We start from the raw sequence: 576,716 nt of genomic DNA on the forward strand, positions 1-576,716 counted from the left end.
AACAACAGATCCCCATGTTCTCCCATGGGCTACAAGAATAATATTTTAAAATATACTTTACTATTGTGCAAGATAGCCCCTACTACTATTTCTTAAGTAGACCAGTAAGATTTAAGCCAAAAAAGAGACAGGATGACCATAGCAACAATACCCATACCTAGACATGACATGTCCCAGAAGTCACTGCAACAGTATTAAACCACTGCAATAACAAGACCTATGTTAGGACTTGAAGATCTGTCGTATCTTTGAAACAAACTAAATCTTTTTCACCCATCCTCAGTGAATTCACCTTCAAATGCAGTACAATGGCCAGATTTTGGGCATACTTTTAGGCATCAAACTAAGCCCAGCATTTTCTCACCTCTTCATAAGCAATGCTGAGGAAGGGATGTTAAAATGCATTAGGTCCTACATTTGCTACATAGATGGATTGAAAGCACTAACTGCTGCACTGATTCCCACCTCCTCTTACAACTGCCTGAGAATACACTTACATGAACATCCTCTCTCTGTGTACCACAGCCAGTGTAAAAACAGCAGCATACGAACTACTATGTGCACAGCACTCAGACCAACACAGTTCCCCTGCAAAGACAACTCCATCCAAGACACACAAGAAAAAAACACACTCAACAATCAGCTTCCCAGGCAGGAATATATTTTGTTGTGGGAGAACATTTGCAACACCTACCACTGCTAACGACTTTGGGGATGCGACACAGTAGAGTCAGTTGCTGTTGCTGCAAGCAGGATATGACAAACCAAATCAATTCCGTCAGTTTTCAGTACCTAAGCCAGCTTCCGTACCTCCTCTGAGGTCTCATTGCGTTGGAACACCACAGAAGAGCAACCAACCAGGACCACATCTTAACCTGGAGGTTTGGTGGCCAAGAGAAACTCTATTCGGCTTCACCTGCATGAAGAGGTAAAAAGTGACAGCTCCACTGATTATACTGGGTTCACAGGAAGAGAAAATTAAGTTTTCACCCTGAACTTCATGTAATCAGCTTTTTGACTCCTTTTCCAGGCAGCTTCCCTCATTTATATCTAGAGTACATGCATATTAAATAGAAAATCCAACATTTCTGTCACATACGAACTGAAAATTTGCAGTACATTTATTTTCAAGTAGCAAAATCACAATCAAATACATTTATAACTCATCAGGCCACATCACAGAAGAGGAAAACATGGAAGCATGATAGTTTTAATTAAAAATAATAATAATAATAAATCCTTAAATGAGAATCACTAACTTGAAACATTATTAAAGGCTGATATGGGACTGCGATATTTAGGCATAAATTCAAGAACAACATTTCTTCTGAATTTATCAGTCCAAGAGCTAAACTTTTATTTGTGAATTGATAGATAGATAGATAGATGGGTAGATAGATAGGTAGATACATAGATGTAGATTAGATGTAGATATGTGGTTGTGGGTGTGGATGTAGACGTAGGTGTAGATGTAATTGTCCCTGCTTGTCCCTTCCAAATCTGAAAGTAATGTGCTGCAGCAACGCCTGCTTTAGGCTTGCAAATACTTTGGTGTCAGATGAATTTTGAAGCTGAATTGCGAACCCTTCTCTCGTGATTTCTGTGAGGGTGAGAGCTGCCCACCATGAGAGCAGGAGGTTGGGCTGCCCCAAGATCTGCTGGTGCCTCTTGCCCTCATGCCCTTGGTGCTCAGGTGGTACCCACAGTTCGACAACACTTCAGTCCCACTCTTTCTATTTATTTGATTTCCAATTAAAAACTCTTTCTTCACTCAACAGATGAAGGAAGATTGTTTCTCACACTGTGTCAGTGAGCCTTGACAGATAGATTATGTCTGTTCTGGTTTGTAATTCATATTCCCTTACTGTATAAAACTAACTCATTTTTGAAAGCAGTTTTTATCTTTGCATAAACTTTGTATCTTTCTTTTGCCTTTTTTTCTTTTTCCTAACCCCAAAAGGAAAGAAAGAAAACATATCTTCAGACTTACGGCAAAAGAAATCCTTGCATTTTTTCCCCTTTTCTGTGACTTGCTAACTGAATGTTTCAACTGAAAGACATGTTTCTCTTTCATTCTGTTCTTCATGCTGCTTCATGAATAACAAGAACTTCCAACATTAATTCAAAAATTGGAGGAGAGTTGGAACGTTTCTTTCATGAGGAATTCACAGATTTGAGGAAAGTTATTCTGAACAATATATAAAATAGAAAGATGTTCTAAATGTCTTATGAAATAAAATTACCATAAAAATTTTAAAAACATGAAAAACATTCCATGATTGTTTCAATTTTAAAACTTTTTAGCTAAGAAAGTGAAGAAAGTAAAATTCATTCTGAAGCAAAACTCAGAATGCCTGGACAAGGCAAAATCTGCCATATCTCATTCCTAAAATCTCTGTATTTCAAGTTTTCCTGAAATGTGTATTTCAGGAAAATGGCTATGGTGGACAACCTTTTCTTCCAGCAAACAATTGTTTCCTCATAAGAAATTTCCAACTGAATTTTCAAATCCTCCTAAAACCTGTACAGAGATTGTGAGTGAAGAGTGGCACTGGAACAGCCAGTTCTGTTCAATGAGGACACTCAGTATTTAAGAGGATATTGGAAAAGTATGAAGCCTTTAAAACAGTTCATGCTATACATTGGAAACGATTCTGTTGATGTTCCCATGAAGTGAGGCAGTCCATCACACTCCGGGCAGTATATTTTGTAGGGTGTGCTGTCCTTTGAATGTGCTAGGGTCTGCAGCCCTCCCCTGGTGGCCATCTCCCATCCGGGCACATAAAGCATCCCCACAGCAGAGCCACCCTCTCTCCAGCTCCTCTGATGTGTGCTCCTGTCCTGTAGCAGTGGATGGGAGATGGGAGCAAGGACAAACAGCAGGGGTAGAGGCAGCTTGTCTAATCCTGTGTCTGTGAATTCTGTACAGCTTAGAGGAGTAGTGAGGGGACCAGCACAGAGCACTTCTGAGAACCCCCCTGTTGCAGCTCTGCTGCACCTCCCTGGTGACGTGATGTGCTAAGTGCTCTTCTCACCCCACCAGGGACCTGAGGACACTTATTCTCCCAGAAAGAGAGTCAAACACCATAAACTGTTTTCCCCAGACAGCATCCTAAATTGCTGCTAATGAAGGCTTTAATATCTTCTGAAGCACAAAACATCACCAAATATTGGGCACCTTCTTGGTGGAGAGCTGACTGTTGTTGCTCTTTCCTGACACCTGGAGCCCATCAAACACTACCAGTGCACGAGGTTGCTCTTTGCAGGGCTGGGAACCCGACACAGAGCAGCACACACAGCTGGAGAGACAGATCAAGAAAAAATGCCTTTCTTAACTGCTTTGTCCTGTGGCTTTGGAGAGTTAATCTTTAAATACAGTTTACTCCTGTTCATTTTTAGTAGTTACGAGGCATGTGATTGGATTATCTAAATGCAAGAGGTGCAAAGAGAGTGTAGTATACAAACCTGGAGAGAAAAGACCTCATGTCAAAAGGATGCAACTCTACAAGACACACAGTCTACAAACCCATCTTGCACCCTGAACATGCTAGATAAAGCCATGTACTCACTTAACAGCATCTTCACAAGATCATAACAATAAAAAATGATTAGGCAATACAAGTGGCATTAAACACAATGATGACCATCTGTTATGACTTAGTTCCCCGGGGGATACCAGGGGAGGTTCTGCAGCACTGAAAAACAACAGGGAAACAGCCTCAGGGGCAGCAGCACTGCCAGGATGACATTAGAGCCATAATCGAGCACTGTGTCCTACAGTGCCTTGCGAGGGTGTCACAAGCAGTTACAGCCAGAGCTGTTTGCATGTAACCCTTCTGGAAAAAGAGAGATGCTAATTGCTCTGTGTTCACTGTCAGATGGGGCTCACAGAAAATTTACAGTAATTTACCAAATGGGCTGTAGGATCCTTTTACCTCCAGCACATTAAGCAGAGGTCAGGCTGAAGTAGCATTGCAGTGCAGGGTTTGTAATGAATACAGAGAGGTTTGGTTGGTTTGGGTTGAGAAAAAAGAGAAAGGTTTCTCAGTAGGGACCACTAATGAACTCCAGGGCTGCTAACCTTCACATCTCAGACAGACAGACTGTGGAGACAGTTGTCACACCCCTAGAGCAATGGCACGTATGATGCTATAGGACTGAGAAACTTTTGATAAGTATTTTGTTGCCAGGTTCCCTAGGAGTAGCTGGTGTGTCTGTGGGGAGCGTGGTCAAATCAGCAGTGGAAAAACCAAAGGCTAGAGCTCCCCGCTGGCTGTACCCACCAAATTACTGCACCCAGATCACTCCTGGACCCCTCCCTGAGATCAGTGCAAAGCAAAAAACACCTGGCAAGATGGGAGATACGAAACTGATAAGGAAAGGCAAATAGGAGAGTTTGAATGCAGAATAGTATTACAATTTATTTTATTGATTATAAGTTATAAGAATTCATACAGCAAGGTTAACAGTTTGTAAAGCAGAGGTGCATACTGTATGGAAAAGGTAGAAGAGCAAAGTTTTAGTTTCTACTCAAGAAAATCTTCAAGACTTAAAGAAGTGGAAGCTTAGGAAGAGGAATCAAAGTGAGGGTAGGGAGAAAAAGATGATCTCCTTGGGAGACACTGTAACAGGAGAAAATTAGAATAAGAAGTTTTCCCTAACCAGTAAAGAAAAGTATTTGGAAAGATGTATCAGGGGTGAACATGAAGAGCAAAAAGCCTGAAGCTGGATGGGTTTCCTGAGCTGATCCAGGAAGATTTTCTGATTTATGCCTACTATAAGAACTAATGAGTGGAGGAAAATCGGGGTCAAAGTAGAGAATACCATTGACCTAGAATTAATGGCACTTTCAGTACTGCAAGAGACTATGAAAACCGTGAATTCTAAAGACTTTGAGACATTTATATGCTATTGCATGCCTTTGCTTTCATTCTGCAGTTCCACAGAACTGAGAGAAGATATGCTGGCACAAAATTTGGATAATGAGGCGATAAATTGGGCTGTTATTTTGAAGAGGGGAAGGAGAGTAAAGAAGTGACAGGCTTGATTCGTAACCACCAGTTTATAGCCACGGGAAAATGCCAATGGATATTAAATGGCTAATTATCATATCTAGAGCTAAGTTAATGTCTTAGACTCTGCATGGATTGCCTTTAAAAAGAGAGGGATCAGCTTAGTCAAAATATTCTGGAATGATAGCTACACTTCAAATCATGACCTAAAAATAAAAATAATTTGGTCAAATCTGATGAACTAAAATTCAAACTGATTTATCAAATCATTAGTGAAGATTGCCCCCAGACGATGATTCGTTTAAGTCAGCCCTCAGAAGCAATGCATTTAGTTGCTCTGCAGGTGGTGGATCTTACACTGGCAGAAATGTGGGTCTCTAGAAGAAAGGTGGGCAGATGCTACTTAGCTAACATTGTTAAAGGCATTTTACGCTGTGTTGGGCTGTATTGCTTTCTCATGAATGCACAATGTTCTTCAGCTACTGTGCTGCAAGTACCGCATGATGCTGTTTCTCTTTCTCATACCTCTGGTACCATGGACATTTTGATACTATTTTTAAGGCAGGCTATTTTTAAAAGTCCAAGGCATCCTCTCCTACTTCTCTTGAACTCCATGGGAGCAGGAAAGTCTTTGATGATTAAATCCCTCCCAAACAGAGAGGAAAAGTGACTTTTTGTTACTCAGTTCCCAGTGCTGGCTGCTGTTAATCTACATATGTATGTGATAGCTGTCTTTTCCAGAGACATAGCATTCTGCTGGCTGGCTTCAGCATAAACCTGGTTTAATCCTGATGGATGGGAGTGAAAGGCAGTTTCCTGAAAGTCATTACACAGAATATATACTTTATGAAACTCTTCTGGAACCTCAAGAGTTTTGAATGAGCCCAAGAAATGACAATATTCTCTTGGTTGCACTTTAAGAGCACTTTTTCCCCTGTTGACTAAAGCTGACATATGAAGACAATAAAAAACAGACAGTATACAAAAACAGAGCCTGAGACATCTGTTTTCCTCTCCCATAGCACATGATGAGGTACTCAATTTTGTTACCATACTAAACCAAGGAATGACACCTCTGTGAACTACTTTAATAAAAGCAAATGCAGTGAGAAAATAAATGAAATTATCATGAAATACAGAAGGCATAGTGGAGCTGTGTTCATGTTCACTTCTCACAGGAGGATACCAAAGCTTTGCAGTTGATACCAGTTACCTTTCCCTTATTCCCTCATCCTAGCTGAATGCCTGGCTGAAGCACAAGACAGGGTTCTGTTGTTTTGGAGCCTTCAGAGTGTTACCCAGGGTTGATGTCTGGCAAATCCCCTCAGATGGTTCTCAGTCAACAAGAGCACTCTGAGATTGCTCACTAGCAGTCAGAGTACTTGGATGTTTGATGCACTCCAACAATTCAGCAGAAATACTCTAGAACATGACAAAGAATATTTGGACAAGTGTGGAAACATATTTTGAAGAAGACATTAGGCCGTAAGTCTACAACATTATTTTCTTGCATGGACCTAGGTAACGAAAAAAACACGGCTCCAGAGTGGCATGGTCTCATCAGCATTTTGGCAGACACGCATGACACCGATTGCTCTAGCCAAGCTTGTCCATGGGGCCCCTGATGTTGCCTGGATTCTTCTCAGGTTGAGAACACCCAACACCTCAGCATCCCACCCAGCAAGCTACCAGCAGTGGGTTAGCATTAAGGTTCACCACACTTCCGAATGAAGTAGACAAACCTGCAGAGACAGAGCTGTTGAACACATCCAAGAAAACCTCCACAACCCTTCTCTGAATATTTCTAGGATTTTCCTTCACATTTGAAAAATAAATAAATAAATAAATAAATATTACAAAATATATGCTACATGTACTACATGTAGATAGCATGCACATACACTAAAAGACATGCTGCAAAAAAAGACTGGAAAACAGCACCAAAGTTTCGGCCTCACTAAATGCTGGTAAAGGCCCCATAAAAAATGAAGTTGTATTTTTTAAGTCATGAAAATGACAGTCTGACACACAGTCTGACATAATACAAGGGCATGTATTTTGGGAGCTATTTTTTGAAAATGTTTTTCAAAAGGAATAATATTTTTTCTGTATGCAGTACTTAGTACTTCTATGCATGGCTACCTGTAGATCTAGAACTATTTTCTAATATACTTATTTACATGTTTCAACAGTAGCAAGGAAGGACAGCAAAAACAGTTCAACAATATACATGTGTTCTTTTGCTAATGGAGTGTTTCTCTCCTTTCTATCACCAAGTTTTTGTCATCTTAATTACAGCATCAGCTTCCCAATCACACCTCCCTTAGAAATCGACTGGTGGTCTCACCAGAGGTAAATGCTTTAAATTTCATCAGTTTACATCTTTGTAAAATCACATTTTGGGGAAAAGTGATTAAGTGATATTAAAAAGTGAAAGGCAAATACCTGATACTGTTAACACAGACTCCACAATCAGCTTTTTAATCTGTGGGAAGACAGTCGAGACTTCTTTTCTTTAACACCTTTTAAGATTTAGATGCTTTAAACCAAATCAATCCTCTGTACAGCTCCACTGATGGTAATGGGAGTTCTTTCCAAAGCTGATTTTGGCCCACTGAGTCTTTTGAAGTAAATTTTTGTTACATAAATGCAGTTTTTATTTTTCGTCTTTCTTGCAGCAGGCAGAGTTTCTGCATGAACAATAGACGCCTTCATTATAGGAAGCACATGCCATGCAGTGGAGAGAATTATAGGGTGGTTTATCAATTATTTTGTAGACAAGTAGATTTTAAATATATCCCTTTGTTCCCATTTACATCCCAGCTTTAATGCCTATAGATGCTGAAAAGCCTCTGTCTTAAGCAGTCATTTACAGTGACAAAATTATCTTTCAGACTTCACTCCAGCTCAGAAAAATACACCAACTTAACACTGATGTCTTTGCCCAGTAGACAAAATCAGTTCATCTCTCTTGAGAAACTCTGCTTCTCTCCAGTCTTCATTCACTTGCCAGCACAGACTTTTTTTTTCTGCAGACGGATGGGTGCGGCTGTCACTCACAGCATCACATTTCCTGCCTGAGGCTGCCTCTGCCACAGCCCTACCATGCCATTCACCTTCCTTGGTGTGCAAGAAAAAGCTCAGTGTTGTGGTGGATTCTACTCTACTCTGCTGCCTGAATCCTTTGGCAGTTATTTGCACTCTCTATGAAGTCTCCTACTGAAGACAGTTTATTATTTCAGCCTATAAAATTAAAGGAACATAGGTAAACTAACCTAACATTTAATTTTTGGTGGTTTGAGCTTTGAAAACTCTGCTTTTGGGTCTGTTTCTTCCACTGGAGGATTAATGGGGAAAGTGAAGGCTATCTGAAACACATTATCAAATGTACGTAGCCATCCCAGACACAATTTAAATCAAGGAACAGACTTTACTCACCCTAATGAAGGCTTCTAAAAATTAAGTATTTCAGTCAAATCTAGTGGCTCATTTTATTCATAATGGGCAGAAAATGGGAACCCTATGGGGGATTTATGTATGTGTTTTATTCTAAAACAGGGTCCATGATGGCTCAGGTATATCACCTCACCAGAGACTACTTCTCTCCATCGACTGTAAAATTACCCAAACGTGACCAGCTCCAATTTAAATGTCTAATATTAAGTGACATATATCCCACTGTCAGGATCTGTGGGACCAAGGGATAGTGATCTATGAAATAACAGGAACTTATCAGTACGCATCACTTTTTTTTCTGCTGTCCATGAATTACATCATGGTCAAGTCCTCTTCAACTAGAATGTAGAGGAAGATATGGTCCATTGAATGAGTGTTGAATGAACGCTGTTATTTTTTCGATAAAAAAGCAAGCTTTAGAAAACATACAAGCAAGCAAACAAACTAGAAGCAGTTATGAAATCTCTAGAACTGCCTGGTAAGTTCTATGGATAAATAAGATACTGTTTCAGGCAATAAAAATGCTTGGATTTATCTGTGTGCTTGAAAGAAGGTATTAGAAAGCTAAAGCTAAACCATAGCTTCTTTGCACATGTGGTACTGTTATTGCTGTGCCATGGGACTGAGATAAGCTTAGTGCATGAGGCCCTCACGGGTCTCTTCAGTCTAGGGACCTGGAGCCCCATTCTAGTTCCCTGGTCCATCCACACACCTTCACCATCTCAAACACACATGTGTAGGTGAGACCTGGATGTACAGCAGTAGTGACCTCTGCTCTTCCCCCTTCTGCACGTAAGTCCCTTCTCACACCTCAGTCCATTGATGTGGCATACCTATACGGTGTCCAGACAGGATGGCTAGGCAGATTATCAACCCAAATTGAGCTGCAGATGGCCCCGAGAGGAAAGTGTTATGCCTGTACAATCAAACCATTCTAAATAATGATCTTAAAGAAGAAACACTTTATTGGTGAAAGCATCTTAAAGACGAATGATTCTCTGGGCACAGAAAGCTATTTCACCTTCATTTCACTTTTGTCAGAGGGTCTGATGAGATGAAAAGAGATTAGATAAAGCAGCCTTTCTTAAGCTTTCGTCCACAGGCACACCACCGCATAAAATGTGCATCTTTTCAGGTTAGAGAGTGACCTGTAGGGATAGCATTAATTTAATACATTAATTATAATAATAATAATATTAATAATAATAATAATTAATAGCATTGATTTCCTTTGGCAAATACTTACATTCAAAAGGTTTTGTGAGAAGTCAAACAAATCCTGACACACACACACACACACAAACGTAATGGGAGGGTATTTGCATTATTAGGTCTCTTTGATTTTGTTTCTCTTGGGGGATCAGACTTTCAGAGAGCAAGAGAATGACATTTTTTTATTTTGTCTCCCCACAAAAAAAAATCACACTTCAGACTTAAAGGAAGAAATCATTCGTTGATTTATTTATTTATCTTTCCTTCTGGAATTGAATTTGATTCAAGTGTAAGGAACAGAAATGTATATGTCTTGTGATTTATTTTGAAATATTTCCATAGTTTTTATGAATTTCCATGACTTTCTCTCAATCAGGCAGACAAGATAACTCTCAGAGCATCTTTGAAGAATTCTGTGCTCTCATTTTACTTTACAATGAATTTAAGCAAAAGCCAATATGCTTACCAAGATAGGAAATGCGTTTATATATAGCTCTAAAATAAATGAATCTCATCAAAACACCTGTCCAGGGGGCTAAACTAATCAGCTGTGAAGTTTCATTGAATTCATGAAGTTTTGATGACATGACTGAATTTGGTATATTTTTCTTCAAGAATAGTAGAGCACCTGTGGAGCTTAGCATTTAAAACCAGAGTATATTGGTAGAGTTGTGAATCCCCAGGCACTTTTAGAAAGCTAGACCTGGAAGTGACTCAGAGGATGAAGACAATCTGATTCTTGTAAATGTTCACATCTGACCCACTTCCTCGAGGTTCCCTGTATTGTCAGTGGAGAGAACAGAAACTTCTGCAGCCGGATGCACCTTACCATAATGCAAGTAGCTAGAACTGGTGAAGTGACATACTGTGAAAAACTTAATTCCTCCCGAAAGACTACAGAGCAGGCCTTGAGTGTCTGACCCTAAGGTGTCTATGCCTTGTAGAATCTCTAGGCTAAGTGAGGCCAGAAGGATCTGTTGGATCACCCACTCCTGAAAATCACAGGCCATGTTACTTCATCCTCTTGCCTCTCAATTGTGCCTGCTTATAGCACACATGACTAGGTGCACTGACGCATCAGTTTTTGAAGACCTCAACTGGTGGGTTTGTTCCAACGGCTAATCCCCTTCCTGAGGCTCAGACTTTTAACGTATCTGATCTGCTGAAAGTCAGGGAACAATATAAGTCATTTATCACCGCATGCAGATAGATGCTATATACAAAGAAAAAAAGAATTTGTGCTTTAAATGTCATTCACCAGGATAAGCAAACCATCCCAAGGAACACCTAATATTTCATTTAACTTTTCTTTACACATACACACTTGGGTGCATATAAAAGAAAAGACCATCTTAATGCATCAGACAAAATGTCTATCTAGCCCAATATCAGGTCTCGGTGTGTCCAAACTGAAAGCCTAGGGAAATGAATAAGACCAGGACAAGCATATGTGATGTTTTCCCTCACACACTCTCCCTGCCTCAAGTTCCTTAAGGTTCATAGACTTCCCAAGCCAGGCCTTTTTTCTGTCATTGCTCTAATCTCAATTGACCTGATGATATTTTTACTCTCAGAGCCACTTCTTCACTGAGCTCTCTTCATGTCCAGTACTTTCAGTGTCTGTAACATCTCAGTCTGAGGTGTTCCAGAGATGACCAACATGCTGGGTAAAAAGTCGGTTGCTGCTTTACTGCTGTTGAATCTGGCACCCATCAGTTTCATTTGATGCCTCTTCCTCCTTGATTTGAGGAAAACTGGAAAGTTGGTCCTAATTTGACCACCCAGTTCTGCTCATAACTTTAAAGACCTTTGCCCTGTCCTCCATCAATCACCTACTTTTCAGATTGAAAGAGACCCTATTTCACTCAGTAGTTCTTTGTAAGAAAGTCCTTCCATACCTTTGACCACCTTTGCTGTCCCTGAACCTCTCCTAGCTCTGCCCCATCAAAGCACAGTCAGCAGTTCCTCTGTGGCACCCCTCTCTAATGTGGCAATCATATTGTGCACTGAGCAGTCAGTACTGCAAAATCCTACCCTGAATGTCACCAGGAAGATGAGAGAGGGAAAGGAAGGGAGCAACCTTTCCAAGCATCCTCAAAAGAATATAAATCTCTGTGCATGGTCATGTTCCAAAGACATGCTGTGCCCAGGTTAGCCTGAGCTGTAACACAGACCATCTTGGACAGAGAAATATGTCATTTTCACAGGTGTCAATTTTGCTATAACAAAACCTCAGAAAGTTGCTCCTTTTTTTTTTTTTTGTCGTCTTCTTCAGTGTAATTAATAGTTCCCTGGCTCCTGCCACAGGTGTGGCACTGATAGCCATGTTATTCAAGTGGACAGAACCACTGTTCACATCTAACCTGTTCTAGTTTGGTTTCCAGCAGCTAAAATCTTGTTTCATTTCTGTTTGAACTCCTGTGAACATACCTTTGTAATTTCTATTTTGCCAGTGCTAAGGTCTGGTCTGTCAGCCACATGAATTTGGTCACACCATGGCAGTAACTTTGGCTTTGGTGTCATGACAAAGAGAGTGACAAAATCCATCCTGCAAACCTGGTGAAGACTACAGACTCAACAACAACAAAAAATAAATAAATGAAAGATAGTGACAGCATCAGGGGCTTAACTCTGGCATCCTAGCATGCTTTATCTGCAGAAGCTGTCTTGGGCTCGGATCAATCTGCCCACCGCCTTTGCAGCAGGAGCAATTATAGGCCCGTATATTTATTTTGTTCTCTTCACACTGCACAATCATTTAATGAAGCCTTCATAGACCTGGGCGAATATTATAAGTGACTTTTCCATGGCTGTTTATTTGATTTCCCCTGCCTCAATGTTGTTCCCTTCCCTTTCTGTAAGTAGGCTAATGTATTTGATGCCTTCTGGCTGGAATGCTCACCGCAGCTGGGAGCTCTGACTGAACAGGAGCAGAATCCTGAATGCCTAATTACTTTCATCACAAGAAAGGGGACTCCTGGAGGTTTTCATAAATGGCTCTGGTCTATGTGATCCAGAGAATGGGTCATTAGGAGGCTAACACCTCAGTCCTAAAGAGCTAACAACCTAATTCAAAATAAGACTTGACAAGTTACTGCAGCAAACCACATGGGATTAAGGATGCCAGGGCTCGCTGTGATAAAAGCCATGTATTTCCAGAAAAAGTTTGTAAAGCCAGAAATCATTCCAAATTCTGTATGATTGATTTCAAATATAAATAAACAGAAGAATGTTCCTCTGGCTAGGAGAAAGTGGTAGTTTTCTTCAGTAACCCAGTCAACATGGATCCTGAAGACAGTCAGGAAGAAACACAGGGGGTGAGGTCAGAGATTAACAGGGGGACAGACTTCAATTTAAAGAGAGCAGAAACAGGAGAGGAGAGATTTATACTTTGCTGGCAGAACAAAGAACAAATACAGTATTTGAGCATAGGCGCATGCGGAACAGGAGTGCAAAAAGGCAGCAATTTTTTAAGCAAACAAAATGATTAAGCATCAGGAAATTCTGCATAATTTTCCTAATCCTTCACTGAGTTTTCTTTTTTTTTTTTTTTTTTTTTGCCACGATGAAGCTATGCCTTTCCCTCCATCATTTGTTACTGCTGAAGCTGCTGTGACGAGCTGTCAGCTTCCCTCCATCTTGGTGCTAGTCACAGCCTGGGCTGATGATCTCAGGAGTCGCTCAGCACAGATCTGGATCTCCAAGGCAGGACAGGGCTACATATGTTATCCAGTCCATGACTTTCTTTACGTTGAATCGATACACTGAAGAAAAATCAAGCTTCAGTCAAGTATAATATCCTAAAGCCCTAAGTCCTAGCAGAGAGGCACTGAGACTTCTGTGTTTGTTGTTAGTAAGTACAGAAAGTTGTCTCAGCTCTAAGCGAGACATTCCTGCAATGAAAACTGGGTAAGGGCAGGTTTAGATTCAGAGAATGCTGGCTGGAGGGCCTGGAAGTTGGCAGAAAAGAGAGCTCATCAGCAGCCATTTATGCATTCCTCCACCAGGTAAGGGATTGCTTTTATATTAATATTTATGAAGAGGCTAGTGTACACAGAGGTATCTGGCAGGTGAAACATGACAAATAAATAATAGGTTACATCAAATTTAAACATGAAACCTCTCTTTCTTTCTTTCTTTCTTTCTTTCTTTCTTTCTTTCTTTCTTTCTTTAACAATAGTGGATTTAAAAAAAAAAAAGGATAAGACAACTACTTAATAGGAGGCTGGCATTTTGATGACAGAACAGAACTCAGGAAAGAGAACTCATCTGAACACACAAGAGAAGAAATCCTGGTGAAGCTGCCATAAGGTAAGACCTTTTTTTTTTTTTTTTTTTGGGGGGGGGGGGGTCTCTTCTCACCTGTGATCACTTTTCCACAAGCATCTCTGCATGTGCTGTATTATTAGATATCATGCTAAAAACACAGAATCCCAGAATCCCAGAACGGCTGAGGTTGGCAGGGCCCTCTGGAGGCCACCTGCCCCAACCCCTGCCCAAGCAGGGACACCCAGAGCAGGCTGCCCAGCACCACGTCCAGGTGGCTTTTGAAGGTTTCCAAGGAGGTGACTCCACCATATCTCTCAGCAACCTGTGCCAGTGCCCGGACACCTGCACTGCAGAGCACTTCCAGATTAATTTAGACAGAGCCTCCTGTGTTCCAGTCTGTGCCCATTGCCCCTTGTCCTGATGGGCACCAACTACTCATAGAATCATAGAATATCCTTAGTTGGAAGGGACCCACAAGGATCATCGAGTCCAGCTCCTGGCACCACACAGGTCTACCCAAAAATTCAGACCATGTGACTAAGAGCACAGTTCAAACGCTTCTTAAACTCTGACAGGCTTGGTGCCATGACTACGTCCCTGGGGAGCCTGTTCCAGTGCGCGACCACCCTCTCGGTGAAGAACCTCTTCCTGATATCCAGCCTGAACCTCCCCTGTCACTGCTTGACACCATTCCCTTGGTCCTATCACTGGTCACTAAAGAGAACAGATCGGTGCCTGCCCCTCCACTCCCCCTCGTGAGGAAGCTGTAGGCCGCGATGAGGTCTCCCCTCAGCCTCCTCTTCTCCAGACTGAACAGGCCAAGTCACCTCAGCCACTTCTCGTATGACTTCCCCTCTAGGCCCTTCACCATCTTCATAGCCCTTCTCTGGACACTCTCCAACAGTTTCACATTCTTTTTGTACTGTGGTGCCCAGAACTGCACACACTACTCGAGGTGAGGCCGTAGCAGCGCAGAGTAGAGTGGGACAATCACCTCCCTCGACCAACTAGCAATGCTGTGCCTGATGCACCCCAGGGTATGGTTGGCCCTCCTGGCTGCCAGGGCACACTGCTGGATCATATTCAACTTGCTGTCAACCACGACCCCCAGATCCCTCTCTGCAGGGCTGCTCTCCAGTGCCTTGTCCCCCATTCTGTATGTATAGCCAGTGCCAGTACATGTACTCCCAGTGCCAGAGACTACCAGTACAATACCAGCTTTCATTGTGACCTTTCAGAGTGATGGGAGGTTGTAAACATGACAAAGAGTTTAAGAAAACAAACAAACATATTTTCTTACTAGATCCATTACTGTTATTTTCTCTCTCCCTTTTAAAAATTTTCCAGTAGAAAGTTAAGTTATGACTAACACTTGTGGGATTTTATTTTTTTCAAATAAATCTTTTCTTTGGGTACATCATTAAAGGATGTGTTACTGTCATGTCTGGTGAAACTGTAATTACAGTGAGTGTAATAAATAAAAGCATAATGGCTCCACTGCATAAATAATGGCTCATTATACCAGTTTTATTGGCGTTTAGTTTGCTGAGCCAATAACTCCTTCTGCATACCCAAAGAAACTGTATACTTCTAATCTGAACAATTTATGCTAGGTTAAGTGAAAGAAGCAAAGGAAGATCATTCACAAGAAAAAGGACATACGGTCACTTTGGTAGCCCTGCTTCACGGGCTTGCACCATCGCCTCACAGATGAAGAGATGGGGGAGCATCCCACATTGCCACGATGCTTACCATGGGACATAGCAGCACAGCAATCCATTCCCTTGACAGGGTGCACCCAGCTGTTGGGTTCAGCCTGTGGGGATAAAGCTTTGGGCCTGGTCACATCACTTTGTGCCATGAGTGTTGGTGGGAGAGTAGCTCCAACCTCAGTGCTCTGCCACAGCCACCCCTCCAGGCCTTGCACTCATAGCCTCTCTGGGACCCTTTTACATTTCCATCTGCAGATTCTTTCTCTTCAAGTCTCTTGAAAGCTTGTTTCTGTTTCAGTACACTTGAGTGAGATTATTAGGACATCAACGCTAGTGCGAACCCTGCCAGCCTCCTTGGGACACCTCATTTCCACCTGCCTGCTGAGGGTAGGATGTTAGCTGCTGATTTTGCACCTTCATATGTGTTGACACACATCAAACCAGTAAGTAACAATAAAGCTGACAGCAAAGCCAACAGTCCGCATGCAGGCATGTGGAAATGAGGTTTTCTCATGCCTCCAGCTCACCTGACATGCTCTCCAGGGTAGGAACGATTTAGACCTGCAAGGCAGGCAGGACCTGTGTATTGTATTTTTGTCCCACTGCCTTCATGGCATGGCGTCAGACTCTGGAAGGGCTAGTGGTCACTCTGCCTTCTGTCTCTTGAATAATAATAAGTGAAGTAGAAAGTCCAGGATCACTGCAAAGTGTTGGTAATACAGGACTGATTCTGGTATCCAGATTCAGGCTGAATACTTCTTCCCCATTGTAAACACACTTATGGAAAGCCATGGGACTGCTCACACTAACAGCAGACAAAACTGTGCACCAGACGATTATTCACATGGAAATGCCTGCCTGACAGAGACATGTCCTTCAGATAATCACAATTACAAAACAATAAGTGGTATCAGATACATCTTCAGGCTAGGCATGTAATCAAATTACCATGGCATAGCAAGTTGTCACATGTCACCTGGTCCTGGTAACAGCCTGTGCCTGTGCTCCTTCCCCTTGGCACACGAAGTACTTTGTGTTTGCCATGAGCCACAAGTGCCTGTGGATATTTTCTCTGGCCCCATGGAGCACAGGGACTTGGAGGCTGTGATGCCTCCACTGAGACCAAGCCATCCACTGGCAGGAGGAGATTTTAACTTCACCGTAAGGGTGTAGCAGCTCCCTGAGGTGAGATGCTGGCTTGGGAGCCACCAGCTGGGCAGGAGGGACAGAGACTTGAATCATAGAATCAGTAAGGTTGGAAAAGACCTCCAAGGTCATCTGGTCCAACCATCCCCCTACCACCAATATCACCCATTAGACCATGTCCCTAGGCACCACATCCAACATTTCCTTAAACACCCCCAGGGACGGTGACTCCACCACCTCCCTTGGCAACCCGTTCCAACACCTGACTGCTCTTTCTGAGAGGAAATGTCTCCTCATTTCCAACCTAAACCTCCCCTGGTGCAACTTGAGGCCATTCCCTCTAGCCCTATCACTAGTTACCTGTGAGAAGAGACTGACCCCCAGCTCCCCACACCTCCCTTTCAGGTACTTGTAGAGAGCAATGAGGTCTCCCCTGAGCCTCCTCTTTTCCAGACTAAACAACCCCAGTTCCCTCAGCCACTCCTCACAGGACTTGAGCTCCAAGCCCCTCATCAGCTTTATAGCCCCGCTCTGGACACACTCCAGGGCCTCGATGTCCTTCTTGTAGTGAGGGGCCCAAAGCTGAACACAGCACTCGAGGTGTGACCTCACCAGAGCAGAGTACAGGGGGACGATCACCTCCCTGCTCCTGCTGGCTACACTATTCCTGATACAAGCCAGGATGCCGTTGTACTTCTCGGCCACCTGGGCACGCTGCTGGCTCATGTTCAGGTGAGCATCAACCAACACCCCCAGATCCTTTTCCTATGCACAGCTGTTATTCATGCAAATATTGCCATTCTTGTGAGCAAATACTATCATGAAAGCATTATCACCAAATACCCAGTACCTGTTTCATCTGTTCCAATGACATCATACTCTTCCTCACTTAGCAAGAATCATAATATCTTCCAACACTATGCTTCTAAATGTTTTTATTCCTTGCTGGAACCCTTTTAATTGAGTCACCATCCACATGGACTAACCTGCAGCCTTGTAGATGCTGACTGTCCCCCACAATGAAACAATCTCCTTTGACAACTGACACTTTGCTGGAGTTGATGCCACTTCTTCTACTAACATGTTCACCTTTCTTGGTGACCCTGGCTGATCTGGGTCTGCCCAGGGTGCTCTGAAATCAAGTCATCAACAGGATGATCCAGACCCACCCAGAAGATCGGCAAATAATATGAAATTTTCTACCAGTGTTAGGACCTTCTGATATCTTCTTCGGTTTAAATTGTGTTCGATAGTGCTATAAAAGTAACACAGAAACCTATTGAAAAAAGCTAGTCTTTGCCTTGCATATTGATAGCCTTGAATGAACTAGTACTTTTAAGCCAAACATCAGCTCAATATAGCCTGTCTTGTGCTAGGTTTAGTGGTCAAGACATTTTAATGTAAAGTTCTTCATGGTGCTGTTTGCACTATGCTCCTCATCTCAAGTGACTTTTGGGACATTTATAAGACCCAAATTTTCAGCACAGACCTGCTCTCACTCTTCCCAGGGCAGTAGTCCCATCTCCAGCCATCCTGGACTCCTACCCAGTACTTCTTTCTGGAGCTTGGCAGGTTGGCTCAATTCAGCATGCCCAGCTCTCCTGCCCTGAGCAATGCTGTTAGAGCTACGGATGTCACTTCCACCACTGGCTCCCTGAGTCTCGTACATTGCCATTGTGAGTGGCACAAAGCCCTTTCTGGCTCTCTTTCAGTGCATAATCTGGGTCCTACTTGCTGTCTTGCATCTTGGAGAAGCTGCACAGGAACCATCACACTTCACCGTGTTCCCTCTTTCTTTCCTCCCATTACATCCAGTTTCTTTTATTTTCATCCTATCTGTCTCATTGTGGATTCACTTTCTGGAGCTGACTTTAGCTCAATGGTACTTGTTTTCACTCATGATTGATGTTTTGCACTCAGGAGGTGCCAGTCTTTTTTGGTGCAAAACAATTGGGTTTAATACATTGCATTCAGTTGCTTGCCAAGTGGCTAGATTTGCTATAATTGCTTAAATCCCCTCTGTATGACCTTCATTTGGGGCTTTAATGCACAATTGCTGAAATGATGCTTTTCTGAATTCTGTGCACTTTCTTTCATGTATGCTCCCATATTTATTGCAAAAATAATAATCATCAGTATTTTATAGGGAAGTTGAAACATGAAATTACCCCAGACTTATCTGTTACTGGGAACATTTAATTTATTTTGTGTTATGACATATCTTGGTAAGTTTTTCACTGAAGGCTATAAATTATGGTGTAGCAAAAACTTAACCTCTATCTTTCTATTTTAGTCCATCTCAGAGTTAGAAACACCATTTTAACAGTCTGGGACATGCCTGGCACATCATCAGTATGCTGCAAATAATTATATATAAACCAATAACAAACATTAGAATACAATCATTTCTGTTGGAAGTGAATGCAGTCTTGGGCAATGCTGTGTTTCACTGGCGTTTTCAGTATTATTCACCTACAGTATTTTTTCAAAAGGAGATGAAGATCTTGCTGATCTATTTATTCTAGATGCTGAGTGGCAATTTCTTAAGGGATTTTTTTTTTTTTAAGGGAAATACATGTAGGGAAAGAATGAGATTTCTGTTGTCATTAAAGATTTAAAATATCAGTGCTTATTTAACTGCTATTATATAGTTCCATTATCATTTTCTGAATACTGCATTACCACTAATTGGTTTAAACTTTACAGCCATATCTATATCACATCCATTATCTAAGCAGATTCAAAGGATGCTAGTACTGTACAAAGACAAACAGTTAATTGAAAACATACAGTCTCATGAACCAGGTTTGCAAAAATTTATCCAGTGGAAAACCTTATTTAATTTTTTGAATTAATTGTGAATTGAGCAACCTTTCTTGGACTTAGGTGTCCTAGTATAGCAACATAAGAAGCCCACTTTCTGTTAGTTTGCAAGAGTGATCACTTAATCAAAACTAAATAAAAACATAAGCAAGACTGCAGGCATACTATGTAATGAGTTAATGTTTCTTACTGTAAAATGATTTTGTGACCAATTGTAATTGTCTTCAAATAGATTCAAGGTCAGTTTGCTGCTTGTTGATGGGAAAGTATGGTGGAGGGGTGGAGATAAACTCAGAGACTGCCAATCAGCTTATAAAATCTCATGCAGACTGGCAGGGACCAATAGAGACAAATAAACCATTCCTACTGTTTTCAGGCACAAACATCAGATGATATCTGGATTCCTTTATGAAGATATCATTACACGTAAATATTAGTCATGGATTTCTCTGGGGCTTTCTTGGTGCAGCACACCTAGAAGAGATGAGCTTTCTTCTCAGGAAGTAATTTTAATTACAGTAGATTTAAACTAATTTTATAAAATGAGTTTTTAAAGCTTTGTGGGAATTGTTCTTCCCTTCCAACTGAGGATCCTTTAGATCTACTGTTGCATTTGCTGGTGGAACAGACAGAGACCCCTGTAGCTGGAGTTCTCTGCAGCAGCGGGACTCCAGCACTTCGCATAGGTAAGGCAATATGAACACACGGGCAGAGGCCAAGAGATCCTAACATGGATGTCATGCTCTATTCCAACTAGATGAAACAACACTGCTAACACCATCACCTCTGTGAAACAGCTGAAACAGTTAATGTGTAGTAGAGGTCTGCATGCGCCACAAGCTTCTTCCAATACACCTCTTGAAGTCAGGGCTCACACTTTAAAGCCCAGACAAAATACCGCCTGCAAGGTAGGGATACACCAAGAAAGGGTAGGGGCAATCCCATCACTGTTCCTTTCCTCCACTGACTCTCACAGACCTGAGGACCCATCACTTTGATTTGCATAGCTCGTTCAGGGCACCAGTCATGGTATAAGCCTTTCAGCACCTCACCCTTAAAGTAATGATCTGGTCAACAAAGAGGACTGATTTGTGCTGTTTGAAAAGAGATGTTGCCTCCGTTGTCAAAGGAAATTTGAAATGAGCAGTTTAGTTAAGGCATCTAGCTCTGGTACCGCTAAAAGTAGATTAGAGGAACCCACAGCTGCTATGACTTGTTATTTCTTGGTAATACTACTAATTAGAAGGGACAAACACACACACAAAAAAAGAAATTTTCGCTTATGACAACGATGCAGCTCAGAAAGAAGACACAAACCTACATGGCTCCCCGTCATTACCATCCTCTGCTGTTTCCACAGGATATCCAGCTTCCCTCAGCATAACTGCACCTTTCCTGCAGGCAGGTTTGTTGTACCAGGAGGTAGCAGAGAGGGGAATAAGGATGTAAAGGGCTGCTGGGAGGTAGGGCTTCCATGGCCACCAGATACTTAGCCACCATTTAGTGGTAGAGATAAGTTCAGCACTATAACAAGGAGAAGTTACTCAGATTCAACAGCAGTGAGAGAATTAGACCTTTTCCTTCCTGGACTCCTCCAGGATAAAATAGCATTTCACAAGGTCATTTGTAGAAATATGGCTCTGCATTTTAAAAATTATTGTTTATTAAATAATCCCTGTGTCACTTACAAATGGGAAGAGATTTGAAAAGAACATTAAAAATGCCTCTTCTCTTGCTGAAATCCCCTGAAAATTACCTTGATATAACTCACTAGTCTGGAATACTCTTAGCATTACACATTTCCGTCTAAAATATGTCTTACCTTTATTTTTAACTGTAATGATACGTAAACATAGATATTTTTAGTATAAAGACTCTGTGCTACTTATTAGTAGAGCTGTACTGATATCACATATTTTTTTCTTACTCATTTTTTCTTTATTCCAGGAAAACACGATCCTTCCCTGAGAACATGGCCTTATTCATGACATTTATTCCTCTGACTGATTAGGTCAATTGTGCTTTTTAGTGCTGAGGAACAACAACCTGAAACCAGCCATTTGTGAAACTGTTAGAGATACTCCTCAGGTAAATTTCCCAGGGGAAAGTGTCTCAGCGTAACCCTGGCACCAGGACAGTTTCATCTAAAGGACCAGCAAGACAGCCGAGCCATGGCCTCTTCTTACCCCAGAGACAGCTAAAGGAATGTTTAATAGGTATCAATAAGTTTTTTGACCTTATGTTTCCTCTCTGCATGCTCTTTGTTTCAATGAGTACTTTCAAAAGATTAAGGAATGAGAGGAGAGAGAAGGAGAAAATAAGACTAAAATCACCCTTAACTTCTTTATAAAAATACATACACCAAGACCAGGAAGGGATCTGGTTCAGGCTGCCTGTCACAACTGTAGTAAAAGAGCTGATTCAGTGTACACTATCACAAAATATAAAACCAATGTCTTGAAAACAGTACTCCTTTCTACTGCCTTGAAGAACATTTTGAGTAAATTCAGATTTTTAGTAATGCTTTGCACATAATCAGAGCTGTCTAATCTTGTCAAACATTTGCCCTCTGGCAAACATGCATTTCCATCTGACAGCCAGCTGCTTTTGAGAAACCTACAGCAGAAATACCCGGTAAGAATTCCACCGGGATCTTCCTTCCAGCTACAGCAGCATTTAAGCAGTTTTTATTCCTCAGGCAATTTTAGTTTCCAAGCATACAATTATTTTTTTTTTCTCCTTCTATTATGAAAGTAATCATTTGTACTCCCCTAGTTCTGCAAAGCCCCAACAAAGTTCATGTCCCACTGGGCTAGGTCTTCTAACGCCCCAGGAGAAAGCAGCACAGAGACTGCTTTGAACACCATGAACTTCTTTGTCCCAGTGGGCACCAGCTCCATAGCCTGACAGTCATGGTTCATGAAGTGAATCTGGCCTTTGTGCTGCTGGTGGACATGGGTTCTGCAGTGTTCCTCCATGTGCACTTGTGACGGGCCCCATGGATGTATAAAACTGACGTCTGTGTCCATATACCTTGTGAGGACAGTCCAAACTTCCTCAGCAGCTGCAATGTCCATTAGCCACTGGCCCGTGTAAGCAGAGTGAGGTGTTTAAAGGCAAGCATGTAGCAGTGTGCCTCTGTGTTGCAGCTGGCTGAAAATTGTCCAGCGAAGCACTTTCTAAGAAGTCTATAGTGAAAACTGGGTGCCTTTGAAAATTGCCTCCAGATACCTATATCCATCTCTAGACATCCAGTTTTCTTGATAAATTTTCATCCATGCCCACGAGGAACATCACTTGAAGACATTTCCAGGCACACATGATCTAGAGATACCTAAGGCACATGCAATAGAGTCCCGGGAGGATGCTGTCAGGAAAGAGACAGGTCAAGAAACAACCTGTTCCCCTGCTTACCAGACCAATAAAGGACATGTTGTGGTCTACTACAGGCTGCCTAATCATGGGAAGCCTGTTGATGTGGCCTTCCTGCTTCAACTGAAAGAAGCATTGTGCTTGTAGACTCTCATCCTGATGGGGGATTTCAACCCCCCAGATGTCTGCTGGGAAAGTAACTCACCAGGCTGTAAGCAATCCAGGAGACTCCTGGACTGCATCGAGGACAACTTCCTGGTCCAAACTCTTTAAAGATGTTAAGATCAGAGGCAGCCTGGGCTGCAGTGACCATGCCCTGGTTGAGTTTGTGATCTCAAGGTATACAGGCCTGGCAAAGAGCAAAGTCAGGACCCTGAACTTCTGAAAAGTGAAATTCCAGCTGTTTAAAGACCTATTGAACAAGATCCCCTGGGACACTCCTTAAAGACAAAGGAGCTGAACAGAGATGGCCACTCTTTAAGGATGTTTTTCTTGCAGTGCAAGAACTCTCCACCCCCATGTGTAAGAAAGCAAGCAGAAAAGGCAGAAAACCGTGATGGCTGGGCAAGGACCTGCTGGTCAAACGGAGGTGTTTATATGTTGGAGAGATATGGATATGAAAAGGGGACTATTCAGTAAAGAATTAGGCGGATGACCACAGCTAGGATTTGCAGGCTCTATGTCCAGGTGGAGGCTGGTGAGTGGTGGCCCTCAGGGGTCTGTCTTGGGACTATTTAATATCTTTATCAATTACGTAGACAGTGGGTTTTGTTGCACCTTCAACAAATTTGCAGATGATATCAAACTGAGTGGTGCAGTCAGTACAACAGAAGGAAGGATGCCATCCATAAAGGGACCTGGGCAAGCTTGAGGAGTGGGCTCACATGAACCTAATGAGGTTCAACAAGTCCAAGAGAAGGCTTTGGGGAGATATCACTGTGGCCCTTCAGTACTTAAAGGGGGCTTAATATACGGAGAGCAACTTTTTACATTGGCAGATAGTGATAAAACAAGAAGGAATTGTTTTAAACTAAAAGAGAAAAGATTTAGATTAGATGTTAGGAGGAAATTCTTCACTCAGAGGGTGGTGAGGCCCTGGCACAGGTTGCCCAGAGAAGCTGTGGTTGCCCCATCCCTGGAGGTGTTCAAGGCCAGGATGGATGGGGCCCTTGGCAACACGATCTAGTGGGTGGTGTCCCTACCCATGTCAGGGAGGTTGAATTGGATGGTCTGTAAGTTCCCTTCCAACCCAAATTGTTCTATGATTCTATGATTCTATGTTTTGTGTCTTGTCTGGTGTCCTTTAGTGAATGTGGTGTGTGTTTTTTTGCTTTCCCTTAATAACCAGTGTGAAATTACTTTTCTATGAGTCATTTTCTTTGCAGCTTCCAAAAATTATCTCACCTTAGTGAGCTACGGTTCCTGATCCTACTGTTGCCAAGATCTTCCATTTACGCTCCAGGAAGTTCCCTGTGCTGAGGTTTGGAAAGATCTGCAGTAAAAAGGAGAGCGACCTGAGAAGATGGCAGTGTCTTTCACAGCTGGAAATGTTATATATCTTTCACTAATGCCAGTGTGTGCAGACTCTAAAGTCTACTGTGGAAAGTCAGAAGAAAGCACACAGTGAACCATCTGAAGCCAGCCCACAGTTCGCTTGGACTATTCAATTCTTTTTATGGGTTAGCAAATTTACAGTTATAGAAATCAGAATAGTTTCATAATAAACTTGAGACAAGAAAAGGGGAGACCTATCAAACCAGTTATTCACATATTCATATCTGGTCACCTCTAAAAATGGGAATATAATCCAGAAACTTTACATAAAATGCATAATAGATGCAACTTAATACTCATTAATAGATTTGAGTTAAAATTATCCACTGCCTTTCTTCTCATGTTACACCTCTTCTGATATTTTACTTCTAGGAACACAGAAATGTTGCTCAAAGATTTACTAGTGAAAATCATCTTTCCGGGAGGTGGAAGCTGCAGTTTGCCAATGTGCTGTAACAGCTTATGAATGAATGATGCCTCATGGAAGGTCTGCAGTGAAGACCTTACCTAAATTTTGCCAAAATCTCCCCAGACTTAATCTGGCACTCAAATTTGATAGGATAACATGAAGAAGTGTAGCAGATTGTCTGCATTTGTGAAGAGTTTGTTCAGAAGAGATTCAGAAGAGTTCAGGAGAGTTTGGTTCTGACCTGCAGATCGAGTATTCCTCCTTTGGAATATGTCGTGCAGGGACATGACCACTGTGACTTCTGTGTGCCATGTCCTTTATGTTCATCCTGGATGACTTTCACTGAGTCATCCTCTTCCTCACAGTCTGTTTCTCAGGAATGCATCTTTCTCTTGACCAAAGGGCTATAAAAACCCTAACTGGCTGAAAAAGAGATATCATAGGAGCTGGGCTTCATTTTTCTTTCTTTCTTTCTTCCAAGACAGAATGGTCTGTTTTGATTTTTACACAAAAATTCATATTTACGTTTGGCAATAAATAAATAAATAAATAAAATAATTAAAAGAAAGCTCTGAGAAACACGTGTTTAGTAAATGAGTGCCACTCTAACTGCACCTGTTTTATCATATTGCTGTTCATTTGGTGTATCTGTAGACAGGTAAGAACAAGATGCACTTCAAAGCAGTGAAATCTCAGTAAATTGTGGGTGAATTCCAATGTATAAATATGGATAAGACCCAGAATACTGCAGTGCTGTGATCTCTGTGACACACATAAGCCAGCCATCAGTTACAGAGGTCAAGGGAGGCCACTTTTTGTGGCTCTACAACTAATTCATGTCCCTTGTCAACATCAGTGCAGGAGATGCACTTTTGCCCTTCCCTTCCCCAGCAATGATTTGCTCCTGTTAGAGCTGGTAGTCCAGACATTGTTCAGCCTTTTCTGCTCATGGGCCTCCCAATAGCAATGGAGAGATTTATTCCCTAGCTCAGCCATCAGGACAGGACTTGGTCATAGAGGTAGTGGAGTTATGTGGGGTCAGTCACCTCCAAGAAAGTTCTGTAGCTGAGCAGCCACTTTGTAGAGTTGGAGCTTTTAATGTCTGTGACTTCCTCCCTAGGTGAAATGAAACTTCAGTAACAAAGCCACAGAAAATGACATGTGAAATGGTCTGAGGTGAATAAATAAATAAATAAAATAAATGAATAAATAAATAAATATTTTTTTTGTTTGAATGTTTTTGTTGTGTTTTCTCAGGTTCCTGGTGAGCCACCAGTGGATGGGTGCCTGTCTCTGCCATAGCAATTTTGCGAATTGAGTTTGGATGGTGTCCAAAATCCTTGTTCACTTGAGCCCCCTGATGTCAGAGGCAGCTGCTGAAGAAGGATGCTTCCATGTGTCTAACAGCAGCACCCCAATCCACCACCCCAATCCACCACCGTCACTGGCTTCACCTTCTCCTGGAGATTCCTGAATAGTGCTGCTGGTCCCTGAATGTCATTGAGCCTGGTGCTTCAGCCTGCTTATCTTGACAGACTCCACCAAACAAAGCTGATGGGAATGAGAAAGGGCATCCTGCTGGGAGCTACAGAGGGGTGCTCCTTCCTCTCACTCCACAGCCTGCTGGGTTAGAAAGAGTGAAGCCAAGGTCTCAGCATCTTCCTGCAAGTCTCAGCCAAGCTGAATGTGATCCTGCGACCACCACAGTATTCAAATCCGCCCCAGGGGCTTCTTTCCTCCCGTGTCTCCCCAAGTCCTCTGTGTAAGCCTGGTAACTTCTTTCACTGAGTCAAAACATACAAACAAGCAAAAGTGAGATTTGGAGTGAAATGATCCTGAAAGCTTTAGGAAGAATGACTTCAGCCCCAAAATCCCTCCGGATGCAGGAAGCTGTCATTTCTGTTCACCAAGTGTTTTCTCATCAGAAAGAAGCTGTCCAGCTAAAAGTACTTTCAAACACTGTTCACATCTATTACAGACTTAAACACAAACTACAAATCTCAGAGACTCAAGGTGTTTGAAAATGAGGGATAAGTACTTTGATCTGCGAAGGAAGGTCTGCCCCAAGTGTTTAAGTGAAATGTTTAACAAATGTTTAAATAAAAATATTTAAAACAAAATGTTACTTATTCACATTTAAAATGAAAAAAAAAAAAAGAATGCTTTTCATTATGAAGTGATGTCATAGCTGTGTGATGATAACTGACGATTCAGTTTTCCTTTCATAAACAAAGAAGAATCCATTGAGCCATGTGAGTCTGTACCAGATGGGTGTTGCTAGAAGTCAGTCTGTCTTTGGAGACACCTGTATCCCAGAGGTCTAGGTTTATATATTAATCTTATAGAACAGTAAAGATGATTCTTTAGCTTTGCTGGCTTTGTATTTCTCTCATATAGCCTCCTTACTCCCCCTAAGTAGGTTCCTTATCACTGGTTTGGTTTTGCAACATCACTTCTGACCTCCTCATGCGTCCTGCTGTCCTGCCTTCCCTGTTCCATCACCACCACCAGCCTCTGTGAGAAGAAATAACGCTCTCTTCCCCTGCATTGGCAGGGTGGGGGCTGCTTCCTCGGGCTCATTTGCAGCACAGCAGTTCACCCCCCAGAGCCCATCGCTCCTCTGAAGCTGCCAATTGCTAATGGCCAGGCAGCGGGCTCGCCAGGAGTGAAGGCGTCATTAAACCAGCGCTTGTTGGCTTACGGCCTTAAAATGAAAATCTTAGTCCTGCCTGTTCCCTTGCACTCCACAGCCACACAAAGTAAATAATTCCCACTGTAACAGTTGTCTTTGAATAATGTGAAAAAAATACCAGTGCTCGATGCCTGCAGGCCATCACTTTTTGGCAATGTATTAAAAATGGAACAGATAAAAGAGATGTGCACTTATAAAAATCAGTGATGCTTTCCTTTAGATCAGCCTTGTGATTTTGTAGCCAGCTGTAAAAGAGACACAGGGGAAAGGACAAAGTGGGGCGGGACTGGGTGAAGTATGGTTCCCACTCCTGTCCTTCCCGTGCTTCGTAAAATGAAATAATGACACAGTAAAGTACAGAGCACTTCTGAAGTTGCAGCCTCACTAGGGGATGTCATCGCTGTGATAGCCTAATGAGCCTGAAGTGACTGAAGAGTGTCAATAGAAAAAATCTATTGTGGGAAGATTTCTAATCCTCAGCACAGCAGGGAACCACTTTCTGAAATCCCAGCACATTTGTCAGTGACAGTTAAGACTGAAATTTCACGCAGTATAAAGATATACTCAGTACTCTAATAAAACACATTTTCAGTTTTACAAATCCAGGATATTGATTAAATAAAAACAGATCTAAACAAAAAATCTGAATATGGAGTGTTGCAAAGTGAAATACAAATTAGAAACCTGAATTTTGGAACATTTATTAAAGATTTTTCCATTGTAATGTAGGATATAAGTCCTCAGAACTACACCAAACAACTTCTGTTTTAAGAGACACAAAGTTGAGCTTTATACCTTAAAGCAAATGGTGTCAAATCAATTAAATTATCTCCTACAACTTAGTAACTGTTCTTGTGAATAAGGGTGGAGATGTAGATGTCACAATGTGATTTTATTAAAGTTTCTTGGTGCTGTTTCAATTATGTTCTCAAAAAAAAAAAAAAAGGGGAAAAATGGTTACGTTTTACGAGGTAAATGCCAAATAGGGTGTATGCCTTGATCCAGAGAGCTTGCCATCCAAAATTTACTGTTAAAATGAAGGGGTGGGAATTTACCAGGTGTGATACTGATCCTTGTCTCCATTAGGCACCATGCAACAGTTGTGAATCCAATGGGCATAATGCACAGCTGGTGCTGCTGGTGAAGAAATGAGTGTTGGGGAAAAAATGAGATAGTGAGAGGTGGACATTAGGCAAGAGATGGACATACAAGCCCAATGTGACTCCTTGTTGCAAAAAAAAAAAAAAAAAAATGCAACCACACCAGTGAATGTACAAACTGGAGTTCAGCACGTGAGATAATCCTTCAGCTCTGCTTCGCACTGGTAATGCCTCATCCGAAGTATCACACCTACTCTGGGGCCCTGTGCTTCAGGAAAGGCACAGAATCAAAGAATGGCTTGGGTTGGAAGGGACCTCAAAGCCCATCCAGTTCCTACCCCCTGTCATGGGCAGGGACACCTCCCACTAGCCCAGGTTGCCCAGGGCCCCATCCAGCCTGGCCTTGAGCACCTCCAGGGATGGGGCATCCACAGCTTCTCCAGGCAACCTGTGCCAGGGCCTCTCCACCCCCTCAGTAAAGAACTTCTTCCACATAGCTAATCTGAATCTACCCTTGCTCACAACTCTTTGTGTGCGACCATCCAGCCAATTCCTTACCCACCGAGTGGTCCATCCATCAAACCCATGTCTCTCCAATTTAGAGATAAGGATTTCACAGGGGACAGTGTCAAATGCTTTGCGCAAGCCCAAGTAGATGATGTCAGTTCTTCTTCCTCTATCAACTAATGCTGTAAAGCCATTGTAGAAGACCGCCAGATTTGTCAGCCACTCACAGAAAGACCAGAAGATAACTGTGAGCATGGCAGGACGTCCAAAAACCCTGCCTATCAAGAAAGATTTAGAACAAACAACTGAATAATAAGGGAAAATGTGATACCAAGCACATTTCTAATCCCAAGGTGAAAAGGAAAGGAATGATCTGTGAGTTGTGTCAAGTGAAGGGAACCAGGATATGAAAGACCTAAATGGCAGGCTAGACTTTAGGAAAAACTTCATAATGATAAGGTCAGAGGGGTAATAGAGTAATCTTTAGAGACCCCCAAGAGGAGGCTAGGAAAGCTTCTCCAAGGACTGGCATGGGTGTAGCTAAACTAGTCTGGAGGCAGGAGAAGGGACCAAGAAGCCCTGAAGGTTCCCTCCAACCTTCTCCTTCTAAGGCACATGGAAGTGATACAGTCTGCACAACAGCTCAAAATTGGATCAGAATAGGTGACATAAGATCTGACTGTTCACAAACCCACTGGCCAAAAGGCCAGACCAGACACTGGCCAGACCCTTCCTCTGAGCAGGCGCTCCCTGAAATCTGTGAGAAGGCATAAAACAGCAGCAACCTCCAAACACCAATTCTACCATTCATAGTCCCAACGCAGAATGGTGTATTGTCTACCTGGGAGATGATAAGAAGGATTTGCCACTTGATTTTATTAAGTCTGAGAGCACAGTACTAAGAAATTACTAAAAACCCATCACTGATGCATCTATGCAAGTGAGGAGGAAAAAAATTTTTCTTGAGTTTGAGAAGTGGGTTTCCTTAAGTTTCACAAACGCACATACTTTTCCGTTGTATTATTCCTTCACTTTCAAAGCTTCATCTGACAAAAAGACAATCTCCTTGACAACCAAGCTCAGCCTCCTGCACACAGGGATCGTGCTGTATGGCTCGTCACAACTTCCACAGCACTGCCACCGGACAAAGGACACTCGCCCAAAAGAGGCAAATTCAGTGCTGCATTGTCCATGGCCACAACAGCCTTCACAGCCCTTCACAGGCAGTGATATGCATTAGAAAGCAGAGTAACCAGTAGAAAGTCAGGATAGTAAGTTAAATACTTTTTTTCAGAATCAAATAGAGCACTGCAGTGCACTGATACTTTATTTTTTTTCTTTTTTAACCTTAGATCCTGCTGTTTTTTTCACATCTAACACAATCTTACCTGTTCCTTGTTCTATTTCTGTCCAGGAGAGACGAGTCATAGAAATACATTGGAAAGGTTCTTTCACATTCATCTATTCACCTTATACCAGCAATGGACTGTGTGCAACAGAGCATCTTGTGAGATTCAGTGGCTGGCTCTTGGCTCTTTTTCAGGCTGTTAACGTTTTTCCTGGATTTTCACTCTGGTGTAAAAAATAACCACGAATGTTGGCAAGTGGAAATTCAGAAAACTAGTGGTGGCTATTATCTGAGTCCTTTCATTTCTCTCGTTCAGTCTCACTGTTTGTGTATTACAAATATAATAATATTAGCATGCGATAGTAGAAGTAGGATAAATTAATTAACATTTTAATAGTGTTTTGAATGAGAAAAGCTCTGCAAAGGTATCCTGTCATTTGTGAATTTAATCACATTATTCAAGTTCAATAATGTGACACAGTACTTGGGCTCAGTAAAATAGGTAATCAACTGTTTCCATGTTTTCCAGCTTTTTCTGAAATGTAATTTTATCAGCATAAAACAGGAGATAACAAAAAATCAGTAATTTCACTGGATTTGCTCTGAGAAGAAATAAACCTGATTAACCACAAGTAATTAGAGCCTGTTTTTAATAGCACATTAAATTCACTTCAATCATGGAATTTTTGTCCAATCCCAAAAACTGCGTTTGTCATCAGAAGTCAAGACATTTCAGAGGCAAGGGCTGGTGAGCAGCAGCAGCCAGCTTGGCACAGGCACGCACAGCACTTGGCCCCATGGCCTGAGGCTGAGATGTTTATCAAAGGCTGCAGAAGCTTTGCACCAATTTTTGGTACCTTGTTTTGTTGCTGAAGGTCTTGGGTCCTTCTTCTGTTGCCTGTGGTCACTCAGCAAATGAAGGGAGAGGACAAGGAATGTGCAGGACAGAAAATTCATTATTAAAATAGCACGTGTGTTGTGCATCCTTGTTGTAGCAGCTCAGTGAGGACCTAACACATTGCATCAGAGCCAGAATCAGGGCAACTGCTTGTTCTTCGGTTACTGCATTTGTGACCCAAATGTTACTACAAGAACAGAATGAGGTCAGTGAAGTAACAGAACTGACCAGAGGAATAATTTAACGTATTGGGAAATACATGCAAATAAGGATACAAATTAAATGGTTTCTACAAGAAATGGCATGTTTAAGAAATGAGTATTTGAAGATTGCTCCAGGTCATGTCTTCTATGTCAACTGGTCATCTTTTTCTCCCAGTCCAAGAAGGTGATGAATACGAAGAGGTAAGAAACTGCTTGCAAGTCTTTGCTTCAAAATAATTAATCTTTCATGTGAGCAGTAAAGAATTTAACCACTGACCTTCAATTTCTGCTTTCAAGAGCTTGCAAAGTGCTATTCTGTTAACGATAATTAGTCAAATGCAGCAAAAGTAACAACTAAACGTGATCTAGTCTCAGTCCAGCCTCACAGTCAACATTGACAAGGACCAGCTGCTGACAAACACACTCTGAGGAACAAAGTCCCTCCCAGGTTTCCATGTCCAGACCAGTTTGAAGCCAGCATGAAGCAGCACAACCAAGCCAAACAATCAGCCTATACTTCAGGAGCTCTGTTAAACGCAGATTTGGTAAAGTGTTTCTTTGCCTTTGTCTCAGCCGCTGCTGCTCACTCCTTTCCCTCCACCTGAAGGCTCTGTTTGCCCAGCAGATTGGCTCTCAGGTCTTTTCCTCTGCAGACGTGTGTGAATGCATGTGGGTGCTTCACAAGTAGCCAAGGGCTCTTTGAGTGGAGAATGGGCAATGGTGCTTGAAAATGTCAGCAGTGATGGCTGGAAGTTCGTCTGCTTCAGGTAGTTGTGAAAGTGCATTCACATAATGTTCAGATACAGTGAGAAAAACTCATAACGTGAACAAGGGGGAGAAATAGCGTGATGCATATGACGACAGACTCTGGCATATGCAGATGAAAACCCAGAGAAGCAAAGTACATCCAAGGGACAGCATCCTGTCCTGCCCCTCCTCTTCCCCATGGGCGATGGTTTGGATGTGCTCCTGCCTTTGGTCTGAAAAGCGTAGATGTAGTAAGGAGCACAGTGCGTTTCCATCCTCGCTGTATCCCACTGTTTCCGCTGTCACATCTATTCCTGTATCCTTGCCTGGAACTGATACCACGCTGAATTCACTGCAGCCATCACAACTGTTACCTTACTCTGAAAACTGCATCTGTCGTCAAGAGCTGAGGCATTTCACAGACAAACGTTCCTGTGTGGCAGCAATCGGTTTTGCATAGGCAAATAAACCATTTGGTCTGTTTCCATGCTTCTAGATTAAAGCTCCTGATAACAGGCACAGAGAACCTTCGCTGTAATTTTCTCCACCTTGTTTTGCTGCTAAAGGAGCTAGGATTGTCTTCTGCTGCCTGTGGTCACTGGCTTTTCGGAGGGAAGAGGACAGTGATGGTAGAGGTTCCAGGCGTTACTTATGGGATCAGGGCCCTCCAAACAGAGACCTGGGAAACTCAGTGTCAGCAGTTTTCAAACACCAGACAGTGTCCCTCTGTACCCACGCTCTCTAATCTGCAAGAGAAATCAAGTCAAAACGGTACTGAGGATTATTTCCTGTCCCTTTTTGTGCACCATGAACCAGAGCTTGGAGTCTACCATCTAAAAGATAAAACAAAAAAAAAAAGGTCTGAAAGACTGGAGACAAGGTGTCTAAGCGCAGCTTCTCCATGTAGGTGATATGAGGTCTTCAGCAAATAAATCAAACCTGCTATTTTTTCATTTCTCAGGATGCAAGCGGAATTACTCACAGGACATCAGGCACATGAGCCAGGGTGACAAGCCAGATAGTTGCTCGAGAAGGTGGGATGCAGAAGATGGTGGGCACCACTCCATGCACCAGGACATGAACAGGCAAAAACTGTGTGGCTGTTGGGAAGATGAAGATCCCTTCATTGACTCCTGTAGGCTGAAGATACAGGATCAGACATGAAGATGGAAACTGGTGGATGCTTCTACATATGCTGGAGTCTTTCTTCCTTTCCACTGCATCATTCTGTTTCTCCCTGTAGCCTGAAGTATGTGTTTCTGCTCAGTATTCTTATTTCCTGGCACCTTTCTCATCTGCTATCTTTCTCATTTTCTCTGTCCTACATGGCACAGCTTTCCTTTGTTTCACCATCTTCTATCATTTTTTCCCCAGCTTTGTTCCCTGTCTGTTCCTGCATTAATTTATCCTGTTGGCTGGCCATTATGTAAAATATTGTGGGAACAGGATGTTCCTTTGATACTTAATTAAGGATAGAGTGTGAACAGCTGATCTCCTGGCATTTTTAGCAGGGAGAAAAAAAAAAGGAGTGGGAAAATATCTTCCATATCCATTGCATGTCTATTTTAAATTAAAATTGTTCTTGAAAGAAGCCAGGTGGCAGTGGCAGGTTGAGTATCCCCCAAAATTTTCATTCTTCTTAGGCTAGGATGAGGAGCATTGTCATAGTCAGCATCATGCAGTGGTATATTCATGATTCTCTCAAAATTAACACATGCAAGTAAGAGGAGTGAATGAGGATAGAAACCAGTCTGTTTGCAGTGGAGAGCCAAGGAATCTTTCAGTGGAAAAGGACACACAGTGATGGAGACCTGGCTTCTTGTAGGGTTTGAGCTGCTTCTCCAAGCAAACCCATTGCCTCCAGGGGTACCTATGGTGCAGAGAGGGGAAGATATATGTTCAGAGAAAACCTGTTATGGATGTGACTTTGAGAAAGTTGTGTGGATGGATGGTGGTGACCAACAGCTGAACCTAGCTCTCGGGACGAGGCAAAGACAAATGTGTGACATTTGGATCTACAAATGGAAGAGAAGGATGAAAAATTGGACCAGGTCCACAGTGAAGTGTGAGTGTTAGCACTTTGGAAAATGTCAAGACGCTCTGGGAGTCCTCAGGTTGTTAAACTGAGGTTAAGCACTGACTTCGTCACAAGCTTTCCTCACTTAATCAGAGAAAGGACACTCAAAATAAACACCTATTTTTAGTCTAAATACAGCCAGATAGAGCATAAAAATGTACAAATTTACTGCTAAGAGGAGTTAAGCACTGTAGCATGTTAATAGTGCTGATGGCACCTGCTCCATGATCGGAATTTTTAAAGAAAATACTAAGTGCCTGTCTCAGCCCTGCCCTACAATTTAGACAATGATGCGTTTAGCATGACAGACGAGATGATCACAGTGATCCTTCCAGGCCTTGCACCCCATCACACCCACTAAGTGTGTTATGGGACTGCCTGGCATCGGGCGGCGTGTGGTGGATGTGTATTTACAGCGTACCAAAAAATTTTCAGTGGGTGGGATCTGAATCAGAAACAATCTGCTGCAAGTTTCATAGGACTAAGGAGAATGCCGAAAGCCCACGCAGGAGCGAGGATGCAAAACATGGGAAAAGGCATACGGTAAGAGGGCTTCAGGCTGGAACGTGCTGCTTCGCTGCTTCCTCATGTGCTGTGCCCCGCTCAGCATCCAGCCCGGCCCAGCACCCAGACCTTGCCGCAGGGCACCATCACTGCTCTGCACAAGCGATTGACCTGCTCAGCTGAACAGCTGCCAAAAAGCAATCAGAAAAGAATGAGAAGTAAATCAGGCTTTATTCTTTATTTAAGGATTTGCAGCCTTTGCTATATTTCCTCCGATTTGTTAAATATTTCATAGCACGTTAAACAGAGATTTTAGGAGCCAGCTATGACACTAGACAATGTACTGATCACAAGGGACACAAGCTATTGTTATCATCCCCTCTACTCTTGGAAGTTCATCCATTGTGAAAATGTCAGAGTAGGCTAATTTTGTGCTGTATAATGTATTTGACCTACCGCTCTCACTCAGGTGCATTTGAAATTATTCAGATGATCCAAAGTAAATCTTGCAATGAACACTAAATTCCCAATGTTATTGATTTATGTTTTTATTGCACTAAATGATTATAACTGCAGAACACTGCTCAACAGTTCAAGCATTCTCTTTGCTTAATTAGTATTTGTCACAGCCAGTAACCTGAAGGTGCCTCAGTGAATTAAACTGGAAATATGCAGCCTGTAAGCTTCATGGAGCTAGAGCTATATTCAGATTTCCTTTGCATCCTGCATTAATCTTCCATCACATCCTGAGACAAACTCAGATAGTCTTTTATGTTGGGTAGTTTGGAGAAAAGCACAGAATTTGAATCTTACTAAAAATTCTCTGGTGCTGTGTCACCTACAAATAACCAGATGCTTAGTCATAAATATACGCACAGTGCTGTCCCCTTACTGCAACCCTTTCACCTTCCAGCAGCTCCGTTTTGCCCATGATGCAGGTTGGTGCATGCTTTAAAAACTGCAGCATCAGGTTTTAATTTCAGGGAGAAAGAGCTAAGGGATTTAAAGGTTGGACCTGGCACTTAGGGACATGGTTTAGTGGGTGACATTGGTAGTAGGGTGATGTTTGGACCAGATGATCTTGGAGATCTTTTCCAACCCTAATGATTCTATGATTCTATGATTTTTTCCTTATAGCTAACAACACACTTGGGCTCCCCATTATTTTTCACAAATATTGTGGCTTCAACCCTGTGGACACCCAAACAGCAGTGCTTCACTGCTGGGAGGTCCCAGGTGTCTCCAAGAACAGCGGTCTCAGTCCCGAAGTCCAGCATCTCTGACGGGTCTCGGCAGGTTTCTATCAGTTCCAGTGAAGCTCCTCATGCATCATGAGATGCCTCATCCTAATGATAACACCCTTTGGGCAGGCCTGGGTGGGCGGATTACTGTACAGACACATACCTCAGTGTGCTGGTGGAGTTATTGGCATCTCACTGTTATCCAGTCCTACCAGCCAGGCTGGCCTTGTGCCCGTAGAGCCACTCCATGCAGACATGGCTCCATTGATAGGGAAAGCTCATCTGTGCCAACCCGCGTACGGCAAACAGTTGAGTGTTGCCTGCCTCTTGGTGAGGACATGACAATTTTCATGCACTAGCCCCTGAACAGACGTGTTAATTGTGAACTTACTGGTCTGTGACCTTGCAGAAGACCTCAAGCATGATTTTTAGACTTTTTGGTCTTCAAGGCTTCAGGGTTTTAGCATGTGTTGAAATTTCTCCATCAGTGGAAGCCTTAATAACATCTTCATCACACCATGCAGCAGAATATACCTTGCCTCCTCATTTTGCTCTTCTGCTTCCCTTTATTTATTTTCATAGATAAATTCTGTCTTTTCTATCTCTCAGGAACTATTTCTTACAACATTTAACTCTTCTCCCACCATGTTTCCAATTCACCCAGAAAATTCTACTACTTTCTTTTCACATTTATTCTTGCTTAGTTTCCCCTTGAATGAATTCTTTGTGTTTGGCCCCTAAGGGAATATCTGTTTTCTCACTTTCTTCCAGGAAAGGAACAGGGAGATGGACTGTGTAGGAGGAAGGAGAGAAGTGCATAAGTGTTTTTTGTCTTTTTTTTTTTTTTTCCTGCAGACAAGGAGGTCACTGTGACATTACGAGATTTGCCTGTTTTTCTCCATCCCTCCTCAAGACACTTCTTGCAAATACCCCACATTGATCCAGTCAATCTGCATCTTTTCATCATATTCAGATGGCAATATCAGGATTTCCAGCGCCAGGCCCTCCACATCCTGATTTCCAATAAACCCTAGTCTTCAGTCAGTCAATGCTTTTCTATGAATGCTCAGTATTATCTCTGAACTCATCTCTTTACACCAACTTTGTCCTGACAAATTTCTTAAGGGGATTTTTCTTAAGTAAAACATTGTCATGTGTCATGACTACTCCTAGACAATTGCTCAGACAATTTACATTCAGTGAAATTGCATTTCTCAGCAGGTCATCAGGCTTTCTTTCCCCTTCATATTTCTACCAAATTGATATTGTTGATTGTGCTAACCCAAAAATGACCGTCAAAAACCCTCCTGGAGTAATTAATGTGCAACAAGATCCTCCTTGCTGTGAGAAAAGTTTGTTGTAATGCCTGCATCTCTCTCCAGCCTGCTGCAAAATGCAAGTATTTAAAAGATTTTCTAATGAACACAAACATATTTTTTTAACTTCATACCAAACATGTTTTTCTTCTGCAGTTCTTGCTCTTCTTTTACTGAGGCCTCTGTTCCCGTGAGTGACTGCGAGCCTTCATCTCCCACTGATTTCAATGGGCATGTTGTGAAAATGCAGCAACACATCCCTAATAAGGCTGGGAACAGGAGGAGGTATTTATCCCTGCACTTTCTAACAAACTCAGAACTCTATCTTCAAAAAAAACATCATGTCAGGGGAAAAGAAAATAGTTTTCCTAGCAGCGTTGTTGGTTAAAGTATTTCAGCAAAAGGAGCAGCTGTAACAGTCAGATGGAGACTTTTGAAAAAGTGATAGAAACAAACTTAATTAAAGTCAGATTAAAAACTGCATGAAATATCTTTATTTTTTCAAGACTTTGGAGTAAGTACTGTTTACCAGGATAAGTTTACTTTCAGAAAGAAAAAGGATATTAGTAGCATGGCTAAAATAAAGTTGTTTAATAGAATATACACTGCTTAGCAAATAGAGAATAAGCTACAGGAAAAATTCATCACACTCAGGAAAACATTCAGATAGAACACAATATTTTTCCTATGGCAACATAGCATATACAGAAAGTCTTCAGAAGCTGACCGAAGGGTAACTTCATTTAAGAGTTTACTAAATGCAGGGGTAGAGCAAGTGGAACATGATGTTTCTTGGGAAATAAATCATATTATGGGAAAGGAAAAAAAAATCTCTTTATTACTTCTATTGCTCTGGACATAGATTTACTCTGCTTTTCTGCTCTTCTGAGTGTTATGAGAAAGGGGCTTGTTGCAGTGAGTCTGTGTTCCTTTGCAAGTACCACTTGTGAAGAACAAGCCAGATAGAGATCAGGCTAAACCCTCCAGCCAGTCCACGAAGAACACTGGAGTGTCTGGTCTGTGGAGCCCATAAGACTGGCTGAGTGCTGTCAAGAACAGATGCAAACAGAGCAGGAGAGGGGTGAGCAGTATGGCAACACCGAGCTCCAGTCTGCAGCTCGGAGATTTTCTGACACTGAACCTTTATGTTGGTGTGTGTAATGAGGTAAAACGACATATGCAAAGATTTGAATGAGTACTTCCCCAAAGAATGGCCCTGATGAATCTAGAGACACAGTTAAATATTATTTCAAATTTAAAAAAAACTAAGGTGTTAACACTGTTCTGTACTAAGCTGGCAACTCCTTTCCTTCTGACATCTATATAATTGCTATCTTTGCTGCATATACTGTGGAGCTGTCATTCTAGTGATGTCTTGTGGCCCCAGAAGGAATCAGGATCCCGGCCTTTTTACAAACACAATTAGAAGATAACACTTTCCACCTATCAATCCACACATCATCTCTTTCACTGAAATCATAGACCATATAGCATGAAATAAAGCAAGTACCAGGATCAGTTGTGAAGGGAAGCTGCCCAATTTGCTGAGAGATGATCTGCTAGAAGTCCTTGTTTTATAGCAGAATCAACAAAGCATCTTTCTTTGAACATCAGTCAAGACTTTTCAGTGCAGATGAATAAAGCTGACTGTGAGTTGAAAACAACAACCTGCTGTCAGTGGGGGAGGTTGAACCTTGGCCAGTTCGTACTGAACCTTTGAAGGTCTGATCCCAGTTTTCCTCAATCTGCCTTGTTTTACTCCGAAGATACTGCAACTCCCACCAAGGCCCAGCCTGGAGCACCACCCGTGAGATGTTATCATCCCCCTTGGTCACAGGGACATTGGGCATTAGGAGGCAAACTGGGACATGCCTCATCAGAGAAAGATGCCCAGAAGAGATCCTCAGAACTGGGCTGGCCCCACGCCAAGGTGCTGCTTGGCCACCCAGCACCATGCAGGATGGTCTCTATGTGGGTGATGGCAGGTATCACCATGGCTGTTTGCAGTGCTGGGATGATGGAGTATTGCAACACCAGTGAGCCTGTGGAGATCAGAAATAGTGTGTCAGAAATAGCTTGTATCAGAAACAGTGTGGCCAGCAGGACTGGGGAAGTGAGTGTCCCTCTGTACTCAGTATTGGTGAGACCGCACCTTGATTATGGTGCTCAGTTCTGGGCCCCTCACCACAAAAAGGATATTGAGCTGCTCAAGCATGTCCAGAGAAGAGCAACAGATCTGGTGAAGGGACTAGAAAACAAAAGTTATGAGGAAAGAACTCATGATGTATAGTCATATATATCTTATATACATATTCTTTCTCATGGAGAAAGAATTGTAGTGCACAATGGCACTGGTTTCCTCTTGGAGCACCTGGAAACACGGGCTGCTGCATGTCCCAGCTCACAAGGGATGCTCTCTCTGCTTTGCTTTCTATCAGTATTAGCAGCAGAAGAGGGATGTTATTTTCCGGCATGTGAGTTCTACAAAAACACCACTGATCAGAATATTAAACCTAGCAAGAAGAGGGAGGGCTAAGAAGTCTGACATTATTCAACTATTCTGAGGGGCTTATCTAGAAACAAAACACTGAGTGAAAATGGGAACTTGTATCCCCCAACAAATCCCAGTGTTTTAAACTCCAGGTATTACATCGAGTCAGAGCTGAACAAGATAAAGGTCAAGATTTTTGCAAAAGAAATTTCAGAAATGTGACTACGGACCATTATGGGGAGCTCCCTCATCTACCGTGGCAATCTGTGCCCAATGTCCAGCCTATGGATGAAGAGGCACTGCCAAAGGGTGAACCCTCTGACCCTGAGGCAGGTGTCCCAAACAGCTGAAATACCCCCTTGTGGGGTCCATGCCTTCCCTCCACTGACAGAAAAGGGCACAGGGTTGGCTGCCATAAACCCAGCAGTGACAGCAGTCAAGGAAAGCCTTGTCCACAGGTTTTCTGTAGTTCTCCCATCTGATTTTTCCTCCATTTCCCTTCAGCGGGCCTCCTATTCAAAGGCAACCACGTAGTGCAGAGCAGTTCCCTCTCTTGCTCTTCTTTTATTTCTGGGAGAGGACAGGTCATTTCCATGCCGTGACGACAAAAAAAAATTGTTCCACCTAATCACAGTTCTGGAAGCACCTCGTTGCTTTCCTTAATTAGGTACACTCAGGATGTCTTGCCATTGTAGCTAAACCCCTGCAAAACACGAACTGCCCAGTCCAGCTGGTGGATACTCGTAACTACCTAACATTTATTCAGCCCAACTCCCTAGGTGAAACCAACTTTGCAGTTAGAGCAGCTCTCCACCAGCTTGCTTATTGCAGAATAGCTCATCTAAGTGCTGATAGAAGAAGTCTTTGATTACCAGTGTATTCATGGGGATTTAAATTCCAATTGAAGTAATTAATTCCTTGTCCACTACAGACAAAATGCAGTGCTACGAGAGATTGGCAGTGCATGGAAGAATATTTTCATTAAAAACTGAATATAACCATTAACCAATTTTAATTAGAGTGGCGTCATTTGCATTGCTACAGTTAAAGGCCTATTGGTATTTCTGGTATAAATAGGCTTTTATCATAACTTCTCAGTATGCATTTGCACTGAGATAGAACATGACAGGATGTATTAGGTTGTTTTTAAAATGTGTTTTTAAATGTTAATTTAATACATTTTCAGTGTAAGCACAAATTTGAGCCCAGCTCTGAGAGGAATTAAGTGTCCCTACTGTAGAGTAGTGTTGTATTAGAAAATCCTTTTAGCGTTAACCAAATGAGTTTCCTGCCCTGAAAAACATTTTCTGAGTTTTCAGGTTTTTTTTCTTTTTATCCTTACCCTTGGTATCAGGATGAGGCCAAGACCCTGCCAAAGTTATTAACATCAACAAATACCAGGAGAAAAATAAGCCTCGCCTTAAAGCAGCTAGTGAATGCCAGCATTTGAGGCCCAGCTTTTGGCAGATTCAGGCAAAAAAAGCAACAACCCTTACTTGTGATCTTTTGCTCACTCAGTTCACAGCTCACTAAGCTGTTTCGGGCTCACTTCACTGCTTCTTGTGCTGGTGCATCCTGATATTACCCTTGATGTCCTCCCTCAAGATCCTCCTCACCTAGGGTCTCAGCTCTAGCTCTATACAGAAATTTCACCTGTGCACTGAGTTTCCCCAGCACCTCAGCATTTACAGCCAGCCAGAGCCCCACGCTCCCCTGTGCACACCTTGGGAAGCTTATGTATGCACAGCTCTCTGCAAGTGACCTTCCAAAGAGATAAGAAATCCTATGGAGCTGTCATTTCTGCTCCTTTTCTTCCGCACAAACCCACTACCCCGTTATCTATTCAATTTGTACGAGCAGTAAAGAGAGGCCATAATTATTCATGAGCTCTGTTATGCCAGATCCTGCGAGAGAGTGTCCCAGCCCTCAGCGTGCTTGTGAGCAGAGGCTGTAAAGCTTCGCTTACGACTTAAATGCCTCGGTTTTGCTCACGCATGCTGATGAGTATCCCTGTCCCCACTGCACTGAAATACCAGCTGTAAAGGAGCAGTCAGCTCCAGGTGGAGAGCAGAAAACTGGCCTCCTTGCAGCACAGGGGTGTGTTGTGCCATGTCCCTGCCTAGGTTTGTGCAGAAAGAGAGCTCACAGTCACAGCCCCAGCACGAACCCACCCCTGAGCTGAGGGGGTGAAGTCCGAGCAGGGCAGCAGAGAGAGGCTGAGGAAAGACAAACTGGTCAGGAAAATTGTCTTTCTTCCCTTCACACATCTCCTTGGCAAACATGGTCACCCAGCGTGTCATTTAAAGGATGCCTTGTTTGGGACTTTTCAAACATATTTATTAGACAAAAAATTAAAAAATAAAAAAAAAAATGCCGTAGCATTGCATCACTCCCAGCAACATCGGTGCCTTTCAAAAAAAGAAATAGCAAATGCCTCTATTTACTAAGTGATAAACATGCAAATTGAATTTCGGGGGTTCTTCTCAGGCTTGCTAGAAGTTGTGAGATATTTTTCTCACTCCAGATCTAACTGTAACACACTGCTAATGCAAAGCAACTGTCTGCTACCCATGCTGATTGTCAGATACACACCAAGCCTTCATTATCCCCACCGTGCTACACTCACAAATCCCAGTGCTAAGAACTGGGAGACAGGAGGGACATATCTTGGATTCCAATGAGCTACAAAGCACGGATCAGTTGAGGAACAGCCTGAGAGATCACTGTGGGACAACTTCTCTTCCATTGCCAGCTTCTACATGTAAGTTATCTTTGGCTGACGCTGCCCCCAGCTTTGTCAGCACGGACATTGCTCAGGTGGTGTGCTCCTGCGGTGGCAGCTGAGGCAGCACGATTTTAGGGATCCACCACTAGCTGGCAAGGGTGGCAACCACCGAGCACATACCCTGAGGGCACCCCGAGGGCACAGCACCACGAGGAATGGCTGCATAGCACGATACACAAGTAATGGCTTTGTCACACCTCTGGCTCCATTCCTGCTGGTAAACGAAGGGTCTGATTTGACACCAGCAATCGGCTGAGTGAACGGGAGCAAAATGGTGCTGGTATTTGGGTTTTCCTGCTGGAGTAGCCAAAACCCCATGGCTTGTCATATTCATGTCATATATCAACCACAAAGGTCACCTTCTAGCCAAGTTCCTGATCTCAAGAAGCTCATCTTAAACTTGGCAGAGGAAAGCTTGGTTGGCAACATGGAGCTGAAAGGGCTGTACTGGCATTTCACAGCAATTTGTGAGTAACATGAAGAGTGAAATGCAAAAAAAAATCACATTATTAAGTGGATTCACCTTCTGAACAAAAGAGGATGACAGAGTTGGAGATGGTCACAAAGGTACAGAACATGGATATCTCATTCAAGTCCAGTAAAAGTTGCAGAAAAGAACAAACTGTAGTTGAGCATGGAAGTTGCAGCTGCACACACCTGAAAGCTATGTGGAGTCTGCTGAAAACATACATGAGAAATGCAGAGTGGATGACAGAGTGGCATGAAGTAAAAAAAACCAGCTTGCATGAGAGACAAACCCTCCCCATCCCTCCCGACTTGTGCCCCATATATTTTACTCGAGGGGCGAGATCCCCCTGCACGTTAATAGGGAAGATATCCTCTCTGCTTTAACTGAGATTGCTAAATGATCAGCAACACCTTTGTAGTATCTCGTTAAAGCAAAGGCAAGTGATGATCCTGCTTAAATACGAATGAATAAATAAATAAGTGGCGAGGTAGGCACAAAAAATAAATATTAACCTCTGAGAATCTGTTTGTTTTGTTTATTTGTTTTCTGATTACCATTTAGGCAACTGTAAAATACTAATTGGTGCAGCCTTTAAAGCAAACTCTCCTGCTAGGAACCTATGAATGCTACTAAGGTTGCTTATGCATCTATCTCCTTGTCTGTATAGGTACATCAGTCTTTGCAGAGGAGGTTGTGTCACTGACTGTGCCATGTGAAAGAGCTGGCTGTGGGTGAATTTAGGAGGTATTTGAAAAGGAAAAAAAGAAAAAAAAATCCTCAGGGAACATAACGAGCAAGCTCCAGTTTAGCTCACAGTGGACTTCCATGGCTATTTGCTAAATACGTGGTAATGCCTTGCGTGGGCATCTTAAGCCCACTTGCTAAGCATCTTAACTGCTTACCAGTACCCCTGCAAAGGCATGAAGAAGAAAAAACAAATTGATTTGCTTGAACTTTTGTCTTTGATTTTCTTTTGTTTCTATGTGAGATGGTTTGTGCCACGCCAACAAAGCTGAAATGGATGGAGTGAAAATACCTAATTTTTAACCACTTTCCCGCATAAAAGCTCAAGAGATCCGGAACTTGGTTGGTAACACTAAAGAAAACTACTCACATTAGCTCTGCAATTTCTTTACTCGCCAGCTGAGCTTGTGTTCATGGATGGAAACAACATATTTTTGGGAGTAATAAAAAATAAATAAAAATAAAAACCACATCCAGGTAGGAAGATGAAGCCTGAAGTGCGTGTATATAATCATAAATCATTGTGTTGGCACTACTCCTATTGTTTGCTAGCCGTGATGGGCACATAGCTACGGGCCTCCTTCAGAGACCTCTCCTTGGCCTGCAATTGTCATCCTGAGAGCATCCCTCTCCCCCCACTCTTTGTTCTCCCACTAGCAGCAGATCCTTTCAGAGCCTGCAGAAGGAGGCATCCGTGGGTGGATCTGAAGGCTGAGCGCATCCGCATCGGAGTGGCCCAAGATGGCCGTGAAGGCACGCTCACTTCTCCCTCTGTTCTGCAACACTACTCCTTAAAATGTTCTGTTACTCATACACAAGGATTTACCACATTTTAATGTGTGCCTTCAGGATGTGCCACAGCAGCTGACATCTTTGCCTATGTTGTGAGAAACCATTTTCTCACCGTTCCTCCCCAAAGGAGGGCTGAGCTGACTCCCTAGGCCATTCCCACCCAGTGGAGCAGGGAGAGAAGGTAAACCTGGGTATGAAATGCCTCCATCAGCAAAAGTGAAGATGAGGAGAGACTCGTCCTGGGTGAAGCTGTGCTCACACAGCATGAATGCAGGCACTGCAGGGACTCAAAGCCAAAGTCTGTGCCTCCATCCCAGCGAGGCAGCCAGGCCCACATGGAAAGTCCATCCCCAGGGCCTTTACCCTTCCCACTTAGGCATCATCAAATCAAAGTGAGTAACAGGCTAAAAAATCCTCCCAAAGTAGCAGGTGATATTAAATGAGACAAAGACTGTGAATTTGGGTTAGCCATCATGCAAAGCTAACTGGAAGTGCTGTTTCTATAGCCAAAATCTGAACAATGTGCATGTAACTTTTATTTATTTATTATTTTTTAAGTTAAAAATGCTGCTGTAAGTTAAAAGGAAGTAACTGGTTGCTGTGCTTTGCGCAGTGCTGTTAGCAGCATCATTAAATGTCCCCTGAAACCTCACTATGGGAAAGTGGATTTAGCCAAGGCCCATTCTGAGCCCAAACTGCTGTACAAAATTGTTTGCTTTATTCGTACAATGGTGCTTAAAATGTTCGGACCTCCGTGCTTCAAAGCAGGCATCCCTCTATTTACATTCCTAAATTAGAGTACATTTTTATTCATGACTTGCTTACCTGCAGCAGACAGATTGCGGTGTTCATATGACCCATCCCATCCTGTCTCGAGGGAGTTTGCTGTAATTAAATATTCCCCATTTCCAGCAGCACACAAAACCCTCTGTAATGTAATCCTGGCCAGAGGTTTTGGCACTTCGACTCAGCTATCTCAGCTGGCATCTAACCATCAGACAGTCAGGAGCAGGAGGGGGGGCTTAAAAAATCCTCCTAAATATTTATACAAATTTAAGCAATTGCTCTTCATGTTTGTTTGTTTGTTTTACAAAAACTAAACATTGGAGTCAGTTGGGGGGTTAGCACAGGGTCGAATTATACGATTATGCTGAGGGATTATACCACTCTGCAAAAAAAGGAGAATATAAAGTAGTGAAAGTATCTAAAACATATTTCAGAGATAAGGGGAGATTATTCCTCTTGCAAATTTGCCCTGTTAGAGTCAATCACCATTGCGCACTTGGTGCCCATTGCAGAAATTTTCCCGCTTAGGCCCCTGAGTAGGTAGAGACGTTTTTGCAGTTCACTGCAGAAGCAGGCATCTTTGAGATATGATCACCTGAGATAAGACGCGGTGGCCTCCTCCATCTCCCCTGCTTCCTGGGGCTCCCCCCTCTCCTGTGGGCCCCAGGGAGATCTCCTGAGCTGTGGAGGTGCTCACTGGGACGCGTTTCTGCCCTGCCAGCTCCTGCACACCTCAGCTCACGCTCTCCCTTCTGGACTGAGATGTCAACGTCTGCTGCTGCAGCTGGGCTGTGGCCAAGGCTTTTCCCTCTTCTAATGCTCATGCTGTTTTCAGGCTGGTGTTTGGACCACGGCAGATAAATACATTAAAAGCTGACAGCCCTGAGCTGCTCCTGCTTCTGCAGAGCACTTCCGACACATTCTGCTGCTCAAGTTTTAAGTATTGCCACACTGCGTTTGGCCACTGGCATTGAAATCACTCTTACTATCTCCTGATGCTGACTTTGTGTTTTAGGACACAGGTCTCAGGACCATTTTAGGCCATTTGTGATTGCACCTGAGATGGAGTTAGGACCTTCTGGTGACGTGTAAAAGCCAGAGACTGATGGGAAACTCATGTGGTCCATGAACGCAGGACCCTGGCTGCTGAGGACATCTGGCAGTGCTCGCCACAAATGTGTAACAGCATCTGAAGCTGCGACCAGGGTCCTGGGTTCCTCCACCCCCAGGTCCCCTAGCAGACCAGGGAAAGCACCCAGCCACCAAGGCAGGTTTGACTCGCATGCTCTGGTCTGAGCAACAAGTGGGCTTATTGCCCTGATTTCAGCTGTGGGCACGTGATGAGTACCCCTTTGTCCTTGTTATCACTTCTCCCATTTCTTGTCCCTCCTTTTCACCAGTCTTGAACCTCCATTCATCTCCTCCCAGGTGGGCAACCCTGCCTGAATTACCTCCTGCCCCTTGGTCCCAGTTTGGCAGCATCCATACCCAAATCTGGTGTATCTGATCCAGGACAGCAGGCAAGTTCAGCTCTGTATTCTGTTACTAATATGGTGATCAAGGTGCTGTGGATTTTGCAAGGTTGTGCTCCCAGCAGCGTTCACATCAGAAGCAACTTTGGTCTCTGACACAGAAATTAGCACACAGGGCAGTCCTTTCTCTCCTTGGTCGTGAAAGTGCTACTGCTAATGAGCTACTGGGTGCCCCATGGAGGCAATCATAGGAGAAGAGGTTTATTCTTCCTTCTTTGCAGCTGCGCACCCCTGAAACAGAAGGTATGGAACTATAAATATTGTGTAATTGAATCTTACTTGATGTACTGTATCCTGCCGGTGGCACTGCCTTTTCTCCCGGCCACATATCTTTCAGCACTTGCTGCCGTGATTCCACATTAATACCCCGCCTGCTGCTGGAATGTGCTCTCGCATCAGCAGGTCCTTCCAGCAATAACACTATTAAAAATAATGAAATGTCAGGTTGCGCTACTGTGCATCTAGATCCATTATGGAAAAGTGCTTCAGGACCATAGCAGCCCGAGCCAGTCCTCCATTGAGCTTTTGGAGGCGTAAAGGTGCAGACAAAGACATTTATGTTTTTAAAAAGCACCTCAGTTCCTTCCACGGCTCACCTCTGTCTGAGCAGTGCTTTTCCAGAAGGATGTGTGGGGCAACCTTTTAGTGAAAGAGGCACTGAACAAATCCTGTTTTAGTGATGGCCCTCATGTCAGCAGACTGAACCTTTGTTATTTTTATCCATCAGAAGTGTGTGAATTTAAACAAAAATAAAGGAAGTTGGAGACTCTAGAAGGAACGGACCAGCACGGGATTTCAGAAGATTGGGGTAAGCAGATCTAATAATGCAGGAAAGAAAAAAACTAGTGGACACTACACAGTACATTTCAAGTACTGTTAGCTGCATTGTCAGAGAGATTGCAAATGTTCTGTCATTACAAATTGCCACTAGAAATAGAGGCAGGTCTTGGGGAAAAAGAACAAAATGATGCATAAGATAAGGAAAATGTGGAGAGCTGGGTAGTACATACCGGTACCTGGAACTTCTCAAGCAACAAATGTGTTTGGATTATATCCAGATGGTTTAGCTTGATTGCACAGAGAAGTTTATTTCCATTTATATTATTCTTCTCTCTGGGAATTCTCCACCTGCCTCCTCTGTAAAATAACAGACCAAATGAGATGAGCCTAAAGGAATACAGACTAGAAGAAAATACTGCTTGGTAGTGATGGGGTGTGCAATAGCTGCAGGATGCCATGCATAAATGTCCTGCCCATGTCATTAGATTTTAGCCTGGGCTGGTGTGATGAAGAAGGCATGTCTGCTTCTCCTTCTGTGATCCCATAGCACCACAGCACCTCTTCTCATGAGGATGCCTGAGTTTTATCATTCATCCGTGTGTTGTATTGAACAATCCCACAAGCACATAAATTGTAATTGTAAATTACACACTCTGTTTTCTCTAGGAATAGAGGGGAGTAAGACCAAGGGACCAAATGAGGGCCCTGAGAAGGAGACAAAGCTGTCATCTTGTCAGCGATTCGACTGAGCAGCCACCCTCAGCAGCTGGGATGCACCCGACAGCCCCTGCAGGGAATTGGGTGACCACCACCAACAAGTGCTGTGCAAAACAAACTTGCCACGCACGCTCGAGAAAGACATGACCCATAAAAACCACCGTTCCTAACAGCAGCATATCCAAAATAGGCTCTGCCGTGTCAAATAGTTTACAGAGAGAGGGTGTCAGCTTCACTGGCTGGGGCAGTGCCGTCAAATGGGACAGCAGTGGCTTCTTGTGTGACCCAGCAGTGGTGAAGTTACCTATCTGGCTAGCCAGAGCTGTAAGGATGTGAAGGATTTATTCACTTAATTGCTTGCAGCTGTTGTCCTAAAACACGTTCTCCAAAACTCCACGTACCTCCTTGGCCCATAAACTTTCCTGCATGTTTAGATCCTAACGCATCTTTGATCGGTAGTAATAAAATCCTGTTATTTAGTGAACCTGTCACTGGACATTGACACCTTTAGTGTGTTCCAGGTAGATAATGGAAAATGCTATTAAGTATTTGCTAAAGGAAGGGTAGGAATAGAAGAGAGCATGTCTGACCGGAGATGCTCTGCACAAGGGTGTGATGCAGCACACGTCGGGAAAGTTTTCTCATCAACTTCAGCAAGCTTTGGGTGCAATGAAAATCATGCTATAAAAGTGTCTGAAAAGACTTAAAACAAATCAAGTCGAGGTGACTGAATAGAATGTCAGACTGAAACAAAATTGTGGCAGCTGAGTATCGTCTTCTTTTCATCTTCTCGTAAACTCATGCTGAGATACATCCCTATTAAGGGATCACACTGTCCCCACCTCCATTTATCTCCCAGTTCAACATCACTGTTTAACCATTCGGCGTTGGCGATGGGAGAGTTCTCAAAATGCATCCTGAGTCAGTGATGTATCCCTGTTACAGCCAGGCTAAGAAACGTACAACGTGCCCAAATAGCATCTGAAGTAACTATTTAATCCATGATAACAGAGCACGCTGCAGTGTGAAATTTGCAGTCATCACAGGCGTGCCCTCAGTAGCTGGGATAGATACGAAAGATAAGCTGCAGGGTGTTGCCAAAAGATACAAAAGATAAGCTGCAGGGTGTTGCCAAAATGAGTCAAAGTTTTGGGGCAGTTTTTTGAAAGAAAGAAAAAAAATAAATTACATAAAGCTTTTATCCTGGAAGATTTTATAAGCTATAGCTATTGCCTGCAATCAGCTTTATACATGCCTTGTTTTGTGTGTTCAGTGTGAAACTGATGTGTTTTTTCCACATTTTTTTCTTTACTACATAACTTCTGTGCATTCAAATTTTGAATTATAGCTGACTACAACCATTTGCTCAGTGTCTTCGCATTTCATTTTATTTTTTAATCAGGCTGATAAAATACAGACTTTCAAGGCTTCAAGATGCTGTTTGGAGTATTCCATATCTTGTAGTACGAAAGCCACCTAGAAGAATTTCTTTGTAGTGGTTTGTCAGAATACCAGTAATTTTCAGAAAAATAATAGATAAAAAGAAATTATTCCATCATTGTACAATATGACTAAATATCATACTTAGGACACTCTCTGTGTGGGACTGTCCAAATACTTTGGACAATGCTCTCAGACACATGGCCTGTTTTTTTGATGGTCCTTCAGGGACCCAGGAGTTGGACTCTATGGTCCTTGTGGGTCCCTTCCAACTCCGGATATTCTGTGATTCTAGGATTCTATGAATTAATTTTAGATGCCAGTTAAATAAGAAATATTTAGTCCTCCGGCAGGAGCACTCTGTGTTGTGTGCTTGATCACATTTTAATCATCATAAGGGGCTTTTATCAATTTCGGAAAGGTGTCCACAAAAACTTCTTCTGTGATAACAACACTCATGCTATTGAAAATCCAAATTTCAAGTGCATTCTTGTGGAGTTTAGAAGACCCTTAACTACAAGTATATATTTTTCACATCTTTTTCCAAATCCAAGTGCCAGGAAAATATGTATAGTGGTCCATCAACTTCCCGTCTCTTCTAGAAAGCCCTCCACGCTCCCAGCGTGGAGGTGTGAATCCCAAAGGTGTGATTCAGAGGAGCTGGAGCTTGTGTACAGCAGACTGCAATGCAACCAGGTTGGCTGCAACCAAGTCAAAAGCCTGTGACAAGTCAGCCTTGGTGAAGCATCGGCTGGGATATATCATACTAAGACGTTGCGAAAGCATTAACCAAAGCAGATCCCCTACCAGCCATGAGCAGTAAATGAGCTGCCTGTACAGGCATGAGCTGCTGAGGCTGGGAGGAGGCTACAAGATAGACGAGCCTGCAAAGCAGCAGAGTGACAGCAATGGAGTAAGGGTGACATTTGCTGAGCATTTACCAGTGCCGCTGATGGAGATGGAAGGAAAGCACCCAGAGCAGGGCACACGTGTAAGCTGATGCATAATTATTTTGACCACTGTGCAAATGAACAAGTCACAGAGAGGCTTTGCCCCAGCCCAGCAGAGCCAGAAGGCTGTGCTGGTGCCATGTCACCGTCATTTTGTTCAAAGGAAGATGACACTGATGGCACCAAGGCACCGGAGGGTGCAGCACCAATGTGGGGACAAGTGAGGACCCCCAAAGCCACAGCACGGTAGTGACCCATTGCTGCCTTCTTCTTGCTGAGGAATAAGAGCCTGCCAAGCTTTGAATTTCAGCAGCTTTTATTAGGACAGTATTTTTGAAAAGGGCAGCTATGCCTCTCTCTGCAAAAGTATCATCTGTTTATTCTTCAGGGCCCTAGCACTACATCTGACCAGGGACCACCCATGGCAAACATCGGCCTGGCAGCAATTCTGAGAAGCTCAAACATAAAAATACACAGCATTTATACGGGCATTTTTGGTATCTTCTATCAGCTCTTAACTGCAGAGTTTAATCCAAATTAAATGAGGATGCTGTTGTGTTGTTTTTTTTTTTTTAAATTTGCTTTTGAAGAGTAATTGCAGGGCAATTACTGGGCACAAATAGATCACTTTTTCATAGAAGACAAAAAAGGATTATGTCCTTAGGAGGATGGACTGTGTGCTGAGCTGGGGAAAGAGGTAACTTTGAGAGAAGGACTCCAGTAAGCCCAGTGGTCACCTCCTACCGCACCTCATCATTTGCCTGTAGCCAGCACAAGGTGCTTCAGAGAGCTGCAAGAGCCCTGAAAGTGAGTTTTTGGATCCCTCTTCTGCTGAAGAACTTGCTTTAGTGTAGGCAAAAGTCTACCTGGGATCACCTGTTTGTGAGTGATATAGAGACGTGGTGTAGAGATGGGTGGCTGGGTGGGAGCAGCCCGGAGAGAAATGGCACCTCTGGAACCTGCTTCTACAACATTTCTTTGCCCCTTTCTAAATAAAATCAATCTGACTGATCAGCAGTGCTTTTCTTTGCTAGAAAGCGGCAAAGCAGCTCAGATTTGCCCCTAGCTAGGATTTGATAGGGTATGCAGAAAAGAGGTTCTCAATCACGGCTAGGTCATGACCAGGAGAATTACTCAAAAGGGGTGAGATTCATTTCACCTCAACTGTACGCATCCGAACGTTAATCACCTCCATCTAAGCCAGTCACCCCGGGCTCGCTTCAGACTCGCTGGAGAGAAATGGGCACCTCCAAAAGGCAGCTCATTTCATCTCCACGTAGATGTCCAAGATGGATGAGATGAGTTGCCTTCTGGAGGTGTCTATTTCTCTCCATTAACTATACGGAGAGCCTTAGGTGACAAGTTTGCATGCAGATGATTAACTTACAACGTCAAAAGCTCAAGGCAGACAAATCCCACATGCAGGGCATTAGCATTTGAGCACTCAGCCCTGCAGACTGAAGGGAGGGGATTATGGAGCACACTGCCAACAGGCACTCCAGTGGCTCCTTCCAGCTCTGCGGAGACATACCTGGTGACATTTCCAATGATCTCCTAGGAAAGAAGCAGCAACCTGCCTGCAAAGAAAGGACTGGGAAAGGGCAATACGTCGAAGAAAGAGTAGGTATGTGTGCAGGTAGCAACCAGCCAGCAATTCCCTGCTGGACTTTTCCTGTCCAAAGTGGCATGATTTGATATGACCAGTTACATCTGAATGGTCCTGAAGTGAAGTAAGGGAGACTGTGACAAACCCCAAAAAAGATTTCATCATACTGCCTCTCCTCCTGTGTCTGCAGCTTTGCTGTGATGGAAGTGTGGCTGTCTGAGCAAGCGCATGCAAGTAAAAGCTCATCAGAAACGCAGCTCCCTTTTCATGGCGATGCGTACGTGACTATCCAAAAGGAAGCAACTCAGTGTGCTCTCTGTCCTGCACTTACAGGTACGCCCAGACCAGGTCTGAGGAGCACTGCAAGAGATGGTCTGGTTGTGGTGACACCTCCCCGTCCTGCATGCCTCTGGGGGCATGCAGAGCCCTTTTATTGCCGTTCAGAGCTGGGAAGCTGAGGCAAACAGAGCTTACAGGACTCAAACTGGGCCACGCATGCCGAAAAGCAGAACCCACCTCTCCCAAGCACCAGCCAGGTGCCATAATTACTGACTAATCCTGCCTCTGTAGCCTGTGACAAGAACAGTTTTTGGCAGTCATTCCAGCTCCCTTCACAGTCACATGAAATTAATTTAATTATTAAAAAAAAAAAAATAAGAATAATGGGATTTAATTGACTTAATACGAAGCTTTCTGGGCTGTCACTCCACTCAGCTTCGGATCAACTTGTACTCATTCAGCTGTGAGTGACTGATGTTTGTGCCTTTCATTAAGGGACCATTGTCTTCCTTTAAATCCTTCCTTCCATGCTTCGTATTTGCATAACGTTGCTTTTAATTTTCACATCTACATTTGTACTGCCAGGCACCCTGGCCGGAGGGCTCTCCTCGTGAACGTGATGGACGCAGCCACCTCCTGCTGCTGGAGGTTTGTCCTACCTGTGGCTGTGGTGTGGTCAGGGGGACGGGTGGGATATGGGGTCCCTGCCTGGGCCATGGACCAGAACGGAGCTGTGCCCTAACTTGTTTTATTCAGTCGTGCACGTGTCAGAATAAATACTACAGCTAACAGGTTTTGTTTGTCTTACCATCATGATGATGGCCCCACTGGGGTTTATGGCCCTGTTATGGCTGGCACTGCATGAACTCACAGCAGCCTTCCCCTAAACATAAGTAGGAGACCTTGGGAACTGTAGAGGAGGTCCTGGGCAGAAAATCTCTCCAGAACTGATGACCATAAAAAATGTCCGAGAATTTCATTCCCCTGTTGTTCAAAATTTGAGGAGGATATGAAAGCCATGATTAAAGAGACCTGGAGATTTTTGCCCCGTGTCATCTTCCACTCCCATTTCAGACCACGGAGCCCTCCAGTAGCCTCGGCCACGTTTCACCAGAAAGCAGCGGAGCAGAAGACCTCCTTCTTCCTGAGGTAAAGCAGGAGAGACGGGAGCAGAGGCTTTGCGAACGGGGTTTAAATCAGCGCCACTCCACGTTCAAAATATACATATAAATATTTCTAAAGCTGTGGGAAATGGCATGACCCCTGGATAGCGACAACTTCCCTAGACAAAGCAGAGGTGCTTTCACCTCCGCTCCCCACTCCTCATTTTCCTGGCACCCCGCTCACCCGCCCTCGCACAGGAAACCGGCAGCCTTGCAGGACCCCCGTCTCAACCTCACCCCAACCCCTCGCTCTGCGGGGAACCCTCGCCAAACCCCCGCGGCACCCAAGCCTCTCTCCGCGCCCGGCGGCTGCGGTCAGCGCTCGCCCCGGTGCCCGGCGAGCTCCCCGCGACCCCGGCCCCGGCAGCGGGCGGCGGTGCCCCCTGGCGGGCGCGGAGGGGCTCGGGGGCGGCGCCGTGCCCCCGGCGGTGCGGAGCGGGTGCGGAGCGGGTGCGGAGCCGCCGCAGGCTCCCCGCAGCCCGGCCCCCTCCCCGCGTCCCCCCGCCCCGAAGCGGCCGTGCGCGGCGTGCCGGCCCCCTCCTCCGCCCGCCGATAAATCCCCACCGCCGGGGGGGCCGCGCCGCACTCGCGGCTGCCGGGCTGAGGGCAAGCGGGGGGACATCCCCCCCCCACCCCCCCTCCCCGTTCCCCCAAAATATCCCCCCTCCCCTCCGGGAGAGACCCCCGACCGGGGGGGGGAGCGGAGCTGCTGCCGCCGGAGCGCAGGTGAGTGCCCGGGGGTGTTGGGGTGGGAGGTTGCGGGGTGTCCGGGGGGCACCGCAGGGGAACAGCCCCCTCCTGACAGCGTACTTATTGCCGAGTTTTCCTCCGTGGGCTTGAGACGGTTCCCATTGGGGTCCCGGCATGGGGCAGGTGGCGGTGAGCATCCCGCAGAGCATCCTCGGTACCCAGCGCTGCTGCGGGGCTCTGTTGGGCTGTCCGAGTGTCCCTGCTCGTTGTCTGTGGTGCTGTGGGTCCCTCTCTGAGATGCATCACCCTTTTCTTTCGGTGCATGGAAAGGGCAGCTCCCTGCCCTCGCGTCCGCGGCTGGGGGCTGAGCGTCTGGGAGATGCGCAGGGCATGGGAAGTGTCGGTGATTCCCGGCGCTGAGCAAGGGGCATCGTGCCCCTCGCTTCAGGGCTGGAGCTCCGGGGAAGTGAAATACAGCTGCTGGGCTGTCTGCCTACCTGTTAGTCCCCGTGGCCCCAGATGTGCAGCAGGTGGAGCAGGGATCTTCCCTTGGTCACAGACCGGGCGGAGGGTCCTTGAGTGTATGTGGAGAGAGACTGCATGGGGCAGAGAACAGAGCTCATTTGTTTTAGTGTTTGCCATTAACCTCATGCTCAAAATCCTTGATTCAGGCCCACACCCCCTCTAAATAATCAGCTACTGAAAGCACAGGGCATTTCATCTGCATTTTTATATTTCCTGGTGGTTGGGAATCCTATTTTCAGAAATTTTCAGTTTTAAAAGAACAAAGCTGGAATGGGTACACACTCATACACTCCAAAACCCAGGGCTCCAGGTGAAAGAAAAAGCAAAAAACACTAAATATTGCAACTCTGATGGTATGAGAACTGCACTACTTTCCCTTAGAGAAACACGTACGTATGGCTTCTGGCCAGCAAAGCCCGTGTATAATGCTGGTGAGGGCTGAGGTGCCGTTGGCTTCAGCGGAATTACTCAGTGGCTCAAGGCGAACATGTGCTTTCGTGCTTTCCCGAACCAGGGCTTAAGTCCTGTTTGAAAAACATTCACTCGGATGAATCAAGCTCATTCAGGAGTTCAATGCAGACTGAATCAGGGAAGCATGGACTGAACGGCATCACCAGCCTCCCTGTGCAAGAGCTAGGAAATCACCAGTGCCTTGGGTTTTTCCTGGAAATGCAGGCAACAACCTCATAGGAGCCAGCAGCCCTCTGCGATCATGAGCTGGCTGTGGTCTATCTTTGCATTTCAGTCTTCTCTCAAACTTCGGAACCTAGGAGGGCAACTTTTACATGAGCCATCCAACTTTAAAAAAAAAAAAAAAAAAAAAAACACCCAGAGAATCTCTTATTTGGTAAAATGATGATCTGCAATTATTTTACAATCACCGAATACATAGGTGATTGTCAGGAACCAAAGCACTTTCAAGCATTAAGAAAAGAGAACGTTATATAATTATGATGTCCAAAGAGTTATTCTAAATAGCTTGATTCTTCTGCAAGGAACTCTTTGATTCCTTTAAAAATTAGAGAAAATTGTGCTTAACTGTTCCCTGTTTTTCCCCTCCTGAGGAAGTCCTGCGCATGCTGAAATCACCTGTACCCTCAAGAAGCTTTCTTTTTTTTCTGTTTTTTCAGAAAGTAGATAAACATGCCTGCATTTGTACTTAAGAGCTCCAAGAAAAGTTCCGAGGCACTTCTGCTTGTACTGCTATTATAACAGCTTTGGGAGCGATCAGGCACAGCAGAGGCAGTGTTGGTTCAGCAGCTCTGAGCTTGAGCCTGGTGCTGTCGAAGCCTTGAAGCTTTGGGTTTTTCTCCTCTAAAAACCACCAGCTTCACCAAGTGGCCACCTAAGGGCAGTGGATATTTGTTTTAAATCTCGTGTTTCCCTGATCCTAGACTTTTGCTGAAACAATATATCCAGGCATTTCCATGAGGATGTAGAAGGGGAACCTGGCAATTGCAGCTCTTTTGTCTGAGGGGTTTGGATTTAGCATAACCTCCCTGCAAGACTGATATGTTTAAGACATGAGGGTCCCTTCCAGAACAAAAAGGGTGCAGTCTTGTTTATTAAAAATGGAGAACAAGATCTCAAAGCAAACAGTGAGGAAAGCCTTAAATCAGTTCAAAGCTATTTGAAGTCATTGATCAAACACTGGGAAGACACGATGATAAAGAAAAAGGTCACCGGGCCAAACTCATCTCCATGTAATTACATTAAGTCTGTCAAACTAATCCCTGGCCTATCTTGACGGAAAATATTAAGCCGGTTCTTTTTAATCGAGTGACCAGTATATTAAACAGCCTGGCACCTATTGTCCACACACTAAAGTACGTAAATATGCCTGCTTGTGAGCAGCCCTCGTGAATTCAATGGGTTTGGCCTGTGCGAGGCTGACCACCTGCCCGGGGTTTTAGTTGTGCAAGCAGCCAGTAAGTTAGCCCTTCTGAACCTCTTCTCATGGCTGATTTGGTGCTCTTGACAGTCATGGCAGTAAGAAGTGCAGGGTCTCTGGGGGGTGTTGGGGTGGGAAATTTGGCAGAGGCAGGTGAGGTCAGAATTTAAACGCAGCTGAGATGAACTGGAGATGTGATCTGCAGAAGGCCAGGTAGGAAGCACTGCTCTGAGCTGAGAATAATCAACTGCACAGCTATAGGAGGGGAAGCAGCTCACCTGGCAGCCCTCTTGTGATATCTCACAGGGCTGCACAGGAGAGCTTGTAGGATTTGACCCTACAAGGCATGCGAAGGGCTTAGGTCCTGCAGCTCAGCGCTGTCGAAGTCTTGGCAGGAGCACTTGGCCATGGGGTCCGGGCTGGGGCACTCAGCAGCCCTGAAAGCATCACAGGAGGCTGTAAGACATCCTGGCCTTGGGTGGGACTGGGCACAGGTGACAAGAAGCTGCTGCAACAAAGGGAGATTTTTCCATAGTCCCACAGTCAGCAAAGTCAGGTTGAGCAGAACTGTCTGGGGCTGTGAATCGCTTGGAAACCCCAGAAGCACATTGATCAGCCCCAACATCTAACGTCTGCTTGTGGGGAATTAACAGTTTTCAGTGATGTTCCTTCACAGCCAGCATGAGAACAGGGGACCAAAATGCCAAAAGTAAGGCCATCCTCTAAAAGGCGAGCCGTGGTCTGACACATGGCAGTCACAAAAGCTGTGGCTGTTGCCTGGGGCTTTCTGAGCTCCATTTCCTCCTCTGTTGCCTCTGCTGGGTGGACCCTTTGTCCCAGCTTGCAGCTTCTTGGCCTGCACCACGTCTGCCTGCTCCCCCAGGTCCGCAGGAAAAGCTCTTCCTCGCCCCACCACCCGTCCACCACCCACAAGCTCCCATCCATCATCAGGCACTCTCCAGGGGCTCCCAAGACAACGCAGCTCTCCTTCTGTGCCTGTAAGGCTTCCCAGGTTTGGATGTCCTGAAGGGATATCGTGTTGACTGCTTCTAATTACTCCATTAGTTGATTTATCAATTTATGCTGATTTAAGAGCTGGAAGTCACAGAAGCCCAGCAAGGCCTCCCATTCCTGAATCCACATCTCAGACAAGATGGGCTCTGTTCGGAGGGGATGAGCAGCAGCTACCCAGGTTGGACAGTCGCTCTCCCCAGCATGGCCACCTGAGCCCTCTGTCCCTCTCCTGTCCCTTCAGGCACCCTCTTCGTGTCTTTGGGCTCCTTGCCGTTCCGCATGCGGTGTCAGTTCTGCACTCCAGTCCAGTCCAAATACACTGCCCGCCTCCACATCTGCCTTTTTTCTGTTTGGGAAGCAGGTTTTGTTTTATATTTACAATACAAGCAGCAAAAGAAAAAAAAATACATTTATGGAACTAACAACCTACACATTTGTTTATTGTCAGCTAAGCTTACTCCTCTCCACAAGCTAAATTAGATAGCTTTTCCCATTAAGTTACTATTGGTTCTGATGTACTTTTTTTTTCCAAGCAGGCCAGGCTATCTGCTATCACAGACAGCGATTCTTACATTACATATTTTTTCTCTTTTCTCTTTCACATTTTGAAATATCGAAGGATCAGTTCAGACTAGCTTTTAATAAAGAAAAGCATGCAAGTGGGGGCCAACGTAGCAAAACACTCTTGAAACGTGCTCTGTGGGTTGGGTCCCGTTCTTATTCTGTCTCTGAGTGTCTTTCCTGTAGGAGAAGAGATTGAAGCCGAGCACATCAGTTGAAAGATACCATTCAGAAAGAGATTTATGATCCTGTTTCATCAGGGATGCTTATGTGGAATTACTGCCTGCCTGAAAGCACTGACTCAGAGCTCACATGTAAATTGCCAGTATAATTCCACTATTCTGTGTTTCACAGAATTGAATGTTTTGTGCCTTGCTTCAAGTGTTTTCTTGATGAAAATCTTTCAGTTTTCTCCTAAAGAGAGCTTTGTAGACAGCCTAACTGTAACCACGTCTTCCTGAGTTGCAAACATGCAGCAACTGCCAGTCAAATGTGTGATATCTTAATTTTGAAATGGACAGCTTCATATCAACACCACTGTGTTCTTGCAGGAGTGCTTTTGAGTAATATCATTTCTCCTCGTATGCGTGAAGTTTTGCATGAAACTTAATATCTATCCTGTGCCTTAACTTCACATCCTTGGTCCTTTGCACAAAACCAGAGGTGAATGCCCAGCAAGACCCAGTCATGGGAATGGGTGACAGTAATACACGGGCATGATTCACACATATTTATACAGCCAATAAATTAATCTTGATCCATATACTGAGGCACTTCATTATAGCACTGAAATAGCATAACAAAGCGCTTCTCATACTGTTGAAATAGGGCAGGTTCAGTAATTAGCACACAATTTGGAAACTAAGAGCAAGGTCTGAAAAGGTTCACACACACAGGCGCATGCACTGTTTCTTTACCAGGTATTTTCCAGCCAATGATTCCAAACTTCTGGGGGTCAGAGCAGCACGTGCCTGCCCTTACCAGGATGAAGCAGTCCAGCTGGGTGCATCCTCTCTGCTCGAGGCAGCTCGCTGTGATGCTCAGGCAGGCATCCGTGCGATTCACGCCTTCATGAGTTGAGCGAGTCAAGTGTCCACCTTTCTCTTTTTGCCACGACTAATGGTTTTGTTGCTGTTGCATTTCATAGGAGAGCACGGACTAGTCAAGAGGCCTCACGGAGCTGTAAATATTTGATGAAGCTGCTGGCTGGGGCTTTGTACAGCATGAGCGTGAATTCCACGCTGTAAGAGACAGCTAAAAATCAAATTATGCTGAGCATTACCTTGCTGAATTGAAAGCATGAATTGACACTGGTTTTGATCCCTGAGCTGAAACAAAAATCAGAAACTCCTGAATAGTTTGACATGTTATGCAGCAGGGTCTGGTAGGAATGTACTGCTCACCTGAGGGGCTACAAGCGCACATCCTCGCGGTGCACGTACCAGCCTTTCTCTGGGCTGCATCTCCCACAGCGCCTGCTGGTTGAGCCTTAGGCGGGCTTTCAGGGCCATTAAAACACACAGTGTTCCTCTGAAAAACAGCAATAGTCGTGCCCACGCTTGCATGCCTCCCGTGGGCCCTCAGCAGACACAGGGAGGAGGGCTGTTACCCAGTTGTGTCGGGTAATGCGTGGCCACGAAAGGAAAAGCCCCCCTCTTACAGAGGAGAAGAAAACCACATGAAAGGAAGAAATAGGAAATTATTACTGTAGCACAAGAAATCCCAAAAGCACTATAATTTGGGACTGGAGTCCACTGTGAGAAGGTCTCCCGTGGTCGGCCTCTGCTGCTTGGCTGAGCAGAGGTGGGCGGGGGGGGTCCGAAATGCTGCGACCACAGCTGGGGGTGTGAGGATGGGGTAGGGCCCTAACTGCTCCCGCTTGTGGAGGCGTTTGGAGCCAGACTTCGGGGAGTGTAATTTTCACGTTATTGTTAACGAAGTGGAACAGGCCCTGCGTTTCACCTGTTGGTTGTGAAGGTCTGTGTCCTGAAGAGCCTGAGGCGAACTTTCTCTTCTGTAGGCACAGAAGCGTTAGCAAAACAGGGAGAGATCTTCCACTGATAGCAACGGGTGCTGGATTTAACACTTTTTAATGACAGCATAGCTCAATTGTCACTTTGAAGAAGATACAGTATTTAGCATAAATAGTTCTTTATAGGCTCAGGCTTATGATTTAACATATATACTAAGCTGTTAAAGGGAAACGCATGCTAAAAAAATAAAGCATGCATATTTTCGCAACTATCTGATGAAAGAACTATTTTTGAACACTTTGCTAGAAAAAAAAGCGAAAAAGGAAACTATTTGAAGTATCTGATACAGGAGGAAAAATTAAATCATAAATAAAACCAGATCAGCCATACACAAAGGGTTTGTGCACAGCCGCCTTTGAAGCAAATTGTGGCTGGGCAAGAGATAGGTATATTAGGATTTACTGGTGGAGATGTTTGCAACTTTTTCAGCTCGGGCCCCTAGCATTGTGCTGTCAAAGAGCATCCCATGGGTGTTCGGAAACTTACTCTGGTGCCTTTTCTGCTAAGTGTTCCTGTTAATAAGTGCTAGCAGAGAACCCTGCCTAACACTGCTGATGTGCAGCCAAATGAAGGAGTGCAGAAATGAAGTGAGAAAGTCCTGGCCAAGCCATAGGGACAGCCAAGCTCAGAGGGGGAGCTGAGGCTGAGGTTCTTGTGTTATAATATCTTGCTACTATAACAGCACTGCTTTGCATTACCGGGAAAGCTTAAATCTAGAGTGTGGGCAAGTCCAGACGCCAGGTCCAGGGGAGAAGTAAGGACTTGATCCAATCACTGCATGTGCTTTGGGGTTTTGTGCACATCCCTTAGGCACCATAGACTTCACTGGAGCCAATCGTTGTCTGGGAACTGCTAAGAACATAAATAAATTATTAATATGCTGTCAGATAAGGGATAAAATATTACTTCAATGTCTTTCATGCCTTGTGTAAGAGTTGGCTTTTCTGAAGTCCAATTTCTTTTGTTTGCTGAGGGAGTTTTCTTAAGGAACCCATTACTTATGCTATTATCCTTGTTTCTCTGTACTTTGGGGAATTCAGCAGATGTGAATATAGCCAAGACAAGCTCCTTCCTAACCTATTCATATGTGAAGGAGATTTTCCAGGGTTGTATCTGTCCTGGCTGCCCCTTGCTGGTACTTCTGTCCAGGCACCAGAGAAGGACTGGAAAAGTGTGGGGATTGCAAGGGTGGTTCCTGAGCAGCCAGAGCCAGATGATGGGGATCAAACTGAGGGTTTGCATCCTTGACTAAAACAGCTTCCCAAAATGAATGAAATCAAGTTGCATCTTCCTTTCATGCTTTCTGGGCACCCTGGGCTGTGACCAGCTCCCGTGCCACAAGCATGGAGCACAACAGCAAGGAGCAAGCAGTAGAGTTGCTACCGTACAGCCTTTGGCGCTTGGACTTCAAATGTAAACATAGAAGTAGGATAAAAATACAGATGCTGGCATTTACCTCTTCTCTTCGTTTAATTTTTACAGCGCAGCTTACTTTGATCTTCTCTTTTTTTTTTTTTGTTTGATAGTGTACAGCACATTCTAAACAATCATTTAATAAGATGTTCCTGTGAGGTTAAGAGCCATAGCAAAACAGTCCCTATTTATTGCTAGCTTTATACCTGAGAAGCTTGCAGGTAGCAGACTGTGAGCTGTGTGATGATTTTAATGTGAGGGTGGCATTTACATGGATAAAATTTCCATTATTTCATAACCAAGCCATTGTTTTCTACCCAGGCATGCAGTGGGAATGGTTCAAGAGAAAAAATATATATTATAGTTCTTTCATAAATTATAGTTTGGCTGCATGTAATATCACTCTTACTTCTGTATTTATTTCCTGGTATTGTTGATATGATAGTCTATTTTCAGAAAAATATGCTTTCTCTCTGGAACTGTTTTTTAAAAGTATCTTCTTCAACAGGCAAAGCATGCAAGTAATTTTATTTTGACTATTTTAAGCATAATGATTTTACATTGTTCATTCAACAATAAATATCTTAATGGACCTTTTCAAGTAACAGCATTTAAATAATTTCACTATCTAGTACAGCAGTACCAACACTGATCTAATTTGGGGCCATATTAGATAGAACATTTTAAGATGTTCCATGAGGCAAGAAGTCTTGCATATGGGGTTGAAACTGTGTGCAGCACAAGGCTGAGCAATACTGCGTGATCTTGAAAATGATCCTGAAAATCAATCATTCTGAATTTTCAATTATGCTGGAATGTTTTTTGGCAGATAGAGATATATTAAAAAAAAAAAAAAAAAAAAAAAGATGTTAGGGTGTCAAAACAGCTTGAAATGTGCAATACGTGTAAAAGCCTGCCTTGGACAGTGAAGCCAGAAGATGGGAAGAAATTTGTCAACAAGCTATGCCCACTGATAGGTCCTGCATCCCGTCCATCTACCCATCCCTAATATGATGGAATTAAATTGCCAACCATTCCCTGATGATTCCTTGCATCTGACTCTGTACTGAAGCACACAGAGATCTAGTCTTTGTTTCTTGTTCAACCAGCTTTGTCTTTAGAAACATCCCTGGACAGCTGACTACTAGTGGATCTCAGAAATGGTGTCTCTTAACCCCGTTTCTTTGCCCTCTCAAAATTTGTATTAAATTTCTGTTTTGTACCTGTCAGGTGTGCTACAAAAAAACATCCCAAATTACTTATTTTGACAGCTTGTTTAGGCACAAATTTCCCTTGAAGGCATTTCCAGGGCACTTTCAATCCTTCCTTATCTATTTGGGCAGGTATGTTGAAACAGTTGCCTACCGCTAGTGTTAACCTTCTTGTGCCAACACTTGTCCCCAGGTGCATTAACCTTTGCATTGAATTCACAAGTAGGTGTGGATGTAGCCAGCAACTTTGGAAAGAATTGAGGCACCTCTGATCATGTAGAGACCTCCAGAGAGTCATCTGTAGGCTCTTTTGCCAAACCAATGTCATCCAGGCAAATATACATGCTTCCTATGGCACCAAAAAATTGCATTTTCCTGACATCTCATTCCAAACATAACCTTGCTGAGGAGAAAGCCTTTTCTCCTGGTTCTGATAGGGCTCAAATGTGGGCTCTGTTGTCCAGAGCAGCTCTTTTCTCTAGTTACTATAAAGTGTTTCTCTTGTTCAAATTGCTTCTGGGTCTACACCCAAGGAAAGGGTCTGGGTTTGGTAGGAGCTCTTGCTGGTGACCTTCAGTTGGACCAGCCCTCTTCTACTCCCTAGGTGCCTCAGAGCAATGAGTCTTTCCAGGATGCCAAGACAGAGTGTAAATCTAAATCTGTTCTGGTTTTCCACCACCTTTACAGATTTCTAACTTTGGTGGGACTTTGAATGACCCCAGTATTGGTAAAGTGGGATCTTTCTCATTTTCCCCTATTCTTGTGGTGCCTGGTCACTCTTTGCAGACAAGCACGAGGGCCACTCATCCCCACTGCAGTGGACCTGAAAGCCCAGTCCTGGATAAGAAAAGACAGGCTAACACAGCACTGCACTCCCAGATTAGAGCTGTTCTGGCTAACCCTGTCTCATGGAGGAGCCAGGTCACATCATCTCCTGAGCTCACTTCCAGCATGGTACTTCTAATGTGATTTAGCTCCTGGATTTTTAAAGCATCACGTAAGTGGCATCTTCATGCTCTTCAAGGAGGCTAGCAAAACTCTCACTTTATTTTGGAGAATAATGAAATGTTGTTTAATGTCCCTCCTCCAAGCTCTTAGCAATTAAACTTATTTCATCTGGCTGATTTTAAACAGTCTGGCAGAATTCTCGCAGAGTGGCATGTTGTCTGAAAACTGTTCATCCAACTTCTCTCTCATTCTTTGCAAGATAATCAGGGAAGGCACACACCGTGCAGGAGCCTGGGGGTAGGATCCTTGCTCCCCATTCCAGCTGTGCGTACCCAAACCAGCACCCACGGGGAGACACCCTGCTCCCGGGGAAGGAGGGATGCACTGTGCGCTGCTGTCTCCAGCTGGTGTGCCAACCCACTGGGGCATCAGACTGCTGACACTAAGAGGAGATGTTAGCCACAGAAGTGCTCGTAGGCAGGGGATGGAGAAGTACCAGGAATGGTTTCCTATGAGCAAGACAAGGCTGGACTCACCATCTTCTACCTGCATGCTCCCTAAAAATGAATTTAAAGCGATTGTCCAGAGTGCTTTGACACCTTCTTCTGATTTAAGGACATTAAATCCAGTTACTGTAAGCTCTGGCATGGCTGTTTTTGCGATTTCCCTCAATTCCCAGTAGAAATTAAGCATGGGAGCTGGGATTCAGACTTCTGAGATTAATGGAATTGCTCAGGTATCGAAGCAGTGACAAAATGGAAAGTTCTTCCTAGCAGAAAAAGTAATTAGTCCCTTTCAGATCTTCAATTTGACACTAGCTTAGCATCAATTATTCTCCAGTGGGAATATTACATCTTAACAAGGTTCATTGTAATATCATCCCTTCTCAGTAGTAATCGGAAGAGAGAAGGCCTCTTCAAATCGTTGTCTTGCTGCACTGACATTTTTAACATTTCAGCCTCCCACTTATCAGCTGATACTGCTTGCATTGACTTCAGCATGTGAACAATTCCAGTACCCTCAAGTGTCTGGAAATCAGCTCTTCCTCCTTTACCACCCCCCCACCCAACCTCCACCCCCCGAATTTTTGGCAAGAGTCTGCAGAGAAAAGCAGCAATGTTTCCAAATTAAAAGGTAGTGTTACAATTGAAGTTAAAATCCTCAGGGTGGAGAAAACATGTCAAAATAATCTGAGAGGCTGGGTTTTGGGGGAGAAAGGATAGCTCCACTGTGTGGATTTCACCTTAATAAGGAAATTGTGTCAGCCCTGGGTCTCTGTTCCTTTAGGTCAAGGCAATTCTTCCAAAAGCAGAGTGTGCCATCCTCAGGTGTGTCCAACAGTGTAAAATGGGCAAATACAAAAGTGCCCAGGTGAAAAATATGCTGTATCTTTAAGAGCTGAGCTGCTGTCCTGGCACATGCTTCTTTGAGAGTTTAATAAAGCCTGGTACAGCCTATGCTATTTGGTTTTCTCAGGCCAAGGAGATCCTTTCTCCATGCCACCATTCATAGTACAGCCCCAGCCCCGAGTTGCCCTGCGCAAGTCATACCTGTGTTTAATTGTTCGCTCTTTCATTTCCCCATCTATCACCCAAAGTCCCATCTCCAATTTAACATCATGTATTTGAGGCTGTTGAAACACAGTCAAGAAGACTTAGATGTACAGCTGGGTGACTGCATCTCCTAGATAGGTTTGATAATCAGTCTCTGTGCACAGCTCCAAGTTATTTTGAATAGAGAACTGCTGAAAATAAACAGAAAAAGAATTAAATAAATTGTAAGTGACCTCCTTTCCTGCGCCGCCAGATTGGGACATTCTGTGGGTAAACATCTCTGAATAAAGCTGTTCTAAATTAAATAAATCGCTGGCTGTGGTGGGTATAATATGAGGCTGGCAATAAAAGCTATTTAAAATCCCATCAAGATGTTGAAGCCCTCATCCAGAATGCAACAGGGCAAGCATGTGCTGTTGCCAGCAGACCTGACCGCAGTAGCTGTCTCGAACCAGCATCCCCCAGTGTGACTTCCAGCTTCAGAGCAGGGGATGTTCAGAAGGGTTAGGGTGTTGGGCATCTCCGAGGGACTCACAAGAACTGTTGAGCTCAGCAGGGAAGCTGTGCAAGCTGTGCAAGAGCAGGGGGCTCCCGCAGAGACATTTGCTGCTGGCTGCTAGCACCCAGCCAGCGCAATTGTCACAGGGCCTTAGCTGGAAATGAAAAGGCGTATTTGAAGTCAGTTGTGCTGAGTACTTTCACTTGATTATTTGAAGCATTTGTAATAATAGCATTGTAAACCTCATCTTCATTTATGTGGTTCTCTTTGCAAATTGTTAACAATTACAGGTCACCATTGAGCTGGAAGCATCTTAGCATTTGTTGCAAAAGCTTTTTAACAGTAATTCAAGTCTTATTTACTCTGTCACCAGATCATTTCATGTGCTAATGCACTGGGAATGTCAAACTGTGCTGATGGTAGTGGAGCTTTCATTCTGCTCGATTTTATTCCTGTGCAAATACAATTAAAGCAAGAAGTGTCTTAGAGGTGCCTGATCAAATGCATTAAGTTAACTCCCCTTTTGCTCCTAAGGCAAGCGCACCCAGAACTGTAAGGTCTCAGGGGAAGGGCCAGGTCTTGTACCTGTTAGGGCAGCACCTTGCGGGCTTGGCTCATGGCCCTAGCCCCTGCCCACCTCACCCATGCTGACTGTTGGCTGATGGTTGTGGAGGGTGATTCACGGGGAACTAAACAGGACAACCCTAGGGCAGAACTGTATCTTAAGAGTAAATTTTACATTGCAGAGTCACAAGGAACTAGCAGCATCTGATGGGACTCTGATCAGACCTGAGGCACCCAAAGGATAATTTCACCCATCCGCTGAAGTCTGTGGTGTGTCAGAGACCAGGCACTCCACTAAAGGGTGACTTGATCCCAGACCACCTAACAAGCAGTCATGTCAGTTATTATCACCATACAGAGGGAGTAATTCAGGCAGTGACCCATGCATGCTGACCACCCCTGCAAACCAGACTGGTTTTGATTAAGTACCTGAGAGTGGTTTCAGATGCCTAATACAGGAACTATTCAGATAACGAGCCTACAGTGACATGGCCAAACCACTCCATCACTACATCAGTGTCAGGCACAGGCATATAATTTGACCCTGGGTGATCCATCAGAGTTCATCTATCTCAACTAACAATGACCTTGTACATGAATATATGAAACTTTAATGCTGTCCCGTTTTCTGGTCCCTCAGTTTCCATAAAATAAATGTGTTCGGTGGAAGGCTGGGAATATATAAGTGAAAGGAATCAGCTCTCTGACCTTTTAGACTGACAAAAAATCATAGTAGACTACAACTAAAAAGTAATAATAACTTGTGAGTCACAAAAGACCCTTGGGTGAACACAATTAGAAAAAGAGAATTAGTGGTATATTGTCTGTGTACGCCTGAACTGCAGGCAGACATTGAAGTGCCAATAACTTGTAGCAAGAGAGTTTGCTGTTGTTGCTCAGTTTTTTTTTCAGACTGCTTCAACATCCCATGCAAAAATAATTTCAACAGCTTCCAGTTGTGAGAAAATACGTAGCCAAAATTTGTTGCTATAAACATATATTCAAGAGGAGGACAGAGTAATGCTGTGTGCTAATCACTGTCAGCATCCTGTTGAATTGTCAGTGTCACTGGATGGTGTACATAGTGTCCAAAAAAACCTATTTTTCTGTTGTTTTTCACATGGTGTTTTTTACACTAGTTTCACCATTATAGGAGAATATCAGATACAGTTGTCTCATACCAGTTTCAGTGGAGATCTGGACTGGAATAAACAGCTAACATAATAATGCTGCACGAGGATACACCATGAAGATATGACAAGCCATAGTACAATCAGTAGTATAGCAGCATCATTAACCTTTTTTTCTTTCTTTTTTTTTTTTGTAGCTGCACTATATTTTCCACAGACAAGAGCATTAGTAATTTTAACTTTGATTGAGAACTGCTATTATCCACTCACAGCATGTGGGAGCAAACAGGCACTTGGATAAATCACAAAAAAGAAAACCACTTAGCAAGCTGCTTTCCTCAATAACACCTTTTTCTGAAGGTACAAGGCTGAGTGCTGTAGGGAGAGTGTGTGTGAAGAGAAAAGCAAGGCTGCAGCAGTGCACTGAAGCGCGCTCAAGGTCAGCCCCCCTTGTGGAAGACCAAGAGGTCACGTTTTGCTTGGAAGGTATTCTGAAATGTTTAAAAAATTTAAGTAATTAAATAATTCAGCAAGTGAAAGCCATCAGGATTCTAATGCAGTGTTAATGGGGTCTTTCAGGAATCGCAAAGATCAGCTTCAAGAATGACAGAACTGGAGCCATTATCAAGCTCATCCAGCAGAAACCATCCATCAGAGGTGAGCGTCTCCATATCCTGATGCAGAGGAGCGTGAGGAGCAGCACAACATTCCTGCCTGCAGCCGCTGCGAGAGGCATGGGACACGTGCAGATAATCTCCTGAATCCCCTCATTTTCCTGCTGCAGACTGTCAGCCCAGGGGTGTCTGCCACCGCTCAGCGGTGGATGAAGCTGGCAGTGACTCTACCAGGCTGAGTATGTGCAACAGTCAGTGGCAGATCATCTTCTCCTCAACCGGTGCTAGGCGAGAAGCAGTTCGACCTGGTTTGTAATTTGGAATATCTCTCACATGGCCACTGAGATGAAGAGTTGATGGACAGTCTCCAGGGAACTGCAACACCATTTTGGATCGGGTATTTCCCACCGAGAGCGCAGGCAGTGCCAGCGTGGCAGAAGAGAACGAGAGTAAGGGCTCCAGCTGCTCCTCCACTGCTCATCGGCTTCTGCAGGCCTCACCTCCGTGAGGCAGCCTGGCGGTACCGGGCAGTATTCGAACTGGGCGAAGTGTGGTGAGAAACAGACAATTTAATTCTCCTTGTTCAAGGCTGGGATAGCCTCCAGATTAAATTTCACCTCCTGGTAACTCCTACTGGATGTATCTGCTACCAAAGGCCTTTGGAAAGGACCTGAACCAGAGGAGGTTTGGCCCTTCACATCTGTGGTGCAGAATCCAGCGGTACATTATTCTGATTAGAAGGTCTAATACAGCTAATAGAGCATATAAAACTGTCTACTGCGTTTCGTCATATATCATTTGCTGCAGCAACCTACAGCCATCCAAGCTGCTTCAGCCTCCCTCTCACAACCCTGAGAGATGTTGTCCCAGCAGAGGGGTCCCTGCGTCACCAGCACCTCAGCGCTGACAGAGCGGTGTGATGCCTTCAGAGCATTCAGCAGGTCCCTCACCTTTTACTGGGCATCTGAAACTGCCGTGGGGAGAGGCAGGAGGCACCCCGGGGCCTGGCTGTCCCCACGAAGAGTGGGCGACCGCCTCTGGGGCAAGAACTTCGGGAGCGCTTGGGCTGCGCAGCAGGTTGGTGCATCTCAGCGGGCTTTCTCCAGACACAACCTCCTGTCCTGTTTTGTGGTTTGGGAGGGATGAGATTCACTAGCACGCTGTGCCATCTGTGCCCCGTGATGGTGTTTAGTGCTAGGGCAGGGGTTCACTGGTCCCCCCAGGATGGTGAGAGGTGGCTTCTTGCAGGGCTGGGGAGTCACAGGGCCTGGGTCTTGCTCAGAGGGACAGGGCATCATGTGCCTCAGCACTTGGCAAGTGGCTGCAGCAGGGCAGGGGATGAAAGATGAAAGGAACAGACCTACCTGAGAAATGCAGCATCGGGCACTGCAGTGTGGGCACAGCATGGGGCTGGCGGGACCGTGGAGGCAGCAGTTGGAAACATCTACTGTGTCCCGAGCTCTAGAACAAGAAGAGCATTTTTGCTGCAGTAAAATTCAACGTTAGCTGCTGTGAGAGTGTGTTGGCTCACTCACAGGCTTGGTTACTGGCTGCCAGTACAGGACATGGTACAATCTTGATTGCTGCTGTACAGGTAGGGATGGCATGGAAAATGTAAACTGAGAACGCTATATTAGAGAGCTTAAGTTAGATTTTATCTAAATATACTTAAGAAGCCCAGGAACAAGAGGGGAACAAATGAAGACTTCAATCTGCTTTCCACAGTCTGATCTTTAGCTGACTGTCCATGATTGTTACATGGACAACTGGGGGATGCTATGTATTGGTAGTGAGTATATGGAGCTACTATACCCTGAGAACTAGATAGTCTTGCAAATTAACTTTTCTCATTCATAGTAGCGGCCAGAATAATGCACTCCTGTGCATTATCTGCATTATCTGGCAGATAATGCAGAGTGAGAATGAATGAAAGCGGCATGTCTGAGGGTATCTGGAAATTTAGTTAATCTGTACTCAGAAGTCATAGAGGAAAGATGTTTTATGTTCCATAACTGTAGACATACATTTGTTTGTGTGCCAATGATCTTCAGCACCAAAGATGACAAAAGTGGTGGCACTAAAATTAAAGGTTTTCCTCGTAAGTCAGATTTTCATAGAGCTCTTTCTTGTAAGGTCACAACACAGCAGTACGCTCAAGCAGCATTTTTAGGTTGTATTTCATAAATGCACTCCACTTCTACACAGAGCAAAGAAATGGATATATGAAGTTCGTGGTGAAAAAAAAAAAAAAAGAAAAAGAAAACTAAGGGAAAAGAAAAGCAATGCTAAAATGATAAAATGATGCTAAAAGATTACTCCTTTTGGATGCTTCCATTATAAATCTTTCACTGTGTATATCAGTACTGGGATTTGGGGCCAGAGGTGACTGTTGTGGCATGTTGACAGAGAGCAGGTGTGTAGGATGAAAAATGTTCCATTTTTGCTTTTTCCACTCATTGACTCCTTAGCACTTCTGCACTGTGCTGTCCAAAGCAATGGTGCCGTTAAGGGGCAAGAGTCAACACCTGATTATGAAGATTATTGCTGTGGACAAGGTCTGACCTCCTGTCAGTCAGCCCTCACCGTCTGCAGCTACTCATATTTCCCCCGTGGGCTGAGAAATCCCATGTTTCAGTCTCCATGTGACTTTTTGCAAGTCTGAGCAAGAACATCAGCTCCTGCTGTTTTGCTAGTAGGAAAGAAGTTTAATTTCTTCCACATGGTGCAAGCACTTGCACAGCTCAAAAGTGACGGAAGGCAGGAAGGATAAACTGCCCTACAGAGAGATCTCTGTCTTGTCTATAGAAGGAGCTTTGGTGGCAAGCTTAGACTAGAAGCTTAAAATAGAGCTTGCTAAAGCCTGGTAGGAGGTAATGGTGGGAACTACTTTATGTGCCCATCAATAAAGCTTGCTTTGTCTTGATCCCAGTAACTTTAATATTGAGAGTAAAATTGTACATTGCATACTTGACGATGTAGCTCTCACTGGCCAAACTTCCTGGGTGTACATGATTGTGAGGATCAGGTAGAGCAATGGAAGCAGAAAACCTGGCCTTCCAGCCCAGCTCTTCTAGGAGCTCTTTGTGTGACTGTAGAAGCACTTCTCTGACACTCAGCGTGTCCATCTATAAAGAGAAATGTTGGTCCTGTTCTACACCCAGTCATAACCCCCAGAGCAGTCATTCACCTCAATGATGCTGTTGAGTGTTGAGGAACACTCAACATTTCTGCTCCTTGCTAGGTACCAGAAGATGTTTATCTCCACCTCCTCCAGAACCTGTGTGTACAGCTTATTGGTAGTTTGTACATCCTAGGAAATCATATTAAATTGGCGGACCCTGCCCAACTTATATATTACCCTAGCCTGAACATGTAGAGGCCCAGAAAGACAAGCTGCTTGTTCTTGACTGGTAACCAGAAAGCATTCCTAGACCAAGCCAGACCAAGTCCTCTCCTTATCTGAAGAGTCCAACTGCAGACCATCCACCAGACCACTACAGGTAAACAGGTAGGAGGGAAAATCATGTCTGAGCTACCTAGCCCTATATTTTCTGCAGAGGTTTCTGTCACTACCCTTCTGATTATTAATTTAGAAAATAAACTCACCCATACATTTCGGGGACCTGGTTCTTCTATACCTGTAATTATGCTACCATCAAAGAGGATTTCTGTTTGGGAACAGGTATTTCTTTTTATTTCCTAAACCATTCCTTTGGATCTATTCTGTTTCATGATTACTGAGTTCTGAATTCCTCATGATGATTAGTATCACATCAGCCCAGAAATGAACTTGTATAACAGTGACACAGAACCACAGCAGCCCCTTCTCCTACCCCAAGTTCTGCTCTTTTACATTGTTAGTATCCTACAGTCTCCACTAAAGGGAAAAGGAATATTTACCTTGCAAAACTTCTGACAGAAAAATTTACTTGGTCTGGTAGGTTTTCAGGATAGTCCCTCAGAAACTAGCTCTCCTTCCAGTTGATGTCCCTCAGTCTGTATGAGCTTGCTGTGGAGACAGATAAGTGTTTCCTGGTGAGCAATGTCCACGTTTAAGAGGACAGGAGGGTTTCAGGCCTAGCAGCCTGTCTGAAAAGAATCGGCATTGTACAGCTGGGTGCTGCCCATCATCTCTCACTGCAAGCAACGCTGGGCTGGGTTTCAGCTGCAAAGCTGACATGACCCAGAAAGGGAGCCAGCAAGTCTTAACCATGTGAGATGAGGAAGCCTCAAACATCAAGAAAGTGTTGTTCAGCTCTCGCTGGGGGATACAAGAGTCGCGCGGTGTCGGCTCCTTTGCTTTTATCGCTTCAGAGGCAGGTGAGTCAGTGCAGCGGTGGCATTTGTCAAAACTCCTCAAACTTTCAACAAGATTTTGAGGAATAGCATACTGTTTTATACAGTCTCATGGTATTTGTGTATGCACATGCACATACACATTTTCAGCCCATGTATGACTTAGAGAATATATGCTGTTTGAATTTTATAGAACTGATGAATTTTAAAACACTTTGCTTCGTTAGAGTCACCTCTGATGCCACAGTGAGTTCTACCCAAGCAAGCATCTGTAGCTTGCTGAAGTAGACGTCTGGTAAAGTGAATGAGGCATATGCTTTTCATCTTCTACCCCCTCATCATCTCCTTCATTTTCTGAGGCAGCATAAATCAAGGCTTTGCTTATGGTGATGATTAAAGCACTCTGGTTTATTCCAGAATTTAATATTGTTCTTAATGAGAAAAACATATTTGAAATGCACACAGTAGGTATGAAATCTATCTTGCCTTTAAAATCAGTCTTCTGCCACTGAGACAGGCACCTGGGGGGAGCAGTAGAGGAGATTATGGTTGATTTATTTTTTTTGTCATTGTTTTTTTTGTGTATGTGTCTATGTGTTTGTGACATTTCCTTTGTTAGCACAATATTAAGACTTCTTATTTATTATGACTATTAGCTGCTGCAGCAAAACCCAACCAAGGACAGGACAAATATCCACATTAGGAGCCTTCTGTTTAATAGAGGGATGTGATGTACCAGTAGTCATAGGATGTTTTGGGTGTGACCCACAGTCTTCTGTACTCATTATAACCAATCTACTACAAACAGGGAAAATGGAAATATGGTATATATGGTGCATAGATGAAAAATGCATGTCTTCCCATGGCACTTCATAGAGAATGACAGCCAAATACTGTCCTCCTTTCTGTCTCTCCAACACACACACAAACACCTGCTGTCAAATATATACGTTACTTCCAGCACAGTTTGGTTCATTGCATTTCATTACACCTGTTAAAAGACAGCTCAATCTTTGTAGTGGATGAACTTTCATAATTACTCTGTATTTATGTTGTATTTGTGGGTTAATTATATAGCGCTTATGGGTTTTGACAGCTAATTACCACTAATTCATATAATGACGTCTGATATTGAATTATTTTCATAATGCTATATTTTACTTATCTTGTATCTACATGGTAATTGATCCAGACATGTAGTTACAGTGCCAGTTATGTGAGCTTAGACAAAGTTAAAAGTTTCCAAAAACAAAGATACGGATTATCCCAGGCAATGGACAAAATTAAGCATGTTCGTTTGGTTGTAGGTATTGAAGGGTCTTCATATCAAAGCTACAGCTAGAACTCGTTACTGCTAGGACTCCAAAGAACATAACTGCAGTACCACAATAGTCACTGTATCACATTGGTAACCAAAAAATTGTCCATATGTGCTGTCAGCTCCGTGAGTATCTAACATTGATCCATTGGTTCCCAACAAGAACAAAGTTCGGAAACAAAAGCAGCAATTCTCTTTTTCATGTGATTTTTCTGGTGCTATTGACGGGGTTTAGATTGTGATTTCTGTTCTTAGCTAGGCATATTGCTAGGGTCACCGCTATGAACACTTCCCCACTCTGTCTAACTCCGCTCAGCGAATACGCAGACTTCACCATGATGCTCCAGCACAGGAAACTTGGCCCTGCTGACCCACACTTGGCAAATTCGATGAAAAACTGCCTCCTCCCAAGGTTCCAGGGCCATCGCCAGCAATTTTGCTGCAGCAGTGTCATACTAAGCAGGAGCCTGTCCTTGACCTGCTGGGTGTTGTACGCCACGTGGGCTGTCAGTAATTCATTTCTCCTGCACTTGCAGCGAGCGTGCCGGCCAGATGGAAATCCCACGCTGGCAGCCCCCAGCAGCAGTCTCGTGCCACTCGCACAAAGCTCTCACCGTCACGAGACGTTATTCAACGTTAGGAAGGACTCACAGTTGCCTTCTGCTATGATAAAACTATTTGTTCTGTCACAAAATTTTCCTTCCAAAGCAAGTCTGGAGCCATTGTGTGAGTCATTTGCTTTTTTTTTCTTTTTTTTTAATCAGCTAGAAATCGGACATATATTCACTAAGGCTTAATCTGAAATCTTTTGCTCACAGCAGAAACATTTCCATTGATTTCAAAGGGCCTTGGATCAATCTTCAACGTCTTTAATACACCATTAAGTTTTAGTCTGCCAGATTTCTTCATTTGGGCCATTATGAACTGCAGAACAGCTGTGTACAGAACCAAGTCACGTGGAGATCAAATAAACCCCATTGACATCAGTCTCCTGACAGGGAATAGCAGCAAGAAGCAAATAATGACTTGAAAAACAATGCATGTACAGTGACATTTAGCTTGAATAAAGTGATTGTCTCCATATAAATACAAATAGCACCATTTCCCCAGAGCTGAATAAATGATATTCATCAGCAAATATTTGTGTGTCTCTGACATATCTCTAAGCAGCGAGATGAGAAATTGAGATGGAAAATGCATTTGCAGGTGAGAATTCAGTGTAGATTTTTTTTTCTCACAGTTTTTCTCAACACATTTGGGAGACCTCGACAAGCAGATGCTTCTTTTCCTAGATATTGGTTGAAATGTGAAGTAACAAAATTATAACAGACCATGGCATAATAGGCTCCTGCCAAAAGTTTCCTGATCCCACCGCTCATGCTGTGTTATACTGCAAGCTGCAAGCCTGGAAACACTCCTCAGATAGAAAATGTAAAGCATCCAGGTAATTCAGAGGCTTCATTCCTGTTTTCAGAAAGGATTTATGCACCCATCAGCCAGTGTTTCACAATCTTTCTAAGAGAGTTAGGGTTTTTATGGACCAGGGTTTCTTCTCAATCGGAGTTAAGTGACTTAGGCATCTTTAATAATGTAACTCCTGTATAATGGGCTCGTTCCTCTGTATGGGGAAGTTCTGTATGAGGCAAAGCATTGCCAACAGGTCGACGGAGGTGGTCCTTTCACTCTACTCAGCACTGGTGAGGCCACAACTGAAGTACTGGGTCTAGTTCTGGGCCCCTCAGTACAAGAGAGACCTGGACAGACTGGAAAGAGTCTCCAGCAGAAGGCCACCGAGATGATGAAGGGACTGAAGCACCTTTACCATGAGGAGAGGCTGAGAGAGCTGGGACTGCTCAGCCTGGAGAAGAGGAGGCTTTGAGGGCTCTTATCAATGTCTATAGATACCTGAGGGCAGGAAGCAAAGAGGATGGAGCCAGGCTCTTTACAGTGTTGCCCAGTGCCAGGACAAGAGGCAATGGGCACAAACTGGAGCACAGGAGGTTCCCTCTGAACATCAGGAAACATTCCTCGACTGTGAGGGTGACAGAGTGCTGGCACAGGTTGCCCAGAGGGGTGGTGGAGTCTCCTCCTTGGAGACCTTCAAAAGCCACCTGGACGTGGTGCTGGGCAGCCTGCTGTGGGTGGCCCTGCTTGGGCAGGGGTTGGGGCAGGTGGCCTCCAGAGGGCCCTGACAACCTCAGCCACTCTGGGAGTCTGTGTTTTTGTGAATGAGTGCACAGACTCAGACCCTTTAGGTAGGAGAAAGAAGACTGAAGATTCAGCTGATGGCAACAGAGATCTTAAAATGACAGGTGACACAGGGAAGGCGGCTAGGTGACAACTGACAACAGTTCACCACAGCCAGCAACTGTTCCCTAAGAGGTGCAGTCTCAGGACCGTGCTTAGGTTCTCTTTAAGAAAGGCTATAAACCACTGAGGATGAAGTAGGATTTCAGACAGGGGCCAAGAGCCAAGCACAGTTCATCAAGGGGCTGCAGCTGAATTTCCAGTGCTCACTCAGCATTCATGCACTGGGGGCTGCAGGACGGGTCAGTCCCCTCGTCCTTACAACTGCCTGTGTGCAGTAAGTGAAACATTAGGCTTGCAAGCCTCGTTGGGAACTTCAACTCAAAGAGTAACAGTAAGGATTGCTGTTTGGGAAGAAAACCCAGCTGTAGATCCTTCAATGACTTTTCCTAGCTATATTAGATGTAGTTCTCTTATGCCTCAGGGGACTTTTTTAAGATGCTCCAGTGTGGTACTTTAATAGTTTGCAAATGAAACAGGCTTCTTTATAATGCAGGATTTTTTTTAAAAAATACTTTTTCCCTCACAGGATTTTTCCCTAGCAAAATTGGTTTTATTTACAACAATTTTACAATGCATGAGTTTTGTTCCAAAAGGACTATGGGAGGAGAGTCACAGCTAGGCAGTTCTGCTGCTAGTAACAAAACAAACAAAAGATTGTATTATTTCAAAGGATACTAACTTTCAAAATCATGCATTATTTAAAAACTTGTGGTTCCTGAAGCTCTACGAATGAACTTCTATTCTCCGGAAAAAAGAGTAAGTCATTAATCAAAAGGTTTTAAATACTGGATTTTCTTTTTGTAAGTCCACTTGAAAAGGAGAAAAAGATTTTTTGCTTAGAGAGATTAATCTGCTAGTGACCAAGGGGACACTGAAATATTTTGTCCCTCGGTCTATTTTTTGAAGTTTTTGTGTTTGGTTTTTTTTTTTTTCTCCAGAAAATAATAAAGTGAACTCCTCTTCTCCCAAGTCCTCCAGCTCCTTGATGATACTAAATTTCCTCAAAACACCAAGACATTATCTAGCCTCTTCCCAGCTAGGAAATGGGGATCTCTTCCTGTGGCCTTCCAGTTTCATGACAGCATAGCCCCGACAGTTAGAATCCCTGGCTATGGTTTTTGAAGGCATATGTGATTGCATTTCATTTGTCTTTGGGAAAATGTTGCTGGGACTTGTGGATGGAGCTGCATCTTAGCTGCTGCCTCCCTAAGGAGGGCTGTAGGTGCTGGAAACGGCATGGTCCTCTTTCCTCCCTTCTACGAAATACACTTAGCTGGCAATGTCTAACGTGGCATCTCGTTATCCGAGCTGTCCTCCCACCTGTATTTTATCTGATTGCTGATCTTAGTCATGCAGTCAATGAATAAACAGTCTGAATGGAAGTTGGAGCAGTAGGAGAAAGGGTAGTGGAGGGCCCCACAGATACACCAGAGCTCAGCATGGGCACTCTTTCCTTCTGCACGTGTGTGTGTGCTTCTAAGCCATTCAGTAAAAACACTCAGAGATCAGTGCCATGGTCAGTCTTATAAAACAACATAAGGGAAAAAAATTAAAGTGTTAAAAAATTAATTAAAAAACAGAGGAGAAGGATTGTTGGCAACCCAACATCTTTTAAAGATGCATGCACAGAGGTAAAACAGAAAATTCAGAGAAAAGGGCTTCTTTAGTGATGAAAAACATTTAGAAACGTAGAGTTGGGTAAGATGGTCTGAACCACAGGCTTTCTAAAAATAAATAAATAAATAAATAAATCAGAGAACAACCTGTCTGTGTGAGAGTAACAGCTAGGCGTGAACACTGCAAGAGTCAGCAACCTGCGCAGACCATATTTTTCTTTCCCAGACAAGAGGTTAAGTGTGCAGGTTACATGTCTCCTGGCTATAGCTATCTACTAAATTAGGAAGTCAGCAAGGATCAAGAGCCCCTTCTCTGTACTGAGGCAAGATCTGCTGATAAGCACAGCTCTGAAGGTTGTTGCCTCAGGGCAATCAAAACGAGCTGGTGTGCTTCTGCTAACAGATGCCCTATGTACCAGGGAAGGGCTTGTCAGCTAGCTTTCATCAGGTTAGCTCACATGACAAGGCTGTTTCTCATCATTTACATCAATTTTTACTTCCTCAGTCCTGCTCGTCATGCCAAATAGCAGCTCCAAATATCCATAACTCATCTTTCAAGAAAGCAGAGACAAAAGGAGGTCTCTCTGCCACAGCTTAACGTGAAAGGCAGCACTTGAATGTTTTAGCAGCATATGGTTATACAACTGATTATTAAAAATTCTGTCCAAAAAGTTTGCAGGACCCAACTACTCATGTCTCCTGGCTCCTGCATATGGGGAGATACAGCCTGCAGTGTTCATAGGGTTAAACAATTCAGGATTTCAGTTAGTGCAGGAAAAGGGGAATGTGAAGTCAGCTGCAATGAATGAGCTGAAACTTAAACGAGTATTTTGTGTACTATAAAACAAAAGAGACTTTTTAAATGTACAGTGTTAAGAGTCTAAAGTGTTATGACAAGTGGTAATGAGTTTTAAAGTTAGTTTTTTTTAATTTGATAGTGTCTCTAAAGCAAATTATTACAAATGAGGCATCTCCTTGAGTTGTTCATGAGAAATCTGGGTATTTTACCTGCACAGAGGATTTTACATATATTTAACTAAAGACGGGATGAAATCCACACTGAGTCTTAGTTTGTATCAGATTGCAGCTCAGCACCGTCTTATGAGCTTGCACTGCCTAAGATTGAGTAATTTTTGTATTAAAAGCAGATAAAAATGAGTAGTCATCTGTGAATGATAATTATACCACTGCTTGTGGGAGGAAGCATGGTTTGAAGATCGTCACTAATTGTTGTTTCTCATTTGCATGTGCCAAGATCTACACCAGAAAACCTTAGCTCTGAAGTGTGATCCTGAAAGGATTTCTTTAAAATTTGCTTCACAGAGCTCCCTGCTTGGGGTCTTTCATTGACTACAGATCAGATTGATTCAGGCCCCGATTTGCAATGATTAGGCAAAAGGGTGCATTTTCAAACGTCACTGTAAAACTCATCCTGGAGATTCATGAATGAGCTTAAAACTGGTGTACATCAATTTGACTTAAGTAGGTTTATGACCTGTTGAAAACAAATGAATAAGCCCACCCTAAGGTATTTAACTAACAGTTTCATATAATCCGTATTTCAGATTAGAGTGTAATTGTTTTCAAATATAATGATCTTGAGCATTGCCAACATGACACAAGCATTTATGATGTGGATGGGAAGAGCCTGTAGAAAGCTGAATATCTTTCCCCTGGAGAAAGCACGCGCACCTGGCATGTGCCAAAACCAAGTGCTCATACTTACGTACAGGCCAAAAATGGCCTGAATGAGCACTTGGTTTTTGCCCTTTGACAGGCAAGAGGCCATGGTCGGCACCTTGTCACTCCGAGGAGGTGGTGGGTAGCTGCCAGTGTCACCAGGTCTGGTGAAGCCACTGACACCATGGCACCAGGGTGCCGGGTTCCTCCACCCCCAGGTCCCCAAGCTGGCCCACAGAGGTGGGTTTGACTCACATGCTCTGGTCTGAGCAACAGGTTGGCTTATTGACTGACTGTGGGCAAGCAATATGTGCCCCTTTTATACTTGTTATATCTTCTCCCATTTCCCATCCCTCCTTTTCACCAGCCTTGAATGTCCCTTCCTGCATCCCAGTCTCCTCCCATACGGACAACCCTGCCTGAATTACCTTCTGCACCTTGGTCCTAGTTTGGTATCATCCATACCCAAATCTGGTATTTCTGATACAGTTTTGTAGGCAAGCTCAGCAATACGTTCAGTTACTGATGTGGTGACCAAGGTGCTGTGGATATTGCAAGGTTGTGGACTCCTAAGGGTCCCCACAGCCCTGGCTACCTTCCTTACACAGGCATGCTGGAGAGCAGGCTGCAGGCCATTATAGCCTTGATTGTAACATACTGCACTCTGGATATTTATGTCAGGGTGAGTATATATATCAGCATTAGTCAGATAGACAGAGATACAAATAGACAAATAGCCAAGCCTCCACATACCTTGCTTGGTGCCGAGCCCCTCTGATGAAACTGCATGCTGCTCAGGTCACCACTGCAGAGTGAAAATCTGACTTGAAGGTCAAATTTGTACCTCAGTTCATGCAAATGTTATAGTAATTTTGTTCTGGGCCTCATTCAGTCTGCGTTGAAGAAGGCTGCATCCCTAAACCTGAGGCCCATAATGCAGCTAGGAACTTCCCATAGACAGGGTGAAAACTTCTGATTTAGCACAAAAATAGCCACTTCATTTATTCTCCTATCTATCTCAGTTTACTCTGTTGTGAGGCAGTCTCAGCCCACCTTCTGATAGTCTACCTTCAATACAGTCAGCATCAAAAATCTCATGCTGTGAGTGTGAATACGAGCTGTTGGTGACTGCAGAATTTTATCTTGCTGGCAATCCTTCCACGGGTTGGTGTGATTCTGACCACCTCCATTTGGTCAGCTCTTGGGTACCACTTTTTGCAATATGATGTTGTAAACAGCATCAAGCGGCTATATAAATTGTAGTTAATTAAGACTGCTGCTGTAACATTACCTCTGCAGCACTGAGGTCCTCAGAAACCCAGAGAAACACCAGCATGCCAGAATACAATACAAGGTACTTGGCACCTGTAGTTCTCAATTAAAATCAGCTCTATCAGTTGGCTATGAAGGAGTCCAGAAAGTCTTGACTTTACAAGAGTAAAGTACAAGGATGATCTGGAAAGTTGCAAAATCTTGCAAATTATCTTCAAAGTGAAATGCTTGAATTTCAGTGCTTTTTGTGTTGAACTTGGAAGAGCCAACCTCTTTGAGATAATAAGGAGGAGTATTGGAAGTTTAACATCTTTCCATAGCTTGAAATATCAACATTATCATAAATGCGCTAAGTAATATTTTCCATAAGCTAACCACCTGTTTCACAAAGCACATTGCAGTTCTTGCTCTTCACGACTATGAAAATGGAAATACTGAAAGTGAAAAGCACTCAGACCAATTCAGAGTGTAACAAAGTCATATTGATCTACTGCTGCCAAAAGCATGAAGTACCATAACTGCACAGTGCCTTAATTGCTTAAAGGCAATGTAAAATCGTGGATATGAAGGAACTAACCCTTCTGCACACATATGCGCATGCACATGCACACAGGCACATGCACACATGCAATGCTAGCTGTCCTTGTTCTCTGCAAGTGATATTATTCTATTTCTCATGAAGCAGTAAAAAGTTCAGTGGTCAAGGAGTTGGAGTCATTCCATCCACTTGTCTATTAGAAATTCAGAGTATTCTGCCATGTGGCAAAATATTCTTACCCTGTTGAGACTATGGAGATATTTCCTGGCAGGAGCAGACATGGACATTGCCATCTCATAGCTTAAACCTGTCCTGTTGTTTTTAGGGAACAATTAATCATCCTTTTCTCCCCTTCTCCTTCCCAGACAGCACTCAGTGCCATTACCAATAATCAGCTAATATGCAATGTGATTGATTCTCATTTGGAGGAACTCACACAAGCTTCTCCCACCAAACCAGTAAAATCAGCCTCTGTGTGAGATGACTGACAGCCTGAAGGGATACAAGCACAAGCCATAAGCATGGCAGTGCTTTTAGTGAGAGTACTTTAAATAAGATAACTATGTTATTAATGACGCTTCCCAGAAGTGACTTATAAAACCACAGTCAATCACTATAGTGATAATAATACTATATATAGCAACTATGTGGTCCCTGGCACTGGTCAGGGGTTGACAGGTACTTCAAAAGACAGCAAACAAAGAATTAAAATACAAGATCTACAAAATGTGTGACCACAATCACACCTGCATTTTTAAAGATTAATGATAAGTAGCATTTAAATCCTGCCCTATATTAATAAGCAAGGTCAGTCACTGCCATCTAGTAAAGTCACTTCCCATTTTAGAACCCCACCTCTTTTCTGGGCCAAGATATTTTGTATAGGGTGCCTTCTAATTCAAAAGCAAAGAGATGAAAGCTGCACAAGCGAGGACAGTGAGGGATGGGGCATGCACACTGACCCTGGCTGAGCTACTGGAGGCAGAGGCTGAGGTTGCAGCAGAAGGTCAGGGGAGTCTCAAGCTGGTCTGGCACAGGGAGGTGAGGGCTAAGGCACTGCACGTGCTCTGAGAGGCAGGAATTATGATCAGATCCTATAGGATGCTTGGATCCTATAGGATGGCTTGGAAGATGGGGAGCAGCAAGGGGCCAAGCAGCAGAACAAAGAAAATCTCTGTTGTACCATCCCACTGGGAGTGTGGTGGGAAGCACTAGGTCTAAGCAAGGTAGTGCTGGTCTGTCCTGAGGATGGGAGCTCACCAGTGCTGCCAGCTTTGCCACCACCTTGAGCAACCTGTACAACAGCTCCAAACACTCTGACTCGGCCAAAAAACTGTCTGCTGTGTCCTCATCTTGGTGAAAACTGGCTGGTAATGCCAGGATCTGTCTGCACCAGGCCAGAACCTCTCTGATGTGCCTCTGCCATGAGTAGAAGTGCCCATACCATAAGAATGCCTCATAATGTGTGAAAGGGATGAGAAGAGGGGCAGGCTTAAGCCACAGAGGAAATCTTCGGCCTGACATCTCCAGATTTTTCAGCATTTAAATATACTTCCCTAATAACTTTGGTTTAATACAGTTTTTGTATGTGGTATTTATATTGTCTGAATTGCTAAGGGCTCATTTCCTATAAAGAATGTGGGAATTAAAATCAAATAACTCTTCTGTGTTGGTCTTTGACATGACACTCTGTGTCTGCCTGGTCTGAGGTACCTGCAAGCTTGTCTTCTGCAGGGAGGATGCTTTGTTTATATTTCTACTCTGACTTCAATTATTGCAGTGATTTTCCAAAGAAAAAAATCATACCTGCTGAGCAGTGAGAAGACTTAACAAACTCCCCCATGTGATCAGCAGCATCCTTTTTTCTAATGGAAACCACGGCACTTGGGCCTGACAAAGTGTGATGGATTTTGTTTAAAGACAAGTTCATTAAGGAAGAAAACAATTTATTTTTTTCAGAGTATCTTTGTGGTGGTGCAAAGAGGGAGGGCAGAGCTCAGAAAGGTTATGTTGGTATGAAAGGCCATCTGGGGATTTAAAACTCACGTGCTGTTTGCTTACAGTCTGCAATGATGCAATGAAACAGATCTTCTTTCCTAGGGCTGATCTGCAAAGTACAGCGCTTTTTTTTTTTTTTTTAAGTTTCTATTTTTGATTGTTCCTCATTCAGCTCATTCAGAAGATGGCACTCCAATTTCTGAATAAGAGTGTATGTACAGACCAAAGCAGCTGACTAACTTTACATTCATAATTTCTCATTCAGACTCTTAATTACTCATTAGCTTGCATATGCAAACTCTCTCTCAGAGCCTAACCCAAGTCCCACTGGTGTCAATGAGAATGGGTTTTACCTATCAAATTTAGCCATCTAAAAATCAGGCATGTATTCTAAGAGCAAGTATGGAAGAGCCACTTGTAGTCAAAATTGAGGAAGATCAATGTTCCCAGGGGGTGATTCATACCATCTGCCTTATAGACTTGTCTGGAGAGGGGACAAATATGTTTCTGGCAGCAGCTATCTCAATCTACTCCTCATCAAGGGAGCCTACACAACTAGCCTAGAGGACTCCTTACTTTTGGATAAGTGAAGCCAGGGAAAGGAATCTTTTGGTTTATTTTAATGGCAAACGATTCAGGCTTTCAGTCTACTACACCTTTTATGAGGAGATTTTACAAACAGGAACGCAAGGCCCTGGAGGGTATCTCAAGTTGCATCCCACAGGTTGCTAACTCTGGCCTCAGGATGCATGGAAAGGACTTACATGTTTTCACAAAATAAACACCTGAAATAAAATTAAACTTTTTGTTTAAGGTATATACATATATGTTTATATATATATATAATTTGTATATTGCACTGCAATGGACTGCCTGACAGGCAGCACAATTTGATAGAAATCTCAAAGCAAATGCAAAAGCTTTTTGTCTGTCTCCTCCAAAGACACACACAGTGGGATATGTGAAATGTCAGGAATAATTAGCCAAAACTATATAAGCTCCTAGCAACACTAATGTGCTGTGTAAAACTAAGTGTTCACCATAAAGCTTTAAACATTGTTTGAAAGCTGCATGTTAAAGGTAACCTGAGTAATTTTTAAGTACTCTTTCCGAGATATTAATAAAGTCATGGATATGAAAAAGCAGAATAGAAAACTATGAAATTCTGGCATGTCTGTGCTGATGTAGGCTGCTCCGTTTCTTTTTTTCAGAGATGATATATAGAAGTAATTGATCCCTTTCATACAGCAATTAAAGTGAAAAGGCAGATTTCCTGAACTTTTCATCTGCTGGAGCCTATTTAACAAGCAGGCAAAGACTAGCTGCCAGTATCCATAATTAACAGAGATCACAGAAATGTTTGTTGGAAGGGATCTCTGGAGGTCTTCTAGTCTAACTTCCCACTTTAAGTGAGATCTTCAAAGTCAAAGGAGAAATAAACAATCCACACCAGCAGAAAAATCTGGCCCAAAATGCCCTTTAGAAATGAGAAAGAAATGAATGCAGAGGAAAAGGGGAAGAAAAGGAAGGAGAGAAGAAAAGAAGGAAAAATGAACAAAATTTTTATTTGAGGTGCTAATATTAGAAGTGCGGGATTTTTGCCAAAAAAATTGGATTTCCCTAAATTTGCTAAAAGATGTATTTTTATCTTCTAGGAAAACAATGAGCAGGAGAAAACCTGGAAGCTTTTTGCTGCACTGTTGAATATGGAGATATAAAAACTTTTGTACCTGGAGCATCTCTGTCCCTCTTTCCAATGGGTGACTTCTGAAGCTGGAACTACCCGCTACCTGAAGCAGCCACTTCTTTCACTGTGCATCCTGCAGGGGGAAAATGAATTTCACAAATTGCACCACTGAAGCCAATGTGGCTGCAAAGCCAAAAACTGTAACTGAAAAGATGCTTGTTACCCTGACCTTGGCCACAATCACAACCCTGACTATGCTGCTGAATTCTGCTGTGATTGCGGCAATCTCCACAACCAAGAAGCTCCACCAGCCAGCAAATTATTTAATATGTTCGCTCGCTGTGACAGATCTCCTTGTTGCTGTCCTTGTCATGCCCTTGAGTATCACTTACATAATGATAGACAAATGGACTTTGGGATACTTCATCTGTGAGATCTGGCTTAGCGTCGACATGACCTGTTGCACGTGTTCGATTCTTCACCTGTGTGTCATTGCTCTGGACAGGTACTGGGCAATCACAGATGCCATCGAATATGCCAGGAAAAGAACGGCCAAAAGGGCTGGGCTGATGATAGTCACCGTGTGGACTATCTCCATTTTCATATCCATGCCCCCTTTGTTTTGGAGAAATCACCACAGCGTCAATATTCCCAGTGAGTGCCGCATTCAGCATGATCACGTCATCTACACTATTTATTCCACATTCGGGGCATTTTATATACCTTTGACTTTGATCCTGATTCTGTACTACAGGATCTACCATGCTGCAAAGAGCCTTTACCAGAAGCGCGGTTCGAGCCGCCACCTCAGCAACAGGAGCACCGACAGCCAAAACTCTTTCGCCAGCTGTAAGCTCACACAGACGTTCTGCGTCTCGGACTTCTCCACCTCCGACCCAACCACAGAGTTTGATAAAATCAACGCGTCCGTGAGGATCCCTCCTTTCGAGAATGACCTGGACCTGGCTGGTGACCGGCAGCAGATTTCCACCACACGGGAGCGAAAGGCTGCTCGCATTTTGGGACTGATCTTGGGTGCTTTCATTTTGTCCTGGTTGCCCTTTTTTATCAAGGAGCTGCTGGTGGGCCTCCACGTTTGCACTGTGTCTCCAGAAGTAGCAGATTTCTTGACCTGGCTCGGATATGTCAACTCCCTTATCAACCCTTTGCTGTACACTAGCTTTAATGAAGATTTCAAACTGGCCTTCAGAAAGCTCATCAGGTGTCGAGAACATTCTTAAAAGTACTGGGAGATGATGATGACATGACTCCTGGCCTTAAGAATGAGAAAAATAATTTGACTATTGTCATTTCCTTTGACAAAGGGAAAAAGGGATTTTTGTGTTTGCCTCTTTGCTCGACTTCTCTCTAGCCTGTAAATTTGTTTTGCTGTTTTTTTACCTCTGGTGTTATTCATGGTAAAGAATTTGAAATAAATTTATTCTACAAAGAAACAGATTTTTTAGCAATGAAACAAACAAACAAACATTAGATAGTCATGTTTACGGCATTCTGTGTAATCAACGATTTGAGAAAAAAACAACAATATTCATATTTCTTTTATACTTTTTTAATTTAAGAAGCGAATGTCTAACTTAACATGCACTGTAGTAATATGAAGACTTATAAACTGAACCCCATATATATGCATTCAAAAATTAATAAACACTTCATGGTCATAACATCTAAACAGAAAATCTTTACTGTGGCATTTTGAAAAAACTGTAACAATTTTTTAGAAGGATAGTAGCCACCATTTCCAGCGTAGGTTACAGCAAAATAAACAATTTATTCTTCTTACCCCCACAGAAATACACTGCCAGAACAGAAAACAAAGTTCAGTTCATGTCTTCTAAAAGCAGATCCCACTTTGTAGTCCAAAATAATCATGTAAGTGGCTCTTTTTTTGTGCAAATTTCCTGATTTATGTTAAAAGTGTTGGACAGAGTCTGAAGTTTGTTTAACAACTGAGAAAACGCAGCTGTCAAGTGTCGTGCTTGTACGACCAGCTGCACATCTGACTGGTCACCTTTTAATACCACTATTTATTACCGTATTTCTTCAGGGCTCAAGCCTTGTGCCTCGGTCAGCTATGGGGTGGCATTAATTCAGTTTTTCCCCACTTCCTGTGGACCTTGCAGTGCACAACCCCATGGATCAAGCAACCTTACCCCGCAGACTCAGAGAGTCGCGTGTCTTCACAGAAGGCCAGTAATGTACGGTGTTCAGAAATATCATCTAAAAAAACAAATTACTTTCTACTTGAACAGCATCAGCAGAAAAAGAAATAAAGAAAAAAACAAAGATAGGGAAAAGAACTTTTTAAAATAGCAGTCTATTGTATGCATGTCTGTCTTATCTTCATCTTACAATTCACAATAGCATTCTTGAAACTTAACCTATGATCAAGTCCTCTAGCAGGATTTCTTGTTTTGGCAGTCCACCAAGGAGTTACTTCTCTTGTCCAGACAGCGACAGAGTCCTTCGTATGCTGTCTTCTGTGCTTATGCAAGTTGAAATGCCCTGGTTCAAACACTTTGGAAATCAGGCTGGGAAGAGACAAAATCAAAACTAAGAATCTGGTACTGTCCATTAGTAAATCCTAAATACTGCTTAGATATTGATTACTTACCTTGCACCATAATCTTCTCCCCTGTCCGTTTTTCTGGACAAATTCTTTTTGAATTAAACCAATATACCATATAGAAAATATCACATATATCAAGCTGACATGCAATAACAGTGAACTACAGCATGGCAGCTCCAAATCCATCAAAACAAATATTAGAGGTAGCAGAAATGTTGTAACAGCACTGGAAGCCAGCCCTGAAAAATGTTTTGAAAATTTACAGCACAACGATCATTTTTCTTATCAAGAGTCAAGGAAGTGTAAGTAACATGAGTAATAAACTCCAGATGGAGCTGAGAAATTACATCCTTATTTCTGAAGGAAAGCGTTCAGTTGGAAAGATGCAGTTCTGCAAGCCGAGTGTAAATCAAATCTGAAGGTGACAAAAATGTGACCTACTGCTTACCCACATTCAGTGGGACTCTGCTTCAAGGACTACAAGTTTCCCATGCCTATATTTAGGAGACTTATCTCCAGCTGCCCTTCTGAAGCTCTCATCACTGCTGCCTGCCCCATCTGCCTTTGGGTTCCCTACTAGTTAATATCTAAAAAGAGGGAAAAAATAATCATCCCAACCACTGAGAATGTCTTCCAGTGTGGAAGCCCAGAGATCCATAATGGTTTTTCCCTTTCTCAACTTGTTGGAGATGGAAACTGTCGGCTGAAGCTGGGAACAGTGGCCTGACCCTGCTCATCTGTAAAATTCCCAAAGCAGCTTCACAGAGTACTCACACTGTCAGGGAAAAAATGGCTGAAGGACCAGAAGTGATGAGCTTGATCTCCATAGTAGGTACTGCAGGTAGGTAGACATATTTCAGACAGGTATGAAAGCTGTAAAATAGAGGGGCTGCATTATCTTCATTTCTAGCAGTCCTTCTAGTATCTGATCTGCAGTATTATCACTCAAACCACCAATCAGTGTCAGGTTGAAGACTGTGTTTAGATTTAATATTTAGAGGTAATTAACAGGAAAAAACAGATGGCTGGCTAATTTTCGTGCTTCCCTGTTAAATAAAGACTCACCATTCACTGCCAGCTGACTACTGCTTTTCTAATTAAGTCATTAGCTAAACACAGAGCTATGTTTTCTAACAAATGCCACTAGACTGATGAAGATGTCCTGTACATTTTCCACACGCACAAAGTCAGGAACAGTTTAAAGTACTGTTTACTTACAACAATTTAACTTGACCAGAAATTACCTGTTATCTGACGGAAATAAAAACCTTTGCTAGTCTGGCACCATTATTTGGCAAGCTTTTTTATTTTTCTTTGTATTAAGTACTTGCTGATTTTACAAAAGGTTTGGAGACATCTCCTGAGCTTAGACTTGTCTGTGGCAACTCCCCATTCATCCCTGTCCTGGACTGGGCCCAGCCACACCATGCCCTGCAATGCAAGCTCTTCCCAGCAAGCTCTTAATGAAACATCCAAGACCTTCACCCAACATCCACCTTAGCCTCTCTGAAATGTTTCTCCTCTCTGAAATGTTTATCCTTTTCTCCTCAAAGTCTTATGTTCCCTGATGGTCCCCTTGCTCAGTTCTCTTCCTACCTTTCTTCCTGTCTGTCTTGAAAGGTTTCTCTCCACATCAACCCCCACTCTCTACAGTAGGCTACATACTTTTGGTGGGTAATGTTTCCTACTATATTTACACCCCCAATTCACCATCCCACCTTTGGATTTCTGACTCCCTCTAATCCCAAATTTAATGCGGTCCTGCTGGAACAAGGCTCCACACTCTCCTCCCATCTCAGCCCGGGTCTCAGTGCTGTTAGCAGGATTCTCATGGTCATGGGTGTTCAAGTCTGACAGTTTTCACTCTCTCTTGCATGTGCTTCACATCTTCAGGGAATATTCTCTCTTTGTAAGCAGACAGTGCTTTGCAGTCAGTTTGTATATCCTTAGCCCTGAAGAACTCACCCATCAACCAGATGGCCTCCTCAGAAGACATACTCTTCAAATGCTATTTTACCCGCTATTTTTATTTTGTCAACCTTCTTCTGTACCCTACATCTGTTGTTGCTTTTCTACCACATTAAAATCAACCTTCCTATCTTCACTTTTAGGGTTCCGTACCCATACCTGCAGCGGGAACTCATGTTGCACTCAGCCCTTCTGGTCTGCCTGTGTCGGCCTCAGCTCTCTTCTCTACAAGCTTTCTCTTCACTACCTGGTGCCACATCACTCCTTGCAGCTGGTACTTTGTTCCTTCTCAAACCCACTTCTGACATGACTCTTTGTGGTGGTTTCACCCTCATGGACAGCTCAACTCCACCACAACCGCCCTCTCACTCCCCTTCCTCACAGAAAAAGGGGAAAATATGATGGAAAAGGACTCAAGGGTTGACATAAGGACAAGGAGATCACTCAACAATTATCATCATGGGCAAAACAAACTTGGCATTGGGAAATTCATATAATTTATTGGGGTCCCTCCCACGAGATGCCGTCCTTCCCAAACTGATCCTGAGGGGGCTGCCCACAGGCAGCAGCTCTTCAAGAACTGCTCCCACACGGCTCTGTACCACGGGGTCCGTCCCCCAGGAGCAAACTGCTCCAGCACGGGTCCCCCACGGGCGGCAGCTCCCCCCAGACCCCCTGCTCCTGCGTGGGCTCCTCTCCACGGGCTGCAGCTCCGGCCCGGGGCCTGCTCCTGCGGGGGCTCTCCATGGGCCGCAGCCTCCTCCAGGCCACATCCACCTGCTCCACCGGGGGCTCCTCCACGGGCTGCAGCGTGGAGATCTGCTCCGTGTGGGACCCATGGGCTGCAGGGGGACAGCCTGCTCCACCAGGGGCCTCTCCACAGGCCGCAGGGGAACTGCTGCTGCGTGCCTGGAGCACCTCCTGCCCTCCTGCTGCAATGACCTTGCGGGCTGCCGGGCTGCTTCTCCCACATTTTCTCACTCCTCTCTCCCAGCTGCTGTCATGCAGCAGGTTTTTTCCCTTCCTTCAAGCTGCTCTCCCAGAGGCCCAACCAGCGCCTCTTCCCTGGCCCAGCTCTGGCCAGCAGCAGGTCCCTTTTGGAGCCGGCTGGAGCTGTCCCTTATCTAACATGGGGCAGCTGCTGGGCTCTGCTCACAGAGGCCACCCCTGCAGCCACCCGCTGCCAAAACCTTGCCATGTAAACTCAATACAATATTGAAAGAAAAAGAGTATATGTGGGCATGATCACATAGGTCACATCATCTCCCAAGGAGTGTTATGTCTCTCTAGTGCGTAACATATCCTAGGCACAGCAAAAGCACATTAAGGGCTACTGAGACGCTCAGATGTGACCCATCCACATCCCTGAGCCCCTTTGAAGATGGGAGCTCTCCACCACAACAATGCACTGATCTGTTTGCAGCATGTCAGATTTGTGTTGATGATCTTCCTGAATGGAAATGGATGACGGAACTGAACTTTCCAAAAGACTTCAAAACAAAGTCCCTGTTTCACCAAGTTTATGCTGGAAAGGGCTGTCACTATTTGGACATCACTGCTGTATGTCTGAGCTGTGCAGTTTTCTGTAGTTGTCACTCCTTATTTTTCTGTACTGCCAGCGGACTCTGTCCTTTGCCTGTACCAGAAGGGAACCAAAAAAAAGTGGCTTTATTTGGCGCAAGACCCTAAAAGAACAAAGGAATCTTTTCTAAGGACTCTATTTATGCTCCTCTGTTTTCAACCCCAGTTATCAAAAAGTAAACAGCATTGCAGAGTTGAGGAGAAATATAGGCTTCCAGCACAAATAGAGAGATTGTTCTTGTGCCTTGTGTACTTTGTGTAACCACTGCAAATATCAGTGACAGACAGGCTGTTCTACAGTCATCTTTTACACAGCCAAATGATTTGTATGAAGAATTATCTAAATTGCTTTATTGTCTAAGTGGGCACAGATATTGATATCTTTTATTGGTCTAGTGAATATATTACAAGTTGTATTTCATAAGAGTCCCATACAACACACATGCTCCCTTTGTAATTGCTATCTGTTTACTCTTGAGACCAAAAGGAATAAAGTTTTTTTAAAAAAATTACCTGAGTTTGGATAAATGCCAGCGTCATCAGCTGTAAAAATATTCTTTACCAGTTTCTGTTTTATACTATGTATGTAATGTCGCCAGTGTTTCTCACTTCTGCCCCTGGCACTGCCAGGGGATTTTTACTTTTTCATGAATCCCATGTAGATGTTCGCATGTAGATAATTTTATGTGTATTGTCTGCAATATGATAAAATTATTTCTTCTTACCCAGTCTAAACTAACCGTTTGCTACATTCAAATTGAAATAAACTGGAAATTATATCCTGCCATGCCTATCAACCGTGGAGTACAATTTACAACATTTCTCGTGGTTTAATGTGGCCCTGCCCATGTGTACAGTAATTGTATTACAGATCCCTGTTCAGTAAACATGCCCGGGAAGAATTCCACTAATTTCTATGAGCACTGAATCAGCCCTTAAAGGTAAACTTTTAGTGTTGCTACTGTAAGTAGAAGATGCAACCATGAGTGACCCATGGAAAAAAACATACGCTAGCAATGCTATGAGCCTCTGCTCAAAGACCTAAGGAAGAATGATTTGTTTCACATTTTTTCTTTCTTAATCACTTTGCTTTCCTCCTCATCTCACCATTTCCTGGTCATTTATTTTTCCCCATGTTTATCTCTCTCTCCTTCCTTTCCGCTGCAGCCTTCCTCTGCATTACAGTGGCATCTAGTAATCTGCAGCAAGCAGCAAGGCTACCTTGGGCTATGCTAACACATTCACCTAAGCATCACTCCGCTCTTGATTTCAGAAAATCAGGCTGCAGACGTTGCTGTTCCATGGTACTGCTCTGCAGCCTCTGCCACTGTTTCATTGCAGTTTCACTACAAATCAGATTCCCTAACATGCATCAAGAGTCTTCCAAATGAAAGATGCTGTATAACACACCACGATACCTTCCCATGCACTATGATTTCTAAGATCTCTTTTTAATAAATCCCTCTCTTCTCCTCCCCCATGGGGTTTCTATGCATAGAAACTACTGCCTTGGCTAGTATGGTCCCCAGATGCAAAAAGCAGTGATGGAAATGCTCCCCCCCCCCCCCCCCCCCACATATTTTACCCTTTTCCGATTGCTTGCACTGCACTCTTAAAATACATTAGCATATAGATCAGCTTTCTGACGTTTTCATGGATTAATTTCCTGCATGACAAATTCTCACCCTCATTTCTGTCTGGTACAAGGTCCCATGTCATTGGGGTACTCAACTCTTCTGAAGTAGTGTGTCTGCAATACCCATTTCGTATACCACATGACTGCAGATGGACACGTTTCTATGAGACGAGGCATAAAGCAGTCTTCTTCCAACTATCCTTTATAAGAGATGCACAGTTTGTCAATTAAGAAACATAACACAACTTCTGGGAAGAGGGAGGACAGAATTTGTACTCCTTTGTAAACTGTTGTTTTGCACGTAATGTGAAGTGACTCAACTTCTGGCTATTAATTTTAAAGAAGTACTAAGAATCAAAACATGAAATCACACGTGCGTGCCTGAATTACCTGCAACAAGCAGAGTGACCTTCCCATGGATTTAACAACAACACAAAAGATTGTTTCTTTCCAACGCCTTCCACAACATCCTTTTCAGAGAAATAGAAAGTCACGAATGACTACCACTTCTGTGATGCCACTAGAAAAAAAAATCTCAGTTGTTTTTAGGAGGTACAGCCTGACAAGCTGCTAAAGCACTGGGATAAGCTCCAACAAGCGTATTTCTCTAATAAGTACAAAACCAGGTTAACACCTCCAGCTTGTGAGTTTTTGAACTGGAGGATTGGACCACTGAAATCAAGCCTACCAGCTAGAGCTTTATTTTTATTTATACATATTCCAGTGCAATTTCTCATTCTTTTATTGCTAAATTGCATTTAAGAAATAAAAGGGATCGCTTCTTAAATATAGAATAACAAGAAAATATTCTCTCTTATTTTTGCAATTTCAGCAGAACTTTTCCATATTATGACTGGTCATTCATTCTGAAGCAGGCAGAAAGAAAGGAATTTAATCCAATTAGGTCACAGAAGTTAATCTAGGATTGCAAAATTAAGCTTGTTTGTCTTGGTCCAATGTTTGCATACACACACAAGTCACAGATCGTAATCAGATTCATGAGGAGTAGTTTTGCTCCTTGCTAGAGAAGAGTATATTTGTGTTTTTAATAGAGGTCAGTAAGAGGCTGTACTCGTTCTTCTCCAGCAAGAGAAATAAAAGAGCAAACAGGCAATGGCCTTTAGTGGAAGAAAGAGTAGAGTGTTTCCTCTTTGGAAAATCAATTGTTATCAGTGGATCCTGATGGAGCCAGCAGAGTCACCACAAGTCAATGGTGATGACTAACAGCACGCAAAGGCTGGAGGCCCACTGGGCCACTTGCATTCCCTTCAAACATTACAGTTATCTCTATATTGAAGGAACAGCCTGCAGGGTATCTTCTAAAGGGGATCATTTTCAAAGAACAAACTTTTAAGCAGTTCTGGATCAGCTGGTTGTGTTAATTTTTTTAAATATTGCGCACCCGTAACATTTTTTTGGACTTCATCCAAGGGTACACAAGACAGTGGTAGACCTGGTACTGTGTTCAACTGCCTTTGAATCAGTCCCTTGGTGAACAAAATTTGGAGCTATTTTTGAAGGTTGACTGAAAATTTGACTTATAAGCTGGCTTTCAGAGTTACAGTAACCGACGTTGCCTGAATGCTGATTATTTTACTTTTTCTTAATTCTCTCTCTCTGTCTCCTCCCTCTTCCACATATTCCCTCATTATCCTGTTGGACTAATTTTAGTGAGCTATTTCTTTTAGATTTAATGGGTCAGTTTGACTTCATCAGCAGCACATAGGTTAGAATGTGCATTTCTCAAGCAGTTAAACAAAAGCCACAGCAAACATGAGCAGCAGGATGTGAAACACCAGCTTAGCTAGAACATATGCGGGATGAAGGTTGATTTGCCCTCTTGATTTGCTCCCTACCAATTTTCACTGTATTTCTCATCAATTCTGTATATCTGCAAGAGCTCTCTGCAGTTTGTGGTACTCTGAGATCAACACTCCTGGCACTGAAATGACAGGAAAAAAGCTAGGCAAGCTAAAGAAGTGACAGGTTAAATGTGTTATGCTTCTACTTATACATGTGCACCATTAGGGACAGAACTACCATAATCGGTACAAAAAACACTGCCTGCTGTCATCTGAGCTAGAAAGCACACTGTTCTTGTAGTAAGCCTTGCCTCCTTCCCAGGCCAGCAGCTGGAGGCAGAGAAGATTTCACGCCTCTACACGGACCCCTAGCACAGGAGACAGAGGTGGGCTGCTCGTCCCCTGCCCATGCCCAGTACTGGAGTGTCAGAGCAGACACGCTGTGCACCGTCATCCCACTTGTCTGGGAAGCTCCTTTAACGCCGACACAGCTCGAGTCTGTATTTAATTCACAGTTGTCAAGTATTGCCTTCCTTTGCACAGGAGTGTGATAGCAGGCTGGAGATGACACATCGCAGGGAAAACAGAGGTACGGAAGTGAACCTCCTGGCAAAGCCTGTTCCTTACTTGCCCAGGAGCCATGGGCTATGCCATGGGGCTGGAGAGCCCAAGAAAACCGGGTGCACGGCTGAGAGTGTTGCTCCTGTGTGCCATAAGATGGAGAAACAGCTCTACACCAAGTTCAACCTTTTGTTTTCTGTAACATCGCTAAAGAGTTTGATTTGAAGCGTCTGACCCACCGGGCTCATCCCGCTGGGCTCACAGGGCCCGGAGCCCAGGAGCACGCCGGTGCCGTGGATGTCAGCACCCCGCGGGAGGGCAGGCAGCAGGAAGGCAGAAGTGCCACCACGCCGAAACCTTCCATTTCTCAGGATGGACGTGAAACTGTCCCCTTCAGAAACACACCTAAATGCCCAGATTTGCCTTGTAGCGCCAGACAAGTGCCTGTATCAGATCTACAGTACCACAAGGGCAGTTTGGGCTGAAAAAGGAAAGCTAATGTTTAAGTTAACTTATTAAGTTCTGTTTATTAGCAGAGTTTATTTCACAAGCAAGTTTCAAACACCACTTGTTGGACATATTTGCCAAAACATGATAAAAAATTAACATGCACAAGCCTAAAACTCAAGCACTTCCCATTTAAAATGTTCTTTGAAAGCAGCAGAAAAACATTTTTAAGGACATTTTGAGCTAAGCAGTAGCAAACAGCCAGGGGTTGCTCTGGACACAAATCTCTTCCAATAGGCTTCTGCTTGCACTGATGAATTTTCTCTGTGCCCTAACTTTCCCCAATTACTTTACACTGAACATTTTCTGATGGTAGTTTTCAGGGTTTTGTGGTGGTTTTATCCTCATGGACAGCTAAACTCTACCATAGCGACTCTCTCATTCCCCTTCCTCAAAGGAAAAGGGGAAGAAAATATGATGAAAAGAAAAAAAAAAGGTGGGGGGGGCTCAAGGGTTGAGAAAAGTCAGGGAGATCACTCACCAATTATCAACATGGGCAAAACAAACTCGGCATAGGGAAATTAATGTAATTTATTGCCTATCACTAGCAGACTAGAACAGTGAGAAGCTAAAAGCAAACTCAAAACACCTTCCACCCATCCACCCTCTTCGACCTCTTCCCCCCAAGCAGGACAGGGGAACGGGGAACGGGGGCTGTGGTCAGTCCCTGACGCTTTGTCCCCGCCACTCCCTCACGGTCCCTCCCTGCCCCTGCTCCACGCGGGGTCCCTCCCACGGGATGCCGTCCTGCCCGAACTGAGCCTGCGGGGGCTGCCCACAGGCAGCAGCTCTTCAAGAACTGCTCCCACACGGCTCCGTACCACGGGGTCCGTCCCCCAGGAGCAAACTGCTCCAGCACGGGTCCCCCACGGGCGGCAGCTCCCCCCAGACCCCCTGCTCCTGCGTGGGCTCCTCTCCACGGGCTGCAGCTCCGGCCCGGGGCCTGCTCCTGCGGGGGCTCTCCATGGGCCGCAGCCTCCTCCAGGCCACATCCACCTGCTCCACCGGGGGCTCCTCCACGGGCTGCAGCGTGGAGATCTGCTCCGTGTGGGACCCATGGGCTGCAGGGGGACAGTCTGCTCCACCAGGGGCCTCTCCACAGGCCGCAGGGGAACTGCTGCTGCCTGCCTGGAGCACCTCCTGCCCTCCTGCTGCAATGACGTGGGGGGCTGCCAGGCTGCTTCTCACTCCTCTCTCCCAGCTGCTGTCATGCAGCAGGTTTTTTCCCTTCCTTCAAGCTGCTCTCCCAGAGGCCCACTCATTGTCGCTCCCTGGCTCAGCTCTGGCCAGCAGCAGGTCCCTTTTGGAGCCTCTGGAGCTGGCTCCACTCTGACATGGGGCAGCTGCTGGGCTCTGCTCACAGAGGCCACCCCTGCAGCCACCCACTACCAAAACCTTGCCTTGTAAACCCAGTACAGCTTTTTACCAGCTTCACACACACAGTGTTTTCACTGCTCATCAGGCGTGTTAAGCACACTGTTCTTCAAGTCAATCTTTTCATTTTTTCCTGGTAACTCACACTTTCATGATCTTTTTTAACCAATCTACCACTTTATGTATAGTGAATGACAAGTGAGTATCTTAAATATTCAAATAAATTAAAGAGCAAAACTCAAAAGCTTTCATAGCTACAAGACCTCTCACTGGCTCAAAAGCAATTTTGCCACTTATTTCTCTAATTCCTGCCAAAATAATTGCTACTTTATGTCTTACATGAAGGTCATTAAAAAAAAGTAGTACTTGGCTTTGCGCGTACAGAATTTTCAGTGGTCCAAAGCTTTTTGGTGCCCAATTCTTAAGTACATTGTTTTCTAAAGCCAAAAATGAAAGCCCTGATTATTTCATGTAATCCCTTACTTAAAAAGGAGAGAGTGTAGAGTTCAGCTGCTCTTTGCCAGCAGAGATGCAAAATGAATTGAAATCCCAAATGGTCAAGGTTGCGTCATATCCCTTGCCTAATGAGACTGAGATTGGGGTACAAGAGGGGTATCAAGGAGTGGTGACAGACAGGATGGGGTCTGGCTGCAGAAGAAGACGCTGAAATTTATATATGTGCTGGGAAGCTTCTGTGTGTGTGCTGGGTCTGTCAGCTCCTGCACGTGTCAGCACAGGCAGGCAGCAGGAATAACCACAGACCCACAATTGAAAACAAGTACATTTATTTTTATTACCTTGCCAACCAGGGGATCCACAAAACAGCACCCGGGTAGAAGCACACAAGTGGGGACACAGGCACTCGGTCCATGCTGGAGGATCAGTCACCAGCCTGCGGTTTGTCTGTTTACTGAGGGTTCACACAGATGTTGTTTACTGCCATGTTGCGATCCTCACTGTGCTTTGATCTTCTCCATACCAAGGCAGGGAGCTCAAGCATGTCTGATGGGGCACCTCCAAGTCTACCAAATACCTATGCTATGTATACACAGATGTTTTACTTGTCAAACACACAGAGGATAATCAACAATAGGTATGATATATGTGTTTTCCTACATTACTACTGTCCAGGCTTTACGTATTCCCAGCTGCAAGGTCACTTGAATGTATTCACAGTCCTCCTCGCCATTCTTCTGCTTTTAACCCATTTGCCTCAACAGCTCCTGTTACTGTTGAGAGAGATCTGCTCAACTCAGCCTTTGGAGTCAGGGGTTGTGATTCATTTTGTCCTGGAACCTATGCCCAGGCACAACAGAGGCCTCACAGATCTGTGCCTTTCCAATGCAAGAGCGTTGCTGTAAAGCACCCCAGGTATCCCCAGATGCCTACCTGTAGGACACCCAAATTAAGCACTAGATTGTCACTGGTTCCAGCAGCGGCTTGGACCCCTGCCTTATCTGTAGGTAGCTGCACATACACTTCAGTGCTGAAACAGTCATCCAAGAATGATTTTTTTAATTTGACCTTTTAAAAACAGTCTTCAAAAAACCACCCTCTGTGTGAATAGCACATCTTCTAGAGAGATAGTTTTCTTCTTTTTCCTGCAAAGCACTTGCTTTGGTCTTTCTTTGAATCACATAAAAGTATTTTCTAGCTCACTTCTTCAAAATAGTAGTGTGTAACCTACAGACTGCTGGAAACAGCAAGGCTGACCAAGGAAATAAAGGTGGGAATACATGTTCAGATGAAGGAAAGGGCCTTCAAATATGAGCACACAGGGAAAAAGGAATGCAAACAAAGCCAGTCTTATGGGTCAACAAAAGAAGAAAGAAAGAAAGAAAGAAAGAAAGAAAGAAAGAAAGAAAGAAAGAAAGAAAGAAAGAAAGAAAGAAAGAAAGAAAGAAAGGAAGGAAGGAAGGAAGGAAGGAAGGAAGGAAGGAAGGAAGGAAGGAAGGAAGGAAAAGAAAGAAAAAGAAAAGAAAGAAAGAGAGAAAGAGAGAGAGAGAGAGGGAGAGAGAGAGAGAGAGAGAAATCCCCATCGTTGCAACCAGAGCAGTACAGCTTCTCTGCGGGCCGTGTTAATTCAATTTTCCTTGACAGTATTTTTTTCCTAACTGATGAAATAGGTGTGTTGTTGAAATATTTAGTAATGTCCTGTGTAAAAACATCCTTGGTCTACAGGTGGAAGAAAGAAATACAACCATGATGGAAACTCGTTGCCTTGGCAATAGCCGTGAATCCGTGTGTGACCTGCACCCTTGTGCAGCAACTCTCCAGGACAGCCTGGTTTGCACGGCTATGCAAGTGAGAGGCACAAGTGCTTTGAGGAACATAACGGTTATGGGATCAGTCTCCAAGACCATAGCTTCATTAAAACTAGGCCCTTAGACCACTAATCTGAGAACGCGGGTGGATCTTCATGGTCCTGGGTCCAGAGCAGCCACCAGCTTTGTAGCGGCAGCTCACCAAAATCCAGCCCTCAGCCCCAGTACTGACACAGGTAATTGCTCCCTTCTGTAGGCTGGTCACATCGGTTTCCTGATTAGGAGCACACCATCAGCAAGTTCATGGTGGCCATCCTTACCATGGAGGCCTACGAGCCCTACTGTCATCTGCTGTCTCCCCAGCTCACTCCCCTGTCCCAGGCCAGGCCTCGCCACCTCCTCCCCTATCAGAAGTACGCCCAGCTATTTTGGAGCCATTCACTGGGCGCCTATACCCCACCCAGTATCCCTTAAAGCCAGGCAGTTGTTATTGCAATCACAGGAGGAGCCATTTCTTCATACAGAGAGGCCCCACCAGTCACTGCCACAATTCACGTGCACCAACGTCATGCTGGCATACTCCGGAGCCCTGATTTTTCTCTAAGACGTACTTATACTGACACCTAGGGTGTGACGATGATGACACTTGCTGATTTGGGCTGAGATGGCACTAACCCAGACCACCACCATTTCTGCCACCATTCTGTCATCCCGGCATTCCTAGTGGTTACTAGGACGTTGACCGTGTTGTCATTTACCAACAGACACCTGTCAAGCACAGATTTTGGAGTTTGAAGGCCTGCTACTACTAGCTACAAAATCAGGCAGAGACAAGGAGGCTGGCTAGACCACTTGGGTCTTACCTGAATTGAGAATAACTTGTATATTAAAAAACAAACAAAACACCCCCCAAAGAAACCAAAACATTCCTTAGAAAGTGTAGTGCTGAGTGACCCAGTTTGCAATATTAGAAGCAGTAAGTGTTACACTCACACCTTTCAAAACAAGCTTCCTATATAAATTCCTGAATCCCTCGCTTCATTTTAGGAAATAAACCCCAGTTATACATGAAGAATTAAACTTGCAGCTGTTAGGCTTATTGTGTGCACTTGCAAGGATCTAAACAGTCTGACAGATACATTGCTTTGGTGTTGATGCCAACGGACTTGTCTGCAGTAAATAATTCATCTCAGACAGCCAAGGGATCTTGGGGCTGGAAGGGTCTCATCCATTCCCCAGCCTTGAGGCAGGGTCACCTAGAGGCATGTCACTTCTGACATATGTTCGTTCAATCTCTTCTTAAAGCCCTCCAGTGATGGAGGTGCCTCAGTTCCCTCAGACAGCCTATTTCCCGGCTTCATTTCTTTCAGCAACAGTAAGCCTTATTCACTATCTAATCTGAATCTCTCTTGCTGCAATTGGAGAATGTTGCTTTTCATCCTGTCTACCACAAAGAGAAAAAAAAATTAAAAATGCACTGTCCTTGCAGCAGCATCTGAACACTAATCACCTGACAAATCTTCCTTCCTTTTCTGCTTATGTCTTGCCTGTAAGCAGATTGCAGCTATTCGGATGCTGTAGTCGGAAAAGTTTACCTCAAATATCATGGATTTTTAAGGCTGAAGACTGCTGCATTGCTGCAATTGCTGACAGACACACACACACACACCCCACCACCTCTTCTGCTCACTTCAGCTGTGGAAGAAGGTATTAATTCTTATACTCCAGCTTCCACTGAGAACATTTGTTGATAGCAAATCGCAAATTTGCTTAATACTAACGTTTGCTGAGCAAACTTTAGCTGCACAAAAATACATGGGAAAGAAGCACAAAATTTAGCTGACGACAGACATTCAGTGTTCCATACTAGAAACCACTCTCTGCAAAAGGATGTCTTTGAGGACAGTATTCACCATCACCTCCCACCTGTGTCCAGCCTCATGGGCTCTCCAGTGCTCTGCTTCTCCCAACCCAGTGGCCTCCTCCTCTGGGCACCACCAACCACCTTGTCTTCCTCGGTGTCCTCCTCTTGGCCTCAAGCCCCAGCAGAGCTCAAACTAACAAGCTGAGCACAGCTCAACATTGCTCAGCTGCTCTACTGTCCCAGCGGCAGTATTTTTGAGGTTCACCTCACCAGTTAGCAACTGGTGCTGTCGGAAACACACAGCTGGGGTTTGTTTCACCCAGTTCTGGCCATCCAGAAATGAGACACCTGAGCAGCTCGTGTAGTCTTCATCATGATGCAACAAGGAGACAAATGAGCCCCAACCAGGGACCTGTCTCTCTGCGTTGGTTATAGAGGTAGCCCCGGTAGCTAGGCATGCTAAACAAATTTCACTCCTAGTGAACAGAAATAGTTTCCATCATCAGTGTCAAAGCCATTTGATTCCACATGGTTTCCAACAAAACTCCAGCAAGGACCAGGGTTTAAATAAAATACAACTATCTCACACCTAGTAGTGAAGTGGTCAAGGTCAGTACCAAAACCTCACTGCACAGACCTTTTCTTAAGATGCTTGTTTTTCTGCAGATTTCAGTCCACGAGGAGGCTGAGACCACTGAGTCATAAGCCTCTCTTAAGTGAAAAAGAGAACCAGTCAGCATCCCTTGAAGTCAACAGGAGCAGAAGATGGCAAGAAACAAGCCTTTATTCAATCTACAATTCAGATCTTTTACTCCTCTTTAGCTAAGTGCCTATTACAAAAAGTACTTGTAAGTATGAAATGATCCATACAGTGTACATTTAACTATCAGAATACTCTTCAGCAACTCTTATCTCAGGAGCAAAGTATTCCAGGAAACATATCACTTAAACAAGTGCGTGTTCACCAGAAAGAAAAAAAAATGACCTTTAGCAGCAAGAGAAATCTCTAAAGTGTATCTCTGAGCTACAGGCTTTATAGCTGATTGCTTTTCATATGCCTCACATACATGCATGAAAAAAGTTGCTTTTCAAAGAAGTACATCATCCTTGTAAATAAAATAACCTTTTATCCTCATGTGGCATTCTCAAATATCCCTGGCAGGCACTGACTATGGAAGGAGAGCACAAGTGGTTCCCTGCTCATCTAGCAGATGGGATGACAAACCTCATCTAGCAGGTCTAGGATATGCCCATACAACAGCACCAGCCCTTCTCACGGGGATCTGTCTCCCTCCTCGCTTCAGATAGACTGAGTAGCAGAGCCAGTTTGATGCAAAAGGGAGCGTTTCCACACACCTCGGACTGGGTGGGATGTCCAAGTCTGTCCCCTGATGTTGTCCACCAAGTGCTGTGTCATGCCATCTCTTTTACAGACAGACAACGTGCCACTTTGTTCTAGCTTCCCTACTTCTTCACCCACCTCAGAATAGGAGTTTCTTCCAACGCCTCACTGTTTTGACAGTGGGAGCTGGTGAGAGTTTGATGCCCAGAGCTCCTCAACTCATACGCTGGGGTGGTTCTCCTCCTCAGTAGTCATCTGGTGGCCCTGTGGACCTTGACTTGGCTTTACATTATGGATTTCTGATCTACAAAAACCTTGGTGAATGGAAAAATGAGGCAGTTTATTCCAAGTCTTCCAGGGGCTCCAAGTACAGCAGCACTTGCTTAAACATAGCCTGGGCTACTACAGCTGCAGAGGGCATGTGTCTACACGGTGCTGCAGCTTTTAACTCTACCATAAGATACCAGCGTGACAAACAAAATCTCAGCCTGAATGAACCAGCTCCACTCATCTTCTAAACCTCTTACCAGAGTTCGCTGGCCGATTTTGGGTGGTGAGTTCAGGTGGCACAGCTGTGGCCCCTGTATGTGTTCCTCACCCCTCATCCACACCTCTCATCCATTCCTGATGCGGGGACGTCTTAAGAGGACAATTTTCTGCTCCTGAGAAGTTGTGGCTTACAGTTAGTGAATTAATAAAGTGTGTAACGTAGCATTAATGCAACTATATAAATTTCCCTCTGCCTCGTACATGACAGCACAGTGCGGTGGCAGCTGCAATGAGTGGGAATTTAAAAGGATATCAAAGACAGCTGAGAACAGCCACATTTCCTAACATCCGTTTTCAAATATTTAATCTCTCCCTTGAAGAAAAAAAAAAAAAAAAAGGAATGTATTTCAGGAGATTTTCAAAACAAACCGGCAGTATGGCCCTCAGCCACTTGTGCTTTGGGCATCTTGAAACAGCAGTATTCCCAATTAACCTCAGTGATAAATCACTGATGTTTATTTGTCAGATCTTAGCAGTTCCTTGAAAAGAGTTTCTGCGAAACAAATGGTAGAAACACTGTGAAAATATGCTTTCCAAACTGGCAGAGTCCCCAGAAAATCAAAGTTCAGGCTTCGTTTGTGGCAACAGCAAAACAAATGACTTCATGAAGTGTCACCTAAAGTTTGGATTCTTGTGCACTGCAGAGGAGCACTGACAAGCAGCACTTGCTGGGAAAGTTTCGCAGATGTTTTCTAGGCAAGGCTATTGATGCACTTTCTAGCAAGGTCGCAGAGAAGGTTTCCGAGTTAAAATTCTATCAGGCAGCCACAAAACAGTAACTTCTCATGCAAGTTCTCCCATCCATCCTCGATGGACTGAGTAGTGTCCATCTCTAGTCACCAGGAACATCTGGAGCTAGGCCCTCATCAGCCTTTTCCTCCTCAGCTCTGCCCTGTCTGAGGCCTGCTGGATTTCTCTGTCCTGCCAGGTATGTATTTTTTTAATCTGTTATCGAGCCCCCTCAGCCATGTTGTCAGGTAATTCATTATGGTTCCGTAAGGATAACACAAAGCCGAACAAACAAACAAACAAACAAACCCTGTTCAGCCCAGAGAAGAGCAACAAAACCTCTAAACCCCTTCAGCTGACTGCATAGGGCAGGTTGGGCTCACGTCAATGGGACATAAATAGAGCTCAGGTGCACCTGAAGCAAACCCAGTGAATTCGGTAACCACTTCTGGGAATATAGGTGGGACAGGGCTGAGCAGCTCCCAGGTGGCCTCTACTCACACACCTTTGCTGGCAAGGAGATGCTATTTTCACGGATTCCTGTCCAGCTGATTCAGCACAAGGTGTCGTTTCCCTTTTTTTTTTTCTTTTTTTTTGAATTAGCAATGTCTGTTTTACTTCTGTGCAGCTTGTGACAATAGGCTTCTATTGTCTATTGGCTTCTATTCTGTTGCTGCAATGCTTTTTTGTAGATAGTTATTTTTTAATACGTGCTTCACTGTTGGACTTCCTGAGTGTTGCACTTTCACTTGCATTTGTTTTTATTTCACTTCCTTGATTTTGGAACATTTGCCCAATTTATCAAAACCAGCTTGAATTCTTATCCCCCAGGGTACATAAAAGCACTGACTGCTTAACGTTATCCACAAACTTTGCAAGCACTCCATCTAGTTTATCCTCCGAGTCATTAATAAAAACAACGATTAGAGCTGCCCTCAGGTCTGGTCCCACAGGACTGCATTTGCAAGGTCCTCCTTATTTGGCAGTGAACCCCTGATAATTATTTATGAGTGTAGTCTTTCATCTAGTTGCACACTGCTCTAGGAAGGAAAAAATTCTCTAGCCCCTGCCATGGTTTGCAAATAATATATCGAATGGCTGTGCCAGAAGTTAGACTTAAATGCAAGGTAAATTATATTTCTCACTTCCCCTTATACAGTAGGCCATTACCCTGTCAAAGAATGAAACTTGTTTTCTTTGACATGATTTATTTTCAACAAATCCATGCTGACTATTTCTTGTGAACTGAGGAGTTCTATACACATTGGTTGCTTAAAAGCGTGTCCTGCATCTTCTCGGGTGGCAGAGTTAGTCTGGCCAGTCTTGCAGAAGGCTTTTCTTTTTCAGGAATTATATTATTCAAGCACTATTTGCACTTTTCTAAGTGCAAAGACACATTAAACCTCCCCATACTCTTTTAATTCACTGTGATAGTTGCTAATTATGCAGAGGCGGCTTCGACTTGTTCTTTTGGTACTTGTTTAACCAGATGTGGTCCGCCTGAAGACACCAAACTTACATGCTCTTTAACCTGTTCTTTGAATTATTTTTAGACTGTTCTTTAATATTTCTTTCCCCTCTCTGGCCTTGCTGTGGTGAACAAAGGAGAAAGCAGAAAAGCAGCAGGGCTGTCCTCCCCTGTGAACCTGTAGCTTCTCGCTTTTTGTTACTTTTGATGGCATCTGCTGGCGGATATGGGATATGCCACCGCAAGGGAGAGAGAAATTAGTTCACGGGCTGTCAGCAGGAATATTTGCACCCTCAATGGCGGAAAGCAAAGTAAGAAATAACTCTAAGGACAGGGACTGCTTCCTCTGTCCCCCCACCAGGAATAAGCAGGCTAACCCCAAAACAGAGAGAGATGCTGAACCCACTGGGTAGTTTGGAGAGAAGGCAGCAGGACCAGGGGGCAGAGATTGGGTTCAGGAAGCCCTGCCTGCCTCCACCTTCCTCTCTCTGCCTGGATGCCTTCCTCCAAGATGTGGGAGCACGAGGAAGGCAGGGAAACTCGAAAACATGGTACCCCCAAGAGGCGATGGATGCTAATATTTTTGTTATTTTTATGCTAAGCTCTTAATATTTAAGGCTTGGTCATCTGTGCTTATTTTTCAACACTTGGAAAAAAAGCACTGCTACGAACATTGGCTGCTAAGAGCACTTTGTTCCTTGAATTATGCGGCAGATAAAAGAGAGATGTGATTTGCCTCATCAAGTGAAGAGTATGTAGGAGCATTATAAAAAAGGCATTGGGAATATGCCTGTCAAAGCAAAGGGTATGGAAAAGCAACACCAACAGAAGCGAATGATATTTGTTTCCAGGAATCGGTGTTCAGAGACAGAGAGACTTGGAGTGTCAGTCCCAAAACGTATGCCACTGTTCTTCCAAAAACTTCCCTGAAAATTATACCTGGAGAAACCACTGGCAATGCTTATCCTGTATTCCCCATCCCACATCAGTCCTCCCAAAGACACAAATTATTTAAACACTCGGGATGAAATGAAAGCAGGTGTAGGTACCATTCTGTGCCTCACCACAAAGGCTAAGGACTGAGGGGCCGTTAATGCTAATGCCAAACATAACTATAAGCCATCTCTGGGATACAAGAGATATTTGAGTATTAAATTCTGCCCAGGACTTGTACACGAAAGGTGGAGACACTCAGCCAGCTGACAGTACAAACCCCTGCTCCCTGCTCCTGAGGCCGGCTGGCACGGTATGCCCTTGCCCAAACTTGTCCTCCAAAACTGGGGCCATAGTGGAACAGTCTCTGATGTTCATCATTGAACCAGGTTTGGGATTTGTGCTAGGTGTCATAAACCAGCTCAGTGCCACGGACCGTGCTGATGGGTCACCAGTAGGAATGACCCAGCAGCTGGGATGTCCCCCGGCACTGTCTGATAGCAGCCAGGGGGAAAGGAGCTGTTAGGTGGAGGCAGCATGGGCATCTCTCCATCTCTGCACTCCACATTTCTAGATTCAAACTTTTTTTAGAAACTCCAAGTTTCTAAAATACACAGTTATTCCAAAGCCCTGTATGGAAATGATCAATGAAGCGGTTTCCCTTACCTCACTTTTTAGCTCTCCTGAACTACCTGGCAAATCCCAATAGAAAATTCTGCCTTGAAAAAATCGTGAAGATGTAAAAGTTAGTCCCTGCAGTTGTACTTATGAATGCTGAGCTTTAAAGCTAGACAAATTCAAATGATAAATAGGATGTATTTTTGCCTTAGACTTTATAAAACTGTAAAACACCAGATGGCTTTTCTGTTGGTGTGACCTGCCATGTAAAATGTATTTTTAACACTTTCTGATTTCACCACAAATAGGGCACAAAAATGATCTGCAGCTAATTTCAAAGTAATTTTATGTGTGAACTTGGCCAGGCTGGACAGAGTTACCAGCAGGCTGGAAGATGCCTTCCCACCACTGGATGGCATTCAAGGGCCATAAATACTCTCACATCAGGAACCGCAGCAAAATAAAATGCCTCTTAGAAAATTAAATCATAAAACGCCCGAAGCCTTTGGATCCTCAGCAGTGCTTCCGTAATATATATTCATATTTTCAAAATCCCAAGGAAATAAATCTGGAAAAATGAAATAGAAAATATCTGAGGAGAAAGGAGCTTTTCTCTGAGAAACAACTGAATATACATGTAGGACACAGGACTGGAGAGCTGAGGGATCAGCTCTGAAAGCAGTATTTCATTTAGGAGAATTCACCACATAAATCCTGCTGACTCCACCTATGTCAGCATCAGTAGGGGCTGGCAGGAGGTAACTGGACAGGGCTTTTCTTTTCTCTTCCAGATATGGACACAACGGGGAGAGAAAAGATGAGACGTTAACCCGATCTCACATGAGCCTGCTGAGAGCAGGAGCCTGAGCTGGGGGCCTCCTGGGGGCCTTCCCACACGAACCACATAGCTCTTCCATGGCTTCATTACGAATAAAGACACTATTTTTTTTATAAAACAGCAGAGCACCCACCGAGGTAACAGCATTTGTGCATGTGAGGCCATGAGTAAGATCATAACCAGGAAAGAGGGGCGAGCTTGGGAATAGGTAAGCATATAGATCCATCACTAACCCATGTCCCTTACTGCCACAGCCGCAGGTCTCTGAAATACCTCCGGGCATGGGAACCCCACCACCTCCCCGGGCAGCCTGTTGCAATGCTTGGCCACCTTATCCATGAGGAAATTCTTCCTGATATCCCATCCAGACCTCCTGTGGTGCAGCTTCAGGCCATTTTTTGCCTTGTGTCCTGTCACTTGTCACCTGAGAATAGAGACGGACACCCTCCTTCCTACAGCCTCCTTTCAGGTAATTGTAGAGAGCAATGAGGTCTCCCCTCAGCCTCCTCTTCTCCAGACTAAGCAACGCCAGTTCCCTCAGCCGCTCCTCATAACTCTTGTTTTCTAGTCGCTTCACCAGCTTTGTTGCTCCTTCTCTGCACACACTCGAGCAACAAAATGTCCTTCTTGTAGTGAGGGGCCCAAACTGAACACAGTACTCAAGGTGCGGTCTCACCAGAGCCGAGTACAGGGGGACGATCACTTCCCTAGCCCTGCTGGCCACTCTAATTCTGATGCAGGCCAGGATGCCGTTGGCCTTCTTGCCCACCTGGGCACACTGCCGGCTCACGTTCAGCCAGCTGCTGACCAGCACCCCCAGGTCCTTTCCTGCTGGGCAGCTTTCCAGCCACTGTTCCCCAGGCCCGTACCCAGCATGGGGTTGTTACGACCCAAGTGCAGGACGTGGCCCTTAGCCTTGTTGAATGTCATGCAGTTGGCCTCGGCCCATCGGTCCAGGCTATGCAGATCCCTCTGCAGAGCCCTCCTACCCTCAAGGCAGATGGGCAGTCCTGCCTAACTTGGTATCTTCTGCAAACTTACTGAGGGTGCACTCGATCCCCTCATCAAGAGCACTGATAAAAATGCTAAACAAAACTGGCCCCAAGACTGAGCCCTAGGGAACACCACGGGTCACCAAGACTTTATGTCTGAAAGAGCACAGCAAACTACACGCTAACCACAGGCAAGGAGTGTTTGCTGAGTTTCATCAAATTAAAGACTGTTAAATAAGAGGATATTTTGCACCTCTGTTAGTACAAAGAAAGGCTCGAATGAGGAGAGGTGACAGTCACAGCTTCTGTGGTGTAAAGACAGGGTCGCAGCAATGAAGTCTCACCAGGGAAAGCCGTGGTATTCTAGGAAAACAGTGTCTCTGCCAAGTCTGTCATTTCTGCTACAGAGCCTAGCTATGAACTTCAGTTCCCACCTCAATTTTTGCAAATCTGCCTTGTCATGGCCCAGGGGATAGCTGCCTCGGGATAAAAAGGGGGAATATGAGGATAAGTAAGTTAAAATGGGATCTTCTCCAGTTATAATATAGGGCACTTTGTAACAAAGAGAAGTGTACAATTGATGGGGCTTCATATCTGCACTGCACTAAATGTGTAGTCAGGCAGTTCATCCGTCCCTCTATCTACTTACCTATCTCTGTTCATGTCCCTGGACATGTCCTTTGCTCAGAGAAGATCCCCAGTGGTGCATGGCATGCTCCCCTCACAACACTCTGATGCTACCTCAAGGCCCAGCAATACACAGCTTTCAGGGGTGTCTGGTTGCTGGTTTTCTGGAGAGGATCATGTTGGTCTTTGATATATGATAACAAGTAGTTACCTCTCTGATACAGATTATGATGTCTAAAAAGAAGGTGATGGAGTTACAACAGTCCTGCACGTAGTATCTTGTTTTTCTACCCTTTGCCTTTTTTTTTTTTTTCCCCACAACAGGGCTTAAGGGTAGGGAAATGACTTCAGGGTACAATCTTTTGGGATTTTACACCATCTGATAAGAGGACTCTATCAGATACAGAACTTGTCCAACCCTCTGTCCCGTAAGGCCAGTTTTATGTTACCTGAAGAGGTAGAAGTGGGTGCTGTGGTTTCTAGCCTTAAGCTACAATCTACCGTGCACAAGATTTTTTGCCCAGCCCATTGAAATGATGTTTTAAAATAGCAAAAGCAGAAAAACACACTTATTTCCTGGAAGAAAACAGTAACTATTTTACTTGATATTTTATACTACAGTGTAATATAAAACAGAAGAAATGGGAAATATCAAGGGGAGAGTTTCAACTGTAAGTATCAAAACAATGACTGCAAATTGGGTTTTAGAATCTACAAAGCACAGTCCAAATATACGATCGTTTCCCAACAGACATTATGTATACAGCAAAGGCATTATAGCTTAACACATTCCTCGTTTAAGATTCCTGGTGTTTTCTTCGCCCCTTAGCCACTCTGTAATCAAGCAGCCCAAAAGGAAAAAAAACTTTGTTATTACCTGTGCTGTGTTCGTGGCTACACGGACATAGTGAGTCACGTCAGCCACTAGGAAGTGTTGTCCCACGGTCATCAGCTTCTGCCTGCAGCACCCAAACACCCAGTCCAAAAGTCAGGAGCACCAACTCCTTCCTGAGCTGATCCACAACACAACCACGGGCCGACCCATAACGTCACCACCCTTCCTGTTTCCAAGCCCTTCAGAGAAATCTATTAGACTCATGACACCAACAAAAATCCAACAGGCTGATGGTGCCCAAGGATGAGGAGACATCCCGAAGAGCACAGAAAGGCCAGTCATCATGATAAAGCTTAACACTGTCCCCACAGGCTACCTTATTATTGTGAGCACTCAGCTTTTTTTTCCAGTCTCCTTTTGCTCACCACTACCCAACAATATATCCAGAGTAAGATCATGTTTTCTGCCCTGTTTGGGACAGAAAATATTCAGTAAGACTAAGAAACTGGAAAAGATCCTTGTTAGGAACCCTGTATCACTAGGAACCGCTGTATCATCGCCCCAGGAATGGATAGTATCTCCAAGGAAAGGTAAATAAATAAATAAGTAAATGGCAAAATGAAGAAAAATGGCCATGAAATAGCATTTGAGCTGACCAAAAAACACACAAAGAAAAACATTGTCGCTAATGCCTACAGGGCCAACTTCCTTCTTGAAGTGCTGGATTTGTTTATGCTTGCCATTATCTTTGCATTCATAGCTGCAAATGTTACTAATGGCCATGCAATTACACATTTCTTTTAAACGTTAAATTAGAGCAGTTTCAGATGCCCACCTCCAGCCCTCCACTGTGAGGCCCTGTCAGCTGGAACCCCTTCCCCAGGGCTCCTAAGCTCCCTTTATGTCTTTTCAAAAATACACAGTCCAATGTTTTGCACTTTAATTTATTTGGTGACTTTTTGGAATTGCTTTGTTGTTATATCCTCCTCTGGGAAGATATTTGCATGAAAAGAACACTATGAACCGCTTAGGATAAAGATATAAAACAACTGAAATGACAAACACATGTTAAAACATAACTATTCCAAATCAAGCTAAAGCAAAAGCTTTCAGGGAAAAAAAAATAATAATAATTCTCCCTTCGTTCCCTCGCCTGGCCTTATCTTACTTGGCAAATTACTGACTGTACACTCTTGTAAAGGAGTGAGAACAAGGAAGAACAACCTCGAGCCTTGTCTGCTGAGGATGAGAGCTGATGGGCCTCTGCACTCACCAAAGTATCACTATGGAAAAGATGGGCAGAGAATGACAAAAGGGAAAAAATGGAAAAGAGAAAAAAAAAAGAGAGAGAGAAAGAGCACGCTGGCTCTTCCTCTTTCAGTACTAGTTAGCTGCGACTGTGCGGTGGAAGTTCTTGTGTTGATATAGGCTAGCAGTAACTTACTATAATCATTTCTGGAAGGAGGAGAAGCAGGGACAGGAGCTGTGGTCGGAGCAGTGGTTTTGTTTCTGGCCCCATTCTTCTCTGGGCTCACTCCATGCAGAGGTGTTGGAAGTGGAGATGCAGCCAGGAAACTCGGATCCTGCTTTCCCCAAGCCTAATTACAGCTAGGCTTGGTCCAAAAGAACATACCCACACCGATTTTTCAGGAAAGAAAAACGGGCTCCACTGCGAGCAAACCTGACCCCAAACCCAATGGCAGAGTAAAGGCAGCTGTTCAGACTGTATCAAATAGCACTCTGAGGCAGCTTGACCTGGATGCTAAGATTTGGGGTGTTTTACAATCACAACAACACAGAGAATGGAGACATGCCAAAATAATGCTGGAAGAGCGTTGTTAAAGAAACTTAGGTTGCCACAGGGTTGGAAGAAAGGCTTCTCTTATGATGTGAAAGCTGGCTAAAGGATGGAAAATGAAGGATAGGGCTTAATGTGGCTTTTCATTCTTCAAGTAAAACGCTGGAACCAGTTTTGTTCAATGTATTCATAAGAGATCTGGTGAAGGAAACCCACAGTGAAATTTCCAGATTATACTAAAGTCTTTCAGGCGGCCAAATGTTATGCTGATGAAGAACTGCAGAAAGACCACACACAACTAAATGGGCAACCATATGGCAGATTAGCTTTGGAGGAGATAAATGTAAGGTAATGCAAGCAGAGAAAAATAATCAAGGCCACAACTATGCGATGCTGGATACGAAACTAGCAGCAGTATGTCAAAAAAGAAAAAGATCTTAAAAGTCATCGTTAACAGGTCCCTGATCATCAATAAAAGCCAAAACAGTATCAAGAAAAACAGTCGCAAGAACAGGTCTGAGGGCATCATTTTGCTGCTACTTATAACTTTGAATTAACCACCCTCGAGCACAGTTCATGGTCTGCTCTCTGCACTTGAGCAAGGATGCAAGAGAGTTAAAACAGGTACAGAGAAAAACAACTAAAATGATCAAGCAGCTGCCTGACAGTGGAGAACCTAGAAATGCTGGGCTTTCTGTCATGGAGAGGAAAATGCTATGCAAAGAAACATTTGAGGATTATAAAATCATGAAGGCAATATCTAGGAGATAGTTTAAAACAGATTAAAGTGTGTTTTTGTTTTGCTTTTTACAATTCTGTAACTTGTGACAGGAGGTTATGGAGGCAGATAATAGCAGCAGCTTCAAACAGGACTAGATAAATTCATAGAACAGAAGTCCACAGGTAGCTACAAAAAGGACAAGGAAGAGAAGTAACCTCTAACACCCCCATAAGACAAATGTGGGCACTGGGGGTGACACAAGGGGAACTGACTGCAAGAAGTGGCCAGCATCATGTGCACCCTTAAGCAGCATCTGATATGGCCAGAGTCAGAAACAGAGTCCTTGGGCTTGACGGATGAAAGCTCTGACTGGAAAGGCATTTCTTATGCTTTTAGAACAACCAAACTGTGGAGAGAGACAGATGTTTTCAAGAACAAATTATCAAATAAATAAAAAACAAATTCCCAAGAAACTGCACTGAGCTGAAACCCTCTCACAAAGTGAATTTGCTGGCTTTTTTTGTTTCCCTCAGCCAAATGAAAACTGGTTTCTATCATACCTCAACACGCTGAATGGTCTGGCAAGACAGTGACTGTGACATTTACTGCTCACATGTGTACATATAATGCATAAGCAGAGAAGGAATCTTATTGCAACCTGACTGCGGGCCACTTGGTGGGTTAGCGTGTGCCAGAGACATGGGAAACTGCAGAGCTACAGGGAACCCCTTAGAGGAGGAAACCCTCCAGACACTAATGAATTGTTACTTTTATTCCATCACAAAATGTGTTTACACATTTACTAAAGTTATTTTCAAATCTCTCTTTGTTCACGGCGATGCTCTTTGACATAGCCAAACAGCCTTCTCCCCACTGCAGGAGGCTCCTGCTATATATAAATATATTCAGCTATCTTCCAAACTAGAAAGAGCAGCCTTCTTTCACCCAGCTTGTAGTCTGTACTTAGCCAGCACAGGTCCTAGGATAAGCTTCTCTTTCCCCCTCACCACTGTTTAAAATCATTGTTTAGACAGGGTGACAGGATGAGGAATGGAAGGCTACTGCTAATTTGCAGCTTTTCAGACTTCTAAGAGTAAGAACGCCTGTCAGAAATTTCATTTCATTAAAATCCCTACAGCTCGAGAGCTTTATCTTCCTACTGAGAGCTCACCCTTCCTGATCTTGCCAGCTGGGGACTGGAAATTGCAATCTCTCTGAATCATTGGGAGGATTTTTCGCCTGGCACCTTACAGCATGGAGGCACTCACGCCGTCTGTCCATCCACACACCTGCTTCTCAGCAATTGTGTAACCCCTTGCTCAGTTTTGAGCATTTTTCGGTGATGGATAAATACCCCAGACCTCTGCAGGGAGGCAGGTTTGCTGAGGACATGACAAAATGGGTCTTCAGTGAGTCTGGGCACAAACCCTCAGGAAACAGAGCTTGGCTGGTTTGCTTCTCTCCGCACGGAATGAATTTGTTATTAGGGCGTTGGTGACGTAGGTTTATGTAGGTCACTGTGACAGTAAAAATGTATCATTTATATCTTCAGCCAGTTTGATCTTCAGCATTTTTAATCTGCAGTATTAGCCTGACTGATTTATTGCTACTTATAAACCACACTGACAAGGACTTCATTTTATCTCCATCCTCAAACACCCTGTGCCTGAAATGCAGAAATGCACATTGGCTATTGGCGTAAACAAGAGATTAGTCTCTCTTCTGATCTTGTGATGTTGTCTCTCAGCGCCCTCTTGAATATATATGAGTGATCTAGCCTCTGCCCCAGCCATCTTCTAATGTAAGGAAGCTGTATTATACTTTTCCATTCCTCCTGTAAATCTGGTATTTAATCTCTACATGTATGAGTCTAGACTGCCTTCCAGCCTACATTCCTACTCACATCCCAAGCAGCTTCTCAACCACTTATTCTCTATTACAGTCAGCCACATTAGCTTTCTTACGACACATAGCGTTGTTTTTCCTAGCCCTGACTGTGTACGAGCTCACTGACTGAACACAACCACTTTCCTGGCTACGGCCTTGGTTTTCACACTCACATGCACACACAAACAATTTAATTCTGACCTGATTTGAACAGCTTCAATGTCGAAAAATGGATAGTGTACGTTCAGGGTTGGCTGCTGAATCCTGTGAACCCCAGGATCCCTCCGTGCTGAGCGCTGCGGCCTAGCCGGAGTACCTGGGGACTCAGGGGTCCCTCTGTCCCCGGCAGACACACGGACATCCATACCCACAGAGGGCACTAATGTGGACGGCCACACAGACTACCAGCTGGACCACTGCCACGAAAGCCAACAAACTCACTTGAGCCTAGGTACGGACAGCCCAGTCCTGCTCCCCTCTGGCTGATCAGGACAGAAATGGGGGGGAACTAAACACAGCTGGGTATTGACAGGTGCTGGTATTTAGACCTCTCCCACATAAACACCCACCACGGTCCCTCCAGCTGCTGCCACCCTCACCTCTTGCATTATCGATCTCTCCAGTTGCTGGCACCAAGGCCTGCTTTCTATGGGTCCTTCCTCCAGTTGCTAGCACTTAGGCCTTGGAGCACTGACACACAAGACAGTGAGTGAGATTACACAGAAAAAAGAAATAGCTAAGTAAAGGATCTAATAGGATAGACTGCATTGATAAAGCAGAGGGCTCGGTCAGACAAGCATAGTGACTGGCAGCTTGCTTACAGATGACCTGCCCTTTGATACCCCTCTCCTTTCTGTTTTCCCATGCTTGCTCCTCCCCAGTCCACCCTGGACTGACCACCACCCTTCTTCACCTCTAGCCCTTCCTATAAACACCCCACAATAAATTTTGCGCAGTCCCACAAGCCCCTCGTGACACCCCATAGACAGCTTTCCGCCGTCGAGCCTCCCTCAGGTATCTCCCCGTGCTTAGGTCAGGCTTGTTCCCTCCTCGGCAGTCACCAAGCTCAGACAGCCACCACCGCCACCACCGCCACCCCCTCCACGGCAGAGGCAATGGTCCGTCAGTCAGTGGCTGAAAGAGGTCTGGTTTCTGTTATTGTCTCCGTTATCACCTGCTGTTAGGTTTGTGTATCTGCATGTTTAATTTATCACCCTCCTTGTTATGCGGGGTTTCTTTTAAACTGCAGGGCTTTAACCAGATAATGAAGTGGATGCTCGCACATTCCGCACGCCCCCGCAATAAACACTTTGCCAGCCCTTGATGCATGAGGTCCCTGTAGGGGGGAGAGGGACCCACGAGTTGAGAAGTTCACGAGTAAGTAGTTTTGTACAAGCAGGAGAGAAAGGCCGCCGAGAGTGAAAAACAGAGCAGGCATCCTAGAATGAGACAGGGCTACACCATCTTTTCAGGGCTACATCATCCCGTGTCTTCCCTAAAGTATGGGTCTCACTCTAATTTGTTGCTGTTTCTGAATATTTCTATGGTTTTACAATGAAAAATACGAAAGCTTTTTCAGAACATGCAAACAGAAGTTTATCACATCACCAACCTGCTATCGCGGACAGCATGGGAATGGATAGACAAGCTAAAAGATGCTGCCAGAGGAGCTCACTTGAGCAAGAGGCCATCCAAGGAGAAGTTTGGCAGGGCAAAAAGGCACATCTCCACCGTGACTTCAGAGAACATGTTTCCCTGCTCTCCATCTCACTCCTGTCAAAGTTATGAGAAAATGCAATACCATTCCCAAAGGCAGTTGGCTTGCAGCTTCAGATGACTCCTCTCTCGTTGCCTGGAAATCCCAGGCAGGACCTGGCTCCCCTGCAGAAGTATCTGCATCAATCACATTTAATAAAATCACACAACAGGTTGGAATTGTGAGTCAGCTTTAGCAGCTGCTTGACATGTATTCCCGTAATGTCTTGAGCGATGATCCAGAATGAGAAATTAGACTTCTCCATATGAAAACATATTCTGCTGATGTTATTAAACTCATCCTAAAGACCACCCTACTGGACTACCTCCCCTTTGACCAAAAGTAATATTGAAGCAAACAAGTCATAGATAAAACATTACCAAAAAAAAAAAAAAAAACTTTCCAGGAGAGGGATATTTTCTGGCATAGCAACAACAGTGAAGCAACAGGGTCAGTCTCCTTGGCAATTTCAGGAATAACCACTGGAAGTTTGCTCAAGAGCAAGTTAGGCAAAACAGTTCCCAAGAACAGCTCAGTACAGCTGATTCTGTGCTAAGACATGGGACTGGATCAAACTGGTGGTTCTGGGGGTGAGACTGAATCAGAAGGGGTAAGGCATGGGGATCAGGCTGATGAGATTTACTGGACATAAGCTAAATAATTTTTCTTTGAGATTCAGATCTCCTCTTTCTATGAGAAATCTTTGCCACGAAGCCCTATGATTGTATTAGAAAACAGCAGTGAATTTACACCCTGGTAGACAGACAGGGTGGGTGTATAGTGGATTTAAACCATCATTAGATTCTGCCAGTCCCAGGCTGCTCCAGGGCCCCATCACAACTCAGCCCTGGAGGTCTGTCTAAACCACTGCAGTCACTTAGGACTGCAGCAGACATCAGCCATGACCATACCCCAGGACAGAGCAGCCACCCTCACAGCCTCACCCCAAGGCAACCTCCCCTTTCTCCATCAGGAACTCTGCGATGGATCCTTACTGCTACCCTCACAGCACCTGCTGCAGGGAAATACCCCACAAATTGATCTGAGGCTTTTTGGGAGAGCATATTTAAATCCTTGCATCCAGCAATCACTGCAGGACTGATGTTCTCATCCCAGATATTTGGTCTAAGAGAAGTGGAATTCATTTACTTCAGTTCCTATGGGCAGGCACCAGACTTGCAAGCAGACGCTCTGCTCCAACCCACTGCAACTGAACAAATGCTATCTCTAAAATCCCTGTCTACAATTTTAAGGTCATGTGTTCTGAATACATATTCTGTGGTCCACTTCTGACCTAACACAGCCTCTTGCCTTCCTATTTGTATATCTCGGTCTGACACATTGCATTTGGGAATTACTAAAGCCCAATACCATGGTGCTCAGCCACACATTAAATAGCTAATACAGTTGCACTATGCCTTTCTTCCACCGTTGCTAAACCAAACTGCACAGTTCTTTCTAACATATCATTCTGCATCTATTTATCTATACAGGAGGAGATTCATTCAAAGAAAAATCAAATATGGCACAGAAAGACAGGGCAAGATACACAGATGAACTACTGTTAAGCTTTCTACCCACAAGGTAAAGAAAAAAACAGAAGAGATACAGCAAAAACAAAATGTTGAGTCTTCCAAAAAAATCCAAACATCACTAAATGAATAAGGGGAAATTACTGTTTCTTTTTCTGCCCACTATTCCATCCCTCTCTTCTTCCTTCCTTCCCTCTCCCACAAAAATAAAAAAAAAATAAAAAATCTAGAAGTTAACTCCAGCAATTCAGCAATTTCTTTTTGCTTTAAGCTATTAAATCATCATTTTTCCTCAAGAAACATTGATAATTTAACTGACAGTTTATTTTAAAAATAAATCGAGCCTTTTGTTGTCATGCAAGTGCCATATTTTATCCCTAATAGAAATAGTTAAACTTACTTAAATGCATGAAGAAGCAAAGAGGAAATAAAACAGCCATCCATCTTATTCGAGGGCCTACTCAGTGTCTTGACCAGAGAATATAAGATTTTACACAGCAGTGCTATAAAAGCTGAAAAACAAATATTCCATTCACCGTTGTCCTTGATCATTAACAAAGGGACAGGCTTTAGGATTTATGATAGTAGCAGGTACTGCAGTGACAGTCTGTGTGGTTCTCTATCTTCACATTGTCCTTAAGGGTAATCTTAAAAAAAGAAAACACACACATATAAAAAAATAATTAGGATTAGCTACACAGTTAAAACCACATTCACAAGCAAAAGATTTCTGAAGCCTCTTTCTTAACCCCAAGCAGTACGGAGGCTCTTTGGAGCACATGAACTAGAAGGGCCTCTGAACGCCAATGTGTGAAGCTGCATCATCAGTGGCTTTCGGAGCCATAATGAGTTGGTTTTCAGTAGCAGCATGCAGCCTGGTGTCCTTAGTTTGGAACTTCTTCATGTGCCTATTTTTCTAAAAATGCCGAGTAACCAATCTATGAAAATTCAGGAAGTGCCCTTAGAATACTTCACATGGAGAATATAAAAACAGAGACCACAAAACACTGTGAGTTATTTTTAATCTCAACCAAATTCTGCTTGCTGCTTCAGGGCAGGTATAATGTTGGTGGCCTAGAAAAACATCTGTGCTCTACTCAGATGATGAGGCAGGATGGGTTCAGCTGTAGGGGTGTATAGGTAAGTCAGGTATTTAGCTCTCATTGCAGACAGTGGAGACCCAGGGCTTTATCCAGCTGCACACACCAAGAGGTTGATTGACATTTGAGATGGGAGAGAGGATCCCACCAAGCCTCCAGCTGCCACTCCAGAAGGTCTTTTATGGGTCCTGTGTCTGCCAGCCATACACAGATGTCTCAGGTACCCCAGGGTATCTCAAATAGCACCAAATATGTGAGTGGGTAACTGAACTGAGCGTCTAGTCAGCACACTCATTGATCCTGAGTCAGATCACCACAATGATAGATACCTTAGCTTCTATCAACTAGCTCGCCATCGATTACATCAAATTTAAGGTTTCTTCACCTGGAGCTGAATCACTCCCAAAACAATCAACTTTAGCAGAACCTTCCAGATGGGACTGTTAGATGCTCAAAGTAGTTGCACATGTTTACAGTTCCCTCCTGGTTATACTATTAAAAGTAAACACAATCTCAATTAATCTAATGAGTACAGATGGTTTTGGTCCCTCATTCCCATGTATGCAATTGATAGTATTGACCAGCCACCTTCCCAGAAGACTCCTCCCTATGCAGGAAAGAAGCAAGGAAAATGACTAATTAAAATAAAATCCACACTGTATGACATTTAAGGATGGAGTACACATCCAGGAGAGTTAAAAATGAGGGGACAACAAATCCACCACCAGTCCTTCACACGTTTTAAGTCACAGTAGTATCACTGAAGTCCATGGCACTGCACCAGTTTCTACATCCCAGCTGAATATCAGACATGGTCAACACTTTAATTTCCTCTGTAGAAAAAAAGCATGAACCCAGACACAAATGATATACATGCTAAGGATGTTTCCTTCAAATAGCTGTTCAATGTCCTCCAACAAAAACATATTTATTTCTATTCACTGCTTCAGCTAAACATTGCATCCTAAAACAAGTTTAAATGGTCTCATCTACATCCTCACCTTGGTGAAAGCCTTTGCTACACAGCATGTGGCTTCTGATGTAATGTTCTTTGGCACGAGCATGGTCTTCTTGGACCTCATTGGAGTGGGATAGGCCCGGGAGAAACAGCACCCAGTGCACTGGTAAATGGGTGCTCCTGGTTTTGAAAAGAATCTGTTCTCCCCTAGCTTGCACTCTGGACAACCTGCCATAAAAATATACAGAAAAGACTTTTACTTGATGGCCAGCTGTATTTTCATTTTCAAAAAGAAAGGGAAAGTGCAAGCATTAAGTGGAATTACTGGCTGCATTCTGCGGTTTGATGTGTGCAGAACAGAAAGGCACAGAAACAAAAGCTCTCCTTTTCAGGGTCCTTCAACTCTGCAACATCCACTATTTGTAAAACGAGAGGGTGGCTTTCCAGGTAAGGCACAAGCATTGCTTTTTTTCTATTCTTCCGATTTAATTTTGTTGACAACTCTTTTTTTGGCATTTCTACTACACTAGCTCTCCCTAAAAAAACTACTAGCTAAGGGTAGTTAGCTAGCAACAGCAGTATTTGTAGTGCTTCTTTAGACATCACTTGTTTTCAGACAAGGCTCTATTATCAAGAATTTTTAAAATACCCAGTGATTCTAAGATTTTTTTAGCTTGCATTTTTCTATATTCAGTTCAAGGCTAATTAAAGAAACCCAACTGGCAGAAGGCAAATGCTCAACACTATTACAAAATTAAATCATTTTAAGTGTGAAAATGTTTTTTATCAAAGTACTTGTATGTTAAATTATGAGACTAAAGGTTGAATACAGAGACTTGGTGATGGAGAGGAACAGGCAGAGGATGGCAGGCAGAGGAACCCCTCCCAACCTAATCATTGAAAATTGAGCACTCGGTTCTCAATACCAGCAAATGAAAAATCTCAGTCTGATGGCCCTGGTGGGAAGTAGGTTCAGGTGCAACTGGAGGAGACCAAGATCTCGAGACCTGCTACTAGACGGAGGTGAGCTTAGAGCAAGGCTCTAAGCCCAGCTACTGGAGGGACCTATACTGTGTCCATGTGTATGAACACTACAAACCTCAGTGCTGGTCAGCCAGAGAGGATGATCAGGATCAAATTGTGTTGTTTATGTTTGTGTGAGGATTGTTTGTTTCTGAGTGGGTGCTAGTAAAGGCACTCTCTCTCTCTGTTGATCTACAGCACTGGCCTTGTTAGTGAGGAGTGTGCACGTGTCCCTACTGGGAAGAGGTGCTCAGCATATTGTGTGAATTGGAGGCTAGACTGAAGCCTCCATACTGCTGGGAATCTCTGTGGTACACTATTGTACACAATAGCTTTGTCCCAGTAAACCCATCTGGGTCTTTCAGAGCCAAATCTCCTTGCAGCTACAGTCTGTACTAGGTGACTTCTGTGACGCAGAAGTTTCTGTGGTTGCACCACAGTGTTCCTAACCCTTGAATCCACTGTGAGGTTCTAGAGAGGGATAAGGGTCACACTTCTATGGTATTTATAAGCTTGAGATCAATTTCACAGAATCATAGAATAATTTGGGTTGGAAGGGATCTTAAAGATCATCTACTTCCAACCACTCATCCATAGGCAGGGACACCTCCCACCAGACCAGGTTGCCCAAGGCCCCATCCAGCCTGGCCTTGAGCACCTCCAGGGATGGAGCATCCACAGCTTCTCTGGGCAGCCTGTGCCAGGGCCTCACCACCCTCTGAGTGAGGAATTTCTTCCTAATGTCTAATCTAAGCCTACCTTTTTTTTAGATTAAACCCATTCCCCCTTATCCTACCACTACACCCCCCTGACAAGGAGCCCCTCCCACCTTTCCTGTAGGCCCCCTTTTTAGGCACTGGCAGGCCGCTATAAGGCCTCCCCAGAGCCTTCTCTTCTCCAGGCTGAACAGCCCCAACTCCCTCAGCCTCTCTTCACAGGAGAGGTGCTCCAGCCTCTTGATCATCTTCGTGGACCTCCTCTGGATTCGTTTTAATAGGTCCACATCCTTCTTGTGCTGGGGGCCCCAGAGCTGAACAGAGTGCTACGTGCATTAGCATAGAGCATACAAAGGAAGTGGGAAAAAAAACAAAAACCCTCAGACACTCCAAAATCTTCCTAATATGCCTCTTTTACAGAATGCTACTGTCCAAACACCACATATCCTGGGATCTACTGAGGAAATATATTCCTCTACTGAGGAAATATATGATGAGGAGCTATTGTTTTGCTATTCCTGGTGTTATGTTGCCACTTTGATGTCAGAAGTACAACAAAATGAACCATTCCTATTTACTAATGTTTCAAGGATTAAGATCACACACATCAACATGAGGAAACTGTCATTTGGGAGACTTGTGACCTGGAGAAACCAAGTTTAAAGAAGGAATGGGAAGGATACTTACAGCAAAACTATTTTGATTAATTAAATCTTCGTACCTCAGCATCAATAAATGCAACAGAATGGTAAGATTTATGATCACATCTATAAAACAAATTTAATTACTACTCTTCATAATTGTCCTATTTCTGAACACTGAGAGCAGCTTACCGTGCATGAGAAACTCTCCATCTGGGAAAGAATGAAGAAGATGCAGAAATACAGACAAAATGGTCAAAGTGACAGCTGCATACTTCCCGTAGCAATCCATGATCTTCCTGGAAATACAAATAAACACATTTTTGAAGGACTGTTTCACACTGGGTATGGTACCAGGATCTAGGCTATGCACTAATACAGCATTCAGTGCAAGTCACAGAGACAATTTAGAAGCAGGATCAGAAACTGAAAACGTACTATACTGATGTGCATTTTATAGCCTCAGAAAATTGATTTCATCACCACCATCATAATAAAAATGTGCCTTTCCTTCTGGCCTTAACAATATTTTCTGAATATTAACATAAACCATATCACATAAACTTCAAATATCACAACTGCCTAATATTTATGGTAGAGTGGAGAAAGACATCAAACACTTATGGAGAAGACAACAGAATCTGCAGCACCTGGGCCATGGAAAGACTAATTTCAGGGAAAATAATTTCACATTAGGTCATAATTTCCTGAGCCAAGAGTCAGATTATTTGTCCAAATACTGACCTTTTCAGTGCCCAAGTCCTCACGAACAGATTTACACAGTCCTGTCCCTTGGTGGAAGAAAGCTCCTCTGACCTCTGCAATTACAGGAAACTGGAGAGCCCAAGGGGACGTGGTGCCCAGGGAGAGCTCAGAAGGGCTTTCAGTAGCTCCAAGGCCACTTCTGTGGTATAGTGGCCTTGTCAGGAGAGTCTCAGGGAGTTCAGAGTCACCCTCATCTTTGGGACTGAGATTTCTGTCAGGCTTTGTTTTACTGACACGCCAAATTGGGTTTTGAGTTCTGAACAACAGATCAAAAGTACAGAAAGCTAGTTTGGTATAAACACACCCTGCTTGGCTCAAACTTAAAAAAATTTCTTTTCAGTAGATTGATTTTGTGCAAGATGGCAATATATCCTGCACAGCACAGTACCTGCACAGCTGTACAGTTCTTGTACAGCTAGCACATGAGATGAAGTGTGCATACATATTGTATCACATGTTCTCTAGGTTATTCAAACAGACATGCAGTTGTGAGGCTGTATTTTATTCAGACCAAAGTTATGCCACAGAGTTATGCATATCTCTGGTATGAATAAACGGGGGAAAATAACATTAAAGATGTAGTGCATATAAGCTATGGCCATATGAATATCATCTCAATTTCTCTGCTCCATTTTTTAAAATGAATTTTCTTGCTTTTTTTTTTTTTATTATTATTATTCCCAATAAGATTTCATGGAGGAGAACACAAAACCTCAGTTCTCTCCCTAACCATACTTCAGGTGCATTACCTAAGTAAAGGTTACACGTATATCAGCAGGATGCTTTTTGCTAACTGCCACAGGACCTTTCTAGTCATTCTCAAATATTTTGTAACAGCCTGGTCAGAGACAAAAAAATAGTTGTAAAGGACAGCGTTTCTTTTCAGCCAGACAATGTTATGTGCCTACAGCATGACCTGGAAGGACCTCCCTTACTGAAAGACAGGCAAGATGTGAGTTGGCCTAAAACAAGTGTAAAGATACCACGTGTGTTTTCAAAGCTTCATGTTATAAACATCTGGTCAAGTAACGCCACCTTCAAGAATCGTGCATTCATCTGAGCTATGAATACAGAACCTTACTTCTGCTCTCACCAGTATTAAAAAAATAGTATTTTAGGCATGAAGTCTGCAAACTTCCTTCTCAAGCACTAAACCTCCTTATTGTACTGGCAATTTCAGCGTCCAATCAGACTGTTTTTCCCCAGTCTCTCATTCAGAAAACAGAACTTCCCACTTAAAAATGACTTTTCTTCCAAACCACAGACCTGAGCCCTTCCTTCAGAAATGAGCGGGCATTACTCACATCCCATGATGAAGCAATTGGGTGCACAGAGAAAAGCGCCACAGAAAGGATGCTGCAGTACTCAGTCACACAGCAGAGAGCAGAGCCAGGCAGCACCCCTTTGTCCAACCAGCCTGCCCTGGGACAGCTTTCTCCTGGAGGATTTAGTTACAAGGTCTTTCAATTGCTGAGACAGAGTGCCTTTTGACAGATCCTGCCCTTGCAGATTATCCCCTGAGGGTGTCTGGGCTCATCACTCTTTTCACCCGCCCTAAAGAGAGGGTGTTCTGCTGTGACCACGCAGCAGTGCGTGCACTTGCTCCTAGCTGGCTGCAGCAACGCGCCCCAGGCAGTGATCCCAAGCCTTCTGCAGCACCACGGAGCCCACGGCTCGCAGCCACCGACCTGTTCACCTGCCTCCTCAGAAACCTTATCTGATCACGCAGGTCTCTCCGCTCCTGCAGTCACAGCCCCAGGCCGTGCTGGAAGCTAACTGAGTGCTTGTTTGGGCTGTGTCTGAATGGCAGGCTCCGCAGCACCCCGAAAATGAAAAGGACAATAATGCCAGCAATAAAGACATTAATCTTGAGATTTGGTGTAGAGGTTATTTAAGCACACCAAACTATTGGAGAAGGCACTGACATCCCTAAGAAGTAAAGAGAGTAGAGAGTCAGGAAGGGAAAGTGTAATTCAAATAATGCCTGCTCATATCTGGAGGGAGATGCAAACCTGAGGTGGTCCAAGGAGTGAAGCTACTTACCTGGTATGATCACCTAACTGAGTAAGCCTGGAGCACTGGGGTGTGTTCAAAGAGCATATGGATTAACAGGGGGATGCCCCATCACCCCACAAATCCCCAGAGATATATGGGGATGTGAGGCTGCTAGGCACAGGTCAGCATGTCTTGGTTTGTTGAGCAAACAGACTGCAAGATAGTCATCAAAGGAAGCAGTCAGCCTGCAGTGGAGCACCGGTCATAAAATGTAGCTTTGAAGTGAGGACAATGAAGGAAACAAAATCAAGGAGAGCGTCATGTTTCCAGCAGTCAGAGAGAGCTCATGCCCAGGCAGATGAGGCTGAGACCAAAGGCAGGACGAGAACACAGCCCTTGCCTGACCGGGCTCAGCGAAGTGGTAGGAAACAAAGAAGTTTCCATGGGAAACTGGGAATGCGTGTTTAAGAAATTAAAAAAAAAAAAAAAAAAAAAGCCTGCATGACACAGCATTGTATCCCAAGGGCAGGCTAGGGTAGTGCTCACCAAATCTGTGAGGCAAGAATCTCTGCTTCAGCCTTCCCTCAGGCTCAGCTTTTACTTTAACATATCCAGCCCTTGTCCTGCTTTTTGTCCAGGTTTTCTGATGAGACAAGCTTTCTGCTCCCCTCCTTCCTATCAGATCCTTAAGGCAGACCCAAACCAGCTTGACCTGACCGTGTTCACCCAACGAATATGAGGTGGCCATGCTGCGAATGTGCAGGACAGTCAAGGGTGGATGATAGGATAGCCTCACAGGAGCTTTCAGCAGCGCTCTCAGGTTTCTGAAAGGCAGCTGCCAGCTCTCTGTGCTTTCCTCCCTGGACAAAAGTCACCTGTGCACAGACCATAAAGGCGGACCTTCATGCCATTTACATCAACAGACTTGTAGGATCCTGCCAAACATTTTGGGAACTGAACTGAGCTCAGTTGTATTTATGAAGTTGTGCTGAATAAATTGACTGGAGCCCTCCCTCCAGCAAATATGACCTTTTGTTGAAAGTTATTTACTGTATATGCTCTTTTAAGCACCATAGAGGGGTCATGCCTTCGTGCTCTTTGCTGAAGGCATGCTGGCATTCTTCATCCTCATTTTTCTAAGAATGCATAGCATTATGATTTGGTACATTATAAGGGTTTGAGGCCATCGCAGAGGGAAGTTGTTTAAATTACATTAACCAAAAAGGGAATTGAAATTGCAGTTTTGCACTTCCTCTATTGAGTTAGACTGTCAGGCTCACACTAAAACCAACAAAGATATATGTCAATAAAACCCAGACATGATCTTCTCTGCTCTTCCAATGTGACAGCGATTTTGCCTGATGGTCTTGTTCTGCTCTGTGGAATACACTCTTCAACCCATTTGCTTTCCTGACTGTGCCCATGCTGCGAACCCAGTTAACATCCACACCATTTTGCCATCAAATCAAAGCAAGCTTTTACTTTGCTTTATTAATTGTCTTTCTTAAGCTATTGGAACGCTATGTAAGGTGTGAATTCTAGCAGCCCTTTGGAAATATGGTAATTTTAAATGTTTCCCAGCAGTTAGTCTCACCTCACTATTTACAATAGCTTGTATTTTTCTTTAAAAACAGTTATCAAATTACCATTTATCACAACAAGGACAGCTGATCATCAGTGACTGCAAAGAGGTCTTCTTGTCAAGTGCACTTGGGACTCTGTGGATGTCTTTACAGTTATGTCATGCTCCATATTACCAGAATTCCTACTCAAATTCTGTGGTCCGCATCCTTGCACAAACATGCCAGAGAGCTTTGTTACACGGGCTTGCTTCGTACTGACTGTCTGAAATAAGCTCCTCTATGTTTTTCTATATGCTGACTGTGGTGATGTTGTGCCCAACAAGACCTAAATACTTTGCACGTTGTGTTCATTTCTTTCCAAAGTGCTCAGCAGTGACATATTGTTGTGTCACAGCAACACCAAACTATGATGAAGTACCAGTGCTTCACTTGTGGCTGCGTCTTGTATGCAGCAACCTGTTAGCAAACCACCGAAGACTAAGAAATCTTGACTAACATTTTTTTCCCCTTAATGTTTAGTCATGACTAGAAATTCAAAGACTCTAAAAGATGCGTTAGTACCAGAAACTGCATAACATTTGACAGCAATACTGTTGACCAGGGGAAAAACAGGTTATTAATCAAGCATTACCAGACACAATCAGAAATCACAAAATATCACCATTTAGCTGTCATGAAATCCTACAACCTTGTTTTCTGTTACTTTCAAAGTTAGTTTAACCCTAAGTACTGTCGTCTTAGCTCCAATACAACCTTTTAAGTTAGTTTTCAGAGCAAAAACGTTGACAGAATGGAAGGAGAAGAAAAGTTTTGTAGAGAGAGGGAAGAGAATGTCAAAAACATGTAATTGTTCCTCTTTAGCAGAAAATTAAAAATATATTACCTCCCTTGTTCAAAAAGAATAAATCAGCTGAGAAACTGCAGGATGGTGTTCGATGTAAGCTGTCCTTGATGTGTGGATGTACCTTCCTGAAACTGATGCACGAAAAAGATGCATCTTTCTTTTATACCAGCGAAGTTAGATCATACTCCTCGCCCACATCTAAGCCATAGGATCAACTGTACATTTTGTCTAATGACTGAACATCACTTTATGTAATTACCAGCCCACCACACTGATCTTATCTTCTACTTGACTTTCATAAAGATCATTATTTCCTTATATAATGAAAGAAAGGGCAGCTTGCAAGCACAAACTCAATGCCACGTAAGTTTCCTGGGGAACACGAATATCCAGCATCTAGGTATTTGCTGCAGTGTTCAGTGAACAGAATCTCATTTTAAAAGAAGGAAGAGTTACTAAGGTTTCCCAATGCTTCTTAAAACAAAGGGGAAAAAATCCACGGTAATGGCATTGTTTTAGCAGAGAATAACAAAGAACAGCAGAGATCCATACAAACATTTAAAAGTATAATCTCTGTTTGAATTTAATGCCCAGAGAACAACTTCATGGATAGATACAGAAAGATTACTTCTTTTAAAGATCAGATGTCGGGCAAGATCTCATCTTGTTTTCAGAGTCAAGCTAGAGCAAAGGAGGCACTTTTGAAGATGGCATCCGGGTGCAGATTTTTAAGGCTTAGGGACTCGCAAGTCCCCTTTCCCAAGTGACAAAGCCTATGTCGACGCTGGCTAAACAAGACAGGTCCCACTCTGCCTCCTGGCACCGAGGCCAAGAGGAACGGCAAGCCTTCACCCTCTGAGCTCTTCTCTTCCCCATCCCAAAGAAGAGGTGTACATCCAAGCAGCTCCTGGGAACATGTCCCGGCAATGCAGACAGCCCCGGGTCGCATCTCCAAGCCGTTCCTGCAGCCCTATTTTACCTGCTAGTCACGGAGGCTTGAGGCAGATTCACTTCAGATGTCTAAGTTATCTGCCTAAATCTGAGTTACTCACCCTAGGCTGCCCCTGTAGTCAATGGAGAGAAATAGGCCTTTCCATACACAACTAAGCAGACAGAATAGCCACACCGTGGCCTCTGGAGGCAGCCCAATTCATGCCAGAAGCAAGGGTCCATGGGGCTGCTGCCTTAGGCTCACCAACCCCATGCTGGGCCTGTTCCTCAGCCTCTGCTTGTAGTAAAACCCTGTGCTGTTTTCATCCCCAGCAACACATCTCCTTCCCCAACCCAAAGGGACTCACCACCTCTACTTCCACTAACATCCTCATCTGCCTCAAGGGGCCTTTTTCCCTTCCGTTTCCTCAACTGATCACTGTAACAAAGTTAAAGCCAAAACAATTGTCCCCAGCCTATACTTGGCTTGAAATTGGCTTCTGATTCAAAACTGAAGATGGATTACCTGAAAGTTTGCCTGTTTTTATCCAAAAGTGTGAGCTGGTCTAATAAAAGATGGTCTCTCTCCCTACAACCTTGCCTCATTTAATAAAAAAAAGCATAAGGCTGAAATCTGAAAGCTACTGGTAAACATAGTTTACTGAGAAATATTCCCCTGGAAGACAGAAGCTTAATATTTCTTGTCATTCAAAGCAAATTTGATGAAAATTGCTGAAGGTTATAGAGTACCTCTGACTCGGCTCTAACCTGCCCATTTCATACTCCAACTCAGCTTGTAGTCCTATGGGAAGCCCAGCTTGACTTGTGATGCTTCAGAAAAAAAGCATAAAACTATCCTTGTCATCAGGAAAATAAATAGTTATTGTACATATTTGGTACTTATTTACCTATGTATTGCAGTATATCATCAAAGTAGGAAAAAAGAAATGTGGTACAAAATAGTGCTTTCATTAGAATGATTTAAGAACACTGATGACGTTACCCTCAAAGCATAAAGAAAAATAAAAGTGCCCACAACCCGGTACTCCTTTCATATCAGAATGTATTAGAAATAAATCTTGTGGAGTCAATGGAATTACACTGGTATAAAAGATAGTTTAAAAAAAGCTCCTCTTTTTATTAAGAGGATTTCTTACTTTAGCCGCTCCAAATCTCCAACTAAAAATACTTGGTCAAATCTGTCTTAATGTGTAACTGAATGAGAAATGAGAGAACATCGCTCATTATTTTAAATGTGTGAGGAAAAGAAACTTTAGTTTATTAAAGAGGGTATTCTTAAATCACTTCGCAATATCACCACAGTTTTTGCTACACTCTGATATTACCATCTTATGGCCTATATAAGTCTATGGATGAAAAGACAGCTAAGTCTATCTGCCAAACTGACCGTCAAATGTGCTTTGCCAAGATCAGTATTTTGTTCTCTATTTTTAGGAGCAGAAAAAGTAATTCTGAGGTGGAAAAAGGCAGCAAACTGCTTAAATTTCCAAGCTTCTTCGAGGCCACTATACTCCTAAATTAGACTGGGACTATATTAATGAGCGTAAGTTAAACGAAATTTAGCACTCGTTAAGACTGAAATCAGTGTGAGCTCAGCACTTAAGTGTTACGGAGTTTCAGAACTTCAGGCTCTTTTTAGGAGCTGGATCCCTACAGCTCCTTCTCAGGCTTTCTCTGGAAAGGAGGGTTCACGTCTCCTCCCTGTCTCTGCCAGATGCTGTCTCAGGGTATCTGTCCTACTTCCCTACTTAGCGATATCTGCTTATCTAGAGGCTGCTTCCTGATGCTGCGTTTTCCCCGCTAGAGGAAAGCTTTTCTTCTCTGCCACTCTGTGGAGTTGCAGGGCATCCCCCTGCTCTGTCAGTAAAAGGATGGGAAAGGGCTCCTTTGCTTCAGTACAAAAATTCTTCCACTCAACAATGACAATCCAGATTATCAATAAATAGACCCTACCCAGCCAAAAAAAGTGCGATCAAAGATAAACACTGTTAAACAGAATTGATTTAGTAAGGGCAATACGAGTTTCGCTATACCTTACCCCCAGCAGAAAGGATAAGGAAAGGAAAGGTCTCTCTTCCAAGAGACCCTGGAGGACAGAACCTGAAGATGCCCCAAGGCAATGGAAAACACAGATATATGGCATTCTAACACAAAGACCTCCTGTCCGCTGAAATATATCATATAGTATTATGCAGAGAGTCAAAGTCAAGTTTTCTGCCATTTTACAGATGTCTTCAACTGATTATCTAAAATTACCTCTCAAAGCAACATTTTTTGGCCTCTTCCTCCTTCCTTTAAAATCAATAAGAGTTCTGCCATTTTTTTCAAATGAAACTGGATCTGGACTTTTAAGAATAGCTATTAGTGTTCTCAAGCTTCAGCCAAACATTGATTATTCTGAGATAATAAGGCTTTTAGTATTTATTCCACATAAATTATTGACTTCAGAGCCTCCTCTATTCTGAAACCATAGTGTAACGAGTCTTCACTAATATGCATCTTTTTTGTTTTTTAAAGGAATTAATATTACAGGTGATGGATTTCACCAAAGCTAACTAAGAATTCTGTCTCTGAAGAAAAATGGTAAGATTATAAGGAATACCTACATTTTTTTCTCCTTTCTTCTGTAACTTGTCAAGGTCAAAATGTTTATTCATGGCACCTTATTAGACAACTTATGGTACTAATAGGATGATGGCTTCTGTTTAGCTCTTTTTTCATGCTTCTCTTTGGAATAGGTTTATTTGAAATCCAACTCCTCTGAGCAAAATTAAAATGGATAATATTACAACTGTCACAGTATTGTGGAACAGCAAACAAAATGTCATTAACATTCAGGTTTGACTTCAAGGTCTTTAAAGATTGTATTTCAATATTCTTTTTCTCTACTTTTAATTAATAAAAGTAACTACACCTCATATAATGACTAAACCAGCTTACAAGGTCAGAAAGGACTATTGCTTTTACGTATAATGTTGCTCAGTTGAAGTAACTAGATTTGTTAGACTTCTGAAACATTAAGTGCTCACTATTAGACAGAGGTAAAACACTAAACTTGACAGACTACTGATCTGATTGTGTCAGTGACTATGCTCCTGCAAAACAAGGGAAGTCCATGAGAGGCAGATAATGCAGTTTTATTTTAAACACACTTCAGTATTTAGCTTTTTTTAATGAAAACAAAAACAAAACCCTAAACATATGAATGAATCATTGCATGTCAGGTTTAGATCAGATAAGTAGCCGTGTAAAAGGGAAATGTATACTTCCAGTCCAATTAAAAGAAGCCTGATCAATAATGCAGGATGTCTCATTTATACAACCAGCAATTTCAGCAACTCACATCATCTAATACAAACAATAATTGTTCATACAATTATCTAGTAGCTCTCTGTAGTCTGAACACTCTCAAATGCTCACTGCATCACTTCTTCTACTAGGAGAAATTTCTATTACAAATTGCTTTCCCATTTCATAGAGCTGTATTTCTTGCTTTTTACAGATGAAAGCAAAAAAATGCTTAAGTCCACCAAATTCCAATCAAATTGTGGCAAGCAAGAAGTAGCCTACAGCGCTGATAATAATATTAAAAAAAATGCACTGACATAGAAAACGTAACTTGAAAATAGACTGAAGAAAACAGCTTATTTCTATCACATTACCGAGAGACTTGTTACCAGGTTGCCGTTAGCCTCTCCGCTGTCACTGCTCAGAGAAACCTGACTGTCAGGTCATCCAGCTGAATAACAAACTCACCTTGCTTAGATCCCTATTCCAGCAGCACTTAGGAAACCCACACCAAGATCTGGCAGTCATGGGCCTGCCCAGCACTGCCTGAGATGGCAGCAGACTGGTCCCAATGATACAGCCAATCTCATGATGCTCCAGTGCACAAAAGTCAGGAAAAGATGGGCTCCTCCTGGAGAATTCACCATCTTGTTTTAAGTTTGGAGGAATAACAGTCATTTCCTCCAACTCCTGTTCCACTCAGGTGCAGGTGATACCTGGGTATTTGCTGAAGACAACAGATCTCAAACATCCTGAAGTCCTGGGCTTCACCAAAATTTCCAGATGAGATTCTAGGTCTACGTAGTGCAGAAAGTCAGTTTCTATACCCACAGTGGTCTCTTCAACATGTCTAAGCAATCCCTTTCTGCAGCCACCAACCCCTCCGGAGGAACTCTGCATTGCATATGTTTCATATTTGTGACAGACCTTCAGAGCAACAAATGAAAGGAATTATATTGGTTATCAGTGTTAGTGATTTAGTGCATGGAAAATGGTCTAGTGCGTTATAATCAAAGCCATACTGGAAAGCAAAGCAGGCCAATATTGCCTGTCTCCATACAGCTACCTTTCAGAAATGAAAAGGGTTTACATTTCTATAACACTGCAGCAGAGACCTTGAGGTGCATTAATGGTGGATACTTGGCTGTATCTTCAGAAAGCTGCTTTGAAAGTTGATTTTCCATATTGTTGAAATTTAGCTGCTATCAAGAGGCAGAACAGCAGCCATTCTCTGCCTGCAACATTACATGGCTGTCATCGGAGGGACAGCAATGAACCATAGCAATGCCTCATATGTAAACTAAATTTCTATCTAAGTAGACTGGACAGGTCTAAGCTGTACATTTGGGGGGAGAGAGAGGCCAGGGAAGGAGGTCCAAAACTCAGCAAAAAATGTAAAAGATACTATTTTGTGGTCCATCCTATTTCTTAAGCTAAGATTAGATTATAAATAAAAGAACTGACAAACGACTAAATAAAATCGCCTAGTTCAAATGGTCTAGATGGTGCAGGTGTCCTTCTTCCAGACACACAAAAAAAAAAAAAAACAGTGCAAAATGTTTCAGGAGACCACTCGCTGCTTCAGCACTCAAGAATTATTTCATTCATGCAAACTTCTGTATGTGCTTCAGCAATAAATTTGGTGGTTAGGAAAGCCCATAACAGACTCTGACTTGAAATAGCCATTTTACTGGGCTAAGACAGAGCCATGACAAGATTATACCAATGCCCAGCCAGATTCAGCTTTTCAGCTGTTCATCTCTCTCCCAAAAAGGGCTGTTATCATGTGTTTCATTGCATGCAGGTTCAATACGTGCTATCTGTCAAGAAGTACAGGTCATTTATATTTGAAGCTCGCAAAAGTGTGCAGGAGAAAGGATACCACCATCAGATGCAACTCCTACAACTTCAGACATCTGCGGTATAGATGGTGAATGTCCAAGTTTGTTGCTCTGACTACCTCCACAGTCAATGGAAAGAAACTGGCATTTTCAGGGTGCAGTTCATCTAATTTATCTTAGCATGAAATGAGTGATGCCTTACAACTGGCCACAGGGTCAAGGAAACTGTCTTAGACAGTCATACCCACTTTTCAGATGTCCGCACTTGACCAGATGAATCCATCCCAAGGATTCTTTCATTTTATCGCTAATATACAAGGAATAGAGATAATCATGCTTTTTTCACACTTAGACAATTTTGGGGTCCATGCTGTTTCCCAAGTTCTCTGAAACTTCCAACAGCCCAGCCAGGAGGCTAGGAAGGGGAGGAAGTTGAGAATTGATCTTTATCTAATAATTGCTTCCTATGTTCTTTCCCGTTGCCTGTGTTCACTTGTCATCTCTTGTCTCATTTGGCATTTGGTCTGAAAATTCTCTGAGGCAAAGGCTATCTTCTCATTCAAACTATCTTTCTCCATAACTACAGCTCCTAGACAATTTAACTATTAAATACCAACACTCAGCTTTTCTTGATACCAAGAAGAGAATGCACCATATGCTTTTAAAGGATGGTGCTGCAAGGGCAGCTTCTGTGATGACAGTAGGCAGACTTTCAGGAGCACAATAGCCTTCCCAGAGCTATTGCTATGTAGGGTTGACTTCCCAGAGACCCAGTAGGCATACAGAAGCCCAAAACACAAAATGCAGTTAACAGTACTTGTTTTAATGTCACAGAAATACGTATTGAGCTCCTTCAGCTTTTAGAGCATTTGGTACAGGCAGATATACTCAGTGACTGGTGAAAACCTAGCCTGCTAAGTGCCACAGAAGCCTCTGCAAACAAACCCTCAGTTCCAGATTCAGGGTGTTGATTTCTTTCTCAGGAGTGTGCTGCACACTATTCCAAGCGTGTAGCCAGAGCTTTTTGGCTTGCAAGCTAATAAAAACATCTTAGTATTTTAACCACCATTCATTAGCTGACTGTATTTTTTCCTGGGATGCCCTTTAGAGTTTTTTCCGTACATTTTAAACATTTAAAATGCCGTATCTAAATGTTAGATAGGAAATTCAGAGAGAGCATAAGTTTGTCACTCCCACTAGCTATTAACAAGCATTACCAAGTAAAGTATCAGTAGATAACAAATGTTAATATTTGATATGCCTTACCAAGCTAAAAGTAAAAAATATTATTTTTTTTTTACTTTAAATAGAGCTTTACTGCAACACTGAAGCAGGCTGAGCGCACTGGCCATTTAAACCAGATTTGCTGCTCTTTGATATGCTGCAGAACATGGCAATACAACTGATTCATTACCGCAAATAAGGTGACAAGTTTGCCATTGATTTATTGGTTTAAAGGGTTGCATGTGTGAAATCAGCTCGCTCTGACAGGGAAAAGTAAAGGTCGGTGCCCACGTCTTTGTGTTTTAACAGTTTCCGAACTGCTGTAGCTCTTCCTCCAATGTTGCTTTAATGCAACATTGTGGGGAAACAGAGGAAGCAGTGTCCTTGGGAACTTCTCAGCCCTGATACCCATAACAGAGTGCTTTACAAACCACCAGCGGCTGTACTGAGCAAACTGTGAATTAGGACTCACACGCATAGATACGATCAGTACTCCTCAGAGCACAGCTTACAGAATTGCTCTGCACAGCCTGGCTGGACAGGGAATGTAGCAAACAATGGGTTCAATTTCCTGGGCTGTACCAATGGCCCTGCAAAAGAGCCCTCTGAGCCTGCCTTCAGTTTACATCAGAGTTACTTACCCTGCCGTCTGTGAACCACTGGTGGGCCACAAGGCATCTGGATGGTGGTCTAGAAAATGTTTGCAAGAAGTGTAAATGCTGTGCATATGCTTCCCAGCACTCAACCAAATCCTACATATAAAGTTGCAATCAGCACCATCTACAAATGAGGAATGAGCAAGCACCAACCACTGAGAAAGTGATTCATCAGTCTAGCAAATTAAAGCCTAACAAAATCAAATTGGATGCAGATGAAAGAGTAGGGTTCAGAAATGAGGAAAAAAAAAAAAACAGCCATAGATATGAACAGATACTTTCATGTTTACCATATTTGAGATGTATCCTTGAGGGTATGGCTACACATTCTGCAAAACTGACTTGTCTGATTTGTCTGATCAAATGAGGGCAACTGCAATGTCATAGAGACACCTGAGCTAGCTTTCCAGATTCCCTTGGAATCAAATGAGAAAAAAAAAAGGCATTTTTAAACCTCTTTTTGACAGCTCTGTCAGGACAAGATGAATTAACCACTCTCTTTGGTTATAAGGGGAAACTAGACAAGTAGCTCAGATGTAGGTATCTACAGCTGCACTGCAGATTCTTACATCTGGTCAGACAGAGCTCACAGGAAACCCCAGGAGCCCCCAAACTCATTTTTTAACATCCTGCCTGAATCTTCTTTGTCTATTCCCTCTTTCAACCATACCAACTTTTCTCAGTAAACATACTGAGATTCTGAAAGCAGGTTAAAAAAGGCCAAGGAGCACATCAGCCCAGGATCTAGACACATCCGGCTAGCACTGAACTGCATCAGTATGTCCACTGGAGTGGTGCGCCCATACGAACATGACAGTTTGGTCCCAAAAGAAGCAGGCACAGCAGCATGATGCCCACCTGGAATTACTAAGCTCAGCTGAGACACAAGGCTTATCATCAGAGGCACAGGGATGTCCTGGTGGACCTATATTGTGTCTGTACGTGGAGCCAGCGCCATGTCGGTTCCTCTGCACGTGCTTCCCCACGCGGCATGGAGCTCGTCACATCCATCTGCACAAGGCCTGAAACGCAGATGCAGTGTTTGAGGGTAGGCAGATGCACACCCTAATTTAACACCTCTGCACACAACTGGTTTGCACTCAGCAGGGATTGTGCTCACCTCTGCTCTCTTTGCCCACTGACACACTCTTTCCTTTCATCCGGGCAAGCAGAGAAATAATTTCCAACAAGAAGACATTCAAACATGACCTAGGGCATGGGATCACACCAGGTCCCTAGTTTAGCAGTCTGTGATTGTTTGCAGAGCAGTTACTGGTGTGAAGTCTCATTAACTTCACTAATGTAGTAAGTCCCAGGGATTTCAGCAGCACTTAATCACGTACTTACAAGCTGGCTGAGCAGGGGTGTACATAAGCACACATTACCACAATTTTTTTGACACTAACCACACACACTCAAGAATCAGGCCAATGGCATCAGAATTGTCAAGTATAAGCTTAGGCAGCCCAGCCTTGATCCCATGATGCTGGGTGCTGGAAAAAAAAAGGAAAAAAAAAGAAAAAAAAGTTAGCGGTGTTTAAGTTAGTGGGCTGTGACAAAATTCCCCGTAAGTGTTCAGAGAACTATCTCCAGTAATCTTTGCATTGTTAATGATCATTTTCAAGAAATAAGAGTAAGCAAGAAAGGTTCAAACCCTAGGAAAGTATGAAAGCAATACTTACTTTTAAAAGAGAGGATAGAGGACTTCGAGCATTTTATACCTGTCAACCTAACTTTTACCCCTTGACACAAAACAAAGTATTAAAAAATTTGTAAATACCTGGAAGATGATGATAATCATTAAAAAAACAAAAAAACAAAAAAAAAACACAGTTGAGATGGGTTTGTCAAGAAAAGAATTGTATCAGTTGAAGCTAATCTCTTTCTCTGACAGGATAATTGCCCTAGCAAATAAGTGGGAAATAGCAGATATGATGCATCTTCACAATGACGAGCTTTTGACGCTGTTCCACACGGCATCTTCCTAAGTCTGCTAAGGCAGGATGTTCAGAGGCAATCAGCAACCTAGTAGGTGCAACATTTAAAAAATCTTCTCCAAGTGCAGTAACAGACAGTTTCCTGTCAATCTGGGAAGGTTTCTCCAGAGGACGAGGACAACCCCAGGAGTTTGTCCTGGGGCCAGTTTTATTCACCATTTCCATGTACACCTTGGATGATGGAACATGGGTGTGCTTCCGCAGTTTGGTGATGACATCAGGATGGGAAAAGGTGCAAAGTGCTTTGAAGGATGGAAAGAGCATTGAAAACAAGCCTCAGAAATTCAAGAAGCAGCTTAAAACCAACCAGACAAGATACAAACCAGGCAATTACAAAGTGGTCCACTCTGCAAAGAGAAATCTAACGAGGAACAAAATTTAAATATAGAATAGGAAATGTCTGTGTAGGCAGAAAACAACGTGGGAGATCACAGACTAAAGCACCGACAATGTAATGTATGACACAAAAAGTAATTACTCCGCTTTACTCAGCTCTGGCAAAGTCCCAGCAGGAGTAGTACTTTGTCTAGAACTGGTCACTGCACCCTGAGGAGGATAACGACAACCCAGAGGGGGACAGCCCACTTCCAAGGAGGGCGTACAACAGTTTAGGAAATACAAACTGCAAGGACAGCCGAAGGAATGAGGTTTAGCTGGCTTAGGAAGAAAGCAGTAAACTTAGCAATGATGAGATCAAGGTGGAGCATTGTAGAAGCACTTCAAAGTGTAGATAGCAGCCATAAAAGATTTGGCAGCCATTGTTCCACCATGACAACTAAAGGAAGGACAAAGATCAGATCAATTTGCAGCCGAGGTTTAAGTTGGGTATTATGAACACATTCAAACAGAATTGCTAAGCACTAAACCAGGCTATTGCAGAGACTGTGAAATCTTCCTTCCCGAAGTCCTGATCCTAAATCTTCCGAAAGAGCACGTAGCAACCTCGTATGTATGACTGCTAAAAATACTAAAGGTGTATTTGTGTACATGGTCATCACTGACTTTGAAAGATAATTGTTTGGCCTCTGTAAGTAAGTTACTTAACTCCCAATAAGCTCGTGTCCCAATCATTCAATGTTTCTGTAAGCATGGGCTTGAGCGGCAACGGGATCAGACCTACATTTTTCCTTCTGCAACTGTGCCTAAGTAATGGAATGCATGTCTCAGATCTTTTAATGTAACATAATTTAATGCAGTTTTTGTATTTGAATAGTATGCATAAATCACTGCAAAAGAACTGCTATCTCCCTGTAAGAAGAGAGCTACTAAACTGTGTGTCCTAGACAAAGGAAATATTTTTCAAGTGGTTTGCCTCAGGGGGGATTTAAAGGAGGAAGTTAATGCATTCCAGCAAGAATCTCCATCACTATAATACCAGTGGATTAATTGTAAGTAAAGCTAAGGCTGTGAGAGGAAAATTTGCAGCATAAGGAATGTTGATGAAAAGTGTGGGATGGCTGTTGAAGATAAATAAATAGTTTGAAATGAATTTTATTTTAAAATGGCTATATTCTTTCAGCATTTTGTTATTCCCATGACTACCTCTCAGCTCTAAGAATGACTTTTTCATTTTATTCCAATAAATCATTTCTGAATCAAGAATTCATTACATTTCCATCTTTTCATTTTCACTGCAGTGGTTTCTTTCTCTGTGCAATGGTTTTATCATCTGATTGCAATCAATATTGCTGTAACAGGCAGTACATGTACTCCATCATCAGTAAGAGAATGGTAAGGGATTACAGGGCATTTATACTACCCTTGTTTAAAATCTATCCCTCTGCCTCCTCTTCCTGCCCTTTGCAGGCTGCACCTCTTTTTTCCTTCTGTTGACATTTGGATCTGTATTACACCAGAGACTTTCACTTATTAATTTGCTGGAAAAAAATAATCAAAGAAATATTCTTCCTTAAAACACAAAAGTTGCTGTAAAATGCTCTTTCGAGAAGCGTTTTTATGCTTTATGACAGCAAAGAGCTGTGCGCCACTGCTAGGTAATAAGCTGATTATAAAAGAGCTAAATTGCAAAGTCAGGAATACAGAAAGCAGACCAAAATAAAAAGAAATAAACCTTCTTGTAATTAACCTCACACCTGTCACACCTTTTAATTGACCTCACACCCGCCAGCAAAGGCTTCCTTTACCTTTAGCAGGACATTGGCAGTCATTATTTTAAACTCCCCATTCGCTCCTCCTCCCCAAAGTTTTTCACAAGAGCTACCGCATCCTGATGCTCAGCGAAGCTTTTGTTCCTGTGCTCATGAAAAAGATCCAGTTCTAACAGACAACGATTAAAAAGAAAAAGAAAAAGAAAAAAAAAAAAGCGTTTCTGAGGAGCCCTCCTAATTTAAATGTTTATTTTGCAAAACAAGGAAGGGAACGAAGGAGTGTGCAATGATGGGAAAACACATCAGTCTCCAGGACATCGTTTCTTTCTTTCAGTAATTTCTTCAAGTACAGCTAGAACTCTGTTAGATTCATTAGATCAGCAAGAACCTACTGAGCATGCAGGCAGTGTGCATCGGTTAGCGAACAATGATAAACAGAAAAGACAATGGAAAGCTAGAAAGGCACCATTAATTACAGGTAACAGTACTGCGGTTTCTATTACAGTACTTAAAATGAGAACATAACCACTCCCCTTCTCCTCAGACAGCTCTGAAACTATTTTGAGAGGTTCCCTTTTGAGAAAACAGCTCAGTCCAGCTGTGCTTTTAAACGCGCTGTCCTCTCTCATCAATAATTTGCTCCCTCTGGAAAGTTGGATTCTCCATATAATCTGAAAGGTTTTGCAACATCCTCCTTCTTCTTTCTCAGCTCGTGCTGGAGACAACCTACAGACCAGACTCTGCACACATTTATTTTCTTCCTCCTGAGGGACTTTTAGACTGCTTTGATCACTGAGAAATACACAAACCTTCACAGGTGATTTTGAATACAGGTGAAAACAGTCCTAGCCAGCAGCAGTAAGGAAGATGTGAATGTAAGGGATGAGGTTTGTTCCCCTTTTGGAATTTATTTGCAATCGATTTTCATCATCAGATCCTTTACATTGCTGCCTCGCGCAAATCTGCCTTTTGACTCTTTCACAAAGTTTCTTTTATAACACTGTGGAGGATCACATTAAGCTCCTTGGAAACAGCAGTGTGTATTGTCTAACATGATAGTTATGTCTGTTCCAACGTATTCAGAACTTAACGGCAAGTTTTCTTCACCCAGTACCATCCTTTGCTTGAAAAGCCTTTGTCCTAATGGCTTAGTATTCCTAGACTAAAATCATACTTTTCACCTTTTATTTCAGTGATCTAAAAGAACTGTTTTTGTTCTCCTCTCATAAAACATATTCTCCATTCTACTTGTCATCCTTAGAGTCCTTCTCTGCACCTCCTGCAGTGCAACCTAATCTTTTCTGAACAGTATTGACCAGAATTCACAAACTGTTTCGCATGAGATGAGACCAATGTTTTTGTTTTATTTTTATCTGCACTATCTAATGGAAATATCTGGCCTGTCATCTCGTATGATTTTAGTTTTGGTGGAGGTGTTTTTTTTTTTTGAGGGGGATTGTTTTTGTTTTCAGATGGATTGTATCTATGACTTAGTCATTCTCAACTAACACAATGAGCACTTTCTATCCAGTCATTCCCAACTGATGAGTTTCCCCCTGCAGCAGAAAGTATTGCTATCAGTCTCCTTGTACTTTGTGTTATTAAAATTAATCCCACACTATTATTTAGGTTTTCAAGGTCATCCAGTCTTGATCGCTCTCTGATTCAAAGTGTCTCACTATTTCGCGTCATCAGCAAATTTCATTATTACAGCTCGTATTTTTGTACCTACATCATTAATGGAAGTTTCTGGCTGAATAAATATCTTCTGATGTTTCAGATGGGTATGCGATAGGTTTTTTGCTTAAATCTCAAATGTGGAAACATTCATTTCCATATCTTCTTTCTCATTAGCCCCTGCTTTAATTTCCTTTGTAAGAAGGGAATTCTGGGCTTCTGACAATTCTCACTTTATTCTTGCCCTTCTTAATATTTTTAAGCAATCATTTTGTTCCATTCCCTTCAAACTTTTGATTGTTTCCAATAACTCTTTTGAAGTGGCTATTTATCCAGCTGGGGCCGGCCATCCCTCTTGTTTGAGATATGAATTGCAGATACTGCTTTGCAGAGACTTGACAGACGCCAAGCCTTCTCTACACGCAAGTCCTCAACCACCTAAATGCAGTTGTCATCATTAACTCATCCCCTTAATTTCTCAAAGTCTGACCTTTGAAATTAAGAACTTTAATTTAATCAACCTACTTTTGCTCCAGGTAGGTATTTTTCCTAATAATCTTATGAAAACTATTCATCTCCAGACTTGAACCGAAACATCTCTAGCACATCTTCATGCTAACAGAAGGTCCTTGCCATCTTCCCCCAACAGTGACTCAAAGAAGTTTGACTTTATCTTTTTTTATCACAGCTTCTTTTTTTAACATCTATCACACTGCAAATTCTCATCCCTATCAATTTATTCTACTTCCAAAATATCATGTCCTCTTATTTGTGCTCCTGTCCTAATTTCTATTCTGTCCTATCTTCTGGTATCCCTAAAGAACAAGGTTAAGAATCAGTTTTAATCACTCCGATGTTGTTTCCTGGGCTCCAATGACATACAAACATCATAGTTGTTCCTTGCTAATGACATTCTCCTTAGAAAAGTTGACAGTCCTCCTCTCAAGTGTCAGCTAAATACAATCTAAGAAGCACTCTCATTGCTATTTTGTATAAAACATTTTCTCTCCTTGCTGTCCACTGTCTTCACCTCTGGTACTCCTGTTCACTTGACTTTCCTTTTCCAGCGTCTTAAAACCAATACTGGGACATTCGGGTTGGAAATTAGGAGACATTTCTTCTCAGGAAGAGCAGTCAGGCATTGGAACGGGTTGCCCAGGGAGCTGGTGGCGTCACTGTCCCTGGGGGTGTTCAAGGAAGGTTGGACATGGTGCTTAGGGACATGGTTCAGTGGGTGACATTGGTGGTAGGGGGATGGTCGGACCAGATGAGCTTGGAGGTCTGTTCCAACCTTAATGATTCTATGATATTACACAACTTGATTCCTTTTTAAAAGCTATTTCAAAACACTGATCAGTAAATAATCCACACGCAGGAGAGCTTAGATCAGGAGTCCCAAAACATACAACCGAAGTACCTGAAAAGCCATAAGGCATGCCTCCTCTTAATGACAGGTTTATCTGAGACACAATAACTGAAACATGGAGCAAGGAAAACACCACACTGCGCATATATTGACTCAGTCAAGGAAGTGGCAAGAGTAGGGAAGAGCGTATCTGAATCCCAAATGAATTTTTGATGATGAAGAATCTTTACAAGTCCTTATTTTAAATCTTTATTTCTGGCACACCCAAGTAATAAGCCTGTCGATTCCTCTTAACAAGAAATTCCATCTTTGTACCGGTGCAAAACTGAGGTCTTTCCCTTTTCAGTATTCCATCTTTATTCTGTTCTTTCCAACAGTCTCCATCCCTTTTTTCTCCTTGGACTCTTCTCAACCCACTCCCCCACGGGATTTCATTGTACTTTCCCCCTCTACGGTCTTCTGCCTCTTCCATTTGTCTCTTCTCTATATTTTGAAGTGTAACAAGTGCCTTCGCTGACCACACTTCCACTGCAATAGCCAGTCTCCTCTGTCTTATATTCCCCCTTTTGTTACTGTCTTGTAGTCTACCCCCCAAGTCTGTGGAGAAAACGAGTACCTGAAAAGCCATTCTTCCCTGTAGAGTTTCTGTCGCTCCTGTCATCTTGAGGCAGCTGCTATTCTCTTCCACAAGCTCTACTTACCACACTGTAGCTTTTCTGTAGCTCTGTAGTCAGGATTCAAAGACTGGATGAGTATCACAGCTCTGTACCTGGTCTTTATACCTCTTCTTCAGGCCACTGCTAAACTTGCCTCAGTAGCTGTCATCATATTCTTATTGTTGTCAAACAGCAAAAAAGGAGAATCCCTCCTTTACTGACTGCTGCTTGGGGTCTTTCCTTCTAGTAACTCCTCCTTTGGTCCCTTAGGTGTAAGCTTAGTAATTAACAGCCTCTGAACCATGACTAAAGACGGGAGTCCTCCCTTACATAAGGCCCCTGGAGGCCTTTACGCAAGTCCTCTTCAGAGTAGGACAGCTGAAGGACAGGCTCAATTCCACTTGATCCTGATGAGAACAAAACAAACGATGCTTACTCTACCCTCTCTGAGCGCTAATCTTTTGTATAAGCAAGAAGCTCATGTTCTCTGTTTCTCCTTCCATCCTGGCCTGGGCTCAATTCAGAAAACCCTCTGGGCAAAGAGGAAACAAGACGGCAAGCTAGAACAATGACAGACTATGAATATGAACTTGGCTGCTGTGGTTTACCCGTAAGTGAAAATAACTACAAATAGGGCAATATACAACCGAAAGAGCTATCCAGAAGACATGCTATTCTAGCTCACACAGATAAATTAAGTGATTTAGAAAGAGTATGTAGGCTTTTGTACAGTTGTTACTAGTATTTGCATCATTCGTTAGTACTGGTGCAATACATAGTTTGACGGTGAGGAATACATACTATTAGATTTTTCTAGTACTACATTAAGTCTAAAATTTGAAAGCTGAAAGTTTTCCCTTCTACTTGGGACTGAATGGCCTTTGTGTATACTAAGCATTCAAGACTTTCAGGCTTATAACCGCAGATAAGATACCTATCTTGGAAATTGGAAACATACCACTTTGGGTTTACCGTTGCGACTTGAGACAGGATCTTTTTTGAGCGTGACCCCCAGACCTCTCTCCAAAATTCTGCATATTCAATACCATCACTGTGAACGTCTACGCTTACAACCAGCGTTTCTACAATCTCATACAAACCTCTTTTCTTTCCAACTCTTAGCGTTCATTCCATCAGACGTCTCAGCTTTCAACAGCATGCAAGAAATAGGTAGTGCTGGTTTCCTTTCATCACTGAAAAAAGAGAACGCAATCACCAAATCAGTGCAGTGGCCATACAAGGGAGGTTAGTAGTGTGTGTAGAAGGCCATAATAAACCGGGGCCCAAGCTAGACTGAACAAAGTACCAAGGGACCCGCTGGTAACAGTCTCTTTCAGACAAAAAATGATAAGCCTGATTTAAGCTAGTACAAAATACCAGAGCATTCCTTGTTTTCCAGATGAGGCGACATGCCCAGGTTAGCTTGTGCACCTTCTCCCACTGCTGGCTGGCTAGAAGAAACCACACAGTTGTGTCAGACTGCGCTCTCCCTGCAGTAACACATTCCTTCCTCCCTTCCTTTATGTAACACCAGCAGTGCGAAGAGCACGAAGCCATCCATCACGCAGTGTCAACCCATGGAGCATGGAACACTGTGAAAGTCGTCCTGTACAGATGTCCATGGGTGACTAGTGATGGGAGAAGAGGGAATGGCCTCAAGTTGTGATAGGGAAGGTTCAGGTTGGAAATGAGGAGACATTTCTTCTCAGAAAGAGCAGTCAGGCACTGGGACGGGATGCCCAGGGAGGTGGTGGCGTCACCGTCCCTGGGGGTGTTCAAGGAGAGGTTGGACGTGGTGCTTAGGGACATAGTTTAGTGGGTGACATTGGTGGTAAGGGGATGGTTGGACCAGATGATCTTGGACGCCTCTTCCAACCCTAAAGACTCTATGATTCTATAATACATCTACACGAGCTTGGGGACCGCTGATCCATCTTCTTCCCCTTGTGTGACTTAACACCACGAGCACTTCGGGCATACTCAAGAGCGAAGGGTCTCCCCTGGGCTGCCGGGGCAGACGCAGGACCCTCAACACCACCCAGGGGCTCTGAGGACGCACAAAATGGAGGGCGCAGCCCCACACAGGACCCGGGTGGAGGAGGAGGAGGAGGAGGAGAGGGAAGAGGCGCCGCCATTTGCCGCCCTTTGCCGCCAAAACCCCTCGGCGGCAGGGCGGGGAGCGGCGTCACGTGGCCGCGCGGCCGTTGGGCGCGTGGCGGCGGCGGCTCCACGTGACCGCGCGGAGGCGGGCAGACGGGCGGGCGGGAGCGCGCGCGCGCGCTCCCCCCTCCTCCCCCCCTCCCCTCCCCACCCCTCCCTTCCCCTCTCCCCCCTCCCCCCTCCCCTCCCGGCACGTGACCCCTCCCCGGAACGTGGCATTGTGTAATCACGTGACGCGGAGCTGGGAGCGGGGGGGGGAGTTGCGAGGAGGAGGAGGAGGAGGAGGGGAGCCGGGAAGGCCGAAAAGGGGGGGGGGGGAGGCGCGCGCGGGGGGGGCTGCGTACGCGACGGAGCGGGGTGCGAAGATGGCGGACGAGGAGGCCGAGCAGGAGAGCGGGCGGCGAGGCGGCGCGGGCCTGCCGGAGCTGCGGCGCCTGCGGGAGCGGCTGCTGGAGCTGGAGACCGGGCTGCGGGAGAGCGGCGAGCCCGCCGTGCAGGCGGCCACCGAGTACTGCCAGCAGCTGTGCCAGGTCAGCGGGGGGCCGCCTCCCTCGCGGCTCCCCTCCGCTGCCAGCCCCCCGCCGGCACGGAGACGGGGAGATGGGGGGGTGGTGGGGTGGGGTGGTGGTGGTGGTGGTGGTGGTGGTGGTGGGGTGGGGGGGCGCCCGGTGGCGGCGGTTGGCCGGGCCGGGGGCGGTTGGCGCTGCGGGACGGGCTCCCCCCGGGGTTCTCCCCCCCCCCCCCCCCCCCGGTTTTCCCCTTGGCCGCCGCTCGCCCCCCTCCCTGCCTCCTTCCCCCTTCCCCCGGCGGTCTGCAGGCCCCTTTGTTGCGCTCCGCGGCTCGGCTTTATCCCAGGGCCCTTTGTTCCCGGCGGCGGACCCAGGGCCCCCCCGCTCCCCGCCGCCCTCCTCCTCCTCCCCCTCCCCGGGGGCCCCTTGTCCTCCTCCTCCTCCTCCCTGCCCTCCTGCTCCCCCCCCCCCGGGTTGGGGTTTCGGGGAGAGGAGACGAGGGGCGACCCCCCCCACCTCCTCCTCCTCCTCTCCTTCCCTATCTCGTCCCCCAGCGTGATGCCACCTTGGGCAGGGGGTGGTGGTGGGCTAAACTTGAGCCCCTGGGGATGGGAAAGGTCTCTTGGGCTGCCCCTCGCCCTGTCAAGGGAGGCAGGTCCCGCCTGGGGGAGAAGGCTCCCGGCTTGGAGCCGGGTGAGCACCATTGTGTGTGTGCCTGGGCTGGGCCGGGCCCGGGGCAGGGCCCTCGGCAGGTGCCTCTCCTGAACTGGTGACCCCGCCGAGCATCCCTCGCTGAACAAACTTCATGGCGTTGCCTGCTGTTAGGACAAGCTGCTCCCATTTGGTCATGCGTGTGCTTAAATATCGTCCTCGTTTCTGTTACATATCCTTCTTCAGCCAGCGTTGGGTATGGCACAACCTACACAACAAATTCTCACGTATCTTACTCCTGGAGCACTGAAATTTGCAAAAACTGCTTCAGCTTTAATCTCAATTTTAAGAATCAGCATGTCTGGTAACAGTGATAACATCTATTTACATGTTGCTGCCAACACCTCATGGACCACAGACAGCTTTCTGAGAGGTGGAATGGCCAGGAGTCAATTCAAAGATCGGTTTTACACCTCTCTTATTTGTGATTTTTTTATCTCTTCTTTTAAAGAGTTTATTCTTGGTGGTAGCCATTGTAGCATGCTCATTTGCATGTCTGTCACTTCTGGATTAAACTGGGCACTACTTTTTGGTAACCAGGGAGATTCACTACTAAATATTTTGAGCATGCACCGTTCTCATATTTTATGTCACACATACAGGAGTTGTGTTTTAGGTTTTCTTTCATCAGAATTTATCACGCTGTACTTGGGTAGAACGCCTGCGTAGAGGCACGGAAACGAGATTGGTTTACGTTGGCTCAGATCGCCGTGTTCTCAGCCTGTTCAATCTTTGTGACTACTTTCTTAAATTCATACGTGGTGAGGTGGAAATCTGGCTTTCCTGCCTCTGGCCCGCTTCTGACTTTTGAATGAGCTGTTCGTGATCTGATGGGGTTGGGTAAGTGGGAATGAAGACACTGTTCGTGATAGCTACTGGGTAGATCACCAGTGTCAGCAGCAGATTTATCACTTAAATTATGCTTGCATGTGCCTAGTGAATGACATAGTAGTTACTTGATTTTAAAGCTGAGCGAAAACTAATGTTATGGTTATAATTTTAATCTCTGTTAATAGAGGTCCATTGTAAGGCCCAAATTCGTTAATTCTTTCTGAAACTCGCACCTTTTCAGAACAGGTCTTGCCGTACCAAAAAGTTACGTAGGCATTGACTTAGATAAAAATCTATGCTATCTGGAGATGTGTTACCGTCACTTCTATACCAAGGTTAGTGGGAAGGCTGTGTCTGTTTCTGCAGTCTGAAGACTGATGTGTAACACTGAGAGTGGAGATGTGCCAGGCGGTATTGAAAGATCCTGCTTTTCACACTTCAAGCTGAGGTCTAAGCAGATGCTCGATGTAACGAGTAGTAATGCTGTTGGGTGGGGGCTTTTCCTGCTGGTTTAGCAGAGGTGTTTTTGTTTTTTTAATCTGTTCACCTGTGCCGGTAGTGCCAAAATACCTCTTCAGCTTCTTCTATGGTTTTAATCCTTTATTGGGACTAACACAAAATCGCGTTTGTGATCTAGGTAGTAGGCTTAGCTACTGAGCTTGCAGTATGTGACAGAGGTTATAGAAAATTCATATAATGGTAAAAACCATCTCGGAAATCTGTGTTTTAAATAGGTTTAAGGGCATCTGCCATGATTTCTATAATCAAGTCTTTAAATATATATGCATAAAATAATAATAATTGGACTGTCCATGTGTACAAAACCGAGCATCTTTTTAACATCCAAAGTCTGGAAGTGTTGTGCTGAAGAAGTATTTTAGCGTTTATCTCAGTGTGACTTCACCTGCGCGTTTTGGGGTTGTTTTTCTTTCTTTTCATGCTTAGTTTCCAGGCATGAAATAACTATGCAGAACTTGGAAATCTTGTGTCCTTACTTTATTTTGCCAGGTGTTGACGCTGAAGGCCAGCAACCACATAGCTTGTAACCGTAAATTGATTTTTTTTAATTTGTTTTTTTTTTAATAAAGTTGGTAGCATAATGTCTGAGAAATAAGCGTATTTTCATACTGGAGGAAGCTAAAGAATCTGCAGTAGAGCACTGAAAGATACTTGGATTCAAAGGCAAATAAGGGATTTAACTATCCTACTCTCATTAAATGAAGTGGGAGATGTACAGCCAAATCCCTTAACTAGTTCTTAGAAATCTATTTAAACTATTTCAACTATTATAACCCAGCATTGTAGATTAGTTGTTGGAAGCACGGAAAAACAAGACCCTTACACTAGAAGACCTTGCGCCTTGACAGAAAATGATGTTATTCCAGAACATTTTTTTCTCTCATAAGAATAAAGTTTACTTTGATGAATTTTATATGAAGCATTCCATTAGCTACAAATATTTGGTTCTGTCTTCACTGCTGACTGCACAGTGAAACATTACAATTATTCTTAAATTTTAAGTGGATTATAGACTGTACCTTGAGCCTCTACCATATCTGCATAATTGTTGTGTTCTCCTTTGTCAGTATGCGGTAGAGAGCATTATTTTTAGTTGTTATCAAGCCAAAGTCATTGTTACGGATATATGTAAAATGACTTTTTAATTGTGGTTCATGCTCTTGTGTTGCAATTTCGTAATTAGCAAATTCATGGCAAACAGTTATGTTGTCAACAAACAGTGTGTGCAGACTGGGGCAGACAAAACAAGCATCTTCAGCTGTAGCGACTAGAAATTGAGAGTGTGAATTTTGCAAGAATTCGGAATGGTCCAAGAAGGGAGTTGTTCTTGTTGCCATGCCGTAGCTGGTTAGATTCTTTGCAGACTTTGCTCTTCAAGGGTATCTGTTGATTGTATTCAGTTACAGAAGAGTAAAATGATTTTTATCTGTTTTTCCCCTGAGAGCTAGGGGAACGTGATGCCACTGGGCATATTCAATAAGGGCTGCGCTCCTTTCCATTGCTCGCTGACCACGGTAATCTTTATTTTCTTAAATGCCAAATTGGTAACAAAATTTCTTTCCTAGCTAATTAGTTGTGAGGTCTTTGGGGGTACCTCTGCTTACCCTGAGTATCTTTCTGTAGTTGGCGTGTTACATCTTTGATATTATCAGTGTTCCCTCCATTATTATTTTTGACTTCTCATCTGTTTTCTGAATCTGCTTCAGAGTTTCTTTTTCTTTTTGTTTTTCTCTTGCTGTACTTTGTGGTACAAACTCTCCCAAACTATGAGGTGGTCAGGTTTGTTGTACTGATGTGCAAGTTGTCAACAAATTAGTGAGCTATATTAAAACTCTGAAAACGATCTGGGCTGTTGTGCTGCTCTTCCTCAAGAACTCTGCCTGTACTTCTTGCCTCATCTGTTGGTTATCTTGTCACTGGTTTCTGCCTATTATGAGAAAATCATGTGTTAAAATATGCTAGCAAATAAGTTTAGCCCTTAGCACAACACATTAATATCCTTTTAGTGGAGACGGTTTATTCAGTATTGGCTGTTGAGCTAGAGTCTCCTTAACACTAGTAGCAACACCAAAATGCTGATGGAGAAATTTGGAGGAAAAAAAGGTTTGGGGCTAAATACTGAAACATTTTTTTAAAAAGCTTGTTTTTACCGACGTGACTGCTCCCTGTAAGCATGCAGTGTTTGTTCCTACTTCTTTAAGCTGATATTTATTGTGTTTTGAGGTACTAATGAAGTATTAGTTAGGGACCACTTGCATACTGGCCTACCATAATACCTTAAGGTCCTACCCTACTTCTCCCCCCCTCCGCTCGTGTCTTAACATGCTAGGTTAGGTCTTGATAATGTTGGGAAATACTAATTTGATAATCATTAGCAAAAACTTTATTGCTTTATTGTGTACTGATTACAGGTAATCACCGGTGATTTGTCTGTATTGGAGGTTACTCTGATTTTCTTCTTATGCCTGAATTGTCGTTCAGTTTTTATAGCTCAGACTCTTCACAACGTTACGATGCCGTCACGTTCTTCACTGTTGTCATCTTCCTCGCTTTTAGTGTTTATTATTCTCAGCTTTCTCTTCAGACTCAAAATGACTGAAATCATCTTCAGTTTTGTCCCTAGAAGTTGGAAATAAAGCCTTTCTTAAATCCTTCAGCTACAACTTTTGGATTTATCCAAACCCAGTGTGCCTTAATCTAACGACAAAGGAGTGCTTCAGTAGGCGTCTTTATTTTTCTTGTCAGAGTTAGAGTACAATCCCTTGCAAGGAGTCATTGGATGTATGAAGACCTCAGCAGTCTTTGAAGGACTTGTTAGCTATTTCATCAAGCACCTGCAATTGTGATGTCCTTCCTCCTGATGTGACCATATGGTCAGTATTTACTGACAGTGAAAAATACCATCAGCAAAATTTCAGGTGCTCTTCTAGTACAAGACGTTTCTTCTTTTTCTTTGTAGCATGCCTGGTTGCTTATTCCAGACAACATTCACCAAACTCTTTGTTAAATGCGACGTCCCACCTTGATTTTGCTTGGCTCAACAGCTAATCGTGGTCTTTACACAATACAGTCACTTTCTGCGGGAATAAAGTGACTTTTCGGTGAAATCAGGTGATGGATGCTGGCAAGGTAAAGCTCTTCACTTGTAGGCTGAAACCATGAAGGTGCATTATTATGCATTAACCATCGGTGGCCTAGAGTATTTTTGGTGGAATGGTTTGTGCTCTTGCTATTTCTTGAGCTTTCAGTTTAATGATTTCCTGCGTAATCAGGTGTCTGTCTCTTCTTTTGAGTATGCACCGATTCTATAGCTTTCTTCCATTTTTTCATGTGAAAAGTATTTTCTTTTGAGTCCAGTGAGTGATTTCTGCACTGAGATAACCCTTAAAGGCTTCTGTTTTGATGTTTCCATCTTTGCGCTTTTGCTTCTACCACGCTGTTTCTTCCTGATCTCACAGCTGATTTTTTTCTTTATGTACAGTACCGCTGTGGGTGTAAGATTCACATCGTGACTTCTAATACTTCTCTGTTTCACAATAGTACCTGTGACCTCTAGGTGATCTGCCATTCAGGAGACACAGCTTCCAGAAATCACAGTGAATCCTCTAACTGGTAGCATATCACAGAGATTCCCAAGTGTGCAAAGAAAAGCAACTGTAAGCACCGCATCACCTTGTTCAGACTTTGAGCTGCTTCAGGCGTGTTTCTGTGCCTTCATCACTATCAGACCTGCCACGTTAAGTCACATACTACCTTACTGACCTGAAAAAAAGACACCCCCTGGTTTTTACATTAAACTGTAAGAGTCAAGGCAATTGTCATCTTTTCAGATAAATATGGTGTGCGTGCTTATCTGGGCATAATGTGTCTGTGTGTTTAGGAAAAGCACCCTCACAATTTAGGGTAAGTCTAAGCAATGACCTTAATTGTTCTTAGTTTTTGTCCTCGGTAATGGCAGAACTACTTAGCATTGTGCCAGGTAGGAGCTGTTTTTCATTAGAACTTCTGAGTTCTGTCCAATAAGATTTTTTTTTATTGATAAGAACTTTGTGTATCAAAGTAAGTGGATGTGATTGAAATAGTTAATTTTTTCTACCTGTGAATCTCTTTGAAAATCAGAATCACATTGATTTGCTTTTCTACTCATGCTAAGCTTTCTGCTGTGCTGTCAGTCCTTTTCTCTATCTCGATGATAATTTCAGTCAAATATGTTTGAGCATAAAGGTCTGAGATGTGATACACATGGACTTCTTGGGATAGCTAACGTGTTCAGGTGGTACGTTCAGTTTAATGTGTATTTCACTCACTTCTTAACTTATATGTGATATAGCTCACGTCTAATCACCTTATTAAATGTATTTTTCTGTAGTTTATTTGAATTGAACCCAGGTACTTATTAGCTTACTTGGACAGCTAGAACTTGAGCAGTTAGTTTTAGATGTGTGTGTGCTTTATAAACTGTGTATGAAAAAAGCCAAATCTTTAATAACGGCCTTCTAATAGTGTTGTTGGGCAGGTGAGAGGGACTCTACCTCAAAACTGCCACTAACATGAGTTTAAGATCTACTGCAATAGGAATTGTATTTTCATTATTGTTTCTTTTAATTGCTGTCAGTGTAAAAATAACAATTTATTCAAAACAAGGAATAAAAATTTCTTCTTTACTAAAAACTCTTTGAATAAAGGTAGAAGTTGAGTCAAAAACGGTCATGATAATGCTGTGTTTCAATTTCAAAAACTCTCCTTTTGAAATAGCAGGGTTTGGCAACGTATTCCCCATACGGAACATGCATCTGGAAGAGGTCTCAGTCATGTAGACTGTGATTCAAAGGCAGGGTTAGTTTTTGGTGTAAATACTATAAATGCTTGTTTAACCTTTTCTCAGAAAATTCTGGTAAGAAAGATTCCCAAAACTCTATAGATGGTATGTTTTGGTTCAGTTATGCTTGTCTGTAAAGGTTTTGTTTCCCTTGCTTCCTAACTTAATCTCTAATCTCTTGGGGGAATTTAAGACTATTATGATTTATCCTATCCCTGATAGACATGGAAAGTAGCATATTCCTTTCCTGATGGATGCACCATTTATGTTTTCAAAGCTATTTATCAGTCCTTCTCCAGTCATCACAGTTCTGAACAAACAATTCAGTAAGAAGGTGACGATCCATGTGAGGCTGCCTCGTAGTTACCCTGATGCAGAATTTTTGCTGGATTAAAGTTATGGGATGTTTTTACTGAAGTTAAGGAAGTCCTTCCTATCAGCAAGCTACCATTTCTCTAAGAGGAAATACTTTCAACCAAAAATTAATACTTGCTGGGTATGAAGTGTAGATTAGCTAGTTTTGTTCCATAGTGTCTTTGACTCTTATTGATCCTACAAAGATGGGGAGATAAAAATTAGGGATCTTGCTTTACCTAACCCTTCAGCTATTTAAAAATAAAAATCTGAAGACCTTACTGTAGACTTCAATTTAACCATAATAGTTGGCAGCATTTGCATACATACTACTATAATTGAACATATTAGGTACTTTCCGTACTGGCAAATATATTTCTGCTATTAGTTTTTTTTCCCCACAAATCCAAACTTTTACCCCACTTTTGAGGCAATATCAATAATGTTTAGGTTGCTTTGTAAAAGGGCAATTATCTAAGCTTCACTGGTTAGAAAACACAAAATAGCGAATATTGAATATCTTTATTGTGCAGGACTGTACAAGGAGTATATTTTTGGTAATATTCGTGTTCAGTAAGTCATCTCATTGTATCAAAACGTTCATGTTGTGTCTCTTGGTTTCTTGTAAGGAAGGCGTGTATCTCTTTGTGCAGGACATTTTCTCAAACTTTTTGTTATTTTGTTAGGGAATGAACAGCTCATGACTGTAAAACTTCACGGAAAGCAGCAAAAAACGCTCTTTTGGAGAATCTTTGCTTCCATTGTGACTGACTAACAAGGAGTTTCATGTGGCCTTTTCCACTTGCTTTGCCATTTAAATGATATATACAGTGTGTATATATATATTTACTCAAGACTTTATACATGGTCTATATTGTAGGTGATTCTCTGTAAGACTTCACTAAATTAGGGATCAAACTGGTACCACTAGTAGGAGGCAGCAAGGTGTTGTTTCTTAAGTGTTACACAAGCCGTAAATGCTATTTCAAATTTGTGTATGTACGGAGCATATCGTCAGGAAATAGTGCTCCAGGCATTGATTTTATATCCTTTTTATTATTATTATTCTAGTACTGTTTATAAAGGCCTCTGTGTAAATCCTTGAGCAGTTACAGTACAGCGTCTTATAATGCTTCAGTTTTTGTGAGGGAAGCTGGCATGACGTTCTTGTGTCATCGGCTTCTCTTAAATAGAGGTTTATAATGACTTGGAAATTTAATAGGTAAAAATGTGGCTTAGAACTACCTTGTAAAATAGTATTCCCTGTTTATTAGGTCTGTGCCTTTGTATATGTTAAGAACTTAATGTGTTTTAAGAAGCATGCAGGTGTTTTTCTGAGGTGTGGAACACTGTTTTTTCCTATTCTATTTGCCTTTCCAAATATGCATTAAAGAAAACTCTGTGGTATTGCTTCTGGGATCTTTCATCTCTAAGGATGAACTGCACTGCTTTCATTTGGGAAGAGTTAATCTAATAATACCTAGTACTCGGCAGAACAAAGGCACTCGTAAAGAAAGGCATATGTGACATCAAAAAGGTGACGGGACTTTATACAATTATTCCATGACAATAAGCCTGATCCAGTAGGAAATTGGACTAAACCTGCAAAAACACCGTGGCTGTAAATTTTACAGGTTTATTCCAATCAATTTTTTTCTTCATCTTCTCTTCTATAACAGTTATGTAGTCTTGTAGCACGTAATATTTCTGGGTTGATGATTCCCTGTCTGCAGCTATTTATTCTGGTGAGCAGGTAAATCACGTTTGATATTTATGCGTCCAATGCGCTGAATACCACTTCGATGAATCAGTGAAGTACGTTCAGTGACCAGGCATTAAATCAAATTATGAACAAGGAGTTCCTCTGTCCTGTGATCACTGTTTGCCTCAGGAATTTGTGATAGTACACTATTTTGTAACAGAACAAACACAAGGAAGAGGATAAGAGGAGAAAATATTTAGAACCCCAGAAGACAAAATCTGAGCTTCTTTCTTTTATCAGTGGAGGGCAATAGTTATGAAGAGAACGGCTGGGATAAAAATCCATGTGAATACATAATAGTGAAGATGAAAAAATGTACGTCTCCACATCCTGCAGCCCTGGAACTTGCGTACCGATCTAGTTGAAACTGGCATGGCAATTAAATCCTGCTTCTGGATACCCAGGCAGACTTTACAAACCCTATCGGTGTGATGGCAGGAGCTCCCAGTTCTGCGATGGGCTGTTAACGGGGGAGAGCATAATCTTGGCTCCTCTCTTTCCTCACACGTGGACGTAGTGGCTGCACCTTGGCACTGCTGTAAGGACACACTTGGTTATTAGACTCCCTGTGAATCAGGCAGACATTGCCTTGTTCTTGCACAGGAAATTTAGATCAGATGGAAGCATCCTCTGGGATGCCAGTTTGACTGTATTAAACAGGCAAGCTAAAATAACAAGTAACCTTTCTGCTGAGGAGGAGATCATCAATTAGGTTCTCATCAGAATTAAAAAAAAGGTTTGAAATAGTCCTGGAAGAAGTTGCATGCAGTTGATAGATGGCTAATGCAAATATGTTAAGCAGATGAACTACAGAAATATTTGTAGCATCTCGTTTTACTTGACCCAAGAGAACAGGTTCAAGTCATCTATATTCCAGGAAATGCACATATTTTCAGATTAGTAATAGTTATTTTTGGCTGTCTTCCTATTTTTAATCTGCCCATATGCCAGTCTGATAATTAAAAGAATAGGTAAATTACATTTCCTGGCAGTGGATAAAAGTTTACTGTAATGAACATCCCACCACATTCCTGAAATGCCTGTTTAATAGCCAACTGCTGAATATTGTTGTTAACTAAACACACCAAAACATGAAGGTTGGGAGGACAACATTAATCTGAGGCCTGAATGAGAACTCGAGTAGAGAGAAATGTAGCCTGGGACTATTGTAACTTCACTCCTTATGTAAGGACAGAAGAAGGAAATCATAACTGCTGACAAGATCAGAAAGAGCATATTGAATGCAAAATGTTAAAAGATTAAAGGCAAGCTTAAAGAAGGATAATTTCTGCTTTCTGCTACTGTGTGTGACAAAGGATGAGACTTAATGAAGTCATTTCCTGGTATTTTAAGTAATTACCTTTTTTTTGAAACAGTTTATGGATGTAAGCAGAGACTGTCCATTCATTTTGTAGGTAATTCTAGTTCTGCTTTTAAAACTAGCTGGATTTCAAATCATAATCAAAATAGTGACTAAAAATTAATGGGAAGAAAGGCACCTTTTATTTTGCCTCTCAATAATTAGCAGTCTGAGCTCATGAAGTACGTGCAGCATGTCCTGATGAAAAACATACAGCGTGCTTGCTCCTTTGACGTATATCTGGGGAGAAAAGCATCTCTCTATCAATTAACAGCAAGTTCCATGTTTGCTAATTAACTTTCCAGAGAGAGTCATCTCCATTCCTCGCTGTCTTTATTTGTGATATTTTCTTGGTGATGGTAGGCGACGTAATTATGGCTCTGAGAGTTGTAGCAGCCTTGAGCCCCTCAAGCCTTTCTTCTGTTTCTGCGTCTGTAGCAGCTGAGGTGCTTCTGTCAGCCCCTGCTCCTGTGCAGACTCTGCCGTAGAAATGTAAATATGTCGTTGGGTGGCATTCTTGTATCTATCTTGGTTTAGCATTGGTAATTTGGGGACAGTGGTACTTTGCTGCTATTGAAAGTTGCATGCATTGGAAAACACACCTGGATATGTTTTCCTTTGTTACGGCAATTACTTTACCTGCACAGTGAAGTAGAAATAGGTGGGTAAGAGGCCTGGTTAACCGCATATGCTTGTGCACTGAAGACTTAGGGCACTAGTGTACTTACAAATTGACTTGTAAGAAGAATTTAAAATCTAAGTTAATCTTAGTATGAGTTTCTTTGTCAATCATCATTACGTGGATTCTTCCTGCAATTAGTCTTAAGTCTCTTTAATGTAGATGTGCAACCGTGAGATGTGAGTTATAATCACGTACTTGTAAAGAACCACCAAGATCATTAAATAACACCTTACATGATGTAAACAAATGTAGGGAAAGGAAGAGGGAGTTCAAATAACCATTGTAGTCCTGCATCTTCAGGAGTAATGAAAGCTGTTTAGTTAGTACATGATCATGGTAACTAGAGCTGTGGTGAGATTTATAAAAGACTTCCATGGAGAAGACCTAAATAGATGCTTATCTGTGAGAATGTTCTTAGGCAAGGGCAAAAAAAACAAAAGTAGCTCATGACAGTTATCACTATAGTGTAGACAACACCAAGCTGCGTGGTGCGGCCGGCACGCAGGAGGGAAGGGATGCCATCCTGAGGGACCTGGGCAGGCCTTAGGGGTGGGCCTGTGAGAGTCTCATGAGGTTCAACAAGGTCAGGTGCAAGGTCGTGCACCTGGGCTGGGGCAATCCCAAGCACAAATACAGGCTGGGCAGAGAATGGATTGAGAGCAACTCTGAGGAGAAAAACCTGGGGGTGTTGGTTGATGAGAAGCTCTCCAGGAGCCATCAATGTGCGCTTGCAGCCCAGAAAGCCAACCGTATGATGGGCTGCATCAAAAGCAGGGTGGCTAGCTGGGCAAGGGAGGGCCATGAGGGATCAAGGGGCTGGAGCGCCTCTCCTATGAGAGGCTGAGGGAGTTGGGGTTCTTCAGCCTGGAGAAGAGAAGGCTGCAGCGAGGCCTATGTAAGTAGCTTTCTAGTACGTAAAGGGGGTCCTACAGTAGAGATGGGGAGGGACTCTGTCAGGGCATAGAGTGATAGGTCAAGGGGTAATGGCTTTAAAATAAAAGAGGGTAGGTTTAGATTAGATACAAGGAAGAAGCTCTTTACTGTGAGGGTGGTGAGGCCCTCTCCAGAGAAGCTGTGGATGCCCCATCCCTGGAGCTGCTCAAGGCCAGGCTGGATGGGGCTTTGGGCAACCTGGTCTGGTGGGAGGTGTCCTGGCCTATGGCGGGGGGTGGAACTGGGTGGGCTTTATGGTCCCTTCCAACCTCATGATGATTCTGTGATTGACTTTTTATCTTTTTCCTCAATTTCCATGTTTTTTAATTTTCATGGGATGATATTCAAGAAACTTATTTTGTATAATAAACTACTATATATGTTGGATTTATGTATACATTATATACAATACATATTTTGTACAAAAGGATGTATGAACATGTAGGGATTGAACACAATGAGAAGGTGAATCATTCATTGCAGGGTAATTGATAAACTTTACTGGATTTCAGATATATTCTAATTCTCTTCATTACATCAAAATTAATTAGAAATTAGTATTAGTTCTTTAGCAGTTACCTTTTCCTGGAAAAGTTATTTCTCTGAACTAACTTACTCTTGTCTTTGAAAATCTCCAGAAGGATAGCTTTCCTTCAGTATGGGTGTACAAATGAGTTACTGTGAGATAAGCATACAGGACGTGATTTCCTGCTGTTTCTGTGCATCTCCTTTTCCCTTTATGGTAAGGCTTAAGCATAAACCTGAGGTCTGCGTCTTCATATTTTTGCAGTTCTGTAGCAAGAAAATTGTGCCATTGTAATGCATTGTATTCTTTGTGTTCTGGTGTGATAGACAACACTTTATGTGGTTGTTCTGAAAACTCAGACTAAAGAAAAAATGAAGAGGGTGGTGTGAGAACAGAATGCTTATCTAAAATGTATATATTGTATATTGCCTGAGGCTTGCAGATGTATGGAATTCTGCAATGCTGTTTTGCAGATTACCTTTAAAACTGTTCAGAAAACTGTAAATAGAAAGTGTTTGAGCTAACACCTAAACATATCAGTTCTTCAGAAGTGATAGGCATTTACAGCAGAGCGTGGATACCTGTGTGTCCGGGTACAGCAGATACCATAATAAATTTCAGTGCCCTCACGCATGTGGTACTTCACACTGAGTACAGAACAGACTGCTTGTATTCCAGAGGAAGGAGAAACATTAATAGAGGCAAGGGTATATAAACGTATTCATACACCAACAAAAATGTTTTTGTGAACATCTATGTTCAGTAGATGAATGAGAAGGTAAATGGTTGAAAGTACGGTTTTCAGATAATGTAGCATATCCATAGAAGTTGCGTGTACCGAAATACTGAGCGCCTATATGTTAGTGCTATGGGTCAGACCAGAACTTTTTTTGAAAGCAGTGATCTCATCACCCCTGCTTACCATACATCATTTCACAGTATGGAGCATTTTGGCAGTGTGGAAATTGGCTGCATTTGGGGTGAAACTAAACCAGGAGCTGTGCCTCAGAAGTGATTGCGGGTGGTCTAATTCAGCCAGTACTAGGTTATCTGGCTACTGGAACCGGCTGAAAGCTGGCCCCAGGTGGGACCTCTGGTGGTGCTGTCGGAGTCCAGTGCTTTCTGACCAGGTTCTTTCAGGTGTCCTGCGCATGGAAGGTGTAACGTTTAATATCAGATGTACTTATTGGAAGATACATGATGTTACACGGGATTTTGATTTAGAAAAGTGATACAACAGTGTACTGAAATAACTATACAAACACAGTACAGCAACTGCAGTAGATGGTAGGATCACAATATGAGTGTGCCCGTTACTGGTCTCCCTGTGCTTCACAGTCACAATTCTGGGTGTCCCCAGATGCTGGGGAGGAGTGTGTGGGTTGAAGCCAGCTCAAGCCCACTGCTCTGTTCAGCACTCTTCTAGTTGTTCAGACATTATACTGTACTTTGGGCTGAGTCGTGTGTTCTCTCCCCCTGCCACCCTGGCTAACTCAGGGAGACATTCACACTTTCTTAATGAACTTAGGGAGAAAGATTTATTCCGCCAGTTGGTCCACTCAACTCTTCATAGCTGTTTATCTAAAACCAAGGCCACTCTCCAGTCCCCCTTGTGCTGAGGTAAAATCAGCTTCTTTGCAGCAGCTGTGGTCAGTCACATCCGGCGTTATTCCCTGAGCTGCACAGGTACATCCTCCTTGCCCATCTCCGCTGAGCCTTTTTCTGTCGTAGGGGTTTATTGGTCAGTCGCGTTCCACCCCGAGGGGCTTAGTCAGGCCCAGGCGGATATGTTGTGGACTCAGCACCAGCTCTTCTGCTGTATGGATCCACCTTTATTGCAGTGCATTGTGCTGTAGTCACTGTGAGCTCTTTGTGGACCAGGAGTTACCTGCAAACTCACATGGTGTGTAGTTTTAAATTTTTTGCTGTTAATCTGCATCTCTGAATGAGTCTCTCTTGACTTTGCTGAGTAGTGTTTGGATTCGCTAATTCAGTGCTTGGTAATCTTGACTTTGCTCTGCTTTTAACTGCAGGATAGAGCAGGTGATGGTGTAAGGATGGGGGTGTAGAGCAGCTGGAATTTCTTGTTTGAAGGAAAAGGTAAAAACAGGGAGGGCTGGAACTGCTGTCTTTCAGCGGAGAAGAGGAATAATAATGGGAAAAAAATTGGATAGTTCTGCACTCTGCCTGCAGGAACTGAGAATGAAAATAATTGCTTAAATGCAATCTTGTAGTAAGTGATAGAATTGAGAGTCTGGCTTCAGCCCTCCCTTCTGGGCACAAGTCAGTATCTCCATTAGAATTAAAGCAACATCAGCTGACTCTTCAGCCAAAGACATCTTGACTTTCTAGAGCTGTGCTTTGCTGAACAACTTCATTGTGAAACAATTCAAAAGAAGCATTCAAAATAAAAATAGTACACCAGCAACTTAATTCTGAAAGGTTTTGAAAACTAAAACTGAGTAAAAATTGGAACTGATGTTCTTTCATCATGTGTTAATCCTAACCATAATTTAGATAGTACCTGCACAGTAGAAGAGGTGATTGTATTTGATTATGCAATCCTTTATTTTATAAATGCAGTCTTACGTTCCATGCCTGCTGAAGTTTTGTTGTTCTCTTCTGGATTATATGGCATGATAATACCAAACAGGTAAGAGCTAATTCTCTCACAGTGTTTGTGTAGCTACAAAATTAAGATAACAGTGGTAATCATTGGTAAACAAATACAGAATCAAAGTTAACCGGTATCAATTTCCATAATTAAACTGGTTTGGAAATGAATTAAAGTACAGCTCTGTGTTGGCCTGTTGTTAAAAAAACAACCTCTCCGTGCACAGATCTAAGTAATGAAATCAAAAACTAATTTTGTTGACTTCTTGATATGATCTGGTTCTTTATTTCATCATATCTGTGAGGGCAGGGTCATATCAGAGGTTTCTGTTCTGTCTGAAGCTTTTGTGAATGTCTATGGCTTTCTGTCTAATTTTTGTTCTAGGCTTAGAATCCCTTTGCATATAAAGCATGCCAACTGAAAAAGCAAAAGGAGAACAGGCTGTTTGTCTGAGCTTCTGTGTTGGAGGCAAATGTGAAATGAAAGGAAAGGTGGATTACAGTGATGGTGGTAGGGAAAAAATACCTTGATCCTGCGGGTTGATGTGTCACAGATGTGATATGTAGGCAAGATAATGTAGAGGTGTAGTTTGCTCTTTAAAACTCCTTGAAAGTCATCTCAGTCACAGTACTTGTTTAAATGTCTTCAATACTGAAGTCTCACAGGAAATCTGAGGTAGACTTTGTTTAAGTTAGATATTTTATTAAGTTTTCTTTAACATGTGGAACTAGTTCAAGAACTATTCAAATTTCTCCTTGAATATTCCATTTGACTGACACTTCAGTAGTCCGTCCTCATGCAATGTGGACATTAATGCTTGTTGCATCCCAGTTATTCCTTTGCTGCCTCTAGCTTCCTTCTTGTAGCAGCAAACCCAAATGAATGCATGGGATCCGTAACTGAAGAATGCTTTTAAAAGCATCAACTTCTTCTGTTTATCCAAAGTTGCAAATTATAGACAAGCACTTACCAAGACTCCTTATACATGATGAAAGGTTTGTTCTCCATCTTCTGGTAAAACACTGAACAACAAGGAGGAGAGAAAGCAGTTCACAAAAAAAGGTGGTCTTCAGCTTTAAGGAGCTGTACATCATTGAGGCTGAGAGTGATGATGTTTAAACACCTATAAAGATTGTTCTGTTGTCCCTTTAGGTGTAACTTTGCTGTGGGACTAAACAAAGAGGTCAGCTGGTACAACTGGTGCATCAGTACCAAAGCCTTTTGACTCCAGAGCCTCTGGACTCTTGCCCAAAGTCCAGCTTTGTTCATAAACTATGGTAAGCTGCACCTTAAAAGTAGGCTATTACCAGCTTTCCAGGAACAATGCTGTCTCCATCACATGCTCAGTTCTTTGATGGATGCGATAGCCAGTGAGGTTGTGCTTCAGTCTAGACACAGTTTTACTCTGAAGAACACAGCCCTCAAAAAAGATTTTCATTTGAATGGGGTGAATGTCTAGCTTCAGCCCAAGAACCAGCAAGACGATACCAGCCCAAAAAAGTTTTTATCCCACTGTTGAATTAGACATCAGCGACATCAAGATTGTATACCTACCTACTCGATCAGAATGCGGATCAATTCAGATGCAATTATGCTCCTCATGTTTTATCACCTAGGTTCAGGGGCTCTGTCGGGAATTAGGCTGTCTTGCAATTTGTAGCATTTGACTGCTCTCCGGTACCCTTGCTCTGATGCTGTTCAAGGACTTGTCACCTCTGCCTGTGCATTGAGAAATTCCCTCTTGAAGAGGGAAGAAAAAACATCCTTGAAAAGAATAGAGAGCGTTTCCTCCTGGTGTATTTATTCCCATAAAGAGGAGTCTTTCTTACAATAAACATTCAGTGTTTTTCCACTCCTTTGATAAAGGCATTTTATTTCTCACCATGTTGCTCTGTCCCTGATCTAAGCAATAGGTTTGTTGCGTATAATAGCTTTATTTTCATATTGCTGTTCACACGCTATATAATAGTTTGAAATATTCCAACTCATCGATCTGTGAAGTACTTTGGGTTTATATGGATTTCCTGTAGGTGTTGTGCTGATGAATCTATCAGTATTAAAAAGCACCATTCTATTTATTTTTAAAGAAACGCGTTAATCTCATCTTGGAGCAAGCATGTAAGCCTGTATATTCATTTTTGACAGTTTTTGAAGCTTCTCTATATGATGTCCTACCTGCTGAAATTGAAATTCAATTGCCAATTTCTTGAGATCTCAAAATACTTTGGTGTCCACGGAATCACAATACGTGCACTGCAATGTTCTCTGTTGTTTGCGCTCAGTTACCCTCTCTGCTTCCTTCCAGAGTGCTGTACATCTGAGATGCATCAGTATCTTTCATTTAAGGTACTGGTCCCGAATGTAGGAGCTTTCAATGACCGCGTGTACCGTGTAAGAAGTGACTGGCAGAGACTTTGAAGTCTGAGCATAGATGTGTGCATGTATGTGTGTTTCCAGCACTGGTGAACAATTCATCTCGCAGAACCGTGGAACTTCATGGTGTTCTCATTCCCTGATGCAGAAATAGCTCACTTCTGGAAGTGTTACTATAAATAAGATCTTCAGAATAGAGTAGTTATTCGGAAGGGTCTTACAACAATCTTCTACTCCAGCTGCCCTGTTTGAAATACTGTTCTGTTTTCTTTTGAACCATAGTTAAACAGCCAATTAGTTGCAGCTCATAACTGCTGCACCTAAAGAGAAGTCAGCAGTGTGAAACATACGTATAGGAAATACTATTTCAAAGACAAGCAGATTTGGGTCTGGGGAATGAAAACTGCCTTAAGGTTACTACAGCCCATGGGAGTTGGTATTGGGGGTCTTTAATGTACTAACTGGGCAATTTTTTGTTCTTGAATAGTAGGCAGTTCCTTTGTCAGAGAAGAAATACATCAGAGAAATGACCTGGTCAGACTTCTAACTCCTTACGTTCTGTTAATGATCATCTGCAAGGTACAGAGATGGATGAAAAAGGCAATAAAATGAAATACAGATACATGAAGGGGAAGAAATGATTTTCTTAAAGAGATACGGTAAATCTCACTAGTCTGAGCTTCAGTAAAATTATTTTTGAAGTGTCAAGACCAAAAAGATGGCAGTTAGTGCTAGAATGAGGACACATAGGATGCTGGATATTGGGATACAGCGGGTGGCACTTGTTATCAGTTGAAGTTTTGGTAGGAGTGTTAAAGCTTTCTTTCAGGACTACATTTTAACTTTGTAATCCAAAAGAGTGGGTTGTGCTAGCAATACAGACTTGGATGGCATCATCTCTTCCTTTCTCCTTTCTTCGGAGGTCGGTATGGCTGCATTGTCAGTGTTTGTCACACCCAGCAGCAGTCATTTAGCACAGGAAGACTCTCTAAAAAGACAGGACAAGCATTTTCATGTCCTTAGAGCTGCTATGTCATCTGGCATTGTCCGGTTCACCTGGCACATTGTTGCATGCTTTAGTAACTTGGATACTGACAAGCAGGAGGCATCTTAGCCTCCTTATTGTGCCTTATATTCCTAAAAATGCAGCTGTGTCAATTCAGAAGGCAGTTGTTGCTCAATTAAGGTAGTACACGTGAAATTTAAGGCAGAGAGGTGAAATAATTGCAAGCAGATAGTAATGTGGGGTTCCTGAAGGTCAGGGTATTAAAGTTACTGGAACTCCTTCTGCATAGTTCAGTAGCTGACCACAGCCAATATACTTCGTGACCTGAAAGAAGTAAATACAACAGCCTTTATATTTCCCCAGTTTGTATGGAAAAAGAAAATGACTCGGATGATGAGTACCACTTGAGCAGTACTTACATGGAGCAAACAGTTGACAGCACTTCAAATGCTATTCCCGCTCACTTTTGCTGTGCGTTTTGAAAAGTCAGTTTCTGCCAACGAATATGAGTTTATAATGAGAGCTAATGTGGAAGACAGCAGTTTCCAAAGAATATGTATTTAAATCATATACATTTGCATATCTTGCTCTTCTGGTCTTATAGTCAGATAATAGTAGCACCACAGTAAGGTGATTTATCCTTCAAATGAAAAGAACTTTTTCAGGGTTCTGACTGATTACGTGTTTCTGTACAACGTATGTATCTCTGGCACTTCAAGCTAAATAAGGAGGATTGTCTGGTTTTCCCAATATCTGAAATGTAGGATTTTGACAGGAAACTCCTTTACAAAAAGTACAAAGAAGGATAAAGATTGTGGCAGTTGATGTTTTTGAACTTAACTCTAAGGCAAAAATAATCGAGATTTTTTTTTTTTTCAAAGCAGTCTTGTGAACTCAAAGCCTTACAAAGGCAAACTTCAGAGGTTCAAATACAGAAGGAAAGTCACGGATATGTTGCTTCCCACCTATCTTCCCTTGCATTTTCACTTCTACTCCCTCAGTTGTAATCTTCTAGGGAAGAAAAAGAATCCCACAGGTCAACGTTATGTATTGTTTCTCTAAATCAAGAGTAATGAAAATTTATCAGTGTTCTCGAATGTAACAGTAGCGGTACACGATTGGATTAAAAATGGAGAAATAAAGCAGGTACAAGAAAGAGACTACAAAACCAGAATGGACCTGTACAGTGCAATGACAATTCTCTGGGGTTTGTAGCTAGTCTTGTTGCTTTGCAAATAATGCCTGAGAGTGTTGCTCTGGATAGCGTGCAGTTTCTGTAAGAGTACAAGCAACGGTCGCTTGTCTTCAGCCAAGCTGCATAGCCACATACTGAGGTGGGAGAAGAATACAGAAGGGAGTTAGAAAATTAATTCAGAAGACTCCTAAAAGAAAGCAAAAGGAGAATTTTAACTCTGTAGCCAGCAGCTTAATTACTGGTCGCATTCAACTCATTGTTAGGTATATGAAGCATACCTAACATACTACAGAAACGGCTGTGGCCAGTTCTTAATTTTAATTTTATTTCAGAGCAAATTCTGGTTGCGCATTTCAGAAAGTGTACAGTGTGCAAGTCTGCAAGGCAGTTACCATGAAGTTCACTGCTTGTTAGTTGGTATTAGTGTTCTTAAGAGAAGAAATCAGATACATCTGCCCATGTTGTCCTACTGAACTCATGCAGTAGCTTAAGGGTCTTAAGACAACACTTTCCTCCAAAGAAATAATTCTGCATTCTTTGCTTTGTGCTGGCACAAGCACTTGAGTCTACACGCTGAATGTATTTGGGGAGCTGGTAGGAATTAAATTTTGTTCTGTTTCTCGCTGATTAAGGATTAGCTCTGGTCACAGATTTCCTCGAGGTCCAAACAACCCTTACCCTATAAATGGTTATTTAAAAGATGATAAACAGTGAATATTAGGAAAGTAAAGGGCTATATAGGGCGGAAGTAAAGCTGCTAGTAAGCACAGAATCGCTGCTTGTTTAAACTGTCAGTAGTGTCCGTGATGCTGAAAAAGGGAAAGAAAATGTTGCACTGCTTATTGGAGTTTGTGGACTCTTACTGGTGAAGTTGTGCAGTATTTTGGACTACTGTAACCCATGGGAATAGCGCAAGCCATTTTCCTCATTGGACACATAGGATACAATCTTGTTTATTTTTAGTCCTTGTCCTTTAAAGCATATTAAAAACTTGTACTGCAGAGAGACCAAAGAAGCTGTTCCTTCTCAGTTTGTGTTAACCTATGTAAAGCTGTTTGTTCTACCAGTGAATTGCATGTGGAGCAGTGAAAGAATGCAGGTGTTACCATGCCCTTAAACTGGAGGAGACGGAGACAGGGCAGTGAATTGGGGTCACCTCTGCTCTGTGTAACTTGGTCTATACTGGGAGCTGGCCATGGTGGTGGTGATTTTTGGTGCTTTGTTTTTGTGTTCACCCCCCCCCCCCCCCCCCCCCGAGAGTTAGAAACTAAGTGAGGAGGACTGTGATGTTCTCCTATGCAAGAAACTGGAATTACTGGCTTAGACCTGTACACTGTACTCCTTCCCACTGCTTCTTGGGTTTTCTATTTTTGAAATCACGATGACACCTCAGAGCAACGGAGGGGCAATGAGTTCGTTGAACTCATAGCATTGCCTCGAGGACCTTGATCAGTACGGGCGTTTTGTGGGGAAGGGCAGCTTGTATGCCATTTGAAGAGTTAAATAGCCATCACTATATCAGCTAACATCAGGAAAAAAATCAACTAGAAATGGTTTTCTTTTAAACAAAAGCCAAGACTTTGTGGGCTTACAGCCCACAAATCAGGTTCCAGAGTTAATTTTGAGGGCTGGATCCTTGTATTGAGACCTGGATTTACATATATTTTTTGTGTACATGCACGTGTGTACATACATGTTAAAAAAATTAGCTCTGTTCTACTGATGCCTATGTCTTGTTATATACCTCTCTCTGAGATACACTGTTTTATGTAATCGTGTCTTTTCCAAGTCTAAAGCTTCAAGAAAAATACAAGCAGTGACAAAAAAAAATCCAGAACTTGCTAATCCTTAAATCAAGGCATGCTTTATGATAAACTGTAAGTGTTGTAAGATATTGTAGATGTCCCATGAAGCTGGAAATTTATCAAGATACCGAAAGTCTGGGTGACTTCAAGTATAAAGTGCTATGACATCAGAAATTAAGTACTAAATAGTCACATTTTAAGATGATGCGTACCCCACGTTCGTTCAGTTGCCAGCTGTATAGTGTAAAAAATCAGAACTCTGATCTTACACAAAACTGTAAATTTTGTGGTGCTGGTACTTATTACATCTGGAAAATCTTTTCCTGTAGTTAGCTACTTGCTGGTCCTACTGACAGGTGGAAAAATGTAGTTGTCTGTTTTAAATTTTAAAAATTACGGATGAGTTTTGATTTGAGTGGGTTTGAAGTGAAAGTTTATGAGCTTGGCTTACGTACGTCACAGATCCGCTAGGTGTCTGTGTCAGCGTGCACCCAAGGCCGTCACACCCCCCTTATCTTAATCATTTTTGTAATTATGTAATGTTACTTACCTTAGCTGCTTAGATAATGTGTGGATACGGTGGGGTTTGTGTTTATGAGTGGAGGTGTTAACCAGTGGTTTCTGTGTCGGTGCCTATAGGTTTGGCCATGCGCATAAAAGAAGTAGGATTCCTCACATTTATTGTTTTGAGGTTTAAATTGCTTCCTGCCACATCGAGGGCAAGCACAGCAGTCGTACCTGAGAGAGGGGGAGCACTGGCATAGCAGCTCGAAGATGAAGTGTGATTTTTTGTTTGCGTTCATATAACGCTCTGTAAGAATTCCCTAAGTCGCATGACTCTGGAACGTACCAAATTTGATAGGAGTCCATGAGAGAGTTTATAACTTGTAGCTTCTCTTACGCTCTTATTACAGATACTTTATTCCTACAGTCTCCACCACCAATAAGCATCTCAAGTCCTCTTCTTCATCTGCCAAAAAACTATGCACTGTTTCAAATAATAAATGATTCCCTGTTTAGCTTGGCTTATTCCTGTAGTGCTGAACTTAAATTCTTACATACCACAGAGTATGTATTTTGCTGTATAAAATTTTCAGATGTCAAGTAGTGTAGTTCTGAGCTTTACTTGCATGGTATGTTAGCCAGAAATGTTTAGATGTGGTTGTCTTGGTCTGTCAAAGTAATTGATAAGGTGAGATTTAGAGAAGGAGTATAGTTTGCTTGTAGGGGAAATCTAAGACTTGAGTCTTTTTGAGTTATTACAGAGATAGTTTACAGAAAACACACTTTATGACTTCTATCTTGGAAACTATTCTAATTTCTTAAATTTACTTATACCTTCTGTGGTTGTTTAAGCTTATTTGGCCAATTCATTTTTTTTAGATAACAAATAAATTGTCTGGTTTGAGAACAGCAGAATTACTGTAGTCCCAAAGGAAGAAAAATAACTGAAAGGCAACTTGTCTTAATATGATCACCTGTGTATGTTTTTGCATGTATGTGAATTTACGTATACGTTCGTGGAAGAGAGAAACTTCTTTACCCTTGAAGTGTTGCTGGAGGTTGTTCCCCTGCCATATCCGGTTTGGTATTTGGGTATGTGAAGGAGAATTCACCAGGTCTTGCGTTTCCTAAGGGATGCATCAAGACAGAGCGTTCCAGAGTCGCCGCTGCGGTGCCTTAGGTTCCCTGCTCAAGCTGCTCCATCTTCTGGCATCGCTGCTGGCCATCTTTCTTGACATTCAGCTCCTGGCATCTTCTTCTAACAAGCCCCACGTGTATCAGCTTTCTGCCCAGCGGTGGGACCTGGCAGGCCTTGACCACATGCTTACAGCTGCAGCATGTGTCGTTTTAATTCGCTCGCAGTCGGGCTGGTGATACAAGCCAGGAATGAATGAAGCTTGCCCTATTTCTTGAATCAGCCCCTTGTGATGCTTCTTGTGAAGATAGCTGTGCTTTTGGATCAGCCAGTGACTGACGTGCTGGAGGAGAGGTTAGTGGTGATGTGCCAGCGAAGGGTGAGCCCTGCCGTGGTGGGAGGGTGTCAGGGGCATCTCAGGGAGTGCCGCTGTCACCCCTCAGACCGGCTGTTTGCTCGGGCTTGTTCATAACGAAGCGACTGCTCCGTGGCTTGGAGTTGGCTTCACGGGGGCGGTGTTGCTGCTGCTGTCCATGTGCAGCTCTTTAAGGCTCACCTCTGACGTGACTGTATCACGCTTGTTGCTCAGACTCTTTTCCTGCGTGGATGTGCTGGAGGACAGTCACTGAAATAGAGGCTTTGGTGTTTGCTAGATTGGTTTGAAAGGCATGGCTCACCTGTGTCCCTGCTGTCTGTCGCTTTCCCTGTCTGTTAGTCCTCTGGGCATAGGCAGGAATGGAGGCGGCAGTTCCAGGCACGTTCCAGCATACCGGGGCAAGCTTGCCTTTATTCAGCTGTCTACAAGGGTAAAGAATCTGAGCTGAGGAGCTGAAGAAGCATGTAGGTGTGGACTGCACATGTGAAGCTCCAGTTAATAGCAAATAATCCCTTCCTTTTGTATGAGACGGATTTTTCACACAGCTTCAGTGTTGTAGGGCTGGTCTCAGCAGAGGAGGTTGCCCAGTGTAATGTTTGGAAGTAGAAACACATCCTCTGGTAGATGCATTGCTACTGCAAGCATTTATGTAAGCATTCTGATAAAGATTGACAAAGATAAAAATGTATTGTCTGAACATTACCCGTGGCTAAATATTTTCCACAGCTGAAATCACAGAAAATCACAGATACAGTATTTCTGGTTTTTTAACTGTACAAATTAAAATGCTTCCATTTTTTGGGCATTCTTGTGTGTAAGCTGCAGCTGAAATAAAATGCAGCCTTGGTCTCACAGAGGAACAAAACTTTGCTGCTGTGCTCTGAATAAAGCACTTGGCTTGATTAACAAGCATGTCCTGACTAGGGAGATAAATAACTTAATGAGGCCCAGGGCTGGGGGTAAAATTCTTTCTTTTTATGGTTGTAAACGGAACACAACAATGATTCATTAGCAAAGCAGAATGTATTTGATTTTCTTTGTACAGTGGCAGTGCTGTATAGTCTGGGGACATCCAGACAAGGAAATCTGTCATCCTGAAGAATACTTTTGAAGGGCGTGGTGGGCGTAAGTGCTTAATATAGTTCATGTAATGGCTTGGAAGTGGTGATCTATATACGCGAGATACAAATAGCACTATTTAATGCTGAAATCGGTGTCACTATGTTATGGTGCAAGCCTCCCTGCTTGCTTTATGCGGTGTGTTTGCATCTGTACATGCTGCTTTTAAAGAACAGTAGTGGTAGTAACAGATGACCAATATGCCAAATACTTTTTGGAACTTGCCAATTTGTTGATTAAGTCTACTTTTAATTTAGTTGATTACTTACAAACCTCATATTTTCAAAACAAAATTTTATTTCAGTTTATTAAGCTAGACTTGGACTGGAATAGTGTTGGTAGGGCTTTCTGCAAGTGCTTCAGTAATTCCTCCTCAGTCCAGCTTTCTGGTATTAATGACTACATGACATTTCTGTAAAGTTCCTGATTACTTGGGAGAATCCCAGCTGGGTTCTGTCGTAATAGGCCTGCGGTCTTAAATACTCTCCCTGACTCAGATCAGACTGCGATAGTGCCTACTTGGAGATTTTTCAGCATCCTGATTACCTACAACCTCTCTTTTTCCTGCCCCATGAAACTTGAGATCTTCTGATCTGGTAGTTACAGGTCTGTGTGAGTGGTCACTTTTCAGGGCTTGCTTCAGTTTCTGTCTACCAGGGCTGTTAATTTCTTCTTCTAGGTGTTGCTGTCTCTTTGCAGCAGCTGGTCAGAATCCTCTTCAGTCATGCTTCTCAGATAACCAGTTGCTTAAGTTACATCTCCCTGCTTCCTTCTGCTTCCTCACTCCCTTTCTTCTGTCCTCTCCTGCTCAGCTTCACACTTTGAGGCTTTCGGGATATGCTGTTGTCCTGGTTTGGCAGCTAACTTTGAAATGTTCTTCCGTATGTCAAAGCGTGTGTTAATCTTGTTGCTTGCTGTGGACTTCTGAAGATGCAGATGGGCCATACATTGAAAATCAGATTTATGTTTAGCAGGTAAACCTAGTGTTTCTGATATTAAACAGGATTCCTAACTTGATGTATCAAATGCCTAAACTTATCTTGCTGGCAGAAACTATTTGGCAGATTTAAGATGGCCAAGTTGGCTGTAAAGGGTTTAAACAATCAGCTGAATAAAAGTAAAGGGCAGTGTATGCAACCTGGTACTGCCGTGATCTGATATGTTAATTACTACTAAGTTGTATGTTTTGTTGTTGTTTACTGATAAGTCAAAAAAAAAAAAAAAGAAATACCTTGATTCAAATTAATCAAAATGGAATGTAATTCATGATGACAACATTAGCTTTAATAATTCATCCCTAATTATGAAGCTGGCTCACTGTTTTAGCGAGGTAGCATTCCATGCTAATGCAGAGAATTTTCCTGGCTAATTTAAGAATCCGTATGTACAGTAAGCAATGCTGAATGTTTTATTACCATGTTTGTTCCTCGTTTACTCATAATGTCACCAACAACTTTCGCATTTTCACCAGAGAGGAAGAATTGCTTCTTTCAAAAAAGTGTAAAATTAGTTAAGCTATGTTGTTCATTTTTAATGCAAAGTGCTTGCATGTTGCTTTTTCCAGTGCAAAAATAAGTCATAGCTGAGCACTTAAAAGGAAAAGTTTATTCCTTTGCAAAAAAGGATTACAAAATTATGCTTTTTCTTCTAAATTTTGAGTATTGTGTACTGTAGTGTGATCTGTGAAAGGTGCTGCATTGATTTCTCTGCTGTGTTCTTAACAAGAAAGAAACAGGTTAATGAGAAAACATTTTCTTCTGCAAGACTGGCATTCATATAAAGCTTCAGATCCGGTTCATTCTTTTAATGTGAGTACTTCTGTCAACTCGACTAGGTGGAGAAATTGCTGTGCATACTGTCCAAACAATTGCTTCTTGACCCAAAAAGTGAATGATGTAAAAGATATTCTTATAGTTTTTGTTCTTCAGGTTTGCTATTTTACCACTAGCATCCTTAAACACGTCACCTAGGACAAATCAGTAACTGAAATCATATTACATCCGGCTACATGAGTATTTGGGAAGAGGGAGACTCCTTGCTGGAGTTTCTTAAAAGATGCAGGTAGAGATGAGTAATGAGTGCTGTTCCTCAGGGGTCAATATAGGGACCAGCACTGTTTAACATCTTTGTCAGTGACGTGGATAGTGAGATTGAGTGCACCCTCAGCAAGTTTGCAGGTGACACCAAACCGTGCAGTGTGGCTGACACGCAGGAGGGAGGGGATGCTGCCATCCAGAGGGACCTGGGCAGGCCTGAGAGGTGGGCCTGTGCAAATCTCATGAGGTTCAACGAGGCCAAATGCAAGGTCCTGCACCTGAGGTGGGGCAATCCCAAGCACAAATACAGGCTGGGTGGAGAATGGATTGGGAGCAGCCCTGAGGAGAAGAACCTGGGTATGTTGGTTGATGAGAAGCTCAACATGAGCTGGCAGTGTATGCTTGCAGCCCAGAAAGCCAACTGTATGCTGGGCTGCATCAAAAGCAGCATGGCCAGCAGGGCGAGGGAGGTGATTGATTGTCCCCCTCTGCTCTGCCCTTCTGAGACCCCACCTGGAGCCTGCGATCAGCTCTGGGGCCCCTAGCACAAGAAGGACGTGGACCTATTAAAACGAATCCAGAGGAGGGTTATCAGGGATCAAGGGGCCTGGAGCACCTCTGCTGTGAAGAGAAGCTCAGGGAGTTGGGGTTGTTCAGCCTGGAGAAGAGAAGGCTCCAGGGCAGATGTTTCAGAGGCCTTCCAGTTCCGAAGGCGGGCCTACAGGAAAGCTGGAGACAGACTCTGTCAGGGAGTGTAGTGATAGGACAAGGGGGAATACATCTAAACTAAAAGGGGAGATTTAGCTTAAATATTAGGAAGAAGCTCTTCAGTCAGAGGGTGGTGAGGCCCTGGCACAGGCTGCCCAGAGAAGCTGTGGATGCCCCATCCCTGGAGGTGTTCAAGGCCAGGCTGGATGGGGCTTTGGGCAACCTGGGCTGGTGGGAGGTGTCCCAGGCTGTGGCAGGGGGGGTGGAAGTAGATGAGTTTCAAGCTCCCTTCCAACCCAAACCATTCTGTGATTCTCTGATTCCTTGAAGCTGACTTCTTGTTATGGTCTTGTTATTCTAGTATATTGATCATGATGCAGAAATAGACATTTGCTAGCACTGGTGACTTGTTTAACCTGTCCTCTTCTGCTGCTGCCTCTTTCTTGCTTCTGCTGTATTTTGCTCTCCCTTGATTGCTCTGCCATGATCTGTGGTGCTTTTTAGCTGCTGTTGTAAGAGGATCATATTGTTTGTTATAGTAAAACAGACGATATTCCGGTAGGATCCAGGGTTCCAGCAGGGAGCACTAGATGCTGCAGAAGCTATCTTCTGCTGCAGCAAAGGGTAGAGTATGTGACTTCTTTTAAAGGTGACTTTGTATTGAGGCTTCCTTTTAAGCCAAAATCAGTTTTAGTGCAGCTGTTTGCCAAAAAATGCAGATTTTTCTCTTATATCCTTGACTGGAATACCCCTGGTCTGTGTTTTGTCTGTGTTGTAACCAGGCTTTGTTATTGTGACTGTAAATAAACACATTACTCAATTTTTGTTTGATTGAGTTTAATATAGATTAAGTTTTCATTGAGAGCTTGTTTTGGATACTACCAAATAAGAGAATTTTAAGCATGTTCTGAATAGTACCGTTACCTAAGAGAGGGCAGATGTGTAACATAGACAAGGCAATATTGAATTTAACTCATGCTCAATTTAGTAGAGTTGAAGACCGGAATAAGCCTAGTTTTGTTTTGTCTTGTGTTTTAAAGTGACGGACTCGTGTCTCCTGAAGAATTAATGTTCTGTTCTCTTCCTAACACACAAAGCCAGAGACAGCCTGCTCATAGTTGGATTTCATATCTTGAATTGCATTATATCCAAGGCATAAAGAGTTCATTAAGATTGTTATATTTGCATAGTCAAATAAAAATGTAATATTTGCATATTTCAAATTAGCTGAGAAACACTTGGTTCTGGTTTTTATTCAGGTATATGGGAGGTCCTGTAGCAGAAGATCTTTGTTTTCCAGAGGGCTCTGACAAGACTGCTGATTTTCTTTGCCAGAAGAAACCTTGTCAGAGTTGAACCAATATTGTCAAGAAAAACTTTAATTACAGCTGACCTTAATAAAAAAGGGAAAGCATGACTTTTGGTAAATGGCCTTGGCAGTAGGAGCTATGTGAAATGCTTTCACGTTGGCAAACCTTATTTCTTTCCACACTGAACTAGCTGGTTCTGCAGATGAGGGGACAGCAGCAGATGTTTTTTTTTTTTTTTACCTGACATCAACAATGCCTTGGACTTTGTCTCCCACAGTATCCTTATAAACCATGAAATAGTCCAGTTATCCAGGCAGTATAACGAGGTGGCTGAACTGTGGGTCTCAAAGACTTGTAATTAGTAGTACGAAGTCCAGATGGCAGCAGGCTACTTGTGGCGTCCTTTCAGGGCTCAACACTGGTGAAAATCTTGTCCCGCTGACTTACTGGTGAACTGGCTGAGGGGACAGAGCACACTGTCAGCAGGTTGGCAGATGATACCAACTAGGTGGGAGCACTCGGTACACTGCAGATCAGGGATACTGTTCAAGAGGGACCTCATCAGCCTGGAGGAATGGCTGATGCAGAGCCCTGCGTGCGGGAGGGAACAGCACAGCCCCATGCCTCTGCAGCCTGGGGAGCAGTTCTCTGGGAAGGCCCCAGGAGTGGTGGTGCACAAAAGGCTGAACAGCCAGCGGTGTGCCCTCACGGCAGTGCCGCTGCACCCTGAGCTCTGTTAACATGACTGCAGCCAGCATGTTGAGGGAAATAATCCCTTTACTCAGCACTTGTGGGACTGCGTCTGGGTACTGGTGGGGAAGAATCACAGTAAATGTTAGGCAAACACAGGAGCAGGCTGCCAGCAGAGGCTGTAGGGTGTCTGTCCTTCAGGATACTCACAGATCCATTGGACATTACTCCAGACAACTTACTCTAATAGCCCTGCTTTGAGCAGGGTGTTAGACAACCTAAATCGTGATTTTTCTACCTGTTATGCCCCTGTGAAGCATACAGCAATATTGATCATCTTAATATAACAGTTTGCAACCTGCAACAGTGTAGGAATTGGCTTGCAGTCAGTTGCACTGCCCTAAGCTTGCATAGTTCTCCAACTTAATGTTATGTCTGAGCCCCCCGACGTGTCTGAAACAAATGGAAGCTTTTTGTACTTTCAGTGGTGGTGGTTATTCCATCTCTTGCAGAGTTTGGTATGCATCACTCTAATTAGTTTTATTTCTAAGTCATTCTTTGTAGGTATTCATGTGGCAAGTAGGAAAACAGCTTTTTGACTGAGTTTTGGGTGTGTATGGTGTCTTTAAAATGCTTAGTTTGTAAAAAGCAATATCCTGAAAATACCTGTATTAAGATGGCAAAGGAGAAAAAAAGTAAAACCGTTCCTGAAAGTGTAGAAGTTGAAATAAAGGCTAATTAATGCTCCCAATTTTACTTTAGAAGCTGAACTGTAGAGATGAGAAATGATTTTTTTTTTTAGTCCATCAATTATGAATTTCAAAGAGGGTGGGAGGGGAGTATCTTTGTTCCCAGGCATGCTCTTCGGGCTTTATATTTGGAAAACATGAATGTAAACTGAATTGTGTGGTGATATAACTGGGGGAAGTGTCAGTTATACTATTGTATTATCAGAGAATGATTTTTAGGGGGGTGGAGGTTAAGTTTCAATCTTCAATGAAACAATACATTTTAAGGAAAAGGTACATGTTTTGAGAATATGTAACTCATATTAAGGAGATGGACAACCCTTCTAAATTAGTTGCATCTATTAGTGAGGAGTATAAAATTAAAAAATTGTATTTGTTCCTGAATTTTGTGTTTTTCTTTCTCTTCCTAAACAGACTTTGCTGGAATATGCCGAAAAATGGAAAACATCAGAAGATCCTCTGCCCCTGTTAGAGGTGTATACAGTGGCTATCCGAAGCTATGTTAAAGCACGACCTTATCTTACCTCTGAGTGTGAGAATGTAGCCTTTGTGCTTGAACGTTTAGCACTGTGAGTATTTTTTTCAGTTACTAATACCAACCTGTACAGCATTAACTTTTCACTGCCTAAATAGTCTCAGTTCAGTTCACAATCTATAAAAATTCTAAACAGGTTGGTAGTGTAGTCTAACCCTGTTGGACAGCTAAGCACCACACAGCTGCTCCCTGACTCCGCCCCACACACACATTCCCAGTGTAACAGGAGAAGAGGAAAAGAATAAAAGCAAGAAAATTTGTGTGTAAAGATGATAATTGTTTAATAAGTAAAGGAAGAGCCAAAGGGGAGAAAGAAAACAGAAGAAATCAAGCGATGCAAAGGCAGTCACTCATTACTTCCCCCTGGTAGACTGATGCCTAGCCAGTTCTTCAGCAAAAGGCAGCTAACCTCTGTAAATCCCCTTTTTTCCTTTTGTATTGCTGAGCATGACATTATATGGCATGGAACATTCCATCTGCCTGGCAGTGTCCCCTCTCAACCTTTTGTGCACCCCCCCAGTCTCTTCACGGGAGGCAGAGTGAGAAACAGAGAGGGCCTTGATGCTGTGCAAACACTGTTGAGCAATAGTTAAAACATGGCTGTGTTATCAGCACTGTTTTGGTCACAGCTCTTAAAACACAGCACCATACAAGCAAATATGAAGAAAATTAACTCTATCCCAGCCAGCACAATAACAGTTGGAAAAACATTCCTCATGGTGAATGGTGTATCTGAGAATGTCTTTCCTTGTTAGAAATGGAGCTGTCTACAGAAGGACTCCTCTGATCTAGGAAAAGCCAAAATCTCTAGCTTGAAGCATTTTTGTCACTATTGACCCACATGCAGTCTGCAAATGCGTCAATTTACAAAGGTTATTACAGGGTTGGACTTCAGTGACAAATCCGTTTTTTGTTGGAATTACTTTTTTAGAGAACCTGCTTTTATAGGTTTTGCGAGAGCATGCAGGACCTTATCCTCTTTATATGTTCAAACAAAAACTCTTTTGGGGCTTTGACAGAGTTTGTATGATGAACAATTTTTTATTTTAGTATCCATTTAAAAAAAAATGCCTCAATATTTACATTTGCATTCCAGAAGCTGTATTGAACTTCTACTGTGTCTGCCTCTTGATTTACCTGAAAATAAATGGGAAGAATTTCAGGCTTTTGTACAGGTGAGTTTGGGTCATGAAATAACATTATGTAATATGGCTGAAGACTTGTTTCCTGTCGGATGATAAGGATCAAGCCCTTCAGCTATAAATTCAATGTACTCCAAAGCAATTGCTGTCAATCATATCACTTGTCTATGTCATAGTTCATGTAGCAGCTTTGGAGAAAAAATATTTTTAGATGCTTCAAAGGAAGTCATGTTCTAAAAGATACTTGTCTTCTAACACTGTTAGAAATTGAATATTGTGGAAGTTATTTTTTTACTGTTTGCTGTTGGTCATTTGGGGTTTATTTTATGAATGAAAGATGCTTCAGGATTTTTAGATCTTCCACAGGGCAGTAATTGATTAATGATTAGAGCTCTTTTCAAAGAAGGGTGTTGAAGCAAGTTCTGCTTTTTTGTCAACTGGAAGCTAGCAAATGTTATTCCAATTTTCAAGAAAGGCAAGAAAAATGACCTTGGTAATTATAGGCCTGTCAGTCTCACTTTGGTGCCTGGCAAAATTATGGGAAAGATTATTCTGGGAGTTAGTGAAAAATACTTGAACAACAATGAATTCATCAGTTAAAGACAACATGAGTTCATGAAGGGAAAGTCATGCCTTACTATCTTACTATCCCACTTAGTGGGCAAAGGGAAGGCAGTGGACTTGGGTTTGGGGGGATTTTAGCAAAGCTTCTGATACTGTCTCTCACAGTATCCTTTTGGACAAAATGTCCAACGTACAGCTAGACATGTACGCGATATGATGGGTAAACAATTAGCTCCTGGGTAGGGCTCAAAGAGTTGTAGTAAATGGGGTAAAATCAGGCTTGTAGACAGTCACTACTGTGTTCCCCAGGGCTCAGTTTTAGAGCCAGTGCTCATCTGTGTGTTTATCAGTGACCTGCACACTGGGTTTGAATGCCTAAATTAGGAGGTACTAAATTAGGAAGAGCTGTTAATTCCCTTGAGGGTGAAGAAGCCTTACAGTGACATCGTGATAGATACGAACACTGAGCAATAACAAATTATGTGAAAATTGACAAGAACAAATACCAGGGGTGGTGCAATCCTGGATGTGTATGTATAGGTTGGGGTACAACTGGCTGGAGCACAGCCCCGCAGAGAGGGATTTGGGGTTTTCGTTGATGGTAAACTCCAACAGTGTGCCCTGGTGGCCAAAAGGGCTGAGTGTATCCTGGGGTGGGTACATCAAGCATGGTATAGCTACCTGGTCAAAAGAAATGATAGGAATGTAAGTCACTAGTGTGTCCTGGCAGCCAGGGGGGCCAACTGCACCCTGGTGTGCATCAAGCTCGGCATTTCCAGCTGGTCAGGGGGAAGGGATTGACCTGCTCTGTTCTACAGTGGTGTGGCCTCATCTGAGTACTGTGTGCAGATTTGGGCACCAAAGTATAAGAAGGACATAAAACTATTAGAGAGTGTCCAAAGGAGGGCTATGAAGATGGTGAAGGGTCTAGAGGTCAAGACGTATGAGGATCAGCTGAGGTCCCTTGGTTTGCTCAGCCCAGAGCAGGCTGAGGGGAGGCCTCATGGCGGCCTGCAGCTCCCTCACGAGGGGAGCGGAGGGGCAGGGGCTGAGCTCTGCTCTCTGGGGACAGCGACAGGACCCGAGGGAACGGCATGGAGCTGGGACAGGGGAGGGTCAGGCTGGGTGTTAGGGAAAGGGTCTGCACCCAGAGGGTGGTCGGGCACTGGGACAGGCTCCCCGGGGCAGCGGTCACAGCACTGAGCCTGCTGGTGTTTAAGAAATGTATGGTCAGTGCTTTTAGATTTGTGGTTTAACTCTTGAGTTGTCCTGTGTGGAGTCGAGAGTTGGCCTTGATGATCCTTCTGGGTCCCTTCCAACTCAAGGTATTCTGCAATTTGTCGGAAATATGGGGGCTGGGAGATGTGAGGAGAATGAAATAATGATAGTGAAAAAGATGAGGTATGGTTACCTCAGGATTCTCAGCCTAAATAATGCAGAAAAATCTGATTTTCAAAATGATTCTTTTTACTAGCATCCGCCTAATGTAAATTAATTCTTAAGAGCTGGTGCTTGAGCCAGGAAGCTCTGTAGCTTTCTGATTGGGTTTGAAAGTAAAAGAAAAGTGAAGAGCTTGAAATGAGCCCTTCATTCTAGGACCAGTGTTAGTTGTGCATTTGTATTTAATCCACGGAGTATTTAGGCTATTTGGTTTGCTCCCAAACGCAACTCTGGTTCCAGAATCAATCCTGCTATCTAAGTGAAGTAGAAGGTATTTTGGTTGAATTTAGGAATTCAGTCTGCCTTGTATAGAACCATCGGGTGAGGTCTTACACCTTAAATCTTTGCCTTTACAAAAATACTTTGTTCAGTGTGCCCAGTGCATTAAAACGGTCAAGTGCCAAAGAGTTTAGGCAGCTGATGCCACACAAATATGTGGGCAAGAGATTTCTCATCCTCAGTTTTCAGAAGGGGGGTCATATTTCAAAAGTTAGTTTCAGAAATGTAAGTAGCAGCTCAGTTGATAAATGACAATGTGAGTTTGGGTTGCTCCATCTCTTTGGTTTCTCTGCCTAAATCTTAGGAGACGGAGGCAGAAGTAACAGCGATATAGGATAAATGTTAAGATAGTTTTGATATACGTTCAACTCTTTATCTGGTGGTTAGGTGGATGTTTTGTTTTCAAAATAAGGTATAAAGGAATATTAAAGACTTGACTTTTTTTTAACAATACTTCATTTTGTAAAATGTATCCTTCAGGTGGCTCATAAAAATTTGATGGAAAATGGCAGTCGGGAACTGCATATTTTAACTACACTTACTCAAGAGAAGGGAGTGTGGAAGAACCCAATATTGTGTGGCATTCTTTCCCAGGAACAGTTGGATCCAGATAAAGGTAAAATTTTAAATGATTAGAAAAAAATATGCCTCATTATTATAATACTTTGGAATATTATTTTGTTAAATAAGTCTTTTGTTCAACATAGCTTGTGATGATTTATAAGCTTTATCAATAAAATACACTTGTATCACTCTCTGAATTATTCAAACAGTATGTTCCTACGAATGTACAAATAATTTTATGTTAGTAATTTGCATAAAATGTAATAATAGATGGGTATCTCTTGCTGTTTTTCATTATAACTTATGCGAAAGGAAGGTTACATACAGGTTATTCTATGATGGGATTAGTTCAGTATTGGTATACGAAAACTATTTTACATAAAATATATTTAAAATGAGTGGCATTTACTGAGCTATGAAATGCAAAGTGGGACATCACTGAAAATTAATTTACACCACAGTTCTGAGATTGGCTCCCAGCAGTTGAAAAGGGAAAGGTATAGGAACAGTGTTAGGCATACAATGATATTTTCCCAATGTTTTATTTCAGGTGCCAGAGATTTGCAATTCAGAGTTGGTATCCTTGTGTTAATGAGTATTGGCTGATTGTTTTCATTCTTTGAGGCTGCCTAATTGGTTTAGAATCTGTATGAACAAGAGTGTCTGTGGCAGAGTTGCACAGTTCTCACATCAAGTAAAGTAGTTCCTCTTACCGTCAGCCTCCTTTTAGCCCGACACCTGCTTATTTTGTGTGGTATTCCCTACTTACAAAAAAAAAGTGAACTGTTCCACAGATCTTTTAACGAATGCATCCTTTTAGTAAGACATGATTCATTAGACTGCTATCATATCCCTGCTTCTGTTTCTTCTGTAGTTTTAGTCTTTCACACAGTCTTCCAGTTCTACCATCCCATTTCTGAAATGAGACGAGTCAACATGTAGATGTAGCGAATTCCTGCTTTGTTCTGTGTTCTTATCATATTATTTCCTAACTTTAGACTTGCTTTTTGACTGAGATACAAGAGACCAGTGTTTTCTTAAAACCGAATGGTTTAGTATCACTTTGTTTCTTGAGTATTTAATTCACAGTATTAGAATTTTTCCCTAACACACAGCCTATTTTTCTTCGTGTAAAGTTATGATTGTGTTTTTTACCCTACAAAAATCACTTTAGCGTTTTATTAACATTTGAATGTTGATACAACAAGTTGCTAGAACTAGTCCAGAGGAGGGCCACAAGGATGGTCAAGGGGCCTAGAGTACCTCTTCTGTGAAGAGAGGCTGAAGGAGTTGAGGTTGTTAAGCCTGGTGAAGAAAAGGCTTTGGGGAGACCTTATAGTGGCCTTCCAGTATCTAGAGGGGGTCTACAGGAAAGCTGGGGAGGGACTCTTCATCAAAGAGTGTAGTGATAGAACAAGGGGGAATGGCTTTAAACTAAAAGAGGTGAGATTTAGCTTAGATATTACGAAGTTCTTTACTGAGAGGGTGGTGAGACAATGGCACAGGTTGCCCAGAGAAGCTGTGGATGCCCCATCCCTGGAGCTGCTCAAGGCCAGGCTGGATGGGGCTTTGGGCAACCTGGTCTGGTGGAAGGTCTCCCTGTGCATGGTAGGGGGGATAGAAGTAGGTGGTCTTTAAGGTCCTTTCCAACACAAACCATTCTGTGATTCTGTCAATTTTGCATTATGTCACTTAATGGACTATGGTCCTCCGGTCTTTTACAATTGACTTTTTAAATAAACTTTATCAGCATATTTTTCAGCTTGTACTCTTCCCCCTTTTCCAAATACTTATGAAAATGCTGGACAGAAGAGGTCCTGGTAGAGATCCTCATGAATCCACTGAGAGTTTTTCTTTTTTTCATTTAACTACTAGTTTATCCATATAACAATCTGGTTTCTAATAACAAGATTGCTTGGTATATTTACAGGTTCTGAGGGACTTCTTTTAATGCCCTTAGAAAATTAATTGGATCTCCCTTATCCACATTCTCATAACTCCCTCAGATAAATACAATAAATGTATAGCATGGTTCTGTTTGAAAAAAAAAGTTTATATTTAGTGTTCTGCAGGATTTGCATTTTACCACTTTTAATCATTTATTATGTACCTCATACAATTGTTGGGTTGTTATGCAGTTCTCAGAATCCGCTAGGATACTGTTTTACTAGCTTCATGTCAAGCGTCTTTTAGCAATGATAGGGTACTTCTATGAGAGATGTGGAATTAGTGTGTAGTTGTCTCATATTTGAGTTCCTTTAGAACTCGCTTGTGAATCTTGTGATGAGTATTAATTTTATCAGTGTTTTCCTATAAAGACTTCTGACATCTCAGGATTCCTTTTAGTCCTGAATGTTTTTTGCTCAAGGACGCCTCTTCCTACGACTGACTGCTCTGTTAGTCATTACTTGTCTTGATGGTAGAAAATGGTACCTACCTAAATTACAAAAGATTACGTGTCATGATAAAATGTCATCAAAAGTAAGAGTTACCCCTTCTGCAAAGAAAGCCAAACACCAGTGTACATGACATTCAGGAGAAGGAGAATTCTGAAGCTACTGATGAGTTTCTTGTTTCTGAATTCTGTTCAGTGTTAAAATTGATTTTTTTTAAAAAAAAAAAAGCCATTGATACCAGTGTGCTTGATGCTTATGAGTTTCTCTGACTTCTTTTGTATCAGAAGGTGTTTGCATCCCCATTCAGGTAATGATTCCAATGTGCAAAACATTTTTGACATCTGTACTAGTAGTTTTTGTGGCTTTGAGACTCATTAAGCCTGGATGTTAGTATAACTCACTCAGAATGAATTAGCTACCTAGGTGTGCTGTTAATCTCACTTGGATCAGTGCTGACTCCAAGCTGTAGTTACCAGGGCGCTTGTGTGAAAGAATTGAAGACAGAAGTACATAGAAGATTTTTGTGTTTTTACAAAAATAAATCTTTCTGCCTTACTTTTCTAAGAGAGGGACACATGAAGGAACCTTTATCTATTTGAATGAGGATGAGCAACGCTTTAAAGAAGAGCTAGTGACTTCAAGTTATTTTCATGTTGTAACCTCATTCTGTTCGACTTGAAAGTCCAGGTTGGTAGGTTTTTAGTCTGGTTAAATGCATGAGAACATGGTATAAAGCGGTGGAAGGCTGACTGACAATCACCAATGTGAACCATTTGGTTGGAGGTGAGGTGCCATCCTGTTGCTATGCCGTTTTTTAATCCCTTCTATCAGTGGCAAGACTGTAATACTGCGTATCAACTGAATATCAAGAATATGAATAAGCTGTTCTCTATCTACTGCTGTTCTGTAATACTGCATTGTTTTGTGCCCTCTTGCTAATTTGAAGGATATTTTAGTAATATAAAAACCCAAAAGCACAGGGAGTTTGCTTTCTTGTCTGTAATCCAGCACTCCCACTGGTTACCACTTAGCACTCTTTCACTGGACAGCTGTCTCTCAGCAGTTTTCAACATCAACTTCCCTGTAACAATCTTCAGAATATTTGTAAACTTTCTTTACAAGACCTTGTTTTTGTTCTTAATATCAAACAGTAAAGGCAAAGTTACAGAAGTTCTCAAGTCTGTACACTGAGATGTTATCATTTGGCAAGTTTGATCAGTCTTTAAGTAACAGAGTAAGCATTTATCTGTTGGGTACTATAGAATCATCTAGGTTGGAAAAGACCTTTTGAGATCATCAAGTCCAACCATGAACCTGACCTACCGAGCCCCATGACCAAACCACATCCCTGAGGGCCATGGCCTCACATCTTTTAAATACCTGCAGGCAATGGGACTCTACCGCTTCCCTAAGCAGTCCGTTCCAATGCTTGACCACCTTCTCCATGAAGAAATTCTCCTGGTGTCCAATCCCCTGATACAATTTGAGACCATTTTCTTATGCCCTATCAGTCGTCACCTGGTAAAAGAGACATGGATACAGATTCGTGTGTATACATGTATAAAATCCTTTAAAACTATAAATATTCTCTAGGTGCTTGATTTGTCACCTGTTTGAGTGACAAACATTGGAATTGCCCTAATTTATTAGCCTATTGGTGACTACGAATGTTGGCAAATTTGGCTTAAGTTGTCATACTTTGCATGATAGATGTTACCAAATAAAAGAGAATCCTCTTTGGGAAGTCTTACAATGCTGAAATCCCACTTGAGTTGTTTCTGAAGAAAACTAATCTCTCCCCCTACAACTGCAACATCAGCATTGTCTTTTTGCTTCCTGTTTATGCCTTTGAGTCCTAGGCTGGAAATGGGAGTTTGGATTCCTAAGGAGCTGAGGGGTACATTTTTTGTTGTTATTGTTGACCAGTGACTCTAAAGATAACTTATTTTCAGAAACTGAAGTGTCAATAGGGACTTGGGATATCATTTGTGGGGCCCCTTAGGTGGACATTTGAGTTGATAGCACTACTTTTAGCTGCCACCTGAGATTTCCTGCGAGAATCTCCTTTTGAGTTTCCTGAATCTGCTTGGAATGGTCTATCATGAATCAATCTACAGTCATTTGAAGAATGCCCACACAATCTTTCACTGCCGTCAGAGCAGTTCATTGTCCAAAAAGACGTTCTCCCATCAGTTCCACAAACTTCTTTCTTCTCTTTCCTGAGCCTTGCCCATATATTTACCCAAAAGGAGGTACAAAATTATGTGACCAGCCCTGCAACTTCTTGGTTCAGATCTTGGTTCCTCGAGAGAATTCTCTCTTAAAAGTGTGCTCGGGATCTGTAAATTCTTCCTGTAAATTTTCTTGTTCTTCTTCTACCTAAACCTGTCTCCTGTGCCTTTAAAGAATGTCTCTCACATTCTGAGTTTTGGCTATGTAGCACCATACATACATATAATCTCTAACGTGGATGCTTCAGAGATCACCCAGAGTTGCATGAACCCATTGGGTCATGATGATAGCGAAGTACCAGTGTTCTCATACAACATTTCAGAGATCCCTTGTGAATGTGTTGCTAACATTCTTTACTGTGGACCACCACTCAACCAGTTACCACTGACCTCAGGTAATGGGAGTAACCAGTCCCAGCACCAAAGCAGGAAGAAATTGGGAGATATATACTAGACGTGAAAATATAATCTCATCGACATCATTAAATTCAAGATGACTGGACCTGTCACTACTTCAGGTTTCAACTGCAAGGCTATTTCTTTTTAATTGTGATTGCATCAGAATGCTGATGAACAACCGGTGTTACATCTGGAGCGAGGAATTTTTCATGTTTTCCTGCTTCATTATCTTACTAGGTTTCTTTCCCTAACCAGTTCAATATTAATTCTTCACATGATAGTGGGTCTTTTGTCTTACTGCCTCCTGAACTACCGTTTTAATTTTGAATGAACTACTGATTTTAATTTCAGGTCAGTACTGATTTCTGATCTTGAATTGAAACTGATCTGAATTCATGACAACCAGAATTTACCTTTCTTGAAGTTGTATGCCTAATCTGGTCAGTCTTAATGCTTAGTATCCCAAAGACTGAAAACTGAAGTATGGCTAAGTATTTTGAGTTATGTGATAACCTGTACAATGGTAAAAATGCTCTACTATTACACTTCCACTACCAGTTTCTGCCAGTGTGGCTTGTGCTCTTCAGCATGACCCTCTTTCCATGCTAGAGGTTGTCATTTCCTTGCAGTGATGATCAAATCCTCCAAAACCTAAGCCTGTGCTCTCATTGGTGTCGCCTCATCTGGTACAGAGGGTGAGTGGAAGAACTGTCCAGAGGAAAATGATCTGAGATAACAGTACAAAAAATGAGGCGGCTGCATTTATTTTACCTCATTCTGATTATCCTTAGAGATTTAAAGCTTGATGTCAAGAATTAAGTTATTGAATTTTTCATAGGTTTAAATGTAGCAGGCAGACTTCTGAAGTATAGCCCACTGAAGAGATGTTCAAGGACACAACCATCACTATTCGGAGAACATCAAGGTGGATAAAGGGCAGGCTAGAATTTAAATAGCCAGCATGGAACTATTTTGAGTAATCAGAGCGCAGCTACCAGAAGTCAAATGATACCAACAGCATCACTTAAAATTAAAAAAAAAAAAAAAGTGTTTTCATCCTGGGTATATGCAAAGCGGCCACCTGGAACTTCTACCCTTTCACCAGTGTGCCCTCGTAGAGGCATCCTGGATTGGTGCTGCATTCAGCAGAATTGTGCTGAGATGTTGTGTGCACGAAGGATTCTGAGACTCAGCTCCAGGTAATTAACAAAGCATCAAGTACAGATTAGTCACCCACAGTGTGAACGCACGTATGGACTAACTCTTGAAGGTGACTAAAAAGGTTACGTCCTAGTAACTGAAGTTCTTCGAGATGGATAGTTCTCAAGTACGTTCACCTCCTGCCTTCATCCTTCTTGGCCAGAGCGAAGTTGAGAAGAAATAAAGGTCTTTGGTAGATCGACTTATATCTACTCAAGAATCGGCAAAGCGTAGGACAGTAGGATTATGAGTGGTTTGAGTAAGGCAGAAATTCATTGCTTTGTGTTCCAGAAGTCTTCCAGTCAGCCAAAATGTGACATACATGTGGACTGTCCACCATGGAGAACTTATTACTACAAAACCATCCTCACAGCTGTTGTGCTCTTGTGTGCTACTAATCTCAGGATTACCTCTTTTTTTTTTAATTTGTGTATGGTATAAGCATTACCTGTAATTAAAGCTCATAGTAGTTCTTGTGGACTTGCTGTAGAATCAGTTGCTAGTACGACCTGAGACAGCAGCTGTGGGATGCAAGGGAATAATGGGGAAATTATCTAAAAGGTTAGATTCCAGTATCTCCAGGTTTGCCAGAGTTCCCAGATCAGAGTACCATCTGTCGGATGTCACCTGCTTGTCTTTTTTCTTCTCGTATTAACTGTATATTTTAAATGAATTTTGCATGTGACTTGTACAAACAAGTTTGTGAATTTCAATGAACAGTGCACAGAAACAGCATTTAATAATTCTTCAAAGAATGATGCTATCATTAAACTGTCATTCTTACTAAATACTTCAAGTTTTGTACTCACAAAGATTAACTGCCTTGACCTGTAAAGATGTAAAGCAAAGTGTTTCTATGAAGTTATATTTGTTACTAGCAATTTGTCTGCAATAACTTTTAAAAAAGGCGACATACTGTAAAACACATTTATAAAATGCAAAAAAAAATTCTGGGAACAAATAAAATAAATCCAGGAACAAATAAAATCTTACACTTCAGGCTGCTCACCACCATGTACTTATTCCCTCAACCTTGGTACCATCTTTTGTCTTTAAACACACTATGTAGTTCAGTTACGAAATAAATATAATTAAAACTTGTATTTTGAGTGAGCTGTCAAACGTTAACTGTAATGATTATAATCAGTTGGATTAGAATAAAGACTTAAGAGCTAATATGTAGCTTTAACCCTGAGGTCTTCCTGTATCTTGTTGAGGAGATAACAGAAAATGTTCTGATGATTATGTAAGGTAAGCTAACTGAAGCAGTAAACACTAAAGGAAAGGATTACTGAGGATTAGTAGATGGAACAAAGTCTCTAAAATATTAAGTGTAGTAATTAAATCAGAATGAAACGTCCTGCGTTACCAACGTAGCTTAAAGTCTCTAAGGTCTTCCTGTATTGTGTTACAGAAATAAGGTAAAATGTTCCAGTGTTTTTCCAAGCAGACTAGGTGACAGTAAACACTGTGCATGAAAGGATTACTGGTTCTACCTGGTAGGAGGAAGAGCAGAGCTAAACCTATCAGATGTAATTAATCAGTAGGTCAGGTGTGGGTTGACAAGTGTGTGAACATTTGTAGTAAGGTACTGGAAATGACACTGAAGGAACGTTTTTTGTGCTGTTTAAAACAGAAATGTCCTATAATAAACATAAAAATGGCTACCATCTATCAATTGTCTGTTGTGTGCTGTGTAGTCTTACTTTGTTCCTGCATGGATTAAAAAACTGGCTATATCTCCATTGACAGAGAGAGGGGAAGAAAGAAGTCTTACTTGATTGAATATTCTTCCACATCCGTGAGCCCTGGATGATCATTTGTCATAGTGCGCAGGAATCCTGAACAAATAACTACCAAGTTGGTTGAGATAATTCAACCAGAAATCTTAATGCATAAAAATAATGATGGGGTGTAACAGGCCTGCTTTTTGCAAAAGGCAGTATTTCCTGCCCTAAAATTCTGTGTACTAAAATGATTAAACAAAAAAAAATGGTTGACCTAATTTTGATTGCAAGATAGTATTTTAGTAATATCCTGTATGAGCAGCTAGAAGAAGGAGAAACCGTGAGCTAAAATGAAAGACAGTCATGAATCAAAAGCTAACTAGGATGGGAAGAAGTAAAGAATAAAAGATGATCTTTTCTTCCTTTCAGTAAACCTCATGTTCAATGTACTAATATTCCAAATACTAGACTGAGTTAATCAATTTTACAGATGCTGGAATTATTTAATCATTTCATCAAGACCAAACAGGACATTGGAAATCAAGAGAATATAATAAATTAGGTGAATGGGCTACGTGATTCAAGTGAAATTCAATGCAAGTAAATTCAGGAGAATATAATGAATGTTTCTATCAATATGTATCAGAAAATGAGCATTGCAAATGCCCAGAAGGTTTCAGGAAGGGGTGATGCAAATACTCAAAGGCTGAAAAAAATCCCATTTAGTAAAGACCAAGAGTTTACCCCAACATTAAGAGAATATCCTGAGTTGTGTATTTTTCACAAAAGAGTGGTACAGAGGAGGTATTTGGGGAAAGCATGTATTCATTGTTGTTTAAAAGATTGTTTCATTAAATTAAGATATGGAAAATTGAAAAAAATTTTATGCAGTACATAACTGGCTTATGGAAATAGTTGTCACGGGGTAGTGGTTGATGTCAAAAGGATTAAATAAAACTGATTGTGTCTATCTAAATTAAATAATTAGTTTTAAATTTTTTGGAAGTAATATTATATCTCACGCTTCAGAGCTCAAGTAATTTTGATCTTGAAGACCTTGATGGCACCTGAGATGTATTCATAAGAGTTGGAACAACCCATGCTCTGTGCTCTCCTTTTCTGTAGGATTCTTAAGTCTTCCACGGAAGCACTTAGCTTTGGATTGTATGAGCAGCACACTGGAGTTTTAACTCTGGTAGCAGAGTATCTACAGGATATAGTTGAATGAAATCTAGCCCTTTGTGTCTCTTTGAATTTTAACCTATACACAGTCAAATGTATGCATCCAAGACATGCCTCTTTTTGTAAGAAACCTGGCTGAAAAACTTAAGAGAATTTGACTGCATTGTGTAAGTGCTTAACATGCAGTATTTAACAGCATTTCAGAGAATTTCAGATAATTTGTCACCTTTATCCTTCTGTCAAGGTCTTTAAAAGGCAACTTTTAGCAATGGCATGGCACAAAAGCATGAAGAAGGATGTGAGAGCAGGGACTTTCTGTTGTCTTTCTGGAGAACTATAATTAAATGGTACCTAATCATTTTAATTTTTATATGCTTTCTAAATCTGTTTTGTGTGCAGCTGTTTACCGAGAAATTAGAATGAATTAGAACCTGCAGGTAGATAAAAAGTCTGCTGTAGCAGGGAGTCCTTGTAATAAATAAAAAAGTACAGTTTATTTTTCGGATTTTCTATTGTCTGTGCTTCGTACCTTTTGTACCTGTTACGATTTGCATAGAATTTCTGGGCTAACCACAAATGAGTAAATGTTATCTGTTAATTCTGTAATCTGCTATGAAACGTGTATGTAACATTCTGGCTTGTTTTTCTTTGAAGTGAATGAATTTTTAGTGTTTGAAGGCCCTGTCCTGCTGGATATGCGTATTAAGCACCTAATGAAAACAAAGCAATTAATGCAAGCTACTGCCCTGGCAAAACTGTGCTCTGATCATCCAGAAATTAGTGCAAAAGGCAATTTCAAGCAAACCTACCTGGTCTGTCTTTGTTCAGGATCACCAAATGAAAAGCTAATGGAAGAAGTAAGTAAAAAAATAAAGAACTTTTTCTTAGACTTATTTCTTTAATAATAATAAAATCACTAGTTATAGTTAGGCTGCTTTTTATGTAGAAGATGTTTTGTTTTAAAATATGATCTAACATACTTTGGATGTTCTGCTTTTCTTTGTGTTTAAGGCACTTCTAAACTGATTAGTAATAATTCTTGATTGGAACACTTGTGGAAGTGCAGTATTAGGTCACTAGAAGGCATTTTCTGCCTCTGCCACAATGTTATGTTTAATTTTGCATACAGTATTTTAAATCTGTACCTCAGTTCCTGTTACTGAAGTGGAGATAATGATTTTTCTACTCTTAACGATTTAACTGTAACTTTCTGAATAATATCTAGCACGTCGAACGGAGCCCTTTAGGTGCTACTTTACATTCTTTCTCTGAATTGAACGGTTTTGACCCAAGTACCCATGTCAGGAAATCACAATTTACTTCTAATAGGAGGTGAAATTGAAGGTGAAATCAGATATTTGATCTGGTTTGAAATATAAAATTCTTCTCATTTTAAATGCAAAAGTCAAAAAAGAGATGACAGCTTTGCTATTTTGCATCCTTTCAGGTGACATCTCCATTTCTCACTCGACCCCAAAATTTTACTGGAGCTTTTTTTTTTTCCCTTCTTAAAGGAAAACTAACTTCAGTTGTCAGGGTTTTTTTGTCTGTCTGCATCTCTTTGCTGTTTTTTGTCTCTATCATCTTTTATGTTAATAATAAGTATTAAGCATGTTGAAATTGGTCTTAAAGGGATGAAAATTATGCAATGATTAGAGTTGGAAGAGCTTCATACCCGAGATATAGACTAAATTCTAAGATGACAGCATCTCCCTGGGCATGTTCTTCTGACGGAGGTAGGATTGGTCTTACACTCCCACCTCTGGCTGCAGGGGGCCATTTCAGAACAGGCTCAGTAATCCCAGCAGGAACTCCATAGGAGAGGCTATGACAGGACTGTACTTGTGTTAGCGTACTAAACTTGGAATGTGTGACCCTGCAAACATGCTTCCTTCATTACTCAGCCCTGCCACACTCCCAGAGCAGAGTGGGCTCAGTCAGTGAATGAATCGTGAATCCTGTGGATGAACAGAAGGGGTAGCCTTGTCTCTTAGGATGTCATAACACACAGAAGAGTTAGACTGAGGCATCCCAGATAACCTAATGCAGGTATTTCCAAACCTTGGCTTGCTTAGCTTGGATTGCTTTGCTTTGCTTTTACTAATTGTTTTGGGAAGTTCATATGTTACAAACAGAAGGCAGGTACACTATTAACATGTCAAGGTGGGCTTCTGAACTTGAAAGGGCTAATGCCCTTCCATAGCGTGAGAATGGTAGGAGAAAATGGAAATTCAAGGTAAATACAAAGAAGTACAGATCACTCTGAAACACTACGGAGCTTTTGATATCAACTCAGGCAGAAAAGTAGCATTTGTAGTCATTTTCAGCTTAAATTAGATTAATAGCTTGCTAAAAAATGTGGAGAATTCAAATCTGCACGACGTTGAAGTGCTTAGACTGACAGACTTGGTGGCTCAATCTGTACAGACTGTTGCTGGAAGCTGGGTCCCATATTAATCCTGAGAGGCTGGAAAAACATTTCAGGGAAAAAAAAACCACATCCTTTTATTTTTAAAACCAGCTTCGTGTATTCTTCCCTAAGCTTTTAACTGAGGGTCTCTGTCTGAGAGAGGGTGCTGCGCGAAGCAGACCTTCAGTCTGAATTGGTATGACAATTACGTTTATCCATCCTCTCTGAGGTTTTGAGAGAAACAGTTTTCTTTAGAACATGAATTTGAGATTCTTAAGCCTCAGATGATGTTCAGCGAAGGGTTATTAGCAGATTTACAGTGTCAATTTAGAGGAAAAAAATGAGTTGCTGTACTCTTCAGAACTGTAGCTTAATTGCTGGGGAAAAATAGCTAGATAACCATCATGCCGAACCAAGCTGGGCTGTCACCATATCCAAAGTACTAAAGTATCTTTTTATTTGGGTTGGGGCTTTTGTTTCTTGCTTTGGGATTTCTTGTGATTACTCAAAAGAGACTTTCAGTAGTGCTGTTGGAATGGCCAAGTTGTATTTCAGCTGCCAACATCGAAGAATAAATACCAGCATGTCCTGCCAGATGTGCTAATTGATGTAATCAAATCTGTCTGCTGAGAATCAAAATAGACAGTAGTAGTTACAACAGCGATGCTGATTCATTATTGATGCAATTGTCTAGTACTACCGAGTGACTGGTTTTTGCTTTGTTTTGGTATGAAACTAAGTGTTTATATTGTGGTTTAAATTATGTGCAGACTGCAGTATTCTTGTAGGAAAGTATTCGGTTGATCTGCTTCTTACTGTGTAGCTTCCCTTTTTTATCTTTGATTTTTAAAAAATACTGGAATGTTCACGTTAAACTTCATTTATCGACCATGTATTCAAACAGTAGTGACATCAGTGACTGGGTTAGAACTCCAGGTAATAGTAGTCTTTTTGTGTTAGGCTGCAATTTAATGTTCTAAATCTGCTTATTATTACATTTACCATATGCATGTAGTATGTATGAAAAACTAATGCTGTACTTCAAAACGTTTAAGTAACTGGGACAGTAGACATAAGACTAATGTCTTTGAGAAACAAGTTTGTATTCACTTCAGAAAAAAATGTTTTTCTCTTAGCATAATGAATTTTGGTGCTGTCTAGAAACACTCTGATTTGCTTTCAAGCGTGTCTCAGTTTGATAGTTAACTGTCCACCAAGTTCTAAATTGTCTTTTTGTAAAGGTTTAGATTCATGTATGTCTGTAAATGAAACCACTTGCTTAGTCTTGGTCTTGTTTTCTTTCCTCTCAGATTGCAGAAGTAGATTGCAAAGATGCTCTAGAAATGATCTGTAACCTAGAATCTGATGGAGATGAAAAAAGTGCTCTAATTTTATGTGCAGCATTTTTGTCTCGCCAGCTGCAGCAAGGAGAGATGTACTGTGCCTGGTGAGTTTGGATATTGTTTTATGTGTAATGCAACAACAAAAAAATATTTTGGGAAGATAGAACTGATGTTTAAGCCATAGGTTAACATTCTTTATCTGATAAAATCTGAGCTAAACAGGAAGGAGATAATGCTGTTGGAAAGTTTAAATAAAAAAAAAAAAAAGCTTGGAGAGGAGAAGGCTTCAGGTAGATCTTATAGCAACTTCGCAATACCTGAAGGGGGCCTACAGGAGGCTGTTGAGGGACTCTTTGTCAGGGAGTGTAAGGAGAGGACAAGGAGTAATGGTTTTAAACTAAAAGAGGGTAGGGTTAGATTAGATGTTAGGAAGAAATTTTTTACTCAGAGGGTGGTGAGGCCCTGGCACAGGTTGCCCAGAGAAGCTGTGGATGCCCCATCCCTGGAGGTGTTCAAGGCCAGGCTGGATGGGGCTTTGGGCAACCTGGGCTGGTGGGAGGTGTCCCTGCCCATACCAAGGGAGTTGGAATTAAATGACCTCTAAGGTCACTTAAAATCCAATCCAGTCTATGACTAAAGAAAAAAAAAAAAAAAGATTTTGATAAGATTAGCTTCCGTTATGGGAGGTTGAAGGCTGTACTGTATGAGGAGGCATTAACAAATACTAGTAGCTGACTAATCATTTTTCTTGATGATAATCTTGTGTTGTAGAAATGAGGAATTTAATATCTGCCGGCAGCTAGTCAGCATTATGATGAATTTAACGCTTAAGTACTTTTCCCTTCTGTCCTTATTTCATAACACAATATTTCTTCCTCTGTCAAACTTCTGGAAAAGGAGGTGCTGTTCACTCTATAACTGGAGTAAATAGCTAGATGAAAATATTTATTGATATTAGGGCTTGCTTTCAGTGATGTGGGAACAAATAACTGGTCTTTGTTGGCAGATACTGGAGCTGCTACTCTGAGCTCCCATCTGCTAACAGCGTGGTTGTGCTTCCAAACCTGTACAGTTCCTGAAGGATTTTCTATGCTCTGTTTGTGCACCTCTTTTCCTTGTGCAGCAGCAGTAGAGCATCTGTTAATGCAGGATTTTGCATTAACAGATAATACTGAAGTTCTGGGGGTTACACCATTCTATGATACTAAACGCTCTTTGCTATTTGCACCGAAGGAGGGCCTATTATTTAGGAAATGTGTAATGTCAGGGGTGAAGTAGTGAGTTAATGTAGATACAGTATTACTGTTTGTCTTTTCTGACTAATTTCTCACTAAATCACAGTAAAATTCAGCTCTTAGAGCAGATCAAGAAAAATGTTGGTACCACAGAGAAAAGCCATCCTCTTATAGCTGTTAGTTATTACTAAGAATAAAGAAGGATAAAATTCCACTTAGTAAAGAATAAACTACTTTGCAAGATGTTTTTCAAGACAACATCATGAGTCTGCAAATTCTGTAGCATAATATGTGGCATTACTGCTTTTCTTCTGATCTGTTCTTCTGGAATTGAGTCATTGTGATAGTTTTGAAAGTTAAGTATTAATCATGTGAGTATAAAAGCTTTTCTCTATAAGATAAGGTGTGAATAAATTCATATTTTTATTTTCCCAAACACAAAATAGATACTGTTCTCAACCTTGCATTTCTTCTGATCAGATTAGTGGTTGTGTTGCTGGCCTTGAAATATTGTTCTCTTGTTCTAGGGAACTGACTCTTTTCTGGAGTAAACTGCAGCAAAGGGTAGAGCCTTCTATTCAAGTGTATCTAGAGAGATGTCGTCAACTTTCTGTGTTAACTAAGACTGTTTATCACATTTTCTTCCTGATTAAAGTAATTAATTCAGAGGTAAGGACACTCCTGAAAGAATATTTTGATGGGACTTTAAACGGAACTGTAAGCAGGAAAATTAATCATAGCTGCTTTTAGACATGCAGTCTCTTTGTATAGAATCAGCTGTGGAGCAATCATAACTGGTTTTAGGAAAGACCATAGCAACCTCCTTGCGTAGGGAAACTCTGAGTTGATTCATTTTAAATCATTAGAACTCATTGTTCCTTTGGAATGAAAAAAAAAAAAGTGGGAATAAACAAAAGATCTGGATGCCACGACTGAGATGAAATAAAATGTAAAGGTGAAGTTGTAGAATTCTGCAGTTGTCTGTATTCTCTAAGCTATTTTCTTTTGCCAGGTCCTAATATTCCCCTTCATTATTTTCCATATTTCAAATATTTTAAAAGATGGAGACTAAATGAAGGCTCTATATTAATATATAAGATAATTGTCAAAAAAGGAAAAAAAAATCAGTGTCCCACAAAGAATACAGTTTGTTTGGATAAATGCAGTACTTACCTTTTGTGGACTTAGATCCAGTGTTGCATTAAAAACTCAGTTCATATATCTCAGTTTTTATCTCATTTTCCTAGTTTCCTATCAGTAGTTGCATTATTTCATGTTTATAGCTAAGTTTAACTCTTCCAAAAGTTTTCAGTTGGGGGATTTCTGTAATTCTATATAGTCTAAGTATGAAAATTGCTTTTTTCCTTTTGCAATGTTCTGGCGTGGCTAATCATGGGCTTCTAATCTTAAAGATGATTTTCCTCAAGACCTGAACTAAATTGGAGCGGGGGGAGATGATTTTTGCAAAGGCTTGTGATGTTAAGAGCTGTCTGCTCCATGCCATACTGATTTTTCCCTAGTGAACTGTAGGTTATTTTACTGATGTCTGAAATTTGAGACCATATGGGTAGTAGACCTGTGCATTCATAAATTCACTTGACTTTATTCTCATGTATACTGTGGCCTCTCTATGCATCCTTGGCAGCATAGAGGAAGTGTAAAGCGAACATAAATGTAATTTTCTCTGCTGGAGGGTATAAATGAGAACAGGCTATCTACATGAGCTTTGAAACATCTAAATGATGAAACATTTAACTATACTTATTAGTTTCAGTTGGAATGAACCCTTGTGTTCAGTTACAGTCAGTTGATTTTGAAGTGGTATAATCTTTAAAAACAAAAATAAACCCTTACACCTTAAAGAATTTCCAAATTACAGAGCTTTTTGAAAATCTTAAGCTTCTCTTACTGTAGCTGTAGCACTTTTTATCATTTAATTCTACCCAGTCTTAACTTAGTGCTCCGTAGAAGCGTATCTCAAATAACTGTATCACAACTGGCAGGTTTTATTTCATGGAAAAGTCTCAGCATTGCTCTAATATAAACTGAACACCTCTACCATACAAGCCAAAAGTCATCAAACTAGGCAGAGCATAAAACTGATAAGTATTTTAGTTGTATGAAAACTTTCACTGTTTTTAGCAGCATGAAGACAAATGGCATAACTTAAAGAATAGCATCTAAAGATAAACCACTATGTTTCTTAAATTAAAAAGTATTCTATAAGCTCCAAGTGTATTTCCCTGACACTGAGGATTGAATAATGATACCTTTTATTTACAAATATAAGAAGAGTTATGATAAGCTGACTTACTAAGTTTAATCTTGCTTTACAGATTGATGGTGCTGGACTTGCAACCTGCATTGAATTGTGCGTGAAAGCCTTGCGCTTGGAATCCAGTGAAAATACAGATGTCAAGATATCTATTTGCAAGACTATCTCCTGTCTGCTTCCAGATGATCTGGAGGTTAAACGTGCTTGTCAGCTGAGTGAATTTCTTCTCGAACCCACTGTGGATGCATATTATGCTGTTGAAATGCTATATAATCAGCCTGACCAGAAGTACGATGAAGAGAATCTTCCAATACCAAATTCCTTGCGCTGTGAGCTCTTACTTGTACTGAAAACTCAGTGGCCTTTTGATCCCGAATTCTGGGACTGGAAAACTCTAAAGCGTCAGTGTCTGGCATTGATGGGAGAGGAGGCATCGATCGTGTCATCAATAGACGAACTTAACGACAGCGAAGTTTATGAGAAGGTTGAGGACTGCCAAGAAGAGACTAAAGAAACTTCTGTGAATGGGCTTGCTGGCAGTTTTGATGAAGCTACAAGCCTTCTTAAGGGTATCAGAGATGAAAAGCAGAAAAAGAGAGAAATTAAAAAACTCAGAGAGAGGGGTTTCATATCAGCTAGATTTAGGAATTGGCAAGCTTATATGCAGTATTGTGTGTTATGCGACAAAGAATTCCTAGGTCATAGAATAGTTAGGCATGCGCAGAAACATTATAAAGATGGAATTTACAGTTGCCCTATTTGTGCCCAAAATTTTAATTCTAAAGAAAACTTTGTTCCCCATGTAACTTTGCATGTTAAAAAATCCAGCAAAGAGAGACTGGCTGCTATGAAACCACTGAGAAGATTGGGAAGGCCTCCAAAAGTAGCAACTGCCAATGAGAATCAGAAAACTGATTCTGTATCCAAACAGGAGCAGCGACCCATTAAAAAGAACAGTCTCTATTCAACAGACTTCATTGTGTTCAATGATAATGACGGCTCCGATGATGAAAATGATGACAAAGATAAACCTTATGTACCAGAGATAGTGCCAGTTCAAAAGCCACTACCTGTTAATGAATTTACTTGCCCTGTAACATTTTGCAAAAAAGGCTTTAAGTATTTTAAAAATCTAATAGCACATGCAAAGGGGCATAAAGATAATGAGGAAGCTAAGCGTTTTCTTGAAATGCAAAGCAAAAAAGTGATTTGCCAGTACTGTAGGCGACATTTTGTAAGTGTTACTCACCTGAATGATCATTTACAAATGCACTGTGGCAGCAAGCCTTACATCTGCATACAGATGAAATGTAAGGCTGGTTTCAACAGTTACGCTGAGCTGCTGACTCACAGGAAGGAGCATCAAGTCTTCAGAGCAAAGTGTATGTTTCCTAAATGTGGCAGAGTGTTTTCTGAAGCCTATTTACTGTATGATCACGAAGCACAACACTATAATACCTATACCTGCAAATTCACAGGCTGTGGAAAAGTGTACCGTTCCCAGAACGAACTGGAAAAGCACATTGAAGATCACAACAAACAGCCTGAAAAAGTGCAACAGCCCGAAGGCCAGACTAATCCATCTGATCTTGGTCAACCTTGTAATGCTAATGAAAGTACTGTTGGAGTTGCTGTTAAAGAGGAGTTGACATCTGCTCCAGCTGACAACCGTAGTGGTTTTACTGAAGGAGAAAATGTCTGGAATCCAATCAAAGCAGAACCCATAGGGAATGAAAGTGTAAGTGCACCTGCAAGTGTTCTGCGGCAGAGTGATTCCTTGCCAAATGCTGGTCCAGAGCAGTCTGCTGCAGGTTCAGTGAAGACAGAAGTAGCAGCTCCAGCAAGCAGTGTTAAGGTGCCTGCTGTTAACCAGAAGGTCCGAGAAAACTTTGTAAAAAGAGGTAAATTGGCTGCTACTGCCAGTAAAGTAGATACCACTAAACCTGGAGCCCAGCAATTGTGCACACCAGTTGATTCTTGTCTTCCAGTTTTCCAAGAGAGAAAGGAAGAGAATTGTCTCAGTCAGTCCCAGAACATTCAAAATATTTCTGTGAGTTCAGACACACTAAAACCAGAAGCCCTTGAATCCAAAAGCTTAGAAAGACAAGTGAGCATTGTAAATCCCTTCAGCGTGCAGAATCAGGCAGGATACCGAAACAGTGTACCCATTTCCAAGCTTGAAATTGAAGACAGTATTAAAGCTGCAGCTAATCTATATAATCTGCCTCTAAAAACTTTAGAAAGTATTACGTTTATTCCATCACAGCCTAGCATAAATAGCTCTGTAGTTCCAGCTGCGTCACCAGCAGCCCCAGTTCAGAAATTTAATTGTCAGGTCGAGGGGTGCACTCGAACATACAACTCATCACAGAGCATTGGCAAGCATATGAAGGCAGCACACCCCGATCAATATGCTGCTTTTAAAATGCAACGTAAAAATAAGAAACCACGGAAATCCAGCAATTTACCAAATGTGGCAAATGATGGGAAGATCGTCTATCTGATGCCACCACAAGCAGGCAATCCCAGTGGTGCTGCTTTTACTGCACAGAACAAAACCAATTTGAATCCCACCTGTTCCAGTCAAGTGCAGCATGCCTCAAGTACGCTGTTCCCAACCCACTTAGAAAATCTGGCTAATCCTATGCTGCCTGTAGTGGAAAGCGTCATGAATCCAAGTTTGTCTACTCGTATTAAAAGTGAGCCTGAAAGTGTTTTGTGTTCGCAAATGGAAAATCTGTCTGGAGCAACTTTACCTTCCCAGTTGGACGATCTGGCAAAAACAGTTATGCCTCTGAATATTGACGGTGGTTCAGATCCTTTTCTTCCTTTGCCCACAGAAAATGGTCCTATGTCTCTCTTTCCTTCACCAGCAGAGAATGCCCCAACTTCAGTCTTCTCACAACTGGAAAATAATTCAAGTAACTTTTCGTCTCAACTAGAAGGAAACACTAGTTCTGCTTTCCCAAAAGAAGAAACTGTTGATCAACTGTTTCCCTCGCGAGTGAGTAATGAAAATACTTTTAATGAAACTGGTTCTCAACATCCAGCTTCAGAAAAGGTAAAAAAGGACCGTGGCCGGGGTCCAAATGGGAAAGAAAGGAAGCCAAAACATAATAAGCGGGCAAAATGGCCAGCAATAATTAGGGACGGCAAATTTATCTGTAGTAGGTGCTTCAGAGTTTTTACTAATCCTAGATCACTTGGTGGTCACTTATCCAAAAGGTCTTACTGTAAGCCTCTGGAAGGGTCAGAAATCTCTGCGGAAGCTCTGCAGGCTAATGGACAGTCTTTGCTTGCCAGTATGATTCTTTCCTCAAATTCATTAAGCTTGCAGCAGCCCCAGGAGTCAGCCTTCAATCCAGAATCGTGTTTTAAGGATCCATCGTTCCTGCAGTTGCTTGCAGCTGAAAATCGTTCCACAGCCTTATTGCAGACTATGTTTCCGCGGGCCAATGTGACTAACTTTAATACCGGTGGAAATGAGGAAGGGAATCAAATTATAAAACAAGCCTTGGAAACTGCAGGCATCTCAAGTACCTTTGATAACACAGAAGTACTTCCACATGTAGTTACAACAAGTTGTGTCACTGGTACAACGCAAATAAATGCAGCTGTTCTCCCCAATTCAACCGCGTCACCTCTGTTGCAGACAGTCTGCAACCCCAGTACCCTGCTAACAGACCAAAACAGGACCCTCAATGCCAAAATACCTGCAATAAATGAGTGCAAGAGTTTGCCTGGTTTTGCAACAGATGACTCAATGCTAAAGACAGTTGAAAATGGCTTATGTTCTAGCTCACTTCCTAATGCTGTTGCAGCAGCGCAAACCTTTGCAGGGAACACTTCACGAATTTCAGTTATAAATAGTCCCAATAATTCAGGATCGAGTAACTCAAATAAGAAGGGAACCAGTGCTTCAAAGAGGAAGAGGAAAGCAACTACACCCTTGCTTGCTCCTAACATAGCACAGAAAGTAGCAGTAAATAATGTAACAACAATGGGACTCCTAACCAAAAGCACTGACGGAAATGTGCAAATACAGGGAGATAATTTTCAGTCCAACTTGCTGGCAAATTGCGACTCTCAAGCAGCAGTGGAAAATCTCACACAGAAACTTGGTAATGCTGACAATCAATTATTCATGGCCAGTATCAAAGAGAACTTCAAAACAAATCTCGAGACTCATACAACATTAACAGTAAAAACTGAAAATGGGGATTCCCAAATGGTGGCTGTAAATTCGTGTGCGCAGACAAATTCGGAGGAACAAATTTCAGAAGACAACGTTATCCAGAATTTTGAAAAAACCCTTGAAATAATTAAAACTGCCATGAACTCACAGATACTCGAGGTGAAAACAGAATTTCAGGATGCTGGCACTGCTTCAGGACAGAACTTGCAAGTAAGTAATGCACAGACTTCTTCAGGAAATTCTTCAAATAGTGTAGTGTTACCCACTCACGCACAGTTTGCAGTGCATGCAGGCAGTGCCACTACTGCAAAGAGCAACTCTACTCAGTCTGAAACATCTCAAAAAGATGATACTCAAATACTGGAAATTTTGGAGGGCTTGCAAAAACTGAAACTAGAAAATGACTCATCCATCCAGGTCTCTGAGAGTGTTTCCCAGTGTCCTCCAACAGATACACTAGCACCAGCAGTTCCTGTTGTATCAACTGAAAGTAAGCCCCTGGTCCAGACAGCTTCAGAGACAAGTCACATTCACTTTAGTGATAAAGTTAATAAGCCTTTTGTATGTCAGGACCAAGGCTGCAATTACAGTGCTATGACAAAAGATGCATTATTTAAACACTATGGCAAGGTTCATCAGTACACTGCAGAAATGATACTCGAAATTAAGAAACATCAACTGAAGTATGCTCCTTTTAAATGTGTTGTCGCTAGCTGTCCAAAAACATTCACAAGAAACTCTAACCTCCGAGCGCACTGCCAGCTTGTACATCATTTTACAACAGAGGAGATGGTAAAATTAAAAATCAAAAGGCCTTATGGCAGAAGATCTCAAAATGAAACTGCAAACGCAGCCCCGCGCCCTGTTGAAATAAAAAATGTGCAGACACTAATAATAGAAAACAAAACTCCAGCTCCGTTGGTCAAAGAAGCTCAGATAAAGGAAGCTGTAGAGCCTGTGAAGGTCTTAGAAAAATTACTACCAGAAAAAAGTATTCCTGAAAGACTGGAAAAACCTCCCCAGGTGGTTTCCGTTCAGCCTGAGCAGCCTAACGCAGGTGCTTTTGGTAATACCCAGGCACAGTCAAAAGTACGCAAAGTTAGGAGGCACAGGAAGGAAAAAGAGGAGAGAAAACGTCGGAAGCCCGTAGCAAAGTCTCTGGAGTTTCCTACCAGATACAGTCCTTACAGACCGTACCGATGCGTCCATCAGGGCTGCTTCGCAGCGTTTACGATTCAGCAAAACCTAATTCTTCATTACCAAGCTGTACACAAGTCAGACCTTCCTGCCTTCTCTGCTGAAGTGGAGGAGGAGAACGAGCCGGGTAAGGAGGACCGCGAAGAGGCTGAAACCAAACCCACTGTCAGGGAATTCAGGTGTGAGGTGAATGACTGCTCTCGAATATTCCAGGAGGTTACAAGCTTGATACAGCATTACATGAAGCTTCATAACATGACCCCTGAGGAAATCAGAAGCATGAAAGCAGCTCCAGAGGTGGGAAGGTTTTCTTGTGATCAGTCTCAATGTAAGTCCTCGTTTACAGCATATTTTAACTACATTATACATCTTGAGACAGAACATGGTGTTAAGATAAGGCCAAACAAGGTAGAAGATGATGGCGTATTCAAGTGTGACTGTGAAGGCTGCGACCGTATTTATGCTACTAGATCTAACCTCCTAAGGCATATTTTTAATAAACATAATGACAGGCATAAAGATCACCTAATAAGACCCAGGAGACTGACGCCAGGTCAGGAAAACATCTCCAGCAAAGCAAATCAGGAGAAACCATTGAAGTCCAAACAGAGAGGATTGAAAAACAGATCAGGAAAAGAAAGTAGGCTGTCGGTGAAAACAAAACGAAAGAAAAACGTTAACTTAGAAAACAAAAACTCAAAAGGAATGCAAATTCAAGAAAATAAGGCTTATTCACTGAAACGTGGAAAGCATGTGTATTCAATAAAGGCAAGAAATGATGCCTTATTGGAATGTACGAGCAGGTTTCTAACTCAGTACCCGTGTATGATAAAGGGATGTTCATCTGTGGTTACGAGTGAAAGTAACATCATAAGGCATTACAAATGTCACAAATTGTCCAAGGCATTTACTTCACAACACAGAAATCTTCTTATTGTATCTAAAAAGCACTCTGTGTCACCAGTAAAGGAAACACCTTGTGAGCAAGAGGAGACTGATAAAAAAAGCGACGTGAAAGAGGCAGAACCGACTTCGACTTCGTTAGCAAGCAATAATGATTCAAGCACATCTACGTTACCACAAAATGAAAGTGAAAAAGGTGAGAAGGACGAGGTGGACGAACTGACAGAACTCTTCATTACTAAACTGATTAATGAGGATTGTTCAAGTGCTGAAAACCAAGCAAAAATCTCTTCCAGTGTAAATAGTGACTCGCAGGAGACCAACTCCTGCCCGTCAGAGAAGCAAAAATCAAACAACTTAAAGAGAGCAAGCAAAGAGAAAAATGTGTCTCAGAGTAAGAGGAGGAGAGCTGAAAAAACAGAGGAAGTACCGCCAGTTGAAGTGAGTAGCACGCATAGGGAGGAAGAGACTGCTGTCGCTATTCAGACAGCTGAAGAGCAACCTGCAGCTTTCGACTGGAGTTCATTTAAGCCAATGGGTTTTGAAGTTTCCTTCCTCAAGTTCCTTGAAGAGTCTGCTGTGAAGCAAAAGAAAAACACTGAAAGAGACTACCATGGCAGCGGAACCAAAAAAGGATCTCATTCAAACTTACGAAAATCTAACGAGAAGACCTCCCTAGCAAGTAATAATGTCACTTGGTCATGTTCTGAAACTGAAACCCTTGTACAGTTTGCCAATCCATCACAGCTTCAGTGTAGTGAAAATGTAAAAATCGTTTTAGACAAGGCTCTTAAAGACTGCACTGAGCGCGTGTTGAAGCAACTTCAGGAAATGAGACCTACCGTCAGCTTGAGAAAACTTGATGGACATTGGGAGAATAATCCAGACGTTACAGCTGCAAAAGAAACTACTATGGGTAACGAGGAAGGGGAATCAAAACTGAAAACCTAGTGTGTGTATCCGTGGTCTGTAATAAAATTTATTTTGAATAGGAAGCCATCAAGCATGCTAGTAACTGTGGAGCTCTTTTTATTTTGAAGTGATCTAATCTAGCAAAAAACATGGCATCAGTCATGTAAATTTCTTATTTGTTTTTATCCCTATGGGACTTGAAGAACAGACTAATTGCTTCAGCTTTGTAAATATTTGATCAAAACCTCAACTTTCTATCAAATTGTCCTTTCCATGAACTAAATCTTTGTGAATTGTCTGTGATTGGTATCTTTCACCAGGTCACTGCTCATGTATAACAGTACTCTTTATTTGTAGATACATTTTTTTTGTATATATTTATTATTGTAAATCATTTGCTGCCACCAGCAGTCTGTAAGTCTAAACTATTAAATGACACATTTATATTCGGAATTTTAATTTGTAACTAAGTGATAAAGTTTTTAAAACTGTCCTTTAATCATTTTAAATTAAGACCTTTTGAACTAAAGCTAGGTAAGTCTGCCATATCCAGTTTATTTTGCATAAAGCATTTATTTACAGGAGAGGAGCTGGATAAGATAACATTTCATAGGTTAAACGTACTGACACACTCATTTTTGTAAATTTAACATCCAGTATCTATGGATGATACTCATATGTAGTTAACTCATAAATATAATAGTTTTCTTATAGCTACATTTTTCATTGCTTTTAATTGGATACAAAGCATTTATGATTCCATAATAAAAATGGAAATGTGAATAAAAATAGTTTGCTACATTGGAGATTTAAAACAATATTTGGTATTAAAGAATCCGTTGTGAATGTGATAGAAAATTAGTAGTGTGGAGCAGTGTATATATTTGAGGTGGTGATTTGTGAAGTAGCCCAGTATTGCCTTAAATAAAATCACATTTCATTTCTTGTTTTATACATGTGATCTTATAAAGGTTATTTTTGTTTCTGTAACTTAGATTGGTGTATAGTTTAATTTTTGTTAAAAAACAAAAGAAAGAAGAAAAAAACCTTCAGAAACCGTTTCTGTAAATAGTGGGTTTATAAAACAGATGGTTTATTTTGATAATACCACTTTGGTATCTATCTATAAAATGCGTGAGTCCTTATGCCATACCGTTAAAAACTGAATAAACGAGGCACTTTCTGAAAGGGAAGTGAGGTTGTGATCTTACAGATAACCGAGGTGCTTGTGCTCTGTTGATGGCACGAGCTCTCCCTGCACTCCTTTTCCTCTCACTGGCTGCGCTCGGCAGCACTTCTGCCACCTCTGTGTTTTCCACACTGGGAGGAGCCCTGGAAGCAGCGCCGCGCGTAGCAAGCACCTGGGTTTGGAGTGATTTCTCTGTTTGCTGCTGACCGAAACGACAGGTGTCCAGTTGGCTGAGTAACCAAAAGAGCGAAGGCGGTAGTGGGAGCTGTCGGTATCCAGGAATCTGCCGTGGTGTTTTTAGGACAGGATTGTGCTTAACTCCCGTGGGACAAGACAGCTGGATTGTGCGGTACCAAAAATTTTACTTGGATTATTCTCGTTACTGGATGTGACCTACCTTCAGTAATATAAAATAGTCTCTATCTTGGGAGAGATCGGCTTGCTTTTTTTCTATAAACTTGTCTTGCCGTGTAATGCTTTGCATTAAATGCTACACTTCGTTGCTTTTAAGCTATTCACCTGGATTCCTTGACAGTTGACTTTCATACCAGTTCAGAGGGCACATTCCTACAACAACACGAAGTGACTTGTTTGGAGAGTGAAAATTACATATGAAAAAGCGGAAAGGCGGCAGCGTTTCAGCCTCGGGAGTAGCTCCTGTTTCTCGGTGCTAACTTGCTCACCTTCCCACAAAGCACAGGCTTCCTTTCGAGCAGGGCCCGTTTACTCTGCAACTTTCAGTCCCTCTCGAGTGACTGACCAGCTAGCTCCGTCAAGTCAGTAAATCAGAAGTGCTATCTGAGAACGATAGAGGTGAAACAAATGCTTGGGTTTTCTCTCTAGGAGAGATGGTTGTAGGCATACGGTCTTCTGGAGCGGGCTCCTGCTGGATGGCAGCAGCTGGGTTGTGGAGAGGAGAGGATCTGCAGGGAGGTGAGGGCAGAGCACCTCCAGAGAGGGATCCAGGAGCCTCTCGTGAGACCTGCTGCTGTCAGGTGGTTGGCTGGGCACTGTCGACAGACCTCACAATTGTTAATTTTTTAGATCTGTTAATCCCTTTTTGTGTTATGTAAGTAAAATACTTCCAACCGTAACATTCCTGGTTATAGTTACTGCATCATTTGCACTTTTTAGCCTGAGAATAGCATAAAACTATTTAGGTACATAGTGTTATACTACAATGCTATTAAAAAAAAAAAAAAAAAGGAAAAAAAAATCCAATGTCATAAACATCCAGGAAGTAATTTCTGATCTGAATTTCTGAGAATTAAATTTTTAACATTCTCTTACTCTTAGCCCGATTAATCCACACTTCTGAGGACCAATATAGCCAGTTTCAACAGAGCCAGTGCCCTTCGTGGCACATTCTCTGTTAGACAGGTACTGACAGCCTGTTCAACAGGCTAGTATGGTATTTTTTTTTCCTTTTTTTTTTTTAAATATATATATATACTTTTAACAGGGACTGAAGGGGGGAGGGTTTGGTTTAAGATGTCAAGGACTGCAGAGGGTACTGTAGTTTGGTAAAGCCACCTACAAAAGTTCCTGATGAAATAAATTTCTTTGGTGCTTGCATCTAGGCCTTCACCGTGAGTGATGTATCACGCCTCCTGCTCGAGCGTGCCGACAGCCCCTCGGGGCCCCGTGGGCCTTACCCCTGCCCGTGGGACAGGACAGGGCTCCGGGGATGGCCAAGCCCAGCCCCACTGACCCCTCATCAGCCTGTGGGGTGCCCAGAGCGTTCCCTTCTTCCCCCTCGCCTCCTCCCTCCCTCCCCATCTCTCTTCTCCCCTCTCCATCCCTGTTTCTTGCTGCCTCTCTTCTTCCCCTCTCTCTGTCCTTCTCCAGCCTCTTCCTCTCTCCTTACCTCTCTTGCTCTCTCCATCCCCCTTCCTTCTCCTTTCCTTCCATCCTCTGTGAACTGTGGTATTTGAGCCAAGATACGTTCTTTAAAACCTCTTGTCACCAGCCGGCCTGTGCTGACTGAAACAGAAGCTGTTGCTGATGGGGAAACAACCGAATCAGAGTCTGGATGCAGAGTACGGTCTGTTTTGTGATCTAAAGACATCTTTTAATGGGCAATTAGCCTCTTGTGGTTAACTGTGTTCCTAAAAAGAAATTCTTAAACTGTCTGAGCCCTAATCGAGTGCAGTGGGTTGGTCCTCGCGTGTTTTGGGATGGCCGTCCTTGACAAGAGAGGACTGTTGATCCTTGACCATTCTGCAGGCATGTCCTGCCCACGGCTGTTACGTGATCAGGAAGAGAAGCTTTTAAGAAACACCAAAAGCAGATTTCAGCTCAGGTAAGGAGAAGCAGGTGGCTGTACTCTCACAGATGGTTTCTGTGCCGCAGGAGGCCCCGGGTCGGGATCCCACCTGCACGGGCACCAGGCCCCGGGGGAGCCACAGGGCATGCGGAGGCTGTGGGTACCAGAGCCGGGCACAGAGGGGGAATTACCAGCAAAGAGGGAAGTATTTTTTTCCCCCATGACTTTTTCTAAGCTTCTGTCTCACGAGACAAGATTTCTTGGGTTTTAAAGAACACCAGGGTTTACAAAAGGTTTGGATCTTTTCAAAGTTTGCGGAGAAGTTTTAAAACATGCATGAGGTAAATATTTCTGTATGAATGTGTATGGAGGGGTTGTGGTATTTTTCCATTACAGTAAGGGCTGAGGTCAGCTTCGTACCAGTTGCTGTGTGTTAAAAGGAGACAGTTCTTCTAGCCTTTAAAAAGAAAGAAATACAGCATTTGAATGGAAAAAAAAAAAAAAAACAGGCATTTTTATCTGGGTAGCATGGAAGTTTGATATATGAGGGGAAAAAAATGGCCTTTTAGTTTAGGCTTCGAGTCTACAAACTCATTTGAACCAAAAATGCAAATATGAATGACTTCAGAGATGGGTAGATGACGAAGATTTAACCTAGAGAGGAAGCAAGGTAAAGGTGATAAAGGTGGGGAAGGGGCTGGGGTAGGAAAGGAACCAGTAAAAGACCAAATGCTGGACAAGAGAGAGGCTTCAGAAAGTTCCTGTGCTCGTGTTAAGTAAAATCTGGCAGAGTTGCCTTGTGTGATGCTTGTTTCCTTTACATTAATGGCTCTGCTAAATACTCCTCTAATTTTACAGCAGATGATGCAAAAGCCACTTGGCTGTTTGCTACCAGGGAGTCAGGGCTTACGCAGTTGGTCCGTAATAGTTTTTCAGAATAAAGTGGTTTAGATGAGAAATAATTTCTAGTTGTATCAAACCTGAAATATCTTCCAAGACTTGAAACGCTATGATCTGGAATATAATTTATCATTTCGTGATTGTTGAGGATAGGAATTAGCGAGAATTAAAAACTTGTATATGCATTAAAAAAAAAGTTATTGTATCACATGAAAATTTTTGGTCTAAGCAGGAAGTTCTGGCCAGCTGCAGAGTTTGGAGGGATGCTCTGAAGCCCTGCAGGCCCTGACTTAACGTATTTTTTATATTAGAAGATGTAACAAATTTAATCAGGAACCTGTTAGCTAAGCTGCGTTTGCTTCTTTTGCTCTCAAATAAACCCTGCTTTAAAAAGTAAAGAGCTTTTTCATTAATGTGCTATCTTTAAATCTGTCCTCGATAATTACAAAATACTCTTTATGGCAGCATTTTTCATTTTGATAGTGTTGCCATTGTCTTAAGAAATGATGCACTAGGGTACAAAAAGGATAAGATAATTTTGGTTTCCTTTCTCAGTTACTGAAACGGTGGCAGTACCGGTTACAAGGAGCAGATCAGCAATGGTTTTGCTTCACGCAGTGCTTGATGGGGTTTGTGCAGTAGTTGTAAAAGACGTAATTGCATGCCTCTCCTGAGCCATTCTGCGTATGTAGAGACCTAGCAGAAAGTGTTTGGAGCTGTAAAGCACGTTGTCTCGATAGACACACTGCTACCGCACCGTGCGAGATGTAAAACTTTAACTGGCCGCAAGCTGGCAAGCTAGTATCTGGCACGCTGCTGTCGGTAAGTTCAGCAGAGGCAATTGTATTTTCACCTCTTATAAAATCAAATTTATCGTAGAAAGAAAAAAAAAAAAAGAAAAAGACAACTCACATGAGCTTGAAAATCACGGTCAAAGGTACATAATTTTTTCAATAATTCCTAAAGTTAATTCTGTAACTGCTGTCCCAATACTCATAAAATTAATGCTTTGTAACCACAGCTGGAGTTTCTGGAGTGAAAAAACAGTTAATGTGCTTTCACTACTGTTTCCTCCTCTTTATCCTGGAATGAAATCAGTTCCACATCCTGGCAGCTCTGTTTATTGCAGGCAGCCTTTTCTCTAAAAGCGTGTGTTTTGATCAGACTCAGCACTGATGTCAGGTCTTTGATCACAGCAAAGGAAGGAGAACACTAGCCTGAAATAAGTCTTTTTAGGCATTGATTTCTATCATCTCCAAACCTTGAGTTCAAAAGAAGACTTATTTCTGTTCCTTTCCTGTTAGCCCATGTTATACCCGTAACAAAGAGCAGTGATGCGTAGTGTTCAAGAGATGTTCTGAAATTTAGGGGGGCAATAAGTCATTATTGTCTACTTCGTTTCCACAGGAGGCTGTGAGTGTCTTTAGATTTCCCATGTTCTTCAACAGCAGGTATCTGCTGAAGGGAGCGGTGGTATTTTCAGCCCTACCAAAGGGACCAGGTTTCGGGCTACTGAATGCTAAGACCACTGGCCCACGTTTTGTTATATTGCACAGTCTACATTTTTCTGCCTGGATCCTAGAGAATTGTGGAAGATTTTTTTCCCTTACCCACCGCAGCCACTGGGGCAGACGACGTGTGTGGTGGCTGGGGAGCTGCTCAGTGTGGGTGATCAGGAGTTAAATCCACACGCCAGGATGTTAAATCCAGGTTCTATAATAATAATGGTATCTTAATTCCAGGTTCTTCCATCTCTGGATATAAAAATCCCCTTTTTGCTTGTAACAAAGCAGTTCTGTATAATATGCAAAACACATTTGTTTGAGCAATTGTTTCAGTATGATTTATCATAAACATTTGTGTATATTATTAAAACTCCATGGAATTTTCAGGCCTCTTCACCTTTTGTTTCAACATGAACAGATCTAGGTAATTCTATGCATGACATACATAATGCAAGTGGATTTATTCGCTTGTATAACGGAGGGAGGGAACTAACAGAGGAAAAACACTTCCTAGATAACTCTCCTTTCACTTCTGCGAAGCACTGATCGGAACAGAGCAATTCACGAGATACAGTTTGTGTAACAGGAAGGTGTTGTCCAACCTTTCAAGTCAGTGGGGAGATTTTTTCGTGTCCACCTTCTGCATTCAGAGGGAAGGACAGGGAGCTGTCATGGACTGGTCCTGCAGCTGCTGCTCTCCTGTGACTGATGGTTCCTGATTTGTGGCAATCGCTTGTTGAGCCTCGATGTTTCTTGGTGTACCTCTTCAGATAACACTTCACAGAGTATTTGCAAATGAGGTAACTCAGTTCACTTAAATTTAATACAATGCACAGACATGAAGTTGCCACCAGAAAATAGAGGAAAATCATCTTCTCAGTTGGTTTAGAAATATAGCAGTCAACAGTATTAGGACATGGTCTCACGTCGCATTTGACGAGATGTGGTATTTTGAATCCATTGTACAATTTATAAAACAGAATGAGAAAAACTATTTCAAATCCTGTTTTTAAAACAAGACTGATAAGGTAAGTGCACAGCAATCCACCATCTATCTCACCTGGACTTTTGTAAAGTTTCTGGTTGTGCTTTTTTTCTCTGTTCTCTCGATAAGCAACATGGAAAACAACCAAGAGCGAAGGGGTGGAGACCAGGATTAACTGCAAAGCCCAGAGCCTGATGTGAGAGACAGGGAAAAAATGGTCAAAGCAAACATTTTCACAGCCAGGCTGCTTGATGTTGCATTCAAATTCATCGTGTTCGTATTTCCAGATGTTTTCTGCAGCCGCAACATAAACCAGCAAGCGGAATATGAACACAACTGCTACCCAGATTCTTCCAATTCCTGTTGAATATTTATTCACTCCACTCAGCAGGTCACGCAGGAATGCCCAGCTCATCTTTCTCCTCAGGGAAGGAAGGAAATGCTGTATAAAAGAAGCACAAGATCAGAGATGCTTCATCTTGGGTGAAGAGAACAGGAAGTATGTTCAAGGTGAAATATAGCCAGTAGTTGAAGCAATTCAAACTGACTAAGCATTTAATAAGGAAGGGGGAAAAAAAAGGAAAAAAAAAGAAAAAGCAAATCTTCTCTTAGTTCTAATAACTTGTACCTTCTGAGGCTATCACACAGAAACGATTTGCTGTTAAAGTAGGTTTTTGTCAGTTAGGCTGAAGCCTAATTGTTTTGTTAGGCCATCCTCTCTGCAAGTAGACGTGCCTGTTCTTACCGAGAGCCTCCTGAGCACCAGGCAGAGCGTCCCCGGCTGAGTTCAGACGAGTGCTCCACCACCAAGGCACGCTCAACGTAGCTCCATCGGTTTTGCAAATACTAGGCATCATCAAATCCCGTTTCACTTTCAAATTTATGCATAGGAACCAAGTAGCCTATAATAAATTGACTACCACGATGCAAATTGTTTTCTTTTTGTCTCATCTTGTCAGTAAATTTATGCAGTATTTTAAGTCCTATACTGCTGCACTGGATTTTTTTTTGTTATTGTTTTTTTGTTTTGTTTTCATTTTTTTATCATTTAAGAAATGCACTAAACTTTATTCCCCAAATTTATACATTTTATATATATGTATATTAATAGTTTTTCCACACAAATCTTCCCCCGCCCTAGCTCTGGAGCTTTTCTTTTGCGAAGGGATGCTTCAAGGAGCCACTGGCAGCCAGACTCTCCTTAAAGTCAAGCGAGGACCTGAGAGAGGCACCAAAAGCAAGCACACGGTCCCCCTCCCCCCTCTGGGTTCTGCACGGAGGACACCAAGCTCCTGTGTAAGAGCAAGAAGTATCTCCATTCACGGGAGACAGAATGGCTGGGAAGCATCAGGAGGGGAATCTGAGAGGGTTTCAGACCCAAATGTTTGATCTTAATGGCCTCGTCCCATCTACTGCTCCTGCTTAGCAAGAGAGAAAATGCACCCACCTATGGCTGCCCCAGCGTTTGGGAATCCCCCTGCCGCTGCTGTAGCTGCAGTTAGTGCTGGCCACTGAGCAACTTCATCAGCTGGCACGTTTGACTACCAGCAGTAATTAGGCCACAGTATCACAAAGCTCAGTGCAGCTGGGAAGCTCAGTGCTTCTCTTGCTGTCCCTTGAGCCTGCAGCCCATAAAGACCTCTGCCCATAGCCAGACTTCTACTGGAAAACAAGGTTATTTGCTTATTTGGGTACTCCTACACTGCTGCCATTAGAGTGGTGACTTCCTGGAGGAGCTGAGGAATGAACGTACTGCCTATTCATACTGGGAAGGATGCTGAAAAGATGTTCTCACCAAGACTCGTTACCAGACTACTCTCTTATGCTGTAGGTATAAAGGAGTAACAGGAATACCGTTTGGCTTACGTCCTATCAGACATATGCTTTTAAATATATTTGGCAGACTGGTGACTTCGTTAAAGAGCTATTTCTATCCTCTATGTCTGCAATTAGAGCTCAAGCAGATGTTTAAATCAAGCTCTCTGAGGTATGCGCACTATGCCTTTAACGATTTCTAGATAAGTAATATGCAGCCAATGTATTAGTCTCGAAGGGGCTGAGTAGCACAGTGTGAAGATGCTACCGATACTGCTATTCGATAAAGCACGGGCAAGGAAACAAAGCGTTCACACGAGCAAGCACAAGCTGCATTCATACATGTCAATACTCACAAACAAGCTGTCCTCCTGAATAGATTTCTTGCTGAAGGAAGGCCTCAAAGGCCTTTTTCTGGGATTTTAAGATGTGCACAGGCACTACAGAAGGAAGACTGAATTTTATTATTCTGTGGAAAACCAGTGTGGCTGACAGCGGGCTTTGCTAATGGCCAAAAGAACCGTGCCCGTCTTTCCTGAGGCAAAAAGCCCAGTGTCACCTACCAACCCATGCTTACAGGCTCCTTAAGAGTGGCTGGAGGTGCACCAGTCCTGAGCTCCCCGCTGAACGAGTGAGGCCAGAAGCTGAAGATAGGCTGGGTCTCCCTGCCCAGGGACAGTGGTGGTCAAGGCCTTGACAAAAATCTTGAGCAGGTCTTGAGCAGTGGGCAAATTCCAGCTAGCCAGAAGACTGGATGGGTGGAATTGCTGCAGAGCTGTTGTGAAATACAGCAACGCACGCTGGCACCTAGAAATCTGGCCCTTAGCTGAGTCAAAGTTTCAAAAAAGACAGCAACAAATGGGTCACAGGGGAATCTGTTTGGCATAAAGGAAATAAAGACCACCACCAAAAATAGAAAAGGTTCTATTGGAAATTGCAAAGGAGACACCAGAGAGTCTACAACAGTCAGATCATTTGCTCCAAGTGCTCAAGAAGAAGATGAATGTGGCAAGAGGAGCAGGAATTTGAGGTTAGATTTACCTCAAACTCTCCATGCACATACATGCACCCCAGCTTGGACAAAAGCTGAAGGTTAGAGATACCTTGACATGCTCTGCTCATTTTTTCCTGACGTAGCAATGATGAGAATGAAAAATTCCCGGACTGCTTCTGCTCCCTGCCAGGAACCGGAGCAGGTAATCCCCTCTCCTCTTCCCCCTCTTCACACACAAAATTTATCCCCTGGATGTGACTTTGACACTCCCAGTGAGACACAGGTGACCCCGTTTCCGTCAGACATGGACATCGTTTCAGTGCTGCCTCAAGCCTGCCCACAAGCTCTGCCAAGCAGACAGAGCAACCCGAGTGCCCGCTCCATCAGCTCCAGGGGTGAGGAATGGAATTCGTTGAGTAAAGTGTTTGGATAACACCACTGTTGCTGAACATACCAAATAATCCTTTCCATTCTTCAGTGAGGTCTACGGAAGGTTGGCTAATGTGCGTGGAGTAATGCATCCGTTGTAGAGCATTCAGAGAATGAGTTCATCTAGATTTCTGTCGGATCTGCTACTTTAATGATGTTAAAAGCAGAAAAGGTATCTCTGTGTAGAGGAAAATGGGGGGAAAAAGTAAGAAAATGCAAAAACAACCTACTCAGAAGAGAGGAAGAGGGGAAAACATCCAAATTGTTAAAGGCACGCAGGGAGCAGGCAGCTCAGAGCAAGCAGGCAAATTACAGGTCGAAGGTGCTGCATTAGTGGAAATGGAAATGGAAGGGTGAGAAAGAGCAGAAAGGATGTGTGTCTGGGAACTGTGGGTCTAGCGCTCGCGCAGGCGAACACAACTAGCCTTGCAGGCTGAGAGATGGAAAATCAATTTCTTTTCTGCTACAAACATTGCTAATGGGAGCTTTCTGTTGCACCTATGGCTTAACCTTGTCTTTCTTTCCTTATCAAAAAAAAAATCATAAATAGTGTAAAATAAAGCAGAGAACAGTAGTAGAGGATCACAGAGGAGAGTATAGGATCATAAAAAAGCAGACTTGGTGGCAATCTTGAGAGGTCATCCTCTCCAGCTTTTATATATATATAGGATTTTTATGTGTGTGTGTGTATATATATATATATATATAAAGTTTAAACAAAACATAATCTCAGCCCTTTTCTTTTAAAACACCGGGGATCAGCTCTGTGTTTTGAGGAAAGGAAGAAAAAAGCATTGGCATGATGATTTCTGTAAATGACCAAACAAATAATGAAACTTAACTTCAGATGCTCGTTTTGTAATTTCACTTTCCCTTTATTTTCTTTGTTTGATGATATAAGGAAGTTTTACTGTTGCTGATCCTTTGTGCTTGTTTCATGGACTACCCACTGCTTCCTTACTGCCTGTCACCGGCCTGAGGTCCACAGGCTCAGCAGCACCGATCCACTTCATTCTCTGCCCCTAAGAAGGCTTTGTCGTGCTTATAGCTCTTGCTGACAGGTGTTTGTTCAGCCTGCTCTGAAATTTATGGAAGCTCCACTCCCACCCTACCGTGGTGCATCTATTCCAGCGCTCTGCTACAGAAGAGGCAGCAGGAAACCTCCTGGGAACGCAGAGGTAGAGTCCAGCTCCAAAGTCACCCCGCTAAGCTGGGCCTGCACCAGCTGTTCACAGTGTTGAGCATCAGCAGAAGGAGCTGAAGAACTACTCCTGCAAGTCACTCACCTTGCAACGCCTTCGCTTCTTGCCCAGTGGTCAGAGTGCTGATATGAGTGGTTTTCCAGGTCCCTATGAAAGAGACAATGAGAAAATATAGAGAGGTCAGAAAACCTAGCCTTCTGTGGTTTGGATAACCCGTCTCTTACCATAAAATGAGTAAAGAACATAGTATTGATACTAGTTGCTTTTTCAGGCTCTTCAGAAACAAGATGGGTAAGGCATTTAATTCTGACAGCCCCAGAGCAGGCAGACGCAGCCCTACCGCCCTGCGGTCTGGGCAGGCTGGTCACTGCCACAACGGCTGTTGTAGTAGGAGTCATAGTGCAGCAGAGCCTGTGGTCCTCAGACTGGTGCAAGCACTGGTTTCCCACCTAATTCATCCTTCAGATGCTTCCAGCGGAACGGCAAATGTAAACCTGCCAGCAATAGCTTGCTTTCCTTTCACAGATCAACCAAGAGCAATCTGTAGACTGTTTGGACTGAACTTCCCTGGCGTAAATCCTTCATTAACGTGTGATAAAAATGGAGTCCTCTCCTCAAAACATCAAGGATCTGGACAGGGAAAACCCGTGCTGTGGAGGAGGAGATGTCCATAAGGGAGGTGATGGGGTTTATCCAACATCACCCGACACATCAGGGGCAGAGCTAAAGAGCCAGGGTCTCCCATAGCCTGGTCCGTTGCCTTCATCTTCCTTAGCTTACTGATTCTAGCCTCTCACTATTTCGTGCCTATTATTAATTTTTAACTCCTCAGAACAAGAAATATGCCCCTATGTAAGCCTCTGGGTACTGCAGTAAGTTATATTAAATGCAGAATCCTGTAAACAATTAAATACTGCTTAAAATAGATGTGGTGTGTAAAAACATCAGCCTAGATATTTATTTGCCAAGTGACTACAAAAGGAAAAGAAAAGACTAGATGGGAAGAAGTTCATCTGGTCGATTTGAGATTTACATCTGACTTTGGCACGGGCTTTCCGAGTGGCTTGGGACAAATCTCTTTCCTTTCTGGGCTTCCCTACCTTAGCTGCCAAACACTCACTTCTCTGAAAGCGCCACATGTAAGTTACGTCTTCAGTAGGCTTCGTAACCTTAAGAATGCATGGTATTCTTTTTCACAGCCAGCAGTGGCAAAATCCCATCTTGTTTTGTGTTTGGGAAAACCACAAACTCCGCTTAATAACCCAGCAGCTGCTGAGAGTGCTGCTTTGCCAGCTGCTAATTGCTGTGGTCTCTCCTCCACAGCAGATGAATGGTTTTTGAGAGAGGGCAGACCCAGTTCACTGTTGTCTTTGTTACTTCAGTAAATTATATAATCTAAAAATATAAACTCGGAAGAATCCAAAATGACTTTAAAAGAAATGGCATCCATATTTCACCCATGCAACTGGTAGAGCATTTTCCATCAACTTCATGCCAAACAGATAACCATCTCTCCCGTGCTCTCAAAAAAAGATCCCTTCCTCTGCAGCAAATGATCTTCAGCATTAGTAAGTATTATTTCTTCGTTCAGGATACTGTTGTAACATTTTGGTCAAATCTTATAAAAATGAATTGAGAAAGCCAAAAGATTTCCACTTGAGCAAGCATTAGAAATGAAGTTATTTGTCCATGGCTACAATGAGTTTGCAACCCTTTAGTAGGTACAAACAAGGCACCGAAAACAGGATTCAATCCGTGTCTCATGCTGGCAGATGGGACACTGCCACGAGGCTGTTATCAAGCCCGTTCAACCTTAAATAAAAAAAAAACAAACTCTTGTTTGGTAAGATTATATTTTATAGCAAGAAACCTGAACTTACCTGTGTGGCTGCGAGCGATTACAGCCGGACCCTCGTTTTCTAGTGGCATTAACCATCAGCGGTTCATTTCCACGAAAGGGAGTCGCTGCTCTAAGCCTTGAGAATGGAAACTGCCCGTCTCCCGGGCAATACAAACTAAACCAGTGAAACGTGATCGCCTCTTCCAGCACACCCTTCAACCCAGAACCGTAACGCGTCCGGTATCAGCAGAAAGATACCAGGAAACCCAGGCATTTGTTTAACGTCACGAGGCTTTATTTTCATCCTTTGAGCGCTCACCGGCGACCGCTCTCCGGCTGCACACCTCCTGCTTTTACGCTGGCAGAGGCAGGAGCTGCGGGCGCACACGCGCTGCAGTCTCAAAGCAGAGGGCAGAGACCGACGATAGCCCATGAGATACCACCAGCCCGAGCACAGAAAGCCTTAACTCAGTAAATTAATTCTTAAAGCCTGCTAAATGAATTCTTCGCAGCACAATTTATGTAGCTTAGACTTACTGGGTCTTCCATTACTGTATGCAACCATCTGAGAGTTTTGTGCAGAGGAGGGTGTCACTAACACACGCGCCTGACTTGGCAGCTCGCTCCTGGCCCCAGAGAAGCCTCTGGGGGGTGACTGAAGGTGCCCGGGCTTGGAGCTCACCTGCTGCTAACACGGGGAGCTGCTGCGGGGTGAGAGCCTTCCTCCGGGCACGCAGCTCGGTGCCCAATAAAAGCCACAGCCGGCCGAGCCAAGTTTCATTCGCATCAGTAATTTAAAGGCCAGAGTGATGGCACGAATATTGTAATTACCTGAAGGGCAATCGCTGCAGGAGCGAGAAAGCTAGAATTTAACTTTACAGCTAGATTTTATTATAGCATTAAAGGCATCTGAGCAATTACAGAGATGAAAAAGAAAGCTGTAAAAGCCCCGGCAGCCCATTCTTTATTAATCAGAAATGCACGGTTATGATCGGGTCACTTAAATGTCAAAGCTGTTTAAGTGTCTTATGACACTGGCTGCTATATCTCCATCCAAACCAGTACATAAATGTTAGGCACTGCTGCTCCCCAATGTATTTTGGTATGCGGTGGTATTTATGTATGAAAAGACAACTCTAAGGTGCAGAAAGTCAAAAAGCACACGGATTACAGAGACAGATGGATTTTATTCTGTTAAACCTATGAAATTTCTACCCTCCAGAGTCCTGCCAGGAGCTGCATTCCCTGACTCCAACTTGATGGGTGCCCAGCTCTGAGCAATAGAGAAAACCCACCTCTGTGGATGTTTCTCTGCTCCTCCTTTTCAGGAGAAACTGTCTTTCTCCTTCCAGAGGGGATGGTCTGGGTTTTTGTTTTATTCTGTTCCCAATTGGAAACAATTTCCCCACTTAATGAAAGTAGAACCCAACAAAATGCATTTTCTCTTCTGTATTGAATTCAGTTCAACAGGCTTATAACCTTGATCAGTAGCTGTAGAATAACAATTGCTTTAATCTTGTCTGGAAAGCATGGCTGGGGGATTTTTCTGTCTCCTAGAGACAAGGCTGGTTAACAAGTGTTTTATAAGACATATACATAATGCTATGAAATGCAAAAGATTTGCTTTAACAGATTCTCATTTTTAAAGTGTTTATTGCCTTAAAACTGTTTTGCATCATCAGTGGTAGGGGCCCAGCAAAGGCATGCTGCTGTCTGAAAACTCTGCTGTCTTTCAGCGAGGATGAGACAAATGAGCAACAGCAGCTGAAAAGCAGCGTAAGGGCTCTTGAGACTGACATGAGCTGAGCAGCGCATACACAGAAAGCTCTCAATGGCACCTCTGTCTATCTGGAGATCTGTTTGTTTCTTCTGCTACATTTATTTCCTCGATATGGCCTGAGTGAAATTACTGTTCCCCTTGCTATTAACTGTGAATTAGGCAGAGGAAGTACCTGTAATTCGTAGTTTTTTGCTTTCCCTTCCCACCCACTGTCCTTTCCCCCAGACTTGTTTAGCTTCTTCTGCCAAAAAAAAAGGTCCCAATTGCCAGCTCTAATTAAAATATAAACTCACAGTGTCTGAAACACTGCAAAAAGCAAGCAAAAAGGCATGCATTTACACAGTACGCATTCGTGTATGAAAATCCTAACAAATACATGGTGGAAATTGCCTCTGCCTCTGCAAGTCACACCTGTGCTGAAGTCCCAATGTTTATACAGAAGGAATAATTTCGTGTCCCTGGCAGATCTGTAACAGTGTGTCTCTAAAACAGGGGTAAGCTTATCGGCAGCTTGAGGCATCCTATCTTCATTTCGAAGACAGTGCGAAGCTCTCCCCTTTGTGTGGCACTTGAAACAAGCAGGAGCTGTGAGGTGAATCAGCAAAGACGCGGCGGCAGGCCGCTGTGCCGAGTGCTGCATTAGGCTGGCTATTGCATGCTAACGAAGTCTGCGGGTTACGGTATCAGATTCGTTCTGTTCTCCACAGAGACTTCTGCGGCTCAAACGATAAGGGGATGCGAGTCTCAGGAAAAGCAGGAGCTGCTATTAAGTTCTGAATGGCCACAGCATACAGCACAATAGTGAAAGCGAAATCCCGAAGGAATTCGTTTAAAAGGAAAATAAATCTCAGTGACAGCCTTGGGTTTTGAAAAGGAAGATTTTGTGTGTGTGCATTGACTTTACAGGAGAGATACTCGGATAATAAGATGATGGCTGACTTGTAAAGACTCAGAAATACCACAGATGTTTACAGTTTTATCCTTTAAAGAACACCTTCTATAAAAAGATGCCAGACAACTTTATAAGCATTGATGGACCGAGCTTTTCAACATCCTGTAGTGTCATACACCAAAATAATATTCACATTGCAGATAAAATAAAACACTCTCCCACAGCCATGAAGCAAAACTAGAAACAGCAAGCAGTCCGAGCTTCCCTCCACTGCAGAGCTAATTTGGATATTCAGCACCTGCATAATGCATGCTGAGCACCAGCACTCACACCAAAGCCCAAACCCGTTTCTAAGCCCCTCTCTTTGTATGCATAATGCCTTATCCCATGACTTTTCCTATGGAGAACATTTTCCCTCCAGCAAGGGGTGTTCTTTGTACAGTGTGTGCTTTTTTCCCCCATCAGTGATGTCTTTGGGTCTTATCTGCCCCTTATAGGAAAGATGGGAAGCGCCAGAGAAGTACCAGCAGCCTAACAATCTCTACCGCTGTCTGCATGGCAAAGTGGCTGTAATTTCTGGCATAAACCCATCCTACCACGACCTGGAAAGTATTATTATGGCCTAGGCTGACTTTAAGGCAGGAGTTTTATCTGTGCGGATGGGGTCAGTTAATGGCATCAACTGCTGCGAAGGGGTGCATGTACTGATAGAGAGCACATGTCTCAGCATGGTGATGTAAAAGTTTTGTGTCCCCATGTAAAACGTGTCGGTTACTTTAGAGATATAGGCAGAATGTCTCCTGCAGTACTGTAAAAACTCTGCTTTCCCTCAAGAAAACAAGATACCCCCCAAAATATAAGGGTTACGCTAAAACTTGATATTAGCATCTTTAAATTACACAAGAACCAAAACAAATGAGAGCAATAATCTTCACCCAGAAGTGACTTTTTTTCTACTCAATGGATTCTAAACAAAATCAGCTGTGTGGCATATGCTGCCTAAACAATAGCTATGAGATTAGCAGATGGTATGTTGTGAATTAAATGTTGACAGAAAACACAAATATACCACTCAATTCTCTCCTGATACCAAAACTTATTTCCTTTTTTTTTTCACCTCGTGATATTTACACACAGTAAAAAAAAAATCTTTAGATATTCCATCAGAAGGGAGACAAGTTAACCTGTGATATCCTACTCTGCCATCTTTCAGAAGAAAAAATAATAAGAATGCAGTTTGTTTATTGCAGAAGAAAACATGGAGCAAGTGTTTCTGCGAGCCTGGATGCCTTTGCGTTTGTGTTCGTGCCCTGTCCGCCACCAAAGTCCTCTCACACATCCTCCAGAGGTGGAAACGTGCGCTGGGGTGGGTGAGTCCAGACACAGCTCAGTCTCTAATATTAAGCACCGCACTGCATTTCTGCCTGCCTACTTTCACAATGGAGGACTAATTTGGGTTCTTTTCTATCATCCAGATAACATTTTTTCCCAAAGTTTGAAATTTTCGCCTTTCTTTGTAAGGTCACTCAAACTGCCCAGAGGCTTGGACACTGGTTGATGTGGAAAGGAAGGCACCGGCAGGCAGACGTGCCCGCATGGGCTTCATTTCCCTTGGGCTTTAGGTAAATTCATTAATTTCACTAATTCTGCAATCAGCAGAAAACAAAACAATGCAGCAAAGTGCCACCGCACCACCGAGATGCCCAAAATCTAGATTTCAGATCCAAATAACAGAAAGGGGAAGCTTTAATTAAAACTTTTTTATTATTTTTTCTGCTCAGACTGACTGCACTTGCAGAGCCACGTGTGCCTGATGGACACACCGGGGAATTTTGGGAGGGTTTGGGGTTAGTTTTGGCGATACTGGCGCCGCCCCAGAGCCGCCCGGGGCCGCCATTTTGTGTGCCCCACCCCCCGCCAGCGCTCAGGGGACGCGGGGCGGCCTCCGCCCAGCAGGGGGCGCGAGCGCGCATGCGCACCCCGCTCCCCCCCCCGCCCCGGGAGGCCCCGGCGGCGGCGGGAGGTGAGCGGTGGGGGAAGGGCGGGGGGAGATGGCGCGCGGCGGCCGTTAACGATCGCCCGCCGCCGTGTGAGGAGGCGCTGAGGGGCGTCGCGCCCGCGCCTCGCTCCTTAGGTTCCAAAAGCGTTTTTTTTTTTTTTTTTTTTGAGAAGGCGGCTCCAGCCGACAGCCCCTCTGAGGGAGGGGGTTTCTGCCCTTTTCCTCGCCGTCCTCAGGGTTTTTGGTGCCCTTGGGACGCCTGTGGGGGGAGTGGGGCTGAGCCGCGCCGCACGCGTGGCGTTGTGTCTCCCTAACCCTGAGGGGAATTTTCCCTCACCGCCCTCCGGGCTGCCCTGGCAGAGGGTTTGGCCGTGGACACGTTTGCACGGATGGCCGCTCGCGTCTGACGTGCCCTTGTGCGTGAAAATGAAACCCGGGGCTCGGCTCGGTGGCTGCCTCCTTGGGGTGGCCCCACGCAGGCTGTCCTGTCACCCCTGAGGTTTAAAAATAAAAATAAAAGAATCTGCCCTGACACTGTTTCTTGTGGCAATGTTCGTTAAAGGTTCTTTCAGACTGTGTTTTGTAGGCTGCTGCTAGGTCTGCAGGTAGCTAACACATTAGCCAAAGGTAAGTAAAAAACAAAAACAAGCCTACGCATACATTTAGTATTTAAAAGTACACGCTTCCAGAAGTGCATTTTAGAATGTGCAAATTTGACAAGATTGAAAATCAGTGTGCTTAAGCAGGGAGTCTTAGGCCTAACACCAGAAGCAGTCAGTATTATATACACAAATTAAAATTCATGTTGGAAGAAGACAAGCTAAGCAGAGTGTGCAGTCATGCTCAGTGTATTTTTATTATTATTTCTAAAATGCAAATGACGTCTATTTTTCATTTTGTTTTTAGGAAGTATTCAACACCAATTACAATGTCTTCCAAAAAACCTCTGAATGAGAATGAAAAACCCAAGGAGAGAAATCCAGGACTGAGGGGTGTACAGACAACTATGTTGTTCAGAGCTGTGAACCCCGAGCTTTTCATTAAACCTGTAAGAAGCTTATTCCGAGAGAAACTAAATATGCTTAGAGAGACACGTTTGCTTTAAAATAATAATCACAATTCTGTGTGCATTATATAACTCTCTTGTTATGCAAACCACCCAGTAAGATAACTAAAAATATTTTTGCTTTTCTTCCACTCTGATTGTTAAGAGCCCAGAATTTGCATTGTTTATTCCAGCTTTTATTTTACTGTTACATTCTCTGATTATTTTGTACCTAGTTGAGTTACTTCAGGAAGAAAGTAATTTGTAATTACTCATGATTTGACAGGTTAAGTAACAGGAGTCCTCTTTAATATTTGAAAAGGAAGAAATTAGAAAATGCAAATTTTTCGATATGAAAGGAGGGGCTTTTTGGTAGCTTTCCATTATTTTGGATTTTTCTTTTTCTGTTTTTAATATGCCAAAAGTTTCAGGAATCCAAAAATTCTAGTGCGCTTTCTTATATCCTTTATAGAACTCTATTACTGTCTATGTTTGTATATGCAGGTTTTTTTTCATTTATTAAATGAGTTAATTTAATTGTCAGTAAAACAGTCAGCTTCATCTTGGTTGATAGGGGGTAGCATAAGTTATTTCACACATTTTGTTGGACTGAGTCACCTGGTTCTGTGCTGTTAGAAAATCTGCTAGCATCGTTAGCTCTGGCACCAATAGACTCGTAACGCTCACAAGGCATTCAAAAAAACACCAAAAGGTTAACAGAATGAGGCAATATTTACCTGTTATTCTTGGTGCAGAGTTTTTTAAAAGTTGTGATGAAGGTTGGTGACATGGCAGGGTACTTTAAAAAGGCTTTCATAAGGGATAATGATGTGATTTAAGTGTATCAGCCAATACTCTTAATTTGTTAGAGTATGTGCTTTTATAATTAAGTTGGTGATGCTCTGCCTTTATTTACATTTGCAGAACCCAGTGAAATCAGGAAGACTGATGAAATTTTGTGCACATAATAAAAATAGATTTGGCGATGATAAGTGATCTGTTCTAGAGAAATGTAATCAAGGTTACTTGGCAGGAGCAGGGTGCATTGTCCCGTTAGTATATCCAGATAAAATCTGGTGGAAGTCTGTAGTAGTTACCTTTAGAAATTGGCTGTGGCCAGTTCATCCATGCTCAAGCAGCACTTGGGACCTGTGCGCTGGGCAGTGGGATGTTCTGCCTCCAGAAATGGAGAGCCCTCTTTTTTAGAGGGAATTCCTCGTGCTACCATAAAATCATGTCTCCCTTGCTGCTGGTCAGAGCCATTTGGAGTAGTCTGAAGGAAGTCAGTGGTCATTGTTGCAGGTATCACAATAGTTTACTCTTCGTTTTGTGCACTAAGATTGAAGAACGTAATATTTGCGGTGAATGAAAAACGTTTTGATTAAAAATCCGTGCTAATTCTTTTTTTTTTTTTGTCAGAACAAACCTGTGATGGCATTTGGACTCGTAGCAATTACCCTCTGCGTGGCCTACCTTGGGTACTTGCATGCAACAGCAGAGAACAAAAAGGACCTCTATGAAGCAGTCGACAGTGAGGGGTCCAGATACATGAGGAGGAAAACTTCCAAGTGGGACTGACGGCGTAAGGAACGAAATAAGCAAGTCATTTACAGAACTTTTTGAGGCAACTACTGTTCTTTCATCTGCCCACTAAAATAATGCTTAAATATCTCTGTTGCCGTTTAATCCAGTTTAGGTGCCATTAGAAAATACTGTGCCTGTACAAATAAATTGTAATTATGATATATACAAACATAAAACTGGTTTTAAGAATTGCCATCTGCGATCTCCACAGTATGCCAGAAGAGACATGATTAACTTGGATGTGCAGTCTAGACTGCTGCATGCCTCATAAATTCATATAATGGTTCAAGTCATTTCTCTCTTTCCTTTAAGTGAAAGTGGGGTTTGTCTTTTATTTTTTAAGCAGGAGTACATACTGCATTGTGTGAAAAGCAAAAATTGGTCTCTTCATCTGCTGAAAGTTGATAATTACAGTGTTGCAGGTAAAATAATTTTAAAGCAAGCAAGGTCTGATAGAGATCTTTATCAAATGGTGCCTCTGTGAGCATGGCTGCAGGGCAGGTAGTAGTTGTGGCATTTCCTTAGCACGTGAGGAGGCCCAGCATGAGCTTTCCTGCTTCCCTTCACCTTGAGCAAACTGTACGGGTGGGTACTTTCCTGCTGCAGCGCTGAGGCCTTCTCCTCTGCTTCTCCAGCGACTTTGGTGTGTCAGACACTTCGTCGGCAGTATCCCATTTGCTAGATACTGAGCACGTGGTGGAGGCTGTGTGCCAGGCCGGGCCCTTTCCACCTCAGACCCTTACTGCTGTTCTGGTTGCTTTTTTACCATTCAGCAACTCATATTTAACACTGTCATCGTGGGCACCCAAGAACTTGAGAGCCTCCTTGTTGAACCCTTCTGGCCAAGGTGGCTTCTGTCAGGCCAAAGAAGAAAGAAGACGTGAAGGGCATCTGTTTTCCTATTCTGGGAGTTGCTTGTGTTTTGTTTTGTTTTGTTTGTTTGTTTGGAAAGTGTTTTTTTTTTTATTGAAGATAACAAAAAGGTGACCGACTGCCTTGAGGGACAGCAGTAGCTCTATGGGATTTCTCTATCTCCATCTAGATCCGTTGTTTTGAGCCTCTCTGTTTTTCTTCCTGACCGTGTTTTATAATTACCAGTATCCAAAGTTCAGCTTGGCCTTGGTTTAGCTGCTTCCTTCACAGGAAGGGAAGCGAGCTCTGCCTTTGATGAAGCTATATAAAAGCATTTTACAGCCTTTAAAAGCCCCTCTGTGAGCCTAGAAGGCTCACAACAGCAAGGCTCTGGGGCACATCCAAAAGCTTGCAGGTAAGCAGACTACTTGCCTTTTGATGGGTAAAAGAATTTCCTGGTAAATTGATTAAATACTCAGAACCACTGGATGCTCTGCATAGCCTGTAGAATATGTTTTGGGGGTAGGATGTGATGGATCGTTACAATTAACCTTGTAAGAAGGGTTACACAGGATTTTAGCTCCCTTCAGATCATTAAAATTCACGAGTCTTGTATATTTGCATGAATTTAACTAAATCGTTCCAAAAACAATGCTACAAAAAAAAAGCATTTTAACGGGTTTTTCTATAAGCTTTTAAAACACATTGATCCTTCTACCTGCAGATGATTCATGGTGAGAAAGCGCAGTCTGTCTGATTTTCATATTTGGCAAAAATGTGGAATTTGGGTTCTTAAATTCCGACTTCTGTTTCGTGAAATGAATACAGACTTGGAAGTTGCTGGGGGAAGAAAGGGAAGTGAAAGAGGAAGGCATGAGGATCAAGGTGGCCAGACTGAAGGAGGGATGAATATTGAGACGTGTTCATATTTATAAGTATCTTCTCTGTATTTATTCGTGTTAGGTATTGTACAGGCGACTCTCTTAATGCTATCTATACACATAAAAACTATGTGTGAATTGGGATTTAAGCAAAAAAAAAATACACCAAACAAAACGACACCAGTAACAAAATTTGCTCACTTTAAAAGGACAGTTCCCTTTATGCATCTGGAGGATAAGTAAACAGCACCGATACAGCCTCTTTTGCTCTGTTCCTCTGAATTTAGTTTTCAGTATAACAATAAATATTTAGAAGAGATGATAGCTGGCCTGACAGGAACTGCAAGAAAATGATTTCCTGGGCAGAGGCTTTTTCAGCTTTTTGGCAGTCCCTCATCATCTGTGCTTTCACATCTTTACCAGTAAGGGCAGCAACATGCTATGATTAAAACATCTGAAGCAGTGGCTATTCTTCTGCTCCTAAAACCTCCTTCGAGTACACGGGTTGCATCGTGGAAATTCGACAACAAAAAAAAATGCACTACAAAGCCCTGCTGCCGAGCTGCGAGCGGTGCGGGAGCTTTGTGAGCACCGAGTCCCGCCTGGTAACAGTTGCTACGTCTCGGGGCTGGAAGGGGTCACCTCATACAAGCCTCCCTCATCATCTGCCTGCATCACCTGCGTGTCGCCGAGCTCTCAGCATGTGCGAGTCTGAATCTGGAGGCAAACGCTTCAGATAATATGAAATAGCAGCCGGTGATTTTGTCTCCCTTCCCCGGCTTGCGTGTTGTCTGTAGCAACAAGAAGCGTTTTGCTTGCAAGCAAGAGATCTCTCTGGAACAGAGTCCTGGCGTTTTAGTGAGTGTATTACAGAAAAATCCTAGAACACCACAATGATCAGAAGTCCAGATCTGGAATCCTTTGTTTGCTGTGCTGTATGTTCAAAAATAATACCACCACCGCCTTCTAACGCTACTTTTGATCGGATCCGGGAGTATAAGCCCTTCAGGACACGGTATTACACTCATCGTGATATACTGGGTGAGTTTCTTTCTGAATTCCTTTCCTCGCGAGCTCAGATTTAGGAAAACTCAAAGTGTGGCAGTATCCACATGTTTTTGAGAGTCATGAAGGCACCCAAATCTTGATAAGGAAACTGCACCGACCTGAATATAAATCAATGCTGCGTGTTCAGAGGGAGGCGGGGTCAGCTGCCATGTGGTGCATGAACGCACTCAGATTTGTGCATAATGAAGTGCAGAATAGAATTCGCTCTAAGACTTAGCAAATGTTTTCCAAAGCTTGCGTACTTGGGAAAGAGCTACGCCTATCTGGCATTTGCAAAGATCATCCTCTCATCCTTCAACAGGACACACCTGGGATATTTTATCCTGAATCCTAACTTCTTGTACCTGATTCTGGCTGCTGACCATAGCTTGAGCCTCTAAAGAGGCCGGGTTCAAACTGTATTTACGGCAACAAAGAGTTTCCCGTTGGTATCGATGGAATAATGACCAAAAATATCTTTCATCCTGCTAGTTTTAGCATAGCTATCATCCTAAATCTCTGTGTTGTATGTTACACATTGCACAACTTAAACATGAGCACAACTTAAAAAATAAAAAATTATCATAATTACCTAATTATCATAGAGGTTTCTGATCCCTGGTATAAAGTTTTGTAGGAATTATATTGTGCATTTTAATTAACGTGGTGCAAGAGGAGTATGCTGGGTTTGTACTTTAAACAATGCCAAGAAATCATCGATCCATGTAGTGAGAGCCCCAGGGACTGGGTGAATGCCGGACATGCCTCAGGAGACAAGGCCTCAGCCCTGTGTTGACACACACAATGTAAAACACGTCCAGAAGGCCACAGAAAGTCTTCTTATTTTCTCACTACTGCTTAACGTAATGGACTGGGGCAAAGCAATGCAGCCAGGGCCCAGCATGCTCGTTCTGATTTCTGCGTTGTTGGACTTGTTCAGTTTGCTGATTTCAGTCACTTGGCCCCTTTGTCCCGTCCGGCTACCATTTTGCGTGTACTTCGTGTGAGCTCCACAAAAGGACTGTGTCCACCCAAGAAGTGGAGTAGGGAAGAAGACTGACGTCAAACTCAGCCCTCCAGTGGCTGTTTGAGAGCCTGGTCTCATTGTGGCTCTGGCTCTTCTTCATTCTCCTAATAACGCAGGGTAAGAATGTGTGACTCTTAGCCCCGCCAAGGACGGAGAATGGGATCCAAAGCAGTGCTCAGGCCAGGCACTGAGTAGGAGGGGAGAATCTGAAATCCCACTTTTGGGGAGGGAGTTTGGGGTTGCAGAAAGTCGACTTGATCCACTTCCCCCTGCAGCAGCTTCTCCTCTTGTGGGCAGCGACTGGTGCTGAAGATCATTCTTTGAAATGAGTTAGCAGAGCTACCTACTTTCTTGCACAGCGTGTCCACAGGAAGAGATGGTGGTGCTGGTATTTTACTTAGACTCCGTCCATGTTGCTAAAGGAAGCAATCCGTGTCTTGGACCCTGTGAAGCAGCTTGGCACGCTTCCATGCTGCTCCGCTCCCCTTTCCAGAAGGGATTCGCTGTGTTCCCGCAGCACTGGCCTGGGCCTTCCTTGGGTCTTGTCTTGGATGAGCACAGCAGCCCCAAAGACAGAGGGGGAGTTTTGTATGTGCATGCCCTGTTCCAAACACCTAAAAAATGCCCACCTTGGAATATCTGTCATGTGCCCCAACGGTGGCATGAAGGCACCTGAGCACCTTCCTCAGCTTTGAGAGGTTCAAATTAGCACCTTCAGAAAGAAGATTGAATTATTCTGAAGTCCTGTGCCAAGGACCTACGTCTTTTCACGTTTCCTATCCTGACTCCATGGGTAAGGCCCTTTGTTAAAACCTAACTTCTGTAATTACATTTATAGAACTGCATAAGCAATAATATGTTTTTTACCTCTACTTAAATATATGTGAAAGGGAACTGCGTGTGTTTTAGCCTCTTAGTGTTTATCTGTGGGACCAAAGGGGCTAGGGCAGAGTTTTCAGCATTCATTTGTTCACTGAGCATGATTCGTTTCTGTGGGTTGTACAGAGATTGGAGCGAGCATTCAACAAGAGCAGCATGAAAGGAAGGAAGCAGAGATACAAGAGCGCATAGAAAAAATGAAGGCTGAACTTTGGTCTCAGGTAAATTAAATTGCACTGTTGTCGCTTAAATGACAACTATTCTTTGGAATAATTGCTGTAGCATAAAGACAGTTAATAAAGATCTCTGAGGTCACCCCTACAGAGCTGTCGTTAATTTCTGCTCATCCTTTGCTCACAGATTTCTCTGTGCACGTATTTCCCCAGTTTCCGATCGCAACAAAGCCTACTTTGAATCAACACCAAATTTTACATCTGGCCAGAAAATGGCCTTTAAAGAGCACAAAAGTCAATGGTTGGTAACGCTGTTCCCCACGGTGCCGTGTAAGATTCGGAAACTGCCCTTTGTGTTATATATATACGAATGGTGGTAATACTGTGGCAGCTCAATGCTATTGCTATTGAGCACATTTTAACAAGACATTAAAACGTTAAATGTGATGCTCTGATTAAACTGCCAGAGGGGCCAAAATGCGTTTTGCTGTCTGGTTTTAAATTCAACTTGCCCTGATTTTTTAAAGAGAAAATACAGAACTATTGATTACATAACCTCTGCTTTATCTTAATAGGACATTAATAGAGCACGAACAGCTATACTTACTTACATAATAACTTCTTTTGAAGGCTGAAATGCACAAAGAAGATGCAGTGGATAAAGCTCTCAAAGAGGCAGCCGCTAACCACAGTACATTTGTACAAGACCTTAAACAAAAACTTGGAAAGGAAATAAGGGTATGAACCAGTTTGCTTTTATTACCTCGGAAATAGCCAGCACGACAAAATCATTTTTTGGACAACCAGGAATGTCATTCCATGTTAAAATATATGTATTTCTTATGCTTGCCATAACCAAGACCTTCATTCATTTCAACTCCAACGTCAGGTGAAGTGGTTGGCCTGAAAGATGACTGGGTTTCCTTTGTGCCAGATGGGATGTGAGCTTGGGCTAGCTGGATTTTTAGTTCACTTTCAGCGTGTTCCACATTTTTTTTTATTGAATGAAGTTTGTGGGCCTTGTTGGAAATTCCCCATACTGCCCTAGCTGCTGAAGCTGATGAGGTGCATGTTTTAAGGGCAGTTAAATACAGGCTTAACTTTAACTCTGTTCTGAAGCTTTGTGCCCATAAAGCTAGATATTTATCTGATTTACTGAACTTGGAGCCCAAATGGTGTGGAGGAGAAGGAAAACTGCTAGCATATGTATATTTCTAAATTAAGCACACCAAGTGCAGCTTTGTATTTCTATATACACTTAGCACATGCTTTATATGGCTCTTTGGACATCTGAGAGAAGACTCAAAGACACACACAGCATCCGTGCGCTCCTCGGCCAGGCACTGCTCAGCACCTGCCATCCCGCCAGCGGATGAGGTGCCCCCAGGGAATCGCTCGCTGGAGCGTTTTCCTTCGGAATTTTATCGTATGCAAGTTTCTAAACAGCTAGCTGTTTATGCTGCAGACAGTCAAAGCAGTGTGCTTGGCATTTCAAGAGAAAAAGCAGCGAGGTTTACAGTGGTCTTAAGTTTCTGGCAGAGTTCTTTTTATGGAGCTGCTTTCCAAGGCAGCTCTGTCTTTTGCTGTCACAGCATCTGCCAACAATAGTTGGCAGAGGCTCGGTTCCTCGTGTTTAACCATTCAGTTACTTGCCATAAGCCTATTACATATCTTTGTAGACCTTAGTGCTCAGGGTTTGAACATGTACTATTTGTACGGGAAAAAAATACTAGCTCAAGTGCAGAGCAGAGGCAGAATTCTACATCTGAAACAAAAGAAAAACCAGACGTAACTGAAGTAATGACAAGGTGTTTCAGAGTTGGTGGTTTGTCTTTCTTGCAGTTCTTTTTAGCTGTGAGCTAACTGCTTGTAGCTCGCAGAGGCGACGGCAGAAAATTTACTCAGCATCCACCTAAGCAAATAGCCAACAACTTGTCTCAAAGCGTGATGGAAGCATTTTTATGTGTAGGCAAGGTCACTTGTGGGTTTGGCACAGTCTATCACGGCAACAGAGGCACACTGAAATAGGCTGAGCTGTCTGAGATTCCCCATGTATGTATGTCCTTCCAGACCACCTAATAGTGTTGTCACCCCTCTATTTACCAACCCAAGCAGTGTCTTGCTGGCAGGCATACGAAAGACTGGAATCCTTCTCCATCTCACTAAACCACGTCACCAGCCACGTGAGCTTCTGAAGAAAATACATCAGTGCCTTTTACTGCCTTAAGCAGAAAGCATGGATGATGTGGAACGATGCTCGTAAGGACAGAGCAAGAGCGTTAGTGTCCTGTTTGCTGGAGATCAAAGATGCAGAGAAGCACTTAGTAATGCCAAGCAAGGTGTTACGCAGATATCCAATGGGACTGATGGGGTGAGGGGGGGCTGCGTGGAAGCAGAGGGCATGCGATGGGGAAGTTTTGTAGAAAGCATGGTACTAAAATGGCAGTTTTCACTTCTGGAACTGGCAACAGGCAGTCATAAAGATACCTGAATATTTAAAAACAGTTTAAAAATAGCTCCAAAATTTTATTCAGGGCTCACGTATTGCAGTGTGTTAGTTACTGTGGATACCCCCACACAAAACTCCCAGGAGATGGTATCAGTTACCTCTGTTACACCACAGTCCTGAGCTGCTGACTAAGCTCTGGCCACTCTTAAGCTAAGACCCTGCAACAAGTCACTGCAAGTGCCCCGTAATGTTTTCCTGAAGGCTGTTGTTCTGCTGAGCTTTGCTTGAAGACAACTGAACAATCCTGTTGCTCACATCTACTTTTCACTTTGCTCAAGGAAGCGGTGAGGAAGGCGAAGGTAGAGATGCAGCAGTACATGGAGGAGCAGCAGAGGAGGGAGGCTGAAGCTGCAGAGCAGCGCATGGCGCACAGGCTTCGGTGTGCCCTGATGGAGTGCGCACAGGAGAAGATTCAAGCAGTGGCAGAAGCCAGGAAGCAGGAGCGGGAGGCGGCACTGAACGAAGCAGCCAGGCAGCACAGGTGCTCTTAGTGTTTCCCCTGACTCGGCTGGTAGATGCGCTAAAGGAAACAACAAAAATTCCATCTGTGTAGCAGATCTTCTAGGAAAAGATCAATAGACTCCTTAGAAAAAAACTATTTGGAAATATCAAGTGACTAGCAAGAGTCCTAGGCTCCCTCTGCCTCACTGACTCCATGTACAAGTAAAACATACTTTGTTCCTAAATGCAAGTATCCTAAATCAAATTGAGGACCCCAAAGTTTTGTTTTTTATGGCTGATTTGCAGTCATTGGAAATCAGTCATGGGCCTGTTGTGCCATTCAGGACATCTATGCAAAACTGGAGAGAAAAAAGTGTTTGTAAGGAGATCTGCAGGGTGGAGCAGAATATACAAATATAGAAAAAGTTATGTGAATCAAACGGTTTTGATTTCATAATAGTAATACACCCCAATACACAAAAATGAATGCATTTCATTTTTGAGAGAGCAAATGACAAAATAACTATAGTTTCATAGTGAAAAGATCGGTTCTTCCAGGGTGTTCCATTTTAAGATGCTTTATTTTCTTTTTCTGGACAGAGTCACACTCAAATTTTGAACCACTACATAGTACCTTCATTTTCACTATTAACACCCGCCCTTCCTGACAGGGATAAATCACATTCTGCATAAACTTAGCTAGCCTCTAATTCTCATGTTAGTAGAACGCCAGCTCTGGTGAACAGCACCCATAATATTTTGGCTTATACTTTCTGCCCTTTATTACTGACCTGCTCGTAGAAAGATGTTGTCAGTACAACCTAATCAAAGTTATGGATGAATCTGTAGTCTAGAAATCAGCTCTTAGATTTTACTTCAAACAGCATTTTTACCCTGGGGGCAGAATTGCTAAATCTCTATTTGAAAATTAGTGTGAACTTAAATGCCAGCTCAAAGAGAGACCTGAATGAAGCATGAAATACTAGGCCTTTAACTTACATTTTTCATTCGGAAGTAGTCGTGGTTAAAATATCACTGGAGACACTTGCAGAAACAGAATCTTCTGCAGCTGGATACCCAGCTACCTTTCTCTATATTACTAGTGTCATTCTTTTATACTGTTTTGTTACACAAGTTCTGATTTCATGTATATTTGTAGTTGAATAAGAAAGGTTTTTGGAATAGACTTAAATTGTTTTCATTTTAATAATATTTAATAGCAGGTGTTCTCTACCATTTTTCTCTTCCTTTTTTTTTTTTTTAATAGAAAGCACCTAGAGCAACTCAAAGAAGAAAGCATGTTAGCTGAGGCACTATATCGTACGAGAATAGATCAGTTAAACAAAGAAAAATGTAATGAGATGAATATTGCCCTGAGCATCAAACAAAAAGAGAATCAGATTGAGATTGAAAAGCAGCTCAAAGAAGCAGAGATCCTACATCTTGATGAGCTGGAAAGAGTGATGGCTACGCTGAAAGCAGCAGAAGATCAGGTAAAGACTCTCATGCAAAAGCTGGAAAAGATGACAGCGTGGAAGGACAGCCTGGAAAGTGAAATACAAGCAACAAGACAAGCTTTTCAAAAGTATATTGATGCCACATTTCCTGACCTGTCCCCTGGACAAGCGGATTTTATTCTGCCTTTCCGAACAACATTGGAGCAGAGGGACACCCCAGAAGAAACGGAGGGAAGTGACAAGGAATGTGAGAGAAGGAGTACTGGAAGCGTGAGATTCACAGCCATGGGTAAACAGAACTTCAAGTAGGTGATGCTGAAAAATAAAGTCGTGTCAGTTCATTGCATTACATGAGCGTGGTTGGAATGATTCAGAGAAAAATAATCAGGAGTGATAAGCCTTAAAAATTATCCATTAATCTCTCTTTTACAAATGCTAGGGAAGAGGTTAGAACATGTAGCACCTGAGGAGGTTCCCACTGAATCCTTCCTTCCTGAAGAGAGTCCAGAAAATCTGTCTTGTAGTGAAGCATCAGCACTAGGACTGTGAGGACTGGTGGCTCTGCCCTGAATACTCATGTATGGAGTCACGCAGACAAGCTTTGAACACCTGTGGCATTTGTTATGAGATTTACATGGTGGTTATTCTATGCAATTTCAATGAAAAATGCTCATTATCTCTGTATCCATTCATGCCTGGTCATTTGGAGGAGTAAAAACGGCCTGAGGCAGTTCAGTGTGAGAATGAGGGTTCACGGGGAGAATCTGGTAATTTTCTGTAATTAATTATACAAGATGACCCAACCCATGCTTCTTCTATAAAGTGGATCCTCTTGTCTGTTCAGGTGGATTATTGCACAATTTTTGAACTGTTACTTAGAGGGAAGTGAGGTAGGACAGGTTTGGAACTGGCCTCTGTTGTGTTGATGAATAAAGAGAAGACAGAAGGCTGAAAGTCATTACAAATACATTAAGAATGTAAGGAGAAACTTTCCATCCATCCTCTTTGGATGTGAATTTGGGACAGCAGCATTGTGTATCAACCTATTTTTGCAGATATTTTTCTTCCAATTTTTAAATGAAATAAAATTCTTAACCAGAGCACCTAGGATTTTCTAGCAGGGATCTACAGATCTCCAGAGCACTCCAGATGTTCACATTACCAACAGTTTTAGCAGCAGTTTATGCTTATGCATGTGAAATCTTTCTCCACTAAGAGGTTCAACAGACTGTACTTTGCGACAGCCAGTAACGGGGAGAGCTGGTCTCCACCTCCATATAGGACACTGCCACCTCCAGGACGTCCTGGTGCAACCTCAGGAGGAGGAAATAACGGGCAGGGTGAGGAGCAAGGGGCTTCAGAGATGGAAAAAAGCAGTAAGGGGACACACGAGGGTCTCCAAAATCCTTTGCAGGGAGCACTGACCCTCTGGACACCACCGAGGAAGCCCCATAGGCTGGGCTATCTACTAAAGCTTTCTATCTCATGCTACCTGTTCATCTGGAAACACTGTAGAATAACTTGAGAGTGAGCTGAGGAATGAAAATGAGCTGGTCTTTCCCTTTACTGCAGGTGACATAAAGTGTAATACCATGAATTCTGTATGCATCTTGTTTAAGAGAATCTTTAAAAGAGTAATCTGTGCAGCCTTCTTTTCCTTATGCTCAAAAACAACCCCAGAAAACAAAACAAAAACAAACCAAAAAAAAAAATCTGAATGAAAATCCATCACTCTACCAAACCAAGAAGCAAAGACAAATGAAGTCACTGGTTTGTTGTGGAACAGCTTAATTCACATGAAGTTCTTTGAACAGATGTTTGGCATGCTCTGGCACTATTTGTAACCTAACTGCCTATAAAACCTTACCCCACAGAATTGTGGAAGCTCCTTCTGTACAGCTAATGCTGGCTGTTCACTTTTCCTCTTACAATCCAGATGAAAAGCATCCAAACTTTGCTTTCACAGTTGTCTAATCAAATGCATAAACTGCACAGAGCCCAAGATAAAACTCCTGTTTACATCTTACAGTTCTGCAACAGCCTGAAACACTCCATAAACTCTCTAAACTGATTTTATAAAAACATTTACATGTGTGGTAAACATAAAAGTCTTTTGAAACTGCACCACTAAAATTAACTGGAGCCCTTGCAGCTGCACCATGAAATAGCTGAAGCTGGGGAATGCTGTCGGGTTAGCTGGCTGAGGGCACATCTTAGCACACACAGTGGATCCTCATGGACCGGGAGTGAGACCTGTAACCTGTGAGTAAATGGGAGAGGCTTTCTGGAGCATCTTGCAGACTGAGGGTGGGTGCTGCCTAGGAGCTATGGGACTCCTCAGGATGTAGGGAAGAGCATCTCGGGATTGTGCAAGGCTTACCATGGCATGCCTAGGGGAAGAAACAAGAGATCAAGTTGTTCTGGAGAATAAAAGGAGTGGGAAAATAGAGAGAGAAGGGGAAGAATGAGGCTAATCACATGTAAACAGGGGTTGGTCATGCCTGGCCAAACCCTGCACCTGATGAGTGCAGCCTGCCCTGTCTTCTCATTAAACTCCTTTTCTGACTTTCCCTGTGTGCATGTGTGTGTACGGAGGTCTTCTTGGACCTCTGATCACAGGGGCCATGTGCCAGCAACTGGAGAGACTGGAGTGCATATTGTGTGGGTACGTATGTCAGTGCATAATCAGTAGCAAATATCAAGACAGACTAGCCAAAAAACAGGACGAGAGGCACAGGCGCCAAGTGACCAAGTGGCTGCGAGCCTGGGCCAGATACTGAGGAGGAACAGAGGGTCTGAAAGTTGGCTACTGAGGAACCAGGAGATGGAAGCCAGTGATGAAGAAACCATGAGAGGTCTGAGGTTTGGCTGCTGGTAAGGTTGTAAGCCTGGTCCAGCTACCAGACGTGCTGGTTGCATGCATATGTCTGTGCACGAGGCAGCGTGAGAGGCAACGCTGCGTCTTGCCTGTCAGATGATGAAGTGCTTCAACTCCCCTTGTACAAACAGTTCAAGTCCTAATACAGCAGCAGTAGATTTTTTTTTTTGTTCTTTTCTACTGGGAAGAGTATCATATAATCATCACATACCTAAATAATGCCTTGCTCTTAGTGTTTGTTTCAGGGAGAAAAAAAAATTAAAAAAAAATAATTAAAAGAAGAATTTACCCTGTCTTATAGGGTTAGCCCACTTCTGTCTGGGATGCAGTGGTACGTGAACTGACTGATACAGACCACGGCTGTCTACACCATGGCTCAGAGCACCCTGTGGTGGCCATTAGTCCTGGGAGCCTCAGCCATCCAGACTGGACCAAGGCCCTGGGGGTGAACTTACTCACAGGTGTATGTGCAGCATATAACAGCCTGTTGGGCAGTGGTGTTGCTTCTCATTATCTTTTGGGAAATGAAAAAAATCATGTTTTTTTTTACTGCTTCTAAACGTTTAGGTGAAATTGTGGTGGCTCTCCTTAGAAGCAACATATCCTCTTAAGCCTGCATTGTGTGGAGATGAAAAGAGCCATGGCTTGGCATGAGTGCATAGCTTTGCAGTATAAATGGACAGACAGGGTAGCTGGCAGAAGGATCAGCGTTGGACCTGGAGAACCATTTTTAATTAACAGTATTTGATATTTCATTGAAATATTTTAGAAAATGAAGTATCTAACTAAGCCTGGTTTAGGAGATTTTTTCCCTTCTAGTTGTATTCACTGAACAATATCTATCATGGGTGACTGGTAAACTGGAACAAAAAAGTCTCTTTTTCATACTCTATAGGTTTCTGCATGTCAGATACTTACCTAATGAAATCTGTGAGTACGCAAGCTGTTGCTAAGTAGTAAAAACTGGGAGTTCAGACACACAGGCAAGCCTTTTACTGTGTGAAGCAGAGACAGCATATGTTCATTGGCCTGATTTTCTTGCTGCTTGAGAAGGACTAGTGACTGAAAAATCACACTACCCACTTTACTTACACTCTGAATCAGAGAGAGCATGAATACATGTTTTTTGACTGTCTGAATGATGCAAATAAAGAAGCTTTCAGATAACATCTGGACACTGGGGTACTGGTGATGGCACATATTGACAGCCAAGTGCATGAGACAAAATCTAGAATGGGGAGCTGTAAGGCTGCAATGAATAATACAGAAAGCAGGGTATCTCTATTAGTCATTCAAGCGATGTCTAAAATTGCCAGAAAGTCCCATCGTTTCTGTGTCTCGGGAACAGTGAAACTTTCTGTCTATGGCAGTGCTCTGAAAGACTGAAATGTGGGCTGTCTAATTACTGCAGCTGAGCAGCTGAACTAGCAGGGAGCTGTAGAGTATGGCTGATAAGCAGCTAATTATTAAACTGGAGACATCTTGCTCATTAGTCCCTCAAAGGTCTGCAGAAGAGATCTGTGCTGTCTTAGAAGGAGGATATGCAGACTGTGAAATCTCCGAATGCTTCGCAGGGAGAAATTAAGTGTGCAGTGAACCAATGATGTGGGCAGTGTTTGCAGTGTGAGCGCACGCTCTTCGTGCACGCCAGGCAATTAAAGGCTGCCGAGCCTCCCAGGCGACAGACCACGGAACGAATGCACCCAGCCTGTGCATACATGCACGGTACACACACACACATAAAAGGGTAACTGTGATTTAAGTTACTGGAGTGATTTCCTTTGTTGTTTTGTTAGCAACAGGTCAGTGTTAGATTTGCTGCTAGTTAAAATACAGGCTGAGTAAAGGAACCTGAGTGACTAAGCACAAAATGCATCAAGTGACTGTGGGAGATGCAGATGCTGGAAGAACTGGCATTAATGCTAGCCAGTAGGGACATTATATGAGTGCTTTGGAGGTATTTAGAACAGGATTTGGGCTGTGGAAGTGACAACAGTGACCAAAGGACAACTGCTAGAAGGAGAAACGGGCCAACAACGCTGACGGAAACAGCCTGGAGAGTGAGGAAACCTGTGCCTCCTCCAGCGCAGACTATGGGACTAGCAGTTAACGCATCACCTGAGCTTTCTTTGGGCCAATGAGAAAACCAAGAGTCAAATAAACAGCTTGACTAACAAAGAGAGAACTAGAGAACTAATTCCATGTAGAAGTGTAAATAAAACTGCTGTACCCCAACTGTGACATGGCCTGCCCAAATCTAGTCTCTTTTTCTAGTTGATCAGCAGCTATTTGTCTTGATCTTTGTTAAACCAGTCTCTAGCACTTTGTTTTGGCTTCTTATGAGAGCACAGCTGCCTTGTGCTTATTACTGGAAGGATTCTTGCCTTTGTTTCATGTATCTGGACTCTTTTAATGCACAGCTACACTTTTCTGTTAGGCTTGTCCTAAAACTTCAACATCTTGAATGACTAGAGAAAAATCCTACACACCAAGGTGCCTGAACACCATGGTTTTCCATTATTTTCCTTGTAAGAGCACATTCTCCCCTCCTCTAATAAACTTTTCAAAAGGCACAAGCATGTTCAGTTTGCTAATTTGAAAACTCAGCATGCTATAAATGGAGTGTTGCTGGCCAAAGCTGAGCTCCACTCCTCTCTGTCTTCTCTCACACCTTCCCAGGAACTGACTGCTGGTGCCAGATTAGTTGCATGGCTCTGGGTACCACTGCTGTTAGCCTCTAAAGGTGTAGTCCCTTCCTTGTGCTAGCTATGGCATCCCACAGTGGTTCTTGATTTTGCTGTGTTTTTTTTGTTTGTTTGGTTGGTTGGTTGGTTGTTTTTTTTCTTTTGTTTTCCTTACCTGTCAAGTATTGCAAATAGTCTAACTCTGAGGCTAGCATCTGAGCTACTTTGACTCTGTGTTGAAGGTGTTAACCCTCTCTTAACTTTGTTATGTTTCTTGTTATCCCCCTTTAGTATGAGGTTTATAATACTGATTTACACCTAGTTCTGATTTTCAATGTGGATTTAAAAGTCAGTGACCTGGACCCTCAACCTGAAACATCACCTAGAAAAATCTTATAATGTCATTATGTCTGAAGGACTCTGATAACGAGACTCTTAGCTGTTCCACTGAGCACCTGATGCCCTTCTGTGACATTCCTCTAAGATACTAGGTCTGTCTGTCTGAAAAAAAAATGCTTATTTCTGAGTCAACCAACTAGACAGTTCCGTCTCACCCATAAAACATGTCTGCTGCTCTCCTTCTCCTAGCTGAAGAACCTCACCTTTTGGTAGCTTTCTAGATGTTACATCTCATTTCTCAGTTACCAAAGACATTTCTAACAGCAATAATGGTCTCTACTGGAATGTATCCTTTCCTATATTTTGATGAAAATTACTACATATATTGTCGTATTATAAAGACCTTCTTTTATATAGGAAGGAAAATTGGAGACTTTTGAAATAGAAGTCATTGTAATAACAGGAGTTGAATTCTTTGAAAGGTAACCTGGCTAGAGCATCTAATTGCATTAAACCTTTAGAGCTGACTGCCTCAAAGTATTGTTCCTCAGGACACCTATTGTCTTATGTTCCCCGCTTGAGCTGATAAATGATCTGCACAAGCTGTTGTTTACACACATAGCTTTAAATAGCCTTGGAAAGTGTTTCTTGAACGTTCCTCTAAGGTCTAACATTTCTGACTGCCAGATACTTGTTCTTCCTGACTTACGACTTTCCCTGGCCTGGCTGCAAGGACAGAGGAATTAAGATGCTAGCACTTGATAACTCAGGTAAGCTAGCTAGAAGGTCTCCTTAACCATCTCGTCTAGATTCAAAGCTTAGCTCAGTGGTATTCAGCAGGTACTTCTAATACACAAAGAGAATGGGTGTGAAGCCAATTTTGCTTTAAGTCAAAGTTGCCCATGAAATGCAATGCACAAGAAAAAAGTCCTGTGTATTTTTTGTGTTTGAGGAAGAGGAAGGTACAACACTGAAAAGGTACTGCAAAGATAAATCATAATGCTTCTTTGAGTCCTTTCACTAGCTTATTTGTTAGTGGAACCAAACCATAACACAGAAGTTTTTGTGTAACTGTACTCTCAAAGCCAATGTTTTCTCAATTCTTGTTTAGCTAGATTAAAAAAAAAGGAGCACTTCTGCTTTTGGGCTTTGCCTCACGATATGTTTAAGGCACTCTATGGCTGAAGTAGCTTTGAAGTCCTTACAATAACACAGATGGGGTGCAAGATAATGTGTTAGAAATGAATAATCTACACTGCTCACCTGGTACTTCAGCAGAGAAAGTGTGAAAAATCCATAGCAGAAACTTGTGGAGGTTCTCACCAGGCTACAGTAGGAGTTGTCGTGGTTGAACGTGCACACAAGTTATCTGAAGATGGGCAGTCCTAGAAGAAGGAAAGTGTAGCTTATGGCACTTACAAAGAGTACCTTTATGAAGAGTTGCTAGCAAACACAAGAGGAGAGCGTCAGAAAATCTCTGAGGCCTGCAAACTTGCTGATCCACAAGAGGCAGGGTGCACATGTTCTGGGTACATCAGGCCTCTGACCTGGGCTTGAAACACTCCCAGCACTGGCAAAGCTGGCATCTCAACGCTGGCTTGGGTCGGCACTGAAATTCAGGTGTCAATGTTCTTCAGGGTACTGCAGGGCTACAAGGGAGCATTAAAGGTACGATCACTGCGGGGTAAGTCTTAGTACAGACTCTCCCCACTTGTACAAAATGGGGTTTCTTCATTAAAACTGGAAAATAACTCTGGTCTTGGAGCTACATGTATGAAACATTTCTCCCCTTCACTTTCAGAACCAGGTGATAAAAGTACTCTCTCCCTGCTAAACAGACATTAGCATTATCTTCAAGTAAGGCTAAATTTTCACTGAACAAAGCACCCCATGGTAAAACTGTATTAAATCATTGTTCTCCCCATCCTCTTCTTTTATTTTGGCCCAGCTGTTTGCTGTGGTGCAGTGAACTGAATCAGGGACCCGATTCCTCTTTAGAAGGGGGAGCTGAGAGTTTAGACAACACAGATTTATGTAACATCGTTTGTAATGAAACAGGACCTTTGCTCTTGATTCAACAGAGAACAAGATAAATGCTCACTGGCATGTTTTATGCATTATCGTCAGTCATGTGCAGAATGTAGAAGAGCTGGATGCTGCTGTAATGTTTGTGTTAATCTCTTCCTAAACTCTTTCATCTCTGGGATTGACTCTGTTTTGTTTTGTTTGTTTGTTTTACAAAACTTGTTTCTCCACTAGAAACTATGTCACACCAGTGAACACTCAAGAGTAATAGCATGGATGAGGCTAGATTTAAATGAACTACTTTTAAAGGGCAACTCTTAAATTCCACAGCAGAAAATAAAACACGCTGTTAATGTGTTTGACTCCTGACTTTGATCTATAAATACATTTAATGCAAACGATGCGGTGTTATGCCAATAACGAGGAAGCAGAAAGTAAAGATGACAGACTCCATCACTGTGACGGGAAAGACGAGGCTGTTCAAGGAAACGAAAAATAGCTGCCTTTCCCATTCCTCAATGCATTTAATCACTATCAGAAAGCAGCTGCTAAACTATTACTCTATAACCCGCTTATATTAGTTAGCTATTTCATGTGGTGGCTGCTAAAATATACACAATAATTTTTCTATAGATAATTGAGAGTGGAAATGGAGTAACAATCAAGAACATAAATACATTTAATAATGGCCATCTCTTGGTTATTAAACTGATAGTGCTTTATCCACGACTTGCTTACCTCTCCTGGACAAAGACGCCTAAATGTTTTGGAAAACTATTTGTTGATGAGAAGAACCTAACTCTCACCATGAACTGGACTGAGAAACATGAGCTCTTTCCTCTGCGACACACCATGTTAGATGAAACTAATTGCTGTAGTCAAGAGCAGAAAATTCCCGTGCCTTCTCACAAACCATGTGAAAGAAACTGCGTTTCACAGCGTGGCTTGATGGAAAACGCTGCAGCGCTCAGTTCGGTTCAGTAGGCTGAGCTTTGCAAGTGAACGCTCAGAGTTAGTAATTTTACTGCCAAGGAAAAGGTCTTGTGCCTTTAATTCTGCTGCCAAAAGCGGCTGCATTGGCAGGGTACTGGAGAGCTCCTGGCTGACTCTGCTGAAAACCCCGCACTGTTACAGAAACCACCAGCCACCCAGTCTGCCGCGAATGGGGCACGACCCGTAATGCACTGACATGATTATTGCTGGTCAATTAGCGACGCAACCCCGTGACTGAGACCTCGAGCCGTGTCTGCGCTGCACAAGCTGACACAAGCTCCTGCAGGCTTGCCAGTCCTGAACTGAGCCCCACGGAGACCGTCCTCTGCCGGGCTTTCACTGAGGACAATGAGGAGCTGGAGCCCTTTCACGGCATGACGTGGGACCACTGTGATCCCTCCAGCGGATTCCTGGAAAGCCGCCAAAAAGACAGCCAAACTTTCTTTTGTTCCATTCAGAAGGAAAATAACCTGGGATTCTCCACGCACACCAGCAGAAATCTTTCACTACATGCCCCCAGTCTTTGCAGCTTTAAATTCAAGGTTAAGATGCTGGAACGTACGCTGTTCAAAGATTCTCCTGAACAAAAACCTTCTAATGTATTAAAAGCCTGAAAGCCTTAGCTTCATCTGTTCCTGTGCTTGGTTCTGTCTAAGCAGCAGTATGCCGAGTGACTTGAAGTGGGGCTTGAAAGTCTGGAAGAGGAAGAGGACATTCATGTTGCTGAAAGACTGCTTGAAAGAACCGGGCTCGTTTGTAAGTGAGTAGTATGGGTTCAGCTCTACAAGCTGTTTCTGAAGTTCCTGCTGCTTGCCTTTTTTTTTTTTTTTTCCTTTGCTAAAATTGCTTCTCCTCTGCGAATACTAAAACTGCATTTTTTTCTCTAGTAAAAAATTGGCTTTAGAACACTGTAACCCTGAACATAAAATCAGTATACATCTTATTTTAATTGCCTTGCAGCCTTACATAGGAGAAAAAGATCTGTGCTTCTTCAGTTTACTGATCTGTTCTAGCCCACGTACTGGCACAGGACGCGGAATGGAAAACCTGAGAGACGCATCCATGACCCCCACAGGGGGAATGGCAGCTGGTGTTAGGTGGTGACCTTCCTTGGATCTCAATATGCTCCTCTCAACCCTCTTTCCTCTTGGATGTCAAGTCTTTTGATAAAACCAATTTCTGGCATTAAGGCATGTCCAAGTTCAAAGATGCTGTGTGGATTTGTCACTGTGAGCAATACTGCACGTGCGACCACAAATCTCCTTCCAGAACTCCTAGTGCTTATGCTCTCGCAGCACCTTCTCGTGATTTATCCTTTTAAAAGCTGGAATTGTCCATCCTGTAAAAAGCCTTGCAGACGTGATACTAACCATAATGTGCTGGAAAAGCTGGATGTCAGCTGGTATCAGAGTGACTTTATACAGAGGCTAGAAAAACTCTTTGCCCTTCCCCTTTCCTTGCAAGCTATCTTAATGAATCTGATGTGTGTGGACCAGAGAAGTGGTGGATCTGTGGAGACTTTTAAAAGGACTGACAACAGTCTAAGAGCCACCTTCTTTAACGTACGCTGGAGGCAAGAACTTGAACAATACTTGGCAGTGGTTTCTTTCTCCTTCCTCCTGGAAGTGACCTTGTTGCAATGTCACTGTGTGCACACAGGATTCACACAGAGGGGAGAAAACACAAGTTTTTAAATCTATATTTCCATGGTTTTGACTGATCTACTGGAGTCAAGGGAAACCAGAACAACCACAGAGGAGAAGTGTGAAAGCTAGCAAACAAGGCTTTTGGAGGAATTACAATATGCATATACAGTCATCTCTTAGCGTATTTCACCCCCTCCCCAAGAGGTATGCATAGCCAATTTCTCTTACCTGTTGTATTTTTCTCTTCTCAGCTCCAAAAGGTGGAATTGCTCACGCTGCTGCTGTCAGTACGGATAAGAGGAAAGCATCTTTTCTTGAGATGCAGGCCTCCTGCTAGACCCAGATCATTCATGGCATATGGAGAGAGCTTTTTCCTTCACGTGCTGGTCAGAAGCCCCTTCTGCAGCTCATTGCAAGGCTCCTCTGAGCTACCAGGATAGGAAATTTTTTACAAGCAGTGTAGTCCGATGACTGCCTCACCCCCTAGATAACCACAGATGTGGGTGCTAGGAATATCTGTCTTTATTAGAATTCAGGGGTGCAGTGCAGGAACAAAGCAAGAGGCTATTTCATGCCTGCCCTGAGTACAATAACATTCCAGTCTGGTATCGTGTAAATGTTTGATCTGCTGCTCATATTTTAAGGTGTGGCTTGAGCACGTTCTGCTTGACTGAGACATAAACAGGTTTACTGCTAGATATGCCCATTGATATGTAGTGATTAACGCAAGGTTTTGGGCTCAGGCACTTCTACAAATCTGATGTAGAGGGGATACAGATCTTAGCAGGCTGTAAACTTCTACGCTTTCTTTTGGAATTTTGTATTTATTTACCTATTTAGATGTCCATTATCTAGAACACTGGTAAGTAAAAGCAAGAGGCCAAGGAAATGTCCAGTGATCTTTCAGCAAAATATCCTTCCAGAGTTTCATAGGTACTTCTGAGATCACTTTCTACATTCACAGTTGTCCAAAAAGCTTAAAAATTAGCTACCTTTAATGCCAGTGAGGTCTTCCTTCAAAAACTTGGGGAGAAAGAGGATATTCTTCAGCATAGAGTGAAACAGGATGTTGTTTTGCAGAGCAGTAGAGCTTGCTGGAAGGGCGGAATCTCTTCTGAAGCAAATAATTGCATCAAGTGCAGCCACTAGTGTAGGAACTGGCATGAAAACCCTTTCTTTGCTCAAAGCGCCCATTTTTAGAAATATATAAGCTACTGTGTTGCCGGTGTAGGTCAGATCCTGAGTTCTGTCTCTGTGAAATACAATTGTGTCAATGTGTGTTGTCTTTCAAACCTCAGCCTGGAGGCTACTTAAATTTTTAATTTCGTCCTATCCTTAATTGAGCTTTGAAAAGAAGTTGTGAAACCCTAATCTTCACAGTTATATTTAAATTCTGAATTGTCTTCAGGCTATAGTTTCCAGTGAAGTGGCAGGTAAAATCTCTGGAAGTTCTCAACCTGGTGTGTGCAAGCTTAAAAACAATGAACGAAGATCAAATTAACACAAATGACTATATTCAAATGCTATAAAACAAAGGTTGCACCATCAGACTAAGTTGATAATAGGGAGCCTAAAGGAACTATACTCACTTAAGGATAGAGAAACTACATGCAATTGAGCCAGGAGCACTATTTCCAGATCACTGCTTAAACTTCAACTGTATGGTGACACACAAGTAGAGAGTAATAAATTACATGCAAAAAGATGAATCAAGCCTGAAGAGAGATAAGGCCTACAGAAAAATAAATTAAAAATACAGAAGAACAGCAAAGCAATGACTTCTTTCTATGGAAGAATGCTACAAAGCTTGTTTTTTTTTTTTTTTTCATATTGGCAGCTATTAAGGATCAAAGAGAAGTACAAGAGCAATCAAAAGGAACTTTGGGGCTTTGGGACAATTGGGTAAAGGATCAGGCACACAGATACTGTTTTCCTCTGTGCTTCCAGTAGCAGGGAACAAAATTGAAAGGAAGAGGCAGACCCAGCTGATCAATATGTCTTGGCCTTAGTGACCATGAAGTAGTCGATTTAAAAATCTTTGGTGATAGGAGGAAAACTGCCACCAAAACTGCAACCCTGGACACAGGTGGAGCAGACTTCAGGCTGCTCAGGGATCTAGTTGGTAAGGTCCCCTGGAAAACTGCTTTCAAAGACACTGGGGTCTGTCAGCGCCGGTTGCTTTTTAAGCACCACCTCTTAAACAGGACCAGGCAATTCCAAAATGTCAGAAGTCAGGCCGCTGGGGCAGAAAGTCAGCGTGGCTGAACAGGGATTTTCTTGTAGAGCTTAGGCAGAAAGAGTACAGCCACTGGAAGCATGGTCAGGCGACATGGTAGGACTGTTCACCATCATAGGGGGAAAACTCATGCGGCCAAAGCTCAGTTAGAGTTGAATCTGCCCAGTACTCTGTGGGACAACAAAAAAAGTGTTTTTTTAAATATGTTAACAGCAAAAGGAGGACCAGAGATAACATCAGTCCACTACTTGATGAGGTTTGTCACCACACCAATAGAGATGCAGACAAAGCAGAGATGCTTAATGCTTTCTTCGCTTCTGTCTTTAATACTGATGATGGGGACCACCCTGGTGGGACTCCTGGAGCCATGAGTTGGAGGACTGTGACTGCAGGAACAATAAACTCCCAGCCAACCCCAAGCTTGTGCGGGATTTGCTACTCCATCTGGATGCATATAGTCTCTGGGGCTTGATGGGATTCATCCCAGGGTACTCAGAGAGCTGGCTGATGTCATCGTGAGACATCTCTAAACTATTTTTCAATGGTCTTGGGAATCTAGAGAGGTCCCAGTCATTTGTACTGGGAGGTATTTTTACTTGGGAGGTATTGAAAAACACCTGAAGGACAATGCAGTCAATGGTCACAGCCAACATGGGTTCATGAGGGGAAAGTCCTGTTTAAGAAACTGAATTTCCTTTTATGACAAGGTCACCCACCTAGCTGACCAAGGGAAGCCAGCTGTTGTAATCATTTTGGATTTCAGCAAAGCTTTTGGTACTGTTTCTCATGTTATTCTTCTGGACAAAACGTCCAGCATACAGCTAGACAAGTACGTAATGTGATGGGTGAACAATTGGCTGATATGCTGGGCTCCAAGGGTTCTAGCAAATGGGGTAACATCAGGCTGGTGGCCAGTCACTAGTGGGATTCAGCTGGGCTCCTTTTTAGGGCCAGTTCTCTTCAATGTTTTCATAAATGATCTGTATGCAGGACTTGACAGTATACTAAGTTTATGGATGACTAAACTAGGAGAAGCTGTTGAATCCCTTGAGGAGTCAACTCCTCAAGAAGCCTTACAGAGAGATCTTGACAGACTAGAGGGCTGGGCAATCACCATTCGTATGACATTTAGCAACAGCAAGTGCCAGATTCTGCTCCTTGGAAAAGGCAGCCCTGGCTATATGTACAGACTGGGGATAAGAGGCTGGAGAGCAGCCCCACAGAAAGGGATCTGGGGTTTCTGGTTGACGTCAAGTTGAATATGAAACAGCAGTGTGCCCTGGCGTTATCTGTACCCTGGGGTGCATCAGGCACAGCACTGTTAGCTGGTCAAGGGAAGGGATTGTCCTGCTCTGCCCTGCGCTGGTGTGGGCTTGCCTTGAGTACTGTGTGCAGATTTGGGCACCAAAGTATAAGAAGGACATAAAACTATTAGAGAGTGTCCAAAGGAGGGCTATGAAGATGGTGAAGGGTCTACAGGGCAAGCTGAATGAGGAGCAGCTGAGGTCCCTTGGTTTGTTCAGCCCAGAGCAGAGCAGGCTGAGGGGAGGCCTCATGGCGGCCTGCGGCTCCCTCACGAGGGGAGCGGAGGGGCAGGCGCTGAGCTCTGCTCTCTGGGGACAGCGGCAGGACCCGAGGGAACGGCATGGGGCTGGGACAGGGGAGGGTCAGGCTGGGGGTTGGGGAAAGGTTCTGCACCCAGAGGGGGGTCGGGCACTGGGACAGGCTCCTCAGGGCAGTGGTCACAGCACCGAGTTGCCGGAGTTCAAGAAGCGTTTGGACAACGCTCTCAGACACCGGGTCTGATTGTTGGTGGTCCTGTGTGGAGCCAGGGGTTGGACTTGATGGTCCTTGTGCTTCCCTTCCAGCTTGGGATATTCTGTGGTTTTAGGATTTTATGATTATTATACCCAGAGTTGGTTAGCTCAACTATATGCATGAACAAAATATCTTTTGTTTATATGATTGTGACTTTTTTCCCAGCTCTTGGTACTTTAAGGCAAACATAATTCTTCATGCCTAGCAGGTATGCAGTCTTATTCCATCTGCATTCTGTTTTTTTCTTTTTTATTTCTAATTTGTGAGTTAAAAGGTGGCTGTTTCTCTGTGGAGAGTAAAAAGACATTTGGATAACAACCTGCAGCTGTTAAAAAAAAAAAAAGGAAAAAGATTATGTACTTCTGGGGGGAAAAAAAAAAAGGGACATAATTCCCTGCTGCTTCTTCCACACCATTGTGAAAAAGCCTTGCAGCTCTAGCATTAATAATTTTGTCTCAGCATTCATAGCTCTTCTGTATGTGGATGCTGAAAAGTACAACATCAAATCTCATACTGTCTGTTGGCACTAGCACTGGCTGAGTCTGTCTCAGAATCTGTTTCCTTTTGGGGCACATTATTAGGTAATGCTGTAATGACTCAGTATTGCTTCTAAAGATTTGCTAGCTTTGAAGGAAGAAAAATTATAGGGATTTAATCCATTCAGTCACTTGAAGCATCAATATTATTCATAACATTAGGATATTTCATGAATACCGAACAGGATAAGCTTTGCAGCCTCATTGAATTGCTGGAGAGCACAAGGCTAACGATGCTGAGGTCTGTCACCGCAGTGCTGAAGAGATGCTTTCAAGGTGTCCCTGCTCCTGCTGCTTCATCAAGTCTTCAGCATTAAGAGGAGACTGGTCACCTAAATTTTCTTGGAAACCAAAAGCCCCAAATACAGAGTGCCCCTCAGCTCACAACCACAACGTAGCTCATCTCTTCTGAACTAATGAATTCTCAGTGAAATGCCATCCTCGTGTTCATTAGTGTTGCAGATTACTTTGAATCGAAACTCCCTACTGTATTTGCTTTGCACAAATACTACTACTTTGCCTAGACAAGACTGAAAGTATAGCAATCTAGCAGAGCAAGGAATGACCTTGTAGGTAGCAAGCATGAATTGGCCTCTCCAGTAAAAACATTGATCAAAAAACTATTCTTTCATGGCCATAACTTCAGTTTCAGTGTATATGTTGTGTATATCTTCTTGGTTTTTGTTTTGTTTGTTTGTTCGTTCATTTGTTTTAGGGTGGTGAGCGAAGCAAGAAGCAGCAATTTGTCTAGTTCTGGGATTTTAACTCAGAATTTACCAATAACTAACTGGAACAGCCACCCAGGATGAAGGCTTTTTGGAAGCTCTTGCTTTACATTATTTTTCTCAGTAAAGCAACATCTTGCTACGGCACATGAGAGCCCTGGTTTTATATATCTACAAATATTTAAAAATCTTCTAATCTGCCACTAAAACTTCTGTGCACATCATGACCCATCTCTAACCACCCCCCCCCAAAAAAAATAGTAATGTAAAGGGTGGGTACACTTTTCTCAAAACCCTTCTGAGCTCTGTACATGTGGTTGTGCACTTGAATCAGTGTGCACATCTTTATGGCCTACAGATCACACCTTAATAAAGACTTGGAAAAAACCTACAGTTTCACTTCAGTTGTCTCCATGCGATAGGAAGGAGCTGAATGGGAAGTCACAGAGAGTCAGCCTGGTAAAATGCCCTTGGAAAGGATTTTCAAAATTTCTTATACGACATGCCTTTGATTCAAAGCAAAACCAAATGTCCTTCTTAAATATTTGTGCATGCCAGGGAAAAGTATTCCTTTCCTTGTTTCAGCAAAAAGGACTTAATGACCATCTGTAAGTCCTTTTCAATTATATTCTATTTCTACGGTTAAATGACTTTACTAAATTACTTCTACATCAGGTGTTTTCTGTACTTGTAATTTCACAAATTGGATTCCTATCTCCTCGTGGCATTTTCTATCTAAATATTTTTTTCATGTCCATTAATAAGATTAGCTGACATGTGAGACTGAAAAAAACAATTGCAGCTGGCCACTGCTGTGTATCTGTAGAAGAGTCTTAGAATTCACTTTTAAAAGTAAAAGGTAAGAACTGCTAACTCAGCTGCTCTTTGGTTCTCTAACAGTTACCAGGCATCCCATGATGTTAAAAAAAAAAAAAAATCACCTTTTTTTTCCAGTCTATAGCACTCCTTTTGAAGGTTGCTACAGGCACAGCTGTCTAAAGTGTTACTCAAGTATTCATCACAAATCTACAAGATCTTAAACCTTAATAGCTGCTCTAGGGGAGAGAAGCTGCACTGGGAATAGAATTGCTCTGGGGCAACGAAGGTCAGAATTTTGGAGAAAGATTTGCAAATTTGTACATAATTTCAAGGGCATCCATCCATTTGGCGGGTTGTTTCCCAGCTAATGTCTTGACATGGGGAAAACACTGCAGGGAGGGCTCTGTTTCTGGGGTAGCGTGGGTAATATTCCTCTTCCCCTCCCAGTCTGACTCACTGATCATTCTCTTACATTTTGACAGTTGAATGAAGAGCATCCTTGTACAGAAGTGAGCATCCCTTTATAGAAGTGAGAAATCTGTAATTGGAAAAGAGTAAGCTGAGTGAGAAGTTGATTTACAAACTGCAGCATTTTTACTGTCCTGTTATTAGTACAGTTTCCTTCTCCACTAATGGGGTCAGAGCCATAGCAACATATTTCCTAGACAATTCTCTCCTTCATCTGCATACTGGATAGTTGTGTTTCCACGACTTTGGAAGAAGTTCCTATAGCCCAAGAAGAAAGTCCCCGGTCCTTGATCTCCTGATGGGTCCCATCTATATGGGATGCTGCCCAGCAGTAGTTTCTGACACTTCTTCTGCTTGTAGGGAAATCAGTGTATTGCATTTTTTTCTGCTTTTGCATACTTGTGGGATTTGGGACTGTTGCAAGGACTCATTTTAGCATTGTGCGAGAAGGTAGTCTCCCGTGAAAAGAATGTTGAAGTTACTGATTTTTTATCAGCTGTACATATGTAAGGACTAGTTAATAGCTAGCTAAGCCATGAAAAGCCAGCATGGGCTTCTGGCCAAGCTGCACCTGTTTTGAAACATAACTCTAAAGGTATATGTGGGAACTACCTGATCTATAACAAGTAGTGTATGAGTCCCAGGTCTAATTTACAGCAATTTTAAGAGGGACGGTTAGTGGAAAAATGTCTTGATCTGTGTTATTTTTATTAATGCCTTAACTGAAATGTTAAAGTTGCTGCAGAGCCTTAGGTAGTGATTCATCTGAATGCAGCTGAATAATGCATCTTTTGCAGGAGTTTCCAGTTGAGGCACTTAGTGATGGTATGTCTGGAATCTCTCCGCTCCCTCCTCTCTAAAGGTTTGAAGGACAAATAATTCTGCTCCCCACCCTTTTCTGTAACCTAGCAAATACAGTGCATCCATTGTGCTGGCCAGAGGATCCAGACTAACAATAATATATTTGTTAACTGGGTTTATATATTACTGTGTTGTCTTGTTTTGTTTTTTTCCTATAAATGCTCAAATCAAGGGTAAACCTGTTGTGCTGTGCTGCCTATGAATGAAACCTGGGAGATTTTTTTTTTATTTTCAGGATAAAAGCCACACTGGATTTCTTTGGCCAGCAAAATCTTGCTGCCTCGGAGACACTTTAATCACAGGGACAACTGTCAGTTTCCCTGAGCCGAGGTCTCTGTACAATGAGTAAGTCTGTGCTCCGTGTCAGGTACCCTCATTCTTGTGGTGAAAGTCTGATATAATGGGAACTGGGGGTAGACACAGAGCAGGCATACCCAGCAGCAAAATGATGGAGCTGGGAGAAGAGAGCAGAAGAACAATTTAATGTTCCTTTACCGTATTCTAATAGGGAGGCTCAAACCCTTAATGATACCTTAAATAATTGCTATAGATGTCATCTGGGGTTCCCTTACATGTGAACAAGCAGTCTGCACCTTGCCTCAAAGAGCCTGAAATGGGTGTATACCTAATACTTGCACAGCTTTCCAGGACAGGCCCGGAAACTTAAAATAGTGCTGCATGCTCTTGTGTGAATGTGTCCTTAAAGCAGAGCAGGTCAGTGCAGCTTGCTGGCACCCCACTGTGCTCTGAGCAGGGTACCAAGAGGACAGGGCCTCTGGTTGGTGATGTGCAGGCTTGAGAAGGAAGAGAGGATAAAAATCCGTGCACCAAAACATTCTCAACTTCAAAAATCAGTTTTACTGTGAACAGACAAACTCAAGAAGGTGGCATCACGCTTCTGCCCTCACAGTGTAGATTTCTGACTGTGAGACTTCTGTGTGATTCCCTGAAAATATTAAAAGCCAGACAGATTGAGTATATTTCCCTCTTGAAAGAGACAGGCTTTTCATTCTTGTGCTTTCCTTGCACTGCTCCTTTGGAAGAAGCACATATCACAGAGTCCCAGAGTGGCTGAGGTTGGCAGAGCCCTCTGGAGGCCACCTGCTCCAACCCCTGCTCCAGCAGGGCCACCAAGAGCAGGCTGTCCAGGAGCACATCCAGGTGGCTTTTGAAGATCTCCAAGGATGGAGATTCCACAGCCTCTCTGGGCAACCTGTGCCAGTGCTCTGAAAGCTGCACAGAGATAAGTGCTTCCTGATGCTCAGATGGAAGTGCAACCAATTGCATATTAGCTTCTGCATCATGGTACAAGGTAATTTCAGAACCCTGAAATATAGCAAACAAAAAATCTGCATCATGAGACTCACGTTTTAACTTCAGCGATGAAGAAAGAGATGGTAACTCAACTTCTGCATGGATCCTGGATCGTCTTCTAAATTCCTGCACCTGGGTGCATCTTCAGAGAGGTGCAGGTGGTGTCCTGCATTGCTTCTGCAGCCACCCGGCAGAGGAGGCCTGAACACAGGAAGAAGCTAACTGAGCTGCAAGCACTTGTCAAACAGGTGATAAGCTCTCCCTCGAAGAAAGGGCTAGGGTGTCAACCTCTGCAGTAATTTTAAAACTACTGTCGTTTTTAATGATTCTGCAAACTAACATTTAAAACCCTTGCATCACAAACATAAGAATCACTTTACTGTGCACGTTTTGTTAGAAGTGAATGGCTCAGACACACCACTAGAGGGAATAGTTTATCTGTCTTTCAAGTGAGTATGACGCGGGCTCTAAGTAGCTGGGCATAGAGGATTTTTGAGGAGGAAATAAGGGTCTTTAACTCTAGTTACAAGAACACTGGAAAAAACAGGACTCCATTTCCAGAAACTCTGTTTAAAACTTAAAGTTGGTACTAATTCTAGGGGAGCAATCCAAATGTTTTGAACATGGAATAGTGTTCTGCAACTTCAGTAGCTTACTGACAAGCTAAATGAACTTTTGTGGTCTAACAGAGACTGCAAACTTCTCATGAAACCATGTTTTTCTTTAGTAAATGTATAATTGCTTTTCTTGCTTGTTTACTTGCTTTCTTCCTTTCTTTTTGCTTCCATATACACAGTTTTCCTGTTGATGTTTACGTACACATGCACATCTATACCTATGCCTCTGCATACATATGCTTTGCATATTTGCAGACATGCACGTGTATATACACAGCAGAGAAGAAACAGTCTAGGAGGTTCCTGGAGTGTGTGGAAGACAACTTCCTGACACAGCTGGGGAGTAAGCCAAGGTCACTCACGCTGGGCCTTTTGCTTGCGAGCAGAGGACTTGTGGGTGATGTGAAGGTTGGAGGCTGTCCTGGGCATAGTGATCATGAAATAAAAGCTTTCAGTTCCTGGAAAAGTAAGGATGGGGGTTATCAGAACTGCTACCTGGGACTTCCAGAAGGCAGACTGTCCTGTTTAGGAGACTTAGGAGACAATATCCCTTGGGAAGCATTCCTGAAGGGTAAAGGAGCCCAGGAAGGCAGAAGCTCAGATTCAACAAAGCTAAGTGCTGGGCACTGCACTTGGGGCCCAACAACCCCATGCAGCGCTACAGGCTGGGGAAGAGTGGCTGGAAAGCTGCCTGGTTGAAAGGCAGCTGGGTGTATTGGTCGATAGCTGGCTGAACGTGAGCCAGCAGTGTGCACAGGTGGCCAAGAAGGCCAACGGCATCCTGGCTTGTATCAGGAATAGTGCAGCCAGCAGGAGCAGGGAGGTGATCGTCCCCCTGTACCCTGCTCTGGTGAGGCCGCACCTCGAGTGCTGTGTTCAGTTTTGGGCCCCTCACTACAAGAAGGACATTGAGGTGCTCGAGCGAGTCCAGAGCAGGGCTACAAAGCTGGTGAAGGGCCTGGAGCACAAGTCCTGTGAGGAGCGGGCTGAGGGCACTGGGGTTGTTTAGTCTGGGGAAGAGGAGGCTCAGGGGAGACCTCATTGCTCTCTACAGGTACCTGAAAGTGTGGGGAGCTGGGGGTCAGTCTCTGCTCACAGGTAATTAGTGATAGGACTAGAGGGAATGGCCTCAAGTTGCGCCAGGGGAGGTTCAGGTTGGAAATGAGGAGACATTTCTTCTCAGAAGGAGCAGTCAGGCACTGGGACGGGTTGCCCAGGGCGGTGGTGGCGTCACCGTCCCTGGAGGTATTCAGAAGCCGTGCAGATGTGGTGCTTGGGCACACGGTGGACCTGTCAGCGCTACGTTAGACTGAACTCGATGCCATGAAGACCTTTCCCACCCAGACGGCTCCGTGCTTCCTCAAGCACCGCACGCCCCCACACCCCCCCTACACCTCCCCGCGGCCCGGGCCCGCCCCGGGGCGGTTCCGTGTCCATGGGAACGGGCGGCGGCAGGGCCCGGCTGGAGGCAGCCCCAGTTCGCCACCGGGCCGGGCCGGGTGATGGGGGCGAGACCGGGGCTTTGGGGTTTGGGCTTTGGGGTTTGGGGGTGAGGTGGCGGCATGGGGAGCGGCCCCAGAAGCGGCGGCGGGAGGCGGGTGGGAGGCCCCGGGCTGGCCCCAGTCGCGGCGGAGAGCTGCGTTGTTGTTATAACCCGGCTTCGCTTTCCTCCCTGTCCCTGCTGCTTTAGGTCAAGTGCTCGCCGCTTGGAACTGCCCTCAGGGCTCTGCAGCCCGCCGGTGACCGAAAACCGGAGGCCGCAGAAGGCTGTGGTATAAGTGTCCCCCCTGCCCGCCGTGGTGCGGGGGGAGCAGGGCGCTGAAAAGAGTGGTGAGAAGTCATATAAGCCCGTTAGGGTGGTGTCTGACCGCTATGTCTGGCGAACTGACTGAAGGAATCATAAAGATCATCATCCGTGAAGTAGGACAAGAATGTGCCACCAAGGGACAGGCTGTTTCTGAAACCTTGGTAGCTTTCATGGTAAGAGCAAGTGGAATGTTGCAGGGTTTTCATGAATCCAGCTGGGCATTTTTCCAGTCACGTTCAGGTTCCATTATAGTCAATAAAATCTCTTTCCCTATATATTGCTAAAGGAGCATATAGTATTTCCAAACCTGGCTGCTTTTAGCTTGGCAGTTCAAACCTCCTTTCAAGGCTTGCATGATGCAGGATCTTAAATTTTACATAATGTAAGTAGTTCCCCCAGAGTTGCTGACGCTACCCAGAATGAATGATCATACAATCATAGAATCATAAAATAGCTCGGGTTGGAAAGGACCTTAAAGATCACCCAGTTCCAACCCCCCCCGCCATAGGCCAGGACACCTCCCCCCAGACCAGGTTGCCCAAAGCCCCATCCAGCCTGGCCTTGAGCACCTCCAGGGATGGGGCATCCACAGCTTCTCTGGGCAACCTGTGCCAGGGCCTCACCACCATCTGAGTGAAGAATTTCCTTGTAACCTCTAATCTAAATCTCCCTTCTTTTAGTTTAAAACTATTTCCTCTTGTCCTGTCATTATCTGACTGAGCAAAAAGTTGCTCTGCATCTTTTTTATAAGCCCCCTGTAAGTATTGAAAAGCTGCAATGAGGTCACCCTGGAGCCTTCTCTTCTCCAGGCTGAACATCCCCAGCTCTCTCAGCCTTTCTTCATAGGAGAGGTGCTCCAGCCCTCTGACCGACTTCACGGCCCTCCTCTGGACCCGTTATGATGTGAAGCAAGGGCAAAAATCTTTCTATGGTGTTAAAAATCAATAAACTTCAAATATCAACTTCATGTCAGGGTGCCAAAGCTGGAATGGCTGAAGCTGAGGCTTTCAGGAGTGACTTTAATTTTGAAATGTCTCAGTTTCTGGTTGTCCACATTAAGAAGTTATAAATGGGCGTTCAGTGATATTCAATATGGGGTCTTAGCAACCTCAGAAGGTATTTCATTTGTTTGAAATGCCATGACTGTGAACTTAAGGCCCTGAAAAGGCTGTAGGTTCTGAGCCTTGGGACTTCTGTGAATTCATAGCAGGAGTTCTCCCTCATTTTTCTTCCATAGGCAGATAAACCACTTTTTATTTTTTTATTTCTAAAGTGCAAATGAGGTTGTTTCTGAGCTTTAGTAACATTTCTTCTACCTCTTTCATAAATGAACAAAAAGGTATGATACCATAGGTGGTTCATTGCAACAGGTATATTTATTCCTTGTGATTTACCTCTTCCATCTATTTTGATGGATTTTTTTTTCTGTGTTTAGGCAGAGCCGGCTTTTGTAAATGGGTTTAATATTTGGAGGAATTAGATTGGATCCCACTTAAACTAGAAATGAAATAGAATCAATCTTTGTGTTGTCCTTGGTGGACAACTGTTCAACTATTAATATCCTAAAAAACATACACTTCGGCATTTCTTCTTATAAGACGCAGCACCAGTGCAAAATATAGTCTGAATGCACCTGCAGAAAGATGGAGCTAGTTCTTTATTGATGTTGTAAGAATCAGCTCTTGATAAACTTGTATAGGAATATAAATGGTTCACAGCAATACTGTTAAGATGTTTTGTTTGTTTGCTTGTTTTTAAATAGCTAAAGGTTGACACCGTGTCTTTAAAAATACACGAGTTCAAAAGCAGTGTTAATCAAACATGAAAATTTTCATCAGGTAAAAACTTATGTGGCTAGCAAGATACTCAGCATAAATACCATTTGCAAGCATGCAAATATTTCCCTGTATGCAGAACAATATGATTTTTTTTATCCAAAGGGCAAGCATTTATCCTGATGCATACAACACCAGCATAGAAGTCTGTAAACAAACATAATGGATTGCTATAAAATTTCACTTAGAAAAATATATTTCCAGGACATTTTTAAAGGAGCTATATTTAAAATGTTCTTTTCAAAGTATTTCTTTTCAAATAGATTTTTTTTTCCACTTATGTCTGAGAAACGAAATTGAAGCTAGCAACACAAGTGAAATAGACTGACTTTGTTTCATTATCAAAGATTGAAATGGAACTAAAGAACAGTAAAAAATATATTTGTTTTTAAAATTTTATCCAGTAATTATTTGCACAATTGAATAATATGAAGTATATTAGTGATCTTACAGATAACAAAATTTGCAAATTCCCACTTTGAATTATAATTCTGTCATAGTTCCTTCTGTGCAGTAAATGTATAAATAATTTTCTTCTGCCTTGTGTTCCCTAAACGTTGGACCCAGTCACTGTGAACAGTTGCTCCTGCAAAGCTGTTCACTCCGTCTGGAGGTCTCACAGGTATGTGGCATTCTGGCTTGCTGCAAAGAAGGGTGGTTACAGGAACACGAGTTGTCGATAAATCACAAGGGGAAGTGAAGTTAACATTAAAAGACTTAAGTTTTAATTATTTCCTCTTAAAGCTGAGGAAACACTGTCTACACCAGAGATTTTTCAGAACGTAAAAGGCTAACTGCAAAGAGTATATGCTGAGATATAAACTAATAGCTTGCTTTTGTCAATTTCTAGGTGAAAGCTGTTGTTCTAGATCCGAGAAATGAATTTAATGTGGATCAAATCCTTACAAAAAAAGATGTGCAAAATCTTATCCAGGTAATTTTGACATGATGGCGAGTGTCAGTACTTAGCTAAGACCATACCATTATTTGCTACCTGTTCCTGTACCTATAATGCCATTTTATTTTGATACCAACACTTATAAAACTCTAATGATACTTTATTATCACAGCTCTGTAGCTAAAGACTGGAATATGTGTTCTCGCATGTTAGTAAATGCCTTATACTTAATAGTATTTGTTGCATGTCTAGAGAATGAAGGGAAGGGGCTCTGCTGCTGTTATGAAACCTGTCATATAGCCATGAACAGTACAGAAGGTTCTCAAGTAATTAGAAAGAATCCACTTCTCTGTCTCTCTTCGTAGCTTTGTGTTACCAGACTGCTTGACACAACAAACCCATCCCTGAGCACAATTAAGATGCAAGTTTACTTTGATATGAACTATGCAGACCGAGGTAATTTCAATACAAATAAATGTTTTAATAGAAGAAGATGAATCTGAGTTTAGGTTTTTATGATCTCTCTGTAGGGCTAATACTGATTCCTGACTGCTGGCAGCAAAGCAAAATAAAAATCCTTGGAAAGATGTACTATACGGGAGTACAATGTTTCAGTATGGATATTATAGGGAAAAAATGTGCACTGCGTTTGAGAGTACATTCATCTCCTCCTGTCTGAGAGACTTACTGAACTTATTAGATCATTTTGGAACAATTCTGTTTTCAGGCACACTGGCTAGCTCCCTTCAGCAAGAAAAGCTTGGGCTGCACCTGCACATCTGAAAAAGAAACACTAACCAGAACTTCACTCTTATCTGAAAGAGAACCTGTTGTTCTATCAATATTGATAATTAAGAGAGATGAGTTACCTTGAACAACCACAGTTTTAACCAAGTCTGTTTTGGTTTCATCAGTGGTAACTTCATGTGGTCTCGAAGTGGGAATGTGGAAGTGGAAGCAGAGTGAGATGGGGTTACAGTCTCTGCTCTGACTGTAAATTCAGACCTCAGTGGGACAGTGAGGACTGGCTGGGACACAGAAAACACAGGTCAGGCGTAGACAAAAAGTAGATGTTTGAGGTGGCAGGGGGCATCATGAAAGTGTTTTCTTGTTAGCATATATTTAAAACAAAAATTATCAGAATTAGGCTCCAAAGCCTTCTGGACTCCATAAGCTCAATAACTCCAGTAAAAGGACTTCTGAGATCTTGGGTAGTGTTCAGAGTTGGGTGTGTAACTTTAGGGTGTATGTGTGTGTGTTTTAGGTATTCTGGGTCATACTGCAATTAGGGGAGCTCAGAAAGTCAAAGTTGCTGCTTTAAGTCGGCCTGGATATTTTTCTGGCCTCTACTGACTGATGCTAGTTGTACTAATGGTTAACTCCACTGCTGTTAAGTATAAAGGTATGGTGCTCTGAACATCTCTTCCACATACCTGTGCTTCAGAAACCTTGAAGTGGTAATGACTTGCACCCTCTGTATAAGCCAAAATCCAAAGAATTTAGACATCACTTTCTAACTGCCCTTCTTTCTTAGCTGAATTACTCAGAGAGCAGCATCGTGTTCTGGAGGGAAGGTTGGCTCCTCTGGTCAGAGATATCACAGACAGTCGTCCTCGCGTGCAAGATGAAATGATGAAAGTGTATCAAATGATTGTTAGCTACATGCTGCTGAGCTCTGGCCTGGGATCCCCAACAGATATTGAGGTTGTCAGGGAGGTAACAGGTCAGTAAACTCCAAGTTTTGAGATTGGACTTTTCTTACTGAAAAATAAAAGGTTAACTTCTGTTTGCTGGTCTTTAGATATAGATGTGGTAAATCGTGATGAATGCTTGCTGCCCAAACTGTCACTGCTTAACCTTGAAGTTTAAATTTGCCGTAATTTTTACTTTCTGCAGTTGTTGTTCAGGAGAGGTTATTTTTGCTTGTTTAATCATTTTATTTTCCGATTCCTCATATTGAGGGCTTTCTCACCTTTTGTAATGGTTCTAGCTGCCTTGCAGAGTATATTCCCCCAGACAGCGCTGGTTGCCTTCATCTCGCTCAGTAAGAAGGATAAAGAGCAACAGCTGAAAAACCTCTCCATGCTAGTCACAGGGATTCGATTGTTCAACAAGGAGTGTGGGAAAGGAGGAAAGGGTATCGATGACCGTAAGTATACAACTGCCTTTGGGTTGTGAATTCCCAATTAATTGTTCCTGGCCTTCTGTGCTGGAGTGGCTCCAATAATATCCCGTCTCTCTAGATAAAACAGCTTTGACCCAGGGTCTGTAAACCTGGAGGAAATGTACATATTTAGTATTTGGTTATAGGTTTCCATGTAGGCTGCTACTATTTTGCTAAAAGAGAATCCGGTGTGGTTTATGTAGAAGGATTATATGTATTAACTTGATGCACTGATTTACCTCAGCATAACTTGTTCCCTGATCCTTGGCCATTAAGTGAATTAAACGTGTAACATTTGCCTTAAAAAGCAGATAATTAAGATCTTGAAAGAACACTGTCAATCCAATTACAATCTTCTGTTGAGCAAGTGTAATGAGAATTCTTAAAAGTTGCTGGGGCATTATCTGTATTCTGATAATTTAGAGTAACCCCTTCAGATTCTTAACATGTTCTCAAAAATCTTCCAGATTTTGAATCCTTCTGCTTGTTTAATGGTAAGAAATGTCAGTTGGTATCCTGGAATTTTTTCAAAAGCTATGTTCAGAGTAGGGCAAGACTTTCCTTTGTTACTTGTATTTTACAGATGGGGAAAGTGAGAAATAGAAATTATGCAGATTGCCTAAAGACTCACAGGAAACCCATGTCAGTGTTAGCAACTGAGTTGCATCTATTATAAAGCAAGTTTTCTCACAATCCTTGACTTGACATTTCCATACCTGTAATTCTGACTGTTTGGAACAACTTGACTAGTAAGTCAGGTGGTTGAATCTATACACAAACAGTTGGGAATATAAGGATAGAGGTTAGAACTAAAAATTTTGTTGGGACATTGCTGTGCCCTAATACTTCACTGTAATCATTCACTAATGATTAAAATCACTCTTTTTGTATGTATCTCTTTTATTCTGTATTAACAGTGCCAGCCATTCTGAATGAAGCCATTCCATCAGCTACACGGACTGTTGAAGACAGTCTTAATACTTGCCATGTGCTAGCCCACTGTTACACAGCCTTGTTGGAATCCATGCATGAAGACCAGCAGAGACAACGGCAGCTTAGTTCTTTTAAACTAAAAGAAGCACTGTTCAATGTGAGACAATACGAGGCCTTCCTCTGCATCCTTATGGTGAGACAACATCTTGTTGGGTTTAAAAAAAAGATTCAGAAATCATTGAAATCAGATTTTTCTCAGAATATGAGAACCTATACAACCTGTTATGCAGAGCTTTGTACCTAACTTGCTGGGGTTTGCTACTGTCAGACAAAAGACAAAATTAATAAATTGCTTGCTTCAGTGTGACTGTACTTCCATTTCATTTCTGGAACTTTCCTTTTTGGAGAGGTTTAATTTCATCACCAAAGATCTAAAAAGGCAGGGCTTTTCTTGGTTGTATACTGATACTCAGTCTGCTTAGATGTTGTGCAGATGATTGGAGAATATGAAGTGGGATTCTGCAATAAAATATCTAGTAAGAAAAGCCAGATTACCTGAAATAACAGACCTCTTCATATCTGCATAGAATTGAAGAAGTGTAATGGGAATATTTGTTTCTATTAAAAGCTGTCCCCCAAAAGAGACATGAAAGAAAAATTCTTGTTCAATCCATAAATCGTCTCAATTTTAGGCTGTAGACATCCCTAACATATAGGGAGTCATCAGAAGTCTTAAGAACACAGTTTAAATTCCTGACATTTGTTTTGCTTATGAAGACCTTTTTATTTGTCTTTATTTGTCTTTTAAGAATTGCTGGGTTATGTTACAACAATTATGTTACTCTCCTGTACATCATAAAGCTTGAGAAAATGTTTCTCTTCAATATATTTGTTAAATTTCTCTTCATTTCAAAAGTGTTGAGGTTTTATGTAAAAATTCCTAGTATTTGTTTGAGAGAAGTGCCTGGTCTTATACCTGAACACTCAAGAAAAAAAATTATTTTGTTGAAAGTTAAGGTCCATTTTATTCTTTAAAATAGTTGAACAAGGAGATCAACATAAATATTTGTTACTAAATATTTCATTTTTTGACTCTCATACTTCTTACCTGAAGTACATTCTCTTTGCAGTCTGATGCAATTACAGGTGCTCAAGAAGTTGAAAAGATGAATGTGCAGTTTACAACAACAATGGAGCAGTTAAAAAACACAGTTCAGAATAAGGTTTCTGTAGATACCAAAGAAGTTTTTGTAAGTATTTTGAATGGAAAGCTTATTTGTTTTTATCTATAAAAAGAAAAAATAATGATAATACTTTACAGGTGTGTTTTTGCACAGTTTGCTTTAAGAAAAAGGCTGCATTATTTTCTCTTTTATAACAGCACTCCTGGTAGTTTTTCAAGGGGTGACTAAACTATCAGACTTGATCTCAAGGTACAAGGAAAGCAAGGTACAAAATGGAGGGAAGGAATTAAATACTATTTTTCTCTAAGTGTCTTGGGTTGCTTGTCGGTATTTGTAGAATTACAGTGGTATTTTCCTGTTTTGTTTAAGTATTCTCTCCTGTTTCCTGCAGAAACTGTTAGAACATATTGATAACAGCACATCAGAATGTGATTGCTTTGAAATCCTTTCAGATAGCGATTCTGCAATTACAGTATGGCTCCTTGGTAACATTTTTCTGAAGAAATTGGGTTACTGTGATAGGGATTTCAGTCTCTTCGCCCTTCCTAATAATTGCTGAATCCGTTGGCCAGTTTCAGTTGAACTTGTCAGAGCCCAGAGCTCTCAGAATATGTCATTTTCTGCAAGTTCTCTGAAAAATAAGTAATTGGACAGACACAATTAGAGCCCTTCTAAGGGCTCTGCAGTGGGAATGCCACAGTTACGTGTCCAGCCAGCCGTCTGGGCAGTGAGCAGACACGTACATACATCTGTGCAATCCATGTTCTGTACTTGGCTGGTGGTTACAGGACATGGGAGGAAGAGAGAATGAGTGATGGGAACTGTAAGCATTTAAATAAATGAAATTTAAAGAAATGTAAGCATTTATTGCCTCCTTACACCATGAAAACCTGGGATTAGTGTGATGGCATGATAAAAAGGATATGGGAGAGAAATACGTCAGAAAGCAGGCTTCCATAAATTTGCTTTTCTTGGAAGAGCTCCTTACTTTGTGTGATGTGCCTACCATTTTAATTCCGCGTAGGGAGCTGCTGAACTAGCATGCCCTTTATACATAGGTTAGGTTTTATTTCATCCTTCAGAACAAATAATTAGAAAGCAAAATAAAGCTTGATGTGGAGGAGGGAGGAGGGAAGATCATGCCCCATCTACTTAGAATATTTTTTGCACTTCCCATGAGGGTATCTGTGCTGGAAACTCATGGCAATGGCGCTTTGAGGTACATCTCAGGTGTGATCTGACACTTCAGCTTATGTGTGCTTGTGATTTTATAAGCCAGATGTTCTCGTTTGGAGGACATTTACCTTGCTCACTGAGCTGCTTAAAGCAGTTTTTTTCTCTCCTTCTGTATCTTCATGGGGCTTAAGTGCCTGATACACACTTTGGTATAGTGATAAAGACAGAGGGGAGAGATGAGTAGGCTTTTCTCAGAGGCATGTGAGAGAAGAAATCCCAGTTTAGGTTCTTTGACTTCCTCTGGAAAAGCCTGTTTCTTCCCCTGGATGATGGAAGGAGCCTAGGAAGATTCAGTTCGCTGATCTGAATTTAACCTTTCTGAATACACATTACCCTTCTCCCTAGAAGCTGTCTGCTCTTGGCTGCTTCCTGGACTATATTTGTACCAAGCCTTTTAGTAAACATAGTAGATTTCATTAATACTCTTTTAATCCTATTTTTTTTCTAGTAAGAATGGTTTTGGTCTTGCTTCCTTTCCTTTCGTTTCCTCCATTTCTGTACCCATAACTTTTCCACAGCGTTAGAGGTGCTGATGAATTCCAGAGCTAACTCTTTTGACCATTCATGTGATAATGTTGGGAACGTGCATAAAATACAGTGCTGTTGGCATGCGTTTCAGATTTGTTGAGCTTCTTCCCATAAATGCTGTGTACTTAAAGGCAACAGGGTGCATTTAATGTCACTATAATTAAGCATTTATACTCAAAGCTGAGGGTCTTCTTTGGTAGGTGAGTACGCATTTATGTCAGCATTGCTGCTGGGAATGGCAGCTTCCAGTTTTGTCCTAAACCCTGCACCTCTCCGAGGCTGGATGTAGGTGCCTGGACCTGCGTGATGGGAATTCCACTTTCAAATCCCCAGGCTTCCCCTGGGGTTTTGGGGTGCTGAAGGCCTTGTAGGTCAGCTTTGTTCCTATTAGGGGTTGTTGTGCACAGCATCGGGGTTATGTTGCAGACATAAAACAATTCTAGACTTCAGATAGTTTTCTTTATTTTATAGCCTCTCTTTGTTGCAATTTATAATGTGTGGACTGGATTTCAGAATGAGATACTACTCCTGAGCTTTCTCACAAATATGACTAACAGTCTGCAACAGTTCTTGGAAACACAATCACAGCTTTTTCCTGAGGAAGTGCTAACATCTCTTCTAGAAGGAGTGACTGTGAAGACTGATGAGGAAAGGATAAGAGAAACCATGGGTACTGAAAGTTGCTATTTTTTTTTGTTTGTTTTCTTTAACATCTCAAGATTTTATGATTTAAATTTTACATACAGAAGGAACTACACACTGATTGTTTAATAATTAAAATCTCCACTGTAAATTAAAATGCAGCCTTTGTAGTGTGTGGATTTATTTTTCATGTACAGTTTGGGCTTTTATATATAAAACTAAAATATTTCTAGCAGCTACAAACATGCCTTATAAAAATTCAGAATTTTCAGAAGAAAGAATACTTCTAAGATATTTTTTTTTAAGTTTCATAAGTTTATGACTTCTTACACCTTTCAGAACTTCTGAAGTGAATGGAGGAATAAAAAGAGCTAAATAATGGGGCTTTATTTTTTTGCCAGAAGTGTGTTTCTGTAAAGATGCTATCCCTAATAACCATGTTATACTCAAGGAGATTTATAATGTGTGAATGGGTGAAACCAGAATGGGACCATATGATATTACCTTCCTCTTTTGTCCTGTTTCCAAAGAAAACTAATGCTTTTAACAAAGGATCCTGAGGACTGACTTTTCAGTCCTTCAGGACTGGTTCCTTAAGATCTTTTCTAAGGTAGGTCTGAAGTTTGGGAAGATAATAGTAATCAGGTTATCCTGTAACATGGTTATATTGTAAACATCAGATGTTTTGTTAATGAAATCCTCCCTTTGTTAAATCATTTCTTAGGAACAAGAGTGAACGTTTCTGATTTCGAGGACCAAGAATGGCTTTTTCCAGAGACTACTGCTGATTTTGATCAGTTGCTAATCCAGTACCGTGGTTTCTGTGCATATGCAATTGGTGTAAAAGGCCTCACCCTTCCAGGTATGCTTTGTAGTTAGATCTTCTCCTTACTTCACGTGTACACAAGTGCAAGAGAAGAAGTGAAGATGTTCTGAATGCGTCCTCTTTTTTGTCAAAACTGGAGTACTGTAATTTCATGTATGTAATTTTCACTCCCAGATAACTTATTTCCCCCATTGAAGTATTTTTCTTTAAAAAATACCCAGATAAACTGCCCAAAATAGAAGGTAGGAGGGCTTCAAGAGAAAGTAGGCATGAACGAGTAGAGGCAGAGACGAAATGGGATGGACAAATGTTTCCTCCTGCTATTTGTGCATCTGTATAACCTACATTGCAACTGAATGCAGGTTTGTTTATTGTTAATGTGTTTTCATACAGTCATCTGTAAATGGTCCTTCCTTCTATTTTGTGTATCTGTGTGCTGAAACACACCTATTCATGCCTACATCGTACATATATTTAAGCAGTGGATATAAAATACCAGAAGTCTTCTCTGAATAGAATAGTGCGAAATTGCACTTGGTGCTACTAATGGTAGGATTTTATTTGGTCTGATATAGGATCATTTTTCTTGAAATCAAGTCTTATTTCAAATTTTTCTGTTTTCTGTCTTCCAGTGTTTTATAGAACCTATCCATATAGAACTATTTTAAACCTACAGGAGGCTGGGAGGAAAATGTGGCTGCTACTTGGCATTATTAAAAAAAAGTGTATGTTTTAATGGCATTGTAAATATATTACATTTACTTAGTATTGTGCATGAGAACAGCTGTCCTGGGTTAGACTGAAGGTCTCTCTAGTCTTGCTTCTGATCATGAGAAATCATGTAGGAATGGTCCTTCCTTCATCATATCCTTCCCTGTTCTAGCAGTCAGTAGTTACGGGATTACTTCAGATAAATGTTGTGTTTTCACCTTTCTGTTAAATAGTCAGTGATAGAGGTTTTTCATTTATCTAATTGCTTTTTGAATCCATTCAGAGTTTGCCATGGGATATTCTGATTGTCAAAAGTCCCACAATTGTAATTATGTATAATATGAAAAAATACCTCTTTCTGAGCTGGGTTTAAGCTCTGGCTTGGTAATTTCATCACAGCTCATGCTTTTTCTATTAGGAAAATCAGCAAACAGTCATTTATATATCAGAACTTCTGCATGCAATTCATGGTTTTCTAATCCCGAATCGTATATTATTTCTCTTCGGTTTTTAATACTGGAGACAACTATTTCTTTAACCCTTCCTTCTGTGAAGAGTATTTAGAGCCTCTGATAATTCCCAGCTCACTTCATTTTAATTTTTTTATTCTAATGGGTTGAAACAAAATGTAGTATAGCAAACATAGCATATAGGTTTTTATGTTTTTTTTCTTCCCCCCATTTGTGTCCTACTAATTCCTGATATTCTTTGAGCATTTCTTGATTGCCACTGAATAGTGCTATTTAATGTCTTCAAGGCACTGTCTGTGATAATTCTAAGTCTTTCCTAGATGATGGCAGCTGAAAGAGAGTCATTCATTGTACGTGAGCTCAATTTATGTTTTCCTCAGTAGGTTATTTGGCCATTATTGACTTTTAATTTTCTCTGTTAATTTGTTGTCCAGCTTCTCAGCTGCCTTCGCATAATTTCAGTGTTATGCCCCTTGGTATAAATTGATTGCTGATCTGCAATCTGGTATTTGCTGGAGATTATAGGGGAAACATTTCTGGGTATGGACATTTGTTTTTATGCTTTTGCTGTAGGTGTTTTATCCATTGTTTTTCTCACAAACATGGAGTCTAATCTAGATTAAGGTATACTGGATGTAAACTGATCAAAAGCAATTGTATTGGCCTAAAGGAATATACTTTTCTGTATTTAAAAAATATTTCAGGGCTGACTTGAGGGAAACATTTTTAATCGAGATCATATGTCTTTTGTATTGGATATCAAACTGTTTACTATTTTATTTTGTTTCTGTTTTGTTTTGTTTTGTTTTGTTTCCCTAGGAAATCCTGCTATTGGAATTTTGAAGCACAAGGACAGATGCTATGTGTTCAGTTCCAAGGAATCTGCATACATTTTTGCTCAAGATCCAGATAAGTTCATTCAGCTGAACGTAGAAAAAGCAAAAGAACATGCAGAGTTAATTCATCTGCTCGAGCTTCACCATCAGTTTGAATACCTTGCTCCATACACACAGGTACACATCGCCCCTGCCTCTTGCCGAACAGCTGTCGGATCACTGGTTGATCTGTGCTTTCCAGAACATAAAGAGAACAGATGATACCCAGGAGTATAATAATCTGCCTATCATACAGAACATCTGATGGTCCGTCTCTTCCAGACCTTCGTGGTGTAGATAGCAGCATAAGGGGAAAATGTTTCTTCTCACTTTGTCTCTTCCTAGGAGAGTACGTAGAGCCAAAGGATTATGGCAGTGATGAAAACTGCTCATCCTTATCCTGGGAAGATCTCGTGTCTGATGTTTCTTTTCCCCATTATTGCAAAACTAGCTTAAAGGGACAGTAAGTAAATGTAATAGAAGATGAACCAGACACCACATTAACTAGAGCTTTAGCTCAGGAGTTCATCAGCATGTGCTGGATGAGCGTGTAGTGATATCTGGGGACAGGATTTATGGAATGTATTGCAGAACGAAAGGGGGCTCGTTAATAATGAATGTGACAGTGCTACAACGTGAAATCCAGAGGCTTGATTTTGATGTGTAGATTTTCTCTGTGACACATTGTGAATTCTAAATCCCTAGCTATGCAAAGTACATAGTCTTGAACTGACCCTTGGTGAGAAAGATATGGTTTATATCCTACCTCTGGCAGAGATGTAGGCATTTCTCCTGATTATTATTTATGATTTTTAGTCTGTTCATGAAGATGAGATGCCTGCCTCATAAAATACTGCCTGTGGAGGTGGGATCCCTTTTTATCAAAGTCCAATGATTAAGCACTTAACCAGGACGGGGGAGTCTGAAATTCAGCTGGGCAATCTGCCTAAAGGGTTTTCTGTCAGAAATTAAATTCAACAAATTCTGATTGGTTTCTTTTCTTTTTAGCGGGTTCAGGGGAACAAAAATATTGCTGAACATAAAAATCGTTACCTACTTGCAATTTACAGGTTTGCAGGTTTCTATTTGCTTTTAAGAACACGCATATCCATGTTCTGTCTTTGATGCCTGTATTCTCCTCATTAATGCCTTGCTTGTTGTCTTTTTTCCCTCTATCCAGGCAAGAAATGCAGACAAACATTTGATGAAACCAACCACAAAATGTGACAGCAGCACTCAAACTGATACTCACATCTTGCCTCCGTCTATCGTGAGGTCCTATGAATGGAATGAGTGGGAACTGAGAAGAAAAGCTATAAAATTGGTTTGTATTGTTACTACCAGATTTTCACGTGTCGGATAACAAAGTTCAGACCAAATTATTACAAAGTATTGTACTTTGCAGCATGAGTCTAAACTTACCCGAAGATGCATGCCTTTGTTACAACTGGTCCAATCAGTTTTCTCCCCATTTTTTGAGCAGTGCTTCCACTGCTAAGTCTATTCATTCTTAATTTTTCAGTTGCCTTCTTTAAGTGATAGGTTTAGTGATTAGCACTGAATTTTAAAGTTGTTTCTCTACACTCAAATAAATTTAACAGTTTGAAGATATTGCTATTTAAATTGTTTTTTATATTTTTTATTATTATTATTTGGTTTTAAATGGGGTTGCAGAAGGGTTTGTGTCAAGCAAAACTTTATTGCAAGATGAACAATTTATATTAATATCAACATCAAGAGGAGAAACAATGTAGTAACTGGCAGGCAGAACAGTTAGGAATACCTCTGAATGTGGTTCACCCTGCAGAAGCTTTGTTTGAACTAACTTATCCACCCCTGAAAGAAATCAAAGCATGAGGCTTTTTTCTTTTTTTTGGCATAGTGAAGTATTTTTCATTTTATCTTGAATCCTCACGTTTGCTAAAACCAACTCATTGGGTTTTATTTGAAAGTGAAATTCCCCTCTTTCATGTACGACCAATCCAGATATGTAAGAAACAGAGCAAATAGCTTTTCTGTTGTATATGTAACCCAGAGGAAATGGTTGTTATATATAAATCATGGTGATTTTCTGTTGGATTGGAAATCACAGTCCCACAGAGGGTTGGCGACATACATAAAAGCTTCTAAAGTAACAGCATATATCTAAAAAGCTGCTTACTAGGAGCTTTTCTTTTCCCAGCACATGCGGTTGTTAAGGTATAGCACTCGATTTTCACAATTCAATCAAAATGAACTTGTTTGTGTAGGTGATATTGCAGTTACCAACAATAACTGGACACAGAATGCTGCAGGGAGGTGGGTTGTGGTTTGTTTTTGTGAACAGATGCATATGGAGGCCTGTGGTCTGCTGTGAGGCCTGTTTCTTTTCTGTCCTTCTTCTTGCCATGAACTTTCTAACATTATAAAAGGAAACCAAAATTTTTAGAGTGGGATTTTTGACAGTATTAGCTGGTTTACAAAGGCTTGTAAGCAATAGGTGGTAATGAGGTATATAAAAAGAAGCCAAGTGGCCTAGCTTAAAGCCTCACTTTGCTTCTCTAATGGACAGAAGTACATAAATAAGTGCTAAGACGTGTTCAGTGGTTATGCTTATCTTTAGCATAAGCAAAGGTGTATGTTTTCTAAGAGTTGAGCTTGAAGAGTTTACAAGCAATTTTGCAGCTCGTTAGTTTGAAATGTTTAGAGACAAAGTACTCGGGGTGTCTTAGCATCAGCTGTCTCTATGGGAGATTGGCGATGCGGAGTTGAAACAAAAAATACAAGGCACGTGCAAAAGCATTTGTCTGCACCGACTATGCTGAATTTGTAATATGGAGCTGATAAAACATTTAGAGCCAAAGTGCTGAAATAACAGATGCAGCTTACCAATGCATCAGTAAATTTGATGCTATTAGGGGAGCAATGGACATATTTGCAGGTTTCCACAGAATCACAGAATTGTAGGGGTTGGAAGGGTACAGGATAAGCTCAGAGGCCTTGGGTTTCTTTTCTGTTGTTTATACTTAGCCAGAAAACTTGAACTATTAAAATAGGACTTTTTAAGAAGACTTATTTGATGTTAGCAGTAAAATTTTCAGTTCACATTTGTTTCCCTGTACAAGCATACAGTATTCCTTGCAATAGCACTCACTCAGCATTCACTTGTTTTAATTGTCAGCAAAACCCTTTATTGGGGGGGAAAAAAAAAGAAAAACAAATAATAAAATACTCTCTCTTTCCATCACATCTTTTCTGTAAATTCATTATTGTTCTTTTCTGTATTTTCCTGTGACACAGTGCATAAGATTCAGTTGTAGATTAAGATACCAAACTGTGTCTACATGTAGGTACTTAAACTTCCATTACAGTCAGTATTGATCTAACTAGTGGAGTCTGGAGAGTGTTTTGGCTTATCCAGATATGAACACCCAATTACAGGCCACCTTAATCACTCCACAGACTTGGACTTCAGACTCCAGTTACGGGACTGCACCCTGGGGACTTTCTCACTTACATGTATGGGTCAGAATCCCACCACGTGAGACTGTATTTTGTGTATTTCAGTGATAACGTTATGTCAGTACAATTTAAAGTGGTTTGTGTCATTGCTGACATAGAAGAAGGAACATACATTTTGTTGTTTTAAGTGCTCACTTGGTAATATTAGCACTTCATAAGTGATTTTGTTGTATCTACAGCAATTGCTATGATTAAACAGAGCTTTATTATTGCTATCATAAATTACCTATCTTGTGCCACTTGCCAAGGGTCTAACAAGTAATGTCTTGAAAGAAGGCATTTTTTCCTTTTATGTGATACTCTGTGACACCAACCACCAAATCTCGTCACGTCTGGTAGAAACCAAAGGCTAGATCCTGTAGTTTAGTTGTCCACAACGTTTGGGATCCTCAGATTTGTTTTAGGTTGCAGATACCAGGAGATTAATCCGCCTTCCATCACATTCGGTGTACTTTCCAGTGGATTGAAATAAATCTGAAGCATTGGCAGAGCTTAACATGAAAATAACATTTCATTCTAACAAAACAAAGTCTTCAGCATTTAACAACATTTGAAGCACAGTTACCAAAGAAAAACATGGAAACAACAGGAGCCTGACTTAAAATTTTAAAATTCTGGGGCTGCATACGATTTTGTTCACAGATTCTGTTAGTTTCAGGGGATAGCTTCAATGAATTTAGGGTAGGATGAAGTGTGCAGTGTTGCAGGTTTGTGAAGCCCATAGAGGTACAATATGTAAATGCAGAACATGTAACACCTAAGTGCTAAAATGTTCAAACAAAATTTTGCTTAATGCGATTCTTTCTGTGTCTTTAGGCCAATTTGCGTCGCAAATTAACTCATGCCGTGCAGACTGATCTCAGCCATCTGAGAAGGGAGAACTCCACCCAAGTGTACTTGCCAAAAGATGTCAGCACCCAGACTAAGCACGATAACTCGAGCAATGTACCCAGACCACAGATTTTCTTGGCAGGTCTCCGAGGAGGATCATCTGCTGCTACTCATATGGTCAAAGTGGGCTTAACAAGACCAATAGATGAAACCTTATTGAAAATGAGAAGCCTAAAGAAATATACTAAATACATATAAAAATCCCAACATATATCTGAATCAAGTTACCAAAAAATTTTACTATGTCTGTTGATTCCAGGAGCAGTTGACTTATTTCATTTGTCTTACTTGCTAGGGCTGCTAAATGGCAGTAAGTGATAGAAATGATGAGCCTGAAACACACAGAGTTTAAAAAGCAATTTAGAGTGAACTTGTCCTGAAAACTTTAACTTAAACTAACATTTAAATGTGTAGTGTGGGTCTGGGATTTTCTTGATTTTGTAATAAAATGACTGCTTGCTGAAACACTACTGTTAAGAGACGTGGCTTTGGTACATGAAAAGCATAACGTTAGACTCATCGCTTTTATGAGATGCAGGGCCCATCCTGCAGCTCCTACAGAGGCATAATTCTCATTGGTGTGAAGTAAAACCGATCCCGAGAGAGTCATCCAGATGTCACAGATCTGCCCACAGAGCGTAATTGTCCAGAAGGTAACACCAGCAAGATGAAATGGGTTTAGGTTCTTGGGCCTGTCCATTCATGGTGCTGCTAATGTCTTCCCAAGTAATGGGCCTTATGAGCAGAGGCTAGGGCAGGGGGCTGAATCTGTCTGGGATGGCTCTGGCAGCCATTTGAGGTCTCCAGTAATTTCTGTGTTCGTTGGCTAAAACGTGTGCTTACCAGCACATGGCAAACAATAGGAACTTCAGGCATGTTTTTTAAAGCATTATTTCACTTGCGTTTAAAAAAACTAAAGCACAACAGGAACAGGTTTTTATCTCTATTTCATTGCGGCACTGAAATATGTGCCAGGTCTGTTAAGCTCAACAGCAGCTATTATTTCTCTTTGTGAAAAGCTGAATCAGCTGAGCTTTAAAATCTCAGACAAAGTAGGGAATACATTAAAACAGAGATGCTTTTCACAACATCAAAAAGCTCCACCAGTTACTTTCTGCAAATTATCCTGAGGCACCTGTGTGACTGCATGGGATTGGCTAAGGTTTTTAACTCTCCTTTTGGTCAGGTGCACCATGGTGCATCATGGTTTCCTGGGCCATTGTTATACCAGCTTGTGATAATGAAGTGTGGAGATGCGAGCTGCTAGGTGACTTTTCTGTGGCATTGTGCAGGATAACATTCTCTTTTTGTTTAACTGTCCAAGGTGTACTTGGCTTCACTTCTTAAAGTTAAACATCTGGGACTAATCCACAAGGTATTACCAAAAATAATAATAATAAAAAAGATCAGAAGGGGAGTGCATATAAAACTTAGATAACTGTTTCTACTAGCTGATTTTTCCCTTTTGTAAAAAAAAAAAAAAAAAAAAAAAATCAGTAGCAGCCAGATACGCTGCTCCTCCAGGTTTTTCAATGATGAGCTGGCACTGATTTTTCAGATTTATTAATAAATACATGAGTGCTATTACTTGCAGCTTTTCTAATTCAGAAAAGGTATCCTGTTGATGGTAAATGCAGTACTTTTTGTTCTGTACATTTTTATCATCATTTGCTTTGAACCTTTTATGTTAAAGTTCTTACCTTGAACCAATGAGCTGGTATTTTAAGAACATATAAATACACTTATATAAAAGAAAACTGATGAGTGAAAATCGTTTTCATTCTTTTACATTTGTGGAAGCTATGGCAGTATTGTGAAATAGTGGGGAATACGACTGTAATTTCAGATTTGACACAGCAGAAACACGTCAATATGGAAAAGTTTACTACTGGCAGTGACAAAGAGGCGTGTGAGATTGTCCCTTCCTGGGTGTTTACTACCATTAAAATAGTTAAAAAAAAAGGAGAGATTATTTTTCAGAATGGCTTTATTCATGTGGAAGGGGAGACAATTTTCAGTTCATGCCCATTTGAACTTGAGCTTGTCTTCACTTGAATCTCCCCTTCTTTTCAACAGCTCTTCCTGGTGCAACAGTGAGTGTGCTTATGATGGAAAGATCATGCAGGACCTAGCCTTGTAGCCAGCAGTTTGGTACTGAAGTGCAGTGCATGCAGCTATCAGGCTTCAAGGTTATTCAAAGGGTAGCTCATCGCAGCACAGTGGCACCCTTCGCATTTACAGCTGTTTTTTAGTTTTGATGTTGTTTTTCCTTTAAGATTGTGCTGTTTGGGGAGCACAACAGAGTTATGTAGAAAGCAAGAGATACACAGATTGCAGCCTAACAGTTCACTCGAATTCCTCAAGCTTTGCTCCATAATTTGCATGCATAAATTCAGCCACTGAAATCACCTGGTGGCTGCTGCACAGATTAAAATATCGCTCCATTTCCACGTCCTTCAAACCTCCTCAGCCTCCAAAGCAATGCATCTAGCACAGCCTCTCTCCTCCTCAGTGCGCTGTGTTCAGTCGTAGGCAGCTGCTACCTGGTGAGGCCCCCTGGGACCTGAACGAAGTCTCCACGCAGTGTCTGCTGCAGAGCCGGGGGGGTTTTCAATGCTTTCCCTCTTGCCATCATTGCTGAGAAACAAACTAGCTGGGTAGAGGTTATGAGGGGAAGGAAATGTGTAAGTAACAGCGTATACGTTCAGTAAGTGCAAATTAGAAAGTTCGCATTGTAAAAGGAACATTACTAAAACCACTGTCTTGTCCTGGTGTGGGCTTCCCTCTTGCCATAACCGTTGTGGAGAGGGCCCTGCCACATGCCTTGCAGCATCCAGCCCTCGTTTTGGTGCTTTCCGTCCACCTCAGGACGAAAAGGGATGTGCTGGTGTGAGGTGATGGAGTCCAGTGGGCACGGGCGCTTCATTTGCCTGTCTGCACTTGGCACCAGTGGGACCGCACCTCACGTGCTGTGTTCAGTTTTGGGCCCCTCACCACAAGAAGAACACTGAGTTACTCGAACAAGAGATCCGGTGACGGGACTAGAAAACAAGGGTTACGAGGGAGGAACTGAGGCTGCTTGGTCTGGAGGAGAGGAGGCTGAGGGGAGACCTCATCGCTCTGTGCCACTGCCTGGAAGCAGGCTGTAGTGAGGCGGGTGTCGGTCTCTTTTCTCAGGTGACAGGACAGGAGGCAACGACGGCCCCGTGCTGTGCCAGGGGACGCTCGGCTTGGGCACCGGGAGAATTTCCTCACGGAGAGGCTGCCGGGCACTGCCGCGGGCTGCCCGGGAGGTGGTGGGGTCCCACCCCGCAGGTATTTCTGAGCCGAGTGGCGTGGCACTGAGGGACGTGGTTTGGGGTGGATTTGGCCATTAGGTGGTGGTTGGGCTGGATGCTCCCGAGGTCTGTGAGGTGATTTTCTTATTTTTCATCCCGTTACCCGGGAAGCGCGGTAAGCGAGCCCTTCCTTCAGCCTAGCGCTGCCTCCCCCGACACGCTTCACGCTCTTCCCACCACCGTGCTCGAGGCGGGCGCCTGCCGCGGCGCTTTACGTTTATTTATTTTATCATTTAAGGCACCGAAGCGGCCAACGAGCCGGGAACCCCCTCCCCCACCGCTCCTCCCGCCCTCTCCGGGAGGACGCTCGGGGCGAGGCGCTGCTCCGACTCGATGGTGAAACGCGGAAGCGGGGCGCGGGGCGCTCTAGGCCGGCTCTGCGCTCTCTATGGTGCGATGGGACCGGCACCATGTCGGCTGCGAGGGGTGAGCGCGGCTCGGGCACGGGACGGGACGGGACGGGACGTGGGGGGGGGGGGCAGCCCCAACCCCAGCCCGCCCCCGCCGCCTGCGCTCCCCCCCCCCCGCTCCCGCTGCGGTGGGCGCGTCCGGCTGGCGGAGGGGGGCGCGGCGGCGGGCGCGACCACCGCGGGCGCGGGGGGGAGAGGGGGGGGTGGGGGTGAGGTCGTGTGGGGAGGGGGAGCTGGGAGGGCGCCTGAGGCGGGTGGAGGCGGGCCGCCATCTTGGGGACCCCCGGGGGCTGCCATTTTGGGGCGGGGGCTGCCCTTTGGGGGCCCTTTGCTGAGTGGGGGCACGCAGCTCTTCCCTTTTTATGAGTGGTTGTCATAGGCAAAAATTTAATTTTACATAGCACTGCTGTGACTTAACATCTTACTTAAAAAATGTAAATCCCCACAGTTGCACTAATGCTGCTGTGGTGCTAACAACCACTGCTAGGAAGCACGTTTTTGTTACATACATGTCTGTATCTGTTTTCTCAATTCACCTGATTTAAATAAAGCTGGGCTGGGTTAATTTTACCTCCCAGTTATGCCCTCAAATTCCCCCTGCCCCCCTCCCCTAACACAAGTCTAACTTAATTTAAAACCATCTGACAGCTGCAAGTCACTTCTAAGCGTCGTTACTCCAAAAACTAATTGGCTCTACCTTTTAAACGTGGTTACTGACGTGGGTGAGATGTTATCTGTAAGGAAGCACTAATTTATGTGATTAGAGGAGCAGGAGGCATTAACCGTACCTTGCAGTAGTGTTATGCAAGAGAAGGCAGCGCTGGCTGGAAAGAAAAATGAACCAAAACATCGCTTGCACTGGATTCAGCAATTAATTCCCATATTAAATGAACAAAGTTATTACAAAACTGCCTGGAGCTTATCTGTTAGCTCATCTCCTAATCAGCAAAGGAACATAAACTTATCCTAAAGAAACGCAGCTTAATTGATACATTCAGAACATGACAGATGATGCTCCAAAAGATGCTGCAGAAAGACCAGCGTGCACCCATCGGGTGCCGTATGTAACAAGGATATTTTACTGCCACTAGTCCTGGGACAAGCCAGCTTCCAAACCGTGCAGAATAGCATCGGTCCAGGCCAGAACCATTACCAGAATTGCAACGGTAGGAGTAGGGAAGATGCAGGGGCTACATGGATGATAGGTAGTCCTTGTATGGTTCAATTTACTCAAATAGACATAACCTTTCTACAGTGAATAATTTTTCAAGAAAGCCCTTTGTGTGAAGTCACTGTTCTGAGCAAACTTCTCATACTAACTTTGCTGGAAAATAAGGCTGAGAAAAACGCTGCCATATTTATTAAGATTTGCAAGATGGATTCCCTGCCTTGCTGGTACTGAACACTTCCCCTCTCTTTGTTCCTACTAGTCTGCCAGTGCTCTTCGTGCCAGACTTCAGTATAGTGCGTGGAGAGGACAGGCTGCCGTTCCAGAGCAAGCACATACTGTCACCTTAAGGGTAGGAAAGCACAGAAAGACAAACATTAATGTATGGGTAGTTTCGCTAGAACAAAGGATTGCTATTAGGGCAAGAGGATGGCTTTTTGTCAAAGATCTGGAGCTTTTGTACAGTCTTTTTTGAGAAGAGACTTTAAGATTTATCTTAGACTTTTTATATGAAACATTTCACAACGCTGAAATTATTGTACGCTGCTGCAGTAGCCTTTGGCACAGTTCTGTGTCTGTAGGACACCCTGTTTCAGTTCTTAAATTAAAGTGAAGGGCATGCTAAGTTGATATCTTTGTTTTCTTTCAGAAAATGTCAGCTTACTGTTCAAGTTGTACTGCCTCACTGTGATGACCCTGGTTGCTGCAACATACACAGTAGCGCTGCGGTACACGAGGACAGTGCAGACAGAACTCTACTTTTCTACTACAGCCGTGTGCATCACCGAAGTTATCAAGTTATTCTTCAGTGTGGGCATCTTGGCTAAGTAAGTATGGGAACGCTAATCAGCATTTTGGAAATGAATCCCCGCTTTTAACCTCACGCTCTCAGTTACTGAAGTGCAGATAGGTGTGAGTGCATGGCTGGGTTCGCAGGCTGCGGAAGAGTCGTTTTAGTGCGGGTTAGAGCTTGTGAGTCCTCAGCTGAAACTACTTTGTAAACAGCTCGATATTCAGGTGTGTCCTTTCTGCATATTTTCTGTATTCATATGCCTTGGAATAGGCTCAAAATGTCAGCATGGGTTATCTACAGCGTTCTGAGTCTTTTAGAGTATTGGCGTAGGTGAAAGCCTGACTGAGCTGAGTTACATACAATTGTAATGTTCCTACATGTAAATTTTCCCAAACAATGTTATGGAAAGACATTTTGCTGTCTCCAATATCCCAGGGAGTCAAAGCTGAGACCTTCTGGTAACCATGAGAATTTCTGTAATCTCACCTTGCCACCAAGAACTGTAATTCGAATCCAGGCGTGAGCATCTGAAGTAGTGAGGCCATCAATCTGCTGTCTTACCTCTCGGTTTCCCTGTGCTACACCCTTCTTTGGAAGGGCCTTTATTCTCTGGATTCTTCCAAAGCCCAGTTCTTGCTGTTTTGGCAGAATTTGTTCTTTCAGGATCTCTGCGTGTCTTTGTGGCTTTTTATACATCAGAAGGCCGTCTGTTTTGTGCTAGAGGACTGTGAAGTCACATGGTGTGCCTCTTTTTCTTTTTTATCAGATCTTTTCTTCTTAACATCAAAATGGTGGTTTAGTTGCTTTAGAAATGAGCCAGCATTTGAATTTGTAGGGCCACTGTGGCAAGCAGCCTTCTGTTTAACTTTCATTAAAAATGGCGCTGTGGTTCTCACAAGGTTGTGGCAAGCGCAGGTCTTGACCCAGTCTGCTTTCTGGAGACGTCAGCAGCCCGCGTTTCTGAATAGCGAAGGGTCTGTGGGTGGGATTTGGTAACTTCTCAAATTTGTGGGACCGAGACTGCCCGTGGCCTACCAGAGGGGTGTAGTTCCAGCAGGGTAAGCGGTGGGTCTGTAATACTGTGTTTCCTTGGAATTGCGAATGGTCTTTTCTGACTGAAATAATTAAAGAGGCATTTCCTTTTGTCTCAGGAGTTTTTTAGGACATCCCCTCAGTGCCAGAAATCTGTGTAACCTGCCACCTGGCCCTTGCCAGTAGTCAGCACTGGATGCTTAGAAGCAAGAGGGCAAGCACAGGCTCCCCTTCCCTTCCTTGGTGGCAGATGCTCATGGTTTCCCAGCCTGGAGGCTGCGTGCGTGCTGTGGCTGTAGCTCCTAATGATTCTGCCCTCTGCAAGACTGTGCGGGCCCCTTTTGAACTGTTAGTCCCTGTTGTGCCTGTGAAATGAGTTCTGCAATATAATTACACAGTATATATGGAAAAAATACTTCTTTTATGAACACTTTTCCTTAGCAATTTCACTGTATTCTGTCATCGTGTATTGAAAAACATCATGAATAACCTTTCCCTCTTCGTATTTACCACTCTTGTTTTCACATCTCTGCAGATCCTTTTTTTTTTTTCACCACTCATTTCTTTCCTAAGCCAGGAGTCTTATCTAATTTTTTCTGTGATCATCCTAGTGCCCTTCTCGACAGCTTTCCCAGTATTATCGCGTTCCTTGTGAAACAGGATCCAGAGCTGCATGCAGCATTCAAGGTGTGAACGTGCTGTGGCATTATGCGGAGAGGTAACGGCGCAGGAAGCACCTGGCTGGGTGTCAGTTCCTCTCCTAAGGATCCCTGACAGCTCTTTTCTCTGAGCACAGCTGAGCCTCGAGCTGGCGTGCTGGAAAGCAGTTCGCATCCTCTTCCCAAGTGCCTAGAACTGGTTTAGAGATGGTTGCTCTCTTTTGGGGTTGTCATCTCCTATGGTTATTTCACTTTTTTTTGACAATTGAGTTTTGTTTGCCGCTTAAAATGGGATTGATCTTGCTGAGCTTTTTGAAGGTTAAAATATCTGTTCTGATCTGGTCAGCTTTTAAAAAACTTAAGGAGTTGCTTTCTCCATAGTTAAGAGAGGGAGATGGGCGCCACCAGGCAGCATTCATCAGGCCTCGCTCACCCGTTTTGGGTAGGATGCCTCACGTGCTGGTGGGTGTGGAGGCCATCCTTTGCTGCCCGGATAACTGAGCTGTTTCAGGTGGCAGAAGACCTGGTGAGTTCTGCTGGGTGTAGTGAGGGACCCTGTCAGCAACGACTGAAAGTTTTCTTTTGGACACCACATACAATTCAGTATGATCAGCACATTTTGCCAGTATCCTAGTAATCTTCCATTTTAGATCACTTATGAATATGGCAAACAGTGCGAGTTCCAGCGTGGTTTTCCTGCAGCGTCTGCCTGACGGCTTCCTCCAGTTTTAGACTTCTGTCCTGCCAAGGCAAGGTGCCTTTGTAGCTCAATAGCCAGTTAAAAAATAAAATACAATCATTTGTTCACCACGGTTGGATACGTTTCACCACCTTTTCTTTCTGAAGCAGCCAGTACCGATTACTACAATATACAGGATACTGAAGTATGACACTCAGGTTGTTCCGGCTGCAGAATTTGTTTTCTTGCACATTCTTCTGTTACGCCTTCATTGTGTTTACCTTTTGGGTTTCTCCTGCAAAGCATATTGAATGAGTGAATGAATGCCAGAAGATTTCCTTTCCCAAAGGAAGGTTACAATAGTTGAAGCTGTGTAATTATTTATTCAGCCGTACTGTTACGGGAAAAGACTCAACTTCTCATCTTTATTTGAAGTCCAGCTCGCCATTTGGCAATTACAACGTCCAGATTCTTAGATGGTACGTAATTTCTTAGCAATGGATAAAGAAAAGTTCGTTTGCAAACTCCAGTTTTAACTTTGGCTTTTTTAACAAATGAGTTGCAGAACTGATTCTTATTGGTATCCATCAACTGTTCAGACCAATGTAGAAACAGAATATATTTTTAAGTCAAATGTAGATTTTAAGTCAAATGTAGATAAACATCAAGAAAGCTGAATTCAAGCTAAATGTTTTTTTTATTTTCTTATTTATTTTGCTGTGTATGTCTGGGCAGCTTATTTTGCAGTATAAGCTATACACAGAAGCTTTTTCTTAAATTCTTTTTTGCATAGACGTGCCCTTTGTACTGACTTCAGCTTTCAGTTAGAGATTCCTGATAAGTACGCGCTTCAGAAAGCAAACCCCCCAAAGATGAACTACCCTATAGTACATCTTCTTCTCAGAAGCCGAAGTGAAAGTGGTGCCTGCTGGGCAGCTGTTACTCTTCACTGCTGAACGCCATGCCTGAATCAGAGTGGGCACCAGCAGCTACTGCTGCTCTGATGTCACTTTGGACATGCGATCAGCTAAGTCACTGAGCGGCTTTTGGGACAGAAGCAGGTATAGTCTAAGTATTAATTTCGTGTTCAGCAGCCTACCTTAGTGTTGACAGATAGAAGCCATTACTGTATGATACCTTCTGACTTCCTAGTGTCACAGAGTAGGGCTCTCTCTGTAAGTGCTAATTATATTTACAGTCTTGACATCTGGAAGAGCAGCACTTTAGTCCAGCTGTACCTGGGTTATTACCAGGTGCTCGGAGTTTTCTTCTGCATCTTATCTCCCAATGCCAGGCAATAAAAGTTCTTTGGAAAATAAGTTCTTTGGAGAATAAATAAACCGACAACTTTGCCTATAATGTCAGTGACTCATAATGCCTCGTGCAATTAGCCGTAGTGCACTGGCATGAACTCTTCCCCCTCCTTCTTCTACAAACTCTAAGTGCTGCTCGTCTGTCAATTTTTGTATCGGTGGTTGTCCCATGGCCAGACACGTCTTGCAAAAGACAGCTCTGTGATGTGCTCAGCGTCTGCAAGTCTGTCCCACACAAAGTTTCCCCGAAAGTTTGGAAAGAGCTTGCAAGTGACCTCGCTTGTGCAGTGGGAGTGCAGGAAATCACGCTCACCTCTCTTCAGAAATTGTATGGCCCCAACACTGTCCTTTGCAGCTGCGCCGTTACAGGAAAATGACAAGAATCCCTTGTAGCTGCCTGCATAAAGACTGCTCCAGCCTAGCTCTCACATAAAAGGAGGTATAGCCTTGGTGCCAGGCAGGGAGGAGGGAAACTTGAAAGGATTTTTGGAGGATAGAGCTCGTAAATCTTTGAAGAGGCAAATTTTAAGAACCTGAAGCAGAGTCGGGGGTTCATCAAGAATGGAGAACGTGCAGGAGCGAGGTGGTTGATGAAGGAGCCTGGGACAGAGAGGGTGCTAATTTTGCATAGTAGGAGTTTGGGGCAGGTAGATGATGTACGTTTGTAGGAAGAAAGAATTTGGGATGTGGATGAAACGTGGGGAGTTGATTTCATGTGGCGCTGCAGAGGATGTGAGCCTTTTGTTTGTATGGGTGTGCAAGGGAAGCAAAAGTGGATCTGGAAAATCACAGGCAGTTGCCATCACACACAAATATTAATAGCCCCTACAAAAAGCGGGGACACCCTTCTGACCCACTACTTGGACGCTTATTCCACCATTTACAGTGTTCATTGTTGTTGTTGAAGTCGTTACGCATTAATTCATTTAACCTCCTGATTCCGGAACACTGTCTTCACGTTTGGGGGTTTCTACTTGTTGATAACATCACTGATTTTTCCCACTAATTTTCTCCTATAATGAGCAGAAGGTAAGATGATTACTAAGAACAAGTTTTCAGCCATCCCAACAGATTTGTTGATTTGTTTTCTGTTTCCAAATATCAGCTCAGGGCGGTCCCCAGTTACATTACTACTTTATTTTGCAGAGAATCTGGAAGTCTGGCAAGGCTAGTAACATCTCTAAAAGAAAATGTATTTGGAAGTCCCAAGGAATTGCTAAAATTAAGTGTTCCATCTTTGGTGTATGCTCTCCAGAACAATATGGCTTTCGTGGCTCTTAGCAACTTGGATGCAGCAGTCTACCAGGTAATGCCCATTCTTGTAAGTACCTGATCTGCAAATATGTTTCTCTTCACAGTTTCACGAGGCGTGCATGTTAGCTCTCTGTCTGCCCAGCGCGGAGTAGTGTTAAAAGCCGAGCGATGCTTTGTTACGTTCAAGGCACACGCTGCTGTAGTGCTGTTTTTCTGAGCTGACCTGCTCATTGCCAGTCATTTCCAGTTCACGTTCTTGGCACAGGAAATGGTACAACGCCCCCAGGCTCTGTAGGGAATCGACAAATATAAAATGTCATTTGCCGCTCTGTAGTTGAATTTTCTGTTTGCTCGTTTTGGAGGGATTTGTACAAGCACATATTCTCGTCTTTAGGTGACGTACCAGTTGAAGATCCCCTGCACAGCTCTGTGTACAGTCCTAATGCTAAAGCGAACCCTTAGCAAACTGCAGTGGTTCTCGGTCTTCATGCTGTGTGGTGGTGTTACGCTTGTGCAGTGGGAGCCTGCTCAGGCTACCAAAGTACAGGTAAGAGTTTCCATTTTGCCATTTCTCGAGGAATAAACTGCCTTATACTTTACATTTCACTTCACAGCATCGTGGAATTAAGGTGATGTCTCATAGCTTCCGCCCAGCAGTATCCATTTCCTCTTTCCGACCACCTCATCTCCAGCACAAACACTGGCTCGATCGTTTGTGCTCGGATTTGTTGTGTACCAGTGCAGACGGGCTTGCAGCATTGCTCCAATCTTGCTTGTTTGGCAATCTTACCGATTGCCACAATCAGTATCAATTACCGTAGATGTCCCAGTCGCTCTGATGGCAAGGCACCATCAGGGGAGTATCTGAGTAACGTACTGTTGCCAGCACTTGGCCCTGGCAGCGCTGTAACTGCTGGAGCAGGGAACCTGGGATCGAAGCCCTCGTGGAATTAGGAGTGAAACTGCAGTGCCTTGTGCGGGGGTGCGTCATTTAAACGCGCCCGACAGAGACGGTGACCTAATCCCCTTCCAGGCAGAAACAAGTGTCTTCTGTTTCTCAGGCCTTAGCTGCTGGTTGTCAGCCTTAGTGGGAGGGGCAGTGCGTGCAGTTGTGCAGCCTGGGCACAGCCACGTAACCGTGCCTCCGAGCACCACGGGGGTTGTAAAAATACACGTGGAAAATGAAACGCCACGGGTAACTTGTCACGACTACACCGAGCTAATCTGCAGGGCAGCTCTAGCAAATCAAATCTGTACTGTAATGAAATGCTAACACTTGCGATGTACTTAATGAAATAGCTCTGGGATGGGTTTTTGTAAATGACTGCCGTGTGGTATCCTTTTTAACACAATGGTCGATGTTGCAGGTGGAGCAGAATCCGTGGCTAGGGTTTGGAGCGATTGCTGTCGCTGTGTTATGTTCAGGATTCGCAGGTAAAGTATTATTTCCACATGCAGTTCATACCAAAATGACTGATATTTCACGACGCTTAAGACAGAAAGTTCTCTGTCGCGTACCTTCTGCGCTGATAGGACGCTGGGAATGGCATCATCTGCATGACCTACACTTCACATCGATGGGACACGTGGGAGCGGCACAAAGCTGCGCCAGGGGAGGTTCAGACCGGACATTAGGAAACATTTTGTTACCATCAGGGCGGTCAAACACTGGAACAGGCTTCCCAGGGAGGCGGTTGATGCCCCAGGCCTGTCAGTGCTCAAGGGGCACTTGGACAACGCCCTCGTTAATGCGCTGTAACTCCTGGTTAGCCCTGCAGTGGTCAGGCGGTGGGACGTGCTGGTCTGCGTAGTTAGTGCCCTGCCAACTGAACTGTTCAATTCTGTGCTATTCGTTAGCTATCTGTGTTGATTAGAAGATAAATGAGGACTTTATCCCCTCTGCCTGTAATTACCTTATGCTTGCAGTAATTATAAACCAGATTCGTGACATGATTGCTCCAGTTGTAAAAACAAATGGCTAGGAGCACGTACTGTTGGTTTTATGTGATGCAACGTGGAAGGCTGTTTTGCAAGTGGAAGAGCCTTTCAAATGCTTAGAATAATGTGAAGGGAACTTCCATAATGACTCAGTCAGTGCAACTAATTCACGTCCCTCGATTTTATGAGTTGATTTTACAGTGAATAGCTCTGTTATGGTGATCGAGTGAAAAATTTGCCTTTTTTTTTTAAAGGGGAACTGAGCTTCTCACCTAATTCTTGTGGCAGCTCAGCCCCAAAGTACACACTGCCATAGTCATAGGTGGTCAGTCTCCCCCTGCATCTCAGTTAGTATGGGAGAAAGGAAGCTGAGTAGCAGGAAGCCTCGATAAGCTGCGTGATGCTTTTGTTATGTTACGTTAGTTTCAAGCAGCATTTCCTCTCAAGAGTAGTTTTTCTCTGGCTTCCGTAGGAGGAGACCAGGATTGGAGGACAAATGAGCTGGTGCTAAGAAATAAGGAAACGCAATTACTACTTTATTTGAAATTTGGCTCACAGGAGCATATTTTCCTGGCTGTAAATTGGATTCTTTCCTCTCCCTCTGTAAGAAAAGGTGTTATCACTGACCTCTGGTGCCGTACAATCATGCAGGAATCATCTTGTGCTGTGCATACGTGCTTGTTACTCGTGGAAACCATTCTAGCTAGTAGGTGGGAAAAGGAGGAGGGTTAGGTTCTTGTTTGGTGTCTTTTCACTGAAATGGGCATTTTGAATTAGAAACAGTAAGTAAGACTTTGCAGATCTCAAGCAACTTTTCCTGGAAGGTTCAAAACTTACTAATGTCCACAGATGCTCCCAAGCCATGAGACAACGTATGGCACTCACAGTGAAGCCTTCAGAGCCTCCTAATGCTCTCGTGATGTGGGTGGATAGCTCTGCCCCTGCACATTCTGACCTTTTAAAGGGCTGGTGAGGGCTGCTCTAGAGGGTTCAGAGACCCATCTGGCTTTCTTCTGCAGCAAAAGGGATTGCAGTTGGGGTGTTTCCTCCCAGTGATTCCTCGCTGACAGCTGTAGCTTTGAGGCAGCTGGGAAGACAGAGGATTTCATCCACACAGCTCCTTGTGCCCTTGGGGCTTTACATGTTGAAAAGTCCTATTCAGACTCCTTTCCTCTTTCTACTTCCTTCCCCCACCCACAATATGAATAAGTTATTCTTGGCATTAAACCTTCAATTTCTGGGCTGACCATATTAAATGTTTTATATTATTCAGCAAAGGACAAGAACACATAACGTTTTGGACCTCAGAAATGGAAAAAAGCTTTCTTCAAACTCCTTATCCTGTGATAATTTGCAAAGGTTTGGGGGCACAACAATGCTTATAAAAGTGTTTTAGACAAATACGTAATGGCAGAGCCCTTGTGACTTGAAACATTACTAAAGAATAATTTCCCCTAAACAGTACACATTCTTTCCTACATCTTGCCTAGCATAGTGATTTTTATGCATTTTCAGAACTGACAGCATCATGTCATTGGCCTACTTACTGTTTTCTTAGTTTATAAATAGTTTATAAATATGGGTCATGCTCAGCCAAGTTTCTGGTAAATTGATTATATCTGCTTGTGCTCTGTGGGTCTTCTCAGCGGGCACAAAGCTCGAGATAGGCTGTTGTGGGTTCTTTTAAGCACTACAGTCATTAACAAGACTAGTTTTTCGTTTATATTGTTGATTAAACTTTTAAAATAATTTTCATATAAAACAATATCGTATTCCCTTGTTTGCTTTTATAATTTAAACACCTGAAATATAAACGTGTTCTCTAGGTAATTGATTCACCATACATACTCACTATACTGTATTATAAATTATAAATTGCATTTTTCATGAGTAAAAGTTAACTCAGTCATTTCAGGAGGAAGAATGGATGTCTAGGGTGTCTAACCCATAGGTCTTTTTGCTGTGCTTTGTCACTTCGTGTACCTTTCCCTTATCTTATGGAGGATCTTGGGCAATGTTAATGAGCAATAAACATTTAATCAGTAGCACTCATGCCAGGAAGTGTGGTCACACAATTCTTATCTCACAAATGGCTGAGAAGATGTCCGAATCCTGTGAAACGTCTCTTGTTTTGAACTGCAGAGGAAATTCCAGATATGAGCAGAGCTCTGGGAGCAGTAGTTAGAGGCAGCTAGCGATGGCCTTGTCAAACGGAGGCCGTTGAGTCTGACATACACCTCCTGAGTCACGACAAAGTAGATGTGGAATTTCAGTAATGCAGGATGTAAGGGTAAAACACGCTGGTCAGCGTGGCACCGTGAAAAAGAGCTTTAGATTAGCATGAATTCCTTTTCCTCAGAAACAGTTTGCAGTTTCAATTAGCGGAAAGCATAGGTTTTGGTTCGCTTTTGTAATCTTTGAAGCTGTGATTTCAGAACATGTCTGCGCTCTGAACTCAGGGTTTCCAAAGGAATTCTCAGTCCCTGTACTGAGGTAACAAAGTTCCCCTTTTGTGGGAGGCTGAATTTTGTTGCTGTTATTTGATTTTGTTTTGTTTTCTTCATGTGTTTTTTTTTTTCACTGCTAATTATCCTGATGGAGGAACAAATCATTCTACACCGTACTGAAATGCATAAATAGTGTCCTGGGGATAAAATACCAGGTGCCAAGGTGAAATGCTTTTTTTCTGCTGTAAATTGCACGGGAGAAACTGTGTTGGTATCAGAAGTCTGGGAGAACTAAACAGAAATGAGGAACAGTTTAACAGTGAAGCTCATCAACAACTGAAACGACTGTAAAGGGAAACAGAATCTATTTCTGATGTTATGTACACCTTAAAATGCTCCTGCCCCAGAACACTTACATTAACAGGATGTGTTGTTGGGATTTCTGCATTGGGAACTTATGGGAAGTATACAGTTCTGTAAGGTGAGAGGATTCCAGTAGTCTTGTCTGGTTTTAAAACACCATGAGCTGGGAATCACTAAAGTTGATGCCTTGTTCATCTTATAAAAAAAACTTTCTTTTTTTCTTTTTTTTAGGAGTTTATTTTGAGAAGGTATTAAAGAGTTCAGATACATCCTTGTGGGTGAGGAATATTCAGATGTACTTATCGGGGATTGCGGTGACTTTATTTGGTGTGTATGTGTCAGATGGAGCCCAGGTGCTTGAGAAAGGGTTTTTCTACGGCTATACACACTACGTCTGGTTTGTCATCTGTAAGTATCTCGTGGTTTTATCGTCATGTTACGTTGTTTCGCTTTTTTTAACTTTTGGTGTAACTGGTTGTGTGAACCTACAAATACAGTGTGACCCACTGTTGCTTACTGTGTTTTTTAATACTGTTTTCTTGAAAATTATTAGTTTATTCAACTTAAAATTGTGCTGAAAGAGTAGTCCAAATAACTGAGCAGCAGGTAGAGCATCTTTAAATGAGTCATAACTGATCTACTAGATGCCTTTGTAGATGTGCTGCTTTGATAGATATTGTGTTAAAGCACCAATTAGGATGATGTAGCCCAAACAAGGAGTGAGGTAAAATGCCTGTCTCTAAAGAGTAACCTACTGCACCTTTACTAACAGACACGTGCTGTCTGCTTTCCAGTTCTCGCCAGCGTGGGCGGCCTCTACACGTCTATTGTCGTGAAGTACACGGATAACATTATGAAAGGCTTTTCTGCAGCAGCAGCCATTGTTCTTTCTACTGTGGCATCGGTTATCCTCTTTGGCCTCCAGTTAAGTAAGTGCCTTTTCGCCGTCTGATTTGACTGTAGGTGCAGGTTTCCGTCCTTGTTAGCAGACTGTACACCAAGGCAGTCACTCGTGCCTCCTTTGAACGTTTCTGGTTTTAACTTACTCTTCTCCAGGAGCGCTGTGCATTAACGTATAATGTATGTTGTGTTCCGTAAGGTACCTGACGAGCCTCTGCTTTCGCAGGCATTCATGATTCGGTCTTTTAGAGGCATCCTATAACTTCACAGGGACAGGTTCTTTCCAGTTTAAACAGCTTACTAATTTACACAGCTCTGCTCACGAATCACTTCCTAATGCAGTTCAGGATGCAAATTGATAGAGCTGTTTCTCTGAGAGTGCTGTCGGTAAGTTATCCTTTCTCGCTGGTTTTAGTACAGCCAGGGCCAAATTAATTCCTCACCTATTTCTGCAAGGGCCTCACCACCTCCTGTTAGGCTATACCTGCTGCTGCCTTCCCGCTTGCTGTGCCCAGCGATGCACGAGAGCGCATCCCGCAGCGACCGGGTGAATACTTCCGAGAGGAAATAGCAAACTGCTGTGGGCTGTGTCCTACAGCCACGAAGGATTTTTCTCCCTGATCAGCCACGTATCTGATAAAGTATTCAATAACTCCTGCTCAGTCCTTTGCTATGGTTTTTGACTTTTCCACCATAATCATAATTTAGAGTTGGTATGGTATAATGGTTCTGGTTTGGTGTAGCGAGGTGAAACTTAACAGAGGTTTGCATAAGAAGAAAACCATCACAAGCTGAAAAGGAGGGCCTTAAATCAAGTGATGAAAACCAGCTGGTTTTAAAAACTCACCTGAGCTGAATGGTTTCTTGCTGTTTGACACGAATCAAGCCTGGACTGCTGATCTTTCTGTGAAAGCCTCACTAATAGTATTTCTCAAGTGTGTCTAAATTTGAAAAGGCAAACAAAATGTGTTATCACAGGCTATGCTATCACATCCACTGTGTCTTTACCTTAGGTTTATTTTAACACAGGCCTGTCAGAGCGCATCTGGAACTGCAGAAGGTGTTTCACACTTGATTTTCTGACCATCACCACATTTTTGTGATATGAAACTAACTGAAATGCTGTGGGGATTGTAAATGCTCAGGAGTTTTCAGTGACAGAGTATGATTTTAGATTCTGTGAATTAAGAGCAGCTTGTTGTCCTGTTTACTTTTGAGTAATGTTAAGACTGTCTGTCAGACATCATCATCATTTATATAGCTCAGTCTTCTGAAGGTGGTTTCTTTTACAAAGGTGTTTATTTTGAACTGTTTGTTCCCTTTCAGCTACTACCTTTTCTGTGGGTGCTTTCCTGGTGTGTATTTCTATTTACTTCTATGGATTACCTCGGCAAGACACCACAAAAATCCAGCCAGCGGAGGCGAAGAGCTCAAAAGAGAGACTTGATACTGTGTGACCTTGTCTTCAAAAATGGACAGACGAGGAAAAAAATGGACTTTCAAAACTTAAAAACTGCATTTTTAAAAAAATTAGCCTTAGCTAGTTGTGAAATGGTTTAAGTGGGATAAACTGAAACAGAAGTTCTTTCTTTTTTACACGTGAAGTTACCTGAGGTTGCTGCTGAGGCTCTGTTACTGCCAGGAGCAGGATGGGTATTTCACTGAAGGCATTACTCAGTCGTGATGGAAAATGAAGAGTCCCATTTACAAGGAAAAGAGAATGAAGGAACTGAACACTCAACTGTATATAATGTACATAATGGAGGGAAAGTGGTTCTTATTGTGTATTTGATAAACTGTCTTGCCCTTTGAGGGCAAAAATGCCCCAAAGCTTCAAAAAAATCTATTAAAAAGGGCAACTACGGCCAGCATTTTCTCTTAAACCACTTGGCAATTGCAGTTTGATTAACCACGGGGAGAGTTTCTCTTCCAAGTAATACGTATCAGATGAACAGAGTACTTTGCTAGTCTTTTTGTGACGGTTTAGCAGTATTTTTTTCCTCTATGCACTCAAGTCTCACTTGTCAGCCACACTTCCACCAGTAATAAGTACGCTTCAAGCATCATTTACCTAGAAGCGATTAGAAGTAACACTTGCTGCTGGGGTTAAAAAATTCATAATGAAAAACTAGTGTTTCTGTTAAGTTGTAGATTCTTTTACTTTTCAATTTTATTTTCCACTTGCTGTAGCTGGTGGAGAGCTGTCCTATTCTTTTACAAGTTTTGGCAAACAAATTGCAATTGTGCAGGGAGAGATGGGTATTTTGTACTTGTATCTCCAGCTTGGTATGAATAAGCCAAATCAAAGTGTTGGACCAGAGAATGTTTATCGTTACACTTTTTCTCTAAACCTTTTTATGCTGGAGAACAGTTCCTGTAATGCTTGTTAGGCTTTGATTTAATTAGAGTGCCAACTGTAACATTCTCTTCCTGCCTCCGAGGCATCGCTCAGTTCAACCCTTCCAGAAAATGCAACTGCATTTAGGGAAAACTGACTTTGGGACATTTGTTTAAATCCACAGTGGAGTCAAAAATCTGACTTAGATTTATATCTCGTTTAAATTCCTTCAGACCTGAGCTACCTAGCTGAATTTTACTTTAGGTTGGGGCATATTACGACAGTAACAAGCTGCTTAAAATTGGTTCCAGTGGGAGTGGATGCTCCTCTGTGCCTTTTGCCAGCTGTTCTGTGCACATAGGATGGAGCACGTCCCCAAAGTGCCAAAGCTTTGGTGTCAGGGGGCACTGTCAGCCATTTCAGGGGCTGGCACTGCTACCTGTGCTGACGTGATGCTCCACCTCTCTTCAGCAGTGCTGTGGCTCTGAAATCGCCAGGCAGCAGCTGCCGCATGGGGCTGCTGAGGGGAGTGCCGCGGTTCCTGTTCCACCAGCTGAGCAGCAAACCCACCTTCTCCTTCGTCATCAGGTCAGCGTAACAGAGGAACAGGATTCGACAGATTTGGCAGTTGGTCTTGATGAATGAAGGTGGGAAGGCGATAGGACACACAAAAGAAAAGGGCAGGGTCTGACTAATTGAGTGTGTTCCCACACACAGCGCACCTGTCCTGCCGTGAGGCTGAACAAACACACAAGGGCAATGCAGGAAGGGACTTTCATTGCTTAGGGCAGTGCAGTGTAATTCCCCTCCCTCTACCAAAAGGATGTGTGATGTTTACAAAGGTAAATACAGAAAAGCTGCCGTTAATGGGAACTACCAAGGACGCTAGTGTCTTAATTACACTGCTACTGCTACTGTCTGGGAGAAAGTAACTATGGCAGCCGTGGCACCCCCACCTGGCTGTGCCATACATGCTCTTCTGCACTAAAAACCTTCAAGAGCAGAGTTTACAGAATGCATTAACAATGACTGACAGGAGAGTATTTACAGTCTCTTGAAAAATACCTTTTTACTAGGAGATCTGCCATCGCATACAGCTGTTACATCCGCGTTACGGGGGTAATGCCAAGAAGTTTCATCCCGCTGGCTAGAACAGAGCGTGCAGCTCGAAAGAGACTGAGCCTTGCCTGGAAAACAAGAGTAGGGGTCAGCTTACGTTGCTGCTGCAGAACAGGCTGTAGCAGCGAGGAGCAGCCTGTTAGAGGTGAGAACACCGTGTGCAGCCTCTGTCCCCACGCGCAGCCTTGGGATTCTGACACACGCACACTCAGTAACACCCCAGTGTGAAGTGGCAGCATTCACACCGGCTGTCGGTGGCCCTTCCAGCGTCAAAGGGACGCTTTCGGGTCTGCAAAGGGAAGCTGGGAAGAGGGGCCCAGCCCAGACTAATAGTGGCATTCATACATAAAAAAACGCAGCAAAAGAAAACCCACAGCCTCATGGCAGCAACCAGAGGGGATGCTCACAAAACAGCCAGCAACTAGTGAAAAGTAAAAACCATCCGTGCACCACGGTGGCAGCACAGGCTGTTAGAGGCCAAGAATGCTGCTAAAATCCCTCCTCTCACTAGGCATGGATTGGAGGCTGTCAGGGAACTCGACTCTAGGCTGCTCTGAAAATTTCACTCTTACTTGTCAGTTCTATGACTGGCTGGTTGGGAAGGGCTCACTGCAAAAAAGTAGCTTTTGAAAGCTATCACTCTAAGATAGGAAGGGTTTTTTTTTACAGGATAAGGAACTGTAATGCTCCTTGTAGCTTGAATTGTCTTTGTTTTCTACAAGAATGCATGGAACCATCCTCAAAGGCAGGAATACCTACAGCAACTAAGCTCAGCTACAGCGTGGAGCTTTATCAAGTCCACAGCACTGTCTCCCCACACACACCACAGTTCTACGTTTAACTATGACTTCTTGCCAAAATCAGATAGGTACCTGCTTTTGAAATAGATGAAAGAACATAAAGGCAGTGCAATTATAGCATTTATGGAGCAGTTAAAGGGTCAAACATTGCCTGGGAGATTAGTAGCAAATAATTTGCGTCGATTTGGAACGCATATCAACAGCTGTCAGCCTTGCTGCTTTAGCCAGAATGGCAATTTAGACAACTTGGGCTACGTAGGTGGCAGGAGGGAGGAGAGAAATTCAGTTATCTCCTAATTCTCTGTCTTCCCACATAGCCACTAAAGGAAAACTGTCAGAAATTAACCAGCAAGTTACAGACTTAAATATTTCCTTTAAAAGTTCAGAAGGAAGGGTGATGAGAGGAAAGGGGGGGGGCTTGTTTTTGTTTGGAGCAGTTTTCCTTATGGTGGTGTGCTCCAGGAAGATGAGGCAGAGCCACGAGCAGCAGCTCCTGCCCTCCTGGCGTGGTGTCGCCCCGCGGGACCGCCTGCCTGCTGGCTCGTTAGCCTGCGGGGGCACGTTCTGCAACTCCTGGCAAAGCCCCAGCAGGTCGCCCTTCCAAACGCCCTACGCATGCTCCTGCCCCGTAACAGCACCGTAACAGCGCCGTGCCATACCTGGGCGAGCTCAGGTGCGCTGCCTTTCACGGGAAGGGTTTTATGCGCCACAGCTGCAAGATGGCTGAAACGGAAAAGGTGGTGAGAAGGAGCAAATCGAGCATATTGCTCTACAAGAGCGGTGCTACAGGCTACAGAAAGCGGCAGGACTGGAAAAGCCACCACAGCAGCATGCCACAGTGTTATTTTCTACAGCCTTTCTCACCTGGCTGAGGGAGGTCATGGCTTTCTGGAGCCTGCGTGTTGTCCGGGCATGCCATCAACAGCTTGGTGCTTGTAAAAATATCAACCTCTCCCCCAGACCCCAACAAAGCAGATCTGGAAAGATCTTTGAGAGCCACGCAGCCTGTCACTGCCAAAGTGCATAAAGCCTTACACAATTTTTTCTGACTTGTTAAAGCCTTCCCCGTACACAGACTGTACAGCTTCCTCCAGCAAGTCTACTCCAGAGCTTCAGTGTCCTGACACAGGTCCCTGGGGGGACCCTCCCTACAGAGGCTGCATGCCCAGTTTGACTTCGAGCCATAACATGCTTTTTCCATCTCAACACATAGGCTGAGATCAGTGGCTAAAAGGTTTTTGGACAACCTAGCTAAAATTTTGAGATTTGAGAGCATGTTATCAGCTCAAATCTCCTCTTGGAGACGCGGTTAGTCTGTTATGATTTTGGTTTCAGGCACTGGGTTACAGTCAAAGGATTCTTCTTGAAAGCAGTTAGTTTCTCAGGAGACTCCTGACTCCTTTTTTCCTGGTTCCAACCTTCATCTCCACTACTTATGCTATCATTTGCTATCCTACTTTATATTTTTTCTGCTCCAGAGAGGTCCCACCAATTTACATCTTCCCACAATTTTTCTCTTCAAAGCAGTGCAGATTTAGGGCTGCAAAGCCAGCTCGAGAAGACAGGCACTGCCTGTCCTTACCGGAGGAGGATGCCAGTATCAGCAATCGCCTTACCAAAGTGTGAGGAGGTAGCTGACTATGTGCTTGGGTTGCAGATCCTGAGAAGATCTATACAGGACCTCATCATACCTGTGAAGAAAGAAAACAACCGCTTGGTGTAAAAGTGGTAAAGTGTCCTCAGATATAAGGCTCATCAGACTTGCTGAAATCAGAACAAACACAACTGCAGAATTGACAGAAATAGTTTTCTGAACCAGACCTAAGCCATGTAATTAGCACACAATTGATTATTTCTTCCTCAATCACTTCTTGTTGGAAAGAGATTGCTTCTGCTCCTCGTCATGCAAACACTGTAGACTGCAGAGCTCAGAGAGGCACACGATAGCGAAGAGAACACAAAAGCTATATTTGCTCCTGGAACATTATGTCTGGTTTTACATTTCAACAGTAATTGTAAGTTCCTAGGAGCAAAAACATGTATTAAATAACCAAGGCAGACAAAATAGTCCCTTAGATGCTGCCTTTAATAAATGCAGCTTAGAATTTTAAGTTGCTAAAGGGAATTTTGTAACATTAGAAAAGACAAAAACAAAGTGGGTTTACATAATCCTGGAATAAAACAGACTTATGTAAGACAGTATTCAACTGGAAAATACAAGCAGATTCACGGAGACCCATGGTTTTATTTCATGGGTTCTGCTGTCTGCTCGTGCCTCTTTTTCACAACACCTAGCAAGTTACCCAGACCTCTCAGGCTGAACAGATTTCCAAGTGGGGAGTGGACCTCCTGGTCTTTGCTTAGCTTTCAAGCCCATCCCCACCATCATGGCCACGCTGACCTTCCTGGGATCTTCTTCCTTTAACAGACAGTTTTAGGGGAACTGTGGAGTGAGCTCTGGTAACGAAGGCTCGTGTAAGAGCAATAGCACGAGGGAGGGAGTGCTGCCCATCCCTTTGTGGGGAAGTTAGACAAACATCTCTTCTCCTGTGCATTCAGAGGCTCACCCTGGCCGGCGTGCTGCAGGTGGCTACAGTTCAAGCAGGGAAGGTTTCTGTCTTTATACCCTTTGCAACAGAGGTGAGACAAAATCAGGGGAACCTGTGCGTTGTCACAGTTACGGTCCCAGCAGCTGCTGGCTCCTTGGAGGCAGTGACAAAAGGTATACCGAAATTAATATTAATTTCAAAAAAACTACCAAAAAGCTATTCACAAAGCTTCCTGAAACAACAAAGTTGGTATCAAATAAAGAGCCCTTCTTCTGATAGCAATCTTGTTGCTCCATGAAGCTGATATTTCAGTATTGGCCTATCACAACTTGTTTGATTATTTTATCAGTTAATTAAATCAATTGCTTGCAGGGGTACACATGCTGCCTTCAATCTTCTATTCATTGGTCTGGAAAATTAATGATATTCAGAACTGGCCAGCTCATTTTAAGGGCAAATGTTTGGTAGTTTTTCAAACAGCAGAACCAGAGCCATGGGAGGCAGGCTTCTGACAGCTCAGGCGTGTTTATCATGGAACTTTTCAAGAAGAATCTACTCTGGGCAACTCACAAGGAGGACAATCATAACTGTTATTCCTGAAATCACGACATATTCAACTGTGTATTTGTTAGCCACCAACTGCCTGGCCTAATGCATAGCCTAAGTATAGCTTCCTGCTGGAAGTAAAGGCCCCAGATGTTTCATACAGGTTCCATATGCTACTTGGATGAACTCAAAGGCATTTACAACAAGCAGACCAGAAGCTCTCTAAAAATAAGAGCCCTGCAGTGGAGCAACAACTTCTATTTGAAAATGGATGCACACCTGGGATGCAGCAGTCCCTGCAAAGTACCCTGAAATATATTAACCCTGTCAGTTTTCACACACAAGATGGGCAGCTATGCACAAACCTGATAAAGCCCAAGAAGAAAACACGTGGTTTTTATGTGAAATACAATTTCACTGGGTAAGTAAGACACCATTGGCCTTACCTGGAAGGCTACTGTTGCAGTCATTACGATCCAACAGACAAGCTGTTGCCCAAAATAGCCACTTTTCTCTTATGACTGTGCAATCTGTGTGTCCTCAACAGGCTGGCAGCAAATCAAAACGTTTATTTTAAGGGAACTGGTATTTGCCAAGAAAACCGGACAAACCTGAGAAGATGCTGAAGAACAGAGATGGCATCTGGCTCTTGCAAGCACGAGGCATTAACGTCAGTTAGCTGCTCATTCCCATGCATCTGTTCTAAACTAAAATGTAAGAATCAAAAACAAATGCTGAATTAAAAACCCTTGTTAGCAAAGATGAACAAGAAAAACAGCAATTTGTATTGTGAAGAAGAAAGGACAGGGTATCTTTTATTTGAGCTGAACGAAATCAATCCAAGATAAAAAAAAAAATGTAAAATTTGCTAGACATTTGGTACCAACAAGTTTAAAAAGGGACTGGCCAAAAAAAAAAAAAGTTTAAGTTGTGTAACTTGGTGTATTTTATAAGTACTGGCACTTCAGTTTGCACATGAGTTTCCTTAATCCTCATGCCATCATTCTTCATCACTGACACCAACCACACACAAAGGCTGTAGCTAGAACTGTGAATGTACAGGGATTGTTTAGCTCAGCCCTATAGAAATGAGATGGAAATTTAATTTTAATTGTCTTGCTCTTCTGGGAAGTCCTGACAATTGCTATTGTAAACTCACACCCCTGCTGAAAGAGTGAACATGTGCCTTATTTAGGGAAGGAGTTAACACTACTACTTAACGCTACTGTTAATGAAGCGGTTAGTTAATAAGGTTAAAGTAAGTGTCAAACTGTACTTCTGTATACAAATATTCCTCTTACCTGTGGAGTCTGGCATGGGTGTACTGCAAGAATACGCCTGTATCTCCACGACTTTGAAGAGCTCGATCCCAGCTAAACTGATAATCAGATGACAGAAGGCCTCGGAAGTCCTGGAACAGTAACTTAACGTTACCCAAATATGGATCTCCATCTCAATTTATAGCTTTGCATTGAAGATGCAAACATGTCTGGAAATAGCTCAGGCTCACCTGAATTATTAGTGCAGCGAGACCAACCTTCTCTGCTGTCTCCATAGGGTCTTCTACCTCTTTGGTTGCTGAAAAGGAACAGAGAAAAAGAAATTTCAAGTCCATGACAGTATAAAGACTTGCTCAGACTTCGAGATGTCAGTAAAACATGAGAACTTTCAGAACTGTGAGATAGCAAAACAGAAATTGTCAGGATGCATACAGCAAATCCAAGACAGAAATCTTTCTTCAAATTGAAGATACAGCTGTTTCAGACATGCTTTTTCCCACTTCCTCTGTTTAATACAGATTTTAAGGCTGGCTCATTACACCAGTCTAGACTACACTGAATTCCTCTTTGTAATTCAAACAGCCAATCTGTAAAACCAGGGAGAGAATGACAGAGGCGTTCAGCTTTTGTTTAAAAACTCCAAGCGATAGGAAGGCTATCCTATAGTCAAAGACAAATTGTTCCAATGACTAATAGAGCACTCGGATGCACATTTGTGCAGTATTCATGCCTTCCCCCGTAGACATCTAAACTGGCTATACTCAGAGAACCTGAGCTGGGTGCTCCAATTTTACTTTTAAGCCGCAGGAGGAGACCAGTGCTGTCTGCACATGCAATCACAGAATCACTTAGATTAGGAGGCACCTCCAGAGTCCGTCTAGTCCACAGTCCAACTCCCCTGCTCAGGCAGGGCCAGCTAGAGCAGCCTGCCAGGGCTGTGCCCAGACAGGTTTCAAGCACCTTCCCAGATGCAGACTGCACAACCTCTCGACAACCTGCTCCAGCACCCAGTCACCCTCACAGCAGGGAGGTGTTTCCTGATGTTCAGATGGAGCCTCCCGTGTTTCACTTTGTGCCCACTGGCTCCTTCTCTGTCACTGGGCACCACCGAAAAACCCCCTCAGCGAGTGGTGGTGGTTGAGGTCGTTCCTTCCCAGGTGCCAAACTTCACAATTCCTTTTGCTGAACTTCACAAATTTCTTCTCTGCCCTTTCCTCCAGTCTGCCCATGTCCCTCTGAGTGGCCAGCCACTATTTCCAGTTCTGCATCGTCTGTAAACTTGCCGAGTGTGCACTGTCCCATCATTCAGGTCATTAATGAGGAAGTTAAACAGTATTGGCTCTAGTACTGGCCCCTGGGGTACCTCGCTAGCGACGGATCTCCAGCTGAACAACCACCCTCTGGGTGGGACTATTCAGCCAGCTTTCAATCCATCTCACTGTCTGTTTGTCCAGCCCAAACTTCATCAGCTTGTCGATGAGGATCTTACAGGAGGCAGTGTCAGAAGTCTAACTAAAGTCAAGGTGAAAAACACCCAGTGCTCCCTCCTCATCCTCCAAGTCACTTCATTGTAGAAGGCTACCTCGTTGGATAAAAACAATTTTCCCTTTGTAAATCCGTGCTGACTGCTTCTGATAACCATTTTCTCCTTCATACTTCTGAAAATGGACTCCAGGATTAGTTGTCCCCAGGGACTAACGTAAGGCTGACAAGCCTGTAGTTAACTGGATCCTCCTTCTTGAAGACAGGATGGACTTTTGCTTTCTTCTAGTCCTTGGGAAGCTCTTCTGATCATGAAGACCTTTCAGAGATGATCAAGAGATCATTTCATTCAGACTGGCATCAGCCAGCTCCCTCAGCGCTCACAGGTGCAGCCCATCGGGCCCCTGTTCACTTATGGTGCATAGTTCAGTCTGTTTAAATGCTCCTTAACCTGATCTTCCTCCTCCAAGGGCAAGTATTCCTTCCTTCAGACTTTGCCTCTGGCCTCAGGGACCTAGGTTTCCTGAAAGCACATCTCAACAGAAAAAAGCACGGTGAAGAAGGTACTGAGTACCTCAGATGGGTGAAGGCAATGTGGGACATCTAAGTTACAAGCCTAAAACTGGTGTGTGAATAACACTTTCATTGCAGTTCATCTAAATTCATGTTCTTTCAGTGGACGTTATTAGTTCTTTGAATAAAATCACTTTCTTACAAGGAATCTTCTTCCTGAGTAGACATGACAAGAGCCTATCCAAAGCTCTTCTAATTAAATACACTGAACTTATGTCTATCGTTACAAAACATAATTCATCTGGAAGAGTCTAAGAGCTGTGTCCAGCTTTTTTGCAACTTGGTAATATTCTTCAGCAGTACGCTGCTGCGTACAGAAATTCACCGAAGGGCCAATTTCATTTCCCCTCTCACAGGGAAGGTCACAGGGCCAAGCTGGTGCTCCTGTTCATCAGAAGCACAGTGACCTCGCCTGCATAACAGCACTCCAAATGCTGGATCTTCAGAGAAATCAATGACTTGTGCTTGGACTTACAACCTCGCCTAGTGAAAAAGTGATCCTTCTGATATACATCACCCTTCTAAAACTACTTTTAAACTCCAATCACAATGCTCTCTATCAGAGTCTCCTCCTCCCCTCTTCCTGTTTGTCTCTGCTGGATAGAAAGGAGGATTTTCGCAGTCTTTACAAGGCAAATCTGCTCCACTTTAGCCAGGAACAAGTACAATTTTTGATAGTGGCATATGTGGTTTATTAAATTTGCCAAGTTCAGCTTATGATTTGCTGTCCCAGATGATCTCCCACTAACAGCTGAAGATGCAGAACTGAGATGTTATCTTAAAGCACCACTTAAGTGGAATCAGTTTTGCAGCACAGTTTTAATACACTTAGATTCCTGTCTTTTGCTTTCCTATTTCTTCGTGCCAGGTCAGCAAAGCCAACAGAGAGAACTTCGACAAGGTCATACTACTCATATCATTGTTATTTACAAAATTTAGAAAGTACTAAATTTTAAAAGTGTGGCGGCAAAGAAATGTCAGACAAAGCCATCTAAGACAGAGTTGTGCAGCCAAGGAAGTTGGCATTAGAGAGAGGATTTTCGTGGACAGCGGGGTTACTGAGATGAGTAGAAAGAAAAAGGATGCCAATAATGGAAACTTCAGTAGCAGAAGACCTGTGTGAAGCTAATAGCAAAGAAAGTTTATACAAGAGTATTTAACTAACGAGCTTCAATTCCATATAGGCATGATTTTTAAAGCTAGCATTGGTTGTTAGATGCCCAACCCCAGCAATCTTTCAGTGACAGCCTGGCATCTTGATACCACACGCAAATGTGTAATATCTTCCACTGTGCATCCACTCTTCAAACACTGAAGGCATTGCTATGAGTAAGGGATTTATGATTTCTAATTTAGGAAAGGGGAAGCAAGGCAGGAATTCAAACACAAGGGGAAAAAGTTTCACAAGCACAGGTAGGATTTAGGATCTAACTGATCTAATGGATAAACTCTGGGGAATGCTGCAGTGCCATCTGAACACATCACTTCCTTTGGCTGTTCGTCTGCTCACTGCTTATGCAATGGAACATGTGCTGTACCTCTGCCATGTCAGTTCAGTCCAGCATAAAAATAAGCTGGCTTTGCACTCAGCTGTAATACTGACCTTTAAACTGAAGCTCTGAGATCCGTTCCTCTCTGCAGTAAAACTGACTTCAATAGATGGTCACCCTTCTGTCATTCTGCCCACCTCCCTCCTCTTTGTCTGCTCTTCAAGCGAAATTACCTGGTTTACAAAAGCTGAAGAAGCAGAGAAAGAAGGATGCGCACTAAGTTGATCACTGATTCAATTTAGCATGCAACTCTAGAAAGCACAGGAGGGGGGCAGCATTTCCCTGGGAACTGCTTGCATCATTATTTGCTTCCAGAGAAAACAACTCCACAGCCTCAGGTACAGGCAAATGTCCCCTTCAGCAGGCTGCTGCAGACCTGTGACCTCCTGGGGACTCCGGAAACAGTCCTGAGGCTGGGAGGATGACAAGGCAGTAGCTGCAGACAAGGTACGGTCAATCGTGCCAGAGAAAACTGTCAGAGTTACAAATCCTTTGGATGAAATCTATTGTTCCCTGAACTCCAGCCCCAACTCTACTGTTGACTAGTCTGCCCCTCCAGAAAAAGCAATCAATGGCTGTCCCCCAAGGGCAAGTACATCCTCTCCAGTGCAAGAGCATGATGAAATAATTTCTCTGAATGTTAAGATTTGCAAATCTGTAATTTAGGGAAGTTCACAGAGTCACAAAGGATTATTTTTTTTTTGGTTTGTTTGAGCTATGGTAGATGGGAAAAGCACACAGCTCAGAGCATATCGCTATGATTAGTCTGATTCAGGGGAAAGTAAGAGACAGAAAAAGACGACAACTTTCTGATCAACAAGGAACATCAAAAGAAATGAATAAGACCTGAAATAGCTAACTTTTTGCAGAAGCCATGTTTTGTAACATCCTCGAACGAACTTCATCTAAAACATCTTCCAGGAAAATAACTTCTCCTCTCCGCGTCTTCATCCCTTGAACTAGCCCAAAGGACACATGCTGGCACCTGTGTTAAAAAGCAGCAGGACCTAAAATTACATTTTAATCAACAGAAATGTTTGCAGGGTTTGTTTAGAGCTTGGTTCTGACCAGGAAACAGCAGTAACAGCTGAATAAATAGCGTTCCAATGTGGGAAGCTTGGTGATATTATCAGTAACTCTCATTTCAGCAACCAAAACTTCATACATATTATATAATGAGAAAATTATGAGCAGAACTATGATAACCTGCTCATTTGTGCGCTCTTGGGAACCTCTCTTGCTACTAGCTTTAGTACAGAAGGCTCAACGCAATAAATTGATGAGAGGCAGGATGCAGACAGATCAAATTACTGTGGCAACACAAACCTGTTAATAAGATTAGAGAGGGAGTCATAATAATTCTATTGTGGCCACATTAAACTAAAAGTGTAATTAATCATCATTAATAATAAAACATTCACTGCTTCTGCTCACACTAATCCCAAGCATTATCCTGGATCCATAACCTAAGGTAATTTTAGTGCAACTTTAAGGACTGTGGAAGGAGGCAGGCTAATATTCCTGAAGGCTAAAATCCTTTATTTAACTGCAGAAGACATGCGGTCTGTCAGAGAGGAATATGATCTAGTCTGCAGATCGTTATTGACCTTTGCTCAGCTTGCTAACAAGGTCGGTAATCAAAATGAGTAACAGTGGAGATATATTTCCCTGCAATAGATATTTCAGACCTGGAGCATGATTCAAACTCAGATTCAGATCAGTCCTAAAATATCATACTTCACGAAGCAGTACTTTAACAAGTGATCATACAACATCCCAGAAGCCATGCCATAAAGTCTCTGAATGACTATTTTCCTTTCTCTCATTTTTATATCAAGCAGCTACGAAAGACCCCAAAGAGTAGCAGGCAAGGCTACTGGGTTTTGCGTCCTGAACACATGGTGATATCGCCACTTGCAAGGAAAGCGGGAGTAGGCTTACAGAATGAAATGGTTGGTGCTGAGGACCTGAGCCCGCATTGCGCACAAATCTGGGGGTTTTGTTTTCTTATTTTTCCAACTCATTGAACTAGTACTAGTTGGGTCTTACAGGCCAAAAGTCTGCTTGCACTCTGCAGCTCAATAGTTGCTCACCTGTAGCAGATCTTTAGCTTAGTTTCATCCAAAACGTATACATGAGGTGCTACAGCATGGCGGTAGGTGAGCGTAATCAGGAGATACTCTTCAAGAGTGCCCTCCTCTGAAATTCCACTGTACGTATACTCATTCTTCTACTGTCCCCCCCTCCACCACCCAAAAAAGTACGTAACCAAAATTCATAAATACGTACCTTTCAGCCCAGTCGTAGCCCATGAGCTTCAGTATTTGGAACAAATGTTGAAAGTGACTATTTTGACTTTTATCTGTCTAAAGAACAGAATTGGTGCATAATAGAAAACACTTCAGGTTAGATAAGAATTAGCTGTTAACACACACAGCACCATTGTAGTGATTTATTGGCACAGCATCAAACAGAATTAAGACCTGCAAAGACAGTCAATACCTGAAAACTGTAACAGCTGAAATATGTGGCAACACGATTTTGCATTGTTACGACAGAAATAATCTCTTTTAAAAAATGATTATTCCTAGGTCATGGATGCAAAGCCATGAATTGAAATGAAACCTTGTTGTTCTCTAGTTTCATGCAATGTTAGTTGCCCATCAGATTAAATGCCTCTATTTCCAATTCAGAGCCTTGCTGCTCTTGATATGTTCCCATGTTTTACATCACCAGACTTCAAGGTTCCTTTAACGTGGGAAGAGAAGCCTTCTTGAAGTCTGTCAGTGATATAACTACATAATGATACCACTATCAATGATGTACCTGCATAGCCTAACATGGCTCCTAGTGAAAGACAAAAGGCTTTCTTTCTGCAGACAAAACTGTCTGTCTGCAGAATTCACTAGTTTCTATTGTCTGCTGTGTGGCTTGTGGAGCTTTCAGGTACATAATTAAAATAAATAAATAAAGCACAAATGATAACATTTTCATATTAATGATGCATGTGTGCTCTCTTCCACTTCCAGTTCTCCTCTCCTATGACTTAAGGCAGTTTCCGATGAAGTTTCTTTACGTCTAGCAAGGATCTTTACAAGTATTCTAGCCACAACTGTCGCTACAAAGTTCATTTTTCTACCTAGTTGCTTTGTCTACACCACTAAAAGTCGTCTTTATCCCTCCCTAAAACCCAAGACTGACAAGACTGCTGAGATAATTCAATAACCAGTATTTCCTTATTTGTTTGGCATTCCAAGACAGGGAGTGAGCAGTGGGTGAGGTGCTTATCTGTGTTTTTTTCTCAGCTCTACCACTGCATTAAGCCTAAAGCACCTGCTTCCTCTTTCACAGTTCCTCATAACTTGCTCAGCTCCTATGCATCACCTCTCCCCTGCAGATTCACAAGCAAGGCTAATAAATAAATGGACAGTGGTGGTTTCAAACAAGTCCTTCCAAGATCTTTTCTATGCACGTCACATACGGGAAAAGCTCTCAGTACATGAAACAAAGCAAGATCTCTCTTGCTCAAAGATCTCACAATAAATTTTATGAAGTTTAGATTAGGGGCAGCTAACTGTACTGGCCAATGCTGCCTTGCTGTTTCCTCTGCTCCACACTAGGCCTGAATTCAATTCTACTCTCCTGTTTTATGAGACGTTATACATTCTGTGACAGCAACTACTTTTGTTTTCTGTGTACAAGAGCATGTCCCTTACCACTTGGGCCATCATCACAGCATTTAAAAGCCTCTTTGAAGGGCTGCAGCCTTCTGTTTACAATCAAAAGATGCCCCTAAATTATACATGTCCAAATGTAATCTAAGTGGTTAGCTTTATGGGAGAAGTTTGCTGTCTGACAGTAGGGATTGTTTTATTTTTCATATATAAGAGTTTTTCATCTCCTGAGTGCAACATTCAGCTGAAATTTTCTCACATTTTTAGTACATGTCATGCATTTGATAATGTTTTGGATGTTTTGCTCAAATCGCTGCATTTCTATGAAATAAGAAGGATTATTTTAGTATAAATCACTGACTTACAGCTTTACAACTAATAAACCAATTTAATGTTCTTTTAAACAAGTTGACCTAATGAAAACAAAAATTCAGTTATTCCAATTCAGCTGTGAGCAACCTGTTAATATGAGACTATTGTTTCCACACACGTTAAGCTAATGGAGTGAGCTAATGTGCTCACTCCATTAGCTTAACATTCAGCGCACATCCTGATTTGTGCAAAATACCCAGTAATTTTCTTTCTAATTGTTCTTTCTCCCCTGGTCCCCACTAGCTCATGGTATAACAAGTACAAATAGAGATAATTACCTAGCTACATGAACTAGCAGGAAGCTTCCTTAACTCCTAATGAATTGCACTTTCACAGCCACACTGCTCTTTGATGCCAGTGAATCTAGTGCGTCCTAGCCAGCAGAGGCAAAAAAAAAAACCACACTACCACCAAACAAACCAACCAAAATAAAACAACAACAAAAACCTGTTCTATAATCACATGTTGGAATGACAAGCTAGCAGAATTTTTCTGAAGACTGAAAATAAAAGGAGAAATGTGACTTAATGAAAAGTTGCACTTAAACCACGTTGGTATTTACTTTTATGTTTACTGATTTCTCCGTCAAATCATGGTATTTGTAACATTATATTGGCTTTTGAAAAAACTGTACCAGACAAAATACACAGGCATTATCACATCACAAAGAACATGCCAGAATGTGTATGTTTTTTTCCACATGTCATTAATTGACTGTTTATTGGTCATAACAGAACACGATTTTCAAAACTTTTTTTTCTAAATGTGGAAAAAAAGAACATTTAAAAGCATCATATGATCCGTCCTTGTTGGTTATGAAGCAAAAAAAAAAAAAAAAAGTCCCACATAATTGAGAAGATACAGCTTATTACTGATACTGCTGGAATTGTTAAAAAGCAAAACAACCAAGCACAGAAATATAAAAAGGCTCCCTGCCTACAACTGCTTTGTTCAGATTGATTAAACAGTATTTCATGTATAATTTCTAACATAATGAAATCGAGGCACTGTTCAAAACTGTATGAATTTACATCACAGATAACATATCAGGACTTTAGAATAAATCTAGACTCATTTTAGAACATTAATTTATAATATTACAACCCCTTATAACACTAAAAGCTTTTTCTGACTTGTTTAAATATTAATTACAACATTCATATAGAAAATATAATGTCAATTGAATAAAGGTTTCTTTAAAACAAATTAAAATGAATCTTTAAAACAGAGAATAGCTGTTTTAAAACAGAGAATAATTTTTCAACCATTCTGTGGGTCATGAACTGAAACGGAACCAAGAAATACTGCCAGATTGAGGCATAGCTTCTGGGCAATGAGGACAGTCTATGTTACTGCCAAAAACACCACGTGCCTAAGTTGTATTTGGGAGCAAGAGATTCCCCTGGATTATTGGAGAGAGTCGGGCTCAAAGCATTCATGAATCTGGAATTACTTACCACATAAATCATAGTATCACAGCTATGCTTGTTCATTCGGTCTATGGCAGCAGCAAGATCTCTGAAAGAGATAGTGAGAAACTATTTGGACTTTCACTCAAACTAAACAAGACTCATTATTTGCCACTTCAGAAAATTACCTACTCTTATGAAGGAGAGAGGAGTGCCATATTGGAGCAAAAAAAGAGAACATCTGTGCTTTGTTCACAACATGCACTTGAATTGTTTTTTTAAACCACTGGCTATGAAAATTACTGAGGAACAGAATTTATTTTATGGACAGAATAAGTCTGGTCTCTGGGCTTGGCCATGCTTTGCACCTGGTCAGTACAATCTGTCCTGTCTTCTCCTTAAACTCTTCTGGGTGAGGGGCTCTCAGTACAATCTGTCCTGTCTTCTCCTTAAACTCTTCTGGGTGAGGGGCTCTCTCTTCTGTGCGTATGCAAGTGTTTGCAGGTCTGTGCGTCAGTCAATGGAATTGAGGACTACAGGTCATATGGGCCATGTATCTGTGGTGCCAGCAACTGAAGAGGCTGGAGTAAATGCACGTATGTCCACCTGTGACTGGCAGCAGATATCAAGTTGAACTACCCAGCAGGTAGGTGAAGTGCCCTCAGGGCCAGGTTAAGTGTGTGTCTTCTAGGTTGAGGTACCAAAGGAGATGGCTACGGGAGGTAACAAGAGGTCCACGCCAACTACCAGACTGTGGGGCTGGGGGGTTGACTGAGAGACCCGTCGGTATACATGGCGGCCTCTGTGTAGGAGGCAACAGAAGAAAGTGAGGATCTAGGGCCAGCTGACAGATAGACCACATCTCTAAGCCCAGTTACTGGAGGAATCCAACGTGGCTGTGTCTGTACAAGCGACTGGAGCTGCATTATGGCCCTTGGGGGCTCACGTGCCCAGGTGCCAGTGAGTGGGAAGACCTGGGGATCAGGGGCCAGCTAACGGGCAGACTGCCTGAGCTCAGCTGCTGGAGGGATCTATATTGTACATGTATACTCTGCATATATAATACATATATTTTATACACATTAGTATACATACCACATACGTACATTTATGTTCATACATACATATGTGTACAATATGTGTATGTATATGCTTATTTCTTCACACTGACAGAATTTCATCCCCAGAGAAGGGCACAAAATGAGATCAACGGTGCTGTCTGCATCTGAGTACTGAGTGGTTTTGTTTGTGTTGGTCTGTTTGGTTGGTCCCATGTATGTGTTTTTTGTGTGCGTGCGTGTTTGTGTGCCTACTGGGAACACATGCTCAGCCTCACTACTGGTTGGACCCATGGGCATGGAACTGTGGCAGCCTTGTCTCTGTCAGGCTCTGGAATTCAGCAGCTACCTGATGTGCAGGATTGACTGCAGCCCCTAATACTCTTCTCCTGAAAAAATGTACAGTTTATCCCGAGGGCTAGACATCTGATGATCTGATTTACATTACTGGCCCAAATAAGCTTTTAAGACTTCCCTATCAAAATATCCAAGAGGAATTTTACTGATGAGACGGGAGAAAAACAGTGATAAAATTGATGGTACAGTGCTGGTGGTCCACTGAGTCAATGAAGACATGGTTGAACAAGCCGTTTTCTTGTGCATCACGCTGTAAATAAACATTTTAAGCAAGGGTTTTTCTAAAACATTCGTTTGTCAAGTGTTTATGAGATGAAGAGATCTTGGCTTTGTTTTCAAAGCTAGTAGCTGGAGAAAGTATTATGACTTATGGAAAGGGGAGATTTACTAACAGACTGGTTAAGGGAACGAAAAATATTTAAAAGCAGTTGTTTTTCCCAAGTCATTTTCGTCCCATCATAGTTACATTGCTAGTTCCAGTTACAATTACTCATTAGTCAATATGTTCCACCGCAAAAATAAAAAGCTTCAAAATCTGTACTATCTGTTATAAATGTGCTCATGCACAAGAGTTTACTGGCAAAATAAAACCTAATAAACACAGATGAACTCACTTGCCTTGTTATATAAAGAGATGTCCCATCACTACGCATGACTGTGGAATACAACGAGAGGTCTTTCTTTTCTGAAAGATCCACAACTCCTGTCCCTTTTCTGTAAGTTGAGAGAAAAGGCTGAAGTAAATGCAATCCAGATTCAAGATACAGGTAAACTTCAGGTAAGACAGAAACAAACCAGAAGGCCTCTTGCCATATGACCCCATTCACTCTGAACAATCTTGATCTTTCCTTGAATGACTGCCTCCTAGAAGTCTTGTCAAAGACCATTCCTCTAATCCTGTTGTCACCACTGGTGATGTCAGAGAACCACCTCCTCATATTCTGGTACATTCTGTGAATATAGTTTTCCTCCCCATTCAGCCAGGCAGCACGCAGAAGCAAGGATCTCATCTGACTCTCCTTGTTAATTGACACACACAACTACCAAACTAATCAACAGCTGAAAAGGCTATTAGGAACTGTCTGCTGTCATTGCACCTAATTTGTCATGGCCAGGCTTCAGTGTTAGTGACAAAAAAAGGCAAACATTTTTTTTCTATGATTGCAGAAGCCCTGTTGGTTTTCTATTAGAACAGCTATTGAAATCATATAAAGAAAACACTTTCCTGTAGGTTACATACACACCGCGGTCATCTTATCTTTTAACTGAAATGTTAAATAAACCACACCAATAGACTGAATAACCAGGTCATACATTGTTTTCTGAAGGAGTCCTTTATCCTCCAACATCCTTAGAACTTCCTGGGATTTCTCTTGATAAAATGATTCTCCAGAATACTCATCAAAGTGGACTCCTAGACGCTGAAAGGTTCCCAGAATATGAAAGAAGAGAAACATTGTTAGATTGCAGCCAATCATTTCTTCCAATTACGTCAGATCACAGATCTGTGCCATGGGTCAGAGAGCAAAAATGGATTTTATTCCAGGAAACATCACTTCATTGTTAAAAGGAAAATACATTTGGATTTTGATATAATCAATTTCTGCATTAGAATTAATCTCCCTGAGCTGAATACAATGTTAGATATAATGTTAGAAAAATTAGGAGTAAACTGGAGAGAGCGATTAGTGTGGAAGTTCTGGGGTATGTAATTAACTTGCTGTGCTAGAGGTGAAACCAGTGGACTATAGTTACCTGGCCCTGAAGCCAATCCGATTTTAAAGGATTTAAAGGAGGAAAAAAAGAAAAAAGCAGGAGCTGCTCACACACTTTGCTGAGCACACAGAAATCACCATTGCTAGGAAGGCTGAAAGTACACATAGGAGAACCTGGATGACTAACTGCCGAAACAGGGTGAAATATAATATAATAGTACGAGGGACAAGGTTTTTAATTGAGGACAAGAAAAGCTATCAGTCCATCCTCTACGTACTTATTGGTTTGAAAAGGAATTGGGAGAGCGAGATCTAGCTGTATCCACCATCATGTGATGGATGATGAGTAACTATCACGATGCAGTTGCATACTCAGCCCAACACTCCATTCACCCTAACAGGTCAGGTTCCCACTAGAATTATCAAGGCTGTGCCTCACTTAGGAGACTTAACTTAGGGTGCTAGGCACGAATCCAGCGATATCTTTCAGGGATGAAAGTAAAGAACTGCGAGGTTATCTGGATTATTGAGGGTAGGGCAAGGCACTTCTCTTTTAACTTTGCAAAACAAGGCTGAAAGAAGACATGTCTGTAAATACATCACAAGGAGGGGGATGGAAAAGTGCTGTTTGAAGTAAAGAATCATGCTAGCAGAGGGCAGTTGCATAAAACTCATCACAAACTCCTCGGAACTGGAAGTTAGAAAAAAAATAAATGACCAAGCACTTCAAAATCAGGCGCCCACTCCAGAATCTTATTGCAAGAACGTAGGAAAGAGAAACACTAGCTAGTTTTCAGATGGATTCAGGTGGTTCTGGAGCAAGACTATCTCCTAGTAATACCAAGAGACTGAGTTCAGTGACAGGAGGTTTATTTCCACTCCCTTTTCACAAATTCATAGCACTGATTTTTTGGTTGATACTGCATACTTCTCCCATGAAACAGTGGACACCAGCTCCATTCTTGAGGTTACAGTACACAACAGATGGCTGTATGTTAGTTCAACTCTACCTACAGAGTACTTATGCACTGATTACTATTGTAATCTCCTGCTGCTATAATTTCTTTCACTCGATTTAATGTGTGACATACACAACTCCACATTATCACATCAGATTGGAAATGTGAAAACAGAGGTATCTCCCAATAAAATTTATAACGTGGAAACTTAAATTTAGTGGGTTGTTGCTGACTTCAAATGTGAAGCAAAACCAAACAATATTTGGCTAACGCTGGTTTGCATTGTTGCTCAGTGCCACACTCCTGGCTTTAGGGCTCCTGAGAATGGAGGATTAGTCAGCAGTCCAATTAAATGGACCCCATTAAACAAAACGTGTCTAGGTTGCAAGCAACTAAAGTGACTCTCTGCTTGGATGCTAAATCTACTACCATGCTTTTTCCAAACAGAACAGAACATAACCTGGCATATTTAGAAACATCTTCCCCTCGACAGCGTGAAGTTTACGAGAAAGGCAATGAATTCACAACATTACTTCGGCCTCTATTCTTAAGTCGCAGTCTCTTGGATGAAAAGGTGCTGTCAATTATATTGATGGACCAACAGGTAAAAGGAGACCATTTTATTAGCAACACATAAAAAGCAATGGATTATTTGTACCTTATAAATTCGGATGTATTCTTCAATGCTGAAGCCTCTAAATTGTTTCCAAAGTGACAACGTCTGTTCATCATGTTCCTCCAGTTTTCTAAAGAAATCTGCAGCCAGCTTTTTTATGTTTTCATCTTCTGCTGCTTTGTTAATCTGCACATAAACCTAAAACATAATGGCACTGAAATTGTTGAAGAAATATAATGCTCCCCTCAAATAAAAATAAAGTTCTACAAGAACAAGACAAACAGACTCAAAGGTGACGTTTTTAATGTCAAAAATTTTAAAGCTGTGTTAAAGGAACACATTTCCTATTTAAAGGATGAATGACTAGTCTAAACTCCAATAGGAAAATGTGCAGCTAGCTTATCTTGAAACAAGACTAATGTCATAATTTTTTACTGCTGTTGCTACCAGTGTCTTCATAACCTTGAAACAACCACAGCAGCAGAATATGGAAGAAATAATTTGCATGAAGGGGAAACCATCACACACTTAAACCAGAGGCTTTTCTTCAGAAGACAAAGTTGACACTTTGCACTGCCTAGAAATTAGATGGCAGTTGGAAAAAAAAAATCAAACCAAACCAACAACAATAACAAAACCAGTTCTGATCCAAAAGCCACATGCTTATAGTACTCTGTATCCACACTAACACTTGCTGCCTCTCTGTGGCTGGAGTCAAGCATACGAATGTCAACACCTGACTAGAAATGCACGTGCACTAGCAGTTTGCTAGATGTACTACTAACTCTTAGCCAGTCTTACCAAGGTACACCAAAATTGGCTCTCCTGTTCATAAACAAATTCCTTTGCATATAAAGGCCAAATATTTCACCAGACAGTGATTCTCTTCTCTCAATGTGTCATAATTTGAAAGCTCACTGAAAAGTTTTTTAAAAGTTATAGTATTACGTAAAAATAATTAAATTAACCAATGGTTACACTGTGTATTTAGACCCAAAGAGTTCAATGTGGATTAACTTTCAAGTCTTTGTAAGAGAGTTTTGATCCCCAAATCACTGCAATCTTGATAATATAAACTTCACTCTTGCAATGTTCAGACGAGTTTGCCAAGAATACCTTGCTCGAATGGGTCCGCCTATAACAAAAAGCTTTCACAGCAAAACTCTTGAACTTTTTCCCTTCCTTTCATGTCCCAAGATTTTCAGAGTATTGCTGACAAGCCTCAAAGATTAATGTTTGCTTAGTTCTGCCACAAAAAAAAAAGGAACTTAAAGTAGAGGAAAAATTCTACCCTGTCCAAGAACAATGCTCCCCCTCCCACGAACAATGGCTTCACACACTCTAACCCCTTCCCCATCTCTGATGCTGTAGAGCAAAAATAATGCAAAAGACATATTTGAATCTGACTCTTGGCCAAAATAGGAGGTGTAAAGCTATTTGGAAAGGTACATTCATCCACATATTTATTTATACAGAGACTGTGCCATGGAAATTTTTAAAGTTCATTTTAACTATAGGAAAGACTGGTTTCATACAACAGCAGAAAAACACCCCTTTAAAACATGCCTCTGTATTTGATACAATCCACGAATACAGCTGAACAAACAGTTAAAAACAGGGAATATTTGAGAACTGTAATGTGGTCTCAAACAACTACTGCTTTAGAATCTTATAGCTCAACTGAACACTGTTCACTAAATCTAAAGATAATTTTTTAAGGTCCTAAGGCCTACATGCTGCTGCAAGAGATTATATTCTAAAGCTTTAATGCAAAATTCAAGTAGTCAAATTTTAAATCCTAAGAATGGACTGAAATTGTAAATAAAAATTAAATAAGATATGTCAATGCATAACCACAAGAACGTGATTACTACTTTCTGTCTCTGGAAATCGGTCCTAAGGCTCTAAAACACATCCATGCTACTAAGCTATCAATTTTCTTGAGCAGACTTCATGGGTGAGGGAACGAGTAAACAAAACACTCCTATGTCAGAGGGGCTGGCAAACTCAGAAGAAGCTATTCTGCCACATAAACAACCTGCCTAATATGTATTCAGTTGTACGGTGCCCAAGCATTCAACCACACTTTGTTCCTTTGCCAGTGAACAGGTTTATGTGAAAGAGTTAACCTGACGTACTGCCTGAACACCAGCATTAGCAATTGTTCCCACATTCAGCTCGGAAAGTAAAGTGTAATTCAGCTTTGTAACAGGAGGACAGTATCACACAGGAACCTCGAGAAAGCCCCATTAACATGTGAAATTTTTTTTTTAAAGGATGAGGCCAGGGACATTAGCCATTCCGTAAATGTCCACCTATCCTTGTGGCCATTGGATTTGAACAGCACACATCGTCAACCAAAGATAACTTAAAAGTATCAAAAGATTCACAAAAGCCTTTTTTGTTTGTTTGTTTGTTCACCTATTGCATTGTTTGAAACAAGAAGTAACATACGAACGGGTAAAAAGGAAGAAATAAATACTAACTTGCATGTTGTTATGCATATTTGGATGGAGCAAACCAACATCCAAAATCATATTAGTTCTGTAAAAACAATACTTGTTAAATTATGACAGTCTGTGTGGACAGTCCAGGGAGTTTGTTGGTCCCTGACGCATAGAAATGCAAACTGTGACACTTGCACTGTGCCGAGGCAGGCATGGTGGGCAACCAAGAGAGCACCCTCCTGCAATTAAACAGCTTTCCCTACTGTTGGAAGGCTTTTCATTAACGCTTGCCAACACAAATTGCACCTTCTAATGGTCCTGGCTCTTTCACACAGTTGCGAGAAAGAGCAATCTGCAGGGCTGGAAAAGTGTTCTGAAAAGTGACGGTCACTTCTCGTTACCTGTATATATGCTAAGGCTCCACAGTAGCTACAAAACACCTCAAAGATAATCTTCCCCAAACCATAGTGAATTGTGTACTGAGCAATGGAAATGAAATGTTACTGTTCTAAAATATGAGCAATAAGAACATTTTCACACCACACATGCCACTTCTTTCAGTGTAACTGAACACGGCTTTGGTAACCAGCACACAACAGCGTTAGATGTCAGACTTCATTCCCACTGCAGTCACCAAAGTTGAGCTCAGCGGTCATCGCTGTTGCGTTAGGACAGCTGATACCAGTCAAGCTGTGGCACTAACAGCACCCAATGCAACCTGAGGACCCATTCAATTCCCTCCCTTAGGGGATGTATTTTTCAGTGTAATGAAACCCGTCCATGCTGTCACGGGCACCTGTCTTTCAATTAAGTCATTAAAATACAACATGAGCTGCACAAGTCCCTCATGACCCTGCAGAGGCATCATCCTGTACAAAACTGACGGAGTTAAATGGATTATCCTCTGAAGTACCCAAATGGTCTTCTGTGAACTTACCTCGAAAAGGTGTTGTAAAGGACTGGATTTTAGCTTTTCTTTATCGCCAAACTGTTGGAAACCAACACCCAGTAAACCTTGAAAACAATTAAATACAGAGTTAGACAATAGCCCAGCCCAGAGTGTATTGTTTTGCTGATTAAGTTGTTTTAATAAGCAAGCCCTGTCTTAGCACTCTGTGTAATAAGACAAATTGCCTACATATCTAAACAATATAGTAAGTGCATGCTATAAACAGAGACCAAAAGCATAGCCTTTTATTCTGCTGTATGAAAAAAGCTTTAACAGCTAGACTTGAGTATGAAATACAGTGTCAACTTTTCAATTCCTCATAAATGGAATTTGTTTCTAGACTTGCAGATAAAGTTATATTTTACACAGCAACCAGCTGAAAACACAAAGCCATACAGGGGAAACTGTCCAGCAAACAGAATAATCAACCCCCTTGTTTGGCTTCCTCCCTCAGCAGCATTATCATTTCAAGGACAGTAGAAACTGGGACACAACGCGGTATTTCACATACCACTCATGTAATACTTTGAAGGGAGCTTTTTGCTAAATGCTGAGAATGTGCAGCTTTTCTTCACTTTATCTGATTTGGCTTCAGATCTTTCTGAAAGCCATCTGAAAGGGCAAGAAATTTAAACCCCAGTCTTATTGTCTAAGTCAAAAGAGCCCATTAACTCATTCCGTAATCTAGCGATATTAACCCCATAGCCTCTTAGATTATCTGAGGCTGCTTTTAAGGTCATCTCTTCCTTCTGAGCTAACAGGGACCTGGACTGATATAAAGACAGCATCTGAGGAATGCGGGCACCCCTTTGAAAAGCCCTCTGCAGCTAAACAAACAGCGCTATCTCAAGAACTTCCCTCCTGAAAACAGCGACTGCGATAGAAGCTGTAGCAGATTTAGATATGAAAAACAAGTTAGAGTTTAGGAAATAGAATGTGTCTGATCCTATTGAAAGGGTGTTTCTTTAAAGATAGCTTGTTCTATGGGCTATCACAGCTTGATTTATTTCTTAACGATCTCTCCCAGATATTAGTGTACCTACACACCCCAGTTCTCAGTGCTGGTTTCACAGCCCAACCCCCAGCAAGACTTCCAGTTTTCATTCCACACAAACACATCCTTCCACACGTCTCTGTCTTCTCCTAAATATTTGTTATACTCCCCAATTACTGGCAAGATGTAGCACGCGTTGGGACTGATTTTGATTGAGGTGTGCTGACTGGTGAGCTGACAGGCTGAGCTCAGAAGTTAACTTTCTCTCCCTGAAGGCACTACATTGTATTTCTGCCCCTACACATCCGCCAACTGTCACAACACTAGAAGAACTTTGTTCTCCGAGATATTTTTTTTGTCAGATCTGGCTGAGGTTGCCCAATGCGTTCAGAATTTATTAGGAGCAGAGCGTCAGGAAGATGGATGGACTGACAAACAGAACGACTGCCTAAAATTTGTTACCTGAAGAAACCTGCCCCAAAACTGCTTAAAGCTTGAGGTCTTCTCTGCCATTTTTCAGCAAAATACATTTTCAATTATTATTTTTTAGAGCCTTCAACAATAGCAGTTGTAATGGAAATGCTGACAGATTGTTAATTATAGCACCGCTTCTGGGAAAGGACTAATATACTAATATTCCTATGCTATAGTTCTGTGAAGCATGACTATATTATTTGTTATAAAGCCTGTCACATATTTGAGCTGAGCCAGCCCAAATAAAGAAGGGAGCACCCATCTGGGAAGCTACAGTTGGGACCGCTTTGTCAAAAGTGTGATTTTTAACAGCTGTGCTCTGAACAGGAATATAGGTAAATAACACACAGTCATCTTTATTATTTCTAGAAACTTTGTGTTAGATTTCCTGATATTCAGACTTATGAGTACAATTTATCTTCAAAGGGTGAATGAGGTCAGCTGAGAAGCCCTTTGCCTTTTGCATTGGATTGCTTAATTGCTATTGCCACATTCATTATACAAGCGCTGGTGATAAAAGTAATGTCTATGGGGTAAAAATGAATGAAATATGTAACGATGAAATTTAATTTTATGTAAACTCATTCTGTATTCAATTCTTACGAAAAAAATCCTAAGTAAAGTGAAACTCTGCTATAAACTATGGTTTGACCAGAAACACGATCAGAACAAACAAGCTGGGGAGAAAACAATTAGACAAAGGGGAAAAAAAAGAAAATAAATTCTATTACTGCTCTTGCAGTCACAAGAATGTTTTACCAAACAGTCTACAATGCAGGAATTTACTCTAGAAGAAGAATGGATAGAACTGAATACCTTTTAAGTACATTATCAATACTGCTGAATGTGAATACATAAATAGAGTAAAAGTAGGATATTTCTGCTAAATTTTTAGCCTGGTTTTACTCACAGTTGATTAACTGAAATCCCCAAAAGCAGTTGAACCAGCTCAACTGACGGGGGCAGTATAAGGGCTGGAAAGCAAAAATGACTGCTTAACAGACATTTCACTTTGTGTTTGGGAATTAAAATTAATATAACTGCTGTTTTCGGACCCCACTGCAAAAGCTGTGTGGCAGTTCTATAGTTTCCATGAGTGTTCCAGTTTTCAAGAAGGAGGAAATGGGCATGGCTGTATTTCTTTTTTCTTCCTAAAAATAGGTCAAAATCAGCTTTGAGGTGGGGGGATTAGAAAAGAAATGGAGAATTTAGATAAACTTAAAATGCAAGGATAACAACAGAAACCAACAAAATTGTGAATCCTATGGATGGGTCAACTGCCGTATGTGAATAGTATTTACAGGCCTAGCAAGCAGACACAAATGGACTCTAGTCAGGGAGTAAATATCAACCACGCGGGACTGCGTGAGAGGATTTCTCAGTCCTCACTTACCTGATGGACATTTCAGAGGAGGTAGCAGTGTGTACGTGCGTGCAAGCAAATGCACATGCAGGCAAGATTGACAGTCTTCTAAGAACTACTCACTTGCACGTTCTCCACCTATACACCTCTCTTTTGCTACATTTTAATGGTAAACTGAATATTTTGGAGTAAGCTTTGCGATACCTTTAATAATATAAACAAACTAGGCTTCAACCTACCAAAATGCAGTTGCTAAACAAGTTAGTTACACTCTGTGAATAACGAACTTGTTTACATAGGGAAAAACAACAAAAAATACATAAAGACAGACACAAAGACAACTAAATACAAGAATATAACTTCTTTTTTCCCCAAACAATCGTTCTATTGTTATGCATACAGGTGTGGCATAGCTAAGTTAACAAAACTTACTCTCCCACTATTCCTATTACCTATGCAAAATCTGAATAAGGAGGACAGTAGTATCACCACAGACATGCAATAGATATGGTAATATGTATTTACATTGTATGGAGGCAGCAGCAGTAGCCTGTTCAGATACTAGAGCACCACAACTACAACCACCATACTCAAAATATTTCTCCTGTGCATTAAAAATAAACCTCAAACAACACACAGGTAATCTGAGAGCTACTGAGGATCCGTTGGGCAAATTTCCTCTTGTATTTCTTGCACGGTAGTATACGTCATACTGTTGATGAATCACTCTGGATTGCTTTGTTTTTGTCTAAAGGAGACTAACGACACATTACATGCATGTTAACACAATACTGCTCTTTATGAGCCCAGTATGAATCTAATGTGCCTGCAAAAACTGAAGTTGGAAACCCCGACCACGTTATACAGTTGAAAAGGGAACAGGAGAAACAAATATCAAAACATACCAAACTGCATGCCCCAGTCACCAAGGTAATTTATTCTTGTTACTTCATGTCCCAGTGCAACTTTGAGATTTGCTATAAAATTCCCTGGTAAGGAATCAAAATTGGTGTTATTATGCAAAGTTGTAGGTCAACCTCAACAGATCAATTTTATGGTTTTGTCATATTCAAAATGAAAAGGAAAAGCAAATCAGTCAGGTGAACTACTCCACACAATGTGCTAAAATACTTCCAAACTTAAAGCTATTATCTTTTGAGTAGGAAAAAAGCAGCTTTGCATTTGAGAGGTGCCATAATGTGTCTCATGCAGATCCGTATGTTTGTGTCACTGTTGTCTGTGCAGGCACATTCTGGGAAGTACATGAATATAAAAAACACTTATGTCCATAAGGTGTCATGTACGACTTCTCGTATATTCACAAATATGTGTTAGCATCCATAATTCCCTTCTCAAAGCCAGGAAACCTCATACCAGGAAGTTAAGCAAGTACTGAAATTCACAAACTGCTGTTAACTGTGAAGTTAAATGGAGAACTCCAAGTCCTTGAACAGTACTGAACACTTAACACACTGTGTGTCTGATATGGTCCAAACTTACCACATGACATAAGAACATCTTGGTTCTAATTGCTATTACAACAAAAACCCTTCATCTTTCTCTTGAGCTTAGCTGTAGCATAGAATTACAAAGAAGAAATACATGCAACCAAGAAATAAGTGCAACCCTTCCCCTATTCTTCTGTGCTTCAAGGGTACCTTTTCATTACAATACTGATATCAAAGGTTGCAAAAAGCTTTCTCTTTTCTTTTACTGTAACACCATACTACAGTTTGCAATCACTTTCCATTCCTACTCCCTGTCATCAATTCATTCTGTTTCTATTGGATAAGCATCCGTTTACAGAACTATTTTCGATTTTTTTTTATAACAAAGGGTCCGGAAATGCAACAAACAGCCAAAAATATGTAAGGCCACTCAACCATCAGTCCACGGAGAGGCAGATTTATTAATTTTATGTAACTGATAATTATACACGATACATTAGTATAATTAAAAATAATGCATTATTAGCTCAACAGATGCTGTAGGGTCTTTAGCTAATAACCTACAAATTTTAATGAGACAGGGCAAAAGAAGGGAGAAATAATGTTTTCCATATGCTATTAGAATACTGCACAATAAACTACTTAATTATTCCATGACAAATGACAGCAACTGTGTCAGTAATAGTAACATAAAGGAATTAACACATAAAAGCAAATGTCTTGCAAGACAACCACCAAGACATAACTATCTGCTCCACAGTCCAGCACAAATCAGAAATTTAAAATTCAAAGGACTTTCATAACACCTCAATGAAAACTGCCGTGGGTGTCTTTGTGGAACAATTTTAAAGTACTTCGTTTAATGTTCACAGTCATAAAACTATATTATGTGTGACTTAATAAATCTGCCAGCAACACACCATGCTCCTTTCTTCACTGTATAATGAGCAAAAGGCTTTTAATTAGCAAGTCAAGCCTGACACAGCCACTCCACTAGAGGAGTGAAAGGTTAGCAGAATTCCCCTGTCAAGTGAATCATGAAGACAAAGAAGTCCTTTTAGGACACAGACTGAAACGCATACTCACCTATTATTGTGGAACGCAAGTGTCCTATGTGAAACTTTTTGGCAATGTTAGGGGAGCTGTAACAAATTTCCACAAATAACATTTGCTCAATGTACAAGACTGCCAGATCACCAAGTCAGAAGTATTCAACTCATTAGTACAGCAGAAGAACTGTAATTAAACCACAACTTTCAACTTGCCCTTGCAATTCTCTGAGTAGTTTCCTTTCCAAGTAGTAGATCTCCCTATCAAACCAATTTTTCCTCTCATATCAGCCAGCAGCCAGTGTTAAAGAAGAAAAGGAAAAAAAAAAAAACCACCAAAGAACCGCCCAATATCCAACTATACGAGTGACAAAGGACTTACACTGCTGTCTCACTTTTCATATATTTTGGACGTAAGAATCATGTTCTTCAGACCTTTATTAGAGGTAAATCTGGTACCAGAACAGGTAACTCTGTATACAAGAATCAGTAACTAAAATCACATTTTCTACCAACAGTGTCCTCTTCAAAGCGTGTAATTGGCATATCGTTATGCAAAAACAAACAAAAAAACCCACACCTCTAACGCTGTTTTATAATGTGAACAAAAGTTTTGTTTAGTTTGTTGTTTGTATTTTAGTTCACTTTAAGCTTACAATAGTGGAATATTATTAATCTGTCTTAAGCGTTCACTTGAAAAATACTACAAAATAGTTGAAGTAGATCTTTACAGATCTTTATCAACAAAAGGAAAAAGCAACACTGTGCCCACAACTGTTTGCTCTCAAACACAAAATTCTATTTCAGCTATGAACATCCACCCTCCAAATTAAAGGCATGTGCTGACTTTCTGACTAAGGAAGCCTACACAAAGAGAATAGGTGAACAATTTTATTATTTTTTTTCAATACGTAAAGTGATCCATGGCAACCACTTTTCTTTCCATGAGCAGGTGACCACAAACAAAATAGATACTGGCCAGAAGTTCTGTGGCCAGCAATTGAGAAGATTTAGCAAGGTAAATGCCTGGCTGCTCTAGCAAGTCAAGGATGAAGGTAGTGAGGACAGCTAAGTAACAGCTTTGGAAACTGAAACCCAAGTGGAAGAAGAAGTGCATTACTGGCAGATGATGTCTCTTGATAACAAGATAAAAGAAGCCTACGTAAATACTGAATGCTATTATGCGCTAAAGGAGAACGAGGCATGAACTCTTTAAACACCAAAAATACATTCTGGAAAAAGCCTCAATTCCCTAAATAAAACTTATATTCTACTTGGCAAATATATCAGAGTATTAAATACAGACGAATGTAATACCATAAATACGGTTTAACTTCACAGGCACCGCACATTATGGCAATGAATATCAATCAGCAGACAAGGCTGTATTTCAGAGGACTCATTGCGAGTGCTTACCTGAACTCAATCACTGCCTTCTGTCTAGGCACCAGCGAGAGAAGTTCACTTTTTATTCCATATTCTGAGCCATCTTTCAACACCTGCTGCAGCACAGTCTAAAGCACAGGGAAGATAAAATGAAGGAAAATAAGTATCAACAGAAAATGTGATCAGGAAAACCATCCACCAACCACACAAGAGTCTGATCCCACAGCCGGTTTTCACATTACCAGTTAGATGGCTGGTCTGCCAAGAAAACAAGGTATCACGTGCAGATGGAAATGCCATTAACTTTTGAAAGCTGCACTGGATCAATTAAATAAGCTAGACAAATTGTAAGCAGAGATTTTGGTGAAAATCTAAGCTGATTTTGGTAAAAACTTAAAAGTAGAAAGTGTAGATCTCATTAGAACTATTAAGTTACACAACATGTAACTGCTGGAGAGTCACCCAGAGGTAATCAGTAAGCAGGAAAGGAAAGTCAGCCCAAGAATGTGGGTAGAACAGTAACCTCATGTAAAATAAAGGTGTTCTCATGTAAATAGGACTCTTACCTTATTCTGACCAGGACCCTTGCCATGCCTAATTCAGGTAACACATTTTAAAATAACAGCTATCTTGTAGAACTAGACCGTAGATTTTGATCAAAGATTGGGAGATGAGAGAATTTATTTCATTGTGCAGCCAGATGTTCTCAGCAGGCTTTTTTTTTTTTCCCTGAATTAAAAAGAAAAGCTACACAGCATACCTCTGAGCTTCTTCAAAAGTGCCTCCTTCCCATGAATAAATCTTATCAAGGCACACTTTGAGGAATTTGGAGTGAAATTTCTATGAGTCCTGTCCTAGATCCAAAGCTTTTGTCAATGTGTGAATGCAAAGGACACGCACTGCACGCAGCACAACCCGGTCACAGAGGTCCAACCCTTAGGGACACATCAGATCTCCCACACACTCCTTGTGACTGAGGCCTGCAAGAAATCCAATGTGCTATAATTGCACGAGCATTACTGTGCTTATGCTGGTCACCTCAACAGCACATGAACACATTTTTAGTTTCAGGAAATCTGACACAGAAGTTCAGGATTTCTAGCCTTCATGACTACCACTAAAGCCAGCCTAAGGGACAGAACTGCAGAATCCTCTCCATCAGTTCACTGCGGGTAGACTGAAACAACAGCTTATGGGAGGTACCTTATGGTCTAATCATTCTGAATAATAATGGGATACATACACGTCAACTGGTGGTTTAAGTGAAGGAAAACCAGACAAAAGAGGCTTAGCTATTTCTCATTTCAGCAATACGAATGCTTTCATTGTTCTTTCTAGAACATGAGGCAGACTAACATCTCTAGCTTCTTCCAGTTGCTTTACATCACTGCCCGCTGTATTTCTTCATCAATCTTTTTTTAGGAATAGCATCTGCCTAATGTTCTTTTCCTTTCTTATTGGATGAGAGTATGTATATACAATGTGGAAACAGAAAAACAGGAGACTTTTGCAAGAATTTAAGCCTCCTCAGAATCACCAAGGCACTTAACTCCAAAACAGGAAGAAGAAAAACAACAACCCACAACACTCACATTTTACTACGACTGCTAGATTTTCCTAGGCATCAAAAGCCAGCTTGCTTTCTCCTCCTCTAGCGCCAAGGAAAGCCAACTATTCCGACCTCACGTGTCTAAACACCCCTTCTCCCACCTGCGAATCTGTAAGAATGGCTTGTACAAAAGCACGTCTACTTTGAAAGCATGGAGACTGTCTAAAATTCCTTAAAATATTTCCTCAACAGCTTGAATGTAGTTTGTGGAAAGAGGAATCCTATGCTTAGATTATCAGTACTGCAATCATACAGCAAGGTAAGTCCCTGTACACACCCTGTATTCTTCAGTTTATCACAGTGATGCCAATACACTACAAAACCTAATACATGAAGCTGTAAGTCTCAGACAAACTTCCTGAAGATAGTACAGGCCTCTGGCGATGTGAACTGAAGTGGAAATTTCATTCCATTCAGTGGAAAGTTGTTTGTTTGATTTTAATTTTCCTGAAGTCACCTTAAAACACTTCTGCAGCAGAAATAACAGATGTAGAGAAAAGGAACTATGCCTGTAGAGAAACCTTTAATGCTGTTTTCATTATGGCACCTTAGAAGGTAAGCCAGACACACACACAAATCCTCAAATTTACCATAGCCCTATTCTCCTTATTAGTGAAAGTCACAGCTAGGTCTTATCTCCTCCTCTCTCCTCAGTGATATAATGCAAAATTCTGTGTTCTAATCCCACATTTCTTCCAGCAAAATTCTACTAGGCCAGACACATAGTTTTGCTTGACTCATTGTTCTGACTAAAATCCCTACGACAAAGCACCTTGTCAAATCCTGCCCATGAACACAATTTAACACCAACACTATTCTTTCAGTGAATAGTCAGGTGTTATGTTCTTATCATGATGGATTACAGATAGTTAATGAGAATTTAAGGAGATGTTTCAAGGCAATAAATAAGGCAGCCAACTGACAGGAATGCCTAGGTATTAGCAATTCACAAGGCGACCTATCATTCAGGAGAAGATGATAAGAAGTCTAAGAGACTTGCTCAGTGGAAGCCCTGTTAGGAAGAGAGCTTCACCAGCATTAGGTAAGATCTGATTTTCTGCCCAAATCACACGTGGCTCATTTTCTAAGACCACAATGTTGTTTCCACAAAAGCTGCTTAGATTAATGCCTTGAACGCCACCACAAAGTAGCTTGCAACCCAAGTTAGTTCAGCTGGCTTAGCAGGGCTTTCATTCACTCCCCAGTCGAACAGTACCAGCCAGCCACCTATCCTAAGGGAAGTTCTTGAAAATAATTCGGACCGAGTGCAACCAAAACACTACTCTTATGGACTGAGTGGTATCTTCCTTTCACTAAGTTACTGGTTTAACAAATTAAGATTTCAATTCCAGTCAGATTAGACTTTGCAGAATTTTTGGCAGCCAAGTATGTAACGGTAGATTTGAAGTCAAGTACTTTTATTTCAGGTATCTTTCTACCATCCTTCTTTATTTTAAACAAGAGTTTATATGCAAGACCAAAATTTTGACCTGTGTACTTCAGAAACACAAAGAACACGTGAAAACTGCCTTTTAGAGCAGAAACATTAAAGAAAAAGAAGAGTATGGTTGTAACTGAAGGATAGATGCATTGTTTCCTCAAGAGGATAAACTTCCCTGAGCCTCATCCCCAATTCTAGACCTACCTAACAAAGCAGCATCGGGAATCCTTGAGGAGAATTTATGCAAAAGAAGCAGATATGTATAGAAAATATCAAAGACTATGGTTAAGTATTTCATAGTTTTACATTGAGGAATTTATCGAGGAACCTTAACACACATGAAATATACTCACCTTTGCCAGTAATTCCCTGTTTATCGTAAAGTTCACTGTTCCTGGACCAGTGCTGATTTCACTCACTACAGCATCACATTTTAGCTATAAGAACAAAACAGAACAAAACTCTCTATGAAAACAGGTAAATTAGGAAATTTTAATTCAATTCACTCAAAATACTAATTTAATCCACTACAAATATTAAATGTTATTTATCTGATTGGAAGCAATCACAGATAATTTAATCCATCCTGTTGAAAAAAGGATGATTTTATTATTTCTAATCCATGCTTACTAGCTCTGAACACAACTCACTCTGAAATGTCACACATTTGTTTTGCTTTTGTTTTGTCCAGGCTGTGTTTTCTTTTGGCTATGAGCAGCAGATGATCTCTTTGTACGCACAAAGCCTGAGATGCATTTGACAGCTTCACAGTGTGTGTGACAACACAAAAAAAATAAAGATCCACGTCTTAAAGAAAATCTGAGACAAGTTTTGGACTGCTGTTTCTTGAAGTTCCTGACTTGAACTACAATGCCTTGCAGCAGCCAGTAATACAAAATAAAGATGTTAAAGGTTCATATATTAAAGATTCCATTTACAATTTTCAGAAGGCTCATGTTTTGAAAATTCTGAAGCTGTAAGGAATGTTTAAGCAGCTCTAATGTCAACCTCCTCTTTACACAGATTTTGGTCTCTTTACAGGTTGAGAATTTTGGCTTCGTTTTCACTAAAGTAGCTTCCTTTCATAGACAGGACTTTTTCTCAAAATACAAAAACAAACAAAAAACAGAGGATAACTTGGTTATCTTATAACCTGGTCTTTGAGAGAGGCAAGCTACACGTTCCTACTGAAGCGCATCATCATGAAGAAGAAATTCTATCCCCATTCTAGGTCTTGTAGTTAGATCCTACCTCAAACAGGAGTAATTACTGTTAGCCTGTAAGTTCTTTATCCTTAACAATCTCCAATAACAACAAATTCCATTGCTTATTCATAAGCTACATGAAAGAAATATTTCTTATATTGATGCTGAATTTCCCTCCTCTTTGTTTTACTGAAGGCCCATTTTACCCATGTTACGGGGCAGATATAAAGCAGAAATTCCCACTGCACTTTCTTCATACTGTTTGTTCTGCTAAACGTTTTCTACATAATCTGTCAATACTATCTCAGTGTTTTTCAACTCTCGTTAATATGAGAGCTTATTTGTCCTCTCCATAGCTCTATCAACCTTTCTTCCAAGTACTTTACGGTTCTTTAGTAACCAGATCTCCTCATGCCTATGGCTTGGATCAGAATGCCATATCAGAATATCCTCTAAAGGCATAAAAAGAAAAAAAAGTTCCCCCTCAGCCAAGAAATAACAGTTGAAAGATGAAGCAAGAAGCAGCCACCCAGATCAAATCAAAAGCCAACAGAAACAAGACGATTACAACCTTTGTGACAGACAAATCTCAGCATATCATGTTCCATTTGGCATCATGTTGCCTTATTATTTTGGCTACTTTAGTCAATGGGAACTATTTCAGTCTCTTCTGCCTAACCTAAATATCTGTATTTCAAACATCGTGACCAATTTCCTCTTCAGTGACTAAGAGCATGCTATTGAAACTCAAGGTACTCTATCAACTGTTTATCATGACAAACACTGCCTACATTTCTCTGTCTCACTGCTAATTTTTGATATTATGGTCATATTTTGCATATTTGTATTTCTATACTGCTTATCTTTGTGGATGACGTGATCAGTCTAAGCAAATTATAATAAACGCATTGCCTTTATCCAATATCCAACAAAAATGATAATAAGAGATTAGTGTTTTTTTTTCTTTTCTTCCTTTCTTTTTTTTTTTTCTCCTTTGGTTAACCAGCGTGGTGTATTCAATTTCTGAGCTTATACTGATGGTCTGCTCTTTTCTACTGTTACATCTGCTTTGCTGTGTAAAGATGTGAGGCTTGGTGGCCAAGAGTTATTTAATGAGCCAGAACCAATAAAAGAGAAAGACACATTTGTAGCTTTCTAATCACTGGTAACAGCATTTGTTTTTAAAGTGACACACTAGACACAGGGAAAAGAATTGCTACCATGATGTTACAGTCACGGGAACAGAATGCCCATAGAGGCTGTTAAATCCTTGGAGGCTTATAAAACCACAGTGGATTTCAAAAGTCCTGAGCAAACTCATCCAAAAGCCCTCAATAACCTGCTTTGAGGAGGAGAGTGGAACAAATCACTTTCTGAGGCCCTCTCCAACTTACATTATTCTATGATGCTAGATCATCTTAAAGTTGTTTCAGAACTTTTGGTTGTACATCTGTGCACCATAAGCTCTTCCTCTGCCTGAGTCAGAATATTCATGTGCTACAAAAATGGGTCCAAAGTATGGTTCTCTTCAACACCTCAGCAGTGAAGAATGAAATGAGGAAATAGTTCAGCTTCTCAGTAATATTCTAATTATTTTTATTTGTCCTTTTTAACTCCTGATCATATAGCAACCCTACTGATTCTCTCTCAAATTTGTTCTGAGGAAGATGAAGCATCTTTTTTACACTTTTATTATTTGACCTACTGCATCTTTGCACCTAACATTGCCACTACTTCTTAGTTTATACTCCTCTTCATCAGCATCAGTAACATCTTTTTAGATTTTGAAGGATTTTTTTCATCTCTAATGATCCCTCAAAACCTAGCATCATCTTTCTGGTCCCTCTTTCAACCCTATACATACCAACTTCTCTGAATTTTTCTTCTCTTCCATGTACCTTTTTTTTCTTCAAGATTTGTGTCACTTCTGTATATCTTGTTTTGCCTGTTACTTCTTTTTTATTACAGTAGCTATCCTTAATGACTCAGCCACTGCCATTTCCCATGGCCTGAAATGGCCATGAAAACATTGCTGTTCTAAGAAACCTCAATTTCAAAAAGTTAGTCAGTTAGTTCAAAGTCTGGTCTGTTTGACCCACAGGTTAAGTTTCTCCATTGTGATTTTAGTGTTGGATTTTGCCATCTTTAATTTCTCAGGCCACTACATACTCAAGTTTTTCCTCTAGTTTTGGTCAACAGTATGGACCACAGCATAGCTTTTAGGCAGTGCCTCCTAACTCACAAATATTACTTGTTCTCAAACTATTTTAAAACAACAATTTCACAAAAAACTTAACTAAAACTGCTCCTCCGATTACCTGTGGGTGAGTGACAATGGGTGCAGTCATTAAACTACTCTGATCCAAAGAGATGTTTGAAGAAAGAATATGATTTCTTTTATGATGCCTGTTTCATTCCTTGTCTGTAAGTTCATTACTGCATCAAATACATGGAATTAATGTATTAGCATACCTTCTCAGCTAGCTTCTGAGCTTGAAGCTGAAGATCTTGTGCTAAGCAATCACCAGAATGATTTTCTAGAACAGAAGCAATAGAAAGCTGGAAATCAGCAACATGCCTGAAAAAAAAAAAAAAAAAGAACAGATGAAAATCAGGGAAAAAAAGTGTTGAAATGACATGGAGATTTGACAAATCCAAGCTGACTCTGCATATGGCAAGTCTAATTGGCAAGCATAAGCCAGTTGCAGGTACCCAAAAGTTAGCTATGTTTAGAAAGCTGCAGTAGAAAGCTAAGTATTACCTTTGCTCTAATACAACTGTAAAATACACATAGTGAAATCACCATTTCACAGGAAAAAAATGTTATACCCATGTTATACTCATGAATAAAAGTAGTTTATCTGCCAAAATTACTACACCTCTCAAGCATGACAGGGAAAAAAATCTGTGACTTCACATTGGTTCTATGCAGTTTCACATTTAGTTCATTTATTAATACTGAAACATTTACCATTCAAGTGGTGCATGTTATTTATATTTTTGAAGCGATTATATTTGTGTTGAGCTTGCTTCAAAAAATAGAGTGGTTTAATTAGATTTAGGTATCTTCTTATAAGTGGAACAGTATATTAGCTTAGGTTTGCTTTTCTGTATTTCTTTTTCCCTGAAGTCTTATTAAGCCATTGCACTAAGAAACACAACCAAACATAACATAACATGACAAAATATTGTAAAATAAAGTGCAATCACTACCGTTTTTTGGAGACAGGAACTGCAGATATGGACTTTATTAGATTTTCTGGTGGTAGATCCAAAACTTTCGAGAGCTAAATTTGAAATAAAGAACAAAGTGGCTTAAGTGAAAAAGATTCAGGAAAAGTACTGCTCCCTGTTTAAATACCTGTGAGGGATTTTCAAGTAAATTTCCTCTCGGGGAAAGAAAATAAGTAATTATGAAGTACTTTAAGCTTGCTGTTTTCCAATTTGCAACACAAACGCAGGGAATAGCAAAGGAACCTTAGAAAAGGAAGGAAAAAAAAAGCCAAGGCAAAACATCGTGAACAGGTTCTTTACTTCACAGGATAACGTTTATTTTATTTATTTATTTATTTATTTATTTATTTTTACCCCCGAGCCCCTGCACGCCATTACCGGCCCGCCCCCATTACCCCCCTTCGCTGACCCAGGACCCCCCCCCCAGCCGTTCGGGGTGGGCGGGCCAACGAAGCCCGCGCCGATCCCCTTGGCAACCGGCCCTACCAACTGCCACCTCCGGGAGGGGGGGGGATCCGGCTGAGGGCTCAAACCGGGCGGCTCCACTTTCGGCACAACCCCGCTCAGGGCTAGCGGAGGACGAGCTGGGAGGGTTACCTGGGCGGCGATGCTCCTCCGGAAAGCGCAAGCTGCCATGACCGGGCCGCGGGGCGGGAGGTCAGCGCCGCCCCTTGCCCCCGCCCGCCGCTTTCCGCCCGCCCTGTCAGCGCCGCGCTGCCCCGCACTGCGCATGCGCCTTCTTTGCCTCCCCTCCCCTCAGGGCCGTGTGGCCGTTACCTCACGGAGCCGTTAGCGGGGGGGGGAGGGGGCGACATGAGCGTGGGCTCCGTCTCCAAGGTGAGGGGAGGGGGGGGGGGGGTCGCGTTTGATGTCGTTTAAGCGTTAAATTTGTGTGATTTTTTTGTTTGTTTTGAAAGCTTACGTTTGGTCCACGGCCAGGGGCGGTAGCGAGGAGGGAACGTTCGCCAGAGCGCTTCGCTTAAAATGTGGTACAGCACCGCGCTGTGTGGTGTCTTGCGGGGTTATATCGTGGGCGGCAGCAGCTGGCCGCAGCACGCAGGGACGTGTTTTATCCTAGGAAAACTCCCTCCCCTCGTGTTATTTTCCACTGAATCCTGACTTGTTTCTGGGTTCTTTAGTGTGCAGGTGGCCGTGCTTTCGGGGGGACGTAGAACTGCTTACAACCAAAGTTAAAATTGAATCTAGAAAGAGTGGGTTTCCCTTTTAAAAATGTTGCTTTTAAGTATTTGAGCAGTGAAAGGTCCTTCCGTTGTCTCCTGTGTCTTATATGTAATACTCGGTAGTTTTACATACTCATCTCTGCTGCATTGAATGTAAAGCATTCAATAATATTTGTAGTTCGTTAGACTTAAGTATACATCCTTTCTTCTTACATCTATGTGTTTTATACAGTTCTTTTCATAGAATCACAGAATGGTTTGGATTGGAAAAGGCCTTAAAGCCCATCCAGTCCCACCCCCCTGCCATGGGCAGGGACACCTCCCACCAGCCCAGGTTGCCCAAAGCCCCATCCAGCCTGGCCTTGAGCAGCTCCAGGGATGGGGCATCCACAGCTTCTCTGGGCAGCCTGTGCCAGGGCCTCACCACCCCCTGAGTAATTTGGGCCAGTTCCAGTTGTCCTCTCATGAATTACTGTTCTTACTTACTGTGTGTAATGCAGCATAAATAAGCCTGTGTCAAAGTTTTTTGTAGTGGAATTGTTCCACAGCATTTAGGGTATGGACAACACAGCTGGACAACTTTTGTCCAGCTATTTTTAGGTAGTTTTTAGTATGTAGTAAAATGAAAAGTATCTGAGAACTTTTCCAATTCCTAAGGCAGTTTTTCAGAGGGGGACAACAATAGGTATCAGTGTTGGACTTCAGATTCTTATTTGGATCAGAAGGGAAATAACGTGTCCGAAGATACCCAACAATCTAGTGTCTGTAATCAAAACTGAGCACCTTTCTAGAGTTTTACTTTTATTAGATCGTTCTTACGCTGGTGGCTGAACTGTCTCAGTTTGAGTTCGGTAATGTTTGCTTATGCAAGCATCTCTGTGGGAAATAGTGGATTGAATCAGTCTGTTTAAATACCTTGAACATTTGTGTTTTTGCTTCACTCTTGCTGTGGCACAAGAACCTCACAGCAAGAGCTGGGAAAGGTGTACGATTGCTGGTATAAAGGAAATTGCAAAAAGAAGATGAGTATTGATTTGGGAGAATGATGGGGAGAAATTTCACGTTTTCTACAAGAAATTGAAAAAATTTCCCAGAATTCAAAGCTTAGTACTTGCATTTGATTTCATCCTTCTTGGTGATGAATCAAATCGAACTGTGAGATGACTTCTATCTGGAGGACTTCTGGAGGCAGGGTTTTTATTTATCTGAACCTTTTCCAACCATTTGTCATTCTGCTTTTATCTATCTTTACTTTTCTTTTCTGGGATGGACTTGTTGTCCTCTGCAGTTGCAGGGTGTCATTGGCTTTTGGATCACCTCTGCTGTGCATCCCAGCCTCTTGCTTTGCTTTTAACTGAATCTGGATCGAGGAGACTATTGATGTGTCCCCAGGGAATCATTTCCTCTTAATTTTAAATCTATTGAATGAAGGTACATGAGGAGTTCAATGATTCCTCTCGCTGCTGTTCTACCTGATGGATGAATTGAAGAACGTAATAGAAGGGTGATAAAAGTTCCTCACAGATATTCTGGAATACTGTTTCCACTGCTTTTCTAGCTTGAAACAGGAAAATAAAAGCACAACTAATGGTATCCTTAAGATGCTGGCAATTAGGTTAAATTGTTGATGGAACACTGCGGTTAAAGGAGAATAAAATGGCCTTAGGAGTCACAGTCAGATTGATGCTCATTTTGAAGTTTATATTTTTCTTGTTATTCTCCAGGGCTGCTTTGTTTTTAAACCAAGTCCCAAGAAGAGAAAGGTGTCTCAAAAAACAGGTTAGTGCATTTTGATGTATGTTGCTGTGCTTTGGGAGGGTTAATCCTGGAAGCTTCAGTTCTGATTGAATTCTGTTGTAGCTGTGTGAGGATTTCAGTTGCTCCTTGATGTCAGTATTTCTGAAAATTCATTTCTTCAGAAGTAGTAGGTTAGTGTAAATGTTTTTTTCATCTCCAGCAATCAAGAATGTATAGCTGGCCTTTGTCTTTGCATTTTTATTTTTTTTTTACAAGAGAACTTTCCATGCTGCCATAAATTGTTAACTGACAAACCATCTATCTGGAGAGTCTGAATGAGCCACTTTTAAGCTATGGGAGTCAGAAATGATATCCATTCATAATTGTTACCCTGTTTGGGTAGTTTTTCTTCTTTTCCTTGAACAACTTTGGCAGAAGCCATTTGTGAACATCCCTTGGCTTGTGTTTACTAACGTTTGTTGTTACATTTACTTTCTTTTCTCCAGTCCAAAAGGCATGTATACAAGTCTCTGGGCATTTGAGGAAGACCAAATGGGACAGACTCTTATTGGAGCCATAAGTAAGGCTGCTCAAATAGTTGCTGTTTGAAAGTTGGTCAGGGAACGAACTGTTCTTATTCCAAGGTTAAAGTTTTTTGGCAGGGACAGAGCTGTCAAAAAGTGTGACAGTTCGAAAATACATATTTTTAAAAAAAGTGGAGGGGAAAGTAATAAGGCTTTGGAAATCATCACAGACTGCTTCATTACCAGAGGGACTCACAACAGCACCTGCTTTAAAATTAATTCCAAATTATTTTTTTCTGTGAGAGTTGGCACATCTGTGGTTCAGGGAACGAGAGGTAGGCAGGTATAATCCAGTCTGTCATTGCAAGATAAATAAACTAACAACCAAGACCTATGCACTTAAACCACGTTGGAATTTTACCCTGTACTGAACAGTATGTTTTTGCAAGATTTATAAATCACGGCTGGAAAAATGTGTTGCTCCACTTAGCACGTACTTTGTCACAGAAAAATGAATTTGACTGGACTATTCTGAAAAGAGAAGCAGAAGGGAGCTAGTTTGACTGCTAACAGCAGTTGATTCAAATGGTATTCTAAATAAACACGACTTTGATGTGCATATGTTGAATTTGGAAGGCCAAACCTGACAAATGTGAAGTTTCAGGTGGGGTTGATAATACCACCTCACAAAGGCCTTCTGTGCACATTTGCACATACAGTTTCAGGTCTGGTAGTATAGAAAGAATATTATTCTTTGGTATAACTGTGGTGGCTGAATTGTCTTTAACTCAAAGCCTGTGTCATCAAAGTGTGTTATGTATTTAAGTGATTTTTCTTAGGGATACAAATGAGATGATAGCTCAGGGCAGACGAGGAAAACACAAGATTAGGTGGGGATGGGTGTTCATCATTTACAGTGAAGTTTTTTTTTTAGTGATATGAAAGATTAAATGTGCTCCTCATGTGGTTCTTTAGAGGTCAAACCACAGCTGATGCTCCCTTGGATGGCTTAGCAAATGGACCTTGTAATCAAACTTTATATTTGCATGTTTTTAGAAAAATTTAGCTGTTATGTTCAATGTTGCCTTGTAGCAAGCAACAGGTAACAACAGGCTGTTTACTTCATCTTCAGCCTTTGTGTTCTTCCAGGTAGTGTTAGTGAAGCCTTAAAAGCTACACCAGCTGGGAGTAAGGCGTGGGTATGCTGGGAGCAGGACAGTTGCAAACCTGTGCTATTTTATTTTATGAAATGTAGACTGTGTGAAGGTGGGAGGAAAAACAAGAAAAATGTCACTCAGACTTGTTTCTGTTCAGGCTCCTATTTCACTTTCAACTCTGTCCTTCTTGTTAGGAAGCTGGTAGAGAGTTTCTGTACTCGTATCTGTGAGCTAGAGGAGCACCTGGGAAGCCAGATGCATTCAAAAATGTGCCAAGACATTGTGTTACTAAAAAGGAGCTGATTTTTGAAGGATTCATGGCTTCTATGGCTCAGATATTTTTTTTCTCATTTTCTTCTTTGTGAACAGCTCACGTAGAAGTGAGTGGCAGCTTAGAGATGATTCAAAAATACAGGCTTGGTTTGTTTTGTTTAAAAGTTTTGCTAGGATAGTTATGGTAGTTAAAATTATGTATTTAAAAAAAATAATCTGTATTTCAAGTAACCTAACAGTCCTTTCCCAGTATACCTTGTTGTTTTTTTCTTTTTTCTGGAAGCTGGTATTACTGCATCTTTCCAAGAAGACAGAAAGGATTTTTATGCACATGTTTGTGCAAGCCTTTGTGGTTCTTATCAGACTGTAATAGTGAAGGAGGATTGAATATTTAATAGGGGAAACAGACCCACAAAACTTTCTGAAGCAAGGGAAAGATACATACCTATATATTAATATCGATAATATATGTGTGTGTGTGTGTATGTACTTTGTGAAGCAAGGGAAAGATGTAATTAATATTTATATATATATATGTAATAATAATGGCTTTTTGCCCTGATTTAGCCTTTAGCTCATCTGGGAGTTGAGGTAGAAGCCAGCTCTTTGACTGAAGGCTGTATAGTTGGGCAACAGATTCTGCTTATTCCCTCACTTCTTCTACCAGATACCAGCAGTTAATTAACTGGCTAAGAGAAAAGTCATCTCCCTTATACCTATATAGATACATCTGCTATATCTATCTATATAGATATCTTTATCCATAGGTGTTCTTGCTTCAGTTGGGTACTTCACTTTCTTCTCAAGAAAAAAAAGATTTATTTTAATAATATTTGTTTTTCCCTTTGCTTTCTAGCTGACTACTTCAGGGAAGGAAACAGTGATTCAGAGGATAGCGAGTTACGGTTTGCTACTTGTCAGTCATTATGGAAACACGTGAAATTGGAAACAGAGGTGAGTCTTGCACCTAATACTAAAGTATTTATAACAGTGCTGCTTGCTTCTTTGTTTTTGGATGTCTCTTTTTACACACTTAAAAGAACAATTTGTTAAAGCAATAAAAGGGCCAGAAATACTGACCAAGACTGAAATCCTTTTCTAGTGTACGAAATTAAAAAAATAAAAAATAAAAAATCCATCAGTTACATATTACTTCTTACCACAGAACTACATGCTTTTGATGCTTTAAGCTGCTTTTTCTAAGCTTCTTTTTTAACTAATTGACCTTCTTATTATTAATTCCTGGCATACTTTTTTTTATTATTTTTTTCCTCTATCTCCAATTCTATTCTGAGTGTGCCAGCCCTCTGAGGACTTTAGGCTGCTTTTGACCTCAGTGTTACAGAACTCATAGCAGCCCAAGATTCACAGTGGATTTATGAGAATACAACTGCATGGATGTCAAATAGTGAAAGATAAGGCTGCAAGCTCAATCTGTTGCATTAGTACCGACAGTGTCAGTGGGTCTGTCTGGTGTGGATGGGAGTTAATTTCATACTGAACTGTGGCCTCCTAATTGTTGTGTGGTAGATGGCATGCTGTTGTTGTGTCTGAGTAGCCAGCTGGCTTGTATTATAGCATGAATAATTGCTTCCGTACAGCAGGGATTTCCTCCTCTATTCGGTGTCAAGGATTCTGGGCAAGTATTCCGTATTCCTCTGCCTGCTATTGGGTATTAAACATTATGAGATTTTTTTTTTTCCCCAAGTTTGTTTTGGGATATACAGTAGGAGCCAGCTGGATGGAGCTTGTAATCCGGACCTGTGGGCTAAACTCGTAAATTCCTCTAATTCTGTTTCTACTGTTCCATGATCCAGCTCACTTGGACTCGTCAGCACACTTTTCAAACCATAACAACCAGGGTGCGCAAAGCAGCGCGCAACACCACAGCGCTGATCGTAATAAATAGAAGCTCTTGGAGGTGTATTTGGTATCATCCTACTGCTTCGGCCTGACAGGTTAGCCACCAGTACTGGCAGAACCTGCCTTGTCAGTTACACGGTGAGGCTAGAGGGACAATGACATCTGTAGCCACTTCTGGAAAACCTTTTCTTGTCTTCTTACTTTGGCATGGTGTTGTCAAGGCTTTTGAAACAATGCTTCTAGCTAGCCAGCAGTGGCTGCAGGATTTTCAGGTTGATGAAGTGTTTTTTTTCCTAGTGCTCTGCAAATATTTGTCCAAGAACAGCCAGCACAACCCATCATGGTAAAAGCCTCCCTTAACTACTTAGAAGCACAGAGCCGTTGCCATCTGGAAAATCATCATTCTTTCCTGTCCTAAATATTCTGCTGTTGGTTGTGGTGTGTTTTTTGACGCTGCTAGAAGTTCACCAAATATTTTGGCTCTTCTTTCTCCTCCGGGTGGAAGACAGTTCATCTCTACATTGACAAATTGGCATTGGCCTTGCCTTAGTTTGCTTTACCCAATAGCTGATTATCTGCAGTTATTTTTGATGCTATACGTAGAATTTTCTTCACTAAGCTTCTGGGGTATCTGTTATATTTTCCTACTGAATTTTGAATTTCTGTCCTTTTGTCCTACTGTTGGAAAACTTGGAGGTGATAATTGTTTTTACTTAAATAATCACGTGACAAGTCAGCTTGGAAGGGACCGTAGAAAGTCTCCAGTCCTTCAAAGTCTCTGAAGTCCTTCTCAAAGCAGCATCACTTTGTGAGGTCACACCAGGTAGCTGAGGGCTTTATCCAGTCAGGATTTTATTTCTTTTGCACTTTGAAACCCTGGTGTAGCAAACACAATCCATGGTAGAATACCTGAGAAGTGTAGGGCTTGCTGGTTTGGACTTTTATTCTAGGGCTTCTAGTAGCGCACTAAGGGTAGGATGTTCACTGAAGTGTTTGCCAGGATATGCTACCTGACATTTTTGTGTCAAGCTACGTGCTTGTGTTGGTCTTTTTTCAGTTCTCTGAAACCTATCCGAGGTGTTGAATACTGAAGTGGATTTGACTTCCAAGTACTTTGTTGTGGAACACTCTTGGCCTTTGTATGTCTATCACAAACTGTGCTGCAGTGGTGGCATTTGGTGATGGCATCCTCTCAGGCTTCTCACAACATGAAAATCTGGCAAAAGTAACGCAGGAATTATGCTCTTGTCCTTGATTATTATTTTTTTTGCATGTGATTTTTTTACCTCTTTTATTCCAGTATTGCAGGATATCCTGGGTTTGACCCCTGCTTTCAGCAGTGGTCTTGCAAATATTCTTGTTGTGATACATCTTGTCAAGAGCTTTCGGAAACATTCCCTTCTTGTAAGGTCACAAATTTGAGGTGTTACACCAGGATCCAGGTTAGAAACACAAATCCCAAGTGCAGGGCTGTAACGTGGTGATTTTAGCTCTAAGGTGCAAATAACAGTTTTCAGACCACACGTGGCAAAACCTTTTTGGGTGTTAGTGTTGTAACAGGGATTGAATTGCCAGTTCAATTTTTCAACTTTTTTTTCAAAGTTTCCAGAGTAGTGTCATACAAGTAAATGAGTTGGTCACTTGAGATGCAGAGCAGCCTAAAATACTTGGTGGAAAGCTACCAGAATAGTGCAAATAATGAAGCTATTTTCACAGAAGATGACTGATGGATTTAAGAAAGCTAAGCAAGGATGTAGTGGTATGGCAAACTGAATTCCATCTTCACGAACTCACAGTGGAAGAAATAGTAGAAACTGGAACTATGCAATGTGAGGACTCAGAATCTTATTAGATGGGCTTAGTGAAAACTTGTACAATAATAATCAGAAGCTCAAGGCCTGATGGATTCTGAAGCAGAAGCTCTGACGATTGTTATGGGATGAGTAGTAATGGAGAAGCTCTTATGATGCTGTTATAAAGCTGATGGCATAAACTGGACTTTTTGAAATGTCATGCTACAGTTTTTTCTCAGTTGCCATAGAATTTACCTGGTGTGAGTTCAGAGGCAGACAATCAATGTCAAAAAGAAGAATATTTTTGAATAAGTAGAGGGTGAAGAGATTAAGATCGTTTTTCGTGTGTTTTGTCAGTTTATCAGTACTCTACAAAGTGTGCAGTAGGAACTCTTCTGTACAATAGAAATGGAGCTCAGGTTTTTGAGGAGGCATCATATGCAACATCCTGGAGATGTGTTCTTGACGCTTTTGGTAGTTCTCAGCAGCTAGAAACAACCTTTGCGGCTTCATTTAAAATCAAGTTCACAGCTGGGTGTGGCACTTGTCATTCCTAAGAAATCTTGATCATGATTTTATTGGGAATAGGGGCTTAATTTTCATCAACCTTCCAGGGTTTGTACTGATAATTCTCAACTTCAGAGCACGTTTTTGGCTGTTCTATCAGAAGGGTTTTTGTAGATTAGAGACAGATTTTCAAAGACGCATACATAATAAAAGAAATACAAAACGTTTCCAGTATATATCTGCATTTAAAAGTTGTTTCTCCCACTGCCCTTCTCTCACCTTGCCGTATATTCTGGTATGAAGATCATCCTGAAGGGCAAAAGGCAGTGTAGCAAATGAGGCAGTTGCATGGTTTTTGTTTTTTTTTTTTTCTGTAATGCTTTGTTTCATTATTTTATTTCTTCTTTTTTCTTTCAATTTGAATTAAATTTGAAGGACCTGAGTGTTTGTTCTCATACAGATCTCTCAGAAAAAAAAAATGTACAGGAGTTTTTTAACCCAGGAGGGAATAATAGAAGTTTTCATAAACATTCATTATATTCCTTCTCTTTCACTTACGCTTTGCCTGTGTGTTTTTGTCTCCTCCTTTAAAGGCTGTGGTGTGATAACACAGTTAAGCTCATTTGCTGTAAAAGTTATTGTTGAGACATTAGACCAGAAGTTCCAAGATGGGAAACGTCTGTGTTTTCCACATAGTGAATAAACTGGCAAGTTTATAATTCACCAAAAAACAACAACAGCAAAAAAACCCCACTAGTGTTACATTAGGTGTTGCACTGGAGTTTTAAGGCTTAAATCCAAGGCAGGGAAAGGGTAAGAAAATGAAGATATTCTGGTGTTTCCACATTTCTGTGAATAAAAACTCTCTGCTTGTTTACAGCAAATAGAGGAAGATTTGAATACGCAGTTATTTGATAACCTCGTGAGTTTTTTGAGGAGGTCTCATTCCGAGTTCCAAGAGAAGACAGCAGAATGGAATTGTCGGATGAAGTCCAGAGAAATCCCTACTGCAGCTCTTGTCTTAGGTAACTTTTTTAAGATGCATTCTGTTATGTCCATTTGCTCTCTTACAGAGACTTTCAAGTTGATACAGAGATCAAAGAAATTGTATTGCTGATTTCCAGCTATTAGTGTGAGCAACATCAGCTTTCAAAAATGTTAATGGAAGAGATTGGGCTGGGAGAAGGAAGAAAGATTTGACCTGCTTCCCTTTTGTAAATGTACTTAGTTGTGCAGTAAGGAACACCTTCCTTAGAGGTGCGTCTTAGACAACTGGCCATGATTTTATTTCCCCCCCACCCCGATGCCATGGAGATGTTTTGATTCTGTCCTCATGGCACTAATTTCCGTGGTGGTTTCTCTGACTAACCATGGGATTATACAGCCTCTGTTTTTCTGATAAATGTTAATGAGTTGGATCTTGCAGTGCATCTTTTCATGTAGTTTTCTGCATGAAAAGCATCATTATCTTGGAAAAGGAGCAGAGGGTGAGAAAAAATAGCTGAAGGTTTTAGTATTGAAGTTAGCGAAGTTCTGAAGTTTTTTTTTTTTTTTTTTTTTTTTGTTCGAATGTTTTAACTAAACCTGAACCTGGTTCAGGGCAACCTGATTATGTTTTCAGTGGATCATGTTAGGTAACCTAAAATTAGGCCTGTGCTGCAGAATTATTGTGTGAACACTAACAGAGCCTGGAAGGTTAGTCGTCTTTTGTAGGTAGCAGAAAGTTCCTGCTTTGAATATTTCTGGAAGAAGCAGTGAATTGCCCTCTGGAGAGACTTTTTCTTTCTTTCTTTGACTAAGAATGTTCACAAAGGCAGTAAAAGTTGAGTGGTTCATAATAAATTCAGAATGTATTTCATTGAAACTCAGTAATTTCCCTCTTTATATAAGCCCCGTGAGGATCCAGGTCTCAGGTGCCTGCACTGCTGCTTTTCTAGAGAAAGCAAATTTCATCTTTTTGTCTCCAGTGCTTAGATGACTGTGGATGTCTCCTGCGGTTATGAGTGGCAGGGAAGTTAGAAAAACAATCCCTGCAGGTTTGTACCCGTGAGAAATCTTCCTAAGAAAAATAAGGCAAAGTACTACATGAGCCATCTTTACAGTGATTCCCTGTTCCTTTCAGTTGGCTGGTATGAATATGCACGTTTAATCTTGTGCTAGTTTTTCATCTTACCTCATAGATGGTGTGATGCTTTTCATTCCTTCCTTGAATATTTGTCGTATCTTCTGTTTTTTTTGTCCACTGTTCAGTTTATCATTCAGTCACTGTGGTCACAAGTCACAGCAAAATGCACTTACTTTGTCTTTCTTCTAGGTGTAAATGTTACAGATCATGACTTGACTTTCAGAAGTCTCTCAGAAGTCCTTCAGAATAGAGTTACTCCTTATGTAGCCTTGCTGCAGGCCAAAGATTGCCCAGGTAAATTCTGCAGTATCTTTGCTTCTTCATCTGAGTAAGTTGTCAGTTAACTAGTTTTTGCCCCAAAGGTAAGAATAATAGGGTGGAGGGATATTGAACGCCTCCTAAAGATTTGTTCAATCCCACGTTAACATCACAGTGAAGCCTACTGTGTTTTAAGAGGTGTACGGTTCTGTTGTTCTGTTCTCTTAAAGACAGTGAAGGTTGAAATAAATTGTTGTAGTATGAATGTCAAAAGTGTGTTGTTTTGTGTATTGCATGTTGATACTGAAGGTTGGCTTTCCCCTTTTTTGATCAGATCATGTATGTATGCGTTTCATTTTTTTAACTGCTTAATTGTGCAGAAGAAATGGGTAGAAAAAAAAATATCCCCTGCTCTTTATTTAAATATAAGAGGTTATTTAAATAAAAAGGTTTAAATCACTCACAGCAGCATCCCCAGAGCTATAGATTGGCCTTTTCATTTATTTTTAGGCCACTGTGATAGCATTTGTGGAGTTCAGGAAAGGTGCAAGGTCACCATCTTAACTTGAATTGTTGCTATCTAGGCAACTTAATAGGATACGTTTTACTGCATTAACAACATTCATGCCATGAATACTTTGAAGCACTATGGAGCGTGAGATGTGCATTCTGGAGAGAGGAGGAGAATAATTAGAAAAGTGAAAAATAATAACTTGGGGAAATTTCTTAGAGCATGAGTTGGGGAAGCTTTACGATTCTAGGCAACTAACTGAATATCTTTATTGTCTGTCTAAAAACGTGTTGTAAAGGCATAAAAAACCTGATGCAGAAGCTCTTGGGGCAGCTAATGAACTGCTATGTAGATGTGGACTCATCAGAGGAAGACGACTATGTGCAGACTTCCCAGAATAGAATACGTTGTTCAATGACTTCTCTAATCACCTGGTATGAAAGTGTAACAAAGGTAGGATTTTGGTTTTCGTATCAGCAGTTTACAAAAATGTCTGACCTTTAGATTCTTTTAAAAAGGAAATTGAATACCTCAAATTTATATGGAGTAGTGAAAAAATGGCAAAGGTTAGCTATTCATTTAACGCTAAGAAATGACTGAGACTGAGGTGATTTGAATGTAAATCCGTAACAGATGTGGAGTTAGTTTCTGATGAGGTATGAATGTCAGCATTCTGAAAATCGGGTAAAGTACTATTTTATGATATGTTTACATGGGAACCAGAAGCTTAAAATGCAGTATCAACTTCATACCAGATGCTATTCTCCCAGCAGCGCTGAGATGTTTTGCTTGTTAAAACAAAACTTCAAGAAAGAACGGGGAGAGGCACCATTTTAGTGCTGTATGTCGTCATGTGTATTATCATGTTATCATCATGTTATTAGTGGCAGTATGGCATCTGCAACCCATACTGTGTTGAAAAGCAGTGACAAAATAACTGTAAATAGTTTTTATCCTTGTATTTAATAAAGCTAATGATGTTTTATTCAAGTATTTTCTTCTGTCATGAATAAAAGCTAGAACTGATTTTGTGAGCAGTGTGTTAAATAAAAGTTTAATGAGTACCTGCAGTTTTTATTACTGTGTAAATGTATAGAAAATGGGCAACTGCCAGGTACCCAACTAAAATCTTTTTCCTCAATCCCAACACACTTTTACTGGTTCTGTCCCACAGAGCTGTCCTTGTCCTTGTTGAATGTGTTGTTTTTGTTTAGCTTTTAAAAATTTATTTGTTCTTTGCACTCCCTGCTATGCAAGATAGAAAGAGGAAGATTTGGGGTTCTAGATGCTTGTAATATGTACAATTGTAGCAAAATACGTATGAAATATGTACAAAAAAAAGTCAGCCACGTCACTTTGGAGCATTATAAGATTGTACACATGATTCAATCTTTTTATTTTACTGTTTATTAATGTATAACCATTGGCTTTAAAGAAAACAGATTTTGAGACTCCAAGCAAAAAAAGAACTTCTTCCAGACATTGGCAGTCTCCTCCAGTTGTGGTTATCTTCAAAGATATGGAAAGTTTCACCACAAAAGTACTTCAAGACTTCATAGTTATCAGCAGGTAATGTGACTTGAAGTTTTGTTCTTCCACTCTGTTACCCATTTTGTACTGGCAACTGTTCAGAACTGCAGGGGGGTTGAACTAGATGATCTTCAGAGGTCCCTTCCAACCTCGGCCATTCTGTGATCTGCGATACTGATGTAAACTGTTCAAAGGTTTCTAGCTTACTAATAGAAGTGATAGAAATTCTCTGGTTTTATGTAGTTTGTGTTGACCAGGATATGTAATGAGTAGCTGATTACTTCAGGTGCTTCTGTCCTTCCTTAATACTGTTTTCCTTAATATCATCTCCAGCATTTCAATCAATAACCCCTGCTACTCTCCAAACAGAGCATCTTCTGTTCAGTTACAGTAGGATCAGAGCTGCAGCTGTAGAGTTAATTCAGTTGCAGCATGAACATCTGACATCACCTCTAAAAATGGCTAAGCAGTTTCACTTGCTGTGAGGCCTGCAATAAAATTTTTTGCTACTTTAAATCTGGCAGATGGGTTCTCTGGGGAACATTTCAAGATGTAAAAACAGAAATCATAATCGTCTCAAAATAATTAGGCTGTAGGGCAGGGGAAGATGAGGTTTTAATTGTTTTTTAAGTGTTACGCTTTATTTTGGGTTTTGTAGCAAGGATAGATACCTCATCATGAGCATATGGAATGCAGTGAAGTCTAGGTCAGGTCTGTCACAGTCTACTATTTGCAAATAAATTTTTAAAGTAGACTGTATTTTGTGTTGTTAAGCCCCCCCTCCCCCCCCCATTTTATGTTTAACTCTATAGCAAGGACTTTTTAGGAGTTACAGAAATGAAATAATTGTGGGGCGACAGCTGAAAGGTCAAAAAGTGTGGCTGTGGTAACAACAAAGAGAAAATGAGTAAATTGTCCATTCTAACCTAGAAGAGATTTAAGATAGCAGAATTTGTATCTGCTTGAAACTCCAATTAAACAAAAAAAAAAAGGAATATAATGATGAAATAATACTGAAAATACTGTACTTACGCTGTTTCCAGTGACCACAGCATTCGGTCCTGGCTATCAGTTCTCAAAGCATACACTAAAAAAAACTATTTGTAGAAGATGGAATCTGGAGAAGTTGATTTTTTTTTTTTTTAAAGTACAAAGGGAAGATAGAACTTCAGAGGGGTTTCATATTTATTTTGCTGTTACTAAGTTGTTTAAAATTTGTAAATGTTCTTGTGACTGTTAGCTGTTCAAAGTCTCTTCTCGTTTTTCTTTATTTCTTTGGAAAAAAATCAAATGCTAAGATTCAGTTCTCTGGATATAACTTCTTGGGAAGATAGGGTCAGTGCAATACTAAAACTGAAAATGCTTTTTATGCTGCTTCCTGAAATTTGAATCGTAAAATATAATTTAATTTGGTTTTCTGCTTTAAGGCTTTAAGTAGCTTACTTTTTTTTCCCCTTTTACTCCTCATCAAAACTTCTGGTTTACTGGCAACAAATCTTTTAATTTGTCCTTTTCTTGCAGGTAAGTCATTTGAGCTCAGGGCTGTAGTAGTAACAGAATGTGTTTGATTTATGATTTTCTATAATGTAACTATTATGTTTTTTCTCCTCTCCCCACCCTATGATCTAGTCAGCATATCCGTGAATTACCTGTAGTACTGATTTTTGGAATCGCTACATCTCCAATGATTATCCACAGCTTACTTCCTCACTCTGTTTCCTCTCTGCTGTGCATAGAGCTTTTCCAGTCCCTTTCCTGTAAGGAGCACCTGTCTACTATAATTGACAAGGTAATTCCCTTTCTAAATAGGAGTGTGTGTATTCAAGAACAGTGTATATGTGTGGCCTCTACAAGCAAGTTTTTCTGAAGCTTTTGGAATGGAATCTGTTCCTGAGCTGTCAATTTTGGAAATTTCTCCCCATAACTGCAGAGCAGCTTATTAATACCAAGAGCTTCCTCTCTACATTGATAAACACCTGCTTTTATCTTTGATTTACGTTGACATCTGTGCATACATACTGGGACAATTACACTTTGACATCCCCACATCTTCATTAGACTAGTGCTTTGATCCAAGTTTGGCTTTGTTCAGAAAAGGATAGCCTTTAAAATAAATCTAAAAAATGAGCTCAGCTTTAATTCTGCCACTTGTCAAAAATTAGCAGAGTTATCCAACAGTTATTCATACAGACACTTTGCGTTTGTGATTTTTGGTGTAACACTTTTTGCAGGATTTTTGAACATGCTGGAAGTAGTGACATCCTTGGTTGTTACAGAGATCTGTTTTTTTTACTGTTTGTAACTTAAAAAATAATGCAAAAACAACCTTAAACTAACTTCAAACATTGCTTATTAGTAAAAGTAACCTAGAAAAATGGGGTGTAATAATAAACTGAAAGTGTTTGCACAGGTATTTGTTCTAGTAGAAATACAGTTTTTACAAGTTGGCAGTGTATTTAGTATCTCATTTAGTTGCATGCTAACATATGCTGAGAATTGTATTAAATTGTACTTACAAATTTTGCTAAATTGAATTCAGGAAAGAATTTCTCCTATGGCTACATTTTCCTTTTTGTCTCCCTTAGGTTCTTTTAACAACCCAGTTTCCACTTAAACTGAGTGAGAAAGTGCTGCAGGTTCTCATCAACATATTCTTGTACCATGATTTTTCTGTCCAGAATTTTATCAAAGGCTTTCAGGTAGGTGATGATAACAAGATCTCAAATAATGGGTGCTGAAAATGAAGTCTTATTACTAGACATTGAAAGATTGTTTTGGATCCTGTTCTTGCTGTCATTGAAGTGAATGAAAAAAATGCCCTTTGAAAACATCCTGGTTCTGTGAACAGGTGGGTGTTTCTCTGCTAAAGCTTTGAAGAAAAACTTACAGGGCCAGGTATAAGGAAGCATTTAAAAATCACTTTATTAGCTTATTTTGCCACAAAAGAAAGGTATATTTAAAAGTTGAACTTAAAAAGGTGACCTGCCATAATGGGTAGGAAAGGCCTCTATATTGCTATAGGTTAAATTGTGGCTTGACAGCTCTGGCAGAACTCTCCAGTTGGATGTGTATTAAGTTGCTGTTCTGTTCCTCTGTACCACGTTCTTGGGCTGTGAACAGAATTTGTCATGGTGTGAGTAGGCTACACCAGTATCTCTTCCTCGCTTCCCGCTGGAACTCTTCTGGAATCATTTCTGAATGCACACTGCTTACCTTTATAGAGAAATGGGAGCTGTAGGACCACTTGCTTTGTGCCTCAGAGTAGGTGGTTCTTGTGCTCCAAGTAGCTGTGCAGCAATTGAAGAGTTACATTTACCCTCTTGGAAGGCAAAGTGGAAGGCTTTATAAAGTTTACTAAAAATTAATAATAAAAAAAAGTCCACGCAGAGTATATTTTTATTGGCTTATGTTTGTATCTAGATGTATTTCCATGTCTGAGTCTCTGTGTAGCTTTTCTTGATTGTGGACAAGAGTTTTCTGAGGAATCTTTTAATGCAGGATTGTGAAATTGTGTTTCTTTTTTGATTGGTGCCACAAAGGAACCTGTTAGTAAAACTTGCCATTTTACAGTCCTGCACATTGAGAGTGTGTTGGGTTCCTTGATTTTTAAGATTCAGTGATTGCCTGTGGCTTGGAGAAGTATCCCTGCAGTAGTACTCATTCTTTCAGACAGACCTATGTGGGCTTCTGTATATTTCAATTCCTCTTATTTGAAAGAGTCACCATAATTTAATGATTCCCCACTGGCCTGATGTGGAAGTACAAGTCCTAGCTGTCACAGGGTATGGCTGTGTCTTTGTGCTTTAAAATACTCAAGTAAAGTGCAAAGAAGCAATTTCAGATCAGATTTCCTAAGTGATTTTACAAGGGATGACCACCTGATGTTAACATTTCTGACAGGAAGTGTCTTTCCCCTTTGGTTTTAGTTTTAAATGGCTTTGGTGAGGTGGTTTGTTCGTCTGGTTTTTTGTGTTTTTAAGACTGGATGTGACTGAGATATGCTGCTAGGCCCTGATACTAGGAATATTCAGCACAGATGAAATCAATGATAGAGCATAATTTATTTGTGCATAGTAAGAACTTAGCAGTGTCCTTTTGTCTACATGAAACAGAAGATGAAGTGAGAACATGTGATAAGTTTGCTTATATATTGCAGTTGCTTTTCATATCTTTAAACGTACTCTGTTATTTATGAACATTAGAGCTGAATATGTAACCTAAAGAATGCAGTAATTTCCATAAATGAATAGAAAATATTTGACAGGCTATAGTTATGGTTTTGCAAGAGGGGAAACAATGAGGTACTGCATATGAATAGCGCACAGAGCAAAAAGGTAGTTACATGACTGTATTTAAAACTGAATAATCAGTGTAGTGTAGTGACGTGAGTTGCGGAATATATATGAACTGTAATGAATTTTTTTTTTTTAAAGGAGTGCCATTACTACCATTATAGAGTATGCACTGTAGGGATAAGAAAGCCTTAAAAGGTAGATATAGCAGGGAGGATGAATTTTATTAACATCACTGGTTCTTGCTTTCTTTTTCAGCTCTGCATTGTGGAGCACTTCTATACCCAGCCTCTTAGTGTACTTTGTTGCCATCAGGGAGAATTAAAGACGAGAATAAATTCTTTATCACATAATCAGTGTGAAAACATTCGAAGGCTGCCCTCTTTTAGAAGGTAAGAGGGGGAGATAAATTTTGGGACACTCACATATTTAGTCAGCATTGGAGAAGAAAAAAGGAATCTATAAACTTAACTGATAACTGTAGGCTACTTGAGCATATGTTTGTATAACAAAGGTAAATTCATCAAAAGGAGGACAGTTCCAAATATTTTCAGGAACCCTTTATCATCTGGTATGGAGAGTACAGCTTCTGTGGTTTGCAATCTGTTGCATCACTTGGACTTTTTTTTTCCTCTTGTACTTAATACAGAAACAAGCTATTATGACAAATTACCATAAATCACTTCTCAACTTGTTAAGCTGATATGGAGCATAATCTCTAGGGTTTAGTTGTGGCTTTTCAACTTGCTGGGATCTGGCTGTCCCTTTTTGAATCTTTTCAAGTAAATCCTTATATTAGCATAAACATTTTGAAGTTTTTAACCTTATAACCTTTTAAGCACAGTTTGCATCATAACTTTTGTGCTTCTGTTTTTCCTTGCCATGCAGGTATGTGGAAAATCAACCATCAGAGAAGCAGATTGCACTGCTGACAACAGACAGTTTCTTAAAGGTAAAATTTTAAGAAAGCCTTTCGAGAGCAAAAGTAACTTTCCAAATATATTGGCTTATCTGGAAGATGATAAATTACATGATTAGGATGTATAGATCTGTATAACATTTTTTGTACAGTGCATACAGTGCTTCGTATCTAGTAATGGAGAATGATAATCCACAAGTCATAACTCCAAATCTCTAGGCTTGCTGGGTATACCTTTATATAAAGCTGCACAGCTTTTCTTATATCACCTTTTAGCTATGTGTAGAAATCAGAGTGCTTAAAAAGAAGGTTGCAAGGTTTGTTTATGGCCTGGTCTTTTAATGCTTACTCAGACTGAGAGTGCAATGGTTGAAGAACGAGTAAGTAATCTTAGAGGTTACTTCATAAGCTCTTACCCTTCCAGAGTCTCTGATTGAACTCAGTAGGGCAGACTGGGTCCCAAGGTGCACATTCACACTAGATGTTGTACAGGATTAAAACTTTATGTTGCATGCTTATCTGGAGGTTTGTCAAGTGATTAAAATCAGGCTACTGCTATTGTGAACACTTCAGGAATTCATCATACAGTGAAAGAAAAATGCGTTTGTGATTTTCATTAGCCGAACCACTCCCTGTAGATGCATTGATGAGGATAAAGCATTTCTCTTAACTTCATCTCAGGTATAGCTAACCTGTCAGGCAAATGGTACAACCAGAGATAAAGCTAGTATTATGTGAGCAGCCTGATCTAGTGGGAGGTGTCCCTGCCCATGGCAGGGGGTTGGAACTGGATGATCTTTAAGGTCCCTTCCAACCCAAACTGTTCCATGATTCTATTAATGTATCCTAGCAGGTCTTCCTGGTCTTTTAGAACTTTTCAGACGTGAAGAACATTGTTAATGGTTGGAAGAGAGCAAATAAATTTGTGCAATGCAATTCTAGTAGTCAAGGCCAGAGATGATTTATATGGGATTTTATGATCTGTAGTCTTCAGTGTCAAAAATAGCCTAAGCTATTGCTGTTTCTTTGCTGTTTATTCACACCTCAGCAGATGTGCCAGCACAACAGCTTGCATGGCTGCACTATGAATATAATCAGAGAAACAATCCAACTTAAAGTAACCTGACCAAAAAAACAAAAACACACCCCAAAAATGTGGATTTGTTTCTGCAGAATAATTTCCCCAACCTGTTCTCTCTGCAGGTGCATAAATGCTTCTGTTGAAATAACAGGAATGAAAGAAGGAAGGAGTGGGAATGAGCAGCAGTGGCTGTTTCTTTAAACAAACACCATTTAATGGGCTGCTACTTTAAATTTTAATATCCATCAGTATGTTTAATAAGTATAATGTATCCCTTATTTTGTAAGACTATCCCCACCATGGAAGTTTGGGGGAAAAAAAAAGCTGGAATTCTTGTGCTTATGTGCATATGATGCTTCCAACCAATTGTACCTTAAGGCGCCAGTTCTAATCTCTGCTATAGCAGTAGGACTGTTACTGCATTGCCAAGCTGGTAGTGTTACCTGCTTGGGAAGGAAAGACCCTGCTTTTGCATTGATAAGCTTTTGCATAGATTTGTTCTGTATGCCTGTATATATTCTTGACCTACAATATCGTTTCTAACTTTGGAAATACTTTTAAAGATGTGTTACGGTTGTTCTTCATATAAATTTACTGTTCACGTTCAGGACTAGGTAAACTTGCCGTTCAGGCTTATCAACCAAATTTGCAATATCCTGTGTCAGCTGCTATTTGCTTTCCATGTTGTTACCACTTTTTTTTTTTTTAGTAACTATGGGAGGAGTTCCACCTATTTAGAATAATCTGTGTTTAAATGCATTTTCTCTTGGCAGTTTTACATCCTAATTAATTACAATGTTGTCTGAAAGTTTTCATGGCAAATTTCGTTTGAAATTATGTAAATATGTCGATCTATATGGAAAGAATGTTGCATGGCCTTCTGATAATGTTTTCAACCTCTTCTAAAGCAGAAATTAGGAGGGAAACTGACTGTTTTTCCACTCTGTTATTTGGCAAAATACATAGTCTTACTGTATTTTAATTTATGTAACCTCATCGGTTTTGATCTGAGAAACCAGATGAGGGAAGTATAGATGCTATAATGCTCTCAGTTTGAGGGAATAAGATTGATTTAGCAGCATTAAACAGAACTTGTTTCCTTGTCTCAGCTTTTTTATGGTGAAGATTTCATTTTTTTTTTTAATGATCCTGCTTAGAATTTAACTACAAACTTATAAATGTCTGTCTTAGGGACTTGGTATGACTTGGAAGTTGTTTAAATAATTGTTAAACCAATGACCCTTAAATTTTAATAGATAAAAAGTTTATGGAGAGAAACATCTTAATGCTTTTTATCATCTCAAACCTTTTTTAACATTGGAAAGCTCTCTGCAGCACTAAGTTATCTTTGTTACTTTGTTACTAAGTATCTTTGTTACTTTTCAGCCTGCAGTATGATACTCACATCTGTCCACTTCAGTCTTCCTTATATTGCCAGCAGCGCATAACTTTTTTTTGGTTTTGTTTGTTTGGTTTGTTATTATTGTTGTGGTTTTTTTGTTTTATTTTATGTTTAATATCTGTATTTTCAGCTTAACTTTAGTGAATTTCAGTGGCTTGTGTGTGTGGTTTTTTTCTTTGTTTTGTTTTTGTTGTTGTGTTTTTTCCTCTCCATTTGGAATAGTATGTTCAGAGTTGATGGAAATGGTACTAAAAATGTAGACAGCCCTGTTTTTCTCTTTTGATCTTTGACTGAAGTCAGATGAGAGAAGATTTTTTGATTCATGAACTTAAATGTAATGAGCCTAAAATACTTAAATACAGCTACCAGAAATTGCTAGTAGGATTTTCCAGAAGCCTTGTATATCCTTCCAAGGGAAGCCAGTGATAATGAGGTGCAATCTGGTAAATTCAATAGCAGCAGTTCATAATTTCTTTTTCCTAATACATGATTTATTTTTTCTGAAGATCTCAATCTATGAATAAGCAAGCCAACTTAAGAGCGCGTAGAAGCAACAACTCTAGAACATTTTTCTGTGAAATTTTCTTTTTATGTATACCTCACTAGTAAAAACAGGAACAACCCATAATGTAAGAAATATATTTTTAAATATACTTGTAATATAAAAATGAAAATAATAAAGATTTGAATAAAATTAGCTATATAATTTCTCAGTGCATATTAAAAGTATAGTCCTGTTTGTTGTGAGATGACACGCCAAACAACAGCTAAATATAGTTACAAATGATAAGATGATAATGCTAATCAATAACAACTCTTCAGTGAGATGGAAGAGGAAAGTGAAGTATATGCAGTGTGATTGCAGCAAACTGTTGAAATAAAACTTTTCTGCATGGTGGTCTTAATTTAACACTGGGAATTTGTCACAGCACACCAGAACGTCAAAACCCCAGAGTCATTTTAAGTACTCTGTGAGAATTTTAAACAAATGATTGTCAGAATGACTTACAAAGCAATTATCCTGTCACTGTAGGAAACAGTACAGAGGTTGCTGGAGGACCTGAATGTTTACCATGAAAATTATTTTCCAGTTCTGCGATGTCTTCATGTTTTCACATCTTCTCTCCCAAAGTATCCTTTGGGCAAGCAGGTGAGGTACTGTTATTCCATTTTAGTGAAGCGTGTTTTGTTGTTTCACGGTATGACATCTGAACAAGTATTTATTCTTTCTCAGTATGTTCTCTTCTGCTGGTTTGCCCTCTACTTCCCAAATGGAGGCATTCTTTCTTGCTATGGGCAGAGAGGAACAGCATGTGTTTTCTTTAGTGCTGGGGATTATACTTCATCAGTCAGCAGGAAGGAGTTTGTAGGAGGAGGCAGATGGACAGATCAGCAAGAGAATTGGCAGGTTGACTTTCCCACATCTGGAACGCTCTGTATGTATTGCAGACAATGTGTATTCTTCTACCGCCTAGAAGAGTCAAATTCAGAGGATGAGACTGAGTTCTAACAACCTGTACAAAAAAAATGATAGCAAGGGAACAGTGATAATGGCTCTTAATAGCCATATTGCTCTAATGTTATTAAATCTACCTTCTCATGCTAAGCAATTTCTTCTTCCACTAAAAAAATAATATATTCTGTGCGTGTGCGTTTGTTTGTTAGTTCTCAGTCTGTTACACACTGTTATTAGAGTCTGGCCCTAACTACAAAATTGGATTGAACTGTCCCAATATTTGAGATTTAAGAGATGTTTTAGCCAGGGCATTTGATTCAAGTTCCTCTCTGGTCTCTGCAGTTACCTGGTACAGAGCGATATATATTGACTGGCAAGTTAGTTGTGTAAGGTACTAAATAATCTCAATTTCTGTTGCGGTCATTCTGCATCTGAGAAACAAGCTCCGAAGGATTTACATATTACTTTGAAAAGATTGTTGTAGGAGCTCCCCATGGCTTTGCTTGTAAAAAAAAACACGTTATTCTTTCTTTATCTTCTGCATAACAGATCAGGGAGCTGCACTGTGCATGTTTGGAAAACCGTGTGTGGGAGACAGAGGAGTATGAGTCATTTCTTCAGCTAGCAAGGTGACTTTTTCCTTTCCATTTTGTTTTAATACCACTGTACACATATAGAATATCAGTCATCTGTTATCCTAGAACTTAAAGCTGAGGATGTTACCTGTTTGGAAGCTTTGCAGCTAGTTGTGGGGTTGTTTGCAAGTATAATGGCTTTTTTCATTTTCTGTTCCTACTGTTTTCTGTGAAACTCAGCCAGATTCTAAAACTTCTTAGGCCCTGTGTAATTATGCCAAAGCCATCAAGGTGCCTTTGTGTGAATGAGAACATCAGTTGGACTTTGTCTTTTAAAGTATGATTGTGTTAGAAATTCTTTCAGTATATTATTGTGCTGTGTTTTTGAAGGCCTTCTTATTAACAGTTGATCAACGAAGTTGTTAGTTTTAGCTTGCCTAAGTTGTGACCCATTCTGAAAAAAGAGAATCTGTTCCAAGTGAGTAGCTGAGGTCTTTCTTATTTCTTATTTACTGCTTTTTTCCTTTTCATAAACATTTCTACCAGTTTGTACAGGGATTGTTCTAATTTTTTTGTGCTGTTGTGAGCTTAGGATTTTTAGGAGAGCCTGTTTAAAATAGAAAAGTCACCTAAGGCAATTTTCATAATAGAAAACCTTTCAGTTGCAGTGTTGCAGCTACTGACTTCTAAACATGCTTTATCATGGCAAATGACTGTTTCCTGATAGCTGCATTCATTCAAATAATGCATTGTTTCTGTCACACAAGGAGCTGATACAACACTTGTTACCATAACTGCCTCCGCAAGAGCCTCTAACCATGTGAGGTTTGATGTCTGACAGGAAAACTGGATAGAAAAACCATGTCAGCGTTGGGTGGAGGGTCGCTGTCTGGGCTCATACACATAAGAAACATTCTCTCCATACTGTACCTTCGCCATACTGAGTTTCTCTCCCACACCACCACTTTGCTCTATTTTTATTCTCATCCCTTTGAAAGGATTACTTGCTTGAGTTGTCATCTCTGCAGTCATTTCTTGTTAATTCTTTTCTGACTCTCTTGAATCTTGACAGCACTCAATCACTTATCAGCCTGTGTCTACAAATGTGTCATTGTGCTTTCCTGTACTGTCTATTCTGTAATCTCTAGTAACTCATGGTCATTTTTTCCTCTCCCTTTTCTCCTCCTATATTTAATTTGTTTTCCTCCACTCTGAATTCATCTGCCTCTTAGCTGATACTACCATCAGATTCTGGCTTGCTCCCTCTTTATTCTTACCAGTTCATCTCTCACCTGCTTTTTCTTTCATCCTGGCACCCACTGTATGGAGGTTCTGATCGAAATACCACTGCTCAGGGTAGAATAGGTAATACCAGGTAGAAAATAAAAGGTAGAATAGAAGTACCAGTCATCAGGGTTATTGCTTTCATGAATGATTTTGTTTTTTCTAATTCAGGAGTGCTGTCATTTTCTTAACTCCTTCAACATAATTCCTTAAAATACTTAGAATTCTAGCTGTGATTGTATTTTTTTCAGCTTTTTCTTTAACTTCCTTCTCTGTTTTACACTTATTTTATCATCTCTGATTTTTTTTTTTTTGTGTAGTATCGTGCTGCTGTCTTTTAGAAGAAAATGATAAAATGTGATCTTTGTACTTCCACTAACAATCTCCCCCTCACCCCCCTATACTTGCCTATGGAAGTTATTGACTGTTCTTTAATATCTCTGCTTTCCCAGGGGCCCTGCCACCTATTGATATTCCCTATGTTCACCCTTCCATTATTTTTTTTGATATTTTCTGGAGTGCATCTCTCTTCATTTAGGAAGTAAAAATTGAGAATTTTTTGATCAACTTATTTCTTAATTTGCAACACGATCTCACTTTTGCACTTCATAAATTATGTTTGAATGAAGGGTTTTCAGTTACCCTGAGTTCCTTTTTCTTTCTTTTGTTTAGTTGGTTTTCTCTACTTCAGCCTTTTCTTGGACTGCTTTTATCCCTCCTATTCAGCCAAAAGTGCATTCCTCAAAAATGATGTTTCAGGTGATCTAACTTTAGCAATCTGGGAAGTAGTTATTCTATGTAAAGCTAATTTTCTAGAGCCCAGAAAATATCACGGGGAGAGGGAGAGTGTGTGAGGTTTAGCAGGTAATCAGTCCAATCAGAAGAGAGATAATGAAGAGATGTTGGAGTATGTCTTGCTTCATTGATTTTGGGGAGCTACCTGGTTTGGACATCTGGCCAAGTGACAAAACTTTTTGAGGACAGTCTGACCTATCTTCTGTCTTGATACTGTATTCTGCTTTTGCCTTCTAATCGTTGATGTCATTGGGCACATACTGCTTGCTGCTCATCACGGTCCTGCCCTTCCATGTCATTTTGTTGTTAACCTGTCATCTCTTCTTCAGATGATCCTTGCTTCAGCATTCTGAGGGAGTTTCTGTGGACTTCATCCTGGCTTCCTTTCTTCTCTTTCATAACTCATCTCTGAGTAATAAGAGACATTTATTGGATGTCTCTGGATGACCTTCCTTTCTTAATAGCTTTCTCTGATACCTGGAATACCTTGCAGTAATCTCAGGCACAAAAAAAGGCTGAAGGGGATCCTTTTCTGTTTCCCAGTACATAATAACCATTCTTTTACCTGTTGTTTGGGACTCATAGCCCAGATAAGTTCTTCTCTAGGCTCTTGTATCCAAGACGCTTCTAGAACTTGCAGGTTCTTTCTGAATAATATTTCTAAAATAAACGAATGGAAAAGAACATCTACTCTCAGATTTGTAAATCTTGTCATACTGTCTTCATCTTGCATGCTTAACTATTGCAGTGTTTTCTCATGACTGGAAGAAGGCTGTCTTGTTTCTTCATTATCCTTTGTAAGACATTAATTATTTTCTACTCTTCTGTGGTCAAGATCACCCTTTCTTGTTGTTAGCTCCTGCTCCTTTTCTATACAAAATTAATGTATCTGAAAGCAAATGTTGACTTGCAAAAATCCATAACCATAAATCAGATAAAAATCAACTGCCAATCAGCCTGAATTGCAATTGTCCTTCCAGATGTTGACAAAGCCACCCTAGACTCTTACATGCGCATCCTTGAAACTCTGAGACAATGTTTAGGTAGCTGACATGAGACCTACTCCCATCGTTTCATTGCTTTGTTATGGTCCCTTCTTTGTGTATCCATGTTTTTGCTGTCTTCTGCAGTCCTTGAACTGTTAGTATCTTTGTTTTGTGCTTCTTAAAGACGAAGCAAAAGCACAAGAATAAGCTGAGTAGGGCTGTTAGTAACCACAGCTATTATGAAAGTGAGCTAGTTCAGAACCATTGGGTGTGTTGATTGGAATCTCATGCACTGCATGAAAAAAGTGATGTGAATGCATGTGAAAAGATAGTGGCTTGGGGCAATGACTGATTCTGGAGTTCACTTAAATTGCTTTGATAACTTGTGAATGAAACTGAGCATTGAAATGGTGACATGTATGAAATGCCCTAATAAATAAATAAAACTAAGTAAATGCTAGGCTGGAGGTTGGACTAGATGATCTCAAAAGGTCCCTTCCAACGTAAGCAAATCTGTGATTCTAGGAGTGGCTAGATTCGTGCCAATTAAATACAGAAGGCAGTAATTTAAATTTAGTTTGAGAACTCATTCTGAGTCACAGAGAGTAATGGATTTTTTGGATGTGTGAATATATACTTACCTGAAAATTACAACTCTATATACCTAGTCAGTCTTTTAGGTAGAGTATAAGTAAAGCTTTCCTTGCCAGTTCTTGGGGGGTGGGGAAAGAAAAAATCTGAAGGACATCTATCCAAGTTGAATTGTTGTGGTTTTATTTGTTTGTTTCTCTTAATGACAGCAAGAAAAGTTACAGCAAGACTGAATGCTTGAAATCTTGGAGGCTTTCTCTTTTAAAAGGATTTTTTTCAAATTACCATTTTTTTTTTTCCAGCTAAGGACATTGAAAGATGTTTCATCGTTCTGTGTCAACAATTATGTCTTTTAGGATGTTGAATAAGTGTGATTTGGTAACCATGCTTCAAAAATGTGTGGAAATTCTTATGTCATCTCCTGGAAAGGAGTTTGATAAGACAGTAGAGAAGTTGAAGGAGTTCTTGACCCAGTTTCAGAAACTAGAAGGTGGGTGTGCATTATCATACGTTCCTTTGCAGATTATATTGAAGCTGTTCTATAATGGGACAAATGGGTATCATTTGCTGTGATATATCCTCTTATTGTACCAAGTTGTCAAATATTTCAGGATTGTTTTTAAATACACGGACACAAATATGCCATTTATGTTTTATTGGTTTGTGGTTCATGCTTTTCTATAACAGAAGAGTGATGTAAGATAAGAAATTGGACAGATCAGCAAACATTACTCACTAGATCTGTCATATGTGTATTCTGAGCATTTTACCAGATGTTGCAATCATTAAAAACATTTAACAAGTAAAAACAGATTTTGAAAGATAAGTAGAAGCAGGCTTCTTTATGACAGAGTATTTAATCCAGATATAGATATTTCTATATTTTGTATAGATGTTATTTTACCCACACCTTCAGTTAGATTTGTATGAAAGCTAGGACACCCACTGTCAGTTGTCCTGGCTCTGCTGACGTGCTGTAGCCTGTCGAGCCCCAGTATGTGGTTATTCACGGTATGAGGACATATTGGAAGCTTTAGTAAGGCAAATGAGTAGCAGTTTTCTGTCCTTCAGAGGCCGTATTCCATCTGAAACGGGAATATGATGTATTCCAGCACTCTTCTGGAATAGGAATTGGGTTCTTTCCTTGAGCTATGAAGAAGTGTTTCCCCGCATTTCCCTTTAGAAGGTGAAGTGGTTACCAGCTGGTCACTTTTATGCATACTAAACCATGGTCATTGTCAGTTGTGGTTGCTACCTTCCATTTAGATGAGCAGTGAATAAGTCACCAGACTAGAATTAATTAAAGTAGATGTGCAATGCTCTAGGGTTACTGGGGGGTTGCTTAGAAGAATTGGTGCTTGTCTGTGCCTTGCATTTGTGAAAAAGTACAGTAGTATCGGGGCTGTGGTACGGGAAAGCGGTGGTCCCTTTGAAGAGGCTGTATTTGTCACTGAAGGTACTGGCACTGAAGAATCTGAACTACATTGGAAAACCGGAAGGTTCATCTAATTTGGAAAAGAAAAATTAAAGGGAAACACTTTAAAATGCAGTCTTTCCAGAAGTATTGGATAAAATATTAGGACTTTTACCTTGAGGGAATAAATCAAATCAAAACGGGGAAAAAAAAATCAAGGAATTCAGGGACATGCAGAACTTTAAAACAAAGAAGGCAGTATTTATTTCAAATATTGATTTGTCTGATGAGTCCGTGAATGATCTTTGTTTTCAAAAAGGATTTAAGCTGTAATGAAAAAGCAAGAGTTGGGCAATTAAAATAAGCCTTAAATGAATAGATTGCTGAGTTAGGTGACTTCTTCCTGGATGTTTCTGGTAGTGTTGATCTTTAGCAGAAGTGTTCAGAAGTCTGCCAAAAATACTAGGTACCCAAATCTCCCTCAGAGCCTTTACAGTGAACGGGTAGTCCAAAATGTGTTGTCGTTGGTGGTGTGTTTTTTAAAAACAGTCCATCTTCTTAAGACTTCCTAATGAATTGGAAAATAGCAAAACATGAAGCTTGAGGAAAGAAAACATGTTCAGTCTATTTTGAGCAGAAGGATTTGATTTTAAAATACCTCAAGTTGACTGTATCAGTGGAGAGAGGAAGTTCTCTGTTTTTGAAATCTTTAACAAAATACAAATAGTAGATAAAATTCCAGTGAGCTAGATATTAAGTCTCTGCTGCTCATTCACATGGAGGTCTTTTAAAAGCATTTTTTGTTTTGGTGTTGCTCTGATAGCATCAGTTTGGTTTTTTTTTTGTTTGTTTTTTGTTTTACTTTTTCAGAAGAAAGAATGAATTGGCAAATGTATTAGTGAATGTATTAGGGTATTAGCGAATGTGTTGGGAAAAGGTCTTCCAGGACTTGTGCAGTGTGTGCTTGTGTATGTGTGCTGTTGACATTGAGTGAGAAAAAAAATGAGGTTGTTTTTAAATGTACATTTTAATGATCACTTCAGTTCTTAGTACTGTTTCTGAGATTTTAGGGGAGAGTTACTTGATACCATGGGCCTGAGCATTTTCATGACTTTCAATAAAAATTGAAGTTACTAGTTTTAGCTAGTCAGCTTTCTTTATCCAGAACTGAGAATTGATAAAAATGGATCAGCGCTGCAAGATATTGATCAAATCAATATTCTGTAACACTGAAACTTGGCATCAGTCTGCAGTCCTGCCCTATTCACTGATGTGTGTTGAAACACCAACTATAGAAGATAAATTTGTTGCCGTTTTCTGTTAGATCCTTTCTGTTCATACTAAGGGAATTACAGTGATGATTTTTAATGATGTTGACATCTCTTCAGAGGGCAGTAAAATATATCAGCTCATTCTATGTAGGTCACCAGAAAGCTTTTATGGATCATGATTGTTACTGCTGGTCAGAGTGATCTGTAGGTGAAATCTCCCTTTTGTTCTAGTAGCAGAAGCTTGCCAAGAACGAGATGAGTCTGTATCGTCACAAAAGGAGCTCCAGAAGAAGACAGACCTTTATCATCTTCAGAAGGTTAGGCCTGCATAGGCTTTATGGACTAGTTCCTTCACTGAATCGCTCTTAAGATGTATTTGTCCATGGTTAGGTCTTCCCTGCTTGCTGGAGCTCTGCCTAACAGTTCTGTATAAGTAACTTTTCTTAAAAATGAACGAATAGTAACAGTTATGTATGTCAGACCTACCTAATGAATAGAAAATAATAGTAAATATCTGTCATAAACTAGGATTTTAAACTGCAAATTAGTTCGTATTTTTGGGTCGAACTTGTAAATTACATTCTGCCTAACCCATATTTCTTCAAGCTTGAGGCTTGAAGAATTAACCTAACTCCTTACAAATATAAGAACTGAATACACTGGCTTAAATAAAAATAGCTGCATGATCACAGTTAGGATCATCATTAGTGAAGACGTGCCAGCAAAAATTAATTATACATGTTCAACATATACATTGTGTTCTCCAGAGAATAATTACTTCCCAGGTAGTTTTATGCACCACTTTTTCTTTTTTAAAGACTTTGTTGGAGTTGAAGGAATCAAGGCGGTCTAAGAAACTGACAAAGTTTGAAATGCTTCGTTTTGAAGTTGTTGACTATATAGACAGTGTTGTAAGGTGAGCTTTTCTATTTTATACTCCTGCATTAGTTTGCATCATAAGTTAAAACAGAAAGTTTGCTAACAAGTTAACATGGGAATAAGTCGTGTCAAAATTATGTCTTAGTCCCTGTGGTATGAAGCACGCTATTTTTTTTCCCCCTTTCTCACTCTTCCTTTGATTGAGCACTCTGAAAAAAATAATACAACCTGTTTTCCATAGGTTAGAAGTAATTGGCACACAAACTGACAAACTTATTTTGTCTGCAGAGTGAAGTTGAGGGGAGGGCTGGGTGTATGTTATGAAAGTCAAGAGTTTTTACTCTAATCTTTGCTGATCTGTTCTATTTATGAAACTATAGATGCCAAGTGTGATATCCTAGCAATTTTCGGCAAGTAAGGCATAGCAAATAGGGTGCTGGAGGCAGCTTTGTAGATGAAAATGGAAAGGCTTGGGGTGTGTGGGGTAAGAGATGAAGGCACTTGTTAACTGTGCAGCCTTAGTGAAGGGAGGTGGCAGGTTGAAAGCCTGGTGGTGGCATGGGTGGGGGAAGAGAAGCTAACAGAAGTGCCAAAAAAAAAAGCTTCAGATATGAAGATAGAGATGGCCTCAAGATGGATCAGTAAGATTTGTGGAGTAGAGTACCTAGCTGGTGTTAGCATTTATGCCCTTATTTTTCAGTTTGTCTCTGGCCCAGCTAGAATTCCAAGTTAAATCCATCAGATGCAGAGTTGATAACTATTGACTTCCCTGCTTAAAAATTGATTTCGGCCCTGTTCATCTTTTTTTGGGGGGGAGATTTGTCAGTACTGGTTGAAATACTTTATTGTAGTCTCTGACTGCAGTGAAGTTGTGTTGTTTTCCCTTAAGGTAAAGCTTGTATCTCCCTTCCTCGCCCCGAACCTCATGTTGCTTTTTCAGAAATTACCTTGTTCCTGCAGACCACAAGACGCTGCATGAGATAGTGTATTTCAACACAGCCAGTGTTCTTCGTGAGCACTTGAACGCTGCCCCAAGGGTTGCACTTCACACGGCTCTGAATAACCCATACTCCTACCTGAAGGTAAGAAACGAGTGAGTTGTTTGCAGAGCTGGAGTAGTTTCTGAAGGCTGTACACGAGGATGATGTTAAAGTCTTAGTTTTGCTGTTTCATGAAGCTTGGCACACACTCAGATGTTTTGCAGAGAACCAGCACGTCATTGTTGATAAGCAACTGGGGACTTTGCTAAGAGCTAGGGAATCTGGCTGGCTGCAATAAAGAGGCTGATTATGGAAAGAGTTTTATATGGGAAAGCTGTTTTCCAGAGCCTGTTCTAGTTGTGATCTTTTCTTCTATAGATGTAGCAGAAAAGTCATTTTGTCCCCCATTGTGAATGGGAGGACTGTGTCCAAGGGAAAAAATAGCGTCGGGGGCTTTTTCCAGAGACCTGGTTTGCAGTGCTGGTGCTGAGCCCTCACTGTGTAGGCTTGCTGTAAGGTGAAGGCATAGTGAGGAAATTTACAATAGCTTAAATACAGACATATTTAAAGGAGTCCTTTTCTTTTTACACTAATTTCAATATCTGTTGTGTATTGACATCCTGTCTTTTCTGAGCCCAAGAAAAGGATTGTCATTGATTCTGCTAGCGAACCTGACCTTTTTCTAGAGAAGAAAACCAGCCTCTTTCCCAGTTCGTTCATGTATCAAATTAACAGGATGACCGAAGGAAAGAAAGGAGAAGCACACAATTTGGAGCAGGAGCGAACATACATTTCTCTGGTTTATCCTTGATTATAGCATATAGAATATATATGCTACTTGGAGTTATCCTTCCGCCTTGACATTTCTCTTAAAAAGTATGGTCACAGCTTTGAAGAAGACATTGGTTATAGCTTTATCTGTGTGTTTATGTGGTACTTGAATTAGAGCCAACACTTAATTACCAGAAACCAAACTCAATAAAGATCAGTCTTTGAAATCCACAGCCCAGTTTGTGTTGGGTTTGTTTGGCACCGTGCCTCTATCTGAATGAGGGTTTTGCTGTGTGTGGGACTTTTTCTAAAATTGCTTGGTCTTATTTGTGAAAATGGCAGTTAGCAAGTGGGCTACCACTGAGGAAACGTAATATGAACATCACTAACTTATGCTGTAGAAAAACCTGTAAAGATTAGGCAAGCTAGCAAAATCTAGCTGCTAATGTGTTGAGTGAGTATTCTCTTTGATGAGCTGACAGGACTTAAAGTCCTCTGTCATCCTGCACTTTGTTCTTTGACGTACTTCAACATGTTTTTGATGTTTGAGTAAATTGTGAAGGTTTTGACATAGTTTCTAGTAGCAGCAGTATTGGCTGAGTACCTTGCTTAGCATTTTTAACCCATGTGAGTCAAATATTTTTCTTGATTGTACCTATGAATTCTGTATGGCTTGTATTTTCCTGGGATGTGACCAGAGCAAAGTTCTCTAGAGCTGTTCCTACCAGAAGACTAGGACAGAAGAGGATCTGCTTCAGTGGAGTAACAGGAAATGATTAATAATGTGATGCATTTCTTACAGGAGTCTAGTGCAGTTATTTATTTAGCTAAATACGAACCAAAGAGCATACTTATTCTGAAAAACCAATGCACACACAAAAAAGTACAATTCTGTTTTCGTTGATCCCATGAAAATACAGAAAGTTGTAACCTGGAATCAGCAAGTCACTGCTTAGGGCTGTATCAGCTCAAGGAAATACAATTTCTGGATCTTCCCAGAGTTTAGATGGTCATGCAAATTTTGTTCTTGACCTTGGGGTAGAAAGGGCGTGTTTTTCACATTGATCTCAAGGAATGAGCCCTGCTGCATCCTGCCTCTCAGTCTAGTTTCCTTCCAGGGACAACTTGGGTGCCGCAGCCTCAGGGAGCTGAGGTTTCCCCGCACGCAGCAGCAGCTCCCTCATGGTAAAGATGCTTGTGTGAGGTTTAGTTATGTATTAATTTCTACGAATGAGCCTGTTCCAGTTGTGTCCTCCTTGGTTTGGGTAACTAATCAGGCCTTAAAGATGAGGAATTCTAAGTTGAAGCACCTTGCCGTGTCTTGGGCAGCTCTGGCATCTTGCTTCCATGGAAGAGAAGGGCATGGTCCAGGTCCCTCTTCCTTCCTTCCCTGTAGATCTGCTCTGGTGCTTGCTGGATGCTCTCCTAAGCCAATTCAGGTTTTGAACTGACAAGCTTTAGGCTGGTATTAAAAACAAAATCTGAAAGATTAGAATTCAGTCCAAAGCATCCAGCAGCGCCAGAGTTAGCACCAAGGTGAGTGGTGGTAGGAAGCCACAGAGTTAAGAGCAGTAGCAGAGAGGAAAAGAAGTGTAGGGCAACCCCCGTGGGTAGTGGTGAGCCACTAGGTCACCCAGAACGTGTAACTCCACCTCTGCTAGTTGGTAACACAGTAATAGGGTTGGACTTGATGATCTGAGAGGTCTTTTCCAACCCTAGTGATTCTGATTCCTTAATTGAAACTATGACAGTATGAATTAGTTGAGTAAATTGATGTCTGGGTTGTAACATTTTGAGGTTTTAGCCATGTCACTGAATTTATCTGGAGACCATCTGGGCTGAACTGATATCTAATTAATGTCATTAACCTGTGCTTTTGTGTTCTTTGTACAGAATACATAAACTTGAAAATTGTTAGGCTTTCTGAAAATTGTGACAAGTCTCCTGAGTGCTGGAGTACATACTGAATCTGAGCCTCACAAATTGCAGGAACTGAGATAGATAAAATGTAAGCTAAAGATTCCTGAGCAAAGTTGTGGGTTTTGCCCAACCTTCTTTCCTATCTTGAAAAGCTTTTATTTATGAAGCTATCTGTGCTGGGGCTTTATAGACTTCCCAAGTCTGGCATGTGTGCTGGTGTATTTTTACTGCCATATAAGAGCATTTTAGCAAAAATTTTTAGGAACTGAAAGGAATGATCCGTAGTTGTTTTATTAGAGGAGATGGCTTCTTAGAGTATGTGAGACTGAAAACTGAATAAAATTATGAACTGAGGTGACATGTCATAAATTTCTGCAGCCATGCAGAGACTTTCTTCTAGCTCTAGTGGTTTTTGGGTTTTGTTTTTCTTTTAATTACAAAGTAAATGGTTTGGTGCTGATGACCTGGATTTCCTGACATACAGAACAGTTTGTGAGAAATCAGACTTTTGCCTTTATAGGTGTTGAGTTTCAAGCCAGAGAAATGATTGTAACATTTCAAAGATAAAACTCTGAGATGAAAGAAACAATTTTGTTTTTTAGCCCACGTGACAGACTTTCGCTAAGACTTTCCTTTCTGAGGGGGGATGAGGGCCTTACATAGTAAGGCCTGAGATTAATCATGATAGGTTTCTTTTCCTGAATCCATAGAACAGAGTATTTCTCTCTACAGAAATAGGAAAAAGCCCAAGCAGATCATCATTTGAATAGAGAATGCCTAAGTGGAAAAGATGGTAGAAGGAACACAAGGAGTGAAGTAGCTAGGAGAGTTGTGTTGTTTTGTTTTTTTTTTTTTAATGGTGTGTTTTGTTATTTCTTTGCACCATCAGCTTAGCACTGAACACACAAACAGTAAACATTTGGTTAAAATACTTACCATGCGAATTTCCTGGTGCAGTGTTGTATCCAGCCTTATAGATTGTTGAGGATTAAAAACTGATTGAGGTTACTGCCTTTGTCTTTCATCAGAGTCAAGCTTTGAGAAGTGATGGAGGAAGCATTTCTAATAAAGCCCCTGACATATGCATAGTCTACAAGCTTCATTTGGAATGCGGCAGATTAATCAATCTCGTTGATTGGTTAGAGGTACGTAACGATGCAAGCAGTGCCTCCAGCTGCTCCCAGTATTTTCCTGATTTACCTCTTTGCTGTGTGTTTGCTTTTCTGTTGTGCCCCTCAACAACAAACTCGTTGCCTGCCTCAGTCCCTCCTGCACAAGAACACGGTGTTTCCAGATCACCAGCCCACAGTCTTCCCTCCTGACTGCTGTGAATCATTTATTTCCAGCATTGTTACTCTGTGATGAAATTCTTCTCTGTTCCGTGTTTGCAGATCAGACGTTACGCTTCACAAAGCTACCTTTTTCCCCTTTAGGTGTTTTATGACACTTTCAGGGAACCAGGGAAGTGCTACCACTGAAGCGTGGGGCTTTGGGGCAGAATGCTTATGCTAGGGAAGAGCAAAGCTTCAAGCTTGATACCCTGTCTCATACCATGACCAAAAGCGAGTGTAAAAAGAGAATGTGCATCAATATGGTACATTCTCCGAATACTTCCCAACAGCCATGTTTTAGTTCCACTATTTCCTAATCTGGAAATTTTCTCTGTATTTTGTTAAGTCTAACTGGATTACATTAGCAGTGCAGGTTTTCAGGAACCACAGCAGCTTGTGGGAAAGAATTGTTCAGCTTCGCTACATGCAGTGCGGAGAACACTCCTCTTACTTGTTCTGAATGTGCTTCGTTTGCTGCTGCCTTGTTGGTGTATTGGAAGAGAAAGTGGACCTCAGATCTCTATCCAGCCTCCTGATGTCACTCAATTTTATAGATCTCTCTACAGCCGGCTTAATTTTTCCAGATGGTTTACAGTCGCGCGGTTTCTGTATTTTTTTCTGAGAATGGGTCAGGAACCAGAAGTGTATTTAGAATTTAAAATATAGTCATGAGTTCAGGGAGTCACATTCTTTCATTGTGTTCCTTCCCTGGTAATATGTAACCTTGCTTGCTCTCTGGATTGCTGTGAAACTGACATTGTCACAGTTACCATTCCGAGATCTCATTCCCCCTGAGTGACAGTGATTAGCTCAGAGCTCGTTATTTTATGTGCAGCTCTGCCTGTTCATGAAATGTGTTAGATCTGTGCTGCTTTTCCCTTTCTAGGCTTTCTCAACTGTGGTGACAGCAGTTGAGGGACCAAATGCAGATGCACCTTCCTCGGACCAGGTGGATGATGTTATCCAGTATCCTTTCTCACTTCAGTCTTAAAATTTATTTGACATTCAAACGCTTATGGGATTAGTGAACCACAATTTTTAAAATGCAGCTTTTTGTGCGCTGATAACTAATTCCAGGAAAAATAAGACAAGTGGTTCAAGCAGTCTTTATGTACTTTACGTGCAAAGTCACGGAAACGGATCCTGTGAAATAGTTGGGCTGGGGGTGGTGAGGTAAGGGAGCAGCTTTTGTCCAGAGGAACATTTTGGATCTGAAATAGAAGCAACAGAGCTTGAAACAAGATGAAGCAGCTGTTCTGAGTTAAATCATCTGAGAGTTGGTACATCTGCTTATGCAGGGGGAGAGCATTACTGAGGAAGAGAGAGGACAGTTGTGACCTAGAGAGGAGATGGAAAGAGTTGGTAGTTTATTACTATAGGGACGACTGAAGCATTAGCAGAGGAAATGCTTATGAAGCAGTATCTCTGCAGAAACCGTGTGTTCTGCTACCTCAGAGCTGAGGCTCCTGGTTTGCCCAAAACATCCATCCTGCTTCTCACTTGGTCCTGATTCTGCAGATCTCGCTTAAGAGGATCTGAAGGACAAGCATTGGAACCAAAACTCATGGCTACGGCAGTAGTGCTGCCACAGGGGTGAACAGCTGTACGAGAAGCTTAACTACAGGGCGAGAATGTATATGTGGTGATACTGTGCCACTATACCTCTGCTGTTTTATGACCCCGCGCCCCCCCCCCCCAAATCTCTATGCAAGTATCTATCTCCCCATTTGCTTGTTAATGGACCTAAAAGTGGAAATTCTTCTGAGAGACATAAAATTGGTATCTTTGTAGGTTTAAAGCTTCTCTTTGTGTGAAAAGGCACGCTTCCTTTGTTGCCACATTGTTTTCAGGTAGCAAAAAGAAACACTGATTAGATTATTTGTGCTTCTCTAGGCCAGGCACGCGCTGTCCTCGTTTCCAACAATTTTAGTGTGCAACACAATGTTTTGTGTAATCAATGCTTACCATAACTTAGCAATCTTCCCCTCTGAGAGATTATAGTGTCCCTGTTGATTATTGTCATTAAAAGTGTATTTGGTTTCCTTGACTGACATGTCCAGCGCTCGTTTTATTCGAGCAGTTTCTGAACTGGAACTCCTGGGTTTCATAAAGCCTAGCAAGCAGAAAACCGATCACGTGGCAAGGTTGACATGGGGAGGCTGTTAATGTGCCACCAGAACCTTAATAAAGCTGTTCTTTGTAATGTTGTGCAATGGCTGCGTTCCCACTAAACTAGTCTTAACTAACTTAGCATGCTGAGTCCAAGTCAAGTCAAGGATGACTGAATGCTAAGATACATCCCCAGTGCCTGGAGGAACTTCAATAAAAATGTTGTTTTTTAACACTCTGCCTCCATATTATAATGCACTGCTCTATTGCTGCTCGTGTTCCAAATACTGTGCTGGTGTGCCAGTTGTAATCATCTTTGATGTGCAATACTTAACGCTACCCTGATACAATTCAGGATGCCAAGCCAAAATGAGAACACTGGATGTGTCAGCTGCAGAAGTGATGAAGCAGCATTATTAACTTGCTCATGATCTGATAGGATTTGAATCATCAGTGTAAAATGCCTTCCACATCCTTGAAGTACAGATTTAAGTATGCTAAGGAAGACAATACGCTCCTGTGCTTGGCAGCTGCTGCGTGTTCTTCAAAGCAGAACTAGTCCTAACACCCTGAAAAACTTGATCGTGAAGCAGAGAAAGGGATGGTATTTCTGAAGATACAGAGTTAATTTCTCTGAGAAGAGCAAAAGCAAACTTTGAATGGTTCCCTTTTTATAGTGAGGATAAGTACTAGCTGGCTTAGCTGTCAGGAATTTGTGTCAACAAAGGCCAAATGAGAATATAGCGCTCACATGCATTAGAGGAAGGTAGTGAAATCCCCGTGTAAGGTACACACCATTTTTTTGTTGAGGATTTGTATTGTGCACAAGCAAAAGAAACAGCTCAGTGAGAATAACTGCTGGCTGAGAGCATGGAAGCACTGCTTATTTGAGGGCTCTCCAGTTCATGACACTGCATCAACGAGCACACCAGTAGAGGCAGTACTACCAGTAAGAAAGAAGTCTTTTCTTTGCCCCTCAAGAGCTACCCTGCCCATCTAATGCATCAGGCTTCATCTTCACCCAATTTGGGCAGTGAAGTTGTTTTCCAACCATGGAAGAAGCCTTGAGAACCCAAGGGGAAAGCCGCCTTTCCCTCCAGCACAGCGTGTCTGCTCTATGTTGATAAACTGGCCTCTGGGCCGCAGCTCGTGCACTGCAGCCATGGGGTGGAGGCCTCAGGTCAGCCTTATCACCTAGCACCGGGCTGCACCGCTACAGAAAAGCATTTAGACTTTGTGCTGGGTGGGAATGACTTAGTTTATTGTGAAAGACTGTGTTTACCACCAAAGAAAACCTCCCAGACTTCCTCAGCTGAGTGCCTTCACTTTCCTTTGGTTGGAGGCTTTTAAGCATTGCTCCCAGCACAAACATCCAGCTGTCACGAGAAGCCAGATGCTCCCACTTAGCTGCAGTGGTACTTCAGCCTTCCTACTCAAAACAGCTGATAATGATAGCCCAGAGCTCTGAAGTTTGTACCACATAAGTAAAACAGAGCCCTACAAGGGCAGGATAAGTCCTATTACAAAAAGCTGGAAGTTAACGAGCTATTTACCCAGGAGTTTGTTTTAAATACCCTGAGAGACTACGAGTCATGTATTTTCCAGTCATTCTAACTGCAGAGACAAAAGAAATGCTTCCTGCTGTACATATTCTCTAAATGATGTCAAGCAAATTTAAAGGTTGAGGAAGATGAGCTTATCATGCAACTTGGGAAATGCATCGACAAGAACTCTGAACAGTAAGTTTTAGGATCTCACTGGAGCAGCTGCTGACATTCCTCTCTTCCACCCAAGACATGGGTATAAACAAACTCAACTGTGCTTCATTCCAGAGACCAAGCCGGGGCATCTACATGTGCTCCACAGTCTTTGTATGTCCAAGATTTCCAAGAAGCAGAGAGGAAAGACTAATTTCAGGAGAAGAATGCTGCGTAGGCTTTCTCTGTTCTGAACCTGACCTATTTATTTTGCAAATAGGCTTGAAAAAACAAAGTGAACAGCAAAACAGCCAAATGTCTCACCGATCAGTGAGAGGACAAGCAGCCAAATGTCCCTCACACCTGTCCTCAGCCACCTCCTGCAGTCTCCCATCCCCTAACATGACCCAATCTAAGATCCGACCACGTAATCTCTCAGACCTTTTAAGGACTGGAATATTTGGAAACAGAGAAGCAAGCTTTAACAGTATGTGAAGTTTAACCACAAAGTGAGCTGGCAACATGACATAAAAAGTAAACAGCCAAATTAATAGTTAATGGCCGTTTCTTCCCTGTAATGACAACATGAATTGTGAACCTTAAAGTCACCTAAGCTTGCTATACTATTTATGGTTTCTTGGGATCAAATCCTTCAGTACTTGGCACTTCATAAAACTGAAAGATGCATAAAAGGGAAAAAGATGGCTAAAATTATGTAAGGAGTAATACGTAATTTCATTTCCTTCTGCAAAGACAGTTGGACATTTAAAAAAACTGCACAAAATTTGCAAGTCGTATCCAGTTTTTGCAGACGCTGGTTTCATAGTCTGCATCTCAGCTGCCTACAGAGAGTTTAACTGCTAAATTTTGCACCAACATCAGGAGGAGCAGAGATGCTACAGCTGTGGAACTATCACCTTGAACAAAATCCTGGTGCTTGGGGTCTAGGGCTTCTCTCAATTTATTTTACTATTGTTCGCTGTAAATATTCCATATTCACCCTCGTATATCCTAGCTGAAATGCATACAGGAAGAGTGGAATTGACCGTATATATGTAGTTTAAAAATTTAGTTTCTACAGTTGTCTGCAGAGTAGTAGCATGTTCTGCAGACACTCCAGGAAACCTTCCCTGTGTGCAGTGTTCATGAAAAGCAAGACCAAAGATCGCACTGCGATACCAGATCTGAAACTAACAGCGCAAAGCCTCGCTCACCTCTGAACCAGTAACCGTACTGTGTTCTTCAACACCCTCATCTGTCAACAAAACCATGGCCCAAAGTTAAAACCTGAAAGTCAGTTTGAAGAATTTAGTGTTTTTCTCTGTTATTCTATATGAAGTATTTTGTTCTTGATACCTTTACTGGTTTCCAACAGCAAGAACTCGAGAGTTTTTAAGAGAAACTAAAAGATCCATGGAGCCGACTACAACAGCAAATACAATCTGGTGTTAAAGGCAAACATTTATCTTCATGTTTCATCTCATTACTTCCATGCAAAAGTCACAAGCGCTGGTTCACAACAAGAGCATGAACTCTTAATATTTTTCCAGCTTAAATGTTTTTCTTCCCCACTGCAGAATCACGCAGATAAATCCTTCCCAATTCCCAACTGAGGACTGGAAAGAATCCTTCACAAAACACAGCCTCTAACAACCAGAATCTGGTAATGGTCTTGCTGTGCAAGAGTGCTTGAGCAGATCTCAAGCATCAGCACACAAGATTGCTCGAATCTCCTTCCTTTTCAACCTTGAAAAATGCTGAAGAACCTCATGGTTGTGTGCTTTCCTATCTAGACGAAAATCTACACACAAAGTACGTGCTGCTTTTTCAGTTTACAGTAACCATCATCTGCTTGAAAAGAATTTAAGCGTCACCATCTTAAAAACAGGTTAACCAAGATCTTTGGTTTCAGTCTGTAAAGTTGCAGTCAATTGTCCTCAATTTGCTTTGCTTTTGGACTGCAGTTACACACAAATTGCAAAATCATCAACAAAAGCTCTGGAAACCACAAAATGCAGCGCCAAGAATACACTAATTGTTGAGTCTTACCCATTTCTGCTTTACCCTAAGCCCTCCAAAACACTTTTTTTTTTTCTCCAACAGTAATCAAGCAGCCAACCATTTTCCCACTGAAGAGTAAGCTACCTGCTAAAACAAGCCTTTCATGTGACAGCCATCGCATCAGATATTAATCACTGAGATTAGAGAAGGAGCCAGTCTGAAGTCAAACAACAAGCAGCAGGTAAAAAAAAAAAAGAAAATTTTCAAAGAATGCAACCTCATTTTCAAAACAGGCACAAATTAGGCATACCACAGCTGTGAGGCATAAGCACCCATGGTGGCATTAATCAGCCAGAGGACTGTTTACTATGCATTAATTTGGAGCAGCACAGGAATGACTGGGTGCTAACATGACATCACTTCTTATTTATAATAACTCTTAATATCCTGAAGGATAAGATAAGCTGAGACAGAGAGACAATCACAATGGCTGGTATTTTAATTCTACTCCTACCTCCAATTATCAGTTAGGCACATACTCTTTCCTATCAAGCCAGAACAAAGATCTCCTGGAACATGGGAGATACAGGAGGCGCATCAGGAGGCTGGAATCTGGGTAGTGGTCCACCCAGAAGCAAGAGTTTTCCTGCCCTCAACAAGATAACACCAGGAGAAAGCCCTAAAACAACCAAGAAGGAGGGGGGCTGAGAACCCCGAGGCAGACAGAAGTTAGTAGAACCTCGATAGTTTTGTCTTCAGTACTGGAAGACCCACAAGAGCAGTCTGACAGAAAGCTCTGACATTCTGAAATACAGTTAAGAAGAATCCAAATATTAAGGTCAGGCAGGCTTCAGGAAAGCATGCAGAAAATCCTCAGAGAGCATGGCTACGTGCGTAATTCTGGACTCGCACCACTACCGAGGGAATGGAAGTTCACTAAGAGCTAGGACTCGCATGGCTCCTCTGAAATCATAACCAACAGCACAAGCCAGTTAACGCACAGATCTACCAGGCTCCATTACATTTCAGCTGGAACTTCCCCACTAATTTGACGTGATACAAAGATCCACTACACACAGATGTCCACTTAAGCAGAAGTTGACATTAGGTAAGTTAATTTAAAGAACAGTTTAATCGAAGGATTAGTTTAAAACTGCCTTTAAGTCCCCAAAGCAGATAATCCGAGTCATGTGATGAGCAATACTCCTACCCGTGGCACACAGCTCTGGAATTACCATGTAGTAACGTTTCAGTCATTCGTGCTGTGACTCAGAATTACACAGACAACAGCAGCCACCACTTACACAGCAGTTTGGAAACAGCTGAGCGTATCTAACAACAAACTCCTAGGCCCAGAACGCAGAGGTTGCACGCCTTCAGCTCTTCCAGCACCTAGGTAGCTGCAGCTTGTGGTGCAAGCACCAAGCACCTGCTCTAGCTTAGGAACAGACTTCCTTTGATGTGTCACTTAAATCTGAAGGAAGACACGCACAGCTGTTTCCAGTCAGCTGCAGCAAGTTAAATCAGTATTTTGTCAGTTGTGTCACAAACATGCTTCCCTAACTGAAACAATACATCCAATCTAAGAAGCATTTCTTAGCCTCTGAAGAATTATGTGAGGTTTCCATCCACTTCCTTTCCTAAAATTCTGACCCACCCACTACTGCTAGTAAATACAGTTTTCATTTAAACACTCAGATTTAAGTTTATTCATACACAGCAAAAGTTCCACCTGCATATTAAAAACAAACAGATTAGAAGTAAATGTTTTATTCTTCCAACTAAATTCCAGTACTACAAGGGCAGTAAAACAATGATACACTGAAAAATTGCAGCAATAAACATTTGTTAAAGACTGATAGAATAAATAAAAACTACAAAAATGAGAAATCATATAAACCCATTCTTAACCCCCAAAAAAGTCATGGAATACAGAAATGCCCTCCTTCACTATTTCACAGGCAGTACTGTGGGCTATTTGCTTAAAATTGTCCTGGGATTACATTCTAATTTAACTGTGATTACAGCTCTGTTGTAGTGCACAGTTATGAAAACCACACTAACTTCAGCCAGAAGTGTCATTCTACATTTTTATTTACACAACCAGTGAAGGGCAACTTCTAGAACACCAGCTTTAATCCTTTACTTTTTCAAACTTATTAACATAAGAAGCCAAATCGTAATGATACAGCAAATGAGGCCACTGGTATTATTACAGGTAGCAAAGGTCCACATCCAGGTGGTACTGACATCAGGGAGCACTCCAAAACCAGTTGCTGCATAAGAGTGGTTGCCACTGACAAAAGCTTGAAATAACCTGTGTTCACAGGGGGAAAAAATATGGCATTGCTGCAAGTCATTACTGGGACAGCTTGCAACAATAAAACGGGGTGTATAGGGCAGCCCACATATGCAGAAAATGTGATTCATGAAACGTCTGAAAAAAGAAAAAAAACAAGAGTTAATGATGAAGGTAACAAAAGGCAGGGCTATCACAAACCTGGTATAGCAATATCAAAACCTTTTTCAACATCAAAAACCAGCACCTAATGGGTGACAGCTCTGCATGTTTTAAAACCAAAGCTGCATTTTACCGCATATCTTCCTTTCAACCTCGGCTCTCCATACTACCAACATGAAGAATTTTTGCCTTGGGTCCTAGTCGAAGCTTAACAATGAACAAAGGCCATTTAAACTATTGAACGTTTGGTAATCCAATGCTGCTACAGGAACCGCAAGAAATAGATACTCACAACTGGCAGGCTGTTCTCCATATCGTCGCATGATTTGATCATGCGTGAACTTCACAAATGCGTCGTATTGTTCTGCAAGCATGAAACATTAGAAGTGTGAGTCTATTAAGTTTAACTCAGGCTGAAAAATATTCAAGGCTACTTTTTATACCATATAAATCATATCAATTAAACACACATCCACTAACAGCAGTTTTAAGTGACTGCACAGTTCATAGCTGCCATTTCTTTTCCATCCCCCATGAACGATGCAGCATGTCCCCTTAATTAAAAGAATTTCCCTTAGAAAAACAGTAATATTATCAAAGATAACTATATTGCACATACACAAAGACCTTGATACACCCAGTATATGCTAAGTGTCAGAATCTGTTATTTTGAAGTAACTGAGTATGCTCATTTCACAGATGCTAAGAAGGGCAGAGCAGTTCAGCAAACACAGCATTATGGTCAGTGCTAGGGCTGGAAATGTAACTTCTCTCTGCTCTTGCCACTACCAGATGTAGAACCAAATTAGTTTAATGGTATGGAAACAAAGGTACAGGAAAGGGACTTGCTACAAAGTTAGAAACTCTTTTTGGTGACTAGCCGAAAATGAAAAGCAAAAGGCAAACTAAAAAGATGAGATGCTAAGTGACTAGCACTTCACTAATCCCAGCCACAGAAGTAGCCACACAGCTGACTGTGGACTGCATGAAAACAGCCACTGCGTGATCTGAAATGAAATTTAGGTATCAAACATTCGTTTAGCTTTGGACTAAGCACTGTTATTTCCCAGACAGATTATTTCTATACACACATACATACACTCACAATATTTTATTCAGCTTTAATACTGCACTCATCAGCAGGATATCACCTTTCAGAATTAGGAAATTGAACAAGGAGAGTAATATCTACCAGATGCCGCTCCTCTCCATTCCCCTTCCTCCCTTGTGGAAAAATACATGTGCAGCAATGTGGGGTGTTCTGAGAAAAGGGCAAGGTCAAAGAAGGCAATCTTCAACCAAAAATGCAGTTACATTGGTAGTGGTTCCTAGTCCCACAGGTTTGCCCCATTAAAGTCCCCATCCTCTTGCAGGGATGAGCTTCACCTTTGAAGTAAACAGCGTATCAGTAATCAGCAAGTATTGCAGCAGCCGCAGCAGCCCCAAGTACGGACCTGACTCAGTGATCTAAGGACATTCATCCTTGCCTGAACGGGCCCAGTGTCATGGCAGCCAGTTCCCCTCTGCCCACAAGCAGAACCTCTGTTTCAGTGCAGTTCTGATTGATGGCTTTTCAGCAGCCATGTGAGGATCTTAGCCAAACAACAAAATAACACAAAGAGCAGATTGAAGGATTTGTTGCCCAGAAACCATTTCCAAAAACAACAGCAACCAGAACTTTTCCTAAAAGTTATGTATTCAAGGCCAGAAACCATCCTGCAACCTTTCTTCCTTAATGGTTTAAGTCAACATAGACAGCCACTTTTGTAGTGTCATCTTTGTTAACAGTATGGCTTTGGCAATTTAAAGAATCCACGGTTACTAAAAATCCCCTTTCTTGTGGCACTCAGCTTGAGGAAGTTAAGCAATCCAAAGGCAAGAGTGATCTAAACTGAACTGTTTGAAAACTGAAGTGAACAACTGTAAAGATACTTGCCCAGCTGGAATCCCGCACCATGCATTCTAACAGTTTAAGTCAAAAGATGGCCATATACCCTACACACAAATGATATTGCTATACTCTAACTACTCTATAACTTGAACCACAGTAATAGAGAGCTATTTTTCACAAGCAAATTCTAGAACAGCTTTCAAGCTAAAGTTTCACGGAGCCCCTTGCACTCCCTCCTCTGGTTTTCAGATCTGCAAAGGATTTTGCAATCCCAACTTTATGCTAACACAGAGGTTTTGAGTAACAGACAGAAAGGAAATCAGGGCATTACAGTGATCTGAGTTTTCCATTCATCAAACGCTAACTCTGTATGAAAGGCAACTCTGCTCACAAAGAACATGGCAGAGAGGGGAAAAAAGGCAGTATCTGGCTAACTACTTACAAGAAAACTGTGATTCAGACAGGAAACAAGGAAAATACCTGAGATCCAAGCATTCAGTTAAGTCACTTGAAAGAAGCTATTCAATTAAGATCTCTTACAGAATTTCCAGTTACATTTCCACTGATTTCACTAGTCTGTAAGAAGGAGTATCACCTTACTGCACAAAGTTTAGAAAAGCATATAATCACTGTCAGCAGAAAAATGCTACTGGCCGCCTAAGGAAGGAATTAGTCTGAATTCTTTTGGCAGTCTCTCTTTCTAAATTCCTACATAAAACTGAAAATTTACTAACAGCTTGATATATGGGATGCAGTAACTTGAGCTCTTTCAGCAATGACCCTAAGAACAAATACACCTCATCTCATCTCACTGTAAACTGCCCCATGCCCCCAGCAGAAGCCACCCTTCCTTCCTAAAGGACTTTCAGACTGACACAAAGAGCACATGCAAGAACTTGCCAGAAGGGTTCCTGCTGTAAAGAACTACAGAAAATGTCAGAAAACATCTGGGGCAAATCTACAAACATATCTGCTCTTCAGCTGGTTACGATGATCACTGTTAACCTAAATATGCTTTAAGAGAACACAAGAAGTGACCCAATTCCTAACACACAAATTAGAAGAAGAAAACTCTACAGAATGCTAGTTCATCAGTCTGAAGCAGGTTAAAAAGAAAACTGTAGAAATGGAACGTTAGGCCCAAATAAAATTAAGTATTTAAGGCTAATTATGTATTAAAGAAATGTAGATTTAAGAGGGACTTAGAACTATGCCAGTTTTTATAGAGCAGTGGCGGACCAGCAAGCACAGAACATGAACATGGGCTCAGGTGCAGAGACAACACTGTCATGGACAACCCACAACCCTGACACAAGCCTGGTGACCTCCTGTGTGGGCATACCCGCAGAAGGTTTTACTCCCATACCTGGACAGACTTACAAACTTTAATCCTGGCGTGTGTTCAGGTGGGATGCAGAATGGTGGTGGGTGGGTATTTAAAAGCAGGTTTGCTGCCAAAGAGTGCACTCAGAAGATATTCACTAAGTATTAAATTAGACACCAAATCACATTGTGAAGGCACCTACCTCTGAACGCACCAGAATTTAGGTGCTCAGACATTACCAAAATGCTTAGAAGTAGAGGACAATGACAACTAAAGAAAGGTCCTTTTTTCAGTGCCGACATTAACATGATCCTTAACAAAATATAAGTTGGCATCAGGCACCAAAAGTATCAGTTGAGTGGTAGGAAATACAAGAATTCAACACACAGGATCAGAAATGCATCTCAACTACTGATGCTCAAGCAGCAACCAAACTACTCCACTGGCAGCAGCATAATATAAGTAACTGGGAAGAGAAAGGGAAATCTTAGGTACTGTCTTCTTGCCAAATTCCAGAAAAAGGAAGTCAGTTCCCAAGCAGGAAAAAAAAAGTCCTTCACAAAGAGCTCTTAAGCCAGTAAAATAGAAAGTCTTTCTGGCAAAAAAAACACGAAGAGGAAATGATCAATTCGAACACGACAGCAAGAGAAAATTCTATCTGAAATAAAACCTCTGTTTCCATTGATTGGTAATACCCAGGAGTCACAGTTTCTATCCAAGGCAGCACAGAAGAGAAAATCCTATCAAAGAGACTACACATTTTTTTCTGTCCCATATACAATCTCATTCCTTAATCAGATTAGGTCAGAAAAAAACACAGCATATCACAAAAATGACAAAAGAATTACAATTCTGAACTCATCCTAGCACATTATTTTGAACTATTAAATACCTGCAAGTTTTGTGGTCAAAATTTCTTCATACTCTTCACGGATTTTCTCTTCACGCTCTTTCAGCAAACGTTCACAGATCATTCCAACTTGTCTGAGAGTAAACAGAGGCTGTTCTTTTTTCAATGGTGATGATGCTGCAGATGAAGTACCTAAGAAAATATTTGGGTGCACCAATTTACCACTCGTAAGTAGTTCTGAACCAGTAACATGATCAGTTTTCTTCACATCTTTTACGTTAAAGAAACTTTACAAAACATTTGGAGAAAAGTTTGTGTCATTTGAACACTTTTAATTAAAGTAAAATTTGACTGAACACTCAAAAGGAAGACATCTGTGATTGATGATACGCATCAGTATCAAAACACCCAGTGTTGTTCCACAATGTTACACAAATGGCCATTGCCACTTACATTCAAGCTTCCATTCAGTATTAAAATTGTAGCATATTTTTGCAAAGACAGCTGCTCCACTAAAGCCTATTATAAGATCAGCTGCAGGGTAAGCAGGATGGTCTCTTGAAAACCTTAAAAGCTTTGCATCCCACTGACTGCTAAAATGAGAAGGTACAATCTTCCAGATCAATGCTGGTATTGCCCAAAAAAGAATAAGTGATGAGAAGGTACCACAAGACAACTAGGGAAAATTATTGACTCGGAATCCGAAAACATAGTGAAAATTACACAGAATTTTCTGGGTACCTGGCAAAGCTGGTCCAGTAAGGAGAAATGCATGTGGCTGTGCATCAGTAGAACAACAAGGATCTGTCTGCTGGAAGCTATTTTCTAAGTGTCTCCTCTTCTGCATGCGTTTGTACTCCTGTTTTATGTTGTACAGAATTTGTTCTAGAAGAAAAACAACAGAAGAATTAAAAGGCTAAAATAATTACATTTCAGAATTTCACTTAAGTTTATTTCCACTCAAACGCCAAATACTGTGGATGACAAGAGCTAGACTCTTAAAAACATGTCCTGCAAAAACAACATTTTACCTAAGACGCAAGCCAAATAATGAAACTTAACCAAAAGGAAGGTAACTCCAGACTGTTTCACAAGGAAAACACTAGCGAAGTATGTTGTTAGTTAAGGTCAAACATCTGTGCCAGAGTACTGCTAACAAATTAACAGCAGAACTTCAAAATTTAGGAACCATCAACTGTACGACACACGTGGTAAAAAATAAGCTGTAGAACTTCCACTGGCATTCATCACCTTCCCTCCAAATGTTTCATCTGCAATCACCTTTCTCCTCCACACACCATGGTTATCATTCACAGAGCTAAGGGGAACAGAAGACTCCAGAATACCACATCTCCAAGAAATACCACTCCTCCCTGTACAGTTACTGGCACACAATCAGCAAAGCAGAGAGGGAAACAATTTAGACAAAGTATTTCTAAAGCAACTACAGCTTAAAACCTCCAAGAACTAGAAACTGACAGGCAAAATACGAATGTATTCCCCAACATTTTTTCATAGCCCCAGATCTATTCAAATAAACCCTGTGGATGGATCAATAGCCTATTTTAAATTAAGTATGGCAATTGGTCGATGGTCAGCATTTGATCGCATCGTGAATACAGCAGGTGCTTTCAATAACATCATTTCTGTTGAAATGAGAAATGACAAGGAAAAAACAATCCTTGCAATAAAACTATCAGGCCTGTGTGCTTTCTCTCTTAAATTCCACGTGACAAAAAGCTCTCAGGAACATCAGTGTCCTGAACGGATATCCCCTGGCTATGTCAAATATTTAAAAAATGCATTCCCCTCCCTCACCTTCCAGGAGACCTTCACAGAAAGAGACCTCCAAAGATTTCTTCCTTATGACAATTCTTAAACACTCAAATACATTTTGAAAAACCATTTCCCTAAGCAATCGGCTTCCATTGAGACTGAGCTTCTAAGCTTCTGGCAGACAGCTTTCCAAAGCTCACATACACACAAATCAGCATCGTCGTGTCAGAGCTAAAAAGGACTCCACTCGGTTCCTTCCTGCTTCTGTTCATTTTACCAATACTGTTGAAATTTCTCTACCAAATTTCAGTGTTTGAGAACAGAAAGTTCTTGAGGTTCCATATTTGCACATTTCCTTGTAAGCCACCAGCTGAAGCAGGTTAACTTCAGCAGACAGCTTTTTCAGTTCGTGGCTGAAGCCTATGCTAGCGCAAGCAGAAACAAACATTTGCCAATGCCTAGTTCAGAGGTTTAACGATTGTGGTGGGTCTCCAATTCCATAAATCAATCCAGGAGCTTCCAGTTTATTAGAGAGGAAACCATTTCCAGTCAACAGAAATATCAGCGCCTTCTCAGCAAAGGAGCTTGTTTGGATTTTGTTCGTTGGTGAAGAGCTCTGCAATTTCTACCTTGTCAGTCCCATGCCTACAGTGCTTGAACAATTTTCAGTCTCCTACAAGGGGAACAGTAACTTTGCTGAAAGAAACTGCAGCTGCAGAAGACATAATAAAGAAATACAATCAGCAAATGAAGGAAGTGAGGAAGCGGGGGGAAGAAATGCACTCAAGGCTGGCTGGAGAATTTATACTTCTTGTAGGACATATTTATATATACGTCTCCACTGTGGTACAGAAATACATAGATCAGGTTAAACCAAGACAAAGGTAGGCTTCCAAAACGAAGCAGAATCCCATGTAGGATTTGTCTCATGCATACACACTGCATCAGACATTCGGAGGCAGCGCTGCAATGTTTTACTCAACAGCATTATGGCCACAAAACAGTGTTTTTCCTCATAATCCTGTGCTGCTCTAGCTAAAGAGATACTGCTCAATTGTGAGCAAGAAGCGAGTCAGCTCCTAAGATAACATCTGTCCTAAAGCATGTCCACACTACCAGGACACACGCTGTATTTACATCAACAGACAAACACAACACGCCACGTGCAGCCCTCACTATGACTACGTGGTCTCGGGCAGGCTTTCCAAATTCTGTATGTAAGCCAAATTTGGGGTGTAACAACTTAGATAGAAATCTTCTAACTCTTCTTAGTATTATAGTTATGCAGAAATATTTTCAAACCAGATTAACCTCCAAATTTGTTAAGAAAAAAAAAAGCTGAAAAAAAAGCTGGTCACTGGATAAAACCACAGGAGTTAAAGCAACAATCATCAGCTAGGTTCCTTCCAGCCCTAACAACCTCTGCAAATCAAACAGAAAACAATTCAGAGAAAACATAAAAATGACAGGCAGAAAAGAAGGATCAAAAGCAAGATATACAAGCAGGGAAAAAAAAAATCACGCACTGACTTTAAGAAAACAGCTTCAACTGGGACAGGAAATGAAGGGCTGTGCACCAAGGATACACAATTCTATTCAAAATTATATTGAATTGTGGGCACAGAAATCTCAATAATATTAGACTAATTTCACCTACTTCTAATTTGACAATACTTTTTCTTAAAAAAAAAAACTCGCTTTCTTCTAATCTTGCACTGACAATCAAAAGCCTTAAGAAAAGCTTCTGACAGGCACACTGGGACAGCCCTCCCCCCTTTAATAAAAAGCTGCTTTGATGGCTTGCACAGCTGTAACTTGAGGGAAAGGGCTAAAACTAAACAAATACAGGAGGGAGCAGGGAACTATGTCGAAATGACAATGCACTGCCTGCACTGCAAACAGCTACCAGGAAAAAAAGGCTGGAAGTTGAAGTCCTGGCTGCACACGTGAGCATGCCGTTAAGCTCTTTGGGTTACCAGCACTCCTATATTTGGTCTAATGGGGGGATTTAAAGTCCTGCTGGTCAGCGTGTAGAGCAGGACTACAGAGCGCTGCGAGCACAGGCAAGTGACTGAGAATGACTCAGGCTTCCCCATTTGTGACATGGAGACCAAGATGCAAAAAGTGCTCCTTTAACACACCATCAAGCCATTCAATCTGGACTAGTAATACTTCAAATTACGCAGGCGCATTTTTGCAGCAGGCAGGACCACATCAGTATATTCTTTACTAACATACAGCGGCATAAAATCCATTACTTCAAGCTAAATGACTTCACTGCAAAGTGTAAATTTGCAAACATTTACAGCCAATTTCAAATGAAAATTAAATAACAAATCCAAGTCACTAAAACTGGATTAAAACTGGCCTAGATTTGATCTGTATTACACTTGTTTATAAAAACATTTCAAGTAACTATTAAAGGATGCAAATAATGGGTTAATACGTTATTTTTAGAAAAGCGTAAAAGAGCTAGAGTATGTCCAAATTCACAGAGGTCACACAGACAACACACATTTATTCACGTTCTTAATTTGCATTTATGTTTATAAGTGAACGAAGCATTCTGGATTTGCCAGAGTGCATTCACACAAGCACTACCCAAAGTAAGCGTAAACCATGATTATGACCTTAAAATTTATTTATTTTAACTGAACCTAGCAGAGTAAGAGTAGTTGTTGAATGCATCAAGCCACTTTCAGCATTTACCGTTTTGCTTAAAAAATCCAGTCAAATATGTCCAATGAATAAACATTTTCTTTAAAAACAGTTTTTACAGTGCATCAGTACATGAAAGCAGCCATGAAATCCTAAGGCAGTGAGAACCAAGCAACTTCTGAACAGTATCTACAAAGCAGACGTCGAAGTGTCAAGCCCTTTAAAACTCTGGCCTAGTTAAACGAAGTTTAAAAATTAGCAGATCTCATTCTCCAACCTACTTTGGATTCCAGAAAACCTTCCTGCCTTTTCACATTGTTTCTTCACTTACTTCACTTCCAGTTAGCTGTACCTACTCTCTCTGCACTGACAACTAAATTAAAGCATTCATTTAACTGGTGTCAAAGACAGGACAGGTTTGCTCCTTAGGTATGAAGGCCCAAACTGTCTTTTTCAACAATGACGTGCATTTTAATTAACAAATTTCTTTATACGTAGAAATCTAGAATCTGAAAGTGTACTGATTAGAGAAAACCTAAATTTAAGCAAGCTTCTCTAAGACTGTAAAACTGAAGTGATAACTTGAATCATATGTACTGGAATTCATTAGGTGTTCTAAATAACACTTGCATCCATCTTATTGGTGGTGAAGTTCAAGCCAGCTATTGTGTTTCATGCAGCAATGTTACGTATGAGACGACAGAAGGCACATATTTAATACAATCAGACCTACATCACGGCGGCCTACCTTTGGTTTCATTTTAACTTCACCATATCCCCCGTGCTCAGTGTTTCCTACGGGCTAGGGGTAGCTCAGAAAGCACAAAGACAGCTACAGGAAACCCCGGGCAGAGGGGCTGAAAGTGAAAACCAGGCCTGCTGAATGTAGGGCAGCAGAAAGCCAAGCTCCTAACACACTGAAATGAAGCGGCACTCCTAAGTGATGTTCCCAATTCGAGATGACTGTGGATGCCAGTGGTTACGCAAGACCGAACCGTGCGTCCCCTTCTTCTAACCCTCATGTAGAAGGCCAGGTTCAATGCCAGGACAAAGAAGGGTAAGACTGCTGTGGTCGCCATGACTGCGCAAGGCACGGGGGATTTGGCTACATACACCTGAACTTAATGAAATGCACAGATACTCCTTCTCATCTGGAGTGCTGTCTACTAGGATCATCATGTGAAGTATCTTTGTTCGTGAAATCTTGCATTCGGGTGACGGATGGCACTCGCCCAAGCCTTCTTTCCAAATCTGAGCTATGATTCAGGGAAACAGAATTACACATTTATGTTGCTTTCGCACGCAACGAAGAGAGGTGAAAACCTGAAGGGGCAATTCAGAATTCACATCTGACAACTGAAATATGATCTGTCACACTGATGCATTACCAAGCCAAATATTTACTTCCTGGGAGTGATGTCTACTTCTCACTTCCTTTAATTCATGACAAAAAGACGAGAAATTATTTTTTTTCCAAAGTTCTGTCATCTAATTACTTCATCCTGACCTGTAATTACCCAGAAATTATGTACAAGGGAAGCAGCAGTTCAATTTGAAAAGGTAACAAGGCAAACAATTATTTTCTTCATTTTAATAACCTCTTATCAACTACAAAAGTGATGATTGTTTCCCCTGAAGGATTTTTCTTTTTTGGCTTGATTTTCAAACCGGCAGTCTCGCATCTCAGTTCCCAGCTTCTCTCGTTTAGCTGAAGGAAACGTTGGCAGAACAAGGAGGTAGGTGACTCAATAGGCTGAAATCAGAGCAGCATTTTTCCTGCCCTGAAATGGAACCTGAAGCTCGGGTTTCAGTCTGCAGTGTCACCGTTCAACGTGTGCATTCGGACCTGAACCCTGCCTGAGATTTCTTCTAAGCGAATCCGTCGAGCGCTATCCCCACGTCAGCAGCTCGCATCTTAAGGGCGTTCAGCTCCCTCTGAAGCAAAACCACTGTCCTACTTCAGATCCATCTCCCTTACTCAGCATTTAGTTGCTGCTACCACATTCCTAATTTTTATCTCCCCACCACATTACTGACACACAGAATCGATTTGAAGCAGCTTGTTGCCCCTAAGGACAGCCCTGCCGCAGAGCAGTGGGTTAACAGCATTCCTCGCTTTTTTATCTCCTCATACAGAGCATCCACAGACACAGCACAGAAATTAAAACGGTCCAGATACTCCTCTTTCCGCTTTGGTCACAGACATCCATCACTCCAGCTGTGTTTCTGAATTAGGCATGGTGTGTTAGGCTTCAGTAATCAAATGTATACTTTCAGAAATCACGTTCATCTCAGAGAAGCACACTCCAAGACAGAAAACCCTGTAACGGGTACGAGCTGACACTTCACAGCCAGCGTCTCCGGCTCCAGAAGCAGCTCGTGGCGGGTCCTGCGGCACACGACCGGCTGCCTCGTGAGATCCAATTACTCGGCTGCTCAGCCTGATGAAGGTTCTGGTTCTGCCACGGCGAGCCGGCTGCTCGCGCAGCCGTTAGCTCATCCTGCCAACGTGCTATTTCAGGAAATCCCAGCTCTCCTGATCAAGGGGTTGAGCAATGAAAAATAAATCAAGCAATGCAAAATGTATTAGATACAGCAATTAGATCTTTCTCTTCGCACACAAAAAAATGTCACGTTGCATTTATCAGACTTGCCACTGAAATGAAAAAACTGCCTCTACATTTTACGACATCTAAGTCCAAGGGTACTTAACATTTATAGACACCACAGGCATCTATACAGAAATTTCTCAAATAAATTAAATGATCAAGACCAGATGCAGCCGTTATGATCCTTCCCCCTGCCCCCCCTTTTTTTTTTTAGGGGATGGAAATGTTTTGTTTTTCAAATCCTGATGGTTTCTGCAAAACTGGAGCACAACGAGAAGCCTGGCATCTTGCCACGGTAATTTAGCAATAAATACACATGCCGATAAATGTTAACAAAACAGAAATTAGGCAGAAAGAGATGCTGCAGAACCTACACTCCTCACTGCGAAGCTGCTACGTTTGTTCATCTAAAATGCAAACCTGGACGTGGCCACTGCCCAACCCGAAGTTTCAGAGAGAAGTCCCTCTAAGTTTGCTCAAGAGTACGACCGAAAGGTCATGGGAGGACACTATGGGGCAGGCCAACTGCTCTTCCTACTCAAAAAGTTCAAAGTCATTTTCTTGCCTAACTTTGAAAATTGGTGCTAATTAGTCCACTTTTTCAGATTATTCTGTGAAAGACAAAGGCCTTGTATTTAAGACGTTTAACTATTTTCTGTTTGTAAATATTCGGTCACCTCCCAGAAGGCAGGCTCTTCCAAACCCCTCTCTTTGCCATCTCCAACCAGAGACGTTTGCCAAGAGGCTGCCATTAAAGCAGCAAGCACCAATTATGCCCGCCCATTCCTAAGCAGCGCATAACTTCGGGAGTTTCCATACGCTCTCAGATTTTTGACATTATCTCCGCTTGGCTTTCGGCCAGTGACCTGAGGTGAAGACTATTCTCAATAACCCCACCCATACAGTTTTTGGTTTGCAACACCAGTGAGTAACTGGGGAAACGTTCAAGCAGATGAACATTTCAGATGGAGAGAAGCGTTGCGCACACAGATGCAAGAGCTTGCTTGGGGATTTTTAAGAGATTTCACAAACTGTTTTTAAATACAACATTCTTCTGGATTCTACAAGGTTCTGGCTGCAACTTAACCTCTGATTTTGAAATAGTAGTAGGCAAGAAAGCTGCTGGGCTGGGTTTGTCTTCTTAGCTACTGTGTATCACGGACGAGGAGATTTCAACTTCTGCCAGCATTATCCCCCCTCACCCTTGGCCGGATGGTTTTATTTGGACTGCATTTCCCACTGCAGCTTCTGTCTCAGAAATACCCAGACAGGCAGGCTTCCTAACACCAACCTGTGCTCTTTAATTCAAGAAAGGACTTGAATGTCATTTATTAATATATTATATGAACTATATTTTATAGTAAATATTTTATTTATATGTTTATAAAATTTTCTTGCCCAGAACGCAATCTTTCTTCGGGGTAAAACTGCAAATAGCAGTTCTAAACCAGATCCTCCAGCAGAGAATACAAAAAATACCACCACTTCTGCCCTTCAGCTGCTGAAATTTAACAGCTTGAAACCAAAACTGTGTACTCCCTCAGGACTTCCCCGGGAACAGAACACATACAGTGCATCACCCAGACGTCCCGACCCAGTCCCCTCCTTACCAAGTCCGCCCACTCGGCCATACTCCTGTGATACCGCAGCGCACACCCAAGAGACCTGCAGAGGAAGATCTTCAACGCCCTCAGTAACATCAGGAGCTGCCTTCCTGTCTCGCCCAGCGTGTCACCAGAGTCTCACCTATAGCCAGAATCTGCACCGAAGTAAAACTCATCTGTAGGATCCGACCAGGAGAAAACTGCTCAGAAGAGACACTGCTGCAAGATCAGGCCCCCCTCACGTCAGGCAGCTATGGATGGGTGCTGCTCACAACAAGCTTACTTTTCAGAAGATAATTCTAGATGCAAACAATGCTATCCAAAAATTACCAAACGTACTCACAGAGTATGCTTAAGTAAGCATAAGGTCAATTCCACAGAAAACATAGATCGTGAAGCCACAATTACAGCTTGGCTGCCAAATTCATTGAGAAACTGGAAGTGACCTAACAGCTGTTCAAATAACCACAAAATATTAAAGTACTCTTGTGAGAGATAAATTTCATCATGAATAAGCCTTCCCTGTCTCAAGCAGACTTATCGTTTATTTGTCTGCGAGCAATCCACAAAGACAGCTGTTTTCTCATCTGACTGCCCACACTGTGTTCGTGGTTCTCAGCCCCCCCCCCCCCCCCCAATCAATTCGTATTCTGCTTCCAGATAATTCGTTCCTGAAATGATTAACCATGTGCTAAGCAGTTCTGGTGCTGGTAAGTTAAACAGTACCACGGCACGGTATTAGGTTGAAAAAAACACTTTAACATGAAGTTCAAATGAAGTACTGGCATGTGGCTTTATATCCACACCTCTGGTTTCATACCAACATAATTTTCCTTAAATAAAATTCAGACAGATACCTTTTAAGTGTTGGTAATCTCAGCATTACAGCTACACCCTGAGAAAACCGTAAGTGAAGTCAACTGAATTCTGGCTATTGTTACTGAATTTCTCAATATAAAACCGAACAAAACAGTGACTCAGTTGGGAACACTTTGAAAATCAGACTGGAATTCTTTTCAGACAGAAGGCAAGATTTATCTGACCCAAATGGAGACATTTGCATCAGAAATGGTCACATAAATTCATTTTACAGTCAACGGGAAGCAATACATATTTCTAAAGTAGGCTTTGCCTCAACCCCAGGCAGAGCTCTAGAACAAACCATCTATTTCTTCCAACTGACTATCAAGAATACCACAAATTATTAGGTCAGATGTACGTTTACAAAATTAGATTGGATGAATCCCACAAAATCTCTGTGGCCCCTTTAAAATGATAAGCTCTATTTTGTGCGCTGATGGCTGAAATAAAATATACCCAACATCATTATCCTCCTAAATTCAACCAAAAGGAAAAAGCAAGCAAGCTCCTTTATGGTTACATTTGCACTAGCACTGCATAAAGGTTTTTTTTTTCCTTGTAACAGAAACCAGAGGGAGCTTTTACACAAAAGCCACGTAAATGCGCCCAACTTGCAAACACATCCAGCTTTGCTCAGGATCATTCGGTCCTGGAAGAGACATTTTGATTCAGTGCCCTTCACTTTTCACTACTTTATATGATGCCTTCTATAAAACATCCTCGTCAGTGCAGAACCACCTTTTCGCATGGATTACAACCTCCACCTCTAATTTTTTCAAGAGAGGCCTGTATCTGCTCAAGTTCAGTAGCAATTTATTTTTTAAGGGCTTCAATCATTACGATAGGAATGGAGGCATTACCTCAAATACTGCTGCAGCTAAAATCTCTGTTGAAAATTGTATTGATTTGTCTCCTTTCAGCAATACACATGTACTGGCCAGACAATATTTATATTAAATATTCATAATCTAAGCTTTCCAAATCCCAAAGAAACAAGCCAAAATAAATCATCGCTATGAAGCAACGCTTATCTTCTAGAAAGAATCAAATGATTTCTGATGTGAAAGATCTATCTCAAAGCACGTATAATGCCTCACTGTACCAGGGAGTGCAATCCATCACAGCTCTCATCCCAGACCGCTGACTCATTCAAGATCTTTTCCTAGAGGTTCAAAAAATATCAACGCGCTGATGCCAAGTGTAAGTACTTTGTATGCCCTCTATACACTTCCCTCCGAGCAATTTTTTTTTTGTAAACCCATGAAGGAAAAGAAGTGTTCTACTGTACAGCTTCCAGAACTAAGAATACAGAAACGAGGGATGTGGAGGAGATGACAATCTGAAAACGCATTCAAACTTACTGCCTGGTCAACACTGGCAGTTATCCGGGGCAAACTTCTGCACAGAAGGGCGTAATGAATGCAACAGCAGAAGGAATTCTATTGTAACAATTACAGAGGGCTTTTTCCTGCACACAAAGGACACAGACCTATACCTCATCACTGCAACCACTCATGGCTGCAAGCATAAACGTTCTTAAGTGCATTACTGGAAGCCACCCACTAGACTAACCATAGGAAGGGCCAATCAGTCCTGCGTGCCCAGCCAAGATTCATTCCTTTCTTCTCTTCGTACTCATTGGTAAAACGAACTCGGTTGATTTTTAATTGACACAATTACACAAGCCGACCTGAAGCTTTCAAGGCCACCAGTTGAATCATCCCTCGCACGTTAAGCACGGGGAAGGGTTTCGTTCTCGCCCAGCGTCTCCGAGAGACGAGGAGACTGCTTGATCCCATTTTATCTGCCCTAAAGGCAACTCTCAGACCGGCACACAATCGCTCCCATCGCTCCCTTTTCGTAGGAAACTCGAAGGATGCCACAGGATGGGCCATCCGGGACAGCAACGCGCCTTACGGGGCTGGAAGCGGAATCCCCCCTTTGTTTTATCTGCTTTTGCCTTTTCCCACTGGCGTTCTGCGGGTGATTGATGACAGGCCGCCCTCCCTCCCTCCCTCCCTCTTCGCTCCCTCCCTCCCACCCCCCCCGCCGTCTGGGCACGGCGAGGAGGTGCCGCGCCTCGCCTCGGGCCCCCGGGAACGACCACAACGGTCCCGAGGGGGGGGTCCCAACCCCAGCGGGATCCCCCAAGGAACGGGCACGCCCCCCCCCCCCCCCACCCGCCCGCCGGCAGCCCCGGCCCCGCCGCCCCCCGGCATTTCCGCAGTCCTCGCCCCTGCGGCTCTCCCGGCCACAGCCAGGCACCCGTGGAAGAGGAGGAGGAAAAAAAAAAAAAAAAAAAAAAAGAAGAGCCGTAATTACCAAAGATAAATAAATAAATAACGCACAACCCTCCCTCCCTGCCGAGCCCCCCCCCCCAGCCTCGGCACCGGCTCAAGCCTCCCCCCAGCCCCACGCCCCCCCCACCCCTCCACTCTTCGGCTCCCTTTCCCCAGCCCCCCCACCCCAAAACGCCCCCCCCCCCCACCCCGACCCCTCTCCCCAGCCGCCCGCGCCGCCCCCCTCCTTCCTCGCCGTCCCTCCTCCCCCTCTGCTGCTGCAAACGGCCATTTCTATTGTGTCTCTCCCCGCCGCCGCCGTGCCAAGCCGAGCAGGGATCGCCCCCCCCCCCCCCCAGCCCAACCCAACCCAACCCCCGGCTGCGACACAAAATGGCCGGAGGGGGGGCGCCGCGCCCACCCCAGCCTCCCCTTCCCAAAAATAAATAAATAAATAAAACCAACCCCAAACCCCGCGGGGGGGGGGGGGGTGGGGGGGGTCTCCCGAGCACGGCGAGCCCCTCACCTGTGGTGAGCCGGGACGACACCTCTCCGAAGGGCGAGGGCTCCATGCGCAGGTATTTCTGCGGGGAGGCGGCGGCGAAGGACGAGGAGGAGGAGGAGGAGGCGGCGGCCGAGGCCGGCGCTGACAATGGCGCACATCGCCTCCGCTTCGGCGACGCCGGGCTGAGCAGCGGGTCGAAATCCAGAGTCCTTTTCAACGTGGCGCCGCAAGCCATGGCGCCGGGCGGCCGCCGAGGGGGCTCGCAGCGACGGGCAGGGGGCGCGGAGGCGGCCGGCCCTGCCCTGAGAAGCCTTCCCCGCGCTGCGCGGCGGGCGGGAGGCAGGGACAAGGGGGGGCGGCCGCGTCAGGGCCCTCCGCCGCCTCCCTCTCGGCCTCTCCCCGGGCCCCCCCGCGGCTCGGGCTCGGGCTCGGCCGGGCGCCCTCCCCTCGCTCTCTCTGCGGCCGCCCTGCCCCGGCGGCGCCCGATACCGGCCGCGAAGGGTGGCGGGGGGCCGGGCGGGTGTCGGGGTGCGGGGCCGGGCCCGCTCAGCCGGCCCTCGGCCGCCGATGACGAGCGATGGCGGCGGGGCCCGGGCGGCGGCGGCGGCGGCGCTCCCCTCCCTGCCTCCCGCACCAGCAAGATGGCGTCAATAACAACGCCGCGGATTCAAAAAGCAGCCCGCCGCACCGCGCCTGCGCTCCCCGCCGCTGGGGGGCGGAGGGGGAGGGCCATGGGAGGCGTAGTCCGCGCCCGCCCTCCCCGCCGCTCCGCGCAATGGCGGAGGCGGACCGCAGAGACTACAAATCCCGGCATGCCCCGCCCCGGGCTTCCGGGGTGCCGGTTTAAATCCCCCCTCGGCGGGGATGGCGGTGCCGGCCTTGAGATGGCGGCGCCCCGGGGGAGCGGAGCTGCCCGGGGGGAGCCCTCGGAGGGGCCGGGCTGCCCGCACTCTGCCTTTATTCCGCTTACAGCGCTTGTGTGCCCCGAAATAAGGGCAGGGTGCGGGCAGCAGCCCCCCAGGAGCGTAGAGCAGTCAGCCCGAGCTGAGGAAGGGCTTAATTAGTCCCTAATAATGGCTTAAACGCAGCCCTGTGTCCGTGGTGGCACCGCGGCCGTGCGGCGATGTGTGCAATTCTGGTGTAACTGAGGCGTTAAGCGCTGGGGTGACCTGGCAGAGCCTTTCTGCAACAAAAATAGAAATAGTAATTAATAACGTGCGTTCTCCGTGACGGAGAAGTTCACGACAACGTTGGGACAATTAGGAGATGGTCTCCTCAGGTTTACCTGGCTTGCCTTGGCCTAAAACCAGTTACGGAAAATAGCAAATCTATCTAGCTGTTATCTTTGCCCCTGTGGAGGGAATACTTGGAGTGCTTCCTTAGGAAGGAGGATGCTGATGAGCTTTTCTAAAGCAAAGACAGGTCCTGGTTCTCCATAGCAAGGCTGAGGAAACGCACTGATGTTGTTAGCGTTGTAATTGTCCTCCTATTACTATACCGGTATAACTCCTTCTGTGGATGCTCTTCTTAGGAATAATGATGGCTGTTCTTCCATTCATTTAATTCTTAATTTCCATTGCATTTCCCTTAGCAGATAAGTTTCCCTATGGTCGTGCAATAGTCTTAAGTATTCTTACCAAAGTGTTTCTCCCAGGAAGGCTGAGGCAAAGCTGTTCTTACAAACTTTGAATTAAGCAAACCTTGCATGTCTCCCAGTGTGTGTATGAGGCACTTGCTCAGGCCAAGAGCCCTTTGAGCCCACACAGGGCTGACACAGCAACTTCTGCCATCATCTGTTTGCTGAGAAGTGCCTGTGTTTGGGTGCAATATCGAAAATGTTGACCTCAATTTTAGAATAACCACCACTTTCCCACTTAGTATTGGTGCTGTTTTATCTCTGTATAGATCTCTGTATAGATATTCTGCCTTCCCCAGCAGAAAAGATTGGTTTACCCTAACTCATGTGACACTAGATCCTAAAGACCATTCAGCCGCAATTTAAGTCAATTAAGAGTCTGAGAAATCGGGCAAAACTTCATCAAGATAAGCTACTAGAAAGCAAGCTTTTGCCAGCACAGGCAGCACTGTAATTGTAAGCAATTGATTAGAACCATGATTGTCCTAATCAACAGAGCTGCTCGGGCTTTATCTGACCTCTAATTTGTTGAGCTAAACTGAAATAATTCTGATTTAAGTCAAAATAAGAATTCACACGTCCCTTTGCAGCAAATTAAACCCAGCTAAACCAATGTAGCTTTGCATGTAGACAAGCCCTAAGGCAGCAAAATGTCCAACAGCAGTGACAAAGTGTTTGATGGTTGTCAGAGAACATGTGTTTTTACTTTCATTGTGGCAGGAAACACCATAGGGTCAAGGCTGCAAACCACTGTTTATATTGTTCTTTCTTCTACTTACTTATTATATAACCAATTTGCCGTGTCCCATTATGTGCTGCATAGGGTGCCTTTAAAATTAAACCCTGTTATGGGCATATTTTTAAATAACATCCACAAATTTTATGAATACTGGGAATGGGAGAGCTTATTTACAGCCAGTGCTCGTACTAAATTTTATTGGATCCGCACTTCAAGCATGACACCTGCTGAAAGGACAAGTCCAAATGTAGGACAACGTTTTGACCTTTGTGCAGTTCAGAATGGAGTAGCCCTTCCAGTATATTGCTCTGGGACCGTGGTGAAAATTTAGTTGTCTGAGTACTACTCTTTATCTTCCCCTTCCTTCTGCAATTGTTCCACTCCCCCATTGTTTTTAGGTTGCTTTTTTTTTTTTTCCTGTCTTCCTCTATTCTCTTTAACTTTACCTTGACTCTGCTTCTTCCTTTTCCTTGAGACATTTTATTCATTTGATGCAGGGTCCACATAACAGTGCTTTTCTTTTGTGCTGTCTAACTGTATTCCTCCCACTTCACAGTGTCTTATTTCTCATTAACAGGTTGTTCTCGCAAGCAAGTGACCTTCAGTTAGCAGAGCTCTTTTCGAGGCCTTGTTCCATCTCACCCTGGCTGAGGAAAAGTCATCTTGAGCAGTGTCTGTCATTCCGCTCCAATTTGGTCATACATATTGAAGTTTTTTACTGATGTATCAAGCACACGCCATTTGCAGATTGTGTAGATAAAATGCAGAAAAATTTATCTGTCAGGACTTCAGTGAAGTGTTTATGTGGTGCTGAATGAAAAAAAAAAAAGATTAGTTAAGAAAATGGGGATTAGTGAAGAAATTATAAGGCAGGAAAATCAGCTGAAAGAAAAATCGAATGATTTTCTCAATCTGCTTTGCTACACAGTTGCACAGTGCTGGCAAGAGAAAAGGATAAAAAGGAAAAGGAATGAAAGCCAGAGGTCAGTGAAGGTCACCTGTGCATATTTCAGTGCTGACTTACGCTGGTAAAATGTACCAAAAATTACAGCCTAAACTTGCAAAACGGAATGACCTTCAATAGGACAATGTGTTTCTCAGATTTAAGGTATTAAGGTATTTCTAGCAGAAAGTATCTTTGCCAACATGAGAGGCATTGAAAACACATTTCAGTTGAAATACTGTGTATAATTCCACTCATACGCGTTCAGGAAAGATTAATTAAAACCAGAACTTCACCAGAAAAAGGTGATTGGGCTGCTTGGGAAAATAGGAGTAGAAAATGTGGTTATTGCAAGAAATTAAAGGATTATGGCATGTTTAGCCCAAATAACTGTTAACATCTTTATTTTTTTTCTCTAAAAGTGCAAGGAGCTACATTTTGAAAAATGTTAAGATGTGTTTTATTGATAAGGAATACATTGACACAGGAACTGGCAGTTATCTCAACCAAACTGGAAATAAGAAAAAGAGCTGTAATTGTCAGAGAGGAATGAGATTCCAGAGCACTCTTCAAGTAACAGTAGTATGGGTGAAAATAAAATCAAACCCAAACCTCTAGATGAGGCTTCATGCTTTAAGAAAAGGGTTTCTATGGTGTGGCTGCTTTCAACGACCCAGGCAGCCCTTGCAGTCATTTTGTGATGCAAGGTGGCAACCATGAAGTCACGGTGAAACAGAACTTTTTACTTGCAAGGAGGTGAAACAGCGATAACCCATTTGAGTCGGTTCACATATATTCAGGACAATACATTGAGGCTATAAAAAGAAAATTACTGAACTCACTGGTGTATAAGTGTGAATTCTGATAGCAGACCTGGATATAGAATAATTAGGAAGCAGTGAGTAAAATTTTGCAGCTCTGACTACCGCAATTACCTCTACAATTTCAGGAAGGTATCATCACTGGCAAAAGGTGGAACAATTTTCCATCTGCTGTGAATCATACCATTGAATACCAGGGTAAGGTGGATCGGGAGGGCAGTGTCGTGAGGTGCTGGAAATGTTACTGCAACCTGAAGAACAAATGCATTACATCCACATGTCCTGCACACCCTCACACTCCACTGTCAATAGTTTCAATAAAAAAAAAAACAATGCTTGCATTACCTTTATCTGTTATCTTCCTTCCTTTGTCTCCTCCAAAAGAGTCCATATTTTTGAACTTCCTGTAAAAGGTTTCCTGACTGAATTTTTTGAGAAACACTGCACCAAACTGAATTCTGCTTTTATCTTGATCTTCAAACAAACAAACAAAAACAGCTGCCATGGCGTTCAGCAGAAATGAAAACTACAATTTTTCCTACAAAGACTTTTTCCAAAAGACTTGATTACATCTTTGTAAGACAATTGCTCATCAATGATTATACCGGTAAAGGAGCAGTATGGTATTGCGTATTAACTGGAGAGTAGAATCAAGTCAACTAAAAATACGTTGAACTGGAATGTTGAAACAAATTACAGGCCAAATGTTAATCACATGAGTAATACCGAACGTGTGAACTAAGAGCTGTTGAAGTTAAACACGGTTAGGGTTGTCAATGTCTCAATTGTTGGGGTGGAGCGGAGCCCAGATTCTCCGTGACCTTATGCAGCTGTTTAAGGCTGAGATGTGAAGATCGGGTTTTTCTTCCACGCAAATGTTAGTGAGCAAACTAGCATAAGACACAGGCACAACTGAGACTTATTAACTATTTCCTACTAATTACTTGGACTAGGCACAGAAGTGGTATCTCTTAGAGCATCAACCAAGCTGTAAACTCTGGGGATACTCTTGTTTTTCAGAAGTGGGTTTAACGTTAAGGTTGATAGGCAGCTGTTTAGATATTCCTCAGGTGGAAGGAACCACACAGCTCCTTTACCAGTATAGACACCTTCCATTCTGTTTACTCACAAGACCTACCCCTCTACTTTGGTGTGCACATTGAAGAAATGAGCTCATACTTGTAGTTGCAAACTTGTTGCTTCTTTGGAAATTTTGCATGTAAGCTCTGTGGAAACCAGTTGAAAATTTTGCTTCTTTAAACTCACTTTTCTACAAAGAACAATGAAGAACCGAGGACTTTAATTAAACCTTGTTTTCCCAGATCATTTACTAAGTGTTCAACTTCTCTTTCAGTATCTTTCAGTCTTCTCCATCCTTCTCTTTTTTTTCACGTAGTATCTGGCTACATTCTGTTCTCAAAAACCTCTGTAGCTGAGCTCCACCCTCCCTGGTTTTACAGGTGGTACACGTGCTGTACGATCTATCTACATCTAATGCTTAACTTTCTTCTCCTCCTCTCATCTATGCACCCCTGCACTTCCATACCTCTGCCCCCCCTGCCAGACCCATGCATTACCCCTCACTGAACGTACATTTTCTGTTCACAAAAGTTTCTTCTTGTTTTGCAAGAAGAAAACCTCTTGTCCCTTCCTTGTCCTTTCTCCACCACCGCAGAGAAAGGTGACATCCTCCCAGCTCCTTGTTCCCTTTTCTCCCCCACGTGAAAGCTGCTTGTTCTTCCACTATTTCTACAACCCTAATTTCTTTTCCCCATCGCAGCAGATAAAGTTTTCACTGCCCTTTTCCCCATTCTCCTCACTGTACAGCAGCACCTCACCACCCTTTCTCCCCTTCTTGGGCTGCTGGTGTTCTCTTCAGTTTCAGGCCTTGCCTTTGTGGTCCTGCATTGTTCTGCCACAGCTTTAATTCAGGGTTTGTGTCTGTGCTTCTGGTCCACCCCAGCTTTCCTCTGATCACTTCCTTCCTTACCTCCTCACGCTTTCCTCTGAGGGATCTCATTCACGCCACTCTTTTTGCTTCAGCCTGGAACAACTGCACTCATCTGGTGAACCAAATCCACTCTGTCTTCATTCAAACCTCCCTATAAAACAAACTTCTGCCATAAAGCCTACCCAGCTCGGATTGCTCTGCTGAAATATATCCCATTCCTCTATAAGAAAAACAAAGCCTGTTTCATAACAAAACAAAAAGAACTGAGCGAGAGGCTGAGTACACGATTAATTTTTGCCAGTTGCTTTCTGCCAAGAGCAACATGCTCGCTCTTATCCCACTCCTTTGATTGTCCTCCCCTTGTGCCTCGTGTTCGTCCTTTTGTTTCGTTATCAGCTTCTGAGTCCTTCCTGACGGGTCCTGACCGGATCCCGTGCTCGCAGTGGTGTAAAGCGAGGAGGAGTAACGTCACTGCAGCGAGCAGAACTTTGCCATGATTACATTTGTCTCAAAGGAAGGCGAATCACCCCTTTGTTTTAATGTTAGCTAATAAAGACTGCCCGGCTTCACTCCGGCATTCTGGTTTTAATTAATAAGAATTAGCATATGCATCTCCATGCGCTCTTTTTTCCCTTTGTGGGCTCGGCCACTTTGAAGAAAACCTCTTTGGCATGCCTTCCTGGTTATTCTATATCTTGACGTTAAAAAAAAAAAAACAACCCTGAAAACCGAAGTAGCATAAAACTCCCACGCACACAGCAGGATTAGCTGCTCCGGTGCCGGGGAGTCCTGGGAGAAGCTCTCCCCGCCTGCCGAGAGGAGCTGCTGGGGAGGCATCCAATTCCCAGCCCTCCGTCCCTTCCCTGGCGTTTGCACAATCCGGCTGCAGCGACTTCCCGGTCCTAATTGGAGCCTCTGGGCATTATTGTGTTATTATTATTTAATAAACAACCACATAAAACACTGGTTGACATTTAAATAAGAGTAAAGAAAGGGAAGCTCTGACTCCTAGGCTCTTTTGTTTTCCTGTTGACTTTGGTGGAAGCCGGTTCTCTGTGCAATACCTGCGCTGGCATGACACACGCTCACCTTTATGGTTTTGGGGAAAGCACTAATGCTGATGAGGGGGGCAGACCTACTGCAGCTGTCTGCCCCTGTCGCAACATAAAACATAACCTGGGCATTCCCAAGTAAAATGCATTAATGACTTTTCCTGCCTGAGTTATCCTGAGCGAGTATTCAGCGTCATTTTCTACATTGTTACCCGCAGCATGTAGTTTCTAGTGGTTATCTGAAAGGCACAGCCATCGGGATGCTCTTAGCGGGAATAAATGGAAGGGAGAACTTTGTTTTTGCATTTGGTTGTAAGTTTGAGACATTTCAGAATAGGAGTTATCATGACAAAAGAAAACATTCTGTCCTTGAAGTGAACGCAGAGGAGCACAGCTCGTTCAATAAGGTTTTGAAAGAAAACAAAGAGCTGAAGGCCAGAACTGACTCCTTCAGAAACAAGTATAAAACGAGACAGGGCTCAAAGTGCTTAAAATACTTCGGTGACAGGCAACAAAGAAATGCCTGTTACCATAATTGCTTGAATTAAGTAAAGAGCCAGGAAATCTTGAGAACTTTTTAAAAAGTAGAGGTTTGATGTGTGGGGAGTGTAAGAACAAAATTCTCTTGGGCCATGGCCGGAGCCCTGAATCAGCAGAACTCTTTTCCTTGAAGAAAGTGAAAAGCAGAGGAGGGTGAGTACATACACCCTTATTATCCTTGCTCATTGTGGATCAAAGAGGTGGAATTCTCAGGGCTGCCAGCTCGCCAATTTCCTGCAGTGAATCTGGTGCAGGTTGGGCTTATTTCTCTCTGTTCGGCAATTTCTCAAATGCTCTAGATGATCAGGTCCTATAATGGACTTCTTATGAGATCTGAATCTTATTTACTAGCTTGTATGTGGTATAAATATTTAAAAAGTATTCAGTAGGAGTGAAGCATTCCTGCCATTTACAAAAAATTATACACATGTATGCTTTAATTCCAGGGAGTTCACCCCTCGTTCTTCCCACCATTTCATTACATGCTTGTTCTCCCTGTGTTATATATTAAAAGCTTCGTGGAGTGGTTCGCTTGCATTTACATATGTGGACGGTAATGATTCTGTGATGTTGCTTGGAACTTCTGCATGAACATGTTATATAAAGTCAGTGTGGGCATGACAAATGTATTGCAGATTTTTCATAGATAAACACAGTCAGTGATTGCAAATATGAATGAGGCTGTGTGCAAGTTTTAATATCTAGGCAGAGCTTTTAAGTGCGTAACACCTGTAACCACAACTGTCAGTGCAAACAGGGAAACTAGTTTTAAGGCATTTGAGTTGATTTAAAAGTGCTGGACTTTGAAATACTTCAGCTGGCGTGGTGCAGATGTGTTCGTCCTCCGGCAGGTATTTAAGTGCATAAACTCTGTTATTAAAGAATACAAACTTTATTAGCAGATGATATACCAGAGACGTTGGGAAAACTGGTATCTGAATAGTGAGACTGCCTTATGAGGCGAGCTGTGGGTTTTAAAGACATGTAAATCTTACTGGGAAATGGATTAAAAAGTGAGGGTTGATGGTCCTAGGGAGTTGAGTGTTAAGCACAGAGAATTTTTTAGGTGCCAAAATGCAAATGTACAGGAGGGGTGGTGGATTTGCATCAGTACCCATGTAGCTGGTAATAGGGTTAGATTAGAAGCAGAGAGCTTTTCTGTGAAAGACACTGCAGGGCTATACAGCATACGGAGAGAAGGGGGCTGTTAGAACATGGACTGTAGTAATCTCCCCCTGAAGGGAGACTGAGTGACTGTTTCTTGTGAGAGTACTGAAACAATAGTAAATTGTTACCAAAAATGTAGAGACATGTCCTGTAAAGTTTTCTGGTGCATTTTATCAAAGTTGTTAATGTTGCAGGAAGAAAAAGGTATGTGACGGTCCAAGACTTTAATCAGCACAAAGGCAAAACAAACCTCTCTCAGCCTTTTCTTTATGCAAGAATACAAACCTTTGCTTGTTTTGTTATTTGTTGAAGGTAAAGTTGGCATGAATTGGCCTGCAGAAAATTTCCTAAATATAGAGTTCAGGTTCAACATGTGAAGGAAATTTGTTCTCAGATTGACAGGTGTCCACCTACTCAGTCTAAATAATGCCATATTAAGTGTGTGTTGAACTGCTATAAGAAAAGTTATGTTTTGTAGGGAAAGGAAATGAAATAGTCTTTGTGATTGCATCTCTTTAGAGCTCAGTCCGAGCTGTTATTCATGGAAAATCAAAAGAAGGCCATCTTCAAAATGTCCAGTAGACAAAAGAAGCTGGGCTGGGAGCACCTGTATCTCCTCATTTGACAACCTCGCCTGTTGTTTGCTCCTACAGGGTACCTAGAAACACCAGTAAAAAAAAAAAAGAAAAAAAAAAGACAATAGTCCCATTGTTTTTTAGAAACTATTTTGTCTGTATAACATTAGGATGATGTCAGAGGTTGATTATTAGTTATGTTGTCCCAATAAGAACAATTAATTTGGGGGCAAAAGGCGGTGAGGACCCTGTCAGACACTGAACAATGTTTTTGGTTTTCATGCACTGAATCATCACTGTTTATAGGCCTCCAACATGTAAATCACCCTGAGGTAATCTGGAAGGGAAGGATATGAATAAGCCAATTAAATTGGCAAAGAGCCTAAGGAACACCCTGTTTAGGGATAAAATCACATGCCTGTCCTAGTGCCAATAGTTTGGGAGAACGAAATGGAGTTAAAACCTTTGTAATTCATTTCTTTGCACAGAGACATGATTTAGAAGACTTTGGTCTTCTCCTTTTGTATGTGCGAGATCAGGTGACTGAGATAAGGTAGTCAGTAATGTGTTTTGTGCAAGTAACTTTTATTTTGATGACACAGAAGGATGTCATCCAGGTTGCAGAGGGTGTAGGAACTGGTTGCCTCACTTATGGTAATTATTTCTTATTCAGTTTTATGATATGAGCATACAAAGGACTGAATTGCCCTTTACCTTTCTAAGTACTTACCTTTTTTTTTTTTTTTTTTCCTTTGGAAAGGGAGGCACTATTTTCCATCCGGAAGCCTTCTTCACCCGACTCAGCAGTAACTAGCATATTTTAAGATGCCTTGTATCTAAATAACAAAAACAACTGCTCTCTTCCTACCACATGCCAAGCCCATACCTTCGAAGGTGTGAGGTAACGGGGAAAAAAGGCAGAGGTGAAGAAAACTTTTCACTGGAAGTTGTGCAGAGGAAAAAGTATTTGCATTCTTTGTTTACTTTTCACAGTATGAATGGGCAGTTGGGTCCTTTTTGTGTTTTTGAGAGGCTTGCTGCATTTGCTGGAAGTCTAGCTAGGTATTTCTGCCATCCTGCCCAGATCTTTGAACTCAAAGGCCAATTCCAGTCAGGAAAATAGCTGGCTCTCTAGAAGAGACATACCCTGCACGTGCCTCCTCTGGCAGAAAAGCTCAAGCAGAACTCGTGGTTGACATCAGACAATTTACATGGGAGTGGAACATTATGACCTCCCCAGGTGTGGGAGAAGCTGTAATTGGCATTTGTACATTATTAGGCATCCGAGATATAAGTCATAAACACAAATCCATAGGAAATCAGGAGTCACCAAATACGCTTCTCACTCATTTAAGGCACTTTCGGGCCTTAATTCTTCAGACACCATTAAGAGCAGGGGAGATGCAACCTCTTCTCTTGCTTCTCCATCTTCTTTGGACTTCTAGAATTACATTCCTGGTTAAAGGCATGTAACTCCCAGAGAACAAAACCATCCAGAAAGCAACAGAGACATCAGGTCACTAGAGGCACCACCTAACACCCCTCTGGATGCCTTACAAGTAAAAGCACCAGGAGATCCTGAATACAAATGCATGGACTGGCAGAAGACCCAGATAAACATAGCCATTCAGGATGGTTTAGATTCCTTTCACCTAACCCCAGCCATCTGATAGCTCGCCATCTAGCCTCAGCTGGTCTCCACTCCCTGTGGAGACAGAGGCACCTTCCAGGAACAGTTAGTTCCAGCCCAAAATAAGTATAAAATGGGTGTGATGAGCTCTTCTTTTTCTGTCTTCATGCGTTGCGTGCTGAGGAGGCCTCGATGACGATCTGAACTTACTAGACAGCTCGTGTTCAGCGAGGTGAGGCCCACCTGGGCGCTCAGCTCCTTTGGGGCCTGCCCATGCGTTGCTGGCAGTGGAGCAAACTCCCATTACCAGAGGAGGGCTTGAAGTTTTGCACCAGAGGGTTCCTACAAGGGTCCCCTTTGTTTTGAGCTGGAACCGAGTGGATCTGGATGTCCACTCAGCCTCTTGGCTATGTCTCTGGCCCTTACTCATTTTCAGCCATTCAAGTGGCACTGCTCAGCGCTGTGGAAAGAAACAGAAATAGCCGCTTTCACTTCTCTGTTGGTGTATGGGCCCTGCACAGAAACAGGAACCAAAGTAAGGTTAAGCAGGGTTTAAAGGAACAAGACAGTGTTCGGTAGAAGAAGGGAGAAGCGCATGAGCTGGCCAAGCCTAGCTGCGGAGCAGTGTCCGTAAACTGTTGGTATGTCCCCAGGGAAACAAGGGACAGGGGAAACAGCAGAAAGCTGGGTGGCACGAAACACAGAGCACACGGTCCAGTCCAAGTCCCTTTGTCTCGACAGACAGCGCTCTAGAATCGCTGTGACCTTACTCCTGCCCTTGTTAGGCTGAAATATGTAGCGCAGCTGTAGGACATAGTTCATCATTTATCAAGGGTAAATACAGTTCTGGATGGGAACGTGGAGGTGAAAAGTGTTCTGCACACAGCGTTCGCTCGCGTGTTGTAACTTGCTGCTCTGAAAAAACAGAACGCTTTGTCTTCTGGTAACGCTGGTGAGTGACTCCTTATCATAACCTTGCAAGAGGTTTCAAGTGCATTCATGAATAGGAAGATGATTAAGATGACACATCAAGGTTTTCTGAGTACTTATTACTATTCAGCAGCATCCTCATGTTTTTCTTAGTTTTCCTTCCAAAACAAGGTGTTTCTAATCGCTGATGTGATTGGTAAACCACATCCTCTCACTCTTGGTGGCCCTGCTCGCTGTGAAACTCAAGCAGAGCAATACGAAAGTGAGTTTAAATGAGGAGCTGTCAGAGCCACAGCAGATAATTTGGCTGAAAGACACTGAGGTGACCTCTGCAAAGGAGGCCTCCCTTGCTCTGAGCAGTCGCTGTGACAAAACCCAAGGCTAAAAATGAAGTGACCTGACTAAAGAGCTTAGGGGGAGAGAGGCTAAATGGGGGATTTAGAAGATACGGTTTGTAGAGGAGATAGAGAAGATAGCTGTGTAGTTGGGGAACAGTTGAAAGTCTTGCTCTGAACGCATCCATAAATCATCATGCCAGGTAGAGTATTTGCTCTTCCCCCGACTGTTTTGCAGGCTGAGAGCCTGCTTTTGCCACAGCTGCTTCTCTTCAAGAGTCCATTAGAGTCCCGAGTCTCGGTTTGGAGCAGGCTGCGTATGAAAGATGTAATGCTTGTCTCTGTCATGCAGCTGGAGAGTTAGGTCTGCAGACTGACTAAAGTGCCTTTTTCGAGGAGAGGACTCATATTAATTACCCTACATCTAAGGAAATCTAATTTCAGAAGCACAAGGACACAGAGGGAAAAAAGGAAGCCTAATTTTTCCAGAGCTGAAGCGATGGTATCAGATGTGTGTCACCTGGAGCGCCTCTGGGCCCTCTGGCCACCGTGCTTGTTAACAGGGGAAAGGAAAATGACTGAGGCTGATGGCTTCAGTGACAGACATCCCTGGAGTGCAGATGATGTCTTTTGCATAGGGCTGAGGGGGCTGCAAGAGACAGTGCAAGGGCTGAAAGGTTTTCCCAGGTGTCTGATTGCTTCTAGGGCTGTAAATGAGTCCTGACCGTACAGATCAGCAGAACAAGTTTCACCATGCTTGCAAAGAGAAGTAGCTCTGGTGGTTTCCTTTTCTTCGAAGTGTTTTACACTTTCTGCAAAGCCGTGTTTGGGGTACATGCATTATAGACATGCCCAGTTCAGAGGAGGTAGAGTTAAATTTACGTTGTAGCCTTATTTCCTTGATTTGATAGGGCAGAGAGAGAAATTCCAGGAGCCATGCACCTTGAGATTTATTCCAAATTGGTTCCAAAGAGCAAATGAAAAAATAGGTATGCTTCTTGACGTTGCCACCTGTGGCACAAAGCCCTTCCCATCTGCTTTTCCAGCTCGTCCCCCTTAGCTCTGTAGCCCCAAGGACCCAGTTAACACCTGCTCCTTGCTATCTGGTGCCCTCTTGTGCTGCAAATACCTGTCCAAGCTGATCCCATCACACCCTTGTGCAGGTGTGGGGACCAGCAGGTACCCCAGCGGGGGATTCGTGAACTGCTATCTGCTTTTTCCCCATTGCAGCCTGGTTGTGGCACGGGCCCTCAAGTATGAGACAGTGCAGGTGGGACTGGAGCTGGGAGGTAGGAAAAGCTAGTCCTGTTCCAGTCAGCCATGGGAGAAAGTGCGAACTGGACAGGCTTGCCCCCCACCTCCACCCCCATCCAAGTGCCTCTCCCTTGCTGCACTCTCTCCCCTTCCCTAGCTTTAGCCCTCTAGCTCCTTTCCCCTCTTCTACCACCCGTTCCCTCTTTATAGTTGCCTGATCTCACTTCAGAAAGCCTCATCCTTTCTTCCTCCTCCAAGACACACCTCCTCTTCCCCTCAGATGCTATTCCCAACACATGCAGTCTCTGACCCCGCTCCAAACACCTCCTGGCTCAGGAATGCTTGGACCTTACACGTGCTCAGATCCATTGTTCAGAAAACAGGATTACAGTATCTTTACTGTCCTTCATCTCCCCTCTAATTAATCAATGCTAATTGATTGATTGATGGTGGCTTTCTGGCACAACAATCTCCCAGGTCCGAAAAGCAGCCACATGCCTATCATTCTCACGTATCTGCCCCGAGCATATGGAACGTATTAACCTCCCAAAATTAGTTAGAGCCTCTTCTAAATTAGTTTGTAGGAGCTGGCAGGGCTCGTCTCTCTGAACTAAAAGAAAGCTGATGACAGAGGCAGATAGCAACGACAGGCTCACAGGTCATTCTCTCAGTCTTGGTCCAAGTAGACTTCACCCTTGCAGGGAAGGAGTGGATCACATCATGCCTTCAGGGTGCACTCTCTGATTTGCAGACACTCGTGTGTCCCCAGCTTCTGCATGAAGCCCCAAGTCACTGAGCCCTTCTCTCCTGCTCCAGCACTCATCTCAGATTCCTCAGCCTTCCCTCGTTAGGCTTTTTTGGGACAGCCTCACTACTGGGATTTCAGAGTAGCAATCAGATGACTGCTCCCATGCTGTTGGTGCAGTTGGGAGTAGCCACGGTAAGGAAGGGCCATCTTCACCTACTCACCTACTGTGACCCCATACAGTAGCTTGTTTGTGATCTGATTACCACCAGGAGATCATTTGGCATGGTCTTTCACGGCAGATTCACAACCCGAGGACCATCAACAAATATCAGTACTCTGCCACAGGGAACAATCGTAGGAAGAAAACAATCTGATTCTTTCTTTCTTTCTTTCTTTCTTTCTTTCTTTCTTTCTTTCTTTCTTTCTTTCTTTCTTTCTTTCTTTCTTTCTTTCTTTCTTTAACGAAGATCACTCTTGGAAACAGCTGAACTGGTTAAACGGAAAGTAAGATATCCTCCCCAAACTCAACCAAACCAAACCCCCAAGCTCAACAAGCAAGCAATGAGCTGTAGGCAAGCACGAAGCTTGAAACACGTCAGCTGGAACTGATAAAGGGCTGGCAGAGCTGTGAGCAACTAAAAATGGGCTCTTATAAAGACGAGTTGGGCAATCTTAAAAAAAAAGTGGTGCTACCAGTCCTGTCAATGAATACTTAGATATGGCCCTTGCAGATTGCAGGTCCCTTGCTGCCGCGCTCGCTGGTGAGTCATGTGGAAGATCGCTAATTGAAGGATAGAAAATGGCCTGCTGTGGCCTGCAGCCATTATGAGCTGCACATTTTTTCAGGGATGCTTGTTGCAATCCCCTCTTCTTCTGGAGAAGGGGTGTGGCTCTCCCATTCCTGGCAAAGTGGCTGGTGCCGGCTTTGGTTGGGAAAATATAGGTGCTGTTGCATGACAAGCTAGGCGTCCCTTGGGGGGGATGTCACCTTCCTCTCCAGCACAGCATCAGGGGTGGGACAATGCCCTAAAGCACAACAGAGCCACACACAGATCTGTCAGCTTTATCCAGCGTGTGGTTACATGGATCCGGCTCATGGAAACGCCTGAAACATCTTTCACACTATTCACATACCTAACTACATTAACACAACCTGATCCTCTTCTTAGGATCTGAGCATTATATTCTGACTGTGCCTCCTTTTCCTTCTTTCACCAGAGGTCTCGTGACTCGTGTCCCTTGCATAATTATTCGTGCTTGTGTTCAAATCCCCCAGCCAGCACTGAGAAGTCGCTCTGTCCAAAATTAAGTGCAGGTCCCCCAGGTTTCTTTGGCAGTGACGCATTAGGCAGCTCACTCTCCATGCCGGATGCAGAGGAGCACAGCACTCAGACCTGCAGATGATGAAGCTTGGGCACCACTAACCCTGCAGCTGACCTTATGGTGGGTGAGACAACCCCTACAATTCCCTGTCTCCTTTGTGCCTTTCCACTGCTTTGCCCTCCAGAATTCACCTGCTTGGCCAGTCCAGGATTGCCTGGGCTCATGCAGCAGAAGAGAGGCTGGGGCACCACGCTGCAAGTACGCGAATCACAGAATCATAGAATCACCTAGGTTGGGAAAGACCTTCAAGATCAAGTCCAACCATCAACCCAGCCTACTGAGTCCCATCACTAAACCTTGTCCTTCAGTGCCACATCCACACGTCTCTTAAATAACTACAGGGACATGCACTCTACCACTTCCCTGGGCTGCCCATTCCCATGCTTGATCAGTGTGGGTGAATCATCGGCTTACTTTTGCAGAGGCTGCAAGGAGGGAACAATCTGGTGAGTATTCTCACAGATATTGCATCCAGCCTGGCAGGCAAAGAAAAAAATGTACCCTCATTTATAGGAAGCCATGGGCTGCTGTGCTAGTCGAGAGTGATGAAGTTTGGTATCTTGCTTCAGACAACGAGCACTGGCTGCTATGGGAGGTGCAAGAAATACTGTAGTAAAACAGATTAAATCATTCACTGTGGACATTTATCACTGTCCTACTGATAACTAGGTCACTAGTTAGCCATGTCACCAACTAGTGACCAGCATGAGCTGGGAAGAATGAGGGCTTTAAGCTGAACTACTCCCTTTGCTATCCTACATGATTCCTCTCACTTGGACGAAACAAAAATGAAGAAAGAATGAAACCTCCATCCTGTTCCTTCAGAAACCGATGACAAACCTCTCATTGTTCTCAAAGGTGCAGGATCAAACCTGTTGTTATCTCACACAGAGCGCAATTAATATCGTGACTAAGACTGAACAGTGCGTCAAAACTGATCATCTCTAAGTCTCGTTGGCAAGGCTTTGCAGGAGCTGAATGAGGTTGTCAGCTGCCTTCTTCAATGACGGTACAACAAACTACCCTGTAAAAACATTTTATGTCACTGTATGTACAGGTGATAAATGCAGGTGAGCAATATTTTACACACACTGATACAAAACTCGTAGCATTACAAAGAACTGAGTGAACAAGGCATTTTTATTTTTATTTTTTAGGAAAGTGAGTGATGAGATCTCATTACCTGGAATCAGGATGCATCTTGCATGGTGAACACAATAACAGAAGGGTTCTTCAAATCCCTAGTTCACAAGCATTTCAGAGAGAGGCAGTTCAGCAGCACAGGAAAGATGTACTATTCCTAGAAATCTCCTGACTCAAGTCCTGTCCTGCATCTGTCAGTGATTCAGTAGCATGGCAGTTGTAACTGAACACAAGAACTCTTCTGTTAGCAAGCAGGAAGAAGCTGGCTGGAAGCACCACGATGGAGATGGGCTGTGTGGGTGCCAAGGTGGAGAGCACACCTGGTCGGGGCCCTGAGGCCAGTGATATGGGCAAGGCGGTCAGGATTGCAGGGGGAAATCTGAGTTGCCTGTCACTGTGTGGTGATAAGAGAGGTGGATGCACAAGGAGCATAAGTTTAATGGGCAGTTAACGAGGCAGAAATGAGAGGCAGCAGTACTTAATTTCTATTTCTTTATCTAGTAATTCACTTAGCTTTTCCTTTAAACAGAATACTTTGTATACAAAAGCACTGGCTACAGCACTTAGAGGCTTTGCACATTGTGCGTAGACTTCTGTAGGCTTCCAGACATCGTGGTGACATGGATGGAGAGAGAATGAATCAGGGAGCAGACAGCCAGCCTCCCGGGAAGAGGTTCTCGAGATTTGGCTACTTCCATATGCATCTACTCAATTTCACTTTCTCTGCTGAAGATCTGAAACAACAACAACAAAACAAACAACTACAACAACAGCAAAAAGCAGACTCTGTTCTATTTACAAAAGTGATAGTGATGGCATAAAGACAGGAATAGAACATAGAGGTGATTTCAAAAATTGAGATGATGCATGTAGTTCCTGAAACTAGAGATTTCTTCCAATGGCTCTTCAGCGAGAGAAGAATCTGCCCAAATTATCCCAAAGAGAGATTATGGCTTTAGTGATTAAACTCCTTGGGACAGTAATGTGCCTAACAAGGCTGATGCCTGCAAAGGATGTTTAGTTTCAAGCACAGTTCCAAAGGGAAGAAAGGTCTTGCTGCCAAATCCGAGTGGTTTTCTAGGCTGAAATGTTTGCTGATGACTTTTATGTGTGAATAGGTCATGTCAGCAAGCTATCTTGCTCAAACAGTCTCAGTTACATTGGTTTTATTGCTAACTTCTTCTGACAGCCTTTTGGAGAGAGGAGAGGATGTCATGAATGCAGAAGTACATCTTCATTAGTTATTTCTTTTTCTTTTTACCAGCACGTGGATCTAAAATGGCCTTGCTGCCCTCTCACTGTAACTTAATTGCATGGATCGGAATTTAATTCACATTAATTTTCTGGCCCTAAATGTTTGAAGTCCAGAGCTAATCCAAAGAATCATTTTATTTCATTACAGCCTCATTTTCCCCACTGGTTCTTATTCTCTGTGCCATGAATGTTTTGTGATGATCTTTATTTTAGCCATTCAGAGACAGACATCTGAGCTATTCTTAGGGTTGTAAAATGGTTTCTGGCAGTCAGTGCTTGAATTTTTTTGGAATAACACAATTTGTAGCACAGAAATTTCAGAAAGGCTGGGAGATCATCAGGGAGTCGATTACAGGACGGCGTTGTCCTGATTCTTCCGTGTCATAATGCAGAGAGAATCCAGCTGTGTGACAACACCAACCCACACCGAAGCCTTGGCCCCTGACAGAAACAATCCCCCCGTGTGCTCAGGACGATCGGTGCTCTGCCCCAAACAACCCAGGACGTGGCTTTTCTCCCTGCCTGTGCCGTACAGGGCTGTGGCTTCAGGGAGCTCCCCAGTGATGTTAACTCTATGTCGGTAAGTTCAAAAGAGGGCATGAGCTCCCAGCCAGATGCACAGTTCTGTGGGGCAAATCTGGGTGCATGTGGCATGACCACCACGCAGAGGCTGTCATCTATGGCCCTGCGTTGTAGCAGTGCCACCAACAAACGGCTGCTGGGGACAGCCATGTCCCTGCAGTGCTCTTGGGGTACCTCGGCTCTCACTTAAGCAACTGAGCGAATGTCCAGGAGGAGAGGAGGATGCCGTCCTGCAGGCATCCCTTCCTGTACTTTGCCCAGTCTCTAATCTGCAGCTGCTGTGGACTTTCCTTTCAGCATAGAGCCTGCTTTGTCTGAATAAGCAGCAACGGCATCTAAAGAAGCGATAGATTTTGAAACCGAGGCAACTGGAGCAATCACACTTTGATCTCTGGCAAAGCCCAGGGGCTTGACTGTTTTCCAGTGGAAGGAGCCGAGATAAATGAGTTTTCGGGAGTAGGGAACTCGAGGAGTTGAGGCTGGAGGTGGATTAGAGCGAAGGGTTAGGGGGTGCACCCTCTGCCTAGGATAATGAGGCCAGTCATCAGCAAGCCGCGGGGTCCTCTCGCTCCCTGGCACTCCACGGGGCTCACACGCATTTCGGAGGAGCTGGCAGGAATGTTTCTTTCCATAGACCTCTGCCACCTCCTTGGAAGTCGATCAAACCCGTTTTATTAAAAACCACCACTTGACTCCTCATGTTTTTATACTGATTAAGAACACTGCCTTGGCCAACTGAACAAGGGGGCTGATTGTAGCTCAGCTGCTTCGTGCTGGAAAAAGCTTTGATCAGGCTGAGTGGGAGTTTATGTTTAAGGTACCATATAAAATGAATTTTGGTGATAAGCTTATAAACTGAATTTGAACCTTGCTAGACTCCAGAGAGAAGGAATAAACAACTCAATTTATATTCTCCGCAGATACACACCAAGATGTCCCTTTGACCTTCAGTTATTTTCCTTGGGGGGTCAAACTGCTTCTTAAACTGTTTGAAATTATTTGTCCAGATTAGCTGTCCATGCTGAAGATGGAGAGCTTTCAGGGTGGCTCCCAAGAGCCCTGAAGCCAACTATAATGAATGAGTTTGGTGTTTTACTCTGAGGAGAAAAAAAAAAAAAAAAAAAAGCTGAATGAATTACAGAGCTGCCAAATAGCCCTGGTTCATTCACACAAACTTGAGGATAATGCGCTTCTCCTGATCCTAACACGATAGCGTTAGAACAGCCTATTTCAAGGGCATTCTTGTCTGACATCTTCTCTCCCTCATTACTCACCAGCCTCTATCGTTATACACAGCAGCGAACTGCAATTAGAAGACACTGGGATCTGGCAAGAAACCCTGAGGAGCATGTAGGGTTCGTCTCCCATTGGTGCTGAAGCTGGGGACCAAACTTGAAGCGGACCCAAGTGGAAGCAAGGTCAGATGGTCATCCTTGTGACAACCTCTGGTCCGATGCATCTTGGGGTGTACGTGCGTAGAAGCCAGTCTGATGAGTTTGGTAATTGGTCAAATAATTATTCATCACCAGCAGTCCGTGCAGTGCAGATCCCAACACGGACATCACAGAAAGTCCGGGGCTGTCGCAAACCCTGGGCATGAATGAATTGCCCACAGAGACAGGCTGCGTGGGGGTCTCTGCCTGGGAGAGATTTTCTTTAGAAGGAGAGGTTGTGATCTCTCTGAACAAATGTCTGTGCATTTTATTGGAGGAGTCATCCAGCTGATGTGCAAGTCCTACAGCTGTAGGAAAAGAGAGTTTTGTTTGTGTTTTCTTGAGGCAGAGGGCTAGAAGTGAAAAGCCCAAGGTTAGGCTCAGTGATGGCTTTCTGCATACCTGTCTGCTCCAAAAGACGATTGCAGAGACACCGCAGCACCCTGAGCTTCCACAGTCATTCTCCCTTCCCTGCCTCAAAACTAATCTGCTCCATTTATCATAATAAAGGGAACATTTTTTAAACCTGGCTCACAGTTCATGCCCTGTGCCTGTGTATCTGCCTCTTTGTTCCTCCCAGTGACTTCTGACCCTGATGCCCAGCTTCAGCCAAGAGTCACTGAAGTGTAGAGGTTTCGGTGACATCAAAGTTCAATCAAGTTTCCAGAAAATTGGGAGCTGAGTAGAGGAGAGTGAGTAATGCTTCAGATATCACCTCTGCTGAAAGAGAAGTCTTGCCAGATACCAGAGGATCCCAGTGGGGAAGAGGAAAGGGGGACAGAGAGACACATAAGAAACCAGACCTCATTTGTTCATTCTGTTGTGCATGCTCAGTGTGGATTTTATTTTTGATTTCTCATCAAAACCTAGTTATCTAAACCTTTCTGGGGATTTGAAGTGTAAGTTAGTATGCCAGCAACCAAAAACTCCCCCCATTAGTCCTCAGTTGCTCTCAGCAGGGTGCCCAGAGAGGATCAGAGCTCACTTAGTGTTGACTCTGCACCCTGACAGGACTGAAGGATATGCAGCAACAACACTGAACATACCCAGGGAACAGCTCTAGTGGAAGCTGGAACAGACCCATTAATCAACCAGTCTCACCGTACGCTAAGGGAATGCAATAATGTAAGAGACAGATTGCAAAGACTAATTTGTGATCTGGGACCCCGTTCTTTGGGGTAAAGTTCTTTTGCTTCTAACCTAGCCCCACTAGCTTTGTTTGTACACAAGTAACTATGGGAAAGGATGCCATGCACAGTCGGGTTCTGCAAGCCTTCCGAGAGCATTATTGACTTCTTCAAATGCTGCTGTTCAGAAACCAGACTTCCTGCATACTCAGCTTCCACCTGGATAGCTTTACTCTCAGGATACTCTCTTCATCACACATTATTTTATTCTGCTCTGCCCTGAAATAACAAGGTTTAATTGGCAATCTGGCTCTGATTTACTAGTATCTCCTTGTGCATGGAAGGAGACCTCAAATTCAATGCACTCATTCTCAATCAACGTCAGCTTGGTATTAACTCCATGTTATTACACTATTGATTTTATTCATCCCAGGAGCTACATCAATTTATCCTGGAATTTACACTTCTTTAACAACCAACACAAATCAAGAACATTTGTTACGCTTGCAATGTAGACTGGAAGGTTTTTGGAATCTGATCCTTATTTTCCTTTACATTTGTTTAGATTTCCAGTTAATCTGAATTCCTATCTTGCCCCTCTGAACTTTCAACCAACTGTAAATACTTTTGATGAATTTCCCTGCTAAAAACTGTATTGCAACATAGTTCTGAAAAAAATGATCGGCAACTGCAAAATACCCACTGCCTTCTAATGAATTGATATAAGTGGTTTGGGGAGATAAATGGTTGGGTGCTTTACGTTACACAGTGGCCACATGTAAACAATAAAAACTGTTTGTAGTCTCGGTCATCCGTTTGGTTCCATTATACACAGTATAACCATTTGTAGCTTTAACTCATATCTTGAACGTGTGTAGCAAATTAAAAATATAGCGAAAAGTTGGTCCTTTTCCACTGCATTTTACTGGCTGACTTGTTTGCAACAGATAAAGAAATTCTGGGAAAGTTCATTGTCTGTTTCTGCATTTGTTAGGTCTTCCTCTGGCTGGACTCTGTGATGGCTGGAGAGATACTGAAAGGATGATGTCAGAAGAGTGGGAAGTGAAAGCTGAAGGGGTTTTTGAAGTTGAAGCTGAAGTCTATTTTTTATTTATTTATTTTTTAATTGGTTAATGTCTACATAGTTGAAATGATGATCTAGCATTTAGGAGAAAGGATGTGGGACTTTGGAGCAGTGCCTGCACTGGCCTGGGTTAACAGAGGTACATTTTAGAGAGCTAAAGCACATTTAGTGTCCTTCCTCATTCACAGAGAAACCCACCGCTGGCTGGAGAGCAAGGCACAAGTGTAAACCCTCTCTTCTGTACAGTAATTTTCCACTGCTGTATATTCAGCCTGTTGTGTCTGTTACCTGTGTGCAGTAAATATAAAACTTTCAGGATGTACTGTTCCTTAGTAGTAAGAGGATAGAGACCAGTCAGAAACACAAAGAGGGACTTTACTGAAAATAAAAGGGACGATACAGCTGTGTTTAAGTTAAAGTGCATGAGTAAGCTAGAAAAGGGAGGATTGCAAAATCTGTGTTTCCATGGCAATGCCACCCTTCAGTGTTACCTAACACGGTCAGGATTACATCATCAGAACAAACTTTCATCAGTTCATCACAGTTTAGGCTATATGACACTGTTTTGAGCTCACTGTGGAAGTGATGTTTTTCTGAAAATTTGCAGGGAACCCCATCTGGCCATAGCCTGGCACAGGCTGCCTTGGCAAGAAAGGCCACACCACCAAAACACTACATGAAAAATTCAGGAGAAAGAGGATTTGTAGGGACTTTCTCTTCAAAGTCACCAAAGCAGAACTTTCTTGGCCACACAGCTCAAGAGAATCTGGGGGACATATAGCACCAGTAGTTCCCAGTTAAACATCCTTGTTTTGTGTTTCATGTCATCACACAGAAGCGAATGGTGGATACCAAAGTGACGGAGTGCTCACAAGGTTTGAAATAGAGGCATGCAGGAGGCAGGGAAGAGAAGACAGAATCCCAGAACAGTGGATGGCCCTCTGGAGGCCACCTGCTCCAACCCCTGCCCAAGCAGGGACACCCAGAGCAGGCTGCCCAGCACCACATCCAGGTGGCTTTTGAAGGTCTCCAAGGAGAAGACTCCACCACCTCTCTGGGCAACCTGTTCCAGTGGTCAGCCACCCTCACAGTAAAAAGCGTTTCCTGATGGGCTTGCTTTGGATTTGCCTGTGTGGACAAATGTTTCTACTGTGCTTTTACTTTGGTAATACAGCCAGCTTCATCTGTGTCAGAAGCCTTATGTGTGAGGTGTTCCCCTAGAGCTACCTGTGATGCTGAAGTGTTGTGGAGAGGTGTAAGGTATCCTCTCAGACTGAGAGGTGCAGAAGAAACCCTTCTCCAGGTCAGACGTGGGACCACTGAAGTGCCAGGAAGACCACAAACCACAGCAGCGTGGCAATGCTTGTGGCAGCAGGAGGAGACGTAGTGGCTGTGGAAGGTGTGAGCCATCCCTGCCACCTTCCCCTCTTGCCCTGGACAGGGGGTGAGTGAGGAGCAAGCAGTGCCCCCACCAGCATCAGGTATGGTCATGCAAGGTTAGCCCATCAGTGTTTCTAAACAAACGTGAGCAGCCAGAGCTGATTTATCCAAGCTTTGCACTGTGTGGCATTTGGCTTGGCATGAGGCATACTGAGGCTGGCTTTGGGATACTGCTGAATCGTGGCTCTGAGCTGTGGCAGAAGCTTGGCCGTGGTGCCTGGAGGGCTGGTGGAGGTGCCTGTCCTTGGGGTGGAGGTGTCGGTGTGTTCACCTGCACTGCTGGTGCCGCGACTAAAAGTCCCCGTCCCCCTGCGCTGAATCCCTGGCCTCCGCAGCAGTGTTGGGCCTGCACCAGCTGCATTGTGCAACCTTGACCATTAAAATATCTTCACTTGTTGCTGGGACTCCATCATTTCCCTTTTGCTGTCTGGACGCAGATCGGTGCTGTTTCAAGGGTCCATATCAGCAAAGGTCAACGAAGTCAGATTTCCACACATAGGGAACACTTTTCTTACCCTACCCCATAGCCATGGTGACTTGTTTTCTTTTAAATTCCTTCCCCTTAGGTTCAATGCTATCTTTAGATGTCATCCTGTTTTGACAAATGTGCGTGCAGTTCCTGATACTATCAGGGAGCTATGGCATGACAAGGACTGGCTTAAGTAACAGCTGCATAACTGTGTCAGGGATGAATGATGCGGCTGGTGCCCTTTCTGGAAACGCTCCCATTTTCTGTGATTCTTGCTCTGGCCCCACACCCAGTGGTGGATTGGCTTACCCCTCTGTGGGTTGTCATCCTTTTTCCTCTGCAGATCTTGTGCAAGCACCTCCTCACCACAGAGTTTTGCTTGCACTCCGGACTTAGGGAGGCCTTAAAGCGGCCTTCCAGCACCTAAAGGGGGCCTACAGGAAAGCTGGGGAGGGACTCTGTCAGGCAATGCAGTGATAAGACAAGGGGTAATGGTTTTAAATAGAAAGAGGGTATGTTAAACTAGCTATAAGGAAGAAATTCTTCCCTCAGAGGGTGGTGAGGCCCTAGCACAGGTTGCCCAGAGAAGCTGTGGATGCCCCATCCCGGGAGCTGCTCAAGGCCAGGCTGGATGGGGCTTTGGGCAACCTGGGCTGGTGGGAGGTGTCCCTGCCCATGGAAGGGGGTGGAACTGGGTGGTCTTTAGGGTCCCTTCCAACCCAAACTATTCTGTGATTCCATGAGTTCAAAATGTGAGAGGTTGGAGAGCTGGGGTGTGCAAGGCTGGCAGGGCAGGGAGATGGGAACTGAGGTCTGAGGTGATCAGCCCTGCTGGGAGCTCACAGGGCACCAACAGGCTGGAGTATGGACCTATAAGTTATTTTCCTGGCTCACAGCACAGGCCAGTTGCGTTCAGGACACTGGTGAAATGGACTTCCTAGCAGAGGTCATGGAGACAGAGGGCAAGTGAAATGTTGTCCTCTGAGGTCTTGAAGTTTTGTCTTTTATTTTTTTTTAATTTTTTTTTTATTCAAAGGCAACCTTAAATTTGCCATGCTTAAGTGATGCAAATTTTTTTTGTTGTTTCCTGCAACATTTTGCATTAAACCTCTGATGCTCTGGATATAGCAGCCTGTCTCTCTGCAGGTGTGTGTTTACCAGAGGTAACTCTACCGTACCGCCTTTACTCATTCAAAAGCCACTGTTTTCCTGATGGTTTTCCCTCAGAGTGGTGGGGGTGAGCGGGGCACACACCTGCTCTCACGCTTCCTACTCTCTGTTGCTCAGGTCTGGTCAGGGTGAGGCTGCTGTGTGTGTGCAGCTGTTACTCGTGCGAATACAGCAAATACCACCCCAAAAGTTGTTTTGACAGCTAGAGATGTGCGGGGCAGCGAGGCTGTCGGCCATTCCCTTGACATCTCTGGCTATTTTTGCACTCCCATGCTTAAGGGTGCTCAGAAGCCAAAGTCTGACCATTCAAGTCCATATGTCAGAGACATCAAATCAAAATATTATTGGAAATCTGTCCTAAATTATAGACCATACAGTGTGACATCACCTTCAGCTAAATCACACGATGACATTTCCTTCTTATAATGGACTGCATAAGCCTCAGCTTGAAATGGCTAACGAAATTATCCCTTCATTACGCAGCTGATTTAATGCCAGTGTGCATTCGGAGTCGCAGAGGTGATCTTTAGCATCACACATGAATTTTATTTTTCTTTAATTAACTGCATCATACTGCACGTTGGCAAGAAGCAGTAATGATATGTCATCCTCCGTTGACCAAACATCAGAAAGTTGCAGTGATACTATTGTCAAGAGACAGACTCTGAATACCACAAACCAGAAATATTTGAATAGTTAAACATTATATGCTCAAAATACTTGCACTGTAAGTGTAATAGTTCCTTGGTATAAATAGTTGAGACCAATATCAGTGCTATAGCTGGGTCAAATGTATCTTTCCAAACAATGTTTTGGATCCAAATAGTTACAAGACCTGGGCATCATGCAGGTTGTTGTAGGTAGGAGGTGCAAAGCATGATAAAGTTAGGTCAATCGTGTTTACTCACAAGAGCATACTTGGCTTTTCCTAAGACACGGCCAGGGTTCAGGACGTGTCAGGCTTCCTTTCCAGGTCCCAAGAGCAGAATACTCCTGGTCTGCCCCCGAACACTCAGCATCGAGCCAGGCCGGTGTGGTGGCACTGCAGCCAAGGTCTCCAAAAGCGGTGTCTGCGGCGCAGCTATCGGCTATGATCTCCTTGGAAAGAAGCTGACAAAAGGTCTCTGAAGTCAGAGTTGCTGTGTGCACACCCAGATTTGCCTGGGTTGGGAAGCAGGAGTTTTTTCTCACTCTGAGCCAGCAGCGCTATACAGCCGGTTATGTTTTCTGATCCAAGTCCAACAGGTCTGCTTCTGCGTGTTGTCTCACCGCTCCTTTCCCTCACCCACCCCATGCTCAACGTGATGCTCAGGGTGCAGCACCCTGTGCATTCCCTTTCATACTGAGCCAGGCCGAGAAACTCCCCCTCCGCCCCTGCCCCTGGCTGCTCATTTCCCCTGCTGAGCCCCAGGTCACTGCCCTAGGGCGACCATCACCAGCCCAGGGCATGGGAAGGGAGTCTCACCCTCCAAGAAAATGTGCAGCAACTCCACCCTTGGCCAATCTCCTCTGCCCAGAATTTAGAGCAGCTTGGTGTTTGCTTTTGTTTTGGGTTTAAATACTTGTTCAGCTATCTCTCAGAGCTATCTTAAATGAAGGGGTGTGGTGAAACTGCCTAATTTAACCCAGCCTGGGACATCTGCAGATGGATGGCCCATCTCCATAAAGCCCTTTTATCCTTTTCATTTAGAGTGCTTTAAAAGTTGACCATTTATAGACTGTCGCCACTCTTCTTCTGGCTTAATGAGACGTAGTCTATATTTGCTGGCAATCAAGACAAATAAAGTAAACCCTCCCAGAAACAGAAAAGGCCCCTGCGGACATGTGAACCATTTTGAGAGCATGTCTTTCAATGGCCGGCTGAAGGCCTAGGAGAGATTTGGTTGCGCACCGGATCACGCTTTGAGGAAAGAAGAAATTGCGGCATGCTCTGGTTGTTCCTCTCCAAACTTTCATCATCTCCTCACCATTTCCCATCCTAGGGTTCTGCAAACCCCGGCTGCCAGGCAGAGTGTCTGCAGGACGAGCCACCTCCTTCCCAGATCAGCAGCTTGGTACTTGAGCTTGGTACTTGGGTACTGAACAGGGAGAACTAATTCCCAAATCCATAGTCACTGGAAAAATGCCCCTGGCTTTCACAGGGCTAGGATTTCAGCCTAATGAGTGCTCTGTAGCTGAAAAGCTACAGGCCAAACACACCCACAGGATCCAAAACATACATCTCCAGCAATCTGTTCTGATTTTAATGTATTTGCATATAATCTTCTTGATGAGGGTTTTCTCACTGAACTCCTGCTCTGACATGACAAGGAATGTTTAAGGCAGCAAAATGGAAAACACAGCAGGGAGAGATGAACACCTAAACAAAGATGAGAAGGGCAAGCATCATTAGCTTTTTCTCTGCTCTGCTTTCCCTTTTTCTGGCCATATCACCATCATTTTTTTTTTCCAGAGGTACTCCATGGTGACCCCAAAGGAAATGCTGGTGGTAGCCTATTCCTTGTGCTTGTGCTTGCTCATGTACATCGCAGTGTACGTTGGGTCTGCACTGAGCTTGCATGCACATCTCTGGCTGAGGGCCCCACAGATATTTTTTCTCCAGATCTGGTGGATCTCCAGATCTCCCGAAAGGCGGATCCAATTCTTCTTTTTGCTGCCAGGGCCTTAGAAAGCACACAGTGATGTGCTGTCTGTTGGGGATAGACAGCAGGAGGATAATTACAATGCTGTCATTTTTTACATCACAGGGTAAGGTGTCACCGAAAGTATGTTTTTAGTTGTCCAGAAGATATTTCTGTGCCACAGTCTTTTCTGTATTTACCCCTTTGTGAGAGAGAGAAGTGCTACTACTCACTTTTCATGGACTACCTGAGGTCACAGAGCACGTGAAAAGAGAGAAGCTGAGCCCTAGGTTAATGCCGCAAACACAGGGCTAACTACCCCCCTGCAGCTCTGGACTCATCCTTGGGAAGAGAGAAAGAAATGGGTGCCTTTTCTCAGATGTGGTCACTCCCACCCATCCAATGGCAGTGGCACACATTTCTTTCCTTCTCTGCTATTCTTCTAAGGAAATGTTGAGTTTACTCCTGAGGCATAAGGATCCTGGCCACGTTATGTCGTTCTGTGGCAAGCAGTTGTGCTGTGGTTCCTGCCTGGGGTTCAGATCCTCTGCAAGGTGCTCTGGCGAGGGCCCTCACCACAACGCCTCTCCCTGCTCGCAGCACTGCCAAGCCCTGGCAGTGATTTCCAGACATCTGCCAAGTCTGGTCTGGAAGAACCAGCTCTAGGTAGGAACAGACTTCCAGGGCCAGCTGCACACACCAATGCTGATTAATGCCTTTTTATTTTTCCAGATACACCCCAGTCCAAGAGGGACTAGACACAGACCACCAGCAGTACAGATCAGTCATTATATCAGGGTAGGATTTTTTTTGTTGTTTGTTTTTATTTTTTATTTTTTTCCTTTTCAGTAGCTATTAATTTGGGATGCATTTCAACTGTTGACCTCAACTGGAAAAGTACCAGATCCCATGCTGTGTATCTCATGGGTACTTCATCTCATTAATAAGCACCTTCATTCCAGAGTATTGTCTGTTTATTTTGGAAGGTTTTCCTCCCCTCCCTGAAAAAACAGAGATGAATTGGGATAAATACAGGCAGGAAATGGTTTCCCTAGCAACACTAAGAATACATAAGAACAACCTCATCATTCACTTTTCTTCCTTAGATACACTTTTAAAAGAAGTTTGAGCTACATTAAAAGACATCTCCTGTTCACAGTACAACACCCAAGTCAACAGAATTAATCAGCCCTGATTTCACTTTCAGTGCAAAGGGAACTAAGTCCCTTTAAAAAAACAGGGACATAAGGCCTTAGATTCCAGGGAATGAAAGCTGAGTCAAAAGAGGAGTTCATTCAGATTCAGCACTGGTCAAAAAAAAGGCGCTTTATGTAATGTTCAGCTTTGCTGAAGTGTAACTTACACTAACGAACTTCCAGCATGTCCTGTACAGAGAGCCTCGGGTTTTGGTAAACCCTGGGTTGGGCTGTCTGTAAGCAAAATCTAATCTAGTTGTGTAACTATGCTGGAAAGGAAATCAGAAAAAAACTGTTTCTGAGAGGTTATTAGGGGAGACATCAAAGCTTGGTGCTGTGTAATTCCTACTCTCATCACGTTGCACCAACACAACCCCCTCCCTCCTGATCTGCTCGCCATTGCTGCCAGCCTCCACACACACTGTAAGTTGCATGAGGGACATTTCCGCAGCTGGGATGGCTTCATTTTTTCATCTGGAACAGTGTGTCCAGCCTCAGAGGCCAGGGGAGATCTCTCTGGGCACATCCCCCTCACCCAGGTTGGTCTATCTCCATCCTGTAGGGAGGAGGGGGTGTTCCTGAGGGGAAGCCATTAGGGGAGCAGGGTTTCAGGCTTAGCTCTGCCAGATTTCTACCTCCAGGGCGGGCAAGATCTATCCTTTCTCATCATTAAAGAGGGATCAGGCAGGCTGGCAATGTTCACAGCATCCCAAGAAACTGGTGTTCAGCCTGCTTCCTTATCTCACATCCTTTTTAGGATCACTGCTTCCAAGACAAGATCCTCCATCCTGTATGAAACGCCTACTTTCTTTGTTCCTGATTTGCCTAAACAGCAATAGATTTGTCTGCAGTTACTGCTGGGAATAAAACCATAAGCATGGATACAAATCATTATCCAGAAGCTGTGTTTCTGTTGAACATTACTGATGTTGCGGAACAACATCAGCACCAGAGAATGGCTAAGGAGTGGATAACAAAGAAGTCAGGTCATAGGGGGATCAGTTGTTCCTCTGAGCACAAACATACAACATGATCTGCCCAAAGTGTGTCTGACATGAAGCCACAGATCTGGGAACAGAGGTTGCAGCACATTGGGAAGGCTCCAAGGGCCTCCTTCTATCTGGCTCATTGGATAGAAGGTTGAGAAGTGGGTTGGTCACTACTTACCGTCATCTGGATGAGGACAGATATTAGACGGTAGAATGCTCTTCATTCTAGTAGATGAACAGAAAAAAACAGCCGGTGAAAGCTGAAAGTAAGCAAATTCAGACAAAAATAAGATGTGTTTTCTTAGTGTGAGTGCAATAGCCATTGGAACGATCAACCAAGATTGAAGCTGAGTTTCCTTCCTCACAGGAAACTTAACATTAATGGTTCTTTTCTTAAAGGTGGACCTTTGATCATTTCCAGGAGGTTCACTGGGCTATGCTGAGAAGATCAGAAAGGATAGTCTCAGTGGTACATTTCTGGTTTTACGTTCTATCATTTCCTACTCAAGAGGCGCAGAGCAGCTGGAGAAGGTAGACCAATATCATGGCCAAGCCAGTACTGCTTAGCCTCTGGGAAAGCATGATGGGGAGAAAGGGGAATATATTGTGCTTTCACACCTTGGAAGGGCTCTGATATTTGCATGACTGTGCTGATACACAATTTTGTCCCTCAGGCCTGCTTGAAGTAAAGATCCCTAAGAAGGAGAATGTCTTGTTTTACCAGTCCCACTAGCATAACTCTAGGGTTTGTTTGGTCTCAACATCAGACTAACTCTATGCTCAGTAACATTATTGCTACTTCATGCCAGAGGAATGGGTTAGTGGTCTTCTGGGATAGACTAACAGCATCTTTATCTGAATTTGCTCTATGTGGTCCAGCTGATGGTGTGCAGAGAACATGTCATGGCAGCTTGTGCTACAAAAAGTTGGAGGAGAATGGTGGGATTTGCCAAGAGCCTCAAAACCTGGGTCTGGTTCCCATTGATGTTCTGCCACTCTGAACCAGCTCATAATAGGAACTGATGCTGTAGTGTGAGACAGCTCTAGAAACTTAGTCACTTCCTCATTTCCAGGGTACTGATTAAATTCAAAAATGGTTTCTCAAGCTGGTTCTCTATTTTCCGTCTACAGTAGTGTTAACCTCAAAGTTTAAAAAAATCCCAAATGCTGCAATGCCATAATGATGAAATATGACAGAGTTGGTGGTGAGGCACTGGAACAGGTTACTCAGAGAAGTTGTGGATGCCCCAGCTCTGGAGGTGTTCAAGGCCAGGTTGGATGGAGCCCTGGGCAACCTGCTCTATGGGTGGTATCCCTGCCCATGGCAGGGGGGTTGGAACTAGAAGATCCTTAAGATCTCTTCCAGCCCAAACCATTCTATGATTCTCTGACTGAGGTACAGATGGTTTTGTTCTGTAGTGAACATGTATGATTTGTTACAAGACAAAAATCCAACAATCATATCCAATAATAGAACTTCCTCTCTGGGGTGGGATTCTCCCAAACACAGCTCTCAGTCAAGAAACAATCAGTCCTTGGAGGCCCAATGAACCAGGTAACAGAGACCAAACCAGATAACAATGGTGCCCCCTTCCTGGCTTTAAGCTGTAAAAGGGGATTTCTTGAGCATGAGGGACATGGCAGCCACAAGAGGTAATCCAGTGTGATGGCCGCCTAGGCCCTGACACCATGGGGTCCTAGGCCCACCTTTTGGGAAGTAACGATGGGAAGAAAGGAGAAGGTTGTTCACATGGAGGACTTTGCAGGGCCCATGTGCTGGAAAGAGCTCTTTAGAGCAGTGTGAGAGTTGGGCTGCAGGCCAGGAGCAAGAGCAGCCAGGCATGGCCCAAACTTGCACGATCCACAGTGACAAAACACGCAGGGCTCTTCTTTTGGGAATGAGACACCTAAGGGCTTGGTTGTGCCCCTGCCTGCCCCGGGTGTGTGCAAAGGGCAGGCCTGTGAGGAGGAGGTGGTGTAGGTGCTCTCTTGAGCTAGGGTACAGCAGGGTTTGGCTGGAGGATTGCTCTGCTCCTGCCCTGGATTAGCTCAGCAGCAAAACCCTCACTGATTTCAGCCCCTCTCTCCGTGCTTCTGTGCTTCCCTGCAATGTACAGCAATTAAGCACAAGCCCCAGACATCCCCTTGCTCATACAATGCTTTAATTATAAAGCAGTTTGCTTCTGATTGGCAATTACTCTGCCTGGGAAAGGGCCTCGCAAGCGGGTGGGCCTTTGAGACCCGGCTGTCGTTTTCATCTGCCTCGTCCCCTTCTCCATCTGGCTGCTGAAGAATAAGGCCTCACAGGCTTCCCCATTAAGTAATAGCACTATAAAAAATTAAGGAATGGACAGGGTTGGCCTTCACCGAGGCTGTAGCTTTGGCTTGTTTCTTTGTTTCCCCCTCTCCCCCTTGGTTGTTAATAGGAAATGTCTGATTCATTACCGTGGCCTGGCTAATCCCATCACGCTGACAGCGCCGCGCAGCACCCGGCTCCTCCTGCCAGACGTGCCGTAAGCAGGGACGTGACACGGTGGTGGCAAGCGGGTGACCTGCCACTAACCTTCACCCCAAGGCAATGGGACTGCCCTGGGAGGAGCACTTACCAGAAACACAGTCCTGGCCCCAAATATTGGGGTCTATGTGCAGTCTGGGGGGGCATGATGGGGGTCTCTGCAGAGGATCAGGCTGGATCTTCTTGCTGTGGAGTCCCTGGCACTTGCTTTGCTCAAGGCTAAAAGACCAGGGAGAGAGAGAGAAATGCAGGTCTCCTCTGCATCCTGACCCTACTTTGCAAGATGCTTCAGGTTGGGGATAGACGTAGGAGCTTGGGCAGAGCCTGTGGTCCTGCTCCCGGCCTGGGGAAAGCCACGGCCATCTCCTGACATCAGCTGCCCTCAGTCCTTTGCCCTCCCATCCCACAGTATCCTGGCTGGTGGCACAAGCCAGTCACAGCTCAAAAATACTGTGGCAGGTGGGAGTGCCGTAGTGCTGGGTTGGCTTCTGACATGGTCAAAGGCCACATGCCACCAGCATAGAGCTTGTATCAGCTCACCCGTCAGACCCCGTCCAAGCCCTTTCCCATGTCAGGAGGCATTTACAGGCAGAAGTGATTTCCTTTCCCTACCAGGAACTCCACGGGATTAGGTCATAATACCATGCACTTTGTTTTTCTTTGGCACAATCACACCGATTGTAGGTAGCTGTTCAATAGTAAATATTGGCAAAGAGCAAATATTTAGGGGCACAAAGATTAGGAACCGAGCACATTTTGGATGAAACTCTCCCTTTCTTTAGCAGGCTGTGTTTTTTTGAGCTATTTAAATTCAGCCACTAGAGAGCAAACTTCTTCTTTTTATCAAACAGCATTTTATATATTTCTTTTAAAAAGAATTGTACAGTACTTCAGGCTAAAAAACATAAAAATTGAAAACAGCTTTTAGTTTACAGAGGGGAAAATAAGCTTGCTCTTCTCTCCCCTGCTTCCCCCTTCCTCTCTTGCTTTCCTTCTCTCTGTTTCTTTCTCTCTCTCTCTTGCTCTTCACAGGCTACATTTTAGGAAGGAAGAATAGACAAGTGTGTTTTGTTGAAGTGAAGGCCTCTGCTAATGACTGCCTAAGCTCTCTTCCTTCACGTCAATCATCAGAGGTAATTGTCCATCCTGACGCGTGGCAGGCTGTGTGAGGAGCATCTCAAAAGGAGGCCTTGGGATAGTAATAGGCCCTGCAGCGCTGTGCATGCGATTGAGCAATACTCAGAGAGGGGGAAATCTGCAAATTGGCAGGATTATACCCATTAATATTGGAGACTGCCTCTTTCTGGAGTAGCACTGCAGCAGCTGTGATCCTTAGACCATGGGGTTTAAATGCCCTTGAGATTTTAATGCAAACAGGTTGGAGAAGTCAAATTTTTCTAAGAGCCTCCAGCCAGAGGCTTTCCTTTGCCCCTTGGTCTTTCACAGCCCAGGAGTGCCCTGCTTTGACAGTTCCTGTGCAGCTGAACTGGGGGAGCAGGGCTAGGGGAGAAGGGAGATGCTTTTGATGGAAGGAAGGCCCTCTTGTCTGTTCTTTCAGTGAGCAAATGTTGTATGCGCAGATAGGAATAATGTTGAAGTTGCTAAAAGCGATAATAGAAGAGCAATGGCATTTTACTAACTTGCTTGATTGCTTCAGGAAAATAAAACAAAACAAAACACAACATACAAGGTGCTTCTGGGCTGCAAGGACTGTGGGGCCAGGCTCTGTGGCGTTCTGTAATTGCTGCGCTACAGCTATACGTCCTTGACGAGGTAATGGCTCATGTCAAGGCTGCCTGCAAGCTTCCTTTAAGCCAATTCTAATGACAATAAACCCTGCAGAGGTGCTGAGGTGCACAAAGAGGCTTCCTAACGTGACGGTGGTGGCAGAGACATTTCAGAGCTGGCGGGGGCAAGCTGGAACATCTGTGGTTTAACAAGAGGCCTGCCTGGGTAGCAGCAGCAGCGAGGAACTGGCTTTCCTGGGAACCACGTCCAAATGGCCCAGAGCACAAGCGAAGCAAATGCTGCTTCAGTCAATATCTAGAAACCCTCATCAGCACCTGATCAAAAGCAGCCGTTCCCGGGAAAATGAAAGAGGATTTTGTGAAATACTTCGTGTTGTCAGCGTTGTATACACAGTGGGTTATCTCCCTGCCTTTCTCTGTGAGCTGGCCAAGGGGCCAGCTGCAGATAACACGCGTGTTGCCTAATGTTCAGTGAGGTGGCTCTTTATGGGGACTCGCAGGCATGCTGTTAGGGCCCACGGCCTGCCATGGGCCTTTACAGAAAGACACTCCATTGGGCTGTGGGTGGTATGTGATTTGACTGCTAAAAGGACAAGTCCTACCGCTTAATGTCCCATTGACATTATGAATTGCCCCACGGAGTGATGTGGCCCAAATTTAATCTGTTCAATCTACTGTACCAAACTGGAAACTAGTGTTTTAGAATGAAACTGCTTTATTATCTCTGTGAAGCTTCAAGCACGATCATGTGGCTATGAAATGAATTAGTTGCACCCCTGCAGCATGCTGTGACAGGCTCTCCAAGCCAGATGTTTTGCGAGCAAAGAGGGACCTTAGGATTTTGGACCCACTCAGAGCAGCTATGAAAGTCATGGTTGGCCAATCTCACCAGGTCAATCTGTTGCAATGTAAATTTTTTATATTTTGCTGTGAGGCCACTGATCTTGAGATCAAATACAGCTTAGGAAAGTGCTATCTGAATGCAGGCAGCAGGTGATAAAATCCTTCCTGTTCTACTCTGTGAATATCAAGGTGCTGGGGAGATGATGAGTCAGTTTGGAAAATGGGGCCCCACTATCACCACCCCCCTTTTTGATGCAACGTAGCTACAGATGTGACCTCAAAGAGCCATGCTTTTCGGGGCTTGGATATGAATGACCTGTATCTCTGTATGGTCACAGAGATACAAAGCCTGAGAAGCAAGGATATAAACAGGATGTATCAGACTTCGGAGTGTCCCATGCCACCACACATCCAGATCAACACAAAGGGCCAGGGATTGGTGACAGCTCCTCTGACCTTCTACTGATGCCTCCTCAGAAAACATCTGACAACCCATTGTGAAGCGTGGCTTTGGGCAAGCTCACTTCACCGGAGAAGCTCCTTGCTGGTGCATGCTTAGATAAAAAACAGCCGCTGGACAAAACAAACAGCTCACAGGGCTCGTTGGCAGCAGCTGCATAGCTCATGTCTTTGCTTTGTGCATGACAGCACAGACTAGTGTCAGCATAAATTCAGCCAGGGGCACATTCAGACCTCTCGTGCACTCTTACCTGCCCAGATAGCTTTTCAAAGCATGCCAGCAGCAAAAGCTGATTATCAGCTTGAGTAGTGCTGTCTCTCCTCTTTGGCTCTAAACACCGGCCACAGCAGGAGCAAAACTGGCACCTTGAGTTTTATTTAGGAGGGGCTTCCCGATGGGTACTGCTCAGTCTCCAGGCAATCATCCCCTACTTCTTTTGGGCACATTCGAGAGCGCTTTGTGCTGTTTCTCTATAGGAACAACGTTTTCTCTCTGTTTCAAAAACATAATTAACATCTTGGTGACTTTTTTTGTGTGTCTGAAAAATTATTTCCCCCACACATTCATGCCTCTGAAATTAGACCCCATGGGCCCTGAATGGGAAAGCTCTTGCACACTTTCTCCTAAAGCAACTTTTCTGAAAACCTCCCATTATTGATAATTTCCAGAGTTGCTCTCTGTGTTGGAGTATCTGTTTTCTTTATTCCCTTTGGGACAGACTTCATTGCCATTACCACGCTGCAGTCGCTGAGGTCCCCATCTGTCGATGCTGAACCAGCCCAGCACCTGCATTTTGTGCCCCCCACATGCCGGAATCTGTGTACAGGGATGGGAAGGGGATGCTTGGCTGGCACCGTGGGGGAAGGACCACGCTGCTGAGCTGCGGCTGGGGAGTGCATCCTCCTGTGGACTCCCTGGGTTACTTTAAGCCATGGCTTCCCTACTGAAGACCCAGAGCTAAAGCACTTCTGCATATGTCTGTCTTATCAGGCATGGAAATTCTTCCTATGCTTCTAAACCCTTTGCAAAATATTCTGCCAAGCCCTGGGTTGTGCCCAGGGACTGGGATTTCATTCTTGGCTTCTCTTCACTCTGAAGAACTCTTTCACCTTCCTTCTTTTCCACCGAGAAATGTATTAATTTTCTTAACTTTTCTCTCTGCTTCTCTGCCTAAAATTAGACCGCCATTTTCCTTATCTCTGACCAGCTCTATGGTGCTATACTTTTCCATTTATTTTTTGCATTTTTTTTTATTTACCTTCTCTGTGATTTATTTCTGGAAAAACGTGGCTTGCAGAGAATGTTTACTAATGCTGGAAAAGAAGACAGGGCAAAGTACAAACTGGATTAATTCTTGCCTTCTTTACTGTGCACTTTTCAGGAATGGTCAGTTATTTGTCCTTCAGCCAAACCTGTTAAACTTTTCCAAGGCCTGGGGTCTGGATGTGGGTAGCCTGATGGCATTCAGTGTTGTTCCTGGCTTCAGAGGGGTAAGGCCGGTTGTACCTGAGCCCAAGCCTTGCCTAGCAGTTCTTTTCTGCATTTTTAGGCTTAAGCTGGCAATTAATGCTGTTATCCCCCCAGTCCGTCAGCACGCTTGTTGTGCAGAGAACATCACTGACTTGGAGCAGTCCCAGTCCTGGCCTGGGGGAGTGGATGGGGGAGAAGGAAATGGGCGCAGAGGAGGGGAGAGAGGCCAATCACCTCCAGCTTTTATGAAACTTATGCCCTGTAAAATACTGCAATTATATTGTTTTCTAAGTCCAGTGGGAACTGTTGTTTTTCATGCAATAAATATCTTCCTGCAGTGCTGGCAGCTGTAATATGGCAGCTCTGAAAACCTGAAAGTGAAACTCATTCCAGTAACTTGAGACTGATGCTAGTGACTTTCCATTAGCTAAGCTGAGAGAAACAATCAAAAAAGGTAAGTGATTTTGTTGTTTAAACTTCTTTCATTCTCCATTTTAGTAACCCCTTCCCTAGGGATAAAGCCCAAGACCTCACCAGCAGTGTTTTTGACAGCGTTTTGCTTGAATGATGCAGGAGGAACCACTAATGACCAGTAGACCCAATACCATAGTTTTTCTTAAGATTGATGCCCAATTTTTTATACTTCAAATGTTTTGAGGCAAGATGATGTAAGTAATCCTTCATTCTTTGAACACCAACAGTATTTTGTGATTCTGTGATTTTCTTTTCCCATCTTTCGGCTGGTTTGGGGTCTGGGATATACAGAATATTCTATTGATATTCTGTAGCACAATTCAAGTGGATAACATAATAATGAAAACCAGCATGCCTCAAGTGACAGGGTTAAGCTGAGGTCCTAATGCAGCAAAGCCTTTCTTAGCTCTCAGCAGAGCATCCCTAGAGTTGGGTGCTTCTTGGCACATATGGAAATGAATGTCCAGAGCATTTCGCTGTGAGATACTGAACCTAAGTCATGTGCACTGTTATAATTAAACCAATGCTATTTTGTATGAAAACATGTTTATGAATTATCTGTCATGGCTTGAATGACAAGATCTACAAGCTAGGTTTTCACATTTATTTTTTCACAGTGCAAAACATCTCTAGTTTGGTTCTACCTAGTACTTTCAGGTACATTAATAGGGTCCATGTGTACAAACAAGCCCATTAACATATGTTAGACCAGATGATAAAGGTGCAATACAAATGCAACCAGCTCCCTAGCATTCCTAGCACGTAGCAGCCCTAGCATGTAGCATTCCTTGGCAAAACTCTTACAGTGGTGCAGGTAATGTGGAGAGAGCTGTGACAATGTACAGAGCCTCCCTCCTCCTCCGTGAATGCTTTCCTCCACTGTTTGTTAAACCACATGGTTAATATTAATTAAAGAGGCAGACCTACTGGAATATAACCTCACATTTCCCAGTTAAAAGGGATCTATTTTCTCACTAAATCATTTTTCTCTGGTCGTGAACACCAACCATGTGCTACTGTTACCTGGGTGTCTGTGAGACATATCCATAGTTCTCATACTGTATCTTAGTTGACAAGCTGTGTATTGGCGCAGCTGATCCCAAATTAAACCTTTGGGTTTTGGTCCTCTGGGTCCTACAATTTAGGCACTGTAATTGAGTTCAAGATGTACTCAGATGAGAATAAAGTTTGCAGCAGAACTCTCCCTATTGCAAGAACCTTGCAAGTGCATTTATAATTATTAGTCCATTACCAGAGACATTAGCACAGACATGATAAAAGAGATTTATTTTATTTTCCTGCCAGCCCATGTGTGTGCCTTAATTGCATATCGAAGATACTCTTAGAATCCTCTCTTTCATGTAAATATACTCCATGGTTAGTAAATATTAATGCTGCTCTCTGGCTCCAGCTGTGAGAAGATTTTATTGTTGTGTTAGAGGTTTTGATTAGCCTCCAAAAGGTTTCACAGTGTCTACTCTGTTTATCTGAAACATACAGAACTGCTGCAGGCAAGGGTTGCTACAAAGAAAATCGTACACTTTCTCCCATTGTTTTTAATTTTCTCTGTGCAAGTATAATTATTTCTGCCTGTTTAATGCTTCAGCATCATCCTCTGTGCAATTCCAGAGACACGGAAGAAGCTGCCTGGTACCTTTTCGTTCCAGTTTTCAGCAGACGATGCTGAAGTAAAAGAAACATATGTCACGTCTTCCCATTATTCTGCCTAACTGTCACGGCGATTTACCCACGAGCTGACGTGATAGCCATAGAGGGAAACGGAGCAAGACCTTTTGCATAACTCAGGGCTCGAGGAAATCCTAGACGCAGACGTGAGGGGGCAGCTCGGTGCCCGCCGGTCAGCACCGCGGGGCTCTCCCTGCTGAGATCAGCTGGTGAGTTGGGTGGCCTGTCTTGACCTCTCCTTACCCAGCTGAAGGAATGAAACCCTGCTCAGCTGTCCCTGCCATATCCCTTACAGCAGGCAACGTCTTTCCTGCGGAGTCATCCGAGTTGCTGGGTGCTGGGTTGGTGTCCACCCATAAGAGCTGGTTGGTGTCCACCTGTGGGGCTGGTGTCCACCCCACACAGGGACCCTGGTGCTGCTGTGCCCATACAAATGCAGCTCTTGGCAACTCCAGGTGCACCACGGGGCTCCCAAGTTTTTGCAGTGAGTGGGTTATCCTGAATTCTGCATTGCAAAGAGCAGAAAAACTGGTGTTGCACCCCTCCTGGCTTCTATGAGGGCACAAACTCAGACCATCATGCAGACAGGCCACTTGGTGGTAACAACTTGTATTTACTGGTGACTAGGTCTGGACTGAGGCAGTTGTCCAGAACTGAATTGCCAGTCCCCAGTGTACTCAAGTCCCCTTTAACCTGTCGGATGTTCATCCCACAGGCTTTTTGTCTTTTCAGAAATCAGTGGCGTATTGGTGGGGCTGATCTCTGTTAGGAACACTGCTCTCACGTGGAGGTCACCAGCATCTCTAACATCCATGTCTGCTTTACATAAGCCTTCAATATAAAACCACAATAGCTTTGCATGCTGAAGGGCAAGTCTTTTTTGTTATGCAGGCATTACCACATTTTCAGCTGATCTTTTAAGTGGTTCCTAATAAAATTATTAGGCGACTGGAAAATCTTCAGTAACATTTTTAAATGCAATCCAGCTTCACAATAATAAACTCAGCTTTTAACAACCCTCGTTTATAACAATTCCAACAGCAAGAACTAATTTTCTCTTTGGTAATGAGGACTATTAGAATGACTGTTCACACAGAGCTGACCTGGATTCAATAGTCATGCTTTTTGCTATTTTCACAGCACGCTGTGTTTAGCATGTAAAAATGTACAGCTTTCTGTCTTTAGAAATTGTTTAGAAACTCCTCTCTTTAGAAATTGTTTAAAGGTTGCTAAAATGAAAGCACAGAAGTAAAATACAGCGATGTCCTATGCAAATAACAGGTTTATTCGTTATTCTGATCCAGAAAATTGCTGAACCCCGCTATGATGTGTACTTTCACAAAGGGAGCATTCATCTCATTCCCACCGGGGTTTGTTATGGTGAGATTACTCCACTTCAGCTTTCAGTGTGGGGAAAGGACACGATTATTTTAGTGTTAATAGTATTTATCATTCCACGGGCTCTAGCTTGCAGAGCTGGAAGATATTGTCTCCTGAAAGCCCCGGTGAAACTCAGATTACTTCCGATGTAGCGAGGTGGTCGAGCAGATCCCACCAAGCCTTGTCCATCAGAACTGGCAGCGTCCTGCTCCTCACAGCCCCTCCGCACAGGGCCAGGGTCACCACGGTCTCTCTGCTGCTCTTCCCCAGTGACCTGCTGGTGGCTCAGGAGCGAGGCCGAGCTGGCTGGGAGCTGCAGGACCATGCTGGTGCTCCTCATCCAGGTCTCACCTCCCATACTTCAGCCAGCTGTGTGCACACGTCCTTCACTGAGCCTCCAGCAGTTCTCAGGGAAGGGCCCTGCACGTACCTTCCTTCTGCTGAGCGGGACATCTCATCCAGGAAAAGGTAAGTTTGGTCCTATTGCCCTCTTGTGGCTGCCCAAAAGAGGCTACAGTAGAGTCTCACCGGCTGTCATTTGCAGAAGTGGCACCTGCTAACATAACTTTCCTATAGGCTGAAAGCAGTGCCGGGCCCCTAGGTGTAGCTGTGCAGGGTAAGCTGGTGCACCAGCCATGGGACCGTGATGTTTCTGAAAGGGACATGGGGGTACGGCACTGTGACAGCAGGAGACCAGGCATGAGGACATCTCAGACCAAACCTTCCTCCCCTCTTCTTCCACCACCCTTGCCTTTGCCTTGTGCCTATTTTTCAGCCGCATGGGAAAACCCCCTTGGTGTGGTTTGGCAGCATGCCCTGCTGCTCTCCCATTCAAAGGTGGCCGCTAAAAACACGCCGGCAGCCCTAGCAGGAAACCCTTTCCTTACCGTGTGTCCTGGACCCCATAAGTTTACAATAGGGTGTATGGGAGTAGCACTTCTCTCCCTGTAGGATGGTGACGTATGTGCAGAGCTTGGAGAGGATGCATCCAGTGCCTCTGGTGTTCTGACAGGTGTTAAAAGCTGAAAAACCATGCCCAGGAGGTTACAAAATAGTTTTAAGAAGAGAAGGGGATCGTTTTGAAGGGTTTCACAAAAACAAGGATTAGAATCAAACTGTGATGAAAGAGAGCAAAACAAGAAAATGAACACTGCACCTCTCCCAAAGCCTGAACTGCCGTCCATCCATGCACGAGAATCCTGGGTTCAAGTGCAACCGAGCTGCTTTCTCTCTGCTGCTCCTTCCATCAAGCCCTAGTGCTTCTGCTGGTGCTTACACCTATGGGTAGCCTGAAAATTTACTCTTAAAAGACACAGCAATAAAAATCAAAGCAGGCTTGTACGCAAGTTAAATCTTCTGATAAGGAGAGGTAATGTTATTTGTTTTCAGTCAAACAAGGGCAATAAAAGCCAAGATGTTTAATGAAACCCCACCTGGTGTATATTGGCCTTGACACAGTATTTTTATTCAACATAGCCTGCACTTAATGGAAATCCTTGGCAAACAGCCCGAGCCAGGGCTATAATGTTTGTAAAATAGCTGTTGCTTTCAGCGTGATTTTCCCCAGCGAAAGCCACGCGAATAAAAAAGCGAAGATTCAGTAACAGTGTAATTGTGTCACATAAAGGCCACCCCGGGGGGAAGCCATCTGAAGTTTTAATGTTTTAAAATGAGTACTGAATTCACTCATCTTTGGTAACGAAGGCGGCTCCCGCTCCCGGGCGCAGCTGTGCGAGCGCACCGAAGGGCTGCCGAAGGAGAGCAGAACGAACGCCATTTGCAAGTCAAGTGCCTTTAGACCCCAGATGCTGCTGCCTCATAGCCGCTTGCCTGCAGTTCTGTGGCCTTGACGAAGAATAAAAGTTTTCCCTCCAGCACCAGCGCTCGCCTGTGACCACCGAAGGCCTGGCTCCGATCTCTCGCTCACGCGGGTGATGGCCCTCCTCAAGGCAGCAGAGGAGCAGGTTGGCGCCAAGCCAGTGAAATGACCCCAAGTCAGGCTGGATTTGAAAAGGGGCCGTCACGTACTGCTTGCTAAAATAAACACATCCAGCTTTGGTAGGACAGAGCTGGAGCTTCAGAGCCTCCCAAGCTTGTCCCCAGGGTCTGCCCACGCCTGGGCTCCCCTCCTGGTGGTCAGGAGCACCCCAGGGCCACCTCACACTTTCTGGGCTCTTGGTCTACTCCTCTTCCATTTGGTGCTCGACCACAAACAGCTACAGGTAGCACACACCATATATATATAGTTTATGAAGAAATTAACTGTTTTTCATCAACAGCACAGCCACCCTCTTGCTGTGTCTCCAGTTACTGCTGTTCCCTTGGGTCTCCAGACGCTAACCCAGCCTCTGTGTCCAGTCCTGGATGACATCTCAGTTTGTAACTCTTCTGACCCTAACAACCCTTTCTGGAAGCTGCAGAACCAGTTAAGCTCTCAGAATAACACCCTACAGCATTAATTTCCATTCATTAGCATTTTTTTTTTATCGTCTGTTTTTACCGACCACTACTCATTCAGGTATTCTTCGTGTCAAGGTGAGCACCAGCACCTTTCAGCATGTAGACAGGGCTTACGGCGGGTCCTGGGAGAGGCAAGCATATGTGCTGAGGGGAAAATAGGCTACCGACCGAGCCATGTCACCCTCTCAAATAAAGGCAGAGGGTAACAGCATTTCCTAGCTAACCTCAGGAGTAGTCTCCATAGAGATCAGCAGGCTAAGCATGAGGTGGAATTTGTCTGAGAGGAAAATCTCTCTGAGTGGGGATTTTGGTGAAGAGAAGCTTTCAGTCATCTCCTCTGTGATGCTGCCTGTGTATGGCTGCCTTGCTATGCCCAGCTGCTTCACTGCTTTACTACTCAAAGCTGGCAAATTTGGCATATTTTTAGGGGATGCTTACCTTAGGGGATGCTTACCTTAGGGCATGCTTTGTGATCATCTGGCCTCGGTCATGCCCACAGCTGAGAGATTTTAACATGACTTTAAGAAAAACATGGAGCTCAGATACTGACGTTTTAAGCTAGCAAAAGTAGTAAGGCATTTATTTTCAGGGCAAAGTTGTTATATTGAACTTAAAAAGGACAGAAGCTGCTGTCTGTCAGACAGGCCAGGCTTCCCCAAGCGTGCCTGGAGCATCAGATGATGTGGAGGGGGAACAACTGGTGTTTTCTGCAGCAGTGGTTAGAGCCCATGTGTGATTTTGTTGTATCCTTTTGAACATGAGCTCTGCGTGATACAGAGCATTTAGTGAGGATTCATGGGCCACCATGGACCAAAAGATTACTGATGAGGAATCTGGAGATAGGCAATTAATGTTTTATTATCTGTGCTCTTAAGATAATGGCTGTGTCTTCTTCATACTTGTACAGCTCCTAGCATAATGGGGTCTTGTTTCTCTCTGTGACACTTTTTCCTTGTTCCTTTTTCACAACCCCCCCTCAATAACCCAGCCAAATGTAAATAGCTAAGAGAAAAGTGACCTTTCTCCTGATATCCCTCTGTGCATGGAGAGTGTCAGCAGTGCCTGGTGTCCTCTTTCAGCTGAGTTCGGTGGGAGCTGTTCAGCTGGTTTCACAAGAAGCAAAAGGAGGCTCTTTGGTCAGCCCGAAAGTCCATCCTTTCCACACTGGACAGGAACTGAGGGGTCCCCATTTGGTGGACGCGAGGACCTGTCCTCCCTGGCAGCTTCCACCAGGCCCTGGATCTGCCACTGGCCTTGTATGTGCACAGCCAAGCAAGAGGGCACTTGGCCACTCCTGGCTCATGGGTCTTCTTCATGCTCCTGACGTGTTGGAAAGGGTAAAGACAGATCCCTCTCCCTCACCTCCAGTTGTGTTTTTCTGCTTCTGAGGAACAGATTCACGAGGTGACCCCAGGCATATGCTTGGATGAGTGAGACGTCAAAGGTGGAGTTTGCCACCACAGTGACCTTCTCCTGGTAGCCCAAGCCATTACTGATCCACACCAAATGCTACGAGTGAGGCACAGGTACGTTTCAGGGTACCCTTGGAGGTCCGGGCCAGCCAAGCTTTCCACGTTGCAAGTGCTGCATACTCATGCTTCTCCCATTCCTGCTGCTGAGCCCCATGGGAAGATTAGCCTAAACTCGCTTTGGTTGGGTCACTTCACAATTTGAACACAGTAACTCCTGCCTGGGCACGTGCCCTGCCCTTCTCTATCCATGAGGGGCATATTAGTGCTAAAAATCCTTGAGTTATTTGCACTTCCTAGCCCCAATAAGCCTTCAAATCAAATAATAGTTCCTCTTTTCATTTTTTTATTATTTTATTTTATTTTGTTTTGTTTTTTTTGTTTTTCTTTATATTTGGAGAAAAAAAAAAAAGAGTGTTTTGGTTTATGTGGGTATGAATAATACCTTTTTCACAGTCACATTTGTTTCCTCTGTTTAATTTCTCTGAGATGACTAATTGTTTCAAGAGCTTCATTCCCAGAGCAAAACAAACAAATAAACCCCCTGTGTTACACCCTCCCCAGCTTTCACTAATCCAAATAAAGACAAAATATATTTTGCCCTCCGTAGCTGTAAGTTTTCTCTTCCATCAGACTTTATGTTTGAAACAGATAAGGTTTTCTTTACATAAGCAATTACCTAGCTATCTCTTTTTGGACACATCTGAATTAACCGTCATCCTAAGCTAAGATCAGAGGCATAGGTAGCAAAACTGAACGCAAGTTCAGCAAAGTAGAAATTTCAGTTCAGGAGACAGTTATGAATTCAGACTTTATTAAATTAAAAAGAAAAATTCTCTTGGGATCCAGTAGTCTTCAGGGGAAATATCTTCAAGACATTTTTATTTGTCTATAGGTTTTCATTCCCATTGGCATCACTGTAAGGCAAAGCAGGCTAAGAAAAATGCCTTGTTTTTTAAGGGTGTTCCATAGGTGTCTGCTTTGGTAGCAGGATGTGTATTCATTATTTACGATGCGAAGGGTTGTCTCCCTGATGAATTTCTCTTTAGTTCATAAAACCTAGCATTTCCTTCCTTGTGGTGTTGACCCAGCTTCCTAAATTAATTTTTTTGATCTCCACCATGTTTTCCAGACACCACAAGCACTCACAGAGATGCTGTTGAAACGTGATCGGTCTGCAGCAGGCACTGAGATCCTGGGGGTGATAGAGTGGGACATCAGCCCAGAGCAGGCGGCAGGGCCACCTGCCTGCCCCCATAACCCTTTCATGGCACGAGCTCACCAGTGCCATGGTGGGAGTGCTGGTGCATGAACAGAAGAGACAGCCAGATACCTGAATTTTAGACAGCCAGACTTAGGGGAAAACGAATCCTGCCCTGGTGATTAAACTACTTTCATGTGAACCACACTGGTATTTTGAAATAAAACCACTGGGTTTCTGGGACTTTCATGCACAAGGAAGCAGCAGGATTAAGGGGGGCTTGTGGTCCAGTGAAATAATCCATATAATTCGCGTTATCTCATTCCTCCTCCCCTTTTAATTTTTTTTTTTTAACTTTTTGTTAAGTCAGTGACAGCCATTTCCCAGGTGCTTTCAGCAGCAGTGAGGAAGTATATTGGTGCTGAACTTCATCAGGCTGCTGCAACCACATTTATATTCATGCAGCGACTTCAGAGCCAGGCTCCTGAGGAGTGTGAGACTAAACCAAGCAGACACTTCTCTCAGACTTGTTTCTGCAGTAGCTTGTGAAGGAAATGGATTTGAGACTCAATACCGCTGCTTTACGGCCATGTGTGTCAGCAGTGTCCCAGCAGAGCTGATAGCTGTGATGAATTAACTAATGACTTATAATAATGAATAACAATGAATTAACTATTACTGAAAAAGCACATGCAGTGGGATATAAGCTACTTTCTGAAATGGGTGATGTGATTTTTGAATTCACGTACTATGGACTTCAGTGCTTCCCATTGCTCTGTTCATTTTGAGGAGCCCAGTTACTCTTCTAGTTAATTGAAACGTTTCAGTGACCATTGGGAGTGAAAATACAGATCTCTTTCAGCATATTCTGTGTAGCTGGAGAATGATCAGAAGATGGAAAGGTGGATGGAGGCTGATGAGGGGTGTCTGCCTTATACCACAGTTGCTTCCTGTGTGTTTTATGATCTAAGAGCAGGGAGTGAGGGTCCCTTGCCAAAGCATATGGCAGAAAAAGGCATTTGGCAGAGCAAGTGTCTCTAGGAAACTGTTCCGGGTCTAAGAGCACTGTGTCTCTAGCCAGAAGCCATATGTCAGCTTGTTGCTTGACTGGTTTTGTATTGGACATGACTCATCAAAACTTCCCATAAACTAGCGTGTAACTGCAATAGCAGTAAGCTAGCTTCACACTTCGTGGGGCACTGTGGTAGGTTTAATTAATCATGCTTTAGTGTTTGATGAGTAGAACTGCAAGGACAGTATGATTTACTTTTTGGTACATAGCACTAGGTAAGAAAATTAAAATGTGTAAGAAGTAAAAATATTGGACAAATCCAGAGCTGAGCAAGGCTAAAAAAGCTGCTTAAGATGGTGAAGGGAAGTTTGTGCTTGCACAGAAAGCTGTCTGTGCTTGCCCCCCAGCTGAAAACTTTGGCTTTCCATTTCCAAGTCACCTCTTTGTACACTGGTGAGGATTCAAGGAAACCCCAAAACTCCCAAAATGTAAAAAATATTGCTGTTTCCAGAGGGGAAGAGTGTCTTGGTTTTCATCAGGGAAACAAGCAAGAAGGCAAGAGCTCCTGTGCTTCTCAGACAGGAGCATCACGAGGGGCTGGCTCTGCACGAGCCACTGATGAGGGAGGGCACAAGCCAGCCCCAAAGCCCCCAGAACAGCACAGCACCCTGAAAGTCAGGCTGCTTGATGCACGGCCTTGGCATAGCACTGTGTGAAAGCAGAGGGAGAGCACTGCAGGTGCAGCAGCTGCTTTTCAAGGATATTCATCCATTTCCAGTGTGTATGGGGATGCACGCTCTCTCCATTTTCACAGAATCACAGAACTGTAGGGGTTGGAAGGGACCTCGAAAGATCATCGGGTCCAACCCCCCTGCCAAAGCAGGTTCCCTAGAGCAGGCTGCCCAGGTAGGCGTCCAGATGGGCCTTGAATATCTCCAGATATTTTAGTAAAGTTGTGTTCAGGTTAAAGCAGTGTAAAGTGCCAGGTGATTTTTGATAAAAAGTGATGCACAGGAATTCTAACATGATAGACCGCGTATCAGCCTGCGACAGATATACAGCGTAGGCAAGCCTTAGGTCAGAGATAGTACTTCTGGGAGTAGAGAAGTGCTGCAACTAGCCAAGCACTAGTGATAACAGAAGTTGAAATTTTCACATATGGAAATCTCCGGAAATATTAAACGGGGTGCCTGAGCAAATCCATAGGAAATTCTACAGATTTATGAATATTATTATCTGTGAACTTAAATTACACTGACATTTAAAATGAACAGAAATGGCACTTTAATTGCACTGTAGCCACACTTTTATTGCATATATTTTAATACATTAGAAAGTAGTTAGAGCTGTACTGTACTGTATAGGGTCAGCCCAGGCAATTAGACTTTAAAAATGTGGAAATAAAAAGATCTCAGAGCTCCCACTCAACTAAGGAGAACTGGCTCTGTGGTTCTTTCTCAGTATCACAGAGCAGCAAAAAGAAATCTCCCAGCTTTTTGAAATTGTCCAAGGTGCTCCAGGGCCATGGGTCCTATGCCCACTTGCATGAAACTGCCTGTGGGCTTTGGGTAGATGCACTCTTCTGCAATGCTATTCCAAAATAGACAGTGTTTACAAGCACGACTTTGCATAACCCTACATAATCATGCACGTTGGTGTAGAAAGGGTCTCAAACCAGACCCTGAAATATCTGAGATGCTTCCACTGGAGCTAATGGGCTGGATGTCACTTCAGACCCATTGAGGCAGCTTCTGGGTCTGACATTGCCTATCTACTTGGCCGTGGTAGAAATCAGGCTCCTGCTGTGCTTTCATTTTTGCGGAGAGTGCTGCCATATGGGGTCTGATATTGCACCTCTTCCCTGCAATCTTTTTTCTTGTTTGTGTAAAGTCATTAGCAAGGAATTATAAAGAAAAAAAAAGAGTTCTGCTCTTTCACAAACCCTCAGAAGATATGTTCTGTTAGTGTTTCTTCCAGCTGCTCTGGCAAAGGAACAAATAAAGCCAATGTTAAACATCCAGCAATATCAGAATTTCATCCCAAATCTTCTTGGTTCAGGCACTGAAAAACTTCATGCAGTTCTTCAGTTTTTATGTGTCTCTAGGCAAGTGACTCAGTGGTCTCTATTCAGCTGTGCAATATTAATGACTGCGAAGCAGTGTTCTCAGCCTCAGCTCTGCAGCTGTAAAGCCATACTAGTCCCTAATGCATAAATGTTATTTGCGATATAGGGGTAGGCTTGACTACAGAAGAAGGCTTCCTGGTGCAAAACTTTCAGAAATGGAAACCAATGGTTTGTGCAGCTTCTGCACTTACAGGCTAAGACTTTGGGCATTTGAAATGGAGCGTTGCACGCTCCTCTGGGTACAATATTTTTTTGTTCCTTGTCCCACACATCCATCTGGTGCCTTGAATACACAAATCTGAGTTCAGCTCTCATGTTTGACAACTGCACAAATGTATCCTCTACTTTGACTGAGTAAGCAATCACATTGACACTGCAGATCCTATGCACTGATATGCATATATCATATGATATCTTTCTGGTAGAAAGGATCTGAAATGAGTGCATTTGCTGGACTTTTAAAAAACAAATTGCTACTGTAATTTTAACTTGGGAAATATTTACGTAAGAGAGATTCTGACTACCAAAAAGTATCTTCCTAGGAGGATTTTTCTCTCCATGATTCACTGCTTGCTTAGGCAAGGGTTGTTGTCATGCCCTGCCACTGTGTTGCTTCAAGATCCCTTTTCAGTGGGTTAAGTCTGTGTGTCACTATTTCCAAAACACTGTTCCTCATCCCACAGATGTGACCTGCATTCTTTGTTTCTAAAGATGTTTGGGATTTGCATTTTGGCAATTAAAATCTATGCGTCTCAGATGAATCCAAATTACAAAATGAGCCAGATCCCTTTGATATATTTGCCTTGCTATTATTTAGTATGCTACTGTTTGTATCACCTGTAAACATCAGTGATCATAGCTTTAGAATTTCTTCTTTTAGATTAAAATGCTAGATGCTATTCTTTGCTCTAAAGAGATGCTATGATGATGCCATAAGTCTGTTCTGTGTTCCCACTGATGACTTGGATGATGGACTAGAATATGTATGTTTGCTAAATTTGTAGGTGATATGAACCTGGGAGGGACTGCTAACATGCTAAAAGAAAGGACTGGAAATTCAAAACAGTCCTCCCAAATGGAAGGTATGATCTGAAAATAAAAAGAATGGTTTCAACCAGTAAAAGTACAAGGTAGCATACTTGGGTAGAAATAACCATCTATAGAAACACCTAATTTTGAATACTTGGTTTTCAGAAAATCTGCAGAAAAGACTGGATTTTTCAATGGATTGCAGGCTCAATATGCCAACACTGTCTACATAATGAAAAAAAAAAAAAAACGAGGTAAATGTTACAGTGGGGAATATAGACATCTGTTTAGCTTGCAACATAAATTAAATATTCCTCCTGATCTGGTCAGCACTAGTATGTCTTCTGCTGGAGCTCTGTGTTTCAGATGCTGTACTTCTAAGAAAATGTGAATCAGCTGGAGGGAGTGCAGAGGAGAACAACAATGTTGACTGATCTCAAAAACATGGGCTCCACAGAAAGACAAGACTTACTGGGTCAGCAGAGTCTGAAAAATGAAGGAGTGATAACAGCCTTCCAATTTGTAAAGCTATCCCTAAAGAGAAAGAGAATAACCTCTTTCCCTATCCATAGGACAAGAAGTACAGAGCTTAAATTGCAGCTACTAGAGGTTTTTAAAATCACGTTAAAAAAGAATTTGTCGGGGCTGGTAAAAGTGTCGTTTGACCTCACCTTGGAATGAGTGTGATTTGGATGACCTCTGAACTTCCTTCTGGTCCTCTTTTGCTACATCACAACCACTGACATAAAGACCTATTGCTGATATATTTTGCTATATTTGATAACATACTGAGTTTTGGAATCACAGACAAGCTTTGCTAAATGCCTTTAGAAATTGCCATTGGATTCTAGTGTAAGGATATGTGGAGTGTGAGGCTGTTTATTCCTTGAAGAAAAAATTGTCTGACTAAGGTATTCACAAAAAAAAAAAATAATCAGGGAAACAAAGGAGGAGGGGGAAGAAAAACCATTTACAATCAGAGAACCTGATCAATTGGTGGAAACAAAGACAATGACCAGTTACAGTTGTGCTAACGGATAAGAGAGGGAATGTGGGGACGTTTATTTCAGAAAGGCTGTCTGAATGAGGATTTCTAAATTGGGATAAGAAGAAAATGAAGGCCAAGCAATAAGCAAAATGCAGAGACACAGACCTGACAAAGCAATAACGGAGGCAATGCCAAGAAACAAACTTCCCAGTCGCACTGGTTGATGGGCTATCAAACTACAGGAAACACTTCCAGGAAGGTCAGCCTGGACTTTGCGTCTGATAAGACTGTGAACCACATGGACAAGGATCATGGGCCTGGACTGGGAGAGTGCAGAAACGGCAGAGCTCTGCAAATCCATGGGGGTGTGCAGGGGAAGGGGGAACAAAGATGGGAATAGGTACAAAAGGGTTTAAAAGGGCCAGCTGCATGTAAAATGGGGCTGGTCAGTATGCTTGTCTGGCTGAGCACTGCGCTTGATCACTGCAGCCTGTCCTGTCTTCTTATTTTTTTCCCATTAAATCTTTTCTTAATTCTCCCCCTCTGTATTTGCACTCTCTCTCCCGTGTGTGTGTGCTCTGTGAGGCAGGCCTGGGATCTGGGCAGGAGTGCTGGACGGACAGAGGGGCCATGACAGGACTGGAGGGATCTGGGAATGTTCATGTGCTTGTGAACCTAGACGGTGCTGTGTGTGTGTCTGCACTAATGAATTTCTGCCTCTACCAGCTGGAGAGGAGGAAGGGGTCTCAGCTGCCTGTGTTTGTGTGTGAGTCCTGTGTCTAAGTGCTGCTGGAAGCAGCCCTTTGCTGGGCAGCCTGTGTGACCGGTCATGTCAGCGTCCTGTCTCTGCATGTGTGCCTTTATATGTGCTCAGCTTTGCAACTATCGAACCTGCAAAGGAGAAAGCTGCAGCTGCATTCCTGAGCCTGGGCAGGGGCCATGGGTCCCAGACCCCGAGCTGAGGCCCAGCGGATGGACAGGAGCGGCCCCAGGCCGGAGTGGCTGGAGGGGGCCATCTTTGTTCTTCACCTCACACATTCACACGGTGTTGGTAAACCTGTAACTCTAAACACCTTAAATAAAATGAATACTTCCAGAACTATTGTGTATCAGGTCTTTTTTTTTTTTTTCCTTTTGACTTGGACTTTATCTACTGTAATTTCAGGGAAACCTCTCTGGATTTCATAGGACAGAGGCCAAGTTCACTTCTGTTTGGCACCTGCATGTGTGCTTCCTTCTCAAAGTAGCCATCATGCCTGATTTGCACCTGCTACCTTATTCTGGGGCTTATGAAATCCTGTGTAAAAATTTCTATACTCAGAGGCAGCAGAGGACAGGGAGATGTGAAAAGTGGGATACCCCAGCTGCAGAAAGCACACAGGCAGGTTCAACCTGACAATTTCTTTGGCTCAGACTTCTTGGTTCTGCCTCAGGAAGCACAGAAGCCGTATTGGTTTCTCTCCAAGCACAAGGTGCTGATGCCCCTCAAACACAACATGGTATCTCTGTTCCCATGGTGGTTTGTTAGTAGTTGTTTCCACACAGCTGGACTGCGGTCCAGAGTTTGCCCTCAAACCGGCTTTGCTTGACCAGACATTGCCACTCTTGAGGTGCATTAACCTAAAACATTAGGTGGGATATGAACATTTTGAGGGCACCTGCGTCTGTTTCTTACTTATTCGCTCCCCTGCTGTGTTTGCCAGCTCCTCGGAAGTGAGTCGTTTCAGGTATGCCTGTTAAATTGACAGTGACTGACATTTATTGCTGGCACCCAGGGATTCCCTGTCATTTGACAACTAGAGGGACCTGTCTAAAAATCATACTTTTCACTTGCACCTTCCCATCCAACCCTTCCTTCAGCCAGTATTTTCTAATATGATCAAAGCATTTCCCCGTCACATACTCTCTCTTCACTTTGTCGCTTGTGGGGTCTGATGAATCGCCCTCGTTATTATTCTGCATCTGCAGGTCAGCCAGCCACAACACAGTGCCAGCATAACGGTGACAACTGAATTATAACAATTTCTCAGCTTTCTTTGCAGCGCGGATATAATATTTATGGCACTATTAATGCACAGCGCTGTCAGGATATTTAAAAGGAGAGTAACTCACCTCTCCCTGTCACACACGCATGTCCTTCATGTTTCAGAAGTGTTAGGAGAATCCTTATCAATTTTTCTTTCTTAATAGTCTCTGCTGTGAAGCCCAAGTCAAAAATGGCAGGCTCCAGCACCAGAGGGCCTGATGGATCTTTCTGTGGAGACAGCCAGGATAAAACTTTCAGTTGTGCTGCTTACAAAAGTGACTTAGCCTTCAGGCCATAGAGAACTGTAAGCACTTTTCCCCTTTATCTCCTGAGTTACGCAGAATTTAAGCTTCTACATATCTTTCTGTATTTGTCCCATAATGTTGCAGGACACCCGGTACTTGGCAAAACCAATACGTGGTGCAAAACTCACTCTGCTGAGTCAAAGAGACCAAATGATGCTGACAGACATGCTGGGTTGGATGTCAGCTGTCTCCCCAGGGCCAGTCCTGGAGCTGGCATCAACACTGCAATTGTGTGCTCTGGCTACATTAGCAGAAATATGACTGATTGCCCTTGACCACAAGCGATTTGGAGCGTATTTGTGCTGTCAAGGGATGGGAAAGCACAGACATTTGGCATGAAAGAATATGGCAACTCAACTTTTAGCTTCAACCACTTTTGAAATAAGACATAGACCTTGCTAACACAAAAAAACTCTTCACATTTATAACCAGATGTGCAAACCACTCCTATGGCCAGTGAAGATAAACCAGAAAAAAAAAGATTTTATTTTGCTAGTGTTGTTAAACTGCTTCAGAGACCAGAATAAATTCTAGCAGTGGATACATACTATATGGGACACACTAAATGCACCAGAACCAGACCGTTTATCTGATTGATAAAGCTGGTGGAGTTTCTATTCACCCGAAAGCAAAAACTAAAACAGACCATAGGATTTAGAGCTTGGAAAAGCCTGCACCGTAGCAACTAGGAGGAAACCAAACTCGCATGGGGACATCTATGTTGCTGCTGTTGAAATTAGGTGAGTTGCACCTTTGGTTCTCCTTGTCCCTGGACTCATCTAGCAAGTAATGTTGGAGATTGAAGTAGACATCTCTCAAACTTGTTTACTGGTCTTTTCCTGCATGAGGGTCCTGCAGCACTGCCAGCAGAGTTGGCTAATGCACACAAAAGCACTCCAGTCAGACCAAATCATTGCCTTGGAAATGGGACTGTTCTTCTAAGATACTTCTTGCAGACCACTTAGCTACCATCCCACCTGATTTTAAACAAAGGCAGCTCTTCCAAGTGATAAGATGAGGGGAAATGGCCTCAAGTTGCACCAGGGGAAGTTTAGTTTGGATATCAGGAGAAATTTCTTTACTGAAGGGACTGAGCAGCATTAGAATAGGCTGCCCAGAGAAGTGGTTGAGTCACCATCCCTGGAGGTCTTCAATAAATGTGTAGATGTAGAACTTAGTAGCATGGTTTAGTGGTGGACTTAGTACTAGATTAGAGGTTGGGCTAGATGATCTCAGAAGTCTTTACCAACATGAATGATTCTATGATTTTGCTCAAAGCTGATGAGGGACCATGGACGTGAACTGTTCTGAAGCAATATGGTGGGGCCTTACACTGTAGCTGGTGATAAGGACTTATACCTACAACTAAAAAGGTTGTGGTCTTGCAGTAACTTTGGGGAAAAAAAATGTTTGACCATTTATGACCATCACTGCCTTTCCAGCAGAAGTTTTGGTGTCTGGTGACCAGAAGTTTTGGTATCTGGTGGGATTGTAAGTCATTTAGGTACTTCTGGATTGGTCTTAGATGTCTCCTGCACTTTCAGATGAAACTCCAGAAAAGAACTGAGAGAAAGCTGCAGAGGAAGGGAAGTGGATGTACAATTGGCCTTCCTCCTAATTTTTCACAAGAACTTGCTTTTATTTTTCTGCTTGAATAGCTGGTTATTGAATTTCTCTCACATCTTTGCATTGACCTGGACAAAAACCAACCTCTATTATACTCACTAAAACAAATCTTGTCTCAGAGAGACACACATGCCAGTCGTGACGGACATTTCATGGCACAGCCTTTCACTACCCCCCAGCCCAACTCTTTTAAAATGACAAACCTGCATTTAAGAAAAGGAAATTTACTGTGTTTTTTCTGTGCAGATGGTGGTAAGCGTGAGTTAGCATTTGTAAGCTTATAAGCACATATGGTTTTGTACATATCAATTAAGGCAGTTGGCTAATCACTCTAATATCGTTACTGATTCATCTGTATGCCTTCAAATAGGCATTTATGCTCAGCCTGCTGGTTTTTGTACGTATGGACTGGATTGTGCAATTCTTCTTGTCACCATTTGTAGTCAATAACATTTCCTTGGCACCAAAGGGATTAAAAGGGTACATTTCAGAGCTGTGTGGGCAAGTCGTTTGGCCCATGCCTTATGTATAAGGCATGCACATAAAATATTTGTGCGTGTGTGGTTTCTTTTTAAAGGCTCTGCTAGTCATGCCGTGGGCTGAGTGACAACAGCACTATGTCTGTGCACATGGGACATACATGCAGACTCATGTATGCGCTCATCCTGCTGTTTGTGAGCTTGCTGTGCACAGCCACCGCATCCTGACCCTCCCAGCCTCACCTCACAGCCCTGACTGGGCTTACCATCATACCTCCACCTCCAGCAGCCCTGGCAAAGCTAATCTCACCCCAACCTCTCTAGTGTCCATGCAGATACAATATACCCCCCAAACAAGAGCTTAAATACACTGCTGGCCAGGCTGTGGTCTCAGCATGGCACACCCCCCTTGCTTCACTGCCCATGCACAGCTCTGGGCTTGCACCCCTCCCTCCTCATGCCATTTCCCTTCCCGTTGCTGTATGGATCAAGTTTGTCTTGTGTCCAGACAATACCTGTGAGATCTGTATCCTCCAGAGGCAAGCCCAAGAGCTGGCAAGCCTTCCCCTCAAGGGCTATTGCTCTTCAATGCCCTCACATCCTCTTCAGATATGGGTAGGCTTACCAGTAACCTTGGGACAGATGGACAATTATTTCCTTTTGTTGCTGGGGAAGTTTGACTCACAGAAATGGGAATGAGGTTTTCATATGTCAGACAAATCATTGCAAATGGCATCTCTGTGCTTAAATCCACTTGATTATCAACAGCAGTTAACAACTGTAAACCTCTGGGAAACCCCAGCTCCCTTAAACCAGGTATCTTGATAAATGCTAAGCCACCTGAGTCTCTGTTTGGACTTTGGGGGGTATTTAGGATCAAAGAATCATGTGAGCTGTAGCTGTTAGGAGGCTTTAGGAACTGGATTGCTTTGGGGTGCCATGATGAAATAACATGGGTCCTCCCCTGGCACAGTAAAATGGGACCGGGGGCGGCCTGACCTGCAAGGCCACCCATCGACCAGAAGAGGTCCACCCCTGCTCCATGGGGATTTTTCGTAGTTTTACTTTCAGGCTATGGACCATTTTCACAGTACGCAAACACTCTTTTTTTTTTTTCTTTCCTTTTTTCTTTTTTCTTTTTTTCTTTTTCACTTTTCAGGACTTCATGTCCACTTGTATTAATTTCCAAGTGAATGGTGCCACTCCAGAGCCTGGAAGAGAAGTATTTTGAAGAACATTGAATTATTATTACTTTTTTTTTTTTTTTTTTCATCTTTACCTCTGTCTTCAAATTGCTTTTAAACCTGAAGAGTTCCTTTTGTCTTTAAAATAAATAAATAAATAAACTGCTTTTCGTCCAAAATTTATTTCTGGTTTTGATGCTAAACAATACTTCCTATCTGGACAAAAACCTTAAGTTCCTGAAAGAAAGAAAACTAAAAAGGACATAAAATTTGTGACTGGTTTGCTCCCCCGGCTGTAGTCCTAAGGAAAATTTTTATGTAAGTTCTTCACAGGAGATTATTTATAGCCTTTTGCTAGCCACAGTGTTAAAGCTGCTACCAAGAGGTTGCAGGATGGTATTTTTAGCATCCTACCTAGAACCTGGCCGTGCGATTTCCTCATTTCATCATCCCTGAAGAACTACATAATGGAAACTGTGTTATAGCTATAGCAAAGTGAGGACGAAACTGATAGGTCTATGAATACTCAGCACGGAGCTCTGCTTTTGGGCAGTTGCATGAGGATTTTCTTGTCACCCAAGACATTCTAGATTTTCTTTTCTTCCTAGAGCGTTGGCAGTGTGACGGATGAATTTCCAGCTTTTCTCTCCTCCACCAGCACTCTTGTCTTTAGTCAGCCTCTCACTTAACTAGTTGGCCTACAGGGACCTGAATCCTGGTAGAGCTGCACATTGGTAGTTCCTGCTGGCATTAATTGAAACGGGAGGTGCAAAGTGCTTTGGAGACTGGGTCCAGTAAAAGACTGGGCCAGATTTCCATTTTCACATTTATAATTGCCCTGTGTACAAATTAGACTTAGCTAGCAAATGGGTGTTTTCTTACGAAGTTTTTCAGAAACGTGAAGGGGAGGTGAGCAAAACTGTCCAGCAGAAAATGTTTTTTTGTTTGTTTGTTTTTGACAAAAACTCAAAATACTCCTCATGAGTGTAGTTTAGCTGCATCACACTGCCACTTTGGCTCTGCAACGTGACCATGCCTGCTGGGATGGATCATCGTGCCTCCGTGGGGGTGGCATGGGGCTCGCCTGGCTGCGGCACCTCACGGAAGGGGTGCCTGGCTGGTGGCTTCGCTGATGCTGAAGCGTGGGAGCACGGGGAGACCAGGCTGTATACAACACCATAACAGCACTTCTAAATCAAAGCACCTTAGTTGTAGTCTGAAAGGATATTGTGCTCATTTATAAATTTTTGCAACCATAAATTAAAATCTCTGTGGAAATCAGACCTGGTGAAATATTTAATAGAAATTTAACTCAAGCTTTTTTTTTTTTTTTTTTTTTCAATCAGAAAATTGATTTCATTTCAGCCCAGAGCAAATCTTGCTATCTTGATTAAGTGAGGCAGAGAATATTTGCCAGTTGCTCACATCTCTCATTTAGCTGTGTGCTTTTGGAGGGCAGAGGTTTCTTGCATGACATCTTTGCGCCCTGGCTACTTCGTGACAGAGGTCTGGACCCAGCTGAGGCTGCCTCGTCTATTTTTGCCAAGACCTCTAAGTGTCGTACTTTTCACTGGAGTTGAATGTTTTGAATAAGACATTTAAAAATCAGAGCCTTGCCAGCTCTCTAAGGACATCGGCTCCTGTTTTCCTCTCGTGTAAGTGTAGCTACTGAAACACGGGGCACTTCATCTCAAGTAAATGTCTGAGCCTCCTCTAGGCAAGCAGTGACGGGCACCTCTTGGAGAGCTGCTGTTCTCGTCTGCTTTTAGGAGGGAATAATTGGGAGTGCTTATCTCTCTCTTCGTGGGCAAGAGGGAGAGCTTAATTTGTAGGTGGATGATGTCAGGTGAGATAAATCAGACCCTAACTGGTCTGAATTTTGAGCCTGTGTTTATTCTCCCTGTGGCCCTTCTTGAATTTTTGGGCCCAAGGGGTGGTTATATTACAGTAGGGTGGAGTGCATTTTTGTAGACAGATTAAAGGGGCCAAGAAATGTAAATGTATAATTAGCACAAATAGCTCAGCTTTCATCATCCCTGTAAAAGTTGCTTCTTCTTCAGTAGGTGCTGGTGCATTAACAGTATTGGCATTTCCAGACATCAAGAGTTGCAATCTTGAATTGGAACATTTTCTTGACAGAGAAATTTTTACAGAGCACTCACAGAAAAAGCACCTGCTTGCCTGAAACTGACCCTCACCCATGGTTTACTTTGAGCAAAATTAGTCAGTGGGACAAATTCTGCCATCAGGAGATGGAGAACAAGAGGGCGTGTGACTTCTATTTCAGATTCACTTTTAAAGGTTAGGCTCTGTGCATCTCATATGGTTATAAAATGGTTTTTTTTGGTGTGCTGGGGGATTTGCTCAGCCCTCAGGGTGCCCCCTGACTTGTTCCAACACTTTTCCATCACCATCTCCTGCCTGTCCTACACTTGCCCCATGGGATGGGGCAGCCAAGCAGCGGCTGAAGGCTGGGGAAGGGGTGCCCACCTGTCCACCCTGGGACTGCAGCTCAACACCTCTCCACAGCTCTGTCCCTGCAGTCTGCACAGGGCAGCAGCCCCAGCCTGTTCTGCACAAAAACCCCATGTGCTCACCGGCACACGTCCGCTCCGTGTTTTTTCCCCAGTGCCAGCACGAAGGGCTGCTTTCCATCCCCATCATCCCTGAGGCCAGGCCGGTCTGTGAGGAAATGTGGCAACCAGCACTTTGTCTCTCTGTCATCGCCTGTCCTGCTGGGACTGCTCATGTATGGCAACTCTGCCCTTCTAAAATCCAGGCTCGCTTCAAAATGGCCATGAATTTTCATGAAAAGCCTTCAGAGATATACTGCATAATGACCCGATTTCATGGCTAATGTATATTTCATGTTAGGGCTGCTGTACCTCGAGTTTCCCCTCAAAACCTCTGAGCTTTGTTCTCATGGTTACCGACGTGTCCTCTGAATCCCTCAATAAAGTGCATTAGAGTGGTACCCACTGGAAATATTACACCCAAACTTTAGGAGACCAGGCCATTATCATGCTCTGTTTTCACTGGCTCCCTCATTCTCCTCACAGGAAAAAAACTATTTCTTCAGAGCTGAAACCTGGCTCAGAGGATCTCTCACAGAGACTGAATTCAATAAAAATTCACTGCAGACATTTCTGACTTAGAGAAATACAAAATAAAACAAAGCTTGGCAGGTTTGAATTTCTTGGGGGATGCGTTTATAAACTCAGAACTCTTTTGTCTTGGAAAATGAGTTCTTATGAAGAAATGGATCACTGATGTATATCTCTTTTATTAAAGAAAGAACCATAGAAATTAATGACAATGCAGAGATAAATAGATTATATTTTAATTGTTTTTCTTTTCGTTTAGAAAATAGAAATTGTTCTGAAAAACAAAAGCAATGTTTATGGATTTTGCTGGATTTCAGTCTTGGAAAGTACACTTGCTGGTGACTCTGGCCTGCCAGAAGCCATATTGCTCACATAAATAATTTTGTCTCAAAAGCAATTTTTTCTTTCATAAACCTAATGGCTTCTGACTGATTAAAGATACATATTTTAAATCCTTATCAGGAGAAAGGTCAGTCATACAGTGATGTGATTTTATTTGTAGAGATTCCACTTAGTATAATGCCTGATGAAAGAAATTCAGTTTAACCTTTTGAATGACTTTGGGAGCCTGAAGAAATGTCATGACGCTGTTTCCTTTAGGCATTGTCATCTTCAGACTCTTTCATATCCCATCTCAGCTGCCTCATCTCTCTGTAACAGTTGCTCATAAGAAATATGCCTGCCTTCCTTCATAGTTTGTTGACATTAAAAGAAGAGAAAAGGAGAGAAAAGAGAAGAAAGACCTCTAAAAAGGTCTTGCTCCTGTTTATGTTCATGTTCTGTCCAACTTTGCTTATAACTCACCCACTTCTGCGCCTGCCCCGCTTGCGTGATGGCCACGTATTTTTGGTACAGAGAAGGTGCTTAACTCCAAGGAGAACAGCAGTACGAAGAACTGGCTTTCAAGAAAGCCTTACACTTATTCTCCAGGTACTTACACTCCTGATTGCCTGTGGCTTTTGATTCTTGCCATTTTAATAGGTCTATGTTCACGTTTTGTCCACCTCTGCCTGAGGTGGAGTAGCCCCTCTCCTAGGCTTTGCTACAAATGGATTTCGTTGCAGCCACTAATCAAAGAGGCCTTCTCCTTTTTCCTGTTTCCTAAGAGTTTTTCTTCATAGGTGAAGCCCTCATAGAAACTGCAGTGCTGTTTGCTGAAAGCCTCCGATTTTGTGTGAAAATATTCTGCTTACTGAAAGCATCCAGCCGAGCCAAGCATCCAGCCTTTCAGCAGTGGAGCACAGGGGTATCAGCTGCCTTACTGCCCCTAAGCAAAGAAAACCAGATTATTGCTGCGTCCCCCCATGCCTCTGAAGCAGCTCCGGTGGCTTCAGCTGCTGTGAAAGCAGCCACTGAAGTGAGGTCTGTCGTCTCTCTTCTTATAGCTGTGATGCTATAGCAGTAATTTTTGTTGGTCATATATTGCTGGGAGACTGACTGAAATGCGACTCAAACCTTTGAGCACCTAGGGGAGTAAACACCAGTGACTCCTGCCCAGCACTGCCCACAGCATTCCCACACACCAGCAGTGGTCATACACTGCCTGGGGAGCAAGGCAAGAGGAGCACTGCCTGGTGGGTGGGAAGGCACCTTCACACTTGGGCTGTCAAAGGGAAAAGAGCATCAGCCTTTTGATTCCTGCTCCAGGTGCCTGATCCTTCCCCACCCAAGGAAGCTGTGGCCGTTCAGATTTTGGGAAAGGCTTCCTAGCCACCTGACCGCGCCTGACACCTCTCCTTTCTCAGTCCCTTTTCCCTCCTCGTTTCCACTCCGGTGTTCAAAGAGCATAAAGTTTTGCGCCATGCAAAACTTGGTGACTACTTTTGTAGCCATTTCCTTCAAATACCCTAAGCACGAAATTGCATACTGCTCCTGCAGATGGGGGCCAAATGTTACTGCTGAAAGCATCGCTGACGTCTCTGCTGAATTTGGCCCAGAGACTTCCAAGAAAATATAGTCTGCCTACTCCAAGCTACATTTAGCACAAGCCAGTCATTTGTGACTGTAGCTTATAAATACTCTCAACTACTGGCATACACAATGGGAAATATAATACATCTTATCTGAGGGCCAAGTGTTCGTTATTTATTGCGGTCATTATTCATTTCCATTGTAGCTCCTAATGGGGCTTTAACACTTGCTGGGCCATTAGCCCAGCTAAAGGTCCCAGATTTTCTTGGCATACCTATCATCTGTTTTCTCTGATGTGTGGTTTGTGGCTGGTGCGTACGCAAAGGGGAACTGGGCAGCACTAAAGAAAATTCACGCTTATTATTGTGTCTCACAGTTCATTATAATGTCATAGTTCGTTCATTTTTTTTCCGTTTTCTTCATTGAGTTTCTTGTAGCCAGATGAGGATCATTAGCTTCTGAAATGAAACATTCTAATTAAGCTGATCTGCGCTGTGCCTTCTAACTCTTCAGATAACATTGCCAAATTAGGAAGGCACAATCGCTTCTGTGTTTGTGTTTAATAAATATTTCAGCACTGCTTGATAAGGCTGACACTACTACATTAAGGACACTGGGAGCCATGTCCTACTGACTCACTGCACTGTGTCTTCCCTTCAGAGGGTGATGTGTGAGGCTGAATCATACCACACTAGCTGTGTGTGCATGGGATTGAGCAGGGAGACGGTTGGCATGACGGGCATGTCCCTTGTTAATCCGATGGAGAGAAAATGTGAGTGATAATTAATCATCTTCATTCATTACCTCCAAAAACAGCCTGTTCCATCCTCACCATGAAAGGAGAACTGCTGTGAGCTTAGCTCCTCTTCCTCTCTCTGAAAGTTCAAATGGTAAAGGAAATGCCTTTCAGCATGAGTGCAATGGGAAACTACTACAAACATATATATATTGTCCAGTGGCTGGACTGCTGTTAGCAGCTCATGTCTCCTTCGCTCTTAGCCAGGGCTTTGTGAGAACTCATTGGCTCCTCAGGTCTGCTGCTTCGTCTGTCCGAAGGACCGTGTGTGGAATAGGCACAGAGATGGAGATGGCTAAAAAACAAAACAAAACCAAAAACAAACCAAAAAAAAGCCAAAACAAAAGAGTAGAAGAATATTTCCCATCTCTGTGGGCTTGCAAATAACTGTGCCAGAAGAAATGAGAGGTTGCAACAGAGCCGTGATGGAGCGGATGGGCTGAGCTTGAAATGCTTAAGGGTTGCTGCAGGCATGCCTGTAGGTGTGACTCTCTGACCTGCCTAATGCCTGGTTGTGCAGAACCACGTACAGCTGACAGACAGACATCCTGATCTTTTGGCACCTTTAGCTCTTTTTGCACAGTGATAGAGGGCTGGGAGAACATGATGATGGGGTTCAGGTCTGCACTTCCAAATGTAATGGGCATCAAAGGCTTGTTATATTGAGGGTGGCAACCAAGTTGGAATTGGGTCATGGCCAACACACAAATTGGACCAGAGCAATGGCCACAAGCTTGAAGGCACTAATGAAACACCAAAGTGTTCTCAAGCCCGAGTGCAGACATGATTGCCATCTCCTACCTGTCTACTAGGTCCAGGCCAGTCACTCATCTTTTTGGGCCATACAGTCACAGGACAGAAAGTGACTTCATAGACTATCATCAAATCCAGTCTTGTGCAATCACAAGCAGCTGCATCCCTTAAGTAATATGTCAAACTCCACCTTGAAATCGGACAGGTTTCTTTGCCATCTGTTCCAGAACCTGCAACTAGTTTAATTAGAAGAGAAAGTCTCAGGTTACTCAACGCTACCATCACAATGATCATTTTGAACCTTTTCGTAATCATCTCTCTGATTCTCCCCACAGAGTGGACGTTTCAGGTATCTTACTGCTGGCATTTCCACTCAAAACTTGTTTGTGGTGCAATAATGCAGGCGCAGTTTCTCATCAGTACTTGCAGTGATGGAGACCTGATTAAATCTCGCTTGAAAGTCAGGCCCTCAGGTCCTAATCCTCAAGCTGGCATGTACCAGGGGTGGAAGCTTGTTTACCTGCTCTCTGAAATGCCTCTTCACATTGGCATTCACTTAATGTCTTCGTCACCCCAGCTCTGATTTTTTTCTCCCTTCAGTGAATCATTTATGCACTTTGCTGCTATCAAAGAAAAGTCTTCATTTTCAGCACACTGTCAGAAGAAATTCCTTTGAAAAAAAAATGTTACTTAGGCAAGCCTTTCAAATGAAAGCAAAAATACCTAGTGTCACTCCTGCTCCTCAGGTTTATAAAAAAAAAGAAAGACCTTTTTAAGTAATTCTGTCCATCTTTCTACCTCTACAGGACTATCTATTTATTAGTATTTTCTCCAGGGTCAATTCAGTAATTTTTTATAATGTTTCCATTGCATTCCTCTGGGAGGAAAATTATCTCATAGGCTGCGGTGGTCTGCTCTTTCTCTACATAGAGGAGTTGACAGTTACGATGTCTCCTTCCTACATAATATCTATTGCATAGTTTATCCCTCTTCAGTCTTTGTCATCTAGCAAATGCCTATATAACTTCAAAAACCCTCCCACAGGAGTCAGTGTGAGACACGCATAGGCTGTCACAGCCACACCTAAGCCTGGGAAGTAACAAAATTGGCCTAGTTTTGATGGATTTCTCACTGGTTTTGTAGCTCTGTTTTGAACTCTCTGACTACTTATCAACATCTTCTTCGGAGGAGGAGTGATCTTAGCTAAAGAGTGGTTGCATGAAGAGCATCACTCTGCCAGTGAAATTACACATGGTAATTTTCTGTGTGGAGAGGTCATTTGAGAGTGAGTGAGTGAGCCCATTACTGTGAAAGAGAGAAAATATCCTGTCTTCCAACACAACACCCCTGCTGAAGAAGCCCAAAATGGTATTAATCTGTATTTGTTTCTAAAGCTCGTTGCAGGTTAATATCCCCTGAGCATTGTCATTGCTCGGTCTTGCTATCGCTGCTGCTCCACGGACTGCTTCTTCTGGTGGGATATTTTTATGATGCACAACTGATCTCCTTGTGTAATTGCATTCTGCCAGTGACTCTGCTCCTCTTACTTAGTGAAGAACGTGGACTGGAAAGGACTCTGTGGGTCACCGAGTTTCCAATTCCAGGAAATTGTGACCTAGATTTAGAGTGCCAAGGGGTCCCAGAACAGGAGCTTGTGCCTTTCCACACATGTATCCCAAACACCCTCCAGCTTCCTGAAAAGGAATTTTAAACCCCCCGAACCTCAAGATTGTTAGTGTGGCTATTAGAAAACAGTGCTGGACACTATGGCAAAAACAGTGTTGGGCAACTATGCTGCACCCCCAAAAAACTAAGCCTTAAAGTTTATGGAGGTTGAATGTTCAAGACAAAGGGCTGCACAGGGTGTTTGTGGCTGAAAGTGGAAGCTGGAGGTGTTTTTTGGTGATTGCTGGTCATACCAGCCTGTGGATCCATCCTTACTGTGGGGAGTACTTAGAAAAGGAAGGGAAATAAAAACAACCAACATATTAATCTCTCACAAAACACTCAGCATTGCCAGCAAGTCATTGGAGGTCCTCCAGGACATGGGGTTGGGTGATAACAACATACCATAGCCTCACTGCAGCTTGTAAATGATTTTTCTGGTACTCACGCTGTGGCCATGCCAATGTCTTCGGTGAAAACGGAATTCTAATGCTGGGAAAATAAGTGGTAATTCTATAAAACCACTATTACTTGTGTAGACGAAGACAGTCATACTTAAAAAAAAGCCGCTAGCCGTGGTATGAAAAGCATGTTTGTTACAAAATACAAATGCTTTCAGAATATGGTGAGCGTTCCCAGTGCAGATGGCCTCAGGATGCAGGGCATGAAGCTAAAACAGGTAAATTATGCATTGGCTTTGGACTGAGACTTCAGCCTGGCTGATGGGACCGTCAAACCCAAAATGTGGTCACTGCCCTGGATAGTTCTGGGCTGTTTACTTACAAAACATGCACAAAGCCCTATTCCTCTGCACGCTGCTGGTAGGACTGAAATTGGGAAGAATGTTTCTTTGCTGACAGCTCCTGGCCTTCATCCTCCCTCAGCCCAAGAACTTCTTGGTTGCAATGACTCCATAAACTCTTCTCTGCTGGGTCCTTGTTTTGGTGACGCTCTCCACCCTTAATGTGTATCCCTGTCCTGTATGGGGCTGGTGGGACTGGGTTTGCTTGGAGATGATGGGCAGTGTGGTAAGTTGCCTGTGTAAGGTGCCCAGGGTTGTGCTGCAAACCATCCTCTGATCTTTCTCCAGCTTCCTCCATCCGCTTTCCCTACCTTGGTGTGGAAACAGGCTCCTGGACCTTCCCCTCTCTAACACAGACCAATTACCCCTGGGTATTTGCATTTGGCCACAAGGAGACATCTGCCGTGCTGGGCGTTTTGAACAGCAACTCCCATAGTTTTAGCTATTTCAGCTCACGTGGGAGTCTCTCAGCTTCTGCAACACTCCCGCACAAAGAGCATCTCTCACATCCACCAGCTGAACCGGGCTTTACCCAGCCCCTGGCAAAACAATATCTTTGCTTTGCAGCTCGTTTTTACTGCCCTCCTGATAATGAATGTAAACCTTAGTTGTGTGTATGTGATTAAACTCCGAGGGAGGCACAAGGCGATGGCTCCCCACACTTCAGAGCGCTTGTAGTGAGTTGTTTGTCTTCTGCAGTTTCTTTAGTAAACACCGCATAGTGTCAGCCAGCAATTTAATGCTTTGTACTTTAGCATCCCCCATTGCCAGTGAAAGCAACCTTTCCAAAAAAAAAAAAGAGCTTTTTAGGGTCTTGCTAAGTCACTGAGAACACAAAGTGACTTGTGCCACGGCCTCCTCCTGCAAGCCCCAAACCTGACCTGAACACAAGTGTGGTGTCTGGGGAAATGAAGAAAAAATGAGTAACACTAAATAATCACTCTCTCTATTTTCCCTTTCCATCCTCCAGTGAAGTGCTCTGACCCTCACAGGAGGGTCATCCGACTGTGCTACGCTTCTTATTTCTGGAATTGTTGTTCCATCCTGTTACAAAACCAAACACTAAGAAAGGGGAAAAGGCCTTTTTTTAGACAGAGCATAAGTAATTTGGGAGAAGAGGAAACAAAACCTTGGGAAACAAAGATAAGCTCTAATGGCAGGAAACTATTTCTGAGCATCTGGCAACCTCAGGAAAGACAGACCTTCCAAATTAGGAACCAAATCCTGAGGCATTTGGGGCCAGTAATGATGCTTTTGTACTCTCAATCCATGAAGATTAAAACAATTATGGATTGGAAATAGTGTATTTATTTACTACCACTTTTAATGATAATGTTCATAACCTTGTTTGGTTTAAAGTGTTATTTCATTTGGTTGATTACATTGTTCTAAGTCTGCAATATCCTGAGGTTTAACAACCATGCCATGTCTTCACACTTTTATATCCATAATGAATTTTTGTATGTGAATAAAATACCAGTGCTTTGGCTTCCAAAAACCTCTGAGGCAAACATTTTATTACATCATGAAATTAATTTTTATTGCCCTTCTGTTCTGTGAGGCAGAAACACAAAGCAATATGAAAAAAAAAATCAACTAAAGTGGCCTTTTCAGCAGCTTTGCAGCCAGAATTTCTTTGTAAATCTCAGAGGCGACATGCTCTTCAGATCGATGAGCAAAACTGAGGGGGTAATGACACATTGTATGAACTGAGTCTACTAAAAAATTCTCCATGGTATGGGAGTGCTAACTGTTATGGGACTGCCCGGACCATCCTGCTGACTCGCTCAGAAGCACGATGGAGTTTCTGCCTCGTACGCTGGCGGGAGGTGCACACATTAGCGTCTGCTTTTGCGTGGTCAGAGTGTGAGCCCACCAGATACCGCATTAACTTTTAGGGCCCGCAGACATGGAGCCCCGCTGCGACATCCGTTGCAGCTTTCTGGCCTGACAGCTGCGGCATAAACGCTGAATTACGGAGTTTAAAAGGAGATTATGGGGTTTATCCTCCCCGTTTGCAGGCAGGCAGGAGGTGTCAGGTGAAAAATGCATCCAGAGGCACCAGGGCAGCAGCAGTGCTGGGGATGCATCAGAGGGATGCTCCTGAGGAGGTGACCTCCAGCGGCTGCAGCAGATGTGGGACTGGGGGCCTCTGGGATGCAGGCAGGTGCAGGAAGATGCCACCAGGTGAACTGGCTGTTTATTTAGCTAATTGCTCCTGTTTATGTAGCTGCTCGCCCAGGGAGGGAAGGCAGGATCAGGATGTGGCTGGGTAGGTGAACGGGAGGGCGTATGTGCAGCATCTGAACAATTAGATGTCTGCGGCTGTAAATGGGAGCTGTGTGCGTCCTGTGCTGTTAGCACAGCGATGTGTGTGTGCTCACGCATGTCCTGTCAGCGTTTGTTTAATGCTTTGGTTGCACTAGCTTTTTGCCTCTCTGCTTGTGTTTTAATGCGCAGGCACTTGCTGAAGTGCATCCACTTAGCGAGCATCTGGCCTGGCCGCGGCTTTGCACTGAACACACATTTTAACCATGTCTGACTTCTCAGTCAGCACTGAGAAAATTAATGGGCCCAATATCCTCCTGTGCCAAGAGGGCCAGCCTTCCTTCCCTTGCTTCTCTCACATCTTCTGTGTCCCACCTGGGCCTGGGGCTGGCAGGAGCCGACCCCAGGCACCACCTTGACTTCAAAGGCTCACCTGAAATTAAGGATTTGCTTAAGTATTTATATTAAGTGGAGATCTAATCACCACAGTTATGCATTACCAGGCACGTCACACGGCTGAGGTAATTTGCTTCGTTGGGTTAGTATTTGGACCAGTTATATGGAGTAAAGTGGCATTAAAGAACAAACGCAAGATCCAGTCTGTCAGGAAGCCTCCATCAGACAACCCTTTGCTCGGTGTGACATGCCATGCACCACAATCTGGCCTTTAGCTCTTTCCTCACAAGCCCCTAAAAGATCAAATAATTCAAACTTCCACAGCCTTGTGCTCACCGTCATGAGCCTATGTGATGGAGATGACCCAGAGATCCCCTGACACATACTGAAATGGGTAAGTGATACAGGAGCAAACTCTTTTTTTTTTTTTCTTTCTTTTTTTTTCCAAGCTCTCCTCACAAAGAGCTGTTCCTGAGGAGGATCTAGGGCTTCTCGCCCCAACAGTACCACCCAGGTGGGGTGAGGACAGGCGGCGGGTGCTCGCTGAGTGACTGGCACATGTGGATCTTGAGATCCAGCACCTGCACAGGCCATTTTCAAACTCTGTTTCAAGGGTGTACTAGTTCATGCAGCCTGGGAACGCTCCTTTTACAAGTCTCTGTGCTGATAAAGGCCCATCATATGAATATTCAAGAAAGCAAACACCACAGGAGGTTGCTGGCCAAATTCATTAGAATCTCTGAGTGACTGTGTAGGGGAAACGTCCTGGCAGAGCTCATTCAGCTCTCAAACTTGTTAATCCTTACAGCAAAGCCATTATATGGGGAGGATGTGATGGTGATTTGTTTTATCGCTGTTTAACAGTTAGATGAACTTTGGCAATGCAACACAGAGTTAAAGCCCAGTTTAAAGGACCCAGATGAAGGACATCAGCTTGTAGCATGGTCTGGCTACCTCTGAGGCAGAGAGGACACCTAGCTTTTCCCTGCTGCTAGCAATGCCCTCTTTTGTTTTCTCCTGTGTTTCAGGAGAGGACTCTGATAACCAGTCTCCTCATTCAGGGGCCTCTGTCCTATGCCTGCAATTAGCTGAGAAGATTCTGGGTCATTCTGGAACATCAACTTTCGTGTTGTCAGTATTTGAAGTGCCCTTTGCAGGCAGGGTGAAGGAAAGGGGCCTTCACCCCCGTGAACCAGGATAGCTACTACTGATGGATGATCTATGAGGACTTCTTATAGACATGGTGCAGGAGAGTCCTCAGAGGAGTTTTGGGAATGGCTGAGCTCTAGGTGAGTGACAGGCTCTGGAAACAAGATTTAGTTGCTCTGTTATGATGCATTGACTGGTTTTACAGACATCTCCAGGAGGTGAGAGCTTTTTGAGTGAAAACAGACATTTCCAGCTCACGTATATGAAGGCCTTTTCAGCATCATCAGGGGACATGAGAAAGGTACTTTTGGTTCATACATAAGATGAAAGAGGTTAACAAGGAGTGGTAACAGGAAGGCATATATATGTGAATAAGTGAGCAGAACAAACAGACCTCCAGGTACTAGAGGCTTGTGTAACTCTTGAGAATTTCATCCTTACTGTTTTCACAAGTGGGTCGTGGAAAGTTGCTGATGGGGTCAGCCTTCAGCCTGATATAACTCAATGTAATTGATTCTAATGGGTTTCTTAGGTCATAAAACGTGATTTCCTTTAGGCCTTCATTCTGTGCTCCTTGGTTATATTTCTAAAACCCTGGATAAGTCAAAAATGCATACTGAAGTGGTTACTAATACTCAGGACTTTAATGAGACTGCTCTCTATCATTTTTACAAGATGATGACGAACAAGGTCTCCAGTTCACTCTACTTATTTTCCATAATATATGTGAATCGGAGTATATGGTATTACAGCTACATAATATGAAGAGAGAAGCTTAGGAAGGCTAGGAGCTTCCAGACTATACATTTCTTCAGTATGTACATATAAAGAAGGCTTTGTCCACAAGGGAGATCTCTGCTGAGACCTCAGGCTAGCCCAAACCCACGCTTTCACTATACAATCATGCAAACAGCCTTTCTTAGCCCAAGCTGAGGGGCTTGGTGACAGGGACACGGATCCTGACTGCCTGCAGTGTATCAGCACTAGCTCACCTGGGCTCAGAGAAGCTCCTCCCTAAACATCAGGGTCACTTTTTTTTTGAAGGGCTCTGGAGCCCCATTGCACAGAGGAGCAGAGGCAGGGACCAGCCAGGCAAGGGAACAACACCCTACAAGCACTAGGTGTTACCTCAGCATGACCAGCCCCCAAGGTTTAATCAATGTCACGCAACAGTCCTCTCAAAGTATCAAAGGATTAGTTTAAAAGCAATGAGATCTTTTCCAAGGAGGTTATGACATTTATTATGCACTGTCTCTCTGCCCATGAGGCTGATCCACAGGTGTCAGAAGAGAAAAGCAAAGCTAAAAATAGTCCTTGGTTCACAGACTGTACAGAAACACAGCTCTGCCCACACCCCCTTGGAGCTAGCAATCCTCTCTTGCTGCTCTCCCATGGTGCCCAACATCCTACTGGAAGCAGCAGTGCTGCCCATGTCCCCAGTCTTTTCAGCAGTATGAACTATCCTACACTGCCTTACAGGGACCCATTTCATGCCCCAGAGTAGGCTGCAGCCTGTCTCAAATGCCTCTCTCCATACCCTGCCAGAGACAGAACCCCAGAACGGCCGAGGCTGGCAGGGCCCTCTGGAGGCCACCTGCTCCAACCCCAGCCCAAGGAGGGACACCCACAGCAGGCTGCCCAGGCCCAGGCCTAGGTGGCTTTTGAAGGTCTCCATGGAGGAGACTCCACCATGGCTCTGGGCAACCTGTGCTGGTGTTCACTGACCCACACAGCAACGCACTTCCTGATGTTCAGACAGAACCTCCCATGTTTCTGTTTGTGCTCATTGCCTCTTGTCCTGGCACCAGACACCACCGAAAAGGGCCTGCCTCCATCTTCTTTGCATCTTCCCTTCAGGTATTTATGGACATTGATAAGATCCTCCAGAGCCTCCTCTTCTCCAGGCTGAACAGTCCCAGCTCTCTCAGCTTCTCTGCATAGGAGAAGTGCTCCAGTCCCTTCATCACCTTGGTGGCCTTCTGCTGGAGACTCTTTCCAGTATGTCTAGGGCTCTCTTGTACTGGGGTTCCCAGAACTGGACACAGCACTCCAAGTGTGGCCTCACCAATGCTGAGTATAGTGGAAGGACCACCTCCCTTGACCTGCTGACGATGCTTTGCTTAATGAAGCCAAGAAATATCATTAGCTTCCTTAGAGGAAAGGGCACTTTGCTGTCTCCTGTTCAACTTGGGGTCCACCAGGACCCCCAAGTCCTTTTCTGCAGAGCTGCTTTCCAGCTGGGTGGCCCCCAGCACATACTGGTGTTGTTCCTCCCCAGGTGCATGACTCTGCACTTCTCCTTGTTGGACTTCATGAGATTCGTGTCAGCCCACCTCTCCAGCCTGTCAAGGTCCCTCTGTATGGCTGTGCGGCCCTCTGGTGAGTCTGCCACTCCCCCACTTTTGTGTCAAATGCAAATTTACTGGGGGTGCACACTGCCCCATTGTCCAGATCATTAATGAACGTGTTAAACAGGACTGGACCCAGTATTGACCCCCAGGGTACTCTGTTCATTACTGGCCTCCAGCTAGACTTTGTACCACAGACCACTACCCTCTGGGCTCAGCTGTACAGACAATTTTCCATCCACCTCACTGCTCATCCAGCCCATACTTCAACAGTTTTTCTGTGAGGATCGTATAGCCCCTCCTTGCTAGCTCTGCTTCCATCATCTCCTCACTTCTGAGCATTTCCCACATGTGTCTACATGTACCTGTTGCTGTCCTTGTGCACTGCTGCCACCAGCTTTACCACCATCCCTTTTCCTTCACCTAATCCAAGGCACAAGGCTTTTCCTTCTGGTTCTTCTCTACAAGGCAACATGAGGAATAGTGTTCACTGAGCAAATTTCTGACCCTTTCCTCTTCCTGAAGCCTTCAAACATAGGGGCATTTTCATGCTAACCTTTCCTCTGTACTACACAAACCTGTGAACCTGAAGGTGTATATACCTGGAGATACATGTTTCTTCCTACATTTCTTGCATAAGCTTCTGATTGAAGAGTATGCCATGTTTTCTTCTAGAAACATATTTCTTCTTCTCCTCCTTCTCTTCCTCCTCCTCCTCCTTCTCCTCCTCCTCCTCCTCCTCCTCCTCCTCCTCCTCCTCCTCCTTCTCCTTCTCCTCCTCCTTCTCCTTCTCCTTCTCCTTCTCCTTCTCCTTCTCCTTCTCCTTCTCCTTCTCCTTCTCCTTCTCCTTCTCCTTCTCCTTCTCCTTCTCCTTCTCCTTCTCCTTCTCCTTCTCCTTCTCCTTCTCCTTCTCCTTCTCCTTCTCCTTCTCCTTCTCCTTCTCCTTCTCCTTCTCCTTCTCCTTCTCCTTCTCCTTCTCCTTCTCTTCCTCCTTCTCCTCCTCCTCCTCCTTCTCCTTCTTCAATTAAGAATTCGTAAAAGATGCTGTGTTGTTTGGAAATGTGTTAAGACCCTTGTGCAGCACCTAAAATCCCTATCTGAATCTCAACACCCCAACTTTATTCCACTCCCATTCAGGGGATGGTGGAAAAGGTATTGTCTTCTGTGTGAGCATCTATTCCAAGGCCCTGGCAGTGGGAGAAGCAGAGGGTAACCTGGTTACTCGGAAGGAGTGGAGGAAGGGTCACTGGCATCCATGGTGGTCTTAGGCTTGAAGTTTCCCTTCGCATTGCAGAAAGCCAGCCTGGTCTGCAACATGAGAAAGGGTGACTGAGTTAGGTGAGTGGAGTGATGGCTGCAAGGAGTCCTGGGGTCTGAGATCTCTGAGTGGAGGCTCTGGCAGAGGGGATGCAGATGGTTTACTGATAACAGCATGAGGTGATGGGTGACAACACACGACAGGGTGCACGTTGGAGATCTGATGTTAACAGTGGTTACTTCCCAAGAAGTCCTCGCTGTCTTCTCAGAGGGTGCCTGGATCCCACAGTGGGAGGCACCCCGGAGTGCAGAGCCGCGTGGTGCAGCAGAGACGAGCCATCCCGGAGCAGCCAGCTGATGCTTCCAACAATGCCTCCTCGTTGAGATGGAGCAGTCTCCAGGGAGGAGAGGAGATTAACCGTGAACAGCGTTGCAGCGTGCTCCCAGGGCAATTCTTCTGGGTCACTGAATGCAGATAAACAAAACCTACAGCAAAGTTAAAGGCAGCCCCTTCGTCTAGTCACAGCTACCAAGACAGTAGGTTTATGAATCTGTTTCCTTCCGGAGCTGCTAAAGGTTTGGAGAAATTAACCGTAATATGTTGATGTGAAGATTTATGAGAGGACCAAGGAGATATGAAAATGAAAGAGTCAACAATATCAGAGCATGACACGAGGTAGTCAAGTATTTTATTTCCATTGCATTCATTATTGTCTCTCGGTTGTCAGGAAATAATCTGAGAAGGGAGGCTGCATAGCAGAGGTACGGAAAATAGATGTGATCATTTTCCACAGACGCAAAGAGTACCACTCTAGATATTTTATAACTTGCTAATGTTTTATGTCATTTCTTCAGACATCTGTGCATTGGAGTGACTGAGAACTGCAAATGATGTATAGTTAAGATATCCCCCTATAATTAGGCTGAAATAATGCTGGATTATTCTAGCGTAATTATAGGGGGCTATTTTAACTATTAGCTCATTAAAAAGCTATGATGCAAATCTCGTTCTGAAAGAGACGAAAAATGAGGGTATATGAACAAAATGTCAGTGGTCCTCTGCTAAGACCAGATGGAGAGGTATAACTACACTCAATTTATCAGTCAATATATGTAATTACAGCCAGGGTTGCGTGGAGCCTGCAATGGCCTTTTATTATGTTTAGCATTTGCAGATGGACACAGTGATGCAGAAATGCTTGGGAAGGAAAGGTGGTACCTATGCAAGAGAGTGGACTTCTGCTGAAATCAGTTGGGGTTTCACATGAAGCCCTGCCATGTGCTTCTCTGTAGATGTGAGCCATCATTTAATCCACCTTGCACTTCAGCTGGGGCACACAGGGTTACAGAAGCCAGCACTGCAAGGCTAAAATCCGTGAATCAGTGCCTTGGTCCTGTGATGAGGCCAGCACTGGGAAGTGCGGAAGCGTTTACAGCCGGTGTAATCCCTGCTGGAACATGAGGCACTCATCTGTGTCTAATCTGCTTCGGGTCACCACTGGTCAAGTATTATGGAGCCAGGCTCCTTCCAGTGATGCACAGTGCCGGGACAGGGGGCAGTGGGCACAAACTGGAGCACAGGAGGTTCCCTCTGAGCATCAGGAAGCATTTCTTTACTTTGCAGGTGGTGGAGCACTGGCACAGGCTGCCCAGAGAGGTGGTGGAGTCTCCTCCTTGGAGACCTTCAGAAGCCACCTGGACGTGGCCCTGGGCAGCCTGCCCTGGGTGTCCATGCTGTATTTGAGCCACTCTGGGATTCTGTGAATTCAGCCATTGCTGCCGCCTCGCTCAGGGTGATTAAGAAAACATTTTGCTTTGCAAATGCAGCCTGGTGTGCCTGCTCTGCCCAAAGGGGCATCTAATCTCTGGCATCCGACAGCAAGTGGCAGGGCAAAATAAGCGAGCAGAGGAAAAGAAAAATGACTTCTTGCCCTCAAGCATTATGGCAACAAATGGTGAAGAATGTGCCCTCAGGGAAAGGAGAAATGAATGAGATGAATGTGTAATGTCCAATAAGTACATGTCGAATCAAAGAGCACACTCTCAAAGCATGAAGTTAGCAGTGTCTGGTGAGGGCAAGGAGCAGAGAGCCAGCCGGGAAATTTATTGTTGTGCAGGACTGCACGGTATGTAAATCTTGCTGGAGAGCTCTTTGTGGCTGCTGCAGGCTTTTGAAAGGGGAGGTAATTAGTGAAAGGCTTTGTTTTACAGGAAAATCACGAAGGAGCAAGATCAACAGAAAGGCAGGAACGGCTCGGGCAAACCTGAAGTCCCAGCCAAGCCCCTTTGTGATCTGGTCCTCGGCTCCGAGGGCTGGAGAGGAGAAAAGGGAGGGGGGGCTGACGGAGAAAGCGGGGAGGGGGTCTGGGAGATGGGCTGGAGCTGGCTCCCCTCCACTTTCCTCCCCTCTGCTTTCCCCCGTGGCTCAGCCCAGGAGCTGGGGGGGCAGCGTGGTTGGGGGCACCAGGGGAAGGGATCACAGCAAAGAGGATTTTTACGCTTGACCGAAGGACAAAGGGGCAGAAGTGAGCGGGAAAGGAAGCCCCAGCGTTTCACCCAATGTTTTTATTTTTATTTTTTTTTTCCATTTGATTAAAGGCTGGGTGAAGAACTACCATTTGACCACGCACCCAGGAGAGCCAGCGGAAAGCATCGGTGTGTGCATCACACTTACAAGCGACCGGGGACGGTGCACGTGCTGAGCCCGTGCCGGCTTGGCAGCACCGCAGTGCACCCCGAAACTGCAGGACGAGGCTGGGGGGCGACACGGAGGCGTGAGCAGGGGAGCCGGGCCGAGGTCTGCGAGGAGCAGAGGAGCTGGCGCGTCCCTGCTGCTTGGGGATGCTCCGCGGGAAGATTTGGGCACCTGCCGGGGACTGTCTCGCTGGTGAGAGCGGTACCCAGAGCCTCGGGAGCCACTGGGTGGCGTGTCGACACTTCAAGACGTGGAAGAGCCGGGTCGGTGGAAAAAAAAAAAAAAAAAAAAAAAAAAAAACAAGGCAGAAATGGATGGAGATAATTTACGTGGCCTCCCTTCGGAGCGGGGCGAGAACAGGTGAAACCGGCCCGACGTACATGGGGGAAGTGGTTATATGTCATGCCTCCTTTAACAAATAAAAGTCCGGATGATCAAGTGTGCGGGAGTAAAGTTCAGGGGCTGTAAAAGCAATCAGCTAATGACAAATCACGGCTCTGCCTCGCCTCCGTCGCGCAGGGCACGGAGAGGGGATGGATGCAGGTCCCCTGGGCAGGCAGCTGCCCCAAAATCAGTCCTGGTGCTTAAATGCTGCCCTGTCAGCAAACGGGAGTCTCTCCTCTTTGTGTCTAATTCTGCTGGGCACCAGTCAGGCCACGGGTGCAGTGGTTTGGGCTGGGGGCTGGCGGGGGCAGCGGGCCCCCAGGCATGGGCTCTGTGTTTCAAAGCTGTCCTTTGGTAGAGGGACGGCATCTCCTGGGCTGAGGACAGCTGGCTCACCAGCAGCTGGCCCCGAGCTGGAGAAAGCCAGGAGGGAGATGTCAGCAGAAGTCAGGAGCCAGAAGGACTTTACCTCGGCACCCTCTGGACCTGCCACATTTTCCTCCCGGCTCTGGTTTGTCCCTGCCTGATCCATCACCCCTGTTGCATTTCACAGGCTCGTTTCCCTCTGGTTGTTTAACATGGTTGGGAAAATATTTGTAATGCCTCTCTCTCAGTTGTGCTCGCTGCCTGCAGTTCTCCCTGAAGGAAAGCAAGCTCCAAAACCTCTTGCAGCTGGGCCCGCGAGCACTGCAGCGGAGAGCCACTTGGAGGAGTTCCTCGTCCCCTGGCAGGGTAAGGGCCTGGAGCACGGAGAAGAAGAGAAACTACCTCGATGTGACCAGCGTCCTGAGATGTGTTTTATCTCTTTTTATCAGCTGTCAAAATCAATGAACAAGCAGCTCGCTCTGAGGATGTTTCATTTATATGACACTGGGGCTGGGACAGGAAAGGGGAGAACAGCGCTAAGACAAATGATGCTGTTTTCAGCTAATTCAGATAAGCACTTATTCTGAATGCAGCAGCATTGCTACAAATGCTCCTTAGCATCTCCGAGAGCTCCCATGTTCCTACAAGCCACCGACCTGCCTTCATGGCATGGAGGCATCAGCAGGAGAACCTCACAAGTGGCGAGAGGCAGGAAGGTGGAGTTATCAGCCAGGCTGGGGCTGCGTCTGCTCGTGTGTGGGCCACCCCCAGTCCTCCACCTTCCCTCCTTTGTGTGAGGCACGGCCATTAGGCACGTCTGCTCTCAGCTACTGGCCATTCATCACGCACCACTGGCCACCAAGTCACTGCCCCTTGCTTGTGGCACTGCAGGTGAGAGGAGGGACCCTGGGTGAGCAGGGGCAGAGGGACGGGGGTAGGCAGGGCAGGGGGTGGCCACCTGGAAGCAAACATGCACTCTTCTCTAGAGTTGTGCTCCGAGCACCAGACAGCATTTCTGTACTGTGAGGTGACAGAGCGCTGGCACAGGCTGCCCGGAGAGGTGGTGGGGTCTCCTCCTTGGAGATCTTCAGAAGCCACCTGGACGTGGTGCTGGGCAGCCTGCTCGGGGTGTCCCTGCTTGGGCAGGGGTTGGGGCGGGTGGCCTCCAGAGGGCCCTGCCAGCCTCAGCCACTCTGGGGCTCTGTGATTCTTCTGGCTGAAGGAATCATTTTTAGACCAGCGTGGTGGAAATGAGGAAAGTAGAGGTGAACAGTCCTCTGTAGTTTGTCCGTTCTGCAGCAAAACTGTGGTGGTACTGGCGAGGATTTCCTGCCTGGCCTCGGGACAGTCCCCTCCTGCCTCCAGTGTCCCCCCTGTCAAAGCTGAAACCCTCGGTGCCTGCAACCGGTTTGAGCCCCGTGATAGGAGTGTGCTCTGTGGCGTTTGGGAGTCTGCTCGGAGGCTGCAGCTGTGGCTCCTTTTCAGGGTGAGCTCTGGGAAGGGGCCGGGCTGCTGGGAGGGCGAGGCTCCTGCTGCAAGGGGGCCATTTCCCATCCCTGGGAAGGACAATAAGAGGGAACCCACACTACAGCACCTCTCCTTCGGTGGCACAAAGGTGCCGTCTGCCCCATCCTGCTGCCAGGAAACCGAGGCAGAGAACAAAACCGAAGCAGCTCTCACCCTTTGTCAGGAGGTCTGTGGTGGGACAGAGACCAAACCTTGTGTCTCAGGGTCTCAGGTAATCTGCCCTTCTTGCAGGTTCTCATAAAGTTCCCTGTGGAGAAAGATGCTTCATCCGGATCAAGACCAGGACGTACCTCTCCTCTGAACAGCACCCCACGTGGCAGCTGGCTCCGGCGGGCTGTAGGAGGCACACCAGCAAAATCTAGCAAGATCCCAGGCACAGCGTCCCCAAAGTGCCAGTCGCTCCCGTCTCAAGTGGGATGCAGACAGGTTTTGTAGGGCAGCCCCAGCACCGTGGAGCCACTGATTAGCTGAGCGTCCCCTCCAGTGGGCTGCAGGGATGATCGTGCTGTGCAGTCCTTACTCAGTGGGGGAAGGAGATCGTTACTCCTGCCTTTTTTTTTTTTTTTCTTTATTCCTTCCAGGATAATAGATTCCTCCCCTCCCCAATTCTGTTATTCACATGAGATCATGTAGTCCAGGACATTCTGTCCTTAAAGACAAAATGGAAAAATGAGCAGAAATAATGATATAAGTCAGAGAATATTACACTTAATGAGTAGGACTGCCTGCTTTGCCTCCCCCTGCACTGTCCAAGAAAGTGCCGATAAAGCAGGGTAGATATGTGACTTGATGCTGCTGCCTGAATACATTAGTCAATTTTAATCTTTTTATTTTGCAATAATTACAGCATCGACTGTGCCCCTTCTGTCTGAGAGAAAGTTTATAATGCTTGGGAGCACCTGTGTGAGAAAAATGGCTTTTATTGATGCCTTTCCATGTGATGCTTTTGCACAGTGTTGCTCGCGGCCCCAAAGCACCGAGAGGTGATGTTCCCGCTCAGTGCCAGCTCCAGGCTCTTGGCACCTCGGAGGGTTTGTGGGAGGTCACGGTGGCACCAGCCTCACTGCGAGCTCCTGGCCTTGCTTTCCCCATGCATTTGAATGTCTCCACAGCCCCGTTTTGGGGAGGGCACTGGAAAAAAAGCAAGTTTTGCCAAAGCAGGAATGCCTCCCAGGATGTTGGGAGGGACGCTGGGGGCACTGCAAGGGCTGGGTGGTGGAGGCGTGGTGTAACGCTCGTCTCACGAGGTCTGGCTGAAAGCAAAGCTGGTGGTCCCCTGCTTCCAGGAGCTCTATGTGAGGTGTGAAACCAGCATCTCCTGGGTCAGAGTCAGCTCCGTCCCCTTCACACCCACTTTGCTGCTGTTGGTGCTGCACAGCTGGAGCCAGCTCTGACCCATGGGCAGCCTTCCCCCTCCTGCTTTTGGCTTACAGGTGTTTTTAGTGTTCACCTGCTTGGGTAAATAACGCTTTTGCCTAGTGATAAATGTGCTCGGTTTATTTGGGAGGGCAGCCTGGATTCTGAATCCAAAGCTGATCACTGAATTAGGCACGTGCTGGGTCACAGCGGAGCCGTAAGCCGGCAGGGTGCTGCAGGGAGGGTGCTGGGCAGGTGAGCCCACCAAAGATGTTGTGTTTATTTCATTTTAGCATTTCTCCATTTCAAAACAATAAAAGGCTGCTCGTGTGTAAACTTACTAAACAAAGGAGGCTGCCAATAGGCCCGACAACGTTTCCTTGGTAACATTTCTTAGCTTTTACCCCAGTGATTGATATCCAAGGATAGCCATTTGCTTTCTGCAGACGAGCAGGAGAATAGGGCTCAATGATTCCCTTCCTGGCTCCTGAAAGCCGAGGGAGGAGAAGCAATCCATTACAGTCGGTGTGGTTTTACTCATTATTTAAAGGGGGAAAAAAAACGAAGAAGAAAAAAAAAAAAAAAAGCAAACAACAACCCAAGAAAAACAGCAGGCAAATTGCACTTGGCACCTGATCCAAAAAATCCTGTACTTGGTAGAAAAACTCTTTCGCTTCACGCGGCTCCAGACCAGACTCCTGATGCGTGCTTCAGACTGGCTGTCATCTGACCACATTTCTCTGCTGTGCCCTTCGCTTTGCCTGATTAAAAACCTTTTGTGCAGGCACTGTTTCTTTCTCTGTTTGTTTTGGCTTCTGCCCTCGACGCCACCTACCTTGGAAAACAAAACTGGCCAGCCAGCGGGGGCTGGCTCCTGCTCTGGTGTAGCAGCCAGACATCCCCAAATTCAATACAAGCGAGGAGAGTGGCGTTTGTGAGCCCAGTCAGAGCTTGTCCAGCAGCAGCTGTAGGTGCAGAGAGGTCTCCCATGGTTGGAAACATTCCTGGCACATTCGGGTGAAGCCCTGGGGCTGCCCCAACCCCAGGGGTCTGGTGAAGGAGCTGGGGGCAGTGATGCTTTGGTCCCATTTGCTTCTCCGTGGCCGTGCCCCCCAGGCAGCCCCGTTTGCAGGGGGCTTGATGGAAGCTGTCACGCTGTCTCTGTGCTGTTTGTCATGTCCTCCCTGGGTTTTCTTCCTCACTAAAGGGTTTTCTCCCTACCTTGCCCCTTTTCGGGGTTTGAAGTGAAGCTAACTGCAGTTCTGCCCCCCTCTCCTGCATCCCCAGCAATGGGCAGCAGCAATGTCTATGGAAGGAAAGGGGATATGTTTTCTCCAGCACCCCAGAGATCATTGCAGCCAAGCAAAAAGAGAGAAATTCATACAAGGACACATCTGTTTTTCAGATGCTTGGACACCTGAGAGGTTCATCCTTCCCTTCTTTCCCTTTTCCTGCAGCTTACCCCAATTTTAGCTTCTTCCAAGCCTCCCCCAACCAGAAGTCCCTTTCTGCTCATGTCTCCTAAACCCATCACAGCCCTTCCCTGTCTTTTCCAGGACTCCACTCCTCTGCAGCCCCCCCTGTACCACCGGTGGCCCCCAGAAGAGAGGCAGAGGCCAGCCGGTCCCCCAGCCCAGGCACAGGTCCTCATGGAGAAGGTGGCCCTGGTGGGCTGATGGACGGGTGAAGGACAAGCAGTGGGATCACAGCACATCTTGTTTCTGTTGGGAAAGGGGAGCAATCGATGAACATACAACAAATCAATGCTGTTTGGTTGGGTTTTGTTTCTTTTTTTTTTTTTTTCCCTCTTTGAAATGTGATCTTCTCCATTAGGATGCCAGCCGCTGCTCCATTAATAGTTCATATTCAACCGCCAGTGCTAGGTGGTACCCAAGGCCTGAGGAAATGCAAAATTAAAAAAAAAAATGGACAGCAATTGATCCAGCAAGTTGTGTAATCATATGATAGAAGTAGGAGATTTTATTTTTGTAAGCTGAGTACCTTACTTTCTGAAGCCTCAGATATATTCGCACACTACAGGAGCATTATATTGCTAATAAAATTATCCAGTCCTTTTTATAATCCAGCACCAGTACAGCCTGTCCCAAATAACTCTTTTAAAGATGCACTCCACAACCATACTGTGTATGTAATTATTCCTCTTTGTTTTTCTTCATGACTTGTTTCACACGGTGTCTCCCTCTTTCCAATGACAGATCGCCTGTACCTGCGGGCGTAAAGTGTGCTAGTCCTTTAAGGACACTGTCCATCTCCCAGCTCCAGCACTCCTCTTGCTGTTTCTCCTTCCAAAAATTGAGATATTTTGGTGGATGGGTTTGCAGGGTTTGGCAGAGGAAGGAGAGGGGACCCCCTGCAGAAGGAGGCTGCAGCCCGCAGGGACAAGGAAAGGCCAGGCTGTGAATGGCGATGTGCAAACAGGGACCTGCAAAAAAAACAACCCCCTGCGCCCAGGCTCGTGATGTTTAGGAGCCCCCTGGGCTGGTGGGCTGCTTCTCTTCTCTGCAGGTAAACTCTGTGCCTGCCTGCAGACTCCCCAGAGCCTGCCCGTGACTCATCCTGGCTTCAGCACCAGCCCTGCTGCCAGGTCCCTGCCAGCCGCCTTGCCTCTCCACTCACTCCGTGAGTTTCCCCAGCTGAGCTGCTCTCAGAAATCTCCCCTTTTTCCCCCCCACTCCTGACCCCAAATACAACCACCAGAACACCAAAACCAGCAGCTTTCTGCTCTGCCACCCAGCCGCCCCTTTCAGCACGGCTTATAAGAGGCAGAGCCAGTGCAGAGAGATGCGCTGTGGCAGCTGCACCACCCATTCCAGCTGCTCTCTCTCCACCTGCAGCACCAAAATGAAACTTTGCCCACGTGCCACAGAAATAGGTTAGGTCTCCAAAAATTTTCAGACTCTGCAGATACCGGCAAGCACCTTTGCGTTGTCAGGTTTGTGCTTCACAACTTTACCTGCACCCGTGTAGATGGGAGGCATCTAAGAGGAACTGGCCTCTAGGAGCAGGTAATATTTGGAGATGTTTTGGAGATGTTCAGGATCACTGGTGCTGCCCGGTTCCATCTGAGCCCAGCTAGAGCAGATGTGGTTTATGAGTTACTGCTCCCACCAGTGTGAGGGGCATACATCTGCTCTCCAGAGAAGGAAACTCAGTCTTCAGTGACCTAGACCTAAACATTGCCAGGCAGAGAAGAAGAAAGAAAGGGCAATATCCTAGGAAAGAGACCCTACGTTACATCTGGATGACTGTCCAGGGCTTTGCTGACCTGGAAGAGGGGGACTTTCTAGCTGATGCAAAAGGTCAGGCTGACTGTTCAGGATATGTGCTCTTAGCCTTGCATGTACAGCTGAGGTAGTGAAGCAAGCACACTCTAAATCATCCCTTTCCTTGCTCCAAACAATGGAAAAACATTGTTTCCTCCAAACAATGGAAACCAGAAACTGCCAAAGTGCTGATATGATAAGGGGGGTGGAGGAGAGGCAAGGTCAGAAGTACCCTTGTTGCTGACTTCCTGGCTACAGACACATGCTCTATACTTCCCTAAAAATGAAGGCCGGACTCAGATGCTCTAAAAACCTGTATCAGCTGTGTCAGACCCTTGCCCTTACTACCTGGATGCATATGGCATGTAACTAAGGAAACTGAGCATGCTGCAGATGCCTTGGTTTGAAATGTCTCTGCCGAGAGCTGGTTGAGGCACAGGACTTCTATTCCTGACATTTTAAAAAGTTTGGTTCGGCAGAAAAATGAGTCATTCCCCCTGACCCCACTTAAAAAAAAGAAAAAAAAAAATCTGTGGGGAGGGAGGGAAAGGGAAAAAGAACGGCTTGCAAAAATCAAACCATTCCTATTCTTTATTTTCCCTGGTGCAGAACAGAGGAACAGCTGCCCCTGTCTCCTGAGGATGCCCCAGCCAGGAGCTGAGCAGCCTCCAGTCCCAGCGAGCCCCCGTGGCTTTGGGCTCCTTTAGCAGAGCTGAGCCCCAGCTGGGGCCGGGGATGCTGTCCTCGCCCCAGCATCACCTTGATGTGGGGCCCTGCTGAGCCCAACCCACTCCTGCAGCCTCATGTCAGTTTTATTTCCCACTCAGATTTTGGACCAAGGTTGGTTTTGCTGGAAATTTCCTCGCTAGCTTTGCTTGATGCATTTGTATGGTATGCAGTCACACCCAGGTTTGCACTTTTAAAGAAATAATATTATTTATCGCAGGGAACCATCACACGTCTGTGTGGAAGCACCGAGGCTCACTCCTTGGCCATGACGACAGCACTTATGGACGCCGAAAGAGATTGTGCTGAGATGCTGGAAAAACAACTTGTTAAAGATGACTGGCTCATTGCTCGGACCGAAATGGCAACATTTGAACACACAATACGCTTGAAGATGATTAAGCCGGGGAACTGTAATGATATGTGAAACCAATTCTCATTAATACCGGACTGAAACGCATAGCCCTGTGCGAGGGAGAGAAATCTCCATGCGCCTAGTAATGGAGATCAGTGCCTTAATGATCATTACACTACTAAAACTATACACTAATACCACAGCAGGTCACGGGGGTCAGAGCAAATGCTTCTTTCTTTGTATTACATGCTTTTATGTCTTCATTTACTCCACCAATTCTCTCATTATTTCCTCCTCATCTGCTATTCACAAGCGTAATTTCTTTGGCTGACGTTCCCCTCCTCTCTCACCAAGAGACGATCGATACTACAGCATCTGCCTCCCTGCAACGCCTCGTGCACGACGAGATACGTCCGAGCAGGTTCCTCCGGGACCTGTTTTCCAGCCCCGCTCCATCTGAATCGGGGAGGAGATGAGGTTGCGACGCACAGCGCCCAGGCTTTCACCTCTCTCTCTGCGAGGTGATGCCCGGGAGAAATCCATACGCTGCCATTTGCTCTCGGAGCCTGCATTAATAAGCCATTGATGAGGTGAATAACAGCACAAATTAGCTGAGCCCATACGTGAATTAAAAGGAGAGCTCTCGGGTAGGCGGGATGGGGCTGGGAGCCTTGCTGGGGCACGGGGCAGTGTCCAGCATGGAGACGTGGGAGAGTTCAGCCTTCCCCCGTGCTCATCTAATGTTTGTGCTATGATAAATAGAGATTTATCGGAGTTTACCTCGGCGAAGCAAAGCAAGATCTTTCCCTGTTTGTCCTCCAGAAAAAAAAAAAATCTGATTATCAAGTATTAGCCTGTCTAGCCTCAGCACAACAGCAGCAAAACCTGCCCGTCTCTGCTCCGTGCATGCACGCACCAGAGCACTGGGGCCGCTCTCATGGCTCGGTCCTTGGCTGTGGCATGGTAAATAGCTGGGTGGTGAAATAGCTGGGTGTTAAAACCTTGCTCCTTTCTCACCGTGCTGATGGGGGCTTGGTTCGTCATGTAACAGGGTTGCCATATGAAACAGAGACCTCGTATCACTGTCAGCTGGGTCAGGAAGGAGAACTGTACCATGTTTATTTATTTATTTTTTTCTTCCTTTTATTTCCTGATTCAATACTGCCTGCCTTCCCTTGCTCTTTACTAGCCAGCATTTCCTACTCCTGGGCTGTCTGCAAAGGAAAGCTATCTAACTCTGAAATTTAATAAAAGCCTCTTAAGTGATTTGGGAGTGCGTAGGAGAGAGAGATCTTTAGAAGCAAACATTACTGCTGGGGTGTACATGTAGCTTAATAGGATTTTCTTTGTGAATCTGAGCTCTTAATAAGACAATGTGAGATTAAGGAAGAATGGAAAGATTTTATTTATTTAGGTATCCATCTAAATGTGTTTTTGTTCCTTTTAGTGAAAAGTGTGTCAAAAGATAGCCCCATCCTAATAACGCTGAGTTGGGATTGTATTTTTTTCCTCAGTTGCTTGTTGAACATCACTTCCCCATCCTCTCTGCTGTTTTGCCTGTAATTTTGCTTTTTCGTTTACCTAGTCTCTCCTCCAAATTTATTTCATCCCTCTCCAGATTTTTTTTTTTTTTTAATCCTCTAAGACCAGTCTGTTTCTTTCCAGAGGATGACTGAGAGGAGTGTGAAAATGAGTCTCACCAGACTTACTCGCTGTTTCCTCTGTGTCTGCCCTGGATTACTGGGACAGACCAAAGCTCTACAGATGAAAAGATGCCCACGAGCTACTCTGAGTAAGTGCCTGTTCAGGATCCTTTAGTGCAGTGTATGTTTTTTCCTAAAACAAGATGCACTAACCCAGCAGCCCCTGTAAAAGAAAAGCAATTTAATTATAGCCAAGAGATAAAAGCAGAAATGGCTCTCAGACAAAAAACTCCGACGATTATATCTGAAGTCATGTGAAAGGACACCCACCGAGGAAAAAGGAACTCAGCACAGATAGCATGAGGCACTACCACATGAAATACCACTTCCTAGGGTTTTTTTTTCAAAACAAAAAAATGTGGGAGCTTATATTAAAGGGACTCATGGTTCTGAGGCAGGTGTTTCTTCTCTTTCTTAGGCTTTCTGTAGCATCCAGGCCTGATCATGTTCTGCTATGGTGAATAGGAAGTGTAAGAGAATAGGGAAAATGACATATTTTGAAATACAATTACAGTAGCATGTCAAAAATAGAGAGAATCGCAAGGAACATCAGAAGGATCTTTAGACAGCGAGAAAGCTGGGCAACATTATGGCAAACGAAATGGAGTGTGAAAACTCCAGGAGGCGATGGAGAATAGAAGCAATAATTGACTGCAGTCACTCCAAGGGAAGCATATATCACTGTCATCAAGGGACGTAAAATCAAAGTGGCTGGTCAGTGGCGGTCCAAAAAGAAGTTGGAGAGATGCTAAACTGTGGATAGAGAGTGTTGCTGGGTAATGCTGACACCCCAAAGCCTGCGGGGTGTCCCAGGTGCAGGTGACACCGCTGCTGCCTCATTGCGCGGCGGCCAACAAGGCTTTTCACTGCCTGCATGCTGCAAGCTGCCTGCCTCTCCGGTGATTGCCAGCGTTGTCACAGGGACTGTAATAGCTGTAGCTTGTTTTCTGATGAGCTGCACGAGGCCAGGGCATGATCTGCCAGCAGCAACAAGCCAGGCTGAGACCTCCTGAGAGCAGCACGGCTGGGACAAGGTGGAGATACAAACTCTGGTGTTTGGGGAAGTGCCAGCACTGGGTGTTTCTTCCTAGCACCCAAATGGGTTTGGTGCCTCTTTTTCTCAGCCTGCTTTTCATGTCGTGCACCCAAATTAGCAAAGAGATTTTTACTTAAAAAGTAAAAAAATAAAAATAAAAATATTCTAAATGTTGTAGACCCTGCCGTATCAAAAATGAATATCTCAGTGTCAGCATGTGGCTTAGGAGAATCACAGAATCACAGGATGGCCGAGGTTGGAAGGGACCTCTGAAGATCATCTAGTCCAACCCCCTGCCGAGCAGGATCACCTAGAGCACACTGTGCAGGATGGCATCCAGGCGGGGTTTGAATATCTCCAGAGAAGGAGACTCCACAGTCTCTCTGGGCAACCTGTCCCAGCGCTCTGTCACCCTCGCAGAACAGATGTGCCCCCTCACGTTCAGCCAGAACCTGCTGTGCTTCAGTTTGTGCCCGTTGCCTCTCCTCCTGTCACTGAGCACAACTTAAAAGAGACCGGCTCCCTCCTCTCGACACCCTCCCCTCAGATATTTATACACATTGGTGAGGTCTCCCCTCAGCCTTCTCTTTTCCAGGCTAAACAGGCCCAGCTCTCTCAGCCTGTCCTCGTACGACAGGTGCTCCAGTCCTCTCATCATCTTCGTAGCCCTCCTCTGGACTCACTCCAGTAGCTCCATGTCCCTCTGGTACTGGGGAGCCCAGACCTGGACACAATGCTCCAGGCGTGGCCTCACCAGGGCTGAGCAGAGGGGCAGGATCACCCCCCTTGGCCTACAACATGGAGGTGATTCGGAACTTGCTAAGCTGTACCCACCGCACAGGGTGCTATCAGGGGAAATGCAGTGAGATATCGGGCATGGGAACACAGCACTTGCGTAAGGACTGAGGCCAGAGAGAGCTGCTGTGTTGCTGGGCACTGTGCAGTGGTCAGGCGTCACCCCTGACACGAGTCCCAGAGCACGTGCCATAGCGGGTCAGGGTGTTGCTGTGGGAGGAACGGGGAGGACAAAAACTCTGCCACCTGCTCCTGAGCAGATCGGCCACTGTGTAGTTTCCCGACTACAGCTTTTCTGTCTGCCTCCCTCCCTCTCGAGGAGCAGATAACTCACCTCCCTGCCTGCCTCCTCCTTCACAGATATTCCGCTCCCTGATGCAATTAATTCACCCGTCTCCATTTCACAGGTCTCAGATGCTGGGTATCACTTAAGCCTTTGAGCAGTTGCCTTGACTTCAGTGAAACCATTTGCAGAAGTGAGAACTACTGAAGTGAAGAAGAGTTTACCTGCAATTTGCAGCAGTTGCTCACATTTCCACTCAGGACTGCGTAGCTTTTTGAGCCAAAAAGATTCAGACGCTCTATATGCAGGGTTGTTGCATTCTCCTAACGCAATGAATGATTCATTCCAGTCGTGACTGAAAAGCTCAGGGCTTGCCTGCAATTGGAAATTTACCAAAATAGTTATTCTGGAATAACTCTTGGGGTAGCGGCTCTTCTTCTGCAATGAAAATGCCCACACAGCGTTTGGCGACAACAGCCTGGTTCTGGAAGAGCCGCTCTGGTGCATTTGCAAGTGTTGACTTCCTAATGTCTGGGGCTGCCTCGCTGCTTATCCGAGCTGTGGGATTGCAGACGAGGAGGTATGAAAGGGTTTGTTTTGGTGCCTGAACATAACAGTAGATCTGATCTGCAACTGTGTTTTTGAGAGACCCATAAAAATAAATGGGTGGAAACAACAGAGCAGATTATTAGCACCGAGGTCCTCAGCAGAACCAGAGCCGTAACAGCACAGTGGAACTTATTTTATGACCTAATTTGTAGTTTAAGCTTTCCATCAGAGATTGCCTGGGACATAAGGTTACATTGCTATAGTTTAGTTGTATTTCTTTCTCATATCACATTACAGCTGCTAGCAGAGAGAAAGGCTAGAATATTAGGGATTTATTTTGGCCCTTGCTACTTCTCAGCACCATCATTTCACCGCATGTCCCCCAAACTGACAGAGTGCACGGCCAGAATACCTCTTCTTTGCAAACAAGAAATCTGGGCAGTCCCTCAAATGCTTTATTTCATTTATTTATTTTATTTTATTTATTTTATTTTATTTTATTTTATTTTATTTTATTTTATTTTATTTTATTTTATTTTATTTATTTTATTTTATTTTATTTTATTTTATTTTATTTTATTTTATTTTATTTATTTTATTTTATTTTATTTTATTTTATTTTATTTTATTTTATTTTATTTTATTTTATTTTATTTTATTTTATTATTTTATTTTATTTTATTATTTTATTTATTTATTTTTTATGAAGTCCCCACACTTGAGGGTGCAACTAATAAGACAAAGTAAAGCTTTTAGGTCCTCAGGGTACATACTAAGGCAGCAGAAGGCACAATTCCTCCCTCTCCCAGCCCTTTCCAGTTACCTTTAAAAACCAGCTGTTGGCAATGCTATGGCCAGATCCAGCCTCCAAGCGCCATCCCTGTCCATTTGGTGGAAACACCAGAGCAGACATTGACCGGGGAAAGAATCGGAAAGAAATAAACCACTTTACTACCTGTGCAATAGCCTTTATTGTCTGGTTCTTAAAATATCCCCATGGCCTAATATATGCTGTAAAGACAGTTTAGGCTCTTAATGGATAAACAGCCATAAACAGCAACGCGCAGGCAGGATTTAAGACCATCCACAAACAGTTCATTTTCAGGCATTGTAAACTGGCAGGAAGACATTAAAATCTATGCATATTGCTGGAGAAAGTATAACTGGGAAGGGAGCCTAGAACATCTCACATGTTTCTGCCCCAAGACAAATGTATTCTGGGCAAAGATTACCAACGTAATGACTAAAAATTACATCCAGGCTCAGGAGAGCTGTTTTCCATCCTCCAGGGTGACAACGGGGACAGCAAAGCTCTGTGAGCAATGGAAGGGGTGCAGAAAAGGACTCGAACCCCTGAAGGCTGAGGAGCAGGAGAAGCCTCCAAGCACGGCCAAGCCCGTGCCCATGCTCCCGCTCTGCTGTAGGGTCTCCAGAGTCAATATTGCATGTTATGAGCAACACGTTCTGTCTTCAGGAGATGAAAGCTAGGAGGGTCTTATTTTCTGGGCACATTTCAGCCGATTGCATTTATCTATGAGCCAGATATGGGCACGGCAAGGGAGAATGTCACCGGTAGATTGGAAAAATGGGGATTTAACTTTTTATGCATGTGTTCAATCCAGGAGCCTGAATTATCGGAGCTAGTGTTTTCGTAATCACCACTCTTCTCTGTGTACCCTCTTTCAGAGTATTACGTTCCCTGGAAAACTGATGCTAGCTTATGAATAGGCATTTACTTGTTTCTTCCTTCCCGCCTGGAGGAGGGATGAGAGGAAGGTGCCCCAAGGATGCCTTTCCACTTCTGGAAGATGGTAGCTTGCAAATTCAAATGATGCTTTCTTTGTTTTTATCCTTTACGAGACTCTAGGTAGGAAAAGCTTTAAAAAACAGCGCAGCATAGGCTTGCCTGTGGAGGTTAGGAGGGAGGCAAGCACAGGCTGATGTGAGGGCTGTTACCAGCAGTCGGGGATTAATCAGGCCTCAGGAGAAGACCATTAGAGCTGGAGGATGTCCTCAGTGGTACGCTGAGAGAGACCAACCCATGGCTAAACTGAAGAGTGGGATGGAGAATTAACCTGTGGTAAGGATGGTCTGGAGGGCTGGGGAGATACAAACTGACTTCTCTCTGGTTAACAACCTGGGTAAAGCACCTGGATCCTGCCTGAAGAAGTCTGGCGGAGAGATGGGGCGGTGCAGCAGTGGCTGAAGAGAGGTTTAAAACCACACACACCAGGAAAAGGTTACTGATGCAGCAAGCAAAAAGTCTTCAGGTTCCTGAGCTAAGCTGGCTGCTGCCACCTCCCTGCCAAGCATCTCACCCTGGGAGTGATTATTTCCCTCCGATGGGTGCTTTTAGTGGTGTTTTCTGTGCCGCCAGCTAGCCAGTGTGTGGGAACAAGATTTTCTCTTTATTTGCAGGAGCTGGTATACCTAGAGGTTTGACTCAAACTTGCTTTGATGTTCCAATAACAAGATATTAAAGCTGTAATGTTTGTTATGTTAACAAGCTGTGGTGTTTGTTTTAGTTTAAGGCTTACATTTTCTGTAGTTCAGCATGGGGCTCCCTGTTCTTTATGAAAATTTTTAAAAAAGCAGTCGTCTCTCAGTGCTCTGTTTACATATTTTTCTTGCAGTCCTTTATTAAAGGTGCTATTAAAAAATAGGAAGTTCCATAAAAGAACCTGTATCTCTTTATCGTAAGTGTGCTGGATGGGATTACCAACTCAACAAACATTTAAAATACATTTACTGACCCTCTTATCTTCCTAAATTTGATGTACGCTTTATATCACAGTTTAATTTAATTTCCATGTTAACTCTATTATCTGTAAATATAAAGGGCATGAATTCTTCCTTTAAGAGAGAGAAATAGATCGAATTGCATGAAATGGCAGCAGATGTTATTTTTCTCCAAGAAATTCATTTAAATGAACTGCACAAAAACCTGAAGTAAGAATTGGGGAACTGAGCCTATGCTTCTTCTAGAAAAATCAGTTTGTGGCAGTTGTGTTCTGGAAACATGGTCTATTACAAAATAATTGAAAACTCCAGTTTCTGCAGTAAGAGGCCAATTTTTAAATACGATTGATTTGCCGGTGATGTACCCAACGGACTGAAGAACAGTTGAAAGCAGAGTCATTTTTGCAACCCGCAGAGAGTCCTGCCCAGATCTCAGAGGCCATTTGCAGTCAGATGACTTTCAAGAACTTGTAAATCTCTCCTTGGCATTGCAGGAGAAAAACATGACTGCCCCAAGCGCTCAGCCGTAGCTTTATCAGCAGGTTGAGGACTGCATTTCCAGAGGAGAATTTCCTTCCCCCTGAACAATCTTTCAGTGCTGTCCGCACAGATACATCCTGTACTGACTTTGCTGAGGTGAATATTCATCAGGCTCCCCTTTCCCTGTGCCCACCTGATCTCAAGCTGCGACGACTGGTTTGGGGCAGGGGATTTGTGTGGCTGAGAGAAAGAGGATGGAGGAGCAGGTACTTCTGTTCCCAAGAGACCTGGCAGCCCATCTGCACAGTGCTGGAGACGAGGGCCATCATCCTGCTCCCTGTGAGTGGACTGCTTCCCATCCATGCCCTGGCTCTCCCTCCCTGGTACATCTCCATTTATTCATTTTGAAAATATCATCATCTCCCTAAGCAGACGTAGAGTACACTCCAGGAACATCCTCTCTTTCATTGCTAAAACAGACTGATGAGAAATTCACCCTTTCTCTCCTAAGATCACTTTCCCAACCTCTTATCATTACAGGCAGATCCAGCCCATAAGCTCAGCTGTGTCAGCTTAGCAGCTTCTTCTTAACATAGGCATTTGCCAGAGAAATAGAAACTGCAGATTTCTTGGAGCTTATTAAAGGACAGATTTCTCTGGTGAACCCTCCGAGGGGTCTCAGCGTGGAAAGCAGGAGTTAGCCCGCAGCTAACTGCCGATGGGCAGTTAGTGGCAAAAAAAAATCAGTCCCATAGGGTTAGGGTATACCGAAGCCTTCCAGACCCCTGCATTTCCAAAACACTACAAAGCAGACCTAAATAACCTGTTCTCTGCAGTGAAAAGCAGATGCAGTGGAAGAGATCCTCAATGGCAACTGAACAGAGCTTTGTTGACTGAAGCTTCTGACCCTTAAATGTTTGGGTTTTTTTGAGTGTAAACTCACTGTTTTTGATGGTAGACTTACTTCAGCACTATAAATTGCTCCTGTGGAACTGAAAAACTACATTTTCCCCATAAATCAGGCCATGTTGGTTCTGTGGCCCATTAGGACGTGCCCAGTTATAGTTGCATGAGTTTCACAGGGCTGAGAGGATCCCCAGCTTGGAGGCTATCAAAAGCATGTGTGGCCTGCAGGGCAGCAGGGACCACGTTGATGCAGCCTGGTGCAGAGTCAAGCACGCCCGTTCCCCTTGCCCACGTCTGCCTGTGGTGCTCTGGCCCCAGCTGGACCTACCTGCCACCCTCCTGGCAGCCAGTGCTTGAGCTGCAGCCAGTGGAGCAACTTTGAAGGCTTCTCTGAGGAAGAAAATGCAAATTCTTCTGCAGCTGTGCCAGCCACTGCTGCAGGGCTGCTGCACATTCGTATGGCTTTGACGGAGTCGAAGCACGACTGAAGAAATTCAGTGAAGAAAAACATCTACTGAGGACTGTTAAATGAAAAAAGCGGGGAGTCCCTGAGCCCCAAACTGCAGGATACCTATGCCTGGTACCTATGGTGCCCTGGGAGAGGGGAAAGGAAGACACCAGAGACCCCATTTTTGTCCCCTGGCAGCAGTCTTCCTTGAAGACCTGCCCCTCCTCAGCTTTCTGGTTATGGCACTTGGACATGGTGGGAAAAATGGTGCTCCTAGGGCCAAAAAGGGGGTTCACCAACTCTCTGTCTCTGCATGGAGGTGTGCAAGTTCTGCCTCTGGAAGGAAGAACATGGAAAAGTGACCCAATAGGACCACCACAGGAATGTGCTGCCTCCATGGTCACTGCCAATGGGCCTTCCTATAGGGCCTGGGGGTGGATTTCCCATTCCCACCTCTGAGATTTATAAAATCACCAGGAGCTCGCTATGGGGCAGAGCAGCCCAAAACCCGCCAATCAAACATCCGGTAAATGTATCTCCCACTGTTCTTGTCTCAGCTGCTCAGCTTTAGAGGAAAAGGACTGACTACAAGGAGCATCACTTAGGTCCCATTAAGGGCACAGCTGGCGGGGAATGTCTTGTCAACCCTGATAGCCTGAAAGTGCAACGGATCAGCTCAGGACTCTTCAGCCCTTCAGAGCATGTAAGACACTGGCTGGCTCAGGCTGTCACATAGCAGCAGTAGCATACAAAGTGGCAAGAGGTTAGGAATGCTGGTTTTCTATTATTTTTTTAAAAGAAGATTTAATGTAATGACTCTGTCCAGAATATGGGGTAGCATGAAATTGCGCATTGCCATTTGTTCTCCCAGTGCATTTTGAACATAGACCATGAAAACACCTTAGAGTTTAGCAGAGGTTTAAAAAGCATTTTATTATATGTGAAAATAAAGATATATCTTAAGCATCATGTCTCACATTCAGAGGAGATAACCTCAACCTTGACTTCCCTTCCAGCAGCACCTCCCTCCCTAATGGCACATTCTCTGCGTGCACATTTAAAAGCTGAAGTGCTTAGAAGCAGCCAGACCCTGCAGATAAGCAGCCATTCAGCAATGGAGCATCTCAGTCATAAGGAGAAGGCAGTAAACACTCAAGGATTTGGATAGGGAGGAAGAGACCAAAAGGAAAAAAAAAATCATTTAGTATACTTGAAAATGGGCTTACTGCTTTCTTCTCCTTGAAACAGGATTATCACATTTCAGAAATAACACTCTCAGACCCACTTCTCATGGTATTTTTCAGTCTTCTGGCTAGGAAATCAGTCCCACCTTCAAGGTGAGGTCTTGAAGGCAATATATATCCCACGCTACAGGAGATACAAGTTAATTTCTTGTGTTGTCTGGTTTCTGAAGTTTAGGTGTGTTTTATGAGGGAGAGAATGCACTACTCCAAATTAAACTGGATGCCCAGTACCTGATTTTCAAAAGTTTCTCAGTCCCTTGAAAGTTGAGCTCAAGAGAAAAAAGAGTGGCTTTAAAACTGTGAGTGGCCCCATTGACTTCAGCAGAACCCCCATAGGCTTCCTCAGTGACTTATGAGGTTTGCTGGATTAAGATCTTCATGTCCTTACTGTGATGCAGATGTCAGTGCCACTGCATGCTCCCCACAACTAGGAATCCTGCTCTTTTCATGGAGAAAGATGTGGAATCAGTATCTGGCCAGATATGGAACCTAACTTTTTAACTACTGAGCTAATTTTTTTTTGGCATCAGCACCCAGAGCCCACCAACTCTCTCCCAGGTTCCTCTTCCCAGTGTTCCAAGTCTTCCCTGTTTCCTTTTATCACTGGCAACAAATTGTATTTTTCTTACTCTGTGAAAAAGTACGGCTGTTTTGGATAAAATCTGGTATTTGTGCTGCTGGAGAAGAAATGTTCTGAAAAATATATATATATATGTATTTTTTTTTCTTGATTTGCAACCCAACAAATTCTGCATTGAATTTAGGGCTTCAAATAAAAATCTGACAGTGCATAGTGTGGTCTTCAGTCAAATGCAATTTCTGCTTCTGGCTGGAAAGTGGAAATTCAGTATAACCTCCGTGTGAACCTATACATCACCACAAGCTTAGAGAGGAGTTTTATGGAGCATTCAGTCCACCTGGTTGCTGAGATAGATAAATGTCTAATTTTACAACATTCCCAAGCAAGATGAGGTTCGTCTGTTTTGCCTACGAACCTCTTACACAGCTTCGTCAGTAACACAAAGTCCCGAACTGGAGAAAGCTGTTGCTGCAGGAATGGCCTTATGCCAGTTTGTACCATCTGAGACTAGCTCTGTCCAGTATATATATTAGCAATTATAGTGCAGGGTGCGCTGTACATCTGACAGAACGAGCTGCGGCATAATCAATAAACTTAATTACCTATCACAGCCTGCCCACATAGTACACAATTTTAATTCAATTAGAACTTCCAAAAAATGATACATAGCAGAGCAGATATATTTATCACTGAGGTCTAAATCAGCTGTGCGTGTCAAGGCTGACACTTAAAAATGAAGACATTTATAGTTTCTGGAGCCCAAAGAAACCCACATAGAAAAGCACATTCTTTTCTTCTCAGAATAACTAAAAATGATTTGTCACTGATGGAGAAGTCTCTGCCCAGAAAACGAGTCCAGAACCACAGTAAGTAGCACATTGCCTCCCCAGAGCCCTGGCAGCATGCAAATATACTCATGCACGTGGCGGTGGGGGGAATCACAGCACGGGCTCTAATGAAGTGGCCAAGAGACTGGCCCTGCCTCCACCGCCCCAGCCTCCAGGATGCAGCAAGTCAGGAGGATGCCTCCTAGCCCAACAGGGACACAAACATTCCCCTGCCTTCCTATCACAATATTAAAAAGTATAAGCCTTCATCGCAGTTTTCCCAAGTGCAAAAACTTTCCATGTGTCCTCACCCAACAGTTTGTGTTTCATCTGTACGGATTTCTTTAATCCATACTGCTGCCCCTGCATGTAAGCAAGTTTCAGCAACAGCCCCAGTTGTTAAAGTTCATGTAGCTCTTACCACTAGGTGCAATTTATGTAGTCCCTTCTTTTATCTCCCTGGCTTTCTTTCACCAACATCAGGAACAGCTTTTCTCATTTCCTGCAGGACTTGGAATGTGGGTGGGTGGGGGGTTAAGTGCACTTGCTCTAAATATGTCCTTCCTATGACAAATACACAAGGATGTTACACCATGAGAAATTAAAAATGACTAGCTGGCAATGAGTATAAAGCTAATAGCAGAAAAACTAATCAGGAACAACAGACAGGGGATTCGCTGCAGAACTTAAAACCAATGGGGCGTCCTGGTCACCGAGGCAAGTCCTTTGCTATTGTAGGCACCGTGTCCTGTAATCAAATTCACAAATGTATTCATGGCCTGTTCATACCCTTTTGTTCTCGTGCAAGTGCTGTCCTTCAGCATAACAGCTGTTTTCCTTCCCTGGTGTCTACCCCCAATATGTTTATAGGCAGCAATCAGATCCTTTGTTTTGCTAGCTTTAACAAGGCGAGCTCCTCCTCCTTCTTCTGCGTGAGGCTGCCTGTTCCCTCTAGCACGTCCCTGGGCTTGTTCCAGCTGATTTTATCTTCCATGATGTAGGACATCAGGTTGGCACAGGTGGACTGAGGTCTTGCTGGTGCCTTCTACACCAGCATTGCTCTTTGCCTTTCTGTTGTGCAAAATACCTGGACTCTGAACTGCTTTGACCTTTTTTTTTTTTTTTCTTCTTTCTGTTACTGTTAAGTCAGGTTTGATAAAAATCAGCCCATGCCATGTTTCCAGACACTGTTCACCCCAAACCATACGTAGGTCCTTCCAGAGGCTGTTTGTCTGAGAAAGTCTTGCAAGGATGGACCCATGCCCAAATTAAAAATGTCACCTTGCATCCTTCTTCACCTCAAGGCAATGTCTATTTTAAAATCCATTTAGGCTCCCTGGTCTGGAATAGCACCTCAGTTGCTGATCCCAGCTGTGTCTATCTTGTGCCCGTGACTGCAACACCGGAGCCCTGGGAGCTCTCCTGGAAGGAGCTGTGGTCACCCACAGCAGTGGGAATCCAGCAGGGCCCCTCCAACTCACATTGTCCTTCACCCCTGCAGCCTTAGGCCAAAGCCATTTGACCAGGCCATGCTCCCATTAGCTTGCCGAGGCCCACGTGGCCCTGATCCTCCAGCTCTCCCCGCAGAGAAGTACCAGTCCTATATCGAATGGGAGTATCTCATTTTTTTGTGCTTCCAATCTGGACCTGGAGCCAGAGGCCCCGGCAGCCATTTCAGCTGCAGGCCTTCAGGTAGCGCTTCTGAGGAACTCTGTCCACAGTGCCAGGAGCCGGGACAGCCAAAGGGCTCCCAAATAAATGAAGCTGAGAGAGCCTCATTCCCTAAAACCTCCTGTCTCTCCAGGACAGAAATGCCAAGCACCTGGCCTGTTGGCTCACTGTGTCAGGACAGTTTATGTGTCTTTATAAATTGGCCCTATCTTCATCAAGGAAAAAGACTGTGCTCCTGCTATGTGCCAGCTGTGACTGAGGACACCAAGACAGTTTGCAGATTTAAAACAAGCCACTAGGGCAAGATGTAATTTCTTTCCTTCCCCGTTCTGTTAATTTTGACACGTAAACAGCCATGAAAGCTACAGATTGTGTTGGCTTCAGCAGGGCTTTACCTCAGCAGTACTGCACATATTGGCTGATGTCAGCGAACAGCGCACCTCTCCCTCCCTGGCAAATCCTCTGCTTCTGCAGAATCTAAACTTCCATTAAAAAAAGAAAAAAGAAAAAAAAAGAAAAGAGGAGAGTTTCCAGCCTTCCTGATTACAAATTAACCCCCAAATGTGAACAGAGCGTAGCTGATGCTGTGCAGGCTCCTGCTGCTCCCGGCAGCCCGAAACGACGGCTCTGAGATGTGCGAAACCTGGGGCCCGTGCGAGTGCGATGGCAGCGCTAATGTGGGGCCTCAGCGACAGCCCCAGGCCTGCCAGCGCTGCAATTTTGTGTCACTAGGGTGTGTGTGTGTCGAGTAGGAGCTGGAGGACAGGGAAGGTGTGAGGAGATGTCATGGGGAAGGGAGTGCAAAGGGAGGAAAGACGGAGGGGAAAGAGAGCGGGGGAGATGTCTGAGGGCACCATGCTGCCGCCTCTTCTCTCTCCTGGCACTTTTGGGGGCTCTCCTCTCTGGTCACTGAAGGAGATCCACAGCTCAGGACCAGCTGTTAGGTGGTTGCCTGTTATCTGCTTCCAGGGAGTTTTGCCCCCTGTTGCCCATTCCTCCATGGTTAGGATGAAGGCTGATATTTGCAGAATACCTGCAGACAGGGCCCAGAGACCCTTCTGAAAGTGCACGTGGTGGCAGGATCTGCTGGCTCAGACTCAGGGTCTGGTATGTTGCCATTTCTTTCATTTATTAATCTTTCACCTGTGGCTGGTAGCAAAGACAGAGATGAAATCTGGGGGATCTCGCTGGTAATGGATGAGATGTGGGGAGAAGTGCTTTCCGGCATCACAGGCTGCCCCAACAGAGGTGCAGGGGAAGGAAACGAAAGGGGCAAGAGGCACTTTTAGGTGTCTGTAGGAACTGAAGGAAAGTTGGAAAAGGAGATGTGATTACTGCTGTGGTTGGAAAGATGTTGCGCTTGAGAAATGTCTGGAAGACTTTTAAACATACCGAGGGAATACAGTAGAAAGAGGGTAAGAGAAGGGCATAGACTGAGGTGAATGTCTAGGAAATGCATGTTGTCGGTAGGATGGTGGGTTATATGGCAGAGAGGCTGGAGAATATAAGAGAGAGTGGTGTGGAGCCTGGGACGGCTACTCCAAAGTGCCATGGAGCCAGAGGTGACTGGAGGTGTCTCCCAGCTGACTTTGGACAGGAAGATTCAAAATCAGACCTATTACAGAAAAATAAGTGTTACATGTGTGATGGGGGAGGGACAAGTCAGATCTGCTCACAGGCTAATATTCTGTTAGCAGATGAAATGCCTGTGAGCGTTAACCAGGTTTAAGAAAATAATGTGAAGAAATTTCTGCAAATAAAACTAACCTGACACTTCTGCTCTCAGATGCAAGGATATATTTATGGTGATTACGGTGGATGAGCAACGAATGTTCAGTCTTTATATTTTTTTCTCCTGACATCTATTCTGATTTGCAAATGATAGGCCAGCACTCGACTGATTACAGGATTATGTGACTAACTTCCAGCAGAAAAAGAGAAATCTGTCTTTTTTTTTTCTCTGCTTGAGATGGAAGCAAAGTCATCAGCTCTGAAGACTTGGCATCAGGGCTCTAGTTTATTTTCAGCTGAATATTGAGAATTCTGGGCAAACTCAGCACAGTCCATCACATTCAGATCTGTTCATGTGAGACTTAGCAAGACTCATGGCACTGACGGAATAGAGGAGAATGCAGGAATTATTAATGCCAGCAGTATTATGTAGTGCTTGGTACCTACCTTACGGGAATAGTAGGAAACATTGCTGACACACAGCACAGTTTTATTTATTTTTCACTGCTCAATCTGTTTCCAAATTACATGAATCCCAGTTGTTAAGGCAGAGATGGAAGACAGGATGATCTGGGGAGCGAAGGGGAAGTAATCTGCCTGCATGCAGATATTCTGCATAAGTTGTGCCTCACTGGGATGTCCTGTGTGCTTCCCCATGCCAAGCAGGACTAGCATCTGATGCTTCACGGGATATGTCCGCATCCTGCCCCAGAAGGGCATGCAGCATTTGGAAATGCTCTGGAGGTCCTGAGGTCAGTCTTAGCCCTGCTAATGGCCATTGCTCACTCACCTAGCTTTCCTTTTACTTTTCCATAAAATTACTCCTATCAACATTGTCACCACCACGGCTCTGTCATGCTCGATGATATTAGGAATACAGGCTGTGGTCATGCAACAAAAACAGCTCCTGAGCGTGCTGTGGGTCAGTGTATGGCAGTTAGGGTTGGACTCAGGACCACAGCCAGAGAAGTCCCTGCTCCTGGGTAACAGGGACAGTGCCACAGCCCCAGGGGCATGAGCCGAAGGAGCTGGGGACAGGTGGGAATGCAGGGTCAGAGACTGGGGGTGCAGAGCAGAAGGGGGAGCTGTCAGCCTTCCCAGTCCTTCTGACAAATCCACACTGAATATGCAACTTCTTCATGAGCCCAGTGCAGTGATCAGGGTTTGTGCAGCTCCTGGAGAACTAAATGTTCCAGGTAAGTGCTATTATTAGGTGTCCTGCAAGCAGAGGAGCAGAACAAGCAAGCATCCAGCTTTGTAACCTGCGGGTACTGAATTTGAAAAGCCGGAGAGGACAGAAAGGCAGACTCCACAGGAAAGGAGAGGGACTGGGAGAAGGAGATGCTCCTCCTGTGGACACAGGAGCTGCCCTAACAAAGATGCGCATATAGAGTGGGCAGAGACGCAGGGCAGAGGCAAGATTGAGCTTCGGCTTAAGAGGTCTGAATTTTGGATATGCAGCGAGTAGCCTTGCAGAAAGAGAAATGCTGCAGGATGCACAATGCTTCTCCGCCTGGGGAAAGAGCTGTACCTAGGAAAGCAGAAACGGTGAAAAGGCTGCAGTGATGCACGGGGAGTAATTATTTGCTGTTTCTTGTAACGCAGGGTTAGGGTTTCCCCTGGAACAAGCAGGTGGTGCATACACCGCCAGCTGCATGCATTTTCGCACACAAAGCATCGCTAACGGGGGATCTCCTTGCCACAGGAACCGGTGGAGAACAAGTGTGTTAACGGGCTCGAAACTGGATCAGACACATTGAGAAACGTTAGATCCTGCGGTGCCTATCAAACGTGACGATCCACTGTGATCCACTGTGGAAGCTGACGAAGCTTGGCCCCGGAGGAGCGCAGCCCAGCGGGTGAGCTGCAGATGGGGATGGCCTAAAAAGGACCCAGAGAAATTAAAGAAGTGATGCCCTCCCCCCAGCGAGCCTTCCAGCTGCTGCCGCCTCCTCAGCTACTGCCCGACAGCAGGCAGTAAGGTCTGCGGGAGCTGGGGAGAGCTCTCCCTGCCCCTAGCACCCAGCACGGTTCATACAGCCAAGTGTGACTCGAGGGGAGCCCCAGAGAGATGCTGTAGGAGCACAGAATAAAGCAAAACCCCACCCTGCCCATTTTCAGCCCCCAATACTGCGGTCCGCCATCCTCAGGCTCAGGGCTGTACCCACACAGAGCCAGAACAGAGTCCTGAGGTGGGAGAGCAGGGATGCCCATCTTCTTCGTGCTCTCCTGAAGCTTCCCCGGGGACTGACTGAGCCTAACGGCACAGAGCAATAATTACTACTGCTTAATCAGGACTGTTTGAGGATAAATTCTATTTAATGAGAATCCGTTTTGCGTGCACCAGGTAATTAAAGAATGTTTAAACAGGAAAAGAGGTGTGAGATTCCCAGCACTGCTCTCTGGAGGGATGGAGCAAAATAAGGACAAATGTGGATTTGGCCAAGTGTTTCCATCAGGCAGAAGTGTCCAGAAGGATGACAAACGAATCCCTCTGCACCCCGTTACTGCACCTCCCAAGGATGGTGCTGGGTGTGTGTGCAGCCAGACCTGAGCAAAACCCCAGCACTGCAGGAGACCTTGTGCCTGGCTTAGCATGGTGCAGCGATGAGCAGCGCCGTCACCCCCAAAACCCACGGCCCACCCTAATGCAGTACCCCCCACACCGTGGTGCCTCCCTTCCTTTCCCTTGCCCTACCTTGCCAATGCCAGCAGTGGTAGCTATTGACAGAGGACGGGAAAAGCTTCACGGAAAGCAGTGGCTTAAATGATACATACACAAAAATGTCACGTTTGGATTTTGCTCGTGCTTAGAGCCCTTTCCTCCTCTCCTGGCACTGCCCGTCTGAGAATCTTGCACGTCTCCAGAGGCAGCATATTATGAGCACAGAAATAGCCGTGTGGGAATGAGGAACAGCTCAAATAACTAATTCCTATCAGCTCACACTCCTCAGCAATCCCCGAGGCTTTCACCCTCCAGCAGCAAATACCTCCGGAGGGCAGCTCACACCAGCTACCAGTTGGTAGCTGAGGGAGTGGATGAGACCCCTGGATGTGGCTGTTCCTCTGCCATCCCAACCAGAATGACCAGTTTAGACGAGACACTTGGAGAGAAATGCACCTCACCTAACTTTAAAAGCCTGCACTGTGATGCTAGCACTCTAGACTCTCTTTATAGTCGATGGAGAATAAGCAACTTCTACATGTGACTCGCGGGATCTCTTTCAGACATATTTTTTAGGATGAGATGTGCTTACGCATCAGAAGTGCTTATTTCTCTTCGCTGCCTATAAAGGAGCCAGTGTGACTAGCTCAGCTGTTGACGTGTGCACTGTAGGAATCTAAATTTGGGCAGATGAATCCCGTTTCCAACTTTCCGACTGCTGAAGTTAGGTAACATGAGTTCCACTGTGGGCATGTGCTAAATATTTGAATATATGCTATTTTTTAATTCACCCCCTCTTTGCAAGACGACCACATCAGTAGGGTTATCTGTGGGAAGAGGAAACACAGTGTGTCAATAAAACTAGAAGACATCTAAATTTCATACTTTTTTTTTCTAGCACTGATTACCATGAGAGCTACAGCAGCCTCCTTAATCCCTCTGCATTTTAAGCTTTACCATTATTTGATTTTCAAGTGTTAGCTTACATTTCAACTCCTGAACATACAAACAATGCTTTTGAGAACTTTGCCACTCTGTTTTCTCCTCATATTTTTATATGAACACATAATTTTGTGTCCAGGTTCCTTATGTTTTGAGTGTTTTGGCTTTATTTTCCCCCTTCCCCTGGGAATTGCATTTCTTTCATAAATCTGAATTCTCAAACCCGACGAATTATACTAGTCTCCAGTATGAGAGCAGCACTCCTCCACATTTGCTAGCTGCAAGAAAAGCATTTCTCATTTTCTCTCCCTTCTAATTTTCTTAGTTTCGTTGATTCTTAAATTCTTTGCTGATGTGTAGGGCAGCATGTTCTGTTCCAGAAGAAGCCTTGGGAACAAATGCCTGCCAGAGAAAAGGCTTTTATAATCTATTGTGTGTGCGTGCCATTGTGCTAGTGGGTAGTTTGACACCTATTTCTGCCTGGCTCACCACTCCTTATGGCAAGAGTTCTTTCACTTTGGAGACTTGGGAGGGAACTACTGAAGGCAACTACTGCTTTCAAGGATGCAAACACTCACCCCTTATCCCATATGGCAGATATGTTACAGGGAATTTCTTGTTAGTCATAAATGTTGGTTAAAAAAAAATGATGGACGAGGTTTAGAATCCACCAGGAACGATGCTGTGTGGGGAGGGCTGTCACCATACCCAGATTATTCTGCCTAGGAGCCCATAAATTTTAAGCGGGGGCAAACCTCTTTACAAGCACCAGCAGGATGTTCACCACCTCCGAACAAAGGAGCGGGGAGGCGCTAATGGTGCCCTGGGGAGCCCACAACTTGTGGTGCAGCCCAAGGAGTGGAAAAGAGCTGGGCAGTCTCACCAAGGTGATGGCTGAAAGGCTGGAGAGCATCTGAAGAGCTCACAGCCGTCTTTGCACTGAACAGGAGTATTTTTCTAAAGAACGCACACGAGAGAGCCACAATCACGGAGAAAGTGTAGAGCACGCACCCACAAAGACTAAATTTAAAAGATGTGCTTAGCAGGGAACACATGCATAGCATATGGATGCAGCTGACGGAAGAGCTGTTGGACTCCGTTCAAGATACCACTCACATAGCAGATGAACCGTCATAAATTTAAGCTACACATGTCACATCCTTACCACTAAGGTTCCCTGTAGTCGTGTGTGAACGCAGTTGAGTTGCTGGCTCGCGGCTCGCCAGCTAGCTCAGTCGCTCTCTGAGCGCACACGCGTGGTGGGCAGGACACGTAACGCAGAGAGATCCTCAGCTGCTCCTCGCCTTCCTCCACTTAGGAGCTCCTGGGCTTTTTGCAGCCCCTGCCCTGGCATGCGCTAGCCCCGGTGCTTGCTGCCTAACGGGGGCTGCGTGCCGTCCTCCGGCTCCTCAGCTGCTCGTGGACTGAGGGGCCATCTCCTTTAACATTTGCTTTGATACATTTTCTCGCATTAAGTTAAGCTCCTTGAGCTGATGAAAAGCCTTCCAAGATTATATCGTTGCCAAGCCTTCTACACACACAAGCACGCATGCAGCCCAAGACAATCATTGTGAACAAGGAGACGAATAATAAAATCTATTCTGGATCTCCAATTATGATGTTTGTGGCTAAGTTTCTGTCCTCTGGCCAATTTTATATATCACTGAGCTAATCCATGTCTCTGATGAATATATATGAATGCCAGGTTATTATTCTTTGGCAATTACTTTCAGCTATTACAGTCTTTTAATGTAAAATACAATATACTGACAAAACTGTTAGACCAGGTAAACATTTTCTGAGCAAAAACCAGACCTCTCATTTCCATGCAGCTCTGCAGTCGTAAGAAATTTCTAGCAGCTGCTTGCAAGGAATTAAAAGTTTTAGCTTTGCACCACCCTTTTGGAACCTAATTTTATAAGCAGCTGCCTACAGTCCATTAATTTGAACCCAAGATGCCCTCTGAGTTAATCTAGTGCTAAAGAAAGCATTAGTTTCCATTCCAAAATGTACTTTATCACACATCCGTGCTGCCCCGCTTGCATATCTGTTTGACTCAAGGCAATAGCAGTGTGCTATTTAAGCACCAATTACATTTTGGTAATCCACACAATATATAACAAGAAGAGGAAGACTGAATGACCTTAAACCTTGTTAGAATCAGAAGAAAAAAAAAAAAAAAAAGGAAGAAAAGAAAAATAAACCCCACAGACTTAAGCCTTCACTGGAAGGATTTTTAGGGAAGTCTTGCATATTTCTTGGTAGCGAAGCTTCTTAACATTATGCCTAATACTCAGATTTTGTGGATGTACAAATCTGGAGCTAAATATTCTGAATGTTCAGGTTCCCTTTTCTCTAATGAATCTAAATGAAATTAAAATTCTAACACCAGTTCTCTTTGGTTAAAGTCAGATGTAAGCAGAATAATGATATTTGTCCCCAGTGGATCTATATTATGGTAGCAGCCGGTGATACCACTCTGTGATGGCAGTTTCTTTCAGATTTGGGGCTGTATGGTAGAAACACAGATGCAGAGGCAGTCATATGATTTGGGGCTGTATGGTAGAAACACAGATGCAGGAGCATCTGTGATACGATTTGGAGGATAACCTGCTGTTTGATGAGGCTATAGCTGCTGCAGGATTTGGAGGTTTCTTTGATGGCAGGTTTTGCTGCTGATGTTACTGTTATTGACTTGTGGCAAAGAGGTAATGAAGAGAAATGGCATGAATAGGAAAGTAAGCTGGAGTAGAAAACATAGGAAAGAAAAATTATTATCAAGCCAAATTAAGATAGCACTTTTTTTTTTTTTTAAGATATTAAGCAGAAGCTAATATTAATACCTCCGTGAACTTGAAGATTTTCCCCAAATCTAAAATTCATCATGGAAAAAAGATGCATCTCTTAGCTGGAAATGTAGACTGATGGGCAGAATAGGCTGAAAACATTCTGTAATGAATGGCGCAGCCAGGGTCATGATTTATTAGTCTAAATAGAGATAGTGAGGATAAGAAAAGGCCCTGCACTGAGAGGTGGTTAAATTTGACTGAACCATGGGATGCTCTTGAAGATCAGTGGGTTGTGGTCGTGGTTAAGTCTGAAAGGGAACCAGAACAGTTAACGCTTTAAACAAACTCCAGTGAGCTAAAATTGCAGTAATGAAAGGCAACAAGAAAGGAAGTGTTGAGTACAAAAGAATGGAGTTTCTGGACAAGTACTTCAGGGATGGAAAGGCCATAATCTAAAGGTGATGTGAAAGGACTAAGTCAAAGGCAACACGTCCATGACATCAGAGAAAGACGGGAAGAAGGCAGAGCTTTGTGCAGAGATATGACAAGCATCAGTTTAGCCATCCTGAATTTAAGATTGCAGCCATGCAGTAAGTAAAATCAGAAAGAAAATTAAAGGTATGGCTTTCATCGGATGCCTGGATTTGCAAAGCATAGCTAATATTTCTCAGCCCAAAGCAGCTAAAGGGGTGCATGGCTTGAGATTGTAAGAAATGGACCAGAAAGTCAGGTTCCTGTTGGGCTCTTTTGTAAACCACCAGGAGTATGAGGGGAGAACAGCAAAGTGAAGGGAAGCAGAGAATTGGTGAAGAACTATGTCACAAAACCCCAAAGTGAACAGGGCTTCAAGAGCAAAGTGGTAGAGAAAGTTGAAAAGCCAGAGGGCAGAAGATGTAGTATACATGCTGGGGCATTGTATCAGTCCATATCTAGCTAGTAAGAGAGCTTTTGCTTGCACCATATTTAGAGAGAGCCTGTATTTCAAGAACTTTTACTGTATTCTAAATTGAATTGACCACGATCTACCTATGTAAGATTCATAATGTTTCCCTCTGCCTGGCACTTTAGACTTGTGAACCTTTGAAAAGAGGAAAACATCTTGAATTAAATTTTCTAAGCAGACAGAATGTTCTTTTTTTTTTCCCCTCTAGTTTAAATTTAAATTTATGTTTCTAAATTTACATATTCAAAAACTTATTCTGAAACCTGTTTGGAATTTGGATGTCTCTTTTTATCACATTTCACTTAATTGCAGCTGCTTCTGGAATTGAGGTATCACCCCTGCAGCTACTGGATGTTGAAGGACAAAAAAAAATGAATTGCTTGAAACAAAACCGAAGCCACATTTCTATTCTGCATTTGAGCTGCTGACATTTTCTAGATAACACCAAGAGATGTCAGAATACTGGCTGTTAAAGCAGTCTATGTTTGGAGCCTATTAAGTTGAATTCTGAGAGTGAAGGAAATGTGAAGACTTCTGGAGGGACTGACATATACCATTACTTGCTTTATTTCAATTTTATAGGAAAAAAAAAAAAAGATTTTTTTTTTTGCCCATGAGTTCCTCTTAAAATGTGACAGGTCCCTGAGAGCCTGCAATTTCGCTCTAATTCCTCTGTGTATTTGAAGGCTCCACAATACAGCTCCTGTCCTTCTGATGAGGAAGGGCTGAGAGGAACCCCTATCAGAGCCTCCTACTCTTATTACTGTCAGCAGCCACTACTGACCTGTTTTACTCTTTGAACCAATAATTCTGCCTCTTTTTTTGTTCCCACATTATGTTGCTCAAGTGACCCAGATTGCCTCCTCTGGTTGATAAAGGTGTAGCTCCACCGAGGTCCAATGAGTTACACCAGGGTGTAACTCTGGAAGGAGGAGGGGGCTCTGAGAGTATTGTTCAGGTCACTTCTGTGTTGTATAAAGCAACCAGAATGATCTTGGTCTTGCTTCCTAAGCACCCTCTTGTCTTCCCATGCAGTAGTAAATTTAGGGAGGTTTCCTGTGAGCAGAATTGTCCCTGGAGCTCCTTGGCATGCACAGTCAGTCTGGCAGGACATCCCTCCAGAGACCATGCTCCCTTCAGACCCTTGCTCCAGCTCCAATGCCCCATGCACAGGAGGAGCTGTCTCCGCACTGACCTTCACCCATCCACTGCACAGGGTACTGAGCCTGACACAGGAGATGCTAAGAAAAAAGCACGAAGAAATGATAAGACCACAACTGCAAACAGCTATTGGTTTCAGAGCCAAGCTGGCTCTTTACCAAGCTAAAATATCCTGCTCTTCCACACCCACAGCCTTGGAAAATTTGCACAGGGTGGGGTAAGATGCACGGGGCTGGGTAGGGTGCATATGGCTGGGGAGGGTATGTAGGGTTGGGTGGGGTGCATACAGCTGGGGAGAGCTGAGCCTGGTCTGACAGACCCAGATGGACTCCTTCCAGACCTTGCTGGGATGTCTCTGCCAACCCGCTAACCTCAGTCCTTGGTTAACAGACAGCTGGTGGCATTTAATCAGAGGCACCATTCACGTATATCTGCCGCACCGACAAGCCTTCTGAACTGTGTTGTGCTGGGTAATGCAGGTCTATCCGTTGCTTCCTTCAGTTGCTCGCAGAGCCTTTTGTGTCTGGCAGTTTATGGATTATCTTAAATATTGTTTCTGTCTTCGAAGATAAATGCGTTTAGAGGCATTCGAACATCCATCATATCCGACCAAGAAATACTACACAACAACTTCTCCTCCTGCACAGCAGTTGGCCAGAGGATTTCTGCTGAAGCTCCTGTGAAGCTCAGCCTACACTGCCCTTGGCACTGACGTTCCCCATTTCCCTGTAACTGCCTGGGTTCACGGCACGATCCTTCAACAGTACTGCCATTGCCAGCCTCAAAGGCAGCTAGGGTAGGTATCAACCTGACTGGGGCTGCTATGGGACCGTGTAGACCCCTTGCCAAGCCACCGAAAACTTAGAGGAAGCAATCTGAGCCTACAGAGCTATGTCAGGCAATTCACACCATGGTCTGGAAGGCTGGATCCAAGCAGAAACAGCCCAAGAAGCTGAAATCCTTTGTATATGATTGTGTTACTACCATGTGAAGTAATTTGTAGCTAATTTCACTGAATTTAGCTTTCCAGTGTTTCTTTTCAGGAGCTAATTGAGATTCTCCTCAGTTTGGATCTTTGTGTGACGACTTGTAGTGATGGAGGATGCAAGAGGGCAGAGGCAGATAGCTGCTGCTGACTTGACTGTGAAGGTGGGAGCACTGTGCACCAGATACACAGAGTGCAACGCAAACACTTTTCTTCGCCAGCACTTTAATTCAGCCCCTAGAAGACCTGAGTGCATTACAAATGGCTCAAGCCTTACTATAAGAGCCTGGTACCCTGATTAACTAAGTTAGGGTCAACTTAAAATTCAGTGAAATGTTTCTTCACAGTGGGAACACAAGAGGCTGAACGCTCTTCAACCTAAGCAGTAACGACTGACTCTTCCAAAGACCCTGTGACTATTAGCCTGTATCTGTGTGCTGGTCAGAAAAATAACAGCCCTCATTCCCCTCTCAAACTGGGATCAAGCAGGAGATAGTCCACCAAACTCAGTTCACCTAGGAGGCTCAAACGTAACACAAACGAAGAATGAGGCCAACAGATTTTATGGCTTTAACTCTTTTCTTAGTTTGAAGGAAAAATACCCCCTTGAAAATACCAACACATATTCCAGAGGAGGTCAGAGAAAATTATGTAAACACCCTAACCAGTACTGAACACCCTCCAAAGGGAAAAAGTGTTGCCCAAAAACTGAGATGATATTCCAGAGCACATAAGAATGAGTTAAACCCCTAAATTACTTTCAACAATGCATTCAAGGACACAATCACTTCATTTTGCTCAGTCCAGTCTTTTTTTCTAATCAGATTAATAAATACATACACCAGGAACTGTTATTATTTTGCATATGTGGGAGCTGATTCTATTCAACATTTCAAAAATCCTTAAGCCTGCTGTTTATTTTGATTATTTATCATTTTGCAAAAAGAAGACAGGCACCCAGAGCTCAGAAAAAGATCAGAGAGTCCAGCTTCCCTCCAGGCTATTTTTTCTCTTTAATCCTCAGAGACCCGATTGAATTTTTCTCTGTTTATTATTATTTTATATTTATTTTCCACATTCTATTTATCTATTTTGATTCCTAAATTATACCACCACGCTAAGGGCAAGTGTCCTCTGTGAATCATTCCTCTTGCACCTGTGACATTTGTGGCAGCCTCGTGTCTGCGTTCTGCTCCTGTTTGAGCCCTCAGTCCCAAACTACTTTAGGCCACTGTATTGTTTAATTTTTTCCTCACTTGACTAAGCAGCCTGAAACCAGCCGCATAATATTCTATTTGACATTAAGCCTCACATAGACTTTACAGTCTGTGAGTTCTCTGGGGCAATAGCTGTCTTTTAAAATTATGTATAGCCAGGCCAGCATAATGGGGCCTCAGGCCCTAGGATGGCTCCCTCAGGCACTGCCACCGCACAGCACATATTTCTAACAGCAGAGGAGATGAACCACCAGGAGAAGTGCTGAATTCTCTGTCCCTTGGTAGCTCTGCATCCCCACCGGAACGCGCGTTATAGCTAAACATGAGTTCAATACAGGGGTAAGTGATGACATTTAAGGGCTCATGGAGGTCAAAAGAGATGATCCAACGGTCCCTTCCAGCCTTCGATCCATGAATCTATGAATACAGATAACAGCAATTAAAAAGCAGCTCTGTGAAAAGGTTTCCTCAGCCACTGCTGCAGGGACACTGCGAGAGTATTGCTGGAAGACTTTCTCAGGAGTGAGGCCATGGAACAACTCAGCTTTCAGTGAACAGGTATCACGCCGGGGGAACAAAATATCTGCCTATTTGGGGGAGGGAAAGAAGGGGGAGCAATGTCTCCAGAATAATGGCATAGCTAAGCTGGAGGTATGAAGACTCTATTGCTGATTCCAAAGGCTTGCTACAAATGCATTAATTAAATTCTCCAGGGCTAATATGTACGAGTCAGCAACCAGGCACAGTGACCAGCATTGTTGAATTTTGATTCACTCACTGACTGGCTACTGACCCTCCTTCAAATTCCCACCAGTTTTGGAGATGCTCACCTTTGCTGGCCATGGGTTCACACTGTAACTGAAAATAAGCTGCAGCTAAAAGAAAAAAAAAAAAAACAAAAAACCAAAATCTAGAAATTACTTGCGGGTGTGGTCCAGGCAAGACAAGGACTAGGAGTCCCAGACAGCCCACCTATGCAAAGCTGGCTGAGTGAGGCAGAGACTATGAAATTCCCCCAGATGCCTAGCAGCAGGTCTTTGACACAGAGCTGTACCTCACCTTATTGTAAAATCATAAAATCATAGAATGGCTTGGGTTGGAAGGGACCTTACAGACCACCCAGTTCCACCCCCTGCCATGGGCAGGGACACCTCCCACCAGCCCAGGTTGCCCAAAGCCCCATCCGGCCTGGCCTTGAGCACCTCCAGGGATGGGGCATCCACAGCTTCTCTGGGCAACCTGTGCCAGGGCCTCACCACCTTGTTTGAGCCCAGACAGGGCACTGGCAGTCAGTACGCACCCTGCTGTTAACTTTATGCCCTTGTTACACCCTCACACACCACTGCCAAATGGCAATGGATCATTTATGGCCATGGAAAAAGGAGCTGCCTTTCACAACCAGCCTACTTGCTTAAACAGCAGGCATCAGCAGTAATTGGCAATGCGAGCAAAAAATAAACTTTGAGCAACCTCACCCTCCCACCAAATCCCTTCCCAAACATGTATTGTTTTGCAAGCAGATAATATTTCTAGTAATGAAGCAACAAGGCAAATACAGTTCAGTGCTCTGTAAACACGAATGCACTCAAACCACTACACGAGCCTCAGGATAAAATACTTTGAAAAAAGCACGTCTTCAGATGCTTCCCAGTGACAGAGGACCTGCCAACGAGAAATCAGGACTTTTCAGAAAATGCTTTATGATGTAAAAACACCGAAAGTCATGCTCACAACTTTCCAAAACAAGTGATGCTCAGGCTCCGAGCAGCAATGGGGAAGGCTAGAAACGCGGGGCTGCTAGCTGGTGGGCCTTGGCTTTGACTCAGCTCCCAGAATGACCCAGCAACAGTTCTTCTTCACTTACCGTGCTCTGCACTACTTTGGCACAGAAACATCCCTAGTTCTCTGGCATGATTTCATGAAAAATTGTTTGATCTTCGCCTGCACATTTCTGCAAGGCCTGGCTTGTTTCTCCTGCCGCAGCGTGACACCTTCCTGACTGCTCTCTGTCAGAGCTGGTGTTGTCACTGCTCCGAGGAGCTGATGAAGATATAAGTCTGCGTAACCTCAAGCAGACCAGCACCCCCAGCAACCGTAAGCCTGCAAGACTCTCATGAGTGCTGGTCAGCTCCAGACATCCAAGAAGTGCTGGCAAAATTGAATTTTGCTGCAGAAGAGCAGCAGCAGAGCCAGGGGAGGGTCCTGGAGAGGCAGGCCTCCCACCTCTGCCATGGCAGAGGGCCTGGGGGAGCAGTGGGTATGGGGTTGACGACAGCGGTCATGGGGAAGCCCTCAGGTCACCACTGCTGCCACCAAAGCCCACGGCCAGGGCCCTGACTCCTCCACCAGCAGCCCCAGGCCCCTGGCACTGACAAAGGCGGCTGCCGGGGCTGAACTCTCTCTGGTTTCACCAGCAGTCTGTTGCCATAGGCAACTGCCTATTTTGCCTATACCTAGAGCCGGGCCCCGAGCAATACGCACAGCAGGATTGCTGTGATGAGATTAGCACTCTTTATTATACTATCCCTGCTCTTATCACCATCCCCAGCTCTCACGAATTCAAGATAAGGAAATTTCCCTCATGTACTCACCATGGTCTTGATCAGCACTTTAGAGAGAAACAGTGAACGCCACTGTGTTCACATTTACATGGGAAAATTTAGGGAGTTGTTGCTATTCGTGTTTTCACGTCCTCCAAACCCTTCGGTGTCCCAGCTCTGGTCTGGTTGCTTATCAGTTATCCCAGCTTGAGTAGCTTGAGGGTGTCCTCTGCACTAGGCTAATGTCAATATGGGACCATGCCACCATAATCCCCTCGACTGTAACCCATAATCTTTGTCATTTGTTAAAAATAAAAAGTATTTTCCTTCTGATCCTTTAAAACACACATGAATAACCAGCTTCTTAGTCCGGCTTTAGCCTGTGCACCACTTTCAGCAGCTGGAGGAGAGAGCTGCACCTGGCAAGCATACCTGTTAGTGCACAGGAAGGTAAAACACCTCTGGAACAGCTCCAAGTCTCACTGAAAGCCAAACCAGGACTTTGTAGAGAATCAGCCACACAAACAGATCACAGTGCTTAACAAGTTGCCACACATCAGGTGAGCAGCTCAAATGCAGCTGCAGCAGCTTCATACTGCCCTGGCCTGACGAGGGATCGCTGGGAGAAATTGAGTGGACTCTGAATTAGAAACAGTGATCCCAAACCATTTCTTGCCCCTATTTTCCATTTAGGTTCTTAAGTCCTTACGGAAACACCTTGTTGGCTGGAAAATACCTCACTGGATGTAGCCCAGACAGTCAGAGATATTGCTTTGTAACTGGGGTTAGGCATCTAATTCCCTTGAAAATCTTAGGTTTTAGAATCTTCAGCACATGCATAGCTCTAAACATATAAGCCTCCAACTGGGTTTTGCAGAAAGATATTTATGTAATGTGAAATCTTGTTGTATGAAACAACAAATATGGGCCTAAATTGACCTGACAGTGACCTTTTTTAATAATAGAAAATCATCAAAAATAAACAAAGCACAATGCAAATGCAGATGATTTGGTTACAGTAGATTTGATCAAATAAAACAGACAATCTAATTAACCAGTGATTAGATTAAGTAGAAGTCTCTGTATTGAGTGATGGATAATTAACTGGAATTGTATTTACTTATTTTTATTGTACTGCAGAACAAGGCACATCTTTGCCTTTCTTTCCTTTCACTGCAGTCTTTTAATTAAACAAAATTATTCTGAATGTTCTACACAGAATCTAGGCCTCTAAGTAAACGCGGTGAGTTGGACTGAGAAAGGCAGCCCTATACCGAGATTTACTTGTAGATCAATACCGCTTGGATAAATCCCATCCAACTGAGCAGCTACAACCCTGGGTTTTTGGAGCTGCGTGGCATTTATAACTCCAACTGAGTGGAATGGGAGCTGCAGGTGCTCAGCCTTTCAGGGAGCCATGCCCTTATTGTTCAAACGTAATTTATGCTTGAGAGCAAACAAACAAACATGTTCAAGGCAGCTCTTAAGTTCTGCACCTGAGTCGATCAAGGTTTATTTTTATCAAGGCAAATGCACATAAGAGAATGGTGCACAGCAGATCAACATCGAAGACAGAAATGGATCTTGCACTTTGAATTCCTTATCAGAATATGATGTGGTGACTTTTAAGTGTAGGTTATCGAAGAGGCGGTCTTTTAAAGTGATTTAATTCCCTCCTTCTAAGAATTGCAATCTGGAAGATTGGTTTGGCTCCCCATTACTACCAGGAAAACCCTGTACTATTGAAGAGGCCCTTTTAATAACACAGCTTGTCAAATGTTAGATGTCATTTTAATTTTTTAAGTATTTTATTAATTGCATATTGGCCAGCGGCTCTGTAATGTCCTATAAAAACTCTGCCACAGAAAACAAACACCAGGTCCACTGTATACACGGGTCATGTAGTCGCATGTTCCTCTGTTCAGAATACCTAACAGTTAATTTAACGAAATATCTGCTGGCAAAATTCCTCCCCTAGCTGCGGGACTACTGTCTGTCTGTCTGTCTGTCTGTCTAGACACTGTTACTGCTCTCATTACCATGGTATCTCGGTGCATCCAGACCCATGGATATCTGAGGAGGAGTTAATAAGCATTAGCTCTTGCTAGGTCTCTTCAGAGGATGCTTCTGCCAAACTGCAGGGGACAGCACATGAAAACAGCATGATTCCTGACTGTGATGAGCTGCCTGAAGAGCAGAGGTAGCAGGACAGTGTGGGAGCTCTGGCATCTATTTAGCAGTGCCTTGCTATCTGCCTCTGGCCAGGTGGCAGAGCATTCGTGTGTTGGCTTATAAACAGGCGTTTTTCTCGCTTGTGTGCAGAGACGAGCAAAGCTACTGCTACTGCAAGCTCTGTGCTAGCAAAGATGCCAAGGAACACCATGTGGAGGCGGGTGGATTCTGGATGAGAGAGTGGGTAAACAGAAAGGCTCAAGTGCCAGGGGTAGCCTCGGGGGCATTCCCTTAAGGAACAAACAGCAGCTGATTATTGGTAAGAGCTAGAAAGTAAGGCCTCACCGCAGCAGTTAGCTTCCTGACCTGGTCTAAGATATCAGCTAGACTTGGAACAGAAAGGCCTGGCTAACCAGGTTATGTGCATGCCTGCAGCTGCTTTATTTTAAGGCTATAATTTTGGTCCTGAAATGACAGTCCATGTATTTACCCAGTTACCTGCAAAAAAACAGAATCTCTTTTACTTTGCAGACTTTGTTTTTGCTGGTGCTGAGTGCAAGTCAGAAACATAAAACCACGCCTTCTCAACACTGTTGATGCTCAGGGCTTGGATTCATAGCATGGATTCCCTCCATGTTACAAAGAAAACATCTACGATCCTTCACATGAGTAGGTTTTTAACTAATTGGACTTGTACTTAGTCCCCACATACATTTGAACAACCACTCTGACCAAAAGGGGTGTTAACTCTGGGAGCACAATGTGGCCTCTGGTCCGTATAGATGTAGTAGGACATTTTAGCAGTCATTCTCTGTTTTCAAACTCCCTTCCCTTCACAGGGAGTTCCCATGCCTCTAACCTTTCTCACAAAAGTCTCTTCAGAGTGATAGGAAGATGGATGAGACTATGTGAGAAAGTCTAGAATATATGCGAGTTCTTTGATATTTCTGGCATAAAATCTTTAGCAGGTATTGTTGTAGAAAAGGCTGAGTGTCAGGAAGGCATGCGTGCCTCCTAAATAACATGAACAGAATCATATCATCAGAAAAGTTTACATTTCATTCTGCAGCTATTCTTTGTGATTAACAGAATTCAGCATGTTGTTGTGCATGAGCAGAAATCTCAGCTGAATCCCCCCATCTTCTCTTCACAACACCACTGAGACAAAGAATTACATCTGAACTACAGAACTCAAGAGTGTCTGCCAGTGTCCAGCAGCCTAGATGCATCCTGACTCCATTTCATGACACAGACCAGACATGTGTCTTCTCCTCCTCCTCTACTTCTTTTTCCTCATGCCTTCATTTCTGGAAGGCCAGATGTTTAGATGTAGGCAAGAGGGCCTTGCTGCCACTAAGGAAGAAGCTGTTGTAGAAGACAAAGGAAAACTCCAGTTTTGGTTGGAGGAAAGAACAGGGGAGGATAAGTAGATATGGAGTACCAGATTTCCTGAGAAATGTCAGATAAGAAGAATAAGAGAAGTAGTGCCTAGTTTTTCTGCACAGTTGTTATATATGCAGACACCAGCCTAGGAACCGTCAGGGAACTCTAACGAATCTCTCTGAGTTGTGTCTATGGTGCTGATTACCACCGTTCCTGCAGAAGCCACTTGTATTTGTGATTTGGAGATGTTTTCAGCAGGCAATGAAATATTAGTCGCTATTTAAAAATGTACTGCATAATTGCAGAAGATAGCATGTTCCTGTTCCAATTAGGAGTGAATAGCTGTAATACCTGAAGAAGCCTTGTGCAGCATCTGTAGGTAAATACTGCTCTTTGTAAAGGAATCTACACATAGAAAAAGGCATAACAGATTTGTGAATGGTAAGGTTTAGATGCAAACTACTGAAGTAAGAGAATCACTGTTCCACGGAGAAATCTAAGCAGAGCTTGAGATGTTTTTTTCTACAGAGATGCAAAATATATTGCTAGCAAATTGTGCTCTCCTTAATTCCTTGTATATCAGTAGAGCAAGCAGAACCTGAGAAAAGTTGGTCTTTGTACCTGAGAAAAGTTTGTCTTTTCCACCTGAGAAGAGTTTATCTACAACTCTTCATTGCAAAATATCTAGATGTGGCAACACTTCACTTTTAACTAATGCCTGACTTTGTACAACACCCATACTTGAAGCCATTCTCCAACACTGAGGTCGACTGGCTCAAACAGACCACATTGACTCTTAAAATAGCCTGAACAGCACAGCTGTAGCAACCCGTTTACTGACAACACGACCATTCCCAGTAAATATCTAAACTGCCTGTGTTGAGATGTGCCTGAGCTGCTAGGTTACGCAGGGGAAATTTAGGGGCCTCTTTTCAGCATGTACACAATCATTTGGCATGTGTATAGCCAGAGAGCAGATGGGTAGGCCTTCTGATGATCTATGTGTTGAAGGTAGCTGCTGAAAGTGCCAGTGCAGTGTCTAAATCCATGCTTTTGTAGATTCATCCCTTAACTTATGGAAAGCTCCCATTTCATTCCCATCCTAGAATTAATAGCACCTAATCAGCTTCTATGTATGTTGTGGCAATGTCAGGTCCCTACAGAAAGTGTCCATGAAATGAGTAATGAACTTTAAACAGGCTAAAACAATGCCACAGAGCTGTGAATAGATCTGGACAGTCAGTAAAAATGCAACCAGTTCTGCAGCTTCGTTTCATTCCTGCTTTTGGTGAGGTGTTGATAGGAGTACAAGGGCTAAGTTCAGGGCTTTGATTAAGCAAAAACAACTCTTCTCACTAGTCAGAACTGCATTTGCCCATTCAAAGTCGGATTCTGACCTAAGATCTGTGTACAACATGTTTTTGTTGCTTTCTTTGCATAATTGTACAGCACTGAAAGACCTTTGAACAAACTTACTTTAAAGAAAGGAATAGGAATATGTATGGGGTAAGACTGCAGGCTTGCAAACAACAGGAGTACCTGAAAAACCCTCTGTTCTGCTATTGATCCAAAGGAGTGCTGGAAACATTACTATGGCAACAATTCTTACCCAGTGGAAGAAGCATGCCATTATCTGTGCATAGGAATAAAACGAGAGGAGGCGTTTTTTCAGAGCTGTTGCCCACCTCCCCTCGACCACTACAGATGTGCTGACCTTCAGGCATGAGCTCCTGCTGCAGGACCTTTCAGTGAGATATGACCTACAAAATTATTTATTGGCCCATGCACAGAGAATAAAGAAACTGTATTGAGCAACAGAGTCCTGTCACAGAAAACAGCACTGCATGGAACTCCTGTTTTCTTAGAGTATCAAACATCTTCCTTACATCGTTAACAAGCTGGGTTCTCGTTGTGAATAAAAGAGATAAGGGTGCTCTGGCTCACTGTGAATGTTGTTTCTGCCATGTGGTTCGATGCCACTTGAACCTTTCACAAGTACAGTTATTAACTCAAGAAACTAATGAGCATCTAATCTTGCCATGTTCTTATTGAGAATGAGTTCATGCTAAAGTACAAATCTGCTGGTGCTGTGGTACTGCCATTATTTGGTCTATTAATTAGCAACTAGAATAATAAAGTCAGCAAGAAACCATTTTGCATTATATGGCTAAATTGAAGGTCCACATCCCATGTAGCCTGAAGGCGGAATCAAAAGCTAATCGTATCTCAGGTGTCTGTAACACTTAAGAAGCTGTCCGCGGCTCCTAGCTGCATCTCTCATTCCCAGTTTCACATAGGGGTACTTCTAAAGGAGGACAGTGACTCTGCCCACTGTTCCTAACCCTGAGGATGGGAGTGATACTGGCTACATGTCCAGGCAGACTGTTCTTCCTGTAAATGGCTGAGGAAAGCGATTGTGTGGGAGATGGTGCCAAGCGAGGAGAGAAAAGGAGCAGCCTGGAAGAAAGCTTCCAAATACACACTCCCACTGCAGAAACACTTTATGGCTGTCCTGAGGCTGGGGAGAAGAACAAGCAGCTGCAAGCTCTTTCCAAGCTGTTTGTCTGCCAGGCTTCTCTCTGGGCAGCCTGTGGCACAGCCAGCTGTGAGAGCAACACAAGTAGGTGTAACAGCTCTGCCCACTCGGTAGCTCGCTGCTGCTCCAGAGCCACTTCACAGCAGGAGCCAAGTGCATCTTGCCCATCGCTGTTGCTAATGTTATCTCTTTATTTTTTAGACCAGAAAAACAAGGAGGGTTAGAAAACACGAGGGGGAACCTGGGCAGAGGATAGATTGTAGAAAGAGACCAAGACTAAGAGTAAGTATGTGAAGTACAAAGGAGGAATGGAAAAGACATTTGTACTAATAGAGAAAATACACAAAATGTCAGCCAGCCATTTACTAGGTCCCTGCCTAAAGAGCTGAGTTCCTGATTATTCTGTATAGATAATAAAGATCTATTTCTTTCAGAGAAGTATGTATCTCTGCTAGTCCTGGAAATTATTTGTCTTTCCTTTATGGTAGCTGTCTCCTGCATCCCATCACAAGCAGCCACAGTGGCATAGGATATGCATGCATCAGTGTTTGTGTATAAGTACGTATTATGCATACACATACCTAAAAAAGTGTGTTGAAAATGTGTTGATGAAAACAAAACTAGAATGCAGACTTGGATTTAACCTATTTCCTCATTCATTTTCCTGTCCCTAGGGATGGATCCTCTGTTCAATATTGACTTTTTTCTTCCGGTTCTAGATGACTTTGGGTTCTGAAGATATAGTAACTGGGGCTGTTATTAAGGATATCATTATTATTTTGACAACATTGACTTTGACAGCTTCATGAACTTTATTGAATAAGCAATGTTTCATTACCCGTCAGATAGTATTTTCACACTTCTCCAACTTCCTCTGCATTTCGTGGTGCAATATCTGAGGATGTACCAAGTATTCTGTAAAAGTAATAATCTTTCCCTTCTTCCCTTTAGAAAAGCAACTTGATCAGTTACGGGAATTTTCTTCCATGTTTGCTGTTGCACACCTGAGAGCAGGTGCGCTGGGAAGAAGTTATTAAGGAAAATAAGTTTTTTGACAATGAGTCGAAGAGATAAGACACACACGCAATTTCAAATGCAGTGAAGCCTCTGCTCACGTTTGGCTCCTGCAGAAATGGGTTTCACACCACCCAGGTCCAACCCTGCACTCAGGGCTGCGTTTCTTTACTCTGTGGAAATAAATGTGACTGCTGATGGAAGCTGTGCTCACTGATGGGGACACTCTCTCCCCGCTATCTCAGTACACCTCTGTCGAGGGAGAGGGGAGGTGACAATACGAGGTCTACGTACAACGTGGGAGCATCGCTCACGCAGCCTGGTCTGGGGGTGCTCATGCCAGCAGGCTGCTGCGTGCAAAATGCCGTCCTGTGTGCCAGACGTGTGCCCAGTTGCCACTTGCCCCTTTGATGTGGGGGCTTTTCTTGGGCTTGTACAGCCCACCTTGCGCTAGGCTCTGGTATACTGGGGGTTGAAAGGCACCACGAAGAACCTAAGGCGGTATTTCATGAAACAGGAGCCAGCCACAAAGATTTGAACCTCACTGAAGAACGAGAAGCTTTGGAAGCAAATAAAAACGTTATTACTCAGGACCACCTGCAACAAGGAGACAATGGGGCACTACGAAGCCCACTGTTTATTTCATGAGAAAACCGTGCTGCAGCTGGGGCTCAGGAGCTCAGTCTTTCTGTCAGGAGCCATGGCAAAGCCAAGTGTCCACACACCGCTCAAAACCCCTTCAACACCCCACTCGGGCACCGAGCCGGGCCGCAGCTGACGGCCCCCGGGGGCGGCTCCCGGTCCCGAGGGCCGACCCGGGCCGTTCCGAGCCGTGCCGGGCCCCTTGTGACGCCTCCGCGGGCGCCGGGGCCGTGCGGTGGGGCGGCCATGGCGGGCGGCGCGGCCTTGCTCCTGCTCCTGCTCCTCTCCCTGCCCGCCGCCGAGCCCCCGGGCGCCGAGGACGATCGCGACTCGGAGGAGGCGGCGGCGGAGCCCCGGGGCGGGCGGGCGCTGCCGGGTGAGGCGGGGAGAGGGCTTCGTGTGGCAGGGCGGGCGCTGACAGGGCTGCCCGTGCGAGGCTGGGTGTGTTGAGCAAAGGGGACGCAGGGGTTGCTCCCCGGTGCCGGCGGTGGGATGGCGGCGGAGTTTATCGGGAGCTTTATTCGAGTCTCCCGATGAGCTCCCCGCGCCCCTATAGCTGCCCCTTGGTGTATCACGGTGGGCATGGAGCAGTGCTGCTGCCCCACGCTCTCACCTTCACCTCGGGGCCCCACCAGCACCCGGCGAGAGCGAGGGGACCCAGCTCACCGCTGGGACGTAGCATGCTGGCTGCCGGCATCTTTAGGAAGGCCTCTGTGGGGTTTTTGAGCATTTATTGGGGTATTCCACACGTCTTGTGTGATGTGGCTTGCAATTAAAACGCCATATAACTTCTGTTCTACGTAGGTTTTACAAGGCTTCCAAATGTAGAGAGGAGCACAGGCTGCCTTTGCTGCGCTGGTACTAATTGCAGCCCCCTGACAGGAATGCAAATGCAGTTCCTTAGCACATTCTTATCTCAGCATGTGTGGGATTTACATATATAACTCCTATTAATGCTAATGGCAGCTATGTACATAGTTCTTTTTGCATAGGGCTGACACTATATTTTTATCTGAACCTGATGCAACTGGAAACAGCCATCTTATATAAGTGGAAAGATCTGTAGTTTCTTATGGGAAACTTACTTAAATGTTGCCTCATTTTAAATGTAGGCAGGAAATACAAGTAAAGGAAGGAATACAAGCTTTGCATTGTAATATGGATGGATGGTTCATCACATTCATGGCATGGATGGTTCATAACATCCGTATGAAAAATACTGCGTTGTCCAGAGAATTATCAGTGAATCAGTTTCCCTTGAAGTTTCTTTATGTTGTTTTTAAAATTTCACTAAATCAAAAATTTGATCAGAAATCAGGACCACTGATTCAGGACTGACTTGTTAATTTAGAACCAATAACCTTTTAGTAAAGTTTATAGGAGTATTTTTACTTAGACAATACTGTATCTTTTTTATTTAGAACTATTGCCCATCAGTTCATCATTCTGATTCTCTGGCAAAAATGTCATGTTATGTGTTGTGGTGCTCCTGGAGCCAGAAGCATCCTTAAAGGGCGCCATGGTTGGTATCTTACTCTATAATTGGGAGAAGTTTGCTTTCACTGGCATCAAAGTCCCTCAGCCTTCTATTACCAATATCTGAAGTTCACTTTCTCTGCTTGTTTATAAATTTTTTTCTTCTTTTCTTCTTTTTTTTTTTTTTAGTTTGTGTCTGGATAGGAAATGACAGCTTCTTTCAGATACAACACCCTGCCATGGCTACACTTAAATTGACACATCAAAATTGAATTAACACCTACTTACAGGGTAGAGGTTTAGGGTTTATCATAACCGGATACAAATTGTCAGAAATCTGTTGAGCTGAGAATTTGCACCGTCTGAAGCTGTCCTAGCCCTCCCTCCTGCGTTTTTGCACACTTACATTTATTGTGCACACACAAACAAGCATATGTCATGTTGTACCAAGTTGAAAACAGGCATTTTTAAACAGGACTGTATTTAGACTCTAGACAGGATCCTTACGTTCCCCTCCTTCTCTGTGGTGCTGTGATTGTTGTTGTGAGACAGGACTGTTGAATGACTGTCCCATTAATTTAAAAGAAGCAAATGGAAACGTGATAGGACTGTCTTCCTATCATATCATGGATGGGGACTGTCTTCTAAAGAAGCGATTATTTTGCAAGGCTCATTAGATAATGGTGTTTGAGGCCACACAAACTGTTTTACAGGTTGGTTCTGTTTTCATAGGATTTTAAATCTTAGCATTTTTCCTCATGCTTTGACTAAGGTTGGAGTCTTACTTTAGCATTCAACTGGATAGTTAAGTTATTGCTTAAGGATTGTTGTTCATACACTAGAACACTGTTCTGACGAGCACGACTTATATGCTGAAATAAATGTCAGAACCATAGAGACAGTTAGAGATAACAGAAGAATAAGGTTTTGATGGCTCATTTATAATGTTGGGAAAAAGAGTTCAGTATCAGTTTATCAATGTGGAGAATTCAGTGTGCTGCTGTAGTGTAAATCCTTTACAGTGGAGGAATAAAGCTTCTATGTTTGTACGTCACTGACGGCAAGAGAAATGGAACCATTCTGTTCGACCTGAGATATTTAAAGTTTTGGGTAGTGTGTGAAAAATGTAAATGTTGCACAAAGATTTAATAACAAGAAGTGATATATAAACTTGCATTGCTGCACAGAAATAACATTTTGTAAACATAAATCTTGAATATAAAAAACCGAGAGACAGCGAAGCAAACTTTACATTAGTAAGTATTTGTTATCAGAAAAAAAATAATCTGAGTAGGCAGGACTGGCAATGCAGACTTGTAAAAACAGTCATAGTGACTTGTCTGTTCTCTTCACATTTGGAAGAACTGAAAAGACCCATTGCTTATTTAATGAATAATTTCCAAAGGTGCTTCACTAAGTTTCTCTGTGGAACAATTACTGTATCTCAATATCCTTATAAACAAACATTCAAATTGCATGCTGTTAGGAATAAAATATATAATCCAGATTTGAATCCCAGATGGAGACGAGAACCTTTTGCTTCTGTACATTCTGTGAAATCCATTCTGTAACCTCAAAGTACCATAAAAAATGGAAGGAACCCAATCACAGTGATTAAAAGCCCAGCACCTAATTAAAATACTGTACCTGGTTGACTCATCTTCGTGCTAGCTGTCTAAACCTGACCTTGAAGTGTGATGGGGAAAAAAACATGTAGCAAGGCTTATGTTAGCCAGAAAAAAGAAAAAAAAAAAAAAAGGAAATGAGTTGACTGAATATTGTTTAATGAAAATTTTTCTTAACTCTTTTCAAGGAAGAACTGTAATTTGCATAGGACCTAGACGTGGCATTTTCCTGAGCATTCGGAAGACAATTTAACATCATATGCTGATTTATAAGAAAAATACATTTTTTCCTCCTAAAGAATCATCTTAAGGTTTAAGTATGAATGCTATTCACAAAGGGATTTTATGATAAATTTTTCATAAATGTCTTTTTTCTCTGGTTTAGTTCATGAAAGCAAAAACGTTGGCAAATTTCACATTTTAGCTAAAAAGTAGTAAAGATTTCAAGGAATGAGTTTCCTGTTAATTGGGCATTTCCATCCCTGTCATTGTGTTAAAGATGTAACTTTAGACTTTGTGTTCAGGTCTGAATGCCCTTGAGTCCATGGAGCTAGAATTTGGAGTATGCACAGTTACATGTGGTAAGTAACAAAGCAGATGAATAAAACATATTGTCCTTTGTTTTTTTGGAAAAAAAAATGCTAACTGTAGCAATTTAGCAGTTGTAATTTGCTTGCCCTCGTTCACCTCTCATTGATTTCAATTGCCAATAACTGTAATTAACAAAAACAATCAGGCTGATTGTCATTAGAAGTTTAGGTCAGATCTGTTGTTTTATTAAATTCACAGCCTGCAAGCTCCTATTTTAAACCAGTTCCCTACATTTATTGGCACATGAGCTGCCTTCCCCAAAGTAACAATTTTCGCTATTTGTGAACATCTGTGAGATGTTCAGAAGATGAAAGATCTTCTGATGCTTCTCACAGATGTCTTCCCACATACAATATTGCCAAAAAATGGCTTGCCTGCAGTAGCCTGTTCTGTATTCCACATTTATACAATTTATAAATCGTGCTACGGAGAGGAGAGGTATCATTCTGGAGTAGGAGGGGAGAGAGGAGAAATGAGTTGAGCCTTAGGAAGACATCTCTGTTTAGGGTGGTGATAGAATCTGCAGTGAGGTAGTAATTATAGTGCTTAGGAAGCAGTCTTGAATCAGAAATGCCATTATTCTTTTTTCTGAACAATTTCTGCTTCTTGTAAGACCATAGGAAAGAGAAAGAAGAGGTTTTGCCCCCATCAATCTGAAGTTTTCTAGAGTATGCCTTCATATTTTTTTTTCAGCCACTTTTGATATTTCCAGGGAGTTAACTGCCTTGAGTGCTTCAGGGAAACCATTTCACATAGGATATTATGGTTTTAGGAAAAAAAAATAAAAATCTTGCTTCTACATACTTTAATATTTCCCTTTCTTCATAATTTCAAAGTTGGTTATGTGTTTGGTATACCCATACTGTATATGTATCCCCATACTCCCTATACCCCATGCTTTGAGATACACATTTTTTGGATACTGAGAAACTGCTCCTTATGTCAACACCTCTAGAAGACCTCTCAAATGTTCTTTATTTTCAGAGAATTTCAATCAGTTTTGCCTCAGTTTTATCTTGGGTCCCTCAGAGGTAACGTTTAACCCCTTTAATGCTGGAAATTATATACTCTTCCTGAGAAAGCAGGAAATGAAAGCTCTAACAAAAAGAAAAGAAAAAAAAAGGCATCATCTCATATCTGGACTTAACCCATGTTTGTAGCCCTTATTCTAGTCTGGTCTACCATGCTAGTCTACCAACAATGCATTGCATGTTGGTATGTTGAAAGGCTGAAAGGTACCTTATTAGTTCTTCCAGTACAAGTGTGAACCCTTTGTCTGCTTCAACTTCTTTCTTACCCCTTAGATTCATCTGTCTAGCCTTTTATATTTGTTGCTTTCTGAACTGACACCACTGTCTTAATTTTCCCCAGTACCACTGTGGCTCAGATCCATTGCTTCTCTATCCGTAGTCCAGGTTTACAGAGACATTAAAGCATAATTAAAACATGTTAATGATGTCTTGTCATATCTGCCTTGGTTTTGCATTAGTCTCATTGTTGTCTTGCTGTTTTGGCCACTGTTACCTCTAGATTTCTCTCATAGCTGCTGTTTTTCAGTTTTCTGTGGGTCACCCTTCCTGCCTTCCCAGTCTGTTCATTGACATTTTTCCAAGGTGAACTTCATTTAGATCATTTATTTTTCCTGCATCCAGGCCATTTTTCTGCTAGGTTAACTTGGATGACTTGGTGAAGTTAAGACTTCATTTGTTAGAGCATCTCAGTAGATTAATTTCATCCGCATTGGCAGCTACGAAGAAGAGGTAGAGAAAGGAAACATGGGGATGAAAGAAAAAAGCTGTCCAAAAGGAAGAAGCAGAGGAGTGCTAAGAGAACTTTCAGATCTCATTAAAAGAGCTTTTTTCATCAACCTTTTGAGTGTGATATACTTCCCCGATTTTAATACTGCAGTAGATAAGACATGGGGAGATGTTTTCCTGACGAATGTGATTACAGTTAACCCAGCACCCAGATTTTATCAAGCCATCCTTTTGGATTTTCATAGGTTCCCTGTCTTTTTCGTTAGCTAAAAAAAAACCTACATGGCCCTGAAGAAAGAGGAATGCCTTTAATAAAAGTGTCAGTTCATTGCCATTTACACCTCTGTCTCTGCATCCATGAGATGAGACATTCTCTGGAGTGGAGAACGATCCTCGTTTTGTGTCATTTTCAGTAAGTGGTGTTGTCTCCCTCTGTCACTTGAAGTACTGTTTCACGAGGAACATGACATCTCTGAAACATTCTGAAATCCATCGGTTTATATAATACACACTTAAGGAAGGCATAGGCTTCGTAAATGCAATATTCAAACCAATTTCCCGTTTATTATTATACTGCAAGGAGGGAGGGGGGTTAACTCTCCTCTTTCCATGCCTGTTAGTAAACAAAATACTTCTGGAAAAAATGGCAAAGCCTTCTTCTGTTTACTGGGCCTAAACATATTATTCCTCCCTCCCCCACAAGCTATGTCATTCCAGTGAACTGTGTACACACAGTTTGGCAAAAACAATTAGAGCACTTGTTTTGAATTTGTTCGTAATTGTTAAAATGAGGATGTTCCCATTGAAGCCCTGATAACGAGACTGAACATTTTCTGCCTACCTGAACATGGTGTCTGGAATTTTCCTTTACACATTCGTGACAGGTTGTCTCCTGTTCTTTGCCTTCACTAGGAACCTCCACGTTGCAGGTAGAGTCCTGGTCAACCCTTGTTGTCACCTGTTTCTCATATGAAGCCCTGTGTTAGGGACCACTGGGCTCTTGGAGGCTTCATTCTGGAGTCTGTTGGAGGAACTCCAGTGTCACAGGCTGGCACTTACCATTAAGGCTCCCCAGTCCCAGTCCTAATCCCAGTCCCAGGAGGTTTTAGAGCCATTGGTTTCTGCTGACCTTGGTGGGAGCTGAAGACACTCAGACAGTCACAAGACTGGAGGCAGACTGAGTTGGCAGCCTGTACAGTGTTCTCTGTGCCATCGGATTTGAGCATGTAAAGGCCAGGAGCCCGAAAGCTTTGGTATTTAAAGTGAATTAACTGTTTTGCAGAACATACATTAGCTTCCTTTCAAATTCTTTTTCTGTAAGGAAAGTTCTGAATTCATATTGAATTCTTTTTCTGACACGTAGGGGTGTGATGATTCTAAGGATCTGGCTCCCTGTGGTGCAGAGCCTGACAGACGTAGATGTTGTCTTAAAATCTTAGATACCCACATGGGATGGCTTTAGCAGGCACTCTAAGAAGATCTGTTTTTCCTGGTGTTTGGTAGATGCATCATACTAACATCCAGGATGAAGAAAGAGAAAGCAAAAAACAGTATGGAGAAGATGAAGAAGCTCAGAGTACAATATTTTTATTTTTTTTCCCCCAAAGGGATTGGCATTCGAGAAGTTCTGTTAACGAATGGATGCCCTGGGAGTGAAACAAAATGTATTGTCGGCGTGGAGGAATGCCACGGGCCAGTGGACTGTGGATGTAAGTGGAACACTGTGATACAGTAATCAAAAGCAAATAAGTTGATTCAAAGGAAACATCCTTATTCTTTGTGAGTGTGGAGGAAGTGGAATGAATTGATTGTATTCCACCCTCCAATTACCCTGCTAAGCAGTCTGGTAATGTTTAAGATCTTATTTCTGAACCGATGTGCATTTGGTTTCAAGCCCCTGTAAAATACCATTTTTCTGCTATTAGCTTAGTTCCAGATATTTCACCAAGCAAAAACAGTATTTGAAGTAATTTTAAGGGAGAAGATAATTTCAAAGTAACATTTTGTGGTTTGGAGAATTACGAGCTTTATGGTCTATACCGAGATGTTTCATATAGTTGAATATACCTATTAAAATTCCTCCTGTAGTGGGAAGACCAATTTCTGAGAACTCTGAAAGCGTGATGATGACTTGTATTTATATACCTCCTGAAAATCGATTTAAATATGTTTGGAAGATCTTAACTCCAAACAAGGTGAGTAATTGAACCCCACTTTGTGCAGAAAAATGGCATGCTGGATGTGTTTACTACATGCTCCATATGAAACATCCAGATGCCTGTGCTGATTACTTCCTTTGCTGTCACAATGCAAATAAGCCCTGATTCCTCACTGGTGAGTTGGTAATACAAGGGCTTAATTGGCTTTGCACCTTTATGCAGCGTCAATTTCCTCTTTATGTAAGGAAGACGATAATTTTAGAGAATACTGTTTCTTTACTCTTATTTTGGAAAAATTGGGCCTAGTGACTGGTGAGCGATTACACGTTAGCAAGTCACAACCACATTGCCCTTCCCACTTGTTCAAGGAGGTGCTGCAGAGGTGGGAGGAATTTTCCCAGGGTCTGAGAGGTCCTGACAGGCTGAAAAACTGATGGATGAGAATGAGCACTTCTCTGTGAGTATATTTGAAAAGAGACAAACCATTTTTTTTAAATTTCTTTTGCATATGGATAGACAGCACGCATTCTTCCCAATGATTCAGCTGTTATGGAAGTGCACAGAGATACGCGTCCAATTACTTACCAGTGTGAAACTCAAGGAAATGAAAGTGTAATTGCCTCCGTAAAATACGCAGTGCACGCAACAACTGGTAAGCTCGTAGAGACACTTACAGACTTCTAGTGTTATGGCCTTGTGCTTGTTATGTGGCATTCAATCATCATAGGATTGCACGTCACCAGTAGCATATAGGCAGGAGCTTGTGTGCTGTGGTAATGACAGTCATGAAATGCAGGCCAATAAAAGAGACATAAAAAAGGAAATGACAGATTGGGAATGAAGAGGTTGCTTGTGGTAAACATGAGTATTTTCTTTACCTTCGTAAAATCTCAAGCTAAAATAAGGAGGTTTTCCTATTGCCTACTCATTTGTTGCAGCAACCAAGTTGGTTAACATAGACTTCTTTTTGTCTCGCTGAGCTGCGTAGAACCAGCAGCACGCTGGGCAGTTCTGCAGTTAAGTCTCCTTTCCACTTCAGTCCTGAAGCTGAAAAACAACCTTTTGTGTTTTCTGTTTTAGCTGCCATCTGGAATTTGCTTATGCACAATATATTTAGGGAAGCTTAACACTGAAAAGAATACCTGGTGAAACAGTTCTGCAGTAACATCTTTCTCCCCTCCTCTGCTAATGGGATATTTGCTGACTCCATCAGGAAAGCTTTTTTCCTTTCTCTTCAGTACGATGGGTTATTTATTTCCTGCGTGTCTCCTGAGGTTCTTTCTGCCTTGTACAGTAATGAGGAATTTATTTCCTAAATCCATCTGGTAGTCACAAAACACCCAAATCTTTGATTATATCAATTTGCTTTCTTTTTCTTTTTATTATTTTCTTCTCCCACTATTCAGTTTCTACATTTCTTTTTGTACAAAGAGGAAGTTTCCTTTTTGAGACCTGAATTAGCAGAGCACATAATCTGTTTTAGTTTTAAACATGCAAATAGTCCCATTGACTTGAGTTGGTGAGTCATCAATAGGACGACTCACGCTCTTGAATTTAAACTGTGATTAAGTCCTTTTGGTGAAAAGTGGTCAGATGAAACCCATCCAACAGATGATCTACTGAGAACTTCTTACAAGGTTTGAGGCTGTTGGTTCAGAAACTATTTATGACTAGACAGAAATATGAAGAAGACAAGATCTAAGGTTTATTAAGTAATTTGGGAGTGGATTGTCATGATTAGTGACAGATTAGCTTCCTTCAGGTTTGTAGAGGTATTTAGATATCCAAGAGTTTCTGGGCTTTACTTCCCCAAGAGTGCCACTGTTTGGACTTCTGAAGTTATTAGCTCTTAATTAGGTACATGGAAAGAGTTATCAGCAGAAGTTTTGATTGAGAATGTACTAAGATTTTCATCATGTAGATCTAGTTTTGTTGTCTGTAGATGGTCAGAAATCTAGTGAGTTCAGAATACTGCCTAAATTAATTAAAAGTATTGCCAATTAAAATAGAGCTGGGTGGTAAGAAACAAAGACAAAAACTAGGACACCTTACCTCCTGCCTCTTTTTTCCCAGGCTCAACTTCACTGCTCATTCCTGGCTCTTCTACCCCACCTCCCTGAGCACCACAGGAGGATGGGGAATGGGAGGTTGGGGTCAGTCCATAACAGTTCCTCTATGCTACTCTTTCCTCCTCACACTTATCCTCTCTGGGTCTACCACAGGCCACAGTCCTTCAGGGTAAACCTGGCCCAGCATGGGCTCTTCAAGGGTTGTATTTCCTTCAGGGAATCTCTGCCTGCTCTGACATGGGATGCTACGCAGGCTTCAGTGTAGATCTGCTACAGTATGGTCTTCCATGGGCTGCGGGGGAATCTCTGTTCTGTTGCCTGGAGTACCTCTTCACCTCCTTCTTCCCTGAGCTTGGTGTTCTGTGTATTTTTACCTCCTAAATGATTTTTTTTTTTTTTTGCCACCAACTGAGATGATTCTGATCATTTCTCTGGGTCACTCAAATGAATAAGCTTAAGTTTGTATTTTGTCTTTCTCATCACCTCGATCCCTCCCTATTCTGTTCCACAGATACATTTCTTTGTGATAGTGCCAGAACTGAAAAATGGGGCCAAGGAAGTGGAATTATGCTTGCTTAGTGGCTGTTATTTCTTCCTGACACTTTCCTAGAGAGGCTTGAGGTGGTCAACAGAGCTAAAAATAATCAAGACACCTGATAAGGAGTAAATGTATTTCCTTTGGTGTCATCCTTTCTACTCTCTCCAGCGCTCTGTTGTTTTACTTGTGTGAACAGCAGTGGTCAGATTGAGAAAAACCATCTGAGAACCTGACCCCAAAGACAACACTTGAAAATACATAGCATGACATTCTGCTTCAGATTTTAATGCATGTGAAGTGGGGAGGATGTGTTGCAAAAAGACAGGTAAAGCCTTAAATGAACGTGGCTATATTTGCCACTGCCATGTGGCAAAACTTCTTATGAATTGATTTTCATACTATGCACGGAAAACTTTCATGTGTCCTTTGCCAGTGATCACTGCTCTTCTCAGTGACCTTTTGTTGAACAACAGTAATGACCTTTTTGTATGAGTGAGTGGTCTTTAGGAATTTGCCTCTTCCGTTTGTTTGCAAAACTGTTCAGACTGATGCCTTTTTGTCTTTTATAGCAAGAGAAAGGTAACAAAGATGTACTTTATCTTCAAAAATTATTGAGATCTGTGCAAGGAAAATCCCATCTTTTAATAACTGACATTTCTTTATGTCCTTCTTACTGAATCAGTACCCTGGAATACCGTAGAGGGTCTTGTTTCACACTCCCACCCATTACGTTGTTGGGTGTTTTGTGAAGACTTTGGAGCTGGAAGGCAGTTTGTTCATATTTACTAATAATAGTCCTGTGAGGAGGGAGGAAGGACTTTGCAAGGGAGGAATGTGAGAGCAGAGAACGATCCTCATTACCACGCTGTGTGAAGGGTGTCAGCCTTCTGTGATCCCAGCTGTGCCCCCAGCTCCACACTTCCCATGGGCGGAAGAGCGAGTCGGTCTGTGTGTGTACGGCTTCTGTGGAGAAGATGGAGGCAAGTGTTAACTGTTTCAGAGGCCATTCCAGGCCTCACTTCTCTTCTGTTCGTTTCCTGATAATGGCTTGAATGCCAGAGCTTCCTTTAGAGGCAGTAACCCATCTCTGTGACGGGTTACTGTACAAATGCATGACCAGCATTACTGTGTTGTCCTTGTGTTTGCACAGAAATGAAATGGGGAATCCCAGTGCCCGAGTGTAACAGCATGGATCCTCTGTGTGTGTGTGTTTCTGTGTGCAGTCCTGCTCTCACATTTGCATGTATCCATGCATTTTTAATATGTAGGAAAAGTCTTAGAGATAATCTGGAAGGGAAACAGAAAAAGCTATGCATCATCATTATATTAAGGGGGAAAAAATAGTCTGCAGAGGCAGGATCTCACTGCCCTCTGCCAAACTGATACATGCTTTCTGGATCTGAAAACTGGTGGAAAGAACTCGTGTTGGCTGCTGGACCATATAAACAATTGGTTGAGCAGCTGCTTCTAGATGGATCACTGCTGTACAGTTGACATCATGATCTAGGAGGAACCCCAGCTCAGTGAAAAACATGGGGGAAGAAGAGGATGAAGAGGAATGGTGCTGCTGGCAGAGGTAGTGGTGTTTCCTTTTGATAGAAATGGTGCAAGAGACATGTCGTAGCTGGAGACAATCTGCTTGAAACAAGTAGGTTATGTTCTCAATCTCTTCTTGCTCTGTAAAACCCTAGAAAATTTCCAGTGGAGGTACATACAACTTTAGGAATTTCTTTACAGTGTAATTGTGGAATATATAATAGTGTTTTTCTTCATCATTCTTAAGGGCAAAGTAGTCCACAGACCTGCAGTGAGCTGTAGACTTCAAGTTGAATGTCACTGAACTAAACCTCACATGTTTAAAAAATAGTTGTTCTTCCTACTTGTATTAAGCAAGAGGATTTAAAAAAAAAAACTGATGTAAATATGTCTTTGTAACCTTTTTTGATAGCTGAAGATGTTTCTAAGGCATATTCTGGCTGCAGCAGAATTCTCACTGCCTAATTGGGAATGTTGCCTGGACTGAGTGCAGTCAGGGTCTTAAAAGTGCTCCTGATGTGAATCAGTTTTTGCTCATCGTAAAACAGCTTATCGGGAAGCTGCTTTTTGGTCTGTTTCCTGTTTGCATTTTAAATGTGTGTTTACTTGGAAGGAACTCCCTCTGTATTATCAGTTTGTCTCTTGGGCAGTTCTAGATCTTGACTACTGGTAGAATTTCCTGCCTAGGAAGAAAACGAGTAGATCAGCAGTGGATAAGAGAAAGTTTGTTTTCCTCTTCAGCGGGCTCTTGTTACAGCCTGTAAAAAGAGGTATTCTTAGAGGTCTAAATTCACATTTTGTCAAGGGGAAAAATACATTACATTAATGAAATTGCAAAATCAAAGACAGTTTTCATTAATGTCCATTCCCCACAACTGCGTGTAATTCTAAAAAGACCGTCCAGTCATTGAAATGAATTAGTCTAAAAGCAATTAGCTCTGCATTGTGTGAAAACCCCAGTATTTAGAGTTACCATGTATGATATTCTCAGCTAGTTCACCATTCTTACATGTCTTGTATCTTGCAGAAAGATCAGGAGAATCCTATAGGCAAGCTGCGGTTTAAGAATGTCAACAAATTCTGTGATGCAGGAGAATGAAACTCAAATGATGTGATGGAAGAGTTGCTTAGATACTACAGTGATGACAGTGGCACAAGATCTTCTATAGAAATAGCAATGCAATAGAAGTAGAAATGGTTTTCCTGCAGTCATTCTGTTACAGAGAATACCGACCAGTGTAACATGAATTTTGTGTACCAGGGAGCAATGAGATAACCACATTACAGTCCTAGAAACTCCTATCAGGGAACTTGAAAGAAAATTAAGGTTGGCCTGTGTACAGTTGTCAAACCTGGAGGGATCTGGAAAGATGCACTGTAGTTCATTGATTTGGCTGAGTGTTGTTGAACAAATAATTTCAATTAAATCTCAGACCAAGGTGACTGGGTTTGGTTTCCAGGCATTTCTTTATCTAGGGTCAAAAAATAGGTGGGGAAAATCGGTTGACCATCTTCAGCATTTTCCACTCTTCCTGGGTTTGTTAGAGTCATCTCCTAACTGGTATCTTTGGTCTTAGATAAACAGCTAAAGTAATGGCAGGGCCATTGGTTTCCTTCAAAATATTCCAAGGTTGAACAGGTTGTAGCATTGCAGAATGCATTTTTACTTGAAATCCTTTCTATGTTTTTCACTTCTCATCTTCATGCAGCTGCTCCTTGCTATGTGTTCCTGGGCCATTCTGTGCTCAGTGGTTATTTGCTTTAAATAAAGGCATCGCAGACCTAGATAGAGACAGGGAGCAGAAAAGCAGCGCTTAAGTTATTGAATCCAGTTCTTTGTTAGCATACTCTCTTTCTGCTTCATTATTAGTGTTAGTATTGCAGCAATTAACGTTGTTAGCATTCTCCTGTATCACGGTGGTGCCTTGGTGCCTCAGTTGTGGATGACAGAGCACCTGGTACCCGGCACAGAACAAAGAAGTCAGCCTGCCTTGAGCCGCAGACGGTCTGTGGTAATTCTTGTCTCTCTGTCATTCATTTATCTTACTTGAACATGCCTTGAAATCGTACATTAAAGCATTTCCCAAAGCAAAAGCATTGTTGTATCAGTCATTCTTAACAAGTACTAAATAGATACATTTTCCTCTCCTTGATTTTTTTCCTTGTTGGTCTTTAGGAACTGCAGTCCCTTGTGTTACACAGCTATAGGTAGTATTCTGAGAGCTGTCCCACTCTGACTAACACTGAGATTAGCTTGTGTATATGTGTGTAGTGAAATCCCTTGCATACTCTTAATGTTTTGGCTAGTTATTTCCTGCCAAAATATGGCTTTCCAAGGCCTGATCTTTTGGTCTGCCATTTAAAACAGTAGGTCTTCTTGGATGTTAAGAGTGGAAAGAGTGCAATTCTTCCAGCCAGATGTAGATGTTTGCATCGGAGATCTGTATCCAGACTCTTTTACAGTTAGTGGAATGTTACTGATGAATCATGAAGTATTTCATCTTGTCCTGGATGCCTAAACCAAGTCAACGGAAGGTAGCTTGGAAGTGACAGTTCCTCTCCAAAGCCTATAGAGAAAACCTAAGACAGCTATCACAAATATCTACATAGTGAACTATCTTAAGTGAGATGTGTTCCACTCCACATGCCTTGATGTCCATTTCTTTGCATCTTCTTTGGTTAGATGCAAAGAAGGTAGAAAATGTTACTATTCTGACTTCTGCTGATTTCATAAAGGCATGAAGGTCGTAAAAGATGTCAGCGAGGTAAAGAATAAAATCCTGTTCCTTCTCATTTCTGTTCATGACATTAAAAGCCTGATTCATCTGAAAATTTGAACATAATAATGACCATGTATTTTTTTTCTTCAGAGCTGCAAACAAAACAATCAGAGAGAATAGACACAGGACAATCAAGGAAAAAAAGGGCAGACGCCATTCTGGTGTTTTGCCTGGTAACTGGAATTATTTTCACAGTTGGCGTGATCTTTGCCATCATCTTTATAATTCTTCACTGGTAGGTGGACAGCATACAATATGATTTATGTGTTACTTGATCAAAATACGATATTACTGATGACAAACATGACCTGGGGTGAACTATTTAAGTTTCTCTATAGTTTAATATTTGTGTTTCCAGTAAAGAAAACATGAACAAGCTTCTGGAGATCAGGCAGAAGTACTTTACAAAGCAGTTACAGTGACTGTTAATGGGAGGGAAATGATTAGAGCAATTTTTGCAAACTTACTTAAATGTGCGTTTTTGTTTAATTCTTTTTTCCATTTCAGGGCAATTGTAAAAGCTGTTTTGGAATCAAAAAATGGGCGAGATGACATGGTCGAAAAGCTGACCATCAAAAGTTCACAAAGTAACACATAGTAAGTAGCATCCCACTCAGGGTCAGCATTGCTTTTTGGAGGAATTGGGAGTCTGCACGTGCAGCTACAGTGTTCTCACCATCTGCATTAGCCACAATACAAGAAGTGCCAGAGCCATCACCCACAGAGAATACAGAAGAGTACAGAGAAGAATACAGAGAGTACAGAAGTCCTTCCAGCAGTTGCATAATGAACAGAATTAGAGAAAAAAGAACAATCAGATTACACAGGAACAGGATATAAAGAAGATTAATATATGCTTGGAATACTGGTTTTAAGAAATACTTTTAACAGTTCATTCACTGTTTTGGATTACTGAACTTTAAATAAAATGTGTAAAAATACTCCTATTTTAAGGTGGACATCACTTCCAGGTAGTATAATAGTCTGAGCACCTCTGAACTGGAGAACCAAACCCAAATTTTTGTGAGGATGTTGAAAACAATTTATTTAACACCTCTTAAATTGGAGGCGATGTTAATCTACACTGTATGAAACAGGGCACATAATCTAGGCAAAGACTATTTTTTGTAAAATGCTCCTTATCTCCCTGATGGTCCTCAAATATGTAGTCACTCTAATCCAGTGTCTTCTAGACACATAGGATAGTGTGTATTGTTAGGGAAGATCAATAAAAGGTGTTTCATAAGCTTCATTAATTTTTTACCTTCACATTTGCACATGTAACCACTTCTGCCATCAAGGGCACCAAAGCTTGTGAACAGAAGAGTAGTCCCCTGGGTTCAGACCAAGGGTTCATCTACCTCAATCAAATCAATGGACAAAAAAGGATGTGAAGGGAAGAGTACAAAAACAAGACAAGGTTGTATGATGTTTTCCCCATGTATTCTTCCAGCCTCCGGCCACTTAAATTTTTTCTAAACCAGATGCAATTTGTAAGCAGTTAGAAATCTTGAATGGACTTATTTTCCATGACTTTGTTCATTGTCCCCTTGTACTTAGTAAGCTTTTGTCACATCAAACATCCTCTGATGAGGAGATCCAGAGCACAAAAACATCTTTTGTCCATTTTGAACCCAATTCCTGATAGCTTCATTTGTTGCTCCTGACTTCTCGAAAGGGCAGTGAACTGTCAATCAGTACTATCCTCTCCCTGAAAGGGACTGTCCTCTAGGTCTCTAACATATTCCCTGGTTATTTTCTTTCTAGCCTGAAAAGTGTAAGCTTTCTTAGTGATTCTTCATCCTGAAGCTGTACCATACCTCTGACTATCCTTGCTGACCTTCTCTAACCATCCTCAATTATGTGATTGTCGTGTTTATGAAGGTGCTTTCTATTTGTGTAAAACATTGTTTGATGCAAGTAAAAAAAAAAAGAGCAGATAACATATTGAAAAATGGATTGCGGAGTGATTAAAATATTTAATAGATGTTATGATTGATTTTTTTTCTTTGGTAGAAACTCTGAAAAGAGGCCGAATATTGAGCACTCCAGGTTAAAGAATGCTTCTCAGTAAAGAACATTGAAAAAAAAATAGATTGGAGGTAGTAACTCATCCTCTCGAAGAATTCCTGTTCTCTTCAGTTCCTCTATTGCTGCAGATGTTTAACTGCACCATCTGCACATCCTTAAAAAGCATTATCATATTTTTCAGAGATACATCATTTTGTTTTCTGTTTAGTGAAAAGATCATTTACATTTTTGCAATAAAACATCATATTCAAAAATGACGTGCATTTAATTCTATAAAAATATCTTTTTTTAAAAGGAAATGGTATTTTTGGTAACACTGTCATTAGCTATGTCATATCATTTGGTGGACAAACCTACAAGTCTGGCAATGTTAAGAAGAAAATACATAGAGACTGAAAGAGCAGACAATAGCACTTCTGCAGTTTGCAAAACTAGATTACGCATTCCAGGTGAGTTTTTGATCCCATGCAGTCAAAGACAGACTATTGTGGTGAGTCTGGGATTAGGTCTCAAATGCAGGTCTCAAAAATAGACCCAAACCAGTGGTTGTTACTCAGGGAATTGTTCCCACTGAAGTTGTGGGAAATATGAAGCCCTACCACCAGCTCTGTGACTTCTGAACTCTTGTTTTCATGCTGTAATTTAGGTGGGGCATAACCAAAAGAGAGGGAATGAGACTGCTCTTTTTTCATAAGGATGCAAAGGATACAACCTTTTTGTGTTTTAATAGCATTAGCAAAGAACCTCCAGACTTCCTTGGGTTGATATTTTGAAGGTTTTAGATTTCCATGGTTTGCTGGCAAGTCCACCGAAAAGTAACAGATACATAGTCTGAGTATTCAGAAAATGAAATTCAGGAAAGGCTGAACTAATCCACACTGGAGCGTGGGGGGCCTCGGGGTAGATCAAGCAGCTTTTGCACTTTATTGGCTCGTATTTTATAAAATATGATTGCCTTCTGCCTTTTTTCACTCTCTTATAACTCCTTAGAGCTTTCTACAAAATAGAAAAAAAATATATCTCTAGAATATTTGATGCAGAAACTGTAGCACAAAACATGGAAGAGAGCCTTGCTCTTCAACAGATAGGGTAAATGTGCTGTTTGTTCTGCTGCCGAAGCTGCAATCACGAACTCCAAGAAGTGGGGAAATTCCTGAAGGTTACTGTGGCCAAGCAGTCCTCACGCAACCACTGTGTTATCATTCTCTTGCCCTAAATGTGAACCTGAATGGATCGCTCTTTGTACTGCATGCACTATAAAGCACACAGAAAGTGCAAAATAATTGTCTTAATATAACCCCTATCAACCTTCTCTGACTTCTGATCCCATAATCTGAAAAATACACTTAATAGTTTGGCAACAGAGTGAACAGCTATGACAGATAAAGGACATCCAGAAATAAATGTTGTAAGTAATTTTAAAGAGATGAAGAACGTGCTACAATCTGCTCAAGCACTTCTGACAAAAAGTATTCACCATCTACGATATATAACTGTCCTTGATGCAACTCCTTTTATCTGCAATGCCTAAGAAATTCAAAGATCGTTTTCGTTATTTTCCGGTAGTGGATTAATTAAAAGAACCGACAAGGGTTTCTCCTTTTCCATAGGTTTAAGCACAGTATTTCCACCTCCTGCAGCTTGCTGACCGCAGTGGAAACGTTATGTCTGCTGCTCACCCCAAGCAATGAAGTTTTCTTATTCTCAGGCCTGAAGCATGTGCCCAGCTCCTGTTAAAGCCCGTGTCACTTCAGCACTTGAAGTGAGATTTGCTCCACTTGTGAGAGGCACAGAGGAACCAGAAGGAGAAGGGGCAGAGGTCACATGAAAATATTGGTGTGATCTCGGCAGTTTGTGCTGCCTGCAAGAGCTTTTGGCCGATGCAGTCTGGGCAGCCTCTCTAGTCTGCTCTGTAAAGTGCGGTCCGTACAGAAATCCCAGTGTCCTGGGAGCTCGTCGCTTTGCCCTCCTTCTGACGTCCTCCCACAGCACACCTTGGAGGGCTGTCAGCTACAACACGTCTTCCAGGGGACCTTTTCGCCTGCCTCAGCTGCACCCAGGGCTTGCAGCATCCCCCCCCCCAACCCCGCTGCTCCAACTGCTGGATCCAGCGTGCATGGGCCAGAGCGAAGGTGAAAATCTCATCATGCTGAAATTCAAGCTGGTACTCATGTCCTTTCCTGAATTCAGATGTCCTTGCACATGTGTTTAAGTGATTTCCTAAATCAGGGCCAAAATGAACTGCCCACCTTTGCTTTCACTTGCTTTGCATAGTTTAATATCTCTGCATAAGCTTGTGGGTTTTGCTTTAATTTAGTAGTGTTTTAAACATTTCCCCACTGTTCTTTCATCTTCCTTTTCTTTTTCTTCTTAAAGAAAAATCTTTTTGGAATGCATAGCTTGTCCGTATATGATCCACCATCTGTCTCAGGAAATTTAGGATGCATTTATATAGTTATTTAGGTCTTGATGTATGTGCAGTTTCATTTATGTATGGTCTAATAGTATATGCTGTAGAAATGATCTTTTTTTTTTCTTTGACAGCTTTATTGGCTCTTTTTGGAAAAGATTTTTTTTTATGGTGAATTGCAGAGATTTTGATTATTTCTTTATAATTTAATTTAGTAAAACACACTTAAAATAGTAAGTACTAATGTTTTTTGCTTTCTTTGCTGCTATGCACACAGGAGAGAAATCGCTGCAGAAATATTGGTCATTTTTAACCTGATGTTCTATAGCATAAAATAAAGAAATGATAGTTCAAAACGGATATAGTGCTCTGTGGTTGGTGGCAAAATTTAAGCATTGTGAAGATATTACAGGGAATAAATAAGCAAATAATTTGATCTGTGAATCAGAAAGCTATAGCTAACCGTTAAGTCAAACGTACAGCATTTTATATGGGTTTTGGAAATAGAGTTCTGTGGTTTCCAGTTGTTTCTGTAAAGTCTAGAGATGGATTTTTCAGGAGAGCTGGGCATTCAGCTTCTACTTTATTATGAGAAACTTGTTATATTAAGCCAATATTGTTCACTTTTGATTTCCTAAGTTTTTACTTAGCTGTATAGAATTTTTTTTTACTTAGAACTAGGTCAGAGTGCTCAGACTGGAAAATTCATTATGGCAAATTTTCAGGACAACGCTATTTTAACAGGAAATTGTGTTTGTGGGCTGTGAAAAGATAACTGGAGAAAAAGCTTGCATGTCTGAAGCAATTAAGCCCCAAATCCAGCATGGCTGGTTGTGGATAATTGGTTGTTTAAAATTACTTAACCTACATGTGTTTTGCACTCTGTCCTCTTGTTCTTACAATGAGAAAGTTACTGGGCAAAATGGGAAGATTTTAGCCTTTTAAATTTTGATTTTCAACTGCAAACCCTTTCCCAAAGAGATGATTTTGGGTTACATGTGCCTACGAAGTCTTGTAACACAGTGTCTTGATCCTTTTTGAAGGTATCACATTATAACAACATAAGGATTAAATAATGGTATGAAGTTGTCTTGCAGATGAATCAGTTACTATTTTCATCTAACATTATGTTGTATTACACCTAGAATAATGGCAAATTGTTAATTAAGATCCCTTGATATTTGCAATGATCTAATTTTCTGTTGCTTAGAACTGCCAAATTTTAGTCTTTAGGCAGAAATTTTCCATGCTGAATATGTGGTCCTCAGGCTACTATCTTTCTTTCTGGGAACACAGAAAGTGCAGCCAAATGTTTTATTTTTCTGGGTAGTCACTTTATGCAAAAATAAGCTGCTAATCCCATCCTGACTATATCTCTAGCACTCCTAGTTTCTGCTTCCTTCCTAGTTCCGAAACTGGGAAGGTGACAGAGACAGGGAGTGCTGGAGAAGTGGCTGTGGAAGGAGGGCTGAGGTAAAAAATAAACTAGGAGGAACAGCATCATAAAACTGGTGGTACAAAGAGGCTGTGCCTAGAAACCTAATGGAAGTGGGGAGAAGGGACAGATGCTTTGAAAAGGGAGGTTCCTGTAAGCAGGACCTTCACTGAGTGGAAGAACTGGCCAGATGGAAATCGTGAGGAATATGGGGAGGGAGACTGGAATTGTGAGGTCCTGAGTGGCAGAGAGAGACTGGGAGAGAGAGCTGGGCACGTTGAACAAGAATATGCAGAGAAGAAAGACAGGGTGAAGACATTCACACTGGGGAAACCACGTCTGAGTGCTCGGACAGAAGGGATGGGGAGTGGAGGGATGAGACTGGGATGGACAAAGCAAGGTTGGAGGGGAAGACCAGGACTGAATGGGTGAGAAAGGACACTGGAGCGTTTAATGTAGCAGAACACTGAGAAACAAACCTCACAATCTGGTAGATTCATGTGTGTTATTTACCTCACTGTAAATGGTCCTGAAAAAAAAACCAAAAACTTTTAACCTTTTAAAGCCTGCAAATTTTTATTCTTATAGATAAATAGATAAAGGTAAATTCTTTGTCTCATAAAATGTTCAGCGGGTGAATGATGTGGTTCTTTCAAAATGTCATCAGTCTTCCTGGTCCGAGTGATATTCACAGCAGGTTCTCAGCCAGTGGAAGTCAAAATGACAGCTCCCTTTGAACAGCATAGAAGCAGGTCATGTGTAATTGAATCTCTTATTTTTATTGTTGCAGCACTGATTTTATCCAGGCTGCTCACGTGCTACACTTGCTAGTCTTGGGGGAAAATGTTTGCAATCTTCTAAAAAAAGCTTAAAAGACGTTGAGTTTGTGTGTCCACAGAGCACACGTCCGGAAGGACCCACTGGATCATCTGCTCTGATCTTGTGCCTGCAAGAGACTTTTCCCCATCTCTCTATTACTCCCATGCTGAGCCTGGTAGCTAAACTGAAGTTTGTGTTTAAGTGATATTTGCCAGAAAATCACCCAGACTTGCTTGGGGAACATGGAAAGACTGGAAGCCCAGCACTTGGCAATTTGTTCCAGAGGTTTATTGCCTTCTATCATAAATAAGAACTGCTCTTCTTTCAAAATATGAACACATCTGGCCTCATCTTGCAGCCACTGGTTTTTGGTTCTGCTAAATTCAGCAGTCGTTTAGTGCTTCATATTTTTTTTCATGGGAAAATTTTTCTTCACTAACACACTCTAATCAATCACTTCTCGGTCTTCTTTTATGACAAAGCTTCTTAAAAGTCATCTCAGAAGCCTTTCTTTCTTGTACTTAGGCATTTTTTCTGACTCCCTTTTTGACAGCTTCTGTTTTTTTTCAGCATCCTCTCTTCAGCCAAGAACAATATATGCCCTATGACACTGATAGCCATGTTCAACTGCTTGCTGTATCCACATCCTAAACTCTTTGCAGAGTCAGATATTCATAAAACACAGTTCCTCATTATGTTGATACACCCTACATTCTGTGTTCCTGGACCAACTTCTCATTTGGCCCTAGTAAATCACATGGGGATGAGTTGTTCCTATATGTTCCTGACTGTGCCATATATCTGTCCCATCTTTGTTTACGTCTTCTTCCATCTTCATGTCACTGCTTCTTCCATCTTCATGTCCTCCACCCATTTCAGCAGTGGTGGCTATTGGAGCACAGCCACTATTCAGAGAAGAATTCAAAATTCCTTGGCCTGGATGTGAAAAGATGCTAATAAGAACACAACCCTGAATCCTGTTCAGTCTGAAGAGTATGCCTGTGTCTGCATTTTGCGTTACATGGTTGTATGCTAAAATTACAGAAGCAGCACAGGCCACCATTTCACCACACGTAGCCTCTTAGCAGAGAGGCTGAATAAAGGCAGGTCCCTGATTCCCCTCCTGTCATACCCCAGGAATCTCTCATGTTTCTACACATTGATGCAACTTGAATAGATCGGTAGGGCATGGGATGCAGGGAGAAACCCTGCATGTTAGTCCCCAGCCTGGTAGCTGATGTACTTTCCTGGAGGACATAAACCTGCCCTTCCTTCAGCTGAGAGAATGGTTCTTTGGTTGCTGTGCCAGTGAGCAGCACAGCAGGTTAGTTAATAAAGAGAACAGTCCACGAAATTGCACTCAGAAGTGCTTTTGGGTGCTTTGTCAGGCAGGCATTGCCTCTTCTCTTTGTAGGAGACCTCTCTTGCTCCTTTGCCTCCTGACTCGTACAAATTGCCACATGAGGCATGCATCTGGTGAAGCTCTCCTTGCCTCTGCCTGGGGCTAGTCTTGGGTAGACTGGATAGATTCTTCATGTTGTCTTTCATTCTGGGTATGAAATATATGTTTCAGCATCTTTAATAATGAAAAATCCAGATTTTTCTAAAAAGTTCTAGCTCCATTTCTCTCTCTCTCTCTCTCTCTCTCTCTCTCTTTTTTTTTTTTTCCATCAGGACCAATAAAGTGGATAATGGTCCATGACTGTGATCTTCTCATCTTTACTTTTCTTTCTTTCCTGCCCATGGCAGGGAGATTGGCATTAGGTGACCTTTAAGGTTTATTCTGACACAAACTATTCTATGGTTCTATGTTTTTTGCTCAAGCTCTTTTAACCAGAGAGCAGACAGAGTGGCAAAAAGAAAGTCTGTAGACCTTTAAAGTTTCAGAAGTTAAAATGGCAAATTTAGTGTTGCATTTTCACAAATTTTCTTGCTCATGGTTTCCATAAATCATGTCACAGTCAAGCTGTATCCAGGCATCACTTATATCATCTCCAGACCAACAACTCTGATGGGTTTTATGCCTAACTTTTAACTCTTCAATAAAACTTCCTTGAAAATCCTGGAAAGGACCTGCCATACTCTTCAGTGATGTCTTAACATTTCAGCTGGTGTTGGGCAAGATTGGTTCATCAGGCAGTGACATGTCAGACCTGAGATAAAGAATTGTATCTCTCTCTGCCTCTCAAAAGAGGTCTGTCTCTGGCAGACTGATTCACAGTGGTGTTTGACATATGAACTGTAGTGCCAGGCTTTTCAAATGTGAATGAAAACACATTAAATTAGGAAGCAAAATGGAAGGATCAGAATGCAGTGTAGAATCCTTTACAGGTGTCACTTGTAAATGCAAGTATAATTCACCTTATCTTTCTGGCTACAGAGCAGATTCCCTCCTTTCCTTCCTTCCTTCCTTCCTTCCTTCCTTCCTTCCTTCCTTCCTTCCTTCCTTCCTTCCTTCCTTCCTTCCTTCCTTCCTTCCTTCCTTCCTTCCTTCCTTCCTTCCCCCTTCTCTCATTCTGTCAATGTTTTCTCTTCTTTTCTTTCCCTCTTTCTTTTCTCCCCCTCTGTCTTTTTCCTCCTTTCTCTCTTTCCCCTTCCCTCCTTTCCTCCTTCCTGCCTGCTCCCTTTCCCCCTCCTTCCTTTCAAAGATTATCAACTCTGGGTAAAAGGAGTTTTTCAAATTAAAATCGGCACAGGGAAAAGTACAATGTACTGCCACTTCTCATCCTCCGTTCTCAGGATTCCAGGGTTGTCCAAAAATAGTTTTTGAAAGCACAGAATTAGCTCAGGAGTCTGGGTCAGCTCTCACAGATATCAGTGAAAAGTCAGGTCATGATGACTAAAACTGCTCAGTAACAATAATCTCAAAGCAATAATCAAAGTCCAATGCTTTGCTTTGAAGCCCATGGCCAAGCTCCTGGGCTGCGTTTTGGGACCTGTGTGCCTGGCATTGGCTGAGGACGCAGGGCACAGCCGGGGGGACCGGACAGCAGCTGCTCTTCCCACGGGGTCTGCAACACCTCCCGGCTGCAGTTTGCCATCAGGGCAGGTGACAGACTTCAATCAAGAAAGTAAAAGTCATTTTATATTTTTAGGCTTACATCAAAGTTACCATCAAAGCAGGGGGAACCACAGAGGAAAGCAAGCCCTTGAGCTTGAGGCCACTGAGCTCTAGAGCTCCTGGAGGCAAAATGTTATTATTAATGAGATTGGAGTCCAAATTTTTTCCTCATAATTGTGAAGCTATTGGAAGGCTGAGGCTGAGGCTGAGGAAGGCACAGGTTTCCTCACATCGCTGTCTGGGATTGTGGGTATTGCTTCCTCACTCCAGGATTTCCTGCCTGAGCTGATGGAGTTCTCCTCCTGCCTTTCACGATCAAATCCCAGCAGTTAATGCTCTCTGGAATCACAAAATCACAGAATCACAGAATCACAGAATCAAAGAATGGCTGGGTTGGAAGGGACCTTAATGATTCCACCCCCCTGCTGTGGGTACGGACATCTCCCACCAGACCAGGTTGCTTGAAGACCCATCCAGAAGGTGGCATCTGTATTGGAACAGCACCAAAGAGCTACATGACTTAACTTTGGTGTGATAAACACTTGACAGATAGCTCATACTAATTGATAAATGTCATCTCATAACAACAGACTCTGCCGTCAGATATGAACTCCATTCACAAGACATGCACCTTGGATGTACAGAAAATGTTGTAGGACCAGCACTTGGCCTTGTTACGTTTCTCGTGAACTACAGCTCTTGGCTTACCTCTCTCTGTAAGTCAATGCATTTAATGTATTTTTATATTAATTTCAGTGTGGGTCAGTCTACATATACACAGCAACAAAAATGATGCCAATAGAATCACATGGCAGGAAATATAACATTAACTTGATCCTGGCTGTGCTTTTTATGCTTAACAAGAGAAAATCAGGAAATAAGGAGAGTGTTGGATTTAATTTTGAATTTCCTGATCCCTTGCTGTTTGTTGTCTTGAAGATAACACCAACTAAACATACAGGGTCTTAAAAATTTAATTTCCTCTTGCTATTTCCTAGTTCCTATTGCTCAGGCTTTCAGGCTTCTATTGTGGCTCCTCTCGAAGTGGAGACTTCTTGTAATTCTGCGTGTGCCTTCTGATTCACGCCGCATTTACATTCCTCTTGTTCCCTTCCACCTTCCTCCCGAGTGAAAGCTCTCTGTTCCCCCACACAGAGTCAGCCTGCGGTGCTAGAGGGAAGGCACAGAAAGGAGAATTTGTTGATACTGCCAGACCTTTTGTATTTTTCTTTCCGTTCTCCTCTCCATTCCACCGAAGATGGCTGTTGCCCAACGGGGCATGTCTGCAGAGCTTACATACAGTATATTTGATCTCACTGTCCAAGATTCTCTGCAAGAGTGAGAAATACTCTTTCTAGAGGCCAGAAATAAGCATCATTATGCCTTGAGACAACCGGCAGAAACACAGATGATTTCCTGTCGTGTGATGTGACTGAGCTCGCTGGTGTCATTTCCAGCGGCTGCCACATCAGCGGAGGAGGGAGCACGGCCAGGATTTCGTCCTCTGTTTTTGTCCTTGCTGCCCGTGCTGCGAGGGGTCTGGTGGTCACCCACGGACCAGGGAGCTCCCTCCCCATCTCACCTCCACACGTGAGGACCAGGAAATTCAAAGGGATTCTGGCAGGAGGTGTGGGCGCCACATACGGGGCTCTTGGAAGGCTGAGAGTTTGCCCTTGACTGATGAAAAGAGAGGGCCTACAGACAGAGAAGTGCCTGCTGCCTCACACATAGTGAGGCCTCTCATAGCCCATGCTTGGTCTTTGTGTCGACTCGTTCAGTGATTTAAACCTGCTCGATGTTTCCCATCACTGGTATTTTCACACAAGCTATTCTTTCGAGCTATGATAATGAGACATCTCCTATAGCCTGGCAAGTTGCAAGGCCTAGCAAGTTGTATGGCCAAGCGTGGCCTAGCAAGTTGCTCTCTACACAGAAAGAGATAAAGCCACAATTCATAACAGAGGGTCTTTTGTTAATTCTAGCCAAGCACACTACTTCCCGCTAAAACCTAAAGCAAATTACAGCAAATGGTTTGGGAGATGTGGAAATTATTTTCCAATAATGAGTAGATATTCTTGTTTATTATTTATGTGCATATAATTCCGGTAGCAATTAACATCTTAATGAAGCCTTTATATAGAATAATTTCTTTAATGAAAACACAATTGTGAATATGATTTGCTGCTCATAGCAAACCCAATATAATTATATTCAGTTTAACAATGTGCAAAACTATTAATGTATGAAGAATATACTCTGAAAACATTCCCATGTTAGCACAGGATCATCAGAAGAAGCTGAACTTACATTTCCCAAGCTCCTGCACCACAGATGAGGGTGAGATGCTGTAGCTGTAAGATCGCGGTGGTCCCATTGGTGAGGTACTCAGCCATTTATTTGCAGAAAGCCTGTGCATTGTGAACCTTTATTTGCTCTTCTTCGCCAGAGGATTTTACCCCTTGAGCAAGGGATGAAACCTCTTTCAAGTTTAGATTTCAGGAAACCCAAAACTCAATGAGAAATTAAGGTCTTGTTTGGTTTGGGGATTTGGTCATATTATATCCACTGGTGACAGTGCTGACGGGGCTTTGTCTGCATTGTCCCCAAGCGCATAGAGGCAAAGCTGCTATATGTGCTGGTGGAGATTACCAGGCCCCCAAGCAGCAGTAAATTGCACAAATGCAAATTGCAGCTTGCTGCACCTTGCTAACCTGCAGAAAGGGTTTCTCCAGTGTCAATATATTGGACCTGTAAGTGGAGCATCTCAACAGGACTGCTAAAGGCTAGTAGGTGTTTGGATGTCACAAAACATGCTTAGGGACAGCTTGATACACATGTGAGGCAGGCGGCTCACATCCCACCAGCCTCCTCCCAGAGTGCCCTGGAGCTTCTGCAATACCTCTGATAAGCCCCTGCCCAAGAATTGGGCTTGTAGCAGAGCTTTTGAGACTTCTGGCCAGGTTTCTGTTTGATTTCATTTTTACAATGAAAGGATCACCCTGTTCTGCTCAAACCCACACTGGGCAGACCGTGATGGGAACTTCTCTGGGTGACTTAAGAGCCTGGAGGCCATTAGAAGCACTTGAGCAGGCTTCGGCCAAGGCTATACACAGATGGGATGAATCCTCTTGCCGACATCCATTTTGCCTCAGCCCCATAATTACTAATACATCAGGACTCACATTTTCGAGTGTGGCCTTGTACAGCCGCTTTTACACACCTAATTAAACCCAGAAATGTGTGTTTGGTGTTCTAGCGATGACAGAACCGCCCAGTAATCTTTAGCACTTATGTACATATGAAATGGTGCGTACAGCATCAAAGCTGTGCACACACATTAAATAATTCATCCTGATAATAAGCCCCGGAGGCAGTGGGGAGAGGCATTAGCTGAAAAACTCATCCCTGCTCCTGCAGCGTGTCGCTGGCGGATTTAGGGTTAAGCGCTGCGAGTGCTGGGCACCGAGCTTTGTGCTTCATTTATTCTCTCTCCCTGCTCTGCGGTGGATGTACATAGCAGCTCGTATGTTTTTTGGAACGCTTCCTACTCCAAGGCATGCTCCTGTGGGAAGCAGCTACAAGTCCGCATCAACAACATATCCCACAAAAATAGACTTGCCATCCCCAGGTTGGAGGGGCTGGGGCTGTCGAGGAGAGGCAACGCCAGGCGGATCAGTGATGCTGCTTGTGATGCTGGCGCCCACGCAGCCACGCACACTCGTGCTCCAGCGGTGGGCAGGGTAGGGTGCTGGGTGGCGGAGAAAAACCCAAAACAAGGCGAGCACGGCAGCCCTGTTGTGGCTTTCTGCTCTGCCAGGCTCATGACCGAAGAGTACAGCCCTACCGTGGTCACCCTCCTACTCCCTGTCGTGATTAAATTCAATCAGCTGTCATCAAAAATGACATAAAAATGACCCAAAGAAAAATCCCTTTTAAAACATGAGGGTTTTTTGAGACTAGGGGGGGTTCACTTCCCCCTGCCTCAGCCTTCAGCCGAAGTGAGCAAACAGAGTGCTACCGGGAAGCTGAATTTTTCTGCAGGCCTCCTGTGGCGTTATGATCAGGATGTGTCCTCTTGCATGATATTATCTGCATGGTTCAGTGCTGTGTCACATGCGTTGGCTTTTGTTTGTCTCTCCCCCTGAGCGGTGAGGTGTACGACACCTCTGAAAAAGCCCATCTGCGGAAGGCAGCTTTCTGAAGCTGGTAGAGACGGCATCCAATGCTCTGGGAAAGAGCCAGCTCAGATGCAATAATCATTTGATGTTTCACTGGCCGAGGATGGTAACTCTTGCTGTTCTGCTGGCAATTTGCAGGGATATGGTTCTTTGCATCCTGCCATTCTGACAGGCACTGTTATTTTTCCAAGACGTCTTTGAACTCCAGACATAATAAATGCCTTGCTGTTTTATTTTAATCTTGATTCCAGTTTGTTGCAGGTATGTCTCTGCTCAATACAAGTTTACTTGTGAAGTTTCTGTAGCCCCTTTGGGATGCTGGCACTGAGCCTATGCATTATTTAAAAAGATGCTTTATCTTCAAACGCCCTAAAATTCCTGTACATACTCCGGAGCTTCACACGATGTACAAGATGTTCTGGAGAGACCTGGGTAACAGGGACCATTTTCTATCTAGATGTGTTTGGACATTCCTTTATAGAGCATGTGGAAATGTATTCCGTTTCCAAATAGATACACCCTCCTCCTGTAACATGAGTCAAGAGGAGAAAGCCCACACAGTTGTTTTGGTTACTTAGGAACTTCCATGCCTGATTAATCAGTTTCTCTCCTCTGCTTCGAGGAACCTAATTGAACTTGTCATTTTATTCCTCTGAAATGTAGTCATAGATTCAAAAAATCCTGGCATTTCTAGTATTTATTTTCCACATAGCAGTTGCCAAACGTATCTCCCTTGGGGATGCTATAGGTTGGCTTCCATATCAGCTAAGATCATCCTGTACATTTTCTGGTCCTTGCCTATGAGGAATGGAGCCTCTTCTGCTTTTTTTTGGGTGCAGTTTGGCAGGAACTGAGCCCATTTCTATAAGATGGGGTCTTCCATATCAGCAGTGCTCTTGCTCCCACCATATCTTTCCCCTCCAGCATCTTCCAATTACAGTATGCCTTCCATTACCATTAAATTTAATATAATCCATCAAGTAGTCCCAGAGGGGATATCTTTCACTTTGGATTTATCTGCTAATAGACACACGGCAGCAGATGATCTCTCTCTCTCTCTTTTCTGGGAGATTATTAATTACTAACGCAATTTTATCGCAGAAACCTGACAGTCTCCAAACATAGCCTCATATCTTCCCATTTCATTTGAATTTCTCCAGTGTAAATTACTGCCTTGCAGTCCTGGATTCTATAGGTGCTCATTACATTCCAACATAATTCATAAAAAATAGGAATAGGTGATTTTATGGGCGTGTTTCTTCTTCCTTAGCTCCCCATCCATCGTTTGATTCTATTCTCTTTGGCGCATTTATACACTCATTTTTCACAGGTTTATAAATGTTGCAGTGGGGGCCTGGGATCAAATTCTCAGCTATAGGTGCAGGGCTCCCATCTAGATGAATAGCTTCTTAGGTTTAAGGCCAGAAAGAACCATTAGATCATCTGTTCTTACTTCCCGTGCACCACAGGCCATTACATTTCACACAATTACCCATCTATTGAACCTAATAGATTCTTTGGCTAAAGTACTTCTCCTAGAAAGGCATCCAGCCATGATTCAAAACTCTCTAGAGATAAGAATCCACAGCCTCCCTTGAGGATTTGTTCCAGTGGTTAATTACCGTCACTCTTAAAAACATATGCCTTATTTCCCATTTTAATTTGTCTGGCTTCAGCTTCCAGTCACTGGCTCTTGTTACGCATTTTTCTGCTGGTTAAGGAGCCTTTCAGTAGCTGGTATTTTCTCCCATGGAAATGCTTCACGTACTACCAAAGAGTCGTCTTTCAGTCTTCTATTTGATTAAAAAAATAATAATAAATAAATAAAATAAATTATGAACAAAGTATCTCACAGAAAAATTGTTTCTCAAGCTATTAAATAATTTCTATGGCTTTTTTGGCACCCTCTTCAATTTTCCCTCACGAGAAATGACATTCATGTGTCTGAAGTCATCTCTGTGTTGTGATGTGCAGGAGGAAGCCTGGCTGCCTTCTTCTCCATCCAATTAAGATACAACCCAAACGCTATCAAGACATGGTCACGAATAAATGCAAAACTCAGGGTCCGGTCCCGGCAGCTGATGAGCTTTCTAAAGGAGCTCAGCACAGCCTGAAGACTAAGTCTTGCCTTTCCCAGGATGAGGAGGCTCAGGACAATAGCACAGTCGTTATCCAGATGTGCCTCCTTCCTCCCACTTTCCCAAGTCATCGTGAGATTGGCAAGAAGGCCCATGGTGCTGTGAACTCCCTTGGCCAAGCTGGCTGGAAAACCTTCAGCAGCTGGTGGTGTGCCTCTCCAGGGCTGGTCTCCTTGCCTCTGCTGTTCTTCTTCTGAAGCAAACCTCCCATAGCAAGATGTGTGCCGAGGTACAACATATGGGGTGAGGGGTGCATTACTGCACAGTGGTGTGGTAGATAGGCTTCTTGGACATGGTCTGCTGGGGGTCTACCACGGAGAATTTGTTTTGTTGTATTGTGCTCTGCTCCCGCAGAGGCTGGCAAGTTCTCTGCAAATTCTGGTACTTCCAGAGAAGAAGCTCTTGAGTGGCCATTCCCATCCGGTACTTGGGTGAGGAAAAGGCAGAACTGAACAAGTGCACTGATGTTCCTAGCATGTCCAGGGCTAATGTTTATTTTTATTAGCGATAAGTAGCTGTGAGTGTCTCTGAATGTCTCCTCTAGATTATGAAAGCTTCACTCAAAAACAAAAAAACAAACAAACAAAAAAAAACAAACAACAAAAAAAACCACCACCACCAAAAAAATATCTTTAAGGAAGTTTTATGGCTGAACTGGGAGGCACTGTTGTTTTTGCGGTTTGAGGACCCCAGGGGAAGCGAGGACTGGAAGCACTTTGCATCAGGCTCGGGCTGCCTCAGCTCCATCTGTGTTCAATTAAATCCCAGCCAGCTACCGATACCCATCATTGTGCCTGCTGCCAAAACTGGCTCTACTGCTGGAGGAAAGAAGTTAGATGTGGCTGGAGTCGCAGGCAATGGGTAGGTGCCTGAGGCAGCAGCCTTTGCCCATCAGTTCATCCCAGGACCAAAACGTCACCCCAGAGCTCCCATGCAGGGCTTGTAAACCTTGATGCTCTAGAACGGAGGCGCGAGTGGTGGTTGCTAATGGTTTTAGGTGCTTTTAGGTATTAGATGCTCCCGAAGCGTGCTGAATTAATGAAGTGTTGGGTGCCTGGAGTTGGCACGTGATGGGATTTAGACCTGTTTGTGGCTCGTGGCAGTACAGGGCAGGGAACGCACTGGGCAGAGTTCCCTGTGCAGGGGTGCACCAGCCCCAGCCCTGTGCCTGCCCTTGCTGCGTGGTGTTTCACGGTGCTGTCTTCTAGCACGCATGTAGGGATGGCGACTGGTGCCAGGCAGCTTCCTTCTGCCCATGCCAGCCCGCCCTGTGGAAGCCCTTTGAGCTTCATTAGCAGGCTCCGAGCACACATCCCCAGCCAGGAAATCAAGGGCAGTGAATAAATTCAGCCTCGCAAAGCAGATTTGGATACTGTGGGGGGCACTGGGAGTGACTGTGTTTGCAGGCTGCTGAAGGCAGCGAGGAAGGAGGAGGTGAGGCTGGCTGCTCTGCCAGGCCTGCCCTGCCAGGCCATCAGCTTCAGGGTTTTGTTTTCGTGTCTTGGAGCCCCACAAGAGGAGTCAAGGTGGGATTATCTGTCTCACCCAAGTCCTACCTGGATCACTGAGCTCATGGACATACTGGAAAGAAAATATCTATGCTAATGGGTATACTCTCTGGATCTTGGTCTTCTGCAAAACTCAAGGCCATGGTGCGAGGCCTTCCCCTTGGGCACCTGCAGAAGGGAAAGATGAGGCAGGGAAGAAGCTTTCCTTGCTGTTGAAACATTTTATTTTCCAGGGAGGGGGGATAGCTATTTATTTACTTTTGATGGAGCCAGCGAAAACCATTTGTTTGATGGATTAGGCAGTTGGTTTTAATTTGTCAGGTTGCCTAGGGTACAGGACAGGCAGGTTAGCTGGAGCAATTGTCTCTATACAAATGGAAAGAATAATGTCCTGAAAAGACAGCATTAAGGGGACCGCTCTCTCCTCTGCAGACCATTCCACAATACTTACCCTTTAAATCCTAGTCAAGTCTCTTGAGGAGACCTGAGTTAGCAGTTACAAGTAAAGGCTTGTGTGGCCTTTTAGCTACAGACTAAATACCACTCTAATAATGCAGCCTTTGACATATGCAGTGCTGTTTTTTCTTCTCACAGGAATGGCTTGATAAAGGCTGTTTATTTTTTTGTGCTGTTGCTATTACCCTAAGCCCCTATTATCGTGAATTGCCAGGTATAACAGCAATATATGTAAAAGCAGACCATTAACTCAGTGACTTGCAAAGGAGAATATTATGAGTCTAGACCTCTTTGGCCAGAGAGCCTACACGTTACTGCTAATGTCTGGCTCGCTGGGTCCCCAGTTTAGGTTGAAGCCAGGGATGAAGCCAACCCGCACCAGCTCCCCATGTGCATCTTTGCACCCCAGGGCACAAGTGGGGTGCTTTGCCCTCCTGTGAAAGGATGTGGTTGCAATTACTTCTGTGCAGCAAACACATCCACGGCTCAGCAGCGTGACTGACTGATGTACGGCTGGCCTCTGTTGCACTCCTTGGGAATGTGGTAAAGCTCCTCTAATTCACAGCAGATTCTCCTCCTGATTTATTTCCCTACCCAGCCTCTAGAGAAGATTGATTTTTTTATTTTATTTTTTATTTATTTTTTGATACAGAACTAAACAGTTTCTTTTTTTAACAATCCAGGTCTGCAAACATTTCCTGTAAAATCAACGTTTGACCTGGTTTTTTTTCTAAGAGTGAGCATTTCCCACGCACTCATGTTGTACTTGGTAGGGATTCAAATAAAATTAGTGGAGCAAAAAGGCACCAAGGGCTCATGGTACCAGAGTGGACGTAGTGGTTGTAGTTGTTGTGGAGGCACCTGAGATGTTTGCGCCCACTGTTGCCCATCAAGAGGCCAGCAGTTCCTGCTGCATAGCATCTCTGTGCCTTTCTGCAGCAATGGCAAACTGACCGCTTCGATTCCCAGTAGCTTACCACCTTGATTCCCAGTAGCAACAGCGCGGAAGCAGGCACAGCAGCAGAGAGAGGGATTTCACAATGCAGGCAGTGCTGTGGGTTTGCGCAGGTGGCGATGGGCATCTGCACCCAGGGGTGCTCCCATTGCCATATGAGGGCTGCTGCAGCACCGAGCTCACCCTGCCTGCTCTGGGATTTGGTGTAGCAATGAGAAAGAGGCATTGATCATGGCATGCCCAGTGCAAGGCTGGCCACCCGGATGACTTGTGTGTTCTGCCCATCCCCTTGAGCACAGGAACTTCCAAAGACTCACCAGAAGCACAGGTATCTTTCAAGAGAAAGAAAAGACAATAGGAGTTTTCCAATCCAAGAGTCACTTCTGTTAAAAAATTAGGTGTTCACACCTGCAAAGAGAATGGGAAGAGTTTTCCTAGCTCTGTTGAGGACTTTGCCTTTGAAGGTCACAGATTGCAGCCCCAAAATAGCCCTGCAGTTCTGGTGCTTAAACGCGCTCTGAAACTCAGGTTTCCCTCAGAGCTGCCTGTGTGGAAGAGAAGAACACTTTTAGATTGCTCCGGTAATGAATACCAAGACCCCAAATTCCCATTACATGCTTGGCACAGCAGGAACCTGGTTTGACGGAGCTGTTGAGTTGCCCATGTGACAACTCCAGCACTATTCCCCAGCTCTGAAACACAGGCTATGGTCACACACCTGGAAAAAATCTGGCGGACATAGGGTGTCCAAAAAAGAAAAAAAAAGTTAGTTTTTAGCTGGATCAGTTCAGCTCACTGGACATCCCTGCAAGCACTTGTGTTGGCACGAGGGAGGAGATGAAGCAAACTGCTGGAGGGCAAGGGGCCACAGAAAATGTACATCAGCCCGTATTCTCGTTTCACCGTAGTTCACTTTCCTACAAGAAACACTTTCCATTTATCCCCACCTCCACACACTGCTCTCTTGAAGGCGAGTGCCCTGCTCCATTTTGAGACTTCAGTCTACCCTTTCACAGTCAGTAGAAGGATTTAAGCCTCAGCAGGGGCCAGCTGACACACCAGCTAAGATTAGATCACAAACAACTATTTAAAAACCCCGTGTAATCAGCAAGAAAGGGCAAAGAGCAAAAACGTAAGAATAGAGCAGTGCTGAGCTTGAAAGCTCCGTCTGTCCTTTCGTATGATAGCCGGTAGCTTCATCGTGTCTGCGGTAATGAAGTAAAGCGTCTGCAGGGCCCAGCGGTATTTCAGATGGGGTTAAAAGGAAATGAAATGACGGGCACTTTCACGTCAAATCAGGGCTGAGCTTCTTGAATGAGGGAACCCGAAAGGTCTCAGCTTGTACATCTGTTTAGGAGGTCAGCTGCCAGTCACTGGAGGAGTAGTCCTGCTGCCTGCATTGCCATCAGGAGACAACTCAGCCCTTTATCGAAGCTCAGCCAGACCTTCAGAGCTAACGAGGTTAAACAATTTACCTGCAGATATCAGGTGCAAAGGAAGCTGGGTTAAATGCCAAATTCCTAAGTGGATAGTGCGGTCCTTTTTGAACCCTTTGTGGCATTTTGCCGTTGTGCTGCTCTTGCTGTGCTGTGGTTTAACCCAGCAGGCAGCTCAGCATCACACAGCTGTTTGCGCCCTCCTTCCCAAGTGGGATGGGGAGGAGAACTGGAAAAAGGTGAAACTCATGGGTTGAGATAAAGATGGTTTAATAGGACAGAAAAGGAAGGGCAAATAGTAATAATAATAATATATATATATATATACACAAAAGTGGAAGCTTTCCTTACCATTATGGAGTAAAAAAAAGAAGCAAACTATGCATGACCCACAACCAATGGTGATCTGGTAGAGATCATGGAGAGCTGTGCTCGTGTCTCATCTCCCTTCTCCTCTCCCACCAACCATCCCCATATCCCCATCCCTGGCCCTGCAGACCACGCAGCAGCTCCAGCAGCCACATGCTGGGAGGCAGTCCCCCTGCCAGTGCCGCCAGCCAGCCAGGTTTTGCCAGTTTTATAATAGGAATAAATAAAAGCCCTGAAATAAATAGGAGAAGATAAGGAGGCAGAAAACTGTAATTCTCATGACTGATGGTATTACTCAATTTAGACATTCACATTTGAGCTAAAGCTCTAAACCTCAGATTTACTGAGCATGCCTGTTATTAATTTTGCCTACTCAGGCTGCATTGGTAGCAGGTAGGTGTATAATTTAAAAATGACTTTGAATTAGGTTACAAGTTAAGCGTTGCAGAGACAATGAGTATATTTTTTTCCCAGGCTGCTGATGAAAGGCCTTACTGGATTTATTTTCACTCTCGTGAAGGTTTGGGAGGAGTGTTTATTGGATGGATCCATAGTCTGTATAATTCCTCATGTTCCTCTGTTAAAATAATACCCCTAATCCTCATTCCTTAACTAAGAAATGATGCTTAGTGGAGTTCCCACCTCTGCATTACTCCTTAAATCCTTCCTTTTTGGTGTCTCATCCAGCAAATATTGCTCTTCACGCCTCCTGATGAGGTTTCTGCCCTGGACCAGGTTACAGCAACCACCAAGCCCTGCCCTGGAGGATGGTGAACCATGGGGGTGTCCCAGAGACCCTCACAGCATTACACACACAGCGGGTCTAGGAATGGGCCACCACAGATAACTGGGATATTTCTCCTTCTCTTCAGCTTGAAGGAGAGTTTGGCATCCCACTGGTGCTGATCCCTGCAGGGACTTTCGGTAAGATCTAGGGGGAAGAAGAAAAAATGGTTCATAGAGCAATGGCAGGGATCCATGCACCCCATTGTGGCTATACATGGCAGAAGAGGTTTTCCTTTTGTGCAATCAGTGGCCGTGAACCTGCATTACTTTATTGTTATTATTATTATTATTATTATACATGTGCAGAGACCTTGATTCGGGGGGAATTTTGAATGCTTGTATATCCTGTTTTCATCATGCATACGCATATAAGCATATATATGGGGAGAGGGAGAGAAAACAGTGCCAAAACAGCGTCAGTGCGCATGGTCATGTGTGACTGTGTCAGCAGCAGCACAGTCAGAGCTGTTTTGTTCATGACGTTCTCTACCCATCTGCACACACATGGGTAAATAAATTGCTACACATGGCAAGTCCACTGAACTCCCACAAGGCTTTATGATTCTGCACTGACCCACCAGAATTCAACATGGATTATCTTGGAAGTAAAGAAAAAAAAAGAAAAAGGAATTTAGAGGCTGTTACTTATTCTGTCTCAGCTTTATTTTAATGTCAGTGAAGATGCAAGTACAATGGAGTATAACATTGCACTTTCCAAATGGAGACATAGTTTGAAAACCTGGGGTAAGCTATCGTTTCTGCTGAAGTCAATGTACAATCCTTAGTGGCAGATCTTAGTGGGATCCCGCCCTTTAATATGCTTTAATGTGAAACTGAGTGCTGTTCTGAATACCAAAGATGATCTATTGAAAAGCAATGCCAGGACATGTCATATCTAGTCACTAAGATTACCTTGGACTTATTATCACTATTTCTGCTAGCTGAATTTTAAAGATTAATAATAGATGGCCATTCACATTAAGGAGACCTGTTAAAGGCAATCATGTTCTTCATATGTTGTGCTGCTATTTAAAGAAAACTCTGTTGAGACTCTTTATATTCATTACCTAAAAAGACAAATGAATAAAGGCAGTAGGGAGGAGGATGTCTACTCTAAACTATCAAATAATACCCCCCACCCTGATGTCTACTTAAGCACAGGCAAAAATTATTACTAATGCTTTTTCTCTCTTCTTTTCTAATCTGTTCCCAGATATTAAGATTTCTAAATCAAGCCAGAGCCAGTCTTTCACCAAGGGAAAATCATATTCAAAAGACAAACAAACAAACAAACACAGATATTTTACTGACAAAAACTATTGTTTTGTGTGTGCATGATGATCCTGTGACTTCTTAAAACAACTATCAGAAGAGCAGAAATAGTAATGGATGTCATCGTGAAAGGCTGAAATGATGACGGTGTATTTGCCTGCACACTTCCAGAGTTGGTTTAGGCTGGGAAAACAGTTGCTTGCAAAGTTGTCATCATTTCCTCTTGTGTTGTTCAGAATAGACTTACAGATGTGGTGAGCTGTCACTGTCAAGAGGAACTGCCAGTTTGCAGCAGTACAGCCTTTATTTTCTAGTGAACATGTGAATACAGAGGGAATTGTCCTGGCTGTCTTGGAAGAGAGCTTTCAGCAGAAATATTCTCACTTCTTCATTAAAATGTACTATACAGTTAAAGATTAAGATCTAATCTTTCATTTCTAGTTGCTTTTGTTTTGTCAAGGATATCTCAATTTATCAGTTATCTGATTTTTAAAAATACAAATACTGTAGCAAAACCACGATCCAAGGCCACGGGACATGCTTATTTCACCCCCCTAAGGACACCCACTATTTTGAAACTATGCGTGTTGAGAAGGAAAAACACCCACGTAACGTGAATCTGAGATTAAGTCATATGGAAAACTGACCCTCTGGATGAGCAGCAATCTTCCTGTGGCATTTAATGGGCTTTGGATTGGGTGCGTGAGACTGCAAAGCGAGTAGAAGTGGTTTTTCAACCCTTCTTTTCAGCTGTGGATGAGCAGCAGTGGGAGCCCGGTAGTGTGCCCAGTAGGCAGTGCAATGGCTGAGCTTGTTCTTCTTGCACAGCTTTTGTGCATCACTGACCACTCCATTGTCCCAAGCACATGCCCTGCAGCAAAACCATGATCCAAGGCCACAGGACACGCTCATTTCACCCCCATAGCTCTGTCCCCAGTGTCAGTGGCCAAAACCAGACCAACTTTTTGTCGTCTCTCATCTTTTATTACTTTTGCAACCACCAATAAGTAATTTAGGTTGCCGTTGGTATTGGCAGCACTGTTTTATTTGTATTCCTTTCTTCTGCTCTTTTGCGTTTTGTTTTTCTGAAGTGTACGGGTTTTTTCCTAACGTGACGTCTCTGTGCAAACATATGCATCTGAGGAAGGCAAAAGAGATTTATTGCATTTTGGCTAATACAGAGGAAAGGGGAAATTGCCTACATAATGGAGCAGGAGATTCAGCTTTAACTATGTCATTTCTCTCTTGTCTCCACAGTACCGAGTACACAAATATGAAATACACAATCTACCTCCTCCTTCAAAGATATCAGCGTACAATTAAACCCCACAAAGCTTGACAACCTGTTGTCAAGTTGTTTAAGCAGTTGTTTCAGAATCTGACAGACAAACTTATAAACAAAACGTAGAGCACCAGATTGTGGGATGAGGCAGCATCATCACGTGGCTTCCTCAGTTATCTCAAAATTTGGAAAACAAAAAAAAAAAAGTAGAGGAATGCTTTTTCTTTTTTCCTTGAATAAATAACAGTTTAATTACATTATAGAAATAAAATATGATATGGTAGTAATACACTGGAAATCTTACAGAAATACTATTCTGCTACTGGTAGGTAAATGGAAAAAGCTACTTTTCATGACAATCTGAACAGTACTTGTGTACAAACTATTATACAGGTTGCTAATGAAAAATATTGCAGCAGTTGCAAGGATGTTACCAGCTCAAACAAACATCTAATGATACAATATTCTTCTAAGAGGAAGTAATAATGTTAGATTTACAGACAATAAAGAGTTATGTTCTCCACTTTGAAACACTGGAAATAAAAAGCTCAGGTAACCCAATTTCTTTACCTTATAGTATCACGAGGATTTTTTTTTCCTTTCACCATCAAACAGCATCCCAAGAGACCCTGTAAACAGTTTATTCAAAGGTAGTATTTGAGATGTCACAGCAACTTCAACAACTGTCCTAGTCTACAATTACAGACTTTTTAGGCCACTGCTTGTACAGATGACTTTTTCTTTTTTTTTTTTTCCCCACTTATTTACATACATTCAGCCCAGTAACAGCAGGTAAAATGCGCTGTCTGTCTCACAATAGACACACAAAAATTTTCATCCAAAGGCCAGTGCAAGAAAAACGTGGATAGTGATTGCACAGCATCGAGGAAATTATATTATACAAATATACAATCAAGACTGTTGAGAAATCTAACTCTGCACGCAACACGACACGGATGGTCTTCGTCTAGCTACACGACACGTGGAGTGGGCAGGGACACGTAACGGCGACTATCGCTGGTCGGATGGTGACGGTGTGGGTGGCTGGGGAACACAGGGTGGCTGTGCTATCACCAGGTGAAGGCAGGCAGCTGCACACGGGGAATACCTAGAGCTGAAGGTGGAGCACAGCTTATCTGGGGACGGCAGCGGATTTTCCTAATGAAGCAGTCATCCTACTCCATTTGCAACTTGTAGGGGAATGGTTGCCACCCCTTGAATAAATGGTTCGAAGTGAACCGACACAGTTCCCAGAGCTTTAGAAAAACTCATTATGCAAATGAAGATACTGATGATAGACGGTAATGTTTCACAGGATGCTATTTCTTATTATATCAATAAGCACCAAGTTAAGTGCCAAGACAGCCCCATTGTCCCATGATTTATCACGTAAAATTTAGAACTTGAATGCACAATGAAAAGTCCACAAAGTTTGCATTTAATTCACAAGAAGACGGTTTAAAAAATGGCTCTTAGAATACCTTTACATTTGAAACGGGCTTCCCGCCTCCCCTCCAAGAGGATTGCTTTAGGATGGACTACATCTAGATAGGAGAAGGATTAGCCTTGGCCCCTTGGGGAGCGGGGTGCCCCGTCCCACCACCTAGGTTAGCTGCAGGGAGGGAGGCAGAGGAGGAGAATACCCTTGCATCTTCTGCTGCCCAGATCTTCAGAAGGTGCCACCCCACACAAGGTCTTCGTGCCCTGAACTCACAGCCTCTTAAGCCACTGAAGAGCCACCAGCTGAACTCAGCTTGGATGTTTGTGCTACCAGCTGCTCTGACCTGTGCTACCGTATCCAAAACGCCACGGGGACATCCTGGTGGCCAGCAACCCCAGGACCACCACCCTGCTCTCTTTCGCTATGTAATCCCACTGCAGGATGGCACGGATCTGGCTCTGCTGACCCGCTGCCACTGAGGGAGCCAACCTCAGGCACGTGTCAGGCAGCTAGCTGGCTAAGCCTCCTTCGCAGCTATTCTGGCAGAACTCAGCTGAAGAAGGGTGAGGAAACGGTCCAGAAAAGCAAGGCAGCAGAGAACAGGACCCAGTACCCTTGATGTTACAGAACATCCGTGACTCAAAGACAATCTAGCAACGTGCACCTTGTGTAAGTCCCAGGTTGCAAGAACAATCCCACCGTGGAGCACAGTCACCATTTTCATCAGCAACTTCTTCCTTTAAGATCACGGTGTCGAAACTCGTCATCTGTATCCTGGTTTCACAGTGAGGCTCACCTTGCTTCAAGCAATTGGATTTGAGTACTGAAGGATGTGAACGATCCCTTATTCCTGGCATTCTCTGTTTTCAGGAACACCCTCAACAGCCACTGCGGTGGTCGGGGCTGGCTCACGCCATGCTCTGCCTCCTGCTTCACCTTATTCTCAAACACAACTGGAAGGCTGCTTTCTCTAGCACATGGATACACCCCTCAGCGCGGATCTGTATGTTCGCGACACGGTACTTTCATCGGTAATCAGTTGGAAGAACTCAATTTTAGAAACAGAATTTGTGTGCAAAGCGTGCAACAAGAAATACAGCTTACATTTGGTCATAGTGTCCTATCTTAGTTATGCTACCATGACTCACACTTAGTATACTTACACACACGCATACATACACACACATACACACACATAGATATTTATTTATATACACGCTCACACGATAAGAAAATGCCTAAACCTGACAGTATTTCCTCCTCTTTTAGTGAAGGCTGGAGTTTGGCATCTCAGGCTCTGGATCTGCTTAAACCCCTGGGATACAGGAATGCAACACACTTCAAGTATACATCGACGGCACAGTGATAACATCACACATGGAGTCAGACACATGCTGTCTTCAGTGGTCCAGCACCAGCATGCGACTCAAGGAGCCAAAATCCAGGACCTTCGCTCTCAGTGTTCGTATTCACACAACGCCCATGGGAAGGGCGATAGTCTGTACAACTGTAAACGTCCTTCTGTATAAACGCAGTGGTATTTAAAAGTCTGAACCAGTGCATTCCTCTCTTATATTCCTCCTCTATTCCTTTGTTGCTGTTATTCTCATATGCATGTGAAAGTAAAAGGTAGTGGGAAAATAATTTTAGTAGAAGAACACAAAGCCTCTCCTCTAAGTCCACAGAAGACCACTAAAAGTGTAAAATTTCCAAAATAGCTCATAGGAATTCTTCAAATACAGTAAGTGTTTTCAATGGGGTTTACATATCACGTTTCACATTATTTCCACGTAAATCTACCTTATCACTTTGTTTAATCGGACAAATATCAATAACACATAATAAAACAGCATACAATTCACGGGACAACACATTTTTACAAAACCTCTAAAACTCAGCACTGCCGCTTTTGGAAAAAATCAAAAACTCCTATTACTTACAGACATGAAATACATTTCACATTGAAATGAACAGCATGATTACAAGGCTTTTTCTTATTTGATGGTATCGTTTTAGGATGCATTAGTTTTCAATTAGGTTTCGCAATTTTTCTTCACACACCCTTAAGGAACTTTTGCTAGCTTGATATTTTTCTCTGTGCTCTTTCAGGAAACTCACTATTATTCAGTAAACCCTTTTTGAGAAAAACAAAAACAACTTTTGAAAATTTAGCTCAAATCCCTAATTGTAAAACTCGAAGAACTGGCTGATGGTAATGCTCTTAACACAACCATTGCTTAGCTTACAATGACAAACCAAAAAAAAATATTACAGGAGGGTACAAACACATTAAGCCATGGGTTTGGTTTTCTCTGTTGTTGATTTTTTTTTTAAACTAACTCCTTTTCTCACAATGCTGAGAAGTCTCTGGCTTACAACGCTTCAGCAGTCGTGTCTGTGGAGACAGACATGGTCACTTTGGCAATCTTAACTGTGCTCTTAATGCAGCTCTCGGCGGCCCTGTGCACGTTCCCCGTGTTGTTGGCGTGTTTGTGCTGGCAGTCAGACTCCATGCTGTTATCCAGAGGCTGTGCAGTCCCTTCGCAGGTGGGGAACATGCTGCGGAAGGCATGTCGTAAGTCCTTGCTCCTCAGAGCGTAGATGATGGGATTCACTGTCGAATTCAGCAGACAGAGCATGCTACAGAAGGCAAAGACAGTCTTGATGAGCTTGTTCATTTTCCCAAAGACATCGTACACCATTATGGCGAGGAGAGGGCCCCAGCATATGATTAAAACGACTAGAATAAGGACCAAGGTTTTGGCTAACCTGATGTCCATACGAGTTTGATCAGGCCTAGTGATCTGTACTTTACCATCCTCCGTAGTCTGAATGATTATGCTTTTCTGCGTGCCACGCTGAATCATGCGAACAGCGTGGCTGTGCGCCTTCCACAGTATGTACATGTAGGCATAGACAATGAACAGCAAGAGGACGCTGGTGACCCCGATCCAGAACATCAGGTACGTCTCGTCGATGAGAGGGAATATGTCTGAACACACGGAGTTGAGCTTTTTGCAGTTCCAGCCGAGCAGGGGAAGAACGGCTATTACGATGGCGATGGTCCACATCACACAAAACGCTACGACAGCCTTTGGTCGGGTAACAATCCTTTTGTAAGCGAGCGGCCTGTGTATAGAGATGTACCGGTCTATTGCCGTGAGGAAAAGGCTACCTACGGAGGCGGTGAAGGAGGCTGTAACTCCACCCAGTTTGAACAAGAAGACGTTCGGGCTGTCCTTCCGGTGGAAAACATGGAAATCAACAAAACTGTAGACAAAAATCACGCTGCCCAGGAGGTCGGCCACAGCCAGGCTGCCGATGAAGTGGTAGGAGGGCCTACACCGGAGGCTTCGGGAGTGGAGGATGACACACAGGACCAGGAGGTTCTCGAGGACCGTGAAGGTGCCCAGGGTGAGCGACAGAACGGCGATGGCCAGCTGCTGGCTGGGGTTCAGGATCATAAAGCACTCCATATCCATGAAGTTCTCCCCACACTGTATGTTCTCCTCATTATCCTTAAACGTGGACAAGGACTTGTTGTAAAACTCTGTGATATTGATCTGGTCTGAGGGAATAATGCTCAGCAGGGGATCATCTCCCGCAGTCATTTTTTCTTGGAAAGGATCACCCCTGAAGGAGGAGAGGGGGAACTTCTGGGGGTAGTATCCCAGCTTGGATGCCATGTCGCCTTTCATGTCTTCGTACTGGATATCGTTGGAGCCCACGTAAAGGAGATCTGTCGTAATTGTTCGGAAAGTTGTATCTGCGAGGCCATCTAGGATTGACTTCATAACCCCAGTCTTGCTGGTTTCGAAGAGACTTGGAGGAGGGAAAAACACATCTGAGGAAGTCCTAGAAGGGGAAAAGATCAAACTTTATTAAGATAAACAGGGAGACAAACTCCACAAACAACTTAGTTGAACTGTGACAAACAAAATCAACCTTTCTCTTGTATTCACTGCAGGTCTAGCCTTTGCCACCTGCTGAAGTAAGAATGAGTCGCGGACTCTGAAAGAAATCACCTGGATTTCACTAAAACTGAATTACCTTACCAGTGGAGCAAAAAAATTGGAGGTGCAGAGAACTGAGTATTCCACAGAAAAGTAATTTTCATTTCTCATCAAAACGTTCCAAGCCGCTCCACCATAATGATATTTTTCTCTAGATCTGAACTTAGCTTCTGATTGCAAAAAAACCAAGGCAATTGGGATGCCTGGACTACAGGAGGGAGGGGAGTATTTACCCAGTTCCCTCCACAATTTCAGGAAAAATGAAGAGAGCTGCTAAATCAGTGTGTGCAGCAGTGATCCATTCGGTTTGGGTCAGAAGCCTCAATCAGGAGAGTTGACACTTGCGTAGAAAAACAAGGTGCAGAGTTTGGGTCAGGGTGCAGCTCTAGCCAATACTACAGGCAAGAGGGACCAGAAGCCACTGCTCCCATGAGAAACATTGAAAGGTAGCTCTTCCCACTGGAGACTTTCCATTTAATTCAATTTCTGGGGGGACATTTGGTCCCCCCAGAAACTGGGAACCCAGCAGAAGGTGCCCAGGTAGCCACTGGTCTCTGAGTCCTGTCATGCCCAGCCTGTGCTCATGGGTGGTGATTTGTCAGGATGTAATTCCTGGTCAGGGTACCCCTGGGAGAGCGCGCTCATCGGTGTCTGAGCATCACACAGGCATCAACATGTAAGGCAGGTCTTACAGCTCTTTTTATGCTGTGCTCCTTTATTTAACTTTGCCCATGTAACACTCCTTGAATATGCATTGAACATCTGCTTTAGGGTCCCCTTCTATTGCCAGAGTGGCAGTGAGCGGCCTGAATGCAAAGAGCTGGAATCACTGGTTCGGTGTGCTACAGCTATTCTGTATCTGCTATGGGATATCTAGATGACTGTGTCAGCAGCAGTAACAAAAGCTATCTTTTTCATGCTTTTAGAATGGAGGAAATTGCCTGAGACACCCAGGAAATCCCCGATGCCATATACAGGCTTGTGCTGGCCTGATCTCTGCGCTTTACACACCTGACAATAAATGGCCTGAAAGGCCACCAGAGGTTAGCTGCCAAAATCCAGAGAACTGCAACTCTGAAAGAGGAGACTCGCACCCTAAGTACCACAGCTTTTCCATAAAAAACTGAAAGAAAGAGGAAAAGGATTCCTCTCTACAACAATACTGATATTAAAAAGTGAAGAAGCCATGATCACCTCCAAAAGAAGCTGAGATTCTGGTGAGATTTATATTTATACTGTGCCTTCTCTGGGCATCTAGACACCTGAGACTTCATCCATAGCTCATTAATACAACATTTTCCATTTCATCCAGCAGGCCTGGACATTGAGCATTAAAGGAAGCATATGACCCCCACCCTCCAGAATACACTGCCATGTTGGTGCTGAAGATGAGGAGGACTACAGAAAAGCCAGGATGCACAGGACAGTCAAATACGTAACACGGATACTCGCTGTGTCAGCTTTTGCAGACGCCGCTGCTCAGCAAGTAAAAAAAGAATTATTAGACAACCTTAAAATACGTTAAGGAATTAAATTTTGAGGGTTTGATTAGTGAGGGAGGGAAATGTCACTGAAGGGCACATTAAAAAAGAACTGCAATAATCTAATTGCAGGCAAGGTACTTTTCTTCCAGAAGGTGCCTTACAGCTGTTCCTGGTAGATTTTGCAGATTTTACGTGTTGTAAAAATGACCCTGCTGACAAGTCTGCTTTTGGTGAAATCTGGCAACTTTAAACTCAGGGTTACAACACCAGTTTAAAACCAGAGATGAATAAATTGTTATTGAAAAAATAGTTTTATAAAGATGTGAAGATGGCTGTGGTACTCAGTTACTCCAGTTTATTTCTGTCAGAAGAAAGACAACCATTTTAACGATTAAAGCCACAGCCCCATGTTGAGAAGATTATGTTTGAGTACAGCTTCAAAAATTGTATGTGACTGAGCACTTCTGCCAGACAGACAAACAAATTGTTATGAGGTAGCTAGTCCCCGCTGGAGTCACGTTAAGTATATACATCCTCATAATAAGGTGCCAGCCGTGCTACAACCCCTACCTTTGTTTGAAATACAAATGAAAGAACACGAATTCCCGTGTGCTCTTTTAAAGGTGTCAGTGAGTTATGTGACAATATCGCTATGCATGCATATGCTATGCTAACAACGTGGTTAATGGGATCAGGAGAGGCAAGCCTTACTCTGAATTTCAATGACTTTTTTTCCTCTGTATTTTTACTTTGAGATTATTACAGTAATTTCCACCTTATTGTCTCTGTAAAGAGTTTTCTTTGAGAGTACTTGGGAGTTCATTAGTGGTGTAGTTTAGGCTTTGGGGGATGCAGCTGACATTAATTTTGTTTTTGTTTGCTGCTGGGAAAATCATAATTGGAAATTTCTAGCAGTATGTGTGCGTGCACCTATTCAAGTAGCAGTTGATTTTTATTAAAGTTGCAGTAAAACAGCCATTCCCGTGATCTGGAATTGTACTTTACTGGAATTTGCTTTATTTTATTTTTATTTTTATTTATATTTTATTTATATTTATTTTATTTTATTTGCTTTATTTTAATTTAGATATAGCTTGTCCCAGTGTAAACTACAACACTGAAATGCAGTGAAGCAATCACTGAGGTTTTTCACGGCCACGTAGTGAAAACAAGACCGGGCTTTTGGCACTGGGTGTCCAGTTCACAGTCTGAGGCGCTGCACAGTTTAGCATCGACCGAAAAGCTGATCTTTTTGTTTGGTGAGGTGGAAGCATCAGCATCACACGAGTTTTGGCTCTGAGCTCTTCTGTCCCCGTGTGCAGCCAGACACCTGTGGCAGGCACTGCTCTTCCCACGTGGCTTCCATCCAACACAATCCAACACTGCCCGAGACCCACTAACATCCCTCCTGGGAGCCTCTGCGGATTCTTACAGCCTCCCTGGCAGACAAGGGTCCTCTGCATCGATCCCTCCTCCTCTCTGGATGAAGGCTGCAGGTGAGGGCTCCGTTCCCCAGCCAAGGTCCCTCGATACCAGCAGCTGGAGAGGACGAGCCCTCCTGCCTGGCGCGCTCCTCAACACAGGATTTGAGACTCCCGAGCTCACAGCTTGCTCCCTTCCTTAAATGAGCTCTACAACTTTGCTCATTTTAAAATGGCTTTAAAAAGAACAGAAATATTGATTAGAGATGAGTAAGAGCCTGCGCTGATGCCGGCACTCAACATTTTCAGTGTATTTATGTGAGCGCATGCAGCAACTCGCAGTAAGCAATGAATTTTGACGACGGATAAGGATTAAAAAAAAAATACATAAAAAAATCGAGTGTCTTTTTTTTCCCAAAGGATAAAAACAGCAAGCCCATAGCTGCACACCATTTTAGACTGTGCCACTTCTCCCATTAGCCTGCCGCTGTCGGCTGGCACTGCCAGACTAGCTGTGCAAAGGGACTGCCACTAGATGGAGTGGCTCTTACAAGCACGCTGGTTAGCGTCTTCAGAGACCTGGATTTAACTTCATCTAGCCTATTCCAGCCTGCCTTACCGGGGTCCAAACACACGAGGTGTAAAACATCAGCTGAGTGTTGAAGACACTCCCAAGTTGGTAAGTCTTCACCCTCAAAGTGAAAGAACTGGTGAAGGCAGGGGCACATCTTTCTGCTGCCCTCTGCTGTGTGGTTATACACAGCCTAACAAGAAGCTGGGGTGCTATCAGAATATCAAGACCCCTTAGATAAAATCTAAATGAGGTAATATGCAAAAGCCTGGGAACCCACCTCAGACAACAGGGAGAATTACGCTTTCCCTGGACTTCTAGCTGGTCCACAGCACCAGTTCACATGAGGAACAAGAAGGTGACTCCTTAAAATGCTTCTCCTGCTGTTCTGGGGGAGAGGGAGAGCTGGAAAGTTTTTATAGTCATTTAAAAAAGGACAGAATTTATTATAATTTTCAAAACAGGCTGAATGATAGAGCAATTTTAATAGCCTGGATAGAAACACATTTGATGTTCTTCCTCAGAAAGTAATTATCAGCAATACAATGATGCTACTGATAACTGCAGAAAATGTTGATGTGGAAAGAAATCAAAACAAGGGAAATCCACAATCAAACCTTCCCAGTTTCTATTTTAAAATATTTTGATCTCCATGTTTATACATTTCTTCTATGATATCTACAGCTAATTAAGAACAGGCTAAAGGACAAGTAGGTATAATTGAAACATAGTTTTGATTGCACAAAGATACATAAATTCATTCTTCTTGCTCACATATTATAAAGCTTGTAAGTCCTTCAGAGGTCTTTTATCTGCTAATATGTCTGCATAGCACCCAGTACACTCAGACTCCAGCCAAATGAGGTCCACAAATTCTGCCACATGAGAAATAGAATAATTTATACTCATATGGAGTCAGCTGAAAACATGTGAGAGAAATGGGAGCCACTATAGTAACTGTTGGCCTCCAGGAATCAGAACTGTCCTATAAAATGAAAATTTATATGGTTAATAATTACCTTAACCCATATAAGGAGGAACAATACTGCTTCGAGGACAGAGCAAGGTTTCTACGCCTCAGAGAAAGAAATACAGAGCCTGAGAAATGGCACTCTAAGACTCAATAACACCAAGCAAGAAAAAAAAAATGTTGAGGGGAACATGAAAGCCATGTTATCCCTTTCCTATTTACTGTTTTACCACGCCAACACTGCGTAACTCCTAGGCTATGAATGGCAAATACACTGTCACTCCTGATTCAGGAAAACTTGCATTCACTTCAGCGGGGATTTTCTCTGAGAGAAGGACAGAGCACTGAAGCTAGGACAGGAGCAAATTAGGGATGATATCTTCTTACAGCAAGGCTCTGCCAGCTATGGGGTAAGCTACTGCATGCAAGTACTGAACCAAATTTGGTTCTTATGCAACATGCTGATTGGTATCTCTCTCAAGTCAAATATGAATTAGCCAGAAGCCACAGCTACCTGGTTACTTATGCTAATTAATATACCATTTGCACACTAACGGGATGGGAGCTGGCTTGTTCTAATTTGGGGGGGACAAACTGTCCCTAAATGACAGTCCCCAGCAGCTGACAGTCTGAATGACAAACGCCAAACAATTGGGGGGCGTAGGGGGAGTTATCTGGTGACTGACAACATTTCTCAAAGAAATGACGTTACTTCCTCCCTCCCAAGTTCTGTCGGTGAGGTGTGTGTGCACCCGTTGTAGCACAGGCAGGGCCTGCGGGCACAGGGAAGGAGAGGCGGCGCCTCACTCCCCCACGGCCAGGTACCTCAGATCGGAGAGGCCGGAGTCCTGCAGAGGCGAGGTTGAAGTCCTGCTCCGTCTGGTGCAGAAGGGCCTGAACTTTGCTCTCCTGCACCCCAGGTGAGCGTGACGGCAACCTCTGCTCTGCCGTCACTCTCTGACCTGTTGGAATTGCTCCACGTCATACCACGAGTTAAACACCCAGAAATAAAGGCGCTGATGGATATTCCAGCAGGCCATGCAGGAGAGAAGCTTGGTTTGAAGCCCTCTCTTTCATCAAGCCAACCAAGGATTACAACTGGTGCCTCCCATATCCAGAGAAACACGTGAATCATGCAGCTGCAGAGGAAAGAGCGGGGGGACAACTGCCCCACCTGGCCATGAAAACCCTCCAAAGCTCCTGATTTTGCTCAAAACCCCCTTGTGTTGCTTGTGAAACACACACATTTCCTACACGGTTCTGGGCAAGACAAAGTCCTGACAGGGAACGCACAGCCACCCAGCCTGCCTGTCCTCTGGGAGAAAGGAGGGGACGCAGAGGTGGCTTTTTTATAACATAGTGCAAACATGGGATTTGGCAACCTTTCACAGTTTGTTATGTATCCTAATATCATTGAAAGACAGTTTTAAGAGGCAATGAAGAGGCTTGCTGAAGTATAACAAGCTCAGATGAAATGGAAACACTGGAGTGACCTGGTATTTGCTGAAAAACAGCTCCCGTATAGGGACCAACTTCCCAATAAAACAGAAAGAACATAATAAGAGTAGTTTGATACATATTCCTTAATGTACATTAAGGAAAACAGATGCGGACTCATTAAATTGGTCAGTTTTGAACTCTCAAACTTTTTTTTAGTAGAGGACTTATCTTGGATTTCAATATTCCAAAGAAGAGGATTTTTTTTCCCTGCACCTTTTCTGACCATTCTCTAATGCCAAGAGGTGCAGATGCTTACCACTGCTGGGCAGAATCGACATAAATGCTAAATGGAGAAAGAGAAGCCCAGCAAGGTGCAAAAGAGATGGGGACTGAACACTTGATTTCCTGGAAGAGACAGCAGCTTGGCACACAAGATGTATCTGTAGAGAGAGAAGTAACTGCAAAGAGCAGCACAGGACATGAAGGGCTCAGACTCCACTGGATGCTGAATGCTGGAGGTCCCCAGAAGAATCTGACATCTAGAGCATGAAGCTGTGGGAGAAACACATCTATTAGCAAAGAGTTAACCACTCCAAGAAAACAGCTTCCATATAACAGCCAGAGCAGAAGAAAAAAGGTCAAGAATTTGTAGTGGCAGAAAATATTAGTGAACTTTATTAAAAGAGTACAGATTAGAACCAGAAAGGCAGGAAAAACATTAGGCTCCAGGGAGAAATCTTAATAAACCACACAGTGCATGACTGCTCTCCTCCTTCCCCTCGCAAGAAACCGTGTCTGAAACAAGTTTTAATTGAAGTCTCTGCTAGATTGCAAAGAGATGATGAAAGGCAAAGTAATGGGGGTTAAGCAGTGTGAATGGGAGTGCAAAGAGAAGGGAAAGAAAACTGATGACCGAGACAGGGAATAGGATGTCTCCAAGTGAGATGGGTGCAAACCAGGGGAAGGTAAGAGAGGAAGACAAGTGGAAGGAGTCTCTGGTAGGCAGGGGATGCGGATTTTAGGGAAATAGAAGAATTGCCTTTGTGATTGGCTTGGGGAAAGCAGATTGGGTGAAGGAGAAAACTCACGAGAGAAAACCTCCCTGCTCTTCTGAGCTAGGAGGACTTCAGAGACGCCTCCACAAGCTGAGGGATGTAGCTAGTGGGACTTTCAGATCTCACCTGAAAGAAAGAATAGACCCACCGCTCTGCAGGCAACAGCTTGTTCTTTTGAAAGTCCATTTTTGATCTGTATTCAAAGGGTGAGAGAAGACGCACAGGGCCCCGCGAAGCCGTCCTGTGTAAGGTCACTGAGAAGGACAGCGCTGTACAGACTGACACATGGCGCTGAGCTGGGGACAGTCAGCGGAGACCAGCCGAGCCCGCCAGGCTCCGTAGGAAAATGAAGCAAGGGATACATACCTCAGAGTGAAAAGGGAGACAGGATGCTTGAACGTGGCCACCGGATGACCCACACGGTGGATAAACACACCGAGAAGGAAAAAGGAACGCAGGGCTCACAGATAATGGCCGAGAAGGTCAGCAGCACACTGCAAAGCAATGTTCCTTCTGCTCAGCCCTCGGGAGCCTACTTCTCCTGAAAATTGTTATTAGGTCACCACGTATGGGCAGTGCTCAGACGCTGGGACAGAAAGGCTTTTGGTGAACGTGATGTCCCCCACACCGTCAGCAGAGGACGGTAATATGCACTCCAATTAAAAGATGTAAAACATTTTTTTCATTTCTGGAGCTGTCTGGCCTTTCATAAAATTTAAATAAGCTCAGATAACTCTCTTCATATCTACATTCAGAATATAATGATATTCAAATATACTGCCTTCACACACACAAACAACTTGTGAAATTATTTGCCAGCATATTAAGCTACTACACCAGATTGCTTGGCAATGGTGCATGTCTTTGAAATATGCAGATGCTTTTCTTTTTTAAAAAAAGGAGAGAGGGAGAGAAAAGGAGAAGTGAGAAAGAATTACAGTAGAATCTGGTATCAAAGTAACCAGAACAACAAAACGCAGAGAAGACTCCAACCAATATTTCATGGTATCTGGAGAAATGGTTAAAAGATACTGAGGGATGAGCTATGAATTTTTGTGTGTGTGTATATATACATATACACACGTATAAACTTACAGATAGACATACACAAACACATACACATGCCTAGAGGAACAACTGTGCAAAGTCTCACAAACGCTGCAGTAGTGTTTGTCATGCAGAAACTCAAATTCCTGGTGCCAGAGGACAGACAGACAAGCTAGCAGTGTAGGTACAAAACATACAGGCAAGATAACTGCTGAGCATCATTTTGAATTCCCCCATACACAGCCTTCCTGGGGAAAAACAAGCATCTAAAATTAGCACATCTATCACTGAGATCCTGTAAAAATTATTTTGCTACAATATATACGTATGGGTATCTATATACACACACTCCAAACCTATTCCACACAATTTCCCAGGCACAGTCTGGAATCCAGCACTGCATTGTGCTCAACAGAGGCAGAACTGGGTAGAAATAATGACTTCTCAGAGCAACAAGCACATTTCACGTGTTCGCCAGAAAGGGAAGGTGGGAGCCCCAAAACCCCAAAGTACAAACTTTAAAAGCTTTCCTAAAATGCAGATATGAAAATTATCCCAGCGAGGGCTGAAATGGAATTTACAGTATTCCCTAATGAACTGCTGCTGCTCAGTACTTTGTAGTATGTGAGCACGCCTTCGCTAAGAAGAATACACAACTGCCATAAAAAGAGGTTAACACAGGTTGAGGTAAAATTCGATGCCATCTAGCCTTGATCTACACAAACAAGACAACATCTGAAAGGCACAAAGCAGCCAGTTTCACCAACAGTCCAGCTGAGGTATAATGAATGAAATCTTATTAACTAATACAGTAGTGAAGTATCTATTTTATCTGTAATCTGGATGTGGGCAGCTAGATGAAAAAAGAAGGATGTTCCCACTCGAGAGAGGCAGAACTGAGCTCGCTGTGTGCATAACCATAATGCCCCTGCATGAGGCACCAACGTCGTAACAAAACGTGGTCCACCCTTATGTTGCAAGCCAAATCATTTTTCATGGGTAACAATGGCACCTTCAGAAAAAAAAAAAAAAGTTCTTTCTAACGAGCAATTGATTTATAAGTCATTACGACCATTTCAAAAGGACAGGTCATTGCTGGTTTCAGTGATCACTAACAAAGCCACGCACTTTCACCAAGCCTGGGTTCTGGGGGGCATCCTTATCCCACCGGCAGCAATTAGCTGTGCGCTTTTTTGCAGCAGCGCAGCGTCAGGCTAGAAATGGAGACATAAAGAGCAATACTGAGAAGACAGGTTGTCACATTTTTAACTTTGCATTAATAACAAATGCTGTTGCTGTCTATTCTGGCACATTTGCAAGCTTGCTTTTAAGTACAAGGGGCTGGCATGCATCTCCACTATAGATAGGAAAACAAGAGCAGCCTTGTTATGATTAAAAGGGTCTATTTCCCTCTGCCTTCTGTCTTCTATGTCCATCTGCACAGCTGCTTTGAACTTGGCCAAATCCCAGTGTTAGGGTCGCCTGCAGTACATATTTTAAATCAGCAGCAGACTGTGCGAATTTGCTGCTACGGAGGAGAAAAATCTCCAAATTCTCGCTTAAATGGTTGATGAGTGGTTCTGTAGAACATTCATCATCGTAGATAGCCCAACCTATCTGGGAAATTGCAGCAAAAATGTATCTAAAACCATTTACTGTTTCACGAGGAAAATGAGATAAAGTCAATATAGACATCTGCAAAGAAATGAAGAGAAATCACTGTTGACAAAATGAATTCTGCTGATGCCTCCAGAGCCGACTGAACAGCTAGAGAGAGGTCACAAAGTTTGCACGTGAGAAGTGAAGGTAATTCCCCTTAAAAAGCACACAAGTAGAGAAACCGGGGGAGTGGGAGACAGTGCATGAGACAGACCTGAGGAACCAGGAGCGGCGATGTATTTGCAAAACGCTCAGGCAACACTAAGTACACGGGTTTGGGTTCTCCCCTGCCATTTAATCTCCTCACCTACTTTCATCCAACAGAAAGGAAAGCCACCCGAGCTCTCCCTCCCTAGCGCGTAACACTGTCAGCACCAAAATCTGAGCGGAATCACAGTTTGCAAGCACTGGGGGATGGCCACATTAAAGGATGGAAGTCAGAAATGACTGGGGGGGGGGAAAAAAAGTTATTCCATTTCTAAACTTTTGTTGCCCAATCAGAAACCTGTGAGCACAGAAACGGAAAGACAGACATGCCTTGGCTGAGATGTGCCATTCCTCCAGCAGAGCATGAAGGCTCTTAACAGTGTTCTTTATGCAACTGAGCTAACGTAATTCACCAAAGAACAACAGCCAGGATCAAAGCGCCCACCAGCCCACCCTCACAATCCTAGAACCTGCTTCCACTTTCCCCTAGAGTTTTGTAGGTATTTTTATTTAATTACTGTGGTTTCAGGTGTTACCGAACAGTTGATGAGATAAATTCAAAGCAAATAATCAATTTCTTTACCTCGCCAACTTTTTTTTTCTCCCCCCTCAGCAATAGATGCCTGCTGGCTCAGTCAAACGATTATTGCTTTTATCAGTTTTGTTTTAAAATGCTTTTATTCAAATGGCTTTGCCTCTCATTCCAAAGACCAATGGATAATAAAGCAAAGATGTATCCTGGTTGCTACAAAACTAATTTTAACCTCAAGCAAATCAGGAATTACACATTCATCCTCTGAAGTGTTTAAAGACATTATATTCATTTCTTTTGCAGTTGATTTAATAAACTCTAGTACAAATATTTATTATGCAGGCAGAGTCACACCTTTTTTTTTCTTTTTTAGAAGAAAAAACCTGTGCTAGCAGTTGATACTAGGTGTAATCTAAGGAAAATTAAGTACTCCCAGGGTATTTTTTTTTTCTATGTTGCACATTTTGGTATTAAATACTGTACTAAAGAGCACTCTGATCCTCCCCATGATCTCGATACATGTGAGCAGCAATGCCACCCCCAGCAGAGATTGCCATATTCCTTTAAGAAAAGGTGAACAATAACAATGAAAACAAGATGATATGTGCAAGGAAAAAAAAAAAGAAACATCACACACCTTTAACAGGTCAAAAAAGCCACACTAGGCTTCTTTTTTTTTTTTTTAAGAAAAACTTGCGGGTACTCCAGAAGGAGTATTTTGCTATCTGGCTCCATGGAGCACCTCTCCCTTTTCCTTCTTGAAGGGAGAAGACACACGCCAAAACTGTCAATGCGATCATTTACTGGCACACAGAAAGCACCGCTCACGATAATTTTAGAAAAAAAAAAAAAAAAAAAGAAAAACACAAAAAACTCCGGACTTCATCATCTGACACCATTTTCCCCCAACCGAACCGAAATCCCGGGCAGGAGCTGCCTGCCGCCGGGGGCTGGGTACCTACCTCATCCAGGGGTGCTCCCGGCGGAGCCCTGCAGCCGGCTTGGGAACAAAAAGATGCCCGGGGAGGAGAAACCCATCCGGTCACTCGGCACGGCGCCGCACCGCCCGAGGGCTTCACACGACGGACACCGCCTGAAGTTTACGGAGCTCCCCCCCCCCCCCCCCCCCTCCCAATTTCAGGCAGACCCCAGCCGGCCCCAAAACCCCGCGGGGACACCCTCCGGAGGGGCTGCCCCCCTCCCACCGAGCACCCCTGCGGAGTTTGGCGAGGGGGAAGCGCACGGGGACCGAGACGGCGCCGGGACGAGGGCAGCAAACCCCGGGTGTCCCGGGGGACCCGTCCCCGACCCCCGGCTCGCCAAAGCCGCTCGGGCTCCCTCCGGGCTGGCGGAGAAGGGGGCAGCGCGGTGTGGCCGCGGCCGCCCCGCCGTCGGGGCAGGCGGCGTCGCTCCCCCGGCGACAAACTTCGAGGGGCTCGGCCCCGCCGGGACCCCCCTTCCTCCTTCCCTCCCTCCCTCCGTCCCCGCAGCCCCCTCGCCCTCCTTACCCTCGGCACGGCACCGGCCGCGTGTCCCCCGCCTGCTCCGGCCGCGCCGACCCCCGGCAGGGAGCGGGGAGCGGGAGCGCCGCCCCGCCCGGGCACCCCGGCACTGGGGAGCGCCGAGGAGGCGGTGCCGGCGAGGGGAAGGAGGAGGTGGGAGACTTCTTCTCCCCCCTTGGCGCCTCCTCTCCGACCACCGCCGCCCTCGCTCCACGGGCGGCTGCCGCTCCTCCACCGCCGCCTCCCCCCCACCCCCCCCGCCGCGGGCCGCCCCCGGCCCTCCTCCGCCGCCTCCGCCCGCAGGCAGCGAGCGAGGCGGGCAGGCAGCGGGCTCGGGCTCGGGCTCCGGCACCCGTCGTCGCCGCCGCCGCCGCCTCGTCCCCCGTCACCCCCCGCAGCCTGCCGCCCCTCTCCGGTCCCATTTATGAAGCCCGGCTGCCATCACGTGTTAATGTGCCTTTTGTCCTGGCCCTGGCAGCGCCGGAGGCGCTCCGCACGCACGGGCAGCGCCGGGGGAAGCCAGGCGGCGGCGGCCAAACTTCGCCCCGGGGGTGGGCGGCGGGCGGCGGACCCTCGCCCTGCCCCGGCCGTGCCCCGTACCCCGCCGGGCGGCCGCCTTCCGCTCCCTTCTCTCCCCCCCCCCTCACCCCTCCCCTCCCCTCCCCTCCCCGAGGGGCTCTAAATTATTAATTATAATTAGCCTCGTCGTGCCGCGGGGCCTGCCGGCAGCCGACGTGCGAGGCAGCGCCGCCTGCGGCCCGCGGGGGCGGCCGGCGCCTCCCCGCCGGAGGGGAGGGAGGGAGAGACCCGGCAGGGAGCCGCCCGCCGCCCTCTCCGCCCCGCAGGGCTGTGGCGGTGCCGGCTGAGGGGCCGAGGCCTCGGGGCAGCCCCGGGGAGGGAGCCCGGCTTCCCGTGAGGGGCTGGAGAAGCTCCCGAGGGCTTAAGGGTGGGTTTGGGGCGGCACCGCAAGGGGCTTCGCCCTTCAGCGGTGTGCCTCAAGGCTTGGTGCATCTCTGCGGGGTGGCGCCCGCCCGTGAGGCACCAGAGTTTTGTCATCATTTATTTCACTCTTCCACGTTACCCCCGAGCCCGGCAGACGTGGCTGTGGTGTGCTTGTGCTGGTGCGACAGCCGTCATGGCGGCGGGCAGAAGTAGCGGGGAATCCCCCACCTCCCAGGGCTGAGGTGGCTCCGAAGGCGCAAGGACAGCAGGCTGGGGTTTATTCAAAAGATGGTTCTTAAAGAATGTAATATCCAGCTGGCTTTGCTCAGTGTGCTTCTCCCTCTGCAGTGTCATAAATATGTATTTGTCTTCACATGTATTAATACAGAAACATGATAAATATTTATCGTTTGACATAGTGTCTAAAGACATTAACTGGTCCATCTACCACATCCACCCGTGGCAGAGAAATATCCCGGATCCCTCATTCCTCAGAGGAGAAACCCGCAGGGAGCTACGCTCTTCACGAGCGACGATCAAAGACTTTGGGTGGCAGTGTTTTCGGCGGTGCCCAACCCGAGAGGTGTGAGCCATCTGATGGCGAGCCTTCCCCTCGAAGGTTTCTCCGGCTGGGCCCCCAGGGCCTGAGGCACTCAGCGTCTTAGGGATCTGGGGAACTGGGCTGGTGCATCTGTTGAGGATCCCAGCCCCGCTGCCTTGGTCTCGTCTTTCCTTGTGCTTGGTCCCATACCGATTCTGCTCAATTGTAATTACTGCCTACTTTTTTTTTTTTTTTCCCCCACCACTGGCTCTTCCTGATGATAATTGTTAAATTAACAAGAAAGGAAGTATTTTCAAGTGGCATTCCTGTGAGAAAATTGGAGAAGAAAAAAGGCTAACTCATCTGTGCCCAACTCAAGCTTCTGATATTAGTCAGTCTGTTTGGTAATTCAGAAGTGCTGGTGTGTAAAAAGAACTTTATTTAACACTGCAGTAAAATCAGAGCAGATTTCTCTCTGGCTTTACATTTCAGAAAGTACCGACTTCTCCTCAGAGGACTGAGAGTTTTCATTTGATTTTTTTTCTCTGAAAGGTTGGTACTTTTGCCTTTCATGTGAACCTACTTGGTTAAGCTTCTCTTCCACAGTCATGGAGGAGCGCAGCTCCTCGGCAAAGGCAAGTGGCATCCAGAGGACATCACTGGACACAAGTCAGCCCACGGGGTAAATTTAGGGCAACGTGTTACTTACTGCTCGTTCCACCTCCACGCTCATGGCTGGCTAAAAGATCCCCATCCTGAACTGGGATTTACTCCAATCTTGGGGTAATCCTTCTTTCTGTCACTTCTAAACTCGGAGAGCAGAGAGGGAAATTGCGATGTTGACAAATGTAGCCATGCCTACACACTGAGGTGGCTTTTTTTTTCCCCTAAAATCCCCCACAGTTGCTACTGCCAGTTCAGCCCACAGGCGCAGCAGTTCGGCAGGAGATGTATCGGTAGCCAGAGGTGACTCGAGCACCAGCTTCTCAGCCTTCTTCATTGTGGGGTGTCCTGTGACCCCTCGTGCCTTGTGCTCCCCCAGCGTTTATCCAGATCTTGCTTCTAATTTAGCAATTTGGCAAGGGAAAGGTTGTTGAGATCCTGTGACACCTGTTCCTGGTGGAGCTGGTTGGAAAACCTCTGAAAGAACAGCTTTCCACTGGAAAATGCAACCCTGTCAAAATCAAATCGCTTTGCAAACTTGTGTCGGTTTCACTGAAAATGTCATTTAAAAAAGAGTAAGTGGTGGAGGGATGTTCCAACAGTGTGGGAACATCTCGTTTTGACATTTCCAAGCTAAATGTTTCAATTTCTTCTTTCAAAATGAGTTTTGGTTTCAAAATATTTCATTTTATATTATATATTACAAAATAATACAAAAATTGAAAAGCTGAATCATGTTTCCATTGAGCTGTAATTAATTTTCTCCATGACTTTCTGAAGGTAGAGAACACCGTTATTCTGATTTGGAACAAAATTTGAAATCCCAAACATCTAGAAAAACTGGAGTATGTGAATTTTGTGGGGCTCCCAACCATGTGATGGAACTCCAGAACACGTCAATGGCCACTCTTTTTAGCTGTATGATTATGAAAGACTTAAAATAGTGGCAAGCTACTTGCAGTCTTGTCTTTCCTCACACTTTGAGTCTTGTTGCCTGTGGAAATAAAGCCATTCAATACCAATGACAAGGTCTGAAGGAAGAGATGGGGGTGGACATAGACCCTAAGAGCAGATGTTCTTCCTTTCCTTTTGGTTGCTCCCAGTTAATGTGCTTCGAAGCGGTGCAGTGGTCAGGTATCTTCTGGGCACCCCCAGTACTACTGCAGTTGTAACTTCCTTCACTTCGTATTTCAGAAAGAAGAGGAAAGAAGGTAACAAAGGAGATAATCCAGCTGATCCTGTGCTCTTTCTAAGCCACAAATCACCAATTCTTGCTCTACCAGACAGATTTTTTTTTTCAAATACTAGTATTTCATATTTTTATGATAAATAAACTTTGCCCATCATTTTATGAATGTTGTATTCCAACCATGAAGCATTTTATTTATCTGTTTACATTGATCAGATGTGCCTCATGAGTAGGCTTGATGATTTACTTGGCAAAAATCCGTACAACGATCAGGTGAGGTTGTTCAGTAGTCTCACAGAGATCGCTTGCTTCCTGGTTTTGTAGACCCTGGAGTTCCATGGCTGCTTTCAAGATTTCCCTACCTCTTCTTCTCAAGAGTGTTTCCTGCTGCTGCCTTGTGTTATAAGCTTGAAGGTTTTGCTCACTTTTTTCTCATCATCCATAGGTAGATAGAACAATCGAAGAAGACATAAATGATCTCCAAAGAGGCAGTTGAAGGTACGTTGTCTTCTAACAATCACATCCCGTGTCCTGCTCACAGACAAACAGCTTTTCTCAAGGTTTATGTGGCAGTTTCTTGACTCATTTTGAAATGAGAGAAAAGATTTGGTCCTGTTCCTAGTTTAGAAGACTGTCTGCTTGTCCTAAAGTCTTATCTTTATTTGTCTGGCTTTGGAGACTTTGCTGCTAGGATTGCACTGAAAACCAAGGGTGCACACAAGCTCTTCCACAGTTTCACAGTCATAAAATCTCTGGAAAAGAGAAGAGGGTCTCCACCATAAATATGATTCTGCTTCTGCTTATCCTAAAGGCCATGATTGAAATTTCTTTTTGCAAGAAGGAGAAGCTGTGAAACAAGACCTTTAACAATGAACGTTTCTTGCCCTAGCCTTGTCAACCCACAGAGCAGCGTGCCTGAGAACCTCAAGTGATCAGGTACTGCTGCGGCAGATGGAAGAAGTGTCTTAAGGGAACATGATTTTCCAGCTTTTCTACATTTGCTCTGCAAGTTATCAGTCAGGGTTAGGCTGGGACCCAAAAGCTCAAGTCCTGATTCTGCCATTCTTTTTTTCAGTAGCATTGAACATCCACAACTTTCACAGGCTTTAGCAAGAGCACCAGGAGCTCAGCCCCTCAGAAGGTCCTGCTGTTCATCTTTCTGTGCTGATGCTCCCCATCTGTAAAATGAGGATAACAGAATCTCACTTCTTTCACCACCGTCAGACTTTTCTATTTAAATTTTAACTTCATCAAGGCAGGAACTGTCTCTTACTAGTGGTTTGTGAGCATCTATCACAACAGAGCCACAATCCTGGCTATGACCTGCAGGCACTGCCACACTGCAAACAATAACAATAAAAACCCAATCAGAAATGTTATTGTCCAGGAGTAATTTTACTGCCACCAAGCAAATAAAGGGAAAAAAAAAAAAAAAAGGAAAGAAAAAAACCATCCAGAATCCATGAAAGTGAATGGTTTACCTGGGGGTTTTGCAAAGTGTCCAGCTCCATATTTAGCCAAATGTTGGTCCCTTGTGCAAGGTGGGGGTGACAGCAGGCTCATGTCACAGGCGAGGCAGGGCAATGTCCTCATTTCGGGCTGTCCCCGCAGCCGGCTTCAGCCTGTTGCTCAGGTGTCACAGTAGCCCTGCCCCTTTCCCAAATCTGACCCTGCTTTTTGACTCAGCCAGCTGGTGAGAATGGGAAATTTGCTGCTGGTTTTTGTAATGCAGATGTCTGCCAGCTAGGAACAGACCGAGACCACCAACTCATCTCAGCCAGGAAAACAAACAGCTATCATATGGTAATGGCTTTGTGTCACTAGTGCCCCGAACCAAATTAAAACCAGTGATGCAGGCGTTCAAGTCTCTCTATCCTGTCATTAACTATCCCCTGAAGCTATCCAGTTCCCCAAATATTATTCTCTTCTGCTTCTTGCTTTGTCCTTTTAGATCGGAGTTGAGCAATGATGAACTAATTTAGCCACTGTTCTATGTAATTTAGGTTATGAACTCGGTGAGTTAGGAAGAGGAGAGAGACATGTAACGCAGTTAAGGACGCGTATGCTTTTGTTAAAAAATCTCAGTCTATTACTGACAGAGGTGTTAATACCCATACCAAACAGAATGCATTGGAGCTTAATCTTCTGCTGTATTGATTTTTTTGTAGTGTTTTGCCCATTGTGTTGTGGGTGGCACTGCAGGGTACTAACAAGGTTCTTTCCTTTGCCCTGATGGCAACGGTACTGTGCTGCGTCACGTTTCTTCCACCAGCTCCTTGAAGAAGATGACAGAAAAGAGAAGAGCCAGAAGACTGGTGAGAATCCTCTGTTTAAAAACAAAGACTTGCCCAGATCCAGGGCAGGGAGTTGCTTATCTGACATCTGCTGCCTGACACTTGGGGAAGGACTCTTAGAAATGGTCATGTGGGCATCAGTCCACAGTCCCCTCCTCTTTCTTTTCTCATTCCCTCTCTGATGCCCAAGCCTCAGCTCCAGCACACTGGAAAGGAGCCTTTGTGTTCAGTGTGAAACCATGACATGGTGATTGCCCTTTGGAGGGTTCGTGAGCTGCTCTGTTAACGATGCATGCAGCTTCGAGCACCTAGTACAGCATTTTTGCCTGTTCCTTAGGAGCCAGCAGCTGGCTAAGGCACATGAACTTCTTTTTTCTCCACCATCTGAAAATTACAAAATGCTGCTCTAGGTAGAAAAAGGAGGTTGCCAGGGAGGAGAGTGAGTGTACTGTGTTAGGGAGGATGGGCCTCTTTGACCTTGGGGAAGCTGCCTTTGAACCTTATTTTTTATATTTTTTCTGACACAAAGGAAATCACTGCTGCTCCTAAGTGATCTTTCAATGCAGAGAAACACCCTCATTAGTTTTTTTTTTTCACCTTCTCACCTTCTTTCATTAAACCATACTCTTTACAGTCCCAGTTGAACAGCAGGGAACATTATGAGCTGACAGAAAAGCATTTTCCTTTGTTAACATGTTTTTTCATCATTGAGCAATAGAACGGTAATGAGGATACAGATCATCTTTTCATTATAAATATGCATCGCAAAGTACAAGAAGAAAAAAAAAAAGTGGGTTGCAAAAATAAATAAATAAACAAAATAGCTGTGTGGTGAAGGGAAGAAATTGAGAAAAACAAGATGACAAAGCTTTTCCCTGATGCTCTACCTTTGCTGGTGTACACGGGCATCAAAGTCAGGAAAGTCTCCAAGCGATGTTGGGTGCCTGAATGTTGCATTTAATGTAAATAGGTGTAGGATTGTATCTGCAACTTCTGTGCAATGCAAATTAATATCATTCATCAGTATGGCAAGAGAAACCAACAAATAAACAAACAAAACCCAACTAAAAACACAACCTAAGATGACTCTAAAATAGATTGGTTCTTTCATGGAAATATACAGATTTGTTTTCGCTCTTGACTTTTGTTCACATTTTCCTTGTTCCTGCTAGATATGAAAACAACCCATCATGTCAGCTTTTAAATAGGGACGGTATATACCAGTCTGCGTAGCGTACATGCTCAGTTCCAGAAAAGAGAAACAATTACGAGTCTGGATGCGGGCTACACATTTTCTAGCTCAAGTTCCTTACGAGATGTAGCCATGCGGAGGAGGCACGGCTTCTGTATACGCATTTGTACGGTGCTTAATAAGAAGACGCTGTTATTGGAGGGTGAGGGAAAGAGCTCTCGTAACTATAAAACCCAGCTGTGATGAAATGCCTACTGAAAACATCAATGTGTAAGTGCTGTCCCAGGGAGAGGAGCACTGCTCTGCTGCTGCTGCAGAAGGAAGAGGGATGGACAGCTCATCATCTCTTTTCCTCTCCCCTCCCTGCAGCTCTGGGGAGGTTGCAGGGGACTCCAGTGGGGCTGTTCCCTGTTGTAGCACTCCACTAGAGCTGTGCTCCTGGGAAACCCAGGGTGTGCATGCTTCAGGCTCTCCTCAGGCTGTGCTCCCTCCCCAGGATTGGCCTTCCCACCAGTTTGCCTGGCAGAGGGAAGCATAGGGAGCCTGGAGAAGACTATTCCCCCTGTGTTTCAGGAGAAGCCTGCAGCAAGAAATACAAACTTCCCCCTCTTCTTTTGTGCCAGGCTGTCTGGCCTTCAAGAGACGGCCTATTTATTTAATTATTTTTTTTAAATCTCTGCCAGCTTTTCTGTGTCTTTTCCACCGTTATTACAATTACTGTGGCTACATTTGCTCAAATGGTCAACGCTTGCTAATGCTATCACAGATATCCATCCCTTCCACCCCTGCAAATTATTCATTATAGTGTCACTGGCCTCAGCATAAAATGTACATTTGCGTGCTTGTTTTCATTTAATAAAACCCTTTGGTCACGGAAGCACTGTCAGCCCAGGTTTTATTATTCCAGAATATTCAATTTAAATCTTGGGGCACCCGTGTGACTGAGAGGTCACCTAGCATCTTCAGCTCTGCAAAGTGGGGGGCAAGGGGAGGTTTGCAAACTGTGTGTTTAAATAACCAAACCAAAGTGGCAAAGCTCAAGCCCACTCATCCTTTTCTCTTCTTTTTAGGGGGAAACGGATGCCACAAGCTGATCATGTCGGAGCCCCACACCGTCACTGGATCCACTGGAAAATAAATCCACCATAAAGGCAGTGATGCTCTGGACACAGCTCAGCCTGGGATCTGCCCATGCAGCTCACCTTCCAGGACAAATTTTTAACTAAGGAAGAGAGCAGGTAGGACAGGTGTTCTTCTTCAGAAGCCTTGCTGTGATTGTTTTGGCATGACCTCATCTCGAAGCCCTGTTGTGAATAGTTAGATTTTCTCACATCATTTTGTGGTTGGGAAGGGCTTTTTGGCTTCCATAATCGATTCACTTTATGAAGAAAACACTAAAAAAATTGATGGCCAGAGAATGTGTTTCATCTTCAGTAAAAACAACAACCTGACCTCTCCCTGAGAGAGCACTGCCTTGGAAGCAGCCTTTCTGGTAGGCTAGGGAAAGCTGACTTCTGAGATCCAACCTAGGGAGGAGATTCAGTAACAAAATGTGGTCTTTTCATAGCTACTTCCCTACAATATTTAGATTTACATCTCATATTACAGAATATTAAAAAGCAAGAGGACCATTTAAGGACTAGAAGATGGACTAGATTATTTTATTATCTACTTTTCAATGCCCTTTTCCTTTTTCAGTGGCCTGAGCTTAACTTCTCTTCATCTATATTGGCTCCGGCTCAAAGGGTCATATAACCGTCTGAGTCAATAGCAGAGCTTTTAGCGCCAGACCCAGGAACCATCTTGGACAAATGGAATCCCAGATACATTCTTCAATTTTCCCCCATCAGCCATTTATAAAAGCTACTTTTATTAAAATCTTCTTGGGTACTTCTCCTGCTGCAGCTGGGAGACCATCTGAGGAGCGTTTGCTATTAAGCCATAGAAGAAAGAAGCAGAAGGGTTTTATTTACTTCAGTGTTGGCTTTCCTTTGTTTCTGCAATTCTTATTTTCTTCAGGGTGGCCAGGAATACTAAAACGTAGCAGAAAAGCCCTAACACATGCTGCAGTGTCAGAATTCCTCCTTTCGGAGGGTATTTTTGGATGAAAAGGTGTAAGACACGTTTAGCCTGCTTGTCAGGAGACTGTTGACTGGTTAACTCTATTTAAGTGCGTTACAGGGAGACCTTCTATTTTATACCCTTAGGTTATTCGAGAGGCCAGCCTGCTGGACCACGCTTGCCTATTGTACTGAGTAAGAAATGTAATAGTAAGGCGAGGGGTACTGCTCTGTTGCCACAAACCAGGGACGTCTCCTCTCATTAAAAGTGGTGCAGTTGTGCTTTAGTTGTACAAGACGGAAGAGTTATGAAAGACATAAAGCTCTCCCATGTACGTGCGTTGTCGAAAATGTGAAAGAGTCTTAGCCTGCATACTTGCTCAAGTAAGTTTTCTGCTGGTTTCAGTGGAACAGAAATGACCTTAAAAGAGGAATTTCTATAGCTCGGATCGCAGAACCCAACTCTGTTGTGCCTGATTTTTGTCCTTTATGCAAGTCTGTGCAACCTGTGCCTCCCACTTGCTTTGTACTCTCCCCCCAACACACACACCTTCACCCCTTTGGAATGGGTATTACTATGGAAACAATTGTGTCCTTGCTATTGTTAAGGGCAGCTGAGTGACATCCAGAAATCCCATATACCCGCAGAAAATTGTAATAGTAAATCATCTGACTGGCTATTCTTAGCCATTCTCTTTCTCAGTAAGAGAAGGATGATATATAAAGGGAGATTATATGAAGAAGGCTTTTTTTTTTTTTTTTCTTTTTCCTCTTGGAAATTTATGACTGCTCGGCTGAAGTGTAAGAGTAAAGGTAGAAAAAAAAATACACAGCAGAGCATTTCATGAGCAGCAGAACTAATGAAGCCTGGTTCCCTATGGGTTTGGACCCGTGGTTGGATTCTCTGGTGACTAATACAGTGCTGGCTGTCTGATCACATCTGTTCTGTTAGCTGGGGCATTCAGAGTGCCTCCCTGCCTTGTGGGTCCTTGAATACCCAACAACAATTGGGTTCAACTGCAGCTTTTTGTCAACGAGGGTATTGACAAGGTCTGTCTCTTCTACCCACACGCCAGTTTTCATTAAACTTGTAGAAATCTACCATAAGATCATAGAATCATAGAATCATAGAATATCCTGAGTTGGAAGGGACCCTTAAGGATCATCAAGTCCAACTCTTGATACCGCACAGGTCTACCCAAAAGTTCAGACCATGTGACTAAGTGCACAGTCCAATCTCTTCTTAAATTCAGACAGGCTCGGTGCAGTGACCACTTCCCTGGGGAGCCTGTTCCAGTGTGCAGCCACCCTCTCTGTGAAGAACCCCCTCCTGATGTCGAGCCTAAATTTCCCCTGCCTCAGTTTAACCCCGTTCCCGCGGGTCCTGTCACTGGTGTTAATGGAGAAAAGGTCTCCTGCCTCTCGACACCCCCTTACGAGGAAGTTGTAGACTGTGATGAGGTCTCCCCTCAGCCTCCTCTTCTCCAGGCTGAACAGGCCCAGTGACCTCAGCCGTTCCTCGTACGTCTTCCCCTCCAGGCCTTTCACCATCTTCGTAGCCCTCCTCTGGACACTCTCCAACAGTTTCATGTCCTTTTTATACTGTGGTGCCCAGAACTGCACACAGTACTCGAGGTGAGGCCGCACCAGCGCAGAGTAGAGCGGGACAATCACCTCCCTTGACCTACTAGCGATGCCGTGCTTGATGCACCCCAGGACACGGTTGGCCCTCCTGGCCGCCAGGGCACACTGCTGGCTCATATTCAACTTGCTGTCTAAAGTAAAGATCACTATACTACCATCAGAACTGGTTGAAAAAACCCTATCAGATTTGGAAATTATTAGAAGGGAACGGACAGGCACAAACACATTGAAAGTGTGATCTTGTTAAACTCTTTTATTTGGGAAATCACCCTGAAATTTTGCTTGACTTCTTCTTCCTTGTAATAATGTTGCTGTGCCCTGATTCTTCATGCTAGGAGGTGGATAATACTTCTCTACTTCATAAGAGATAATGTTAAGACTTTTCAGTCTTTTGTAAAAAGCAATTTGAAAAAGGAAAGTTACGGCAAGGGAAATTGACATTAAATATTCATATTTTTTGCACAGTGAAGGTGATGAAGCTCTGGAGCAGGCTGCCCAGGGAGAGCGTGGAGTCTCTGGCCTTGGAGATATTCAAACATTGGCTGGGAAAAGCCCTGAGCTACCTGCTGTGACTTCAGAGCTGGATCTGACTTCAAAGGTGACTCTGCTTTGAGTGGGGAGGGGACCAGATGACCTCCAGAAATCCCTTCTCATCTGGAGTTTCCATGATTCGGTGTTATTTGCTACTTTAGATTTCTTTTCTGCAGGACTTGGTTACCAGGAGGAATCATAGTCAAGGTCAAATTATTCAGGAGGATGTTGTTCCGATAATGTGTGCCCATCGGAGTGAACCAGCCGTCCATGTGCAAGTTCAGATTTTTACTGAGACATACTAGAGCGTTTCTATTGAGTCTTCAGTATTTTCTGAATATTAGTTTCGTCATCAGTTCATTTTAGCTGTGTGTAAAGTCACTGAAATTTCATGCTATGTAACAAATTCCTCCAGCTTTTTTCCACCTCCATCTCTGATAAACTGGATAATGCCATGTAGGCAACAAGACCCCCCAGAGTCAGTGTCTCTTGCAGATAACAGATACCTTGTAAAATCATGACTTTTCATGCATAATTTTGGGTTGTATGCTCTGGAAAGCTTGGCTCAAGTGGAAGAAAAAAAGGGACGTATTATTTTCATGAAGCACAACATTTTATAATGTGATTGCCTGTCCCAAGTGCAATCAATCTGTCCATCGAGCTGGCAGTGTTTAGAAGTAGATGAAAGTCTCTACAGATCTGAAGCCTCCAAATGTTCCAGAGCCCCGTATTGAGAATACAGTGACACACAAGGATAATATGTACACATACATACCTCATAAACATATTTTATTCTTA

The 576,716-nt window shown here is 43.1% G+C and overlaps 13 protein-coding genes and 3 long non-coding RNA genes across 81 annotated transcripts; 9 read left to right on the forward strand and 7 right to left on the reverse strand.

Moving 5' to 3' along the window:
* The first annotated feature begins 54,559 nt into the window (after positions 1-54,559).
* On the forward strand, positions 54,560-87,190 carry HTR1E (5-hydroxytryptamine receptor 1E). Of its 3 annotated transcripts, XM_083829231.1 has the most exons (4): positions 54,578-54,858; positions 68,362-68,650; positions 68,744-69,855; positions 85,462-87,190. In XM_083829231.1, the coding sequence occupies exon 4, from the start codon at positions 85,640-85,642 to the stop codon at positions 86,732-86,734; it is 1,095 nt and encodes a 364-aa protein (XP_083685357.1). In that variant the 5' UTR covers positions 54,578-54,858; positions 68,362-68,650; positions 68,744-69,855; positions 85,462-85,639; the 3' UTR covers positions 86,735-87,190. The 3 variants fall into 3 exon arrangements, with proteins under 3 accessions (XP_083685355.1, XP_083685357.1, XP_083685356.1); XM_083829229.1 differs by lacking the exon at positions 68,362-68,650 and having other exon boundaries at positions 54,560-54,858; XM_083829230.1 differs by having other exon boundaries at positions 68,362-69,855.
* A 31,374-nt stretch (positions 87,191-118,564) lies between these two features.
* CGA (glycoprotein hormones, alpha polypeptide) lies at positions 118,565-128,083 on the reverse strand. The gene is made up of 4 exons (XM_083829232.1): positions 127,927-128,083; positions 122,893-122,999; positions 120,364-120,548; positions 118,565-118,909 (listed from the first exon to the last, which is right to left on the reverse strand). Exons 2-4 carry the CDS (start codon positions 122,990-122,992, stop codon positions 118,832-118,834), a joined length of 363 nt encoding a protein of 120 aa, XP_083685358.1. The 5' UTR covers positions 122,993-122,999; positions 127,927-128,083; the 3' UTR covers positions 118,565-118,831.
* A 3,885-nt stretch (positions 128,084-131,968) lies between these two features.
* Positions 131,969-145,857, reverse strand: LOC310896694. The gene is made up of 4 exons (XR_014581753.1): positions 144,752-145,857; positions 143,612-144,058; positions 136,706-136,869; positions 131,969-133,053 (listed from the first exon to the last, which is right to left on the reverse strand). It is a non-coding gene; the product is annotated as an uncharacterized lncRNA (long non-coding RNA).
* Positions 145,858-146,041: 184 nt separating this feature from the next.
* ZNF292 (zinc finger protein 292) lies at positions 146,042-206,971 on the forward strand. Of its 4 annotated transcripts, XM_083829233.1 has the most exons (8): positions 146,042-146,341; positions 176,852-177,006; positions 178,069-178,147; positions 180,878-181,013; positions 190,751-190,953; positions 193,817-193,953; positions 195,612-195,753; positions 197,421-206,971. In XM_083829233.1, exons 1-8 carry the CDS (start codon positions 146,177-146,179, stop codon positions 204,603-204,605), a joined length of 8,202 nt encoding a protein of 2,733 aa, XP_083685359.1. In that variant the 5' UTR covers positions 146,042-146,176; the 3' UTR covers positions 204,606-206,971. The 4 variants fall into 4 exon arrangements, with proteins under 4 accessions (XP_083685359.1, XP_083685361.1, XP_083685360.1 ...); XM_083829234.1 differs by lacking the exons at positions 146,042-146,341; positions 176,852-177,006; positions 178,069-178,147; positions 180,878-181,013; positions 190,751-190,953 and adding an exon at positions 190,988-191,832; XM_083829235.1 differs by lacking the exons at positions 146,042-146,341; positions 176,852-177,006; positions 178,069-178,147; positions 180,878-181,013; positions 195,612-195,753 and having other exon boundaries at positions 190,814-190,953.
* A 175-nt stretch (positions 206,972-207,146) lies between these two features.
* Positions 207,147-245,189, reverse strand: GJB7 (gap junction protein beta 7). 19 transcript variants are annotated; one of them, XM_083829285.1, is made up of 7 exons: positions 245,051-245,086; positions 241,706-241,807; positions 241,422-241,543; positions 215,936-215,998; positions 214,675-214,827; positions 213,583-214,052; positions 207,147-211,853 (listed from the first exon to the last, which is right to left on the reverse strand). In XM_083829285.1, the coding sequence occupies exon 7, from the start codon at positions 211,824-211,826 to the stop codon at positions 211,032-211,034; it is 795 nt and encodes a 264-aa protein (XP_083685411.1). In that variant the 5' UTR covers positions 211,827-211,853; positions 213,583-214,052; positions 214,675-214,827; positions 215,936-215,998; positions 241,422-241,543; positions 241,706-241,807; positions 245,051-245,086; the 3' UTR covers positions 207,147-211,031. The 19 variants fall into 19 exon arrangements, with proteins under 19 accessions (XP_083685411.1, XP_083685410.1, XP_083685406.1 ...); XM_083829284.1 differs by lacking the exon at positions 245,051-245,086 and adding an exon at positions 242,922-243,049; XM_083829280.1 differs by lacking the exon at positions 241,706-241,807 and having other exon boundaries at positions 245,051-245,189.
* Positions 222,235-225,167, forward strand: SMIM8 (small integral membrane protein 8). 2 transcript variants are annotated; one of them, XM_083829306.1, is made up of 3 exons: positions 222,235-222,386; positions 223,269-223,410; positions 224,827-225,167. In XM_083829306.1, the coding sequence occupies exons 2-3, from the start codon at positions 223,291-223,293 to the stop codon at positions 224,983-224,985; spliced, it is 279 nt and encodes a 92-aa protein (XP_083685432.1). In that variant the 5' UTR covers positions 222,235-222,386; positions 223,269-223,290; the 3' UTR covers positions 224,986-225,167. The 2 variants fall into 2 exon arrangements, with proteins under 2 accessions (XP_083685432.1, XP_083685431.1); XM_083829305.1 differs by lacking the exon at positions 222,235-222,386 and adding an exon at positions 222,528-222,989.
* Positions 225,304-240,319, forward strand: LOC310896687 (uncharacterized protein C6orf163 homolog). 3 transcript variants are annotated; one of them, XM_083829263.1, is made up of 6 exons: positions 225,304-226,258; positions 226,568-227,765; positions 229,804-229,898; positions 230,481-230,588; positions 232,638-232,840; positions 234,068-240,319. In XM_083829263.1, the coding sequence occupies exons 2-6, from the start codon at positions 227,618-227,620 to the stop codon at positions 234,564-234,566; spliced, it is 1,053 nt and encodes a 350-aa protein (XP_083685389.1). In that variant the 5' UTR covers positions 225,304-226,258; positions 226,568-227,617; the 3' UTR covers positions 234,567-240,319. The 3 variants fall into 3 exon arrangements, with proteins under 3 accessions (XP_083685389.1, XP_083685390.1, XP_083685388.1); XM_083829264.1 differs by having other exon boundaries at positions 225,304-229,591; XM_083829262.1 differs by having other exon boundaries at positions 225,304-227,765.
* On the forward strand, positions 243,798-274,041 carry CFAP206 (cilia and flagella associated protein 206). Of its 11 annotated transcripts, none has more exons than XM_083829254.1 (14): positions 243,798-243,936; positions 244,137-245,026; positions 255,907-256,196; positions 258,709-258,792; positions 259,122-259,212; positions 260,291-260,479; positions 260,747-260,905; positions 261,838-262,046; positions 262,984-263,103; positions 265,273-265,471; positions 266,168-266,305; positions 268,270-268,463; positions 269,506-269,649; positions 272,643-274,041. In XM_083829254.1, exons 3-14 carry the CDS (start codon positions 256,089-256,091, stop codon positions 272,913-272,915), a joined length of 1,908 nt encoding a protein of 635 aa, XP_083685380.1. In that variant the 5' UTR covers positions 243,798-243,936; positions 244,137-245,026; positions 255,907-256,088; the 3' UTR covers positions 272,916-274,041. The 11 variants fall into 11 exon arrangements, with proteins under 11 accessions (XP_083685380.1, XP_083685381.1, XP_083685385.1 ...); XM_083829259.1 differs by lacking the exons at positions 243,798-243,936; positions 244,137-245,026 and adding exons at positions 255,623-255,715; positions 258,373-258,480; XM_083829258.1 differs by lacking the exons at positions 243,798-243,936; positions 244,137-245,026 and adding exons at positions 255,623-255,715; positions 258,426-258,480.
* Positions 274,042-274,188: 147 nt separating this feature from the next.
* On the reverse strand, positions 274,189-329,739 carry RARS2 (arginyl-tRNA synthetase 2, mitochondrial; the record flags this gene model as incomplete). 12 transcript variants are annotated; one of them, XR_014581745.1, is made up of 23 exons in its annotated part: positions 277,859-277,978; positions 280,949-281,091; positions 289,859-289,952; positions 292,415-292,536; positions 293,928-293,991; positions 294,885-294,959; positions 296,975-297,070; positions 297,665-297,774; positions 297,874-297,941; positions 302,109-302,233; positions 303,538-303,614; positions 306,752-306,812; positions 308,737-308,832; positions 309,433-309,539; positions 311,451-311,606; positions 314,793-314,869; positions 318,541-318,624; positions 320,170-320,225; positions 321,549-321,646; positions 324,922-325,005; positions 328,246-328,351; positions 328,987-329,060; positions 329,494-329,739. XR_014581745.1 is itself a non-coding variant. In XM_083829248.1 (21 exons), the coding sequence occupies 20 exons, from the start codon at positions 329,737-329,739 to the stop codon at positions 292,450-292,452; spliced, it is 1,947 nt and encodes a 648-aa protein (XP_083685374.1). In that variant the 3' UTR covers positions 274,189-275,370; positions 292,415-292,449. The 12 variants fall into 12 exon arrangements, 8 of the variants coding, with proteins under 8 accessions (XP_083685374.1, XP_083685373.1, XP_083685371.1 ...); XR_014581743.1 differs by lacking the exons at positions 277,859-277,978; positions 280,949-281,091 and adding an exon at positions 274,189-275,370; XR_014581744.1 differs by lacking the exon at positions 280,949-281,091 and having other exon boundaries at positions 277,845-277,978.
* SLC35A1 (solute carrier family 35 member A1) lies at positions 275,486-290,894 on the forward strand. Of its 3 annotated transcripts, XM_083829266.1 has the most exons (9): positions 275,486-276,032; positions 276,294-276,481; positions 278,283-278,460; positions 283,256-283,415; positions 283,758-283,910; positions 284,731-284,797; positions 288,343-288,519; positions 288,906-289,040; positions 290,338-290,894. In XM_083829266.1, exons 2-9 carry the CDS (start codon positions 276,466-276,468, stop codon positions 290,466-290,468), a joined length of 1,017 nt encoding a protein of 338 aa, XP_083685392.1. In that variant the 5' UTR covers positions 275,486-276,032; positions 276,294-276,465; the 3' UTR covers positions 290,469-290,894. The 3 variants fall into 3 exon arrangements, with proteins under 3 accessions (XP_083685392.1, XP_083685391.1, XP_083685393.1); XM_083829265.1 differs by having other exon boundaries at positions 275,486-276,481; XM_083829267.1 differs by lacking the exons at positions 275,486-276,032; positions 276,294-276,481 and adding an exon at positions 277,865-277,985.
* ORC3 (origin recognition complex subunit 3) lies at positions 329,716-366,616 on the forward strand. 4 transcript variants are annotated; one of them, XM_083829240.1, is made up of 20 exons: positions 329,716-329,844; positions 331,913-331,967; positions 334,736-334,833; positions 338,923-339,067; positions 340,357-340,461; positions 341,235-341,389; positions 342,372-342,505; positions 344,096-344,255; positions 345,052-345,165; positions 347,017-347,150; positions 347,647-347,710; positions 351,194-351,310; positions 352,166-352,245; positions 356,204-356,337; positions 358,764-358,849; positions 359,351-359,448; positions 360,352-360,493; positions 364,111-364,227; positions 365,300-365,379; positions 366,474-366,616. In XM_083829240.1, exons 1-20 carry the CDS (start codon positions 329,821-329,823, stop codon positions 366,577-366,579), a joined length of 2,148 nt encoding a protein of 715 aa, XP_083685366.1. In that variant the 5' UTR covers positions 329,716-329,820; the 3' UTR covers positions 366,580-366,616. The 4 variants fall into 4 exon arrangements, with proteins under 4 accessions (XP_083685366.1, XP_083685365.1, XP_083685363.1 ...); XM_083829239.1 differs by having other exon boundaries at positions 358,767-358,849; XM_083829237.1 differs by lacking the exons at positions 329,716-329,844; positions 331,913-331,967 and adding an exon at positions 332,485-332,505.
* Positions 366,617-371,974: 5,358 nt separating this feature from the next.
* On the reverse strand, positions 371,975-389,682 carry AKIRIN2 (akirin 2). Its single transcript, XM_083829304.1, has 5 exons — positions 389,060-389,682; positions 377,488-377,631; positions 376,789-376,938; positions 372,974-373,045; positions 371,975-372,657 (listed from the first exon to the last, which is right to left on the reverse strand). Exons 1-5 carry the CDS (start codon positions 389,271-389,273, stop codon positions 372,647-372,649), a joined length of 591 nt encoding a protein of 196 aa, XP_083685430.1. The 5' UTR covers positions 389,274-389,682; the 3' UTR covers positions 371,975-372,646.
* Positions 389,683-389,859: 177 nt separating this feature from the next.
* Positions 389,860-441,287, forward strand: LOC310896693. 5 transcript variants are annotated; one of them, XR_014581748.1, is made up of 5 exons: positions 389,860-396,873; positions 426,625-426,740; positions 428,390-428,655; positions 432,106-433,812; positions 439,098-441,286. It is a non-coding gene; the product is annotated as an uncharacterized lncRNA (long non-coding RNA). The 5 variants fall into 5 exon arrangements; XR_014581749.1 differs by having other exon boundaries at positions 439,288-441,285; XR_014581750.1 differs by having other exon boundaries at positions 395,999-396,873; positions 432,106-432,361; positions 433,682-441,287.
* Positions 417,870-422,789, reverse strand: LOC310896696. The gene is made up of 3 exons (XR_014581755.1): positions 421,857-422,789; positions 419,429-419,510; positions 417,870-418,066 (listed from the first exon to the last, which is right to left on the reverse strand). It is a non-coding gene; the product is annotated as an uncharacterized lncRNA (long non-coding RNA).
* Positions 441,288-508,488: 67,201 nt separating the features above from the next.
* SPACA1 (sperm acrosome associated 1) lies at positions 508,489-525,669 on the forward strand. Of its 3 annotated transcripts, none has more exons than XM_083830142.1 (7): positions 508,490-509,229; positions 512,479-512,535; positions 515,910-516,011; positions 516,391-516,497; positions 516,978-517,113; positions 523,475-523,619; positions 523,892-525,669. In XM_083830142.1, exons 1-7 carry the CDS (start codon positions 509,100-509,102, stop codon positions 523,980-523,982), a joined length of 768 nt encoding a protein of 255 aa, XP_083686268.1. In that variant the 5' UTR covers positions 508,490-509,099; the 3' UTR covers positions 523,983-525,669. The 3 variants fall into 3 exon arrangements, with proteins under 3 accessions (XP_083686269.1, XP_083686268.1, XP_083686270.1); XM_083830144.1 differs by lacking the exon at positions 508,490-509,229 and adding an exon at positions 512,253-512,271; XM_083830143.1 differs by lacking the exon at positions 512,479-512,535 and having other exon boundaries at positions 508,489-509,229.
* Positions 525,670-546,523: 20,854 nt separating this feature from the next.
* On the reverse strand, positions 546,524-565,115 carry CNR1 (cannabinoid receptor 1). Of its 8 annotated transcripts, none has more exons than XM_083828306.1 (3): positions 564,869-565,008; positions 556,731-556,838; positions 546,524-552,816 (listed from the first exon to the last, which is right to left on the reverse strand). In XM_083828306.1, the coding sequence occupies exon 3, from the start codon at positions 552,753-552,755 to the stop codon at positions 551,334-551,336; it is 1,422 nt and encodes a 473-aa protein (XP_083684432.1). In that variant the 5' UTR covers positions 552,756-552,816; positions 556,731-556,838; positions 564,869-565,008; the 3' UTR covers positions 546,524-551,333. The 8 variants fall into 8 exon arrangements, 5 of the variants coding, with proteins under 5 accessions (XP_083684432.1, XP_083684434.1, XP_083684433.1 ...); XM_083828308.1 differs by having other exon boundaries at positions 556,731-556,833; positions 564,869-565,003; XM_083828307.1 differs by having other exon boundaries at positions 556,731-556,855; positions 564,869-565,001.
* Between the last annotated feature and the right edge of the window lie 11,601 nt (positions 565,116-576,716).

The sequence above is a fragment of the Anser anser genome (assembly GCF_964211835.1).
Source record: "Anser anser genome assembly, chromosome: 3".
Taxonomy (NCBI): domain Eukaryota; kingdom Metazoa; phylum Chordata; class Aves; order Anseriformes; family Anatidae; genus Anser; species Anser anser.

Excerpts from the sequence above, each read along its gene's own strand:
- HTR1E (XM_083829229.1), top strand. The coding sequence starts at position 85,640 with ATGAATTTCACAAATTGCACCACTGAAGCCAATGTGGCTGCAAAGCCA.
- CGA (XM_083829232.1), bottom strand. The coding sequence starts at position 122,992 with ATGGATTGCTACGGGAAGTATGCAGCTGTCACTTTGACCATTTTGTCT. Across the intron at positions 120,549-122,892 it reads TGGAGAGTTTCTCATGCACG|GTTGTCCAGAGTGCAAGCTA; the intron begins GTAAGCTGCTCT and ends TTTTTATGGCAG. Across the intron at positions 118,910-120,363 it reads TAGCAAAGGCTTTCACCAAG|ATTACCCTTAAGGACAATGT; the intron begins GTGAGGATGTAG and ends TCTTTTTTTAAG.
- ZNF292 (XM_083829233.1), top strand. The coding sequence starts at position 146,177 with ATGGCGGACGAGGAGGCCGAGCAGGAGAGCGGGCGGCGAGGCGGCGCG. Across the intron at positions 177,007-178,068 it reads GTGCTTGAACGTTTAGCACT|AAGCTGTATTGAACTTCTAC; the intron begins GTGAGTATTTTT and ends TTTGCATTCCAG. Across the intron at positions 181,014-190,750 it reads ACAGTTGGATCCAGATAAAG|TGAATGAATTTTTAGTGTTT; the intron begins GTAAAATTTTAA and ends TTTTCTTTGAAG.
- GJB7 (XM_083829278.1), bottom strand. The coding sequence starts at position 211,826 with ATGAGCTGGGCATTCCTGCGTGACCTGCTGAGTGGAGTGAATAAATAT.
- SMIM8 (XM_083829306.1), top strand. The coding sequence starts at position 223,291 with ATGTCTTCCAAAAAACCTCTGAATGAGAATGAAAAACCCAAGGAGAGA. Across the intron at positions 223,411-224,826 it reads CCGAGCTTTTCATTAAACCT|AACAAACCTGTGATGGCATT; the intron begins GTAAGAAGCTTA and ends TTTTTTTGTCAG.
- LOC310896687 (XM_083829262.1), top strand. The coding sequence starts at position 227,618 with ATGATCAGAAGTCCAGATCTGGAATCCTTTGTTTGCTGTGCTGTATGT. Across the intron at positions 229,899-230,480 it reads AGGCTGAACTTTGGTCTCAG|GCTGAAATGCACAAAGAAGA; the intron begins GTAAATTAAATT and ends CTTCTTTTGAAG. Across the intron at positions 230,589-232,637 it reads AACTTGGAAAGGAAATAAGG|GAAGCGGTGAGGAAGGCGAA; the intron begins GTATGAACCAGT and ends ACTTTGCTCAAG.
- CFAP206 (XM_083829254.1), top strand. The coding sequence starts at position 256,089 with ATGTCTGGCGAACTGACTGAAGGAATCATAAAGATCATCATCCGTGAA. Across the intron at positions 256,197-258,708 it reads AAACCTTGGTAGCTTTCATG|GTGAAAGCTGTTGTTCTAGA; the intron begins GTAAGAGCAAGT and ends GTCAATTTCTAG. Across the intron at positions 266,306-268,269 it reads AAAAGGCCTCACCCTTCCAG|GAAATCCTGCTATTGGAATT; the intron begins GTATGCTTTGTA and ends TTGTTTCCCTAG.
- SLC35A1 (XM_083829265.1), top strand. Across the intron at positions 283,416-283,757 it reads TGGATGCAGCAGTCTACCAG|GTGACGTACCAGTTGAAGAT; the intron begins GTAATGCCCATT and ends TCTCGTCTTTAG. Across the intron at positions 283,911-284,730 it reads CTCAGGCTACCAAAGTACAG|GTGGAGCAGAATCCGTGGCT; the intron begins GTAAGAGTTTCC and ends TCGATGTTGCAG.
- ORC3 (XM_083829240.1), top strand. The coding sequence starts at position 329,821 with ATGAGCGTGGGCTCCGTCTCCAAG. Across the intron at positions 344,256-345,051 it reads TGTCTACTATAATTGACAAG|GTTCTTTTAACAACCCAGTT; the intron begins GTAATTCCCTTT and ends TGTCTCCCTTAG. Across the intron at positions 356,338-358,763 it reads CCAGTTTCAGAAACTAGAAG|TAGCAGAAGCTTGCCAAGAA; the intron begins GTGGGTGTGCAT and ends CTTTTGTTCTAG.
- AKIRIN2 (XM_083829304.1), bottom strand. The coding sequence starts at position 389,273 with ATGGCTTGCGGCGCCACGTTGAAAAGGACTCTGGATTTCGACCCGCTG. Across the intron at positions 377,632-389,059 it reads GTCGTCCCGGCTCACCACAG|AACAAATTCTGTACAACATA; the intron begins GTGAGGGGCTCG and ends TTTTTCTTCTAG. Across the intron at positions 376,939-377,487 it reads TACTGGACCAGCTTTGCCAG|GTACTTCATCTGCAGCATCA; the intron begins GTACCCAGAAAA and ends ATATTTTCTTAG.
- SPACA1 (XM_083830142.1), top strand. The coding sequence starts at position 509,100 with ATGGCGGGCGGCGCGGCCTTGCTCCTGCTCCTGCTCCTCTCCCTGCCC. Across the intron at positions 509,230-512,478 it reads GGGCGGGCGGGCGCTGCCGG|GTCTGAATGCCCTTGAGTCC; the intron begins GTGAGGCGGGGA and ends CTTTGTGTTCAG. Across the intron at positions 512,536-515,909 it reads AGTATGCACAGTTACATGTG|GGATTGGCATTCGAGAAGTT; the intron begins GTAAGTAACAAA and ends TTTCCCCCAAAG.